Below are 576,716 nucleotides of genomic sequence, written 5' to 3'. Positions count from 1 at the left end.
GAGCAATACACACAATGTGGAAATTTTTAAAATTATGGTCAGGATTCCATGGTATAATCCCACTGGATCATACTATATCCTCTAGTACCAATAATCCATAATCACTCTGGCTGACAAGTACCAGAGAATTTCATTAGTGCAAAATTATTGGAGACACAGAGGACTACAATGGGAAGCAGATGGGAAGAAAGTCTTTGTTCCACTGGCACATAATACCAATGTACTGCTCATTGGTCTTGATGTAGCATGTTTTTCTAAAGAAAAAGTCTCAGAGCTTATGTTCCAAGGATACGTAAATACATCAGCAGCACCAAGATAAATTTGAAAAGGACTTGGAAAAGTTCCTTTTTAAACTTAAAAATCCAGGAGTCTGCCTAGTAGATCCTGGGAGATATAGTTCAAAATATAAATCTCCAGGTTCTGATTTGTGTGGCTGTAGATTAGGCCGCCCTAGTATCTAGACACCAGGAGAGACTTCAAAGGATTTTTACAAAAATATTAGGAATGAAAGAAAAAAAAATCAGAACATCAGAATTCATTTCTGTTTTAAATTCTGACTATATACACACTGAATCCATTGGATTTTTCTAAAGGTTGGTTCACCATTCAACAATTGATCCAAGGTGTCTACTCTAGTTGGGACTAACAAAGATTCATGGCAATATTTTAATAATAATAATAATAATAATAATAATAATAATAATAATAATTAGAATCATGCACAAACCACAAGAAGCTGAGCCCTGTTTCAAAATTTTGGAAAACTGATCAATTAATGTTGATTTGGAGTTTATCCATATCTTAAACTGAGTCCCGCACCTGCATTGTGATTCAGAAATTAAAAGGTTTGTTACTCCTGTTATCATTCAGCTATTTTTTATTATTATTATTCTTTTGAAAGTGCAGGAATTAATGTGCCCAATGGACCTGGGGGAGGGGGAGCCATCAGAGATAAATCTATATGGATTCAGAAAGACAGGGACACACAAAATTTGGTGAATAAAACCCAGTTTAATATATTTTTGATAGTGAAGCTTTTTTGTGTCAGAATAATGGCCCTCTTATGATCCTGTCAGATGCATCTGCACTGTAGAAATAATCCAGGTTCACACACTTTAACTGCCATGGGTCAAAGCTATGGAATTCTGGGAAGTAGTCAAACTTGTGTCAATCTGGATTATTTCTGCAGTGTGGATGCAGCCATCCGTAACTGCCTGCTTTAATTCAGTCAATTCCCCTGAGTGGTAAGTGGTAGCATTATCTGAAGTGGCAGAAAGCAACCTGTTTGCTCAAACTACAGTAGGCTGAATTGTCTACTCAGGCTAGAGTAGCTGCACCAAAGAAGCTACTAAATTTGCCAGAAATGAGCAACTGTACACAATTGTGGAAGGAGTCTGGATGAACAAGGAGATAGCAGGAAAGGCTGAAGACCAATAAACCTGGTTTCCATGAATCATCATAGCCAGGACACACTGACCAGGCCCTGCTTCTTCTTCTTGGTACTAGGCAGGCAGTGACAAAGCGAAGAGCATAGACTACTTAATATAAATAATTTGCAATCAAAGAATGTAACAGATGTTAAATTGCCATTACATTTTGGTGTATTAAATTAAAATTATACATACATGTGTGTGCACATGTGTGATAATTGAGCTTTATATATAAAACATTGATTTGTATTCCATAACAGATTTATAACCATGGCAAACGTTGTAGTATTGGTGTAAACATAATTCTAATGCCAAAAATACAATATCTCTATGGTTGCATTCAGCCACTAAAATACCCTAAAGGCACCAGATCCTGTCTGATCTTGGACTCTAAGCAAAGAGCTCTGGTTAGTGATTGGATAGGAGATCACCAATGAATACCAGGTGCTATAAGTTGTTTTTCAAAGGAAGAAACTGGCAAAGCCATCACTGAGTATTCCTTTCCTAATAAGACCATGTGAAATTCATGGGGTTGCCATAGGCTAACAGATTACGTGAAGGCACATATAAATATACAGTGCTGCATTCTGAGCAAAAATCGATTTCCAAATGCTCCCCAAAGCTAGCTGCTGGTAAAGTGAATCCCAATACTCATATCTAGACATAATTACAGCAACTATTATCATACACAACTTTGGAGTATGAAAGTGAATGGTCAGCCTGGGAATGTATCTTCACAAGTATTCCTGTGGTATTTAATTTCACATTGTCCCTCTTAAATCTGGAACTAATCTTCCAGAGTTTCTAGTACCATCACCCACCCCCACCCCCACCCACCCCCACACACAAATCTTTGTCTCTCTTGAACTGTGAGCTTCTGTACTTTTTTTAAAATAAAAATAAAAATAGCAGAGCTTGGAAAAGTTACTTTTTTGGATCACATATCCCAGAATCACTCAGCCAATATAGCCAATAGATACACTGGCTGGATGTTTCTGGGACTGTAGCTCAAAACATTAAATTTTCCAAGCTCTGGATTGCACCCTGAACCTGATCAGTTTAACCAATACTCACAATAATTTTGATATACTGAGTCCAAAAGTACCTGATAATGAGATACTGTGATTGTGAAACAAGTGATCTTAGCTTTACCTAAAAAGCACTGGCAGAATCAGTGAATTGATACCATGTTGCAAATTTGCAAATAGAGAGACTGAAAATCCAGGACCAGTCAGGAGTAGGGAAAGTGAGATGTTTCTGTCTAGACTAAACCCTAGTTATACTCCCATGTGCCGGAGTAAATACCTAGGAGGTTGACTGCTAAACAGGAACAAAGAACTAACTCATGGACTACAGTACAACACATTGTGCCATTTTCTGTGGCTCATTACATTTAAAATGTACACTAAAGACATTTATCAGTATGTCAATGTATATATCCCTAACTGTTCTATTTAATGTATAAAAAATCAGAAGCATTTGCATATGTTACCATTTAAATTAGCCCTTACTTAAAAGGAAAAGGAGAAAGTGAGAAAAACACAGTCTCTTTTATTTTATTTTATTTTTGTTTATTGCCTCATTTTTAACACATATGAGTTTATTTACTAGTGGATATACAAAGCAGCACGAGGAAAGGTTTTTTTATATTTAATTTTGTTCCACTTATATCATACTTTAAAAGATAAGTACTTACTGAAGTTAGGACACCCTACAATGACCACACCAGTTCAACCACTGAAATACATATTAAAGAGAAGAAAGAAAACTCTAGACATGGAGAAAGGACAAAACAGAGATGGAATGAAAATAAGATACTTAGCTTTCAGCTACCAAGGAGAAAATGGATAGGTGGGTTTCCACAGAGTGCAGAGGAAACACAAGAAAAGGAAAGACAGATGAATAACAGAGAAAATGCTTGCTTTGTCTGGAACTGGAGAAGATTCAATGATGAATTGTGCTCACTCACCAAAAACTCATAAGACCTAAAGAAGGGGTAGGAAAGGGTTCATGCTGAACTCTGCAGGGAAAGGTATCCACAAGCTTGAATGCTAACTTGGACCAGTGGCATCATTATGGATAGTGTCACCCAACACAATAACTCATGGTGTCACCCTCATTGACCCATACCAAACCATGCAGAATCCTTAATAACGTTTTTTGTACTAATGTTACTCATAAATCAAAATTTCTGCGTTATCACTGAATGTACTGATAATAATTGCAACATAAAATCATATCTTTAAATTACAATATCATATACCTAACCTAAATGTATTTACAAGTACATGTGGTTAAGGTGAAAATTTGGCAAGATGTAATGTTTTTAAAGAAAATTTTAAAAGAATAAAAATTCAAAAACTTTTTTTCAAAATTAAAAATACTCTATTGTTTTTATTCTCAGTTGGAAGCTGCCTCAATCCAGCTGGAGAGGCAGGATATAAATAAAATTTATTATTATTAAAATTTGAAAATTTAAAAATAATTTTTAAAAGAAATCTGAGGTATCTCCTTTCTCTTCCCACTGAGACTTACCCCACTCACACAATCACTTCAGTGTTTTAAAGGGACACAGGCAAACACCACAGGCCATTTCTGCCAAAAGGCTGATGTTCGTGAACCAGTGGTGTCATCTCCACACAAGATGTCACCTGGTCCAGTCCAACCCCCCTGCGCTCTCCTAATGACACTTCTTTTTTTTTTTTTTTTTGAAAATATTTTATTGATTAAAAACACAGAACAAACAGAAAACAAGCATTATAGTGCCGTTACTTATCACTTATGACATGTAAACTGCTAACATTCTATATCCATCCTATTTTATCTTTCACTTCCTTAGGCTAACATCCAAAGTCCCTCCAATCGTGTCCTATCACTTACAACTAACTCTCATTGTATGAATAAATTATTACCCATTAGATCTATACGCAATGATAAAAGGACTTAGATACATTCTTTATACCAATTCTACTCCTACTCCTTCAGTCACTTAATTTTCCTTTATCTTTATACACTTCTCCATCAGAGCTTGTATGATTTACATTCTCTTTTCGTGTTTCTTATATATTCCTTCCATGGATTCCAAACCCCATAATATTTATCTAATGTCTCATTACTTAGTAACGTAGTTAGTTTTTGCATCTCACAGATTTCCATTACCTTTAATCTCCATTCATCTAAATTTGGGGTTTCTTCGCTCTTCCAATATTTCCCAAGAGTCAATCTCGCCGCCACGATCAAAAAAAATATTAATTTGTCTTTATTTTTATCTAATTTTAATTTGTCTGAAATATTTAAAAGATACAGTCCTGGATCCAAACCCTCTTCAAAATCTATCATCTTTTTAATTTCTTTATGTATGGTTTCCCAAAATCTCCTTACTTTTTTGCACTTCCACCAGCAGTGTAAGTATGTCCCCACATTCGTTTTACATTTCCAACACTTCTGATTGTTATTTTTATACATTTTCCCTAACTTAAATGGTGTCAAGTGCCACCTATACATCATTTTATATAGATTCTCTTTTAAAATGACACAAGGGGTGTATTTTATCCTTACTTGCCATAGCTTCTCCCATGATTCTAACTGGATTTGTTCTTCACAGTCCTTTGCCCACTTTAACATAAAATCTTTAACTGTCTCTTTTTCTAATTCCAGTTTTCTAATTGTACTATATAATTTTGAAATCTGTTTTTTTGGGGATTTCAATATATTTTCTAATCCCATTTCCATCGAACCAAATCCTCTTTCTTTTAAATCTACATTGAAGCGTTCCTTCAATTGCATATAAGTGAACCAGTTACAGGATAGACCTTCTCTATTCAGCTCTTCCTGTGTTTTCATCGTTATCTCATTCCCTCTTATTTTTAATAAATCTTTATATGTCACCCAGTGTTCCTTTTTCAGAATCTCCCTTTTATATATAGCTTCGTTTGGGGATATATAAAGTGGTAGTTTCGGACACCATATTTTTTTGTACTTGTTCCAAATCCTCAATAGATTTTTCCTTATTATATGATTATCAAAGTTTTTGTCCAGTTTTAGTTTATCATAGAAGAGATATCCGTGAAGACCAAATTTTAATTCAAATTTTTCCATATTGATCACCCTTTTGTTTTGTAGTTTTATCCAGTCCATAAGCCAATCAAGCACACATGCATAGAAATACCATCTCAAATTTGGAACGGCAAGGCCCCCTCTATCTGTGGCATCCTGTAATACGCTAGTTTTAATTCTCGGTTTTTTGTTGCTCCAAATGAAATTCGACAAATCTTTTTCCCACTTTTTAAATATCTGATCTTTATTTATTATTGGGATGTTCTGAAAAAGGAAGATCATTTTAGGGAGTATTGTCATTTTGATAATTGCCATTTTCCCAATCCACGAGACATTCTTATTTCCCCAATTTTGTAAGTCTGTTTTGATTGTTTTCCAAATCTTTTCATAATTGTTTTTAAACAGGTCAATATTTTTGTTCGTTATGTTAATTCCTAAATATTTGATTTTTTTAACCATTTGAAACCCCAATTTTTCTTGCAATTCTTCTATCTCTACCTTCCCCATGTTCATTGTAATAATCTTTGTCTTTTCGAAATTTATTTTGTATCCTGCTACCTTTCCAAATTTCTTTAGTAATTTCAGTAAATCGTCTATACTTTCATTGGGATTTGCAATAGTTAAGACCAGATCGTCAGCATATGCTTTTAATTTATACTCCTCCCCATTTAATTTGAAGCCTTCAATTTTTTTATTTTGTCTAATTTGATTCAGCAGAGTCTCCAAGGTTATTATGAACAGCAATGGGGATAGAGGGCAACCTTGTCTGACCCCTCTAAAAATTCCGCATCTTTCCGTTCTTTCTCCATTAATTACAAATCGGGTGTCTTGCGTGTCATATATTGTTTTTATTGCGGTTATGAAATTTGTCCCCATTTCTATGTATTTTAATAATTCAATCATATATTCCCAGTTCACGTTATCAAAGGCCTTTTCAGCATCAATGAAATATAGGGCCAATTTTTTATCGATTCGTTTACTATGGATTTCTATCAAATTTATAATGCTTCTGATGTTATCTTTAATCATTCTGCCAGGGAGAAAGCCCGATTGGTCTATATGTGTCCATTCACTTAATACTTTTTTTAGTCTTTCAGCCAGAATTGATGCGAAAAGTTTGTAGTCAGAATTTAACAATGTGATCGGCCTATAATTTTTAGTTAGTGTCAAATCTTTATCTTCTTTTGGGATTAGTATTGTTTCGGATTGTATCCATGTCGGGGGAATTTTCCCTTTTAGACAGTCATTCATCACGTCTACCAGGGGTTTCACTACACTTTCTTCGCACGCTTTATAATATTCATTAGTGAAGCCATCTGGGCCCGGTGTTTTCCCGTTTTTGCTCTTTCGTATGGCCTGGGAGACCTCACAAGGCGTGATGTCAGAATTCAAAATTGCTTTTTGCTCCTCCGTAATTTTTTGAATCTGCAAGGACTTGATAAAATTATTGATTTTACTCTCCTTGACCATTGGTTTCTTATAGAGTTCTTTATAATATTTGTAAAAACAATTTTTAATTTGGTTTTGGTTAACCACAAGATTATCGTCTTCTCTCAGCACTCTTATAGTGCGTTTTGCTCTCTCTTTTTTTATATAATGAGCTAATAATTTCCCTGGTTTATTTGCAAATTCAAAAAATTTTTGTTTCGAGAATTTAATTTTCTTTTCCAATTGTTCCACCATTATATTCGAGATTTGCCTTTGTAAAAATTTAATCTCACTTAAAGTTTCTTGATCCTTGGGATTCTCTTTCGATTTTTTTTCCTTCTTTCTCAATTCCTCGTTTAATTTTCCTAATGACACTTCTAACTTGGACCAGCCGTACCAGACAGAGAACAGAAAGTCATCTGGCAGAGGAAAGCCAGAGTTGCATTGGGAAAGCATTCCTCCAGCATAGCTTAATTGCCTCAGTTTATTTCCCAAAGCATATTTACAGGCATGTCTTTAAGGAAGTGCATTAACAGCTGTTTACTTCCCACTATTTCTAATTGCCATATCTTGCTAATTTGTCTTATTCCCTCCCTGTTCATCTGCATTCAAAAATAGTTATTTCACAGGTGTGTGTGTGTTTAAAAAATAAGTAACAGAAAAGATCATCATCATTACTATATATATTATTTCTGCTACTACCAGTATTAGCAGCAGAAGCAACTGGGAAATTTATTTTTTTGTACCAGCATTCACAACCAAATTCTGAGAGTTGTCATTAAAAAATAAATTTTCTAAACTCTGACTAGTACAGTATTTTATTTCACCCCTCCTTCCAATTGACATATATTGTTGCTGTTAACTGTCCTCATGACCTTTTGGATGAGACCTCTTCAAGACTCCCTCTCTTCTCAGGTCCTGCAGGCCCAGCCCCATGCGCTGATCAAGTCTAACCATCTGGCATAGGGGTCTTCCTCTCTTTCTACTGTCTTTCAACTTTCCTAGCATAATTTTCTTTCCTAATTATTCATTTTTCCAGATGATATGGCCAAAGTTCAACAGCATCTATTTAGTCCTTGGCTTCCAGAGAGTGTTCTGGCATGATCTATTCTAGAACCCATTTATTTGTCTTGTTGACCATCCATAGTATCTTTGGTACATTTCTCTAGCACCACATCTCAAATGAGTTGATGCTCTTCCTATCTGCTTTTTTCCTTCTACTGTCCAACTTTTAAATCCTTACATGGTGATGGGGAATATGATGGCTTGATTGATATGAAGCCGCTGGGTGAGATCATACGGAGTTATGGTGCTGGGTGCTATCAGTACGCTGATGACACCCAAATCTATTTCTCCATGTCTCGTTTATCAGCCTTGAATTCTAATGGCATCTCTTCTCTCAATGAATGTCTTCGGGCGGTAATGGGCTGGATGAGGAAAAACAGATTGAAGCTGAATCTGAACAAGAAGGAGGTGCTCACGGTAGCGGCCCCGAAACCAAGAATTGGGTTGCAACCATCAGTCCTGGACGGGGTCACACTCTCCTCTAGTGACTGTGTTCGCAGTCTGGGGGTGCTCCTTGACTCGTCGCTCCTGATGACAGACCAGGTGAATGTGACCGTCAGGAGTGCCTGTTATCAGCTTTGGCTGATACGCCAGCTGCGCCCTTTTCTGGAAGTAAGGGATCTCGAGACTGTTGTGCACGCGCTGGTAAAGCCCCCTTTTCTTTTCTTTAGAACTGAAGTTGCAGTGGTTTGTTGGTTGGTATTATTTTGTTTAATTTATTGTTATTTTAACTAGTTATTGTGGTTTTAAATTAGATATGTTGTTTAATAACTTTTTAAGGGGGGAGGGAAATATATTGTTTTATGCTGTATGTTATTTTAATGTTGTAAACCGCCCGGATTGGTTCGCCACAGGGCGGTATATAAATAAAAAATTATTATTATTATTATTATTGATTGATTCTAACTTTAGTGTTCAGAGTTATGTCTTTACACTTTATGATCCTGCCCATTTCTTTCACAGCTGCCCTTCCCATTCCTAGCCTTCTTCTGATTTCCTGACTGTAGTCTCTGTTCTGATCAATATTTGAATCAAGACATGTATGATCATGTTTATTAATTTATAACAACACCCCTGTCATTTAATTTGGAGAGAGTGTCAGTGCCATTGCAAAGTCCTCAATGAGCTTTGAGTGAGATTCAGTCCCAGCTCTCTGGTCCAGCTTCTGCTCTATCTGATAAGTTTTATAGTTCTCAATAACTGACTAAATTATACACAGCCAGAATGAACGTGGACTTAAAACTAATAAGTTTAATGATTTTTAAAAGATATATTTCTGTAAACTGATAGTAGATGCATGTCCTATTTTAAACTAAAGAAATAAATTAAATACATTTCAAGGAAAGGGTTTTTTTAGTAGTACTTGGGATATGTTGCTACAGTTGTTGCCTTATTCTCCTTTTCATGGGCCCTTTTTGTTGAAGACCAGCCATTGGTATTATATGTTTCTTTTTCATACAAAAATAAATTCCACATGCAGAAGCGCTCTGTATATTCCTGGAGAGAACCATTCTATTGTGTGGTTGATCGGAGGTCAGGAACCTTTGACACACACATGCACACCCTCCCTGCTTTCTACCCACTAATTCATCACTTCAGGGGCCTATTTTAAACCTCTGAGATGCCTGAAACTTTTTAAAAGTATCATCTATCCCATCTATTTAAAGCACAGTCAGGCCACTTGAAGAATGAAATAACAATAAAGAAAAACTCCAAAGGCTGCCAGAAGCTAATAAAAATCTAGGCAGTCTATTTCAGTATTTAATAAAATAAAATGAAAATAACTGGCCATTGGCCTAAACAGAAAGCCAGATGACTTGTTTAATCAGCACAGTGGAATCAATTTCATTCAGAATATTAAATTGCTTCATCGTATGTGACTAAGCATAATTACATACGCTGGGTAATGCTCATATGTTTCCCATAGGCAAGATGAGTCAAGCAGTAATCATGACATCTTACCATATAAATTATTTGATATTCTGTTTATGGCATTACATATTATCTGAAAGTCTGGGAACAGACCAGCTGAATCTATGCAAGTCGTTAACAATGTAGCTCAACTTTAATATCTTTGCTAGAGCAAACATGCAAACATTCTTTTCATCTTCTCCCACATTTTTTTATATATAAACCATGTTGTGCTGTGCTGGTACTTCAAAGAGATCTAAAACTAATACAAGTATAAAATCACTAATTTTGATGCTCTGCAAAAGTGAAAGAGGCCACCAGAACAGCACAACTCTTTCTGCCACTGTAAGTAGCACAGACTCAAATAATTCTAATAATATCACCATCCCTCACCCAAATCAATTATATATTGGGGGGATTATTTAGTCAAGTTTGTTCATCTGAAGTATTATAATTGCAAAGAATATTGATATGGCTGTCCCTCACTTTTGAAATGGAAATTGCATTTTACAATAAGTAGGTTGTCGAGTGTATTTACCATGTCCATGAAATTGCTTAGCACACACTATCAGGTATGTACAAGGTTAAAAAAAATTCTGGTATTATATTAAAGTACTTCATTCTGTTCCCAAATTAGTTCTCCTTCTGGAAGATAATGCTGGATAGTTATCCATGTAATACTTTCATTACAAGGGAATGGAGAATAACATTAGGCTCAAAAGTAAGATGAACGGTAAAGGTCACATTCATGATAATGGAATTCATCAAGGAGACTGAGAGGAAACTGGCCAGGATTCACAAAGAAGATCCATTTTCATCTTATTTCAACTATTCCTTCGGTCTAGAAGTTGGGAGCGGGAAAGGTTTTGTCATGGAAAATTATTTTTGTCTGCCTCTCTAACAGTCTGTTCTAACTGACCAACTTTTTCTTATATTTATGAGCACCTGAGCATCATTATCTCCAACAGATGAGGGAAAGAAATGTGCAGTGGAGGGCTGGAATGGGCTAGGGAAAGCCCTCCACATTGTCACACTCAATGAATCAAAGTGTATTATGTAATCCACTTTCATTATTTCAATTATCTTAATTTACTCTTATTAATTATGGTCCAGAATCCTATGTCATAGTGTATGTTATAGAGCACAGGTACTAAAGAAACCTGTTAGTGAATTGTGAAGAGGCATATTGGGACACTGGCAAGAGTGTACAGTTGCACATCGGCTCTCTGTTGTCAGTGGCCTGATGTACAATGGCTCTGATGCATGACAAGACCAATACACATCAGTTTCAATATGCATCAGTTCCAATGCACATTGATAATTTTCCTAGCTCCCTTACATAGTAATGTAACAATAGCTCTTTACTGGATATGGACATTATGGAACTGGCCAGTTATAATTCCTGCACATGTAAGTCCACTTACAAAGATGTAAATCCCCAATAGAATTCTAGTCACTATTATTATTATTTTCATCATTATCTTTATTTATACCCTACCCTTTCCCTAAGATGGTCTCAAGGCAGCTTACACATTATTGTTCACCAACCATAGAGTAATGGGACTAGATACAGAGAACTGGGTTAAATAGGATTCACTTTACTAAATTTAGTACTTATTTGAACTGTACTGAATCTGGAATGGAGCAAGAGTGGGGGGCCACCTAGTTTGGGATCAGCCGAGGAGTCAGGTGTCACTCCTTGATTTCTTCTTCAGCCTCCCCTTGGGCAAATGACTTGGGCCCCAAGAGCAACCTAATAAATGGGTTGCTCATTGTTTGACCCAAAGAATCCCACATCGACATTATAGGACTTAAGTGAGGGCAAAACCCCAAGACCCCTTCTCTACTCTCCATATACAAGGACCTAGAGAGGCAATTTCAGAATCATTTCCTTCACCAAAATGGTGCCAAGATGTTCATCATAACGCTTATTTTCTCCACCCTCTGCCTCTGCGGACAATAGGCAAGTGTCTGCTTAGTCCCTTTTCCCCACCAGGCTGGACAATAAGGCCTTCACTCCCTATTCCAAATCCCCCTTGGATAACATATTACCTTCCACCAATTAATGGATGCAATAAGCTCTGTAGAACTCAAGCTGCTGAAAACTATAGTAGGATGTGGAAGAAAGTGATCAAATCCCCTATTCATGGCATTTCAAATCTCCCTATTGACCCTTCTCTGGGCTGTATCAATATATTCAGGATACCCTCACACCACCAAACTTGGTGAGGCAAAGTGGTTGACTACATCAGTATTATTCTGGTCATTTATTCTGTATGTATGACCCAGAAGCCATGCAGAGCCTAAAGTATGAGGACCTTGTATTTCAACTAACCCAGGTCTTTCCCTCCCAAAATATGAGGAAGACCCTTGTGCTCCTCAAACACCAGTGGCAACAAACCAGGCCAAGAGATTCTGTGCCATTCTACTTTAATCTGTTTGCTCAATCCCAGGTGAGCACCAAAATGGCAATTCCAGGCCAGGTCTGCTGCCCAATAAACCATGCTATGATTGCAGATCAGGACCTGGCATGTCTCCATACAAAACCTATAATCTTCATATATAGTTAAAAACATACAAAAAGTCAACATTAAAATACTGTTTTTAAATGATTGAAAAGCATTTAAAAACCAGTACAATTTTCTACAATATAGCACACTCTTAAAAGTCCTTTCCTTAAAACCCTTTCAGAATAACAAAGCCTTTGCCTGCCAATGGAAGGACAATAAAGAAGGAGCCATTCTTTCTTTCCTAGATGTGGAAGGCCAGAGGCAGCCACTGAGAAGGCTGTATCCCATCTCCCAACAATCAAACCTGTGATAGTGGGAGTGGAAGAAGAGCCTCTCCTGAGATCTCAGAGTCCAGGCAGGCTGATAAGGGTAGATATGGTCAGGCAGATAGCCTGGATCAAAGCCATTTGGGATTATAGGTCATAACCAGCACTTTGAATAGATTTCAGAAACAAACCAACACCCAGGGAACTGTTGGAACAAGAGAGCTGTATGATCCTTGTAAGCAACCCCAACTAATATTGACTATACTAAAAGAAGTTATTGAAAACTTTTTAAAGGCAGACTCATGCAGCCTCATGTAGAGTGTGTTATAGCAATCCAAATTAAGGCATATGTCACCCTGGCAGATTGGGCAGCTCTAGGAATTAGTTCAATTCACACCAGCACAATAGGCAGAGCCTTGGAGGGAGGGTGTTGTATCTTCAGACGAGTGTAACCTCACCCAGAGCAAACATTTGACTAAATAAGAGCAGCTGTGGCTTTTTCTAGACTGATCTTAAATTTGTTCACTGTCATATCTGATACCAGATACTAGGCTAGTACTGAAGAAGAGTAGGCCTTCAAACAAGTTTTAGTCTGTATTCATTCAAACTTGCTCCAGATCTTCTGCCAATGTCACTCTAATTTCTGTCTCATTTGCTTCATTACCCCAAGCTACCTGGAAAGCTAGGGAGATGATGTGGCCTTATTCCATGAGAGGGGATGTTCAAGAGCAATTGTGTCACTACTGTGGGCATTTCACTATTGCAGAGATCAAGGGCATCAACAGAATCAGCAGTCAAGGGGACAGGAAAATCCCCAAGAAATTCATCTGAAACCATCAGCCTTCTGAAATGGACCATCTTAATTGTACCTCCATTCCTGCAGAGGTTCTGAGTTCCATTAAGTCTAAATCCAACCAGGTAGCTATCTATCTACAACAAAAGAACTATAGAATGTTGTTCCTCATCAAAGTTGTTGTCACCTCATCTTCAAAGGAAACAAGGTCCAGAGTATGACCAGCAGCATGAATGGAGCCAGATACAACTTGGACCAGAACTCTAATTGTCATGGAGACCATGAAATATCAAGTCACTTGTGACAGCATGGATGTTGAAGTTACCCAGCACCACAGGCTAACACCAGCACCAACCCTGACACCATTCCAGCTAGCCCAAGAAAGTATGGGCAGTACATCAACAGAATCCCTATTCTTGTCCTCGCCATCCATTTTCAAAGAGACACACTCAAACTTGACAGACTATGAGAAAAGTCACCAGTTTAGGGGCATAGAATCATGACAGACAACAGATAACTGCAATTCTCTCCAGGCCCTTGCCTGCTGCTGTAAAGAGAAACTTGGTCACAGGGGTTCACACACACACACACACACACACACACACACACACACGGCCTCATCCAAACAGGCCTCTGTGATACATCACATGGTGTGCTTATCGAGAATCAAATTCTGGATAGCCATGTGAATATGGATATGAATGAATATGAATACGGATACAAACTGACATTCCCACTCCCCATTTTTGAAGGAATGAGGGAGGGAGGGATAGTATTTAAATACATGTTACCTGCAAATACTGGCCTATATTGTTCAGAGTCATCAGGAGAAATATGACAGCTCTCAAGAAGAAAATGTACTGAGCCTATCTGTGTTTTCTATTAATTGATCAGAAAATGTAACTGGGACTTCCTAGTGGTTAATAATTTACTATAAATGGTGTCCCATTTATATTCCTATTAATCCCAGCATTATACCTACAACACCAATGTAACACTGAGTGCTAAATATACTGATAATGGGAAGAATACAAATGGTGTAAATGGGTAATGATAAATAGGCTCAGCAAATATGGGAAAAAATAACAAGATGTGTCTTTCTGTATTTACCAAACTAAAACAACATGCAGAACTATGCATACTTGTTTGTTATGGACATCTCAATTCAGTTTACAATAGCACACACTAATCTTCTGCTTGTAATTATAATTCTAATGGGTTTAATGGTTTTTTTCCCCTAATATATTTTGCTGTTCTTATTATATACATAAAATTAACAAAAAGAATTTTTTTACAAAAACACAGAAAGGTGTTCCTAGTTGCTTGCTGTTTATATGTATAAGAAGTGCATTTCTAACTAGTCATAAACCAGTATCCTTTTTCATCTTCTTAGTACTTTTAACCTAAAATTCCCTAAACACATTGAAAAGGTTAATCAGTTGTATTATTGTTCCCGTTTGATAAACTGGGAAACTACAACAGAATGGATAAGTACCAAATTAGAGGTCTTTGTAAAAGCCCAGAAGCTACAGAACTCTGACCTGCTACAGGAATGGCACAAGAAAGCATCAGGGCAGAAGAAGCTTGCAAGGAGATCATGACAGCTTTCTCTGAGGCTTGACCTCCCTTTGTATCTGCAATATGCACTTGGCAGTTCTATAAACAAATTGCTGCTGTAGAGAATGCCACTTTGAAAGAGAAAGGAGTATGAACTGATGGAGCAATGTCAAGACTTACCCTAAACAAACTGCTATTATTGGATATTATTAAAGGAATAAACTTTCCACCTAAATTAATAAATACTTACACTTTTGTGAATGTTTATTAATTTAGAATTTTTCCCAACTATTTTCTCTCAATGAATTCATTGAGGCATACAAAATTAATAAAACACATCAAAACATTAAATAAGCTGAGATCCTGCAACTTACCATGAGAAATCAGAACATTTTTGTGTCTTCCTACCTTCCCCATCCAACAAATTAATGAAAGTATTGGCCATGTTTTCTCATCTTTTTTCTGGATGACAACTACATGGTACCAGACCTCCTAAAACTGATGTTATTGTCCTGGAACACAGAAAAACAAATTTGTTCTAGAGCCATTCAAAACAGCATTTCTGAATGTCATCTATTTGACTTATTTCTTTAAAAACAAAACTCATGTGTATAAAACGCTATAATAACATTATCTTCCTCATTTATGCATGTAGCGCACTTACTTATACATTTTTAACAGACAGAAAAATCATGCTGAATTGGTTCATGTGATGTACGTAGCAGAGTTAGCAATGTTAATTCACTCATATTGAATTTGTTTTAAGTCAGGAATCTAAGCCTTACACATCACACAATACTAATGATGGTTGACAAAGCTATGCTTTTAATCATTTTCATTTGGCATTAGTAGAACCGAACTCTTCTGAAAGCCACCCAGACAGAATGCAACTACTGAACCTCTGTTAAACTAGCTGTAGAAGAATTCTACTAATTGAGGAAGCACACATATATGCACACTAAGAATGTGAAGTGTTAGTGAGAAATCCTTTTTAGAGCAGCAGTGTTCCAAACTTGAAGAGAATATGCCAATATTAAAAATGAGGAAGTCAGTAGATTTTTCTCATTGTCACCAATATGATTGAATATGTTAAGCAGAATATATGAAACTGTGACATTATGTCGCAGTGCAACATCACGTAAGAAGTCAAATTGGCAAACTCTGAACCAAAATCAATAAATATTGGCATTTCAGCTGCAATCCTGCTCTTAGTTTCTTATGCATTAATTCTATTGAAGTCAGTGAGATGTACTCATGCATAATTGATAGCAGGATTGCCCCATCTGTACAAATATAAGATCAGAAATAGACATAATGTATCTGTTTATTTAAAGAGTTGCTTGGCAAAATACATTATTTTACATAAACAAGTTGTGCTGATTGTTACTTAGAAGTTCTAAATCTTCATATCCACAGATGGCCAGGCGCTGGACAGAAGTTGCTAGAGATAATGAATTGACATTTAATGGCTACAAGTCAGTGGCAACAGTGCAAAACATATTTATTTGCATTGTTTTGATAAAGTACATGTATTGCTTATAGCAATCTACACATGCTGAAGAATAGTTATACAGGGCTTCAAGACACTGAACCTTAAATGGTAGATTTTGGGTTATTAGACAGAGTGTCAAAGAGGTTAATCCAATTCCACACCATAGAATTCTCCTTGGACTTTAAAATAAAACTTAAATTATACCATCTGGTCTCTTGTGTCTGTTAATCCTTTGCACCAGTGATTAGTTCCTGTTTAGATTAGCAAAGTAAAAAAAAAAATATTTAATGCAGGTTAAAGTTTCTTCAAGCTTGTTTCTTCCCTATGCACTTTTTAACCAATAAACCAGGGACACTTAAGTAGGCTTTTAGAGAATGAACTGGACATCTCATCCCCATAATGAAGAGTTGTTGTGGGTCCCTTGGTTACATAAAATGCATTAGGTACCCATCTCATATAAAATCAAAGTCCATGGGTTACTAGGGTCAAATACATTAAGCTCCTTTTAAGGACCACATCAGCATCTGAGCCGAAGAACAGGCTGCTTAATTGAATATTAAGTACTGTCAGTCAAGGCCAGCCAAAATAGCTGCATGTATGCAATGTTTTTCAGTTGTGATTATTTAGGTCTAGCATATGGAATATTTCACATCACACTTTGCTGATTTTCCACTGCTGGCATATTAACCTGAAGTGGAAGTTGCATAAATCCTCATTATCTTTCAGGAGTTCTAACATATGAACTATTCAAATGTCTATTTCCCAGCAATTAGCTTAACAGCAACAATAGTCAAATGTTTGATATAAAGTCTGCAACTTTGAAAAGTGTGTTGATGAAGTGAAAGAAGCAGCTAAAGTTCTAAAGTTCTGTTTCTATAGGGTTTTTCTTTTCTTGAGTGCACCAAAATTTGGTGACTGGGTTTTTATTTTTACTTTATTTTATTTGTTTTAAAAATACAAAGATGCAAGGAACCTACCACAACAGGAAACAAGGAAGCAGGAAACCTACAACAGGAAACATCAGTAAATATATGTTACTTTAGGGACATTTGTTTCCAAGAGATTAATGATGGACCAGTAATTAAGTGTAATTTTACAAATGTGTTTCTTTTGTTTATTAAACTTATATCCTTCCTTATGAAACAAAGGCACTCAGGCCAAGTCTCAAAGATAGCCCACAGGGCTCAACAGAAAATAAGAAATGTTGGGCTCTCTAAAATAGGGAGGAGATATAACCAGAAATTCAGGAATACTTTGCTCAAATGCTATTATCAAAGAGAGAGAAGAACCCCAGAAGAGGAAAAGAAAGTACCAAGAAACAAGCACACAAACAACACATTCTGTAGTACTAATCTCATGACAACACCCACAATAAAGTAGTGATGCACACTACTTCAGTGTGGGTGGCTGGCGCCCCAGACAGATATAATTTTCTCTGTTGTCAGCATACCCATCACACCTAGAGAGGTACACTTCACCAAAATCCATAGATCCAGAGGTCTGGCCCATATTTCTCTTCCCATTAAAATGAAGAAAAAGATTAGGACAAACTGTAGCAATGTATTCCTAAAAAGGATCTATTTGTATCTTTTCAGTGTATCTATGGTCCAGATCGTATGATATTTAGCCAGTCAGTGGGAGAGCAATCTCAAGCGACATTCTGAACAGCCAGACTTGTTGGCCTGGGCTCAAGGACAGAGAGTGCACTCATGCTGAGAAATATAGTTTCCTTTTTTAACTTTTTGATATGGCTTCCCTTATCAAAAACCTGATGAGAAGGGCAATGTAAAGCACTACAAGACAGTGGGGAAAAGAGTTGCTTCTGGTGATGTTAGGATTTGGAAAGCTCCACCATGCCTAGACCCAGAGGCAAATGAAAGGCCCTCCCTCTATTTTAATTCTGGCCTCAGAGGGAGAGAAGATGCAGGCACAGCTGCAACATGCCTGGGCCCAGAGGCACATGAAAGGCGCTCCCTCCATTCCAACTGCTACCATCCTGGCCTTAGAGAGAGAGAAGAACTGTCCATACCTGCTGGACCTGATCCCCTTCCCCACTGTCATCCTTTTCTCCTTTTGTGACATGTCTTTTTAGATTGTAAACCTGAGGGCAGAGAATTATCAGATTAACAATCTGTAAACTGCTCTGAAAGCCTTTGGTTGAAGAGTGAGGTATAAATATTCTAAATAAATAAATAAAATATTTTGTGTATTGCATTTGAATATGCATTTGTATTGCATTTGAATATGCAGAAATAGATCTGGAGAGGCCAACTCATGATTTGAGAATAAAAAGCATCAGAAAAAGAAAGATTTAACATTAATTGGTCTAATGTTTGCAGACATGGTCCACCAGAATAAAGAAAAAGCTACTTCCGCTTCTTGACTATTTTCCATTTTGGTGTACAATAATATATATTAAAAATCTCATAATATAATCTGCCACTGGATGCCTTCTCCCCATTTTTCTTTTTATAATGTGAATGATATTTTTTCATGTACAACTTTGGATGGCTCTTGTTTGTTGCATTCTATTACCATACTTAATTCTTATGAAATGAAAAACATACCATTCATTTAGTTCAAGGTATTTGTAATTAATCTTCCATTACACTTGACTTTCATATAGTTTACTGCATAAGCACATCTGTAAATCTACCCTTTTTACATGAAGTGTTTATTTATTTAAGGAAGGTGCTCATTCTAAGTAGGCAGAAGCTTCTAAACTTAAAAATAAGTTAATTTATACATTTCTGCTGCAAATTATTCATGGATGCCTACATACACACAGACTCTTGGGCTTGAAAAATGGATTAGATGCATTATAGCTCCTGTTCTTATTGACCACAAGTCAGGGGCCAGTCCAGAGCATTATGCTGAGCATAAGTCAGGGGCTAATCCAAAGCATTATGCTCCAAAATCAGCCCAGGATTGGCCACACAAGAACAGTCCTAATGATCACACTGAGGGCTGGATTAAATATCTGTTTGATTTGTTTTTATTTTAGATTATTTCTAAATCTGTTGTTGTCATTGTCATCTCTACGTAGTGAACAATATAAAACATAATAAAAAGGACAAGGTATAAAAGCCAATCAAATGCATCACTAAACAAAAGATACAAGGTTCAGCATCAAGCATGCAGACATTGTTATTCCTGTTAAGAGCCTAGAAGAAATGGACAGTCATAACCAGGAAAGTGACACACCATTCCACACTTACTTCTTCCATATCCAGTGTGGTCAAAAGTAACATGGAAACTGTTGCCATCCAATGGATAGTTTTCTCCCTAGATGTTCTGATTGTATGGGGAGACGTGATTGTGGTAGTGTAGCAGAGCAGAGGTGCCTGAAGGGAGAGTTGGGGAAGGAGGGAGCGACCAGGTGGAGGAATTAAGGTGGAAAAGCCCAGGGGAGGGGCTGGGGGAAGGAGAGGAGGAGCCAGGGAGGAGGTTAAAGAGAGAGGGAGAGGTGCGCCCGGGGAGAGGGACGAGACGCGGAAGAGGAGGACAGGGAGAGCCGGTCGAGCTAGGGCAAGGCAGGGTGACTCGAAGCCCTCTCAGGGCCGGACGGCCTGTGTCCCTGCAAACCAAGCCAAGCCCAAAACCACCGGGGCCTCACGAGGTCCTGCGGCTGCGGGACCCACGAGAGGAAGGCGACTTCCCCTTTTCAGAGGAGGAGGATTGGAAGACGCCAGAGACGGGAGGCTTAACCCGTGAGTGGTGGGACCACAAAGGGGGCTGTTGGGAACAGGGACCGGAACTGCAAGAGAGAGAGAAGGCGGAGAGGGAGCCGCTAGAGAAGCACGCGGGTGGTCGGGCATCCCGAGGAGAGAAGCCCCTGGTGGCTGAGGAGGAGTCTAAACCCGGACAGTAAAAGAGTTGAAAGGACTGTTACCTTGGGACTGGGGGCTGGAAGTTTCATTGAGTTGTTGGTGTGTAGTTACAATTAAAACTCATGGTTCTTGCACCACTCGACTTGGGAAGTTTGTTGCGCACGTGTTTCAAAAGTGAAAGGACTACGCTACCCAGCATGCAGCCGGCCGTGCCAGCCCCGCCCACATTGGTGGAGAATGTGGGCACTGCCCCTAGGGCGGGGCCAAGACCGGCCCAGGAGCAACTATTTGTCTGGTTTGCCGAGCAACAACAACTTATGTTGCAACACATGTCGGCCCAACAAACCAGGGTGCTGGAGCAAGTTTGTGCTGCCCAGCAAAATGCCCAAGCCCAACTAGTGACTCAGTTGACGAACTTGTGGAAGTCGCCACGGACGGCAGAAGGGGAGGAGCGAGGCTTGACTTGGACAGTGGGGTTGAATCCGCTAAAGTTAATGAAAATGGGGCTGCAGGATGATGTGGAGGCCTTCCTTAACACATTTGAGAGGGTTGCAGTGGCCACCCAGTGGCCACAGGAGCAGTGGGCACTGATCCTAACACCCTGTCTCACCAGACCTGCACAAGAGGCAGTTGATACCTTAGGGCCGGAAGAGGCTCGGGACTATGTGAAAGTCAAGGCAACGATACTCCAGACTTTGAACATCTCAGAAGAGACGTATAGGTTGCGGCTGAGGGAGTTACGTTGGAAGCCAGGAATGCATCCCCGGACTCTAGGTCAGAAAATTCGAGCCAGCGGGTTACGATGGATGAAGCCGGCGGAACGCACTGCATTCGAGGTGGCGGAATTGGTGATGGTAGAACAGTTCGTGGGGGGGTTGCCGCCTTAAGCCCGTAATTGGGTCCGCTGCCACAGACCCCAAGATCTAGAGAAAGCAGTGGCGCTGATGGAGGCTTTTACTGCAGCCGAAGAAAGTGAAGGGAGTCGCCCGAGGAGGGGTATGGAAGGAATTCCTTTGAGAGGAGGGAAGAGCCTGTTTGGTGCCGGGAGAGCCAAGACACGGGAGGCGACCCTGTTAACGGGGCCCACGGAGGAAGCTAATCCCCCGAAGAGGAAGGAGGGGACTAAGATAGCCGGGGACCCCGGATCAGCAGAGAACCAAAAGAAGCAAGTGGTTTGCTATACGTGTGGTATGGAGGGGCATATACGGCGGGATTGCCCCATGATGGAGTGTTCCTGGGGGGACACGTGGGATGCGGCTCAGGTAAGGGAAAGGAATTTAAAGGGAAAGTTGGTAAAAATCAAAGTTAACGGGAGGGAAATACAAGCTTTGGTGGATTCGGGATGCAACCAAACGTTAGTAAGACAGGATCCGGGGGGGAACCACTCTCATCGGGTCAATATAAGGTGTATTCATGGAGATTTAAAGGCCTATAACACAGTGTGGGCCTGGGTGGAGGTAGAAGGACAGCAGAAAAAATTGAAAGTGGGGGTGGTCCCTACTCTGCGCAGGGAGGCGTTGTTGGGGAGAGACTGGCCGAATTGGCGGCGGCTCTTGAGGGAGCCAGAAGGGTTGTTAGGGGAGGTAACACAGGTGATGGAGCCAGATATAGGAGGAGCGACTAGAGCGCAGGTAGTAGCATGGCAACAGGATGACCCTAGCCTTCAGGAAGCCCTAAGACAGGCACAGCTGGGGGAGTCAGAGCAGAGACCTCGGTTTGAGATGAAAGGTGATCTGTTGTACCGAATACCTTTAGAAGGAGGACCGGGGAGTCCCGAGGAACAGCTAGTGGTACCTAGAGCACTAAAAGGAGGGGTAATGAGGTTGGCCCATGAAATACCAATGGCAGGACATTTGGGAGTAGATAAGACAGTGCAAAGGGTTACCCAACGGTTCTATTGGCCGGGAATCTTTGCGGATGTAAAAGCGTTTTGCCAGTCCTGCCCCCAGTGTCAGGTAGTGCAAGGAAAGGGGCCTCCAGGGGGAAAGCTGATTCCTCTACCCATTGTGGAAGAGCCCTTTTCGAGAATAGCCTTAGATATTGTAGGGCCTATAGAGAGGGCGGCTGGAGGATATAAGTATTTACTGGTGGTGGTGGATTGTGCTACTTGGTACCCTGAAGCCTTCCCGTTGCGGACTACACATGCATCTAGGGTAGCGCAAGAGCTAATTAAACTCTTCTCTCGGGTGGGGTTCCCCAAGGAAATTCTAACGGACCAAGGGTCTAACTTTATGAGCCAGACATTAGCTAGTATGTGGAGGATGTTGAAAGTCAGGCCCTTTAAAACCTCCGTTTACCACCCCCAGGCCAATGGGATGGTTGAGAGATTTAATAGAACCTTAAAGACCATGTTAAAAAAGTTCATGGCCGAACACCCTAAGCAGTGGCCCCAGTTAGTAGAACCATTATTATTTGCTTACCGAGGAGTACCGCAGTCCTCTTTAGGTTTCTCGCCTTTTGAGTTGCTGTATGGAAGAAAGCCCCGGGGAATCTTGGATATTGTGAAAGACGGTTGGGAGGTGGAGCAACCCAGTCACCGGTCCGAACTCCAGTTCGTCTTACAGATGAGACAAAAGCTAAGAGACATTGGACAATTAGCCTTGGAGAACTTGGCACGGGCTCAGGAACAACAGAAGCAACTGTATGACAGAAAGGTGAAAGAGAGGGAACTTCAGGTAGGGCAAAGGGTCCTAGTATTGTTACCTTCTCATAAGGCTAAGTTGTTCGCCCAGTGGCAAGGACCTTTTGAGGTGGTGAGAAGGGTGGGGCCAGTTGATTATGAGATACAAGTAAGTAAGGAACCCCCTAAAAAGCAAATCTTTCACATTAATCTTCTGAAGGCTTGGAAAGTTCGGGAAGCCATGTGCGCCGAGGTAGCCTATGAGTCTGAGGAGGAAGAGTGGCTTATAGGGCCACAGGCTGAGGAATTCTTGGAAACGGGGGAAGTGGCTATCAAATCGCAGCTCACTGAGCAACAGCAAGAACAGGTGAGGGTTTTACAACAACAATTCAGAGATGTTTTTGTGGGTAAGCCAGGTTGTACGGACGTGATACAGCATGCTATTCACATGGACCCCAAGGTAGTTGTCCGGCTTCCCATGAGGCCTTGGCCTTGGAGGTTACAGGAGGTAATTAATAAAGAGGTCGAGGCAATGCTAGCTCTAGGGGTAATTGAACCCTCCCGAAGCCCTTGGAGGAGCCTACCCGTAATGGTTCCTAAACCAGATGGGTCGGTACGGTTCTGTGTAGATTTCAGACAACTCAATAAGGTATCTAAATTTGATGCATATCCCATGCCGGGGGCTATAAATTTGCTGGAGCGGTTGGGTCAGGCTAGATATCTGTCCTCTATTGATTTAACAAAGGGGTATTGGCAGATTAAGCTACGGCCGGAGGATAAGGAGAAGACGGCGTTTGCCACCCCTAGAGGGTTATTTCAGTTTACTAGGATGCCGTTCGGCTTGCATGGGGCTGCTGCCACATTCCAACGATTAATGGATTGGATCTTGAGGGATTTGGCTGACTGCACTGCTGCGTACATTGATGATATCATTATCTTCAGTGATTCTTGGGAAGACCATGTGGAGCATTTACGGAGGGTGCTAAGGGTGTTGAGGGAGGCAGGTCTGACGGTCAACCCCAAGAAGTGCGCAGTAGCTTGTAAAGAAGAGAAGTATTTGGGACACCTGGTGGGACAGGGAAAGGTGAAACCCTTGACTGACAAGGTAATCAAGGTACAGGATTGGGGAATTCCCCAGACCAAGAAACAAGTAAGGCAGTTTTTGGGGTTAGCTGGATATTACCGACGATTTATACCCCATTTTGCCCATATAGCATGCCCCTTAACCAATTTGACAAAGAAAGGACAACCAAGAAGGGTTAGGTGGGGGAGAGAGGAACAAGAGGCCTTAGACAAGCTGAAGGCACATTTATATAGCTTCCCCGTCTTGAGGACCCCAGATTTTTCCAAACCGTTCATTCTACAAACAGAGGCCTCGGAAGTAGGATTGGGGGCAGTGCTCTCGCAGATGTGGGAGGACGGGGAACATCCAGTGTTATACCTAAGTAAGAAATTAAAGGAGGCTGAGACGCGCTATGCAGCAATTGAGCGGGAGGCTCTAGCCATTAAATGGACGGTGACGGAGTTGCGGTATTACTTATGGGGTGCACCTTTTCAGTTGGTTACAGACCATGCACCTTTAACCTGGCTGGCCTCTATGAAGGATACAAATCCTCATATAACTCGGTGGTACATGGCTTTGCAGCCGTATGCCTTTTCAGTGCATCATAGGCAAGGATTGCTACATTCTAACGCAGATTTTTTTTCTCGACAGGCCACCTGGACCACTCCACCACTGCCAACTCTCTTAGCGGGGGGGTTATGTAGCAGAGCAGAGGTGCCTGAAGGGAGAGTTGGGGAAGGAGGGAGCGACCAGGTGGAGGAATTAAGGTGGAAAAGCCCAGGGGAGGGGCTGGGGGAAGGAGAGGAGGAGCCAGGGAGGAGGTTAAAGAGAGAGGGAGAGGTGCGCCCGGAGAGAGGGACGAGACGCGGAAGAGGAGGACGGGGAGAGCCGGTCGAGCTAGGGCAAGGCAGGGTGACTCGAAGCCCTCTCAGGGCCGGACGGCCTGTGTCCCTGCAAACCAAGCCAAGCCCAAAACCACCGGGGCCTCACGAGGTCCTGCGGCTGCGGGACCCACGAGAGGAAGGCGACTTCCCCTTTTCGGAGGAGGAGGATTGGAAGACGCCAGAGACGGGAGGCTTAACCCGTGAGTGGTGGGACCACAAAGGGGGCTGTTGGGAACAGGGACCGGAACCGCAAGAGAGAGAGAAGGCGGAAAGGGAGCCGCTAGAGAAGCACGCGGGTGGTCGGGCATCCCGAGGAGAGAAGCCCCTGGTGGCTGAGGAGGAATCTAAACCCGGACAGTAAAAGAGTTGAAAGGACTGTTACCTTGGGACTGGGGGCTGGAAGTTTCATTGAGTTGTTGGTGTGTAGTTACAATTAAAACTCACGGTTCTTGCACCACTCGACTTGGGAAGTTTGTTGCGCACGTGTTTCAAAAGTGAAAGGACTACGCTACCCAGCATGCAGCCGGCCGCGCCAGCCCCGCCCACAGGTAGCTGTGGAGATTATCACATGGAGGAGGCAAGCATCCTTCTCCCATGATGCCATTAAATCTTGTTAATAGTACGATCAGGGGGAAGAGTATCACACACCTATGCATTTCTCTCATTCTTGTCCCATTTGTAAAGAGTAAGGGAGGTGTCATTTGGTATTAACAGGAGGTTCCGTTACTACCAAATGACACCTCCATTACTCTTTACAAGTGGTACAAGAATGGGAGAAGTGCATGAGGTGTGATAATTTTCCCCCTGACCATACTATTAATAGGATTTAGTAGCAATTTAATCATGGGAGGAGGATGCTTGCCTCCCGTGTGATAAAGTCCATTGTAGTGGGCAGGCAAGAGATAAGTCCCCTCCTCCATGCATGATGTGTTCTTGATAAACACACACACACACACACACGAGTAATTTATTCAATGGTGGCTAGTGGTTTACATGTCAGGGAAGTAAGGTGGAGCTGACATGGTTTTAGTCTAAACTTTAAAAATGCTATGCAGTATTCTGAACCTATTTTGGAGACCTTGGGTACCTTCAGCACCTTTACACTATTGAAAGAAAACTTGGAGTGGATTCACACACACCATGGCATGAAAGTCATCCATTAATTTATTTAGAAAAAAACAAGGAGACAGTTAGGTAATCTAATCTCAAATTTCTCTCTGGATATTCATCTAATGTAGTATCTTCTTTCCCATAGTGCCCAACCTCAAGTTTCAAGGGAGCCTACAAACCAAACATGAAAGCATGTTCCTAGCATAACATATTCAGAATTATGCTGCTTCTAAATATAGAGCTTCTATTCAGTCATTGTTAATTATTTATTCATTTAAAATATTTTCATATCATCTTCCACCATATTTGGTTCCATAACAGTATACGCTATTAGCATACCAAGCAGCAAAACCACTTCATGACAATTCACAAGTAAATCAAATTCCAGATTGTTGCTGCTGTGTGCTTACAAGGTGACAGTATAATAGGGTTTTCTTGGCAATATTTATTCAGAAGGGGTTTGCCATTACCCTCCTCTGAGGCTGAGAGAGTGTGACTTGCCCATGGTCACCCAGTGCATTTCCATAGCTGAGCAGGGAATAGAGCCCTGGTCCTCAGAGTTATAGTCCAATATTCAAACCAACCACTACACCATGCTATTAAAATAAATCAGAGTAATAACCAAATATGAGAGGCCTAAAATCTTAAAAGACTGGAATAATGAAAATATTGTTACCTGTCACCTGAAAGGAAGTGGTACTGAATTTGTCAAACCTCTGAACAGAGAGTATGCCATGATGGAGCACCACAACTAAACATGCCTTCTCTCTATCTCTCTAACACTGCTGATAAGGCTGAAACAGAAAAGACCTCAATTTAAAATGTAGATGCTCTTAGGAAAAGGCAACCTTTCAGATATCTGGCAAAACTCAACTGAAAGAAACGCTGCCTAGCAGTTGTATTCTGAAACACTTGAATCTAGGCCATCTTTAAGATATCACCCCATAAAATACATTAAGTATTCTTAAATGGAAGGTTATCAAGTCATTGATAACTGTGGCTAGATTGCCCTTGACCAGACAACGCTACAGCAATGGTTTCCAAACTTTGGTCCTTTGGTGGTTTGAACTTTAACTTTCAGAAGCCCTAGACAGCTTGGCCAAAAATCAGGAATTCTATGAGCTGAGGACATTCTCTGCAGCCGCTCCGAACTTATGGAATGGTCTGCCAGATGAGATCCGTCAAATCACCAATCTAGAGAGCTTTAAAAAAGGCCATTAAGACGGATCTCTTCCGGCAAGCCTTCCCAGAATAAATGCTCGGCCACAAATAAGACTTCCCGTCCAGTGAACTCTGCCCATGATGATTTTTATTTAGCTTAGTCGGTTTTAATATGTAGTTTTTAATCTTACATTGTTTAATCTTGTTTTAAGAGGGGCATTATGTATATATGGCTGTATTTTAACCTGTTGTAAGCCGCTTTGATTGCCTGGCAAAAAGTGGGATAGAAATAAAACAATTATATTATTATTATTATTATTATTATTATTATTAAGTTCAAAACATCTGGAGAACCAAAGTTGGAAAACTAATGGGCTACAATTATAGAACAAGAAGATGATAAAAGTCCATCAGTGTCACTGGGAGTACTTAGCCCCTCGGTGTCAACCCTGAATCCAGAAACTCTAGGTGGTAAACTTGATCCTTCAGCAGGAATTTAATTCCTCCCAAAAGTACATTGAATGCAATCTCCCTCAACATGAGAATCATCTGCAAGAGCCCCTCCTTCTTTTTAAAACTTAGCTTGATTTTATGCACTCTTGTCTACACAGCAGTTCCAGACATTAGTACAGTACATGCAATATAATTTTTCACTATTTTTCTTCTTGAAATAATCAACAAGTAATTTTAGCAATTTTCTTCCCACTGTAAGAATATCTTTGAAAACCATACAATTTTCAAAACCACAATTTACAAATTTCGCACATGGCTGATTTGCAAAAAAAAAAAAAAAAAATTAAAATAAAATAGCATTTTCTGCACAAGAAACAGCTTTGTTTGCACAGAAAATAATATTGTTCTATAAAAATATTCCCAATTACAGCATTTTCTGCACATGAAACAGCTCTTTCCATACAGAAAATAAATATGGTTTTGTTTAGTTTTTTGCACAGATAATGCTGTTTTCTGCAGAAAACAACCACAGAAGAATTTTGCCCAGAGGAAGTTCCAAACTGCAGTCCAGGATTCTTCTCATCAGGGTTTCTTGATCCTAAAAAACAAATAAACATGTTTTTTGACAATTTTTGAACATTTTATATGTTATCATTGTATAATACTTCCCTGTGTCTTTATCAGCCAGTGGCTTCACACAGATGTTTTTGAAAATTGCATGGAGACAGGAAGAAATTTCATGGGATTCAACCATAAACATACTGAGGAATTGTAAGTCTGTACTAGTGCAATGCACTTCTGACTCCTATCTCACAGAACAGGCATAGAAGGATACCATGAGCAATTCTATCAAATTCCATAAAGAAACTAAGGAGAAATAACTAGGGCTGAATTTATACAAGGGTTGTACTTCATAGTATCCCACACAGGGTCCCCATTACACAGACATTGGTACAATGGGGTGTTTCTACTATGTGCAGGTGTTTGCCATGTTGGTTCATGTCTGGTCACATGACAACAGCAGCTGCAGGGGGGATCCCCACAATGCATGTACATATTTGCACATTCACTTAATTGAATAGCATTTCTGTTTTATTTGTTCTGATTGCCCACCTGTGCTTCTATAAAGTGAAGTCAGTAGAGAAAGAGGAGGTGAAATGTTGACTTGTGAATTTTTCTACACATACACCAAATCCAATAAGAGAAAGGCGTCACTGTCTTTTCCAGGCATTCAATACAATCAAGGGCACTAACTTTCCATCTTGGGAATGATCAGGTGACCTAATCTACCACTTTTAAAATACTGGTTCTTCTCAAAAACAGCAGAGTAAACTGGCATGTTTTTTAAAAATCACCTTAAAGCCATTAGGCATCAAAAAGAAGTGTTACACACTGGAAGGAGAAAAATGTTGCATGTTCCTACAGATGTGTGGGGGTGAAATAAGAACACATTATTTATCCTGTGTAGATTCTGCACAGTTTATATTATAGTTCCTTCTCTCTGATAGAGGCTTTCTACAATCATTCAAATACATTTGTGCCCAGTCCATACATGGTCAATAATGGGAATTGCCTCTGCCTGCACTGAAATCCCTCAATATCTTCTTTACTGATAACATCTCAGACCAAATGTTGGCCAATGACTCTAACAGCATCACCATTATTCTCCTGCATGATTTTTAACAACTTTACCTATGAAGCTAGTAAAGCTTCAAAAGCTTACATAAAAGGTATCACTGTTTGTGCATTTTGGATTCTGTTGTATTTTTCTGTTTGACCAACACAACTATACCTGAATATATTTCAAATGTAACTAAAGACACTCCTTATTTACTCATGCTGAAGGCAAGCTGAAAGGAAGTAAGAATATATATTTTTAGTAAAACATGGGACTTTCTTATTGTAATGATTCATCTTAAAGGGTACCTGGAGAGTCAAGGTAATCCTTGGGAAAGTTGAAAAGTAGTGAAGGATCATTTTATACCATGCACCGGTTTATTTCAGCTGCTTATGATCTCCCTGTTCAATGACTGTAGCAACACAGGAGGCATTTATAGCAGTGGACCACATGGCCACCCAACCTTGCAGTTTATGGTTCCATGCTTTCACAAGGGCACAGTGAGGTCAGCTTCACCACATGGCCAGTCATTACAGATGACAGGCTCCCCAAAGAGGATGTTGCCACCATGCAGTGAGACTATACAATCACTTTGTCATCTGAAATTAATAATATAAAATAAAAGTAGTTACTGTTTTAAGTACAAAACATTTGTTGCAATAATTCCAATGTATGAGCTAAATTGTTTAGTGAGTATTATTGTAAACTGTACTACTATGTCATTCTTTAAATGCATAAAAGAGTAAGATGAAAATAAATTCACAACATCTCATCATTTTTCTTATTATCATTTGAAGATATCAGACTTTTGATGCTAAGAAGACTTCTTTTCCTTCCTTCAGTTACTAATGAAAAAGAAAATGTCTTCGTTCCCATCAGATACTAACATGCTACATAACAGGTCTTGATCTTCTGGTTCTCACTTACTGAATGTGCTCTGAATAATGATTTCCTGGTCTAACTATTACTGGGCATTACACACACATTCACACACTAAATCAGCATTCCCTGATTTTTATACCTGTCTAAATAAAACTGATTCACTAGTAAAGTTTCTCATTCATAAATGCTTTACTTTCTCTTCAGTGGTTACTGTTTCAGAGGTATGGGAATAGTATGATCATGATTTTCACAACAGGATGAAAATAATTTCTCTAAGGAACTTCTCTCTAATGAGACTGCAGTTCCATAGTTATGTAGTTGAGTACCATATATACTTAACTATAAGTCGACCTCATGTACAAGTCGAGGGCAAGTTTTGGGGCCAAAACTATGGATTTTGCTATGACCCATGGATAAGTCGAGGGTAAAATTTAGAGGCACATAGCAAACAATCTAAAGGATGAAGCAAAGCAAAACAATGTCAAAGAACATACAAAATTCCAGCAGACATAACTCTTTGTATTTACTCCTAAGACTGGATGTATGAAAGAGTAGAGGGGGTTGGTACTTCACATATTATATTCCCTTTCACCAGAAGACGGTTCCTTCTTTTAAATAAGAGTTAAGATACAGTACTTAACACTGACCCATGGATAAGTCGACTCAGGGTTTTTGGGGTCAATTTTTTGGCCTAAATTTCTAGACTTATATATGAATATATACAGTAAATGTTTCACTGAACTTAGCAGGACTAATATCTGTGCAGACATGTCTAGGAATATGTTTATCAACTGCACACATTGGCCCCTTGTACGGAAAAACAAACACCTGTAAGAAAAACAGGGAACAAATGAGGAAAAAACAGCTCATTTTGTAGACTAAAGGCCTGAACAGACAGGCCAAAATAAAGCTGTTTCGGGTCACTTTGGAGGTATGCTGTTTTAATGTCACACACATCTTAAGAGGCCAGAAGCTGTGCCAAAGCTGCACTCCAGTCCTTAGCATAATTGCATAATTGTCACTTGCTATTTGATGTTCTTTTGTTGTCTGTTTTATTGAATCATTTCCTGTATTGCTATGTATTTTATATGTATTACCTTACTAGACAGGCCCCTTACCCACCACCACTCCCTTCTCCTTCTGTGTCGTGTCTTTCTAGATTGTAAGCCTGAGGGCAGGGAACCGTCCAATTAAAAAGATTGTATGTACAGCGCTGTGTAAATTTACAGTGCTTTATAAATAAAGGATAATAATAATAATAATAATAATAATAATAATAATAATAATTTAGCATGGCTTCTGGCCTCTTAGGACGCATCCATCATGTAAACAGCATACCTCTAAAGTGATTCAAAGCAGCTTTATTTTGGCCAGTATGCTTGGGCCCTAAAGTTCCTAGAACCTATGGGAATCTAAGAGTTGTAGTCCATAAAAGGAACTTTCCCAAGCTCTGCTGCTAAGATAGTTAAATGCAAAAGAGGGCAGGGCTCTTTCAAGCTGGAAAGGGCTTCTGCTGATGTCGCTTGCTACATAACTTGCAGGCATCCTGTCTTATTTTTTATATATATTTTACCCAACTACAATAGATCCCTTTTCCTAATCAATAGTCATGTCTTTACTTTTCAGTGAGTCCTGGAATCTGCTAAGTATTTCCCCCCCTTTTATAGTATATGCTCCACCACATATTGTGAAATGTAAAGCAGGCATACAGATCTTTTTTAATGGGGAAGTGTTCAGTTTTTCAGCATCAAATTTATGGGTAAATGTGATAGATAAGTGGCTTTCCGTAAATGTGCAGACCAGTGGATTTCAAACACAAAAGGATTTTTTCCTGTTCTGTTTAACAAGCAAGTCAGTGCCTTTATAACTAAAATCAGATATTATCATGGAGTTAAATCTACAAGAGTATGTGTTCTGAAATGAAAAAAGAATTACAAATTCAAAAAGAATTATCTTTTAGATTAGGGAATAGGGCTTTCAAAACAATTTATGATGTCTCCATGTATTCCTTAAAAAAAATTCTATTCAACAAGACCATGCTGCAGTGGTGAGAGTGGGCACTGTGTGTGTGTGTGTGTGTGTGTGTGTATCAGAATTTCATATGTATGTCCATGCGGTGAGTGGTAAGAAGATTTTCTAGATCTCCACACACATTGATTCTCTATGAACCTATAGCAATTTATCTGTCAAGGATTCCCACAAAGAATTACGGGATTGAAGTTTGGTGCATATACTGAGAATTCTTCACTGGAAGTGTCCAAGCTCCCTCATTAAAAAAAATTGTTGTAAGGTCATTAATAGTAACTCAAATTGTGGTGTACATTTCCCTATGGGATTGCAGTCATATTTCATCAACAGCTGAGCTGGAAGCATATTTTACCCCTGAGAAAAACTTTACTCCCTCCCACACAGATGCACACAGACCCCCCTATATATAAATACATATACATATACATATACATATATATTGTCTGACCGAAGCTGAATCCTGAGAGCCCAGTTCCGACATGTCTTCCAGTGTGTCAACATACTGATTTTAATAGCTCTGCCTGCCCTTCATCTGTTCTAGGTTGGCCAGAAGGCCAAATAGCTGAGAAAGTGTGTACTGAGTGGCTGTCCCAAAATGGTGTTGGGTCAGCAACAGTAATTAAAAACAGCACATTAAATGCAGTCAGACCCAGACTGAAACCAGAAACTGTGAAAGTAGCCAGAGGCAAAGCATGGTTTTCTCTCCCTGATTGCTTAGCAAAATTTCAACTAAGTTTTGACAGTAGGCAAATAATGTCCTGTATATCAGCTTTTGTGACCCACCCTATCAAGCCAGCATCTAATGACTGATTTGCACTTTAAATGAGCAAGAATTCAAACAGAAACAAAGCTAAGAATAAAAATATACAGTGTCCATTCATGTATTATGCACAGTCTACATTCAACCAAAGTCAATTAAAAACAATCTAGAAATACATACGCTCACATTTTCATTTAGTGCATTTCAATGGGGCTTTCTGTTCACAGCCCCAGGACAGACTTTGATCTCTCTTCAGGTGAACAACACTTGTGCTTTGATTACTTCATAGAAGGTTGAGTCAGTTATATTCCAGTCCATTACGTTAACAACATTACATGGGGAAGGGTGTGTGTGTGAGAGAGAGAGTCTTTATATAATGATTAATAGTGCTATATTTCTGTTATTTAAAAAGCATGCTTCATGCTACATCAAAAATAAGACCAAAACATTTCATTCCAATAATATTTATAATGTACATTAGATGTACAAGATTAGGGTACATCTATCATTTATCTGTATTCATACAGCCCATATATTTTGCATCTTTTTTATATAAACCAGAGATCTGGGGCAGCATTTTTTAAACCTTTTGAGCTGCTGTAATTTTGCTGCCTCATAGGAAGAGCTGATTCTAGGCATATTAGTTAAGTTTCCAGAGCCCATTTGCTTTTCATGTCTTCCTGCTCCCCGCAATCATCATGATGTTGTTTCAAGCATCTGCCATTACACAAAATCATTGCAGTTGCACATACATTAAATAATCTGCATACTGAAGCACCAGTTCATCCAAGCTGGACCTCCACACAATGCAAGGAATATAGGAAGAAATCCTATGTCCTGTAAGACATTTTTTCCCCTCTTATTCTGCTTTGACTAGCATCACATTTCCAGGTCTTAAGCACAGATCTTTACCATCTAGGAGGAGACAACCTTCCATATGTCACATATTTACTGAAAGATATGGTTCCTCTGTTGACCCAGTTGTGTGCCTACTAGTTGGCCTCCATGAACAGTCACCTCAGGAGTTGTCACATATCTCAATCAGACTTTAGAATCACCACATCAGTGATGGCACTGAAGCTGAGCATTCTAATAAGCTGCCAAGATCAGAAACCACCTTTGAACCATGTGTAAGATGCTTTGAATTTTTCAGAAGAAAACTGAGTCTATTGAATCCCATTGTGGGAGAAAGGCAGAATATAAATCCTTATAATAAATAAAGAAATAGCTTATATTGTTTACATTTGTTAAGTAGTGTAATGGGTCAATAAAGAAGCCCTTATTCAACCCAGGTTCTTGTGTCTGGTCGCTTTATAACCATTGTGGGTCAGCAAATGCTACTGTTTCTCAGTTGTAGCTATAGTTCTCAAGAATGAACACATGTGGGATGCTGTTTCCAAACACCCACTGTGTGCCTACGGCAATCAAAATTAAACATCAGAACTCCTTCATCAAAAATATTTTTAAAATATTATGTAAGCTTTGTGACTTGATTTGATAATCTCAGCTGCTCATTGCTTCAGGCTATCTTTGTCATGCTGTCAGTGTGTCTTTTCCTCTCATGCTGAAAAAATGGAAAGCAGTGCATTAATATATACCCATTCGAAAGTTGCAGTGATGGCTGACAAGACATCATTTTTCTAAATATTCAGTAACTCAATGTCAGTGGGAAAATGTGGCAGAGCTAACTCATTTTTTACCTAGGTGGTCTGATGTTATTTGAGTAGCTCTAGCATTCTAATCTGTTAATATTACTTACATACTTGTATCTTTATTTCCAAGATTCCTAGTTCACCTTTAGTTCATAGATTGTTCACTTTTGCCAAGAAATACAGCTTGTATGTTTCCACTATGAAAGAGACACAAACCTCCAGCTATATTACACATTGGGTCTTATTGGGATTTGCACAATAACAAGCAGACATTTTAAAAAGAAGGCACACATACACACATTTAAACCATGAAAGTGGAGACCAATATTTTTTTTAGTTGTATTCAGATTTAGGTAGGAAATTACATTTCAAGCCCTACATGGCTTGATACCACAATATTTAAAGAAGTGTTTCACCACATATACACCAGCCCTAGGACTGAGGCCTGCTGGAGAACCTTCCCTTTACATGTGAGCAATCCACTGTGGGCAGATGTGGTAAAGGGGATGATGCGCTGTGGCAACTTGATTGCTGTTTCCAGTTGTGAGCACCACAAAAGGGATATTGACAATCCGAAATGTGTCCAGAGGGTGGCCAAAATGATTAGCAGCCTGGAAACCAAGATTTATCAGGGACAATTTAGGAAACTGGGTATGTTTATATTAGAGAAGAGGAGAGAAGACTGAGAGGTGACATGATTGTCATCTTGAAATATCTGAAGGCATGTCATGTAGAAAATGGAATTAGGTTTTTTTTACTGCCACTCTAGAGACTAGAACTATTAGGAGTTGGGTATGCACTTAGCAATAGCAATCAGAGGCGGGTTACAGACGGGCAAAAAGGGGTGTGTTCATGACGTCATGAAGGTGTAGCCTTCAGATGGCCCTTACCCGAATGCTGTCATGAACGCGCCGCCCGCACGCCCCAAGCGGGAAGAAGCGGCATTAAAAAGGTGCCGCTTTTCCTCGCTTCTTTTCTATATACTGCGCAGCTGTGCATCTCCGTCTGTAAGCTGCTGCACCGGTACGCCAGAATTGTTACACTGCTAATTTAAGTTGCCCATTTAAAAGCTCTGTGTCTGCTGCGTTGCATAATGAGTCGGGGTCCTGGAACATGCGCAGTTTGCACCGAGGCTCTAATTAGAGCGTCAGATGCCATGCAGATGTGGAAGCTGCAGCACAGCTGCACTCTATTTTAATGCTCGTAACCCTAACCCTAGAGCAACATGTACTCATGCGCTGCTAGAATTGTGGAAAGTTTGGAATTTAAAGTGAACCCCTACACACATTCCTGCACCATTTTCACCTAACAATAAAAAAATGCTAAAAATTTAAATATTTACATATGTACAAGGGAGGTGATGGGGGATGGCAGGGGGACAGCGGTGGCAGCGGTGGCAGCAGCGACAGCTGTGGCTGTGCATTGCAGATTCAGCAAGAGCGCGGGGACCAAAGGCATCCATGATGCCGGTGAGACTGGCAACATGCAAGCGGACAAGGATGCCAACACCAGCTGATCACCAGCTGGCAGGAGACCACCACTGTTCTTGGGTAGGGCGGGGGGAAAAGTTTAAAGGGGCCTGGGCGCTTTAAATGTGCACATATGCTTTCTGCCGCCGGTGCTGAGCGCTGCAGCTGCGCAGCTGCGCATCCGCCAGCCGGCAAAAGAAAAAAAGCCGCGTTTTTGGCCGCCCATGCGGAAGCTGCCTCTCTCTTTGCAGCGTCCTGCGAGGCGGCGATATGGAAGCTGCAGGTAAGAAACGGCCCCAGGTGAGGCGTCTTCACTACCCCCAGTGTGGAAGCCCCATACACCTTAGCCACGCCCCCGGGGCGGGCGGTCTGGAGGCTCCGTATTCAGGGGAAGACACCTTCAAGACGTCTTCCCCTGCCCGTCTGTAACCCGCCACAGTTTCATTTATATACCACTTCATGCCATACTGAGCAGTCTCTAAGCAGTTTACAGCTGTAAACTAATTGTTTACAAGGTGGGTACTCATTTTAATCCTTGGAAGGATGCAAGACTGAGTAGACCCTGAACCCCAGACTGGAAGTGAACTCACAACTTTGTGGTTTGTGAATGAGTGGCTGAAGTACAGGCATTTAACCACTGTGCCATCAGGGCTCCTTGCACTTGACCTGCCTGGGAATGTTAGGAATTTAGTGTGCTGTGTTATACAGTCAAAGTGACTATTGCAGAGACATGTTGATCTCAGACGCAGGCATGCATGAGTCGAGCCTATTCAAGGTTGTTTATGTGACAAGAATGTCTCTGTAACAATAAAGAAGTGGTGCCATGGGAACACTTGACAAGAACAAGAACCACCACATTACCGCATTTCACTCTTATAGTGCTAACATTCCACTTTTACTGCTCTGGCTGATTCCTGTTGCATTCTGAGGCTTGTAATTCAGAGAGGCCTAAGAGTTAATTCTAATTATAAATTATAAATGCCCTTCCTTAAACTGCAAATCCAAGAATGCAACAGGAGGCAGCCAGAGCAGTTAAAGTGGAATAGCAGCGCTATAAGAGTGTAGTGTAGTAATGGATTCAAATGACAGAAAAATAGATTCCACCTAAACACTAGGAAGAACCTCTTTATGGTAAGAGTTTTTTCAACTGTGACCAACTTGCTGAACAACAAAGGAGGCAAACCATGCCATCACAGGCCTCTCTTCCCTAGACACTTGACTGTGGCTTGGTCAGTCAGGCCCAATTGTGACCCAAGATAGCATATCCACACCTATCACACTACCCATGCTGTATCTGCAGATCAAGTCACTTCCAACAGGGAACCTCTCCAATCAGAACCTGAAATACAATAATATCAGTAAAGGATTACTGTTCTGTGGGTGCAAAACAGTAGGCAATTATCCCCCTCCATGTGCAATGAAGTCCCAGATTAACCCCATGATCCCCATGGCCATGTTTCTAATCCCTACTGATTGTAAACTGCATTGCCAGACTCACTTGGTCCACACTGTCCTGCCAGAGAACTTTGAGAGAAAGGTAAGCTTTATTGGGGTGGCTAGGCTCCTGACTCCTCCAAAACATGGCTTATGGCAGTGTCAGTCTTTGGTACCATATAAATTATTACTCAAGAGTTGCCAACAGTTAAGAATCTCATTAGTAACCCATGCTTGTGTGTTTATGTGTTTGCCAGATGTGACCAGGGGAGACCAGGAGGTTGTAGTCAGCCCTCTCTAAAACTGCAACCTGCTCTGAGACTGGGATCAGGGCCACAGCAGTGAGCTATTTGGACACAAGTAGTCTCTTGCAATCATAGTCCTATAGACTAGGTTATAATCTGATCTGGATATCAGGAGTCTCTTTAAACCTTCACCTCCTTAGTCCCAGCTAGAAGAAACCCATTCACACAATGTGATTTCATACAGTCATCACATCAAGGACCATCTAGTCCATCTTCCTGCCATGGAGGAATATACACCAAAAGTATTCCTGAAAGATGGTCATCCAACATCTGTTTAAAATTTTACATAAGTAGTGTAAATTAGTACCAGGCATCCATTGTTTCAGAGGATTTACTCATGTTAGGATTAAGAATTGCATTCAGGTTAAAGAATATGATTCCATTACCATCTTCTATCTTGCTACAGCTTTCAGAGACTAACATTGAAAATCATTCTCCTGGCATCTTCTCTTAACTGAACTCTGCACTGTTCCCTTGTAAGGGATAAACCATCCAAAGTCATTTTATTGTTATTCTTTTTATTATTATTATTCATCTCATCATTTTTCTCAGGGAATTTCCACCACTCATTTTGTTTTTACAATAACCCTGTAATGTAGATTCAGCTGAAAACGATTTGCCTAGTGAGCTTCATGGCTCAATAGAGATTTGAATCTGGTTTCCCTCATTCTAGGACAATAATCTAACAACTACACCTCACTGTCTTTTTTCAGTTCCAAGCCTATCTTTGGGTGTTCGTTTTATGGCTGTGTATCACATTTTTTGTTTGAGGTTTTCACTAATCATAAGCAAAACGGATTAGAAGCATTTTTCCCTACATTAGTAGCATGCTGTTGTTGCTCTTTGACATACAATGACTTAAAAGTATAATAAAATAAAGAATTATGGAATGAGCATATCTGAACCTTGGATCATACTTATGTTACATCTTGGATGAAAAACAGTGGAAAGAAAGCTTAAGGCACTGCTGTAAATTCTTGGACACAACATCAAACACACATTGATCTGACAGAAATTATAATGATGATTCATGGCCATACAGGCTGGGGAGTCAAAGGAAAATAATGAGAGTGAAATTAATGGTCTTTACAACTAATGAAATATATATTATGATAACAGTGTGTTGGTTTTCTAAAATAATTCTTGGTGGCCTTTTTTTTAAAAAAAATAAAGTTTGCATTATTACATGCAGGCTACAATTTTAGGATTTTTGCCTCTTATTCTTGAGACTAGATCTGAAATTATCATTCATCAAACAAACAAAACTCACAGAGCTTGGAAGTGACTTGTTACAAATAATGAGTTACTTCTAATTAATTCCATTCTCAGCAACTAAGGTACATCTACATAACATTATGACTATAAATTAGCAAAATAGAACTCCCTTTGCAGTGTAACTATAAAAGTAAGTTACTTTTATAGTTAGGACAAAGTGGACTTAACTAACTAATAGTGAAGGACTATCATAGTGTTCAAGTGCTAGCATATGCTGTCCCTCATTATGCTGTCCCATGCACCAGATGACAATGATGTAGACAGGGAGAAAGTGTGTTTTGTTACCATAGGTCAGTAACTGATAGTGTTCAGATGTATTTATAAAAGTAGCTAAAATGAATTATTTAGTTGTTGTTGTTGTGAAACTATTCAAAATTAGAACTATAAGGATAACTAGTTACTTTTTGAGGACACCCAAAATACAACTGTAATTTATTACTTTTTAACAGTTTTGTATAGTCATAAAGAAAATGTCTCCTATTGGTCTACCAGAAATATTCACAGGAAGTTACAGCTAGTTTCATTAGAAAAGGTAACTGCTGCAATTTTGTATTGTTTCTTTCAAAGATCTGTGTGAATGCTAAGCAAATCACTTATTGTAAACATTTATATTGTGTCTCATTGAAGATTTGGTGTGGGAATAGCAGACACTGGACTTCTGGATTTTACAGAACCTGGAAGCCAACCACTATGATTTAGCTGGTATTACTGTGACAGTTAAGACAGGAGAAATGAGTGGGGTGTTAGTAAGCAGTTAGAAAAGTGCAATCAGTTCACCAAGGACTCTTTGTGCAAAGTGGAGTAGAACGGAACCCTTATTTCATAGTAAAGCTTAGCCAACCCAAAACATGATTTATCTTTGTATATTAATGGTTCTTATTAATAGTTCTTATGTAAGGAATCTTAGTTCTTATAGGCATACTTCAGGTAAGCGGTAATTACTATTTCATTTACTATGGTTAATATGATAAGAACATCATGAGATGATGCTGTGAAATGTAAAGGCAGAGTTATGTGACCATTGTTCATCTTCACGCACACCTAGAGTCCTTCCAGACAAACTCCTCCTGAACTCAGTCACATAATTATTCAAGGGAGTGTAGGTTATGTTGTCTTCCACTTGCATCCTTCCCATGGATCCTACCTCTTTCCACAGAAAATTGGTTAAGGAGGAAATGACCAAAATTGTTGTACAATGTCTTTTAATTGGTAGTAGTAGGACACCTCCACCTGGAAGCAGATTTCATTACTTACCTCTTCTATAGGTTCGGCTCTCTCTAAATATGTTGTTGTTGTGTGCCTTCAAGTCATTTCTGACTTACAGTGACCCTAAAGTGAATATAAGACAGGGTTTGCTGGGGCTGAATGTGTGTGATGCATCCAAGGTCACCCAGCATGTTTCTATGGCTGAGTGGGGAATCAATGCCTGCTCTCCAGAGTCCTAATCCAATACTCAAACCACTTTACCATACTGGCTCTCTCTCTCTCTGAATATACTACACCATTTTTTCTGTTTCTATCGTTTAGTCTTGAACACTGTTGCTTAGGTAGTGAAACGTGATGTAGAGGAGAAACAGGATGTCAGGATGTAGGTTTTATTCTGAGAAATAATCAATAAGTCCAAAAGTCTACTTCAAGACATGTGTCTTCTAACCCTTCCTAACAGTAGCAAAAGTAAGAAACAATTGTAACTCAGAGAGGAATGCATTCTGGGAATAAGAAAAGAGAAGGCCCTCTGTGATGTGCCTCTCAAACAGATATCCACAAATGACTGTATTCTCAAGAAGGTCTCGCCTGAAGATTTGAGCACATTTTCACATATGAAGAGGCACATAATAGGTTCATCACTTAATATGGATCACTATGATTAGAGTGACTGAGTAGTAGAAATTTAGCTTAGCTTCTCTCATTTGCAGTTAAAATGACAAATCTCTTACTTGGACATATGTATTTACTTACTTACTTACTTACTTACTTACTTAGGTACTTACTTATGGCCATATTGGAATCACAAAACATTTTCAAAACATTCCAGTAGAATTAGCTAATGTCATTGCTTAGATTGGGTGAAAAACATATCTGAACGCATCCTTTCTCATATCGTGAAATGAACTGTGGCTCAAACTAGACGTGAAGTTAAATGAATCTTTTCATTTTACATGCATAATTTTTAATGGAAATAATAGCTTCTGGAGGGTGTAGGGTGTGATCATTACTGGGATCTGAGCAAGCAGGAGAGAAAAATGTAATCCTTCTCTCCCCTTTTACAGTGCCAACACAGATGGTCCCTTTGACCCTGCACATTGTACTGGGAGGAACTCTTCCCTAGCACAAGGCAAGCAAAAGTCTTAGTAATGTTTTTAAGGTCTGGAGGAGGAAAGGATGGACCTCATTTTGCCACCAGCTATATGTCCAGTAAAGTTCAGCCCTGGCTGCTTTTGTTTGTAATTTCTATAAATGTGCATGTTTGATACAACCTTTAAATATGCATGTTCAGTTTGGCCCTTAGATCAGGTGCATGTAAACTGAATGCAACTGACTTTGCTGTAAATTCCAAAAGCAACAATATTTCAGTAAACCTGATAATGCAATTTCTGCTTCAAAACCATTCTACTTCTTCTACTGATTTCACCTTCAAATTAATCATATTAATTAGTGGCAGAAATTCAAGGCACATGAATGTATGGTGAATTGCCCAGTAGACAAGTATTACTTTTTGTTTTGTTTTTTACTTTTTCATAGTCTATGAGCTTCCTTTAATCACATGTGACAAATAATCCCTGTGACAATTATTACTTGAACTTTTATATGCTCCTTCTTTAATTTAGGTTAGTGCATGTGTGGATTTAATTTGAAAAATATTAAAACAAAACATATATTTCTGTTTAAAAAGAGAAATAGCCCTAATTCGCTATGGTCAAGAGACAGATTACATCCGCTAGTGTCAATACAATTCAGTGAATACTTCTATAAATATTTGATTTGATTTGAAATCATGGGCAAGCAAAATGAATGTGCAGTCTGAAGACCTTAATCCATACATTTTATTCTTCAGATGAAAACATGTGTGCTTCAAATGAGAAAAGTCTTCCAAAAGTAGTGAAAAGAGAGAATGGAATTAGGATGGAGTTCAATGCATTGAACTTTGTATAAAGGTTATGCCCTGAAGCTGCAACCAAATGTTCCAGGAGATTGATAACAAGAAAGAAAATGCATGTGTGACAAATGGTAAGACTATTTGCCTGCTGCACAAAAGTTATAAGTGTGAGCTTGGTTGAAGAGCCTCCTAGCTCTTGAGAATACAACTGGCTGAGTAGGCAGGTAGGGTTGAAGGTTTTGCATAAGAGGCATGTTTTAAAGGATCTAGTCAGTTGGGTAAATATCACAGATATTGGTCTGCATAAGAGAACAGCTTTTTTGAGGTCATTTAGTGATATCTGATAGGCAGGAAATTCAGAGTCCAGGATTGGTAAATGTTTAAGGAACGTTTAAGGCAGAGGTCAGCAGAGGCTACATGAAAATGCAAAGGTCATTTTTAAGGGCACCACACACACACACCCTTTTTTTAAAAGGCCATTAACAACTTCAAGTGGATATGGCAGCAATTTTATCCTGTTTTGCTGTCACTGCTGTTTTAGCCCAGAAAAGGCCTCTCTTAGACAAGGAAGTAAAGCTGACTTCTGGCCCACTAAAACAAATCCTTTCCTGGGCTTAAAGCTAGTGTGGATGGAGAGTGAATCCACTTCCCTATGCATCACCTTTTTTATTTCTGTATCTACTCACAAAAAAATTACCCAGTGAAGCTGAATCAAAGAAAGAAGACAGACAGAAGGAAATGCTTCTTGGCAGGTGAACTCTGGAATTAACTGGCCCATAATGTCATGATGAAAGGGAGATTCTAAAGATTTATGGAGGATAAGGTAATCAAAGGGGACAAGCTATGATGGCTACATATTAACTCTACTATGTGGCACAGAATGCTTCTGAATGCCACTTCCTGGGGATATAAGCAGGAATGAGCTCTCAAGCTCATTTCGTCCTTGTGGCATCTAGATGGCCACCAAGGTAACTTAATTCTGCAATAGACAGGCCTTTACTTTGGTCCTATGCATCTCTTCATATATTCTTTATTGCCTTTCAAAGGGGACAATGCACCTTTTTTCTAGATCACCAGAAACCCTGCTCAACACTATACCCATCTTTTCTATGTTAAGTTTTAGTCAGGGTGTCCAATGTCCCCCTTTTCCAGGATATATCCTACATTTTAATTTTCTGTCCAAGAGGAATTTCAAATTGTCTTCCATCTTGCACATGACTAAGAAGCATGAATTTACATTAATATTAGTGTTTTTAGCTTTCATTTTGAATGCTCTATATTTTTCTTGAATGTTCGACATTTTGCAGTGTCTTGTCGTTCTTTGCGGTTATGATATCTGGTCACCCTGGGTTTAGTTTGTTCATCCCACCTATTTACAAGCTGACAAAAGGCACCGGTTGAATTTCAGCCTGTGGCTACAGCCTTGCACTAATCCTTTAACAATTGCATTGTCTAACCTACATTTTACTAGCTTGTTTGCAAAATGTCATGGAGGACCTTGTCAAAGGCTTCACTGAAATCAAGATATGCAATATCCACTGTGTTCCCTTCATCTACCAAGCTGGTAATTTTATCAGAAAAGAGGTCAGATTAGTCTGACATGACTTTTTTTTTTTTAAACCCATGTTGACGTTTTGTGATTATGGCATTCCCTTCTAGATATTCACAGACTCTCTGTTTAATTATCTGCTCCAGAATCTTTCCTGGTATAGATGTCAGGCTAACTGGACGATAATTGTTGGGATCCTGTTTTTTTCCCTTTTTGAAGATGGGGACGTTTGCCCTCCTCCAGTCTGCTGGGACTTCTCCTGTTCTCCTGAAGTTCTCAAAGACTATTGCCAATGGCTATGAGATTAAATTTGCCAGTTCTTTTAATACCCTTGGATGTAGTTTGTCTGGTCTTGTAGACTTAAATTCATTTATATTAACCAGGTATTCCTGTACTACATCTTTACTTATTCGGAACAGCATATCCCCCATTGTGTCCTCTGTTCCATTTTCCTCAAGTTGAGCACCCTTTTACTTTTGTGACAAGACTGAGACAAAGAAGGTGTTGAGTGATTCTGCCTTTTCTCTGTCCCTGTTAGCATTTCATCATCATTTCCATATAGTGGCCCTACCATTGCCTTCTTCAGTGCGAACATACCCCAAAAGTCCTTTTTTATTGTTCTTAACCTCTCTAACAAGCCTAAGCTCATTCTGTTCTTTAGCTTTTCTGACTTTACCCCTACACAGGCTAGCTATTTTTTTTACTTCCTCTTTAGTGATTCCCCCTTCCTTTTCCATTTCTTATGCATGCCCCATTTAAAATGTAGCTGATTTGAAAGTTCTTTAGTCAACCACCCTGGTTCCTTGAGACATCTCCTATTTTTTCTCCTTGTTGGAACAGTTTGGAATTGTACCTTCAGTATCTCCCTTTTGAGAAATTCCCATCCATCCTGAATTCCCTTCTCTTTTAATATTCCTGACCCCCAGTATATCCCCACGTTTACTGAAATCAGCTCTCCTAAAGTCTAGAATGTGTGTCTGACTATGCCTGGTTCCTCCTTTCCACTGTATAACAAACTCCAGGAGAACATGGTCGCTCCCATCTAAGGATCCCACAACTTCCATTCCATTAACCAGGTCATCCCTGTTGGTTAAGATCAGATCTGAAATAGCCGACCCCTTATTGCCTCCTTCACTTTTTGAACAATGAAATTGTTTTCCAGGCAAGTGAGGAATTTGCTAGACCTTGAGTTTTTGGCTGAGTTTGACTTCCAGCAAATATCAGGATAGATGAAGTCACCCATCACTGCTACGTCTCTCCTTTCAGATTGTGTGGTCATCTGTTCTAGAAAGGCATCATCAAGTTCCTCAGTTTGACTTGGGGGTCTGTAGTAGACTCCCACAATAGCATCTCTGTTGTTTACCTCCCCTTTCATTTTTATCCAGACGCTCTCCACCTGATTTCCAGGATATAGGTTTACACTCTTCACAGGTGTAAACATCCCTGACATGTAATGTGAACAACTAGCTTTGCAGATGGTGCCAGCAAGAATGATTTGGATCCTTGGATCATGGGCTGCAGTTCCATGCAGGGGCAGGGGGGGGAGGGACCTCTGACAAAGGATGGATTGCACCTTATGCCAGTTGTTCAGATCCGCAATTTTCCTCTCCCTTCCTGAACCAACTCTGGGAGAAGACATGAGATGAGAACCTGTGCACCCAGCTCTTTCAGCTTCCTACTTAGAGCTTCATAATCCCTTATGATATTCTGAAGGTTGTGCCTTGCAGTATCATTAGAACTTTAGTATCACCTCAGTCATGTATTTCCAGTATGCTGGCATGCCAACATGATGACATATAAGAAAAAAAAGAGGGGAGAGGACCAATTAGGAAGCTAAGGGGCAGGATAGGAGTGGAGGCTGTGACACCATACCGTGCCTGTTCTTCAGAAGAGAAATCCATGTGTGGAATATTTTAATTGTGAGACTACTGTGGAAATGAAGCAAGGTGCAATACAATCTGTTTCCATCCCATGAATTTCTGCAGTGGATCAAGACACCATAAAGGTGAAGTGTGATAAAGCTCATAGTGCAATAGGTACTGGCAAAGGCAATATTCTATTGCTGCAACTGAAGTTTAAAACCTGCATGAGATAAAGTCCCAAGTTCCAAGTATATATATATTACAGAATGTATAAATTTATATTTCCCCCAAAAGAATCTTGGAGGGAATCTCAATTCTTTGCTACAATATTCAAAGAGTTAAAAGGGGAGAATAATTGGATAATTAAAGTTGTGACTAACTTTACAGTTGTTCCTAGCCTAAAATGAAATTGCTTAAGAAGCCATTCCAAGTCAAAGTAGGTACAGCTTTAGTCCAAATACTAGTTTCTTATTTTATATTTTTTCCTCCTCACAAAATATCTGTGCATTACCATAGCAGATTGTCTTTAAATGAATGAATCATGACATGATCCCAGCTACTTAGCTACATCTGTTGTGTAGTAAATAGCCCCACATCACCACATGCATAATAAAGAAGAAAAAGAGGATATTTTTCCTAATGCAGACCTCATTATGTGATCGTACATGAACAGTCAAGACAGATGGATCGGCAGCAATACTATAAAATTTAGAAGCAAAACACGTTTATATGAATGCAATCAATCAGTTGTTCACAGGAAATGATACCTCTATCCTATTTAACTCCCTAGTATGTTAAAAAAGCAAATCACAAAACACTTATGTAATGCAGTGAAGAAAGTTCTTGCTCAGTGGACGTATTTCCTTTTAGTTGACTCTCTGTTCTTTTCACAGTAGTTTAAAAAGTAGGCAGATTCTTTTTATTACCTTCCATAGCTTTAGGGTATTTCAAAGTGTTGACGCATTGTCATTTCCAGAGGTGCTGCTTCCTGTTCTAATATTATTCAATTAGAATAATTAGCACAGATTAGAAGTAAAAAAAAAGAATGAAAATGCTGAAGCACAAGGAGGCCACTATGATGTAGCATGTCAGACATCTGAGCCTAAATGTAAATTTTTGGGGGTGGAGTGGGAGGTGGCAAAATAAAAGCAGGGGAAAGCAGGGAAACACACATGCTAAAGCTGATTTCTTAATTACCTTCTAAACAGCAAGACAACTAGGTAGATGGGATTAGGTTCACAACATTTTTGAAACTAGAAATAAATGTCTTTTAAACCCAACAGTTTCAATCCATTGGATTCCATGTACAGATATGAGAGCTGGACAATGAAGCAAACTGACAGAGGAAAAAATCAACTCATTTGAGATGTGGTGCTGGAGAAGAGTGCTAAGGCTACTGTGGATGGCCTAGAAGACAACCAGATGGATTCTAAAACAGATTAGGCCTGAATGCTCCCTGGAAGCCAGGATGACCAAATTGAGGTTGTCTTACTTTGGTCACATCATGAGAAGGCATGAATATTTGGAAAAGACAATAATGCTAGAAAACGTGGAGGCCAGTAGAAAGAGAGGAAGATCAAATGCCAGATGGATGTACTCAGTCAGAGAGGCCACAGACCTGAGCCTGCAGGATCTAAGCAGATCAGTGAAGGACATGGATTTGGAGAAGCCTCATCCATGGGTCACCATGAGTCAAGTTCGACTTAAGGGCAGTTAACAACAGCAACAAGCCGAACAGGATTATTACAGACAAAGAACTAGCAATCACTACACCAAACAATGATATTGTATATGCTTCCATTCATTTCAAGGAAAAATTCCACAATTCCAGTGGGAAAGTACAGAGCAAAAACTGAATCTTGGTTGATAGAGTTTGGTCATTAGAGATAGACAGAGAAAGGGGAAAGGAAGGCACGTGCTTTAACAGTAAAGTAGGAGTTGCAAAAATCCGAAGTAAAAGACAGATGAATGTGGTCTACTAGAATAATTGGAAATGATGTTTAAGTTTTTAAATAAATAAGGAACATATGATGCCTACTTTAGAACCTGCTTCCGTCTAAAAAAATTCTTTAAGCCTGGCAGTGGTTATGTAGGAGGTCTGGGGGAAAGGGACATAGTGCAAAGTAGTTCTGCTAGCCAATCAGTGTCTGTTTGGATCAAAGGAGGAGTGGAGCACTACCAAACACTGTTTGACTACCACTGCACAGCCTTAGGAAAAGTTCAAGGAGATACTAGTCAACTCCTTGTGCAAGGCAACCCCAATGTATAATAGCATGTCAGTAAGGGAGTGCCACCCTTTCTTAGCTACTAGATGCTTAGAATAGAAAGCTCTGTTCTCTCAGAACACAATACATTGCTAGAAAAGTCCTATTCAGTTAGGAGAATCTGAGAAGTCATCCACAAAAGTAAATTTTCCAAGCTCTAGATGACTGTTCCCAGTCTTTCTTCACCTTAACAGCAGATTCAGTGGCTTTAGTATGACTCATTTTACATGAAAAGCATGTTGTCTGCCAATGTGGTATGCTTACTTTGACTAGCATTTCAGGGCAACTTGGTCTAAGGGTAAAACAGCCTATCCCCACTTCCTACATCATAACTTTTCAATTCACCTGAAGCAGCCGCTCCTCTCTCAATACATTTTTAATGTATGGGTAGTAAAGAACTGACAGCATCTTCCATAATTTCTTTAGTAGTTAAAACTGGAGTGGAAATAAGGCACATAATGGGGCTAGAGAAGGAAACAGGGCAAGTGGAGGCATGTCTTCCTTGTATTTTTCAAAGACATAGAGCAGGAGTAGGTAATACATGGACCATGGACAGCATGGGAACACAGGCCATTTTTGCAACCTTCAGTGTACCTCCCCTCCATGCCACTCAGTGTCAATCTAGAAACCCTCTTTAAAGCTAGCAGTTCTCCATTGCTTGTAGAGAAAGCAGTCCTTAGTTATTAATCCGTGTTAATGAGCTTTTGAAATATAAATCTTTTGCTTACTGATTTTATAGCTGAAACAGAACAATGTACAGTACCCATTAAATATTCATCCTTATAAAATTAAAGTCCCTATTTGTGTTTGTGTGTTTTCTTTTTCGACTTGCTATTACATGGTCACATCTAATTACAACATTATTATTGAGTAAAGATGGGAATGGAGATCATTCTGAGTTATCATTTACTGAAGAAAGACTCCTCTGAGTCTTGGAGTCAAATGGGGAAGATATTCCAGGATAGCAACATCAGAGTGTTGGAGACACTCTAGGCATCAATCCAACTGTCAGTCCCAACAAATGTAGAACCACTGAATCAATGTGAACTTGGAAAATCAATGTCTGTGTAAGCTCAATTGATTCACATGGTCTGCTCTAGTTACGATTAACAATTGGATTTAGGGCAAAGAATCCAAAGACCAAACTAAATGAGTGATAGAAGATTTTATTCCCCATTACCTGGCTTCTGATAGCAGCAGAAAGAATATTAACTTCCACTGTGAAAGGAAAGGACTTCAACAGTAAAACGAAAGGACAGGAAATGAAGGAAAACATCAGCATAATAGCTGCAATATTTATTTGTATCTCACTTTTCTCCCAAAATTGGGACTCAGGCCTGAAACATACAGGCAGGAAAGAGCAGCTTCTGGCCAATTTGGAGGCAGGGTGTGCAGATGATACAAACCCTCGGAGCTCCATGGCCGCCTAAGGCAGTTCAAAACCAGCCAAAAAAGGAGTGCAGAAAAAGCACTCCTTGCCGGCAGCCCATTCAGGGCTATGGTAGTGGCCAGCTCCAGGACCACAGCATCGGGTCCTTGTGGTCCCATGTTGATTGGGGGCTGACTAGGTTGCCAGTCTGCTTTGCGCCTCAGTTTCTCAATTCAGATCTAGCAGGTACAGTATTAAAATCATACGAATCTAATTTTGTGTAGACATGTTCTTGGCCCTATGAATTTGGAGAAAATTCTGAAAATGTTCAGATAATGTACAGATTCTACTGAAGATTCAAAATACAGTTGGACCTCCTTAAAGCCGGGCTTGCCTTCCGCGGCTTTGAGCTGACATGGAGGGCAAGCCCAGGCACAAATAAAGGGGTGCGTACTCGCACCGTGGGCCCCATGTGCCACCATGAGAACGCACTCCACTATTTAATATGGGGCTTGAGCATACGCTCTTTTCCCCATATGTGTGTGTGGGGGGGTCCGGAACGGGGAGGGTAGACTGTACATGATGCACCTTGGATACTATTTCCAGAAGCTTCTGTACCTGTACAGCTTAGGTTCCCTATCTCTTATTCTTCTACCAAGCCCATGCCCTGTGCTTCCCTTCATGCTTTTTATCAACCAAGTCCTGCTCAAAATCTTTTGAATACTTGCACAAATATTACAATGAGATATGCAAAGATGCATGATTTCTGAAAGACCACTCACAAGGGTGTCATGTTTTCAAGTATTCCTATAAGTACTCTGAGCAAATAATACAGGAACCTAGAAGTCTTTGTTATAATAAGTCAGACTTTAGTCCTTCTAGCCCATTGTTGTTAACTCTGGCTGGCAGTAGCACTTTGGGGCTGCAGATAGGATTTTTTTCCGCTAGTCCTACCTGGAGAGCCATGGTACACTCCTATCAAAGTGCTAAGCAGGCCTGGCATTACTTAGCTTCCCAAAGCAGTTGATTTAGATATTTTCTGTGTGGCTCATAGCACTTAACATTTTTTGAGAGGAAGGGAATGAATAAAATCATGGAACATGAGCTTGAGAGTGACAGAAATCTATAGGCAGTTCAGAATAAAAGTAATATTCCTGCAACATGTTGCTTGATTTGAAATAATACTAAATAAATTTAAATTAAAGGATAGACCTGGTGTTTTGTGTACAAATTAACTTGCACCAATTAGGGTATACTTAGTGATAAGAAAGAATTCATTTAGATCTTACTTGTCTGGCAGATCTTTTGCAGTAGTTGCAGGGGGCCAGATTTCTTCTCCTGTTCCCTTATCTGTTGGAGTTCCCCAGGGCTCTGTTCTGGGTACCCTTCTGTTTTCTCTCAACATACTGTCCTTAGGAAAACTCATTAGCTCTCTTGGCTTTTCCTACCATCTGTATGCCGATGACACCCAGCTGTATCTTTCCACCCCCGACCTTTCTCCAAGGCTTGAACAGCAAGGTTCATCATGTCTCACAGCTGTCTCGCAGTGGATGCGCCATCGGCGTTTGAAGCTCAACATGTCCAAGACAGAGCTTCTTGTCTTTCACCTAAGCCCACCCTTCAACTCTCCTTTTCTGTCTCTCTGGACAACATTTCTATTCAACCAGTCCAGCAAGCCCGCAGTCTTGGTTTTATCTTTGACTCTTCTCTGTCGTGTATCCCTCAGATCCAGACCACAGCCAAGGCTTGTAGATTCTTCTTGTACAATATTGCCAAAATCCGACCATATCTCTCCGCCTCTACTGCCAAGATCCTGGTCCATGCCCTAGTGATCTCACGACTGGATTACTGTAACGTCCTCCTGGCTGGGCTTCCTCTTTCTCACCTCTGTCCTTTAATCTCTGTTCAGTGTTCAGCTGCACACATTATCACTTCCACCCACCGCTCTGACCTCATCTCTCCTATGTTGGCATCTCTTCACTGGCTCTCCCTCCCTTTCCGTATTCAGTATAAGCTCCTGCTGTCGACATTTAAAGCCCTCCATGGACTGGCCCCTCCTTACTTATCAGACCTTCTTTCTCCTCACCTTCCCACCAGGGCCCTCCGTTCTGGTAGTCAAGGTCTGCTGTCTCAGCCCAGGATTTCCTCTGCCCCATCCCGGATTCTCCCCTTTTCACTTGCTGCCCCTCACTCCTGGAACCTTCTTCCCCCACAAGCAATAGCCATCACTTCTTTAACCAGCTTCAAAACGGAGTTGAAAACCATCCTGTTCAGAGAAGCCTTCCCAGGCATTGCATAATTGTCGCTTACTATTTGATGTTCTTTTGGTGCCTGTTTATCAAACCATTTCCTGTATTGCTATGTACTGTATATGCATTACCCTACTTGAGAGTATGTATTTTCCCTGGAAAATGATTACCCATCCATTATGAAGCCAAGCCCTCCCTCCAGTCCATCTGCCTTGGTCCAGGCCTTGGAGGTAGAGAAGAACTGCTGGACCTCTTACCCTTTCCCTCCACCACTCCCTTCTCCTTCTGTGTCATGTCTTTTTGGATTGTAAGCCCGAGGGCAGGGAACCGTCTAACTAAAAAGATTGCATGTACAGCGCTGTGTAAATTTACAGCGCTTCATAAATAAAGGTTAATAATAATAATAATAATAATAATAATAATAATAATTGTACTGTTCCGGAGGTGAACCATTCTTATGTCTTTAAAAACAAAGACTCATTTGAAGTGTGGTACTGGAGGAGAGTTCTACAGATACCATTGGCTACACTGGTTTGCTTCTTAGAGTCCCAGTTCTGGGGAAAGAGTGGGATACTACTACTACTAATAACAACAACAACAGCAACAGCAACAGCAACAATTCATAGAAGCTCTCCAGGGACCAGCACGAGAAGACGTCCAGATCAGCATGAGTCCACAGACCACCACGTGGGGAAGCAGTGCTGTCTGTCATGCTTCTGAAGAACAATGTTCAGCCAATAACACCTTTTAAAGTGGAATGCCAGTTCTAGAGGTAATGCTATCAGTTGTGACTGAGGAGATGTATGACTTCTCCCCATCTCGGATTCCTGCAGTCAAAGGCAGGCCTCAAGATTATCATTATACCACAAAATGTTAAACACAATTATAAATATCAGCAGTCATATGGCTTTCTCGTGTTTCCCTGGTCCTGACACAAGTGATTAATAATAATAAATAATAATAAAAATTTTATTTATATACCGCCCTTCTATAAAATCAGGGCGGTGTACAACAATCATAAAATACATAAAATGCAGTACAGTACAATAAAATACAATACAAGCAAACAGATCTAATAAAAACACTCCAGCCAGCTAGCCACTGCTGGCGTGGAGAAGAGGGAGAATTTAGTCGGGGCTTACATCAGGGAATGCTTGTTTGAATAAAAAGGTCTTCAGCCCCTTTTTGAACTGGGCCAGGGAGGTGGCCGAGCGGAGCTCAATGTGCAGGGAGTTCCAGAGGGTAGGGGCCGAGATGGTAAAAGTCCCCTTGGACGTAGAGGCTAATCTAGCCCCTGGAACCCTCAACAGCTGCTGCCCAGATGTTCTGAGGGTGCGGGGCGGATTGTATGGGGAGAGGCGGTCCTCAAGGTATCCTGGGCCCAAGCCATTTAGGGCTTTATAGGTAATGACCAACACCTTGTATTGCGCCCAGAAGCGAATAGGCAGCCAGTGCAAATCTTCAAGCACTGGTGTTATATGGCTGGTTCTGGGTATGCCAGTAACCAGTCGGGCTGCCATATTCTGCACTAATTGTAGCTTCCGGGTATGGTACAAGGGTTGCCCCATGTAGAGCGCGTTGCAGAAATCCGAGCGAGAAGTTACCAGAGCATGTACTACCGTTTCAAGGTCCCTCCGGTCCAGGTAGGGACGCAGCTGGTGTATCAGCCGAAGCTGATAACAGGTGCTCCTGACCGTCGCATCCACCTGAGATGTGAGGTGGAGCGACGAGTCAAGGAGCACCCCCAGACTGAGTACCGAGTCCTTCATGGGAAGCGTGATCCCGTTCGGGACAGGTGGAACCACCGCCATCCCTGGGCCGGGAGAACCTATCACGAGCACCTCCATTTTCTCTGGATTCAGACTGAGTCGGTTTTCCCTCATCCAGCCCATTACCGACTCCAAACAGGCCACGAGAGGAGAGATGCCATCCCCAGTCACTGCATCAGTCGGAGACATAGAGAAGACTATTTGGGTGTCATCAGCGTACTGATAACCCTGCGCCCCATGACTCCGGATGATCTCTCCCAGCGGTTTCATGTAAATGTTAAAAAGCATGGGAGACAGAATGGCTCCTTGAGGGACCCCAGATATAAGGGCCCTCTTATCGGAGCACACGTCTCCCAGCTGCACCATCTGGAACCTCCCAGAGAGGTAGGACCGGAACCACTGGAGCGCAGTGCCCCCGATTCCCACCTCTGTCAGGCGCTCCAGAAGGATACCATGGTCTATGGTATCGAAAGCCGCTGAGATGTCCAAGAGCACCAACAGGGACACGCTACCCCTGTCAATGCCCAGACGGAGATCATCGACCAAGGCGACCATAGCAGTCTCAACCCCGTAGCCCGCCCGAAAGCCGGTTTGAAATGGCTCCAGATAATCCATTTCATCCAAGATCGATTGAAGCTGGATTGCAACCGCCCTCTCAATCACCTTCCCCAAAAATGGCAGTAGCGAAACTGCGATTACAGCTAGATTGGGAAGGTCCTTTGTGCAGAGGTGCCTGCTCAAAGATTTCCCAATTCCTTCCCCATGTTTGAAAGCTAGGGGGAAAAGAAAAGATGAGACCAAGGCAGACAACTGAAACCATGACTTCAGAAAGCATGTCAGCAGTTGAAAGAATGAAGATGTAAAATAAAATTCCCAGAGGTTACTTCTGGAGGATATAGCTTCCTGAATGCCCCAGCCAGTTTGGCTGGTCATGCCTGTAGGAAGATTCTGGTCAAAAAAATAATTTTCCAAATTATAATCATTGTTCTGCAAATAATGTTTGTTTTTGTTTTATAAACCCTTCTATGGGGTGCAAACGTAGAACTAATTCCTATTTCAAACTGGAGGCATATAAAGTTCCTACAACCTTTTATCCAACTATGATAAAAGGAGGTCAAAAGCAATCTGCCTGGCAGCGGCATGAGGAAGCTTTCCAGGTGCATCTCTGTCATTGATATATGGCCTTTTGATTTGGGGAGAACTGTACTCAGTTGTCTGGCAGCTGTTGAGCTGCAGAACAAAACACTTGGTAAAGAATTACTGGATTCTTCTTTATGCAATGACATATAAAGTAAATTTGGTAATGTAACCCTCAGTTATACTAGTGTGAATACCCAAGAGGCAATTTAGGAACAATTTAGTTTTGAACTGAGCCCTCTCCTGCCCTGTTTACAATGTCTTGAACAAGGGAATCACAAGGTGTCCATCAACAATTACCATAGGTTTGGGGCTGGGGCATCTAAGATCTTGATAGAGACTTCCAGCTCTTCTCCTTCTCCTTCTTCTTCTTCCTCTTCCTCTCCTTCTTCTTTCCTCCTCCTCCTCCTCCTCCTCCTCCTCCTCCTCCTCTTTATCCTCCATTCCTCTCTCCTTTCCTCATGAATAATGGTTTCCAAGGCTCTTATTTTATCTTGAATGGTATCTGTTTCAGCACTTTCAGAAAACTGAATGCTATTATATGACGATTTCACCAGTTATCAGAGGATTATTCCTCCCCATCTCAGTTTTTACACTCCCTGGCTCATGACCTTTACAAGTGCAAGCAGGAAGCAGCAAAGATGTTTAGAAGAAGAAACAACCAAGCTGAACGTGAAAAGAGATGGTAGAATAACACCCCATCTGGAATGTATGAAGCTACTGCAGTTAGTTCAATAGAAGTTATCACCTCATGTGCCTCTCATTTTCTGTGACCAAGGGCAACAATCCTCAATTCCGAACAAATTTTCTAAGAAAAGGAAAAGCATGAGGAAAACTCACAGCAATTGCACAATAATCATTCAGTCTTGTAAAAATTAGAGCCCTGCAGCATTTCCAAAAGCAGCCTCTGCAATCTGTCACTTCACACCAGTTAAAAATGCACTCAGAAGCAGTTTCTGGTTGTGAACTTGACATTTGTAGAGAAGAAGGGATTGAACTTTTCTATTTCATTTGAAAGTCTAGCTCCATTTTTTTTCCTGTTTTCAGCACAGTACTGAATAATGTAGAGGTACTGAGACTCAAAAATATCTTTCCATAGAAAAGACAAGCCTTTAATCAAAGCAACATTTTAAATTAGTCCATAGAGGTTAGTAGCCCACAGTAATGTTTACTAGCCTACATGTTTTCACATACCAATATTAGGCTTTTATGATGTAAATGCAGGGAAAAAGTGGGAGATGGAACAACTTTAGTAAATCTCCTGTGTCTGGTAACCTTAAGGAAATTTTTATTCATCACTCACAACCAGGCACATGGCTGAGCTAGATATTCACACACTTTATCTGAAGAAAAATAGTAAGTGTGAACTACTTTCTCAGGAGCAAATATTCATATGTGTGAAATATATATGGGTGGCTGTAATTCTCAGGATTATAGAAGGATGCTTTCTCAACTATAACTAGAGATAAATACTTGATTCCTCATTGGCTTCTTCATTTGACCTTTTTGGGAGAATTCCTCAAATTCTTTGGAGACTTCTCAAAGAATTTGGGAAAAGGCTAAAGTCTAGAGTTGTTTCTGACAGCCTCCCATCATCAACAGCTCTCTCCCTCAGCTTTTACAAAGTACTATTCAGAGCTTGAAATGAACTCAGTGGAACCTGAACAGGGTATTCTCATTCTGTACTGTATTGGACACCTAAACCTCTATATCATGGCATCAAGAATTCCTTAAGCTTCAGAAGCTGTAATAGAATACATTTTCGAAGATTTGCTTTCTTATTCCCTCGGTTTCACAGTTAAATCAAATACAAAGTCAAGTGACAGCCCATGTATACCACTCACTTGGCAACAGACCCAGAAACCTCTTGGTTTTTTCAAGAACTTAGCACCAAATGGCTAATAAGGCCAAATATCCAAGGGGAACGCTTCCTGTTGAATTCAAAGATATAGCCACGTTAGTCAGTAGACTCTATATAGAGAGAGATCTTGTAGCACCTCTGAGACTAACTGAAAGAAAGAAGTTGGCAGTGTAAGCTTTCGTAGGGGCAGCCTGCACACATCCCTTTTCCTGCTGGGTTGGGGGCAGGGCAGCCTCACCGGCAGCCCAGAGGCTCGAATCTGGCTCTTTTCGGAACCATGGAGAAGTGGCAAAATGCCACTTCTCTGTCGTCCCAAAAAGAGGTGTCCTTGGAACTTCATGCCCCAGGACACCCTGACAGGCACAGCCATGGGAGAAAGGGCCCTTTCTCCCATGGCTTCGTTCCCGCAGCCACCTGGTTGTGACACGGGAATGAAGCTTGCGGCGCCGCAACAAAAAAGAGCTGCCTAGAGCAGCTCCTTTGTTGCAGTGCCGCAACCAGGAAGTGACGCAGTCATGACGCCACTTCCTGTGCACCACGTTTGGGTGCTCAGTGGTGGCACCATCGTCATGGCGGCCCCCATGTAGATGGGAGGCCACCATGATGACGCCGCCGCCATGTACTAGGGTTGTGGGGTGTGCGGACACTCCCCCCCCCCCCCCCCGCGGCAACCCTAGTACATAGCTAGGCCAGTGCAAAGTGCCTGTCTGGTCCAGGCTGTAGACTTCTGAGGAAGTAGACTGAAGTCTACACAAGCTCATGCTGCCAATTTCTTTCTTTCAGTTAGTCTCAAAGGTGCTACAAGATCTCTCTACATACTCTTCCTGTTGAAGCCACAGATGAATTAGGTTTCAAAGGCCTCCCAACAGTATGACTGATGTTAAGATGAAAATGTATTATGTAGGAAATGTAAGCCAAGGATGCAAAAAACTTTCAGCACATATCAGTTTATATTTTGGATAAGAACTTAAGGAAGTTACATCCCAGATCTATCCCGGCAACAAAGCTAATGCGATAATCTACACAAACTTATTTTCTGTCTCAGAATTACTATCTTCCAGGGAAACAAGGTCTATATTTTGGTATTTGGTTCCAGGATCTCTCATGGATGCCAAAGCCATGGATGCTCAAGTCCCATTGTACACAATGGCATAGTAAAATTGGTTCAAACTTCAGGAAAAGAGATCCCACCTAAACATTGGGGACTACTTCCTGACAGAGCGGTTCGACAGTGGATCACATTTCCTCGGAGAGTTGTGATGTCTCCTTCTTTAGAGGTTTTTAAACAGAGGCTGTTGGATGAACATCTTTTGGGAATATTTTGATTGTGTTTTTCTGTATAGCAAGTGTTACACTGGATGGCTTTTGTGGTTTCCTCCAACTCTATGATTCTGTGAAAATGATGTCCCTTATTGAAAATGAACATAGCTGAAAAAAATTAAGAAAATAAAATAGTGTCCCTGATATAAAATGGCAAAATCAATGTTTGCTTTTTGTTTTTGTTTTCAATATTTTCAAGTCATGGCTGGTTGAATCTGTGGATGCAGAATCCATGGATACAGAGGCCAACTGTACTGTACTTAAAATATTTGAATATTAATACATCTGACTTTCCACAGTTTTAACGTAGCTGAAAGTACAGTTCATTTGGGAGTGAATCTCAGTTTATGTTCTCTCTTCATCTATGTGTTAAAAATTTGTACCAATAATAACCCAGTAAGAGCAAGTGTAGTATAATGGTTTGAGCATTATACCAGCACATTGTACTGGTGATTGAGGACTGATTCCCCACTTGGCCATGGAAACCCACTGGATAACCTTGGGTGAGTCACATCTACTCATCCCCAGAAAACCCCATGATAGGTTCACCTTAGAATCACCAAAAGTCAGAAATGACTTGAAGGATATTCCCATCACACAAAAAAGATACTACTAATATGTAGCTACATAGATACCTTAAAGGTACCAGAGACCATCTGATCTTTGAAGCTAAGCAGGGTCATCCCTGGATAGTACTTGGATGCGAGACTGCCAACAAATACCAGCTGTTGTAGGCTATATTTTTCAGAGGAAGGAACTGGCAAAACCACTTCTGAGTATTCCTTCCTAGGAAAACCCTATGAAATTCATAAATAGGCAAGCAATGTGAAGGCACTCCAGAGTATGGAGTGTAATGGAAACTTTATGGACCAGACCTGAGGTACCTGTAAGAAGTATAACTAAGAAAATATGCAAATTAGGAAAAGGTAAAAGGGAAGAAACTGGTGAAATGCTCAAACCCTTCTGAATAAAATCCAGCTGAAACAACTTGGCCTTGCTTTCAAATAAATGCTGTTAGGATAGATGTGTCTAGAGGTATGTAGCAATTCAGACTCAGCATTGATGTTTTGGTCAATATGCATGCCTAAGCATGATGACTAGACAATATGTGGTATTTTAACTGCAACTTGGGGGGGGGGCAGGTGAGGAATCAGAGACTTCCCTATACAGTTTCATGTGAATACCAGGTTGGATTGCTGATCTGTTAAGACTAGTGTTCTGCCTCCAGCAGCCATAATAAAATAAAGTTTTAGAGAAAGGAAAGAAACATCAAAGAGGTTGTTGGCTCTTCTCTGAAATGAGAAACCTAATTACCTTGTCATTATCTTTCCTTGCGTAGATATAACTATCCACTTAAAAAAAAAATCCAGCCACTGAGAGAGAGAAAAATCTTGAGGTACTCTTGAAGTGGCAGTTGTGGCTTAACAAAAGAAAAAGAAAAGAAAGGCCAAATAGATATTGATCATAATCTAGTGAGTTCATTATTTGTTATACGCCTTGACTAATATTTTGTGCAATCTTATTATTTTATTTATTTGTTTCATATCATTTCTAGGACATTTTACATTTTTAAAAAAATCCCAAAGTAGTCCACAATAAAGTCAGACACAATAAATGCAGGAACTATAGGAAATAAAATGCTCATAAAAATAAAATCAGAAACAATTCCTGAAATTCTGGGGTAAGCAACATAGTTCACCATTGAAAAGCTGGGGAAATTATCAGGAAAATGTTTGGACAAAGAGGAATATTTCTGACATTTCTCAGCCCCCAATAACATCTTACATTACTAGGTTTAAATTAATGAAAATTAAAATTAATTAAACAGCAATTGTATGCTCATTTACATGAGAATAAGACCCCCTGAACTCACTAGGACCTATTTCTGAATATGTAAGTAGCTGATTTCACTACAACCCTTTAATTTTCCAAGGCTAAGCAAGGGCTGAATAATTATACAGACCTTTTAAAGAATTATGATGGCCACATTTTAAAATGGAAGGGGTTATATCCATTTTTATTAAAGCAGTTTTGAGTCAGACACTTTAACATGGATATGGCAGAGAAACATAAGTGGATAGAAAAAATTGTTTGAAGTGTTTGGTATTGCAGCTAAACAGAGAGTCTTGATTGTCAAAATTAAGTTAGTGATTGAACCATCACAGAGAAACACAAATCAAGGTTCAAAAATGATCTTATTTCTAATATATGAATATATATATATATATATATATATATATATATGAGAAGATGAATTTTATTTGGCCAATTCAAATGTCACAGAAATGTGTGAACTTTCCAGATCTCTTAATCTGACAGAATGTTATAAAAAGCATGTTGGGGCGTAAGGAGGTGATTTAATTATAAAAGCATGAAGGCTGTTTGGTCAGAATTTGAACAAGAAATGTGGGAGGGGTTACAATGATTCAGATTAGGTGATCCAACGAATTCGGGATGCTAGGGATGAAGAGAAAACCAGCAGTATTTTCAAAAACATCTTTATCAATTTGCATTTTGAAACCCATAGAAAAGTTCATTTACACTTTTGAAGGCATTTCTTTTTAATGTACATTGCACAATATTTTTATTATTATATATGTCTTTAATGCATTATTTTCCTTAATATATTTCTTTTCAAAACATTTTGTATTGTAGAACTGTATCACAAAAATTTGAAGAAGGGGAAATATTCAAAGATGACAAGTCTGAAAAATAGTCTCTGACATATACTCTTGGAAGTTGTAGGATTGTGCCCTTGGAAAATGAAGTAATTACACAATTTATTTTTATTTTCAAAGAAAAAAGACAACAACAACTAGTAGTAGTAGCAGTGGTTAAAGTCGTAGTCAATTTGAAGGTACAAACAAACACATACATGCTATTTTAGCAACAACCAAAGAAAATGATTAATTAGTTTTAAATACTTACTGGTTGTGTGTTTAACTGATGAAAGAAAACTTCATTTGGTCATAAGAGGTTATAACTCATGTTTATTATTGTATATATGTAAGTAGGAATGTGATGATGCAAGTAGTGATAGATTTCTTAGTTAGTTTAGTAATTTAGATGTATAGATGTATAGGTTATGAGATGTTATGTGATAAGTGTGATGTTACATGTATGTATGTATGTGTATGTCTTGTCTTTATTAATAAACATATATATATAAAAAAGAGGTTATGTGCAACTTCCTCCTCTCAGGGTTGTTAAGAAATGTTTGAATCCAAACTTTGTATTAGAAATATCAAATTAAACTTAACAATATCCTAGTATTTATTTAGGGCCAACACACCTGAAATTCCAACTATTAACAGATGACAGGTGCATTGTTGAAAAATCAGTATATCATCTACAGGTCCAGGTAGAGTTAATGGTGAACATGAGTGGAGGCTGGTGGCCTTCAGTGTCAATGACATGTTGAATCATGTCTGCATTTTGCTCCAAACTTAGCCTGCCACTAGAGCCACCAGACTCCACTGGCAGACTCTCCTATGTGATTCCTCAGAGAAAGTGAAGCTACTATAAACTTATGAAGTACTTATGAAGTACTGATAACAATTGCTAATCTTGAGGCAAATAGACTGATTAAACTGTATTAGCATATAAACCAAGATGTATATTGTTGTGGTGAAATATCATTTTGGTCTTGATAGGGGGCAGAGGTTATAGAGGTTAACTCTCCAAAATCTGCTGATTGATATTAATAATAAAACAGTTGATTAGAAGTGGGCAAATAAAATGTTGACTATCCTTTAGCCAGAATTCCAAAATCAGAAATACTCCAAAACCCAAAAAATTTTGAGCTATGTACCTGTATTGTATTCGTGGGGGTGGACAGAGATGTGGCTGAAGAAAGATGCAGAGATCTGTAAAACAGTAGGTGTGGATTTGTGTCAGTCACTATAGTTGGATTCCTGCCATTTCATAGATGCTCAGTTTCTCTCCAGTCTCATTATGTCTCATGTATGTGCAAATACAAGTATTACAAAATCCCAAAACAGAGAGCACTTTTGGTTCCAAGCATTTTGGATAAGGAATAATCAACCTATACTGAATTCTTTGCAGGAAATACTTTGAAAAACGTCACTTGATGAAAGAATGAACTTCAACTTAGTTAGTATACTACAAACTGAAGCATTTGAAATATTCTAAATATGAAACATTCGGGGCTTCAAAATCCTGACATTGGTTGTGTAAACATACTTTGTAAAAAATCTAATTGAACCAATTTAGATCCCATTTTTAAAAAATAGGATAAAACCTCTTTGAAATGATACCACTTTCCATATTGTTTCCTGAAAAAAGCAGTTGGCAAAATTTTCATTTTGTCATGTTTTATCAATTAAATTTCAAGATCTTGAGAGCAACAGATTTGCGTGGACCTTTGGAGACATAAAAAAAATCTATCTGTTGCAAAAAAAAAAGAAGAAGAAGAAGAAGAAGAAGAAGAAGAAGAAGAAGAAGAAGAAGAAGAAGAAGAAGAAGAAGAAAGATGATTAAAACAGCTATGGCATCACTGAAGCTAGCATGTTTTGCCTGCATTGTAAAATAAAAAATAAAAAATAGTGCAGGCTAAGCCAAACTGGATAGATGATGACAGTTCATATTTGCCTTAGTATATTCATCAGTCTTATTAAGAATGACTTGGCTTTGGAAACTGTGTCCAAGTCATTTAGAACTGGGATACGGCCCACAAAGAACTTACTGCAAAATGAGTGTGTTGAATTGTAGCTTCAGGCAACAACCCACACAAGCCATTTATTAGAGAATAAGATTGTTCTCTTTGTTCTTTGGCAAGATCAAATGGCGTAACAAAATCCCTGGTTTTCTGGAAGATACTGAACAAGTGTCATCTACTCCTTACTGGCAGTTCTGCTCTGTAAAGTGTTTTTCCTAAATTCATTTAAGGATTTCTGTGCTGTCTTGATGACATCATGCCTTCCATTAAGCCTCTGTGTTAAGGTTAGTGAAAGAGCAAGATATGTCCTTTTAATTGCAGCTGTGACCTTCTCTCTGATGAATGAATGACCTTCTATGTGTGAATAATTGGAAATGCTATAAAATAAAATGTATACTGTGGGATATAAATTTCCCTACAAATGATTGTATAATGTTATTTGATTCATTTTTCTCAGTATTGTCAGAATTTTGTGAACAGGGGATTTTGTAAGTCCTGGGATTTCACAAGGTGTCAAGACTGCAGCTACCTTGTGCCAGAAAAATGAGGTGTATTTGTGTTTTCTTGCAGATTATTTTCACTGGTGAAGGAACAAGACTTTTTTCCAGTCTCTATATGATAATGTAATAAAACTTTCAAAATACACCAAATGGCAATTGTCAATGGCCTGCATCCTGTTGGTGATATATATAAGAGAGTAACCAATCATAATGCTAATGTATGTACTTTTAGGGTAATTGTGAAAGAAGGTATCCAGTTCCTTCCTGCACAATGACCCACCCTCCACAAGCAACCTCAGTGAATGGCTCCAGGGCACATCCCCACAGCAAATCAGTGGGCAGAACAGCTGGAATACGTACAGAGCTGACTGCAGTTTTGCAGTCAGGAAAAATGAAGATGATTTGTTTTCCAATGTACATCTCTGCAGCCGTAGACATAAAATGAGTCCTAGGTCACATATAAATCAAACATCTCTGGCCTGACAGTTTCACAAGATACAGGAAAGAATGGAATCTTGCTCTTATGAAATTTGGCAGCTCATCCACATAATTGGTACCTAGTTCTGTGTTGAGATCCCCTTCCATGCTGCATGGCACTTTATAGATCTCTACCTGTCTTTGGAACAAGTTGCTAATAAAGCTAGAATAATCCAACCAGGAACTTCAATATGATAATACTATAATCTGCTTAGAAGTAAGCCCCATTGAGTTCATTGGGGTTTATTTCCTGGTAATTTCATGTAGGACTGCCACCCCCAAATAAATTTTTATATAAAGAATTATAAGCAGCCTCTTCACATATAATGAAATGGCTTGAGAGACAAAGGTGCTTTTTCTTTTTGCACTTGCTTATTTTAGTTTGGTTGGAATTCAGACATCATATAAAGTAGTGTGTTCTGCTCAATGATTATGCATATATCTACTTTCACTCCTCATACTTGATTTTCAGCATCTCTTAGGGGGGAAAACATGCAGAGCAGAAGGAAAGTTCAGTTTTTAAATCTTCTATTGTTTAAAGTTTCTTTCAGTCCAATGTGCCTGTGTGTGTCTGCACATACGTGTCTGTACAGGAAAGAACTATTTATGCTGCCAGAAATATGCTTGATGGTTCTTGCCTCTTGCCTTCCTGCTACTGAACAGACAAACCGTTTTTGGAAACAAAACTACACTTGTAATATTATCTGGCAAATGCCCTGAATTTGTATGCAGTTACTTATCAAGTTCAATTTAAACCTAAACAGTGACCTTTGGGATGCTTCACTAGTTAAACATTGTTAAAGCTTTCTACCTAGGCCATTTTCTACAAACTGTTGTCCTTCACATGTGCTGGACTTGTTGTCTGAAAACTGTAGCCCTCTGCATAGGGAAGGCACCATGTTGCAGAAGGCTGACTGAACCTTTTTTTTACAGTAGACTGACTGTTGAGGACCCTGTGTGCCCCTCACACAGCCAACATGCTTTACAGAAGATTCTGGCTCATGTTTTTGAATGCCAAGTCTACTCAAGAGGCATCTACAAATCTCATGATTCCATAGAATGGAGCTACAGCATATAAAGTAATATTGCTACAGTGTACCTGCACTCTAGGTCTGTGTGGATTAGAAATGTGAATGGAAAATTGAACATTGCGCTCTGTCTGTACATTATAAAGAGAATTTAGCAGTAGCATGCAGGCAGAAAACTAATTCACATGAGCAACTCTGTGCAAGCCTCATGAAACTGACATGCTGACTGGGAGATTCGGGGAGTTGTAGTTTAAAAAAGTACCTTCTCCAAGCTCTTTTCAGTACCTTCTCCAAGCTCTTTTCAGAGAGATAGCCATGTTAGTCCTTTGGAGAATAAAAAGGAAAGTGGGAAGGAGAAGGCATCTAATACCTATAAGGTTGATTATTTCACTCCACTAATACAATATAGATGCACTCAAGGAGTACAGTATATACCATCAGTGGCCTGAGAAATGGACTGAAACCCATGAAAGATCATATTAAAATATATTAGTCGTAAAGACGCTACTAGAAGACCCTCAGCCCTTTTCCTTTTTCTCCAGCTCTGCTTTTAGAGTCTTTTAGAGCTTTGTTAAGAACAGCTGGATTCCATCAACATTTTCCATCAGAGTGATGTGGGCAGAGGGAGTAAAACTGAATGCCACACCTTGGGCAGATTACTGAATGACAGGGAATGAGCAGTTCTTTCTTAATAAAATTTAAGCCATACAAAGGAATAATGAATTCTAAACTTAGGGTGCATCTATACTGTAAAAATAATGTAGTTTGACACAACTTTAAGTACTGTAGCTCCATCCCATGGGTTCCTGGGATTTGTAGTTTTACATGTATTTAGCCTTCTCTGCCAACGAGTGCTGGTACCTCAGAAAGCTATAAATCCCAGAATAGTGTAGAATGGAGCAATGGCAGGTAAAGTGGTGTCAAGCTGCATCACTTTTATAGTGTAGATGCCCTTTTAAATAAAGAAATCCTTAGAGCTTGCTTCTGCTCAGTCATTTTTCTAACTAAGAAGCGATTGGAAGTGACCTCAGGGAGATAAGGAGGAAAAGAGAGAAAAGCCTGAGTATAAAAGAAAGAAAAACAAGAAGATAAAGCACAACTGTCTATCTGTGTATTTCTGACATGCCCAACTTGCTCATATCACTTGCTATCTGCATTTATGCTGTGTTCCAAAAAGTCAAGTCCTGGTTATGTTGCATGGCAACAATTTCCACATGCTGGAATAAGCCCTGGCTAAAATGCCTAAATATGGCCAGAGTCTGACACATTTCCTGCAAATGAGCAGATTTAATCTTCTTTGTATTAACTCCACAGCCTGGCTACTTTTCTTCTCCAAATAATCAACTGGTCAATTTGAAATATGCTTGATAATCAGAGTTTGGGGGGAAAAAACTTCTTTGGACTACGGTCCTAGAATCCTCCAGGCAATATCACCATTGGCCATGCAGTATGAGAGATTCTGGAAGTTGTAGTCAAAAAGCAACTTCTCCCAGCTCTTTTTAAAGCACATCCTCTCCTGCTGGTGTCTGAGAAACCAAATTGCAGTCTCACCAAGAATTCATCTAGCTGTGTCCTGTCACAGAACAAGCTGCCACAGGTTTCCAATTCCAGTCGGCAACCAAAACCAGACCCTGCCTGGGCTTGCCTCTGAAGCATCCAGCAACAGCCCCTGTTATTCCAGGTTTAGCTTATTTATGACAAGATAGTTCAAACCCTGTTGTTATTGTTCTTTGCCTTCAGGTCATTTATGACTTATGCTGACTCTAAGCCAAACCTATCATAGGGTTTTCTGAGGGCAGAGAGTGTGTAATTTGCCCAGGAATTGAAACCCTAGAGTCATAGTCCAACAGTATAACCACTGTGTTTGGACATTATTCCCCTTCAAAATGCTGAACCTACTACTCCACCAGATCTTAACTTCAATATTGAGGGTTAGAACCATACTTTAAGAGCAATCAAAGGCGTTCTCTGTATTATCTTGAGGCTGGTGCTGAGTATTTACACAACACCTAGGAGATAATTGCATGGCCATTTTTGCCCTGGCTATTAACAGGATGGGATTGGGGCAGAACGGGGAAAAATGTATCACCAGAATTGACCGACAGAGCATTCCCAGGGAATGGATGATGGTCAGGCGCCAGCAAAGCAGCAATTTTTTGTGTGATAACACCCGTTTTTCCCCATTCTGTCCCAATCCAATCCTGTGCATGGACAGGGCAAAAATGGTCATGCGATAATCTCCCTAGTGATGTCCAGTGGACTGCTGTGGGCTTTCTCCATTAACCTGACCTTGCCCAAGAGATGGCATAATCATGAGAAACCCTGGTGTTTCCTCAAAACCCTGGGGTTAGCAAAGGGATTTGTGGCATGCACACAGCTGAATCGCGCCTGAAATGGGCCAGCCAGCTCTTCACACTCCACCCTTTGCATACAATGTCATTCTCCTTCTTCACACTGAGCAGCACAGGAAAAAGTGCTAGCCTCTCCCTGGAGCCATAGACATTGTAATGCATCTATAGGAGCTCCATGGTGGACTCACTCATGTGGCCAATGATAAGAGAGGGTAGGGCCCCACCCTAGTTACTTGGCTGGGGTCTCCAAGGTTATATTAAAAACAGCATTCCACTAAGCTAAGTTAAACAAAAAATTCATCAGATTCTTGATTATGTTCAGAACTAATAGAGATCAGATCAAAATTAATGTTTAATAAAAAAAACTAATCATTATTAATCTAATCACTTAAATCAGAAAGCAAGTATAAATTCCTTATATGTGTTCATATTTCAAAAAACAAAATTCTTGAGCAAAATACCATCAGCTTCTGATGCTGCAATTTGTAATGGCCAATAGAAAAACAAAAATAAATATAATAATGTGTTTTCCATATATTAACAGCAGGAAGTCATTTTTATACATTGCTAGTGAAATATACATTTTCACAAAGTGAAATAAAGTATAACTCCACATCTCTCTCCTTTTTTAAAACACAACTCTGAGGGATCGCCAATGGATTATTAATTTGTAATAGAAAATCCAGCACCTCCTGTAATGACTGATAACTTGAATTTTAGAGAAGTGCTATAAAAATTTGAGAAAGATGCATAGGTCACAGTCAGGGTTCATGATTAATAGTCCTCAAAATCTTGAAGATACACTTCAGTTAAAACCAAAAACTTAATATTTAGGATGCCATGTTCCCATACATCTTAAATGCTCTTATGAGCCTTCCCTTTAATCATTTAGAGATTCTCAGGTCACTGCAAGCCCTCCAACTCATCCCAGACTCAATTAACTATCACTTTGTGAGTGGGTGGAGTAGGATGAGTAGTGAACAAAGTCATGGCACTCTATCACCAGTATTTATTATTTATTGTTTTAAATTAAAATACAATGGATTGGATCCAGATATTACTACTGCTGGCAAGAAAAGAAAAAAGTGTATTTTGCCAATTCTGTGCTCTGCAGCCCATTGCATCTTCCATTTTTCTGTTCTGGGGGTTTAGGCATTACAAATGACAAATGAACTAATGGCTGGACTTCAGCCAGTTGCAGGTTTTGAATGTGCTTTGAAGGATTCAAGGGTGGGACCCAATAAGATACAAGACAAGGAAAATAATGAGGCACTTCTGAGCAATGAATGGAAGGAGTTGCAGGCTTGCTTCTTTGACTGGGCTATCTACTAGTGGGATATTCGAGGGGAGAAAGATCAACACTCAAAACAAAGGGGAGGGTTAAGGCTACAAGACATAGCTAGCTTTAACAAGTGCAATTGCTGGTTCAGAACTGTGACTATTTTTCTGAATATTTTAATTGCTTAGACATGACAGAAAACAATATTTCTCACCATGGAAGAAGAATTAGGCTGGCATTATTTGGTTGTATGGCAGTATTCTAATGTTTTAGGAGCTGTACAGGCTGCCCCTTGAAGCGCCAGACTGGGGCCACAGCAACTACATGCTACAGCCCCAATCTCACCTTCCTGTGGAGCAAACAAATGCCCTGGATAGGGCACCATACCCACTGGTGCCGTGTCTTTTCAGCACTCCTTTGGCACTGTGTCTTATAGATGCAGTGCCAGAGGAGCACCGTGACACTGCATGCCATGTGGTGTAGTGTGCTGCATCACACTAGCCTGGGGGCAGACTCAGGGCATGCATCATGCGGATGCCCCACCCCAACACCACTCCCAGGCTAGCCTTAATGGCTGGTCTGTACACCCCCAAAGTTGTGTTATTGTAATTCCAATGTGACTAGAGGCTCATCTAGATGGGCCAAATAAAATGGTCTCACCCCATCGTCACAGCTACTTGTCTTCATGATGCAGGGCCAAATCCCAGATTTGAATACTAACTGCTTTTATAACGTTAAGGGTAAGGCCAATCCCACCCTTAAACTAGTTTTCAGAAATTTACCTTTTCATCTAGATTTCACAGTAAAATCAAGAGCACTCTGTAGTGATGCAGGGCAGTTGTCTTCATACACATTCCTACTGTGTTGTCCAATGCTGCCACTACTGGCACAAATCACTCCCTCTGAGGTCACAACAAGCCATCCAGCCATGTGATAAACATTGGACACCTTATTTCTGACCTCAGAGGGAGTGATCCACACCAGCAGTGGTGGCAGCGGGTGACACAATGGGGACACATGTTTAGACAGCCACCCCATGTTGCTACGAAGTGCAGAGGTAACAGGGGAAATCTTGGACAATACTCTGGGAGCACCCTGGAATAATCTAGCTGGTGTAAGTGAGCCCTTTGTTGTATTATAATATTTTTAGAGATAATGTATTTTTAGTGTAAAGATTTCAATATCATTGAGCTTCTGTATTCATTTTTTATTTCTTATTAATTTTGTGCATTTTGTATCCAAATCCTGTGTGATAACATGCCATTATATTTCACTAGGACTCTCTGATAAGTACATCAGTGAGGGTAATCCACAGAGATATGCACCTCTTTTTGGTCTTTGGAGAAACACTCCATTTTAAAACTATCAAAACATAAAAACAAAAGTGGTTCAAAGAGCCTTCTAGAGCCTTTAACTAGTTCCTGACACCCCTTCAAGCAGTTTTTAAGCACAACACATGTGCAATAGGGATGATAATTTGACAAGTGTTAAAGCAATACTACACATGTACAATGAGCCAGCATTTCTAAAACTCCTCCTGTTAATAGGAGGTGCATCTGGTTTCACTACACTTCCGTTAATTATTGTTATAGCAAATGTCCCAGCCTAGGGGAAAGGTGGAATATAAATAAAGTGATGGGTACATTTTTATGGTAAGACTAGGTCTTCAGAAGGGATGTAAATCCTTGGTTATTTTGTTCTTGTGTGCAAGGATGAATAATTACTATAGTTTTTTTCCTCCACTGTAGGAGAAAAGGGATATTTTTACACTTCATTTTCCCTGTATTTGAATTTCCAAAGTTTTTGTGGTAAACATTTCTCCATAGAATACTTTATATATAAATGTTTCCAGCACAGTAAAGACTGTTTTCTGCATTTTCTGTTATTGTTGTTAATTGCCTTCAAGTTGATTTCAACTTATGGTGACCCCATGACCCCATCTCCAAGCTCCCCCCCGCCATCTTCTGCTCAGGTCCTGCAGGCTCACAGCCATGGCATCCTTGATTGAAACTAAGATGTGGCTTTCCTCTCTTTCTACTACCCTCTGCCTTGCCTAGCATTATGTTTCCAGTGAGTCATGTCTTATTATTATGTGGCCAAAGTACAGCAGTCTCAGTTTGGTCATCTTGGATTCCAGGGAGAGCTCGGGCCTGTCTGCTCTAGTAACCATTTGTTTGACTTTCTGGTTGTCCATGGTGTTATCTCAACATGCTTCTCCAGCACCACATCTCTAATGAGTTCATTTTCTTGCTATCTCCTTTCTTCACTGCCAAATCTCACATCTGTACTGTACATGGTGATGGGAAATACAATGTTTTGGACTATCCTACTTTAGTGTTCAGTTTTATATCTTTGCTCTTTAAGATTTTGTCTAGTTCTTTGATGATTGCCCTTTCCAGTCCAAAACTTCTGATTTCTTGACTGAAATCTCTTCTCTGGGCAAATATGGATCCAAGATATGGGACATCTTTGACTATTTCTATTTCTATTTCTATTTCTTTGTTGTCTACATGGAATTTACATAAATCCTCTATGGTCATTATTTTTGTTTTCTTAATGTTCAGCATTAAGCCTCCCTTTGTGCTTTCTTTTTTAATTTCCTTCAGTAATTGTTCCAAGTCTTTCCTGTTTTCTGCTAGCAGTATATTGTCATCTGCTCATTTTAGATTGTTGATGTTCCTTCCTCCAGTCTTTACTCCTCTGTCTTCTGAGCCTAAATCTGTTTTCTGCATACAAGTTGAACAAAGTGATAGAATGCAGCCTTGCCTGACCCTTTGCCAATTGGGAACCATTCTGTTTCTACATATTATGTTCTAACATTAGCCTCTCATCACAATGTTTCTCATCAGGACAATCAAATGTATTGTCACTCCAGTTTCTTTAAGAGCATTCCATAGTTTTTTGTGATCTATGCAGTCAAAGACTTTGTTGTAATCCATAAAGCACATATTGATTTTCTTCTGAAATTCCCAGGAGCACTCCATTATCCATCGAATGTTTGCAATGTGGTCTCTAGTACCTGTTCTTTTACTGTGTCATGACAGCATTTCCAGGTATTACCATTGCCAAACATTGTGATCTGATCTGTGATGTAACCAAGGCAGTGAGAGCTAGAATAGTGACCCCTGTTATCTTCCATGGCCCCCTCCCCTTTAATATTGAGATATATTATGAAATTCTCCTCTCCATGACCCTAACATGGATGCCATGGACTTCAAGTGAGAGGGTTATGTTGGCTAGCTTAAGGGTCACCAGGGGGATGTGACTCACATACACATATCAGGGGAGGTGAGGAAAAGCCTATCAAGGAACAATGTACCATTCCAATGTAATATTTGTCATCTGCCAGACCCTGCAGGTTATCTTATGCAGGAATCTGCCCATTTACATCCCAGTTCATACCTCGGAGGTCCCTACACCTAAGGTTTATCTCATACAATTTGGATTATTGGTCACAGGATGCCTGGACTTTGCCTCCAGCTACAATTTCTCTATTTAAACTCCAGCTTTCCTCTGCTCATTGGACTAGCTGGTTTGCAGGCAGAAACTCTGTCAGTTCGTCTTTTGCTAGACTCCTCTTAACTCGCCAACCTGTGTTGCCCTGGGAGCAACTGAGTTCCACAATCCATCTTCTGATCCATTAAGAGGAGCAACAGCCTTTTCAGTACAGTATTTTCCATTAGAAGGCTTCTTCTTTTTCCACACTAGTGCCTTTATTTCTCAGCTTCTTGTGTGCTTGTGTAAGCATGTGGGTCCAGTGTGTATGTTAATCCTACTTCATAAAATACAGTTCCTAGAGAATCTGCCTCTGGGATTCTTTGCCTCCCACCTCCGTAAACATAGAGGCTGATACCAAGGCTGAGCAATCCAGCCATTGTTGAGCTATTTAAATTCCTCTGGATTCTTGGTTACACCCCAGTAGCTCTTCACAAAAGAATCATGGTTTAATGTCAATTCACTAACCAGGCTTGTAACAGTCATATATATCCAAACCAGAGTTTTGAAAAAGTACTTTTGAGAAACTCCAAGGATCCTCCAGCCAGCCTGGGCATAGGTTATGTTGGCTGAGGGAGTGTCTGGGAGTTGTAGTTCAAAAAGTAAATTGTCTGAGTTGTGATCCTAACTGGGCCCCTGACTTTAAACAAGGCATTTAGCATTCAAGCTTTTAAGCATGTCTATGAAAGATTTAATATTCCATTTGCAAATATAATGTTGTAACACTCCCTGGGGGAGAGCTGAAAAAGTTACATCAAGTTTAAATAGTGGCTTTTTTAAAAGTTTCAAATTTAAATTGCATGTTAAAACATGTTTCTTGATTCTCACTCATTCTTCATTTATTTCATGAATCCTACCTGGCTTTTCAACAAAGTGTGTCCATCACACACATAATGATTTCTTGCTTTCCGTGTCAGAAGCCCAAACTTCCACGTACAGGCTCCTTCTGGAGTTCAGTCTGCAACTCTCAGCTTGTCTTTAGTGTGTCATATGCCATTAGGAGCCAGGGAGCAAATAACATATTTCCATTTTAATATCTGAAAAATGTCACAAAAAGCTTTTGGCATTTACATGGCTCAGACAATCATACTTAACACCCTCTAATTCTCTCCACAACTAATTTCTTATGTTCCATATATATGCTCAGCAGGAAATCAGGAATAACTATTAGAGAGGGGGGAATGTGTTTTGGCAGCATAGCCATTAGTATACGCTGGCAACAAGAAGGGAGCATGTCAAGTGGCAATATTGGCAGCATTAATGAAATATGGAAAAAAAATAGAAAGGTTCAGATGGAGAGAATTCAAATACCATTTTAAAATATACATTTAGAACTCTGCTTGAAAGGTTGTGAAGGCAATAATTGCCTGTGTTGTTACATCGTACTTGTGTTTCATTGTTTATTGTATTTTATTGTATTTGCATTGTTATGAGATGCCTCGAGCACTATTTGGTGGATAGGTGGGATATAAATTTAGCATTATAAATAACTTATGTTCTTTCAGCCAATAAGCAATAAAGCAATCAATGAATACAGCTGTGATTTCCCATGTTTCTGAGCCACCATGGTGTAGTGGTTTGAGTGTTGGACTACAACTCTGAAAGCCAGGGTTCAAATCCTCACTCATCCATGGAAACCCACTGGGTAACCTTGGGGGCAATTCACATTCTCTCAGCCTCAAAGGAGAGCAGAACCAAAACCCTTCTGAACAAATCTTGTGAAGAAAACTTCATGATGGGGTCGCCTTAGGATTGTCAGGACTACAGGACCCAGTTCCCAATAACCAAGACAGCATTGTAGTGTAGTAGAAACTAGAGATTTATTCTGGATATCAAGACAGAAAGTTCCTTGTCTCGGGTTCAGTGTCAGAACTGAAAAAGTTCCCCCTTGGATCTTCACCAATACACTCCCATCCTCCAACCCCTCTTTCAAACCCCAGTCGCTGCCCTTTGATCCAGATGAAAGGGCCCTTCATGTTTCCCTCCTTGCTCTACTGTGTTATCATTTCATCTCTCTTTAGGAAGAAGATCATTCTTGTTTCACAGCTCAGATCCATGGCAGGAAGACTGGGGTCATAAAACTATAACTCCTTTCCACTGCTGGCTATCTGCCCCTCCCATTTGTTTCCCAGGCTTGGATTTAACATAATTGATATCCCCTTCTCAATAGCCAACATACTATACAGTGTTAAATCATCATATACCATTATTATTATTATTATTATTATTATTATTATTATTAACCTTTATTTATAAAGCGCTGTAAATTTACACAGCGCTGTACATACAATCTTTTTAATTGGATGGTTCCCTGCCCTCAGGCTTACAATCTAAAAAGACACGGCACAAAGGAAGAAGGGAGTGGTGGTGGGGAAGGGGATGAGGGCCAGCAGTTCTTTTCTACCTCCGAGGCCTGGATTAGGGGAGATGGACTGGAGGGAGGGCTTGGCTTCTTAATGGATGGTTAAAGTTTTCTTGATGCAAAAGTATGGAAGCTTGTTGAAAAATTCAATGTTTTCTTCCTAACAAAGGGACTTGTAGCCCCACAAAGCAATCAAGACAAACTGAATCATAAAGGCAGTAGCCTTTTGTCTTGCTAATGGATAAAGTTTATTTCCTGGCCTGATCTCCCAGTACCCACATTGTTAGAAGGAGGAAGGGCCACCTATGTGAATACCCTTTCATACCATCTGAACTGAGGATAACAACCACATCATCTTGATGGAATGCAGGGCTATGATTAGCATCATCTTTCTTTCTTTCTTTCTTTCTTTCTTTCTGCTGTATCATTATCATCACTGTAGTTAGACACTTGCATTACAAACTGAAATGTTTTTCCCCTTTTATGGCTCATGTTTGCTCAAGACTCAGAATTTCAAAATTAACAAGGACAATATTTTTGTATAAACTGGGCCTGTTATAAGAAGCATCAAGGAGAAGAAATAACGTTATAGTACAAGTGAGCCTTCTGCAACTGAGAGAACATTTTACTAGGATTATGTCAGAGATACAGAGATGAAATGCTTCATTGCCAATGGCAAATTGAAGGAACAGTTTTGTTCATGTGCAATGGGAATAAGTATTTACTCAGTGTAAACTATTACTCAAGACATAGTCTTTTGAAATAGCACTGCTCCAGGACATAAAAATCTAAACTGATCAATCACCCAGTAGTCCTTCTAGCAAGGCAAGGTAGAAATGTAAAGGAGGTGGGAGGTAGCTCACCCAAAGGCTCTATAGTTTAAAAGTGAAAAATGCTCTAACATTATGGTTTCCTAACATGGAAGTATTCCCACAAATCACTCCCATATCTGCAAATGTAACATGGCTTTTTAAAACTACCTTTTCCATCCATGATTATTTGTTCTATAAAAGGTATGGCTATTTATACCATACCATAACCTTTATTAGGCATCTCAAAACATAATACACAATTAAAATTATAACTAAAATTATTTACATAGATACTTTAAAATTCCTTCCTTATACAAGTTATTCTATGGACTACAGCTATTCAAATTGTACCAAATTTTTGTTGCCTCCATTAGAAAATTTGCCATCAATCGTGTAATCTGCTCATTACAATCCTCCAATAAATGCACTAGAGTTATATCCATTACACAGTAATTCATTTCCATCAGTTTCTTTATCAATTTCTTTCTCGGTTTTTGATACAATGGGCAAAGAAAGACAATGTGTTGTATGGTATCTGGGGATGCTTCACAAATACATAAACAATTAACAAATGGAATTTTCATATATCTCCCCTTAGTAACACATGACGGATGGATGTTCAGCCTTGCAAAGAGGAAGGCTTTCCTCGCAGCCTGAAGGGACAATGATTGGAAATACTTTGGTATCTCACCACGACAGGGGGGAATGCCAAATACAAAAGGGGAGCATACTCTGGGAAAGGTAGAATAAATTTTCTTATGTTCCCAACTCAAAAAACAATCCTTAATTGTCTTGAAGCACTCCTGCTCCGTCAATAGGAGTAGGGAGTCCAAATTTAAACCCTTTAGCTTTAGATTATCTTCAAAGGTTTTTGACCAATTAGTATAATAGTTATCAGATAGAAGAAACCAGATTAAACTAGATCTATTTGGTCTATAGTGAATTTTAAGCCAATATTTATATGCCATCAACCAGGCTGTGGTCTCCAGTGACTCCAAGCCAAGCTCGTCATATAACGTTAAATTATGAACACATGGCGGAATAGATAACAATTTCCTGCAGAACCGAGTTTGTAGATTTTCAACCTCCTTGTTAAAAGCTGTTACCCATACAGATATACTATATAGTATTAGAGGTCTAATTTTGGCTTTATAAATTTTCAGGGCAGCAAGGACATCTTGGTTTCCCTTCTTATAGTAAAAGGATTGTAGCGTTGCCAATGCTCTTCTCCCAGAATGAACAGCCTTTTCTCTCTGCTTTACCCAAAGACCATTGTAATGGAATAGAACACCCAAATATGTATACATTTTTACCTGTTCTATAAATTGATTATTCACTTTCCATTTCCTTGGAGTGAAACCTTTTGAAAATACCAAGACCTTTGATTTGTTACCATTTATCTGTAGGTGGAACCTTACACAATATTCACTAAATCTATTCAGGGCTCTCTTTAAGCCCACCTGAGTCAGCGACAATAATACAGTGTCATCAGCATATTGTAACACTAAAAGTGGGCGATTTCCTAACATAGGAGGGTGGATATCAACCGATGACATGAAATTTGGAAGATCTGCAACAAATAAATTAAATAAATGAGGAGCTAGGACACAGCCTTGTCTTACACCTATTCCTGAATAGATAGGGTCAGTTAGATGTCCACTATCAGTAAATTTTACCCTACAGCGATTGTTGGTATGAATTTGGCTCAACAAAAACAGAAGTCTTGGATCTATACTTAAACTAGTTTACTCCAAAGTGTAGGTCGATGAATTAAATCAAATGCCGCTTTTAGATCAATAAACGCAGCATATAATTTCCCTTTAGGACGGGAAATATATTTATTAATGAGAAAAGAGATAACAGTAATATGATCTATGGTAGACATGTGACCTCTGAAGCCCGCTTGTTCAGGTCCCAGAATGGCTTGAGTAGACATCCAGCTTTGCAATTTCATTGCTAAATGACTGTCATATAATTTACCCACGATAGAAAGCAGGCTTATCGGGCGATAATTAGCTGGGTCTTGCTTATCACCTTTTTTAAAAATAGGAATAATTATTGAATCTTTCCAGCTTGATGGAATCAGCCCCGAGTTGTTTACCAGGGTGAAAAGATTTGCCAAAGCTTTGGACCATAATTCTGGACCGTGTTTCAAAACCTCTGCCGTAATAGAATCATAACCCGGCGATTTAGCAGATTTTAGTTTAGGAATTAATTGATATACTTCATCTGGTGAAACAGGGCTCCAGATAATAGAAGGGTTTGTAATTACTACAGTATTTTCAATTGCTTGAGTTTGCATCTTGTTTGTAAAGTACGATACCCAAATTTGGGGCGAAATGCCAGGACAAGATAAATTTGAGTCGTTATTCATATGCCTCCTTACTGCCAACCAAAATGTTTTGGAATCATTTGATTTCAGGTATGGCTATTTTAAAGTTGTTCATATCTGGGTGAACCTTTAGATGGTCATGCAAGCAACCTGCAGAAACACTCTTACACCAAGAAATTCTGATATCTCTGCACCCTTCAAAGCGCTATGAGATTTCTACAGTACGATCAAGAGTGTTCCCCTTCAGTGGCCTCCTAATTTTCCAACTAGAAAATAAGTTTAGAAACTGGGCTTGATCCTAGACATATATCAGAAGGGCATTGGTAAATGTGAGATTAGAGGAAGATCCCTAGTGTGTTTCCCCCTTTGGGGAAAAGATGAAGACTGGTCCAATCAAGAGGCAGTATCCTTCACCAGAATTTACAGCTGATCATTATCAGGAAGTCATTTATGTAATGTTCCTGACAGCTCAAATCACAAAAGTAGGTTTTCCAAGCCCCTTTTGTTAATCAGGATATTTAAGGGTATAAAATCAAAGAAGAGGAAGAACAGTGTACCACTCAAAGATAGTGTATACCATGAAGGTGGTAAGGCTAATATATAGTTTAAAAAACAAGTTTTGGCTACCAGTCCTGAAAGATAACAAGACAAAGACTCAACAAATGCAAATGAGAACTCTCCCAGCAGACAATGAGCACTATCAAGCAGACATTAATCCTCTTGTGCAGATCCTCACACCCTGAGGCCTGCCATTAGCAACAGAATAAGACACATGCAAATCACTCCTGCCTTTCCAGGTCACACAATATATATAGCCAAGTCCTTTCCATTCCAGGCAAACATTCTCTGAAGATGCCAGCCACAGTTGCTGGCGAAATGTCAGGAAGAAACTCTGCTAGAACATGGACACGTAGCCTGAAAAACCCACAAAAAACTATAGTTAAAATCATCTCACTAAAAACAGTACAGTTACATAAACATATACAAAAGTTAAAAATATAATTAAAGCATATACTATTATTATTATTAACCTTTATTTATATATACCCCATATAAAAGCCACCAGGACATGATTCTATATTAAAAGCTTGCTTGAATAAAAATGTCATAGCTTGCCAGAGAAAAGAAAGCAGGGAGTAAGCTAGCCTAGCCTGCCACAGCAGGGAATTCCTGAGGGTGGGAGTAGCCACTGAGAAGGCTCTCTCTCATTTTTCAGTAAGTTCAGCATCTTTAATTCACCAATCATATTTTTGCTAAATGATGGGCTAATTTTATAAAAGTTAACCAGTTACCCACTCACTTTTGGGAAAAACTCGTATTCACATGTAGAGTATTGTGTGTGTGTTTGCTCAAAGTCTAGGGAATAAAAACACTTGCAAAATTGTCTCTCATTTGAAAACTAAATCAAAATTGACATTCATTAATCTAACATGGTGACCAATTAACCAACACATCAGAAATGTGTACAAATTGGACATTCATTTTATAGTACTCTCATCTGTTGTCATTACTGATGTTAGCTAAGCTTCATTGTTGATTTGCAGCATGTCACTTTTCATCTGGAAATAAAAAGGAAAGAGGGAGAGGAGAAAAAGTAAAGGAAGCAGCACTTTTAAGACTGACTGATTTATTTAAGTATCATCTTTCATGAATATCAATCCATTTCTTCAAATGCACTGATGGAGTACAATCTAAAAGCTTTTGGGAAGAATTGGAAGCCACAAGTAGAGCTATCTCAAAAAATTATGTTTACTCAAAGTCTATTGTAACCTAAAGACATTCATTGTCTGGTTCTAAAATACTTCTCACTTCTTATACCCACCCACCCTGATTTTAGCCTTCCATAACCTACACACACACACACACACACACACACACACACACACATCAACTTATCTTTCTTTTAGAAATGTCAGAATGGGACTGCCTCAGCTACAACCATAATGGGGGAAATATTTCAATTCTTCACTTTCCTTGCTTTTCTAGTATTCAGACTACAATTCTAAAACAGGCCAAAGACCAGCTGAATGGCCTGTGGATCCAAGGTAAGAGCTCCTCCACCACTGGAGATGGAAACCTGCCATTTGGTGGTTTTAATGGCACATGCAGTTCTTACATCATCCACAGACAGTTCAGTAGATATAGATGTCCCATCAAATATTTTCTCAGGAGTAGGAGAGTTAAAGTAGTGGTAAGTATGCCAGTATGACCAAAGATCTATAGGATCACAAGTCTCCCCCTTCTCACATAGTTAATTTACTCCAACTAAAAGTGGAGGGGAGTTTTTAAAAGTTTCCTAAAAGTCTTTAAACATCATTGCAGGGACAAAGGATACATTTGAGGTATATTTATCATACATCATTACATTGGGTTTATAGCAATTAAAATGTCTGAGATTCTCCCAGTGAATTCTGAGAATTTTATTTTAGTGAGGCAGGGCACTACTGCTGAATGCATCTAAGTCTAGGATGAAGAAACATGATTTACAATGTTAACATTCAGCAGACTCCAAAATACACCACTGTACTGCTACCTTCACTGTGCCAATCAAAAAGTACAAATATATTACATTAACCTTTAAAGCTCACTGGCTTATGATGCAATGAGGCTAAAAATCATACAGAAGAAAAGTGATGATGCCAGAGTCATAAGGCCTGCATCTTGTTTGAGATATTTCCTTAAGATGGTGTTTAATGTGGTGGTGAAAGAAGGATGGAGGATAAAGGGGATAAAAAACAAAAATAGGATGACTTGGACTGTATCTGCACTGAAGAAATAATGCAGTTTGACCCCAGTTTAACTGCCATAGTTCAATGCTATGGACTATAAATCTCAGGAGTCCATAAATCCACTATAATTTTTGTGAGCTATTAAGCCTTCTCTGTCAGAGAGCTCTGGTGCCACAACAAACTACAAATCCCAGTATTCCATAGAATGGATCTAAGGCAGTTAAAGCAGTGTTAAACTGCACTATTTCTGCAGTGCAGATGCAGCCTTGGAGGTCACTCATTAATTGGGTCACCATAAGTCAAAGTTGACTTGATGGCAGTTAACAACAATAAGATATCTGTCTCCATTGGCAGCAACAAAGTAACTCCCTTTTGAGATCTAAGTTTTCTCCATCCTGTGGGAAGGTATCATCCCCTTTATAGGTAGTTTCATTAAGGAGTCACTTGCAGTCTGAGAGCAAAAAGGTTTCCCTAGAGTAGATGCAGATCTCCATTTTACACAAGACATATATGATTAAAAAGTACTACTACTTAAAGCATCTAATTTCTGCCATGGATTGTAATATCTGAGAAAAGATATTAAAGATATCCTAAAGATATCTTACAGAACAGGAGGAGAGGGACTCCAAGCAAGAATAAACCATAATACAATTCATTGAACCACCATGGAGCTGTGTGTGATCACAAACTGCAGGCTTTCGGACAAGTTTTATCATACCCAAAGCAACTCATTATTTTTTTTGACATTGTTTCATTTGAAGAAAATGGTAATTAGCCATTGCAAATTATCAATTGTCTCAGGACACTTCTTCAGTCAATGGTGTATTCACAACTCAGCTTGTTTTTCTCGACCATGATCTGCAAATGACAGTTTTTAAATTAACAGCCACTCTGTATTATCATAAAAAGCAAGCACAACAGACAAGCTTCCAACTGGTTGGGAAGCTGGACCATATTGCCATTCAAATAGGAGAAAAGCATAAACTTGCATCAAGGGGCATTGAAAAAATAGGACATTTTTCAAATTTCAAAGTGGAATCTCTGTAACTCAAAGATTAATGCAAGACACTTGGAGGCATTTACATATAGGTTTTGGCACAACATCCTGAAATACCAGGTTTATCCTCCCCCTCTTTTTTTTTTTTTTAACTGTCAATTCAGTGAAGATTGGAATTCTTCAGTTTCCCAGATTTAAAGGGTGACCATATATATGTTGCTGCAAGACTGACAACTTTGGCCTCTGACAAAACTTTATTATAAACGCATGGAAGAAATTTATTTTAGCACCAAATGCTGCAAATCAGCAGGCAGCACACAAGCTGGCCAAGCCAGATTTATGCCAGATAATGTGAGGTTCTTTTTGCTGCCACTGTGAAGCTTCATGTATTTTTTCTCAACAATGTTAATTATATCTTTAAGAATCTAAAGCCAGTAAAATATAATTGATAGAGACTTGGACTGAAAAGACTTCAGCTCAAATTTCATTCAGCTATGAATTTATCTTGGTAGTCTTGAACAAGTCACTCTCCCTTAGCTCAAATTAGCTCTTTAGGTTGTTATGCTTGGATGAGATAATCCAGTACAAACACTGGATGAAAAGTAAACTACTGAAATATGTCAGTAAAATATTAAAATATGGATACCATGCATGCACAAACTTTTTTAAAATGCAATAATGCTTGCCTTGCATAGAAGGGTTTGATTTGGATTTTCCACACAAAGGTCACAATGGAATTTTGTTTCCTATACATATCCTATGAAGAATGAACAAAGCTTTATTTGCTCTTACAAACACTCATTTATTTCAATAGAGCATGTAGAGAAGGTTGTTCCAGGTGTTTATGAGCTAGGTCATCCAGGTAAGGTCCAGAGTGAACTCTCCAATTGCAGATTAAACTGTAGGAAAGGGAAGTGTTACTGGAGTTTGCTTCCTTTTCTTTGACTTGGTAGCAGGCCGATGTGAAACGATGTCTATAAAATCTTTGTGGACTAGATACCAGCTTGCTTGACAGTGAGTATCAGTAATGTAGCAAGTACCACAACTAGATAAATACTCTCCATGTTGACACCTGGAGGAGGATACCTTCTTTTAGACTCAAACAACATTTTCATTTTCAACATCATTTATTTAATTTCTAAATAGAAGATCAGACTTTATTTACAGTTTGAAACTATTTGAAAACTGGTGTTACCATGTAATAACAGTGTTTTTATTGGATGGTATAATATCCACTACTATCTGGTAGCAGCACTGGTATGATTGTGAGTAGCAAGTTCAACAGATAAACAATGTCTATGCAGCAATCATCATCATCATCATCATCATCATCATCATCATCATCATCATCATCATCATCATTTGAAAACACAAAATAGTCTCAGGTACAAAAAGACTATAATATAACCCAATAGTATTTTATATTATCATTATCTGATGCACTACCTGTCCCCAGTGGTGGAATTGTGTGCTCCTGTGAGGCAAAAGGTTACCCTAATGGTAGCAGTGTTGCTGGTAGTATCTCCCACATCAGACAGGCTTTTGCTGAGGATCCAGACTAAATGTGCTAAACAAGCTGCTGGGCAGCAGCAGTAGTGACAGGTGACATTCTCTCTCAGAGACAATGGTAAAGACACCACAGCTAACACTTGTTAGCACTGCTCAGAAGGAAACACGGTAAACCCCTTTTGAATGCCTTTTACCACAAAAAACCTATGATGATACAATCCAAAATGAAACAAGAGACAGTGATAGAAGATGAAATTCCCAGGTCAGATGGCAATCAGTGAATTACTAGGGTACAGTAGAGGACAGCTACAAGTAGCGCTGTGGCTAATGGTGCAACTGGACTCAAGCAACTGTTGATGTTCCCAGAGATGAAAGTCTGAAGTTGCATAACACATATTATAGGAAGATGGAATGTGAGAACCTTGAATCAGTGAAAGCTAGACACAGTAAAACAAGAAATTGAACATATAAATATTGCAATACTTGGGGTGAGCAAGCTGAAATGGTAAAGAATGGGATATTTTGAATCAGACAATTGCACAGTGTTTTACCCAGGAAGTGAAAATCTAAGAAGAAATGGAGTGGCATTAATAAAAAGAGAGATGTAGCAAAAGCAATCAAGGGATAAAATGCAATGTCTGACTGAATTAAATCCATAAGACTTCAGGGAAAGCCACTATCAAGGTAACCATAATCCAAGTTTATGTTCCAACTACAAAGGCAGAAGAAGGAGAAATTAAAAGGCAGAAGAAATACACAAATTCAATGTAGACAATGAGGAAATTGAAATAGTTAAAGAATTCCAATATCTAGGATCAAACACTGAACAGAATGGAAACTGCAGTCAAGAAATAAGAAGACTAGGAATGGGAAGGGCAGCTATGAAAGAACTGAAAAGGATACTGAATAGCAAAGACATACAACTGAGCACTAAAGTCAGAATCGTTCAGGCCATTGTATTCCCCATCACAGTGAAGGTAGAAGACAAAAAGAAAATCAACTCATTTGAAATGTGGTGCTGGAGAAAAGTACTTAGGATACCATGGACAGCCAAGAAAACAAACAAATAGGTTCTTGAACAGATTAGACCAGGGCTCTCCTTGGAAGCTAAGTACGATCAAGTTGAGACTATTGTACTTTGGCCACGTAATGAGAAGGCATGGATAACCAGAAAAAACAGTAATGTTAAGAAAAGGTAAAGGGTAGAAGAAAGAGAGGAAGACCACAAACCAGATGGATAGACTCAATAAGGACAAGGGGTTGCAGCATCTGAGCAAGGCAGTAGTGGATAGAGATTCTTGGAGATGTCTCATCCACAGCATTGCCATGAATCGGAACCGACTCAAGGACGGCTAAAAGCAATAGCAAATGCTATAGTCCAGAGGAAATTGATTATATATCAAAACAAGACTTATTGTGAATCATAGGTGACTGGAATGCAAAAGTAGGAAGCAGAGTAGAATTAAAGACTGTAGGAAAATTTGGCCCAGGATCAAGAAATAAAGCAGAGGAGTTGCTGACTGCATTTTGGATTCTTCATCACAAAAACATTCTTTAAGCAACCAAACTGGTGACTGTATACATGGATATCACCTGCTGGTTAGTATAGAAATCAAAAATATCTACATCACTGGAAGCAGAAGATGGAGAAGCTCCATTCTCTCTTCAAAAAACAAAACCAGGAGCAGATTGTGCTACAGATCATGAACTGCTGGTTTTATACACACACACACACACACACACACACACACACACACACACACACACACTAAAGATAAAGAAAAGCAAGAAACCAAACATCATTCCAAAATGTATCCTGAAGAACATCTCTGAAGAATTTAAAGATAATGTAAAAAATAGAGAAGTCTATTAGAGAAGGAGCCAGAATTACTCTAGACTGAAACCAGGGACTTTGGGTGAAAAAGACAGCCCTGAAGGGGTGGCTTGATGCTGCCCCTTTGAACACTGGGTTGGTTCCACGGCAACTGCATGACATGCCCCCAATCTGGCTTTTTTCCAGCACAAAAAGAAGTGGCTTTGTGGCACTCCTGCAGTGTGAACCTTTTAAATCTGTGCCACCATAGCACCTATGTGGTCAGGAGGGCAGCATAATGTCAGCTTGGGGGCAGCATCAGAGCATGCAATGTCCAAACACCACGCTCTGACACTGCCCCCAAGCCAGTGCAAAGTGGTGGCCTATTTCACCCCTAAGTCAGGGAAGAATGCAAAAAGATACTCTGCAGCCAAAAAGAAAGAATAGCCTCAATGGATAACAGATGAAATTCTTCAAGCTGTTAAAAGCTGAGAAGAAGCAAAAGCAAATAGGAAGGATAATTGAGTAAGAACGTTGAATGCAACTGTTCAGCAACTTGTGCTTAGAGGAAAGAAAAACTACTATAATAATCAGTGTAGAGAAATAGAAGATGGCAATTAAAAAAGGAAGAACAAGAGACCTCTGTCACAAGTTCTGAGAAATCTAAGGAAAATTTATACCAAGTGAGGGGGTGCTCAGTGACCAGGAGTGGAACACATTACATGACCAAGAACAAATAAAAAGCCAATAAACAATACAATGAAGAATTATATAAAATAGATGGAAGGACGACAAATTCATTTAAGAAAGAACCATTTGAAAATGAACCTACAATTTTAGAAAGTGAAGTGGCACTTAAAGCACTTTGGAAAAATAGGTCACAAGGAACAGATGGCATACCAACAGAGCTGTTTCAAGCTACAGAGACAGGATCTACTCTGACTGTAACTAAAATATGTCAGTAAATATGGAAAGCAAAACAATGGCCACAAATTGGAAATGCTCAATATACATTCAAATCCCCACCTCAAAGAGACACCAACCCTGTGAGATTACAGTAACCACCAGACCATTGCATTAATCTCCACCATGCAAGAAAAGTGATGCTCAAAATTCTACAACAAAGACTTTTACCATATATGGATTAAGAAATGTCAGATGTTCAACTGAATTCAGGAAATGAAGAAGTAGTAGGAATAATATTGCAGACATACATTGAATAGTGCTAAACAACAGGGAATTCCGGGGGGGGGGGGGGGGGAATCTGCCAGCGTTTTATAGATTATAGTAAAGCCATTGATTTTGTACCATATGCAAAACTATGGATCTCTCTTAAATAAATGGGTGTGCCACAACATGTTACTATCCTGATGTGTAACCTGTGCTCAGGACAAGAGGCAAGGCAGAATACAGAGAAACTGAATGGGCTTCAGATGGCAAGGAGTTCAGGGAAGGCTAAATTTTATCACCCTATCTGTCTAATTTGTATACTGAACAGAAAATATGTAAAGCAAGGCTAGACCTGAATCATAGTATCATAAAATCATAGAGTTGGAAGAGACCACAAGGGCCATCCAGTCCAACCCCATCTTGCCATGCAGAAACTCTCCATCAAAGCATCTCCGACAGATGGCCATCCAGCTTCTGCTTAAAGACCTCCAAGGAAGGAGACTCCACTACACTCCAAGAGAGAAGACTACCAACTAGGTTTTCAGACCAGTTGTGTACCAGTTATGACATCATCAAGATAAGAGAGCTAAAAAATGAAAGTCAAGCTCACATTTACCATTAAATAAATGCTTAACAGTATTCATAATAGCTATGGTCCCATTATGAGACCACAACACATCAATGCTGGAATGGCTTTACAAGCATTTACTGCAAACATTAAAAGATAACGGCATCTATTGGAAATGGATCAGCTTAACTCAAAGTACAGTTAACTAACATTTCAGCTTCAAGCTGTTCACAAATATTATTGTTTCAGTTTTAGCACATTCACGATATCAGATGAACTTGAACTGTTTGCCAAAAGACTTCCAGACAAAATCATTTCCACAGCTCCTCAATATTAAGCTAATCATCTTTTTAAAAAAGAAGAAGAAAAAGCATGGCTGAATGTGGTTAAACTGCATTATTATTATTGCCCATACTACAGCTCACCCTTCTCTGTCTTTTTTCTTTTCTTTTTAGGGACTATGACCAGACTTTTTTTAGGGACATATGTATTGTCAGTGTCCCTTGTGCTTGGAACAATTCTTTTTCAGGTTTTCCAAGTTCTTGAGGGTTGGTAATCAAATCCTCCTTCAAATAGATCAACCCCCACACACCCACACTTTCTGAAAAGCCCCTAAATTATTATTAATAATAATAATAATAATAATAATAATAATAATAATAATAATAATGTGACTAAAGATGGCATCTCTCCTCTGAATGGGCGAGGGAAAACAAACTCAAGTTGAATCCAGAGAAAACAGAGGTGCTTGTGATAGGTAACCTAAGTCCGGGGAAGGAAATTTGTCATCCTGTCCTGGACAGGGTCATACTTCCCCTAAAGGACGAAGTTCTTGGCTTGGGAGTACTCCTGGACTTGTCCCTGCCATTGTCATCTCAAGTAGGCATGACAGCCAGGAGTGCTTGGTATCAACTTCTATTGATACTCCAACTGCATCCTTACCTGGACCAAAAGGACCTTGAAGTAGTAGTACTTGCACTGGTAATCTCTCATCTTGATTTTTGTAATGCGCTCTACATGGGGCTACCCTTGTATCAAGTCTGGAAGCTTCAGTTGGTTCAAAATATGGCAGTCAGACTGGTTACTGGCTCTTCAAGGTTTGACCATATATCACCAGTTCTAAAAGCTCTTCACTGGCTGCCAATTAGCTTCTGGGTGCAATACAAAGTGTTGGTTATTACCTTTAAAGCCCTACATGGCTTGGGCCCAAGTTGGTTATTACCTTTAATGCTCTACATGGCTTGGGCCGCTCCCTACATAATCCGCCCCGCACATTCAGAACATTTGGGAAGAACTTGCTAGAATTACAAATGACTAGATTAGTCTCAACCTCTCAAAGAGATTTCACTGTAGTGGCTCCAAAATTGTGGAACAGTCTCTTGGAAGAGATCTGTTTTATTACTTCCTTGGATGCTTTCAAGAGGGCAGTTAAGACGGATCTCTTCTGGCATGCTTACTCACCTAACCTAGTATAAGAAATATTGTTCCATTTTTGACCAAGATTGAATATATCTATTCTTCCCTTGCTTTTTGATAGAATCTGTTTTAAAGGAACTATTTGTAAATTGTTATTGTATTTTACTGTCATGATTTGTATATTTTATCAGGTTGTAATCCTGCCTCGATCCATCTGGGAGAGGTGGGAAAATATAAATAATTTTATTATTATTATTATTAATATAATTTATTTATATCCTGCCTCTCCGCAAAGGATCGAGGCGGGTAACAATCATAAAAACATAATAACATAATTAAGAAAAATCCCGACCCCCAATTAAATCTCCGTTCCATGGTCATTCCATTCTTTACAGTAGGCAGGCAAGATTGGAGGGCCATCTGAATATGTCCCCATAGCCAGACTTGAAGACAACAGCATGGAGGCTCCTGGAAGATGATGGCATATCTCAGCACTGCTGTGATAATTTTGCATCTGGATATGGGGACACAGCCTAGCTGTTTGCCACAAAGCATGGAATGACCATGAAGGGGTTTTCAATATATTGAGAAAGTAATATGATTCAGTGGGGCATAGGTCCACATGTGGATATTTATGTTATGCTGAGGAGAAGTTGAACTGAGTTCACAATGTGTCGCTGTGGAGAAACACAGACAGAATAGAACGTTTGGGGCAGCCAATAGGAATCAGGCTGGGAAACGGTGGGGGCAGTTCTCAGGAGTGAGTATAAAAGGAGCTGGAGCCAGTGATACCGAGGAGCGTGTCAAAGACTGTGAGCCAAGAGGTTGCTTTTAGAACTGCCAGCAGGTGCAGTTAGGATTAAAGGGTTTAGTCTGGATGGGACTCAGACTCCCAGACAGAAGAAGAATTTTAGATGGGACAGGAGAAGTCCAATATTAGAGTGTGTGTTAGCATCCTGCGGGATTTACAGCTAGAAAGGCTGGGAAATAATAGAAACTGCCTGAGGAGTAGATTTTTTAAAAGGGAGCTAAACTGAGGAAGCTAAGCTTTGTTTATTGTTAGTGTAACAAGTAACCTGGGGAGTTAACAACTAAGGAAGTTGGGTATAGGTTCTGTGCAAACCAAGACAAGAAAGAATCGTATTCAAGAGACTATCACACTGGGAAAAATCAAGGGGTTGAAAAGGCATTTTCCTGGGAAAGTCGCACCATTGCAGCAAAGATTTTCACACACATTGCGATCTGAGAAGACTTATCCTGGGAAGGACCAAGAATGCTCTAGCAACAAACCATTCATGGAGAAATCCCATGAATGATTTGTTGCTGGAGCATTCCTGGTTCTTCCCAGGGTAAGTCCTATTAGATCGTGACATTGTCTGACAATCTTCGCTGCAATCGCATGACTTTCCTGGGAATATGCTTTTTTTAATCCCCTGTTTTTCCCTGTGTGGTAGTATACCATAGAATCAAGTGAGAGAAAGTAGTAAATTTGTAGCAACTGAAGTAATTCATACAATGTAACATAAGCTTGAGTACCATCCACTAGGAAAGATAGAGTAATAAGTTCTGGATGTAAATAAAGTTCTTTCCTTTGTGTTGCCTAGTAGTTGCCTAAAGTGTTTTACAGACACATCAAACACACTATCAAGTATTTTAAAATGCTACCAAAAGTAATGAGAGCAATTACAATTAAAGACACTTAAGTTAGTGGGTGGGATAGCCTCCACATAAGAAGAGATGGTAGGTGGTCCAAATAACTTCCACATAAAGAATTGGTTGCAGCTGGAGAGGATAGCGGTCATATTAATAATTGATGCCAAGTGGTGGGATGTAAAAGATCCATTGTGCTGGCATTAGAGAGAGATCCAGTGGAGTGTGGTCTTCACAGTTGCCAATTAACATTCAGAGATATAGATGCACACACTTTTTCCAGCCTCCGGGGCTTGAAAACTGTTTGAAAACACTGAAATTCTACCATTACCATGTCAGGATGCACAGGGAAGCCATTGAACTCCACAAACACCTGGACAATTTCAACAGAAAAGAGGAAACCCTTAAAGTAAATAAGGTTTGGCTACCAGTCCTGAAAAATAGCAAGATGAAGACTCAACAAATGCAAATGAGAAATCTCCCAGGGTCAGGGGTTTCCCAGCAGACAATGAGCACTAATCAAGCAGACACTAATCCTCTTTTGCATAGCCTCCCACCCTGAGGCCTGCCATTAGCAACAGAAGAAGGCACATGCAAATCACTCCTGCTTTCCCAGGTTCACACAGTATATATATATACCCAACTACTTTCCAGGCAAGCATTCTCTGAAGATGCCTGGCACAGATGCTGGCAAAACGTCAGGAATAAACTCTTCTAGAACATGGCTGCATAGCCCGAAAAACCCACAAAAAACTAGCATTGAATATTTAGGAAGTCACTACACAGACTTTAGCAATGTGTGGATTGTAGGATGGTGGTTTTGCTTCACACCCATCCCCCCCCTAAAAAAACCTTCTAAGCCCTATCCCCACAGCTAAAAATCAGATGATCCAAAACTGGAAGCACCTGTATGGATCACAGGAACAAAAATCTGACCCCATAACTAGCACAGTTGCACACCCAGGTACAGATACTGAACAGCACTGAGGATAAGAGAATACCCTATGGCACCTCATAACACAGGGTAGTATGGTTTTCCAGATACCAGGGACCTGAAAAGCAGTCTTTCAATTATATAAGCTTATTGCTCTGCACTTGGAAGAAACCGGCTGGGGAATTGCTTGGGGACTCCCTGTGGCATCAGTGGCATTCTCCCATGCACTAACACATGTATTCCCCCCGTTCCATTCCATTCCATTCCTTTCCCATTCCTCCAACTGCCATGCGATAAGCCTAATATTCTCTAGAGCAGCAATCCCCAAGCTTTGGTCTTTCTGCTGTTTTGGACTTCAGCTCCCAGAAGCTGCCACTAACTTGGTCAACAGTCAGTAATTCTGGGAAGCTGAAGTTCACAACACCTGGAGGACCAAGGTTTGGGAATGACTGCTCCAGAGTGTCTAAAACCTGCCCTGTAAGTAGGATTTGAACCATTTAAGTACAATTTCAAATCTACTGAACCTATGCCTGAAGGAAATCAAGATAGTCTGTGGTTTAATATACCATTTGCACTAAGGGCTAATGGGACAGAGATGTGACAATTCTTTTTTTTAACTGTATACTGTATTTTATACTGTAAATGCTAGACACATAAAAAACATTATTAACTTTACAATTTAAATTCATAGGAGTAACTTTAAAACACCACCAGATGCCTATGCTAAAATAGGAAACTGCTATTTTCAGTTTCAGTTTTATATGCAGTATATTTGGTTTCTAGTTTCATATACATCAGAGAAAGATTCCCATGGTATTAGAAATTACCCATAAATCTCAACCTAACCATCTCAGTAAAATCCTCTATGTGTTGCAGAGGTTTAAAGTTCATTATACATAAATGTGCCCTCATAGTAGCCAAGTGAGTACTGAAAGGAAAGGGACATATACCATCTTACATCAATATAGGTAATAAAGTTATAATTTCCTATCAATAAAAATATGGATTTTCCAAAACTGCTTGGGTTACAGTATACACATGAACTAAAATAAATTGTATTGACTGAGTGAACTCTAATGCCATGTTGCTACCAATCATATTTGCTACTCCATAACTGTCTGGAAATCAAGCAAGGGATAAAAAAATGTTTTGATCATATCATATAACTATCATTCACTCTGGTATACTTCTATCTGAAGGATGCCAATGAGCAGAATGCTTCAAAGGCAGTGGTAGTGCGTTTAATCTTTCTCACATCGATTAATAAAGAAACTTTCCTGTGAGATAGGCTTGAAAACAAAGCAACCTGAATAGGATGTATGGGAATCAGCTCTCTCAGGGTTGAAGTCTTAATGCCTTTTTTTGTTGATGATATTAAGTGTGACACTCACGGCAGATGGTGGTTTTTCTATCAGTAGAATGGTGAATCTCCTCTGGGTTCTTGTTAGAAATTTAAAAAAGATATTCAAGTGATGAACTTATCTGGGGGCTACAGTTCATAGTCAAACTAAAACCCAGAGCAGATCCACAACCTCAGTGACATGTAAACCACCAGCCAGCACTGTACTACACATACCTCAGGGTTTCTGGTTATTTCTGTGTTAAGTTGCAATTCTCATGGTTGCTGGAGCAGTGAACCTATTCTCCCCAAACAATATATTATGAAGCTATCTGTATTGTATCCTACCTGTAAACATTGAGGAATTGCTTGGTTTGAATGGGCAGTCAACATGGTTATATCTTAAGTATTTTTGTTAGCTTAATCTTACTTTTGTTTTGGTTTTAGTTTTTTCTAATTTGGGGCTGTACAGACAGCCTGGTTTGGGCAGCACTACGCCATCTCTGGAAGCGCTGGATTGGAGATGCAGCAACCGCATGCCACGCCCCCAACCCGGTGTAAAAAGGAGCTGCAAAACATGGCTCCTATTTGCGCCATACAAGGGGTGCCATGAGCACCCTGGCGCAGTATTATGATGCCCCTCATGAGCAGCATTGTTTGGGTGCTGCACAGAAGGGATGTCATCATGGCACATGCCATCTGGATGGGCGCACGCCAAGATGGTGGCCCATAGGTGGCAGTAGGGCTCTGAGCGTGTGAACGCTCAGCCTTACTGCAGCCCTAGTTCGGGTGCAGGCCAGCATAAAGTGATGGTGTATAAACCCTATTAATTATTAAAGCTGATTCATTCTAGACCAAAAGCATGAAAAAGAGGTATCACCAACAAAAAAGATAAGGTACTTTTCTTCATTGAGGAGTTTCCAGAATTTGGGGGAAATTACCAAATCAGAGATACTGTAAGGTATTTATAGAATCTAAGGTTCTGCCATCATATATATCCTGAAAGTCTGGGTGGAGGATATTCATCTTCTATAGTGCAATGGTTGCAAATTGGTAGTGAGGTGCACTCCCACATCCAATCTATGCCACTCAGATTGGGGAAACGCTATGCCCCAGTGCTATCCACCTACTGTATGCACTGCTCAGGAAAAGTAGTGCACAAGAAAGTACATTGAATGTCTCCTTGTGCAGCATCTTTGACAGGGCTTACATAACAGGGAATGCACTAAAGTGAGTCATCAAGAGTACACTAGCCCAAATTTTTGTTCACTATCACACTTTTATTTTTATTTATTTTTTACAGTTAAAAATACAAAATGACATCAACTAAACAAAGAAATACCCTCCCTGAAAGTGACAATAAAATACCATATATATATATATATATATATATATATATATATATAATTTGCTTTGTTGTTATTGTTGTATGCCTTTAAATCAGGAGAACACATCGCAAGGTTTTCTTGACAAGATTTGCTCAAGGGTGGGGTTGCCTTTGCCTTCATCTGAAGCTGAAAGAGTGTGACTTGCCTATTGGGTTTCCATACCTGAGTGGAGATTTGAATGCTGGTTTTCTAGAGCTGCGGTCCAATGCTGAAATTATTATATCAACATCCCCAAATCAACACTATTTTTCATTATTACATAAAAATAACATCATTTACCCCTATTTATCATAAAAAGTAAAGCTTCACTAGTAACACATTCATTTTAGCTCAAGCTTAAAATGTATTGATTGGATTTTCAGGGTTAGCTGTAAACAAACATCTGCAATCTCATAATTCCACCCAGCCATCTATTGCCACCCATTCATGATCATCACAGGCCATTTCAGTTCACCAGCAATGTCAAGATCCTTCTTTCTCCTTCATTTCTGACTGACTTATCACTTCAAAACAAAAGAAATTGCCTTTGGTTGTGTTTCCTATGCTTTTCAAAAGTAGACACCATCAAAAATTACATATACCTCTGACAGATAGTATGGATATATTCATGTGCCACTACTAAAAATCAATGTTTCTAAACTTAGCATTACTTAGATAAGCAAAATTTTCTTCAGGGTTTGAGAAATTAGAAACAGCATCCAGCTTCTCTTAATGTACCAAAATCTGATCAGATAAAAATAAATTCATAATCATTATAATTAAGGGAACCCACCTGATGAAAAAATTAAATGGTAGAAAGCTTTTAAAATGCTGCCATGGGTGGTTTAATGGGTTTTGAACAAACAGGAATGTGTTTTTAAAACAAAACTAAACAAAAGGAAAGCAATACAGGTAGCTTTAGGAGAGGATTAGCATATTACAAAGACTTAAATTAAAATATTGCTACTCCAAAAATGACAATAAGGGCAATTTTTAGTATCACTTGAAACATGAATGATTAATGCCTTTAGTGCCTGGCTGCAATATGCTTCATGTCATACTTTGCTTCTGCCTATCCATTAAAAAGAGATTTTGATAATGCAAATGTTAATTGTCAAAGATGGTCATGTACGGTATGAAGACCATAAAAGGCTGTCTAATGAGACTAACTTGGCACACAAATTTTCAGGCAAAAGGCTATTTCACCAGTTTTCAAAGTTTCAGGGACCTCTTTCTGTACAATACTTAAAAGTATTCATACAGTTGAAATCCCTGAAGATCAGAGTGATCCCACAAACAGAAGAATATTCATAGATGGGCATGGAGAAACACTTCCTCTGCTCAGTTTTAGCCTATATGCATTCAAGACAAACATCTAAATAGGGCTGTATGCCCCTGTGGTTCAGGAAAATCCCTTTTAACAGAGAAAGGAAATCAGAAGCATGCACTTAATTCTATTTTATCCTAGCTTGATTCTGGTAGTGGAAATGAGCCAGACCGGGAGAAATCTATCCAGCCCAATTGTAGGACACAGGAAAAGGGAGATTTATTTATTCACCTTGCTTTTATTTAGGCTTTATTCAGCCCAAGCACACAATGATATGAGCCTCCTGCAAAACTAGAGGGCTAGTTCAGAAATTCGGTTTGCCCTGTTTGTACTACCAGGATTATTTAATCTAGAAAAAAAGAAAAGGCTATAGGCTCACAGTCTGATGGAAAGTGAAGCCCATGGTCCAAACCAGGGGATCTTGAGGTCACTTGACTTATCTTATTTTATTTATTAAAAAATTACTGCTGCCTTTTAGCAGAGGATCTCAGGGTGGTGTGCAATAGAAACACTTCCATCTTAAAGCCGTAAATAATTCAAACAAGATAAAAACATATTAAATAACTGCAATAGTAGCTTCATTTATATACCACTTCATACCATGCTAAGCAATCCCGAACAAACTGGGTAGTCAACTGTAGCAACCTCAGAAGGATGCCAGGCTGAGTCAACCCCTGGCTGAGATTGAACTCAGTGGCTGCAGTAAACTTATCTCTTGAACAAATAAGCCAGTTTACCTCTTCCAGCTTCAATTCTGGATCCAGGATACCTCAGATGTTATCATACCCAAATTGCCACTGATGTAGTCAGGATACTTCTGCCCAGATGCATCCCAGGTCAAAGCTTCGCTCAGTTGGCCAGTTTTTGAAGTTTGAAACTCCCTGACTTTGAAAAAGTGCAAGGCTGAGCAAGGCTTTGACCCAGGATGCATACGGGCAGCAGCATCACTGCTAGATCAGTGATTATTTGGGTATGATAACTTCTGGGGGAATCCCAGATCCAGAATTGAAGCCAGAAGAAGTAAGTTGGCTTATTTGACCAAGCAATAAGCTCCTACTGCACCACCAGGGGTCCTAAACAAGACAACAAGACAACAGGTAAAACAACTCTAACACTGCAACAATGTAAAACCATGCACATGGAGATTTTGCAGTAAATGAGTCTCCAGAGGCTTTAATAAAAAGCTGTGTTTCAGTGTAGGGCTATAAGGAAACCAGCATTGAAGCTAGTCAGAGTTCCAAGGAGAGACATTGTACAACTGGAGCAACATAATCATGAAGACTCCCTCCCATGTCCTCCCATTTCATATTGCCTCCACTGGTGAGACAGAGAGAAGGGTTCCTCCTGCTGACCTCATTTCTCAGAAAGGCATGAACTGAAACATATGGCTCTAAAGGGGTGGCTTGACTCTGCCCCTTTGATCACCAGATTGGGCCTGCAGCAACTACACACCGTGGCCCTGATCCAGCATTTATCTGGCCCCAAAAAAGCAGCAAAATGCAGCTCCTTTTTGCACAGAAAAAGCCACCCTTTCCGCTGTCACCTTGGCTTTTCATCACTCCTGTGGTGTGTGGCATCTAAATGCCATTTCGCCAGAGTGCCAAGAAGTTGCCCCCTATGTGGGCAGTGGGGTGGCATGACTCTGGCTTCAGGATGGTATGATGCTGGCTTTGGAGCGGCATCAGGGCATGCGGCATCTGTACACCATGCCCCACGTCTTTAGAGGGAAATTCTTTAATGAAAATAGTTCATAAAAAATAGCAAATAGTTAAGTTAAACACTGAATTATTACTAAGGTTTGAATAAAATCCTAGAAGATGACGGCATTGCTACCCTGTAGTGGAACCATTTATTGTTTGCTCCTTTAAATGGGCTCTTTTATCCTTGAAGTTGCCTTATACAATCCAGCCATTCCAGTTGCCTTCCATTACAAACCACACATTTCCACTACTGATTGGAGATGGTAAGATATTTAGTACCATACAAAATATCTGGCAACTCGTTAATAGTCTTCTCCAAAGCTAACCTTTTATGCTCTATGTTCTTTTAATCTCTTCAGTGGTGTCTGTATGGGCTAGAATACTCTGAGAATATTCTGACTCTGTAACTGCATCCTCCCATTACCAGAGGCCCTCTGTTGCAATGGCTGTTCACATGCAAACCCTGCTGTGCCAGCCACCGTGAGTGCTGCCGCATTAATTTGTTCACTCTGAGATCAGAACAAGGTGTTTATCATATGACTGGGTATCTCATTTTGAACTGAGAACAAGTGACTTGCTGTGGAGGCAGTGGACACCACAGCAGGATGCATTGTAATCAGCTGCAAGGCAGAGGGTGTCTTATTTTAGTCTACTACAAGGGCATTATTTGCCGCATTAAGTGCTGAACTGGCTGGATATTGTCCAGACTGTTTGCACCAGATCTGGGGTTTGGGCCATGTATCATCCAGGCTCCCCACCAAGAGGATGGGTAGAGGGAGGACATTTTATTTGGCCCATGCAGACAGGGCTTCAGTGTTCTGGATCCCTTATGGCAAATACAGCTCTTCACACTATACTTTTTCTCAGCTTTGCTTGTTCCCGTCATATACTTCAGACTGTAACTCTTTCATAGAACCTAGTCCTGGTCCCTCTCTAAACTACAAGGAAGCAGACCAACAATGGACTGTCATATGAGCAACTGATAAGATTATTGGCTGGGGAGGGGTCCGGGAGTAAAAACCATACTCCCAACATTTTCAGATGATGTCACACTCATCCAGAATTTATCCCTTGAAATTCCAGGAATGCTCCAGCAACAAACCATTCACAGGGAAGTTCCAGAAATGGTTGAGTTTCAGGAGCACTCCTGGATCTTCACGGGATAAGTCCTGGATGAACACAACATGTCTGAAAATTTTCAGCACAATCGCATGATCATGCTGGGAGTATGCCTTTTACTCCCAGCTTTTTTCCCTGTCTGATAATCACCTGAGTCTTTTCCTTTTCTTCCTTCATTCCAGCAGCAAAAACAAATATGCTCAGACTGAACTGAGCAACTTTAATTTCCAGCAGACCATTCAAATTGTGTGTGTACTTACATCAGTGGTGGTATTTACATTAGACACTGGTTATATTGCTATTTAATCCTATGTGAGCTGAAAGTTTATTAATTAAGCAAACAAATGAATAATTAATTTGTTTTTTTCCAAACTCTGGCAAAGATTTATACACTGGCCTACCAGGCAGCTTACAATTATATAAAAATATTTTTTTAAAAAAACAACGATCCGGTACAACTACAATAAATCATAATGCAATTTTCTAGGCCAAATACATGAAAGTTTCTATCACTGCCACATCTCCCATCAGAAGGTTCAGGAAGCAGCAGGGGAGAACTGCCAAAGAAAGGTTCCAAGTGTGGAAATGTACAGTTCAGTGCTTCTCTTATAAAAATTCAGCAAAATTTATATTTTTAAATTTGTTCTTTGATATGTGAACTGTTTCCTTAACTATTGTTAGGGATGCTGTGGGGGGGATGGTGGTCTAGATTTTTGAGAAAAACTTCCAAATGTGCCCTTCTTGGATTTATATACAGATCCAATTTCAACTTATATACAGGTTTTCTTTTACATTGATCACGGCCCCAAATAATAGAATGTCATTATTGGTTTAACAATTGAACATACATAATTCATTATGGAAATTGCATATGAAAATAAGTGTGAATTTCCATTGTGTATTTTAAAATGATAGGCTGCTGAGGAAAATACACTCATTCCTCCATTTTTGTGGACTTCAAGTCTGCAGTCTCAGTCTTTCACAAACCAGCAAACAGGGAGGGTTAATTGTGCATGCCCAAAGAAGCATGCAGCCATTCAAGCCAATGGGGCTTGAATATTTGCGAATTTCCATTTTTGCATATGGAGGTCCAGAACAGATCCCCCATGAAAATGGAGGGACGACTGTTGATGGAATGGGCCTATGAATGAAGGCATACACAGTTACTGTAAATCTGTATAGTCTGATTTGTCCATAATTAGCTGTTCCAATGATCACTTTGAAAAACCTAAGGAATTTTTACTTTCAGATTGAAACATAAAGATATTTTCATCTCCTTTCAGCTCATGATCAACTGCTATTAATATCGGTGTATCCTGTAGACAAGAATGTCTGGGATGCTACTTTAAGTTGCATCAGTGTTGCTGCAGGGTCAAAGCATACTGAGTTTATTTCTTTTACACAGACTGGTCACTTATTGCTTAGTCATGCAAAGGTGATGCTTGCATCTCAAGAAATTCCTACTGCTCACTAAGGATAGATAGAAGGTATGGATTAAGATATCATGACAGAGTGAGCCATGGGATAGCTTCATTTGCATTAATCACATTGAAACACAGGAAATCACCACAACTTTCACAAATGATAATGTAAATCACACAGATGGAGACAGAAGATGGCTCATCTGGCTTCAAGTCAGGGATTTCACAGAAGAAAAGTACCCAGAGAAATTGTGCTGGAGTATAAAAGATAGCTGTCAGTCTGATTTAAAGGCTAAGGAATACATGAAAATCTTTGCTCAGCAAGTCCTTCGGGGCCTGGTAGTAAAACACAACTGAGAACCAAGAAAAAGTCATTTTGTGCAGCTTTAATTATGTACTCAGTATTTGCAGAAGCCTTTATCCTTTTTTAAAACTATTTTTAATACATATACAAGTTTGCTAGAAGTTTTACATTTTGGAGATGGAACAGAGCTCCACAGCCTCTATAATTGGGTGTATCAATGTTCAGTGCTGAGGGAATGGCATCATTTATATGCTACCTTATTTACAACGTACATGGAAATCAAAACATGTAAAGCCTTTTCTTAAGTTTAAATTTAAATTCATCAAAATATTCTGTGCATTTCCTCCCTTTAATGCATCTCTTATCTTTTGATTGTATCTCTTTGATTGAATCTATCAAAACAGTGACATGGCTTACTCTGCTTCTACCAGCTTCAACTGATTTTATTTTTTTCTGGTCAAAGGATTTGAATTATTAACTGGTAGTAAACCAGTCTCACCATGGCACTATGGTAGTATCCTGTGCTCCTGAGTGTGAAGAGGTTACAACAATCACAGCATTGCTGCTGGGAGTCTTCCAAGTCAGACAAGATTTTGAGCACCAGATAAAATGTGCCAAACACTTTAATGTAGTAGAGGTATTGCTATTGGGAAGCAGCAGTAGTACGGATGACATTGGTAGAAAATTTCTCAGAAATATTAGAAGTGACAGACTTCAAAGATATAGCCATGTTAGTCTGCAGAATCAGTACATAGAGAGATCTTGTGGCACCTTTGAGACTAACTGAAAGAAAGGAATTGGCAGCATGAAATTTCATAGACTTCAGCCTACTTCCTCAGATGCATTTGGTGGAGTGGAAGCCAGGTACAAAAATATATGTATTTTCTGGCATATAAAACTACTTTTTAACCCAGAAAAAATCTTCTCAAAAGTCGGGGGTCATTTTATACACCAGGTGTTGTCTTATAGGGCAGGTGCTAAAACTTCCGAGCTGGACTGGAGAATCTGCGGTTGCCGCATATGGTGGGGGGAGCTCAAAAATGGCCACATCCCCGCCATATGCGGTGACCGTATGAAAGCAGCAAGGGTGGCGCTGTACAAATACAGTAGAAAAAAATTCACTCACAAGGATTTGTGGAAAGAAGTGACTTAACGCAGTCCTGATTACGAGGTGAGGGGCGCCTCATTGGAAAGTTGTAAGTGAAGGGCAGAGCAAGCTGCAGGCGTCCGGGATGCCTGGGGTATGGAAAAAAGAGCCGTGTTTGTGTTACCACTCTGATAGTCTTGGAGACAGGGAGTGCTTGGCAGGCAAGGAGAGCTGATCAATCCAAGCAGGCTTTGTATACAACAAGTTTTCCTGCTAAGTACCTGCATGTCATAAGCATTTGAATTAAAAGTACCATATAGAAATCAAATCTGATGTTTTTTTTAATTTTTATTTGGTGTGCGTTGGAAGAGGGGTAGTCTTATACGGCTAGTATATCTCAAACTCTATATTTTAACTGGAAAAGTTGGGGGGGGTCATCTTATACGCCCAGTCGTCTTATACACCAGAAAATATGGGTAAATGCCATTGGTAATGTGAGGGTGTCAATATGCCTGTGCCTGGCGTCCACTCCACCAAAAGCATCTGAGGAAGCAGACTGCAGTCTAATAAAGCTCATGCTGACAATTTCTTTCTTTCAGTTAGTCTCAAAGGTGCTACAAGATCTCTATTAGCAGTGACACTTTAGATAATGCTCATTAGTACAGTGGGCCCTCCCCTTACAGGGGGATCCATTCCCCCCACGCAAGGGGAAATCTGTGTATGATCATGCCCCATTAAAAACAATGGGGTGCATGCTTGCAGCTCGGGGGCAGCATGTGCGCCATGGGTGCACGTACCATTGTTTTAACTGGCATGCAGCTTCTGTGTAAGCTGGAAGACACGTATAGCGCACCAACGTATGGCATGGGCACACTGTACTGTGCAAACAGAAGCAGAGGTAAAGCATATCTGAATGTACAGTGGGCCCTTGATATCTGCTGGAGTTTGGTTCTTGTTACATGTATTGCCCCCACTTCATAACTGATTCAACAAAGTAAGACCTGAAGTCACCCAAAAACAGCAACAACAAAGGGAAAGAAAGAAAATTGTGTACAACTGCTATTTGCTCAAACCTGTTTTCTTGCATTCTTCACCAGCAATATCCCTGTTTCATTACAGATTTCTTCTGGTTCCCATCCATTAAGGTAACTGTGGAAACCTGTACTTTACTTAGTCTTTAAATTTTGATGTGATGTTTTAAAACTCAATAAATAAATTCAAAGAAATAGGGAGGAAACTTTGAAAAATAATGAAAAGAGTGCTATTTGTAGCTAAAATGAAAGAAGAGCCTCATCGGATGTCTGATGAAACCCTTCAAATGCTAAAGAACAAGCAGGAAGCAACAGGATATGGACACAACAGTAGAGCCAGAATCCTGAACACAACTGTTCAGTGATTTGTGTGTAAAGATAACTATTATAACAATAAACACCCAAATAAATAAATAAAGAAAGAAAGAAAGAAAGAAAGAAAGAAAGAAGACAACAAAAATATAGAACAAGAGACCGCTTCCAAAATAATTCAAGAAATCAAGAGGAAATGTAGACCACGAGCAGGAATACTGTAGGACAAACAGGAGAACACATTACTGTACGTAATCAGAGCAAAATAAAATAAAAAGTTAGTGAAAGCAGTACACTGAAGAACAATATAAAAGAGAGATGAGTATAATACATCACAGTGGGCCCTTAGTATAATCCACTGGGGTTTGGTTCTAGGCCACCACCCCCCACGTATACCAAAATTCATGGATGCTCAAGTCCCATAAAATACAATGGTATAGTAAAATATTGTCCCTTATATAAAATGACAAAATCACGGCTTGCTTTTTCAAATTTGTATTTTTAAAAAATATTTCAAGCCATGAATGGTTGAATCTGTGGATAAAGAATCTGTGGATACAGAGGGACAACTGTACTTCTAGTGGGGAAAAAATTGTGTTGATGAACTCATAATTGAAAAAGTGAAGTAGAAGCTATCCGCAAAGCATTAATCCATATAGAACAGAAGACAAACTATCAGAACTGTTTCAGCTATCAAAGCAGAATCCACCCAAATTGTAACAAAAATCTTTCCCTATAGAAAACAAAACAAAGACCTGCAGACAGGAAATGCCTGATATACATTCCAATCCTGAAGAAGACACAGGGGATTGTATTAATCAAAGGACCATTGTGTTAAAATCCCATGCAGACAAATGCTCAAGAATTTATAACAACATTACCAAGATACGTTCAATCTGAGTTCAGAAAAGGAAGCAGCACTTTTTGCAAACACACTTTGGCTAACGGACTATAAATAATTTCACAAGAAAATCAACCTGTGCTTATATTCTAGCACTCTGTTTAATTTATTGGGAGAACATATAACATAGAAAGCAAGATTAGCCTTTGAAGAAGGAGGTGTAGAAAACTAGGGGAAGAAGCATCAATAATCTAAGATAGGCATATCACACCATATTATTAGTAGAAAAGACTTGGAATGACTATTGATAAAAGGTAAACAAGAAAATACAAAAACAAGGTTACAGCTGAACATTAAAAAAGAAAAGTAATTACTACAGATTATTTATGGAACTGAAAAGTAGATAATGAAAACAAAAAATAGTTAAATATTTTCTATACCTTGGTTCAATCATAGAGTATTTGGATTTTTATGTATGGTTATGAAAGGTAGCCAGTCCAGAAAGGTGACAGGAGGAAAATCTGCTAATTTGTAATGTGGTGCTGGAAGAGAGTTTTATGGATGGACTACCATGGACTACCAAAAAGATAAACTAAATTGATCTGTAAGCAAATCAAAACTTAATTCACTCTAAAGACCAAAAGAACTAAACTGAGACTATCATGAGACTTCATGACTCATTAGAACGATAATAATGTTAAGAAAAGTGGAATGCATTAGGAGAAAAGGAACATCACATTACAGGCAGATGGAATACATAAAGGAAGCCACAGCCCTGAGCTTGGAAGACCTGAACTGGGCTGTTGATTATCAGGATTTTTTTTTCATTCAGAGAGTCACCACAAGTGAAAGGAGATGATGGCAGAAGAACAACAAAACCGCATATGGACGAGACTGCTTAGTTCAGTATGAAGTGGTATATAAATGAAGCTGCTATTGCTTTTTCTTTTAAACCTATCAGTGGGGGTGGGGGTTAGGGGTTGTTTTTTCCCCTCTTTCCTCAGAAATAAAACCACAACAGACTCTGTTCCCAAGTTGGCGCAAATAAAGCTCTCACACACATTTCATTTATACCCCACATTTAAACCCATGGGGATTTCTTGGCTGAGAGAGTGTGACTTCCCTCAAAGTTAACCTATCCCTTGGGGTTACCTGGCAAAGTTTCTTCAGAGGGTCTGCCACTGATATCCTCCAAGGCTGAGAGAGTGTGACTCCCTCCAAGGCTAAACTATCCCATGGTTTCTTGGCAAACTTTCTTCAGAAGGGCTTGCCATTATCATTCTCTGGGGCTGAGAGAGTGTGACTCCCCCACAGGCTAATCTATCCCAGGGTTTCGTGGCAAGGTTTCTTCAGAGGGGCTTGCCATCGCCATCATCCGAGGCTGATTGGGGAGGGAGAATTCCCCCAAACAGTGTGACATAGATGTGCATCATTTGATTGAGTTTTTAAAAAACAACCCAAGAATGAACAAAATGGTGACTCCATTTTAAATCGATACAAATGGTAAGGTAAACTTCATCAGCGTTAAATTGCCAGTTTGCCACAGAGAGATTTGATTTGGAGTAAATATAGTGGGAACTTTGAAGTTTATCGCATAGGGGGGAAAACGTTCCCCGATGCGTTCTAACGAGCACAAGTGTGGGCACACACGGAGTGTGATGGGAACCCGATGGGTCCCAAAACGCTAGTTTACCGCACGGCGGAACGCCGCCGTCACCGCCGGGCGTTCCCATTGGGTTCCCAATGTGTTCCAGAGGGCACCATTTCTGGGAACAGTTTCAAAAGCGTTCCCAGAACGGCGCCCCCTGGAACACATTGGGAACCCGATGGGAACGCCCGGCGGCAACGGCGGTGTTCCACCGTGTGGTAAACTAGTGTTCTGGGACCCATCGAGTTCCCATCATGCTCCGTGCGCACCCATGCTCGTACTCATTAGAAAGCATCGGGGAACGTTTTTCCCCCATGCGATAAACTTCTTAGATTCAGTATTGCATCATCGAATCTCCCCAGATCTACTTGGCACAAAAATGCTAGTGTGGATCAGCCCCCTGTCTCCTGAAAGCCTGCCCTTTTCAGTGGTCCAATGGATCCCTCAACTATTCAGGATGATAGGATGGGAGGTGACAGATTTCAAAGTGGGATAACTATATCCATTGAAAACAAGTCTGAATTCAGTACAATAAACATTCTGAACACTAAAGTAACACTATTTTGCTTCCATGCAGGCTTTCTTAAATTTCTTAAGGTAGAATGATCCATCCTTACTTTCACCACGTATCCAGGAACACATACTGTATACACTACCCAAATAAAAATACTTCTGAGCAGTATAAGAAAAAAGATCAGTTGTATCTACAAAATACACAAAAATACACATGAGGCGTATCCACCCAACAGAGGTAAAGCAGTTTGATGCCATTTTAACTGCCATGATTTTATCCTACAGAATCCTAGGACTTTTAGTTTGATGAGGTACCAGAGCTCTCTGACAGACAGCTCTCTGTCTCCAAACTACAAATCCCAGTATTCCACAGGATGGAACCGTGACAGTTAAAGTGGTGTTTTGTTTCTTCAGTGTAGAAGAAAAGATTGTTTTCCTGCACACACTGCATGTGTTGAAGCAGAGAATGTGTACCTAGTGTAAAAATACACTGTGTGCTCTGCAAAAATGTTGGGGATTTTACACAGAAAACAAATAGAGGGAAAATACTCATGGCCTACTTGTGCAGGATTCTCTGTGCTAATGCAAACTGTATAAGCACATGGATGGCTATGCAGGGGGAAATGCTTTCTTTCATGTATTTTCTGCACAAAAAGCAATATTGAAGTGCCAGTATTTCTGAGTTCTGCATAAAATGATGTGGTGATTCAAGATGTAAATCTTTGACCTCTTGATTCTCACATATAAAGATAAATATTTTCCATTGTTTTCTTATTCATCTCCCATTTGCACATCCTGAAATGGCCCAGGGAGTTATTCTGCAAAAAGGTGAACACACATAAAAATCCTGTTTCCAAACACACATGTAGAAAAAATGGTTTGTCTCACTCCCCAAAAAGAAACACAATTTCTGCACAAAAAAGCCTTCATGAATTTCTGCATAGAATAATTTCCACAACATCGCAGGATAGAATATCAGCCAATAGATGCTCTAAATCCTTGCCTTCTCTGTAATTTGAGTTTCTAAAACGTTGAGAAGCCAAATTTTTGGTTGGAAAATAATTAACAGTTAATATTCTTTCAATCCTTGGTGCATGTCAACAAACCAGTTTTAACAGTTTTCAACTGTACCAGCAGCAAGTTGGGAAAGTTAATGGGTCTTAATTCACCTAACCAGTCTACTGAAAAATATTTTGCAGTGCAACAGGGAGAGCTTAAACCAAATAATATATTGTTGCTGGAAAAATCCATCTCACCTTTACTTCAGCTGCTAGATGTGATAGATGACACCCTTGTCCCTGCTAAAACATACACTCCAACTATCCAAGTTTGGTAGACAGTCCCAATTAATCCTTTGTCATTCCACCATTTCAGTTGCTTTTAAAATGTTCTAGTTTCTCTCTCTTCCTGACCACTCCCCCTCTCTGTCCTCAATTTACTTCAGTTGCTGCAAACTGAGTACAAAGTGCAAAAGTATTCTGCACTCAGGAGAGGAGAAGGTGGGTGTAGACTTAGGCAAAAACAAACTGCTGAAGCTATCCTAGCTTGTATGTTCTTTCTCAAGAATGCCTTTTGCCATATTGAGCACACTCTGATGTGTCCCAATTTTCATCTATGGACTTGATCACATGGGGAAAAGTGAGGAAAATCTGGGATTTAAATAGGCATTATCCAGCAATAATTGCGCAATTGCAGTAAAGATTTTCACACACAATCAAAGATTTCCCAGTGACTGATTTGTTGCTGCTTATTCCCTGGCTATTCCCAGGATAAGTAATCTTTAATCACAATGTATGTGAGAATCTTCACCGCAATCATGCCCATTTAAACCCCTGATTTTCCCTATGTGTGATAAAGTCCTGTGAAACGTTGGAAACTATGCTCATAAAGTAACCCCAGCACTCAGTTCTGTGTGCTCTATGCCCACTGCAGCCTTGCTATTATTCCACATTTTTGAAAGATGTGGGAATCCTTCCTCCCTGATCATAATACTTCAGTCAAATGAGAGTGAAGTGAAAAATGCCTATATGCATGGCTTTGCCTGATGACAGGCTTTTAAATATTACAGCAGTGCAGTATGCAGGGGAGCCAATGTGGCATAGTGGTTTGAATACAGGACTATGACTCTGGAGACCAAGGTTCAATTCCTGCTTGGCTATGAAACCCATTGGGGTGACCTTGGGAAAGACACATGCTCTCAGCTTCAAGAGAAGGCAATGGCAAACCTCCTCTGAACAAATCTTGCCAAGAAAATCCCATGATAGGTTCACCTTAGGGTCGCCATAAGTTGGAAATGACTTGAAGGCACAAAGCAACAACAAAAGTGGGATGCATCTATGAGTATACAGTTATCTGTACAGCTCCTTCACACTCTTTCCATCTGAGTGTATGCAAGTTTAAAGAATTCTATGTCAGAATGACAAGAATAAAAGCAAACCTCCAAGTGTTAAAAATGTTGCAGCTGCTCTTACAGAGGTGTAATATTGGGATGTATAAGCAGCGGAATCAATAAGCAATCGATCCTCTATTACAAAAGACAAACTAGATGATTCTGCACTTATGCCAACAAATTTGTGGTGAAATGTAATGCTTGTCTTCCAACTTTTTGCTATGCTATAGAAGAAATGTGCTATTATTGACATGACGGTGATTCTCACATGATTAACATCTAAGTAGCTAAATTAGCTGTAACTAGCCCAGATAGAGCTAAAGTGTTAGGTATAAATCATATAACTACACTCAATTTTGAAACTCTTTAATGCAGAGCTGTAAATGTTGGTTTCCTTCAAAATAGATGAACTCCCATTTAAGCTCAAAGCCATAATTTTGAAAACCCAGAAGGACATTTGTCAGAACCTCTGAAGGACACTGACATTTTGTGCTATACTTTGTGCCCTCTGATAACACATCAGAAATAGCTACAGAAGGCAGCTGATCCATGAGGAAACAATATCAGAGGCAGCAGAGTGGAAAAAGATCAGGAGCTCATCACCTTCATCTGGAACTGTTGGGAAGTGGAAAGAATATTGTTTTGTACTGCATAGTCCAGTATCTTGTATTTTTAGAAAGAAAAAACAAAGGATCCTAGAAACAAATCAGAATCCCAATAGCAAACAAATACTGCTAAAACAATCTGAAAAATCTCAGCCTATTTTAGTCACTTTATCTCATATAAAAGAACAATGTTTGCTGAAATATCTAAGACTTCGACAAACATTGTTCTACCAGAATTCTATTTTGACCAATTTCTGGGCTTGTAGCAAAAGTATTTATATAATAGGATGACTTTCCATTTTCCTTTAATAGATTCTGATGTTTGCCTTTTCTTTTCCAATTTGATGCTGCAGCTCCAAATGCCAACTCTCCAAAAATTATGAAGCTTACTTATAATCACAATATAGTATGAAGGCTCTTGGAAGGAATTTATCCCCATCACAATCCCACTCTTGGGTTCTGGTTTTACTTAGATTTTTCAGTTTACAATTTTTCAATATCCTTGAGATAATTATTTCTGCTATATGTCCTGAGGGACATGTCCTGTATTGCCTATCATGACTTCTGTGCACTAGATTATTTGATCCTATTAATCTACCATAGACCTATATAAATTATCTTAACACCCGGAATGCCATAGCATATCTGTTTAAGTGAATTTCCATCCATTGTAATCATAGTAGCCTATATTTAGAAGGCTTCAAAATGAGAGAGGAGACATATCACAATGGATAATAACAGCCAGCCAACAATGCAACACCACTTCTAATATTTGCCTTCATCCCTTCTCCGGGTTTCTAAAATGTATTTTAGGCCTGTTACAGACTGCCAAAATAAAGCTGCTTCGGGTCTCTTTGGAGGTATGCTATTTAAATGATGTATGGGTCCTAAGAGTCCGGAGGTCGCGCCAAAGCCACACTCCATTCCTAAGCACTGGAGTGCAGCTTTGGTGCAGCTTCTGGATTCTTAGGATGCATGCATCATTTAAACAGCATACCTCCAAAGAGGCCCAAAGCAGCTTTATTTTGGCAGTCTGTAACAGGCCATAGTCATTTTTATCCCGTTTTTCAATGGACATGCAAAGCAGCTTGTCCAAACCAGCTAATAATTCTGAAGTTCATAAAACATTAAACAATGAAGCACATTAGTTGACTAACAATAGCATTCTGATCAATATTGAAAATATATTCTTATAATAATTATAATAACTTAATTACCCATTACATTGCTATCAGTGTTTGTCTGCCTGCCCGAATAATTGTAAATATATGTCTTTAAACATTTGGTTTTGTATAGGAAGCATTCAGGACATGATCTCCTACATATTGACGTGACAGAAGGCAAGAATTTCCTTGAAACTGTACCGAAGTTTGAAGTCTGTTCAACTGTAATCCAATAGATCCATAGGGATTTGCACACATGTGATGATGCAGCTTTGTATTACTTCATATGGCTTTTTCATCACTAATCAATGCCATTGTTAGAGGGATTCTGTTGTTTTAAAGCCTACCGAGTTTTGCTGATTTTATACAAACAGAATCTAACTTGGGCTTTAAAATCAGTAATATTTATATATACCCTTAACTCAACTTTAATATATCCTAACAGCATTTGCATTAGATAACTTTATTATATGAAAAAATGTACTAAACTCCTATTGTAATTAGTGAATATTATTGAAATATTCTAACTGTGCACACATTATCTTTTAGTTATGTGCAGACCCATGGGGGGAGGGGAGACATAGTTTGAATACTTTATACATACAATTTGTGTTTGTTTGTTATGTTTTGCCTTGCATTTTATTTGTGAAATATGAAGGTGTTCTAGATTTTGCATTTCTGCTGAAATTGCAAGATTTGTCTGATATACCTCGTATTCTTTAAACAGTTTGACAAAGTGAGAAAAAAGTGTGCGTATGTGGCAGTTTTCCCCTTGGAGACCCTATGATACAGCGATATTTAGTAACTTTTCAAAATATCAGTCGTTATTTTAAGATACACAATATTTATTTCATTTTTGGATGCAGAATGTGAAGTACAGTACCTTGCAAGTTGGGCTAAGATAATATAAGTTACCTGGTGAGCTTCATAACCAGGCCAAGATTTGAACCAGGTACTCCTAGTCCAACAATCCAACCACAACACCACACTTACTCTACATGTGGAACAATATGAACATAGGGTGTTCCACACAATAGAGAGTCCTGAGTGTGCAATACTCAGGATCATGACCAAGTGTATACAGATGTGTACATATAAAAATCCCTTCCACAGCTTCTGCTGAATGCACAGAGTGGGATGGAGAAAGTGTGATCTGCATGTGGCCACTAGGACCCCAATTTAAAAGAAAAGAAAAGAAATCCAAAAGAAATTTATGCCAGATAGCGGGCCATTTGATCACATTTTTGTCCCCTCAACCTGAGGGTCCTTTGAAGCCCAGAAAATGCTTTTATCCAAGAGGAAGGTGATTTGGGGATCATTTTGTATTGCCAAAAAGGCCTGTCATGGCCACAAAACAGTTGACAAGGACCAAAACCATGGCTGAGCTGACCCCATACCTCATAAGTGCATTTGCAGAAAAAAATAAATTGTTGGGGGGAATGCAGTGGGATGTGTGGCCCTCCATGTTACCCTAAATGGTCAATGTAGCCCCCTAACTCTTAATAGTTGCCCACCCTTGGCACGGAGGTTGGTGTAAAATCATCAGGTGTGTAAAGTAATGGAATAGACAGAGGATGTGATCCCACTTTTCTTTCCATGTATTTAGTGAACTGTAAAAAGAATGCTGAGGAAAAGTTATTGTCTCTTATATATTCATTTGCTGGAACTGAATAGATTTGCAGTGATTTCCTGAAACTTTGGAGTAAAAGCTTCTTTTTTTAACCATAGTCACACAGCAATGTGGTATGTATTGGTACAATTTCTCAGGCTAACCAAATATATGGATGCAGCTTGGAAAGGTTTTGCCTTTGCCCTAAGGTGCAGAGCAATAAAAATGGCCACATAACTTTCCATACAAATGTGGTCTCAGCTATTTCATATAGTTATTTCATATGTAAACCAGTCTTTTTTTCTTCTGTTTGACATGGCAATTAAAAGTCTAAGTCTGGGAGCTAATTTACCACATTTATTTATTCAACTTAAATAGCCAATTTTTCCATTTGTAATCAAGTTGCCAAAATTATATATTTTACTGAAATTTGACAACTTGCCCAATAGTAAGACATTGATGTGTGATTTTATTTTTGACTCAGCTTTGTATATTTGCAAAAGAAAGGGTAAAGCTCCTCTAGGCTTGATTCAAGTTCATTTTCCCAATGAAAAACAAAATTGGTAGGTATTCAGGCATGCATGGCTCATTGTTCCATCCATAAACTCTATTCTTCTGATCTATAATCATGGCTTCTTACCATCTGTAAAATAAATAATAAAATAAAACTTTTATTTGTATCCCACTTTTCTGTGACGAGACAATCAAAGCGGTTCACAACACATTAAAATCCACATTTACAACATTGTGTCCCAAATTCCCCCCCCCCTTAAAACAGGATTAAACATATTACAATTAAAATATCGATTCAAACAGAATTAAATACACACACACACGTACTTCTAAGTTGTGGTGATGGAGGTGTGCTGTTTATCTATCCAGGGAAGATCCAATACCCAGACCTATTGGGTAGAAAATCTTCTTTAGTATTACCTTCCCTGGTATTAGCCAAAATATGACAACTCTCTTTGGTCCCACTATGTGATAAAGGAGATAATGGGGTCTTTTGTCCCCGAGGAAGTCTAATATGGTTTCGGTCCTGATGATTTCACAAACCAGCATGATATAGTGGTTTGAGTGTGGGGCTAGAACTCCCAGAGACTTGGGTGCAAATCCCCGCACAGCCATGAAATGGTGCTCTGCACCATTGGATGATCTTGGGCAAGTCGCACTCTTCCCACCTTAGAGGAAGGCCACAACAAGACTCTGACTAAATCTTGCAAAGAAAACCCTATGTTAGTGTTGTCATAAGCTGGAGTACACTTGAAGCTGCATACCGACAGCAATAACATGACCATTTCATATCTAGAATTGCAGTATCGTTACATGCATACCTGTTTCCCCAAATTTAATTCATCTAGTGAAAGGTACAGGCCATCAGGTGTGTAAAGTAACGGAATAAACATAGGATGTGGTAGCTTAGGGGTGAGCACTGTCTTACACAAATTTCCTCAACTGGCAATGAAGGACTATTTACTCACATGAAAGACACACCAGTAACTGAAATTTGTTGTATGAATGAATTTGATCATTTGGAAATCTCTTTAGTAGCAAACACTGTGAAAAAAATAGTGTCAGCAGGATATGGAAAAGCAATAAGAACTCTATATGAAGTGTAAGAAAAGGTTTCTAAATAGACACCCTAGGAACAGGAATATGCTAAAATTGGATTTCTGCAACATCAAATTTCCTAGATGATATTGGTGATTCCAGAAAGCAGTAGATTTCAGAGCCCTTATGCATATACAATTCTTCTAAAAGATAGATGGGTATATATGTGTGCATGCAGGTCCTTTATCAGAGAAGACAGGGAATCTAGCTGCACATAAAAGGGAATGCAATAAAAAGGGTACCTTCCATGTGGCCAAAACAACACTGGCATTGCTGCCCTGTTGCCAACTCTTTTCTTTCAAAATTGTTCTCACTTGATCTCCATAAATCTAATGGGCGGGGGAGGGGGGGCAAAACAAACTCAACCAGGCAATGATGCCCTTCTGTCAGGGTAGCATGAGCAAGATGATTGTAGCCACAGGAAGTCCTAATAAGCGCAAACTGCAGTCTGCCCATTTATACATTTTTTCTTTATCATGTTTTTAGCCAAGTGAAAGGCAGTGACTGGACCAGTGGTGTCATTAGAGTTGGCATTATCTGGTGCAGCAACTCATGGTGTCACCCCTCCTTACCACACCATACAGAATCCTTAGTCATTTTTTATATTAATGTTATTCATAAACTATAATTCCCAAATATCACTGATTGTAATGACAACAGTTGAGACATAAACAACTAGAAAATTAAAATTATAATTTTAAATTACATTATCATAAACACAGCCTAAATGTATTTACATGAACATAGGCGCGGTACAGACCGCCCAAAAAGGGCAGCCTGCCAGTGCTTCTTTTTCCACTGGAGGGAAGCCTCAGCCGCCAAATGGCGAGGCTTCCCGCTGGAGGGAAAAGAACCTGCAAAACGCGGGTTCTTTTGAAGCCGCGGTGGCAGTGTAACAAGTGTGCCACTGCTGCACTCATTACGTAAGTGCCGTGTGATGCCGTGCGGACGCCGCATGGCACTTACATAACAATGGCGGCGCCCATGTAAACAGGGCGACATCATTGTTATGCCTTCTTCATGTGCGAGCACTGTGGGGCGTGTGGGTGCTCCACCCCCCAGGCAACCCTTGCACAGGACAAGGGCGCCTAAAAGGCCAGTATGTACTGGGCCATAGTTTCATGTGGTTAAAGTGCAAATTTGGTAAAATGTGATGTAATGCAGTGATATATGGAAATTCTAATTTACAAGTAATATTAGTACAGAAAACATGACTAAGAATTCTGTAGTGTGTGGTATGAGAAGAGGTCAATGGTGGGTGACACGATGAGTTACCACACTGGGTGATGCCAACCCTAATGATTATAGTGCCTGGGTTTAATCTCATAAAGCTCTACTTTTTTCTCTAGCATTTATTTCAGTCTCAGAGTTTCTCCTGCTTTCAATTTAGCACATTAGTGCCAAGTCATAAGACCAAGATGGTTGGGACAACGCTAAATACATAATGTGATTTTTGTAAACAGCAAGGTCCATGCTTACTCTTCCCATTTCCTTCCAATCTGACATGAAGACAAGTGGGGTGTGTATGAGAGGTTCATTTCAATATCTGTATGTCTCATAGGGGATTAGATTCATTGGAGAAACACATCTGATTCTTAATAAAAACTCTATGCAAACACTTATGGATTGGGTGGATAATCTGATTTATCCCTACACGAAGTATTTCCTTTGCCCTTCAGGAAGTCCTGAGAAGTTGGGTTTCTGTATTTAGACATGTGTTTGTATGTGTGAATGCACCACTGGGTCAAATTGGGATGAAAGGAACAAAAGTCATAGAATGCAAATTTCTGAGGATGCCATGCACTGAAAGGCAGATTAATAGATTTATTATGATCAACTGATCAAACATCATTGAAAGGCAAAAAAAGTGATCAGTGTACAGTCTGGCAACCCCCCCCCCCCCCAAAAAAAAAAATCCCACACCAGGTGGACTGAATTACATAAACAAACAGCCAAGACAGAAACAGCAGCCATGAACACGAATATGCACATTTATTCAAAATGTAAGCACATTAAATACACACAGTATTCCAGGCACTGCAAACTTGGGCACTAATCAGCTTGGATTAATGAAAGGTTGCACGTAAATCAGCTGTATTGTCAAAACACTGTTCCTTTAATCCCTAGTAAATGATGGGGTTTATAAAAGCAGATTTTTATGGATCACTGAAGATAGTTTAAATATACATATGGAAAGGAGTTTAAGTGCTAATCCACTGCCATTTAAGTAAACTGAGTATCTGTCATTGGTCTCTGCTATGTCCCGTCTCATAATCATTTAATAAACTCACAGCTAGTCTATGCTGGAATCCAATTTTAGATCTGTACTCATAGGTTTCATACAACAGTACAGAATATGTAAACTTATTTTTTAAAAAGGTCTTTTCAACATATCATATCAGCTCAACAAACCTGTTTTAGTTCTGTTTGCAGGGAAAGACCTGTTTGTTTTCAGAGAACTTATTCCTGCTGGCAAGCTACTCTATATAGCCCAATGGAGAAATAGATCCGCCTGAGGATATTTGCACGAGGTGCTTTGTAAATGAGATTGTGTTTTATTGAAAGCTGAGTTGTACATCTGCTTTGCTTTATCAACAAAACATGCAAACATGCTGATGGTTCCAGTCCAGAAATCTGTTTGTAGGTGAAGAGGAAATGCAGAAAGTTCATGTAATTGCTAAAGAGAAATCCATATGTACTCTTTGTTTGGGTATGGGTGAGTGTTTTTTTGGTTTTTTGCTCATGACAACATTGTTCTACTCTTCAACTGATGACATTTAGATGTTTAATGTTAAACACAGTCTAATGTTAAGCACAGATGTTGCTAAAACAGCTATACATTGCAATGTTTTCAAATAGAGTTCTTGCTGCTAAAGAGTAACATTTACGTTATTCATCTTCCTTCCACCCTTATTTGTTCCTAGTCTGTATTCCATTTCCAGATCCAGATCTTGAGGGGAAAAATCCTAAGAGATGTTTGTCACTCTAGACACTGGTACCTCTAAAGACGATTTGTCTTTAAAATTCAGACAAGGGGAGATGCTTACTCTCATGGGTCCTAACCTGGACATGGAAGTGTGTCAACAAGTCCCGGATGGTGTTACACTCTCCTGGAAAGAGTGTGTTCTGTTCACAGCTTGTGGGTAGGTTTGGCTCTGTGAAGCCAAATGACAACTCAGATAGATCCAATAGCCAAGAGTGTCTATTATCAGTTTCAGCTGTTATGCTGACTGTGCCCCCTTCTTAGAGCTAGAGGACGTAAAGATGGTAGTGCATGCACTAGTACCCTCAAGGCTGGACTGCTGTAATGTGCTGTACATTGGGCTACCTCTTTGACAAGTCTGAAAACTTCAGTTTGTTCAAACCATGGCAGCTAGATGAGTTATTGATGCCTCTAGGAGTGATAATTTTACACCAGTATTAAGATCCCTCCACTGGCCACCAATTTGTTTTTGGGAAAGGTACAAAGTGTTGGTGGTTACTTTTCAAGACTGCATAGTTTGGGTCCAGGTTACTTATGGACTCAAACCTTCTCCTGTATAATCCACCCCATACATTCAGGTCCGCTGGGGAACATTTACTTCAGTCATCTAAGATTAGGCTGCAAACTGTTACCAAGAGGACATTTTCTTCTGCCTCTCCCAAATTGTGGAATGACCTGCTGGAAGAGATTCACTAGCTAGACATACTGTCTGAATTTAAAACAAAACTGAAGACAAATCTCTTCTGGTAGCTTGTCCAGATGATTTTTAAAATTATTAGTTTTTAAATTATGAATATATCATTTTTAATATGTATGCTCGTTTAGCTGATGTTATGCTCTGTTACATGTTTTTAACTGTTGTTATCTGTCCATCTGTTGTTGAATTTTAATCCCCACCTCAGTCCATACAGTAAAACATTATTATTACTGTTGTTGTTGTTTTAAAGATTTATTATCCCCTTCGGGTGGGGGGGGGACATAAGTTTTGTTTGATGCTGTACAACAAAATTTAAAGCCTGAAAAGACAAAGAAATGATAATCAGAATGTGACAATGTTTTGTTTTTTACATTTGAGCCTGAAAACACCATCCAGCAAAAGTCTAAATCAATTATAGGCCAAAGTAAACAAATGTGTTCGAAGGACTGTCATAAAAAGGCTGAAGGCCAACTTATCCCCATGAACTGCAAGAGTTTTTGCACATACATCATATGTCAATGTTTCCATTTTCTCACCTTGATTAATGTTGTGGTTTGACCTGACCCTTTTCTGTCTCTTCCTGCTGATCTGCTTGATCCAATGCATAAGGGAAACTATGCATAAAATCATTATTTTTTGTTTGTAAATCTTAGTTGATTCTTGACGAGCATATGCTTCATATAGACTACCATGCAAAGATTTTCCTCTAGTCTCAGTTCTGCATTTTTAGTATCTATGATGATACTGTTTTAAGATATTTGGAGCTACAGAGAAGTCCTTACTCATGGCCCATTTTCCTATAACAATTACATCGATGGATCAGACCTTAGATGGTTTTTTGGGAGTTTGTTCTAATACTACCTCCAGAATCCCCATATAGCTGGTGAATTCTGGGAGTTGTATTTCAAGAACAGTACCTTTTCCAAGGTCTTGTACATATTCTTCAAAATAAAGTCCTTCCTGAAGGCCACTAATTTTAATTACGCAGAGCCCTACTATCTTTGAAATGTTTATACTATACCATCTTTAGTTGGATAATTGGAAGGAAAGAAGAGGCAGAAGCCCTGGCATGTATAAAATGGTAACTGGGCTCTTTGGAGAGAGAAATATTAATTCCATCTATATGTCCTTTTTTCTTTTTCTCCTGGAACAGGCAAATTTTGTACTTCCCATTTCTTAGGCAGTGTTTCTTTATTGTTCAGAACTACACAACTACTATTGTGAAGAACTACAAAGGCAGATAAAAATCAGTCCCCAAAGTAGGGGGCAGAAATAAATGAAAAGAAATGTGTTCAGATATAGTTAAGTGTTAACTGGTCTACAATAAGCTGCGGTAGCACAGGGTGGTTTAGTAATACTGAGCACGACAAATGCATTTTCAATATAGCAAATTAGTGGTATTAATTGGGTTTCTAGGTGTAGACCACAGATTTCCATTTTACAGATACATAAAGCACTCTGTAATACTTTACCCTTATTTAACTGCAAAGTGTATTGATTCATTCATTTGCTGGGATTATTTAAGAATACATTTCAACTGCATTGCATATTTACACTGAATAGTAAGTGTTTAACGTACACACACAAATCACATCCACATTTAATATCAAATAGGAGATTGAAGCTAGCTCACAACCAGGATCCTGGGAGATGGGAAGCCTGAAGAAGACTCCCTGGGGTGCTTCAAAGCAATCGTCAGTAGGAAAAAACATTCTACATAGTTTATTATCCAGAACAGAGCTGATTGTTCCAAAAAGCAACACAGGAAGGACATTGGCACAGCTGGAAAGCTGAAGATGAGAATGACAGGAGCCAATGGCACACCCGCTGAGGGTGAGGAGTATATAGGCTTGGGGGGGGGGGGGGAAGGAACACTCCAGGATGTTTGAAAGATGGCATTATATCCTGCCAGGCAGCTTGATTGTCAGAAGCTGCTATTCACCTGCAACCAACCTTCCCCAACCTGGCATACTCCAACTGTGTGGAACTGCAACATATCCTGTCCCCACTATCTGGTGATGATAGGCTTGTAGTTCAGCACATTGGTGGGGCATCAGGCTGGGGAAATTTTTCATGAACTAAGTATTCATGAAAGTGTACTTAGTACTTTCGAAAGCTTGAAAATAGAGCAAAGGGAAGGCTGACTGAGACTGGGGCCTAAGTCCAACAAGTACACTGGCAAAGCACAAATTTCTACAGTATATTTTCAGTATCACCAGGGGAGAAAGGCTGCTCTTTTATCCTTGGTTGTACAATATCAACCAGGGAGTTCCTGATCACAGCTTCATTCCCCTGGCTATAGACCATATTCAGGAGCATGTTCTGACTGTCCTGGAACACTTCAAACTCCCTTAGAGTAAGGCTTTTCCTTGATCCATAGTTGCTTAAGAGCAGAAAGAACACATCTGGGTGCACCTCTGCAGTGGCTCAGTAGCTGAAGGAATGGATTTGCATCAAGGACCCCCTTTACTGTTGTTGTTCACCCAGGACTGTACTGGACATCTCTTTCTGAAACAACGTAACTAGCAGTTTCACCACTGTATCACCTACATGAGCCTATGGTACTATGTTTTATGAAGAACTTTCTGTGTTCCTAAACATACAAATGCACACATGCATGCGCACACATACACACAAAGTGGGAGGAAGGTTTCAACAATTCTGTTGAGGCTACAACACCACGTAGTGTGTCCTAAAGCATGATCAGACAATTGCACAGTCATCATGTCATTATATTCATTTTTCATAACAGTACTTTTCTAGGCTCTGTTACTAACTCTCTGTTAGTACCCCTAAACTTCCCACCCTAAGCTTCTCTGTGGTTTTTCAGGAGCTGCAACTAGCATCCCAGAATGCCACCTTCCAAGAGTCAGTTTGTATGATCCATTTTTACAATGTTTATCATCAAAAGAAGGCAGCATTTCCCAATCCATATGCTACAGTGGGTAAACCCATATAGATTTCATTTGTTGAATCAACACTACAGTGACTTTCACTACAGTGACTTTCTAATGCTTGCAAATTAACTAAATCACCAAAATTCCATGTGTAGCCAAACAGATGGCACATTATCATTGTCCCCCCAAATTGGTTACTTCCAACTTAGTAGTTAGTAACATTCTACAATAATCTACAAATAGAAATTTGTATTCATCTAATTTTATTTCCCCTAGATTGTTCCACCAAATGAACGCTATTCCATCATCTGTTCTATATCAAGCATAATGAGAGTCAGATTCAGGAATTTATACTTTTAAAAATCTATCAATAACCTAGAGACAATAAACTAAAAGGCAAAAGAGAAATGCATCCATGACGAACCATGAATACAGCATAGCATTTTTGTTAATGTCTTGGCGTGTGGATGTCTACCTTAGTACCATAATCTAGAGGCAGAGACTGATAGAAAGCATCAGTTGTGATGCTTATCATTTTTGAGAAAAAGTAATCAATGAGACTGTCACCTAGTAAGAAAGCATTAGCAATTTTCAGTTAGGAAAGTACTTTTTTTCCCAGCTAAGGTCCTTTGATGTTCTAACACTTTTAAGGGATATCTCCAGAATTTATCTGAAATCTTATTTAACAATGGGCAGAAGCTTGACTCAGGGAAGAGAAATGTCAGCTTAGAAATGCCACTAGCATTGTTAGTTTGTGCCAACATTAAAGTGTGATGGGAACCTTTATATTTCAGTTCAAAGGGGAATGTAAAGATTAGGTGAGTATTAGAAAAGCAGGAGCAAAGAACACTATGTTCTGGGATGGCTGACCTTTGACCCTATGACTCCCCTATTATCAAGGTAAATATAGAACTCATGTACATTTACAGATATGTACTGTCATTCAAGTGTGTATTTGTAAGCAATAATGATCACAAAATATTACAGAGAAATGTTACAGCATGATAACATTTCCATTTAAAATGCTATCTTGAAAGATCTAGGAACTAATATGCAGAACTGTTATTTGCAGCTGGTCCATGTTCTGCTCAGCTACAGTAAAAACTCAGTGCAATCATTAAGAAGTTCAGCTGTAGTTTGTAGTTCAGGGGTATCTCTAATTTCAATACTGGCTTATTAATTAAACTGGAATGCAGGAAACTAAATCCAGACATGGTCCAAAAGTACATGAACCTTAGCAAAACTTTGAAATCTGGCTTACTCTTATAGGAAAAAAGCCAATATTTTATTGTTATTATTATTATGAACATCAACTAGCATACAACAGGAATGGTTTTATTTTAACTAGATGAAAAAACATTGGATTAAGATGTCTGTGAAGAGACAAGGGCAATGGTTTTTGTGAATAATTATTTCCAAAACACAATACAAAACAAATGCATAGGAATAGTAGCCAACTGTGCTTTTTCAAATATTTAGCAATAAAAATAAACATATTTGTGCCAAACTGACTGTGTGACTGTTAGCAAGCACCTTTTAAGAGAGCTCACAAATAAGCACTAACATCAAATTATCTATATAATTCCTATTGCATTAGAAGTATGTAGGTAAGTGCTTCCTGGAAGTACAGACTCCAAATAAAGCTTGATGGTTTAACCTTTGTTCCTTCTTTATCCACTAATGTAGAAATGTAAAAGCCAAAGTAAATGTATAGGATAAAGAAAATTATCAGCATCCCAACAAAACTCAAATTTACATTTTTAAATAGACTTGGATCCAGATCAAAACATTAGATTGGAAAAATGCCAAGAAGTGTGATACTTAAAATTGTATCCAAATGTTAAGTGGCTCTACTCCATCTCTGAGGTGTAGCTGCCTATGAAGCAATATCATTTTTTCTTGCTAGCACTCTGCAGATCTGTAGCACCTTTAAGGTGCGTACAGCCTGACTTCTCTGACTTAGGAAATCTGTTACTTATCTTGCAGACTTTGAAAAGCCCATATTCATTTTTAAAATCTTGCAGTTTAAGAACATACAAGTATCCCAATGTATTTCAGGGAGTGTGGTGATCTATCTATACTGTTTCATAATTACAAATAATAAAAACAAACAAAAATAGTATTGGCCAGATCCTGTTGAGCAGGTATGAATGTGTGGGATCAAGAGTTACGCACTTGTGACTGTGGTATTCGTGATTCCTACATAGCCCCTAGTTTAGGATATATAGAGGGACTGTGAAAGTTCCCAGTCCCTACTCACCAGGCTGCATCCACTGCCATTAAATAATAATAATAATAATAATAATAATAATAATAATAATAATAATAATAAATTTATTTATATCCCACCTCTCTACAAAATGCAATCTGGGCGGCTAACAAGATTAAAATATATAAAAAATTAATGCAGATCTGTCCCATGTCATTCAGAAAGTAGTTGGCTGATTGCCCCATCCAGCCCCATACATGAGCCAGTGCCAGGGAAAATTGGAACAAGGGTATTTCCTCTGCCTGTTGCATTGGAGATTGCTCATAGTTGGGGGTGAGAATGTCAGTGTCTGATCCTTCCCAATCCCCACTAACCAGGAAACACCCACTGCAGTCAATAAGGATCTGTATCTGTTATTCAAGGATAAAGCTCTAACTACCACAAATTTCCTTAATTCCTTTTTAGAACCATCTAAAGCAGGGCCATCACCACATCTGGTGGCATCACATTCCATAAGCTGATTATCTGATTATACATTACTTTTTTATTTAATTGATTAATTTAATGTGTACCCACCTTTCTGCCCAGAAAGCACTATATTAATTATGTAAGACTCCCCTACCTGGCAAGGTAGTCATTGGGGTCAGAGATGTCAATAACTCTTTTTTCGGTAGTAGAAAGGGAACAAATATTCCACACTGAGCATCTATTCAATATGTATACAGTAGTGATTGCACAGCTGTTCAGTACATTTGATATCTTTGGTTAAGGGCAATTGAAATCTTAAACAAAAATGACCTTTAAAAATGATCCAACCAAAGTTAAGTACTTTTCTGTTCCATTGATTTCAATTAGTTAAGCATGATCTTAAATCTGTCCAGCTGAAATCAATGGGACTTATTAGCTGGACAGTATCTCATTTATTCTTTTAAAACATCCTATAGCAATTGTCTCCAACAGAAGCATTCACAGTAATTGCCCAAATGTTCATGCTTAAAAATCTATTGGGCTCAGCAACCTAAATGTTTTGAGTAAGAGAAAAAAAAAATAAAACTTGCTTTCCCCCCCCACCAAATATCAAGTTGAAAACACACAAAGAACACTGTAATAAGTGTGTGTGTGTGTGTGTGTGTGTGTGTGTGTGTGTGTATGTGTGTGTGTGAGAGAGAGAGAGAGAGAGAATTTACAAGACATGATATTGCATTTCACTTTTTTATGCTTGGCATATTTTGAGCAGGTCTAGAAACAAGATTTATTCAGCTTTATTACAATCCTCAGGAAAAATAACTAAGTGCAACCCTATATCTTCTCTGACATCTTTAATGTGGTTCTCCAGGTTTTCAGATTTTTGTTGCTAACGCACAGAGAACAGGAAGGATAGGGCTGAAAAAATCAATACAACTGAATGAAATACTCACCCACAAGAAAGTGCAAATCTTTCACAGTTAAGGGCTCAAATTTACAGTCTGCATGCAAAGAAAATCCCCTTATAAATGAGTGATAGATTTACCTTGGCAGGAAACTAGAAGACAGACTCTAAGAATAACTTATTTTAATAACAATCAGGGATATTATGTTGAAAGGTGGAGAGAAACAGAATTTCTTTTTCCAAAATACCTTTGAGAAAACACCTTTTGCAATCCTTGATGCTGTACAACCAATGATATCCAGCCAGATAGGAAGAGGAAAGAACTGCAATGGTAAAACATAGGAAAAAGTAACCATTGTTATAATTTATGTTCTTTTTCTTATAGCAAGACAACCACTTTGTGCAGTAGATTATATACTTATGACCTTAATGTAGAAATAAGGGCTAGGCCAGGACAAGTATTCTCCGTTCCATTCATTGTACAGAAACTACCTGGACTTTCAGTTTCATCATTCCTCTATGGGCAGCATCCTTTGCCATACCTGAAGACCAGTTTAGGAGTGCATGATAGGACATGTGTTAACAACATATGGTAGAAGTAATGCATCAAACCTTCAGAGAGGAAAAGAATATAGAGGTAATATGCCAGTCTACTTAGTCATGTTGAAATACAAGATTCAGTTCTTCTGACTACAAAAGCAGAATCTTGGAAGGTTGACATCTGTAGACAGGGCAGTACCTCTTGGCTTCGCAGCAGGAGTATGATAGGTTCCCCTGTGACTGACTGACAGCGAGGGAGGCAGAGCAGACTGCCATATGCTCTTTAAAAGGAGGAAAAACTGATTTAGTGAATACGCATTTTTCACTTTTGCTGCTGCAATCTAACAATTTTCAAATTGAAGACTGCATTAACAAAGGCCATGTACATTACTTATGGTAATTTACTTCTACCATATGTCTCTGAAGTGACATACTGTTTGTGTGGGTGATGCTGCTATATGTAATAGTATGTAAACAAAGGAGAGTTGAAGAAAGAAAATGGAAGACTGAATGCCTGCCAAAGTGAAAAGGAAATAAACAGCAGGGGATGAAATGACTTTCTCTTAGACTTAGAAGAAATAATTATAAATAGCACTAGATTTTTTTTTACAAAAAATAAAAATAAAATAAAAGCTCAGCAAGAAAACTCTTAACATTATCTTCTTGTAGGTCAATAACATTTGTTAGTAGCAAAGGATGACTGACGTTATACCAGATGATACCACAAGCCAAAATGTGGTCAAGAATTGGACATCAGCTCACATACACTTATATTACAGTGTGCCCACATCATACGCAGGCGTGCTTTATGCAGCTTTCAGCATACGCTGAAAGCCGCGTGGAGAGAAGGGGTGGCACATCCCATAGGGAACAATGAAGTGCATGCCCATGGCGTACACGCATCACCACACTGCTGCACTGCCGCATACATGAGCCCCATTCATTTAAATGGGGCTTGAGCATAAACGGTATTTGCTTTCCGCGGGGGAGTCCGGAACGGATCCCCCACGTAAAGTAAGAGCGCACTGTATTATGTGGCACCTTTGAGACTAACTGTAAGTCACTGTTCTTGTTGAAGCTGGAGAACCTGTCTGCCATTTTGCTTCAGCTCCCCCTCCCTGTGCTTCAACAAGCACAGGGACTTCCAGTTAGTCTCAAAGATGCTACAAGAACTCTCTACATATTGATTCTACACAGCTATATCTTTTAATTCTACCGCTTATATTAATGTTATTCTTGTCTAGTGATTGTGCAGGGCTGAATATATGTTCAATGGATTTCAATTAGTCCCACTGAGGCCCGTTACAAATGGGCAGGAAAGTACATGCTCAGCACGTACTAGGGTTAGAAAGGGGTGTCTTTTCCAGACACCCCTAACCCTAGTACAGACTGAGTCCATACAAAATGGCGGTGGCCGTTCCACATTGCCACCACCATTTTGACGTAGCAGACACGCTGCGTCCGCACGTCGCACCCCGGAAATGATGCTCTTTGGCTGCTGCGGTTCCCAGATGCTGCAACCGGTGGCGGCAGCAGACCACCGCTTTTCGGCAGTCTGTAACCCGCCTGAGTGGTTTTTTTTTAATCCTTAATTTCTGAAATTACAGTTGACTTCTACCAACTGTCTCCATGCAGTCACATATTTTGTCCACAGCTAAAATCAAAACTTTGGTTTCCAATGGTATGATGGAAGAAATAATATATAGGCCATATGTAAAGAACAAGATATTGTTTGTTGAATTCACATGAAGGTGATCAGTGTTTCCATAATTCACAGGCAGGGAACATGTAATCCTCAGGCTACATGCAATCTCTTATGTTTCTCCAAATAGTATTGCAGAAATTCAGTGGTACGTTTAACCTAAAAATTGACATGATCAGCCCCTAGAAGCTATTAACATGGGCAACCCCTAGAAAATGTTTCATTAAAAAAAAATCCAGTAGGAGACTGCTTTAACTGTGCTGGCTCAATTCTAGGGAGTTCTGGGGACTGTAGATTTGTGAAACATTTATCCTTCTCTGTCAAAGAGCTCTGATGCCAAAATAAACTATGGCGGGGTACAGACCGCCAAAAAGAGACGCCTCCTCGGCATCTCACTCTGCTGTGCAGGAGCGCCACAGCATACAAATTGTGTGGCGCTGCTGTGCAGCAAAGAAGGAGATCCCAAAGGCAGCTCCTGTTTGCGGTGCCGCAAAGCGCCAAAGATGGTGCAGTTACGTCGCAGCTGCACAGCGCCGTTTAGAGGCGGTGCAGCTGCGACGTAATCATTGCATGCGCCATATGTATGGTGCTGCGCAACTGCGGCACATGCATGACGTGCTAGGGTTGCGGGGCGTGTGCACGCGCCACCCCGAGGCAACCCTAGCACATTGTGGACGCGCCGCAAAGGGCCCATCTGGACAGGGCCTATAATTCCCAGGATTCCCTAGCCCTGAGTCAGGCAGTTAAAGTGGTCTCAAACTGGATTATTTCTGCAGTGTGCTTTGGACCTAAGATGGGTTCTGTAGTCCTTGAGTCCACTGAAATTGTCGGTTCCTGCTCTAGAAGCTCCTCATACACCTGTCAATTTCATACACCATTAACATGTGCACACAGGAATATATTCACTGCAAGAGGGAATATATTTCAGGATGTTATCTGATGATCCCCTCTGCTACAGACTGTCAACAGTAGTAACGATTCTTTACAATATGCCAAGGCATTTCAGGGAGAGTAGAAGTCCTTGGTTACCAGAAGCATTACTTGTATCCTATTCAGTCTTCTAAGGTAGGTAGGCTACACAAAAGTGGAAGAATTCACCTATCCACCTTCACTGTAAGCGATAAGGAACCATAATTCAGAGCACATGCTTCACACACATTATAATAAAATAATAATAAAAACTTTATTTATATACCGCCTTTCCACAGTGATCAAAGCGGTTCACAAGACCATCAGTACAATTACACCGTACATCGAATACAACATAAATAAAACCGCGAGTACATATATAATTAAACAAGCATCATTAAAATCATGAATTAAAACACTGAATAACATCTGTCAGTCATAAGAGCATCTTTCAACAAGGAATAATATCTACAGAGAGTCAGGGGGATCATATTATTATTATATCCAAGTAATGCTGAGCAAGACTTCTGCCTGAAGACCAGGTGTGCTATATTAGTCCTTATAGACTAGCTATGAGAATTATGTGGGCTTCCAGATGTTCTTGGATTACAGTCCAACAATATCTGAAGGGCCACACAATTTCCACTCAGAAGACAATACTGAATTTGACAAACCAGTGGTCTGACTTGGTATAAAGCAACTTCATCTGATCAAAAAGACTCTGTTCAAAGCACTTCTGCAACATTAGAACACCACTAATTTGTGGGATACTCAGATGTTGGGTTTATCCATTCTCCTTATTTGTTACCTTGTGCAACTGGAAGAATCTAACCATGCAGTCAAGGTCAGCTAAGCTTCAGAATATCTGAAGTGCCTTTCATCATCAAGAATGTGTGTGTCCCTCTCAACCAGGCACAAGGGATATGGGAAGCAGACAACACACATTTACAATTGAAAAGGTTACTTTTAAATGTTCATTTTGCTGTGGCCAATATATAAAGGGCTGTTTGAGAGAATGGTGTGATTCCCCATTGATCTGATCTTTTTTTCTCTGAAATTTGGGAGACATAATCCCTATTAAGGGAATACTAAAACCTAATTTCCAGTGCTTGTCACAACCAGAGGAGATCCAACAAGAACAGACTACTGAATGGTAAACCAAAATATGTAAATCCCTTTGATTCAATGGGTCTACTCTGTTTAGGACAAGCAGCTGGATGTAGGCCCAATTCTGCTAATAGTCTGCAATTCTGATGAAGAGAACAAAAGTTATAGACATTTTCCTATTTCCTTTTGTAGTCAATGTGGGGCATCTCTCTCCAGAATTCCAAACCATGACATGGGTGGAGGAATCAAGTTGCACCATACTGGCTCTAAATGGGTCCAAGGAGAAGCAGATACTTTCTGAAACGTCAGCCTGGAGTCCTTACACATCCCTATGTTTTGTTTTGCTTTTTGTTCTTTTTCTATCTCAATTTAGAGGGACTGAAATAGAAAAAATCAAAACAAATCCACAGTTGCAAATGGTCAGAATATAAAAACATCTAGTCCTCCTTAAATCTGTTCCTCACCAAAGGGGCAATATCCTTACTCAGCTGAATTTAGTGCCATAATTTCCATCACTTTTAACAGAGCTGAGTGTTAATCTCATGCATTTACAGCCATAGTTACCTATGTCATTAGGGTGCATTGAAACTATGTGATCATAAATAGATCTAAGGCTCAAGGGATTGCAGTGCTTCACTGACAATTATTATTGTTAACTACATATTATTAAATTAACCTGGAAGCAGAACATATAGTAAAAGTGTTTCATTGTGGTCTGAGGCCAAGTGCTTTCATCTCAGGTTAAGGACAAACTGTTTGCTATTTCATTGCATCTCAGTCTTGCCACCAATTATATGTCAAATACAGATATACAGTATAGCTTGGCATGTATATACACAATGGGAGGGGGAAGACCCCCTTTGCCAAAATAGAACTAACTTAAACTCTGTTCAAGCATTATTACGTTGTGCCTTTGGAGCTGGATCCAAAAGCTTTTGCTGAGCAGACAGGTTGGGAATAGAGCTGGCACAAAGTGTAATATCACGGTGAAGGCCAGTTCATGTGGCCCCACTTGTCGTTTCACCCATACAGTTTAATTAGGTCTAAAACAACCTAAAGGCACAGATCCCATTTGATCTTGGGAACTAAGCAAAGTCAGCTCTGGTTAGTACTTGGATGGGAAACTGCTAACAAATATCAAGTACTGTAGGCTATATTTCAGAGAAAACCCACCTCAAATATTCCTTGCTTAAGAAAACCCTGTGAAATTCATGGGGTCACCCTAAATCAACAGATAACTTGAAGGTACATACAAAAACAAATAGACTGGCATTAACTTTTAAATCCTCTCAAACTGCAGTTGTCCAAACAAGGCCCAAGAAGTTCATTGCCACTTCAAATGGATATGACACAGTATATCTATCCCAGAATCCTTCACAACATTGGGATGCTGTAACACACTAGAGAGCTTCACTGGTGAACCTTAAAAAATGGTTGCTGCCTCAAGTGACTGTTTGTGTTGATTTGTGCAGTTTGTTTGCCTATTTACAGGTCTTGTCCAATCTTCACTTCTCAGCCTGAACTCAAAGGCAGATATAATTTGATACTGGAGAGATGTACTGGACATTTCTGGGCTTACAAAAGAAAAAAAATGACAACATGCTCATAAAACACTGTATTTCTAAAGTAAACATAAACATGGTTTAGTCAAAAGGAACATGCACCCTTTATTTATTTATTTATTTATTTATTTATTTATTTATTATATACCACCTTTCTCCCAACATAGGGACTCAAGGTGGCTAATATGCCCATTTGAAAACTGTGCATAGAAATACACTTTGAGGTGCAAAATGGGAGAGACCACAGAAGTGGGTGACAAATATGCCCTTCCCTGACCCATCTCAAGAGCCACTGGTAGTTTCTATATCAATAAGGCAATGAATCCACTATGTGTTTTAGTCCAAACATAAGAGAGCTATTGAAAGAGCAGAAATCTACCCCCCCCCACACACACACACACAAAATAGGTTCAGAACCCTCAGCTCCTTACAATTCAGATTGTGTGTGTATGTGCCTTCAAGCTGCCGGTTGATTTATGGCAACCTCATGAATTTCATAGGTTTCTCTTATTAAAGGAATACTCAGAGGTGGTTTGCCACTGTCTTCCTCTGAAATATAGCATAAATCACCTGACATTTTTTGGTGGTCTCACATCCATGCACTAAGCAGAGTACTTGGAAAAGTCAGCATCCCACCAGTGTGGGAACCACCAGACACTACTGCCTAACTCCAATCCATTCCAGTTGTCTCCTAAAGTAATGCAATTTAAAAAATGTGAAATATTTCTGCCAGACTTCTTCCTTTGAGAGAAGGGGAAAAACCTTGCTTACTCACAACAGGGGTGTGTAGACATCATATAGATGTGAAACACCAGTCCCTATATAAGTCTCCCACAGAAATGGCTACTGCTATTTGCCTTTACGTATAACGTAAACACAGACAAAATGTGAATAAATGAATATATTAGCTCTGCATAAAGAGATGGCACCTGAGACAGACACTAGATGAATACCAATGCTTATTTGGGGGGGGGGGGGGGGGGGTGAGGTCCAAGAACCAAGAAGAGAATGACAAGGCATATGCTCCAGCTATTAAGGCTGACTTTTTGGGTTTTACTAAACTGCAATTAATTGAATGGGGGGTTGATGTGTAGCAAATTTCTGACACGGATGTGCAAAAATGCTTTTTAAAAAACACATTTGAAAGCACGTAGAGTATCAAACCAATTCTTTCCTTCTTTCCTTTTTTTTTCCTCTGAAGGGTTCGTTAAGAACATAAATTGGCTTCAGCAAAACTGTGAACACCTGTGAACTGTTGAGTTTAATTGGGCAACAGCTGGCGCTGATTGTGAATTTTCTTGCTGTATCTCATTACATTTCTGAATTTGGCACTTGTGAGATGGGTGCTGTTTATGAGAACTTGAACACATTTGGAAGATCTTCAAGGAGAATTATTAAAATGATTTCTAAGAATACTCAGCCAAGGTCTATGTACTTTATGTCACTGCTATTTAATTCAGGGTAAGGATTAATACAGATAGGTTATGGATGAAAACCCTGAATGCTGGTAACACAATGGTTGGCATCTGGTTAGTGATGTGAACATACATACGTCTGCCTTATGCCTGTGTGTGTCTTTTCCCCCCTTTCCCCCCCCCCCTTTTTGTCATTTTAGTGATTGAGACTGTCTTCTGCCATCCACAGTGACCAAAATGTGCCCCTCAATATTTAGCAATCCCTGCTCCCATGACCATTCAATGCCTGGTAGAAAGTTTGTGGAAAAGTTTATCTGGCTATGTCCCCATAGTTAGAAGCAAACTAATGACATCTTCTGTTGAGACCTCTAGAGGACCCAGGTGGATTTTAGATGATATCAACGAGTCCACATTGGCCAGGGAACATTGCCAGATGCGCTTTCAAACCCTACCACTCTTCACCAACCACTTAATAGCCCAAGGGGTAGGAGCTGCAGCAGCTGAACCGTGAATCTGAGTGGATTGAGCAGTGAGATGTAGCACCAGTGGAACTATTATACTACAGTGATCTTGACCTGTGTATTTATTTATGTGATTAGTACTGGGTCTGAAAGCAGTCCCTGTAGTTTTAAAATCCATTTATGAATGTAGGGATCATATGAAGAAACAAAGGTACAGGCTGTTCACATTCAATACTGGACAAAGTCGCTATGTCTTTTGTTACTATATACAAAGAAGCTATGTCATAAGTGCGGGTTGTTCCACTCTGCAATGTTTTGAAAAGTTACATTCCTGTCTCTAATCTCTTTTCAATGAAGTTCCCCTGTCCTCTAGTGTATTGGATTGCAGTTGGTAGGTCTTGAGTAGCTGTTGGAAGATTTTTACATTCTCCTTCACCCTTCTTAGATAGTTAGGGATTTTCTGCATGCAAACTCTCTCTCTCATTCAAACTAACCATGTGATTTAGGTCACGTCCCCTTTGGGACTAACAGACATTATCTCAAGATTTCCTTCTGAACTGTTGCTCTTCCATCTTCCTACTCTCTCAACTTTCTTTGGAAAGATGGTGAGATAAAGATTTTTTTTTTCATCCAGTAGCAATAGATACCCAATAACTGTGGTAATTCCTGCTTAGATTTTTATTCTGTGAACTTACAAACAAATGCCATATGGAGAGCTTTTCCAAAGTGAATGCTGCTCCTGGGGCTCATGAAAGCCTCACCTCCAGTCTTCAGGAAGACTTTTCTTAGGTAATATGGTGCTGCTGTAAAGGCTTATACAGCAAGGTGGTTTGTGAATTGTAGCATTGCTACTCCACCTCTTACCTTGTTCCAAATGCCATGATGGACTCAGGTGCATGCACCCTCTGGATTTCTTCCCAGTTCCCCCTTCTCCCTTCAGGCCTTCTGGTGTACTGACATTATACAAGTGACAAGTGCAACACACAAGCCCCTTCGTGCAGAGACAGAAAGCGTTGGTGCCAGTTGGCTTGCTTGCCAAAGAGAAAGAAACCACTTCAAAAAAGAAAGAAAGAAAGAAAGAAAGAAAGAAAGAAAGAAAGAAAGTGGGGCAGTGGAAGCAGCAATAAAATACAGTATTATTTTGAATACTATACCAACATATTACAAAACTATGGGTAGCCAGTTCCTCTCTCCTCCAAATAAAATTGTTTCTTCTAAGAACTTGCGTGCTGCAACATTTGAACACATAAACTACATTGGTTTTGTTTTATCTAGAGTTGGTTTTGTGTCTGAACACACAGAGATAAACATTGACAGTGCCTTGTATATGTACTTGTAATGACTGGGCCCACCAGTCATTTGAGGACTTCTCAAAGCGTTAAGCTGGGAGGAGGTACATGCTATTTGATGTTCCTTTGTTGCCTGTTTTATTGAATCATTTCCTGTATTGCTATGTCCTCCCTCCAGTCCATCTCCCCTGATCCAGGCCTCAGAGGTAGAGAAGAACTGTTGGCCCTCATCCCCTTCCACTTCTCCTCTTGTGCCGTGTCTTTTTAGATTGTAAGCCTTAGGGCAGGGAACCATCCAATTAAAAAGATTGTATGTACAGCGCTGTGTAAATTTACAGCGCTTTATAAATAAAGGTTAATAATAATAATAATAATAATAATAATAATAATAATGAGAGCTCATGTCACATGCTAATGAGAATTTGCATCATAGTTGACCTAAGGCCCAGCTGGCCAGTTAGTTAAGCAGGACCAGGAGTTTCAAGTATCTTCCCAACAGATGTTTTAAAAGACATCTGAGACCATGCTGTTTGAATCTTTCCCTTGTGTGGCCCATGTGGCTTTGTGAGTCTTCGTTGTTTGGGAGCCCAGCCCCTTGGGCCTGTGCCAAGGGGGCAGGTTTAAGGTTTGAGCTAGGCAATGGGGGCCAACTCCTCGCATCCAAAACCCATCAAGGACTGCAGATCCCATCTCAGTGTGAGTAGCTCAGTAAATGTGTTAACTAGAACTTCTAGTATTTTTGTTATTTTTATCTTTTATTGCCTGAAATACACATCTTGTAACTATGCACTCTGTACCTATAAGGCAGGGAGGCCTTGCATGAATGATAACTTATTGCTCTATACTGTCTAGTTAGAATAAATACTTTATTTAAAAGTATCTGCTGTCTCTGTACTCTTGTACACATGCCTTAGCTCGGGATTGTTGCTTGCTTAGGTTAGCAAGGGAAGGAAACTATGGCCCAGTACATACCGCCCCGAAGGACGCCCTCGTCACGTGCAAGGGGCACCCCGCCTGCACACCCCTTGCCCCTCACACATGACGAGGGCATCCTCGCTGTGTGGTTTCGAATAGATGGCATGCACAGCGATGACATCACTGCTTCACGGCATCCAAATGGAGCCACGCAGCAGCAATGTGCTCATGCTGCCGCAAGCTATTTGCGGCTGTACAAAAAGGAGACGCTTTTTAGTGGTCCCTTTTTTCACGTAGCAGCACCGTGCAATTTGGTTGCTGTAGCTCTGCTATGCAACAGCAAGAAGCAGCTCCCAGCCACCTCTTCCTGGTGCTCTGTACCATGCCTATAACTCCTTAGAAAGTCCCAGTGTATGCTAAGGGTAATTCATTGTAGATTCACTGGGTGGTGACAGCTTGACTAGAGGATCTCAAGGGGTTTCACTGAGCTCAGCAGGGAGTGGGAACAGAGACCCAGGAGACTAGGGGAATTAAGGATCTGCTGTGGGCTAAGGGACAAGAACAAGGTTGCTGTTTGGCTGCTTGGACCCCAGTACATCATCACAGTACAGTTGTTGTGTTAGGGTCACTATAAGTCTTCAAATAGTTTCTGATTTATGATGACCCTAAGGCAAATCTGTCACAAAGTTTTCTTGCCAAATTCAGTCGGTGTTTGTCATTGCTTTCCTCTGAGGCTGAAAGAGTGTGACTTGCCCAAGGTCACCCAGTGGGTTTCCATAATTGAGCAGAGATTCAAACCCTAGCCTCCAACATTCAAAACATTAGACCACATTGGCTCTCCAGTGGCATATTTATTTTCTCAACAGCAGAATGCAGAAACCTTTTGATGTGTGGGTTCAGCTTTCGATAAAGCATATTCAAAACCTACTCCCAGTCTATCCCAAACATTTGCAGAGTGTCTCCACTGTGTCAGTAACAAGGAAGAGAAGCTGAAGTTTGTTTTCTCTCAACAGAGAAGACTATGAGTGAATTTCTCCTCCACCCATAGACCTCCCTCTTCCTCAAAATATAGAGATAGATTTAATAAATCCATGTGGTACCCTGGATAGACTCCCAGGACCCAGCTAAAGGCTCATAACAGTTAATTGGATTGCAGCTCTATTTACAAGATGTCTTAAAGGACTAGTAGTTTACCGCTGGCTTGAAAAAGCTCCCACTAGCCTCTGTGGCAAATATAGGGCAGCTATGCAGACCAAATGGTTGGCACTAATCCTGTATTTGCCTCTTTTGACCACGTGGAACAACTAACGTTCACCTGGACTGACAGGCAATCAATGGTGCCTCTCATGTCTCTGTTGCAGTAAATCTTCTCTGGGTTTAACTCTAAACTTTCAAGGTGCTATCCAAAATTATGGTCCTGTCTGGGGACAGAGTTCCTTTGATAGGTCTCTTAAAGTTTGGATTCAGATGCCTCTACTGAGTGATCAAAACAGTGCAGACACAAGAATTACAGTGCCTGCCATTTAGTCCTAAAAGTAAAGTCAGCTGGATGAACCCCAGTTGATTCTGAGAAAATGCAAAACTCTTAAAGGAAACTACATTAAAGACTTGCCCCCAAAAGGATGTTACGGATTTTTTATTTTCTTTTCCTTTCTGCATATTTTTCCTTGGGATTAAAATACACAGAGAAGTGGTGATGTGTGCATTTATTGTATGAAGTGGCTATTGTATCATCTTGGTAAGCATTCTCAGAGCAACACCTCTGATCCTGTGGGCCAAATTACCATCCTTTGCAACTTACAAGAGAACTAAAAGTTCAGACAGAAGATGTTTTGAATGCTGACCTTGCCAAGAGCAGAACAGCTTGGAGTGCAGCACATAGAAAAGTAAATGGCAAATGAAAACCGAATTATTGTTGGCAAGAAGGGGAAAATGAAAGAGTGTAGAGTGAAATTATCAATAGATGCCTATTATCAAGAGCCGCATTCAGAGAAAGCCTCAAGATAATAGAGTGCAGCCATAAATATGTGCTGTTTCTGATGAAGGAGGAAGCAACCCTAACTATTGAGAATGCCATTCATTTCCTGTCAAGTTCTGCAGCAGTCATTTGAAAGCTGAAATTGTCAAGGGCTCCAGGGCATGAATTGGGAAGCAATCTGTACAGCCTGAGATTGGGACCTATCCTCATAGTTAACTGGGAATGCTGGGAGCATAGAATGGAATAGTGAAGCTGTGCAAAGTGAAACCTGTGATTGGAGGGTTTCATTAGTCAAACTCATGAAAGTAAATAACTTAGGTGAATGTTTACATTCATAAACAACAACACCCAATGACAATTTAAACCCCATCACTACCTCCATAAAACCAACTCTAGTAGAAGATGAAAGGAAAGGAACAGTGCAGCCGTATGCATGTCAACTCAGAATTGAGTTCAATTGAGATGGCTCCATTGTAATGGAAGTGTTTATAAGGCTGCAGTCTAAAAAGAACTATTTCTGCAGCTTCACAAAAACCTATAAACAAAGGATCTCCATAGGACTCCCAGGGGACACTAGAAATATTGTTTTTAATTGTTTTATTGTGAGCTGCCTCTCATGCCTTCAGGATTTTATGATTATAACAGCTCATTTCAACTCCATCCTTCCCAACTGTAGTTCCAGTAAATATTGGCGCCTTACAGACCGCCCCTTTGGGGCAGCCTGTAGGCGCAACTTTCCCTGCCGGATCGGGGCCTCAGAGGCCAGAGCGGCAGCCGCTGAGGCCCCGATCCACCGCTTTCCGGGCTGCGGGGAAGCGGCAAAAGGTCCCTTCCCCGCAACCTGGAAAGGGGTGTCCTTGGGGCTTCAAGCCCCAAGGACACCCCACGGTGGCGGGGAGGAGGAGAAAGGGGCCACTTGGCCCCTTTCTCCTTTGGTCCGCTGGGCGCAGCTGTCTGAAGGCTGCACCCAGCGGACCAAACCAGGAAGGAGCTCCGAAATGGAGCTCTTTCCGGGGTTGCGGAAAGGGCGCCCTAGGCGCCCTGCTGTGACCCCAATACGTCACAACCGCGCCGCCTCATTTGGAGGCGGCGCGGTTGTGACGTATCAATGGCGGCGGCCGTGCGGAACAGCCGCCGCCATTTTGTGCGCGCACAGCGTGCACTAGGGTTAGGGCAGTGCAGAATCACCACCCCGCCTTAACCCTAGTACGCGCTCTGCGCGTACTTTTTCGCCCGTGTGTAACGGGCCATTGCCAGCCTAGGCCTTTTAGAAACCCCCATATTGTTCAGCCTTATAGAGGAAATAATAGTTAATCTGCTTTGTTTATATGTAGTTTTTAATTGTTTTATATTTTAACTTTGTTTTTTTAAGGATTTTACTTTATTTGTTCCATTAATGTGGTGCTTTTTAATTGTGTTTTAAAACTGTATGATTGTTGTTTTTGAGTATATTTTGTGAGCTTCCTTGGGTCCAATTTGGGAGAATGGTAGCATATATATAAAATAAAATATAAAATAAAACTTATGGATTCTGAGCAATTCCAGCTCAAGCAATTTAGGCAACAGAGAAAAATTTCAGCATGAAAGCATGGAAGATTCCTGATCTCAGGACACGGAAATACTGAGTAGGATTCAGAGTCCACAAACATTACTTTTTGGGTTATAGATCTCTGAATCTGGCAGGTGGTACAATCATGACAAGAAGTAACGCTTCCATATCCTGTGTATATTACGTATAGTTGGACCATTACTAAGATTGCTTCTTTTATATCATTTATGATTAATAGATACTCTCCTTTTAGAAGTTTTTTTTTAAAAAAAAGAATCTTCTAAAAGGAGAATATCTATTAATCTTAAATGATATAAAAGAAGCAATCTTAGTGATTGGAGGATTTCATTAGTCAAACACGTGCTTTTTTTTTCTCTCCCCATCCACCCCCAGCTCAGAAAATGTTTCTGATTTGTCCTTTTCCATCTTCTTTAGGTGGTCTAGATCTCCACTTGTCTATATTTTTGCTTTTTATTTCATTTTTTAAAGTACAGTCAGCCCTCCATAGCCACAAATTCCACATCCAACCATTTATGGCTTGAAAATATTTTTTAAAAATCCAAAAAGCAAACATTGATTTTGCCATTGGAACACCATTTTACTATATCACTTTATATAATGGGACACCATTTTACTATATCACTTTATATAATGGGACTTGAACATCCACGGATTTTGGTATTCATGGGGGAGCAGCCTTAGACTCACACCCCATTCCATATGTTGGTGGTGGTGGTGGTGGTGGTGGTGGTATGTGCCTTCAAATCATTTCTGACTTATGGCGAACCTAAAGTGAACCTATCATGGGATATTCTTGGCAAGTTTTTCAGAGGGGTTTGCCAGTGTCATCCTCTAAGACTCAGAAATTGTGACTCGCCTAGGGTTTTCCTAACCTATCTATTTAGTTTCTCCTTTTTGCTTCAGGGACAAAGTACTCTCAGGGGACTCAGTACTCTCTGTGGTAAGTCTACAGGTGGTCTTAACAGTTACTTCTGGAGAGTAATAATACGTAACTTCCTTGGCATGTTGCATTGAGGTCCAATAAATTAAATGAGCACTCTTGCCTGAATGAAAATGCATTTGTCACAGCCTTGCAGACCAACGATATCCAGCCAGCCACTCAACTCAGGCAGGTTGCAGCAATATTCTTCACAGACCAAGTTAGAGATTTCTTTCTAACTCTGATACATCTCATAAATCAGTTCAATTTACCTTATACGTATTTAGAGCTTCAGCTTTTTAAAGGGTTCAGTGGACAACCAACCTGAGATTAGTTTTAACATAAACAACATAGATAATTTCAAGCACAAGTGAAAGATGGGACTCCCTAGTCATCCTCACTTGTACAATTAAAACTATTGCTAGATGAATTTTGAGAACCTCAGCAAAACAATTTGGCAAAATAATGGTAGCAATCCAGTTCTGAAGTCTTTGGCTCAGAGAAATTATGCTTAAATCCATGGTATCCGTAGATATTATTTTGATCTACTATACCCAGAAAAGGTATCAAAGATGGCAAAGATGAGTCAGCTCAAAAAGTATGATACTCTGTCATGGAAAGTTAATAGAAAAAAAATCCTTTAAAAGGTACTACTAAAGAACGCATAGAAAAGTATTATTTCACTAGGACCATTAGTAGCAACCAGTTTGCTGCTGTTCTGTCAACAGGTACCAATAGGTGTCTGCCTTTAAAAAGGCATACAAAATAAAAAGTGAATTAATATATTTTAAAATGTTTTCCTGATTAGTTCTTCTGGGTCATATGTAGCAGTAATAATACTCAAAACACATGGGGCACTTCATATGGAATGCAAGGTGTAATATCTCTTCCTCCTCCATCATCACCTTTTTTGGTGTAATACTCAATGTACTGACATGCCTATTGTAAACACTTGCTAACTGTTCCTCTCAGCTGCATCTTGACTATAGCATTTGAGATATGTGGCAAGGAGGGGCTTCATATTTTCTGTAAAAGACATACTCTGAGATCCTGCACTGGGAGGCTCAGCTCTTGCATACAGTTAAAACACATCTCCCAGTTCAATTCCCCAGCCCACCTTTCCTGCATGTCAGCCCCCCTCACCCGTGTTTCTTCTTCATGGAGAGTGAAGGAAACAATACAGATGTGCCCAGCTATTTTTAAAATTATTTTTTGTAGCTGGACACAGTGGAAGAAGCATTCCTTGGGGGCTCAGGGTGATGTTGTTGCTTTGAATCCAGTAGTAGGTAAATAGCTTGATGCTCCTCTCTCCACTAACAGGGAAATGGCTGTCTTGGGGATCTGCCACACTGAAAAGGTGGGTTGCAGGAAGATTTTGGTTGTTTTGTGGTTAGAGCAGAATTCTCACCTTACAACTGAAAAAAGACAAACAGGATGTCAGTCATAATCACTTTGAGACAGAAGCAAGTTGAACAGTCTTTCCAATAACTTATGGAACAGACTTCCTCAGGAAGAGGGGAAATTCCACTACAGCATGTAGTCGAATGGGCATTTCAGCCAAAATCATACACAATGCACACATTTTAATCCAGCACAAATACATTTTTTTCACATCACTATAAAAACGCCATGGGATTTAATGGGCTGCATATTAATGTTATTGATTTTTTTCACAAACTCAATTACTTTTAATTTGAGTGGAGGAGCAAGACATTAGGTATGTCATGTTATTAATGAGTTGGATGAAAAAGTAGCAAGCATACTTATCACATTTGCAGGGGACACAAAACTAGGAGGCAGTTGAGAATTATCTTGATAAATTGAAGAAATGGTACTGAAAATTATTTAATGATATTACATGGTGGGGGGATCTAGACATAAAATATAAAGCAGTTAGGCATTTGGTAGCTAAGAATGCCCTGGGAATTGTAGAAGTGTACAAGAGTCAGTAAACTGACTCCATTTTAAGTGGCACTTGGTTTTCCATTTAACAGAAGCAGAATTTAAAAGGTAAGTAAATAGACCTGCCTATCATGAGGCCAGTCCTCAGTTTTATTCACTATATTTTTAAGGACAGAGTAGGTAAACTTCAGAAGAAGAACCCCAACAAATTACAATTCGAAATGGAATACTTAAAAAGATTGCAGAGGAACTGTGCATATTTTATTTAGAGACGAGAACCTTAAAGTATTGGTAATACAATAACAGTTCTCAGTTCTTTAAGAAACCACCACCACTATGAAAATGAAGAACAATGATTTATTGGCACAACGCTGAACACATTTAAAAAAAAACCTGTCAAGATAGTTTTAAGATACTATAGGGAGAATTTTGGTATCTGTTTATAGACAGCCTATGGGATCATTATGAATCAATTCTTTCTCTGGACCTTAAGAAAGTCTATGAACTAAGATAAACACCTAACAGACATTATTTATATTGACTGAATTCTGTTTTGTATTGACAGGAAAAGGATAAGAAGCATGAAATACCCAATAGTGCTTCTCAGCTTTTCATATTTTAGGTCTCATTAATCTATTTCTCAGTAGTGAGAGCCAGTAAGGCGTAATGTTTGAGATTAGGAGTCCAAGAGAGTGGGGTTCAAATCCTGATCAACAATGGAAAACTCTGGGGTAGCTCAGGGCAACTTACACTCTCTTGACCTCAGAGGAAAGTAATAACAAAATATCTGTGAACAAATCCAAACAAGAAAACCATGTGATAGGCTCACCTTAAGAATGCCATAAGTCAGAAATAACTTGAAGGCACACAACACACACAATCTGCCTGTCAATATACCAAGATTCCGCCAAGGTAGAAACAAAAAGCCCACTTTTCCTAAGAAAAGGCTTGCAGGCTGTCTATCAATCTATCTATCTTATGTTAAGTTTCAGGGAGATCAAAAAAATTCAAGAGCCTTGATTGGAGTAAACTGAGTTAAAATAATGATTCTGTTACTAGTGGAAAGTTGTAATAACACAATAGACCATAGATTTTATTGCTATGGCAACTGTAAAATGCAAAGACTATACATTAAAACAGCAACATTACTGGGAATAGTTTTGATTGCTGTGACCAAAACACCTGTGTCTCAATTACTGTTTCAGTGTCCGATTGGTGGTTGAAGTACCACTGGCTGAAGACCACAAGTCCCTAAAACTGTGCTGAAAGAAAAACTACTCAAAATGGTGCCCCTCAAGATCCAAATTAATAATGACATATAAACAGGGTGTCCTCTGCCATTAGGCAGAATGAGTTGGGTATACCAGGCAACAGATATGAGAGGAGAAGTCCAAAAAGTATTGGAGAACTGATTGGTATGTGCCATGCAGGCTACAAACTACCTGCTTCCTTCACTTGAGGTGCATTGGATGGCTGTAGCCCATCTCCGGCTCTGAAGTAACTACACTGCTGGGCAATTTAGCATCTCTATCTGTGGGAGACTGGTCTCACTATGGGCAAGCAAGAAAGGGCATTACCCTCCTTTCTTGCTTACCCAGCAGTGGCACCAGATCCCAAATGAGTCCCCCAGAGGCCACCACACTGTCTCCTTCAGCAGTGGCTACTGCTGGGAGAGTGATGCCTTCGAAGTCCAGTGCAGCTGCCTGATCAATGAGCAGTCACACCAGACACTCAAAGGACCCTCCAGAGGCTGCAGAACTGTCCCCCTCAAATGTTCTTCCTTCTGGGGAGGGTGGCCTTTAGACTCCGGTGTGACTATTCACCCAGGAGTCATGCCGGATTCTGAAGGCAATTGCTGCTAAATAGGTTGCCTTCATAATCTGGCATGGCTGCTCTCTCAGCAGCCACACCAGACTCCGAAGGCCACTGCTGTGGGGGTGCCTTCAATCTCTGGTGTGGCTGCTATATAGCAGCAATGCTGGACCCTGAATGGGCACTCTGGAGGCCACAGCACCCCCATTCAGCAGTGGTTTGGGCAGGTGAGCAGCAGCCAGGAGGGAGGCGAGCAAGGTGGCAAGATGGAGGGATGGAGGACAGGACAGTTTGCCCCATGCATGCACACTGTGTGATACCAGCCACAGCAACTGGAGAAACATATCTTACCCTTCATATCTGGCTATCCCTGCACAAAGTAATTTTAAAAAGCTGAAACAGCTTTAATGGCTACCAGTCCCATTCTGGACAAAATTCAAAGTGCTGCTTATGACCATTAAAGCCCTGCATGGCTTGGCTCCAGAGTTTGCCTGAGTTTTAAGAGCCATACTAATGGAGTAATGTGGTTCATTGATTTAGACCCAGTTCTGGAAATAAATAAAATTAATAAACAGGAGTGTGATATCTATTTGAAACTGGGTGTTCTTTTTCACTTGAACCTTTTATATTATGAGCGGTTTTGTGTCCCAACCCTGTGAGAAAGGTGAGGCATATATCAATTTTTTTTTCAAATGCTGCATTTTTGGGGGAAATGTGTGAGATAACAGTGGATCTCTCAAGAAGAATAACCAATTTCCAAGGCAGAAGGGGAACAACAACCAGTCCCATCCCAGCCACACAGGATACTTGTGCAAACACAGTGTCTTATGGAGGACAGAAAGGGAAGAAATAAATGCCAGAAGGTTACACTGATGCAGGAAGAGTGTGTGGTAACAAACAGGAAGTCACTATAAATATACATTTATTTCATTTCATTTCTGTATTTATACCCCACTCTTTAGCCACAAAGGCTCTCAGAGCAGCTTACAGATAGTTAATTAGACATGTCCCTTTCCTCAGGCTTACAATCTAAAAAAGACATGACACAAAAGGAGAAAGGAATGGCAGTGGAAGGGGAATATGTTCAGTGGTTCTTCTCTCCCTCTGAGGCCTGAAGAGAAGGCTCTTCTTCTTACTTTAGGCCAGGCCTATGGAGCTGGCTAGCCTTTCTCTCCCTCTGAGGCTGGATGATGTCAGATGTGCCTAAATTACTGTAAGTAACATGCAATCCAACCATAAGTGAATTTAGGCATGAAAATCTTTCTAACTCCAACAGCACTGAGTTTCCTTGGACAGCCCAAGATTCCCTTCCTAGCCGTCCTTGTACAGTTCCATTATTTGGAAAAATTAGATGGAAACAAAAAACATAGAAAATATTATATTTCCAGTATTTTACCATCTATTCCTAAAGATAAAACATCTCCCACAATTTCTTTCTGTACAGTTTAAAGGTAATCTATAAAGAAAACATACAGTCCTTTTATTTGGAGGGAAAAAAGGCTCTCCACTCCTGGGATTTGCAGTTTGTTGTGGCACCAGAGCTCTTTGACAGAGAAAGCTAAATATCCCACAACACTACAGTTCCCAGAATTCCATACCATTGAGCCATGGCAGTTAAAGCAATGTCAAACTGCATTAATTCTGCAGTGCAGATGTAGTCTCAGAGTCATAGAGTTGGAAAGCACTGCAAATATCATCTAAAACAACCTTCTGTTATCACAGGAAGTTAATAAATCTATGGCATTCTTGATAGTTGGCCATCCAGTTTCTCCTTAAAAGCTCCCAGTCAATGAGAGATAATTTTCTATTCAAGCAGACTTTGCATAACTGATCGAGAAGCGGAGGGGGCAATTAATGAAGGATGCTCGCTCTTCCTTTTTCCTCTCATGTGTTTTCAACTTGTTTAAAAATGTATTTAATTTGGACATTGTTTTAATATGATAAACTACTTTCATGTATTTTAATATTACATTTTATTGTATTTTATTGTGTTTCTGGGGTATTCTTAAGTTATATTGTGAACTCCACTGTGAACCAATGTAATATTGGGGGGAAAGATGAAAATATCAAGATAAATACATACATATAAACAATTTTGAGAGCCAACATGGTGTAGCAGTTTGACGGTTGGACTATGACTCTGGAGACCAGGGTTTGATCCTCACTTCGTCATGAAACCCACTGGCTGACCTTGGGCAAGTCGCATGCTCTCAGCCTCAAGGGAAAGCAGTGGCAAATCTCTTCTGAACACATCTTGCCAAGAAAACCCCACTTTAAGGTCTCCATAAGTCAGAAATGACTTGAAGGCACACAGCTCACACACATAGATAGTTATAAGCTGAAAGGCATGTCTGTTGAAAACATTCATATGACTCAAACAAATCTGGGCAATTATGAATATTTATAGTTCTGTATTGCAAGGAGCTGGAGTTGGATTTGCATTATTGTTGATAGAGCAAGGCCTTGGATTTACCTATTAATATTCGTGTAAATCTCATTAACGGATGTAATAGAGGTCTTTTTAGCAATGTGCCCTAATTCTGCAATTCTAGGAACAGAAAGGATTAAACTGTCGAGATAATTTTTGTGGGAAACCGTACCTTGGTAACTAGGAAGAGAAATTTATGGTAACATTGTTTTATGTCTTTCTTAATGCGGTATTAGCATTGATATTGCACCTGAAGGGAATTACTGTGTACTATACAGAGAATGCCTAAATAATGAAATTTATTTGTTTGTTCTTATTAAGGTAAGGAGCATATTTGTTATAAATTTACGATTAAACCATTCTGATGTAAAGGTCATGATCTTGAAAGGAATCAGGTATCCATTAATTTTGGATTTACAGCCAACATCAACTTTCTGCTTAATTCAAAGGTTGTTGCTAATTTAGAGTTTATTACTAGCAGTTCAGTTGAGTATAGGAATTTAATTCACAGCATGAGGTAGCTCTTAGGTGCTACTACAGTTATCCTCCATTGACATTTGTTGTCCCATTTATTGGGAATTGTGTGTGTATTACTGCATGCAGGATAAACTGTTTTTGGTTTATTTTGTTTTTTAAAACCGCACTCTGTCTCTTACGTTCAAAATCAGCCATATCAGTACTTATGTTCATAAATTCATAGAGGTATATATAGACTATATGTTTGGAGAGATGTGTGTGTCCAAAGTGGTGATCCGCACAGATCTACTTACACTAGAAAATGATGGGGCGATCCCCTAATTTCAAAAACAAGTGATTAGCTCAGCCAAATTTCCATGACATTATTTAACTAGGTCCCTTTCATACTTTAAAATCATAATGCTATTATTCCACTTTAACTGTCATGGCTGCATCCTATATAATCCTGAAGTTTGTAGTTCATGGAGGCACTAGAGTTCTCTAGCTAAGAATTCTAAATGCCCACCCATAAATAGCAAATCCCAGGATTCCACAGGACGTTGTCATGGCATTTAAAGTGGAATCATAGCACTATAATTGTGCAGTGTGAAAGGGACCCTTGTTGGGGCTGCAGATGAAGATCTCATTTCACAGCAGCATGCCAGCCAAGCAACACCAGAATGTGATCAAACTCAAAACCGATTGGAGCAAATGTCATAGCTGTCGTAACATTTAGCTGGCCACAACTCCTCCTCCCCTCAAGATCCTAGTACTGTTGATGGTTAAAGAACAGAACAAAACTAAGAGCTGAGCTTCAAATTCATTCTTGGCCTCTTGAAAGGCCCACAGGACCAAAAGAGGGGCTTTTCAAATTAGGTAGCATAATTTGCTTGCTTGCTTGCTTCAGGGTGATGACTCAGAAAGGGAAAAATGGCTTCTCTGTTATTTTCCCATCCAGTATAAAGTACTTTGAAGCTATGAGTTTTAGCTAATCATAAAAATTGTACATATAACACGATGCTGTGATGCAGTAGTCTAGGGCAAGGTTGTATTGGTCAATGACCAAATAAATTATACATACATAGGGCAAGGAAGTACATGTATAACATCCTTTTATCTGCCTGGTTTTTTTATTAAGACAACAACATCATCAACAACAAAGTAATCAGAATAGACATTATTTGGTACTTTATGCCTTCCTTTTACAATAATGCATTCCTTCTTTAGATTTAAAAATAAAATACTTATAAAATAACAACATTTGTAACATGCACTTTTTTATGATTAGCATCCTCTTCAGCAGTTGAGGTAGCATAAGATAGACTTATAATATCACAAATGAAAGGGATTCACATGTATAGACATAAATTACTGAATGCAGCCCTCGAGCCCTACCCTGGTAGCCTGACAGTGCCCTTACCAAAGCGTTTCTGAAGTGCCTGAGACTGGATCACTGGGAAATGACACATCTGCAGTGTGCTTCAAGTCACAGAGTGCCTTAGAACAAGGCATTGTAGCAGGACTCCGAGGGTTCTTTCCAGTTGCCTGTTTTCAAGGCATCTTACAATTGTGAGGGTGCTGTGGATATTGGCAAGAATCATAAGCCAGTTACAAATACATAACCTAGAGTTTTGTAGCATCATCAGCCATAACTATGATGACAGGGCTCCATCATCAAGGGAAATGTCATCCAATATAAGATGTTTCTGGGATGGACTTTGGCAAGCTGATGAAATCTGATGAAACAAATAAAGTCCACAAACGCTTGAGTCAAATAAAAAAATTCTTTAAGGTCCCACTAGATTCTTTGTAGTTGGTGATATTTAGTTCAAATGAGAAAAATCTAAAATAATTATATTGGGAAAATGCAAGAAAATTCTTGCATTCTACACTTTATAGATATGTGCCAGTACTATACAGTTGATCAGTTGCAGAGATTATGATAGGCTGTTGAAGAGAAAATATCTTCCAGAGAATATCTTTAAAGATTAACACATATTTTTGTGCACTTTCTTCAGATACATGGAGTGTTGCCTGATCTGACAGATTGCATAGTGCACTAGTAAATGTGGCATTGGTAATCAGCAGAGTCAGAGAGACATGGAAATCCAAATGGTACAAACATGATAATCACCACTGGTAATTTAAAAACAGTTCTTGGATAGTGATGAAGACATGCTTCCATAAATGAGCTGATTCATAGTTGTAGTTTGATATAAAGTTCTTGTTCATAAAAAAGGCAAAAGAGATAGACTTGAACCTCCTGATGAAATCTTGTTTAGCAGACCTGTGTTGGAATCTATCTCTGTGGTTCGTTGACAGGGATTCCCAAGTGACTGACATGTTAATTCACCGGTATCTGTGAGCATTGCCATTTCTGATCTCAGTGTACATTTTATGTACATTTACTACTTGAAAGGATGTAACATTGAGGAGGGAGCTAGCTTGTTTTCTGCTGCTCCAGAGTCTAGGACCTGGAGCAATGGATGCAAGCTACAAGAAAAGAGATTCCACCTCAACATTAGGAGGAACTTCCTGACAGTAAGTGCTGTTCGACAATGGAACAAACTCCGTCCTTAGAAGTCTTTAAACAGAGGCTGGATGGCCATCTGTTAGGGATGTTTTGATGGAGATTTCCTGCATGGCAGGGGGTTGGACTGGATGGCCCTAGCGGTCTCTTCCAACTCTATGATTCTATGACTGTTTTGTGCAGATACTATTTGGCTTCTATAAAATGCAGTGTGACATGCTGGCAATTGGCAAATGATGGCATGAGAGTCCATTTGATGTGCTTGACCAAAGCTATTAAGGGATTTGTTTCCTTTGAAAACAGTGCTTTATACTATTCTAGTTGTTGTTGTTTTTCTAAGAGAATACCAAATTCCACACATTTAACAATGCTAAATGAAATCAGGATGTGGCAAGAACAGTCTAGTCTCAGTTTTACTTCTACCTGTCTCTTTCGATAAAAATTATCTGAACTCATGCCATTTTGCCAAAGGCTGTGCATTTTGACATCAAAGACCAGATTCTTGGCACAAGCAATTATCTATTTAAGCCTTTGCCAAAATGATTTTGGCCGTTTCTTGCTGCAGCCCTCAGCAGTTTCAAAGATACTCTAATGTTACATTTCAAAGAATATATGCAAGTTCAATTGCCCACTGTGATGTCTTTCTATAGTTCTCTTTACAATAGGAAAATTCAACTGTGCTTGGTTATAGCTATTATCAGGGACTACAACCACCACACACAAAGCATGCTTGGATAGAGAGACTTACAACAGCTAGACCTCAGCTGCCATGAGTTCATTATTAGATAGAATAAAACTTATTCTTGTTTGGACTTTCCTGAAAAGTTTATGGTCTCAGAAAGGTAACCCGGAAAAGATCCTGTGGTATCTTAAAGACTAACCAGTTTTATTTAACATTAGCTTTTTTGGATTTCCTTCATCAGACCCAGAGCAGAGCTCTTCAGTCTGTGAAAGCTTACACCTGAGAAAACATGTTAGTCTTTAAGACTAACTCTTGGGATGTTTTGTGTTTTGTTGTTGTTTGTTTCTTTGCTCCAACAGACTAACATGGCTAGATCTCCCTTGTTCTCCCATCTTATTATTTTTTAAAAGCTAACTGAAATGTTCATGAATTCAAATTCATAACTGTGCTAGTACACTGACTATTCAAAGGTTAAACTGAAAACATTGAAAGTTGTTAATTTTTGCAAATGGAAATGTCTACAGAGAGAGGGAGAAACATACAGGCATATGTTATTTGTATTGTACTACTTACAAGATATCTTGCAGACAAAACTTCTTATCACTACTTGTTCTCAAAGGTCCAAAATATACTGCAGAAATAATCCAGTTTGAGACTGCTTTAACTACCCTGGCTGAGTGCTAGGGAATCCTGGGAATTGTAATTTATTGTGGCACCATTTCAAAAACCTACAAATTCCATAATTCCGTAGCATTGAGCCAGGGCAGTTAAGGTGGCCTGAAACTGGATTGTTTCTGCAGTATGATTTGGACCTAAAGCAGTCTTGATTATGGCCTTTCTTTCTGACTTGCTTTCTGCAAGTGTATCTAGAACACATCTGTTCCTGAAGTACAGTTGGTGTATGGTAAAAAAAAAAAAATCAAATATAGCCCATCAGAACTGTTGGAAATGCAATGGAAGAATATGGATGGATGATGTCATCTGGAACACCCATAAAATTTAGTAATAATGCATGATGAATCACTTCAAAACATACAATCTGTTTTATGTGGTTTATACAATCCTATGCATGTCTGTTCAGATGCCTGTCCTTTTGAGCTGGAATCTTGTATATATGTGTAGGGTTGCAACTTAAGAACTTAGAAAAAGTAGGAAAATATAATATCCCATTGTGTACAACCCATTCAAACATTATTATTTTTTTCACACAAATATTTTAGTATACACCAGCTTACATGTAGGAATCCAGCAATTGCTGTCAAGTAGACTTTGACTTATGGTGATCCTATGAATGAGAATCCTACAAGTAGGCCTGTCATCAACAGCCCTGTTCAGGTCTTGCAGACTCATTGCCCTGGTTTCCTTGATTCAGCCTATCCATCTGGAATACAATCTTCCTTTTTGCCTTTTACCTTACCAAGCATTATTGTCTTTTCTAGTGAATCATATCCTCCCATGATAAGTCCAAGGTACAACAATCTCAGTTTAGTCATCTTGGCTTCTAGGGAGAATTCAGGCTTGATTTGCTCTAGGACCCATTTATTTCTCTTTTTAGCAGTCCATGATATATAGCAATAGGTAGCAGGCACTGAATCTTCTTCCTATTTATTTCATATATTTAGGATGCTTTCCCAACTGGGTGCCCACAGGATGCTTTGGATTTTGACTCCCAACAGTCTCAGTCAGAAAATCCAATAATTAGGAATACCAGGAGTTGTAGCCCAAAACATCTGGAGCACATCTGCTTGGGGGAAGGCTCTTCATGTTCTCTGCTCTAATGTACTTCCTCTTCCTCAGTAATTTTTGTTCCATTTCTTTTCTTTTTTTAGTCTTGGAGAGATCCCCCTTCTTTATTATCTTACATCAATATACAGTAGCAGTGGCATTCAAGAGATGTGAATTTTAGGCTTTGTTTGGAAGTTAGCGAGAACAGTATCTCTTGGGTTTGTTAGTTTGTAACACTGTCACCTTGTTGCCAAGAAAGACACACACACACACACACACACACACACACACACACACACATACATATATATCTCCTTTTAGCAGCCTTTTAACTTGACAGGTTCAATGTAGCTCCCAAAGAACATGACTGTTAAAGACAAAGGCCACTTTGAGAAGTGACACTTAAATTGGTTTCTGCATTTCCCACATCAGTAAAGAAACACCGACTAGAATGTATATCCAGTTTAAAAATGGCTTTCCTGTGCTTTTTTTCCTGCACTAACAGCACATCATTCTTAGCATCACATCTCAAGCAAATCTCCACAAACATCACATCACAAGCTACATATCCTTCTTACCATCATCATAACAGCCTCTGGAGAAAGAGAGAGAGAGAGAGAGAGAGAGAGATCTCAAGTTGTCTCCTTACAGTTCAACGTAAAATGACGCATGCTTTCAAGTTTCAAAAACAAACATAATAGTACTGTGGCACTATGGTGGCAATAATATGGTCCATGGGAGGCTGTCCCAGGGAAATTTGTAGGACTGAGAAAAATGTTTGTTGATGCAGAAGTAAATACAGTTGGGCTTCCTTATCCACAGATTTTTTTATCCATGGATTCAAGCATCCATGGCTTTAAAATATTTTAAATATATATACTGTATATACTTGACTATTAATTATCTTCATGTATAAGTCAAGGTCAGGTTTTGGTGCCAAAATTATGGATTTTGCCATGACCCATGGAAAGTCAAGGGTAAAACTTGGAGGCTCCTTCAGTGTGTGCATGTATGCATATGGCAAGAGAAACTCTCATTGAGGCTTTGTGCTTCCTTGTTTCAGCTTTCATTTCAGCCAGATGCACAGACGGCAAATGGACTCCTAAACAAACAGCAGTATTAAGCAATCACTCAGGACTCTTCCTGCTTGGTTTCAGAGAGAAATAAACTCCTCTCTGCACCACATGGGGAAATCTGAAAGAGCTGCTATCACATTTCTATAGTGACCCATAAATAAGTTGACCTGGGACTTTGGGGCCACTTTTTGGGCATAAATTTTAAGACTTACAGACAAGTATATTCGGTAAATTCCAATAAGCAAACCTTGATTTTGTCATTTTATATAAGGAACACCATTTTACTATGCCATTGTATTTAATGGGACTTGAGCATTCATGGATTTTGGTATCCACGGGGGGGGGGGGGGGGAGTGTCCTGGAACCAAACCCCAACAGAAACCAGGAGCCTATTGTACTTCCTCTCAGGCCTCTGTACTACAGCCATGGAAACCTCCAATGGCCTTTCTGTTGATCTTTTGATGGCAGTACAAGCAATTGCAGATTGGGGGGGGGGGGGGGGCGTTTTGGCTATGCTAGATCCAAAGCTCAGTCTTTTCCTCTGACATTCTCACATAATAATTATAAAAGAGCTGTGGGGTTGCAATAATGTGTCTTTCAGGTGTCCTCCTACTGTACAACTAGCTTTTGCCCTCTTAACAGGACCTATAGAGGACTTCAGTTTTGGCAATTCCTCTCCCTAGGAGTCTCCCTTGGTCTAGAATCAATAATTCTGCAATAGTGGGGTGGGACCCGCAGGGGGGAGCAAGAGTTTCTCAAGGGGGGGACATGAGACTTGGAGGGACCTTATCCTCTTCCCAAACTTTTTTATGTGTAAAATTTACACATGTCTTGAGTTAAATACTGAATTCACTGAAATAAAACATCTCATTCGAACAATGTAATTATTATAAAATATTAAAATATGAATATACACAAATGTGCAAATGAAAATACACACACTAAATAAACAAAGTATTTCAATTCATATACTGTGTCAAGTGGGGGGGGGGAGGCAACATCCACACATAGATGTAAAGGGGGCCCCAAGGGTAAAAATCCTGAGTACCTCTAGTCTATATGAAAAACACTCCAAAACTGAAACTAGCTATCATAGTATGTTTCCACACTTCAGAGTTGTGGCAGTTTGATAACCATCATCAAACTATAAACCCCAGAATTCTGAAGGAGGACAATAAAAGTTGTATCACGCTCTTACAACTATGCAAAGTGGATATAATCATACAAAGATTTGGATTTGCAGTTAATATGTAGAGCTTCTCTACTGTTTAGCACATGTTATTGCCATCTTTCATTTTATGCAGAGATGGCAGAGGAAAAGGGAGAAGAAGACAGCATGTATCTGAGGAATTAATCACAGATTTCATGGGTTAGCAATGGGAAAGTTGGATGACATCACAAGCACACAAAAGGAAGATTTTTCATAGACAAGCTCAAAAAAAGAATGGATCATTAGTGTCTACAAAATGCACATTTTTCTTGATAGATAGTTCAGCCATTTTGAACCCTCCAGCTGAATGGAGTTTCCTTTTACTAAAAACACAGCCAACATCTGCTTTGAATGCTACAATCTGGGCAATCACATGGAGAGTTGAGGTTAATCTTCATATAATCTAAAACACAAGTTTCAGCTCTTCTCCACCATGAGGCAAACATCTGCCCTATCTAATAATGAGTAATATGCCAGACAGCAAAGATTTGAAGGCATTGGTTCATTTGGAATGTTCTAACCCTAATGGAACTGTATTTTTTTAAAAAAAAATCATTTGATAGATATTCTTAACAATGCTAATTATAAATCACAAGGAATTTTTCCCTCCATTATATGTCAGCTTGTTGGCAGACTTTCCCATATATTTTTCTTTTCAATGTCAACCTTATTCTGGCTAACACAGAAGGAAATCTTACTGAGTTCAATGGAGCTTACTTTTAAGTAAATGGAGACTGCTTTTCAGTCTTTAAGAATAAATGCTACTATTTATGGAGAAGGCTATTATATTATTATGTTTAGTCATATTCTACTACATTCTTGTAGTAGAGGGAATATTTCTTCCATTCAGCTTAGTTTGCATATAATGCGTTTGTGGTAGAATCTTTCCTTACCTATACTGAATTCATTGAATTCATTAATATATTATGTATGCATGTATGTATGTATTTTATAGCCCACCTTTCATCCAATATGAGACCCAAGACAGTTTACAGAATAAGGTTAAAACAAAATATAGTTATAACAACATATGTTACAAAAGTTTAGAAACTATAAAATAGACATGTAAAGGGATCTTGTAGCACTTTTAAGACTAAATGGAGGAAAGACATTGCAGCATATGCTTTTGTAGACTTGGGACTTGTCTGCAGGGGCCAAAGGCCCATTCAACCATTGCCTCACCCATTCTGGCCCAAATCCCAGTTCTGGTGCAGGCAATCTAGATGACATCCAGCATATTCTATACCATAACTGGGATATACAATGTTAACATGGAATAAAAAATATATACCTGTTACTCCAGATCTTCCAGGAAGATCCGTAGTCCTCCATTCCCATGTCACATCTGTTGTCTGCATCGATGTATTGCTGGGCCACCCAGTACATCCACCACTGCAGTGAGACACTGGAGATTATCGCACTGCGTTCTGAGAACGTTCCATATCATCACGTGATGAGACCATTCCTGGAACGGATATTACCGCATTAGCAATCAAAACGTGATGAGAACGTGATCAGAACGGCAGTTTACCGCACTGCAATTCCTTTTTCTTGAAACCGTTCTCAGAACGGTTTGCTATAGCGCATGCGTATTAGATCTTGGGGGCGGTGTACCAATGACGTCGCCACTCGGTGGTTGTTTTTAACCGGAAGTCGTCCGGTGACTTCCTTGTGGGGTGTAAAGATGGCGTCGGAGAAAGCATGGTTTGATCTTGTGAGCATGGTAGAGAAAGAAGAAGAGCGAAGAAGGAGAAGAATGAGTCGCATTGCTCAATCACTGGTCCTCATTTCGCGTCGGAGGGCTGCTCTGAGTAAGATTGCAGTCATGGCTGCCAGCGGCAATCTTGATATATCCAGTTGTCTGGCATGGATGGCGACCTGGCCTCGCATCCCACGTTGGTGGCAGCAACCCCGGGAGCGGACCAACTGGTGGAGTGACGAAGTCCTCCAGAGATGGGATAACGACATGTGGGTTTCTAACTTCCGCATGTCTAAAGAAACCCTTTTTGATCTGGCCAGCATCTTGAGACCAGAGCTGGAGCGTGGGGAGTCTAGATTCCGGAGTCCCATCCCGGTGGAGAAGAGAGTGGCCCTGACTATTTGGTGGCTCTCAAGCCCTCTGATGTATAGGAAGGTGGCTTCCCGTTTCGAGGTTGGAGCATCCACAGCTGCAGAAATCGCCATCGAGGTGTGCCTTGCCATGGAGAAGCTGCTGCTGAGGAAAACTATCCAGCTTGGAAACTACCACACGGTGTGTATCAATATTACTTTTAAACCTAAGACTTCTGGGTGCAAATGCATTAATGCATATCTAAAGATAGATAGGTTTTGCTTATGTAATACCATTAAGATATGTTTACATCCTGCCTTTTCCTTGTTTGGGAAAAAAAGAAAGGCTTTAAATTACCTTTGCAATTATGGGGGTGGGTTAATGATCCTGGGCTTGGGGCATGGATTTAAAAGGTGCATCTCTGCTGCTGGCTTCTCTGTTATCCAGCTGTGCTGGGGGGGTGGTCCTGGGCTTGGGGCATGGATTTAAAAGGTGCATCTCTGCTGCTGGCCTCTCTCTTATCCAGCTGTGCTGGGGGGTGGTCCTGGGCTTGGAGCATGCACTTCATAGGTGCATCTCTGCTGCTGGCCTCTCTCTTATCCAGCTGTGCTGTTGTGGTTTGCAATTCTGAAAAAATGTATCTTGATGTATTTGCAAGAGTTGATATGTGAACAAGTAACATCTGGATTCCCCTTCAGTGTGTTCTAGGTATATATATAAACCATAATAATTTCTATTGCCCTTTTTATGCTTTTGTCTCTTTGATCCCAGTTTTATATACCAAAAAATAATAATAATAATGCATCATCTGATATGAAATATGTTAACCCACCTTTTTGATATCCCAAATTTATTATACCTTTGCCTTTTTTCAGATTATGGATGGATTTCAGAGACTCGGATTCCCACACTGCATAGGAGCTATTGATGGCACTCATATTTCTGTTTGCCCACCGCTGGGACGCAGAGAGGAATACATCAACCGCAAGCAGGGATTTTCAATTGTTCTGCAAGCAACTACAGATCACAGTGGGAGGTTTATTGACATTGAAGTAGGGAATTGTGGGAGATCTCATGACAGCCACATATTTACCAATTCCGCTATCTGTCAAGTGATGGATGAAGGCTGTTTTGTGCCCGGAAATCCCACCCTTCATGTCCACGATGTAGCCATTCCACCACTGATTATAGGGGATGGTGCCTACCCAATCAGGAAATGGCTCATGACACCATATCGTGGAGAATTAACACCTGACAAACTTGCTTATAACACCGCCCATTGCAAGGCAAGATGCGTGGTGGAGAGGTCTTTTTCGCGATTGAAATCTAGGTGGGGGTGTCTGTCTGGTAGACTAACTGTGAAAGAGGAAAATTTCATCTCTGTTGTCACAGCATGTGCCATACTGCACAATATTTGCGAGACGAGGGGAGAAGTGCTTGATCCCGATGTAGAGCCACCTGCGAAAATTGTCCTCCCCGCTTTAGCGAATAACATCAGAGGACACTCTACAAATCACAAAAAAGAGGGTCAAACTGTTAGATCTGCAGTAACTAACATTATTTTGGGTCGTTAACACCAGAAACTGACATTATTTGATGTTTCATAACATCACCTCAGTTATGGCAACAGCATTGATCTGATCCAAACGTTTCTTCTTGGTTTACCTTTGTATCAATCTATAAATGTTGATATACATGTGTTTGACAACATGTCATGTACAACATGTGAATAACTTTACCAGACGGCAATGTTGAATCACGGTTGTTTAGATTCTTTTTTCTTTTAACTTTTTTTTTCCCAATCAGGTTCTGCTAGTGGTGTTTATATTATTGTGGGGTATAAATACCCGACTGTTATAGATTAGCTTCATGGTTTACCCAAATTTTGGAAATCTATTTTGAAGTGTTATACAATTGCTATATTGATGTTTCAAATATCCTTTTTTGGCAATATAGGAAAACAATGGTGTAAAAATGGCTTGTTTATATTACATTTATATTAATACATCATGTTTCCTACCTTGAAAACCAAAAGGAAGGCTGTTCTAGAAACCATTGCTGAATAATGTTGCTATTGTTGTGGAAATGTTTAGGTATATTAAGGACGGTAGACCAATTTCTGAGAACACAGCTGTATTTTATCAACAATATAACTTAACATTTTAAAACACGATTAAATATCCTTTTTCTTTTGGAAAAAAACCGTCTGGTGGCTTGTTTTCCATTATGTCAACAAAGCACGCATTTATATACACTGTATATACATTAGGTGAGAACATATCCATATATACATGGTGACATACAAAACCTTTCCTTAACATGAACATGAAATTTTACTGTGGTTCAAGGAGAAATGGTTTAAGTCCCTCTTTATCGGTCACAAAGGGCACGTAACAGGGTAAACATAGAATGCTGAAACATATCTGAGGTTTCAAAACAGAACCTTTTCCCTATATGTTTCCCTTATGGGGAAAATATTTTTTTTTTCTTGATTATCCTCCCAGTACGAGAACTGCATGGTTTATCTTGGTTTTGAACAGGTGCAACTGCGCCTTGCAAGGAAGATGTTCCTGCATTGCTCACACATTGCACGGTTCCAATGCAGCCTTCATTTTCTGGGGGATCAGTGACTGCAACAACATTCCGAACATCCCTGTTGATGTTCTCTACTGTGTTGTCACCATCTCTAATTTCACTACTAGGAGTGACAGGACAACCATCAGGAGCATAAGCAGGAGGAAGTTCATCAAAGAGTTCAGGGGAATTGTTCCCTTGACATTTCCCACCAAAATCCGATGTGGATGGTTGCTCCTGGAAATCTGTAAAGACAGCTGGGCCTGGTGTTGAAGGAGGAATATCACACGGAGATGCCCTGAATGATGTGTGCATAGTTCCTTGGGCAACAGTATCATGTTGCCCCGTTGGAAGTGCACATTCATGATCTACTTTCCTCCGGTACAGTTCAGTCATGGTCTCCATGTACTGCAACATTCTCTGTCTGTCCTGTGCACTTCTCCTTACATCTTCCTCCATAATATTTACAAGTTCCATTTCTGTCCTCCTACAGTCTTTCATGCTGTCGTGTACAATTTCCATGAACCGTTCCTGTGTTCTCCGGGTAAGTTGGGCCTCTCGACTTGCACTCTGCATTATAGTGCGCGCAATATGTTCTCCTCTTCTGGCGCGACGATTCCTGTTCCTGTTTGAACGCAGTCTTGTTCCAGGAGACAGCAATACATTGGGTGGTTCGTCCTCTGGATCGTTAGGTACTGAAATTTAAAAATTAGTGAAAATAGATTAAGCCCACAGGAAGGAAATTTATTTCTAATGGTAGCATCATGTAAAGGGTTGTAGACAAAGAATTTTCTTAGAAAAGCAGATGCTACCTACCATCGCTTCTACCGCTTGTATCATCTGCACGTCTTTCCAAGTCACCCAATTGTTCTCCAGTCGCACCTTCAAAGTGGAGCATTAAACACCAACGTTATTTCTTTTGAACACATATACAGGTTCACAATATTTATGAAGAAAACAGAGATCCAGAAATTGACATAAATTTATATATGACTACCTGCTATTTGCGTAGGTCCACTTTCCAAAATTGTGACAGGTATCGTAATGACTGTGTCATCGAGACAAGTGTCATCAGAATCTGAAAAATGCAAGGGGAAAAAAAGAGTAAAGCCTTTGTCTTTTTAACAAAATAATGTTGTCACGCACATAGCAGAAATCTTCAGGCATTACAGATGGGCAACTTGCCTTCATCACTGTCTTGTCTGGTAGTTGTCTCTTGGGTGCTTCCTTCGCCTGTGTTAGCCATGGAGGTGGATGCGGTTTCTTGAGTCACATTTGTGGTTTCACCCTCCCTTTCAAAATCAAGACTTCGGGATAACCTGTTAGGGGTGATGCTAACATCCCCATGAAAGATTTCCTCTAGTTCCCTATAAAAGGGACATGTAATAGGGTTGCTTCCACTTCTCTGATTGTGTTTCACAACCTTTCTGTACTCAAATCTCAATTTTTTTGATTTAGATCTGCATTCCTCGGCAGATCTGACATGGTTCCTCTTTGCCATTTCATCAGATACAACTTTAAATTTATCCAAATTTCTGTAATTCTTTTTTAATTTGGTCTGCAATTTTTGTTCTTTCCATATCTCCAATAAGGCCAAAACTTCATTGGCACTCCACACCCTCCCCCTTGCTTGTGCGGAGGCACTGCTTTCGGTCACTGCATGGCTATCCATGGCTTTCCTAATTACAGAAAGTATAAAATAATACTGTCTGCAATTTAATTATAGAGGCTGTGAAATAAACTTCTGCGTTAGCACTTAGCTGCTGATGCTGGCTCTCTGCACTCCCAAACTCCCGGCACTGCAGTAAAAGCACTAGAGGGCGCAAGTCTAGTTTTGGCGCCAAGAATCCCTGCACAGTGATGACGTTGCAAATCCCTCTTCCCGCTGGACTTTTCGGAGTGGCCGAAGTTATTGGGAAGCAGTGATGGCGCGTAGTAAGGGATCCAAATGGGTCAATAAGGAGATTGATCTGCTCCTGAGAAGTGTTAGGGGGAGCGGAAAATTAAAGACGCTCATGAGGTCCCGTTCTGTACCCATTCTTCCTGTGCATAGAGAGGTAGCAGAGCAATTAAAAATGCATGGCTACAACCGCACCGCCGAAGAGGTGTACATGAAGTTCAAAATGACGCGTGAAAAATTTTTGGCCAGTCTAAATAGTTTTGGGCCATCACCCCCCAAAGAAAAACAACCACCCTTTTTCCCCCTAATGAAAGAGCTGTGGCTTATGGCGGGGAACCATGGCTCCCAGGAAAAAAATCCCTCGGGTAAGTTTGTAGCTTTACAAGTAAAGGCTCATTGTTGCATAGTATGCCATGGAATTCCTCCAGTGTTGTAGCCATAAGGAACAGTTGCTAAAGACAGTCACTATATCAATATCATATTAGGCTACTTCCCTTATCAGTTTCCAAAAGAAAAAAACACTACAATGGACTACCAGCCCTGAGGTCGCCATACTTTTCCAACATAGGAAGGGATAGATGGGTGTACATATGGAGGATAAAATTATTAGACAACAGCATTGCCACTCTGTTTTCTTACTTTTTTCTAACTGCAAAAAGATGGAGACATTTTGATGTCCTACATTTTTAGTTGTATTATCAACCTGCAGTTTTCCTAGAGTATTCTTACTATGTTCAATGCACAATTTCTGATCTAGTTATCTCTTTAATTTTTTTATATGGATCAACATGCAGATACTATAGATGAACCTTGCTGTAGTGGAGACATCTTGCCAGAACCCCAAACTCTTGTACCCAGCTACATAACTGAACTTCAACAGTCAGGTGAATTTAAATAAATATGCATTGTCTTTTTCAAAATAGAGTGGTGGTCATATAAGGATTAAGGTTTATATTAATAACTTACATCTATATACCGGAGAACTGAATATCACGAAAACTTTACTTTCAAGACAGTAAATAAAAAGAAATATATGAACATATTGTGTTAAACAGAGAATACATTGCAATAAACTGTCTTATTAAAAGCTTTTTGTATATATCTTTTGTCTGTACAGTGCAATCTTCCTTGAAAACGCAGGAAAATATCAATCGGAAAATTGTGGGAGTACTACAGAAAATGAATGGAAGACTAAAGAAAATCGAAAATATAATTGAATTGCATCTGCAGAAAACATCCAACACTTAATTGTATTCACACATGTTTTTATTACTGCATTGTTATTGAATACAAGTTTTGAGTTTGGACACAGTACTGTACTCTTAACGTAAGATGGATGTTATTTTGTTTTCAAATAACATGCATCGATCGATGATAACGAAGTTATGATTGTCCTTTTTTTAAAAAGGGTACTTATGTTTTTTTTATAAAACCTTTTTTTGACTTGCATCCAAAGTTGCATATGGTACATATATGTTGTTCCAAGGGAACCAGACTTTATTTTTAACAAGTGTGATAACCCAATTTCTGGGTAATCATTTGTTTGTTATTATATTACAGATTGAGAAGATTGTTTTGTTGTATTGCGTCGCGGTGTAATAAATGCAGTTTGTAATTAATAACTCACATCTGTTGCCATGCTTAACAGTAGTGTCCTTTACTTCTATATAAAAATAGCTGTTCAGACTGGCAGATTGATAATTTCTTGAATACCATGCCACCAAGTACAGGAAATACACACTGCCAAGAGCATCAAAGGTACATAGTTTCATAAAGATAGAGGTAACATAACAACCTTTATCCAGATATCAAATTCGCTTAGCTGTGAAAAGCTAGCATTCCAAACAGTCAAGGTAGATGCTGGTATGACATTTACCAGTTGGCCCCTGTAAAGTTAGCCCACATCATACTGCTTCTGTTTGACAGCCTTTACATGTACTTTGTGACCAAGAAGTGTCTTCATTCCAACAATCCCAAATGCATGGTAGAGTGGCCATACATGTTATTTTATACATGCAAGTAGAAATGTTCTACAAAATAAAAATCATCCCAATTAAAAGCAATGGAAATAGATTGCTGTGTAAACTTTCAGCACTTGGCAAATAAAGCTTACCAGTAATAACAATAATAATATTCAGGCAGAGAGTATTGATATACATGGTTGCTTAATGATCCATCAGCAATGGTAAGTTTTGAGTGGCAAATTGTGCAGAACTATAAACAAATTCTAATATTAATTAAATTCTGAATATGAAATAATTTCTCAAATGCATAACAGATTACAGATGAAAAAGAACATAATTCCTGAAATCCAGAAATGATCCCTTTTTTAACATGCTGGAGGGAGAACAGTTCTTTGAAAATAATTTTACCAGCCAGCAATGAAAACCATGGTCAACATTACACATAAACCCACTTCCTCAGATGTAATTTTGGCTTAGTTAATACTCTTCTTTGGGCTGCTCATGCTTTTCAAAGAAGAAGATCCATTTGCATATTAGCCAGCATGCTGCCAATCCCCGGCACACCCTCTATGGATGTCTATAGTGTGGGAAACTCCGCCTTGCATGCATTTCTACATGGCCCCCACCCTTTCTCCCAAAATGGAAGAGACCTTCAGGGGACACTGGGGAGGGAAGGGGTTTTTTTCTATTTCTTTTCTTTTACCAGAATGTGAGGCGGGGAAGTTCCCCGCCTCTTTTTGTGCAGGCCGAAATATACTGTCATCCTTGTAGGTCACACAGTATGAGAACAGGATCATATTGGCCAGCGGTCTTCTGGCAGCCCATTAAAGCATCTCATGAGAGGCTTTAATGCTGTTCCAGAATTCTGCCCGCTGCAGGCGACTCCTTTCTTTTCTGTGTCACCCACAAGGATAACAGCATACAGCGGCATGTCGAGCTCCCATGACAGGAGCCACGACTGAGCAATTTGGCATCAAGAGCAACCCAGACCCCACACATTTCCACTGTCTTTCGTGTCATGGCGAGTATCGCCGTTCCTTGCTCTATGACATCTCTTTCTATATGGTCGATCCTATACCGTTTGTCCTGCTGCCCACAACCCGCTCCTTTTGCTGTTATGAGCTCGTTTTGTCCAAAATTTAAAGCTAATTTGCATATATTTCCCAGCATTCCAGCACCCCTCATCCATTATGGCCTCCATGGCTTCAATACCCAAAACCCGGCCATCCAATAGTCTCCTTGCCTCCGCACATGTGACCCCGAACAACCAATCCCCAGTCTAAATTTGCCCCTAAATGCCTCCCTTTCCTCTGTCAATCATCTGCAGGGGGAGGAGAAGCCCCAAAGCCGAGCTGGAAAAAGCCCAATCTGTCATAAGCACGCAGGGAGGCCAGCCCCAAATCCTCAGAGCCCGACAGAGGTTTTAAAAAGACAAAAAACTGAGAAACCTCCAGGTTCCCCCCCCCCCCCCCGCTCAGAATATTTCCCCCCTTTTCCTAGTGCTGCCCTCGGTGTCGCTGCATCCGCGGACCCCAGATGTCCTTTAAACCCCAGCCCCCGGATATCATGGTGTATTGTGCCTACACACAACAGAGATGGGTCACTTACACAACTCCAGAGATAAATATGTCTAGACACATTGCAATATGCTGGCGACAGAAGTCACTCTGTGACAATTCCGGAGACACTTGTATCCTCTGCTTTTGCGACTCGGTAACAGTTTGCAAACATGCAACCTGTGATACTTAGTGCTATGCATTATGTCTATGTAATGTCTCCATTTCTGCTTTTTTGTGCCCGTGCACAGAAAAAAAAACCTCACACACGTGTGTGTATGCAGAGAATAGGATAAAATCCTTTTGTCAAAGACGGGGGCATGTCATACATGGGAGAGCAAAGAAAAAATTAGTACGCTCTAGGACTTTGGAGGACTAAAAGGGAAGGGCATTCTTTCAGCCAATCAGGAGACGGAGGAATGCGAGAACGGATTTGAGAACACATAAGAATACCGCACACACCTCTGTTGGAACGTTCTCATCCCGTTCCAGCTCTCTGGGAACACATTCATATCTGTACCCTCCTGGAACACATTTGGAACGCATTTAAGCGTTCTGAGAACCCGATTGGAACACATACTGTGCGGTATACTCAAATGTGTTCCGTTCTCATCACGTGATGAGAACGGTCTCAGAACGCAGTGCGATAATCTTCACTTATTCTGAAATTTAGAACAAGGCATCCAGAATGAGCTCATTGATGGCTGCCTCGTTCTGACCTCAGAAGTGAGAAATCCACAGTGGCAAATGTGCCAGATAATCCAGCAGGACACCCATGCAGATGGCCATGTTGGCACACGAATGGAGAGCCAGGTAATGGGCAGGTTCAGGCAGCAGCAGGATAATCGTATCCAAGTACAGTATTTAAAACAGTTTATAATATGTATAAAGCACAAGATAAAAGTACAGCACATCCTATTAAAAAGCCCCTCTGTCTCAGCCAGTTAAAGGCCAAGGGTCAGTTTAAATAAGCAGGTGTCTGTTTACCAGGGAAACGAGAGGGGGTGCTGAGCCTAGTCTCCTGTGGGAGGGAGTTCCACAATGTAGGAGCAGTAAACAAAAATGTTCTTTCCCATGTTCTCACCTGTACTTGTGATGCCTGATGATTAGAGAGAGAGGCTTTCCTGTGAAGATTTTAAGATTTATGGAGACTCACGTAGAGATAACCAATGGCAAAGTCCAAAGCAGTCAATGGACCCTATCCTATGCTTAACTATAAAACGAATACAACTCACTGTTCTCAAATATCTTTATTTTGCCTATTCCAACCGATACAAAAAAATCTGCACTTTCTTGGCCACGAAGCACAGAAATGTCCTAATACAGGGAAACTTTATTGTTGATGTGTGCCTTCAAGTTGTTCATGACTTATGGTGACCCTAAGACAAACCTGTAGCAGTATTTTTTTGGCAAGATTTGTTCAGAGGGGTTTTTGCCATTGCCTTCCTCTGTGGTTGAGAGAGTGAGCATTGCCTAAGACCACCCAGTGGGTTTCCATGACTGAGTGGTGATTTGAACCCTGGTTGGCCAGTCATAGCCCAGTGTTCAAGCCACTAGACTACAGTTGCTCTTGGGATTTATCAAAAGTCTATTAGCAGTAACCTGCAAATAAGGAATTTCTTTTTCATTGAGTAGGCACTGCCAGACACTCCAAGAAGAATTTAGAATTTTACCTAAACAAAATGAAATACACACATGTTCTATATAAAACATGAATCTCCTCATATGAACTCCTCATATGAACCTCCTCTACTCCTCAGAATAGATTTATTATATATCATCTTCCTTTGCTTTTACAATGGAGTTTGCTGTAGCAATATTTCTTTTCAGTTTCCCCCAAATGAAATGGCCTTGTGAAAGCAAGAGCACATTTTTGTTTTCTAATCTTAAATAAGCATTGCTGGTGCTAATTGGCCACCCTTCATTTAGCTGACTGAGTAAATAGAAATACCGGGATAAGACATTGCTACAAACTCAGATTCCAACTCTGTCCCCACATCTACTCAGGCATTAATATTACAGGTTCCAATAGTATCACCCACAACAGATCAGGTGCATTCACTTGCTCATTCTTCAGTGTGATATGTGACTGTCTATGTTAGCAGTGCCCCCTGCTTTGGACAAATAGGACAATCTTTATGCAAGAGGATAAATGGACACAAATCCAACAGTAGACATGACAATACAACTGCAGATAATTTGAATCTTCACTCGTATATAATCTCTGACTTAAAAGTAGCAGTTGTAGAACAATAGCAAAATCCAAGGGAAGCTTAGAAAGAGAAACAGCAGCATTGGACTATATTGACAAATTCCAGACCAATAGTAGAGGTAGAGATAATGGGTTCATGATATACTGTACATATTAATATGTAGGTTCTCATAACTGTAATTTTACTAAAGAATTATCCCTTAGAGTCTTAAAGTCCAAGAAATTTGAGATTCTGTTGTTTGTTGTCATTTTTGTTAAATAGATTTATTGCTTTCAGATTTCTATATTGCATATCATCGACTTAAAAGAACTGTATAATACACTTTGAAACCAGAGTCACAATTTGCATGTTCCTGCATACTGTCATATTTTGATCCCACTCCCACAACTCAGATATCTGGATTATAATATTGTGCTACATCTGTGCACCTGAAGAAGTGGAATATGAAAACACATGCTGAAATAAGCCAGTCAGTCTCCAAAGTGCTACAGATTCCTTCTTTGCATCACCTCTGTTTACTGGATGACTGGATATCTTTGAATGGCATGAAATGTTCTCCTGGCAGCTGGCACAATTTCTCCAGTCTTAAAAACTTCTAGGTAATGAGGCTACTTTGGAAGCTTTGCATTTGGAAAAGAGGAAATAAAATGGAGAAAACATTCAGGCCTATAGTACCTTGGGCTCTAAGCCCTGGTTCTGAGTATCCAAAGCAGCATTATGTAAATCTAAATGGTGAAACATTTTCACAAAATCAGCAGATTAAAGGATTCATTTGGTAAGACACAACCTAAGGTTAGAATTTACAGAAAAATCAATGTCTCCATGTAAGAAAACTGTGGAACCACACACTAAAAGGAGAAGAATATTGACAGGCAGAGGCATAGTTTGCTGAAGGAGGCAAAGCAGAGGGAAAATAGAGGAGAATAATTAAAAATGTGAATTTAAAAAGATCCCATTTGGAAGCTATCTAGTGAATCGTATAATCTTCTTCCTTTATGAAGATCTTTGATTTTTCTTTTTCTTTTTTCTATTAAACCTACACATGGATCTTAATAAATAAATTCAGAAACATGAAATCATAAAGCTTTCCTATCTTTTTATTTTGTAAAAGTTTTAATGGGTATGTTTTTTCTACTGCAAACTGATAAAGGAGGAGGAAGAGGAAGGAAGAGGGGGAGGAAGGCTCTGGCCAGGGGAGGAAAGGGTGGATGCTTGAGGCCTGACATGGAGAGGAGGAAGAGGAGGAGGAGGGACCCAGGGAGCCTTGCAAAGGGAGGGCTTGTAGGAAGGAGGATCTTTTTTTTTTTTGTCAATAAAATTAATCGCTGAAGTGATAGAGTGGTTTAGCACCTTTGCAAGTAGTTGCTAAACCGTTCTATCGCTTCATCACTTCATCAATGCGTTCTTCACATCACATCAGCAAGGACCCTTGAACATAGCAATTTTATAATTATGAAAGGAGGAGGAGATCATTTTTAAGAACTTCAATGGGAACAAAAAAGTGCATACTGTATATACTCATCTATCACTCTACAAATTTTTGGTTAAAAAATTGACCCCCAAAACCTGGGTTAATTTATCTACGGGTCAGTTAAATACTGTATTTTAACTCTTTATCAAAAAAGGAACCATCATCCCTTTCTCTGTTGAGTAACAAAAGGGAAGAATGTAGCCCACCCTGGGAGAACATAAAAGAAGCACTGACCCTCTCTACTTTCTCCACCACAATGCCAATTCTGGCCTTTTTTAAAAGGTTGCATGGGGAAAAGGTGGTGGTGTTGGCAGCAGCTTTTGGGTGCTTCCCCTCAACAGAACAGCAAGAGGAAGTGGGCTTTGAAGGATCTGAATAAGACATCTGTGTCAGCTTTTCTGGGTTAAAATTGGACAAAGTTATTACATTATCACCTCAACATTAGGAGGAACTTCCTGACAGTAAGGGCGGTTCGACAGTGGAACACACTGCCTCAGAGTGTGGTGGAGTCTCCTTCTTTGGAGGTCTTTAAGCAGAGTCTGGATGGCCCTCTGTCAGGGATACTTTGATTGAGATTTCCTGCATGACAGGGGGTTGGACTGGATGGACCTTGTGGTCTCTTCCAACTCTGATTCTATGATTAAAGGTAAAGGCTACAATCGCTGATAATGCAGTGGCTCATTTCTTTGCTTTCTCTTTTCATGCTTTTTGCCATGTGTGCATTTTCTTAGCCCCACCTGTGCCTGGTCACCTCCTCACAGTACATCCCACAGCCACCATTTACCATAGTTATCCGTCCAGCCTTTAGGGAGAGCACAAACAGTTATGCCTGCTGGAATTTTGTAAGTTCTTTGACATCATTTTCATCCTTTACATCATTTGTTACACAACTTAGCCATGTGTTATATCAAAATCCATAATTTTGCAAAACCTGCCCTTGACTTATACATGAGGTTGACATACAGTTGAGTATACACAATATATAGATATATAGACCAAGCAAGTCATTGAAGTGATAATAAAAATGACACCACTGCTGTGTCATTCATTTTCTGCACACTGAATAATTTGTGACTGGGGGGAACGACAATATTAAAAGCCCAGTAAATATCTAGTTCTTTTCTATCCTTTACCCTTAATCTTTTCGTGTTGTTCTCCCTGTTTTTCACACACATCTTTCTCTGAACAACCTTTTGAAAAAGTCTTCACTCACAATCCAAAACTGGACCCAACTTCCCTGTGCAATTGAACTGCAGGACTTCAGGCTGAATGTTTGTATTTCAGCTGTCTGATTGATAGTATTCCCATTCAAATGGTCATGGCTAGCCTTTAAAGCCATTAACACGCCATTAAGATAAATGGGGCAAAGCTGGCAACTTTTGTTTCAGGTTCTTTAGTGGGACAAGACACAAAGCTCCAGCTTATTGACTGAGAAAGAGAGAGACTTCATCTCTCTTCAGTTCTAGCTAAGAAAAAATACAGAGGCTTAACTATGTGAAACTTAATATTTCAAGAACCCTAAATGACCTTCTCCCTTCAACACCTGGAAATTCAGTCTTTCCTTTAGGAATCAGGTAATGACACCAATATTGCAGTTTGGGAAAAGAAAGAAAGAAAACATGCCTCCCTAGCTGTTTAATTGTCCCACGAATTTCGGTGGAACTACTCTCAGGCAATGAACACACCACTCCATCAAAGGTGGTTTGTGGCATTCTGATGCAAATAATTGTCAGTGTGAAATCCCCATCTAACATCTTTGTTGAGCAAAATAAGTAAAAGCTGTAGTTTGCTTTTTCTACAGGGAAAATAGCTCAGTGGATTTCTGTGCCTGCTGGTGCTCTCATATATTTTTGTTTACAGTTATAATAATCTTGTCCCTGCATGCATCTCCCTCCTAACAGGCTAGTAATGATGCCCTGAAATTGTAGCTGAAATTAAATGCCTTGAATCTTTATCAGGAGTCATCGCTGGAAATGAAATATAGATGATGTTCCAAGAAATTGGCTCTTATTTGAAACATCTAGCCCTTTCGAGGTAGAAATTGTGCTACCAATCCTCTTTACTATACAAGTTCATAGTAACTGATGGAAGTGGTCATACCTTTTATAGTCTCCCCATCCAATCACAGTCTTTTCCAGTAACTTGATGAATGTGGGAAGGAGAGATCTAGGACAAGAGTTTAGGGATAAAGGAATAAATTACCTCTTTCTTGTAGCCTATGCCTTTTAACCAAGCAATTAATGGTTGAAAATATCCTTATGCCACTAATGCAAAGGCAGATTGAGACAGGTTTAGAAAAAAGATAAAGGAAGAAAAGGAAATGAATATGCCAAAGCAATCAATGGGATGGGAAAGATGATGCAGTCCCTGTATCACTGCAAGTACTTTGGTATAAAGGGATGTGGTTGCTTAGTAGTTAAGACGCCAGTTCTGATGATCGGAAAATTGGAATTGGCAGTTCAAGGCCCAACTGCTGCATGATGGGGTGAGCTCCTGTCAGTAGTCCCAGCTTCTGCAACCCTGGCATTTTGAAAGCATGCAAATGCAAGTAGATAAATAGGTACCACTTTGATGGGAAGGTAACAGTATTCAGTGCAGTCATATTGGCCACATGACCACTAGAGCAGTTCTCAGACAACCCTGGCTCTTTGGCTTAGTAACGGAGATGAGCAACACCTCCTACAGTCAGTTATGACTAGACATTCATGTCAAGGGACTAATTTACCTTTGTACTTTGGTATGCCAATTTTGCCTGGGAGAAATGGCTGAAAACTGAGTTGTATTCTGAACCAGAAATAAAACTGAGGGCTGCTTCTGCATATGTGTGTGAAAACAGACATTTCCTTCTTAGGACTGGGATTATGCTATGGAGAAAATAGAAAATAAATACTTAACCATAGTTTTTTGTGGGTTTTTAAAAATAATAAAATATAATAAAACTTTTATTTGTATACCGCTTTTCCTCCAGATCAAAGCGGTTCACACATGTCATGATACAGCACATCAGCAATTACAAATAATACAATTAAAAATTTTAAAACAGCATATTAAAACAGTCGGGCCATCAGATGACCTTAATCTATTAGGGAATACTTTCTCTACAACGCATCGGGAGAGTATGCTACCTGGAAGAGATAGGTTTTCAATGCCTTCTTGAAGGCTTCCAGTGTAGGGCTAAGTCGAATCTCTTCTGGGAGTGCATTCCAGTGGGTTGGAGCTGCCACTGAATAAGCTCTTTGGTGAGTTGCTGCTAATCTCACCCTTGGGCATTCAAGTACATATTTCCCCGTTGTTCTAAGGGTGCAGGGCAGATTATATAGGGAGAGGCGCTCCCTCAAGTAACTCGGGCCCAAGCCATGTAGGGCTTTATAGGTAACGCTATGCGGTCATGTTCTAGAAGAGTTTATTCCTGACCTTTCACCAGCACCTGTGACTGGGATGTTCAGAGAAATACTTAACCCTTTTCTTGTCCCCCTGATTTTCCTATTTGTCTCAGTGATTTTTTTTTTATTCCTTTTAACGTTTCGGGCCCTTATTTTTCTCACAACTGATACTGGAGAAAAAGCAGATAGGCAAAGGAATTAGGGGAAAAATAATTAGGAGAGAAAAGCATCCCTAGTCCCCTAGTCTTCTCTGCTAAAATCATCCCTTCCTGAGATGGAGGAGTTGGGCTGTTATTTTACACATGAATGACCACAGTTAGACTCTCAAGTCACCTCAACAATGTAATAATTTTGGCATTCATACAATTGATTGTTTTATTTTACCTGTTGGTACACATTAGAAATTGTTCCAGATGAAATTCCATCCCAGCGATGAACAAATTTCAGCTTCACATCATCAAAATGCTGTTCGACAGTGGAACACTCTCTCTCGGAGTGAGGTGGAGTCTTCTGCTTTGGAAGTCTTTAAGCAGAGGCTGGATGGCCATCTGTTGGGGATGCTTTGACTGAGAGTTCCTGCATGGCAGGGGGTTGGACTATATGGCTCTTGTGGTCTCTTCCAACTCTATGATTCTATGAAAAGCTTTAAAATTGAATTTTGAAAGAGCCTGATAATCATTCTAAAAAGATAACTATCTAAGGGCAAATCAGGAGCATATGGCTCTTTCAAGGCCAAATGAAAGTGATGTCCAGTGGGAAAGACATTTGGCAGCCAAATCTCTTGAGGACAAATGAAACTGATGTCCAATGGGAGTTACATTTGGCAGCTATTGGGAGAGTCGTACTCTCTCAAGGGCAACTGAGACTGGTGCAATATGAAGACTGTTTGAGCAATCATCCTCCAAAGCAGTTGAATCTGAACGAGTGTTAATAGGGGTTAATCATTTCCCTGAGCAATGCTCAGTACTACAGCTAAGGAGCAAAGGAAAGCAAGTTTGTATCTGTGTGTTCTTTTGCTTCTGAAACAAGATTGGAATAGCAAACTTTATGCAAATGATACTTCCATTTCTCATGTCTGTATCAGAGGCCAGCTAAATGGCAACCTCATCCATTCTAGCCCACTGGTTACTTTGTCAGGTCCTTATTCTTCTACTTCTTACCTATTTTTTAAAAGAAATAACAGTGTAACAGAAAGAAGTAATATGTCCAACCAACAATAAATATTCAATCTGCACAGTTTTAATTCTTACTTTCTACTTGTTTTATAGTTGAATCACGATGGCTGGGCTAACTGCTGTCTCATCATTTTTGGAGCCCTTACCATTTTTCTTTTTAAAGAATGAGTGTTTTACCAAAAATGTTTGATGCAAAATGCACTAATTTAAGGGCGATCTGACTTACCCCTACGTATGGTCTGGAGCCGAGGCATTACTTTGTAGTAGAAATCTCATGTTGCTTTTCAAAGAGGAATGCTCAAGTGCCTTACCACATGGTTGGAAAAGATGGGTGAGAACTGGCAGAAGTTATCTCTTCCCTCCTAGTTTAACTGAATCAGACAGGGCAATTTTTGTTGGAAGAATCTGCTGGCAATCAATATGTCTCAGCTTGATTCTCTGTGCCTTGCTGAGAGTGGGAGAGAGAGCTGTTGGAAAAGAATCAAGACGTGAAACTTCTTCAGCTCTAGTTTAAAGCTTATGAAAGCAAATGATCTCCAGGGCACTAATCCTTTCACCTTGGTAAACATGAAATGAATTTAAATGATCACAAAAGAAAAAGGCTCCTCTTACCATCGCCTTCCACCTGCCATCATACCTAAACCTGGAAGCCATCTATATGCCTAGCAGGGCATCCTGCTAGGGATGTCTGGTGCAACTCAGAGGAATGGTTATATAAGAGAGAAGGCAAAATCCTTAAAGGCAACTGGATATATTTTTCTTGAAAGGATATTGGCTACTACTTTTCCTCTCTCTGTCACAGAATGTGTTTTCACCGACAGGGAAGCTTCAATCTTCCAAATGGTGATTTGAATGTGAGAATCTTGGATGTGGTTTTATTGTGAGAAGCTTTTGTGTTTCCCTTTGAGAACTTCTTGGGCCAACAAAGCAGGATATAAAAATTAAGAATATATACATATGTACATACATACATACATTAAAAAAAAACAACCAGCTCCTGATGTTTTCTTTCTTCAGTGGCACCAACTCCCGGACGGTATTAGAGAATTCAGATTTGAAGCAAAAACCATACGTGGGATGGTGCACACAGCTCTAAAGGGAGGGTTAGTTTGCCAAAGTCAAGGAAAGTAGATACATCAAGAGCTATTAGCCATGATAGATAATAGAATGTCTTGAGTCAAGAAACATCTAAATAACCAATGCTGGAACAAACACGAAGGGTTGTTGCCCTTCAAATAATGTCTGAAACAACCATTGAAAGAAACACTTCTGTTTTATATGATGGAGTGCTTTTACAAAGAAAGTGATGGGCTACGAGTCCTTGGTCTGATCCCCATTCTTAAAGTATGCTTACTCTTAATGGTTTTCATTTACCTGATATAATATTACCTGCTAGGGTTCCTTAGAACACACCAACCTTGGGAGGAAAGAGGGTCTCGGTATGATATACACCATTACATTTATTTTTCTTTTGTTGTAGACTGCTGCCAATAGGCAGAGGTGATACTGGCAATTCAGATGAAAGCTTTCATTTCTGCAAATCTAATACTGGGTCAAAATAAGGAAGGTTTCCTTTATGTGCCAGACAGCAGCTCAAAAATGGTATTTGATTTAGGTTTCCAAAGGTTAGAAGTGAAACAAGCTTGCAATAAAAATTTCACAAAAGCTCAAATCAAGCATGCTATCCTTGAACTATAACAGAGTTAGAGATGCTTTCGAGGAGGGGGCAGTTTGCAAACTTGTTTACCAAACATACTTTTTTCAACTGCAGGTCTTATTGAATTTAAGCATAATGTTCTAAGAGTTGAAAGAAAGATGCTACGGCATTGATTTGGGTTCAGAAAGGATACACAGAACAAACTCAGCACCATACATACAGTACTTCTGTATGAGATATCAACCATTTATTGTGAGGAAGAATGCAAAGATATCTGAAAAGGAAGGGGTGGGGATTTTTGGAGAAATTCTTACAGTGCAGAGCTGTAAGGCTTTGATTCTGGGTTGCTCTTTATTCTGAAACTCATGTGACCTTCCCCTGTGTGCTGTACAGTGGCAGCTGGTGGGTTCCATCTCAGTAGGGAAGTGTATCTCCCCAAGGGGTTATTCACACTGTAAAAGAAAGGGGTGGGAATGAATCTGGGTAAAATCTCCATTGTTCACACACATCCTGAATGCACCCAATTAAGTTGGGGGGGGGGGGCTTCCAAAAAACCCACTTTATTCAGGATGATCTATATCGGGTATTCCCCTGCATTTTTAAAAAAGATTTACATTGCTGGGAGTGTGAATAAGCAATGTGAACAAACCCAGATTCAACTCTGCATACCTTGAACAGGTTTTGGATATATTCACATCATCAGCTCCTTTGGGGACAAGTCTCCTCCTAGTCAACCTATGAGGAGACCCTCCTCCTTTTCCTCTTTCCCTCCACACCCTTTGCTTCAGGCTGGCTTCTGGCGACTTCCCGGGAGGAAAGCAGCATCTTTCATTCCCCCCCACCCACCCACCCACTCAGACCACTGAGGATGAGCACAGGCCCAGCAAATGGAGGCCATCCCATGCCAGACGCCAGCTCCTGCTCTGAACTCAGAGGGCTGCAGATCGATGCCATTCCACGGTGTGAATGGCTGGAAAGCGTGAATAAGGTTATCTGCATCGTTCTGCTAGAAAAAAAGAATGATGTGCGAATGATCCTCCAGGTTGTAGTACAAATTTTAAAGGAGCCACCCACAGTGAAGCAGATTCACCACCACATTAACATAGAAGCCACCAAGGGCTTTATAATCTTATTGCTTCTTCAAAAGTCATTGGGGCCCTTAACTTCATGATCTCCTTTCTTGGGTCATCTCAGTTCTGCTGCATGTAATGTGCTCGAAAACAAAGTGAGGATTTTCGTGTCTGTTGTTGGTAAAAAGGATTTTAGGGTAGGGGGTCATTTGGCAATTGAAGCAATTTTAAAAAAATCTTAACAACAACAATCTTACTCATCTTTCAAGTATTCAATAAGTGGCACCAGCAAAATGCTCTGTAGCCCAAAATCCAGCTCTGAGTCACCCCTCTGTGACTTTTGATATCAATTCTATATCAAAAAGAGCAGTTCTAGGCAAGTAGCCCAAAAGTGGGCTCCACTGCAGGAAAGCAGCTATACCACATTGATCTGGATGGCTCAGCACGGGAGAAGCCCAAGGCATTTAGTCATGATGGGATCTCTCAAGATCAGAATCAATATAATTCCTTCACTATCTGACATTCTCAGTACTGCTGTGAAAGAGTGAGGAAAGTGTGTGTGTGTATGGATAAATAGGGAAAGAAAAAGAGACAGTGTCACAACTTTCCCTATGTGACAAAGCTGAAAATTCTATGGTACCAGCAATCAGAGAATATCTATCAATAGGTTGACTGAGAATAGCCCATGTTGTTTCTTGTGTGCTTTAACATCTGCCTATATCATATGATCTTTCAGTCTGCCCCCTATTTATTATTCTACTTTTCACATTTATATCAATCCACTTTTCCTCCAAAAAGGTCAAGCTGCCCTCCGCATCAGTATTTCATAATCATAACAATCCTATCAGGAGGTTTAGGCGGAGAAAATATGTCTGCCTCTCCTCACTGCTAGCCCAACACTCTAGCACAGGGATGGGCAACATGGGGTCCCATGATATTCTTAGGCTGAAATTCACAGCAGAACTAGCCAGTATTGACAATGGTGAACAGCCACAATTTGTCCACCCCTGCCATAGCTATTCTATGATGTTGTTTATCTAATGGAGTATCCTCAAAATCATGAGAAAGTGCATCTTAAGTTATTTTGGAGGTGAACCCAGGAAAGGGCTACATTAATTCTCTCTACAAAGTCCTCTCTCTACTTCTGGAAATATTATTCCTATTAAAAGGCCAAAGGATTCTATGAACTTGCCACTCCACCCAGAGGATCAAGACTGTGGTTTTCTAATTATCATGTTAATGATTTCTTTTCTTTTTTTCTCATCACTTTTAAAACTTTTAAAGCTTTATGATGCTTACATCTAATATGCTTATGAGAGGAAGATTTACAACTTCTCAAGTCCCTCCACAAGCTTAATCCAATATCTATGAATGACAAGTCCACATTAGGATTACCCTGATTGCTCAGACTGGGGTCTTTCTCACAAAATGCATGAGAGCAAACCCCCGGCCTAATGTTGAGAACACCTCTTGATGGAAGAAGGTGTCACTGAGCAACTGGGACATGAATCCTGTTGGTAAGTCTCAACTTCAGTAGAGTCATAGAATCTATTGCTGAATGGTAAATCAACACAGAGGAACATTCCATTGATTCAACAGGTATATTCTAGTTTGGACTAAAAACAATATTCAGGCCTGGGACTGAGTATCCAACACATCACATTGCACTGTAGATAATTCAGTTATATGGCATGTGTTCAGCTGAATCTAAACTGATATGAAGAGTAAGAGCAGGAAAGACGCACTACAGTGTTGAAGCATTTAAAAGAACGTTAGACTTCTAGCAATGTATACATAGCAATGTCACATTTTTAAAATTATTCCCAGTTCTAGGTTTATTACTTGAAGCAGATAAGGGCAATACAATGGCAGAACTGAACATCCAATGGAAAGAGAAAGGGTACCCGGTGTGTTCCTGGCTGTGAAGGAGGGAAGAAAAGCGCCACATTGAAAGAGCTTCAGCACAAAGAATTTTGTATAAATTGACTATCTAAATGAGTTGTTACTAATATGAAATGCCATTTCCTTCTAACATGTTGCATCATAATAATAAGGATTTACCCCCTAGAACGTGTGATTAGATGCCATCCTAATGAAGGAGAAAGATTAATAAGAAACAACCATGCTTGTTTGTTTATCATAAAAGTTTGTTTTTTAAAATCAAAAGATTTTTAAAAGGCTTGTTATATTATCATTTTCTTATCCCCAGTAACAGACCAAATGAAAGAAACAAAGAGAGAAAAAAGGAAAAGAAAGGAAATGAACCATAAATGTATCCCTGTTACATGGCTCCTGCTGAGTGCTAATAGGTCCTGGAATGAAATTGTTTTATTAATTTGATTAAGTTGAAGGAATATCTAGGGTCTCACATGAATAATTCAGATTCTCATCATATCCTCGGAAGCCATATGTAAAACATTGTTATACCTCAGTGGTCCCTTACAGTCTAACCTACATTTAATTTTCAATAATGTTGATTTATAGTTTTATAAAGCCAAATAATAAATATAATAAATTGCCCCCATATTTCCCGATCCAAGGCACTATAAAATAACCGCTGTAGTTTTACATTTCCATGGTGAAATATTAAATACATAAATCAAAACAAGATTATTTTTCATCTAGAGATGGAGACCGGTTGCAGAGAAATGACAAATTCATTTTTGTTAAAATGAATGTTTTAAGGCACAATCTCTGCAGTCTCTACCAATTCTTTAAAAAAAACAGACATAGGGTTGTTGTTTCCTTCTACTACTGATAGGCTGCATTTCTGGGGTTTTCTCTATTATTGTACTACAAAAATAACAGCTAGGATGAGCCTCAGTCTTATAAGAAGCAAAAGTGCATGCTTCCAATTCATTGTATAGCTCTGTTATTGTTAGCAAAGGGATATTCCCTCCATTTTTATACTGTCACAGACAGGAATGTTTTCTCTATAATTTACACCTGTACTGCCACCTGCCTGGCATCCTTGCTACCTAGGTGGTGATGTTACTAAGGGTTTCCTTCATTTTCCCCCCTGATCCATCCATAAAAATAATGGTGTGTAATGAAGAACATTGTAGAATAATTAGAGTAACTCAAGATAGGCTGAGAGAGCTTCTAATTTCACACGTACATCAGCATCTCATCCTGAAGCTTCACTGGGAACAAGATGTACTATTTTGCATCCTTGATTTAAAAGACTAAATCTAATTGTAAGGACTCATTATAACATTTAAATACCCTTCAGAGCATTTTTAATATTTTCAGTCACAAGATGCTTTCTGAAGGCATGCTGATGTTTGAATGCTAAAGATGTAGTGAGCACATGAATGAAGGAAAGAGTAAATAGTCTGACCTGCTTTTAGTGAATAGTCTGACCTGCTGACCAGTTCGCTTTTTTTTGCATTGTAGTTTACTATTGCATTCTAGTATTGTATTTTAGTATTGTATACTAGTGTTGTATTTTAATATTTTATATTGAAGTAGTTATTAATGTTTTATCCTGTTGTAAAGCATCATGTATATCAATGATGTTATATAAATAAATGATAATAATAATAATAACAACAACAACCTGCAGGGCTGGGGTGAGAAGGCTACAGGGAAATAGAATAAAATCTCATACTCTCCAACAACCCTGATTTGGCAGAGATAGTCCTGATTAATCTGCTGTCAGCCCACTTTTTCAACTGCTTCCAAAATGTCAAATTGTTTCTCTCTTGTGCTCCCATTTCTTTCCTTTGTCCTCCACATACTTTGATTGCTGCAGATTTCAAAGTGACAGAATGATTGGTACTCCATTAACTCAGTGGAAGAAGAGGAAAGGGCAGGTGGAATCTTGCCCTTCCCGGTCAGCTCAGGCAAAAGCAAAGCTGCTGCAGCCTCTCTTAGCTTGTGCACAGAACAGAGATACTTTTGTGGGGACAGCTACAAAGCACAAAATACATCATGCAAACTTTTGAAGCTCCACTATCTTCTTGATCAGGCAAAAAAAAGTGTAAAACTCATACAGTAGAAAATGGTAGAGTCACAGGCTTCTAGTTTGCATTAGATGTTGTTTCTGTTGTAGATAAATAACTTCGGAGGAATTTCAACAAAGGCAGAGGCCGCTCCCCTTTTGAGACAAAGGACTTTAGAATCATAGGAGTTTGGCACACAGCTAAATAATCCGATTTGAATCCTCTTCCAGGATACAACCAGATATTATCATATGCATTTTGCCACCGACGCTGCCTCCTGCCTAAAATCCGCCTCAATCCCAGCTAGAATCCGAGCTCAACCAGCTGATTTGCAAAGCCAGGAAGCTCCCAATTTTGCAAATCAGTTGGGTGAGCACAGCTGGGGGCCGGATTTTAGGCAGAAGGCAGCAGCAGTGGTACTTTTTAAAGTCTTAAGTCACACCCTTCCAGCATCTGGATAATGTGAACTGATGTTTTGCGCATGTGCCCATCAATAACTTCTCTCTGCTGTCCTTTTATAAAGCTATGTATATCTTTAAGAATTAAACCTCAAATTTTCAAGCATTATCCGCATATGTAAAAACAAATGCAACCTACTGGTTCTTTGCATGGTTCATATTGGTAAGGTGCAGAATAGGAGCAACAATAAAGGGTCTCATAAGACTCTTGAGAAATTCTAAAAAGCAGCCATCATGAAAATGCTGAATCTTTAGCACACGCTACAGAAATACCATATGTGCCTAATAAGCCATTCTCCAGGTGTAAGCAAGGGGAAAGAAGTCTCCAAGCATAAGAAAGAGAAGGAAATAATAAATGTGCTCTCAGCAAGACCTTTGTTAGGCCATCTTAAGGGTGATCTGGAAATCTGTCCAGTCTGGCCAGCTATACGTGGTTTGAAATTTAATCTTACAATAGCAAATTAATACCACCAACGCACACTTGCTCTTTTAAAAAAGAATAAAAAAGAAATTGGCAAGAGAAGGACAATCAATATGTAAGTCATTGCCTTCTGTCTCAAATGTTTCATTATTTACTATTACATTTCTATACCACCTCTCTTCCAAAGAACTAAGGGTGGTATAAATGGTTCGTTTCCCAGCCTGTTTTTATCTTCATAATAAGGCCATGAGTAAGTTAGACTCAGAACTGGAGAAGTTCATCCTATGAGTTTCATACCTGACTAGGGATTCAAATTCAGTTCTATCCAATCTTGAGCCAACAAGACTTCATAGAACACTGAAAAACTGGACAGTGGGCTTTCCAGGTCACATCCAATGTCCAGAACAAATTCAGAAAAATGGAGAAAAATATCAAAAGGCACTAAAAAGATTGATACTAATGTTCATACAGTTTAATTAGTGTGCAGTCCTGCACATATTTACTGAGAATCACATTGAGTTCAATGGGGCTTACTCCCATTCCATGTATCAAGAATGAGCAAAATGCAGCCTGTAGGATATCTGCACCCCAGGACTATTCTTACAGCCTCAGGAGTAAAAAACAAACAAACAAATGCTAGGTTTTGTCACATTTTGGGGAACTCCCTAAGCAATTTTGGGCACAGGAGAAGTTGTTTTAAAAATATGAAGTGGGATTCCCCGGTCATGCCCCATGCTCCTAGAAAATGTTTGTGGGCATTGGGGGCAAAAAAAAACTAGATTTTATGCAGGGGATATCATATGAGGGTATAGCCTTCCAAGGTCTCCTGTGGGTAACTGAGCTCCCTAGCCTCCAGCAGTTGCCCATCCCTGCTATATATGATTGCTTTAAGATCATATATGGCAGTGTACCTTGCATAACGATTTCTGCAATGTATCATAATGATTTGCACAATGATGTCTTTAGAAAAGGAAAAATTGCCCCAGATGTCAGCATCTTGCATCTGTTAGCACTGCAGTCCCACAGATCATTCTGAATACTTTTTCTGATTAGCTACAAGACCTTTTTTTTTTTTTTTTTTTTTTTTGGGAGGAAGATGCAATGGGCAAAATAATTGACAGTCAAAGCAACAGCTATAAAACACTGACCTCAAAAACAAGTCTCTGTTGAATATTTTATGGAGATAGTTAATGAATACTGCAAATGTTTATAATATATGCATATATAACATGAAATTCAACATCTGCTCCTTCCTCTAGCATTTTCAGCAGCTTGAAATAAATTTATCTGGATTTTTTTTTTAAAAAAAACACTAACTTTCAACTGATTTTTTTTGTTCACTTTAATGAAGAACAACGCGAAAGCAGAAAAAAGAAAGCATTCTCTCTCTCCTTCTGATCTGCAGATCTACTTACCAGCTGCTTGAGACACTAGCTCCAGCAGATAAGTGTTTATCTTTCCCAGTGTTATGTTTGAATTGCTTTCTTTTTACATGAGACTCTTATACCAAACTTCAAAGTAGTTTCCCCCCTCTCTTTACAGCTGCATCTAAGCAGATTCAAAGATATTGGGTTTCTACCAAGACACATGGTTAACATTTGAGAGTTAGTACTCTCCTGTCATTTAGAAAACTGCTTTTGGAAGCAGACAGAGACTATGGCAGTATAAGAAACTGAATGAAGACAATGCTAAATACAGCTTAACAAGGAATCTCCTCTGAGCTTATAACAAATCAAACTTAAATTCAGCCGGCACTAAAGACAGAGGATTTACCATGATTTTGGGAAGTCAGCCTGTTAAAAGGAGAAAGGGAACCAAAAGGGAGAACGTGCTTTTTAAAACTGGGAAAAATGAAAACAATCATATTGTGAAGAATTAAGTACATAGAGACAGACTGATGTATTGATGCGCATAGGTCACTTCATATTATGTGGATCCAGGAAAGAGAACTGGATTCCCTAGAGCTGTTACAGTAGTGGTGCTGGAGTTGTTCCTCATTCCCTGGCACTGTTTAAAGGGCTGGCCCAAGACATGTTGCTGCCTAAGGCAAAATGGTAGGTGCTCTGAACTTGCAACCCAGATGCATATTGTAAAAAGACAATCAAGTTATTCTGCCAATTGAGATAGAACTGTCCTCCATGCCATTCTCTATGAGTAAGATATGAGCATAACAATTTGATTAATTGTCCATTTCATAGAATCATAGAATAATAGAGTTGGAAGAGACCACAAGGGCCATCCAGTTGAACCCCCTGCCATGCAGGAAATCTAAATCAAAGTATCCCTGACAGATGGCCATCCAGCCTCTGCTTAAAGACCTCCAAGGAGGGAGATTCCACCACTCTCTGAGGGAGTTTGTTCCACTGTCAGACAGCTCTTACTGTCAGGAAGTTCTTCCTAATGTTGAAGTGGAATCTCTTTTCCTGCAGCTTGCATCCATTGTTCCGGGTCCTGTTCTCTGGAGCAGCAGAAAGCAAGCTTGCTCCCTCCTCACTATGACATCCCTTCAAATATTTAAACAGGGCTATCATATTACCTCTTAACCTTCTCTTCTCCAGACTGAACATCCTCAGCTCCCTAAGTCGTTCCTCCTGGGGCATGGTTTCCAGACCCTTCACCATTTTAGTCACTCTCCTTTGGACATGCTCCAGTTTCTCCACATCCCTTTGAAATAGTGGTGCCCAGAACTGGACACAATATTCCAGGTGGGGCCTGACCAAAGCAGAACATAGTGGCATTATTACTTCCCTTGATCTAGACACTATACTTTTATTGATTCAGCCTAAAATCGCATTGGCCTTTTTAGCTGCTGCGTTGCACTGTTGACTCAACTTGTGGCCTACTTGGACTCCCAGATCCCTTTCACATGTAGTCTCGTTCAGCCAGGTGTTGCCCATCCTTTATCTGTGCATTTCATTTTTCTGCCCTAAGTGCAGTACCTTACATTTCTCCATGTTGAAATTCATTTTGTTAGCTTTGGCCCAGCTTTCTAATCTATTAAGATCATTTTGAATTTTGATCTTGTTCTCTGGGGTATTAGCTACTCCTCCTAGTTTGGTGTCATCTGCAAATTTGATGTGTATGCCCCCAATTCTGTCATCTAAGTCACTGATAAAAATGTTGAACAGCACTGGGCCCAGGACAGAACCCTGTGGGACCCCACTGGTCACTTCTCTCCAGGATGAAAAGGAGCCATTGCTGAGCACCCTTTGGGTTCAGCCAGTCAACCAATTACAAATCCATGTAACAGTTACCTTCTCTAGCCCACATTCATTAGCTTGTTTGAAAGAATGTCATGGGGAACTTTGTCAAAGGTCTTACTGAAATCAAGATATACTATATCCACAGCATTCCCTTCATCTACCAAGCTGGTGATTTTATCAAAAAAAGAGATCAGGTTTGTCTGACATGACTTGTTTCTCTGAAACCCATGTTGACTTTCTGTGATTATGGAATTGCCTTCTAGATGTTCACAGACTCTCTGTTTTAGAATCTTTCCTGGTATTGATGTCAGACTAAGTGGACGATAATTGTTGGGATTCTCTTTTCCCTCCTTTCTGAAGATGGGGACAACATTTGCCCTCCTCCAGTCTGCTGGGACTTCTCCTGTTCCCCAGGAGTTCTCAAAGATTATTGCCAATGGCTCCAATATTACATTTGCCAGTTCTTCCTGGAAACTTATATTCATTTAGATTAACCAAGTATTCCTGTACTATCTCTTTACTTATTCTGCACTGAATTTCCCATATTCTGTCTTCTGTTCCATTATCCTCAGGTTGAGCAGCCTTTGCCTTTTCTGAGAAGACTGTTGAGTAATTCTGCCTTTTTTCTGTCTTCTGTTAGCATTTTCCCATCTTCTCCATGCAGTGGCCCTACCATTTCCTTCTTCTTCCTTTTGCTGTGGACATATCCAGAAAATCCCTTTTTATTTTTGTTAACTTCTCTAGCAAGCCTGAGTTCATTCTGCACTTTAGCTTTTCTGACTTTACCCCTACACTTGCTCGCTATTTGTTTGAATTCCTCTTTGGTCATTTCCCTATTTTTCCATTTCTTATACATGTTCTATTCAAAAGTTAGCTCAGTTTAAAGTTCCTTAGTCATCCATCCTGGTTTCTTGAGACACCTCCCATTTTTCTTCCTCATTGGAACTGTTTCAAATTGTGCCTTCAGTATCTCCCTTTTGAGAAACTCCCATCCATCTTGAACTCCCTTCTCTTTTAGTATTCCTGACCATGGGATCACCCCCAGTATTTCTCTAAGTTTACTAAAATCTGCTCTCCTAAAATCTAGAATGCGTGTTTGACTATACCTGGCTTCTCATTTCCATTGTATAATAAACTTCAGGAGTACATGATCACTCCCACCTAAGGATACCACCACTTGCACCCCATGTCCTGGATCTCTTCACTGGTGTAAATGTCCCTGACATATAATGCTATTCCTCCTTCTCTCCTGTTTTGCCTATTTCTCTTGAAAAGGTTATACCCTTCTATTCCTACACTCCAGTCATGAGACAGACTCATCCCACCAGGTTTCAGTGATGCCTATTATATCATATTAGCTTTATTTGCTGTGGTTTCATGATAAAAACCCAAATTATCTGCCTGAAGTGGTCATTTCAGTCTGCTTAATGATAGGGATGAGCCTGACTGTGGTAATGTTTGAAGGCTCTGCAGTATATAGGTAGGCCCTCACCACATGACTATCCATGTCTTCAGAACATGACTGTGTCTCTGCCATGTCATCAGCCCTGCCCACATGGTGACATTTACTTTACAGAAGTACCATGGGATGAACCCATGGGAAAGCAAAGCCTGTACAGTCTGTTGCCATAACACTGGAATAGTGTGGAAAAACCAAGAGGGGAAGGAAGATGAGAACAAAGATAACAGCCAGATAAGTTCACTCCATTAAAAGTTATAATTTGAATGCTGACCATTCATCTGGACCACTGGGATTGAAAAGCTGAAGTGAATCCACAAACTGTTTCCACTTGTGTATGTGTGCAGGGCAGGGGGACAAGAATACCATATGGAACAACTCCAGAAGATATAAGTCTGACTAGGTGGGATGACTGCCAAAGAAGATGAATTTCCTGGTGTTCCTGTGCAGACAATATGCCCCCTTTCTCTATCCTTCTTTTCCTCTTATCATGTTTTCAAAGAAAGTTTAGCTACCTTCAACACTGACAGGAATCAACTAACTCAATGAGAAAAGCTCCCCAATCATTTAATGTTATGAGAAATATTCCCCAAGTCTAGTATCAATCTACAATGTCAATAGTTTTCATTAATCAGTAACAACTAATCCTCATACCTCATTATATAGCCCATTATATAGCTTTGAGGCACTAGCTGTAAATCTGTAATAATGTGGACTTTGACAGTAATGATGCTGTTGTGCTACAGAGTTTATTCAAGTGGGAGCAGTTCAAGTAACTCAGAGTCTGCAATGGCAATTAACTCTATAACTAACTAAATCTGCTTGTTTAGATGTTGTTCTGTATTGGAAGTTTGCAAATCTCACCACACCCTGGATCTCCTTCAGACCAGGACAAATCATGATCATTTGCAGTAGTGTAGAAACAACAGACTTTTTATCTGATAATGAGCCATTATGTGCTACTTGTTTTCTACGTGTGAGTAATTGTCATATCCATTTATCTCTCTGGAATCTTGAAAAGCTACCATAGAAAAGTGGTCTTACAGTCTGGAGATTGCTGCTTCAGGTCCTAAAGTCCCATGAACGTATAGGCCAAGAGCCTGATTGTTACTGGTGGAACATAAATGTTTTTAAAATTTAAACAATTTAAACAATGTTTTAACTCCTCCAATGTCTGGTGGAGAAGAGGAGGGGGAGGGATTGAAGAAACATCTAAATATGTTGCCATAGCCAGAAGCAAATGGAGGACAACGTCTGCAACATCTGCTGAAGTCCTGTGGAGGTCTCAGCAGATGAATATGGGAATATGGGAATATAGTCAAATGCTTTTCCAATCCCCTTCCTGCTCTTCACCAGTGAGATCACAGTGCAACAGTGAGTTCAGGAGGCTTTGGAGATTGTGTAGGTAGGAAATAAATATCAACCTCCACAACAAACAAACAAAATTCATAGACAAGTTAATGTGGAGTTACCCTTTCATATATTGCTAACATGATGCCAACCATAAAAATAATGCTTGTTTGGGTTTCCAAAACTAGTTTCACAGTTCTTTTAACCCTGACCAGCATGCAAAAGTAGACAAAGCATGTGACTGGAGGGATTTAAATGTGGACTCGACTGTGGATTGATTCTGCCTCAGCTTTCTGTCTGTACAAGAAAGAAAGAAAGAAAGAAAGAAAGAAAGAAAGAAAGAAAGACCTAACTCATAAGTTGTCGTATTCAACAAGAGATCCTGAAACATTTTAAAAAGAAATAATAGTAATAAAACCAGAAAGGAAAATGAAAGAGATGAAAAGAAGCAAATCAAACTCAGCCAATTCATCTCCCAAGGTGAGTTAGTGGCAGGCACACATTATTAAGCTGGGTGATTCATGCCTTTGGTCAGATACAGATAATAATGTCATTTCTGAATCTTTGTAGCACAGCATGGACCATTTAGTTCACCAAGGGAAGCTCACACCCACTGTGACAGATTCCGAAACCTTGTATGAATGGCTCTTGTCAGGCTCTAATTTGCACAAACCAAGCTATAAAGGTTTTAAAATCTTAAAATTGATATCTTGTTAGTATAGGAAATCTTGAGTGATTATGAGTCACTAGGCAAAGGTTTTAAAATGAGACCATGAATGTTTGTGACAACACTTGAAACAGCATACATCTGCCACATTAGGATGTTCATGTTTCTACTTCGTGGTGACAATACAAGTGAACCAGCCAATCACCAGTCAGCCATCTCCCCTTGTAACAGTGAGGCGTTCTAATATTCTCTTGCTCTTTTTCTACATTCAGAGCACTAAGTGATTGTCTATAAACAGTATATAGTTGGTCTTCCATATCAACAGATTCTTTATCCACAGATTCAAATATCCACAACTTGAAAACATTCAAAAAATATATAAATTCCAAAAAGTAAACTTTGATTTTGCTATTTTATATAAGGAACACTATTTTACTTTACATTGTATTTAATGGGACTTGAGCATCTATGGATTTTGTTATCCACAGGGGATCCTGGATCCAAAATCCAGAGGATACCAAGGGCCCACTCTGCACTAATAAAGTCGTATTCAAGTATGCATGCCTACTGAAGACTAATCAGATGGATAGGACAGGAGAAGCTATGAGATGGTTGACTTCATATACATGTGAGAAAATACAGTACTTGTGAAGGGTACTCACGTAGCCTCCATATCCATATCACTGAATTATTGTACTCTTTTGACACTTCATGTTCCCTCCACCAGAGCTGGACCATGTGGAGAGAGCCAGGCCAGCAAAAAAGCCACAAAGGGTGCACTCACGCCACTGCTGCCTTTGCCACCAGGTTAACTCACTCCCTGGGAGGGAGAGTGAGGCTCGTGACAAAGCTATGAAGGGCAAGATCACCCTTCCACAGCCCCTACTGTCAATTCAGCTTTCTCCCTAGAGGGAGAGCCAGGCCAGCAATGAAGCCACGATGGGAGTGCTTGCCCCTTCACTGCAACAGGAGGAGGTTCCTTTAGGGTGTCATCCCTTCTCTGGGGTGTCACCTGGTACAGACTGCACTCCTTGCATCCATCCAATGATGCCACTGTCTAGAACAGTGGTCCTCAAACTGTGTCCTTTAAGAGATTTTGAATTTCAGTTCTCAGTAGCCTCAGCCATGTTGGCCAATAGTCTGGGATGCTGGGATCTGAAGTCCAAAATCCCTTAAAGAGCACACTTTGGGGACAAGTTGTCAGATCTCAGGGTGCTGGTTCAAAGTCTTAGAAAATGGCTATGTATCCAGGCATGGTGACAAACTGCAGGCTGGACAAAGCTGAAGAAAGTTCAATATTTTGTCATTGTAAGGGTGCTTTTAAGACCTGGACATCTATATGAACAGTACATTTACGTACACATCAGTGCATTAAAAACCAAGAAGGGGGGGGGGGGGAAACAATTGAGAAAGAGCTGCTACAGTCACTGTACCATTTGTATCAAGGCAGTGTCACAACTCATGAATATCCTTATTGCATCAGCTCTGGCAACCATTATGGAGTGCCTGGGGAGGGAGAATTCTGCCTGAAAGTTACTGTTGAGTCTTCCACAAGCCCTAACAAAAATGTACAGTCTGGAAAAACTCCCATGTGGCATGTGTGTTGTAGGTAAATCTGTACAAGATGTGAATCCTAATGGAAATGGTGGCAGCCACTGCAATGAGTAGGCATATTTTGTCATCTGGCCAGCAGAAATGAGTCTGGGTTATCTTATTATTTGATTCATTCTAGACAAATTTTCATGGATTATTCTCATGTCTCTTTCTGAAATCAGTTTTCCCTCCCAGACCTTGCCAGACTCACCTCTCTGGCATCAGAAAGGCATATCCTTGTAACATCATAAGAGCCTCCCTCCTAAGGAGATTATCACTTTAGCTTCGCTGCCAGGATATACCTGGGATGTAACTTATTTAAGGCAAATCTTATTGCATTCACTTATCGCCGGGCAGTATGCAGCCCGAATGCATCCGGGGCTTCTCTCACAGCTTTTTAAAACGGAATGTTCCCATTCTTAAAAAGATACAGCACAAGCCCAGAGAAGCCTGGGTTGAATACAGACTGCATACTGCCCAGTGATGAGTGAATGCAATGAGAACCACCTTAAGAAAATTACATCCCAGGTCTAACCCGGCAGGGAAGTGAATAGCCTTTGCCCTGAAATTCCAGAGAATGGGAGAATCTGTTGTACTGAACGTAAGGAAAGATAAGACTGCAGTACTAACCTCACTTGTGACTTTATGCTCCATGATGCAAAACCTACTGCAGAGAAATACAGGAAGATATGAAATCCACAAAAAAGTGATGCCTTTATTGGCCAACTGAATACACAAAGTACATCATGCCAGCTTTTGAGGCTGTGCTAGACTCTTTATGAGGCAAAGATGTTAAAAAGTCATACAAGAGAAGAAAAATGATGGTGGTAGTGTCACTGGTCTACATTTTGTATCAGATGTTGTTTCTGTTGTCTTTCAGTTGTTCTGGAGGGATCTCAATGAAGGCAAAAGTCACTCCCCTTCTAGGCCATATGAGGACCAAGGACAAAGATCAATAAAAGCCAGACTGTAAAATGTCAACTCCATTAGCAACATAAAATTAACATCCCTTGACAGGGACTTGACTCATGCTGTCACATCCAGGTTGCCTGACATACACACCCCTGTCCCTCTCCACCAGCCAGGCCTTTTTTCCCTGCTCACCCAGCAGCCCCACCAGACCCAGAAGGGGCTGCCAGGCAGTGGCAGCAGCGCTCCACTCCCACAAGCTGCCACAGCTGATAAATAGCAAAGTTGGCCTGGCTGGTGAAGGGGAGAGGGTGGGGCTTATCCTATGGCTTAATAAATCGATTTACCTCTACCAGTCTTAAATCTTAATTCAGGTGGCATTCTGATAATATCACAAGGTTTTTGCTGCCTAATTTGCTGCCCAAATACAGCCCAGGTCCATCCCTGCTTCCAGGAGTGCTCTTCATGGCTCTTTTCAGATCTGGGAGTTTTCTGTGTTAAGAAAATGGCTGTCAGAATGCTCCTGGAAGTGGAGATGGACCTGGGTTGTATTTGAGCAGCAAATTAGTCAGCAAAAACCTTGTGATAATATCAGGATGTCACCCAAATTAAGATTTAAGGGGGGTAGAGGTTAATTGGTTTATTAAGCCATGGGATAAGCTCCAGTGAGTGACTGTCCCACTGAGTGTTCAGCCCCCTCTGAGGTGCGTTTCACATCCCCAGCATCCTCCTAGTGATGCCACTATCCCTTCTGCGTTGTCTCTGTCCTGTGCAAAGCTAACTGTTCCTTTCTTATGAGAAGAAGATAGATCATGCTATTAAAAGGTTGGGAGACTATAGATGTCTGTGACACTGAAAGGCTAAAAAATGTTGGCATGAGGCAGGCTTCTTAGGAGAGGATGCTCTGGAAAGCTCATTGCCTTATATCCATCTCACCTTGAAGAATGTAGGCCCCAAACTATGCCACAAATGCTGGACAACACCCTAAGGATTCTATATTGGCACAGAATTATTGTTTCTTTGCTACCATCACCACCACAAAATAGGCATAAGCTTCTGCTCTTACCCATGTTTGGTTATATTCTCATTAAGTTTAACAACACATCCCTTCCAACCATCTGTTAGCCCTGTCTAGATGGCATATGTAAATGTTTTTCCTTCTTAAGCCTAATTTTCCTTTTTTAGTACATAACCAGACTGATTCAATGGTGTTAGAAACCTGGTAAACAGAAACTGAAACTGGGTATAATATGAACTGGACCAGAAAATGCCTTCTAGCACTTTGAAGTTATTCAAAAGATTCCACATATATTCTTCCTGTAATCTTAATAGCACAGCTATGTAATCGGTACATTACTGGCTTTCTAAAATCTCACTGCTAAGTCACCAAATGTGGTGAAATTTCAACCCACCATCTGGCATTTCTAAACTGAAGAATCTGGTAGCCAGTCTTTCTCAGTATGCATTATAAATTTACTTAAATTCCTTGTCCTTCAAATTTTGCTGCCATTAATATCTTCTTCTTCTTCTTGGCTTTACTTCATGAACGAAGATTCAGGAAGGACTCATCCATGCTTTCTACAAGTGCGTTGATGACGTTGGATGTATCCTTCGAGCCTGTGCAATGGATTTTTCTGGTGGAGCGCAGCATGCACAGAACTGGCCTCACCCTTTAAACCAGAGCTTTGACTGCTGAGGCCTTGACAAGCATGGACAGTGGCAGCGAAGTCCTCAGGTTGTAGGTTTGATTAGAGTCTCCTTCTCTTAGATGGTTGACCTTACAGGGTTAGACGAGCACCATCTGCCCGGGTTTGGGATTAGAGTTTTCTCCTGGGATGGTTGCCATAAGGCTAGAGAGCCCATCCTGCCCTTTGGCGCTCTTGGTCAGACCCTTCGGTTGTGACCTGTCTGGCATGGGAGGGCCTACCGGTGGCTATTATACCACCGCCAGCATAGCTCACAACTTCATTAGGGTACTCAAGCCTCTCCCCCACACAGTCAGATCATAGCTGGAGGGGAATAGGAGGCAGGAAGATGACAGTTAAGGAGGGAGGAGCATCTTCCTTCAAGCTAGCCCTGGTGGAGCTGGGTCGATCACTCCCTCCCAGGCCAGAAGTTGACAGTTAAGGAGGGAAGAGTCTCTTCCTTCAGGCTAGCCCTGGTGAAATGACCACATTTTCCAACATTTCACAGAGGAAAACTGGTACATGTGTGGCCAAGTAATAACAGAGTGTGATCAAGATGATAAACATTATTGATGAGGAATCAGCAATTGATATATGCTGAGGACAAGGAGGGATGCTGGAAAAGGAGAGAGAAACTGTTGCACTTTAAAAGGACTTTAAAAAGTGGGATGACAGAGTATTAATTGGGACTATCCCTGCCAAATGAGACGGTTGGAGTTCCTGGAGAAAATTTTCAGAGTTTTGTTCTCCTGGCTAGCTCTCACAGCTACCTTTAATGATTTCTAGTCATATTCTACTTAAGTCCATATTGTTTGGCCAGACCCATCACTTTTGGGGTACAGTGGCTTTTAGATACTTTAAGCCTGAATATTCTAACCAATGTCTAAAACTACTTCAGTTATTTGTACTTGTGGACTATAGATATGAACTAGTGGGAGCTAGTAAAAAGTTTGTAAAACTGAATGCTTGTAATATATAAGCTGGCAGGTGTAACTGTGAACCACTAATGCTATCATAACACCTGCTTCATATCAACTGACAGATACCAGCTCCCCCTAGTAAATTCAGTATTTTTTTAAAAAAAAAATGTGATTTAAGCTTCAACTAGAACTAGTTCTACAGATGCTATCAACTACAAATGCTATCAACTACTAAATATTTGAGGCTGTGGACACACTGCAGTTTGAGGCTGTGGATACACTGTAGTTTTAGGCTGTGGACATACTAAATGTTTGAGGCTGTGGGCACACTGTAGAATTAATGCAGTTTGACACCACTTTAGCTGTCATGACTCCATCCTATGGACTCTTGGGATTTATACTTTGTTCTGGCACTAGGACTCCCTGACAAAGAAAGCTAAATATATCACAAAACTACAAATCCCAGAATTCCATAATATTGAGCCATGACAATTAAAGCAGTATCAAACTGCATTAAATCAGCAGTGTAGATGCAGCCTTAGAGTGAATCAAGTTTGAACTCTCCTTAGAAGCTGAAATGACTAAACTATTTGGCCATATCATGTGAAGACTGGATTAGTTAGAAAAGACAATCATGGATGCTAAGGAAGAAGGCAGTAGGAAAAGAGAAGGGCTGAAATACAGGTGGATAGACTCAAGCAAGGCTGCCACAGCCCTGAGACTGCAGGGCTATTGATAACAGGGAGAACTGGAGGCCTCTTATTCATGGAGTCACCATTAGTCAAAGTCAATTTAATAGCAATAAACAACAAATTATAAGATATGTAAGACAGGAAGAGACACAAGAGTGGAAATATCAAGGAAGAAAAAGGTGGTATAAAGGTATTAAAGATTGGTTGAAGAAATTAATGGTAAAAGAAACTATAGATAAGAGTTCAGTAAAAGAAAAAAGGTAAACAAATATTGGAGAAATTCAGCTGACAAGGAAGTGTAATAAAGATAAAGAACAAAATACCAAGGAAAGACAGACTGGATGACATACAATAAATGTTCTTGTTCTGTTGTTGTTGTTTTTCCTTTGTATGTAATATTTGTTTTGTTTGTTTTATATGTTTTAATATTTAATAAAATTAAAAAAAAATAGCAATAAACAACAACACAAAGTGCCATCCCAAACTATTTAGGAATCAAATAACAAGAAGTGGGGGGGGGGGGGGGGAAGCCATATCATTATTTTTTGTTAGCTAAAGAAAAAGTAACAGTGTTGCCAGTTATTATGTTAGCTTGTAAAATGACATTTTTTATGACTGTGTCACTCCCCAAAGTAATGGGTTATAGATAATGTTGTTTGTAATATGTTTTTATTAGCCCCCGGACATCAACACACGTTACTGCTACTCTCAAACAGCTTCAAGAGGAGACTGATGTTGTGGCAGGCAAGCAAGATCAAATGCCAGTGTGTTTCTGAAGGGCATGCTGCTGGAAATCTGTAGAATCATAGAGTTGGAAGAGACCACAAGTGTCATCCAGTCCCACTCCCTGTCATGCTTGAATACACAGTCAAAGCACTCCTAACAGATGGCCATCCAGCCTCTATTTAAAATCCTCCAAATAAAGAGACTCCACCACTCTCCAAGGCAGCATATTCCACTGTCAAACAGCTCCTACAGTTAGGAAGTTCTTCCTAATGTTTAGGAGGAATCCCTTTTCCTGTAGCTTGAATCCATTACTTTGTGTCCTAGTATCTGTAGCTGCAGAAAACATCCTCAATATGACATCACTTCAAATATTTAAACATAGTTATCATGTCACCCCTTAACCTTCTCTTCTCCAGGGTAATCGCAACCAACTCCCTAAGCCTCTCCTCATAGAGTATGGTTTCCAGACCTTTCATCATTTAGGTTGCCTTCCTCTGGACATGTTCCAGCTTGTCAACATCCTGGTTCTTCCTTCACACAAGACATGATTATTACATGTGCATAATTGTTCCTTTGGTCTGGTTTTGAAAGATCTCAAAGGGCCCAGAGAAGCTGAGGCTCATGTTAGAGCATCTCAATAGTTCTCATAGCATACAAGCATGCTTCATGGGCTTCCAGTGATTCACTATTCATATAAGGATAGAAACCTTTTCAACAGTTGTTTATATGGTTTTGAATGGGAGCGGGTATGGCATTTGTGCATACAAAACTTCAGTCTTAAGTGCTTTGGATACATGTATAAATTCATCTCAAGTGCTCATTAAGATATATAACCCCTACGGCCTACCTTTCCCTAGAAAAAATGAAAATATATCTTTATATGATTAATGTATTGAAAACTCTTTTTTAAAAAACACACACCAGGTAAACTTGGACAAAGTCTATTAACATAGCGTTAAGGGTGAGCTAAAAGATGAACTGCATTAACTCACTTAAACAAAACTCCTTTAAATCATGGAAGCTGGAATAAATCATCAGACCTATCTGCAGAGGCAGTAAAGCTCTGTAGCCCACACAACTGCCGCCACCAACCGATTGCTGGCAGCCTTCCTCCCACTTGAGAATTTTAAAAGGATGCTTGTGAGGAATCCTCCCTTTTCTTGCTGCCCACACCAAGAGTGAAGGTTTTTTCCCTTGAAAAAGCCATTAATCACACTCAGCTCTTTGTACCTAAAGAAAAAATCCCTAGATAGAGGATAAATATAGCTGAAGAAAACAGACACATGCACACACCTGATTTTAAGCTTAAGCCAGGAGAAAGCTTTCTGTTTTGTTTCTTGACAAAATATCACCAGGGCTTAGGCTCTTGCCATAAAGAGCCATTAAGTCTCTAAATGTATGTAAGTGGGAAGCATGCTGTGGAATTTTATTCCACAGGGTAGCCAAAAATAAATCAGAGAAAGGCCCCCCAACTACCTCTCTTCTTTTCTTAAGAGCCCCTACAGAGATGCAGTACTAAAAGGAAAAGTATGAACTGGTTCTTTAAAAAAAGTAGTAGTAGTAGTAGTAGTAGTAGTGGCACAACAGATGTCAATGGGCGCCAGTGTGCATTGGGCACTCCCGATGTGCATCAGAACACTAGTTAAGGAGAACTGATATACATTGGGAGAGTCCAATGCACATTGGTCCACTTTTGACAGTATCCTGTTAGGCATCCTTACAATTCATTGAGATGGTTCTTTAGCACCTCTTCTATGTAGCTAAGTATGCATAAAGTTATGTAATGAAGACTGTGATATAGGATTATAGCCATTATTGATTATTATTTTACCTCCCACAAAATCTAACAAACCTCTGGCCAACTCCAAACTGTGTTCTAGAGTGGGCTCTTGCTATAATAACAACTTCATACTTATGCAAGATGTGCCTGCACTTGTTTACTGAGCTCGGAAAAGTAATATTTTTTCACCATTTGGACTTCAGTTCCCAGAATCCCCCAGCCAGGTTGGATAGTGGTGGTGTTTAATGAGGTATGGTGGGAACTCAAATGTCAAAAAGTAACTTCCCTACTCTGCTTGTTCATTGCGCAGGTGTACATAATTATCTGATGCATAATTTGGAAGTAATGCATGGAAGGGGTAAACATCAGGGAAGATGCTGATCAGGAACATCTTGTAATGAAATTTCTATTACTGCACATTATCAGGATTTTCTTAAAATGGAGAATTTGAGATGCTAGAGAATAAGAAAGCAACCACACTTGTAAATGCATATCCATTGGGCACTTGGTATCTGCTGGGTTTGTTCCAAGACACCCCTCTCCCCCGTGGATACCAAAATCTGTATATGCTCAAGTCTCATTAAATACATGGCACAGTAAAATGGTGCCCCTTATATATAATGGCAAAATCAAGATTTGCTTTTTGGAATTTATACATTTTTAAAATATTTTCAAGCTGTGGATGATGGAATCTATGGGGGGAAATCCATGGATATGGAGAGCTGACTGTATATTGATAAGCTGATAGTTGGGGCTCAGTATTCAAGTACCAGCGCTTGGAAAGGCCATCTGGAAATTGCCAAGTAGATTGTCACACTCAGGTGTACTATGCTTTTGGATAAGGGTGGTAAATATGCAGTCCTCCATGTGTGATTAGACAGCGATTCCCATTGGCTAGTCAACATTTCCAGTGTTGAGGGATGCTGGGAAGTTGCAATCCAACACCTTCTGATAGGTTGTTTGATTCCTATCCCTGACTCAGGACTTTGCCACACCGTTTAAATAACTCAGCTTACCCCTTCTGAATTCAAGGGAGGCAGCTGGATCCTATTGCAAGGGTTTTGCCACTAAAGCCACCAGGCAAGTCCAGCCCGGCTGCAGCCTGGGTTCCAGGCATGCTTTGGCAGTCTTATTTCGAAAAAGGGAGCTGAAGCAGGCCAAGGACACGGGCTGCGGCAGGGCTGGACTCGCCTGGTGGACCCAGCTGCCCCCCGAATTACACTTCAATTCAAAAGAGGTAAATTGGATTATTTAAGCGATGCGATAAGTCCTTAGAAAGATGCTTGAAGGCTCACGTATATATTTTATTCTGTCTTGACTATGCTCTGAATGTCTCTCCTGGTTCTGCACAGAGAATGTTTGTGCAACAATGAAAGTGGATAATTTCAGAACATTTGTAAATGGACTTCCTCAATTATGCCGAACCCTAAAACAGGGACCTCAACACTTTTTTTTTTAAATCACATTTTGCTCAGTTTTCTCTACACCAGCACTGTGTCTGACATGTTTTTGTTTAAAATATACTAGATCTGAGACTCCACACTCATAAAATTCTTTCCATTTTAATAGCAGTTTATGATGCATTGGGGCGGGGGGGGGGGGGGAAATCCCTCAGCAACCCTGAATCCTCTGCTTACTGACAGAGATGAACTGGGGGGAAAAACAAAAGAGAGAGGAAGAGAGAGAGAGAATGAGAGAGAGGTAAGCCATGCAGTACTTCTCTGCCCTCTCAGAATTGCTGTTCATCACTCATTCTTACAGCCGTTCACTTACTCCTTTTCTGAGGGAGGTACTATCGCCTAATGAAACAATTAAGGTCTGACAGTTTAAATATGCTCTTCCATTCTTTTCAGGCATAAGTGCCAACCGTCAAGACAAAGTATCCCCACTGCTTTGCTATCAGCAGAGTCATTGCTGGTCTAAGATAGAGTGCCCTAAAAATAAAAGCCATTCTCTGTGTGGAACTTCATCAAGTCAGGTCATCTCAGGCCCTCTGGGCAAATGGCAATGAACTCATTTCATTATTCTATTTTTAAGCACCAGCCCCTTGAATCCTTTGGTGTGTCCTATATAACACTCTCAGTCCTCACTCAGTATGGTCAAGGTTTTTATAATAGTAAGAAAATAATAAGCACATAAGGTCCTTGTTTAGTTTATCCCATGTTGTCCTCATCACTAACAAGCATTTTTTACTGGAAGGTAGCACTACAGTCTACAAGCCACAAAATCTCACCCAACTTCAAACCTTAATGACTGGAGTAAATGGCTGGTATTCAGTATTGCAGTTACACATCTGTAATTGCTCTGTAGGGGCTAAATGCCCTAAAGGCACCATAGCCCATCAGATCTTGGAAGCTAAGCAAGATCAACCCTGGTTAGTACTTAGATAGGAGACCACCAATGAATTCCTGTAGGCTATATTTCAGAGAAAGAAGCTGGCAAAACTACCTCTGAGTATTCCTTGCCTGAGAAAACCATATGAAACCCATGAGCTTGCCATAAGTTGAAGGCATGCATACACACACACACACACACACACACACACACTCTCTCTCTCTCTCTCTCTACTGGTCTGTATTTAATAAGATTATGTAGACTTACTATAAAGCTGTGTAAACGTCATCTCAGCCCATCTTAAGAGTCAGCAATCAGGTAAAGTGAAGGAAATCTGTTCAACTTCCAGTGAGAGTGCAAGGAGAATGATATTTCTACCCTTTCCCACAAATGAGTGAGGCTACAAAAAAGGATTTGTGGCAGGGTCCTGTGTTTGATTGTTACAGCCTCATTCACTGGTGGGAGCAGAATGGAAATGTCATCTTCCTTGTGTCCCAATAGGAAGTTGCACGGATCTCCTTTGCCTGAACGAGCTACTGACTCTGAAGGTGGATTAAGCGGTGGGTTGGGTCACAAGACATTACTTAGTTACACAGGTTAACTGAGTAGCCGATGTAGAATCAACAAATAGTGGTCTGAGCTTTGGTATATAGAACTCATTCATTCTCCACTTCAGCAGCAGACTTTGTTGGATGATGCTTCAAATTATCTTGAAATAATTGTGAGTCAGGTTTGCCCTGAATGTCTTCTTCTGATAAATGCTGCTCCATAGTTGTAATGATCCCATGGTTGGTGGGGCTGTACAGTTATGCTCGGTTTCATTGTCCTTGTAGCCATAAAAACAGGAAACTAACAGGAAATTCTAGCCCACAAGTCTAACTTGCTTGCTTTTCTTTATTTTCTAACTAAGCAGAGGCATCAGCTCCATTGCTATTGGTGTGCCAATCTGCCAAGGATCAGCAATTATTTTACATATGCAGACTAACTACTGACCAACCCTTGTTCATCTTTAATAACTATATTTCATGAGCACAAGTATTGTTTCCCAATATTCCACCTGTTCTGGATTCAGCTCTCTTCTCAACAATGGATAACATACCAGTGCCCATGCTGCAGTTGTAAAACAAGCAACACTTATTGCACGGGGAGGGGCCCTTTGATCTGATGTCTCCAGTAGGTTGTAGGGGACAAGTACACAAAAACTATCCAATAATTTGACGAGGTGACCATCCTTTTAAAGACTGTCCTCTTGTCCTATGCTTTAGACACTTCAGTGCTGTGCAGACTGGCCAGAAAAGTATAGGCTCAGCCCATGCTTTCCTGGTCCCAGTGCAGACCCAGTCAATTCCTGTGTCAGCATGGGGATGGGCGGGTGTTTATATACCAATCCCCATGCTGACCCTGGACCAGCCATCACTTTCACTCAGAAGCCCCTTCCCCCTATTCCCATGTCTGACAAGGGCAGACCACATGGGGGCAGCCATGTTCCTGGTTTCCATGTCAGACATGGTGACTGGGGTGCTTCTGTGTGAAAGTGATGGCCAGCAAGATAAAGAGCATGGGGAAGTGGTGTAAACAGCCAGGTTTTGCTGCAAAGTTTCTAGGAAACTTTGTGTAAAGCCAGGGGTATTTTAACCTGAGGTAAAGGCTGTTTACCCTGGGATTGGACCTCTGTATTTACATCTGTTCTGGCAGGACTGGGCCTTATCCTGCCCTGGGAGTTTTGGCCTGCATCATCTGAACTAAACAACAGAAAACTGGGGCAACTCATGCCTTTTGGCCCATGCAGACAACCCCCTTTGACATTCATTATCTATGCAAACTGTTTAACTTGAGCATTATCTAGTAGGTTCCATTGCTGAAATGATTTTGTTTAGAGGCGAGAAACTGGATTAGATTAAACCATCATAATTTAATTAATTCTGTTTGTAACATGAAGGTGTTTGCTGCATTTTACTAATTACTGATAAATAATTACTGATAAATTAATTACTAATAAACAGTTACTGATAAACTCTTAAAGGTCATAAAAGTCTTTAAAAGATATACCAGTGGAATCCATTTGCAGGGCTTCGTTAGGTGCTGATGCTCCCAGCCACTTGGTGATGAGATCTCAAGCTGTCATCTGACTGTTTGCCAAATCACTTACCATAGGTGATGTGAATTTGCTCATAGATCGTCACAGATGGGCCAAGATTTGGTAGCATGACAAAGAGTCCAGATGTTAAGTTTTGCTAATCTGCACAGATATTTAACCTTGAAGATGATTTTCTTGATACCTGCCATCATGCCAGCTCCAATTTATGGTGACCATGTAAATGAAAGACCTCCAAGAGGCCTTTGACACCCCTGCTTAGGTCTTTCATGCTTAGGGCTGTGCTTTCTTCATGGAATCAATGAACTTTATTGCACCACAGGCTGCCGGCACAGGACAAGAATGGAATGGAAGGGGACAGGAACGAGTGTGGAATGAGTGGGAGATGCATTTTACTGCACACAAAGTCCCTCACTCGTTCCGTTCCCTATCCATTCCAGAGAGGACAATTTTTGAAAACTGTTCAAAACAGTTCTCAAAAATCTCCTCCTCTGGGGATGGATTGGGAATGGAAGGGCAGGGAACGCAATGAGTGAGGGACCTCCTGTGTGAAGTAAAATGTGTCCCCCACTCATTCCGTTCCCTTCCAGGCCTCTTTTGTCCCGTTCTTGTTCTGTGCCTGGAGACTGTGTGATAAAGTTCAATCTATCTGTGATAAAGTTCAATCTATCTCCTCGCACAAGGGGCCATCGACGCCGCCGACGCCGCTGCTGCTGGGACCGTGCCTCTCGCCCATGCTATTTAACATTTACATGAAACCGCTGGGAGAGATCATCCGGAGACATGGGGCGCGGGGTTATCAGTACGCTGATGACACCCAAATCATTTTCTCTATGTCTCCGACTGATGCAGTGACCAGGGATGGCGTCTCCCCTCTCGTGGCCTGTCTGGAGTCAGTAATGGGCTGGATGAGGGAAAACCGACTCAAGCTTAATCCAGAGAAAACGGAGGTACTAGTGATAGGTTCCCCTGGTCCAGGAATGACGGTGGTTCCACCTGTCCTGAATGGGGTCACGCTCCCCGTGAAGGACTCCGTGCGCAGTCTGGGGGTGCTTCTTGACTCTTCCCTTCACCTGACTGCTCAGGTGAATGCGACGGTCAAGAGTACCTGTTATCAGCTTCGGCTGATTCGCCAGCTGCGCCCATACCTGGCCCAGAGGGACCTTGAAACTGTTGTACACGCTCTGGTAACTTCGAGACTGGATTTCTGTAATGTACTCTACATGGGGCAACCCTTATACCTAACTCGGAAGCTGCAATTGGTGCAGAACATGGCAGCGCGGCTGGTCACTGGTGTTTCCAGGACCAGCCATATAACACCCGTGCTTAAAGATCTCCATTGGCTGCCCATCCGCTTCCGAGCACAATATAAGGTGTTGGTTATTACCTATAAAGCCCTAAATGGCTTGGGTCCAGGATTCCTGAAGGACCGCCTCTCCCCGTACATTCCGCCTCGCACCCTCAGATCATCTGGGCAGCAACTCCTGAAGGCGCCTGGGGCTAGGTTGGCTGTTACTGCCAGAAGATCCTTTTCCACAGCTGCCCCAGCCCTCTGGAACACGCTGCCCATGGAGCTCCGCTCATCCACCACCCTGGCCCAATTTAGGAAGGGCCTAAAAACCTTCTTATTTAATCAGGCATTCCCCGACTAAACATCCTGTGGGCCTCCCTCCTCTCTCGTGGCCGTGAGGTTGGGCTAAGGGTTTTTTTTATTGTTTTTATTGTTTTTATGGATTGATATTGTTGTGTATGTTTTTAATTCTGTATTCTGTTTGCGCTTCGGTGCATTTTGTTAGCCGCCCTGATCATTCAGAAGGGCAGGGTATAAATAAAAATTTTATTATTATTATTATTATTATTATTATTAGTCTTTTCCTATTGCCTTCCACTTTTCCCAGCATTATTGTATTTTCCAGTGGGTCATGTCACCTTATGATGTAAGGAAAAGGGAATTAGATGAATATTACCTTATGCTTTGTACTTTGTATACACATACACACACTTATAACTTGCTGTCTTTAAAAATGTTCAACAACTTCCCTTATTATTTTTCAGTGCTACATGTATGGACTCCATTTAATTAGCATTCTCCCCAAGAAATATGTTTATCCAAATATGTATCCTTTTCGTAGGATTCTAGCATGTATAATTGCACCTCATGCAAACAGCACAATTTAGAAGGGATAATTTACATTCTTTCCAGCTCTGGAGTGTACAATTGTCTTGTATACCACAACTAGTCAGAACTCTAAGAAATCACAAGTACCTGTGACAAGTTCCTTTGCAGTGAGGTGTAACGGAGCCCTTGGGTCCTATGGAGGGAGAAAAGTGGGATATAGAGATTAGATAGATAGATAGATAGATAGATAGATAGATAGATAGATAGATAGATAGATAGATAGATAAATCAATGATGGAACATTTCAAAAGTAAAACAATGAGCAGTAAACAAAACACCTTTATTATTGCAATGTTTTCTGGTTACTTTCAAAAGTTAGTTTGAGAACACGTAAGCCATTTTTGGAGGCGTTTTATTCCATTCTTTTATCAATTCTAAAGCACTACAACAAATAACATAACAAGTTATTTATTCCATATTGTGTTACATAATGTATAAGAACAATGGGCTTTCTTTTCAAACACTGTAATGAATGAGCGGACAAAATATTTTTTAAAAATAACTTTTCAACTGTGTAGCTATCTCACATGGAAGCATCGGCTCACTTTTTGTACCAGCGCAACACCTCCTCTTGGTTCATACATTCAGAGAAACATTAATGTTACACAGTTTAGGGACATGGACAAAGTTCACACAAGTGAGGCCCAACAACCCACCTTCAGATAGAGTAACTTTAATAATCCAGCTTGTGATTTGACTTGTACAGAATTTCTTCTCCTTTCTGTCTCTGCTACCCATCCCCATTCTCCAAAGCCTTCTCAAGCAACTTTTCCTTTCATCAGCCCTCTCTCCCCATTCTTGAAATCTGCCTCCCCAACCCCTGTCAGACCTCTGCCATATGATCCAAAGTAGCAACATACTCCCACATAGAATGTGTAGAGAGGAAAAGGAAGAAGCTCCGGGGGACAAACCTTGTCACTTGTTTAATTCCTGCCTTCCAACCTGTCTACCCTCCCCCCTCCAATATCTTTTTGTAGAAGGATATAAAGCTTATAGAGTTGAGTAGGGAGATGTTACTTTCCTTAAACCTTGGAGTGTCTTGACAAAGTGTACATTTCCCTCCCAATACCTTTTACCTCCTGGAAGAGCCTGTATGGTTTATGATCTAATGTGATCTGAGCATGATGCCAGTTCCAGCCCATTCTAAACACAAACTGGCTGGCCCAGCTACGGCACAGACTTTGGCTGGTGCTGTTCCATGTTGCAGTCACCCAGTAAACCAAGCTGTTAAACAGAGTAGCTGCTGCATAGGTGATTTGCTTCCAATGAATGATGATGGCATGTCAGCATATATACATGAGCTGTCTGGGCTCATGTTCCTTTCCTGTGACATCCCAGGAAGGGATTTACAAATATAATGTTTGACATAATGTTTCAGAGAGCTCTGCATAAAAATGAATATTTCTGGAGTATCATGCAGGATGAGCGGCTTTAGTCTCCCAGCTGTGCTTCTCAACAGATAGGGACAACAGAGGATGCATGTGGTGTGATAGCACACAATTGTGTTGGAGCCACAATTACAGGAGGGACTGAAAAAGAAAACAAGGTCACTATCCATCTGATGGAAATCACATTGGGTAAACATGTACTGGGAGAGGTGAATGATCCTACTTGAAGTCTTTTAAGTTCAAGCTCTTGGAGGCTGTTCATGGAAACCATTGGGAGCTGGAATTTCCAGACATGCACATAAAGGAGTGAGAATGAAGAGGAAGTAAAAGCACTATTAGGAAATTTCTGTTCAGAAGAAGAGGAAACTAAAGTGTGTGTGAGTGAGTGAGTGAGTGAGTGAGTGAGTGAGTGAGTGAGTGAGGAGGGGGGAGAGATTCTTCTACCTCATCTGACCAATGATATTGCCATTATGTGGAAGTTTTAAATGGGTAAGGTGCAACTGTATTTTGATTAGGCAAACATTTCATAGTCTAAAACCCTGTTCAGTTTAAGTGGAAAAAGGGAAACATGATGTGGCTTTCCATACAACTAAATAGCTTGCATACAAGCACATCTCTGCTGGCAATCCATACTTTTGGAGTCTGGGCAAGGATTGCAACTTTAACTTCTTTCAATATCAAATTGATATTTATCAAATTCTTATATTGATCATTTCTCCTGCTGTATTTGTATATTATATAAGGTAGTACTGACATTCTTATTCTTGATGTTTTGGTGTGCTCTTTCCCTTAAAAGTAAAATGTATATGGAATTATTACAGTTGGAACTGAAATACTGATTGATGCATTTTATGCTGATTTTTGACACCTATATTATTGGTGACTATGTATTGAAGTAGCTTTTAACAAAGCTTCCTGTGGGAAAGCAACATACAGATTAAAATGTAAATTCATGACTATCATGCACTGAACAAAAAACCCCAAAACCTATTATTTCTTAGGCTTTGTAATCTGGAATTCCATCCCACTACACTCCATCAGCAGCTAGATCAAGCATACTAAAGTGATTATCGCACTGCTGAAAAAGTGTCTTACCACTGCCGAATTCAAGCTTCATTCAGACTGTACCCTGCTGTTATCACATGGCTTTTCTCCACAAAACCACCATCTGGGTACAGTCCGACTCCAATACTGGTCCCTGAACCCATTTCAACAGCCATTTTTCAAAGTCAGGAGCTTTCTGACTTTGAAAAATGGCTGCCGAATTGAGTTCAAGGACCAATATTGGAGTCATTGAATCATAGAATCATAGAGTTGGATGAGACCACAAGGGCCATACAGTCCAACCCCCTGCCATGCAGGAAATCCAAATCAAAGCATCCCCAACAGATGGCCATCCAGCCTCCGTTTGAAGACCTCCAAGGAGGGAGACTCCACTACACTCCGAGGAAGTGGGTTCCACTGGCGAACAGCCCTTACTGTCAGGAAGTTCCTCCTAATGTTGAGGTGGAATCTCTTTTCCTGCAGCTTGCATCCATTGCCCCGGGTCCTAGTCTCTGGAGCAGCAGAAAACAAGCTTGCTCCCTCCTCAATATGACATCCCTTCAAATATTTAAACAGGGCTATCATATCACCTCTTAACCTTCTTTTCTCCAGGCTAAACATACCCAGCTCCCTAAGGCGTTCCTCATAGGGCATGGTTTCCAGACCTTTCACCATTTTAGTCGCCCTCCTTTGAACACGCTCCAGTTTCTCAATGTCCTTTTTGAATTGTGGCGCCCAGAACTGGACACAATATTCCAGGTGGGGCCTGACCAGAGCAGAATATAGTGGCACTATTACTTCCCTTGATCTAGACACTATACTTCTATTGATGCAGCCTAAAATCGCATTGTTAGCTGCCGCATCACACTGTTGACTCATGTTCAACTTGTGGTCTACTTGGACTCCTAGATCCCTTTCACATGTTGTCTCCTTAAGCCAGGTGTCCCCCATCCTATATCTGTGCATTTCATTTTTTCGCCCTAAGTGCAGTACCTTACATTTCTCCCTGTTGAAGTCCATTTTGTTAGCTGTGGCCCAGATTTCTAGTCTATTCAGGTCATTTTGAATTTTGATCCTGTCCTCTGGAGTATTAGCTATTCCTCCTAATTTGGTGTCATCTGCAAATTTGATAAGTATTCCCCCATTTTTTTTCCTCCAAGTCATTGATAAAGATGTTGAACAGTACTGGGCCCAGGACAGAGCCCTGTGGGACCCCACTGGTTACTTCTCTCCAGGATGAAAAGGTGCCATTGTTGAGCACCCTTTGGGTTCGGCTGGTCAACCAATTACAAATCCATGTAACAGTTGCCTTGTCCAGCCCACATTTTACAAGCTTGTTTGCGAGAATGTCATGGGGAACCCTGTCAAAGGCCTTACTGAAATCAAGATATACTATATCCACAGCATTCCCTTCATCTACCAAGCTGGTAATTTTATCAAAGAAAGAGATTAGATTTGTCTGGCATGACTTGTTTCTCTGAAACGCATGTTGACTTTTTGTGATTACCCGGATGGCAATTTTTTCATAGGAAAGCTGTGCGATAATAGCAGAGTACAGGCAAATGAAGCTTGAATTCAGCAGTGGTAAGACTTTTTTTTTTAGCAGTGCAATAATCTCCTAAGAATTTGAAGAATATGTTGACGTTTGCTCTTATTTTATTTTAAGATGACAAACAGCAACACAATCAGTAAAGTAATACAAATATTAATTTTAAATATAGTTCTATACAAAATAATTACACCAAATGACTTTAATAACATAACCAACTTGAAAAGATGGGGCTCAAAATAACTGATGATATGGTGATGGACCACCCCATATATCTTGCTCAATTATTAGTAAGATGAAAGGAGACCAAATTCTATCAAACATGGGGGTTGAATTAGTTCCGCTTTAGCCATTCTGATTCTACAGGTCATTTTTTCTGGAATGGTAACTTTCCACACAGTCTAACCAACATCAGCATAAGAGATCTTCCAGAGTTTTCCACATTCTTGAAATATGGATCATGTAGACCCCAGCAATATAGCAATAAGATGTTGATGCAAACATTTGCATAAATTTCTTTTAAAAATAGTTAATACTGTACTAATAAGCATCTTTGGAGTATAACTCTTGATATGTTATTTTCTTTAAATAATCAGTTAACCTGTTCCAGACATCTACCACCTTTGGTTACTTTAACCACATATGATCTATTGGCCCAAAAGCATCACAGCCCAGAAAAACTGTGTGGTATTACTATTTATTTTATAGTTTGTTGCTGTTATGTGCTATGATTTCCAACGTAGATTCCAACTTATGGTGACTATAAGGCAAACCTATCATAAGGTTTTCTTGGCATGTTTCTTCAGAGTGGGTTTGCCATTGCCATCCTCTGAGGCTGAGAGAGTGTGACTTGCCCAATTGGATTTCCATGGCCAAACCAGGATTTGAACCTTGGTCTCCATAGTCATAGTCCAATGCATAAACCACTACACCACACTGACTCTTTCTATAGAGTTTTACCAGTGTTAAATAACACCTATAAATTGTCTTCAATGTTTTCCATTGTCTTTCCCTGAAATAAGCCAATATTGATGAATTGTATAAGAAGGCATTGATAGCAGTTTACCCACTAGGAATAGATCTTTAACTGTGTATATTCATTTCTGTTTCCATTGTTAATATTGTTTATATTTATCTCCATTTTTAAAATTAGGGTGTAATGTAAAAAAAGGGCTCAGAAGTGACATAACTCCAGTTGTTTCCCCCCCTCCTGTTTGGTTTGTAGCAACTTGCCTAATGAAGAAGCCCATAGAGCTTTGAAAGTTTGCAACAAGTATATTGTGCATTTCGGTTGGCCAGTAAAAGGTATCCCTGGTGGATTTTTGTTTGTAAAATTTAGAGTTAGTTTTCCAATTACTAATTATTTCCAAAAGAGAAGGGTTATTAATACTATTTCAAATGGGGAAGAAATATTAACAGTTCCTTGTATAAAGGAGAGTCATCACTCTCCATTTAAATGCATGCTATCTCCAGACTTCCCTTAATAAATTTACAAAATTGTTTTATCTGAAATGCCTACTATTAGATGACCAAATTAGGAATGGCCAACCCCCCAAGATAGCTTGTTTGTATTTAATTTTTTATTCCTTGTAATTTTTCTCAACTGTTTTGCCAATCTGTTGTTGTTGTTGTTGTTGTTGTTGTTGTTGTTAGTCTTGCAGGATTTTTTTGGAACAGAAATAAAAACTTAAAGAGAATAAGTGCTTTAACAATAGCAAGTCTTCCCAGCATATTCAGTTTCAATTTTGTCCAGTCTTTCAATTTTTCCTGAGTTGTTTAAATTATGATGTAATAACTGGGCAATGTTTGTAGTTAATATGTTGGCCTTTGGTTTCCAGCATGTTCTTCTATTAGAGTACTACGCTATTGGTGGTTCTTAATGAAGATTCTGGAGCATTTGCAGCATACACACACAGACATACAGCAGCAAATTCTCATTCAATTAGTTCTTCACTGTGCATTTCTAGTGCTCCCATAGGCTTATTTTTCACATCCTATTCAAATGACTGAATGCAGTATCAGAGGAATTGGCTAACAGTGAAATCCAAATTTCAGACTGATCACAAAAATAAATTAGCAGAAAATGTGGCTTCTGCCTATGGTGACATTATTAACTTCTTCATGTGTGATAGAAGAGAATCACACATATTTCTTCTCCATGGGCTACATGATTATGCCCTATGTAAGCTTTATAACCAATGGAGGTGGAGTGTCCCACTGTGTGGGGACATAGCAGCTTTGAATGGGTAGCTTTAGCAGAACCCAGAGTCATAATGAAATCTTATTGAGGTTAAAGGCTCCAAATTAATGTTTTTCTATTTCTAAAAGGAGAACATGAAATAAAGGTGGAAAGGTGTGGAATTTGTCTCTCTGTAAAGACTAAGGGCAGGTGTACACTGGCCAGAATACTCCAAGCTGCTCCCAGGGTACTCTGGCCCAAAGCTCTCCTGAATTTCTTGCATTACCTGGGCATTTTGGAGTGATGCCAGGCAGCTGATTACACAGGCATCTTTGTGCTACCCAGCATTTCACTGTACCATCTGGCATTCTACTATGCTACCCAGTACCACTGCCACTGATGCATGTCACCTTTAGTGACACATGGCTGGGCACCTTGTTGTGACCTCAGAGAGAGTAACTCGTGCCAATGGTTACAGGCAGCTGTTTACACAGGACCCTGCTATGCCACCCGGAAAATCTGGAGCAAGAGTTTAAATTTTGATTTAAGGGAGGAATGGCCCAGATTCAGTGCAGATTCAGATCTTCCCATGTGAACACAGTCCACACCCGAATTGGGGCTTTGGCCCTACATTGTGTAGAGAGGGCAACATGAGGGGATGTATAAATGGCCCATATAGACAAGCCCTAAGACATAACATTAGAGTCAGGAAACAAGGAGAAATGTGAGTTGGAGAACTGTGGCTGATATAGCAAGGACAAGAGAAGATGGGTTATTTAAGGAAGATGAAGGCAGACAGGGAGGAAGGTCTTGGAATTGACCTTGAACTATGAGGTGTCTTTGGAACAACAGCAAAACTCAGATCTTTGTGCTTTATATCCAAAATTGCTATTATTTGGGTTGTGTTGAACAGCAGGAAAACAGGTGAAGCCTTTCAAACAGAACAGTTTTATTGGCATATAATATATCTAGAATAATCCCATCTATGAGCGGAAATTTATTTTAGAAAAATTGCAGCAGTCAAAGAGATTCCCAAAGCATTAACACTGAACCATAGCACAACCTGGCATGCATAAGAACTTGAATGCCCTTTCATTGGAAGGAAATTAAGGCCATTAGTATCCAACCAGAACATCAGGAAAGGAGAATGTAACAGGAACTAGCAGGTGAACAGATTGCTCCCAAGCCTGTGCCTGTAATCCTGTATAGGTCATGTGGAAAGGGCAGGTTTTTGAAACAGACACTAAGACCTCAGCATCACGGGTGACCATTTCCTTAGAAGAATGACAAATAGTTTGATTTCTGAGGAATTATTTTAATGGGAAATAATGAGAAAGATATTATTGTAGTGAAAAGCATTGTGAATGGCCACTACTTTTTTCTTCTTAAGCTTTGTTTGTCAGGAACCGACCGACACTGAGTTGAGATGAGATGTGACAATTAAAAATTAGAGTATAATTCATTTATTTGCGCTGTTGTGTGCCTTTAAGTCATCCTAATAGAAATCATAATGTGAGCCTATCACAGGATTTTCTTGAAAAGGTTTGCTTAGAGGGGGTTTATCATTGCTTTCATCTGAGATTGAGAGACTGTGACTTGCCCAAAATCACCTAATGGTTTCCATGATGGAGTGGGCATTCAAACACTTGTTTCCCAAGGTCCTAGTCCAATTTTCACAGCACTATAGAATGCCTGCTTTCCATATTCATTTGTTTGTCCATATTATTTACAGACAGTTTTACTCTCCACCTTCTCGAATCAATGCACAATTTAAAACTACAGTGTAACAATATATTAAACCAACAATTAAACAACAACAAAGCACCAGGAAATTACAATCGTCGTTAAAACAAGATAAAGAGTAACAGCCAAAGGGCCTGCAACAGTTAAGCTTTTACTGCCCATCTAGAACCACCAAGTATAGGTCACTCCAACCTGACCTCCCTAGGAGGTGCTACTACAGAAAAAACTGTATCTCATGTTCTCACCTACCTAATCTTTCTTGCTGATAGTACATACCACAGAACCTCTGATGCAAATCATCTGCACCTCCTATTGCAACCTGAGATAAAGGAGCTCCTTGCACCCAAAGCAGTAAGCCAATCTTACTTGTACAGGAGTAAAGTAGTGAGTTGTGTTTCTTTTTTGCACATTAGTTCTTGGCCTCTCTGACATTTCCAATAAAATAAAATAATAAAAATCAATTTCTGTTTGTTTTTTTAAAAAAACAGCACATGTGGTGGTTTTGTACCTTGCAATGTTAGTGGAATTTGGACAGGGTGCATTTCTGAATTTTTTTTCTTTTCTTTTTATTAGAGTTATAAAATATCACATACCTTATATTAATACAGCATACTTTTATATTCTAAGAATAAAGGAAGGAAGAAGAACAATAACATTTTGATTCTCTTCTTCTATCCTCTCTTTTTTTACTCTTCCAATCTAATTTCTGTGGGCCCTTGGTATCCACTGGGGTTTGGTTCCAGAAACTCCAGTGGATACCAAAATCTGGGGATGCTAAAGTCTCATTATAATAATAATAAATAATAATAAAAACTTTATTTATATACTGCCCTTCGAAACATCAGGGCGGTTAACAACAATAACAACATTATATACAGTGGGGTAGTAAAATGGTGTCCCTTATATAAAATGGCAAAATCAAGGTTTGTCTTTTGGAATATATCTATTTTGACTATTTTCAAGCCATGGACAGTTGAATCTATGGATGCAGAATCCAAGGGGTGACTGTACTAGAGACAAAAATTTAAGGGGATTATCACATGGAGGCACTTAGTAATATCTCCTGGCCCAATCCTCACTAGTCCACCTTAACAGTCAGCTGCTGGTGGTGGACTATTTTTTCAGGTAACAAAGACTGGATGCCCATTCCCAACAATCAACAATGGGATTCCAGACTGGTTGATGGCTTTAATTTTAGTATGACACAAACAGCGATTGGATCAGAATGGATGAACAGGAAAGTCTGGCAGGGAAGATAACAAGGGGTGGGCAAAGAGGTTGGCTTACTGCTTTGTGTGCAAGGAGCTTCTTTATCTCAGGTTGCAATAGGAGGTGCAGATAACTTAGGGGAAGGAAGGAGCACTTAATACACCCATCCAGATTTGATTGTCTCATTATCTGGATGTGCACATCCCTTAGAACATGCTTTTCTCCTGGGAACCTGACCAAATGTTCCTGAAAGGTCCTCAATCTCTCAAAAACATGCTGAGATATGAAAATATGGAGACTCTAAAATACAGCATGAGGTATGCAGGGTGTGCTAACAGTAGCCAACAGGGCAGCTGTCTTTCTCTTCTGTCCCCCTGCAGGTGTTGTACATCATGCTGTTAAGTCATTGCTAGGATTCTGGCCATGGCTTCCTGCCACTATGTATTATAAGCATGTGGTTTGAAGCATAGAGATGGGGGCTGCTGCCGTTTGTTAGTATGTTATATGGGAGGAAACAAGCCCTAAAGTGTGGAGAGGCTATGACGACTGATTAAACAGGGGTATGGACCACCATCATTGGAGATTTTTGAGGTATCATTTGACAGGTCAGAAATAGTTCTTCATTGAATTCAAACTTACATACAGTTGGCTCTCTGCATCCATGAATTCTGTATCCATGGATACAACCATCCATGGCTTGAAATTATGAAACCTTGTTTTTGCCATATTATATAAACAACATCATTTTACCATTGTATATACTCGGCTTTGAGCATCCATGTATTCTGGTATCCATGGGAGGTCCTGGAACCAAACCCCAGCAAAAACTGTACTTTTAAAATCTCCCAGACTTATTAGTCACTCAAATAGCCTGGGCCATTTCCAAATAGGCAAGACTGCACCAACACTTCTTTGGTTTCTAAACCTGAAATACAAATGAACTGTTTCTTCAGTGTCCACCATTCTTTGGCCTTTCATCACCTGACATCTTCCTTAAAAGAAGATGTTACAAAAAGGAACCTACATACACATCATTGGGGGTGGGGGGAACTATGATTCCCCCCCCCCCCCCACATTGCTTTAAACTTCCAATAACATGACAAGGTTGCTTAAGTCTATTTCTTTCCAAATCAAACTGGCCTGCTTTTTGTCTATTAAAAAAACTGAATAAGTGAAATACCTAAAACTTCCAGCATTTGTAAAAAAAAAACAACTTTCCAGTCAGTTGGTCCTGAAGAGAATGCAAAGCAGCAGCAGCAGCAGCAGCAACAGCTTCTGTTTAAGATGCCAACAGCTGCCCTGAGAATTTCGGGACTAAAACCTTGTGTTCCACAGTTGAAGGTCACTTTATTGTTGCAACCCTTGAGGTTCCTCAAATGAAGTTCACAGGAGGGGATGATGAAATTCAGAGTAGATAAAACTCCCACTCACTATGAAGCTTTAAAGAAATAATAATCTGTGTATCCCGTGTTACTTGTTGATTTCAGTTGAAGGAGGAAAGGGCAGAGGCGGGAAGCACTGAGCCACCCCCGCTGTTCTCAGTGGGGTTTCCGCACTTAGCGACGTCACTGTTTTGTACGGATCTCATTATCTGTTCTTGAGAAAAATACCTTTATTATTCATGGACGCGTAACCTCCATCATTACCCCCATCATAAATATTCATAACACTTTGTAACTCCGCATATTCCGTTTAACCTTTTGGCAAAAGTTCTTTGGAGGACAAGAGTTTGGAGGAAATTTGGCTAATGAGAGAAGCACACAGGAAATGTGTTCAGGTTTGTTCCTTTGTACCTGAAAACAAATGCAGGATAAGCATATTAAAGAAATGGAGCTTTTTGAAAAAGAATGGAGGAAAGGGGGGGGGAACAAACTTAATTGGCGCAATGCATATCCACATGCTCATTTACTCTCTCTCCCTCTGCCTTCAAGAGATGAGTGCATGAGTTACACCAAACTACAGCACAACTGCAGCACAAGCTTGTAGAGTGAGCCAGCTTGTATCAAACAAGATGTGGCAGTGAAGAATATGTATTCAGATTCTATACAATTTGGCCCAATTCAGATATAAGTATATTATCAGGTCTAACTTGACCCTTAGATAATGATTCTACTTGGGATTCCTAGGTTGGTAATAGAATGTTTGCCAATATTCTACACTGGTTAATCAGTTACATGTGTGTAAGTAAATAATATCTCTTGGCCCAATCTCCACTAGTGCACTTTAACAGCCAGCAACTGAATTGAGTGAAAGAGGTCAGCTTTACTGGCAATTGAGCTGTAAGGAGAAGGGGATTTCCAGTCCCTTCTCACCAGCAAATTAGGCTACAACCATCAGAAGCAGTATGCCTGTCCGAAGTCCCTGTTGCAACTTCCTGGTGAAATGTCATCACCGTGCCCTGATCACCAGCTGAACAGACATCCTTCACTTAATCCAGCTACTAGCTGTTATGGTGTACTGTGAGGCATTTACATAGTTTTATCATAAAACTACATTTTGTGGAGAGCCAGCTATCTACTATTTCACTATGGAGAGCCAGCACGGCATAGTGGTGTGAGTCCTGGACTACAACTGTGGAGACCAGGGTTCAATTCCCAGCTTGACCATGAAACCCACTGGCTGATCTTGGGCAAATCACATGCTCTCAGTGGAAGGCAATGGCAAACCTCCTCTGATTAAATCTTGCCAAGAAAAAGAGCCATGATAGGTTTGCCTTAGGGCTGTCATAAGTTGGAAACAACTTGAAGGCATACAACAACAAACAAAAACATAATTATGGCACCCTCAATCAAAAACCTGTTTTCAAAGCCTATTTGCCAAACATTGTAACTATATGCTTGTCTAATACTCATGCTATAGCTTGCACTTGGTAGTTCGGACTCAGTATTATGCCTTTTGGTCTTCAAAATAAAGACAGGGATGTGAAACTCTTTATACAAAAATGGCAGAAAAAGGCTCATTGAAACCAGAGGCCAAGAAGCCTTCGCTTCTGTCACCTACAACATGTTTATTTCAATTATACATAGCTGGGTTTTTTTTTTGCTGGTTAGGCAGTTAGGAAATCACTTCCAGTGCAATTTCACTGACTACTTTTAAAGGTGTGTGATCAGAGCATATTATACTGTACAATTGCCTTGTCAAAGTTTATGTGAATCATTTTCAAGATCTTATAAATACTGATTTATTGTCATGCCCTCCACACACTTTAAAAAGAGGGGATAAGGGAACCGTTGAACACTTACTGGAAAGTCTATGTCCTCTATTCATCTTTCTAATTATTTGGGCTTCATCATTTTCATTCATCTTAGGAAGGCTCCAAGATTTTGGATTTTTTTTTTAATTTCACTCTGAAACATGCATTTTACTGACTTCTCTAATAAAGTGCAGCAATTTAGTAAGGCATGATCAAAATTACTTAATAGGTTTTATTTGGCATAAACATTTTTGGGATACAGTCCACTTCATCAAATGCATGGGCTGTTAAAGGAGTAGGCAGATACTGGTATGCCTCATCTAACAAAGTAAATGTGTTCCTAGGCCTTACTTCTTCAACAGCAACTTTGGTGCCAGAGGCAGAAATAGTATGGAAAGAACAGATATAAGTTCCTATGCCAGAGAAAAAAGGACAGTTGAACACATTTCAGCAAACTATTTATTCGAAACTAACATATGAACGTGAGGAATGAAACAACCAGTTCACATAAGCCTTGCAGAAGTAAATAAAAATATGTGGAACCTTCTAGCGATTACTTTCCCTTTTGGGGAACAAACTCTAAAATATTTTGAGAGTAGCTGGTGAGACAGGTTTATCTGCTCTTACCTTTTGTGGTCAATAAGGGATTTTGAAGGCAGCTTCTGTTTACCTTGCCTGTTGTACTCAGACACACACAGCTGCAATAGGATCAGCTAGAGCAAAATGACAGCCATCAACACAGAACAAGACACATACAAATCACTCCTGCATTCCCAGGCTCACACAGTATATATACACTCAATCTTTCCAGGCAAAGCATTCTCCGAAGATGCCAGCCACAGATGCTGGCAAAACGTCAGAAAGAAAGAAACTCTGCTAGAACATGGTCACATAGCTTGAAAAACTCACAAAAAACTATGGATGCCAGCCATGAAAGCCTTCGACTTTACATTCAAAATGTCATTCTTTCCTAGCTCAAGCTTTATTACATTATTAGTTGCAGACATGATGCTGCAAACCAACACTGAAAGTCTTAATTTCTCCAGCTCTCCTTCACCATCCTACCAGCCCTTCCCACCAAATATCGAGTTATGTCTTGTTTTCATGTTTAAGGCCCACCAGAGGAGGTAACCCAGAAGTTGAGAGATGAAATGTAATGAAATTGCTCCCAGAGGGCATGGGGGGGGGTAGGATTGGGGGGATACTAAAAAAAACAGGGGAGCCAGTCGAGTAGGAGTCCTCCAAAGTCCCCTTAACTACCAAAAATTCCCAATCCTAGTTCATATTATATTGAGCAAACTGGAGTAATAGTCTGCTATAATGTAAGGCAACTTCCTATCTTCCTAAGTGCAAGATGTGAAATGAAATTAACTGTATTCACCAAATAAATACTCTCCCATGCTCATGACATGGAACAATTTGATTGGAACACTGGGTTTGCTATAACTTGGTAGCTAGGAATACTAGGCAAAAAAGCCATATATCTATCAGATAACTGAAGAAAGCTTCTTTTCAGATTGTTACAGATGGAGTATCCCATCCTTCTTTCCCTCTTGCATACATGGTGCTCATTTTGTGTTCTGCTCCATCTATGGAAGACCATAAGCTGTTGCAATATCCCCAGGGCAAGGATGTTCACTGCACTGTGAAGTACAAAATACGAGGCACATTCAATCAGAAATCCCTTCTGTAGTGCCAAGGAAACATACAGCATTCCAAGACGATTATTCATCCGTATAATTTTTCTCCCCAGAGACCCCTTTAATTTATTTCAAATAAGGATGTCTTCCCCTCCCTTATGAATAACAAGCAAGGAGGAAAACTTTAATTTCAGGATTGGGAACAGTGTCCAGCTTCCTCTCATTTCCTTTCTGCAACCTGTCTTTAATGTTATGTTCATCAACTGAGAAAACTGGTCTATTTGGACCAAGACAACAGAAGACATGTTCAGAGCTGGATCTTCATCCACTTGCTAAAAGTTTCATTTTATTGGCAATTACCTCTTGTGTGAAGAGGTAATTGCCAATAAAATGCCACAGAAAGTACTTTTATTGTCACCTTAGATTATTGTCTGTCCTGTGCAGTGCAAGTGTAAAAATATTAGCACAAGGGTATAACTCCGTAGCAAAAAAAATGGTACTTTTCAGACTACAGCTGCCAGAATCCCCTATCAGAGTGGGCAATTCCTCAGCTAGGGACACTGGGAGTTGTAGTCCAAATAAGTAAGTTTCCCCAAGCTCAGGATAATTTGCCACTATCCTATTCCAACTGTATGCCCTTTCCCTTAAAAATTATCCTGTTGAAGGCCAAGGTCACCCAGAAAAAGGCCTCAGCTGTGGGTCAAAAGGTTGTAATAGAATGATGGGATTTGGGGAAGCTATGCAAAAAGTTCCCATCACCAATCAGTCCCTACTCCACCATAGGCCTTTCCTGTGGGTCTCCTGATGGCAAAGTTCTGGAATTTTCCCTTTTGGCCTATAACTCCCATAATCCCCCATCAAATCTGGACACCTGAAATTTTACAAACTCTAGCACAGACGCTATGAGTGCATATTGTGTGACTAGTTAAGAATAGTGGGTATAAAAATATGTTGCTGTTGTGTGCCTTCAAGTCGTTCATGATTTATGATGACACCAATGTGAATTTATCATGGGGTTTTCCTGATTTGTTCAGAGGGTGCGTGCCATCGCCTTCCTCTGAGACTGAAAGAGAGTGACTTGTCCAAGGTCACCAGTGGGCAAGGCACAACTCTGCAAACCCTGGTCTCCAGAGCTGCAGTCCAATACTCAAACTACTATGCCATGCTGGTTCCTTCACACAGTCTAGGAGCAGCTTTTCTGGAGCATTTTTTCCACTTTGCAAGTGCTACAGTACTGTACATACAGGCCAATGCTCTTCAGTGGAGTTAAGCCCAGCATTCTACAGGTAAGTCAAGTGGAGGGCAATCAAACAATGAAAAATCGTGTGATTTTTATGGAAGGGCCCATAGCCAGCTATTAACTAACAGCTTCCATCTCATAAGGTATTTTCTTCCTTATTGATCTCTATGTCATAAACTCTGAACACCTTTTCTTTTTGTCGGGTGTCGGAAATACACTTTAACAAGACATCTCAGACTTCCTATCAAAGGCTAAATTCACTCTGTGAATCTGAGAGTCATCTTATGATGAATGAAGATGATGGCTGTCCTGTCACTGGTCTGTGAGTTCTTAGGGTTGAAGTATCAAGATATCACTATTATCACTGATGATAGCAATTGCATGCATTCGCACTGATAGCTGTAAGTGTCCCAAATCAGTGTATAGATTCATTCAGAGTTATCTTCTAAGCTAGTTTGAGAGAGAAAGGTGTTATTGACTGAAAGTTACCAAAGCAAAAGAGAGAACTCTTGAGTTTTCCTAATCAAGTCTCCTGCAATTCAGTTTGATTCTACTGAATAAAGGTATGTTTTTGATTATTCTTTTCCAAAACAATGGGAATCATGTGGCCCTCCAGATCTTGTTAAACTACAACTCCCAGCAATCTTCACACTATGTATTCTGACCAGGGGTGCATGAAGCTGCAGACCAGCAAATTCTGAAGGGCTGCATGACTTGGGAAAAGGCAAGAGACTACTACTACTATTACTACTACTACCCTGTGCCTATCCACTGACTCAATTGCATAAAATGCCTGGTCACCAATTGCTGCCAGGCTAATAATGAATGTGAGGTTGAACTATTCCCATAACTCAGTGAAAGTGAACCGTTTCGAGGCCGAGTGCCCAAACTGCAACCCAAAACCCACTTATTTATTGCAAAGTGCCATGTTCCTCTGTCTTTCTAGTAACAAACTCTGTGCTGGGACGATGGCACATGTGCCCACAGAGAGAGCTCTGAGTGCCACCTCTGGCACACGTGCCATAGGTTCGCCATCACTGCCATAACTGTTTGATCTAGCTCTGGTTGGGTATCCCTATTGCAATAAACAAACTAGTCCACTTGTGACACTTTCAAGATGAACAGATTTATTGTACCATAAGCTTCCATGACCCAAAACACACCTCACTGAAGGTAGGTATAATGCTCAGTTGGTGTGTGCGCGCACTTGTGTGTGGGTAGGCATCTGTTTCTGGACAAAGAAAAAGATTGTAAACATGGAAGCCAAAGGCTCACAAAGTACAAGTAGTATAGCCTGTGACATTTCTAAGCACCGTTCAAATGTATACAAGATAAGTAAAGTGACCTCTCAGCAGGAGTTAACTGTGATAAAACACTCTTAGCTTTGCTATGCTCATTGAACATCTGCAGAGGGAATTATGACAGACACACACGTACACACACACACCATGAACCCTACTGAACTAAATAAGTGTATGCTACTAGACTGTTATTTATGTTTACAATTAAACTGATAAAACATATGAATGTGTGTACTCCTTCCCTCTTTCTGATTAAAAATGACACCTATGTTTAATTCCCCAGAAACCTGATTCTGCCTTGTTTTTGTGAATACTATTACTTCATTGACTGGAAAGGCACTCTAAATAATAATGATAATAATAATAATAATAATAATAATAATAACAATAATAATAATAATAATAATAATAATAATAATAATAATAATAATGTATTTCTAGCCTGCCCAATCACAAAGAATCCGGGTGGGTTACAACAGTACAATACATCAAATTACAATAGAGTTAAAAAAAATAATCAAACCCTAGACCTACCCCCCCCCCATTCCCAATACTAAAACAGAATTAAACAGTAATAGTATAAAAACATTAAAAACATTAAAAAAAATAGGCAGAAAGATAGGCGGGGAAGAATAGACAGATGAGGGGACAAATATCTCTATATCTGGGGAGGGTAACTAAGTTGGAAAGGCCTGCCGGAAGAGATCTTGTTGTTGCATTTAGCTTGTAAAATGAACATTTTAAAATGTTGAGGGAAAACTGGGTTGAAATAAGAAGCCGTTCTCCAGATCACAACAATAGAAACCATCATTTTTGTCTTGATTCCTCGGCATAAAGCTTTAAAATTCTCATGGTGCCTTGCTTGAATGCAACAGAAAAGAAGTTAGGATGTTTAAGGAGAAATATAAATAATCATATCAACAGAACATCTTTAGCTTTTGCAAATGGTTTTTGCAAGAAAGCAAAGCCAATCTGCTATTAGTAACGCTGGAATACTTTTTCACATAATGCTTTCTGCCATGGTTGGGAAATGTGTGATCATCCAGGTGTTCTTGGACTCCAGCTCCCATTAGTCCCAAGCTTTATTCCCAGTGACAGCTATGAGGAAGTTTGAAGTTCAGCATCAGGAGACCCATAGATCTGAGCACCCTTGAGATTCATGGAGAATACCATGTTTCACAAACACATAAATGGTGGTCACAAAACAAATATTTAAAAAATTATGTTGAGACAGCTATGGAGAATCATGACTCAGTGAAGATAACACATCCACATTTGGGTTTATTTACAAATTTTATTTTATTTTTAAAAAGTACATCAGAAATGAACTCAAAATGTTATATTTATCTAGCTATGGACCAGATTGGCTAATTTACAGTTCATAACAGTTGTGCAGTGCTGTAGATCAGTGTGTAATAAACCACATTAACAAGATCTGTGCCCCCCTCTCTTTCTCACTCTCACACACAGTTTAGTATCTGTACAATACAAAATATAGGGAGGGCTGTCTCCCCAAATTTCCTTTACAAATGCGCATCAAAAGAGTATGCTTTGGTAAACAAACCGTTCTCATCAGCATTAATAAAAGCAATAACAAAAACAGCAATAAAATACTAATAAATCAAGAAAAGCTATTTGCAAGGTTATTATTTCCAAACTGTTTTTTTCTTTAAATAGACAGGATATTACAAAAGTGTTTGGCATTAAAAACAACAGGAAAACATATAATAAACAGGACAAAGTCCTGGCCATTACAAAGTAAAGGAGAACATAGCAACTGTAGCTGTTTTATTTCCTCAGTAAATGTGCCTACTTTATTTCCTGTTCTCTCTCTCCCTTGTTTCCTTGTCAAAATTGACAAGCATTTTTGTTCTAGTGGGTGACAACTAGTACTCACTTGGATAATCATTGCAGAAAAATGGGATGTTTTAAAGTACATTATTGACTGCAGGAGTCACCTGACGTACAGTATTCCTCTGCAATGATTGTGACTGTCAGAACTGAGATAGTTCGTTGCTAAAGGATGAAAACAAATTCAGCTTCTTGTCTTGAAATACTAATGGAGCTTTGATTCCCCCTCCTTATGAAGTCATGGATGAACCCTTGTTAATTATTTTTCTAGTACCTTAGAAGCTTTCTAAACCTAAGACATTAACATATATTGTGGACATTAACAATCACATTTTAAACAGCAGTTGCAAAAGTTAGATGGATGCCTAAAAATACTGGATGTTTCTGCTTCTCCATCTCATAAGGGGCATACTAGCAAAAGTATGACTATATTTTAGTATTTACACCTGAAAGATACTTCATGTTCCATTACCCACACCATATTATTTTGCTAGTACAATGCAATTTGTTGGTTTGGACAAATGAAAAGCACCCCTAAGGTTACTGATTGAGAACACATGCTTAATGTGGCTCACAAGCTCTCCTCAACTGTTATTGAATGGGGGCGGGATGGGGTTAGGATTCCATGGTTCTTTCTTTGTTCAAAGTAAAAGTGAACTTAGGTGAAAATGGAAAATAATATACAGTATGTAGCTTTTCCAAAAATGGGAACCATTCCAGAAAACAGCAGGTGAATAATGTGACTGAATGTTCCTGCATTCAAGAACAACCAACCAACCCACCCTCTGGACATGAAGTATTAGATATATGGGGTAAGCCCTGCAAAGCCACAGATTTAGTTTTGCTGTCTGTATGCAATACCATATAGGGTTTCAAGTTGCATTTATGACGAAAGCAATCTGTAACATTTCAGGAAGAACATGGAAGGAAGGCACCACTGTGTACGTAACTTAACAACATACTGCAAGCTACTTCATAGTGAGCCCAGCCACCACAATCTTGATCTTCCTATGCATATTCATACTGTCCATAATTTGAATACCTACACAGGACTTATGGTCAATGTTGGCAGGTTCCAGCTTTGTATATGCCCCTTTTCACTGCCTGAAAGGACATATTTCTTGATTCTTGCACACCAATAAAGCAGCAAACCTCCCCCTTCATTGGCCATAATTCTAAATATTATTCTGTGGAAGTAAATTCAATCAACAACACTTATTTCAAAGCAAAATGTATGTAGATTCTTTTAAATATGGAGAGTCACTGATTCCTCACTGCCTTTATTAGCTTTATGGAAGCAGAAAATATTGGGCCCCAACTAATGAACAGGGAAATGGAAACATCCAGTTGAAATGTGAATACATAATCAACTACAGAAATTTTCAGCTTAACCTGTAGTGTGAACGGGTTTTTTTCCATGTCGGCTCAAGTTGAAAAATGCTGGGAAATCACACTTGTTAAGCAATAAGGTTATGGTGTAATGCAGTATCTTAAGATGTGGTCAATTCCAGATTCATCTGTACCTTGGAGCTGGATGTCTACCAGCAGCAGACTGGTGGACCTAGATCTATGCCCACAAGGATATAAATACGTTTATACAAGGTAAGCCACCATTCCACATGACAACTATCCAACTGACTATCAGTATCACACACATAGAATGAAAGACATGGAAAGGGCATATGCCTATTACTGCATTCATGCTTTAGAATTCAAAGTCCATCCTCTGAATTGACTTTAGAACAGTGCCTTTAGTACAGTGGCCACTTATTGGCCAACTTGTAATTGTGGACTTTTATGTTAAGACAAACCAAACATGTCATTTATAATCTTGCATTCACACTTCCAGAAACAAAGGCTGAGCCCACCAGCTTTGTACTGAACATGTGTATGCCTCTCTTCTTCTTCTCAGTGAGCTGTCATTCCTAATTTGTAAAGAGAAGTCACAGCAAGTTATAATTAGTACTTGCTGCCCTGTCAACCAATTAAATGTAATAAAAAGCTTTCAAGGAGGTTAATGCTAACATGGATGTAATTAAAACTTGTATTTTGAACTGCATGGTGGGTATGTATCAGCTACTTTCTCTGCATGTCCCTCCTCGCCCTGATTTCTCAGCTGATGTTCTTGTGCACCTATCATTTCTTTGAAGTTACAAAGCATTTACTAGTGTCATAGTTCAGTAAATCCACCCAATGGAGAACAAAAGATATGCAACAATTGCTGCTAGAATTATGAAATAAGGGGTTGCATCCCCTTTAATTTTTCCTGTTCTTGTTCAAGAGGGAGAACTACTTGCTTCAGTCCTAATTTCCTATGTGATTTCAGGCCTGTTTGTTCCTTTATGTTTCCACCACCACCAAATTACAAGAGCCAAAAGCTCCTTTTTTTGAAATAACAAGAATGCTGTGAAGCAAAAGATACTCGAAGGCATTCAGTATCAGTTAACAAATACCATGGAAATGCATACTGTGATAAACACTGAACTATTAGTGAGGGAGTGATCAAAATTCCAAAACAGGGTGGATAAAAGTTGATGAGAAAGTCAGAGCCCATCTGCAAGATTTCCCCAAATGCTGACCTAGCCCATTTATTTGTTAACCAGAAGGTCATGTTGGGTAAAGAGGTGCCACTCTGTGCCCTTTTTTGCAGTCCCTTAGGATGCACTTGTTCATATTAAGCAGGGAGATGTCTCTTCACCAGAAAAAAAAAGGCAAGGAAAGTTGACCAATTAATATAAAGCTGTATTCTTACTACCTGCACTTAGAAGATGGCATGAACATTACCATTAAGCAGATGCATGGGGTGGAGAATGGCAGAGCAGCCAAGGCACAAATCAGGGTGGATCCTGGTGGTGACAGGTCTAGGTATTCAGTCCATGCAGAAACTGCATTCCAAGCATTTCACAACTATGTAGTACTATACTCCTTGGAGCTTTCCAATCCCCACACAGTTTTCAACAGCCCCTGAAACAAAGGTGTTATTCAGCAAACAAAAAGATAACCTGAAAGAATCCATTAAAATGATGAAAATCTTTAATTTTTTTATTCAGATATAATTGTACGGACACGTGTATATACAAATACAGATTGCATGGGGTTGTTTCAGGTTTGGGTTTTGGGTTTGGTTTTTTTACAATTTCGGTTAAGTTCATATAATGTAAGCATTTCAAAAACAGCACTCAATGAATAAGTGCAAAGAAACTGCAAAGCAGGGCAGTACAAGCACAGGACCACACTGAGCTGGACTTTCATACCCAGAAGGACACACAATGAGTGGTTTCAATAGGGTGTCAAGAGTAAGTATGGAAAGCGGATTTTGTAGACTCATGGGTAACCTCCAACATGCCAGCATCTATTAAACTGTACAGACAATGGCAGCAAGTCCATTGTAGGGAGATTTGTCTCACATCCTAAAAACTCGGGGGTGAATGCATGGGAAAAACTTGGTAATGCCAAATCAGAAACAGATCTGCCTATTCACTGCTCCATTTTTTTTAAAAGGGCAGAGGGTGAAAAGAGAACTTGCTAAAGTTGGAGAGCAGGGAAGAGAAAGAACCGATTTGATACAGGGCATTTGCAAAGTAAGACTAGCGAGCACATGTAATCTGACTGCAGTATGAGTGAGTTTCATGTTTTTGAAAACTTCCAAAACTGAGACAGCCACTGTTTTCATGAAGCAATTGAAACATATCAGTTAAAAAACAAACATTTTTTAAAAAATTGAACAGATCCCCTCAACAGCTACTGTTTCTTTCCCTCAATACTGGTTACACAGGAAAGAAAATTATTTACACCACTACTTTGTTGTTTATTGGGTTGGGGTAATCAAGTCACTGTACATATCACATATGATGCTGGCAAGGCCCCTTTGGAAACAAACCTTCCATGAAAACAAACTAACAAAAGGTAAAGAACTGGAAAATCATCATCCTCACAAAAAACAAGAATTAAATTCCAAAGCCTTTGAGAATCAACATGCTGATGAAAACCCAACCTCAAAAGGACAGGGCTCCAACGTCAGACCATTAACACTGAGGACAAAACATTGATCATCAAATGCCACACTGCTCCGAGTCCTGACACTGTGAAATCTTGCATCTGGGTGAATGGGTTGCATGGGTGAATCGTGTATGGTGACCTGTTGTGGCTATTTGTCATTCAGTTCTTGATAGCCATGACAGCTGCATCTGTCATATATAACTAGTGGGTTTACTTTTTTAAAATTTAATTTTTAATATCATGAAAGTCTATTTTTCTCACTTACAAAAGACATAAGAATCAAATTAATACTTTATTATCAAACACTATATACAACAGAGGCTGCTAATAATACAGAATTTAAAGAACATTGCATTTTTCTTTCGTTTTAACTTGTCTTTCCATCGCCATCCAAGAAAGTACAGTACAAAACAATATTTCTAAACTAACACGAAATGTTACCTTGTTGTCTATTAAAGGATACACAGTATCCACCAAACAGATCAATCCTTTTCCCCCCTGCTACCCTTTGAAAAGCCCTTGGCAAACCAGAAGTGGATGACACAGGGCAAGCTTGCCTGGGTTGAGGGGCCATTGTGGTGGCATTTTGCATTTTCAGTTTCATGCTGTGGGACAAGAGCTGCTATAAACTTTCACACTGGCATCTTTTTGAAGATGTCAACATACACGCACACCAGAGATTCAAAAACCTTCAGACATTGCTTATGACTGAGGTTGCCTGATGCCATCAAGTTATCAAAAATGGAGGTCCTGTAAAGCTACTGCCCACGAGGCTTGCATTTGATGCAGTGCAGCAGTTAGACACTTGACTGTAATACACAGTCACTTTTTATTCATTAGGATTACCAGTGGCACTGTGGCAAAGCAAAGGGTTGAATTCACAGCGGTGAAAACTTGTGTTTTTTTATAAAGCGTGCTCTTGAGACAAAAGTGAGCTCATTCTATCATTAGAGATGAATTAGGGAAAACAGCTACCGAACTTGTTGGATCAAGTAACATTTATTTGATCAGTACTACTCAGGTTTGCAATTGGTGTGGAATGTTCTCAGGGACACTGTCTGGCCTTTGTTTTGTTCACTGCCTTCAAGATCATTTCTAGCTACGTGTGCACCAAATATATACACTGGAGAAGATATACTGTATTCTGAGGAAAGTACTGGGGAATTTGTACCTCAGTGGAGATTATGACACTTTTGGTTTGTGTGCAATATTAGACTTCTCTGTGCTTTCAAATGCAGCCCATATTGTATGGTAACAGGCAAGCACAGAGTGCTTTAAATTGACTTGTTTCCCCCTTTCTGTAGTTTTTGGACCTAAAAACCTTCATCTAAAAAATAAAACATCTGCATTTTATCTCACAAAATAAAGACATTCACAAAACTGCTTCTTATTTGCATCACGATTTAGGCCTAAATATAACTATTAGTCTCAATAGAGTAGACCTATTGAATCAATGGAATTCACACAGTGTGACTTATCAAGTTCCCATTCATTCAACAGGTCTATTCTAGTTAGGATCAACAATTGCATTTAGACCATAGTATTCAGTTATATTTCTGCTATCTTGTTAGAATATAGTGAAACCTAATCCCCTTCTTGTAAGGCTTTGTTGGAAAAAAAATGATGAGGAAGAGAAGCTAATTTTCCAAAACAGTTGTTTCCATGGACTCTTTCATTACCCAATTTCTTGCAGGTGAATTTTAAGGCCTGCCTATTGTAAGCCAATGGAAACCCACAGAAAAGGCATTTCCTGGTAAATGGTTTAGGAGGCCCTAACAAAGCTGTATTCAGCCCTCCAATTTCAACCAGACAATACAGCATCACATAATTTTAACTTATTCTTATCACTTCTTAATCATCTTTAAATAGGACAAGCACATATACTTATTTTCAGCATAATGTATATCTAAATAATGTATTTTCTATTCTAGTGGGGTTTCTTTTTTAAAAAAAGAATAGTTAAAGGTCTTTGGGAGTCCATCTGGTTGATCTCCTGATGAAGACATTTCCTCTACTTTTCAACTGTGTTGGAAAGGAAGAGAGATATAAAACGAGTGCCTGCATTTTCACTCTCAAGTTCAACATACTTTCTGTATTCTTTTCATTCCCTTCTCCCACTCCCACCCTATCCTGGTACTTCTCTGGCAGCATTTTGTTCCAATGATTGCCAAACTTTCAAGGGAGGCACATCATGAACACACTGGGGAATCTACACCTCTTATCAGGTTTATTCCACCCAGTGTTATCGTCTTAGCATGCATCATCACCCAGAGTGATATACAAGGCTATTGGCTAGTAGGGTTAGCCCTGGGAAAGGTCACTTTATTCACACACAAAAGAAAAGAAAAGACACAGAAAATGCCTCTTTGCATTTGAAGGAAATAAACTATATATATCATAGCACCATGATGATCTGTTCCAAAAGAAAAGTAATCTGGTGTGCACTATCCACTTAGAGAGATAATAGAGGCACTCACTCCCCAGCGTAGCTTCCTAAGTCTGACCTTGTTTGTGTGCTAGCATTTCTCAGTAGTCACTTTTTTTGCCCCTAATGACAGAGCTTCTATTGTGGAGCACAAGTTCTACTGTCAAAGATGTTCCAAGGCAGTTGCTTACAAAAGAGTATCTCTTCCCTCTGCGAAGCCTGTTCACTGAGAAATTCCTGGAGGAAATGGTGTTATGCTATATCTATTCTTAATATCATCCCTCCAGTCCTGACATGGTGGCACAGTGCCTTGCACGATCATCTTACAGTGCTGAACAAGAAGGAATAAATATTGTACTGAAGAGAGTAAAGGGGGGAAAAAAACTCCTCTTGGTTTCCCAAACAATATCCTTATCCTCCAACTGCCTGCATCTGCTATTATTCTTCCTTCTCCACATACAGATGGCCCAGCGAGCTAAAGGAGGCAGTATCGTAAGAGGCTGCAGAGGAAAGTAAGAATCACTAGTGTCAATATTGAAATTTGGCATTTTCATTTGGAGTCCTTTTATTTTAGAAGGGATCAAGGAAGGCTGGGGAAAGACTGGGCGCAGGAAGAGGGCTAGTTAGGCCTCTCTAATTTTTGTTCATAGTTCAGGCTGCAGAGGAAGAAGGGGAGGAGACTGGGGGAAGGAAACAAACCAACATCTGCAAAACCAGTTTAAAGTCCCATTCTTAGGATGAGCAGATAAGTGGATTTTTGATTTTCCAAAATCCTGGTGTTGTCTGTAACAGCATGTAGAGTATGTGCTATAACGTCAAAAGCATTGCCAGGAGGAATAGTAGAGTTGCCAAAAGCCAACTGGATATCCTTGGTGTATGTGCTGCATTCTCTCCACGGGATGGCTCAGCTGATTCATGTACAGTGTCATCTGTTCAAACAGAAAACATATATTCTAATGAAATTTTGCCACTTTAATAACTCCTCAGAGAATGCTACAAGTACATTTCAGCACCTTCTGTAACACAGACAAACAAATTTTGTGCTGTTGTGGCTTTTAAAGATGAAATAGCTCATTGTTTCACGCAGGGCTTCGAGGCTGCATTGGATCCTCTAAACATACCAGTGGCTGCCCTCTGATGCTGCTATGCTGAATTTCACCATAGTGGTTGCAGCGAAAAGCTACTCTTTGCTTTTAAATTTGGCAGCACAGCAATCACTAACAGCAGCAGCAAAATAGGCACATTCTGTAACTACAAGATCTGCTGGGAGGACATTTTTGCTTTAAACTGCATGTTTCCCCTGCCCCTTGTGATTAAGGGTGGGGGGGGGTCTAGATTTTTAAACCTGCTGTGCTGCTAATATTTGGCAACCCAGTGGTGGTTTCAATGACAACAGAGGGGACATGAAGGAGAACAAACCCAGTATGGAGCATATGTTGCCCACTTCTGATTTTAAATATATGTGTTTTCCCAAAGTGTACATTCTTTTTCTTTTAAAGAAATCCTATCAAAGGGAATAGAAACAAACAACTATTAGTTCAAATACTGGGCAAAGGTTCAAAAGCAAGTTCTTCTTCACACATCCTATTGTTCAACTGTGGTATTCATTTTTAAAAGGAGGTAGGAATGGCTACTGATCTGGCTGGTTTTAAATGGGAAGTATGCTATTTCATGGAACAAAGCTTACCAAAGGATGACTAACAAGTATGTTGCCTCCGGGATCAGAGGCAGTATACCTTCTTATTATCAGTTTCTGGGGAACAAGTGCAAACTAATGCTTTGATCTTTGCAGTATCCAAATAGGAATCTGGCTGGGCATTGTGGGAATAATATGCTGGACAGGTAGGTAATTGGCCTAACCCAATTATTAATATTGCTTAGAACAACTAAGCTCTGTGACTTTCCCCTGCTTACCAGTGGTTCACCTACATTAAAGAAGAGAATGAATGCAGAGTCATTAAAACATGCTGAGGGAAGCCTGCAAGAGCAGCTGACTATCTGGGTAACTCCACAAACTCTGAATTGTCATCACATTGGAATAGTTCAGATAACACTAGAGAAAGTAGACATGAGTCACAGCTCAAAAGTGTTGGACAAACAACAAAGGGTCTAACTCACTGGACAGAGCATGTGTTTTACATTATGAAAATTCTAAATCAAATCCTTGGGATCTCCAAGTAAGGCTGGGAAAGTCTCCTGTCTGAAATCCTGGGAACCTGGTGGCAGCCAGTGTTGACCACGGTTGGGCAACCTTTAAAGGGCTGGGTCTCAATTTTTTCATTTCAGACAGCTCTACCCTTCCTGCTAAACTGAGAAGTGGATAGAATTTAACATCTACTTTGGCAGAATGGAAACAAAACACAAAACAAGATATGCAGTGGTGGTACACCTGAGATTTAAGGAGAATCACTTGGGCTTAATTTCTATCTGTACATTTTAAAATGTCTTTTACCAGTGATTTTTTTTTACTAGTGTCCCTATTAGTCTGTTGCAGCATAAAGAGATATAAAAAAATCCTGTAGCAACTTTGAGACCTAGAAAAGGGAATGTATAGCATAAACTTTTATAGATTTCAGTTCACTACATGAGGTATTTTACCAGGTTACTCTAGGGGCTGCAAACCCATCTCTCCATCAGACAATACTCAGCCAGATAAACCAATGGGTTGGTTCAGTATAAGGAAGCATCTTGTTACTACTTGCACTGGACTTACCAAACAGAGAAGTAGTGTTCATTCAGAAAGAACTAAAAACATGAAAACAACATTTGGCTGAGTGTTGGGTTTTGTTTTGTTTTTTAAATTAAGATTAAGGATTTGTGAAACTAATTTGTCTGAACTCAGTATGTATGAGCAAATGTATACCATACTATTTATTTAAAACTTTTTAATATTTTTCTTTATTTGGTCTACAATTCCACAGCAGTGTAAAATTTATTAAATCACATCATAAAACAAGACCTAAAACCCTTAACATTTATTAAGAACATGTCCAATTAAAATGTCTGGGTAAACAAAAACATTTAGCCTATCATCAGAAAAGTCTTTATGGAAGAAATAACATAGTGGTGTACAACAGCTGAGAAAGCTCTTTCTTTTGTTTCAATATATCCCACTTTTGGTACAGGCACAAAAAAAAAAAAAGAGTCATGGCAGAAGATCTTAACTCATGGGCCAATACATTTTTCAGGTATTTGGGCTTCAAGGATAAGTACTGGAATTTGGTCCAGAGATAAATAGGCAGTCAGTAAATTCATTTAAAACTGGTCTAAAATGCATAAACCTGGCCTTACCAGACAAAATTGTGATACCAGTCTATCTAGGGCAGCTCCAAATATAATACATTGTAGTAATCCAATCAATATTATTATGCATTAAAATATGCATTATTGTCTGAGTATCCATGTCCAGAAATGATTGCAGCTGAACCAGCCAAAAATCACAGATGGGACAGGGATGGGATTGCTCTTGTATCTTTATCCCATCCATGACAGCAATCTCATGAAAGCCTTTCAAAACATAGAGCAGATCCTGTCATTATCCTGTCACTGAAGTGGCATTGCATTAATATGAACTTGTGTTAATGCAAAATGCTGAGCAATGCCACTTCAAAGATGGAACAATGACAGGATCAGCACAACATCATTTGAAAGGCTTTCGCGCAATCACTGTCACACTCACTTGTGCTTTCCAGACAGATGTCTGGATAAGGACAATGTCATTTGAAAATCCTTCTTGCAATTGCACGGGAGGGATGGGACAATGATGTCCCATCCCCCGTGTGAATCTCCACTGTCCTACTGAAGCCATTTGGGCTTCTATAGTATTGCAACTGGCACCACTTGTTTCAGGGCAAGTGAAAAAAAATTATGCCATGTTTCTTTGCACCCCCGAAAAGGCTTTTTCAGTGCCAAAACCAGTCCTGCAACTCAATTGAAATGGTTCTAGATAGCAGTGCTGTGGAGATGGATTTGTGGAATCAGAAGCGACTTTGGGTGGAGTCAAGAGTCAGTAGAAATATACAACTCTGACTCTGGCTTAAAAAAAGCCAAACCAAAAAAACCTTTTCAATATTAAATGCCTAGTTTGTTCTGTATTTACTTTCATAGGAATTTAGTAAAGTTTTCCGGTTCAGAAATTTTGATAAAAATATATATTTTATGTTCTGTCAACTAAAGTAGTCTGATAATTCATGGGGTGATGATGAATGCTCTATACAATGGATTTACTACAGTAAATTTCTTATTGCTAATTAATATATACACTTGCTGTTTATGATGGAGTCAGAGAGAAAAATAAATGAGCTGGAGTTGAAGATTTGGTGTACCAGCTCCATAGCCTTGCTAGATAGTCAAAGAGAGTGGATTTCCTGACTATAGACCACTTTGAAATGATTCAGACCACATCCTTTTATAAGAAAACAAAAATAATCTCTTGGACATTTTCAATCAATCATCCCAGCTCAATGCAATTTGCCAAAATGGATGAAGGTTTAGAACATTTGAAAGGAAAACATTTGAAAGCATTATATTAAAACATGTTCATACTGGTCAATAAATTGCTACAGTTTTAAAACTACTACTGAGCTCAAATTGGATGTTATGTTGTTGAAAACAGATTTAATTATCTTGATCAAATTACATGCTTGCATGGTGCAGAGATTACATTTTACAGTTAATATCTACAATGGAAAATGTTTAAGAAACCAAGGAAAACTTTTGTCACCGTTATTTTTCCTATATCTTTCTCCACGTTAATTAATTATTTTTGGTTGTTGGGTAGATTGCTCCTAATGGAAAAACAATCAAGACCAAGATAAACAACAGGATGAACAAAATATTCTGCTCCTCTTTTGAATTCCCCTTACTGATGTCTCAGGAAATGCAAATGCAGTTGCAGCACATACTAGACATTGCAATTGTTATTAAATACACACAAAAGATACTGAATCAGGTATCAATTGATTTGAGACATCGGAATTGTTTTTCTGGTATCAATGCCAGCTATTTTTTTTCACATGAAATATGTCAATACACCTCTTTCTGAATCTGGGAAAATATTTTTTAAAAGTTTCTGAATCAGTGAACTGTTTATGAACAGGTCCATTACTTTTATAAGGACATATCATGTAATAGTTTAGTCAATTGAATTAATATAGCATATTCATTTCTTCATTCATAGTATTACCATATTGCTTTTCCAAAATTATTCAAGGAATGCACAAACAATGCAGAAAATAAATCAGCAATCAGATTTATTTATTTTTTTAAAAAAGGGGGGACACTTAAAAACAGCAATAATAATCATGGCAACAGTTCAAAAACACAAGCTAAAATGTTTACTTTGACATCTTCTGTGAGTCACAATTCCAGAGTGGATTCCAAAGTATCAGAATGATACCGGGGGGAGGGGGGACACTTTTCCACAACTAAGAAAGAAGGCTTTCTGCAAGTTCATGGAGATGGTGTCAAAAGAGCTTTGCTTGCATATCTTAGTAGCCAGGTACATTTATACTGAAACATATTGTCCTTCTGATAACTGGATGCAAAGTTATTTAATGTTAAAAGCAACATTAAACAACTTAAACTTAACCAGGAGAAGATTTAGCAATCTGCAGATTTTTCACTTTTGAGATGAGGTGATCTTGATACCATGTATCAGTTGGTAGCCTGGCATCTTTTCGCATCAATTAAAGCTTCAGGGCACTATTCAAGAGTACACCCACATACATCATCTTACAATAGTCAAATCATGAAGCAACCAAGGCATTGATGTTGTTGTTCTGTGCCTTTAAGTTGTTTCTGACTTACAAAGACCCTAAGGCAACCCTATCATGGGATTTTCTGGGGCAAAGAATGTGTAAATTAAGGTCACCCAGGGGCTCCCATGGCCAAGTGGAGAATCAAACCTGAGCTATAGAGTTGTAGTTCAAACCACAACACCACACAAGCTCTCAAGACGTGCACACCTCTTACCAGATCAAACTAACTCAGAAGTACTGACTAACAGTACTTCTGTACTGTTCGTATTTATTTTCAGCTTCTTCGAACCCATCAAGCCTTCTGCTGAGCTCAGGCATCACTCAGGGGCCTTGAAGTTAGGTAACAGAGAGCAACAGACCTGAGTGTCATCAACACAGTGAAGGTATCTCAATCCAAAACTCCAGATCACCTCTTCCATCAGGTTTTCTAATTTCATAGCCCAATTACTACCACCGGGCACCAAAAAACATGCTGCTAGCAATGTGAGCCTTACAAGGCAGTAGGCATGCACTTCTCAGAAATAAAATAAAATAAACAGGTCCCATGGAACAGTACCTTTTAAAAGGAAAGGAAGGAGACTTCCCAACTAATTTGGTAACAAAAGAGCCTCTACAGAGGGGTGGCTCAACGCCACCCCTTTGAGGCCCAGATGGAGGCTGCAGCAAACAGACGTTGCAGCCTCCAGAAGAACCAAAAAGAACCCACTTCCCGGAGGGTTCTTTTGCATCATGGAAGGGGTGCCACAGGTGCGCTTGTGTGTCATGATGATGCCCCTTCCGGCCAGCGCCATTTGGGCGCTGTGCCCCACAGACATCATCACAGTATGTGCTGTGTGGACAGGCAAGCACCATGATAGCAGTGGGGTGGCGGAACTAGGGCTCGGACCATGTGAATTCTCCACCCTAGTTCAGTCCTAGTACATGGTCAGGCCAGCGCAAAGTGGTGGTCTGTACTGCCTCAAAAGTCTACAGTTCAAGATAGTGGTGATAATAGTGGGGAAAATAAATGTCCCAGCAGGCATGGCCAAGCTTTGAGATAGAACTAAATATATATTTTAGGATCTAAAATATATATTTTAGGCATGGTTGTCAAGAACATCAATAAAAGGTAAGAATTACTAAGAAAATAATAAATCTTTTTTTAACATGTCTTGATTACTGCTAAGAGGTAAATATGAATGTATTAAATATCATTCTGTCCCAATCACTACCATTACACGGTACTGAGTATACCTGGAGGACCTGAGTTTGGGGATTATTACTACAGAGTCTTTCAAAAAGGTAAATTCTCACGTAAATGTTGTAGAAATAAAAACATGTATAAGTAAAAATCTGTTTCCTTGTGAAGTTTCTTGCCTCCCAAGTATTAATATTCCTTCTAGGTTTTGATTTTGTACAAAAATGTACATAACCCTAATTGGGCTCCTAATTATTAAGCATTAAATACCTTAAAGGCACCAAATCCCATCTGATATTAGAAGCTAAGTATGCAGTCAGCCCTGGATGGGAGATTGCCAATGAATACTAGGTGCTGTGGGCTATATTTCAGAAAAAGGACTTTGCGAAACCATTCTGAGTATTCCCTGCCTAATAAAACTCTATGAAATTCACATGGTCACCATAAATCGTCAGGTGAGTTGAAGGTGCATGCTTGCACACACATTCACACAAAATGAGTAAGTATGTGATGCGTTCTCAAGTGGAGGTTGTGATTCTAAGAGCCTTTCACTGACTTTTTAAAATTATGGCCGTTCTAAACAACAACAACAACAACAACAACAACAACAACAACACCCCAGATATGATATTATTTTATTTTTATTTATTTATTTATTTATTTATTTATTTATTTCCCGCTCCTTTCCCAGGACTGGGACTCTGATATTACACAGTTACCCAAATTCTGGTAACATCCAAATTAGACTACTGCTTCAGTGGCATCCCAGAGATGTGGGACTGCTAACAAAGAATTAAAAGTGTAGAAGGAAATATTTTCTGCCCTAGAGGCATACATAAAAATACAAATACTAGATGGGCATTTGTTGGACATTGCTATAATCTAAGTAAAAAATAATGTCCCCAGACATTTTATGAAATCAGATTTGTATTAAAAATTCAATTGGCATTTTCACTATAAAACATTGGTGGTGGTGGTGGGGGGGGGACCCAGGTTTTCACCAATTAGAAAGATCATTTGAAGTAACATAAAAAGTAAATCTTTTTACAGAAAAACTTGAAAAAATAACTGTGTTTGAAAATAATAATTTGTATAGCATGTTTCCTTTTTCAGTCAGTTGGCAATGTGTTCTTCTGAATTCTTCATTACACATTACGACACATACATATTTTAACAAGCACAATCCAGCTAAAATGATGCATTTAAATATCAATACATTTAATGATTAGAGTTATGTATGCTCTCAAACGTACTGATTTTAACAAAGATCTAAGAAGTTTTACTTACAGGGTTTCACCCTAAATTTGCAAAGAATAACTTCTAAATGTGAGAAAGCATTTGAACTGAACCGGCAGTTCTTTTCAAATGCACAGATTACTAATGAGCCTGAACAGTCATATATATATATATGTAGTTAGACATATTTACTTAGGTATTTAAAAGGATCTGCATGAATATAAAATTATGTATGGTGTGGAAAAAGTACATAGGGAGAAGATGTTTCCTTTTTTCTCATACTAGAAACCCATGTTCATCCACTGAAGTTAATAATGGAAGATACAGGACAGACCATGGGAAGCATTCCTTCGTGCAACACAAAGTTAAACTGTGGCATTCAAAGCCACATGAATATAGTTATGGTTGCTAACTTAAAAGGGGGTTGGAATTCAATGAAGGATGTGAACATCAATGGCTACATAGCCAGGATAGTTACACTTCACTTCTAGAATCAGAGGCATTAAGACTCTCTTATCAATTGCTTGGGAGGGAAGATGGAGGGTGCAGGTGTCTTCACATTCTGCATATGGCTTCCCACAGGCAACTGAGTGAACACTATATAAGTAGAATTTTGGTCTTGTCCAACATGGCTCATCTCACATTCCATGTTTTGTTATCCAAAGTAATTTTTCAATATATTAGTTCACATGCACAAAAGGACAGATAATAACTAACCAAAAAGAAAGAAAGAAAGAAAGAAAGAAAGAAAGAAAGAAAGAAAGAAAGAAAGACATTGTCCCCATTTTAAAGTTGACAGTGATTTTGATAGTGAAATCTTTGCAAAGGCAGCAAAGTGAGCAGAATTTTGTAATACCAATGGAAAAACTGTATTTAGGAAAAGACCTGTTGTTTGTTGTTGGCAGTACAGCCACAAGTTTAGATGTTTTTAAATGAACACAGCAAACATGTAAATGAATGATATTTAGATTATATATACACATACACATTTTCTTACTTAAGCAATTACCTCCTGAATAGATACTGCGTTGCGGCAACTTACTATAAAAATGGGGTGGATATGGGGACAGAATAATACCAGATTTTTAATTTTGGGATGTCATGTTTGAGTAAATAAGCTGTCATGGAAAAAGCATACTTTGCTTCACATCTGTTACAGGAGAATATTAGCACTAGCAAATGAGATATATCATAAGCAATATTAGCACTGCAAGAAATGAGCAAAAGCAGAGTCATTTTACCATGCAAATCATGCAGAGAAAAAGAGGGGAAAGAGAAGCAAAGCATCAGAGGGATAGAGGCATTTGTTAAAAAGAGATTCTCTAAGCATACTAACCTGCTGGTTCTAATGAATTTTCTACTTTGTCGTTAACATCGAAAACACGATCATGAACACCTATAGTTTTCATACAGTTGTCTATAACAAAAATAGAGATAACAGCCAAATATGTTAGTGAGAACACCCTTAAAGTCCCCATTTTCCTTGTTTTTGTTGAACTATCTGATTTCTACTTCTATTATATGTATGTATTTATATCTTAGCTGTGGCATGCCTCCAAATGCCACAACAATTGTCTTTTTGCACAATGGAATAAGAAACAACAAGTTAGCAACTGGTATGTACTTAAAATAAGAAAAAAAGCTTTGTGAAAAAAATGATAAAAGATATGGTGAAATCAACAAAAAATGCCGCTATACAGAACAGATATCACACAGGATTTAAGAGTAAAAAGAAGTTGTACTGCTGTTTACCAGACCAAACAAAGCATGCGCTATAAAGCCACCCTCTAAAGCAAGAGCTAAAGAACTTACTTGCAGGCCGTACAAAGACTTTCAGCTTTAGACAGGACCGCCTTCCATTATTATCAGGAATTGCTGATGCTGTTGAAGAGAAATGGAGAAGGGGGGTAGGAGAGGACACACAGTTAATATTTGTCATACAAACATCATGCCCAGCATTCTTCGTTTCCTAAAGTCACACTTCCCTAGCACACACATAAAGCAAGAATGTAAATGATATGGGCCATTTGAATACCAAACAAACTGTTATGATCATTTCCCTGCTCTTTCTTCACAAGGTAGAAAATAATTGTACAAAAACAGAACAGGATGAGGTGAGAAAGCCACAAAATTAGCCCAATAATTCTTAGATCCACCAACATGCTTTTCTAAATAAGAAAAACAGAGTATCTACAATCACAATCCTATCCTGATGTGCAAACTGGAATAGAGGTGGGCCAATGTATACAACTAATCTAACATGAAAGGCATGTTTTAAATTCAGTTGTGTAAAGGTTATACTACAAATGAGGAAGTCAGATCAAGAAATGCTTTAAATTTAGTTGTGTAAAAGTAATCCCACAAATGAGGAAACCAGATTAAGAAAATCAAGGGTGTTAAATGGGTTATTGACCTAATGAATCCTGGAGTTCCCACACTGCAGGACATGGAAACATGGAGCATAGTGAAAGCGCTTGCTTACATGATTTGGACTCACAAAGTCCATAATGCTATCCATCTTTCTCTGATTCAGTATTAGAGTACATATGCAGGCATAGCTGTGTTGACTGTTGTCTGGAATTCAGGATACCACATTTTAGCTGCAAGAGGGGAATCCTAAAGCAGGAGCAGAGGGACTGGGACTTAACTCTTTGAGGTTTTCACCTCTCACAAAGGCAAATCTTTTTTTTTTTTTTAAATGGGACTGCATTTGGCAAGTTGTACCTAAACAGCATTTGGCAAGTTTTATCTAAACAACATCTAAAAGTTTACCAACTGCAACAACACGGAGAGTTCTCCAGAAATTCAGTGTTCTCTAGGTATCCAGAAATGTTCCCTTTTGTTAAAAGTGCTGTTTGTTTTTTAAATAATCTGAAGAACTGTAATTCACACTTTACTATCCTATCACTTGCCAGAAAAGGAAGATTTCAGAGTAAAACTCAAAGATCTATGAAGTGTATGTATGAATTTAACATGCCTTTCATTCTCTAAATGCAACTATGGGGATGCAAGGAGAATCCTCCTCTCCGAGAATAATTAATAACAGCATACTTAGGAGCAATTTCTTCAGGATTGTAGCATGGAGGAAAGCATTTAAAAACGAAACGAAACAAAACAAAACTTCTTTGCATGTTCTGACTTCACCTACTGTGGGTTATTTAAATAACAAAAGCCAGTCATTCATATATGCATTTAATATATTTTTTTAGTTTGTCTCTGAGATTATAGTTATGGCAACGGGCAAAGCTGGAAAATAAGTTTTTGCTCTAAGCCAATCTATATCCAAGGCCTGAAATGCACAGGAACCAGCCAAATAAGGCGGCTTCCGGCCGCTTTGGAGGCATGACTCCAAGGATGTGCTAAGGGGGAGGGGGAGAATCCAGACCTTTAAGAAGCTGAAATAATCTGGCCCTTCCAGTGACCAGTTTGGGACTGTGGTGGTGGCCCACTTTGGAAGTGGGCTGTGTGGTTGCTGTGGTCCTGGTGTGATTGTGGCTGGAGTGGCCTCTGGCCACTCCTTCTGAGCCATCTGTTCTGGGCCAAAGTCAACGGCAAGAAAGATTTTTTGTATATTAGTTTACTTTGGCCTGTTACAGACAGCCAAAATAAAGCTGCTTCGAGTCACAGTGGAGGTATGGTGTTTCAATGATGCATGCGTCCTAAGAGTCTAGAAGTCGCACCAAAGCCATGCTCCAGACTGGAGCGTGGCTTTGGTGTGGCTTCTGGACTCTTAGGACGCATGCATCATTGAAACACCATACCTCCACTGTGACTCGAAGCAGCTTTATTTTGGCTGTCTGTAACAGGCCTTTATTTCCTAGAGCCGTGATGGCGAACGTATGGCATGCGTGCCATGGGTGGCATGTGACACTATTTCACCAGACACAGGTGAGGGAGGAGGAGGAACAGGTACACACTTACCCATTCCTCCTCCTCCCTGCCATTTCCTGGCCACCAGCTGTCTCTCCAAGAAAGCTGGAAGCCTGAACATGGCACTGGGGAGGAGAACCCAGAGGCCTGTGCCTCTGGCTCCTCCCCCTAGCCTTCTCCTGGCCTTCAATTGCCTCTCCCAGACACCTGGAGGCCAGGAAAAAGGCTGGGGAAGGAGGAGTGACCAGCGCATGCCAGTTGCTCCTCCACAGAGACCTTTCCTGGCCTCTAACTGTCTCCAGAGAGACAGCTGGGGGCAGGGAAAGGTCCATGGGGGGGGGGAGGAAACAGCGCGTGCCGCCTCCTCCTTCATCCCTGGGCCTTTGCCCAAACTCAGGTGCCCCATCTAGGGACACCTGAGGTTGGGAAAGGTCCAGGGGAAGGAGGGCACAGCGCGTGCTGCCTCCCCTTTCCTCCCACAGGCCCTGCCTGACTCCCAGCTGTCTCTCAGAGACAGCTGGAATCTGGGGCAGGGCAGGAGGAGGAGGAGGAGGAGCAAGGGTGCATGCCCATTGCCCCCCTTGAACCTTTCCCAGCTTCTAGCTGTCTCTCAGAGAGAGCTGGAGGTTGGGAAAAGGGCGGTGGAGAAGCCTCACCCCAGAAGTCCCGCCTCTGGAGGGCAGAAGTCCCACCTCTGGAGGGCAGAAGTCCCACCTCTGGAGGGCGGACTCCCCGCCACTGGCATGTGGACCTGAAAAGTTTTGCCACCACTGTCCTAGAGTCAACTCATGCAAGGACTGTACCATTTCAAGCTGCTAAAAAGGTTAAATGTTCTGTACCCATTATATATCCCCTGCACCAGGGGAAGCAATATGACTAGAACAGTAGTTCTAGGCCAGCCTTCTCTCCAGATGGTTTTTACATATAAAGGGAGAGAGAAATGCACAAAGCCTCCAACAAGCATACACACACACACACACACACACACACACACTCACACTGAGGGAACAGTATATATCTGTAAGGTCCTTATGAAAACTGTACTATGTTTTTTTCTATGAATGCTCTAATCAGCCATCTGGGCATAGATGTTAATGTAGAAGACTAAGGCCCAACTCTCATGACTTCTTTTCCACTATTAAGCTGGGTAAGACCATTTTCAGAAAGCCAGCATGACCTAGTGGCTTGAGTGTTAGATTCTGGAGACCAGAATTCAATTCCTTGCTCGGCTATGAAACCCACTGGGTGACCTTTAGTAAGTCACATGCTCTCAGCCTCAGGGGAAGGCAATGGCAAACCTCCTCTAAACAGACCCCAGGATAGGTCACCATGTCAGGAATGACTTGAAGGCATACAACAATAACAATAAAATAATTTTTACACATCATTTTCACAGGCTAAAACATTTTTTTGATAACTACTGTATATACTCGACTATAAGTTGACCTCATGTATAAGTCGAGGGTAAGTTTTGGGGGCAAAATTATGGATTTTGGTAGGACCCGTGGATAAGTTGAGGGTAAGACTTAGGGGCATATAGCAAAGGAGCTAAAGGATGAAGCAAAGCAAAACAATGTCAAAGAATTTACAAAATTCCAGCAGACATAACTCTTTGTGCTCAGTCTTAAGGCTGGATGGATGAGAGAGTAGAGGGAGTCAGTGCTTCCAGGACAGATTATACTCTTGCTTTTCACCAGGGGATAGCTTCTTCTTTTAAATAAGAGTTAAGGTACAGTACTTACATTGACCCATGGATAAGTCAACCCAGGTTTTTTGAGTCAATTTTTGACCTAAATTTCTAGACTTATACATGAGTATATACAGTATTCCGAAATAACAAAGCACAAAATTCTGATGGGGTTGAAAAGTTTATGTTGCTAGTCCATCTTGATGGATATCTTGATTTTTGCCAGCTTCAGAAATATTTGCTCAAGGGATAAATACTCATCCAAATACTGATATGGAATTTGATCCAGAGTTTCTGCCACTTACAGACTGAGACACAATCCAGCAGAAGCTCCCATTGAAGAGAGAAGGAATTTTTCCTAATTCCTCTTTCTCCTGTAACTGAGTCACCCTTGCATTATGTTCTAAAGTTGTTCTCAACTGTCTTGAGCAGATATTCTAAAATTTATAAGCAAAAGTAAGAGCTAGCAAATAGAGCAAATATCATCTCTCCTTACATTCCTCCAGTGGGAATATCTGGGAAATGGAGTTATTTTTAGAAAAATATCCAACTCATATATTGGCCTACAAAATCTGTAAAAGTAATGCAAAACCTAGAGATTCAAAAGAGGGTGTATTTTGTGCTAAAAGGATGTGCACTGGCCTGGTTAAAATTGTCCTAATTCTAAAGAAGAGATTGGAATATTTTTGGATTAACTTTTGTACATTATTTTAGCTTGATCTTTTAAAATTACTATAAGACACCTTGACTCTCATTTTGGGAGAAGGGAGAGATACAGCTCCATACGTGGGCATGCCATACACGGCTTCCAGTTTACGTGGACACCGTGCTGCAATCTACTGAATGGTGCACGTGCCCATGGGGATCTATTGAATGGGACTTGTGCTTACGCAGTATTTGCCTTATGCGGGGGGTGTCCCGGAATAGATCCCTGCGTAAGGCACAGCTCCACTGTATAATGTCAATTCAATTCATTAAATTCAATAAATAAATAAATGGATCCTGGAGTAAATCAAACCTGAACTCTCCCTGGAAGCCAAGAAGCCAAGATGACTAAACTGAGATTGTCTTACTTGAACATATCATGACTCATCAGAAAAATCAATAATACTTGTAGGAAAGAGTGATTTGAAGGTATCTCGTTCATAGGGTCTACAGAGTAGTTGACAGCAACAGCAAAGATCTAATTACACATTTCTAAGGTGTAACCCTTATTCACCCCAACAAAATGACACTGCTTCTTTATTATGGGGTATAAAAGCAATGTGAAACAATGTGATCATGGAACAAAATGTGTAAAAAAAAACCTGAATATTTTTGTGATAATACAGTACATGCCCAGACAATTATAATGATGTTTTTTGATTTTTTTATTTTCTAAAGTTTTATTAATTTTTTTTAAAAAGAAAAGGAAACAAACATACAAAAAACATACAAAATCTTGGACATTATCATACGTTATCATCATACATACATATACGTTGAGGAGTTACAAATTATATTAATACTTGTTTGGAGTCTTCCATTCCCAGAGGTTCATCAATCAAATCATTAAAGTCTCCTATCCCTTTACCCTCTTTCAAGTCTGCTACCCACTCCTATTACCTTTCTAAAACTAAAACTATGCTTCACCCCATCCCGCATGTCTTCCTTTTCATTCACCTACTCTAACCTTCTACACTTACTGTATGGCAATTATAATGATGTTCTGAAAAATATCTCTCTCTTTGATGAAAAACAGATTTATGTATAGGTTCTGTCTCCCTAATCTGGAATTACTGGTATGAATATTCCAAAATCCAAAATTGTCAACATGGCTGGCCAAGATATTGACACCTTTGCTTTCTGATGGTTCAATGTACACAAACATAGTTTTTCATGGACAAAATTATGAAAAAAACATGGTGTATGAAATTACTTTTACACTCTATGTATAAAGTGCATACGAAAGAAAAATTAAATTCATGTTTACACTTGGATCCTATCTCCAAAGTATTATCTTACATATAGGCAAATATTTTCCTTTTAAAATTTATATTTCTATTGACATTACATCTGTATTCATATATTAAAAAAATAGTTTGATTATAATTCTGGTAATATAATTATATGTTTGACAGTATTTGCAAACTTATTACATTTTTTCCCTGTTACTGTTAATCCACTTCATTCAAACTAATTTTCCAAAATTTACCAAAATAATTGTTAAATCATTGTGTTATTTCACTTCTTTCAAGATTGCATTGAATTATCTTTTCTTCTTTTTTTGTGGGAAGGGAGATTCTCTTTCTTGAATTTTAAATGGGGTTTCTCTTCTTAGTATAACATACTATTTCCTATTTAATTGATATTTCTTAACTAGTTGATATATCCAACATGAACAGTCATACTGTGTTCAGTTGATGCTTTTACATACATATTGCTTATTGATTAGCCCGTAGGCCATATCAAAATAACACAAAGCAGATAAAACACACTATAAAATTCTATAGAAGGTCTATAGAAATTTAAAAAGCTAAATATAATAAATCTAAAGTATGAAGATATGTTTTTATATTATTAATCTATGAAATCACAACTTGTCCATTTCTTTGTATATGTAAATTTGTACATGCAAATATTTCAAAATTAAAAAAACCATGAAATTCAGAACACATCTGATCCAATGCATTTTGGATAAAGGAGACTCAACCTGTATCTGCTTTCAGATACCTCAAATTGCTAAGTGTACAAAGTAACATGAATATTAGTTTGCCTATAAATTAATGTATCCTATTATTGTGTAGTATAATTATATATATATAATTATATGAGCGCTATGGTATGTATTGGCCTAGAATGCATTTTAGTAAAACAGAATTTTATGTGAAACACCCAAGTGTAATTTTATCTAACAACAGACAGATGGTTTAGGAGTATAACACTGGATGTAGATAATATAACAGAGATTATGCCATTTAATTAACTGCTGCTGTTGATGATACAATGCCGCAAAGAAAAGCAGTGAAGATAAGGTGAAATGCACAGTACAGCAAGAAGAAAGAAGGCAGTAGTAGATACAACAAAAACAATTCATTGACTTGAAGATGAATGCCACAAAGAAGCCAACTGTCCTGCTTTGGCTAGGTGGCTTGGAGACGATTGGGTAGACAGTACCCTTGAGATTTAGACTAAAAATGCCATTGAGATAAGGCACTGGGGGATGGTATTTATCACAGACTTGAAATGGAGCCTGATGACAAAAAGAGATTAGTGGCTTGTGTACACAGCCAGCCAATAACCCACAGCACTAAGCTTCAAGGTAATTGGGGCTTACAGGGATTTAGGAGAAGACTTGTTTTTTAAAGAAAGCATGTGCCACTTTATACAACAAGGGTTCTTTTTATAGAGTAACATTTTGGCTCATTTCAAATGTTTCTATGTTCTAAATCCTGCCAAATTTGATCCCGTCTCCCCCTACCACAATGTGTATTGTGAAATGAATGATGAATGATGCTCTTTTAGTTTCTCTATTATCTACATCTTTAGTCTGTTTGCATTTTGCCCTATTTAGGCATCATAAATCCACTCCTCCATAGCCTGATACATGGCATCCAAGGCATTTTTTTTTTATTTTTTTTTTTTGAAAAAAGACTGATAGGTTTCTGAGGGAGAAGAGAAAAGCAAGATGGGGGGGGGGGAAGGGCGGAGGCTCAAGTAGAAAAAGCCAACACGCATTAAAGTGTCTGTCTCTTTTAATCACAAACACAACTGTACAGCAGTGATGCTTCCCAGCTCTGTGCCATACTCACTGACAAGCAGTTAAGAAGTGCTAACAGCTGTCTGGGCTGTAGGCTCTCACTAAATCAAAGTTGGAAAGGGGGGAAAAAACTCTCTGTGACATTTACAGTAACTGATGTGTTACAGGGCACAGAACTGTACTCTATACGGGCTTCCAGGAAATTGGGTCTTTCCTGTGGCCCCTGATGAATATACAAATCCTTCTCAAGCCAGAGCGGGCTGCTTAACAAAATAGAAACACTGTACTGTACTCTTTACCTGAAAACTCGGATGTGATACACAATTAAATTGCTTCCTCTGTTAGCCTAAGCAAAAATGTGTATTTGATTATTTCCTGCGCCATCCAGGCTTTTAAATGACTTTACAAATGACACTGAATGGAGCTTTTGGAATATTCAAAAGCAGGATGTTAGTGTTTACATTTATACCTTGGAACCTATTCATGGCTTTTGAAAAATAAAGGCAGCATGAGCTTTACTGCTCTGCATAATTACCTCGTTTATTTTTCCCTCTGATAAAACAGAAAGACAATAATTTCTCTTGGCTTTCTTTTTACCACAAGAAAAGGCAGCAAAAATGCACATGATTAAACCATGGGATAGCTCCAATCCTTCCTGCCCCAAATCTGGTATAGACAATGATCTCCCTGCTCCAATTAGTCACATAGTCACTACTGAGCATTAAAAGGCCACTTTCTAGTATATTATAAACAATTTTTTTTAAAAAGCCCACATTCCAAAAGGAAGCAAACCTCTCATGAAACAGTTCTATTGGCTATTGGTTTGTTTCTGGGCACAGTTCAAAGTACTGATAATGACCTATAAAGCCCTACACATCTTGGCTCCAGACTATCTGAAAGACTGTGAGCCTTAACAGACTGGCATCAAAGACGCATGCCCTGACTCTGCCCCCATACCAGCGTGATGCTGTGTGCCCCACCACACAATGGGCAGCATCACAGCACTCCTCTGATGCTGCATCCAGATGACGCAGCGCCAAAGGAGCACTGAAAAGCTGTGGCACCAGCAGCTATGGTGCCCTTTCAGTGGTGCAAAAAGGAGCCACTTTTTGCAGCTTCTTTTTTTGCTGGGGAAAGGCTAGATCGGGGCCATGGCATGTAGATGCCGCAGCTCAAATCTTGCATTGCAGTCTGCCTCTTAGGGGTGGTCTGTTCAGCCCCTGTGTCTCTCAATATGAGCCTGCCCAAGATTTAAGATCCTTGGGGAAGAGCTTTCTCTCAGACCTAGCACTCTCATGGGAATGCTTGGTGAGAACATGGGGGAAAAACTTCTTGGCAGCTGCTCCCAAACTGTGGCCACCTCTCTACCCTCTTTCTGGTGGCAGGTGAGTACCTTTCTGCTTACCCAGGTCTTTAAGCATTAACTGTTTAATGAAGAAGGCATTTTAATTGGGGTATGTTGCATTTGTATTGTTACCATCCTCGTTATATTTTCACCACCAGTAAAAACTGTTTTAACTTAATGTTTTAATATACTGGTTTATTTCAATGTTTCTGAACATTTATACAAGCCATAGTTTTAACTGCATTTTGTTTTATTTAAATTCTGAGCCACCTTGGGTTCCATATTAGATAAAGGTAGGCTAAGGCCGGTTACATACCGGCACTTTAGTGCGTGATGAGCACGCACTAGGGTTACAAAAGGGCGGTGCTTCCGCACCGCCCTAACCCTAGTGCGTGCCCGTCATGCACTAAACGGCGGCGGCCCTTCCATATGGCCGCCGCCGTGAGGACATCACGGCCGTGCCACCTCTAGACGGGGCGGCACGGACGTGACGTCCTCAATCCGCGGCAGGGCGCCTACGGCGCCCTTTCCGCGGACCAGGAAGGAGCTCCGTTTCGGAGCTCCTTCCTGGTCCACGGTGCCGCTTTGCTTCGCTGGGCGCAGCCTTCAGACGGCTGCGCCCAGCGAAGCAAGGGAGAAAGGGGCCAAGCGGCCCCTTTCTCCTCCTCCCCGCCACCGCGGGGTGTCCTTGGGGCTTGAAGCCCCAAGGACACCCCTTTTCTGGCTGCGGGGAAGTGGCGTTTTGCTGCTTCCCCGCAGCCCGAAAAGCGGCGGATCGGGGCCTCAGTGGCTGCCGGTGTAGCCACTGAAGCCCCGATACTCCGGGGAAAGGGGCGGGTCCAGACCGCCCCAAATGGGCGGTCTATAACCCGCCTAAGAATGTTGGACTTTTCTTTTCTGAGCTTTGTTAGAAACTCAGGAAAGTAGGAGAGATTGTTTAATCTCACCAGCAGAGCAACCACTGCAGACTATAGGTGAGCAGGAAAAAATAGGTCCACTTTATTTCCCAGCTCACATGTCCCCAAATTAAAACAGAGTCTTTTAGTTAGAATGAAAATAACAAGTTTACTCACAAAATCATGTGTATGAAGTTATACACAAGTTTAACTTTATGTTGCAAAGAAGATGAGGTAGAAAGGTAATAATAATAATAATAATAAGTTTTATTTATAGACCGCTATTCCGCAGTGATCATAGCGGTGTACAGTAAAAGTTGCAATACAATACAAAAAATGGCAAGGCCTCTCTCCCCCTCAAGATGGTGGTCGGGGGGAGGGCTCTCAGTCTTTCCAGGCCAGGCCTCGTCTCTCCCCCTCAAGATGGTGGTCGGGGGGAGGGCTCTCAGTCTTTCCAGGTAGACTACATGCATCTTAAGAAAGTTTCCCTTTAGCATGCAAGGGAGGGCATGCTTCTCTGGATAAGACAAAGAGATAATGGCAATTCTTTCAATGGACAAAAGGTGAGGTGTACACTTAGTAAACAGGAAATGAAGAGGGGCTGTTAGTAAGCAATACAACTACCATAGGCAAGCATTTATATTCATAGAAGGTCCCAGCATGCAAAGTTAATATAAGAATGAAAGAAAGAAAGAATGAATATATGTTATGGTAATATTCTTGTGTTTTCACTGGGTTACTTGCAAAGACATATTTTGGGGAAATCTCTGTGCATTTTTCTAAGTTTTATTACACAGGGCTGCTTTATTTGCCTTCACTCATTTGCTGTACATATATTGTTGTTGTTTTTGTTATATGTTTCTGTATATGTTTGTGTGTGTGTCTATTTCTATATAATTAATATTCAAGTATCTTTGAGGAAGGCAAAGGAAGCTACAGCCATGCAAATGCTGGCATATTTTCTGTCTCATAACCATTTATCTTGCAGCAGCTTAGAAAATACACATAATCTATTAACTTATAAAGGTTTATGCTTCCCAAGGCATCTTGCTATAAGATAAGCAACATTCTTAGTCTTTTGTATATCCATGTTCCGCTGTATGACCACTCAAAATATTTCTTGAAGGAGGATCATCATAATTTACTCTAAGCAGCACTGGCAAAAACAAGTAAATCTCTCCTCATTACATATTTTTCACTCCTAACTGAATGCTTCTTTCTCTTTTTCTGTTCTTAGTGTATCTACAGCAAACCATCTGCACCACTGAACAGCTTATTTTAGGATTCCCTTCTCTCTGTCATAATGTCACTATACCAGATGTAAACCCAATGTGCTGAATGGTAGGATCTAACCTAGAAGCACCTGTTTTATCTTAAAATAACCAAGGAGAAATATTAGCTCCATTAGAATGTCATTCCTTGCTGGGAGAATGAAATCTGATCCAAGTATTTTCCTCTTTCTTGACATTCTAAAAATTAGCTGTCTACAAAACTGGAATTAGATACCCAGAAGTCACAAAACCCAGCCATGCAATTCCAGCCTACAAGGTCTGCAGCATTCAAGAACAGAAAACTAGTAGAGAAATAACCCATCCCCACCATAAGTTTCTCTCTCTAAATTAGTTATAAGCTCTTTTGGGTGATATCAAAGTATTTATAGTAACAACTTGCCTGTAGCTATTTCAAGCACAATACCATTTTCATTTGCCAAATCTACGATCCATATAACCTTATATAACCCTCAAATCTTAATTCTGATAGCCAGAAGCACCAAAATTTCCAATGTCCTGTATCAACCCCAGAGATTGGGGAAGTTTCATTTTTAAGAACAGCCATCTGCTTCCTTCTTTGTAAAGAAATGAGTCTGTATGGGAGCATTAAAAATGCAACTTCCCATTATGTTTGCCACAGGCAATATTTCTCAATTTGCAGAGTCAAAAGAAAAGATAGCCTATTAGTAGTTAGCAGAGCTGAGCCTTTCCCCTGTAGGGTTTAGTTTGATTTACAGTACAACACAAATGTATGTAGATGAGACAGGTAAATGCAGTATTAAGCATTAATATTCTTCTCACAATGCAACCTGAAAAAAAGTTTCACATTAACATAAATGCTATTAAAAAGTCTGCTAGTATGTAATGAGCCAACAAAAGGTATGAATGTGCATGATACTAGAAAAGGAATCAAATGTATTGACAAAAGTTCATTATAGTATTTACTGCTTCTTTTTAAAAATATATATATTTAATAAACTCTAAAGCTCAGGCTAGTTATTTAACACAGAAAGGAATTCTTCAGAAGCTGCACACTTTGTATCTCTGTGATGACTTCGTTTTTAATGCAAGAATTAAATGTCAAATTGTGTCTAGTTCATGGTGACTTAGTTTTGTACATTCATTACTTGCTCATCCTTGGTTTATCAAGCATACATCCTGAGTAAATTGTTTTGCTACATAGCTGTAGGTGATGACTTAAGTTGCTGGTAACATTTGATCTCACCTAGACTGCCGTATCTCTACATTTAATCATCAGCAGGGTCAACTACCTACAAAGTGGAGGATTTTGATGTCTTGAAGCAAGAAACAGGAGGATGCCAACTGCAAAAGGTGCAACTATAAATGTTGACAGAAACTGAAAAACATCCATCTTGTAAGTCTTTAAAAAATAAACAGAATTTTATAGATTAGCTATCAAGGTGGTGGAAGTTGAATGTATGCATGTGGAGAAGAATAAATGGTAATAAGGGCAGAATAGAATTATAGGAGAAACTGAAGAAATGGAAAAGATGGCAAGATGAGATAAGAAGCAAGACGATGTAAAGATAAAGAACACAACAAGATATGACTGCTCACGTCTTATATCTCTGTTTTGTCTTTGTTCTAATATTGATGCTCTGATTTAATTTTTATTGGCGGGTTACAGACCGCCGAAAAGTGGCGGTCTGCTGCCGCCGCCGGTTGCAGCATCCGGGAACCGCAGCAGCCAAACGGCGCGGTTCCCGGACGCTGCAAAGAAGGAGCGCGAAAATCGCACACCTTCCTGCGCCCCGGAAGAGACACTGCAAGTACCAAAGCGCGCACTCGTGGCATCATTTCTGGGGTGCGACGTGCGGACGCAGCACGTCCACTACATCAAGATGGCGGCGGCCGTGTGGAACGGCCGCCGCCATTTCGTACGGACTCAGTCCGTAGTAGGGGCGTCTGGAAGAGACAGCCCTTTCTAACCCTAGTATGGACTGAGTCCGTGCTAGGGTACCCGTTTGTAACGGGCCAGAGTCTGTATTTGTATGATTGTATTTTATAGTATATAGATTAATAAACTTATTAAAACCTCAAAAAAAAAATAAACAAACAGAATTTGAGCCAAACATATGTATAAAGAAAAGTGATCAGACTACGCCATCAGCTTCTACAGAATAAAACAACAACTACAGGTGTCAGACAACAGGACACTTTCTAAATGCACTTGTCACATATAAGGTGCATGTAGCATCTATTTCTGGCTGTCCTATGAACTTACTATCACTAGGTTTATTGAAACATTTATTGCAAAAAGGCCTGGATTCCATTACACACACACACACACACACACACACACTTGGATGACAACTCCCATAATTGCACAGGCACCATGGCAAGAGAGGCTGGGGATTCCTGGAATATACTGTCCAAAAATGTAAATCTTCCAAGCCGTAAGATATGAATGCTTCAGTGCCCCCACGAGTTGCCCTCTTCCTGCTGTCACAAACTGACACAAATGTCTGGAAAAGTAATGGATCTCCATACCAAGTGAAACGTGATCACTGTAAGAACGCACAAAAAATGGGAAGGGAGGGAGAGGAAAAACGAAACATGGCAGCTCCTTTAAGACTAACTGGTTTTTATTTTAGCATGAGCTTTTGTGAATATAAACCCACTTCTTTGGTTGCATTACCATGTGGTAATAAGGCCTAAGGTATAAAGCATATTTATACAGTTGTGTAAGTAGGACAGAATGTAATAATTTACAGTAACTCTGTAAATAGGATTAAGCTGGATCACTTTGAGTTTGTAGATACCGATGATGTGGACAAGCTCCTTGGAAGTGTAAGGAAGACGACATGCCCCCTCGACCCTTGCCCTTCTTGGTTGACTGTCCAGGGAGGAGATGCAATAAAACATTGTTACAACTTATAATAAATGCAAATGGAGGGAATAGTTCCATCTACTCTAAAACAAGCGACAGTGAAGCCGCTTTTGAAGAAACCCTCCCTAGATCCCCTGTTGAGGAATAACTACAGACCAGTCTCCTTATTACCATTCTTGGGCAAGGTGATCGAGAGGGCGGTCGCCTTCCAACTCCAAGCAGTCTTGGATGAAGCCAACTATCTGGACCCATTTCAAACTGGCATTAGAGCGGGATACAGAGTTGATACGGCCATGGTTGCCTTAGTCGATGATCTCCATCTGGGCATCAACAGGGGAAGTGTGACCCTGTTGGTGCTCTTGGACATCTCAGCGGCTTTCGATACCATCGACCATGGTATCCTTCTGGAACGCCTGAGAGAGTTAGGTATCAGTGGGACTGCGCTCCAGTGGTTCCGGTCCTACCTCTCGGGAAGATTCCAGATGGTGAGAGCTGACATCTGACATCCCTCAGGGCGCCATCCTGTCTCCCATTCTGTTTAACATTTACATGAAGCCACTGGGACAGATCATCCAGAAACATGGAGCACGGTGTTATCAGTACGCTGATGACACCCAGATTTATCTCTCCATGAATCCGACTGATATAGTGACTAAGGAAGGCATCTCTCCTCTGGATGCCTGCCTGGAGACAGTAATGGGCTGGATGAGGGGGAAAAATTCAGGTTTAATCCAGAGAAAACAGAGGTACTCGTAATAGGTTCCCCAAGTCCTGGCAGGGAGATTTGCCATCCAGTCCTGGACGGGGTCACACTTCCCCTAAAGGACAAAGTTCGCAGTTTGGGAGTACTCCTGGATTCATCCCGACAGTTATCATCTCAAGTAGATGCGATCGCCAGGAGTGCTTAGTACCAGCTTCGGCTGATACGTCAACTGTGCCCCTACCTGGACCAAAAGGACCTTGAAACTGTGGTACATGCACTGGTAACCTCTCGTTTAGATTTCTGCAATGCACTCTACATGGGGCTACCACTGTACCAAGTTCGGAAGCTTCAGCTAGTCCAAAATGCTGCAGCCAGATTGGTCACTGGTACCTCAAGGTCAGACCATATAACACTTGTACTAAAATCCTTACACTGGCTGCCAATTAGCTTCCGGGCCCAATACAAAGTGTTGGTGATCACCTTTAAAACCCTACATGGCTTGGGCCCGGGTTACTTGAGGGAACGCCTCTCCCAACAACCCACCCCGCACTCTCCGAACATCTGGGAAGAATCTACTTGAACACCCCAAGGTGAGATTATCATCTACTCACCAAAGAGCATTCTCAGCTATGGCCCCAACAATTTGGAACAACCTTCCGGAAGAGCTTTGACTCATTCCCACCTTGGAAAAAGGCACTGAAAACATACCTCTTCTGGCAAGCATACCCTTCTGATCTTTTATAGACTCAACAAGTTCGCCAGTTCCCAATCAGGAGTCTACCTCAGGCTGTGATAAATTTTTATATTGTACTAATTGTTTTTAGACGGGATATGGTTTTATATTGTGATATTAAATAATTGTTATTAGTATTATTGTGTTTGTATAAATTTTGTTGTAATCCTGCCTCGATCCGTTGGGAGAGGCAGGACAATATAATTAAAACATTATTATTATTATTATTATTATTATTATTATTATTATTATCATCCTAAAAGAGGCAGATCATGTCTCTTGCCCTAAAGTTTCAAAGGACAGGGTAAGATGTTACAGATCATTCAGATATTTACAGTGATCAGTTAGTGTGGATGCATGAAAATAATAAATCTATTTACCAAAAGTTTCAAAACTCTGTGAGAAGATTCCTTCTGTTACATGTGCAGCAGTGAAAACTCTTGTATTAATATATGTAGTATGCCATGAACCCATAGCCTTTGTTTATACCTCTGTTAATAGATTGGAATTTGTGAATCTAATTCAATCCAGCTATTTCTCTTTTTAGTCTCCCTTTGTAATTTTGTTCTTGAAATGTTCTGCAACTGATTTTGGAGTACTGCCATTTCTAATGTCAGATATGTGTCCATTAATCCTCTTGTGTAGAGACAGTTCTATCTGTACAATGTAGTGTAGAGGGGCATTGCTGGCACTGGATGGCACATATCACACTGGAGGAAGAACAAGTAAATGCACCTCTGAAGTTGTGGGTCACTGGCCCAGAGTAGCTGTGAGGATTCCCAGAATAGCTGTGTGGACAAAATTATCATCTGGGTTTGTAGCAGGGTCTTTTCCTTGTATCCCATGTGAGTAGTTGTTTAAGATTTGGAGACCGTCTGTAGGTCTCATAAAGGCCTGCCTCCCAGAGCTTGTGAGAAGGCTATTCTATTATCCAGAATTGGTTGTTGCTTGTTGAATATGCATTTGAGTGGAATAACATAGTCATCGAACAAGCTCTAGCCACCCTGCCACAAACATAGATGCAAAGTTTGTCCCCACATCCATTATTTTCATTATGTTTTATCAGGCAAGGAATGAATACTCAGAGGTGGTTTTACCAGTTCCTGCCTCTGAAATATAGCCTACAGCACATGGTATTTTCACACTATTCTGTGCTCAGGGAAAATCTGTAACAGCACATAAACTGGATCCAGGTCAAGTAGTTAGGATAACTGTTTCCCATTGCAACTGTTATTCTACTCTGCTACAGGACAGACTGTTGTCTATTTGGTACAGTTGGCCCCGAGCCAAGTACAAGAAAACATACTATAACCCCAGAGTCCAAGGCTTCTGCTGTCATATCTTATTTTCATTTTACTTTAGACTGGACTTGGACTGGACAATCATTGAAACAGAGAATGCTTCTAGACAAAGGGTTGTCTTTGTGAAATACAAGTGATGGAAACTTTAGGATGTCTGCCAGTAACGGCATTGAATGACAAGATTTCTTTTATGACTCACAACTTCTGAACCTTTCTAGCTACCAGAGCTAACAACCTTATGAAAGACTCATACTTCATAAATTTTGTCAGATCCTCCAAATTTAATCTAATCTAATGAACGTCACTGTGTATTACAGCAACAAATCCTGTAAATAATGTATTAAGATGTACTTTCTTATGTCTGCCTATATGTACTGCCAATCATTTTCACTGAATAATCCCTGTATCAAGAGATACCAATTTCTCCACACCATTCAGAATTTTATAAACATCTATTGAATATCCAATACGGAGGTGTCACTATGGGGGAGGGCAAAATGAAGTCATTCCATCCCCTAAGATTTCTGTCACCCCAAGTGAAATTCTCCTTCAGTCTTCAAATTTCTAGCATTGCAGTAACTTAGAATGTTAGTCAAACAATTAGAAATACTGTACAGTATAAGGATTCACAGAAAAGAGGCAGACACAGTTACCAAGGTAATGTGGACACAAGTCCTGGGTGTCTAACCCTCTGCAATGCTAGGAATTTGAGAAATGAGGGGAATTTTCATTGGAGGAGTACTCTGACCTCATTTTGGCTGCTTGTAGCTACACCCCTTAATGTACTGTCATGATGGCACAAGGAAGCTTTGGGCCAAAGGGGCACCTTTGTGGTGCATTGGGGGCACAGCATTTACATGACGCACACCCAAATGCAGCCTAAGCTGCCCCGATGCCGCCCTAAAGAAAAGGAGTGGAAAAAACCCTGCTCCTTTTCAGAAGGCAGTTTCAAACAGCAGTTGCAGATTGACTGTACATGTGGTATCCATGATGCCAGGGCGAGTGGCGTAGGGGCGGCCCGAATTCACCGTTTTTTTGCCCCTTACTTATCTTGTATTTGCCATATCAAAAGCCACAACTTTCTAAAACATCTCTTCTGTTGGGGTAACCCCCTGAATGGGAAGGCTTGTCATGGGTGATAGTCTGGATAAGAAAAAAATAACCTAAGGCCCATTACAGACCGCCCAAAAGGGGCGGTCTCAGGCCGCTGCCGGTTGCAGCACAGAGGAGTTGCAGCAGCCAAACTGCACGACTCCTCCGCGCTGCAAAGAAGGAGCATGAAAATCGAGCTCCTTTCGGCAACCTGGAAGAGACGCCACAAGTGCCAAAGTGCGCACTCGCGGCGTCACTTCCGCTGTGCAATGTGCGGACGCAAAGCGTCCGTTACATCAAAATGGCGGTGGCCGTATGGAATGGCCACCGCCATTTGTTACGGACTCTGTCCATAACAGGGTAAGGGGCGTCTAGAAGAGACGCCCCTTTTTCAAACTGGGACATCCTGAGGATGTCCGAAATGGCGGTCTGTAACCCGCCTAAGAGTTCCTACCTTCTGTGACTGCTTTTTTTACCATGCTTGTATCACTTTGGAGTCTTTGTTCTCTGCTTGAACTTATAATGTGAAATAAACTTTTATCATCTTTAATTTATAAATTTTAGTCAAAAACAAAACAAAAGATGTTTCCCATATATGCAGTGGAGTCTTCTTATCCATGGACTTGCCACTTGCAGACTTGCACTTCTACGGACGGCAAGCCCTGATAGTCAAATAGAAGTGCGTGCACACAGCCTTGCACACATCATGTTCCCATAGTAAACAATGCAATTTGAGGTCCCATGTTTTTCATTATCCACAGGGGGACTGGAACAGATTCCACACAGATACTAAAGGATGACTCTACTCAACTATAAGTCAAACCCATTTTCAGTCGAGGGCAGGATTTGAGACCAAAATTATGGGTTTTGGTATGATCCATAGATAAGTCAAGGATAACATTTAGGGGCATATAAAGGGCAAGGCAAAGAAAAAATGATACCAAAGAAATGACAAAATTCCAGCAGGCATAACTTTTTTTTGTTCATCTTAAAGTCTGGATGGATGAGGCAGGAACTATGGTAACACATGTCTATGCAACATATGGGGGAAGTGACCCGGCACAGGTAGGGCTAATAGCATGCACACATGTCAAAAAGGATGAAAAGGCAAAGCAAAGAAACTGGCCACTACATTAGCAATTATTATAGCCTTTAACATTGCCCGATTTTAATCTAGAAAAGCTGACAAATATATGCAAATTTCTTATTCAAATCCTTCAAAGTTGAATTCCTATCAGCATCCCTTTGAGGGGAAGTACCAGGGAGCTGCCACCACTGCAATTTTCCCACCCAGAAATTAAAAAAGGGCAGAAATGGTACTGCAGCTGAGAGTAGAAGGGGGTCAGTGCTTCTTTTAGCTGTTCCCAGGACAGACTATGGTCTTGCCTTTCACCACACTACTCAGAGAAGGGGGATGATTCCTTTTTTGATAAGAGTAACAGTACAATATTTACATTGACCTGTGGATGAGTCAACCCAGTTTATTGGGGTCAAATTTTTGACTAAAATTTCTAGACTTATACATGAGCATACACAGTACTTTTCTTTATTCACACTGATAAGACACATTTGAATACCTGTAATATTCATTTGAACATATTCACTGTAACAACTAATCTTATAGGCCAATATAGCTTTTTTTAGTACAGTCAAGAAGGATAGTTACAGATGATTTCAGAGTGGTCTAAAGATGAATAATGATATTCTGCATGTGTTCAAGTGAACCAGTTTTACAGTCAATTTAGCATCTTTTAAAAAAGTTTTTTTAAAGTTTGTATTTCTCTTCTTTGTTCTCACCATTGAGAATCATAAGTTACATGAAAACAGATCAGCTTGTACATGCACAATAGTCATGTACTTTCCCATTCCCTTTTCTTCAAATGTGCTTCTTTTTGGGTTGAGAAATAAGAAAGGTTAGATGTTCTGCTGATGAACTGCCACAAGGAGAATACAAAAGAAGTGTATTTTAAATGTGTCAGGAAAAATGTTTGTCCTAAAACTGAGTTGAAGAAAAATAGCAGGTCTGAAGTGCTCACTTCTCTCTGCAGAGCTGAAGTGACCATATCCTTTCATACTAAAGTTAAAAAAAAAAAGGGGGGGGGATTATTACTATGCTACTCTGAGGAAGTCAGCCCTCCTGTAAGTGAGCTCTTTTGTTATGAATATGGAACAGATGGAGCCAAATCTATCAGCTCTGTAGGAACAAAAACACTTACAACCTAGCTCCCTCTATTAAAGACTCTACTTAGCTCCTTTATACCACTAGCTTTCTATGCACCGCTGTGAGGTTTTGACTTTATAGAAAAAGGGACTTCATAAAAGCAATAGCTCTTACTCTTAAAGCAAAGTGGCCTAAGAACTGCAGAAAATGAATACAGAGTTTAACCCACATGGCTCCTTGGAGATATGCAAATATTCAATTATTTCTTTTCTTTTTTTAAGCTAGGGGAAAAATTCTATACAGAAAAGAAATATACGTATGTAGTACAGACTTTATACCAACAACAGTAAATCATGTGGGTGATAGCATACCCCCACATTAATAAAAGGTTGACAATAGCTACATTGCTGAAAGTCAAGGAACAAAGATTTAATTTGTGTGTGGCAGGAGAAAACAAGGTGACAATTCTTCAGAGAAATCCAAATTAGACTCTCAACAAGTATTTTGTACATGTTGTGTGTGAAATCTGCAATTAGATTTCCATCATGCATAGATAAGAAAAAGATGCTATGTTAGATTACTTCAGAGAATGTCATTTTTCATCATTGAGTGTGTTGCCTACAACCCATGTAAAAGATTTTACTTAGGAAATTAACAAACTAGAAATAAGCAGCTGAAAACCAATACATCCACAATTTTATGACTCCATTAGAAACAGACAAACAAACAAAACATCTAGAGATTCTGAAATGCATATGCATTCTCATTCTGAAGTATTTTAAGGCAATGCCTACATATGTTTTGTAAATACTGTTTGAAGCACATAACAGCAGCAGCAGCATTAACAACCAATCATTAAAACCAACAGGCATGAGAATTATTTCCAAAGGTTTTAACAAATAAAGCAAAATGCCTATATGTATTGTACTGCTATGTTTGCTGTCCATCTTAAAAATAATTGGAAAGGCATTTTTGAGGCAGGATGCTTTGATTTTGACTAGATCAAGACTTCAGGCAAATTTCCCCCTGCTATAGAAAGCACAGCTTGCCTGAAGTCATAACCTTTGTTGGCGGAAGGGAAGTGGCCTTGAAACAGATCACAAAGCAGATGTTTAATGTCAAACCAGAGTCTAGGGATACATAGGCTACTGCAAATAAAACTCTTCTCTTGTCTGCTTAGTCTTCCCAATTCCCTGCCATGTGAAATATGAACTCACCAACAAATGGCCAGTGTGCTATGCAGCACAGCAGGCGGAGCGACTGCCACAGCTGTGCCAAGGACTGGAAAATTGTGAATATCTCACAACATTTTCATTATCCAGCTTTAAAGCCCTCAGTTCAAGCATAACACAATGCAATGGTCCTCTCTATGGAAGGTAAGAAGGACTGATATTGATATCTGATAACAGATGATTACTAGGAAACAATTTTTAACCCTCAACTGTCACTCTATGCAGAGTCTAAAGTACAGTAGAAAACAATGACATTTCCTAACTTTATGTAAAGTAAATGTACTAACTTAATGTAATGTAATTGCCGGACTTCACTCTTTTCTAAAATATGAGAAAGAAGTAATGATGGAAGTTGCAGCCTCAGCAAAAGGTTGAGACAAAACCACATCTGAAATGTTCATTTGGGTACAGTATATAGACTTCAGTGAAGGTATGTGTGTGCATATGTGAGGTAATAATGTGTGTCTAGTAGAGAAGGAGATTAGGGCAGAGAGAGGGAAAGAGAGGGAGATGGAGAATGTAAGGGAACAGAAGAGCATAGAAATAATAATCTGACCAAAATGAAGAAGTTGGAAGATGGGAGATAAACAAAGGAGGTAGAAGCTCACATCTCAAGGCCAGAACCTCAAGTCTGAAGTACTAGCTCTTAAAGCATTCTTCAGAATGGGGAAATTGAGATGTGAAACTCATGACCAATGCATCATTATCAAAGGAACCAGAATACCCTGGCAAAACCTGATGAGTCACTACAGTAAGAACGGATTAAAGAAATACTTCAGACACAAAGGGACATGAGAAAGAAGACTATTCCATGGGATTGGACAGTGATCTTATCCTTCCACTTTCTTTTGGGTTGACTTCACAGGTTTGAGTGTAAACCTGTCCTATGTACATGACTATGACAGTGTGTGGGACTGGGGATCTGCTTTGCTAGACCAACAGTCAACCTCAGGCAAATTTACTTTGCTCATTACTGCTCCCTCTATTAAGACTCTAGTCTTTCTTATTTAAGTTTTATTAAGCACACACAGAACAAGTGCAATGTATAATACATAAACCAAAACTTACATACATACAAAGGACAACATAAAATAAGCAAAATATCCAAAAGATTATTCTCTATATTTCGACTTCCAAGGCTCTCTTCTTACACCAGATTAGAAAATTTATCACAGTGGTTCATTATAGTAATAATAAGAAATAAAAAGAAGAAGAATCATCAGCCTTTATGTAAACATAAAAGATTATCTAAATTACAAATACCTAAAGTCATATATATAAAAAAAAAAGAGAAGAAAAGGAAAAGAGAGTAGATAAATTACATTTACATCTGCCAATTATAAATTTCTAAGAAATGATCAACACAGTACCATTTTTCTTTTGTCTCTTCCACGGCTTTATCTTGAAGAGTTGCAGTCAGTAAATCTAGGTTCCGCACTTCTTTCAATTTAAATATCCATTCTTCTAAGTTTGGGCAGTATGGCTTTTTCCAAGCTTTGGCAAATAGCAATCTTGCAAGGGTGACCATATACAATATCAATTTACACGATTTTTTCTCTATTTCCTTATCCAGATTACATGTCATATTCAATAAAAATAATAAAGGATCAAACGGGATCTCTTTACCAAGGATATCACTCATTAATTTTTGAATATTTTTCCAAAAAGCAGTAGATAGAGAACATTTCCACCATATATGGAAATAAGTACCCTCTTTAACCCCACACTTCCAACATTTAGGATTTCCATTACCATAAATCTTGTTAATTTTAATAGGAGTCATATGCCATCTAAACAGCATTTTTATATAGTTTTCTTTGTAATTCTGACAAACAGTAAATTTCTTAGTAATCTTCCAGGATTTATGCCAATCTTCCAGAAGGATAGGATTCCCAACATCCTGGGCCCATCGAATCATTGAATGTTTGATTGTTTCATTCTCTAAATCTCTTCCTTTTAGAAGCTTGTAGAACTTAGATAAATGCTTTCCTTTTTTATCTTCTAATATACTATCTAGTTCATTTTTCACAGTGCTAATTCCCAATTCTTTTGAGTCTACTTTCCATCTATTACTCAATTGTAGGTATAAGTACCATTCTAATTTGATTCCCAATATTGATAGTTCTTCTCTTGTTCTAATTATAGCATTATCCAAATTGTCAAAAGTCAAGAGGTCACTATATCTAATCCAATCAAATGAAATCTTTTTAGTTCTGCCAAAAAATGCTTCCTGGGGAGAAACCCAATATGGGAGCTTAACATAAAATAATTTTTTGATTTTTTCCCATACCCATAATAGAGATCTTCTTAAAAAATGATGCCTAAAATCTTTATATTCCTTACCCTTCCCATACCACATAAAGGCATGCAATCCTTGTCCCAAGTCGCAATTTTCCAAATTTAACATTTTCTCATTTGAGAGGAAGATCCAATTTTCTAACCAACATAGACCAGCCGCATAATAATACAGCTTCAGATTAGGGAGGGAACAACCTCCTCTTTCCCAGTCATCCATCAATATTTTCCATTTAATTCTAGCACGTTTACCATTCCATAAAAATTTAGAAAGTTCCTTTTGCCATAGGTTAAATTGGACCTCTGAAGAGATAATCGGTAGGTTTAAGAATAAATAGATAAACCTTGGCAATATATTCATTTTAATTATAGTCATTCTAGCAGAGAGGGATAGTTGTAATCTCGACCAAGAGATTAGGTCAGCCTTCACTTCTTTCCATAGCTTGCCATAATTATTGGAAAAGAGATCGATGTTTCTATTTGTTAAAAAAATCCCCAGATATTTTGCTTTATTATTCACATTATAGCCTGAAATTTGAGTTAATTTTTCATTTTCAGCAGCCGATAAGTTCTTAGTAATAAATGCAGTCTTAGATTGATTAACACTCAGGCCTGAGTGAAATGCAAAAATATCCAAACTCTTATTCAAGTATTCAATATTATATAAAGGATCTTCTAGAAAGCAAATTAGGTAATCAGCAAAGGCTCTAACCTTATAAGTATAATTATTGATTTTAACACCTTTTTGTGCTGAATCATCCCTAATCTTATTAAGCAAAACTTCAAAAGCAATAATAAATAATAAAGGGGAAAGTGGGCAACCTTGTCTCGTGCCCCGTTTTATCTCAAAAGAGTCAGTCTTTTCATTGTTTACAATAAGTTGTCCCCTTTGCTTCTGATAGATAGAAGAAATCCAACTATACATCTTAGAACCAATATCCATAAACTTCAATACTTCCAATAGGAAGTTCCATCTTAATCTATCAAAGGCTTTTTCTTCATCAATCAGTAATAAAGCTAGTTTTTTTTTCATTATGACGTTCAAAATAATCTATGATATTTACTACAACCCTAATATTATCTTTAATTTGACGTTTAGGGAGGAACCCAGATTGATCTTCCTGAATCCGATTAGCTAGTACTACCTTTAATCTTTCTGCTAGAACCTTAGTATAGATCTTATAATCACAGTTAGTTAATGAAATTGGTCTATAGTTACTTAATTCTGTTTTCTTATCCTCACTTTTAGGGATTAGGACAATAGCCGCCTCCCTCCACGAATCAGGAATTCCATCCAAATGAATATCATTTATTGTGTCTCTTAAAAAAGGAACCAAGACTTCCTCCATTTTTTTATAGTATATCATAGATAAACCATCTGGCCCAGCGGCTTTATCCGAACTCATAGCTTTAATTACTAATGAAATCTCTTCTGCCGAAATCTCTTTATTCAAGAAGTTCCTCTCTGGGTCATTTAATGCCAAAGCCTTCTGGTCTGAAATATATTCTCTTAAACTACTTAAGTCACTCAGGTTACTCTCTGATCCACTGTAAATATCTCTAAAATAAGAGTTAAACAGAGATTTAATCTCTTTTTGCAAAGTGTAAATCTTCCCAGAATGCCTAATCTCTGTAATCAGTCTGTTATCACTCTTCTTTCTCAACCTGGAAGCTAAGATTTTCCCAGCTTTATCTCCATACTCAAAATATTTTTGCTTTACAAGAAGTAATTTTCTCTTTACTTCTGCTATTTCCAAAACTTTCAATTCTTGTTTAATATTTTCAACTTTCAATTTTGACTTTAAGTCACCATCACTTTTCCATTGCTTTTCGGCCTCCATAATTGCTTGTTTGAGATCTTCAGTAGTTTTTACATCTTTCTTCCTTTTGATACTATTAAGTTTAATCATAACCCCTCTAATGACTGCTTTACTAGCATCCCAAAGTATCTTATTACTAATATCAGTTGTCTTATTTTCTTTAAAGTAAAGTTTCAAAGATTGTTTCACTTTTTCATTGATTTCCGCACTGTTTAACAAATCCTTAGGTAACCTCCAATTGAATCCTGGCTTCCTAACAAAAACATTCATGCTTATCAAATTATGATCAGATAAAGTAGTGGGAATTACGTCCATTCTTGAAATAGAAGGGAGAACACCTTTAGATGCCAAAAAGAGATCAATCCGAGACCAAGAGTCATGAACTTCAGAGTAAAAGGTAAACTCTTTACTATTCTGATATTTATGTCTCCAAACATCTTCCAACTTATAGTCTTTCATAAGATAAAAAAAGGATCTAGGAAGTTTGCCCTGATGTTTTTTAATATTAGATTGTTTATTAGTTTTCCTATCAACAGAAGGGCAGATTACTGCGTTAAAGTCTCCCATCAACAAAATATTATCATGATCTGTTTGTCTAAGCTCTTCATGTAGGTGGGAGAAGAAAGCCTCTTTATTATCACAGGGAGCATAAACTCCCACTACCAATATTGTTTTACCATTTAATTTAACTTCTATAGCAACGTACGAGCCATTGTTATCTTTAAAAATTTCCTTTGACTCAATTTTCTTGTTCACATAAACTGCCACACCTTTTTTCTTTTTGTCTACTAATGAGCAATAACAATTCCCTAGCTTAGGGTTTCTTAGAAGACGTTCCTCCCTATTTTTGATCTTAATTTCCTGCACACAAATTATATCACTTTTAAGTTTTTCCAAGTAGTGAAAGACTCTGCTTCTTTTAAATTTTGAATTGATTCCCTTTACGTTCCAGGAACAGATTTTAATTGTCATTGTTTTATCTAACTATCATTCGATCACAATAAGCGAGAAGCTAGTAAGGTTAAAAGGGAAAAAGTTAGTCTTTATTAAAAAATATTAGAATCAAATTAAGTTCGCCTTAAAAGGCTAAGATATCCAGAACAAAATTAATGAGAATGTAGCTTCCTTTCACGGGGCCTTGACCCCTTAGTATGTTTCTATCGAATCCTCTCCTAAATTCTGTAGATTAGTCTCTCCACTATCCTGTTGTTCCAAGTCTTTATTAATATCTGGGTGGTTTCCCGTATTAGCACCTTCTTTAAGTCCAGTTCCTTGTATTCCACTAGGTTTCCGTTCCTTTTTCTTATATCCTTCAAAACCAAAATCCCCTTTTTTATCTCTGTGTTCTTTTCTTAGTCTTTCTTCAAATTCTTTGGCTTTTGTCAGATTGTCAATCTTGTGTCTCTTCTGTTGATACATAAAAGAGAGGCCTTCAATTCTTTCCCATCTAAATTCAATCTTTAAGTACTTCAACATATTAACCAAGGATCTGTACTTCTGACGAGAAACCATAATAGAAGGTGGGATATCTTTAAATATTTTTGTCTCAATTCCTTCTATGATAAGATTGTTACTGTAACTATTTTGGATTATTAAATCTCTCACTCTAGTTTTCACACAGCAAACCGCTATGTCTCTGGGAAGGTTCCTGTCCTTAGCTTGACTTGATTGAATCCTATAGATTTTATCAATTTCCCAGTCCATCTTGTCCCGAGGAAAAGCAAGAAAGTCTGCCAAAAAAGGTATAATTCGACCATACAAATCCTCACCAGACTTCTCACTAACACCACGAATTTTAATAATTTTCTCTCTATATCTCAAATCTTGATTCAGCTCCTTCCAAAAAGACTCTAGTCTTTCAGCACCATTTCTCTCCATCATTTGATTTCAAACTCTCCAATAAACACTTTCCCTTGTATGTCAATTTTCACTGGTAATTTATCTTCCACTTCCCTTCATTTCTGTCATGTTCTGTCATTCCCCCCTCTCTTCCTCCAACCCATACCTAACCCAGTCTCTTTCTTTTTCCTTCACTCCTCCTCAAGTATATTTGCTATACCTGTCAGTCAAGATCATTGGAAGACATAGACAGGCTCTATTGTATGCCCCCTTTTAAATCTATTTCTGTATTATAATATAATTAGTATTTTATTCATTTTAACTGGAGTCTTATTTTCTTTGATTGTGTGAGGCATTTGAATAGAAGCTAAACAACCTCCTAATTATGGATATTAAGAAAAGGCCACCCCTTGGAAAGCTGAATGGGCAAAGTGACACAGTCTTCCTTCTTTCCCAGAAAATACATTACAAATTTTTCTTTTCCTGTAGCACCTCTCCTTCACAAACCAGGGTTAGTTTGCATGTATGTTTAACTATTGGAAGGCACAGGAAAGAGATTACAAAGACTGTCAATCCTCTTTTCTTTCTGGTGTAGAAAGCAGCAAAGAAGGAAACTGGAAGTCAGGATGAAGAATGGAGAAAGACTACAGGGTTGGAAAAGCAGACAGAAAGAAGCAGTCAATCAATTAAGTTTTGAAACTGAATGTTTGAAATTAACCAATTATAAATCAATTACAAAGCAAAACCTCCTTAGAATGGATTGTTAAGGTTGCTGAGTTAGCTAAATGGCCAAATTAATGTGGGTTCTAAAGAATAAGCCAATTGAAGACTTTTGAGAAGATTGAAAATCATTCATAGATTTCTTTTTAATAATAAAAACTCTAACAATGTAATAATTTGTGGCTATGGTTATTAGTAATCTTAGAATTATTTAATTGGATCTGTAATATTAAAATCGTTTTTCCTTTTCATTACAGACAGGATGCGTGGAGGGGTCAAACCCCTACTGTATATTAATTACATGTCTTTTCTCTTCTTTCTGTTTTTCTTCTTCCGTCCATTTCATCTTCGCTTGTATATTACTTTGGTTGTACATTAGATTATTCATGCTAAAAATGAATAAAAATTAATTCCAAAAAACAAAACAAAAAAGGCAAAATTTCCTAGTTTATAAAATAATGTACCTACAGTTAGAGAGAAACACAGTACCTGACAGCTGGAGAAATTTGTAAAAAAATATAAATTCTCAGGATAAGAGGTGGATGCTGAGATTTCAAAAAGTTATGTAGCTGCTAGTGACTTGACTTGAGGATGGAAGCACAGAAAAATGAACAAAGCCGTACTACAAAGCTGCTGAAAATGCTTCAGCCTCTTCCACACCAGCCCACCAATCAGATCTGCAATATTACCAGAAAGAAAAGGGAGCAAAAGAGGAAGAAACCATGGCAGATGCCATTCAGAACTAGAGAAAAAGATTTCACCAAAGTTTGCTCCTGTTTTTTTTTCCTGCTCCTTTCACAGTTGAGCTGCTGTAATGTAACATTTCTCCCAGACAATTTTTGATGCCCAACCTTAAAAACTTTCTAATCCTGGTTTGTTGGTGAGTAAGTGAACATCCAGACATGGAAGCTGTTGGGTATGTAGACTATATATAGAGCAATAGCAAGTACATTTCTATATTGCTTATCAGTGAACTAGCACTCCCTAAGCAGTTTACAATGTGTAAACCAATTGCCCCCAACAAGCTGGGTATTTCGAAGGCTTTCAATTCTCCTGAAAAAATGTCAGTTTCCCTCAAAACAGAATTTAATTTGTTTCCCAGAACATATACCAACAAGCAGGTGCCACTTCAGGTGATGAACCAATTTTCCTAAATCTAACTCTACAACTGTAGTAAAGGCAAACATGATAACATAATAAGTTTCAGAATAATGTATTTGTAATCAAGGGATACTAGTTTATACACTGTGTGCTAAACATTTCCTGGTATACCATTTTTTATTGGAAGGCATTATATATTTGAAAAACAAGCTGAAACCATATTTACCACTCAGAATCAAAGTTGGAAAGGGTCCCAATGGCTGTTCAATCCAAACCACTGCGAGTGTAGGAGCCCCTCACTAAAGCATTCTTCATAAGTGGCCATTGCAGAACTTCTAATTTAGACTTGAAAAATTCTTAGCAAAATGCCTAACTTTATGACAGGCTTAGTATGTGGAAAGCGAGCATACTCATTGCTGAGGAGGGAGGCTGCCACAAAATAATAATAATAATTTTTATTTATATTTCCCGCCTCTCCCTGTGGATCGAGGTAGGATTACAGCAATAAAACAATTCCATATACTGTAAAATACAATTGTTAAAACAATGACATTACTATTAATTCACTAAAATAATGGATCATCAACTAACATTCACAGTAACATTCATACAATCAGATCAGAAGTGGAGTATTTAAGATCTCTTATAAAAGATCAGGTGAGCAAGCCTGCCAGAAAAGATCCGTCTTTAGTGCCTTCTTGAAGGCATCTAAAGTGGTGATAAGATGGATCTCCTCCGGCAAGCTGTTCCACAATCTGGGTACCGTGGCGGTGAATGTTCTGTAATAATAATAATAATAATAATAATAATAATTAAAAAAAATATTTATATCCCGCCCCTCTACAAGATGCAATCGGGGTGGCATACAAAAATTAAAAAGCATATATTCCATCACCCTCAATTCCCCCTCTTAAAATACAATTAAATGATGTAAGAATTAAAACATACATAAGAATAAAATAAATTAAAAAGAAGTTGTTGTTAGCCTGGTTTCTGAGTATTCCAATAGGGTCTTTCCAGATGTTCTGAGGGTGTGGGGCGGATTGTGTAGGGAGAGGCGTTCCCTCAAGTAACTCGGCCCCAAGCCATGAAGGGCTTTGTATTGTGCCCGGAAGCTAATCAGCAAACAATGAAAGGATTTTAACACCAATGTTATGTGGTCTGAGCTAGGTGTTCCAGTGACCAGTCTGGCTGCTGCGTTTTGAACCAACTGAAGCTTCCAGACTTGGTACAGTGTAGAGTGCATTACAGAAATCTAAATGAGAGATTACCAGTGCATGTACCACTGCTTCAAGGTCCTTTTGGTCCAGGTAGGGGCGCAGTTGGCATATCAACCGAAGCTGGTAACAAGCACTCCTGGCCATCGCATCTACTTGAGATGACAACTGTAGAGATAGATCCAGGAGTACTCCCAAACTGGGAACTTCGTCCTTTAGGGGAAGTGTGACCCCAGCCAGGACTGGTTGACAAATCTTCACCCCTGGACTTGGGGTACCTATCGCAAGTACCTCTGTTTTCTCTGGATTCAAATTGAGTTTGTTTTCCCTCATCTAGCCCATTACCGACTCGAGACAGAAGAGAGATGCCATCCTTAGTCACTGCAACAGTCGGAACATAAAGAAATAGATTTGGGTGTCATCAGCGTACTGATAACACCATGCCCCATATTTCCGGATGATTTCTCCCAGCGGCTTCATGAAAATGTTAAACAGCATGGAGGACAGAATGATGCCCTGAGGGACGTGAGATGTGAACTCTCTCTTAGAAGAGCAGCTGTCCCCCAGCATCACCATCTGGAATCTGCCCGATATATAGGACTGGAGCCACTGGAGCACAGTGCCCCCAATATCTAACTCCCTCGGGCGTTCCAGAGGTATACTATGGTCTATGGACATGATGGCGAACCTATGTGTGCCATGGGTGGCACGTGACACCATTTTGCCAGGCACGGGCAGCGAGGGAGAAGGTGGAAGAGGCATGTGTGTGCCCATTCCTCCTCCTTCCTGCCATATTCAGGCCTCCCGCTGTCTCAGAGAGACAGCGGGAAGCCAGAAAATGGCGCTCGGAAGGAGCCAGAGGTGTGCATGTCTGGCTCCTCCTCCCAGCCCTCTTCCCTCCTGGCTTTCCTTTCCTCTGTGCGAATGGGCCCCTTGGAGCCGGAGGAAAGGACCGAAGAGAAGGGGGCACGTACCCAAGCCCCTTCCCTTCGGCTTCCTTTCTTCCCTTTGGCCGAACGGGCCCCTTGGAGCCCAATCGGCCGAAGGAAGGGGCCGAAGGGAAGGGGCCTGGGATGGGTGCCCAAGCCCCTTCCCTTCGGCTTCCCTTCTTCCCTTCGGCTGAACGGGCCCTTTGGAGCCCATTCGGCCGAAGGAAGGGACCGAGGAGGAGAGGGTGGGTGTATGCATCCTCCTCCCCGCGGGGCTTCACCAGACCTACAAAGGACACCTCAGGTCTGGCGAAGCCCCTCAGAGAGGAGCAGAGGCTGCCGTCCTCCTCCTCCTCCTCCTCCTCCCCGCAGGGCCTGAGGTGTCCTTCAGAGGACACCTCAGGTCTGGCAAAGAAAGGAGCAGGGGCCACACGCCTGTTGCTCCTGCCCCTCACGGGCCCTTACTGGTCCCCAGCTGTCTCTGAGAGACAGCTGGAGGCCAAGGAAGGGCAGGAGGAGGCGGCACACTCCTGTCACCCCCTCCCCCAACCCCCCGACTTCTAGCTGTCTCTCAGAGACAGCTGGAGGCCGGGAAAGGGTGCAGGGAAAGCCCCACCCCTGGAGGATGGAAGCTCTGCCCCTGGCATGTGGCCCTGCCCCCAGAGGGTGGAAGCTCCACGTCTGGCAGGTGGCCCCACTCCCAGAGGGTGGAAGCTCCACCCCTGGCACAGCGAACCAAAAAGGTTCACCATCATTGGTCTATGGTATCAAAAGCTGCTGAGATGTCCAAGAGCACCAACAGGGTCACACTTCCCGCCGATATCCAGACGGAGATCATCGACTAAGGCAGCCTTTCTCAAATAGTGGGGCGGGCCCCCTAAGGGGGGGCGCGAGGCTCCATAAAGGGGGGCGCGAGGCTCTGTTATGCGGAGGTATGCTTATAACAATTTTATAGACAAATGATACTATTTACAGTCGCGCGGGGGGAGCGAAATGTTTTCTTCTTCCTGGGGGGGGGGGGGGCATGACAGAAAATAACTGAGAAGCACTGGACTAAGGTGACCATGGCAGTCTCAACTCCAAATCCTGCCCTGAAGCTGGTTTGAAATGGGTCCAGATAATCGGCTTCATCCAAGACTGCCTGGAGCTGGAGAGCAACTACCCTCTCAATCACTTTGACCAAGAATTGGTAGAAGGGAGACCGGCCTGTAATTGTTTCTCACCAGGGGGTCCAGGAGGGTTCTTTTATAAAGTGGTCTAACTATCGCTTGTTTCAGTGTTGATGGAAATATTCCCTCCCTGAAGGATGTGTTGGTTATAAGTTGTAATAATATTTTCATAGCATCCCCTCCTTGGGTGGTCAACCATGATGGGCAAGGGTCGAGAAGACATGTTATCCTCTTTACACTTCCAAGAATCTTGTCTACTTCACTGGTATTTACAAACTCAAAATGATCCAGTTTAGCATATTTCACAGAGTCACTGGACATCTCTCTTCTTGTTTCTGTTTTAATACCCGCATCCAGATTGACTCTTATCTGAGAGATATTAACAGCAAAAAAGTCATTAAAAGCATCACAGCAGCTTTTAGTTGGTTCTAATAAAAGGTTCAGGGTGGGAGGCAGTTGTGTTAGCTCTTTAACTACCCGAACAGCTCTGCTGGACGAGACTCTGCTGATGCAATATGTGCAGCATAGAAATAACTCTTTGCTGCATCTATTGCCATTCCATAAGAATCTGTTAAGTTCTGATGGAGTGTCTTGTCAGATAATCGTCAATGTTTCCGCCAATGGCGCTCTAGCCGTTGCGCAGCCCTCTTCATTTGATGAAGATCTTTGGTGTACCAAGTGGGTAATGTTTCCTTTGTCTGTAATTCTGTATGTTTAGTTATCCGTGGGTCCAAGCATGAACAATTGGGTCATGGTTCCACTGTTCTGAGATGGCTCCTGGGCTCCCACCTTTGCCCAGTAAGGACTCTTAAAAGATTTATGTCAGCTCGCACCCGAGTCGGCGGCCCTCTCTTCTGTCATACTGATGGATCCCCTTTGAAGCAATTCCAGCTGGTGTCGGTGCTGTGCATGGCCATTCAACGTTTGCGTCTTTCTCCTAAGGACTTTGAAGGACACTCATTCCGCATTGGTGCAGCAACTTCGGCCACTGACAGTGGAATGCTGGTTGAATCCATCAAGAGGCTGGGCAAGTGGAAATCCAGAGCCTTTTCTGGCTATGTTCCGACACATATGGACTCTTGTTCTGGATTTTAGTTTGGGTTCGGTTTCTCAGGTTGGCGGAAGGCATTCCTGCCTGGAACAGCCTTTTGTGGCGGTAGCGTAGGTCATGGATCTGGTGGTCATGATATCCAGGGCTGCGTAGCACTGGATTGGGAGTCTTTCGTGACCCAGGAGCACTGAGGGCATGCAGTGTGGCCATTGTGGGGGCCACAATCGATTCAGCAGCTCCCGGTGACTAGGGCCTTAATAACGAGCATGCAATCGACCGGTTGCATGTCTTATCCAGGGTGCTTTTCATGACCCCTATGTCACCCCAAAGCTTGGCCGTGACCAAGCAAATCGGTTCATCGACCAATCGGGTTGGTTGATGATCCAGATCCAGACCTCATGCTTTGGGCCAACCCTACCTCGGTGTTGCTGTTTGGTTAATAAAATTGTGGCCTTTCTTCCAAATCAGTGTCTTGGTCTTTTGGCCTCCCTCCTCAGCAAATGAGGCCACCCCGCATCTTCGGGGCCAGCCTTGCTGCCCAGGGGAATGAGCTACTGTCTGGGCCCTTGCTGGTCCCAGCATGCCTTGCTGGAGTTGGGCGAGCCCACCATTGGCCCATTCTGCTGGATGGGGCGAAAGAGCCCTCCTATTGGCTGCCCTGTAACCCTGGGGTAGCTCATTGGTTGAGGGAGTCAGGAAGGCGGTGCCTGCTTCCTATCCTGCTCTCGATTGGTTAGTGGGCCTATATAAGGTCATGCAATGTTCCGTTTGGGTGACAGTTGCTCGGCATTCCCACCCTCCCTCCCAAACAGAATATCGTGTGGCCGTATATAGGCCCACGAACCAATCAGGAGTCAGGCACTACCTTCCTGGCTCCCTCAACCAATGAGCTACCCCGGGGGAACGGGGCAGCCAAAAATAGGGTTCTTCTGCCCTATCTACCAGAATGGGCCAATAGTGGGCCTGCCCAACTCCAGCAAGGGCCCAGACCGTGACTCACTGCCCCGGACAGCAACAAGGCCGGCCCCCGAAGATGCGGGGCGGCCTCATTTGCAGGGATTTCTAGAGTTGTACAGTGCATTTCTGTGTGCTTTACTACATTGACACACATTAATGGTACAAGCTAGGCTACCCAATGGCCTTCTTTGTTCAAAATGCTAAATCACAGTTTACTATTATGAATATATGCCATAGAGCAGTGGGGTCCCTAGAGTTGGTGTCACCCAGTGCAGTAACCCATGGTGTCACACCCCCATTGCCCTCCTCCATACAGAATCCTTAGCAATGTTTTTTTGTACTAATGTTACCCATAAATTGCAATTCCCGTATGCCACTAATTCTAATGTTAATAGTTGTGACATAAACATCCAGCAAAATTAAAATTATACAATGGACCCTTGTTATCCGCTGGGGTTTGGTTCTAGGAACTCCTGTGAATAACAAAATCTGTGTGTGCTCAAGTCCCATTATAAACAATGGCATAGCAAAATGGTGTCCCTTATATAAAATGGAAAAATCAAGGTTTGATACTTGAAATTTATACTTTTAAAAAATATTTTCAAGCCGTGGATGCTTGAATCCGTGTATAAAAAATCTGTGGATAAGGAGGGCCAACTGTACCTTCAAAATGTAATATCATATGCACTACCTAAATGTATTTTCATACTCATAGTGAAGATTTGGTTAAAATGTGATCTTTTTAAAAAAAATTAAAAAAGAAAAATTGTTTTTGAAATTTCAATTTTTAATTTTTTTAAATTAAAATTTTTAAATTTTTATTTTAAAAAATTCTGGGGCCTCTCCTTTCTTTTCCCACTGAGCTTCACCCCACTCCCACCATCTTTTAAAGCATTTTAAAAGGAAGCAAGTGAATGTCACAGCCCATTTCTTCCCAAATGTAGGTGTTTGAGGAGCAGTGGTGTCACCCTCCCTTTAGGGTTTCACCTGGTGCAGTCTGGAACCCCTGCACCCTCCACATCCCCTAGTGATGCCACTGCTGTAGAGAACTTGTGGCTTGCTCCCTTCCTCCACAGAATGGCCATAGGAAGTGTTTGGGAGCATCTGATTACATGTTATATTAACTGCAATTTGTCGTGGCAGTTAAAATAAAACAAAGTAGTTTAATATCTACAAATCACTGATAACATAAACCATGGTTCAGATATAACACATTTATAGGGGAGGTGTGTGAACCTGAGGCCTGTTGTAGTTCATTTTTGTAATACTAAAGAGTAATGTAATGCCCCATGTGGTCAAAGCCACTTTCTGAAGCACTGTACAGTGGAACCTCGCCTTATGCAGGGGATCCGTTCCTGATCCCCCCACGTAAGGTGAATTCTGCCTATGCTCAAGCCCCATTCAAGTGAATGGGGCTCATGTGTTTGGTTGCGCAGCAGCGCCACAGGCGCACACCTCATTCATTTGAATGGGATGTACCGCCCCTTGCGCCCCGCATGCTCAAAGCTGCATATAACGCGGGCGCACAGCATATGTTTTCCCTGCCGCACCCATATGCAGAGGAACAAGTGTGGTGTAGTGATTTGAGCAATGGACTCGAACAGAGTTCGAATCCCCATATGGTTTGAAAACTCACCAGGTTTCTCAAGCAAGTTACACTCCTTCTCAGCCTCAGAGGAAGGTAAAGGCAAAGCCGCATATGTGGAGGGACAAGTGTACATCCAAAAAGTTAGGTAATTTTAAATAAGGATTTTCAGGTTACCTATATAGTCACAGTTTGATGAGTAGAAAAAAAAATCTGGAAACCATTTGCCCTTGTATGTAATTTTTAATCCTGTGGCATGAGATCTATTTCAAAACAGAACCTTCTAACATTGAGCACAATCAGTTAAAAATGTACAAGTTCATAGTCTCTTCTGATTTGGATTTCTGTGGGGCTGGAAATGTGCAGTAATCGATCTCTTTGCTTGCAAAATTCAAGTTTCCTTTATTAGCATGTAAAAGAACCTGGATCACAGTTATTCACTGGGATAGCAAAATGGCAAATGAGTATTATTTCCAGATTATCTAAAAAGCTGAAATATGGTACAGATGTGACATTCTAATGACTAGAAAGTCTTGAAGGGTCAATCCTTTAAAAAGGGACAGAAAGTTCACCACAGGCTAGTAAAGTTGCTTACACATCACCAGAAAATTGTAATTTGGTACACAGATAGCCCAAAGGCATCCTAATTGCTAAGAAAAGTCGGAAATGGAAATTAGTGAGAAATGTAAAGGCACGTACATGACTCTCCATGGCAATTACATGCCTGGCTTACTGTTAATTTTAAAATTCTATTACCACCCTAATTTTATTGGGACAGACAGGGTTAAAATAATGAAAACAGCAGAAAGTAAGTGGACCAGAGCTCATTTGTCTTGAGATATCTCCCAAAACTCTTAGAAGAAATAGGGCAGCATTGTGTTTTAGTGTCTGTAAGAAAGATGCTGTGGCATTTAAAACTGAAGTCTGCATTCCAACATTTTCTCCAGGACAAGTGCTTAAAATAGAACACAATATAGATTTCACTTCCATCCACATTAGACAGTTCAACAGACCTTACTTTACTATCACCAAATTCATCGACCACCTGATAGCAATTGAGAAGCTAAAACTCATCACTGAATTTTGAAGTGCTCTGTGGAAGAGAACCCTCCCATTGCAAGGTTTTTTTGTTTTATGCTGAATAGGATTCTTCTCTTTTACAGTCCTGATAACAGACTTAGTAGGTTTCTCTAGGGAATTACACTACCATGGCAGATTTTTATCATGCCCTTTTCTTGTGAAATATTTCAGTGAAAATAATTGGAACTTAATGATCCTTCAGAAGAGTTGCTAGTCAAGGAAAAATGCAATAACACTGAAGAGTGTCATGTTTGAGACTGCATTTTCATTTTGCAGAATCCTCAGATGTCCAGTGGGAACTGTCAAAGCCACGGATCAATTAATTTTCTAATCTCTTCATAATGAGCTTCTCTCTACCTCCCACTTCTTGTTTGTATCTTCTGTAGCAAGCAGTTTGATATTTATGGCTTTGTTTTGATCATCTTTCTATTTCCCTTTCAAAGCTTTCCCATTGTCTTAAAAACAGAAAACATGTTTGACGGAAGGCAAATGTGAATTTATCCTAATAGAATTAAGCATGCCAGTAATGCCAGTCCTTTAATCCAACAGAACAATAAGACATAAACCTCTTGAAGCTTCTATGTGGGGAAATTGATTTTTGCCTGTAGAATACATGGAAAGTGTGAAGGTCATATTGACAGCCTGCCCTGCATTGCTCTTAGGACCAGTTGTATTCATTCTGACTTTGCTCTTTCCATTCTCATCAGCTCCACACATTCGGTCCCATTACACATGCATTGCTCATATAGTATTCTATTGCTTGCAGAGTTACAGAATATTAAATGGTTTCTTGCGGTTCATTTTAAGGGCTGTAAAGTTCTTTTCTAAAAAAGAATTCTTAAGAATAAAAGTGTATAATGGAGGGGGGGCAGGATAGAGGAAGAAGTTGCATGCATTTAAAAGATAGAACCCCAGATTATAGAACTACAGTGGGCCCTCAGTATCTGCAGGGAATCCATTCCAGATCACCTGAGGATGCCAAAATCTGTGGATGCTCAAGTCCCATTGATATCAATGGTGGTGCAGCCACACGGCTGTGCCACCATTGGGTTCAATGGCACTTTGGAGGAGCTGCCTCTTCCTCCCTGGCCACCTCTTCCTCCTCCCTTCTCCTCCTCCTCCTCTTCCCACCACCACCTGTTCCCAGCTGCCATACTACACTGCACCACATCACCCCTGCCTCCTCCATGCTGCTGTGCCACCCTTTCTTCCTCTTCCTCCTCTCTGCTGCCATGCTGCACTGTGCCCCCCCCCCCCACAGCCTTGCCATCCATGGATGCTCAAATTTGCAGATGGCAAGTCTATGGATAAAGAGGGCCCACTGTACAGTGAAAGACTAGCTGGTGATTTCAGGCCATTTGGGGGGGGGGGGGGGAGGACTGAATTCCTCAGTTGCCCAGTTCATATGTATTCTACATTGTCCTGCCCTCCCTTCGTTCTTCTCCCCAAGTGCTATTTCTAGGTCTGTGTGAATTTTCCCTTATTTCCCTGTGTTGGCAGGGCAATGGCAGTTGGAATGGAGGGAGCATCCTTCTTCTGTTTCTGGGCTAGGCATGGTGGAATTATGATTCTATTCTAAGTACAGACCTTAGCTTGCTCCTGTCCTTATCTCTCCATGTTAAAATCTCCAGACATTGGTTCACCATTAATATTCTGTTCTATGGCAAACTAATGAAGCAGGTGGTTGTCATACAGCTCTAAGGACCTCCAGGAGGAGCCTGGATTATCGGTTCTAGTTTCATACCTGCCTTTGGCAAAGAAACTACCTAGGTTGCCCCAAGGGCAAGAAAAGGGCAAGGAAATGTCACTTTATTCTTTCTTATTTCTCATCATCAGCTTTTCAAAATGGTAGTGAGAGAGAACTACTGCTTGGTTTCTTCAGTTCTATTTTATCTCCTATGCTCTTTGACATCTACAAGATACCACTGAGGGAAGTCATTAACAGTTTGGTGGAAGCAGACTATCTGTATCCATCCCTATTTGACATTTTCAATTATATTTGTAAACTGTTCTTTGGATGAATAAGCATGAACAAACTGAGATTCCAAACAAGATCTATAATCAGCCTAATCCAGGATTAGCTGGTATAACCTGGATGGAACAGGAGTGCCTCTGAAATATCAGATATGCCATTTGGGGCTGTTATTGGATTATTATAGCCCCTTGATCTGGCTCTGCTCCTACCCCGAATCTCTTTAGCCATCAGATACCCTTTTATGGGAATGGATGCCAAACTGATCCATGCTGTAAAATGACCTGATTTTTAGATTAATACATTGAATTGAGGTGCCTTTGAAAAATCTATGAAAAATACAGCTGACGCCAGACTTTTCCTCAGATGGAATACCATATCATGCTGGTCTTGCTTCCCATTAGTTTCCAGGTTTCTTTCCTGACTTGAGGCCAAGATAGCTAAAGAAATAGCTCCTTCCATTAACTCTTGCTATAATTTATGATCATGACCATGGGCCACTTTGCCTCAAAACACACTGCAGACATAATCCAGTTTTCAGACCGCTTTAACTGCCCTGGCTCAATGCTAGGAAATTCTGAGAACTGTAGTTCTGGTAGACATTTAACCACCTCTGTCAGAAAGCTCTGCTGCCACAATAAACTACAGTTCTCAGGATTTCCTAGCACTGAGCCAGGGCAGTTAAAGCAGTCTCGAACTGGATTATTTCTGCAGTGTGTTTTAGACTTTTGTCATACATTCCACCACATGATACACAGTCATTTGGATAGCAATGTCTTCCCAAGGAAGATTAATGATCCCTTTCTTATATTATTTCACACAGAGACTAAAAATTGTTCTCTTCATTTGTCCTATGTTGTGTATCTCTACTCTTCAAGTTTAATTTTAACGCTGCCTAAAATTAATTGTATGGCTTTTTGCTCCTGTGTTTCTTCTTTCTGGATGACAAGGCTTCTCCTAGAGAGATGTGATCCACAAATTTAATAAATAAAATACAACAACATCAAAAAACAGAGTGTGCACATGGTGTAATTTTAAAAATATTTCTCACATTTGACAACAAAAATGTTCAAAAGATATCTTCCTGCAGGCCTAGATGACATACTTCCAGAATGTTGAAAAATATAACATTCTTTGCAAAAATGGCATTTTTTATTTATTTAGCTACTGCCACTGCTGACCATGACCCCAAGCAGTCCAGAACCATGGCAAAAGAAACTACCAGGGCAAACGAAGCTACCAGAGGACGCTCCTGCCCCGATTGTTGTGGGATTGTGACAACTGCACGGGCTATTGCCATGGTTCTGGATTGGCTGTCAAAAAAAAGAAAGTGCTTTTTCCACACCTTTTTGGCCCAGCTCTTCTGGGTTGGAGCGGGCTTGGCATGGTTTCCATCCGTGTTCGGGGAGTACATTGTGTAAATGCCACTCCCCCAGCACAGCCCGATAGTGGCCATTTTGGCCCATCTGTTTCTGACCTAAGAAAGAAAGAAATAATTTTTTGATTGGGTCTCCCTAGTTCAATACTCATCACCAATGTTATTCTGTGTGGTTTCGCCTCGTCAGTGTTTTTAAATACATGTGTGAATCTGTCAAACTGATTTTTTTTATATGCATACTTTGACTGGTGCAATAATACTAATTCAGCTCAGCAACTCAGCAAATTGATACAGAGATCCCTTAGTATCTGCTGGGGTTTGGTTCCAGGACCCTCTGTGGATAACAACATCCTTGTATGTGAAGTCCCATTAAATACAATGATATAGTAAAATGGTGTCTCTTCTGGTGTCCAGAAAAAAAGTAATACTTATACTGCAGTAGGCAGAAATCTTGCATTTTTTATGTGGAAGGTGAAAATACAACAAACAAACAAACATTGGCATGGTTTTGGTTAGCATTTGCCTGCTTTCTCAATGGAATTCTCTTTGTGCATAAAACCAATATAAAGCCATCCTCTATTTCCATTTTAATTCTTATAAAGCAGATGACCACTCATTCTTGTAGTGATAAACAGGCACTACAGAAACTGAACTAAAATTTATAATAAAATACATTTTTCCACAGATGAACTGTTAATCTTCATCTAAACATCCATAACCATTTTGTTCCCTGTGGCAAGGAAGAGCGGAAATATATTCCAGAAAGCACTTTGACAACCAATCTGCCTGTTAATAAAACTTGGAGAAACATTTGTGATTAATATAAATTACTAATTCCACTTTTATGCCTGTGTGTGACAGGGGCTAATTTATACAGTTTCACTTGAACTGTCATTGAGTATTTCAAAGTGGAAAGGCTCAAAATGTACTGCCACAGTGCTGCACAGTTTTGTTGACATAAATGTGGCTCTTACATGTATTTTTATTTTATTTTTTTTTTAAATTAAGAAACCAATTTCCTGTGTAAATTGACAGCTGGTACCTCTGCATGTAGCTTTAGTATGAAAAACAGAACATGTGACAGGTATATAATATAGACACAGGTATTACAGATGTTACAGAACTACAGGTATGCCAACATTGCAGATGCTAACCACTCTGTTTATATGTAATGTTTCTTTTTGCTCTTTCCTTTTAAACACATTTGCTATAATGTCTATCAGGGTCTCCTTACACCTCTAAGTAATAGTCACCTATGGAAAAAGTCTTCTATGATAAAAAAAATAATAAAAATCTAGTCTTATACATCTTGGCTTAAGAGTATATTTTTGTAAGCAGGGAAGCAAATATTCAATGCTTACAACAGCGAAATATAGCACATTGCACACTTGGGAAATCACAAGAAGTTGAGTTAATGTACAAGCTAGGGTAAGGACTTCTTATATATAATATTTTCAGTTCTACTAACTATCAGGGCAGACATCTCTTCAGAAAAGGAAAAAGAAAAAAAGGCATCAATCTTTTAGTTAATGTAGACAAATTGTATGCCCATAATAACAAAGCTATTTTAGCCTTCAACAGTATGTTCCAGAGATTTCACTAAGGGCCTGAGCATATGGAAGAAAAAAGGTTGATCCTGGTTTGTCGCAAAATGGGTGGAAACCCTGCTGTCTGCATGGCCTGATCTGAAGGTGGGTCAAACATCTACAGGCAGTCCACACACTGTGTAAAGCCACACCGCTTGGGTTTCCTCCTCCCCCATCTTTCCCCCATGCATTCAAACCATCACATGAATACAACACCTGTGACCACCAATTATCTTCCTCTTCCAACCCAACTGCCATCCCATTGGATGCTTCCTGTAACCAGCCACACAATCTCATGAGCAATGCACTGACTGTACAAAACATCAATGTACCCAGTGACACATTGGCAAAGCACAACCATGGAATCTCCTATAATGCCCCCCTTCACCCAATTTAACCTGTTGGACTATCAGTTCTGTGCATGTTTTAATTACAATCATGGCATTATTGGTGATTTGCTGTGTCTGGCGTACTTTCGCATCATGGGGTGTGTGACAGCTCAATTGTGTGATAGGTTGATGGAGCAGCTGGCCATTCATGCACCTGTATGCTCAAACAAGAAAAAAATGGCATGCAATGATGCCAGCTGCTGCATCTCACCAGTCCCATGCTCCAGACGACTTCCATACTCTGCCTGGAATTTCCCACACTAGCGTCATGGTATTTATATATCAATGTGATGATGCACACTTTCCTCATTAGAGCAGAGTATTTGGGCTTCTTTTTCTTTTGAGTTTTAAGTCCCAGAGCATGGCTTGGTTCTAGCTTCACCCTGTTTGAGCCTCGTGCATTATCTAAACAGCTGAGGCTCAAAATGGAGGGAAACTGCTTTATTTTGCCAGTGCCCTTTGTGATACATTTCAATGGACAAAGCTCCTCCAGATAGAGCTAATATGGAATCCTGAAAGGTTATTTTTTTATATGTAAATCAAGCATGATGGGGCCTAAATACTCTAAATGCACCAGATCTTTCTGATTTTGGAAGCTAAGCAGGACCAGCTCTAGTTAGTACTAGGATGGGAGATCACCAATTAATATCAGGTTCCCCATTTCAAAGGAAGGAAATGGGAAAACTAAGTATTCCTTGCTGATGAAATTCATGGGGTCACCATAATTCAACAGGTGACTTGAAGGTGCATGCACACACACAAAAACACACACATATATACATATTAAGCATTTTATTAGACCATGCAGATGTCTGGTAAAGGAAAATTAAGGTCACTGTAAGGAGTGCAATTCAGCCATACTTCACCAAAGAAGTATATGAATTTAGCTGGTCAGCTCAAGTTTCTCACATAGAACTATAACTTTTGCATACTTGTGCAAGATAGAAATTTAGGGAATGTGACTGTTGTTGCTGTGTGCCTTCGTTTCCAACTGATGGCAACCCTAAGGTGAACCTATCAATAGGTTTTCTTGGCTAAATTTATTGAGAATAACTTTGCCATTGCCGTCCTCTGAAGGAGAGAGTGTGTGGTCCAGTGGATTTCCATGGCTCAGTGGGAATTTGAATCCTGGTCTCTCAAGAGTCCATGTCTAACACTGAAATCATTACACCACACTGGCTCTTAGTGATTTAACAGGATAAAAACAAAATAATAAAAGTTTAGCCCAAGGGCCAGATTAAGACATGCTGAAACTAAGAACTGTGAGAACCAAATGAGGGACTTGGCTATGTTTAGTCTGAAGAAGAGACGACAAAGGAGTTATATGAGCAAGCATCTAAGGGACTGTCAAATGGAAAATGAAGCAATACTACTCCACAAAGCAGTATGTAAACCAATCGATTGACATTATAAGATCTTATGATTAAACAGTAGTAAAAACCTCTTGATGGTAAGAAATGCTCAGAGTGGAACAAACTGTCTCAGAAGGTGGTGGACTCTCCTCCGTTATTTTTTGTGGGTTTTTCGGGCTATGTGGCCTTGTTCTAGAAGAGTTTCTTCCTGACATTTTGCCAGCATCTGTGGCTGGCATCTTTCTCCTCCATTGGAAAATTTTAAATAGAGGTTGGATGGTCATCTGTCAGGAATGCTATAGTTGTGGCTTCCTGAATTGGCAGTGTGTTGGACTAGGTGTTTCTTGAGTTTACCATTCTATAATTCTATGTAGTCATAAACTATATTATGTTCAAAATGTCCTACAGCATTAAAAGATGTATTATTATACCATATGTTTTGGTATTAATTTATAGTATTTTATTGTATTTACAGGCCAGTCTAATCAGAGCCCCTCTAGATACAGTCTGCTCAGCTTATGCATACATCCAAGATCTATTAGCTCCATCAAGTTGTTTAAGGAGCAGGTGACTAACAAACTATTATCTGTGACAGCTGTGCATAAACAATCCAAACATCTCCATTTTGTCCTTATTACATGAAGCATGTAAGCAATGTTACTAAATTAGCTCAGTATTGTAGATTTATAAATGAAACAATTCTTTCTCCTGAAACAACATTAAAGCAACACAGTGGGTTTTAAAAAGGGTTTCTTAAATGAACTTTCAAATCAATAACATATCATTACCCATAATTTAAGGTAACTCTGTCATTGTGTAACTCCTCCCTCCCTAACTGTCATCGTCCGGCCTCTGAGGGGGAGAGAAGGCTGGCCCAGTACCATCGGGCTAGCCTGAGGAAAGAGGCTCCTCCCTCCCTAACTGTCATCGTCCGGCCTCTGAGGGGGAGAGAAGGCTGGCCCAGTACCATCGGGCTAGCCTGAGGAAAGAGGCTCCTCCCTCCCTAACTGTCATCGTCCGGCCTCTGAGGGGGAGAGGAGGCTGGCCCAGTACCATCGGGCTAGCCTGAGGAAAGAGGCTCCTCCCTCCCTAACTGTCATCGTCCGGCCTCTGAGGGGGAGAGGAGGCTGGCCCAGTACCATCGGGCTAGCCTGAGGAAAGAGGCTCCTCCCTCCCTAACTGTCATCGTCCGGCCTCTGAGGGGGAGAGGAGGCTGGCCCAGTTCCATCAGGGGCTAGCCTGAAGAAGAAGAGCCCTCCCTCCGGTCTGCCTTGGTCCAGGCCTCAGAGGGAGAGAAGAATGCTGGACCTGATTCCCTCCCCCCTCACCATTCCCTTCTCCTTTTGTGTCATGTCTTTTAGATTGTAAGCCTGTGGGCAGGGAACTGTCTGTTATCCCCTCTATTGTAAACCGCTCGGATTCCCAGTGATTGGGCGGTATATAAATAAAACCTATTATTATTATTATTATTATTATTATTATTATTATTATATAATTGGGAAAGGTACTCAAATGATATTACAAAGTTAAATTCCAGCTACAATCTGATAAAATATTACAGCTAGTTTAAACAGTGGCATGTTTATTACACCACTGATTACAAGTTGACATTCAGCAAAGGCACTAATTAACGTGGATTTCTGCCAAAATAGAGGAGGTTTACATGTTCTGGGAAAGTCTTTGCACTATTTTATCAGTATTCTTGCCTTTATGTTTAGTAAAGGGGAATGTTTTGGCAGTATTTTTATTATTATTATTAACCTTTATTTATGAAGCGCTGTAAATTTACACAGCGCTGTACATGCAATCTTTTTAGTTAGACGGTTCCCTGCCCTCGGGCTTACAATCTAAAAAGACATGACACAGAAGGATAAGGGAGTGGTGGAGGGAAAGGGTAAGAGGTCCAGCAGTTCCTTTCTACCTCCAAGGCCTGGACCAAGGCAGATGGACTGGAGGGAGGGCTTGGCTTCATAATGGATGGGTAATCATATTCCAGGGAAAATACATACTCTCAAGTAGGATAATGCATATACAGTACATAGCAATACAGGAAAGGGTTTGATAAACAGGCACCAAAAGAACATCAAATAGTAAGCGACAATTATGCAATGCCTGGGAAGGCTTCTCTGAACAGGATGGTTTTCAACTCCGTTTTGAAGCTGGTTAAAAAGTGATGGCTCTTGCTTGTGGGGGAAGAAGGTTCCAGGAGTGAGGGGCAGCAAGTGAAAAGGGGAGAATCCGGGATGGGGCAGAGGAAATCCTGGGCTGAGACAGCAGACCTTGACTACCAGAACGGAGGGCCCTGGTGGGAAGGTGAGGAGAAAGAAGGTCTGATAAGTAAGGAGGGGCCAGTCCATGGAGGGCTTTAAATGTCGACAGCAGGAGCTTATACTGAATGCGGAAAGGGAGGGAGAGCCAGTGAAGAGATGCCAGCATAGGAGAGATGTGGTCAGAGCGGTGGGTGGAAGTAATAATGTGTGCAGCTGAATGCTGGACAGAGATTAAAGGACGGAGGTGAGAAAGAGGAAGCCCAGCCAGGAGGACGTTACAGTAATCAAGTCGTGAGATCACTAGGGCATGGACCAGGATCTTGGCAGTAGAGGCGGAGAGATATGGTCGGATTTTGGCAATATTGTACAAAAAGAATCTACAAGCCTTGGCTGTGGTCTGGATCTGAGGGATACACGACAGAGAAGAGTCAAAGATAAAACCAAGACTGCGGGCTTGGTTTTATACATGTCCATCATTTCCTTTTCACTGCTGATTTGAATGAAAATGCTATGTATGGAATTTTTAGTTATCCCCAAATAGTCAAAGCCTCTATTTTGTTCCTGGTGTGACCATAATTGACAAAACCTAATATGTCTCTTGAAATTCTTATTGTGTAACTTAATTGTCATAACTTGATAATTAATAGCTTGATAAAATGCATAAAATTACAAGAGTTCAAGCAGATTTCAATTATGTTTTTGTCACATAATTTTTGCATGCCTCATATACTTGCTCTTATTAATATTTTTGTGCTTAGTTTCTTGAGTCATCAATGAAAATTCTGCTTCACATTGAGCAAAAATATATAACTGCAGTCATTTTTCTATCTATGCAGAATGTATGCTATATGACTATCAGAGTTTAACTTCATTAAGTTCATTAATAAGTGAAGAATTCAAAGAAACAGATGAGTTAGTCTGGAAAATCAGTATGCAAGAGATCTTGCACCACCTTTAAGACTAACTGAAAGACTGAAATTGGTAGTAAGACCTTTTGTAGAATTCAGCTTACTCCCCCAGTATGCATGACTACATGCATCTGAGGAAGTAGGCTCAGGTCTACAAAAGCTCTTGCTACCAACTTTCTTTCAGTTAGTCTCAAAGGTGTTGCAAGATCCCTTTGCATATTAATAATTGTGGCATTCTGAGAAAATGAACTAGTATGGTACTAGAGATCATCTTCTGACAATATCTGTTTTATTACAGTTATTTTCTGTTATAGACCTAACAGGACTGGGGCGGGGGAGGTAAAACCTCAGATTTGTAGCATCCAAATTGTTGCACAGTTCACAAAATTAGGAGTGTAATGTGGTTACTTAAACATTGCCAAAAGAGGAAACGCATCACCTAAAAAGAAAAGGGAGGAATGATTTTTAATAAAAATTTCATAGGCTTATTTATATGCCTAGATGCCAATTTAGAGATAATTAAAAAGAAAAAGAATGCATCTCACCAGAATGGAAAACACTATACTGTAATGGAATGTTTGGTGAGAATGATGGTTCACAACACTCTGTTAATTGGCAAGATTTAGAATATTTGGGGAAAAAACATTTTAGGATGGACCTACAAGCTTCCACACTAGCTGAATACTGTAAGGCTGAATACAGTATGTTAGAATACAGAAACGTCTAGGTTTATTTATCACAAATTTAGAATTTAAAACAACCTGAGCAACCATACTGAACAAATGTTCTTTTGATCTGATGTTATTATTATTATTAGTTTACCAATTAAATACTACTACCATCAGCAGTCCTGGAGGGTAGATTTAAAAAGATCCCTTACGAACACAGATACTGCCCTTGTGGCTCGGAGGAAATCGAAAATATTAATCATGTTCTCTTTGGCTGTTCTTTGTATACAGAAAACCGTGGTTTATATATAACACCAATTGTGTTGCAGTTTCCAGGCAGACAAGAGAAATTTTATACAAATTTTCTACTTGCAGATCAGAAGGAAGGTATAACGCAAGCAGTTGCACAATTCTTTGCAGCTGCCATTGCAAATCGTAAAAAGTTTGTTAAACAGATAATAATAAATAAAATAAAAGCTTTATTTCTAGCCCGCCTTTCCAGAGATCAAGGCGGGTTACAATGGTGGATTTTGCAATCCAACAACATACAATTTACAATAAAAACATTGTCAGAAATTTACAATTACATTATATAAAACATTATATAAAACAACAACAACAATAACAATTCTAAGATAGCTGTAATATGTTATTATATAATCTCAAAATCTGTATAGATGGCTTGATTTAATGGTAAAATTTGTAAATGAGGAGGTATGGCCGTATTTTACCATACCATCAAACTAATCTAGTTGGGGACTAAAGTCTAATGAAGTTACCCCAACCAGTTGCATCTGATTAATGGCACTTTGTAGTTTAACTCTTGCTTGGACAGGGGATATGATTGTGGTTTTGAACTAATATGTCTTGAAAGTGGTGCTCTATTACACAATATGATAGAGTTGTTTGCGAGGTGATGACAGCCTACTCGTTGTGTGTTTACCTGATCGTGCAGCCCTATCCTTACTTTTTATCCTTACTTTTTATAAACTATCATTTGTTTATACTCTCCAATCTGCCTGTACATGAACCTATGTTGTGTTTTAAATTGGAATTTTGTAATTGTGCTGGCCAAATGGCTGTAATAAAGTTATTTCTATTCTATTTCTATTAGGAATGGTAAACGCCAAGATTGAAAAAATACAAACCATATTGTCACTAGACTGTTGTCTTCAAGATCTACAAAAATGTATTGAGTCACTGGAAAAAGATCTCAGTCTATATTCCAATCAACTGAAATCATATAAATCTAAAAAACCAAAAACAGTGATAGTAGCAATTACACCTAAAGTGATTAGACACTTTAGCTTTAAGACATGATCCCGCTAATTCTATTAAGAATGTCATTAAAGTCATGATACAAGAAGCAGAGTCCTTGGGCTATATAGATTCACCAAGGGCATCCTTTCTGATACAAGAGAATCCCTGCATCCCTATTTTTTACATTTTACCTAAAATTCGCAAGGCAGGTTTTCCACCTCCAGGCAGACCAATCATTACAGGTTCAGGTTCATTCTTGAAACCATTATCACAATTTTTGTATTCATTTTTGGCTCCTTTAGTCGCAAAAGCATCTTCCCATATAAGGATAGGCACCACTTTATTCAATGTATAGAAGATAGACAGGTAGATTTGTCTAACAGTCTAATTACTTTAGATGTAAATTATTTGCATACATCCATACCCCATTCAGAAGCTCGAGATGTAATTGAAAATTATTTAGTCTTATCCAGTTCAGAAACCACCTACACATTTTTGTTGGATGTTTGAGATGGCATTTTGGGGGGGAAATTCTTTAGATTTGATAATCATTTTTTTTCTCCAAATGAAGGGAGTTGCGACCTGCTGCCCTGAGTATGGCCAATTTATATATGGTTTATTTAGAGTCCACTTAAATTACCAATCCAGAGGTGAATCCATTTTAAGAGTATTGAGTTTTATAGTCAGTACATTGATGATATTTTCATTCTCTTTTCACAAGCCACTAAGGTGAATAGGTTTTTTTCATGGATAATAATAATAATAGGATTTATTTATATGCCGCCCAATCACTGGGAATCCAGGCGGCTTACAACAGAGGGGATAATACCATTAATGCACACATTAAATTTAAATGCCATTTAATCTACATCAAATTTCTTTTTTGAATGTGTTGGTTTACATTCATAATTCTAGGATTGCAATATGTAATTACTGTAATTCCATGTTACATTTTTTCAGTTGTGGTCCTTATACGTGTGAAAGGGATCTAGGCATCCTAGTAGACCACAAGGTGAGCATGAGCCAACAGTGTGATGCGGCAGCAAACACTGCCAATGCGATTTTAGGCTGCATCAATAGAAGTCTAGTGTCTAGATCAAGGGAAGTAACAGTGCCACTCTATTCTGCTTTGGTCAGGCCCCACGTGGAATACTGGGTCCAGTTCTGGGCACCACAGTTCAAAAAGGATGTTGACAAATTGGAGCGTGTCCAAAGGAGAGCCACCAAAATGGTGAAGGGTTTGGAAAGACTCAGGGAGCTGAATATGTTTAGTCTGGAGAAGAGACGGTTAAAGGATAATATGACAGCCCTGTTTAAGTATTTGAAGGGGTGATACATTGAGCATGGAAAAAGCCTGTTTTCTGCTGCTCCAGAGACTAGAACACGGAACAATGGATGCAAGCTACAGGAAAAGAGATTCCACCTCAGCATTAGGAGGAACTTCTTAAGAGTGAAAGCTATTCAACAGTGGGACATACTCCCTCGGAGAGTGGTGGAGTCTCCTTTGGAGAGCTTTAAGCAGAGGCTGGATGGCCATCTGTTGGGGATGCTTTGATTGTGATTTCCTGTATGGCAGGGGGCTGGACTGGATGGCCCTTGTGGTCTCTTCCAACTCTATGATTCTATTATTCTGTTTAAAAAGAATTTACCATATTCACAATTTTTACATTTGAAAAGAAATTCCAGAAATGACAATAATTACAAAATAGCAGCAGACTAATATCAACAAGAATTGATAGTTCTTTCCCAAAGCATATCATCATTGAAGCTAGGAACAGGGCTGCACAAAGGGATAGAACTATGTTATTTGCATCTCTGAACAAGAAAACACATGGCAGTTCCCTGGCGTTCAATCATGTTTCTCATCATATCAAAAGGATCATTTTCAAGCATTGGCATATAGTTCAAAATATTCCCGGTTGCTCTAGATTAGGATATAAAGGATTCATTCGTTCATGTGGACTTTTATCAGTATAAACAGGACAATTTGATTACTACAGGTCACTTCAAATGCTGTCACTGTTCCTGTTGTGAGCAGTCTTTGGAAATTAACCCAATATCAAAGGAATGTTATCAATTGGGATCATTCACTACTTGTAATTCTAAGAATGTGTTTATATTATTTTGTGTCCATGTCAAAAGATATATGGGGCCCAAACCTCTAGTAATTTAAAAACTAGAATAATTGAACATAAGGGTAAAATTAGAAATGGCAGCCTAGATATCCTTCTTTCAAAGCACTTTGTTCAATTTGGCAATCCATCAGACTCCTAAAGGTTTTTTTTGCAATAGAACAGATTCAGTCTTGTCCCTTTAACAGAGGGCCCTTACAAACAAAAAAACCTTCTTCAAAGAGAAATCTTGTGGATCAACTAACTTCTATCTAGTAAAACCCATGGTTTAAATTATCATTCAGATTTATCAGTTTATTTATAATTAATATTTAGTGTGGAGTTAAATATCTTGGGAAACACAGTTGTCATATGACTATGAACATACAGTATAATACTGGGTCCTCCATAAAAATTTAACAGTGTTAATTTTGTCACAGAATGTTGAGCCATACTCAGGGTTTCAGTCTATGGAAAGCTAAAGTTTGTTGATATGAAAAACTGTCTATCTTGCTAGATTATATTTAAGTAGTTTCATGATGATCAGCATTATAATTTTGTATAACCATATTACTGCTTTACTGTATGTTGGTTTTGATTGGCTTCAGCCAATTTTAGGATTTCAGTTCATGAGAGATGTAGTATTCACAAGGAATGTCTGCAGTATTACAGGTATGTTCCTTTAAGATATTCAATTGGGATTTAGTTCCATCTGAAACCTATTGCTAATAGACTGTATAAAGGTACCTGTAGAAAACAGCATGCAAAAGGACTTATTATATCAAATGGGGAATAGTTTATTTCAACAGAGGTAGGATTTCAGTGTTATCATTTGTTACATATTGATTTGTAGGAGATAAAGGGTATTTCATAATGTTACTTTTATGTTTATAGGTTTGGTTGTGTTGTTTTTAAAGTTTGTGAAAAAGCGGCAACTTGGACATTGAATTCTGGAGTCTATACTTAGCTGGGAGATATAGTTCACTACAACTGATGAAAATATATTGAGACTACTTCCAAAAAAAAAAAAAAAAACCCACAAAACTCCAGAGGTAGTCATCTTCTGCTACCATAGTTATTTATTCACTTTCCTGCTATCATTGCTTGCCATTCATCTTTGATAATATCTACAATCAGTATGCTGTACAGTGTATAGAAAGCTCAAAACCGTAGCTGTGAAGACCGAAGAGAGCATTCATCTACCATTGTGGAACCTTTTGCCACACTCCACTTACAGCAGCCTTTTCACTGCAGCAGAGGTTATAAGGACCTGTGGAAATATGTGGACATAGTTTGGGATACTCTGTATTTTGGATGCATATTTAATGTTTTTCAGTATTACTACCATGACGTTACTGTATAATACAATTTAGCATTGTTTACACGTTAAAGTGTGGGTTTTATTTTTTGGACACTTTCATTCCTTTGACATATCATTCTGTGTTTGTGAAACTGTCCTGTTGTGTTTGTTCTGTTTTGGAGTTGCAGTTCAACATAGGCCAGGTTACTGCTCCCTGAAAAAGTGAGGCCTATCCCCTGTAAAGCAGGTCTTACATGGTAACCCAATTCATTGGTTATTCAGTTTCTCTGATGTTACAACATTTGTTACAAAAAGCTGGATAGCTATGTTTTCTTTTATTTGATTTTTAATTTAAGAGGGTGATCACAGTTCAGTTCATGTCATGGTGATATCAAACTATTAACAAGTTTTCTTTAAGTATTTCTTGCTATCTTTCCTGCATTTATCTTCCCCATTTGCTAGCTCCTTAAAACTGATAGGCTCACAGATGTGTTTGAATTTTTTTTCCAGAATGGAATGATGTTCTTCAAATCTTTGATGAAAAGAAAGAACCCACTCTTTTTTGTCTCAACCCCCCCCCCCAATATCAACAAAGCAAGCTAACAACGGAATGACAACCATTCATTCACCTAGCCCCAAAGGCCAAGACCTCTTACAAAAAACTTATGAGACAATTTTCAAAGCTTATGAGCACATCCCATCTCCTTCTTTCTGTCCCCTTTCCAGTGTGTTAATACTACTTGCATTTTTGAGCAGCAGAACTCCAAATAATCTCTTTTCAATTTGTTACATGACAGACTGTTAAGGAAAAATAACTAAGGCCAATGCTACTTTCATTTCTATATCCATTCTTTTGCAGAGATATCTTGCCATTTCCAAATTATGCAATCACTTTTAACACTCCCTTTGAGGATTTTAAGAACACTACTGACATCAAAATCCATTAGACAGTGGCAATTCATCTAGCTTTTGTTTTAGTAACAACGAGTCTTTTAATCAACACACTAGAATGAGCAAAATTCCCTTTGAAAGGTCACCTTGTCTCTCTGTTTAATGTTTCATGAACAAAAAATACCAATAATAAAATAAAAACAAACATCTATCAAACTCTTCCAATTACTCTGATTTCACTCAGAATGTCTAAAGCAATTTGGGTGCACTAACTATCAAAGCCCAGATTCTTTGAGTCACTTTAGCGGCTCACAGCTGTCAGAGAAGCATCTCTATTTATGCTGATCCAAACTCCACTGAAAAGTTAAAAGGGCACCTAGCAATAAAAACAAAACAAAACAATGAAGTATTATTTGTTCATTAAAAAGTTCTGAAACATCTGAATTTTTTTGAGTTGGTTTTCATTCCTAAATGTCAACTCAGATGGCCCCATATGCAAAAAGAATGTAAACACAGTCCTCTTCGATCAAGAAAACATGATCTATGATCTAGGGAGAAGGTGTGCCACAAGTCCTTGGAAAATTTACATTATCCCAAAAGGTAACAATGCAAGGGCTCCAGTCACATTTGTGGTCCTTATTGCTGGATCACAGCCAACATGTGAATTGTTAACATACGTGACTCTGAGTCAACTGAGATATGGTTGCAGCAATCGTATTTTGTTATCTCTGTGTCTGTCCCATTCAGTTTTACAGAGGGGGGATTCCAGTTTTCATATAGATAAAAATGCACAAGCCATATACCTTCACATATTTCCTTGCTTTACTTATGTTTCCTCTAGCCTAGTTCACTTCTCTACTGGAGGTGGACAGAGAAACAATGTTTTTTGCAGCCGCAGGACATGGTAAGGCAAGATGAATGTAGATGGTGATGTTTATTTATAACACCATTTTTACCAACGGGCAGAATGAACATCAGACATATATAATCAAAAATGAATGATAAAAACACAACTCTATAAAATGCTAAAATACTAAAAACAAACACAAAACCAGATCCTGAAAGGCTCACAACCTTGACAGAGCAATTGTGTTCGTAGAACTGCCAATAATCCTTTGTCTTAAATTCCTAGATGGTGCATACCATGCTACCCAAGCTGCCATACTGGGGAAAGTTAAAGTGCAGGACCTTATGTGGTAGATAATTCCAATTACCTAACATAAATATCTACCTCCTTTGACTTGTCACATGCAGTTTGATTATTACTGTCAAATACAACTGACTGTTCAGCTACTTTAAGGTCCTATTCAGATATTGGTAACAGAGAAGCTTCCTATATGATGCTAGGAGCAGTATTGTTATTAAAAAGCAAATGTGTGAGAAGCTATCAGAAGAAAAAGGATCAGTTTGCTGCCCAATGAAATGAAGGCCAGATTAAGACCATGATGGATCCCTACTCGGCTCCCAACACTGACACACGCATATAAATCAGTGATGTAGACTTTAATTGACTCAGACTTAAGATGGTCTCGTCACTTCAGTGGCTTGACTTGGCAATAAATGATGCACTGACTCAACTTGTGACTTGTATTTTTAGTGAGTGACTTGCTAACACCATTCACTTCAAGCAGCAAACAAGATCTGTCCATAGACCATGGGATGCAGTCCTCAAAAAGGTACAGGAAATGCATTAGGCAATGGGCTTGAGGCGGAAGCATCCTTCTGAAGCCTTTTAAAAGCTTTGGAAGGTTCCTCTGCTATGTAGTAGGGGCAGACTGCCAAGAGATCTCAACCTTTGCCTCAAGCCCATTGCCTAATGTTTGATGTACCCCTCCAAGAAATGTATACCATCTTCTTTTTTCTTTTCTTTCTTTCTTTTTGTTAAAAGTTGGCTTCCAGATTTGAGACTTGACCAGAGATATGATTTGAAAGTATCTTGCAAGAACTTGAGACTTTACGTGATGCATCAATGCATGCACACACAGCTATTTTCTATTAAACAATGAGGGAAACAAGCACAAGACACAAGCACCCATATCTTAGTGGAAAATATCTTCCTTCACTTTCCTGCGTGCAAAAGATGAATACTCACTCCCTGGTTGAGAACACAAATCTGAAGAAAGCACTCATTTCTGACTTCCCCTTTCATAATGAAAAACAAAAGGATAGATCTGGATTTACTGGGAGATCTGTGTGATTTGCAGTAGCTTGACAAGGATTTCTGAGTCCAAGTTGCTTAACAACAACAGAATGACTCCCCATTCTTAAACTGTACTACTGACATGAAAACACCATAGGATAATCAGAAGTGGGGGTTTGTGTAAAGGACTGTGATCTGCATTCAGTCCTAGTAATACATGCCTGTTTGATGGATTTCAGGTTTCCAGTTTTAAAAAACAATGTAAAGTAGATCTCCCTAGCCTGCAGTCTTACCAGTCCTGGCTTACAGTACCTCAGACACAGGAAACATGAACACACAAAGGAGCACCCCCCGACACACTCACAAACATATAGTAACATATACTACTGAAAAAGATATAAATTGACACAAATTAACTCAGCGATTCATAGAGATGTGATAGCCAACCAGGACAAGAAAGAAAGAGAAGGAAAGGACAAAGAGAAAAAGAAGTAGGTGAATGTGGCCCAATACATTTTGTTACTGGAGAAGGTTCAGCACATGCCTCCCCCAATTTCTTTATTGCACAACATTAGATCATTGCATTTCATGTTATCTGATGTGGACAGTTTATTGGTGTCCACTGGATGCAACTCATTCTTTCTTGGAAACTCGTCTGGGTTTCCCTTGGACTAGGCAAACAACAACAGCTACAAAACTGGAAAACTAAAAACTGAAGTACTTTTAAGTCCAATTATACTTTTGTTTTTAAGAATCTGAGGGAAGGGGGCTCTGAACAACACTAACAGGAAACACCCATAAAACTATTACTCCTGGAAGCCTGTAGGGAACGACATGAACTATGTTTTCTGCCTGTTTTCCCCCCTAAGGGCAGGGAACATGGAAGAGTTCCACTGATCCCAAAAGTAGCATTGGAGGATGTGTGCAGCCCATTGGCCACACTTCACACACCTAAACAAATGCTATAGAAGCCCTAAGCAAATGCTGTAGAAGTCACTATGCTTTTTGAAAAGTAACTACAGTATTAATATATGAATAATACTTAATATATGAACAATGCTTATAAAATCTAATTGATTTTTATATTTTGAGAAGCAAGTTGGTAGGTAATAAGCATGCCCTGAGATTCCTCATCCTACTTTCCTATATATGTAGTCGTTTTAGTAAATGTTCTGCACATTTATTGAGGATTTCCTAATTTGAAAAGCCATTGTAAGGTATATATACATTTACAACAATAAGTGGTACTTGGAGGGCTATTTAGTAGAGGGCAAACACACGGAGGGCTGGTAGGTTAACACTTCAGCATAAATATCCCTAGCTAGTTTTCTTACTTACTAGACAGGGCTTTCAATAGTAAAATATCACACTAAATAAATACATAACCTTTGCACCCTGCAGTGGAATACAATTGTATCCTTTTGAGACACAGACTTCTTCCAAGTTAAAGGGGATGTTTGCATAGGTGAGATCAGTATCATAAGAAGTACATTCTTTTCACAATCATGCCCACTTTCCTAGAATTCTTTTCATATTTACTCACAGGACAGAGTTGAGTTATGACATGCTTTCATAAGACACCAAGGAATGCATCAGTGAAACAATTCATCTCTTACTGTTCCAACTTATTTTTATTACTCTTTGGAATGTGAAGAGAGTGCAAGTGAGCACAAACAAACATAAGGTACTAGTCCTGTAATGCCTGGTTAAGACACTATCAATTCCGAATAGAAGATGATGAGTCCATACATGTCAGCACAAAGTCCCTGTTTACTCATTTTTAATAAGCTGAAGCAGTGAGGTGAATGAATGCAGAGGCTACGAATTTCTTGTGATAATAGCAGCAATAACAATCACAGCAGGGTGCCCAGATGTCTTAACTGCAAAGGAGGACAAGGCACCACAAAAGGTAGGATGCTGAAGAAAAATGTAGGAGATTGCAAAATAAAAGCTAAAAACACTAATATAAATATAAATAAATTCATGGTTCTAAGTGGCGAAGCAGATGCCCCGAAGGAGTGGCTGGAGGCTGTTCCAGCCACGATCAGACTTGGACCAGGTCAAACGCATGACCTGGTCCCAAGCCAGCCGCTGCCAGGAGCTTTAAACAGCTCTCTTTGGCAGCCTCAGAGCAACTTCTGGCCACTTGAGGGGGCCGTGCATCATGTAAACACCACACCCCCAAAGCAGATAGAAGCCGCTTCTTTTGGCTCATGTGTTTTGGGCCTTATTCACACTCAAAATTGAGTATATTTTTAAATTCCTCCTGGACAAAAGGCTGAAATGGATATGGCCTGTAAAAGGAGGATATCTAGTCACCCTGAATCACAGGCATGAAGACTGCATGTCCTATGACTGCATAGGACTCTCTCCTGTAACTGAAAACATGGAAAATACTGTTGCCAAAATATGTTCAAAAATATTAAGATTCTAGATTTCCAAGTAAGTAGAAGCAAGCTTTTGCCAGCACACAGCAAATTTTAAATAGTATTTGGTAAGCAGGGAGCATGACCCTGAATCCCCCAAAACTTGCTTAATCAAGGGCGCCCTTGTTTTAAATAGGTAATACTTCTGTATGAAAAATAAATCTTCTGCTATTCTATGATTTATTTTACCCACTTCCTTACCTACAGTGTAGAAGGATTATTTCAAATCTCCTAGGAAAAAGTGCTTTGATGGTGAATCTATATGTGTTCATTTACTAATGCAGGTGCACATACTCCTTCATAATGATTTGCTTGGAAACCTGCTTCCACTGCATTTTGTATCCCCACATGCTCAAAAGAAGAAACAGCTGCTCTGAGTAAAAAGTCTCCTTGGCTTGGTTAAGACTGCCATTTATCCTGAGACACTTTCATATTCAATAATGGTAGACCATAGTATTTGCAGATATAGCATTTGCAAGTACTACAGCATATTCTCAATGATAACCATTTTTGAGGCACCAAGGACACTTGAGCAGCCAATTTGAAAAATGAAAGTATCTGGAATATCAGGCGTGAATAATTTGTCACTCTATATTTCACCTAGAGCTACCTTGCAACTCCCAAACTTAGGAATAGTTTAAATGAACCTAATGAGGTTATATTTACAAGAATATTTACTGCCATTTCAACAATACACTTTTACATTTTTAACATTAACACTTGTTCTCCTCACAAAGTATAATGTGGAGTAGAGACATTTAAAGGGGAGTAATAACAAAATAATGCCACTATCTATCTATGTGAGCATTATTTGTACATCATTCACAGTTTTCTTGCCAGGGTGCCTAAGTCCATCAAAAATTGTATGGCTCATCACAAGTTCCAAGATATCTCTAAACTTTTAGCAAATATACTGGTAAAAAAATATTGCCAATGTAACATGATCTATCATCATCATCATCATCATCATCATCATCATCATCCTTCTTTTTTCTCCTCCTCTTCCTCCCTGGATAAAAATAAGACTGTTCTTAAAGTGTGTTTGAACTGTGGGGGTGAGGGGGTCAGGAAGCAAAGAAGGTTCCTTTGAATAACTCTAACAATGTGCATTTATTTCACACGAATGCAGCTGGATATGCAGTTTTTTGTGAGAAAGAAAAATGTGTTATTAACTTTATTTTCATTCACGGATTCCAGGGTATTTTATCTAGGGATCCTGAAATCTACAAATGTATACTAAGACACATCTGTAGCACTTGCAAACTGGCTTTTACATAGGTGAAAAAATTACCATGGTTTCCTCCAGCTGCTGTACAACATGATAAATCTCCATATACTCACAGATGTAGAAATATTCCCGGCCTGGCCTGAACTCAAATCCTAATGAGAAGGGAGTGAAGAGCTGGAATTTTTCTGAGAACTTCAATGGTCCATTCGGAGAGTGAGGTCGATTGCACTCCCACCTCTTGAATCCTTTGGAGGTATGATCACAGGAACTGTAGCCATCAAAGTTCACCATGTAAAGAATATACCGTTCAGTCTTATCTTCTGGCACCGAATCCTCATAATGAGGACAGAATACATCCAAATAATCATTGATGCAGACATCAATATGGTAATCACCCCGTTGGAATCTAAAAATAAAAAACAAGAGAGAATAAAACTCAGGTAACTTTACAAAAAAAAAAAATGTTTGAATTGTTCTTTTTTTTTCTTCAAAGTTTAGTTCCTTCTACAAAACATAATCCTGTGTGAAGGTAGCTGAAGAAATAAAAAAGCAGCTGTTTTGAATTTGGTGTCCTTTAAAGAGGGACCATTACTGTCTCTGACAGTGTTCTTTGCTTTTATAAAATTGCCTCCAAACCTGCATAACAGTCACTTTCCCACCTTCTGCTTTTCTATAAAGATTCAGTCCTCTGTTTCTTTATTAAACAGCAAGACCAGAGCATCTATACTTGCACATAACACAAATATCAAACAGCCCAATTGTTGTTGTGTGCCTCCAATAGGCTGGGAAATATTATCTCTGTACCACAAGCAAACCTCATTACAGGCACATACATTTCCTACAATACTCATTCATCTTTACTTTTTCTTTACTGCTGGCAACATTTAGTCGAGATCCAAGAAAACCCTGGTAAATCTTTGAAAGACTTTTGAAAAGCCTATATAACTCTACTGACGAAGTATACAGAAGAGATACTGCTCTTGAGATAAAAGAATTCTAGGCTATGAATTATCAGCACTCACCTGACAGTCTGGAATGAGAGCCAGATGAGAAAGGCAACACAAGGCACTTTTACCAATGCACTTTTATTATCAGCAGTGGTAAGCAATATTAGCTACAACAGTAGTAAGGTTGTTTTTGCTGTCACTGTAATAGTACAGTAGGTTAGTGCCAGGTATGGCCAAAATATTTCACTTCAAACTCCTATTGCAGGTGGAAAGTGTATGTCTAGGTAACTTTGCAAACTAACTGGAATATTCTCAAAGCAGTTAATTCCACTGAGTTACATGGACTGCAGGTTTGTGGTAAGAAAGTCTTGGAATATAAATGAAACAATTACAGCAGATGCCAAACATAACACTTTGGTCATAGCTTTATTTTTTACAGGCATTATATATGGCACTGTGGGCACCCATTTTCAATATAGGTAATTTTCCATCAAACTAATGAAAGGTTGTGTGAGATGAGCTACGCTTTCTTTAAAGACCTATATGTTTATTTGTTGTCTAATTTTTGAACACTGAAGACATTAAGTACTAATTTATAGTTATGTCTTCACGCTTTTCTCAAATACCATTTTTATTTGTAGCAGATATTTACAGGTCAATATAAAGAATCTCATGAGAAACATGTAAAATATTGGTTCTAGACCATAACTATTCAGCTGTGGCATGTATACTCTTGATATCTAGCAGCTTTCTTTTCCTTGCTGTACCTTTTGGCCACCACTATCATATTATTACCTCTGGTTTCTATTCCTTGACAGCAGCCACTGTCAAATGCACAGAGAATAATAAAGACACCATGACATATATAACTATAATGTTCCTTTTCAACTGAAGCACATATTTTAAACACCTGATGGACCTGAAATCTGCCAAGTGGATCCTTCTATCTGAGAGGGAAAGGCAATGATCATCTGGCCTTCTCCAAGGATATATTCAGAGCAATCTATTCATCTCTTACAATCATTTAGCTGCTATAATATAGGTTTCAACAGAGGGAGAAAATGTGTGTAGCGTAGGAACAAAAGCCTAATAAATATAATTCTAGGCAATGCACAGCATTACATTGTTTCCTTCAAAAACTTAGTAAATGGATTTAAGTTCAGAATTCACATCCACTTTAAACATTAATATAAATCAGATGTGATAAGGGATTTCTGTGATTGAAAGACCCATTTTTGTTTAGAAAAAGCCAACATAAGGGTTCCCATTCTTGGCCAGGACTGTGGTACATTGGAGTGGTGGAGTTTAAACCTTTCTCCCTATCACAAACCACTCCTCTCCAAAGCGTTTATTTCCCTTATTTGTGTTCCTAAGTGGTGCAGCATTTTATCAATAGAAATAAACAGTAGCTTTGTTAAATTATTGTTTTTGTTTGTTTGTTTTTCTGGTAGAAAACTGTGGTCCTCATGGCTGGCTATTCTATGGAAAAAGATATCTGGAGTAGAGCATGGAAAGTTATTTTTAAGGGTAATGAGCATAACAACATGTTGCAATTTATAACTAAGCAGAAATAAGAATGCTCCAGGCCCCAAATATCATCCAACTCCTTCTCAAGCACAACACATTGTATCTATTCTTAGAAGCAATTTTTGAAGTTCTGACATTGAAAATTCATAGGTTTTTTGTGGGTTTTTGGGGCTATGTGACCATTTTCTGTTTTTGAATGGCAAGGCTTCAGGATGGGAGGATATGCAAAGAGGATTTGTGTCCAAGAAAATCTAGAAAATGCTGTGCTCAGTGAAGGACAGGAGAGACCCTCTCATGGCCACAGGAGTTTACTGCATACCATGCAACTGCTGACAAGTCTACACAGGGACCACCAAAAACAGTGTTCAAACACGAATCAAGGAATACGACAGACACTGCAGACTGGGTCAGCCAGAAAAGCCAGCAGTAGCAGAACATGTTATAAACCATCCTGGGCATAAAATGCTGTTTTAAAACACTGAAATTCTGGACCATGCCAACAACTATCAGGTCAGAATGCACAGGGAAACCATTGAGATCCACAAGCCCCTGGACAACTTCAACAGGTTAGCAAAGTATGGCTATGAGTCCTAAAAATCACCAAAATTAAGACCGAGCAAAATGCAAATGAAAACCGCCCAGGATCAGGGCTTTTCCCAGCAGACAATGGATCTCTAATTAAACAGACACAAATCCTTTTGCATATCCTCCCATCCTGAAGTCTTGCCATTCAAAAACAGAATACACAGATTAACATGGAAATCACAGTGTATATATATATACACACCCCACTCACTTCCATGCCAGCATTCTCTGAAGATGCCAACCAAAGTTGCTGTCGAAATGTCAGGAACAAACTGTTCTAGAACATGGCCACACAGCCCAAAAAACCCACAAAAAACTATAGATGCCGGCCATGAAAGCCTTCGACTTCACATAGGAAGTTTACTCACAGAACTCTCATCTCACACATAATTTGATCTTTAATAAACAAAATATAGTACTATTTAGTGGTTATAGCATTTATAAAAATGTTACAAAAATAAATTGCCATTGAAATTATTTATTTTTCAATGGCAATTTAAAAGTAGTCCATATTTTAAACAATTATGTGAAAATTAAAGAACATTGCCATCACTAATTTGATTGCATTTCCCTTCAGCACATGATCTGTAGAGAAATACGTGCTTATAGGAGGAAAGAACATCATCAGTAGGAAAATCCTATATTTATCTGCCAGTAAAAAGGAAAATTTTGTACTGTGACTTTAAACTGTCTTGAACGCCATGAAAGAGTGGTAATAGACTTGTAATAAAATGAATTAAATGATCCTTTAAAAAGTGGCACTGCTGTATTTTGCCTGTGGCAGTTCTGAATTTGAAGACGACAGAGGCCCAGAGAAAAGTGAAGGACTCTGGGTTGGCAAATGTTGAAGAACCTTGAGGCACAGAAGTTCTCTGAAAATCTGAAGCACAGTTAACAAATCTGATGCTTGTCAAAGATCTGTTTACTTCCAGTATGTTTTGTTTGTATAGTTGTAAATAACACAAATATTACAAGACATCATCTATTTCTTACAGCTTTTCAGTTATATAATAACAGCAGTTCCATAGATATCTCATAATAGAATGCTTAGTTTCATTAATATTTTGCTGATTTTATTTCCCAGTTCAGTACTAATAATTTGTTTACCATTTCAGTTTTTGCTCTCAGTCAGTAAAACAACCTATATTTTCTCCTAAATTATTAATTATTGATAGTACTGCCTTTATTCCTTCTATGTTCACAAGGATACATATGGTCTTTTTTCAAGCTATCAGTCCTATCCCATCACTGGATAATAAATAATTATTTATCACTGGATCCAAAAAGCACAGACTTGAAGAAAATCAAGTTGGTGGCTTTACATTCTATTTGCATAACCATATTAAGAAATACTCTGAAGTTGATAACTAATGACATATCCCAGGGCACTCAATAATTTTGTGTCAAGCTGTGCACAAACTTTGGCAGTTCCTGGGAACATGCAGCAGAGGGAAATACCTGGCTTGTGTCATTATGCTGGGCAACATGCTTAAGCATCTCAACATTGGTTTACGTTCATTCTTGCTAACCTACTGTGATGTTTCATCAACAACAGAATGAAGTCTTTGCTTTCCATGTTGTGTTACCATGAGAAACCACAAAGGATCTGCCTAATTTGACTTCTTATGTTATCTGCTACATAGAGAGAATACAAAACTATTCTTCAAACACAATTAACCTTTAAGTTTAGTTCAGGTGGTGTTCATACAATATCATAGAAACTTGCACACTACTGAGCTAGATAACAGGCAGTAAAGGGTTGAAGAAGCTGAAAGAGAAAATGAAGTATCTCATAACCAAAATAATCTCAGTAGCAAGCTAATGAGAATTCAGTACCTCAAACTCATACTGATACCAGGCCCAACAGATTTGTTCTGAGCTGCATCAAATGTACAAGTACTTCATTTCTCAGACACCTCCTATTTGTTTTAGTGACACAAATGTTGAATATAAAGGGAAACTGCCTGACACTTTGAACTGGAGAAATATAAAATACTGACAAAATGTTTTGAAATTAATGCAGGTGCTGTGTTTATCCATCATTAGAAAATGCAGGCACGTCCAGTGCCATGTACATATTTTTCATGATTGTAATTCTGAAGCATATGCAAATCTTGTCTTGAATCTAATAGCTTTGTTGGCTATGGATATAAGAGATGATCTACTTAACTAGATATTTAGAATGCAGTAGCATTTTTTGCATGCTGCTCCCTCTTTCACTTTCTTCTTTGACAAAAAACTCTATAAAACCCTAGCATAAAAAACAGCAAAGCTGACACTAATTGCCCATTATCATATAGATGGATAAAAAACAAAACTGTCTTCAGCTTGTGTCTCCTCCCATACAAATCATATATATTAGTCATATTCTGCATTTTAAAGCACATATCCTAGAAGAAACAACTCTGTTTTAAAGTAAGTTCCCCATATTTTCAGATCTCATGGTCATACCATTTGTTTTTAAAAGATTCTGCTTTAAAGAAGACAAAAGGATCTCTTGTTTAATATAAACATTCACACTAGGTTAGAATTATATTCTAGCTTGGATCCCAGAAGTGGACCTGCAGTCCCTTGTTTCAAAATAGTATAGACATAGTGACTTTCAGTGCATATATATAGCATGAATGTTGTAATTTTATTGTCACTATCTTAGGAAAAGGATGCGTTCTTCAATGAACAAAAAGAAAGTCCTGGATCAGATTCTAATTTTGGTATTGTTCCTCCATTGATCATAACAAAGATGCTGTGTCCATGGAACAGTGGATATACAAACGTCCACCTGGTTTTCAAGCCATTCCCAACCAGCTTACCCAACAGAGAACCTGTAAACTGACCTTTTGAGAACATCGGGGAAAAGTCTAGTGTGATCCAGAAACATTCCCTCTTTGGTTAATTAAATGTATAAGAGCCATGTCCCTTATTTCACTTGTAAACCCCAATTCCCTCCTCTGAATGAGACCAGCTGGTTAGATTCCTACATAGGTAGCATTCCAAGTAGTGCTGATGAGTTCTCCATACACTTTTTTCTGAAGAGTATAATTATCCCTGAGTCTGAATTATCAGTCTTTGAGGAAGCTGTTTCTACAGTGCGCCCATATCATAGACGGGCGCATCATATGTGGCTTCCAGCATATGCTGGAAGCTATGCCGGAAAAAAGCCTCACGCGCCTCGGAAGAAGTAATGGAGCATGATCTTACGCACTTTTCTCTTATGCAAGGGGGGGGGATCCCAGAATGGATCCCCCGCATAAAGAAAGGGTGCACTGTATTTGCTTTTGCACCCACTATGTTCATGAGCTCAGCTCAGCAATAAGATCAATCATGGGTTCACTTAACTTCTAAGACTATTCATCCTAATTGTTTTCAAGCACCATAATCAGTGAGCTCTGTTGACTAACCCATGTTTCCAGTGTCATTCCTCTTTACCTATTTCTTCAACCTCTTTATTGCCATATTTGCACAGAATGATCCATATTGTCTTTGGTGCCTCTATAGTTTCCACAAATCAACTTAGTGTTTTTATTATTATTATTATTATTATTATTATTATTATGAATACTCTTCATGTCAATTTCATTCAGCTAGTCTGTGTGGATTAACAGAATTATAATTTCAACTTTATACTATCAAAGAGTCATAAATGTTCTACTTACAGATAAAGTCTGAATACAGTGCATTCCACAGGTAAGAAGGATGAATTGGCTCCTCCATTAATATTCATTAATGTAGAAATCTACTGGGGCTTTTACTTGCATTCAGTTGAACACAATTAGAAGCCACCACGAGTCTTGGAATGTTGGTTTAAGGTTCTAGGTCACCAAACTGTGCTCTTGAAGGGATTTTGGACTTCACCTCTAGAATCCCAGACTACTGGTCAACATGACTGGGACTTCTGGGAGCTGAAGTCCAAAATCTCTGAAATGGCACAATTTGGGGACCACTTTTCTAAATTATGAAAAGTGTCAAAAATGCATTCAAGGGAATGTGACTATAAGCACCTTTCAGAATTCACTGCTCAGCACTGAGAAGTTGGCATCTTAACAGGATGAAAGAATCCTGTTAAGGACATGAAAACGTTCATAAGCCTATCCTTCTTCCCTGTATTTATGTACGTATGCAAACATATGCCTGAATGAAGTTATAATATAAATCAAAATGTCTTTCAGCACCTAAAGGACTATAGACTTATACTATGGCACATGGTTTTGTGTACGTCAGATAGATAATATGTTATTCTTGGTGGATATACGTACACATATATATGCACATGAGACAGATGGTAAACGGGGTTCAATAGAGAAGCATTGCAAAATGTATCATCAGTGGCAATTTATGAAACTAACCACCCCTAACAGTAGTACTAGCTGATACTGCTTATCTTAGTATCACCTCTATTATGACAATGTTAATGTGGTGCACAGTAGCAGAATTACAGAGGATTTTAACAATAAAATATCTTGATGTTAAATACACAAGTCCATCACAAAACACTGGAATTATTTTAAATGCAATGTGTATACATTTACTAAACCACCCAGCCATGCTGTGATACTTATAATCTAGTTTAAAATCCAAGAATAGTTTAGTAGATTACTAAGAATCTGATTTTAAACTCATTAACCATCCAACAGTGTGTACAACAGAAACTAATCTGTCAACAGAGCAATCATTATCCTACTGTTATTATGAACAGCTCAATAAATTCATTTCAATTTTTTCTCAGTAGTCCTTGTCATATAATGATTTAAAAATCTAGTAGCTACTAATTAGACTTACTAAACAATAAAACAATTTATAGGCACTGCAAAAATAGTGTTCCACTCGTATTTCTGAAATACCAATAAATAAACTATTTTTCTTTCCTTTGTTAGATTTTCTGTGCCGTCTAATAAAATGTTCACAGAAAAATATTGAAAACACCATCGATTCCCATTCACATAACAATATAATAATCAGGCAAATTAATTATACAGCTCTTTTAGCTAAAAGAAACCAACTGTATTCCTCTATTCATTGTAAGTGCTTAACTTTTTTAAAAAAAATCAGAAAGTCAAAACAACTAATTTACATCAGCAATGGATTGGGAAAGTAACCACGTTTAGGCGATCTGCCTTCAGAGTCGAATACAGTTAATAGAATATCTTGCAAGGACATGGCCCATAACAAATAACGGCTCCACAAAACCAAGCCCAAACCAGGAAAGCAGTATGTGAGGCAGAGGAGAAGTCCCCCCCCCCCCTTTTGTCATTAAGTCCTCTCTATTCAATCACTATTTATCTGGGTAATTAAACACTGAGAAAGAATGCCAGGCTAATTGTTAGATTATGATAATTACCTGTCTCTGCTATGCTGCAGATGATCAAAATAAAACATGGTCACAGGCAGAGAGCTGTGGCGGCTCTGTAAGTGTCAGACTTCCATGGGAAGCCAGGCCGTTTATTACTTGTTCATTACAAATGAAGCAGAGCAGCTTCTCATTTACAGCTTCTCTTGTGTGTTTTTTTTTTCTTCACCCACTCTGCCGAAACAAGACTCCCAAAAGGTTGTGCCTAAGATGCTGCCTTTGATTGGCCCACTTCCATCACAATTACACAGCTGAGCAGAATCAGGTCCCTGGAATAGTTCATCAGACTTGAAATTGCTCCCTCATAACAGACTGCAACGGCCTACCACATTTGCAGCAAGACTTTCTTGCTACCTGATTTCTGAGAAGTAAAAAAACTAACCTGACTCTTTTATTCGTGCCATAATCCAGCACTGGCCACAAAATACCTCATACTAATTGGATCATACAAATGAGAATACAATCAGCAACAAGGGAGGGAAGGTAGTGTTAATTTATTGTATAAATAAGCACCCAGAAACATTTCTGTATTGGTCTACGAATCAGAGGGCAAAGATTGATGAACTATGACTGCATGGCCTTCACATGGCTAAATGAAAATACAGTCAGCTCTTCTTATACATGAATTTTTTTATACACGGATTCAAGCATACACGGTTTGAAAATGTTCAAAAAAAGTATGAATTTCAAATATCAAACCTTGATTTTCCATTTTTTATAAGGGACACCATTTTGCTATGTCATTATATTTAATGGGACTTGAGCATACACAGTTTTTGTTATACACGGGGGATCTTGGAACCAAACCCCAGCGTATAACAAGGGTACACTGTAGTTTTTGGCATACTGTAGACTCAGGTCCTCTGGGGGACATTTACTTCAACCAGCTGAAACTAGACTATTGTCACCAAGAGGACATTTTCATGGGCTACCCCTAGACTGTGGAATGACTTGCCAGGAGAGATGTTGGATGATTTTAGTGTGTCCTACATTTATGTGTTTCAAGCTTTGTTGTACCCCACCTTGAGCCTTGAGGAGAGGTGGATAAGAAAAATAAGAATAAGAATAGGAATTCTAGAATTTCCACTTTAAGAAAATTAAAGTATTACTGCACAGGAGATAGTCCAGCTCTTCTATAGAAAAGTCTCTAAATGCACAAAGGGGCTTTGAAATTCTCAGACCAGTATCTTCTAGAGCAGGGTATGTATAGGGGGCAGAAAATATTTTCAAATGAGAAGATACTGCCATTAGTAGGAGAAGCCACCTTAAATAATTTCTATTACTACAACAATATACTAGAGTCAAAAGAAAGCATTACTTCCATTTCACCTCCAGAAAACTTCTGAAAAACAAGGGAGCACCCTCTGTGTCTTTCTCATGAATCAACTGTGATGTTCTACAATAAGTGGTATTGTTTTACATTGTGTGAATTACAGTCAGAAAATAAGTTAATTGTATGATATGGTATAATGTGGGAATTAGAGTTCCCATCTCCTGGATATGGAGGTTAAAAACAGTAGGATCAGCATTACCTATTGTTTTGATCTGATGTGGAGGGTAGAGTGTATATTAGATATACTTAAGCCAGGTAGCTGTTTGTTTAAATAACTATTATTTAAGAAAATGCTTATCTGAAACCTTATATATTTAGCTTTTTGGTTCACTACTGTTTAAAACAGGGGTAGGCAACCTTTTTGAGCCGGGGGCCAGGTTGCTGTCCCTCAGACAACTTGGGGGCCGAAGCCAAAAAATAAATAATTAAATAATTTTTTAAAAAATTAAATAAATAAATAACCCGAGACAAATGTAGGACAACATTTTCAAATGGTGGACACTTTTTTTAAAAAAGTGGAGGACACGCAAAAAAAATTGCTGATTTTTTAAAAAAATGTTAATATAAATGCATGTTTTGGAGGCTTCTATAGACAATTGCCCCCCTTGCCTGCCGCTTGCCCCCCCTTGCCCACCTCCTCCTGATAGGCCAAAGGCCCCACGCCCTCACGTGAGAGGCCAAAGGCTCCGGCAGCAATTGGCGGCAGGACCGGGCTGGGGCCGGTCCCAAGGCCTTGCCGGGCCGCATCCGGCCCGCGGGCCGCAGGTTGCCTACTCCTGGTTTAAAACAAAGCAATTATTCACAAACACAAACCTCTGACAGGCTATCCTAGTGGTCGCTTACACTCAGTTGTGTAACTGTACCTGTGACAGCAGAGGTACAAAAGAAGTATGCAGTGAGACAGAAGGAACTCAGCTCACAGATATATGCTTCTACATGAGAGAAGGTGTCAGAAACTGAGGAGGTCCTGATGCAGGAGACACATGCTGCATCCCAACTGCAGAAATAATCCAGTTGCACACCACTTTAACTGCCATGGCTCCATGCTATGGAATTCTGGGAATTGCAGTTTGTTGTGGCCTCAGAGAAAAGTGGTGTTAAACTAGATAATTGGTGCAATGTGGATGCAGCCATAGATTCACAAAAAGGCATCCCAGACCAGGAGAAATATATTGGCTGGGGCAAGTGGTGAAAGTAAAAGGTGTCCCAGAAAGTAAAAGTCGCCCCAGATGTGTATTAGCTGGGACAAGTGGTGAAAGCAAATTAAAAACTATCTGAAAGACCGTATCTCCTTCCATAAGCGTACCTGACTTTTAACATTACTTTCTTTCGGTCCCACTACTATCACACAGGCATGTTTGGTGAGGACATGGGGAAGAGACTTTCTACTGGCTGCTCCCAAGTTGTGTAACTCCCTTCCACAGAAGGTTCAGTGGGCCATCTTCCTGTTATGCTTCCGCAAGAAGGCAAGGAACTTTTTATTTAGGCAGACCTTTGCTTTTTAACTCATTGCACTGGATGGAGCTTTTAATGGAGGAAAGGAGTGTTGTGTCTGTATTTCATTATATTTTAAATGTGTTTTAATACTGCTTTTGTTTGTTGTTCAAAACAGAATTGGGTTTGACATGTTTTAACTTTCATATTAACAAAAGGACTTTATTTTAAATGGTTGTAAGTCACTATTTAAATAATTGTAGCCTCCCTCCTCAGTGAGAAAGACAGGATATAAATTAATTGAATAAACAGTAACAAGATAAGTACCAAATAAATAAATAAATAAATAAATAAATAATTCCATTAGTAATGTAGTGATATTTCTACTGACTGACAAGAGTGGTTCAGATGGTGAGGTGTAGCAAAAGAAATACATTTTTATTTTTATCTTTTCAGAAATTTCTTTCTTTCTTATTTTTGTTTTGTTTTGTTTGTTTTCAATCTTTGCATTTCAGGTACCAAACCTAGCTGATGAAAGAGGAATCCTAACCTACAGAGAATAAGATGACTGGGATTTACACTCTGAGATTTTGCAGTACAAGGATAAGTACAGTATTCAGAATTCTCACCCTTACCACACTACAAACCCCAGCAATCCAAGGGATGTTGCCATCTCAAGGTAGAATCATAGTGGTATAATTGTGTAGTGTGAAAATATGTTAAAGCACTCTGAATATTCAAAACGATAGCTGTTTTAGTCTGGATCAGTCTGCAAAGAGATATTAAAGAAGATGGTAGCATAGCTTTTTGTAGACTAAGGCCTGTTACAGACTGCCAAAATAAAGCTGCTTTGGGTCTCTTTGGAGGTATGCTATTTAAATGATGCATGGGTCCTAAGAGTCCGGAGGTCGCGCCAAAGCCACACTCCATTCCTAAGCACTGGAGTGCAGCTTTGGCGCAGCTTCCGGATTCTTAGGATGCATGCATCATTTAAACAGCATACCTCCAAAGAGACCTGAAGCAGCTTTATTTTGGCAGTCTGTAACAGGCCTAAGGCTGCATCTGCACTGCAGAACTAATGAGTATGACACCGCTTTAACTGCCATGATTCAATGCTAAGGATTTGGGGGTTTGTGATATATTGTGATATATTTAGCCTTCTCTGTCAGAGAGCTTTGTCACAACAACTCACAAATCCCAGGATTGCACAGGATGAGGCCATGGCAGATAAAGTGGTATCAAACTGCATTAATTCTGCAATGTAGCAGCAGCCTAAGTCTACTTCATCAAATGTATGGAGTGATTACTCACAGGTGCTACAAGAACCCTTTGCATACAGTCAGAATATTTTTTTAATTGGCATGGCTTATGTATTATAACACTTATTTGTTTCCAGTCTCCTTAGGGCCAGAAAAGCATGTAGCCCCTATTTGTGTAGAACTTCCCACAGCATCACCTTAAACACCACCTTAACAATGTGAGCTTAACACCTTTACTTCTCTTCCTCTGAATGATTCTTTTAAGTCATCTTTGCCTCATGAAAAAGCCTGTAAGGCTTTAGAGCCTACATGATGTATTTCAGACCTCTTTTTTGGGGGGCCAAAGAAAGATAGAACACAATATTATTTTCAATTTTGTAGTATGGCTAAGATGGTCATCCTGCTTTTTTGTACATCTCCCCCAACACTGTAGAACATGATACACATACAGAAATGAAGATAAATATTAAAATTTATAAATACAGCCACTTATGTGCCACTTATTGAATATTCCAACACTTTTTCCCAATAAACTTTACATATCCATATGCTTTTCCAGTGCCAATTTTCTTCTTTCCTTCTTCTTTCTTTTTTCTTTCTTTTTCTCTTCTTCTTCTTCTTCTTCTTCTTCTTCTTCTTCTTTTTTTTTTTTTTTTTTTTTTTTTTTTTTTTTTGAATAAAAATGTACTTTCCAGCAAAGCGTACAAGAAAGACAACCCCTCTTCAGTGTAAACAGACATAAACTCCTTTTTTATCCTTTGGGAATTTTTACTCCAGCCTCAAGAATAGCACACTTGTCCAGGCTTCAAGGTTTGAGGAGCACACTTGTGGCAAGGCATGTGGATAATAAAGTGAGAGGGCAGTAAGGGGCACATTCATGCTGTGCAGCATGTCAGAGCATTGATTCCAAAGAGATCAGGCTTTCGTCCTCAAATTTTCCCAGCTCCAATGGCTTTAATCCCTGCAACAGCAACCTCCACTTTACTATTGATTTTTCATTGCTGTGGGCATTTAACATAGTGAGAGGGATGGTAGGGAGAATGGTACAAGAGGAGTTCTTATTCTGTCAAAGGCATCATTTAGACTTATCAACTGAACTCCAGTATTGATGACCTGAGTCACATAAACTGCAGGGTATCACATCCAAGCAGAAACTAAAGTCAGCCAGGGATTTCTTACAGTCTATCTCCAGACTACAGAAATTTAACAGCCCAGACTATACCAGCCTCTTTGCCAGGCTGATTTATAGAGATGTGCTCTTGTGAATTTCAATTCCCAATTACTTCCTCCATGTTATTCCTATCTAGCAGTAAACCTTAGATTCAGACTCATAATGTTTATACTATTTTATCTATGGCAGAATAAAGAAACCTCATAATTAACATCTGTGCATCTTTACATGTTTCTATCAAGTGATTTTATGCATCCCATGCTCCCTTTTCCATCTCCTTTCTTCTGTTCCTTATTTCTTTTTTATCCAGGCTAAGTACATTGCAGTGTTCAGGATTCATCCCCTTCATTTATTCCTTTTCAGGAATATTCTCACTTCTAGGTATTACATATTCTAATTAGGGAATCGGGGAGAATGTGTGTGCGTGCTAATAATCATATTTGGCAATCACAAGAGTATTGCAATAAATCAATTTAAAACATATTGCTGTGTTTACAAAAACAAAATGACTAGCACTACAAAAGTTAATAAAATGTATCCAACTAAGAAACAATTTATTTAATTTTGGCCTCTGTTAATAGATGCAGAATTTGTTATTTCTGCCACTGAAGCACTAATTTGGAAATGATAAGGTGGTGATCACGCTGATTATTTTAAGATGTATGCATAAATATGTTTATTAGATACTTTATAAATATCCACGGCTGGAGCTTACATTCTGTAACTTACTATACTGCAGCATAATACAAGATAATACACTGCACATATACTGTAAAACATGAGAACTATTTGATCCTACATAAAAACTCCAGTTCTAAGAATTAATTGGGAGAAATAAACAAGAAAAAATAAGAAAATCACGCATGGTATAGTGCTAAACAATGCAGACATAAGCTACATAACATGTGTTGACCATGTGTCTAACTTAAGAACTACAGTCCATCCAATTTGATGGAATGCGACTATGCTTGGTATTTGTTAACCCTGCCCTGAGGTATGCACTGACATCTATTCATGGTTATGGAGAACAATGTCCCATCTGCAGAAAGGTCTTGCTTCTTACACTTAAAAAGCCAAAATGAAAATTACTTGCACACATTCACATAGCCCTTTAGTGTGATTGATGAGCATAAGATGAAGTTCACATTGTTTCTCCATAAGCAGTTTGTGCCAATACTAATGCCAGTAGCTTTTATATATTTGTACTTTCACTCTCTGATAAAATAGTATTAATGCATTAAAATGGTGGGGGGACATGTTAAAGTACTTTCCAATAAACTATGGGGCTTTTTTTCACTATCTTAATAGGCTGGTACACACATATAGTTTATCACAGCAATAAAACAGTGTTCAAATATCTTTTCTGCTTCCCCTCGCAATTTCTCCGAGCAATCTAAATTGTCTAACATATTGTAATTAAGTCCAGTATTACCATTTGGAAGAACTGAAGGCACTTTATTCAATACATTGACATGCATAAATGTAATTAGCTAGGTAACTTTTCAGTTAACTTAAAACCATATGTGCTGCTGAAGAAGATGGGCTTAAGAATTCTGTCACAATCATTATTCCCTCAACCACCTTTGCTAATAGAATAGTTGGGGAGGCCATAGCTGAAATAAGTTACAGCACATGAAAATGTGATTTCACTGTTTTTAATCTTCTAAAAATTCATGCATACAGGACAAAGTGTGATGAGCAGTTCTCCAGTCCCAAGAAAGCATCTATTGTCAGCATTGTCAATAGCAACCACAGAATCCAGGACAAATTTAGTAATAGTTAGCATCACTTAATGCCTCTACTCTATTTAAAAGCCTTTCTCATTAAATTATAAGCTTGTTTTAAAACATTTTAAAAACTGCTTCAAAATGTTTCTGTATTTAAAATTTCCTTTCATATTGCAGCAGACTTGTGCAGGAACCAGTAATCATTGCACCCAATCCAGCTTTTTTTTTTTTTAAAGGAGAATATGTGTAAGATGTAAATTAGCTTACAGTTGTAAACTGCTTAGACAGTATGAAGTGGTATATAAATGAAACTTGTTTGTTTGTTTAAGAATAGTTATATACATCTCACACTATATGGCAGGTTCTAATTTAACCTTTAACCCCCCCTCCCCATGTAAAAAGTTCACAGAACAGTCAACATATGCCATGAACGATGCCTGCATAACATATTTTATCATCTATGCAGATGTTGGTGCCTGAACATCAGCAAATTCACTATTCTGTGAACTAACTAAGGCCCTGTACAGACTGGCCTGAAAGGCCAGCCTCGGGCGAAGTTGGGGCATCACATCCAAATGACACATGCCCTGACTCCACCACCAGGGCACCATGATGCCGTGCACTGCTTCACACAGTGTACAGAGTCATGACGTTCCTCCAGCGCTACGTCCATACAATACAGCGCTGAAGGAGCACCATATAGCTGCATCATCATGGCTATGACACCTTTTTGAGGGCCCAAAAATGAGCCACTTTTTGCAGTTCCTCTTTGTGTCCTCAAAAGTCTGGATCAGGGCCACAGCATGAGGTTGCTGTGGCCCCCGATCCAGCTAGGAAAGGGGCATTCTGTCGAACCCACTAGTCTAGCGTTTAAGTGCTTACCTGGCATTCACAGGGGACAAGATATTGCATGCAAATTAGTGCATGGAACTGCACACAAGAGGAGGGAAAGAGCACTGTATCACTCTTAAGAAAAGCTGACCTACAACCAGTCTTATGACAATCTTTATATATGCAGGGTCTAGCAAAGAGAAGAAGCAAGCATAAAACATATACATTCGGCCCTCCATATCCACAGATTCTGCATCCACGGATGCAACCAGCCACAACTTGATTTTTTTTTTTAAATTCCCAAAAGCAAATCTTGAGTTTGCCATTTTATATAAGGGACATCGTTTTGCTTCACCACTATATATAATGGGATGAGCATCAATGGATTTTGGTTTCCCCAGGAACTCCTGGAACCAAACCATAATGGATACCAAGGACCCACTGTCAAATTAGCTTTATTTAACATACATGTGTTGTAATCAAACACTTGCCTAATTTTTTTTTTGGGGGGGGGGAACAGAGGGTTTCCAATTCTATGATGAAGAAAGAGAGTATGCGGAGGAAAATGGGAAGTCACCATAAATATATGCACTGACTAACAATGCATGAGTACAATTAGTGCTAACTCTAATAATTCCTCCTCAGTGTTCAACACAAACACTAAGCAGGATACTGGAGCAATGCTATAAATGACTTACACTAGGAGTGTGCAGAAAGTAGACCATAGACCAAAAGTGGTGAATCATTCTGATGGGTCACCAGCACTTGCTATTAACAGTGGCTTCCTTGGAAAGAATACTGGACCTAAGAGAATGTGATTTAACCTAGCAAGGCACTGACATTCTTAAACAAGAGTATATTCAGTAACTGACCTCCTCGGGAATGTTTACTCTCCAGTTACATAGCCGTTCCCACCAGACTGTAATCGTGACTGATTCTATTGACTCTTTTATTGGGAGCATTTTACTGGGAATTGTTGTTTTAATGCTATTCTAGGGTGGGAGGGAGATAGGGAATTAGAATTTGATATGTTTTGCTATGTTTTTACTTGTGGTTGCTGTGTAGTAGTTTTGTTGTTACCTGCCTCGATCCAATACAGGGAGAGGTGGGATACAAATAATAGTTATTATTATTATTATTATTATTATTATTATTATATTGACACACTCAATATATATTCAAGATGACAACACATTAGTTTATGTTCTAATGTTCAAAGAATCCTGGACCTGTAAGTTAACACACAACAACAGGGTGTTGATAATTAACCCAAATGTAGACAACATCAAACTGGCCAGGTCCTTTCTTAGACAACTGTACACTCTACTGAAACAGAAACATCTGAAATTGATTGCAGCAGGAAACCAAGTCAATGAAGCTGTTTTTAATGCTTTGCCAACAAACAACTTTAATTTGCTTTTCCCTGAAAATCTTTTTGGAAAAAAATGCCCTCTTACAAGCTATAGATCTGCTGGCAATGAAACCTTGAGTGGTGTTCCTTTACCACAGGTATTCATGAAACAAGATATTACATACTGTTCATTTTGAAAATTGAGCCTAGCTTTTGAATCAATGTGTCTTCTGCATGAAGCTCATGAGAAAGAATGGAAAAACTCCTTAAGTGATTAAATTACTGCATTTTTACATGCAAATATCCCTCATGAGTCTGGGAACAAGTAACACATAATTCACAAGATATTATTTAATCACAAGATTTTTCTATTTATGTTCTTAAACGTGCTTCATGTTCAAGTGACAGACATATTTTATATTGTACTGTAGTATCTAGAAGACACTAATAATGTATACTAATTCAAAATGAGGAAATTGTATGTGTAAGCCATATGTACAGTAGATAGTGTAATTATATACAAGTCATGTGTAAGTGTTTAATGTACTCAGGCGGGTTACAGACCACCGAAAAGCGGCGGCCTGTACCTGCCCCTTTCCCCGGTGTATCGAGGCCTTAGTGGCTAGAGCGGCAGCCGCTGAGGCCCTGATCCACCGCTTTGCAGGCTGCGGGGAAGCAGCAAAAGGCCCCTTCCCCGCAGCCTGGAAAGGGGTGTCCTTGGGGCTTCAAGCCCCAAGGACACCCGGCGACAGCGGGGAGGAGGAGAAAGGGGCCGCTTGGCTCCTTTCTCCTCTGCGTCGCTGGCGCAGCCGTCTGAAGGCTGCACCCAGCGACACAAACCTAGAAGGAGCTCCGAAACGGAGCTCCTTCTGGGGTCGCAAAAAGGGCGCCCTAGGCGCCCTGTCGCGGCCCCAATATGTCACAACCGCGCCACCTCGTTTGGAGGCGGTGCGGTCGTGATGTAGTGATGGCAGCCTCCATGTAGATGGGGCACCGCCATCTTGTACGTCCTCAGGATGTATTAGGCTTGGGGGCGTCAAGAAGTGACGCCCCTTTTTAAAACTAGGACGTCCTGAGGATGTCCCTTATGGCCGTTGGTAACGCGCCTCAGTGATTTTCCCAATTAAAGTATGTTCCAGGTTTATGGTAAAATTTGCTGGTTTGGGAGGTGTATTTTTGAAAATAAAAGCTTTACCTTCAATACTTTCACTTATCTGTCATGCCTTTTTCTCAGCAATTTCTGATACAGGGTATAATCCTAAATCCTATTCTTTGATATATGTCTATATCTAAATAAGATGAAGAGGAGAGAATGAATTTTGAAGCACATCTGCACACACAGAGCTTCAACCATATCCTCCATATCCTCACTGGCTCCTGATCCATGAACAACTATTTCAAATACATTTCAGTCTCTGGATTCAGAAATGAAAGGCGGTGAAGTCCAGAATATGACAAATACAGGATGCTAAGAGAAATCAACATTCAAGATACCATTAAATATCAAGTATGTCTGGAACCCTCATTTTCTTGAAAGTTAGTTGAAATACAATTGAATCTTTAACAAAATAAAGTAAAATAATACAATAGAAATGTCAAAAAAGAACAATTTCATAAAGAGCCATCATTATGTTATCTCCTTTGTACAGTAGTTGTGAAGTACAGACCAATCTATGCTCTTACCCATGGCAGCCATGACTACTTAATTCTGTAGAGTGGCACAATTTGAGGGCCCCGAGAAGTTGTTTCTTTGCTACCTAACACCTGCTATGGGAATTCTACAGAACTATGCAAACCTGTTTTACACCTGCTCCCTTCATCTAAAACCCAATGGTAACAAAAGATGTGTAGAATCTTGTTTGAATGATAAATCCCCTTCAATTTGAAAGCTACAGGGAGGCAATTAGGGCTTCCAAGTTCCCAAAAGCAAAAGACGTAAGACTGTGGCATTCACAAACCTTTAGGCAATATAATCAGCAGATGGAATTCTGTTTTTATCCTTAACTTTTTTTTTCTTTTAGAAAAGAAATTTAATTTTATTATACTCAGTGTTTTTACTATTGTGTGTATGTGTGTGTGTATCTTTAGCTATTTGCCTACCTACCTACTTATATACTTATGGACATGTTTTAATTGCTCAGTCATGCTCACCTTCCCAGTGTGATGTGTCCTGCTGTCCTACTACAGACACCTATAGAGAAGGCAAATTTCATCAACTGCTTGCCACTGCTTGGCAGTGCAGGATCATTGTTTTCCCCTAATCTCTGCTGGACCCCAGAGCTATAGTTGCTGATCCCTATTCTACATGGTATATTTCAAAATGCACCCATTAAAGACACATTGCTAGACCAGAATAAGAACAACAACAACAAAAAAAAAGACATCAGACATATTCACAGAGCTTACATTTCACAGAATTTCACAGCACTACTCAGGAGTTTAAACCCATCTCTTATTGTCAAAGTCTGGAAGGCTCTTTCTTTTGAATGGTGGCAGGATCTTGCAGTCTGAGTTTAATATAAATAAGTATGCACAAAATCAAGCACTTCAAGAGATAAAAAGAGTCCTAATGACAGCAGGTGGAGCTGAATACAGACTATCGAAATACTTGTTGGCATGATTCAAGAGTGCTCAAGGCCATCTGATGCTAAGGGCCATACGAGAAATCAGCAGAGACCTAACCTAGCTAATTGTCTCCCCTGATTGTGACGGCTCTGATTAGAAGAATAATCAGCTCTCAGCAGCCTGTAGGCAAAAATGCCATCCAAGGGGTTTTTTCCCCTCCTTTATGATGATGCAGAACAGAATGAATTCCAGATCTCATCATTACTGCACTTTTTCAAACATTAAAGGAATTTCTATATGAACAAAGCAAATAATTCCCTTCATAATTAGCTAAAACATTCTACTCCTGATTTGTTTTGGGGTTGTTGTTTTTTTGCAGCAGAACAAGGCAAAATTGTGAATCAATGACAGTACACAATCCTGTCATGATCACTGCACAATGTCTGTATCATTTCCATGAGAAAATTTAAAATATGAATCTTATGTTTGTGACTGCTTATGGATTAGAAACAGGTGTGCAAAACTGTTCCAGGTTCTGAAATCTGAACTTAAATTTTAAATCCTTTTGCAAATCACTTTCCTGTCATGGTCACAAGATAGGAAGCATGCTCTCACATGCCCCTGTTCCTTTCCAGAGATAATTACCATATATACTTAACTATAAGGCAACCTCAAGGGCAGGTTTTGGAGTCAAAATTAAGGATTTTGATATGACCTGTGGATAAGTTGAGGGTAAAACCTAGCATGTAACAAATGAGCCAAAAGATGAAGCAAAGGAAAATGATGCCAAAGAACCTAGAAAACTGCATCAGTCATAACTGTTTATGGCGACCGGAAAGGCTGGATGGATGAGTGAACAGAGAGAGATTAGAGCTTCCAGTACAGATTGCACTCTTGCCTTTCATCGAGGGATGGTTCCTTTTTTAACTAAGAGTTAAAGTACAGTACTTATATTGACCTGTGGATAAGTCCACTCAGATTTTTTGGTCAATTTTTTTAACCTACATTTCTAGACTTATGCATGAGTATAGTTAGCTGCAAATCAGTTTGCACTAGGGAGAGAAAATGGTTTGCAGTTAGTCATGTTAGAGTTCATATGATTAGATATAATGCTATAGCACAGCTATGTGTGAGAAGGAAAACATGGCAGAAATTCATAGGAGAGAGGACAGCAGGAGAAGAGACACTATGCAAGGAGCTATCATAATTTATGAATATAGATTTTTGTTTTGACTTCAGGTTTAACTAAATACATAAAAATTATGATTTTTTTAAAAAAATGATACATTAGTGACAGAATTTTATATCATGATTTAATATGTAAGTCAACTTTATGCTCAACAAATTTACCTTTACACATAATCACACAAAGATTATACCTAGTTAGGTGGCATAATTTTTTTATTTCACTCATGGTAATCTCCCTGAATGCTTTTCAAAAATTCTTCACCATTAAAAATGATTTTTTAAAAAAAACCAGCATGTTTTCAGTCTTGCCTGCTAGTTATTTTTCTGCTGTATTTTATCTGTTCTGCTTTCTGACTATAATGACTTCATCTTTCCATTAGTTGTTTTCTACAAGAGAAATTCACAAGTATTCCTATGAATGCAAAGTAGCATGTGGCAACAATTATGGTTTCTAGGCTAGCAATTTCAAGAAGCACATCTTGTTACTTTATACTGCAGTATGGCAAAGTGCATATATTTATATATTTATCCAAAAAGAAGTACAGCTGATCACACAAAATGGAGGTGGGGAGGCAGGTGAAGGAACTAGACAGCACATATTCTAATAGGTCTACAGATCAAGGAAGTTAAGCAGTGCCTATGAAATTTAAATCTGTCCAAATATACTGTCAGAAACTAAAGGAAACTGATAACTGTGTGTCAAAGAGAAATTATACAGACACCTATTATAAACCAAGTATGTCAGGAGCTCTGCCTGTTTTCTTTTCAAGTGAAGCTCTTTAAAAAGACAAAAACAAAACAATGTTTTCCCTATCTCAAAGATGGCATAGAGGCAAAAGCCTCTTTTATTTCTCCAGTTCTTCCCTCCATGTAGGCATAAAGAATTTAGGAAAATCAGTGATCTCCTTTCAGTTAGAGCTCAGGAAAATATGGTAATGGAAATTTTCTTTATTTCACTCAGTGCAAATTGCTACCCCCCCCCCCAAAAAAAAAAAATCCCCAATGAACTGTAAAAGCCATCACTTTGGTCCAGTTAGCATCTGCAGCCATTCAAAACCAGCATTATAGAGAGAATAATTACTTATAGAAGCAGGCTGTCCCATCTTCAAAAAGTGCAAAAAAAAAAAAAAATCACTCATTTGAGAAAAAAGAATGCCTCTGATTATTCCCATGCAGATCAGATTTGACTATCTAATAACTCACAACTATTAACAGAACATGCAAAAATTTTATTTCTTTAAACACTGTATAGTCAAAGCATCAGGATGGAATGTACTAAATGTATAGATGATTTCATCTATACCGAAATAATTTTACTGTACTGGCTCCTCATAGGTTTTTAGTGGTTAAGGAGAGATGTGTTCCTAGACAATTTCCATGTAAGAAACATTCATTCTCTGAATATAATCAACATTTTTTTCTAAAATTCTGATGTTTCTTTTTAAAAAGAGGATTTTTAGGTGGTTATGTTGTTTCAAATTAGCTGATGTTTTATAAGAAAGATATATTTTCCTGTTACAGACAGCCAAAATAAAGCTGCTTTGAGTCACAGTGGAGGTATGGTGTTTCAATGATGCATGCATCCTAGGAGTCCAGAAGTTGCACCAAAGCCATGCTCCAGCCCTAAGGACTGGAGCGTGGCTTTGGTGTGGCTTCTGGACTCTTAGGACACATGCATCATTGAAACACCATACCTCCACTGTGACTCAAAGCAGCTTTATTTTGGCTGTCTGTAACAGGCCATTGTTTAAGTTAAATCAGATTCATGAAAGCACAAAAATAAACTGTTTAGTTACTAAAGGAATTTGTTGGGACTACAAAAAGATATGTTTAGCAATCAGTTGACCATAAGGAAAATATAATGGAAATCCTTGCTTCAGTCAGCAACAACATATTCAAAATATCTTCACACAAACCATCTCCTTTGATAAGGTGACATAGAAAATTCATCCAAGGAAAGTGGTCATCTTCTTCTTAACTATGTTTCTCTGATAGATGACATGACTTCAATTCCTGTTGTTCAAATGGTATCTATGGTCTCATTTTAGACCACTGAAGCTGCTGTGCTTTCTAACTCCTTGGATTTGCTACTGCTTATTTCAAATGGGTGGAGCTTTTTAAAGCAAATATTGGACTACCACGTGAAATTGTTTTTTTTATCATAATTACATTTTTGCACATGTAAAATACAGAAATGGAACATACCAGATCTGTAACTGAAGACATAAAAAACATAAAAAACCCCTAGCATGATCTAATTCTAATCACATTTTAGTTTCTTCTGGACAAGATTTCTAAGAAACAACTTGTCAATCAGTGTCTTTCAAGAGAATTATACCCAACAAGCAATTACTTTTGGGCACGGCCCTCTTCTGCCAATCAGACAATACAAAGACCTTTTCCAGGCCCTCGTTTAACTCTATACTTATTACTATGTAAAAGAATTGATTTGTAAAGTGCTAGAGTATCTGATTTTAACTTAGCTACCACTACCATGCATAAGTACACTCATGAGAATAAAAGTAAAAGGCAAAAATGTTTGTTGTACAAAGATAGAGAGCACCCTTTTTTTGCTCTATATCTCCCATTACTGTCTGCTCATACTTAAGCTCATAAGGGAGTGTAAAGTACCCATGAGTGCCAAATGGATACAGTACAAATTGATTTAGTAACATTACACAGACATGTATGAATAATGAGATTCCTTAGCAGTCTGTCACGCAGAAAGCATATCAGTCTAACTGATTTATTGAAAACCTGACTAAATAAAATCTAATTCATCAGAAAGTATTAAGTGACCAGGGTACATATTTCTTCTATAGGTATCTCTTCATGCACCCAGTATAACCCAAGTATGTCAGGAGCCCTTTCATACATGGTTTTTAAAATAAAATCCCACCCCTTCCCAGCCTCCCAACCAATTAGGGAGGCCACTAGGGGAGAAGGGGCGGGACTTCCAGCTGCAAAGGCCTCTGGGGTTTGCAGTCTCATCCCCTTCTCCCCGTGGTTGCTTGGCAGCCGCGGGAAGGGAGGGAAGGAGGAGCAGGAGGCGGGTCCCCCTTTCCTTCCTCCCTGCAGCTGTCTGGCAGCCATGGGAAGGGAGGGAAGGAGGAGACAGCCCCGCCCCCATCCCCTTCTCCTTGCAAGTGCCTGTGCCATGGCCAGCCCTTGCAGGGAGAAAGGAAAGAGGAGGCAGCCCCACCCCCTCCCCTTTTCCCTGCGCGGTGTCTGCGCTAGCGCAGGCACCCATGGAGAAAAGGGGAGGGGGATTCCCAACCTGGTGACCCCCAAAGGGGTCGCGACTCCCAGGTTGGGAACCCCTGACGTAAGGTTTACTCTTCTATCACGTTGTAACATTCCCCTCATTTCCACAAGTGAGAAATCTAGGGGTATGATTTATTTTCTTTGGGTGTGTGTGTGTGTGTGTGTGTGTGTGTGTGTGTGTGTGCGTGTGCATGCGTATGCACACATGTGTACCTTCAAGTCACCTCTCAATGTATGGAAACTCCTATGAATTTCATAACATGTTCTAGGGCACAGAATATTCAGAGGTGGCTTTGCCAGTTCCTTCCTCTGAGATATAGCCTACTTCATTTGTTATTCATTTTTGGTCTCCCACCCAAGTATTAACCAGACCTGACCTACTTAGATTCCAAGATCAGATGGGATCTGGTGCCTTTAGAGTATTTAGGCTTTCATGGATGAGGCTCAATGTTTTGCTAACTGTTTAAGGCTTTGCTTCCTTTCAATAGGCTCTGTAAACAAATAGACTACAGAGAGAATGTAACTTTCAAGACGAAAATGTACTACAAATGTGAACTCCAGCTAAAACATAGTTTCATCTCTAGGGACCCCAAATTCTACCAGCCATAAAAAAAGTGTAATGCTGTGCTATATTTCCCCAGCAATGTTGCATTTCAGTCGGAACTTTCTCCAGTGAACAATTATGAGAAATCCTGCTCTACAATTGAGACCATAGGTATTTGGATCTTCTTTCTAAACAATGTTTTCAGAACAAGCAAAGATCCAAATTTTCTGTAAAGTGTGTTCTGATTTATTCAAAGAGTAAAACCAATGCCATTTTAGAGGACTGGAATTGTTCATGTGAATAAAGCATAGCTGCTTTCTTCAGTGTGCTAATTATGTTATGATTCAATTTAATCATGAGAATAATATTCTTATAAAAGGTAGATCCTTTAAATTCATCAAGCAAGAAGAATTTAACAAAAACAATTTCAGATAATTGATTAGAAAAAGGGAAAGAAAAACTATGCTTGGTCACACACCCATAATAACTGACATTCAGAATACTATTTAGGAACTAAATTGCTTGATAATTTAATCCTATTCTGAGTTCAAAAGATGTTTTACAGTTACATGCAGAATCCTTGATATACAGAAGATTGGAAAAAGGGAGGAAGGCAGAAAGAAAAACACAGAACAAAGTGAACCATTTGATATAAAATGGGCTTATGTCCCAGGTTCTCTTTTTCCCTCCATCTTTTTGTAACATGTGTATCAAATATAACATTAAATAAAACACCTGCTCTGGTCTACTTGGTGTTATTATTTTTAAGTGAATAGAAATCCCTCTCCTTTGCCAGCCATACACACTACTGAACACCATTGTGATAAGATTTCAAGAAAAATGTGTTTGGAGGTCAAAAATACACAGTCAGCACCTGTGAAGCTAGAATTTTGTTGGGATACTTTTGATGGATTTCCCGTGGGCTATTATGACTTTTTCATACTGAATGTTCAACTTCAGTTTTGTCATTTAGTCCTGTAAGGCTTTTAGATTTTTTTTAAAAAAACAGATGCAAATATCTAACATTTTACTGACTTTGTACTTGATACTAGAACTTTTAACAAGATTTTCTTTCCAGTAATGCTAGTTGCCTAGCATTTTTCTTTTTATATACCTTAAGGACACCAATTGTTCCTTTCATTTTATAGATTTTTCCTTCAAGAAGTGACAGAGACATTTCTTTATTTCTAAGAAAAAAATTAATAGCTATAAAATAGCTCACACAACAATGATTTACTGGTTTGTTGTATATTATGTAACAATGGTCTACAAAGGTACTGCACAAATAATTTACCGTGTTATCAAAACTGCTTAGATTAATATTTGTCTGTCATGTCTTTCAAGATAAATCATAATTATGAGGCAAAAAATGGCCCCCTTTACATAAAATGGCAAAATTAAAGCTTGCTTTTTGGATTACTTTTTCTATGTGAATATTTTCAAGCTGTGGATGGTTGAATAAGTGGATGCAGAATCCATGTCTACAGAGGGGCAACTGTATAATATTGTTACAATTTGCTATAAAAGTGCATAAGATTTATACAAAACAGTATTTAAAATACAAAAATTGGAAAACTGAGACAACTGATGCAATTTTGCTTTTTCTGTTTTGTTTTACATGGTTTTTTCTCTACTGAAAAGCTCCCCGCCCTCACTTGAATAGGAAAAATGACACTTCATCCCTAAATAACCATGATTTTAAATGTGCATGATCTGCTTTAAAAAATAAAGGATGCAGTTATATTGTGCTATATATCGAGAATAAAATGCCTTGTTGGTAGATTTCCCCCTTGAGTGTAGCTGCAATTTTCTTGCTTGAGGTCCACTTTCAGCCAGTGTAAAAATGGGAGCAGAAAAAAAATGAGTGTTTATATGTGAACAGAAGTTATTCAAAGCAATAGATTAAATGTAGTGTATTCACACATTTTCAATATGAGAAGCTATAATAAAAGAAATTGCTGATGCAGCTTAATTTCAAAAATTATATAGCAAATAAATTTGTTGTACAGACGAAGGCTTGAATACTCTTCTTCTCAATTCTGTTGATAAATGCTGAATGGTGCCCATGTGTTTGTCAAACTTGGTTTGAAGATTGCTAACTTTGACTTGCTACTAGTCAAAAGCTGCAGTTCGACCGCTCAGGAACAATGGGCAAATCTGACCAATGGTATCTCAGTCTTTGGCTTCATACACAGCATCCTTCCTTTGTGGCTGAAATAAACTAGGATATCTAATCACAATTTGCCATTTTAGCCAATCTGGGAAATTATGGGTATTGACCTTGGAACCAAGCCTTCAAGCCAGATTCAAATCACTGACAGGCCTTTCTGAGGTTTAGCTCTCCCCATACAATTTGTCAGTTTTTTCTTCAAAGCAAAACAACCTCATAATGTAAAAATGTCTTTCTCTTGAAAAAACTGGAGAATGCAAACTGTAAGCAGGTAAGTAAAGAAGCTTGGAACTTTATCTTTTAAAACAAATTCACACTCATTTGAACAGAATGAATCTGAAAATGGGATAGGAAACAAGTAGTGAAAATGAGTACTAACCACACTACTCACAGTGCTATATAGTACACACTGCTATGTTCACCAGTGACATCTCCATATCCACGTCCCCATTATTAATTCTCCACACTAATGCCTACATTTTATCTGAAAAAAAGTATTAGACTGCGGCTACTTCAATTTAATAAAATTTATCTTTTGTAATAGCCCATTTGGATTCATCTTGCAAATACCAGTGGAGGGCAATTCTAATTTTAGCAATCAGTTGTATATCTTTACTCTTTAAGGTCATGTCTAGTTCTTTCATAACTGCCCTTCCCATTCGTAGTATTCTTCTGATTTCTTGACTGAAGTCACCATTCTGATCACTGTTTAATTCTAGGCATGGGAACTCTTACATTATTTAGATTTCCTCATTGTCTAGGTTGAATTTGTGTATTTCTTCCACTGTCATAATATTTGTTTTATAGTTTTTTTAGGGTTTTTCAGGCTATGTGGCCATGTTCTACAACATGGCCACAGCCCGAAAAACCCACAAAAAAATATGGATTCCGGCCATGAAAGCTTTCGACTTCACAATTTTTGTTTTCCTTATGTTTGGCATTAAGCCTCCCTTTGCACTTTCCTTTATTACCTTCCTTAGTGATTGTTTTAAGTTGTGAAGTTTTCCACTAGTAGTGTGGTGTCATCCATATATCTTAGATTGTTGATATTCCTACCTGTCTTTACTCTTCCTTCTTCTGAGTCTAAACCTGCTTTTCTTATGATATTTTCTCCATACAAGTTGAACACACAGGATGATAGAATGCAGCTTTGCCTGACCCACTTGCTATTTGGTGGGTATATGGTATGGTTATACCAAATCACTTTTGGAACAATTTCATGTAAGTAACGAATGGATGAAGACAAGTCAGCTGCAGGAAAATAACATTTCCCCCATTAAACATGAACCAGTAAACCAAATGAAGAAAAATTGGGAGTAAAATCAATACAATCCTCCATATGATGTCTATCAGAAAATTCGACTTTTCTAGTGGAAAAATTATGGCCTGTATGCTGTGCTTTGAGCTTTTTGTATTTCCCCTGCTTCCTGCTAGACCTCTTGGGCCCCTCACTGCAGAATCTGGTCAAAAGCTACTCCAGAAGTGGGAAACCTTTGAAAACACCTCCATACCACCTATACATGCCCAAAATGGAAACCAGATTTTATTTCATTTTCATTTCTGGCTCCTTGACAACCAATTTCCAAAGGTGTGCTTGCCCCTTTAGGAGGCACATCCCCCAGAGTTGTCCAGCTTTGATACTGTGTTCCTGCATGGCAGGGGGTTGGCCTTCTGGTCTCTTCCAACTCTGTGATTCTATATCTTATAGTCTTATCAGTGATAACATATTGAGTTTATTCTGTTCTGTATAAAACCTACTTTAAGCATATGTCTTGTAATTTAAAGGCACTATGCTGTTTTGAGTATTTCCACACTTTGGCTTCTGTATTATCTATATATTTAGGTTTATTTCTAGGTGGATATGTGTCGAACTGATCTGTTCTCCATATACTAGGTTAGTGAATCGTGCAGCCCTCCAAATGTTGTTGGAATGCAAATCTTAGCAGTCCTAGCTAATATAGCCAATAGAGAAGAATGCTAGGTTCTACATTTCAACTTATGGGAGGGAGGTCAGGATTCCTGCTGATACCTTTCATAGAGTCTCTGGTTTACAGATGAAGATGTGATGTAGAATGATTATTTTTCAAGTTTTACATAAAATGTGCCTGTCAAAGAATAATGCTAAATTAAATTTAAGGGAAGAATGTTATTTCTTACTCCTTAAAATGTTAGAATGGAAGAAGAACAATTTATTATTATCTAAGAAGGATTATACTGCAGCAGCCTTTTGACAGACAAAACACATATCAAAAAGGCACTCTGCAAAAAACGTTTTTGTTAAAAAAAATACTGGAGGTTTTAAGTTTCATCCCACACCTTAAAAAGAATTTAAGGTGAGAGAATGAGGTGTTTATGAGACAAAACTAATGAATCACAGACCAGAAAAGAATGAAGCTTGTTGTTTCTCACTTGTCAGTGTACAGTTTGATAAGAAATCAGCTCATGACAGGAGAAATCCTTTTACAACCATTTCTGAACTATAATTATGCCAGTCAACTTTATTTTGAGTAGGGGGCTCCCCTTCTAAAGGTGTTTTTGAAATATTCCAGTACTGAGCTATCATAGTCTCAGAAGTAAGGAGTTCCCTGGGGTCTTTCAAAAAGTCCATTAAAACCTCTCCCTCACACATACACACATCCCCTCATTTTTAAAACATACTTTTGAATAAGCAACACTGACAGACCTGTTGTGCTGAAATTATAGGTTCAAACAAGATTAACTGTTCGCTATCCAGCGACAGTTTACATTAGCAGCTCAATAAAATGTACACAACTACTCCTGTTTGGCCAGTGGACCACCCCCATCCCCCCCATGTGTGTGTATTAGAAGTCTCATGTTATAGGAAAATGCATTATCCTTTTTGCTTTTGCTAATTCAAGAATACTGAGCAAAGTAAGAAACAAAGCAAGGATTAAAGTAAGAAGGAAAATATACCATGTTATTCCACTACTAACTGACAAAATGCTACTAATTCTCTATTTCAGTACAGTAAATTGTAGCTTTTCATCTTTCTTGGTTCTTTAGGTAAAGACCCTAGAAGGAAAATCTTTAAGAAATATAAGCTTAAATTATATTTAAATTAAATTATATGATTGCTACTTAAGCATCACTCCAAAAAAAGAACACGAATGACCAAAAAAAAAAAGAAGAAGAAGAAGACAATACCGAACACTGATTTGGATAAAATGGCATATAGGCAAATATGCAAAGTCAGAAATTATTCCTATAATTTTGATACAAGTAGAAGACATCACACTTTATTGGGGAAGACTATGACCAGGGAACTTATGCATCTGTTGAATCTTTTGTCAAAGTGCTAACCATGGCTAGGCAATTTCAAGGTCCCTGATCTCCCTCCTTATAATTTTTTTTAAATCATAAAATCAGACTTGGATTCGATTATGTCCTTCACATAGATAAATACCATTCAAAATCATGCTTCATCAACTGGAGTTTGTTCACAAGCCATCCATCAGCTGCCAGTCCATGGAAGATTTTCAGGAAACAATGTGAGTATCACAATATTATGGCTCAAATTTGCTACTGGCTCCAGACACATTGGGGGGGGGGGGAATGCTGTCTTGCCATGTATGATTGCTTGGGGAGAACTGAGGACACCTTCAAAAAGAAGAATAAACTTTGACAGACATATAGAGGACTATCCTCTGTAAACAACATGTGACCAACCCAAGTCTGGGTATTTTACTGCAAGGCATCCAGCTCTTATAGAGCTATAATGGGCGTACCTGAACTCTGATTTGCATGCAGTTTTATTAGAAATGACAGTTGATCAATACTTTTCCTCTAGAGTAGCCTTTTCAAACACTTTGGCGGGATACAAACCGCCGCTTTGCGGCGCTTCCCCGCCGCCGCCGTTTGCTCCGCGCAGGAGCTGCAGCAGTCAAACCGCGCGACTCCCACGCGGAGCAAAAAAGAAGCTTCATTTCGGAGCTTCTTCTTGCGGCGCCTCTATGACGTCGCGAGGCACCTGGCGCGGACTCACGACGTCATAGGCGCCGCGACACGTCTGGACGCTATGCGTCCAGTACGTAAAGATGGCGGCGCCCATGTGGAAGGGGCACCGCCATCTTGTACGTATTGTATACGTACTAGGGTTAGGGGGGTGCGGAAGCACCGCCCCTTCCTAACCCTAGTACGTATACAATACGTACTATATGGCGGTATGTATCCCGCCTTTGACTTTTAGAGGAAACTTAAATAATTTTTAGGTCTCAGTATAGCCTGCATAAAAATTATGATATCTGGAGCATTTTTAAAAAGCCCTCACATGTTCTAATAACCTGTTGCAGAACTCTAGGACTCCAGTAAACCCCAGTTGAGAAACTCTGCTCTAGAGTGAAAGGGGAAGACAGTTTCCGTCCCTTACTTTAGATGACTGTAGCTTATTCTTGAATTTCTTCTAACCTCATAATGCACTTCAAAGCACAAATTGGAACAGATTTGGAAACTGCATCTCATTGTGCATGTGTGTGTGTGCATGCATGTGTACATGAGCATGCACAAGTGTGCCAGATCCTTTCTCTAAAATATAGCCCACAGCACCTGACATTCATCCATGTATTAACCCGAGATGACCATACTTAAATTCCAAGACCAAATGGGATTAGTGTCTTTAAGCAGCAGCCAGCATGGTGTAGTGGTTTCAGTGCTGAATTACAACTTTGGAAATCAGGATTTCCCTCAGTCATGGAAAACTACTAAGTGACCTTGGGCGAGTCATGCAATCTCAGCCCCAAAAGCCTGGTTACCATAGGGTCACCATAAGTTGGAAATGACTTGAAGGCACCCAGCAACAAATTTAGGCCAGGTAATTAACTACCTCTGAATTTTATCATAGCTGTTTGGCAACTACAGTAGCCCCTTGGAACCTGTGGAGGATCCGTTCTGGACCCCCCCCCCCGAGTTCCAAAACTCATAGGCTTGAATGGGGCACATGTATGCAGGCGCGCACCCCATTGGGGTTAATGGCAGTTTCCCCTCTGTGGATTTTCAATTCCGCTGATTTCAAGCCCGCGGACTTGAATTGGCGAATGTATTATGTTTGAATATCCTCTTTGCTGGTGAGAGATCATTTGTAACAATCCAGAAGAAAGCATGGGAAAATTAAAGTTGACTTATTTAAATACAAAGCACTACCATCCCTTCCCTTGGCTGCTCTCAGAACAAAGTGTCCAGTGAATGAAAATGTTTTTTTAAATCTATGGTGGATTCTTACCCACACTATACAATTTGAAAATTGAACACTGTATTCTGTGCCACAGATTAAAGAGACAAGACTGTACTTCCTTGGGGGTTTTAAAGAACAATAACTTTATTTAAACTTAATTTAATGAATTGGCAATAGGCAAATACATCTAATTTGAATAACTTTCTTCCTGAAACAGGGGTTCCCTATTAGTCTGTGACAGAGGAATTTTTCTCCCCTTTCTAAAGGGAGAGAGTGAAAGACAAAGAGGGAGTGAAAGACAAGGAATAGTAATTTTAATGACATTTCTCCTTTGCTTCTGATACTTAGCACATGGACTTTGCAGCCAGCCTGGTCATGTCTATCCCCAGGGGCTCAGTGCTTAAAGTGCCACCCTGCAGCACCATTCACCATTGTATTTCAGAAAGCTGATAAGATTGTTAGCTCCTCACCATGATTATTCAATGAATAAAATTATGAGGTTGCAACAGAGACTTCTATATGTTTGATAAAATATAGGAAAATCTGGTTCAATATTGGAAGCTAAAAGAAACCACATTTTGACTAAGAGCAGGATTTTTAAAAGATATAATGCTGATACAATGGTTCTTTTCAAAATAAGATTCTGAACTTTCAGCTAACTTGGTATTGCTAACTAGCTTAAGCTAAAATCTGAAGACTTCCCTGTGGACTGCTCAAATACAGCATTGATATTTCTTTAAAAAACAAGATAACTCCTAACATTTTTCTTTCACTAATATTCTTAGAAGAAACATCACTGGCATTTTGAAATTGGACCACACAATAATAATGCTGTTATTGTTTGTTAGCTGTTTTCAATTTGACTTTGACTTATGGCAGGGGTAGGCAACCTGCGGCCCGCGGGCCGGATGCGGCCCGCCGAGGCCTTGGGACCGGCCCCAGCCCAGTCCTGCCACCGATTGCCACCGGGGCCTTTGGGGGGCAATTGTCTATAGAAGCCTCAGAAACATGCATTTATATTAACATTTTTTAAAAAATCAGCAAATTTTTTTGCGTGTCCTCCATTTTTTTAAAAAAGTGTCTTCCATTTGAAAATTTTGTCCTACATTTGTCCTGGTTTATTTATATATTTAATTTTTTTAAAAAAATTATTTAATTATTTATTTTTTGGCTTCGGCCCCCCAGTTGTCTGAGAGGCAGCAACCCGGCCCCCAGCTCAAAAAGATTGCCTACCCCTGACTTATGGTGATCCTATGAGTGAGAACCTCTATGTCATCAGCAGCTCTGCTCACATCTTGCAGACTCAGGGGCCATGGCTTCCTTGACTGAATCTATCCATCTGGAATGTGGTCTTTCTCTTTTCCTAATGCCTTTGACTTTATCAAGCATTACTGTCTTTTCTAGTGAGCCATGTCTTCTCATAATATGGCCAAATTACAACAGTCTCAGTTTAGTCATCTTGACTTCTTGGGAGAGTTCAGACTTGATTTGCTCCAGGACCAATTTATTTGTCATTTTAGCAGTCCACAATATCTACAGTACTCTTCTCCAGCACCATGGTCCAAACCAGATTATTTTCATCCTGCAGATTGAATATCCCTTATCCAAAATGACCAGAAATGTGTATATTAGTTTCCAAATAATATCCCATTATCTTGTGTGTGTATTAGTTTCCAAATAATAACGCATTATCAAAATATCCCTAGACTGCCATCATGTTAGAAAATTACATACACGTACATTTCCCTTATGTGTGCATTTGTTCTTTATAGGTGCTGTGGTGGTTGGCACTCTCTTCTTCTGCCATGGCCAGCGTGGCTGAGGACTCAGAGCATGAGGGGGCTGAGATAGAGTCCCAGTTTGAGCCTGAGCCTGAAGCTGGGCCCTAGCTATGCCCTGCCAACTCAAGCAGAGTCTGTGGTCTCCCAGGAAGCTCAGCAACCAAGCCAACCAAGCAGTGCTTTCAGGCATGGAAGAGGATGAAGAGAACATACCTACCTTCAAACAGCAAAAAGCTGAAAGGGCATGCCTCTGGCATTTGAGGCAGCTTTATGAAAAACGCAGAGCCATCAACAACAGCTGAGCTCATGCGAGCTGGAAATATAAACAGGTGCAGGACACCAGGTCAGTTGTCAGAGATTATCTGAGTTTGCTGGAGAAAGCACACTTATCTCTGACTCTTTCTTTGGCCTGTTACAGACTGCCAAAATAAAGCTGCTTGGGGTCTCTTTGGAGGTATGCTATTTAAATGATGCATGGGTCCTAAGAGTCCGGAGGTCGCGCCAAAGCCACACTCCATTCCTAAGCACTGGAGTGCAGCTTTGGTGCAGCTTCCGGATTCTTCGGATGCATGCATCATTTAAACAGCATACCTCCAAAGAGACCCGAAGCAGCTTTATTTTGGCATTCTGTAACAGGCCTATGTCTCCTTGGCATGAACCCTTGACAGTTGGACTGCTTACTCATTTTGACTATCTGGAAGCCTTGACCTTTGGAATGCCTTGTTAATCTGCCTTGTTAGAATCCTAGACCTTGGACTGCTTGACTATTCTCTGGCTGGACCCTTGGTTTCTACTATGGAACTTTGCTTTAATCCTATTTTGTTTGCAATGGACTTTGCTTTGCCTTAAAACTACACCAGCCTCAGCATTCTTGGCTGCTTTCTTGGACATCCTTCCTCCCAAACACCCAGGGCTCCCTACACAGATTTACTGAACAACTTCTCAAGTCCTAATCTCCTGTGCTCACATAAAATTGAGTTTTTATGGAGGTTTCAGCACTTGAGATAGCAATTTTTCATCTGGCTATGGGGATGTAGAAGATGCTTCTATATCCATGCCTGCTCCACACAAAGCAGGGAATGGCCATGGAAGGGTTCCAGAGGTTGTATGATAAATCTAGGAAATGGTATATGGTACAGCCTTGCACAGATTTATATGCAGACCTACCGTGCTATGCTGAGTCACATAGGATTACAGCTCTAGTGCTCTTTCAAAGGGTTTTCCTGGGAATACATAAATACTATTTCTCACACACAGTTCCCAGATGTAAACATGTTTTCTTCTTCTTCTTCTTCTTTTAAATGCAGTTCCTTTTCTCACAATGAAAAATGAAAGGGTGATGGTTTCTTCTGAATTAGGATGTTGACAATTAAGTGTTTATGTGAATGTTCCTACACTAATGCAATTATGACTATATTCCACAAAGGGTGATAGGAAATAATTACTCTGATTCTCAAGTGATAGTTCTAAGAAAATTAGATCCTCAATCTTAAATTCATTAGGTAGGTTCTGCAACTTTGATTACAAGCTCAGGATTATAACAGTCTTCTCTTTTTTTTAATAATACGTTACTTTAATCATTGTATTCTGAAGTCTCCAATTTGCCTGGTAATGATGGGGGCCAACTAGGACTATCAAACATACATTGTTTCAGACTGCTCCAGTCGTTGGAGACCACAGGGCAGATGCTACAGTAACAGAAGGGCACTTGACTTCAGTGTTTTGAAAAGCTGTAATTGCATTGGTCCAAAATGTCATACAATGACAGGAATAGGTATCCCTCCAGATTATATTAGAATACAACCCAATCAGCTATAAATATCATCTACTCCTACATTAAGATCCACTGCTACATTAGGAAGCTCTATCTTATAGGGACTTTTCTGAAAAATGAAAGGGGATGTATGATCCTATTTTGTTGCTGACCCAGGGAAAAACCCAAATCTTAGTTTGCCAGTATCCTTGATCTTAGTGGATCATCTGCAATAAATTACAACCAGAAGGATGACAGCTAACATCATTATTAATAATCAACATATTTCACAAGTAGCCTGCTATATTACCTAAAATTCAAACACTACATAAGGATAATATCTTTATTAGAACAAAACAAATAAACAAACCCCAATACTCCTAAAAATGTTGTTTAGTAAATTGGTTAAATTCCCCCACAACGCAACCTAGGGATGTGGGGCAGAATTTGCCATCTTTTGCCCTCCCTGGGTCCAGGGAAGTCCTGGAGGAGTCTTTATGTACCTAGGAAATAAACTGGACATCAGCTTCTGATGTACTTCCTAGTTTAATAAATGACTTTTCTGGGCCTAAAACAGTCCAGGGGGCTCCAAAAACACAGTGAAATTATTCGTACAATCTTTTAGTAGATTTTCAAAAAATAACTTTAAAAAATGGGAAATGTGGGGGGGGGGAGCTATTTGACTTTCTGGAGGGGAGGAACATAGTCTATTCACTCTTGCCAGTAGCTGACCATTATAGAAGGCCAATTTTGTTTTTAAAAAAATAATAATCCAAAGTTTTGTAAAAGAGAGATAAGAAACATGTCACAATCTCCGTTGACTGGAAATGAGACAGATTGATCCATACTGTACAGTAGGGTTATTCCTCCATGTGTCTTACATTGTTGTGGTTCTGAAAAGGTGTTTTCACTTCATAGACTTTGTTCTTGATTTGGGAAGGATTTTCTTTGAGTTAGCAGATGGTTTATTCCCCTAGGATTTTCTTATTTCAGGAAAATCATTTCCTGCTGTCAAATAAACCCATGCTCTCTATTAAGCTTTTCTTATTGACAAGGAAAGCTTTTTTTAGTTTCCTCTTGACTCTTCCACACCATTCTAGGTCATATTGCCTTATAAGAGAGTTTGTTTCCTGGATCTGTTTAGGGTGCTTTCCAAGTATGTGCAACAACATGCTTCCTTGGTTATCAATTTTTTTCCTTAGGTGATAGCTGCTAATAGCACCTATTACATATTTTGTAGTCTCCATGACTCCATTTCATTCATAATTATCACCCTTTTGAATATAATGTTCAACTTTCTATCCCTTCCTACAGCTTCTATACTCATAGAATCATAGAGTTGGAAGAGACCACAAGGGCCATCCAGTCCAACCCCCTGCCATGCAGGAAATCCAAATCAAAGCATCCCCAACAGATGGCCATCTAGCCTCTGCTTAAAGACCTCCAAGGAGAGAGACTCCACTACACTCCGGGGGAGTTTGTTCCACTGTCGAACAGCCCTTACTGTCAGGAAGTTCTTCCTAATGTTGAGGTGGAATCTCTTTTCCTGTAGCTTGCATCCATTGTTCCGGGTCCTGTTCTCTGGAGCAGCAGAAAACAAGCTTGCTCCCTCCTCAATGTGACATCCTTTCAAATATTTAAACAGGGCTATCATATCACCTCTTAACCTTCTCTTCTCCAGGCTAAACATCCCCAGCTCCCTGAGTCGTTCCTCATAGGGCAAGGTTTCCAGACCTTTCACCATTTTAGTCGCCCTCCTCTGGACACGCTCCAGTTTCTCAATGTCCTTTTTGAATTGTGGTGCCCAGAACTGGACACAATATTCCAGGTGGGGCCTGACCAGAGCAGAATACAGTGGCACTATTACTTCTCTTGGTCTAGACACTATACTTTTATTGATGCAGTCTAGAATTGCATTGGCCTTTTGAGCTGCCGCATCACACTGTTGACTCATGTTCAACTTATGGTCTACTTGGACTCCTAGATCTCTTTCACATGTACTTTCATTCAGCAATGTGTCACCCATCCTATACCTGTGCATTTCATTTTTCTGCCCTAAGTGCAGTACCTTACATTCCTCTGTGTTGAATTTCATTTTGTTAGCTTTGGCCCAGCTTTCTAGTCTATTCAGATCATTTTGAATGTTGGTCCTGTCCTCTCGAGTATTAACTATTCCTCCTAATTTGGTGTCATCTGCAAATTTGATAAGTGTGCTCCCAATTCTGTCATCCAGGTCATTGATAAAGATGTTGAATAACACTGGGCCCAGGACAGAGCCCTGTGGAACCCCTCCCTCCAGGAGGAAAAAGAGCCATTGTTGAGCACCCTTTGGGTTCGGCCGGTCAACCAATTACAGATCCATTTAACAGTTACTTTGTCTAGCCCACATTTTACAAGCTTGTTTGCAAGAATATCATGGGAAACCTTGTCAAAGGCCTTACTGAAATCAAGGCCTTACTCTGGCTCTAACTAGATTCTATATGGTCTATATTTCCCACATCCTCCCTGTCTAACTCTATTCCTTGAAGGACTTCAGGTTATTAATGAATTCCAGAATTTCAAAGAAAAGCTTGAATCTGAAGATGCAAAGGACTTGTGATTCAAGCTATTCAAACTTCTAAATATTTGAAGCAGCCTAGATTAAGTTCTACACATCTACATTTCTAAGTTCAGATCATGGCAGGTTCCTTGAAACTTTTTACACATTTAGTAGGAGGGATTTTTTTTCTGTGACTGATGCATGCCAATGCATAGCAGATGATCAAGTTGGTTAAGAAATAGAAACAGTTATGTTGCTTTGATTTGTTGTACATGTATGTGTTGAGAGGCAGAATTTTTGCTTCATAATAACACACAGCCTCATAACCTCCCACTCTAAAATATAGTGCAGAGTACAATAACTCTTAGAGAGAACATTTCCTGCCATTTACTCTGTACATTCATTACTTGAGCTTAGGACTGTCTCAGAAACACTATTTTGGGTGCAGTGTTGTATTAGAATTTTTCAAAGGGGATCTAATGGCACACCTCTTATGTTACTAAATCAAAGCTGATACTGTAATTGCTCTGCTACTATAAATTCTTTCTTATCTTTTAGTGGCTATCACTCTACACTCCTCATATTAAACATGCAGCTACAAGATGGACTTAGTCATTAAAAAGAGCTTGCCAAAAGGATGTTAGCACAAAGAATGTGTCAGGTGACAGGGTATAGCCTCTAAGGACACTAGGATCTGTCAACCTCTGTAACTGTATCCTGGTGGCCTGTCACAGTCAAGTTAATTAGAGACATCTGTAGCATAGAGATCAAGCAGAGGTACTAGTGGCAGCTTATTTGCACTAGAAAGGTACAACCCATGTGGGAGGTAAAAGGCATAGAATCACAAACAGATATGGATCAGCAACATGAGCCTGAACAGTTATCTGAGCCATATTCACTTCTGAAATAAAGCTACTTGATTCACTGATGGGATGCAAATGTAGAGCTGATGAAAAGACTGAATACACTGTTAACAAACACTTTGATATGCTGAAGTTTTAACATGGTCAATGGAGTTCTGAGCCACCTGCCAGCACTTTTCATACAGCATATCAACACTGGTTTATAATAATTTTTCATGCTTTTTCTATTTTACTGTCCAATCCTTGGTTTTATAGCTCATCTTGAGGGGTTTTCCCTGTAAAAAGGCTAAAACAGTTAAAACCATGTACATTTATATTTGAAAAGTAACAACCCACCATTTTTAAAAATAAAAAGCCATCTTTTGACTCAACACCAAAGGAAATCAATGCTGCTATCAATTGGACCCCCAAGGAGAGGGAATTCCACAAATGGGGTGGCACAGCAGAGACGGATTTTCCCCACATCCCTTTTCAATATATTTCTCCCATTGAAAGGACACAGAGGAGATCTGTTCCATCAGCTTTCAGGCTGTCATATTTAGAGAGAGGTGTGCCCTCAATTATCCACACTTCAAGTCCTTTAGGACATTCTGACTTTGAATCAGAAATGTACTGGCAGCCAGTGCAGCTCCTTTAAGACTGTTGTTTTGTGCTGTCTATATGGTATCTCTGTCAGCAAATTTACCACTGTGTTTTGCAGTACCTGTGTAGCTTCAGAGTTATTTACAAGGGCAGCCCCATGAAAAGTGTGTTACAGTAGTGTAATAAGGAACTTACCACTTCATGAACTACTGTAGTTAAGATAACCCTATCTGAGTGCCTGCATGGCATATTGGTTTGCGTGCCTCTGGAGACCAAGGTTTGGTTCTCAATTTGGGCAAATCACATGCTCTCAGCCTCAAGGGAAGGCAACAGCAAACCTCCTCTGAACATATCTTGCCAAGAAAACACCACATAGGTTTGCCTTAGTGTTGCCATAACTCAGAAACTACTTGAAGGAGGGGGGAAAAATAAAAACAAATCCAGGACTGGCTATAGTTAAATTTGATGCTAAGCATTCTGAGCCATGGAGTCAACTTTGGTCTCCAGTAACAAGGATGGATCTAGCAATGTAGATATATACTGTATATGCTTGACTATAAGTCGACCTCATGCATAAGGCGAGGACAGATTTGGGGGCCAACATTATAGATGATAAGTTAGTGCTACATAACTTAGGGCCATGTAACAAAAGATCTAAAGGATGAAGCAAAGGAAAACAATGCCAAAGAACTTACAAAATTGCAGCAGGCATAATTGTTGGGCTCACACTAAAGAATAGAGGTGTGTCAGAGCTTTTCTGGACAGATTGCTTTTCACCAGGGGATGGTTCCTTTTCTTAAATAAGAGTTAAAACACAGCACTAACATTGACCCATGGATAAGTCAGGTCTGGTTTTGGGGCTCAATTTTTGGACTAAAATTTCTAGGCTTATACACAAGTATATACAGTAATCACAGTTTTATTTCCAGATAGCACACAACTTTCTCAGATGAAGATATCTATATAAACCCAATATTCAAAATATTTTATTTATTTTAATATGATAAGCAAACATTGGATAATGTAAGGATGAAAACTGCTGTGCTTCTAAGTATATGTGATCAATTACTTTAACAACTGTAGATATTCAGTTGAAGACTTAATTCTAGTTCATGCAAAAGAAAGAAAGAAAGAAAGAAAAGACTTGCCAAAAGAGACCCAAAGAACATTTTAACCCAGTACTGGTATGCAGTTTTAGGTATAGATTCAGATGCTGGTTTTAAATACAGTCACTGTTACATTATATGTTGTAGCTATTAGACCTTTAAAGCTAAGGAAGGTATCAGCAAGGAAAGAGCCTTCTCTACATATATGAAAGATTCAAAGAGATGGTGAAATCTTAATTTAATCTCCTGGTTTTCTTGTCTTCTACAATGTTTTTTTTCCACAATTTCTGCTTCCCTGACACAACCACATCTTTCACCCACCCCTACAGTTGAGCCTAAACCACTAAATTAATGGCTTGGATCCACAAAGAACTACAATCAATTAGATTTAATTCCTATTGATTTCCATGGATCTACTGTAAGTATGACTAAGTCTGGATACAATTCAATATTTTAAAAGGTTTAACTAAAGAGCAGCAACAAAGAAAATGACAATATACACTTACAAAGGATACTTCACACGGAAATATGGAAGTGATTAGACACCTCTGTATGCTGCATTACACTGAAAGATTAAAATAATACAAGATAATTTGCCACAAACTGAAAGATAACGGGCCACAAATGCAGCTAACCAGCATTACCCATATCAAGCTACTGTTGCATCATATAACAAGTAAATTAAGTTCCCTATGGCCTTCTATTTACCTAACAAGCTATCAATCAAACTAAGGTATTTATAAAAAGACAAACTGATTGGTTGCAGAGGGATTTCTGGACATTTTAAATGATACTCACTGAAAATACATGAGAAAGATTTCAAACATTGAAAAAAATTGCCTGACAAAATTTATGACAGATATATAATGCCATGATAGAAATACTACTCATTATGCCATATTTAATATCTCACTGGTGCCACATTACACAGCTGCTTCTGTTACACAGAGGTGCCAAGTAAGATTTCTTATTTCTTAGCCTTTCTTTCTCCCTAATTAATAATGAATAAAATCAAATCAGCAGCACCCACTTTCAAGAGTGAAAAAAGTCAAAACATCTAGACTAGTAATTTCTCTTTAAATGACATAAAGATTTCTACCTGCTTCCTCAAATGCATTTATAGAGAATCTATTCCCATAGGCGTACACAGAGTAATTAGCAGCAAACAAACACTGGTCAAGATTTCTAATGTGCAGGTCTAGCAGTGGGATTATACAAAGGTTTTGTAAATTTCAGAAGTTATCTACACAGATGTCTGAGAGACAGAAAATCACAACACACTGAATGGAGCCAGGACCCATTAAATAGTTTAAGATATGTTAGATTAAGGCTGCCAATAAATGACAGTAACAAAACCCAGATAAAAAACCATATACAGCATAAAAGTTGCAAACTTCTAGACAGCTTGTAAAAAGGGGGAAGACTAATGGATAAGGGAAATAGTAAACAGACTAACAAGAGTTCACAGAAGTCTTAATAAATAAGGCAGAGTCGCATGGGCTTCCTCCTGGAATCTGTCTAGGTCCCTCAGTATGTAATTATTTGTGTGAAAAAGAATAAGGTTTCATTCTCCGTTCATGTTTGTTAGGGCAACTGTGAATTAGTCAGCTTCATTAGTCAGCTTCTTAAATGAAATATTCACATTTAGATAACTACCCTTGCTGACGTGATTGAAAAAGACTTGTTTGTGCCAGACACAGATTTTCATATGCTAAGAAATATTTAAAAGTACACTGTAAAATAACAGTGGCACATGAGCAGGTTGAGAAAAAAGAAACAATAATATTTTGGAGGGACTCCAAAAGATATGAAATTGCTTTTAAAAAGATAGTTATGCAAAAAATAAATACAGTATATGTCATTTCTTCAGTATATTGTGGACTGCTGGATTTTTATTTTACTTTTTTATTATCCATTTGCCAGCTGTAAAGTTTTCAGCAATCTGTTGTCAAATTCTAAAATGGTTAGATTTCACTGATTTATCATCTACGGTTGTTGTGTTTGTTTGTTGTCACTGTGCGTCTTCAAAAAACATTTCCAACTTATGGCAACTCTATGGTGGCACTCTCACAGGGTTTTCTGGCAGTGAGTGTGTGTGATTTACCCAGGGTTACTCAGTGGGTCTGACCAGGGAATCAAACCCTGATTTCCAGAGTAGTGACCCAGTGCTTAAACCATTACACCACACTAGCTCTCTAAACCTTCTACAAAATTACACAAATTTTAATAACCCAGTTGCTATAGCACAGATAGCTATATGTAAGAAACACGGGAATGCTAGTAGGATGAAATTGCAATTTAAAATAAAATAAAATTCTTAAGGTTAGTTATGCAAACTCATTCCCCATATTGATATAGGCTGGCCTGGTTTTATACAATTTACTCAGAGTTGACCCAAAACATTTTGTTTCAGGAGGCAGAGCAGTAAACAACTCCTGCACCCATTTAAATCAAGATACAGAGTTATTTTGACATAGATATTTTATTTCTTTGCTTGCATTATAAACAATATCCTTTCATGCTGGTATTTAACATTTTCTGCTTTTCTACACAAATGCAAGAATGGCACACAGATGTGATCAGGAGAAGAAGGAGTGTTGCTGCAACCAAATTCATATGATGTTTTGAGGTCCCTTAACAAAAATATGGGGAACACAAACAGAGCTTCACAATTGTGGGGGCCACCAAATCTACAGATTTTTTTAGTAGAGATTTATTTAGTATACAATGGTAGGCACCCCCAAGAGAGTACATTGAATGTATACACTTGTTGCAACATCAAATGTCTGTATGCCAGTTGACAGGGAAGAATAGGCAAACTAAATACCAAGTTTCCTGTGCCAAACAGCTGCCCTGGTTTTCTAACCATACAGGCTCTCCTCCTCCACTTTCCTCTCTAAATACCTTGATACTGGGCAGACTAATTAATAATGCCTCAGCTTGCTCATGATTAGTTTAGCTTTGAGCTGCCAAAGTGGCTCTGAGCAACAAAAGGAATTCCTGTGGGCCTTGTCATGACATCATTTTGCAATATAGCTGGCGATGGCAGAAAATGAAGCTGGTATTTATACAAGGGTATTACAAGGAAGGTCCTCCCGCACCAGGCTTAAAATGACAAAATGTCAGCTTCAATCATATGCCAGGCTTTGGTCTCCTTCTGTAACCTCTTTCTTTTTGGTTGCTTTCTTTTTATATACTTATGACACTAACAGAAAAAATAAATTGAAAAGAGCACTGAGGCAGAGTGTATTTCACGCACTGGTGCCAATGTTTCATATCTCATGAACCTCGGGAAAACAATTCATCGAACTAATTAGTTTACAGTGTTTAAGCAGCTTGTTTCTCGTCTTTAATCTTCTTTATGTAATACTGTGAACAAAGCCATATTATCTTTGGACTTTTTTTTCTTATACAGTTTAACAAATATAATCTTTTTTGTTTTGTAAGATTACTTCATTTAGACATCAAACTGTCTCTCTTTCCTCTCCCTTTCAGGGCAGAAGATAAATACACTAAGGTAACGCTAATTCTATGTGTTTCAAATGGCCTCCCACTTTCAAGCAATAGCTAAGCTCTTTTATTGTTAATAACTCCACCTCGGTTATTTAATGCATTCAGCCTGTTTTCAGCTAACTGCTGCAATATGCAACCTGCACAAAACTTAGTGAAATGAAATAAATATCCATATGTCCTCCTTCTGGTTCAGCAGTTAGCCTCTAACAATGTCACAGCCTCTAACAGTTCCATCTCTCTCACCCTCCAACATAAACCCTGCCTGCTTGGAAATATGCACACAATCTCCATCGGTCCTGTCCTGTCCTGTCCTATATTTGCAGCAAGATGTTACTGTATTTCATATTGAAATGGAACGGTGAAGTAGAAAGTACTGTATATTCTGCTGTATAGTTGGAACAGAGGTTAAACTGTTTGAAGGTCAGGTTAGCAGACAGACAAAACATCTGTCAAAACTGCCACATTTTAGTTATAAAAGCCATGCCTCAGCTTGGTCATTATTAGCTTAGCTTGGAGTCCTACAAACTAAGGACTGCAACAGGTTTGTTCCCTATATAGTAAGTGATGGAATCCCTATTAATACTGTGATTAGGTGTAAGGTGAACATTCCTGGATAATGGGATGATGGAATTATGACCACCATGAATCTTACTGGCAGGGGATTTCTTCCATATATAAACCATTATAACGGCAGGTTACAACAACAACAACAACAACAACAACAACACATTTATTTATATCCCACCTCTTCCTATGGATCAAGGTGGGTTACAATAGGACAAATATGTCAATAAAATACATATGGATAAAAAACCAGCACAACATAATCCCCTAACCCCCAACCTTAAAAGCAAAAACCAAAAACAACAACAATATAAAATACAGATTAAAATTAGTTAAAAATGGGCATAATTGAGGCGAGACATCTTCTTGGAGCAGACAGGGACTATCCATATCAGTGGACCTGGAGGTCAGCCTGGAATGGCCTGCCAGAAGAGATCCGTCTTGACAGCCTTTTTAAAAGCATCAAGAGAGGTGATATGTCGGATCTCCTCCGGCAGGTCAATCCAGTTGAGAGGAGCTAGACTGTTAAAAGAAAGAAAGAAAAAAACAGCTGGGAACAGAAATCAGGAAAGACAGGGAAATCATGAAAACTTGGTAAGACTAGCTGTAACTAAAGTCTAAGGGAAACATCACATGGGACAATAGTCATGGAACACCTAACACAGGTCTGTGCATGTTGAAATGGAAATTTCAGAATTAAACCAGAATGCCAGTAGAAGATGATGAACTTAAGGCAACAATTGGTACTATGTGAAGTCGAAGGCTTTCAGGGCTGGCATCAATAGTTTTTTGGTGGTTTTTCAGGCTATGTGGCCATGTTCTCGAAGAGTTTGTTCCTGGGTAAGGAGGAGTGATTCCTACCCTGAGGCCTGGCCATCAACAACAGAACTATACACAGATTAACATGGGAATCACTTCTCCTTACTCATGATCACACAGTATATATACACCCACTCTCTTCCAGGTCAGCATTCTCTGAAGATGCCAGCCACAGATGCCGGCGAAACATCAGGAATAAACTCTTCTAGAACATGGCCACATAGCCCAAAAACCCACCAAAAAAATATCAGTACTATGTCAAAGAAAAGCCTAAATATTATCTAAAGGCACATTCATCATTTATCCAAGGATGCAACAACTCTCACCCATGTTTTCTGGAATAGTTTGTCAAGTTAATAACATGGATCTCTTAGGCAAACTGGGTAAAGACTGATTAGGGAGAAGAACTAGCTACTATTCTAATTGGTTTATTAAAATCTAAAGTTTTCTTGGAAACCCTAAGGTGGACTTATCACAGAGTTTTTTTGGCAGAATTTGTTCAGAGGTGGTTTGCCTTTGCCTTCCTTTGAGGTTGAGAAGTATGACTTGCCCAATGTCACCTAGTGGGTTTTTATGGCCACACCTTGGTCTCCCAGCATTCTAGTCCAACACTCAAACCATCACATCATGCTGGCTATAGGACTATTCACCAATTTTAGTTACTAATTCATATTACACCTTTATCACAATGTAGGACCTAGGGATTATTAAAAATATATGATTTGTTACAGCTAAATGTATTACTGGTAATATGACATATCTATTTAATAATCTCCAGTTGGCTAATGTTATGTAAATATTATGTGTACATAAATCCATTATACTTTGGTTTTAAGTGGTGAAGCTCCCCAAACTCCCAAATATGTACTTTTAAATTTAAATCCACATGATGCAGCTCCAAGAGAGCACCTTAAAGCTGCGGCTATCGCACCTTTTCCAGGGTGCAAAAAGGATCCATTTTTGTGGCTCCTTTTTGTACCCTGGAAAGGCTAGATCGGTGCCAAAGCGTGTAGTTGCTGTGGACCTGGTCCAGTGCAGCTGAAGTCTGCACAGCCCCTAACTCTCAAATATTTGTTACTGCGATCTTCGCTCCACACAACAAAACCATACAGGAGACAAATATTCTGTGTCCATACAGGGGGAAAATGGCAATCTTGTCATTTTGGTTCTAAATGAGACAGAATTGACATCCCCCCCTTCCATATTGCTACAGACACAAGGAAGATGGTAAATTGAGCAACTTTATACATTTTATTCAAACATTTCATTAAGGCTACATGAAGTTATTGGTTTTAAATTTGCATTTCATAAACAAAAAAAGTATACCCCTTCACCAGTGTTAATACAATGAAATATGTTTTGTTACTAATGAAAAACAAGGGCTAGACATGAAAGACAGTGTATAAATGATTTTAGGATTTAACTCAACACTTGCCCCAGAATTTCTCCCTCATGGAAATCACCCTAGATATCTACATTTGCATGAGATAGTAGTAGAAAAATCTTTATGTTGGCAAGTATATCTTGGTGGCTTAAGTTTCGGATAATACCCCTTCTATGTACTTATTTCCGCAATGGTCATGGAATGTCCAGTTTAGACATTTAATATAGACATTTTACTCTGAACACCATTAAAAGAAAGTCCATGCTGTCAGCAGTATTTCCTATGCTGACTTTTTGCTTGCTTTAGAACTATTTACTGTCCCATAGTGCCTATCTGCACTAAAGTTCATTCTGTCTTTAATTGTCAAACAGATTCATAGTAACTCTTAATTAGTACAATACAGGTAACACAGCTGTGACTTTGTGAGCCCTATGTACATAGGGAATCTGTGACTGACTAAACTCAAGGGACTCCTCGACTCTCCCCCAAGCTTAATGACTGTCACTTCAGTAAGTATGAGCAAGTATTCTGGCTGGGTAAGTGATGATACCTGAAGTAATGTAGCTACTTGGGGATTTAAGGGGTGACTGTAGAAGATTTGTCTTTGAATGCAAGGAAGGTTAAAGAATTAATGAAGTCAATGATGAAATTATTACATTCTTTAATTCATTAAAATGAAACATAAAACTTTCATCATAAACATGTTAAACTAGTAGACAAATGGTAGCCAAAATGCTAATAGACTACCTTTTCTACAGTAATTTTGTATACAGAGATCTATGATGACAGCAAACAATACCTATTCAAACTTTAAAAAGAAAAGTCTAATCTTGTTGCTATTTCTGTATTGCTTATCGAAAAAGACCTACACAGTTCAGTCAGCTGGTAAATTGTTTTATTAAAATTTATTTAAAACATGCTTACTCCAGCCTATATCATAAGATATCTGGGTAGTATACAGCATTAAGCATAGTAAAAAGAAAAATGTTAATAAAACTTTAAATTAGATTTAAAATCCCTATTTTTTTAAAAAAAAAATTAGCAAAACCTAGTAAAATGGCTGGATAACTAAAAATGGTTTTTGTTTGATGCCTAAATGATAACAACAGTGTCAGTGCCAAGTGAAGTTTTAGGCATTCTCTCACCACTGCCAAGAATGATATTTCACATATCTGTGATCTGCTCATCACTGATTAAAGAGGAACAATCATGCAGCCCTACAGATGCTTTAGGGTTGCAACTCCCAGTATTCCTCACCATTGTCTATGCTAGCTAGAACTGATGGCAGTTGCACTCCAGTAACATCTGGAGGGCTGGAGGAATCCCAGCCCAGTTTTAAAGACTAGGCAGACTTATAGGGTGTTTTGGATAATTGAAACCAGACTCTGGTCCTGTTGGGAGAAGGGTGGGAAGATATCTGAAGACCAAAAGCTTCCCCAAGAAAATGCTCTTGCCTTGATCCTAGTGTAACTCGGGCTCTCAGCATTTTTAACAAGAACATGCCTCTTGTTGTTGTCAACTGTCCTTGAGTCAACCTCAACTCCTGGTGACCCTGTGGAAGAGACACTTCCAAGACCCCATATGCTCAGGCCCAGTAGGCATAGGTCCGTGGCCTCCCTGATTGGGTCTAGCCATCTAGCATGTGGTCTTTCATTCTACTTCATTCCACTTTTCCTAGTATTACTGCCTTTTCTAATGAGTCATTTCTTCTCACAATGTGGCCCAAGTACAACAGCCTCAATTTAGCCATCTTGGCTTCCAGGGAGAGTTCAGGCTTGATCTGTTCTAGGACCCATTTGTTTGTCCTTTTAGCTGTCCATGGTATCCTCAGCACTCTTTTTCATTGATTTTCTTCACTGTCCAGCTTGCTACTAAATCTTGGACTCTAATTCAAAGTTCAAAAAATCCCCCAGTCATCCAAAGCAACACAGGGAAGTGCAACAGGAAGTAGTAAATATCATCCCCCTCATCCCTCTCTTAAACTCCACTCATGGGATTTTTGAGCTCCAACCCTTGACTGAAGCACATGAACACTTCTCCTCTGTCCACAGTCCATAAACTGCAGAAATATACTGAAGAATCAGTATCAGCTCTCCTCAGTGAAAAGAAGTCACTGGTTGTTTGGAGTCTTTTGTAGTTTATCACAGGAGTAGCAAATTGTGCTAGGAGGGGAGTTTTATCCCTGTGCCTCCCACATTTAATGCCAAATATAACAGCTAAAGCACAGCCAGAAGTCACTTCTGGCACAACAGCAGAAATCACTTCTAAGGCATTCCCATAAGTTACTTCTGGCTTTGCTTTAGCTTTTATTTTTGGCTGACTTTGAGGCAGTTTTGTTGTTCAAGTGTTGGAGGATTAAGGTAGATGGTTAAATAAACTAAATTACAGTTGGCTCTTCCCTTATGCGGGGGATCCATTCCGGACCCCACCGTGTAAGGAGAAAATGCATAAATTCAAGCCCCATTAGGGCGCAGAAGAAGTCTTTCTGGCGTGGCTTCCATCATATGCTGGAAGCCACGTATGACGCACCTGCGTATAACGTGGGTGCACTGTACTATATTTTATGGCTGTTTGGAACACTTTCTTCTTTTTTCAATTTTGAGAGGATTCTGGGGTTTGGGAGAGGCCCAGGATTATGGGAGGCACAAAACAAACAAAGGGTTCAGGACTTGACCTTCCCTGCCCCATCTCATTGTCATATCAAGTTTTGCATGCTCTGTGCCACCACCACCCCTATCTTCCCCTCCCATGAAGCCCTTGCAGAGTCTGATCCCTATAGGCTCTGAAGAACTAGCCCTATTTTGCATATATGAAAATCAAATGCAGTCTTTTCATTCTGAAAACAAAGTCACAAACACCTCTCCACATTGTATAAATAACTTAACCTGACAGACCATCAGGTATATCACAGCAAAAGCTAATTGTAAGAGATCGCAAAAAAAGTTTCATGTGTTTATAACACTTGCCAAATAGACACACACACACACACACACACACACACAGAATTTATTGCTCTTTTGTATCATTATCCCAAAGGTTTGCAAATAATCCAAAGTCAAACTAATAATTTTGTTGTTGTATACCATTAAGTCATTCTGACTTATGACAATCCTGAGATGAACCTATCACGGGTTTTCTGGGGCTGAGAGGGTGTCCCAGTGGGTCACCAGTGGGTTTCTATGGCCAAGCAAGAAATCAAACCTAATCTCCAGAGTCATAGTCCACCACTCAAACTACTATACAGTGCACCGTATCATACATAGGCGCAACATACGTGGCACTCAGCATACTCTGAAAGCTGCACCGAAAAAAGCCCTGGCACGCCCTGGAAGAAGTAATGGTGCATGCGCCGCAGGCACAAGCCCCATTATTTCTAATGGGGCTCCAGCATACATGAAATTTCCCTTACGTGGGGGGTTCGGAACGGATCCCCCACATAAGGGAAGGGCCCACTGTACCACACTAGCTCTCTAATCATCTTAATATATTATAAATATATCTCTGGTCACCTGAAACATTCTTTTCTAAAGCTTCTTAGGGCTAGAGTGTTCGCATTTGCAGAATAATGTGCACATTAAGCGTTCACATTTACAGATTAATTTTTTTCAGAAAGCCATTAGCTGATATACACCAAAAACTAATTCTGTAGATAAGAGGGTCTAGGGCTGAACTTGCTCCATTTTCACTATCCCTGGACCTCCATGAGTTGCAGTCATCCATTATAACCCGAATTTTGAAAAAAGGTACTTTTTCACTTAGGGATCAATGTAGAGGTGTTTCACATATTGCAGGAGAAACATGCTGATTTCTGTAGTATATGAACAAGCTATTTTACATAATAATAAATAAGTATTTGGAACTAAAATGATGACAAGACTTTATTATAAATATAATTAACCAATCAGGCTGATGAAAACAAATTACATATCTTTTATAATAATTATCCCATCCTTTAACTCAATGGGATTAGATGGTTGAAACCCCTCAGTTTATCCTTAATGACAAACTGCCTCCCAATGAAATGCTGCCTCCCAATACACAATGTCTCACCCCAGTCCAATGAAACAAGACACTGGCTATAACAAGCCCATCACTTGGCATAGTACCAACACAAAGAAGATATCGCTTTGATATGCATAAAATAATATGAAGAAAGAAATATGTAAACCTGCACAAATATGATTATATACTGCTACATCTCATTAATTGCTATTTTCAGTTAGAGAATAAGGCAGCTACCAGAGAGGAAAGGGAATACTTTACCAAGTGAAGAGTATGCACAGATCAATGGCTGCAGGACAACTAGGGCAGTATGCACTGTTACAGGTAAGTAGACCTAAATGCATGAAAAGTCAATTATATCCATTTATCTTTTGTTAAATATTTAATCAGAAAACCAGAGAAGTAATTTCAACAAGACTTACTTCTGAACAAGTATGTTACCAAATAAGAAAGAAAGAAAGAAAGAAAGAAAGAAAGAAAGAAAGAAATATAGGCATACCTCAGTTAACACATAAGCTCCTTCTTACAATGCCTTTTTATGGAACACCAGCCTAGACCAGCCCCCCTTTTCTTTGTTTCTGTATAGCTGGGTGTTTTTTGCAGCAACCTCAATGGATATAACCAATTACCTGCATTATTAAATGCTACTTTTAAGTATAGGTAATATTAGAGTCAAAAGTCTTATTAGTTTATTAAAATCTGTTGCAAAAGTCAATCATTGCCTAATAATTATTATTATTAAACAAAAAAAAACCTTTTTATTTAGAAGAGGATAATATGTTTTATCATTCCTAGATTAGTTTCCTTTTAAAAAAAGATACAGTGTCATATTAATTAAATATGTGTCTTGAATTATATTTCCATTTAAGGAAATGATTGAAAAATGAGATAAATTTCCTGATTTGTTGTACAGTGGACCCTTGTTATACGCTGGGGTTTGGTTCCAAGATCCCCCGTGTATAACAAAATTCGTGTATGCTCAAGTCCCATTGCATATAATGACAAAGCAAAATGGTGTCCCTTATAAAAAATGGAAAATCAAGGTAAATTTATACTTTTTTGTAACATTTTCAAACCGTGTATGCTTAAATCCGTGTATAAAAAATCAGTGTATAAGAAGGGCCTACCGTATTTCAATGTGTACCAAAGTGAATTTGCTTTGTTTACAAGGGAAACACATCTTTTCCCTAACTATTGGGTCTAGAATCAGTCACATCATGTGGTCTGAAAGCTGTGATCTTTTGAGGTCATCACCATCACCAATGAAAACATTCTGCAAATATACAGTGTATAACTAGAGCACCATCATCATCCAAAGTTCAGAGAAAAGCATACCAAGCACATCCAACATAGGGCTTGGTATGTGATAAATTAATACACTACCTAATTAATTGTTAATTACATCCTTCCACTACTCAGCATTACAGGTACTTCTGCTTTGTGACAAGTATCCTCTCACAATATGAAAAAAGAAGATTGCTTGATCACTATAATCATTATTTGCTAACAGAAACAAAAAGCATCTTGGTAAGTACTCTTACTGGAAGCCATATTTGTGGAGAGAAATTTAATAAATGTACACAAAGAACTCCAGATACTATTTTCTGTTTTAAAAATAATCATAACCTCAGGTCCAGTACAGGAACTTGTTGGCTTTTTAATGAGTCTTTCATATGTTACTCTCCTAAAACAAGACACTACTTGGAGAGAAGAATTGTGAGCCATTTGAAGTGAATACTAATTAGACAGAGGTCATACTCAGCATAAGAAGAAAAGTTTCGCTTTTAACAGCAGGCCTCTACCAATGGTTTATGGTTTGGTTATGAAGAGGAAGGCAACTATACAGAAAATGTGAAGGGGCAAACATTAAACAGGTTTCTCTGATCAGAGATAAGCAAATATAATTTAGAATATAATCTAGAATTTACAACCCATTTCCAATTGTCTTTTTTGTTTTCTTTTTTTATTTGCTAGACAGAACTATTCAGTTATTCTTTTAGAGCCAATACTATTTAACAGTCTGACAACATACAGAAATATTCCAATTTACTTTGAAAGCCTCCTTTATTTAGACACTTATTACCTGACTTGTATGGCGAGTGGATTAAAATGTTCAGCAACACATGGACAGAAGTAATTGAAATCTTGATCCCAACAGTACCAGTCTTGACCTTATGTTAGCCAAAAATATGAATATGATCCAGCACCAGTCAAATTTGCCAATCACAAATTTTAACATAATTTCAATACTGCAAGACATAAAAAGATTCTCCTGCAATTAAGCATTACTCCATTACACTATAAGCCCAAGAATGTATTTCATAATATATATTTTACAAGCTTTAATTCAAGAAGTGCTTCTCATAACTAAGACATTTGAAAGAAATTATTATTGTTTTGGAAGCTCATGCAAGTTCTGTATTTCATGGTTGATCCAGGCCATAGCTGAGTCAGATAGACCCAAAGAGAGTGGGTTTCAGAGGCCTGATACACTGAAATTGATTCAAGCATCAGGTACACTATACTATATTTGGAATCATCATGTTGGAAAACTGTGGGAGTATAATCTTCAGTCACGAACAGTCTCTTTGGTTCTAGAGCCATTGGGGTTGTCCAAACTGGCAAAATAAAGTGGCTTCAAACCCACTTGAATCCTGCCTGTTCAGAATATGTACAGTAACAACCTGGGTGGAAACCAACATGAAGCCATGCTCCACGACTAAACAGTGGAACAAAAAGAAGCTCAGATACTCTGCTTTAACATAGAAAATGTGCATCATCACACCATCATATAAACAGCATGGAGAGAGTTTGGGAATCCAGGAAAGCCCAGGTGGCATACAGAAGTGGTCTCCATGCCCCCTAGGACCAGTAGGACACAGCTGCTGGCACCATTGCTTGCCATACAGTTTTTTTTTTGGTTTGAGCATAAAGGGTCATGAGTGGCCAGCTGCACCATCAACCCATTTCACCATCTAGCTGTCACACATAACATGATGCGAACCTACGATAAACATGGCAAGTCACCAATAATGGAATGGATGTAATTAAAACATACACAAACCAGACAGTCCAATGGGGGCCATGGGGTAAAGGGGAGCAGGGGGCATGTATGGGGGGCTCCATTATTGTGCTCTACCAATGTGTCACTGTGCATACCAATGCAATGTATGAGCAGTACATTGCCTGTGCAACTGTGTGGATAGTCACAGAGGGCATCCAATGGGATAATAGCTGGATGGCAAGAGGGAGGTAATTGTCTTTCTCAGGCGGTGTATTCATGAGGTGGTGTGCATGCATGAGAGGGGAGAGGTGGGAAAAAACAAGAGACACGACCTGATGCCATGAATTACCTGTAGGTGTTCAGTCTGCCTCAGGAGTGGGCCATGGGGACAGCAGGGTTTCCAAATGGTTTGGGAAAACTCAGAATCAACCCATTTTTTCCCTCTCCATCTGCTCAACCCCTCAGAGACCATTTGTCTTTCAGGAATGCTAACTACCAGTTAAATTTTTGTATAAGTAAAAAAAAAATACTATCTTAGCAGATAACTGCAACACAGATTTTTAATTAATATTAACTGCTTAAAAGTCTATCCATTTCATTTTCTGTGTCTGCTTCTTAAGTGATTTTTTTCTCATTTCTCCATCTTTTCTTTTCACTGTCTCTGGCACAAACCCTGATATGTTTTCAATCTAAAGCTGCAACTTCCCTCTCTTGAAACTAATAGGAATGGACAGAAGATGAGAGATTGCAGACCCCAGAACTGATGTGCGTAACTAGGTTAAAATCTCTTTGGCAGAAATCTTCATTCAACTCTCTGCTCAGTGAATACTGAATAATGACCTAAACAAGAATAAAACTCCTAAAAAATATCCCAGAGTGTAACTGCATTTTCACTTTGCCTGTAAGCTTCTTGCTATCCTACCTAGAATAAGCCAATACATGCAATAGTAGAAAAACCAGACTCAAGGTGAAAATCTTACCAACTAACCATCATCAATCTTCTGTGCAAGGCTGTATCATAAAGGGGGGAGAAAGCAAGCAGAGTATGTCAGTGAGACTAAATAAATAAAACCAGGCCTGTGTTTCAGTACCAGCATGCTTTGATGACAATCTACAAGGAATATTTTCGCCTGGGAAACTGCACCAATCAATATTTAGCAGGAAACTGTGACTTGGCACAGAGACAGTCCATTGCGCAAAGACTTTTTTTTAATAAAATGCCATACTTTTATAACTGACCCCTGTTCCAAGGTTGATAGGCATATACAGTTGCTATCTACACCCTATTGTATCAGCTCATTGCAAACAATTATTTTTTTCCACTGTGGGACCTTTCATTTGTTAGTTGGCTTAGACTATTTTGGAAAACACTAGAAAACAATTATACAAAGGGAAAACAATCGCTTTATCCTTCAGAAAAACGATGTTAATATTTGTGTAATTTAGTTTTATATTCCATTTATGACTAAGCAATATACATACTTTCTCTACTCTGAATTTTCTTACTTCAGCAGCTGTTGCTATCACTGGGATCTCTTTTTAAAGGCAATGTAGATTTTCACAGTGTTGTAATCTCCCACAATTTGAATATTGTAGGAGCACTTTTTAAATGTTAAAATAAATGAATAATGGATAGAAGAACTAATCTGAACTCTTGCACCCTACCAAAAAGATAACATTGCTTGAAAAATGATGATGGCTTTTCTTCTATAAGCAAAGAAATCAACTGATCAAGCAGGTAAGAGTACAGCAGGTTTCCTTAATACAACCTACATTATGTCAGCTACACAGGGGGTCACTATTGCCTAGAAAACAAGATCCTATGCTGAGCAGTGAATGACTGGATAAAGGTAGAGGGCAAGAATCAAGAAGGAAGCAGTAGGAGTGTTTGCCCATAACACCAAATTATATTACTGAGTCATTGGTGTTCTAATTTATGTGGCCAACTCAAGCAGGAGTGTGTGCACAGACACACACAGTCCCCAACTTCTCACCCTCAGGGCTGAAAAGGTTATGCATCCTCTTGTTTATGTATGACAGAAAAAACATACAGTGAGTCTTCTTCAACCTGCTGCCTTCTAGATGTGTTTGGCTACAATTCACAACGAAGTATCAGATATAGGCAGCACATAACAGTACCACGTGCAACGGACATGTCGCTCACTTTGACATACTATGCCAATAGAAAGTGGCTCCGTATTGCCAGGATTGTAAATGCGAAATGTTTATATCAGTGCCTCAGAAAAGTTTTTGCCCAACATTGTTCTGCAATATATTTTCAAATCATACCACATTATGATTTTTTCCCCCATCCAGAGAGTTTAAAAGGTTGGGAACCTCCGCTCTATGCTACTTGGATAAAATATTTATCTTCTTTCTTCAGTGTACTGTGATGGAATTTGTATCCACTGGTTGCAGGGTTTTCTTTAAACCCTTTTTTGGTGTGTGTGTGTCTGTGTGTTTTGTATCGGTAGACCTATATCGGGTAACCCTGCCCTGACCCCTACCTTTGCCCCCATTACCATCACTCCTTCTTTGAACAAAGGCCAAACAATTTTGTATATCCTGTAAACAACCTCCATTTAAAAGTTTCCCTGTGCCTATGTTTCCTTTCTCATGGCAATCCAGCCTAGCTGGGTGCATTTACAGTTAAAGTTGAATAAATGCAGGGCCCCACCTCTGTCAGGATTTAATCTGATTAATAAACTGTTTATGTGGATTACACACCTTTCCTTATGTAACATACTGTACTTTCAACTAAAGATGGTCATGTCTTTGAAGGTTAGATCTAATTCTAAGCAATAAATTGTAGGCACATCCCACATTAATGCCACTAGATGGAGTATTACAGTTTGTCATGTTGGTGTCACACTCCCTGCTCCCTCCTATAAGATGTCCAGAAATTAATTTGAGCAACAGCAGGAAACCAGGGAGAGAGACTAGTTGTAGGAGGACTTATGGCTTTATGATTGCCATGATACCTGGTTATGATGAAAGCAACAGTGTGTGTGTGTGTGTGTGTGTGTGTGTGTGTGTGTGTGTGTGTGTCAGGGGGAGAAACCACAACAGAATCAGAGTTCACATGGTATAAAAAAACCCAGTTGATTATGCAGGGAGAAAAAAAAAACCTTTGATGGTTTGAAAAGAGACATTGGTCCAAGCGAATTGTAAGAAAAGTATAAAGATCTGAGCCTAAGCTATTCCTTGTACAGCAACACCCTTTTTAATCCACCTAGTATCAAAACATGAGTGAATATGTACCCGCTCCAAATGTGAAAATAATTGCCAAAAGCAAGTACAAAGCCATCTAAAAGTCTTTTGGCAATAAGCAACTGTCACTCACAAGGTTAACTGAAAATATAGCTGCTGCTTGAATCACAATAACTTAAATGGCAGTAACCTCAACAATATTTTACATTTTCCACTAGGCCAAGATCAGTCTCAAAGCTGCATAGTAGTACAGTAACACACATTTTGAGAATTGATAGTGAAGTGGAAGTAATGTTGCGAGGGACAGGGAGGAGAAGAATTAAAACAATCTAAGTCTGATACTTTAAGAGTTATTCACATTTCAAAAAGCTGCTGGATCTTCTTGTCCTTACAATAAGTCCTTCAGCAGTATATAGCTATTGCTGTTTAATAACATGCACATAGGTTTGCTATAATAAAGGAGGAAAGTGTTTCAAGCCCTCATTTTCTTTTCATGTGTAAAACCACACACTCAGAATTCCTTTCTAACAAACACCTGTAGAAGGACTTGATGAATGGGCCCTGAGAGAGCAGTTCTCATTGCCCTAGCCTGGAATGGCTTATAGGCATATGACACCCCATCAATATAGAGAGCTGGCAGACTGAGAGGCAGGAAGGATGCTCTCTGATAGCATGCATCTGCTTACTAATAGCAGGGAGAGCCTTAATCCTTTCCCTCATTCATCACCTGAAGGAAAGTTCACTATATAGGTTTGCACCATCAACAGATGGCCCCTGGCTAAAAGAGCAGCTTGCTAATTTACCCCCAAATAAACCTTTAATCAACAAAATTAATCTTCCATCTAAAACTAAAATCTACATCTTGCACACTCAACAAAAGTGTTAACACAAAATGAATTTATAACAGGCTTTAAAAAAACTCCTTTATCCAAAGAGCTGCACAGTACAGTCAGAGCATCTTATTACCTTCATTTATATAACTCCTTAGGTATATTCCATCAATTTTTGTTTTGCAGCTAAATACTAGATGAAGAGGATTTTGACTCATACTAATTAAACTGTTCATCTCTTACCTATTTTTCTCCCTCTGAAAATCTGCATAATATGCTTTAATGTTAAGACACAGTTTTAATCACCTTTATCATATGACTATGACAGTAACAACACCCCCATTCTATTGTCATGAAATATGCAAAATGTCCATTAAAATCTTATAAGCCTTTAAAATGAATGTAATCCATGTAATAGTATTTGACAATTTTTAGCCACTGAAAGTTTCATTAACTTGAAGGTGTCAGCTTTGTTGAAAACAGCAATTAAATTCAGAATTGTTCTTACTGATGTTGGCTGATAGCAAGGTTAAAAAGAATGATACTTTAAATTGTAAATAATGTGTGCATCAACTTCCACATCACTTAAACAAAAAATGTGCCCCTCTCACATCGCTGCCTCCACATAACTGAGTACACATGCCATCTGCTGTGTTGTTATTTTCCCCCCAAAGCTCCTTATTCCAAATCAAATCCCACTGGAAATGCAGTCAGCCCTCCGTTTTCATGGGGGTCTATTCTGGACTCCCCCTCCCATGAAAATGGAAACCTACACATATTCAAGCCCCATAGGCTTGAATGGGTGTGTGCACCTCAGGCGCATGCCCCATTTTAATCCCCTTTGTTTGCTCCTCACAAGTAAGCGAGGGTTGCAGATATGAAGTCTGCGCAAATAGAGGGGCACCTGTCCTCTACATGGAAACAAAATGCTTAATTCACAAGAATATTATGTTTACTTTATATAGAAAGTAGCAGGCAAAACAGATAGACATAAAGATTAACTTTATATGGCTGCCAAACAAAAAATAAATATTCAGGCCATGTTGATCATGCAGCAAAATGTAATAAATATTTACTGGACACTTATAGTTCAAGGCAAAAAAAATTAAAATATTTTTGAAAAACACCTCAAGGTCTCATGTTTCCCAAAGCAACTCTAGCACCATGGGAGAAAAAGAGCTCCAATACTTTCTAACAACACTCTAACTAAAGGTTTCCTTCTCTGGGCATGTCTACTCTTGCCATTTGCTGCAAGTCCCCCTTCCCTTATGTTGCTCTGTCTAGACGATGCAAGGCCAAAGGCCTGACTTGAGAACAGACTGTCACATGTGAGAAGTGCAGCCCCACAGTGACTCTGGGCCACCTCTCTCTTAACCTGTTCTTCAATAGTTTTTTGGGGGGATTTCGGACTATGTGGAAGAATTTATTCCTGATGCTTCACCTGCATCTGTGGCTGGCATCTTCAGAGAATGGTGCCATGGAGGTTGTATGGGGTATATATACAGTGTGACCCTTCGTTGAGAGGAAGTGATTTGCATGTTAATTTGTGTGTTGGTCTGTTGGTGAATGGCAAGGCCTCAGGGTGGGAAAACATGTGAGGAGGATTGTATCTATTTAATTAGTGATCCATTGTCTGCTAGGAAACCCCTGACTCTGGGTGATGTTTATTTGCATGGGCTGAGTCTGATAGCTGTTAGCATGGTCCAAGTCAGAATGTACACAAGCACCTGGACAACTTCGACCACCAGTCCTGAAAAACGCCATCTTTCTGGTAGGTGATACAATTTCAAAACAAAACAAAACTACAGCCTGAGTCCAAGCTGGGAAATGTCCCTTAAATTCCCCGTTTAGAGTTACTAGTTCCCAACAGCAAGATCACCACTAGCATCAATTTTGCTGAGATTCTGGTGATGCAACAGAATCTCCTGCTAGTAGTGTTTTTTTCTGCCTCTGCTTCATCACCTGTGTCATATCCTAAACCCTTTCAGCAGGTAAAACAAGAATCTAGAACTCTAGCTAGCTTTTCACACATCATTTTCAACTGTCATGACATTTTTCCATGCTGTAACTAAACCATACACAAGCACATGGTGCCCCCTGCCATGCAAAAACATAAGTCATGCATTGCTCCCACACAGCAAAGAGACATGCCTTGTCAGTGGTGGGATTAGAGCATTGCCTTCAATAGGATGGCTAGAAAAATATCTTTTGAATTAAAGTGGGGGGGGGAGCATAAAGCCACATGCAATCCATATGAGCATGAACAATATGGGCCCACTTTTGTTTGTTGCATTTGGATTTCCTTCTGATACTTTCTGGAGGAGCAAGTATGTTCTATAGGGAACATTTCTGAAATGATATACAAAGCTAAAAGGTACTTTAAAAGAAGTGACAGCCGCTACAAATGACACACTCCCACTATCCCTTGCTTTAAACTGTTCTAAACAGCAAGTCAAGCTGTCTCATAGTAGAATTAACTGACTGAGGAGGAAACAGTATGTTTGATATCAGTTTGGTGAGGAAATGTTTACTAATAAAAGTCAAGCTACACTTGATGCAGCTAATAGTTCTTAGCGTTTGCATACACTTCCAAATAATTAAGTAGTCTTAAATCCCTTTTCTCGCCCACAACAAAAAAGGAGGGGTGAGGATCCAGACTGGAATATACAAGGCAATTACAGACCCTAGGGTCTTATTTGACAGAGGTTGTAGTGACTGACAAGTAGTTGGTAGCTTGGGGACTACAGATAGTATACATACCAACTCTTATGACACAAGAGCTCTAAGTATGGCTGACCATACTTAGGAGAAGAAGGGGAGCCAGTGGTCTGAACAATGAAGCAAAGCATACTATTCAAAGATTGCAAATAGTTTCCTCAGCCAATTAATACCAATTAGAAAACTTTTAATTCTTGGAAACAGCAACAAGTGTTCTCCACACTCTATACCTGGCTCTCTCTGGCTTTTTATAACTACTGCTGTAATCACTCCCTAGAATACACCTCTAACTGCTGTGAACACTTGCCTGAGCTCCCATGAGAGACAATGTGCTGTATGTGTCACTATGCTAGTAATGTTTCTTTTAAAAAGCAATTGGAGCTGGTTGCAAAGGCTTGGGTTTCTATCACCTAGGATAACCCAAGCACTCAGACTGGGATTTCATAAAGTCTGACAGAAACAGAAACTCACAGTTTAAAGGGAGGAATGCACAAGCAGCACTTGCCAAAGAAACTACATATTGAGCATTCACAATGGCCTTAGCATATAATGTTTCCAACTGGAAGGAAGGGCAGAGGGTAGCATGACAGTTTTAGAACTTCAGCTACTTGTACTCTGGGTTTACCGTAAATAAGGTTTGGTTTTTGGTTTTTCATATGGATTGGTAGATGATGGCTTTCTTTTGAATGTTAATAGGACATAATTGCATGTGGAAGATTTGCTCTTGTAGATCTTTTGGACAAGGACAAAACTCCAAACTGTTATATTTAAATAGCCTGACATTTTTATTATGGATATTTTTATTAGGGAATATTATTACCACCTTCTGTTCTTCATTGTATAAATTTAGGGGGAGCGACCCTCAGCAATAACAGATTTGCAGTTTTTTGTTCCTTACTGCTGTTCTTTGTAAATTACAGACAGAAAGTTTTTATCCATAATATTTATGATATAAAGGTCAGTACTTATTTTCCCCATGACATCATTTCTACCATAAAACAGCAACTTCCTACTATTTCTTCTCTAAATTGAAACTACGTAATTTGTACCTTGCTTTGAAGCATTGACTTCAACTCATTTCAAGACATTTTTACATCCAGATTCATCTTCTGCTACAAGTGGAGATGCGTGGTAGTGAAAACTACCAAATACAGGTTCATGTATGAAACAATCCTTAAATTCTTACTATTAGACATAGACCCACACCCACAACCTATGAGTGGAGCATATGTTACTATTTACCAAGGTTTTCTCTCACCTTGGTAAACTTACTAGACAAAGAATAATAGTTTGAACTTCACAATACATAATGATAGGACACTGGCATGCAGCAGTTGCCCAAAAGTTGCCCACACTCTCATGCAACAATTGCCCAGATACAAGCACCGTTTTCCTCCTGACAAAGTGGAGCACTGACAGACCCATCAGAGATTACAAATATTACAAACACACAAATGTAGATCTGCTAAAATGAACTTCCATCAGTAATAATTAAGTAATCGGAATGTTGACTGTTTTATACATTTCATGAAATTCCTACTAATAACATACACATCAATTTTTTAAAAAAAGAAACTGAGCACAGGTGTTGCAGGGTTTTAAAAACAAAATATTTAAGTATTACAGTTTCTTAATAGGTGTAACTTTAAAAAACATAAGTTGCTTCATTTAGATACTTACAAAACAGGGAAACTACTTTAGAAGTAATTTCAACTTGGAAGTGTTCAAACTGAAACAATTAAAGAAGAGGGGGGGGGGAGACTCTTGTGTTTTCCTATTTCTTCCCCCCCCCCCCCGCCATCCCCTTCTTATGCTTCTTTGAACTATAGACTTGTTCTGCCAATGACAGGGAAGATGACATGAGTGCAACAGTGACATTAATACTGAGAATCTTCTCCTGTCTTTTCTACTTCCTAGTTTTGTTTTTCACTTTTGGAAATATTATTAAATGAACAATTACAAAAGGACTGCAATGCCATTTCAGTCTCAGCAAGACTGTACCACTCAGCAGCACAAGAAACAAGTTTAAACCACTTCTTTAACCCAGTTACTTTGATGCAGCATTTTGGTTGGTTTAGTAACATTAAATGTTTCCATACTTCTTTACACCAGCTTGCTGATACTTTGTATACAGCATCATTACATTGGTCCAAAACACACTGCAGAAATAATCCAGTCTGAAATAGCTTTAAATTCCCTGGTTTATGGAATCCTGGAAATTGTAGTTTATTGTGACACCAGAGCTCCCTGACAGAGAATGCTAAATGTCTCACAAAACTACAGTTCCCAGAATTCCCTAGCATTGAGTGGTCTCAAACTGGATTATTTCTGCAGTGGGTTTTGGACCCTTGTCACTAAATTCCACAAATGGAGTAAAGCTATATAATGTAGAACAGGCACATGTGTTTCTAGATGGCATTGCAACCACTGACCAGGTCCATATTAAACTTTAGAATGCCAGAATGGCATCAGCAGGAGCCAGTCTTAGGTCTCAGGTTTTGGCCCTGAAGCTTCATGCCTGAGTTATATCTGATCCAGTTAACCCCTTCTACCATAAATATGTAAATGTTCAGGGTACCACAACAAGAGCCCAAATATCATGACAGTGGTCCTCCATTTTTCATAGGGTTAGGGATGTAGGACCCCCATGAAGGTGGGAAAACGCAAATTAAAAAAAACTTTTTAAAAAAACCTGAGAGAATACCTTTTTAGGAACCTCCAGTTCCTCCAGTGCAACTCTGTGGTCAAAATACACTGGAAGCTGACCACAGAATTATGCTGGAGGACCTATAAATGCCTAGAGAGGTGTTCTCTCTATTAATCTATAGGTCCTCCAATGCAACATCTGTCAAAGGTTGGCCATAGATTCCAGCTGGAGGACCCAGAGATTCCTGGAGAATACATAGTAATGAAATCTGTGAATAATAAAATCCACAAAACTGAAAACCACAAATGTGGTGGAACAACTGTATTTGGAGTTAATAAATATGTGTAACATCACAAATACATACTGGTGAGAATGTCAGGCCACCATTGAATACTAGGGGAAGAGGCAAGAAACATGCTGTACCAATTGTCCTGAGTCTAGGCCAAAATTCTTCCATTATATATTTCACTCTATATGGCTTATTTTATTTTTTTATTTGCTTTATTTTATTTTATTTTATTTTATTTCTGTGCCACCTTTCTCCAGGAAAGGGACTGGACATCTCACAAATAAAAAATTACTATAAAACAATTAAAACATCATATAAAAACAATATAAACAATATAAAATTATAAACATTAAAACCACAATAAAACCATGATACCCACCCCACGTATCAAACATCCCATAATTACACATTAAACACCTGCCTGAATAAAACTGTATTTGCTTGCCAACAGAAGGTAAGCAAAGAAAGGGCTAGCCTGAGTAGACATGTACAGGGATATATAGTATCTTACACAAAGTGTACTTTAAGCATCGCCTTGAAAAAAAAGTTAGATAAATCTCTAACTTAAGGTATAAGTTAGAGGCTTTGAGTAGTAGTAGTAGTAGTAGTAGTAGTAATAATAATAATAATAATAATAATAATAATAATTTGTATTCCGCTTTCCCCCAAAGTAATCAAAATGGATTCCAACAGTATAATTAAAACATCAAACAATTAAAAATTACAATTAAAAAAACCCCCAAACCCCAATGCTCCCCCCAGTCATAAAAACAGTGATCAACCCATAAAAAGAGATTAAACATCCACATTTAAAACTGTCCAATAGAAATACATTAAAAATTTTGAGCAGATTAGCACAAAAGATGAGGGGGGAGGTGGTATCAATCAATTCTGATGCCGGAACAACAGAGTAAATCATTATCCTATTCATTTGTTATCTGCTGTCAAATATTATGAATTATGACTTATAAATGAAAGACCTCCAAGTTATCAACAGTCCTGCTCAGATCTTCCAGACTCAGGGCCATGGCTTCCTTCCATCTGTCCACCAGTAATACAGTCTTCTTTTTTCCTGTATTATGAAGTATTATTGTCTTTTAGAATGAGCCATGTCTTCACATCCTCTCATATGATCCCCCAAATGACAGGGTTTTTGAGGGGGAATGCTGACCTAGATCATGCATCACAGACAATTATGAATGTGTGACCACTTACTCTCTCCTAACCCAGCACCCCAAACCTACCTTAACAGCCAGGAGCTGTATACTTCTGGATGTGCACATACTAAAGGAAAAATCTCATCTTTGTCCATTCTATATGCTACAGTAATGCATGCGATAGAATTTAATGCTTAAGAAGCTGATGGGATGCATGGTTAAAACTGAGAAAATTGAACCTATATTATTACATTCCTAATTTTTCCTCTAATATGAACTGGAGGGTTTTACATAAGATGTCTGTGTCAGCCTAGAATTTCAGTCAACTGTCAGTTTCCTCCTTTCTGTAGATTTAGCACTGAGCATTACAGTGACTTAAGTGTAATGATTTGTTGTTGAAAGGCTAAGTGTGGAACATATGTTCTTAGGGTTGTCTGCATTAAGCATTATCTGGCCATAAGCCTCATGGCATAAGGTAGATCCCCCACCCATGTATCTGCTGACCCTCTGTGCTGATCCTGTTATGAAATGCTATTGCTTGATATAGCTATTGCTTGATATGGAGTACAGCAGAAAGCACAGATGCGAAGGAGGAACAGAGTAAAGGTACATACATATGGTCCCACATTTAAGCTCCCATGAGGAATACCATGCTAGGGCATAACTGATGTTTTCACTACTCCAGTGCTTTCTTCAGAAAACATGAAATCTTTACTACTCAACAGAGAAAATATGTCAGGTCTATCTTCTACACTCACAAAAAAATTCCTGAATATGAAACATAAGGGTCATGGTTCTTAAACAGGGGTGTGTATGTGTGTGAGTGTGAGTGTGAGTGTGTGAGATGCGTTTGTGTCTGAATGTTATGCTAGTGTAACATTTTAACAGTACTATGTAGCAGCTGTTTAAGAGCTGTTCAAAATTCCTACTCTCCTTAAATCTAACCAGCTAGTGCTACTATGGTTAGTGTTACTGTGGCACTATCAGATGTACTTAAATTTTTGACAGTGTAAAAAATTGCCATATACAGTTGCACTACTCAAGACTATTCCTTACTATTATCCTAGTTAAAAATAAATACCATATGTATGTACTTTAGAAACTAACACACATTGTATTTATTGATAAACCAAATCTTTTTGCCCAGCACATTTCATACTCTCACTTTGCTCATAACTGCTTGTTTTAAGAATACTGTTTTTCTATAGATTCCCAGCTGATTAAGCTGTGCACCTTGTGTAATATACCGTGCAGTCTTTGTGCACATCTATACATAAAACCCACTGAGAGCAGTGCCACTGATTGATTATTACCAGCAGTTTTACCACAAATCAAGTCACCATTTAACCATATGTCAATGGAAAGAAGGGGAAGAGCTATCCCAAAATTTTACATTTCTATTTAAATAAAAGGAAGAATGACACTGATCTGGCATTCTAGTTCTACAGCACTGGGAGTACAGGTATATCATCTCTTGAAATGACTGCTACACTAATCCAGTCACTCAAAACTATGACTAGTAGTTCTTTCCCATACAAACATGATAATTTTTTTCTTTGAAACAACTAGCATGAAAAACCCACCGATGTCAGTGCCCAATATATTATGTAGACACATGTGTTTTAATGGTGCAGTACCTTTGCATGCCCAGCCAGAGGCAAGTCCCAATGAGTTCAGTAGCACTAACTCCCAGATAAAGGTGTTATCAGATGCAGCCACGTTTCCCAAATAGGAACACTCCTGCAGAAGTTTTTACTTAGTTTTTTTCAGATGCACTAAATGGACAGAAGGCATACCCTCCTAATCTCATGAAGGTTAAGGATCTATAGAGGATCTATTTGTAAGCATAGGTCACAAACCCCCAATATCCCCCTAGCCACTTATTCTTTTGGCTTAGCCTTTAGCCTCCCTACTGAGAGGCAGATGATGCTTGGTAAGCATATCAATAGCAATAGTAATTAGTCTGGATTGGAAAACATACGGAGAAGAATTTACTCCTTTTGCCTGCACTACCTCTGAAGCGCTGATCTCCACAAATGTCCAAGTCCCAAATGTGTTGTTTTCCCTCACTCCTTTCATCTGTTCCTTTTATTTCATTCTACAGACACAGCAGAAAAGTTCTCAAAGGCTATGACATAAAATAGCAACATATGATAGCTACCATATGGAAATAAATGAATCACGGGTCAAGCTGGAGCCCAAGAATAACATCTGGGAAAGCCATTCATCATTAGTCCAGTGTTGTGTGGACCTGATGAGTATGTAGCTGTCAAGACTATAGAAAGCACCCCTCCTTATCTCCATCAACACATGTATCATCTTTCCTACATTTCAAGCAATGAGACACCTTGACTCTAAGATGGGTGGCTAACAACTACAGCCAATCATTGTCTAAACTATTTCAGCTGAGAATTACAACATCCCTACCAAATGCATTTGTAGTATTGGACAAGATTAGTAAGCTTCCCTTAGCAAAGGATAAATCATTTCCTCTTCAGAATTGAATTGAAACAGGTTCCTATGATTGTTCACTAAGAATAAGCAGAATTATATTATTCCTTAAACACTGAGACCTTTCATTGGCCTGCAGCTGAATGGTGGCTTTCCAAACTGCATTGTTTAAAAATTGTTTTCCAGTATTAGCCTGCTCCTAGAGATGCAAGAGGAAAACATCAACTTACAGCAGAACAACTAAAGTCAGTAACAGAATACCGATAGGTAATCTGTCTCTTTCTTACTTCCTACTTAACACCCCCCTTGCATTCTTTGGTTAAATATGGCCAACAGATGCCACAAAAAATATCTCAGGACAAAATGCAAAGAGGCTAAAAACAACTGAGCTGCCTGACCTGAGACTGCTACTCTCTAGCAAGTATCAGTGAGCAGCCTTTATGTGCCACAGTGAGAGGAGGAGGGGATACATTGCTGGAGGAGTCTGAATGATTGTTGAAAGAACAGCTCCAATTTACATCTTACCAAAGCCAGTGCTTTTGGTTTCTCACTAGCATCAGGCCCCTAAACATTATTGCCTGATCCTATGATTTACAAAGCATAATATTAGATCTTTGTAACACCTACTTGTCATATATATAACAAGTAGACAATGCCTCCAAATATTTTCACATTAGGAAGCACCTGGTTCTTTTCTTTTTCCAGGGCAAGAGTATACCACAGAAGTCAAAAACAGGTGCCTGAGGGAAAGTGGACTATGAAACATTTTTGTGGGCTAGTAATTTCTGAGCATGTACTCTATAGACTACAGCATAATATTTGTGACTGAATAGATATATGAAAAGCTATGGAATGCTCTTAAAGAAATGGGCCTGATGAGGAACCTGTATCAAGGCAAGAGGCTACTGTTAGAGCAGAAAATGGAGAAACAGAATGGTTCCCAATTGGAAAGAGGTCAGACAAGGCTGCATACTATCACCTTATTTGTTTGATTTGTATGCAGAAAATATTAAAAGAACAAGTTTAGACTTAGAACAAGGAGGAGTGAAGATAGGAGGAACAACAATCTCAGATATGCAGATGACACCATAATACTAGTGGAAAACATCAAAGACTTTGAACAATTACTACATAAAATTTAAGAAAGTGCAACAAAAGTGCTTACTGCTGAACATGAAGAAAACAAATATTATGACCATGGAGGATCTACATAAATTCAACTTAGACAATGAGAAAATCAAAACAGTTAAAAGATTTCCTGTACCTTGGATCAAATATTGAACAGAAATGAGAATGCAGTCAATAAATCAGAAAAAGACTAGGAATGGGAAGGGCAGTTATGAAAGAACTAGAAAAGATCCTAATATGCAAAGATGTTTAACTGTGCACTGAAGTCAGAATCATCCAAGCCATTGTATTCTCCATCACAATGTAGGATGTGACAGCTGGACAGTGAAGTAAGCGGATAAGAAGAAAATTAACTCATTTGATGTTTCGTACTGGAGTAGAGTGCGGAGAATACCACAGACAGCCAAAAAGACAGCCAAACAAATGTATCCTAGAAGAGATCAAGTCTGAACTCTCCTTGGAAGCCAAAATGATAAAACTGAGGCTGTCATACTCTCACCATGTCGTAAGAAGGCATGACTCATTAGTAAAGACAATTAGCTTACTTGCTAATTAGCTTACTTGCTGTTCACTGCTATGATCTTTGGAATAGCAGTATATAAATAAAACAAATTAACAATGCTAGGAAAGATGGAGGGTAGTAGAAAGAAAGGAAGATTGCATGCCAGGTAGCTGGATTCAGTCAGGGAGGTCATGGGGCCTGCGTCTGCAGGACCTAAGCTAAACAGTGGAAGATAGGAGGTCTTGGAGATGTCTCATCCACAGAATTGGAATCATCTTCAAGGCAGTTAACAACAACAAAATTTCTAAGGACTTTTCAGGCTTGTTAAAGATCTCCAAGAATAAACTTTGGCGGGATACAAACGGGCAGGGGAAGACGTCTTGGAGGTGTATTCTGCTGAATACGGAGCCTCCAGACCGCCCGCCCCGGGGGCGTGGCTCAGGAGATGGGGCTTCCACATGGGGGGCAGTGAAGACGCCTCACCTGGGGCCGTTTCTGACCCGCAGTTTCCAAACCGCCGCCTCGGAGGACGCTGCAAAGAGAGAGGCAGCTTCCTCACGGGAGGCCAAAAACGGGGCTTTTTTTTTCTTTTGCAGGCTGGCGGATGCGCAGCTGTGCAGCTGCAGCGCTAAGCAGCGGCGGCAGAAAGCCTATGTGCACATTTAAAGTGCCCAAGCCCCTTTAAAACTTTTTCCCCCGCTCTGCCCAAGAACAATGGTGGTCTCCTGCCAGCTGGTGATCAGCTGGTGTTGGCATCCTTGTCCTCTTGCACTTTGCCAGTGTCACCAGCATCATGGATGCCTCCTCTCCTTTGGTCCCCGTGCTCTTGCTGAATCTGCAATGCACAGCCACAGCTGTCGCCGCTGCCACCGCTGTCCCCCTGCCATCCCCCATCACCTCCCTTGTATATATGTAAATATTTACAGTTTTAGCAGTTTTTATTGTTAGGTGAAAATGGCACAGGAATGTGTGTAGGGGCTCACTTTAAAGTCCAAACTTTCCAAGCAGCGCATGCGTACATGTTGCTCTAGGGTTAGGGTTAGGGTTAGGGTTAGGGTTAGGGTTAGGGTTACGAGTCTTAAAATGTGCTGCAGCTGTGCTGCAGCTTCCACACCTGCATGGCAGCTGACGCTGCAATTAAAGCCTGACTGCAAACTGCGCATGTTCCAGGACCCCGACTCATTATGCGACGCAGCAGACACAGAGCTTTTAAATGGGCAACTTAAATTAGCGGCATAGCAATTCTGGCGTACCGGTGCAGCAGCTTACAGACGGAGCTGCGCAGCTGCGCATCAAACGGAAAAGAAGCGGAGAAAAGCAGCACCTTTTTAATGCCACTTCTTCCCGCTTGGGGCGTGCGGGGGGCGTGTTCATGGCGGCATTCAGGTAAGGCCCGTCTGAAGGCTCTACCTTCATGACATCATGAATACACCCCTTTTTGCCCGTCTGTATCCCGCCTTTAAAAATCGTACAGTGATGGCTCTTACATAAAGGACAGGAAGAAAGGATGCTCTCTAAACTATGTTCTACAACAATGATTTTATTATCTCCTGGTGTTTAGGACTGAATACTTTTAGTTTCACCTTTTAAATGCTTTAGTAAAATAGTCCAAAGAGAGGCTTAGCATGAAACATTAAATTTAGTACATTAAGGAGAGCATTAACAGTGCCTTTTAAAAGAATAATCAACACGAGGAGAACTTGAGATTTTACATTTTATTCCTAACCATTTGACTTATTTTAACCAACTGTCTGTAGTACACACAACATAGATACATGAAGGAAATTGTTTCTACATATTTTATATATGTACTGTCACCATTTTTTTTCCTGCAAAGGCACACACGTTTAGCATTTGTCCAATGTATTCACTCCTCTTTCTTTCTGTTCCCTGCCACATGGCATAATTACAGTAATATGATTTGTGAGGCACTGGTACTCTAAGGCTGAGTATTCTAAATACTTCTCCCTAAACAACTGCATATCCCAGATTTCCATAGGATGTAGCCCTGGCAGTTAATGTGGAATCATACAACCATATTTGTGTCATGTAAAAAGGCCTATTCATTCATTCATTCATTCAGTCTCTGTGTCTCTCTCACACAAACACATATAATATATATACACACACAGAGCTGGCCCTTCTTATACACAGATTTAAGCATCCACGGTTTGAAAATGTTCCAGAAAAGTATAAATTTCAAAAATCAAACCTTGATTTTCCATAAGGGACACTATTTTGCTATGTCATTATATTTAATGGGACTCAGTAATGTCTCCAAAGCCCCCTTTTCTTTAGAACTGAAGTTGCAGTGGTTTATTGGTTGGTATTATTTTGTTTAATTTATTGTTATTTTAACTAGTTATTGTGGTTTTAAATTAGATATGTTGTTTAATTACTTTTTAAGGGGGGAGGGAAATAAATTGTTTTTATGCTGTATGTTATTTTAATGCTGTAAACCGCTCGGATTGGTTCGCCACAGGGCGGTATATAAATAAAAATTTATTATTATTATTATTATTGAGCATACACAGATTTTTTATACACGGGAGGTCTTGGAACCAAACCTCAGCGTATAACAAGGGTCCACTGTGTGTGTGTGTGTGCGTGCGTGCGTGTGTGCGCACGCACACACACACTTCACAGGTAGTCTATGCTGGGATTTTTTAAATCTACTGGAAGGATTCTATGTACTGAATGCTAGGTTTTGTAACTTCTTCACATGCAAAGGTATGTGCTGGAAAGATACCTGTCACAGGTCTCACTATTTTTGTGTGAGGAGCTGGGGTTATCAATATAATTCCAAATTATATAATCATTATAATTCCAAATATGCCTCCTATGAAGTCCTGTTTTGTTCAATCGAGCTACCTCCCATCAGGGGCTGGATCTGCACTGCAGAAATAATGTAATTTGATAGTACTTAACTGTCATGGTTCCATCCTGTGGAATCCTGGGATTTGTAGTTTGTTGTGGCACCAGAGCTCTCTGATGAACTAAACTAAAAATCCCATAACCATGGCTGTTAAAACCATCTCAAACTGGATTATTTTTGTAGTGCAGATGCAGCCTAAGCAGTTCTAGGACTGCAGCCCCACTCGTGTGCACTTGTCTAGCATTACTACATCTCTTCCTTCCAACCTGAAACATATTTTGCTTCAAGATATGGAAAATGTATTTTTTTAAAGGCTTCCCATGTTGATAAGCATCTTCTTTGTTCATCTGCATCCCAGTCCTTCTAAGTACTTTAATGGTGCAGCATTGCTATAGCAACAATATTATTATTTGGAATTTCTTGCCAAGATTTTAAGCGTGCTGAAATTAACAGCATCATTTGCCCACAAACCATAATGTAGCTTCTGGCTTCCATTTGATCAGTTTTGTTACAATACTAATTTGGGCAAGACAAACAACACTACAATCGTATGCTAGAAGACAGATAAAAATGAATGCTGTCATAAATAGGTGAATAAGAGAGGAACTCTGACTGTTAAATTAAACACAGCAAATAGGCCTACCTGTACTTTCCCTTCCATCACTTCTGCCAGAAGAATACAGAGAGGTAAGAGCAGAAGTTGCAGGGTTGTTTGGAAAAGATTTACAAAAATGAACTAGAGCCAAGATGGTGGCTACTTACTAATAACAAGAGAAGACCAAGTGGGGTTTTTTTTACACTTTGCTACTGTTTCTCCAGAATTTATTTCAAAAATTAATTTCATACCAAATAAAGGCACATTTCGTCTGTTTGCAGTTCCTATTCCCTGCCCCCCCCCCCAATGTATCCTTGCTTAGGCACAGTGACTGCATGCAAAATGGAGTCTTGATACTACTGCATGATCACATTACAACACTTTTAGGGGACATTTCAATCAGTGTACATATGCACCGGTGCACACTGGGAAGCTATAAGGAAAGATAACAGTGATCTCAAAGGCTTCAACAAAGCATACAGCAATATGAACTGTATATGGAAATCAATTCCAGAAAAACATCTTCTGTACAGCTTCACAAATAAGACCACGCAATTCAGAACCCTAAATCTGTGGGTAAGAGGAATGATTACATTAGCTCAATGGAAGTGAGTGCTCTAGAGCAAAGTCAGCGTAATGCATAGCATCATATTGGTTTTTAAATATGCTAGTAAATTCTTAAGATTTTGTCCTAAATGGCAAAGGTCCATGGCTGAGACTGCATCTCACAAACACTTCTTCCACAATATCCACATTATAACCCAATCTGAGTGAAACCAGTTTACAAAACATAATAAGCAAGCAGTTGAGAATCTCACCTTAACAACATGAAACATGAAACTGCAGGGAGTCCCTTTAGTTTATTGAATTTTGCTGTCAATGTCAATATTGACAAACTTGCTGACAGCTGAGAATTATCTTATCCATTTTACTAGGGAGACTGAAAATTGGTAAACAAGTGCAAAGAAAAGAACAAATTGGTGGCAAAAATAAACTGAGTCAAGGATGGTAGTGGCAATGGTGGTGATGATTTCTAAAATTATTCATTATCTGTCTTACACTAGTGTGGGTTGCGAAGTGTGGCAAACAGGGCCATGGAAAATTATGCAAGCCATATTCCAGAGGTGCTACTCAGTTATTTTTAAACTGTTCTTCCTACTCCCTCTGGTCCATTTCTTCGCTGAAACAGACAGCTGTACCCTCCATATGTTACAGAGAAATCTATGTTTATCAAATTTGTCAAACATTATACAAAGGACTTAAGGTATGTTATTCAGATTGGAAATCGAGCCCAGCCTGCCCCTAAGACATAACCTCATTAGCAATGGAACAGAAGATCTGAAAATTAACATTCTCTATATGAACTGTCCTGTCAAATTTCTTGTGTTGTCTTCAAAACAATGAAATTCAAAATCTGTCTAGAAACTAGCAGTTATAGCTGATCACATACAGCTAAACCAGAATAATAACACAAGAAAGTAACAAAGATCATGTTACAAAATGTTACCGAATATGAAGACAAACTAATAGTTTGAAATCTTACTAAGTGCATCTGACACATATACCATCCACATACATACATGCATGCATATGTAACTAATGTATACAGTAACAGACTGTAAACTAACATTAGGAAGGGATGCCAAGAGCCCCAGGTTCAATGCACCAAAAGACTTGAAATATGTCAGAAAAGACTTCTGAAACCTTGGAGAATGGCTACCAGTCAACTGTAGATAAGGTAGAACTAGACAAACTAACAATCTGGGAGAGAGAGAGAGAGAGACTTGGAGTTTGTTCTCCATGTTCCATCCTCACTAGAAATTATTAAAAGCTGCTAGTATTAAGAGTGTCCTGCTATTTTTGCAGTGTTTTTGTTTTTGAATTGTTACACTTTTATTCCATGTTACTAATTTATTATATCAGTTTTCTTGAGAACTGTCTTATCAAGTGGAAAGTGGAGATAATAATAAAACAAATAAATGCATCAATTTTGAGATACTGCAAGGACCCCAGAGCAAGCCTAATGTAAGATTTATTCCATTCTGCTAAGGTTAACAGGTATTTTGTTATCCCCCCCCCCCCAATCTTTCTCATCTTTTCTTATTGTATTTACATTTCAGCAATACATTTCCACATATGAGGATCTCAAATCTGATGAATACACATCCTTCAATAGTGGGTTCCTAACTATCCTAGTAGTTTTCATCAATTTCTGTGTTGGTGCAGATGTAAACATTGTTAAGCAATAAAGTGGTTTCTCCCCAGCCCATCTGTGTGAAAATTCCTGTATATTTTCAACTTAACTAGTTATACTTACATAGCATGGGCTTCAACCAGAGTTTTTCGACTACTATGATCTTAAAACAACATTAAAATGTTCATTAGTAGTAAGCTCGTAAGTAACCTTTATTAACCAGGTTAGTGATATTGCCGCCATAATCCTAAATCATGACTAAGGCCAATGGTGTAGTCAAATTCTTGCTCAAGGGAGGAAAGGAACTTGCCATCCAACCATCTGTTCTCCATTTCCTGACCATTCTTTACATTTGTACCAGACTTAGCTCTTTGTTTATAAGGTTTCCTCCTGTGCGGTGTGAACATTTTGTTTTTGGTTCGGTGCTGAAAGATCTCATGTGACAAACAGATAGGAAAACAAGGTGTATTGTGCTGTTAAATAAGACAAAGGATGTAACAAAAGAAATGAAAGGCTACAAGTTAATTTACTTAAGGGACACAGAAAAAAACTATCTTCTCTGTTTAGATGCTTGGGCTGCAGTTACTGATTCTTTTTCTTGTTCCTCATACAGAATAATGACATATCTACACAAACAATATAATTACACCCAAGAAAACATTGGTACATTAGTATTTTTTTTAAAAAATCCTTTGGTTTATAATTTTAAAAGAGCTACTTTAGGATCTAAATGTCTCTGTGCTTAAACTGGATGAAGTTAAGGAAGAAATATGCTTCAAATAATTCCCTCATAAATATGTCAATTGTCAGCTTTTCCCCCCAAAAGCACTGAAGTTTTCTTTTGTTACCAGTGAAGTCAGAGCTTCACACCTGCTATTTACTACACAGGAAGAAGCTTTACTTAATTTGCTTGCTGACAGATGTGCCCACCATACCAGAGTCATGAGTTTTCCGCCTTTCATTCCAATTACTGGAAGAGATAGGGAGGGAAATAATGGAATGATACCGATCTGGGATTCTAGTGAGTAGTTTTGAGATACCAGTAGCTGCAATAAGCTTGAAAGTCTGAAGTATAAAATTTACAGGCATCTTGAATAAGTGTCTCAAACGCAGTAAGTGATGAAGCAAGGGCTCTTGGGAACACAAGTGTGTGACAGAAACAATTTTCAAAAGTAGTGGTTATGTTCCTCTGTGTTGCAGCAAAAATAACATAAGTTGTGTGCTACCTTAAAGACTAAGAAAATTATTATGACACTAAGCTGTCATGCCCTAAAGTCCACTTTGTAAGTCCATAAAGGTTTATGCCATAATACATTTGTTAATCTTAAAGTCTCTGTTGTTTTGGATGTTTGTGACAACCACACTTCAGAAAACTGACAAACTCTAAAAAAATTGCTTACTTGGACTAAATAAAAAAAATCTACCTTCATAATGGCCTGTTACAGACTGCCAAAATAAAGCTGCTTCGGGTCTCTTTGGAGGTATGCTATTTAAATGATGCTTGGGTCCTAAGAGTCCGGAGGTCGCGCCAAAGCCACACTCCATTCCTAAGCACTGGAGTGCAGCTTTGGTGCAGCTTCCGGATTCTTAGGATGCATACATCATTTAAACAGCATACCTCCAAAGAGATCCGAAGCAGCTATATTTTGGCAGTCTGTAACAGGCCAATGTGTATTTTAGCAGTGTCTGTTTTAATTTTTGTAAGCCACTTTGAGCTGCAGACTCAATAACAGCAGCAAAAGCAAGAATATGGAATAGAGATACAAGCCTATGCTATATGGTGTTACACTAATTCTGAAAATGCAGATTTGGGCATGCTCCTGGATTCAGCATTGAGCTTGGAGGTCAAGGTTTCAGGAAAGGCTAGCAGTGCATTCGCACAGTTACAGTAGTTAGTACACAGTTGGCCCTCCATATCCATGGATTCTGCACCCATGGATTTAACTAACCACAGTTAAAAAAAATATTCACACGCACACACACAGAAAGCTAATCTTGATCTTGCAAGGGACACCACTTTACTACACCACTGTATATAATGGGATTTGAGTATCCATGAATTTTGGTATCCATGGGGGTTCTGGAACCAACCCCAGTGGATACTAAGGGCCTCACAATATGCCAGCTGTAGCCATTTCTGGAGAGGTTTGATCTAGCCATAGTAGCACATGCTTTGGTTACATCAATTCTAGATCTAACACATGGGGCTGACTTTGAAAAGGACTCAGAAAAATTCAGTTGGTCCAAAGAGCTGCAGCTAGATTTTGGCGCATACAACTCCATTGTTGCAACAACTCAACTGGCAGTATGATCATTTCTTGGCACAATTCAAAGCACTGGTGGTGACCTATAAAGCCCTATACAACTTGGGGCCAAGTTATTTGAAGGGATGTATGTTCCAATATGAGTCTATTAGAGTTCTAAGATCTTTGGAAGACCTTTCTCTCTGCCTCTCTTCCTGTTCAGGCTCATTTGATGGGAACAAGGGAGAGACTTTCTCAGTGGCTGCTCTCAGACTTTCAAACTCTCTCCCTGGGGTGGGAGGGCTAGGATGTCTCTCTCCTTGATCTCCTTCCAACAGCTAGCAAAAACATTCCTATTCTATCTGGTTTTTAGAAATTGACTGTACAGAACGAATACAGTTTGATATTGCTTTAACTGCCATGATTCAATGTGATGAAAGTCTGGGATCTGTAGTTTTCTGAGTGATTTCGCTAGAAGGTTCTGGTGCTACAATAAACTACAATCCTAGGATTCCATATGAAGAAGCCATGGTAGTTAAATCATTGTCCAACCACATTAATTTTGCAGTGTGACAACAACCTGTGATGGGCATTCAGTGGTGTACATTATTATTATTATGTTATATGTACAGTTCTGATAATTTTAATACTGCCTTTTAATTAATTTGAAATTCTTTTAACTCTACAGATTGTTTAATTGTTTGTTAAATACCTTTTATATTTATTACTGAAGTTATATGTTTTTTAACTTGTGTTATTTTAACCACTTGTAAGCTATATTAAGCATCATTATTGGAAAACACAGGATATAAATGAATGAAATAAAAATATAAATAAATAAGAAATAAACTTGCAACACATGTTCATGGGGGATCTGTTCCAGACTGCCTCACTGATACAACAAACCTACAGGACCTCAAGTCCCATTGTCCCAGTGGCGGTGCATGAGCCACCATTGGGAACAATGGAGTTTGCCGTCCACAGATGCTTAAATCTACAGATGGCAAGCCCATGGATAGTGAAGTCCCACTGTAGAAGTTCTGTGAATTGCCAGCCTCTCCAAAGCTTGATTTGCACAGATCATAAGTCTCGTTTCTCTTGATGTCAATTCAGATGAAAACAGGGAAAAGGTAGTCTGAAGTGTGTAAACTGACAGAGAAAGTTTAGAGGACTGTTTGAATGCAACCATTATGTCTTAATGAGAAATTCTCATAAAACATTTCGATTCAGGACGAAATGGGGAGGAAGATTAATTCAGGGGCTTGACAGACCACCCCGAAAGGGCAGGCTGGACGTGCTCGTTTTTGCTCCTGAGGGACGCCGCAGCAGCCAAACCATGCAGCCTCCCTCTGCACCAAAAAACCCCACTAAAAGCAGATTATTTTTGGCGTGTACAGTGGATGCCATGAGTGTGCCATTGGCACACTATCATGCGTCAATGATGCTGTGCCACATTTGCATCATGATGGCAGCCCTCATGTGGATGGGAGGCCATGATGATGGCGGCGCCATTACGTACTAGGGTTTGGGAGCATGCAGTTGCTCTGCTCTCCCGAACCCTCGTTTGGTCCCAGGGTGCCACAAAGCGCTCGTTTGTACTGGGCCATACTTTAAGAAATAGGATCGTTATCACATTAATGTTATTTTGCAAAAATCTTGCACTATCCTTTTAGTGCTATTTATTTTTAAAAACCACCTATACGTTTCAAGCTAATACATGGCACAGCAGCCAGGGGGGGGGGGGGGGGGGGACTGACCTGTGGAGCTTTTCTTTATGAAACAGAAATTTCTAGTAAGAGTTCTTCAATAGAATAGTTTATAGATCTTTTGGGGGCTCTTTCAGCTGAATTCTTTAACTGACAATATAACAGCAATGTCCATTACTGAAATGGGCAGTACTGTGTATTGATCAGTGCTCCACATACCAATCTCATTTATCATCCTATTCTTTACATTCTAATCTACATAAATAAAAAGGGGGAATTTACTAGTCCAGTTAATCTATGTTTAAGGTACAAGGCGCAACTCACAAAATATATTTCTATGTTTTTACATTTTGTTTTTAAAATGAACATTCTTAAAACATGTTTTCATCACAGTTAGATGAAACACTGAAACCAACAAATCTTAAAAAGCAGGGTGCAGCAGTTTCCTCCTCTAACTATGTATGTCAAGTACCTCATTATTCTGTCATCATAGCACTGAACAACTCCTTGTTTTTCTTCAGTAAGAATATAGCAACCAAAAAAGCCAATGAAAATATGCATGAAAATGGAAGAAGTGCCTAATCAGCCAGTAAATCACTTAGGGAGGACTAAATACAATTAATTTGGTTTGTGTCTTCAGATACTAGATGCAAACAATTTCAAACGCAGTGTGTTTTTATAGTTGCTTCATGGAAAATTTAATTAGAAAAACAAAACATAAAAGTAATGTTTTAACATTTAATAAACATCCCCCAATGCTAAATATATGCTCTCATGTCAGGGAGCTGTAAGGATTTGTTATTCTCTCACGCAATGCAATGGAATAAATAAATTTATCAGAGACCTGAACTGCATATTCACCAAGTAAAAGGCAATTATTAGGCCAGCTAGCCCTGAGTATCCCCTAAGGGAATTCTATGAAATTCATTGGGTCACCATAAGTTAACAGGCAACTTACACATACACTGGAGTATGAGCTTCACTTTACTCAGGATTTTTTTACCTATTTCCATTCAGAAAGTCATCAAGATCCAGATTTCCCCCAAGAACCCCTTTATGATGCAATAAAGACTTTCAGCCAGAGACAACAGCAGGACAGCACCTGAGGTGTGGACAGAAATATCAAATAACAATTAATGGTCAGGGAATGCTATGTGGCTGGGCTTGAATTTTCATTTTGATCTCAACTGTTAGCAGAGCAATCTTGTACAAACATAAGGCTGTCATTACAGGAACAGACAAAAACCAATCAGAACTGGAAACAACAAATACAGTGGATTGATTCTTCATATTGTATGTGTTCAAGGTCCAACAGCATAAGACTGGAACTACTTTACCTATCATGGCTTTACTTAGCTCCAGATCTTAAACCCAGAACACGTCCTACCTAAAGCAGTAGCCTGAGAATTTGTTCATGCTTCAGCAGAGTCTACTTAACTCAGTATAGATATCAGTATTATTACAGATAAAGAAAGGCATCTCTTTCCTAAATGTAAAGAAAACAAAAAATGCTATGCTATATCAAACACATATACAGCGGGCCCTTTCTATATGCAGAGGATCTGATCTGGACCCCCCCCCCCATGCGTATGAGAAAAAACGCGGGACCTCAAGACCCATTTGTTTCAATGGCCATGCACTCTCATGGGCGTGCATGCTATTGTAATGTCTGGGGCTTGCCATCCATGTAAGCTTAAAGCCGTGGATGGCAAGCCTTCGTACAGACAAAGTGTGCTGTATTATTGAATATTAGAAGAAATTGCTGTGGAAGATCTGTAAGAGACTAAAATAAAAATAAGGAACTTAGTGGATAATAAAACATGTAGAATAAACTTTTAAGTACAATGGGAAGATGTAATTATTTCACAGGGAAAATTAATTATTTCACAAGAGTGCATCCTGTTGTCATATTTGATGCAGTTGCACTTAGTAACCCTATTCTCATGGATCCCTTTATGTGTTCAATCAATGCAAGCTGGCCAGTTCCCAACTTGAGCATAATATATAAGCAGATTATAGACAGTTTTGCTCATTTTCTAGTATATGCTGTAAACATGATCCATCATGAGTGGTCTTAGTAACTGTCATTCACTTAGCCTTGCTAGTAACAGAACACTGTGAATTTACAGATGCTTTATGTCAAATTGATTTTAGCTGACAATGCATACATTATTATTCTGTTATTTCCCATCCCAGAAATAATATGTATATCTCCTTACTTTCTTATTATTCTTCCCAGTTATTACCTAGGCCACTTAGGAAATGAGAGTATTCTGTTGGTATGCTGAAAGGAGAAATCCATGTGAGCTGGATTTTAAAACAATTAAATCCATGTACAATCTGAAAGATGGAATTTATAGATAATTTTTTCTTGTTTTTACTATCACTAGTGTCTCCTCCACTGAAAAGCTTTGAATTCAAAACACAAAAATTCTGCCACATTTCTAAACCCATGACTTAACTTGAGTTACTCTGTCTACTGAATTCAAGTATTAAATTATGTTATCTGGCCTTTCACACTAAAACATTCATCAGTTTCCTTTTAGTTATGAGATGTTTTGCTCCAATCTTTTTCAAGATGGTTAGGAAATTCTTTGGCCTCAAGATAGATGGGTTGCAAGATATGCCGAAGCAAAGTGGTGAAACAATGGAAAGAGAAACGTCAGAAAATGTGAAAGGGGAAAAGACTGAGTGTAAGTGCTCTTACAATGAGGTTGCTATACTGGCAAAGGCACATCATATGTACAGAATTGTATTTTTAAAATGAATAAGCTTTTCCTTTAAGTTAAATTCCCTTTCAGTGAAGAGGTTCATTTAAACATTCTGATAATAATGCTTTTCAAGCTGCAAGTCTGCATTCATGATTTTTAAAATGAAAAAAAAAAGGAATTGCATTTATTGTTTGCTCAGCAACAGCATTTCCACACTATAAGCTTTCCAACCATTTTTAAAACTATTTTCCTGCCTCTAAAATACAAGTTAGACAGGAGGTTAAACTGAAGAAAATTTTAATAACATAAATTACTGTATTTTCATTGAGAAAATTTCTTTCACCATGTTCTTAGTGACATTTTCCCTGATTATTTACACAGTTCAGGTATAATGGGAAGAGGCAGGAAGAACAAGCTTGAGATACCTGCATGTGTAAGGTCAATGCATTAATGCAAGTTAACATAAGTTCTTTTTTCTCCAATTCTTGTATAAGGATATTTCAGATGCAGTATCAAACTATAGGAAAGGTAGAGAAGTGGTGGCTTAGTGGTTAAGATGCCAATTCTGACAACTGGAAGATCAGAAGGTTGGCAGTTCAAGGCCTAAGTGCTGCCTGACGTGGTGAGCTCCTGTCACTAGTCCCAGCTTCTACCAACCAAGCGGTTCGGAAGCATACAGATGCAAATAGATAATTAGGTACTACTTCTGTGGGAAGGTAACAGCTTTCAGTACAGTCATGCTGGCCACATGACCACCAGAGTAGCCCTCGGACAATGCTGACTCTTCGGCTTAGTAACGGAGATGAGCACTGCCCCCCTACAGTTACCACTAGGCAGTCATGTTACCTTTGTCAAACTATGGTTATGAGCCATATTACTATTGGTCTTGTTATTTTATGATCACACAACAAATAATTTATCCTTCTTTCTACTGTTTGCTATGTAAGCTTTTTACTTTTTTAAATTTTACTCATTACCCCCAAAGTCCTCAGCAGTTTAAGCAGCTACAGATGGTTGGGGAGGCATGGACAGGTACCAAGTTGCCCGCTGCTATTGAGAGGAAGGTTCAACGCCAGCCAGACAGCCAGAATTCACAGATTGATACTGAGATGTCATTTGTAGACCAAGCTAGGATTCAAGCTTTAATAGAGGGGTTGCTCCAGTATTCCTGGCCAGAGGAAAAGGGGCCCATCAACATACTCTTCCCTTCCATCAGCTATGATGAGGCAATGGCCATCTATGGGTCTAATAAACCAGACACTTGCCTTGCAACAAAGCACTCATATTTTGCCAAATGTCATCTTCTGGCCTGGAGAGAGTGAAAGGACAGGCCCAATGCCATCGGGCCTGGCCTCGATTAAGAAGCAGACCCTCCCTCCAGTCTCTGCCTTAGTCGAGGCCTCAAAGGGAAAGAAGAACTGCTGGACCTGATCCACTTCCCCACCATCATTCCCTTCTCCTTTTGTGTCATGTCTTTTTAAATTGTAAGCCTGAGGGCAGGGAACCGTCTAATTAAAATAATAATTGTAAGCAGCTCTGAGAGCCTTTAGGGCTGAAGGGCGGGGTATAGATACCGTAAATAAATAAAAAATAAAATAATAAATAAGCTTGGCTTGATCAATATTCTAGAGATTTTAACAAATCATTTCTTATCAATATGCCCAAATTTTCTGACTATGGAGTAGCTGAATGCTGAAAGCTAGAACTGGGCAAACCACAATTTTTTCGCTAAGCAAAATGACATGGGGTTCATGCAAAAAATGGGAACATTTTGGGTGGGGTGATGTTTAGAGAGTTTCATCAGTTCCACTGTTGTTGAGCAGAAATGTTCAGCCACTAGAGTAAAACCAAACAGGTGGGTTGTCACTCATCATTAATGGTATCAACAGTGCCATCTAATATGCTGTCAGTCTAATGGAATCACATTTCACATGGCACAAACTGGCTGGAACCTCTTGGTGATTTACAGTAGTGTAACTTGGGGCTGCAGGCACTGAACAAAAGAAAGTAGTAAGGTGCAACTTCCCCACCTAATCCAAACATCTGATAGACCACAGAGTGAATCAGGAGACCCATCTTGTGCTATTCCTTAGCTAAGAGTTATCACTCTCCTGAATATCTAGTATACCTATACTAGTAGAGATAGGTTCTCTGCCAATATGAGTTAGGGTAATTAATTAACTAATTACTCTAGATATGTTTGCTAGGCAGGCCAGGGGAGGAGGAGAAAGAAAATAGGAATAAACTTTTTCCCAACACAAAAACATATATAGTGGGACGTCCACATTTTCTGGAGTTAAGGACACAGGAGCCCAGTGAAAATGGGAAAAAATGCACATTAAAAAACCACTATTTTTTCACCCAAGAGAGCACTTCTCCTGGAATCTCTAGGCCCTCCAGTGCAACTCTGTGGTCAAAATTCAGTGGAGGTTGACCACAGTATTGCATCGGAGGACCTATAAATGCCTTCAGAAATATTTTTTTTCTTGGAATTTCTAAGTTCTCTAGTATCTCTCGTCGCTCCACCTTACATCACAGGTGGATGCGACGGTCAGGAGCACCTGTTATCAGCTTCGGTTGATACGCCAGCTGCGTCCCTACCTGGGCCGGGGAGATCTTGAAACGGTAGTACATGCTCTGGTAACCTCTCGTTTGGATTTCTGCAATGCGCTCTACATGGGGCAACCCTTGTACCATACCTGGAAGCTGCAATTGGTGCAGAATATGGCGGGAAGATTGGTCACTGGTACTTCCAGGGCCAGTCACATAACACCGGTCCTTAAAGACCTTCATTGGCTGCCTATTCGCTTCCGGGCACAATACAAGGTGTTGGTTATCACCTATAAAGCCCTAAATGGCTTGGGCCCAGGGTACTTGGAGGACCGCCTCTCTCCATACAATCCACCTCACACACTCAGGTCAGCCGGGAAGCAATTGTTAAGGGTTCCAGAAGCTAGATATACTACCACCACTCAGAGGGCCTTTTCTACCTCGGCCCCCAAGCTCTGGAACTCCCTTCCCGGCGAGCTCCGCTCGGCCACCTCGCTGGACCAATTCAAAAAGAGGTTAAAGACATACCTGTTCCAGCAGGCTTACCCCTAACCCCTGAAGTACTCCCCCCTCCCCTCTCAGCAGCATTTGTCGCTAGCTTGAGATTTTTTAGACTGTAGTAATGTAGATGTATGATATGAGTTAATTTTATGATGGTTTTTATGGTTGTTTGATGTTATATTGTTGTGTTTTAATATGCTGTTAACCGCCTTGATCTCCGGAAAGGCGGTATATAAATAAAATTTTATTATTATTATTATTATTATTATTATTATTATTATTCTAAGGTCAGCTTCCTGCAGTGTTGTGCTAGAAGGCATAGAGATCTGTAGAGAGAACATGTTAATCAAATCCACAAATAATCAAATTTGCAAAAGTCAAAGCCACAAATGTGGAGGGCCCATTGTATTGCTGAAGTGTCTTCCAATAAAATGATTACTGCAAAAATGGTTGGGAAAAGTATTTGAGCCCTTCACAACACCATGAGTAACCACTGTATTTTTTTAAAAAAAAAAGAAAAGAAAAGAAACATATCCCTATTTGTCTATTCAAGCAAAACAAGAACATTTAACTGCACCTTTAACAACAAAATTATTTATTTGGCATAAGGTCTCATGATTTGTAGCTCACTTCATGGGAAGTATGGACTATTACCTGAGCTGGCAGGTATTTATACACATGGTTGGTAAGGAGACCATGTGAGGAAATGGAAGTGCAAATGATATAAACACTAATTATTAGTTGAGAAGAAATGTGAATATCATAGAAAGTGTAAAATGCCTTCTTTGAGCACATTGTTCATTAAAACAAATCCATTCTCTGTTTGGAAATCATTCCACAATTCCAGAGAATATACACATATACTGCACTGAATTTAAGAATATCTATGTGAAAATGGTTATGCAACTTCCATAGTAGGCTATTGTCTCTTCTTCCTCCTCCATCTTGCCAAATACCTGTTTTAGTGTTTTGTGTTTTACTTGAGATCACACAGACAGTGGGAAAAGAAGGAAAACAAGGGGCCATAAAAGATTTTCACTACAGCAAAGAGAAGATATAACAAAGTTATTTTCATGTTTGCCTATTGTTTTATGAGTTCCAGCTGTTCTAAATAAGGGGAATCTTCATGTCAGAGATAAGATACACATTCCTGGAGTCTTTTGAATAAAGAAAGTAATGATAAATTCTAGTCTTGGTGAGAAGTTTGCCTGCTGAGTTGCTTGGCCCACCGACTGTTGACAGAGAAAGTGGTGTGTCCTGCCAGAACTCAACAAACAACATATGTGCAGACAATGCATCTACAAAAAGGTAACTTATTCAATGTTGTAAAATCAAGATCAAGAAAATTCAAATGATATTTGGGAATATATCTGTGAACCATATAAACTTTGTTTTTAATTATCCAGTTAATAAATATAGCTTAACTACATAGGCCTGCTGTGGATACTGATAAGAAGAATCCAGAAATGGCTCAGGTTGTCATGATTATCAGATTATGGTGACAAAAAGAGAAAAGGTCGAAGAAAATGAAGGGAGTGCCCAAATAAGCATTTTCACATCCTCCTCACATTCAGACTTATGGTTCTGAATAAAATGTAAATGGTGAATGTAGTAGCCAGGAATTTTCTCAGAATTCCATCTAATGAGAATTATCCAGGGAGACTGCTATTCCTTCTTTTGCCAGGCTACTGTGACGTGTAGCATGAAACTGCTATTTTGAAAATCTCAAACACTTACTAGCTTGAACCCATATACTGAATAACTTGTCCCAGCTGTGCTCATTAGTTTCACTAATATATATCAATTATATTCAGGACCAGTGCATGGTATTATAGAGCTAGTGTGGCGTAGTGGTTTGAGTGTTGGACTAGGACTCGTGATATCACAGTTCGAATCCCAGCCTGGCCATGGAAACCCACTGCGTGACCTTGGGTAAATCACATTCTCTCATCCTCAGAAGATGGTCATGGTAAAAAAAAAAACCTCTGAAGAAATCTTGCCAATAAAGCCCCATGATAAATTCACATTAGGGTCACCATAAGTCAGAAACTACTTGAAAGCGTGCAACAACAAAATGATTATTCCTAAATTCTTAACAAATAGGATTAACGTCACAATAGGATAGCATAAATTTCCTAGCACTGCATGTCTTAGGCTAATTTTTTTTTTGGGGGGGGGGGGTTTGCTTCATTTGCACAACTGCGATTGGAGGAGGATAATAATAATAATAATAATAATAATAATAATAGATTTATTTATAGCCTGCCCAATGGTGGGTTACAACAGTAAAAATACATTAGAAATACAATAAAATACTAATTGATCCCTTCCCAACCTGACAAGAAGCGAGAACGTTTCCCAGCATGTGCCATGCTTATTTAGCATGTTGCCAGTGGGTGGTCTTAGCCATAATTACTCACGTACCCTGCCTAGTAACAAAAAATACAAATACCGTTAAGGCATGCTGGCCAAAGTGCTATACAGTGGACCCTTGTTATTCACTGGGGTTTGATTCCAAGATCCCTCATGTATAACAAAATCCGTGTATGTTCAAGTCCCATTAAATATAATGACATAGCAAAATGGTGTCCCTTATAAAAATGGAAAATCAAGGTTTGATATTTGAAATGTATACTTTTTTGGAACATTTTGAAACTGTGTATACTTGAATCCGTGTATAAATATCCGTGTATAAGAAGGGCTGACTGTATAATCCAATTCAGAGGTGGCCATACAAGTGGTGCAGGGAATACGATGCTGAGAGTCTGGTTGACTAAATCATAATAGCTCATTAACTGTGTTTCCTAAGACCAGTCATCCACCTTGGTTTTGGCACCTGGGTAGTCATCTTTATCTCTCTCCATCGTACAAACTCATACATGCAGACAGCAGTATAAAAGCCAACGGTAGTTGGCAGAGAGACATGAAAGAGGATGAGGAGGAGTTTGCAATAAATACCTCTTGATCTCAGTCTCCTTTTCCATCTGTCTCACTTTTTTCTTCTGCTGCATGTGATCTTCTAAGAAGAGAATTGGGGGGAAAGGTGATATAAAACAATCAAGATAATGAAAACCACCCCCCTTGCAAAAGAAAAGGGAGGATGCAAATACTTCTTCCACACCCCATCCCATTAGCTGAACAAATTCTAGGAAGGCATTTGACAAAGTGACTAAGATGAAACAGCAAGAGGGGTAGCAGACATACCCGTAGTCACAGAATGTGCCCAAATTCCATTTGAAGAAGGGAGGGGTCACATTCCAGCTCCAAATCAAAGCAAGGGGCTTGACAAACAGGTGGCTAAATCTTTGCGTCGGCAACCACACACCACAGCAATGATCCGCTCTCTCTCAGAAGCAAAAAGCTGCTTCTGTAAAGCAGCTTCCTGGAAGGGAAGCCACAGTGGTGCTGACCAGTGCCATTTTGGCACTATGTCGCTCGTGCATCATAATGGTCCACCTCGTATGGACAGGCACGCGCCATAATGGCACATGTGGCGGGACTAGGGCTTTGAGCATGTAAACACTTAGCCCTAGTTCAGCCCTAGCATGCAGTCAGACTGGCACTCTGTGCTGACCCCAATTCTACTTTCTTATAAAGGAAATTGGGCTTAGCCCCTTGAGTCCAGTGTTACACAGGGAGTGGAAGGGAGATGGAAAACTGCCATGAACCCATTACAAATTTCATTAGGCATAAAGGACTGCCACCATTGCACCTAATGTTTCATAGGGGAAAAGAAAAAACAACACTTCTTCTTCCTATCACAGATTGTGTAACCTTGATTCCCATAAATATGTAATGTTCTATTTCCATTTGTGTTGTCACAGTTCTGTGAGGCTCTACTGACAAGTACTTCTGTAGAACCCATTGGAACTTACTGCCAGGAAAGTCATATAGGAATTGCATTCTTCTACAAACCTAAGCCAAAAAAGTGGAGATGCCATTTTGTCCAGATGCAGATTGGAACAATGGTTTTGGAGATATGTGGAGTGTTGGCTACAGGAAGACATTGTAATCTGGGTCTTTCTTCTCCTACTGGAGAAGGCTGCTGTAGATGGATGGGGAGAAACTTTTTTTAGACAGTTTGGGTTGTCCAGGGTTCAATTTCCCATTTGGCCATAAATCACACTGGATGACCTTGGGCAAGTCACATGCTTTCAGGCTCAGGGAAGGCAATGGCAAACAGCCTCTAAATAAAACATGCCAAGAAAACTCAGTGATAGGATCATCATTAGTCGGAAAGCACTTGAAGGCACACAACAACAACAAATGTGTTGTTCATAGACAATATTAACAGTGCAATCCTATGCACGTCTACCAGAAATAAATCCCATTTTCTAAGAGAAAACACTATATAATTTCTGGCAGGTAAATTTTGTTAAAGGTGTATTAATTCTGGGGAGCACCAAGATGAATTGTAGCCCAAAACAGACTTTTGGGACTAGTAGTTCTTTTCTACAGAGAATGAACAAGCACCACAACTGAACATTCCCAAAATAACTGGTGCATATACTCATCTGAGAACAAGTAGTATGACCAGCAGCTTGTTCAGTTTTTATGATCTCATAACTATGGGGATTCATGTTTATGATTCTTAATGACTGGACATGACTCCAAAAGCTTACCTCTTAAGCGAAGCAGATCCCCAACCAAAGGATTTCCAAGGTGCTGCAGATTCAGGCACTGGGAAATGAAAACTGCAGAGCTCTCCTGGTTATGGGCAATTGAGATGGGCAACTACAACAATACCCTGAGGAATATCTCCACTTGTCTGTCTCAAGGCTCTCTAAAACCAAGACAGCTCTGCAGTTATTATTTCCAAGCATCTTTTGCTGTAGCACCTTGAAAGGCCTTTATTTGGGGACCTACCTGGCCTAAAGGGCTGCTCTTGGAAAAAGAAAGCTTGATGGTTCAGTAAAATCATAATGATCAGTATTAAATCTATAACTGGAAAAATATAAATCACATAATTTTATTCCATTTCAACACAAATTGATTAATTAAAACCAGCAGCCTCTGCCCAGGTGGAATACAGAACCAGACAAGTTGAGGTGTCTCTGATTAAAACCTGAATATATGGACAGACATGCTTGAAAAAATCTGTTGAAAATATGTTTCATTTACAAATGTGTTTGCAGGCTCTGACTTTCATCAGCATGAAATTAAGCCACATGTTCAAATCTTTAAAACAGATAAAAACAGCAGGCCTACAGCTTATGATAGGTACCAAACAAAATAAAATAAAAAGTTTTCAAATGATAAAAGAGTTGTTAAAAGAATTCAAAGTGATAGCATTGTTCACATCCTGTATTAAAAATATAAAACAGAACAATTTCTTCAAAGGCCAATGCAATTTTAGGCTGCATCAATAAAAGTATAGTGTCTAGATCAAGAGAAGTAATAGTGCCACTGTATTCTGCTCTGGTCAGGCCCCACCTAGAATATTGTGTCCAGTTCTGGGCGCCACAATTTAGAAAGGACATTAAGAAACTGGAGCGTGTCCAAAGGAGGGCGACAAAAATGGTGAAGGGTCTGGAAACCATGCGCTATGAGGAACGACTTAGGGAGCTGGGAATGTTTAGCCTGGAGAAAAGAAGGTTAAGAGGTGATATGATAGCCCTGTTTAAATATTTGAAGGGATGTCATATTGAGGAGGGAACAAGCTTGTTTTCTTCTGCTCCAGAGAAGAGAACCCGGAACAATGGATGCAAGCTACAGGAAAAGAGATTCCACCTCAACATTAGGAGGAACGTCCTGACAGTAAGGGCTGTTCGACAGTGGAATGCACTCCCTCGGAGGGTGATAGAGTCTCCTTCCTTAGAGGTCTTTAAACAGAGGCTGGATGGCCATCTGTCAGAGATGCTTTGATTTGGATTTCCTGCATGGCAGGGGGTTGGACTGGATGGCCCTAGTGGTCTCTACAATTGTATGATTCTATGATTCTTCTAGATGTTCCTGCAGGGGGGAAAAACAGGTATGTATACAATATTATACACATATTATACACACTATATACACATCTAGAGAGTAGACCTTGTTGTGGTCATTCAAGCTATTTCTGACTTATGGTGATCCTAAAATGTGTCCTGCTCACCTCTACTGAGGGCAGCATACCAGGGGAATACGCAAAGGAGTAGTTCTGAGTCCAGTCCAAGGGTCACAAAATACCAGTCAGTCAGCCACAGCAAAGGGGAGACAAGAGCATAGTCACAAGGCAAGTCCAGAGGTCAGAAAATCTGAATCCAAGAACAAAGAATACAGAAACAACAAAGCTGTTGGCTGCAAAGAACCTCTGCTGCAGGAGGTCTTTTAAAGGGCTTATACTTCTCTCAGCTGAAACCTATTAGCTCTCTTTTTGGCTTCTAGCCTGGGACACCTCCTCAAAGACTCCTTGACCTGCCTTCTCTGCACAGGTCCTAGCACTTGCAGCCTAGAGTCCACAGAGTCTGTTTCTACCTCAGCAGCTGCCTAAGCCTCCTCTGATACTGCTGATCCAGGCAGCCCCAGATCTGCCCCTGTCTCAGTCTCTTCCATGTCTTCAGAGTCTGAGTCCTTTGACTGTGCCTCTAAGTCAGGACCAGGGCCAAAGCAGTCCATGACAAAATGAACCTATCACGGGGATTTCTTGACAAGTTTTGTTTATAGGGGTTGGCTTTGCCTGTGCTTGTATGATAACCTCTGAGACTGAGAGAATGTGACTTGCCCAAGGTCACACAGTATGAGTACGAGTTTGTTTATTGCTAAAAGCTATAAGCCATCACAATTGAATATAATTAAGGTAAAATACAAACCAGAAAAACTACAAACATAACATCCAGGTTTAGACAGTGTATGCTTATGAATAACAGTTACTGGAGGGAAAACAACAGGACAGTTATTATGTTCATGCTGTGCTTGTAAGCTACCCAGAACATCTGGCTGAACACCACTGGAAACAGAATGCAAGGTTAGAAAAGACCATCAGTTTGTTCCAGCAAGGCTTTACTTGAGTACCAGAGAAACCATCACTGAATTAACATAGCATCAACTCCAAAGTGAAGGATCGTTTTAATAACATTTCATTTAATTACAGAAAAATATTTTTTTTTCAAAAGAAGAATCCAACAAAAGATGACACTACTGATCTGTGCCAAAAACAGCTGGAGCCAGAAGCTAGTAGTTATCAATCTGCATGTTGAAATTCAGCAGAACATGAATTCACAGGGAGGCCTATCACTCTTTGAAGAGGTAAAGGCAGTACAGTGTTGGCAAGAGGAAAGGCAATCCACAGAAAGGGAGAGGCCATGGAATGCACTCGTTATGTCTATGTCATACAGGCGTTCCAACACGTCTGCCAATTTGGCTGGGATTTCCTGGCAACACTTATTTCACAATATCATTATGCTGAACCACAGATAGTAAGACAAAGAACTAAGTGTTCATTTCCAGCATCAGATCTTTAAGCCATAGCACCTTATTCTCACTGACCTTCAGAGGGTTTGGCTAAAAGAATTTGCACAACCAGTGAAAAGATTGCAACACGCTGATACATGTTTCAGAATATCCAGATAACTATTAACTGATGTTAAGAAGGGGAGCAAGGGAGGTATAGTAGGTGAAATAAAAGTGTAACTCAAAACTTTACTGTTTGGAACCAAGTAAGTATCTGTGTTCACTTGAATATGATTCCAAGAAGGAACTGAAAGTAGGTTTTTAATCAGGCACATGTTTGAACATCTACACAAAGGTTTTTTCCAAATAAAATCTAAAAGATCAAGCAATAATACTTCTAAACAGATAATCCCACATCCTCCAGTGAATAAGGCTGTCAAAATGGCACAAATTACCAACAGTGAGTAATAAAACAGTTTGCGCCCCACAGAAAAATGGATGAACAGAAACCCTGCAGAAGTCAAGAAACAAACACAGGAATCTGCAGCAAAATCTGTTTGCCCCCTGAATATTGAGTAATATCTAGAAATAATTATTTGTAATGTGAAAGCTTATTTCCTAGCATTCTAAAACTTAAATTAGTCCAAATAAAAATGCTGTCTCACTTGCGTTGTATTTCATGTGAAATTGGCATGTTCTATTTTTAAATTAAATAATAGTATTTATAATCAGCAATTACATAGCACTTAATTCATTGATAGTGGGGTAATTCAGTTAATGTTGTCACTTTTTAGGAATGCACTGCTTTTATATATTATCTCTTGGGAACCTTATTGTTTCATAAACACTCACAACTACCAATTAAGTCAGTAGGAACTAGCGTCTACTATTGCCATTGAAAGGTAGTTCCTTGAATTACTGTACAAACAGTGCTTTACTCTCCAGTCTGTTGAGAAGAGCCACACTAAAAATGTGGGTAATAAAAACAGGGGTTACTGTCTAAATTTTGTGCCAAGTCTGGCTATTAAGCCCACAAAGAAGAAACACCGCTGTACCCAGTGTTCACTGAAAATATAGAAAGACACTTCCTTTTTCGCTAGCTTTAAAAATAAATGCTTCTGCTTCTAAAGCATGCTGCTTAGTAGAAAAGAAGCAGAGGACTAACTAGTATTCAATCAACACACTTCAACAAAGCAGAGGAAGTCTAAAATTTGCTGAAGAAAAAACAAAGGGAGTTAAGTGCTTGTACTTAAGAGAAGTCTTTTTGTTTGGTATGAGAACTACATTGAGGAGAGCAAAGCACTTGAAATACAACATCCATGGGAAACCTTACAACACCTGACAGCCAGTCTGAACAAGAAGAATATCTCTGGGTTCTAATCACAGCTCACATGCTGACTGACAAGTTACTTGCCCAAAGACAAACCTTCCTGTACTTAGGACAAGAGGCTACTATTAAAACAGAATATGGATAAACAGAATAGTTCCCAATTGGCATGTTAAAACAGAATATGGATAAACAGAATAGATCCCAAATTTTATGCATTTTATCTCCCTACTTGTTCAACTTGTATGCAGAAAATATCATAAGAACTACAGATTTAGACTCAGGAGGAGGATGAGCAAAGACAGGAGAAAGGGCAATCTAAGATATGCAGATGACACCACAATACTAGTAGAAAACACCACACATTTGGAACAATTATTAAGGAAGGCCAAAGAAGAACGTGCAAAGATAAGCTTATTGTTGAACATAAAGAAAACAAAAGGGCCATTCAGACTACCTTTGTACCAATTTGTAACCCGGATTAAAAGTCGGAAGTTCCCATTGGCACCAGTTTAAACACATCAGAATTAGGGTCTTTCACATTCGATCCAGGGCAAATCCCCCTTGAAGCGTTTTTTCTGAAAGTGGATTATTTCCCATGTCTTTTAGGAAAACCCGTTTCTTCCCTGCTGCCAGCAAATGTGAACTTGGCCCCAATCATGATGAAATCAAGTTCAGGGGAGGGATTTAGAACATGCCTCTCCTCTCGCAGGCAGCTTTTTCTCTTTCTTTTCTTTTATTTTATTTTATTTTTCTTTTTTTTGTAATTTTATTTTTGACAGATTATGCGAATGCTTGTTCTACAGGTTGATACATATTGATAGAATATGTCTGCTTGTGCTACTTTTCCCTTTCATTTGCTTGCTGCCGGCACAGCAGGTCACTTTGCAAGTGGCATTTTTAAATTATTTTTTGTGTGTAATAAGCGAATGCTACAATGCGAATGGTACAAATGTTTCCCTTTCAATTTGGCAAATTGATACAATGTGTGAATGCTTGTGCTACATGTGTGTATGTAAGGAGAGGTGACATTCTGGGGTGGCAGAGATGGCATTCAGGTGGCCTCCCCTGAAAGCGACATTTGTTGTTGTTGTTGTGACACATTATGCGAATGCTTTGGGCTGGAAGGGAAGGGAAGTGGTTCCAAAGAGGAAGAAATGCTGGGCTGGAAGAGAAGGGGAAGCCTTCCACAGAAGGAAGGCTGTGGAAACCCATGACTTTGGGGGAGTCACACTCTCTCAGTCTCAGGAGAAAGGCAATGGCAAATCTCCCTGGAACCAATCTTGCCAAGAAAACCCTAGGATGAGGTCGTTTTAGGGTTGCTATAATCTGTAATGACCCAAATACACACAACACACACACACACACCTGGAGGTTTTTAAATCTGGTAACTTGACAGAATATGTGCACACTGCCGCCAGTTTTTTTTTAAAGGAGGGGGGAAAGCACCCATTTGGTTGGCCAATGGGTGTAGGATATGTCACCTTTGACGAAAGCGGAAGTGAATTTGATTGACAACAAAGGAGGCTCCATTTTAAAGTGGTACTGCAAATGTGAACTTCAGAGGGGCAAATTGCCCTGATCGAGATAAAGGGTAGTGGGCACTTGTAACTGAGCTGATTTGGTGTGGGGGCAACCGGAGCTACCCAGTTCTATCCAGAGCAAATGGGCTAGTGAGAATTGGGCCAAAAATTATGACCATGGAGGATCTACATAAATTCAACATAGACAATGAGAAAATCAAACTAGTTAAAAGATTTCCTGTACCTTGCATCAAAATAAACAAAATAGAGACTGTAGTCAAGAAATCAGAAGACTATGGGGCCATTCACGCTATGAAATAATCAGGTTTTTTCAGGCTCGTTCATACTGGCAATGAGTAGACTCAGTGCAGTGCACGGAGGGGGGGGGGGGTCTGACAAAAAAAAAACCCATTTAACACGGTTCTTTTGGAACCAGGGATTTTACTGTGTCCCCCCCCCCCCCCCAAGAACCAGTCTTTTTTTATGAGCTGCAAATGGGAACTTGCTGTCAATTCAGTTTGGAGCACAAGAAGGGAGGGGTTAATGTGAAAGGGTGGATCATGCCCGCCCCTTTGCTCTCCCCCTGCCAGGCAAGCACCATTGTTTTTCCCTCTTGGCACTTGGTTGTGGAAGTAAAAAAAGCAGTTACAGATATGAAGTGGATTCACACTTCCTGCACTTTAAAAAGTGGTCTCTCTAAAGTGCAGCCCAGCTTTTTTTCCCCCTCTTCTACTGGTGTCCCTCCCTTCATCTGCACCAATGGCTAATTCCCAGAGCTCACCAAAACCAAAGAGGAGGTTCTCCTGGGAACATCATTAGATGGTGTACTTTTTAAAATAAAAATAAAATTTGACAGCTTATGCACAACTTTGCTTTTATGTGGTTGCAGTAGACAGTGATTTACAGTAAATACTGATATGACAAAGTGTGCATGATTTGACTGACATTTTAAAAAAACATCTATCAGTGGGAGTGGGGGTTAGGGGTCATTTGTTTCTCTTTCTTAAGAAATAAAACCACAACAGACTCTGCTGCCATGTTGGTGCAAACACAAAACTCTTACACACATATTATATTGCATTTATATTCTGCATTTAAACCCACAGGGGTTTCTTGGATGAAAGTGTGTGACTTCCCCCAAGGCGAACATATCCCAGGGGTTACTTGGAATGGATTGTTCAGAGGGGCTTTCCATCGCCATCCTCTGAGGCTGATGGGGGGATCACAATCCGGATCTATTAAGCTCAAAGAAATAAGTGTGAAAGACTCCCTAAGAATAGGAAGGGCAGCCATGAAAGAACTTGAAAAGATCCTAAAGAGTAATGATATAAAACTGAGCACTAAAGTCAGAATCTTACAAGCCACTCTATTCCCATCACCATGTAGAGATGCAAGAGCTGGGCAATAAAGAAAGCAGATAGGAGGAAAATCAACTCATTTGAGATGTAGTGCTGGAGAAGAGTGCTCAAGACACCGTAGACAGGCAAAAAGAGAAACTAATGGGTCCTTGAACAGATCAAGCCTGAAATCTCCCTGAAAGCCAAGATGATCAAACTGAGGCTGTTTCACTTTGGCCACATCATGAGAAAGCATAACTCATTAGAAAAGATACTAATGCTAGGAAAGGTAGTGAGTAGTAGAAAAGGAGGAAGATTGCACACTGGAAGGATGAACTCAATTAGGGAGGTCACGAATTTGAATTTACAGGACCTAAACAGAGCAGCAGAGGACTGGGTCTTGGAGGTGTCTCATCTATGGGGTCACCATGAGCTGTGGTCGATCCAGAGGCAACTCATTGTTGCTGCATGTGTAATATACTTATCCCCAACATGGCTTGAAAGCTAAAAGGTAATCTGCATTTCACACATTTAAAAAAAAATAGTGATTAAATATCAGGAGCTAACAACATTTGAAATGGCGGGCTCATAATCATTACTTCAAAACATATTTATTATGTTTTCATCTAATTTCCAATAACTTCATGCTTCTCCAGATCTATTCTGCCTTTGTGCTTACTCAACCAGATCTTCATAGAATCATGCCTTAAGAAACTAAATGCCCCATTTAAACACATGCAGGTAGGCAATATAGATGAATGACAAGGTTGGAACACACGTTTTTGTCTGCTGAAGATTTACTTTCAGTCCCCACTAAACAAGGTAATACAAACTTCTCACTGCTGTATGAAATCCACATCTTTCATGAGTGTTACCAGTTTCTCAAGATAGCAGGTCTTAGCATGAAGAGTGAAGTTATGTTTATTTTGTGATCTTGATGTAAGCCAAACATGCTTAAAACCATCAACTACAATCTCAGAAGATTTGTAGTTGTACAGTTCTAAATTGTATATATGAAGTGTGTTAATTGTTTTGACTCTTAGCTGAAATGCAGGGGGGGGGGGTCAAAGTACAGAAAATAGCATTCACAGAGCAAACATGCCATGTCCCAATGAAGCCTTTTAAATCACTGTAAGAATTTCAGCTCCAAAACCCCAGCTTTTTAAGTCCAAGTGACTTATTTTTTTTTCCCAAAACGTGATGGTGATTTGTCCTGACAACTCTACAACTCATGTTCTGAAAGAATTAGCTACCTTCAGCCTGCTATCTGAATAGTTTGTGGAGATAATTAGCATTAGATGTGCAACTGTCTGGGAATCATCAGTTCTTGACACTGTCACAGAAATCATGTCCAGTTATTTCCAGTAAAATCCTATGTATGTCAACAGAGTATCAACTATTCATTTGTATGTCTATGTATCTGAGCTTTGAAGAAAATAGTGTTTTAAAATTATAATTTCCAGAATTCCAACCCCATAATTAAGGATTATGGATTTTACAGTCCAAAAACTAATTTCCAATAAAATTTCAGTAGTTATGATCAAGTGCAGTAAACAGGCATGCTGACATAATATTCTGAAAAAGAAAACTCAATTTTTTTATTTAAAAAATTAAATGAAATTTTAAAGGACTTTTTAAAAAGAAAAAAAATGCTTTAAAAAGGAAGTATACTGTGTCCCTATTGCATCACCCAAGCACTACTAAATTGCACTAAGCAAGGTAAATACTGTGATGTACCAAAACACACACTCTAACACTTTTTTCTGATTTTCCCACAACGTGTAGGATATTATTGCTTTTTATCCCACTTGTTAAGATGGGAGGAAAAATTATAGACCACTTCTATGCTTACAGAGGTGATGAAACTCATCCTGGGAAGTTAGGCCCAGTCCAGACAGGCCTATATGGTGCCCTCATCATGTGCTAGGGGTTGGCCGAGGGTGCACCGCCCACACGTGCTTCAACCCTAGCACGTGACAAGGGCATCAAAATGGCGGCGCCCTGTACACATGGGTGTTGCCATTTTGATGCGACAGATGCTTAGTGTCCACACGCCAAACCCCCATAATGATGTTGTGAGTGCGCCATTGGCGCACTGTGGCGTCATTATGGTGCTGCAGAAAGAACCTGCATTTTGTGGGTCCTTTTTGCTGCACGAGGAAGCACCATCTTGGACCTTGCATCCAGAATGCCTCATTCCACACACAAAACTTTTCTTCACTGTCAGGCACAAAAAGACAGCCAGTAGTATAACCGTGCCAGTGTAGCTGGAGCACGTGCAGAGGATGAGCCCAGTACCTAATACTGAAATCTTCCAAAATAGATTACTTGCTTAGGGTTCTTCTGTAAAATTTCAGCCATCTCCTCTGACCTCTCTTTTATATATTTGATCTGTAGATACAGACCATTTAAGCATACTTTCCAAGGTATGAGTGTTGTAATTGCAAATATCTTTTAAAGGCTGACACTTGTAGCCTTTCAACTGACATGCAGAATTAAATGCTATTTTCGGCATACCTGCCAAAAAGGTTACAACCAAGAGGGCTCACTCATGGAGTTGTCCTTGGTGAGTTTTTCTCTTTCCCTCCTGTTGTTGGAGGAATACCTGCTTGAAAGCTACTGAAAGCCCACAGCTTCCTCACTCATGCTGACCCCTGAAGAAAGCTTAACAGAAAGCAGTCATTAAAAGGAGGAGGGGCAGGAAAAAAGAAGGGAAATAATACAATTTGTAATAGCCATCTCTCCTCCAAACCCAGATGATAGTGTTGCATTTATTTCTGGTGATCAATTTGACCATCTCTAGCACATCTGCTCAGGAGCTGAAAAATGGCAATAGCCCTCTCTGAATTCATAAATAAAGTAATGTGCATGCTGACAAACAACTACAAGAGGAAAATATATGTGCCCTTCATAAGCAAGACAAATCACTTGTTCTTACTGAATGCTTCCAGCAGGAGCTCACTAATTCAATATATATTTGCAAAACATATGCATTGTGTCTGAAGCAGTACATTAAGAGGGATCCAAGCCACCTGCTTGCCTTGATTAGGTTATTCAGCTCAGAGTTACCTCAGATTCAGAGATACATTTGGGGGGGGGGGACTGTCTAAACGGAGAACAGTTTACCAATAATATAAAGGATTTATTTGTGGCTTCTTACTTTGAACAAATCTTTCACACTGAAAGACAAATTATGAAACAGCAATCATTTCACAAAAGACTTCATGTGACCTATTCCCAATCCATCCGCCTCCAAGAGCCAGAGTGGTGTAGTGGTTTGAGTGCTGGACTATGACTCTAGAGATTAGGGTTTGATTCAGCCACAGAAAGCCAAGACCTTGGGCAAGTCACACACTCTCAGCCCCAGAAAACCTTTGGATCATTATAAATTATAAAAGATTTGAAGACACACAACAACAATAACAACTCACACCCTGACCATTTTAAAAAAAAACATGAAATGTGTAGCAGTAGTTTCGTGATGCTTCAAGCAAACAGGATCCTTCAGCTACCATTAATCAGTGGTTCAGATATCAAATGACGAAGCAATAACAAAGATCTCTCCACGTAACATGAAATTCTTACACTCCTCCAGGCTGTGGAGAAGGGGCCTTTTGCCGCTTCCCCGAAGCCTGGAAAGCGGCGGATCGGGGCTTCAGCAGCTGCCGCTCTGGCCGCTGAGGCCCCGATCTGGTGGGGAAAGGTGTGCCTACAGGCTGCCCCAAAGGGGTGGTCTGTAACGCGCCTATCTAATGCGCGGTACATACCATCAACAAATTTCCCTATGGGAGAAATTAGGCCGCCGGCAGGCCACCCTTTTCAGGTGGTCTGTCCCGTGCCTAAGAGTGTGAGAGTGTCCAGTTTAGAGCTTTAATAGATAAGTAGGATGCAGCTCTCATATAATCAAATTTTTGAGATTCTCTGCTAAAATCAGAGGTGCTTCAAACATTAAAAACAACTTACACAAATTCCTTGTAATGTACTTCTAAGTAGGATGAAGCATACATAAAAATATAAAACATTTTATATTTTATGAGTTAGTTTGATTCAAATTTTCATACTAGCCCTATTCACCTTTACTCAGAATGCATGAGAGCTAAAACTGGGGGTGACATACTGATTCAGTTCCTCTACGTAGATCCCCAACACTGCTGTTTTGATTGGGAAGTTATCCCAGGAATTTACTTTGACATTTACTGAACATATGCAGAACTTGCAGCATGATTACGGATTCTGATAAAGTAGGATCCCTACTGGGCTCCAAGTTATGCCCACATACAATCCAACATGAGCATGCTTCCCTCCAGGCCATACCCCCCAAAATAGAAAAGTCCGAGATTTCAGTGTCTTGGGACATCCACATGTAAGTCCTCTAGAGATTGCTGTAAGTGGTCGGTCGGTCGGTCTCTCTCTCTCTCTCTCTCTCTCTCTCTCTCTCTCTGCTGGCAATATTCTTCAGGGGGAAAATACATAGTCTCCATGCACAGTTGTGGTTGAATCCTTAGAAGTCCCTTTCTTGAGATCCATGTCTCTACCACTCATGTTTTCCTCTTGTTCCTGGTTTTGTTTTGTTTTGTTTTGAGTCCAATAGTAGTTTCCTTAAGCCAACTCACCCAAATGCCCTCTGGTGTTTCCTGTACCTTTACAGAATGCAGTCTCTCCTCTCACAGCACTGTGAAGTTCTTTTGGAGCCTGTCCCTGATTAATCCTTACCTACTTCAATTCCCTGTCTTCTCTACCTTTTTCCTTTCCACTTAACTTTTATTCAAATTTTCTTTTTGAGTGCAATGCTAATTCTACACTCTTCATTTAACTTTCATGCCCCTGGTTTCCCTATATTTGTGAATTTATTGTCAGTAATCCCCCATGTGAGAATTTAATCCTAGCTAATTGACCATTTTCCCATCTCTCACACAAGCTAGAGTGAAAAACCATTTTGCACCTTGAAAAATGAAAGAATCCTAGCCAATCAGTGCTGGGACACTATAAATAAGATGAATGGCGAACTTTTCCACAAATAACTCAAATACTGTAATGGAAAGTACACACTGGTCCTATTCTGCATGGCTAAAACAATGTATTTTCTCCTGAGATGTGGGAGTTCATAACAGACAGTTGAGGGTGATCTTCATCATTTTATATTCCTCATCTATAAAATGGAAGTCAGCATCTTAAATACGTAGCAAAGATGAATGGAATAGGGACTATAAGACTGTCATACTCAAGTATTTTGTGATTCATTATTAACAAGAGTGTGGCACTTTTTAGCTTTTTTGCTAAAAGCTTCCTTCCATCCTTGACTAGTCCACTACTTTTACTTATCTTGACATTCTGAAATGTGTTAAATACTGGGACTCATACAGGTTCCTCAAGTCATTATTCACTCTGTTAACCACTAATATCTTCTGTAAAGCAAGGATCAGAACCTTTTTTGACCACAACTAAAGATTAAGGAATAGAAAATACATTAGCCACATTTACAAATAGGACAAAGGATACAACTGTGTCATTATTAAATTACTAAACTAACTGAGAAGTGTAACCATACATCATTTTCTTACCAGATTACCATATAGCCAGTTTTCTGCAGAGCTCCTCTCACTGTAGTTAAAACATATGAACCAACCTGAGATTAAGAAACTTTAAAAAAAATGTTTTTCTGTGATGGGAGAAAGGCAGAATATAAATAAAATGTATACATATTTAACTGCACAGTGAAGCTTTCTAGCAGAGAAAATCCACACTTGACTGTAGAAGGAAACAAAGTCCAAACTGCTGCTAAAATGAACATTTGCTCAGCTGCTTGAAAATTGTCATAATTCTTAATTTAAGCAGTATGGAAAGTTTCTGGAAATGAAGATGATTCTGAAAAATCCCTTTTGTTGGTTTGGAAGAAAGGGAAAGTGAACAAGGGAAACCAAGACTTGTAGAAAAGTGGAAATATACACAACATTACTTTCTAATCATCTAAACTTGCTATAATATTTTAATAGCTTATATGAGGAAGTTGGGCTCATTCATTTCTCCTATTAATTAATAGGGACACTGCTAAAGTTTGGTAGTGTTCCTATGAATTATTAGTTTGGGGGAGTAATTTTTCTTAGAGTCATAGTGCATCAGTACATCGACAAAACAGTATTTCAGTGCAAAACTGCTACTTCACTATTTCACTGAGGCACAAAGATGCTGTAACTCTAAAAAGAATCTTAGAAAGGAGAAAAGGGGGTAGAAGAAAATGAAAGAATTGGTTTTTCTTTAACCTTAACAGAAACTGGTTGTGAAAATGTTAGTATTCTGAGATAAGCACTATTACTGTTATTTGCTAGTTAACATAGACACTTTTTTCATAAAAAGCCAGTGCTCCATTGAAAGTTGCAACTCAGAAATTTCAGAACATTGGGAAGATGCTGACAGTGATCATTTAGAAAGGCAGTACATCCATATATGACATATGGATCTGATAAGTTCTGTATAGTGTGGACTCTCCTGAGAAAATAGCAAACACTGTGGACCACCACTATCTCAAATGTCATTCCAGTATAATATTCTAGGACAAAAAGACTTTGGACAATCTTTGCTGTTGTCTGACATATGGCAACCCTATGGCAAACACATTACAGTCTTTTCTGGGGCTGAGACAGTGTGACTCACCAAGGTCGCCCAGTGGGTTTCCATGGCTGAGCAGGGAATCGAACTCTGATCTTCAGAGTTGTGGTCCAATGCTCAAACCACTACAGCATGTTGGCTCTGTTGGACAATCTACATATGCTATATTGTCTGCATTTAGTAATTTCTTTATTATTACTTTTTACTTATAAATATATAGTATGCACAAATGTCATTCAACTCTTTTTTAAAAAATCAAATGATCCCCCAGTTTTCCCCTTTTTTTATTCAGGTCTCTGGTATAAATATGAAAGTTGCCCTCCCAGTTTTCCCCCTCAGACTTTCTATCTCTAAACATAAATACACTTTATGGCAAATTGGACGCATGACTTCCTGCCTTTCACAACTTTTTGTCCTTCACCTGGCAAATAACTATTCTCTATGTTCTTTAGAGCAGTGCAAGTCAAACTGGAGAGCTTCCAGGAAAGGAGGGGGGGGGGGAAACATTTTTAAACAATGGGCACAAATATGGCACCAGTTCCTAGCAAACTGAATTGTTGTTGCTGGTCCCTCACATTAAATAGCTTAAGAAGCACTGCATTAGCGTATTTTATATCTTGTGAAAGTACTACCAAGCTGGAAGAAAAAGGAAATAAAAATTGCTTTAAAAATCAGAAATGGGGGATTGTGACTTTGACTTTCATTAGGTTAAAAGCCAAGAAAACTAGTAGTTCTGTTTCTTGTACTAAGCAGAGGTCCAAAACACACTGCAAAAATAATCCAGTTTGAGACAGCTTTGAGTGCCCTGGCTCAGAGCTAGGGAATTCTAGAAGGTTTATTGTGGCACCAGAGCTGTCTGACAGAGAAGGCTCAATGTCTCACAAAATTACAGTTTCCAGAATTCCCTAGCATTGAACCAGGGCAGTTAAAGTGGTCTCAAACTGGATTATTGTTGCAGTGTCTTTTGGACCAGAACTTAATTGATCAGGACTTTGCACTATTTCTGCAAGCAAGTGCATGCATACACACATGTGGACACACACATACACACAACATACAAAAATGATCAGAGGAAACGATTCCAAATCATTTCAGGAAGAACTCTAAAAAGAACTCAGCTTTCTAATGTGACAAAAACAACTCTCATTCACTCAACCACACAGCTTTTCAAAAGAATTATGCAAAATCTTTTCATATAGCTATGCTGCCTGCTGCAGCTATAGATCTGATATAACATGCTTCAGGCTATGGAGAACAGTTACAACTGTTATTAGCACCCACTTCTGTTTCTTTTCCTGCTACCCAGGCAAGGGGGAGGAGCGGCCGTGGTCCACAAAAGCTACATCAACTTAACCAGGAACTCAGTCTGGACAACAAGGCACATCGAGTGTATTTACCTGACCCTAAAAACCAAGGACAGTTTAGGGATTCTGCTGGTCTACCGTCCACCCCATTGCCAAGCAAACTCCCTAGCTGAGCTGACACAGCTGGTCTCGGAGCTGATGTTGGAGTCTCCTAGGCTTCTTAGCCTGGGAGACCTCAACATCCCCTTCGAAGCCAGCTCATTAGATCTAACAGGTGCAGCTCGGCAGTTCATGGATTCCATGATGGTCATGGGCCTGTCCCAATTGGTTTCAGGTCCGACACACTGTGCAGGTAATACACTTAATGTGGTCTTCAGTACGGACAGGGAAGATCCACGGGCAGAGGTAACTCATATCTCTCCCTTGTCATGGACGGATCACTTCCTGGTTAAGGTGGAACTGATGGCCACAACAACATATAGACCCCCCCAGGGGTTGGAGGAACTATTAAAATGGTCTGCCCTCAAAGGCTGATGGAACCAAAAAGGAACATAAATGAGTTTCATATTTAGACTTGATATCAAAATATCTTGTTATCAAGTTATCTCACTGTATGTGTGTGTGTCTGTGTTTTTGTGTGTGTATGCAAATGTTCTAAAATCCAAAAAAAAATTCCCAAATCCAAAATACTTCTAGTTCCAAGCATTCTGGATATAGGCAAACCAACCTGTAATTATTTTATGGCACAAATCCATAGTAAAAATAAAATGAAAATATAGTTCAATTTCATGCATTTATGGAACTCTAGATGGTAGATTTAATCTGTGAATTATTAAGCTGTCAGTGTTTTAGGATGAATATTTTCACCTGTAACAAAGACACCTGACAAATGACCAGAAAGCTTTGTATACATATTGAATGACTTGAATCAGTCTGGGGTATTTATTGCTAGATTTTTGTTTAGGAAAAAAAGAAAGAACAATTTGTTTGTATCCATTTCAGAATTATTATATATGCTATAAATGAGCTATAATGAGCAATCAGAGATAGCAATATCATTAAAACTTACCGGTAAAACCTCAAATTGTTAAACAACATAATATGCAATGGTTATAGTAATCAACAAACTGGTTTATAAATGACTAGAATTCTCGAAATCGATTGCTATCAGAAGCTATTTCATTCTGCTCTCCCATCATCTAGTCAGATGTCCTATGAAAAATCATGAAACCACTGAAAGATCTGTCATTAGTTTTAATCCGTTTCTCCTCTTTCATACTATACTTGGGTAGAAGGTCTACTTGGAATAATAAAAGAACAAACAGTAGTCTTGGAGCAGCACCACAAATGACACTGATCTTGCAATTCTGATATGAAATTTTTTGTTCAAATTGAATCTGAATACGTTTTTGTAATTATTTTGCACATACAATAGTATTTATTTCTTTAGCTGACCAGTTACTGTCCAGATTTCCCATCAAGAGTAATGACAACTTTAGTAGCAACAGCTTTCCCTGACCACTTGTGGAAAAGAGATTTAAAAAAAATAAAAAAAACAAGCAATCCAGTGAACCTGTATTAAACCACTGATCATATAAATCTACCCAAACAATTTTTATAATAAATTTTATGACTCTTGCAGATTTTTTTAGAAAGTGGCATCACTTAGATAAAGGGCATACCTCTCACACTCTGTCAAAGTATTCTTTTTATACAATGGCTTCTGTCAAAATTTTACTATCAGAAAACTTAAGACATACTTGGGTCTGTCAAGACACTCCAAGTGCTACATGAGTGACCAGCTACTACCAGCTAACCAGCTGTGTAACTGATAAAAAGCTTCTGAAATGCACTGCCTGCAACTAACAGATGTTCAGCATTCTTCAAGCATGCAGCACAAAGAAAAAAGTGTGAGGGTCAGTATAACTCATAGTTAACAAGTCTCTGCATTCAGAAAAACTAAAACTCAGGCTCTTCAGCATGCAATCCTACAGATCCTTACTGAGAATGAACTCCCATTGCAGCAGGAATACTTTAACAACAAGTAAAGCACTCACAAATTTTTGAACAATATTGGGATTGTGTGCTTCTTGAGGCAAGAGGCTATGCTTATGGAAGCAGTGCTGCTGGTAGGGTCCCCATGTCACAGGATTTTGTTGAGAAGCCAGACTAAATTTGCTAAACAGCTACTGGACACCAGCAGTAGTGGGGAGGACATTGGTGGAGGATCTCTCAGAGACAATGGCAGTTGCGCCGTAGCTAATACTCATTAACACTATGCCAAAGAGATGTGATAAATCATTCTTAATGATTTTTACCAAGAAAACCCTGTGATGAGACCATCCAAAATGAAACAAAATATAGCACCAGAAAAGGATACTCCCATTATCATTAAATTCTGTGGGGATGTTCTTCACTGTATTTTGGCATGTTGGATGATTTGGTGGTCTCCTTTAGCCTTCCTCTAATTATTGAAATTAACAGTTCATGGTCTGTGCCATGATCGGCTCCTGATCTTGTTTTTGCAGAGAGGATGGAACTGCTCCATCTTCTGCTCCCAATTATGTAGTCCATATGATTTCTATATTGGCAAAATATATACAGTGGGATATTGGTATCTGCTGGAGTTTGGTTTCACTGATCCCATGAATACCAAAATCTATCTGTAGCCAAAAAGATTGAGAAGGCCCAGTGGGTGACAGATGAAACTCTTCAGACAGATGAGAAGCAAATGGAAAAGGTGACAGAAATAGAATCAGAACTCTGGATGCAACTGTTCAATGACTTGTTTATAGCCACAAGGAGAACTACTATACTAATCAATGCAGGGAAATAGAAGGTGATAGCAAAAAAGGAAGAACAAGAGACCTCTTACACAAGATCTCAGAAATCAAAGGGAAATTTAAACCAAGAGTAGAGCTGTTCTACAACCAACAGGGAAACACATTACATGACCAAGTACAAATAAAAAGACATTGGAAACAATATAGTAAAACTGTATAAAAGATTCATTCAAGGAAGAACCACTTGAAGATGAATCAACAATTTTTGAAAGTGAAGTAGAAGCTGCACTCAAAGCACTTGGGAGAAATAAATCACCAAGAACAGATGGCATACCAATAGAGCTGCTTAAACCTACAGAGAGAGAATCTGCTCTATTTCTAAGTAAAATCTGTCAACAAGTATGGAAAACATACAATAACCCGCAGATTGGAAACACCCACTATACATTCTAGTCCACAAGAAATGGGACACCAGGAATTACACTAACCACAGATCCAGGGACACTTCATTAATTTCCCATGCAAGCAAAGTGATGCTCAAAATTCTACAGCAAAGACTTTTACTATATATGAAGCAAAAAATACCAAATGTCCAAGCTGGGGTTAAGGAGAAGAGGCACTAGGGATCATATTGCAAATATATGTTGAATAAGGGAGCATACCAAAGAATTTCAGAAGAAAATCAGCCTGTATTTTATAGATTAAAGCAAAGCTTTATATTGTGTAGATCATGAAAAACTACAGATTACTCTTAACAGAATTTGATTGTCCTGATGCATAACCTGTGCTTACAACAAGATGCTACCATTAGAGAGAATACAGAGAAACAGAATGGTTTCCAATTGACAAGGGGGTGTGGCAAAATTACATTGTATCACAATATATGTTTAATTTGTACACTGAGTGTATCACAGGTTAAGAAGCAGGCTTAGACTCAAAGCAAGGAGGCATGAAAATTGGAAGAGGGAACAGATTAAGATATGCAGGTCACGTGATACTACAGTGCACCCTTGGTGTTTGTCTCAGTTTGGTTCCAGGACACATACACACTCGGATGTTTACCAAATCCATGGATGCTTAAGTCCCATTATATACAATGACATTTACAAGATGGTGTCCCTTACATACAACGGCAAAAACAAGGTTTGCTTTTTTAATTTAGAAATATATATATATTTAAAGCCATGGATAAGTGAATCTATGTGTGCATAATCCATGGGTATAGATGGCTGACTGTACTGTATTAGTGTACAAACATAAGTAACCAGGTGTGTAATGTCTTTTTCTTACAAACACATTATCCTTGGTAAATTCATACAGTGTACCTATTACAGAGGCCTTCTGGAAGATATCATTTGCTCTAGAAGTCATAGCTGTTCTACTCCTAACTATTATTCTGCAATTAAAAATATAATTTCAAAAGGATTTTAGCATTTTATAGCTAGCAAAAAAGGTAAAAAAAAGGTCAAGATTTTAAATATTTTCCCACATAAAAAGTAGCTTCAGCATGCCAGATGTCTGTACAAACAAAAAGTCATCATGAATATTGGCATTGTTCCTTATGCCTCAAACATAATTCACCATTATTATTTTTTCAAGAAAGTGCTGATCTGCATTTCCTTTAGACAGAAACATACATTTCAGAACTCCCATCTTCCGGTTATACAGCATATAATACAAACAACATGAAAACATGAAAATAATTAAAGTAGTAGCCAATATCAAATGAGTTCACCAAGCTTAAACATTATTAATGTTCTTGCATAACTCTGTGTATAAAGATTAAATCTAGATCTGAATTGCTTTATAGAGATAAATTTCATACATTAACACGCATATTTTTTTAAAAAAAGATGAACTTTCTGACCATCAATGCCTATTTAAAAAAATCACAGCTTAGTTGCAATAAAGGAAATTCAACTTTGTAAAACTGGAGCAGTCAATATAATGTGAGGAATCCCTATTTTGTGTCTACACACCAAATATCTATGAAGATGTAAAACTGAGATACCTAAATCTCATTTTCAGTGTTTTGTATGACCAAAGATCTGCTGTCATTGTAGAGCCTCCTATCTGTTCACCTTTCCCCAGTTCCTCCTCCAGAGTTCTCCCGTGGATATCAGGTTATAAATATGAGAGAGACAAAGAAATGTGAGCTAGCCATTTGTTTAACATGGCTAACCTCAAGCTGTTTGTGCTTTTACAAGCTGTTAAGCTCCATCATTATATTAGAGTCTTCAAGTGCTCAAACAGAGGAGGGTCACATCTTTAAGAAACTGTATACTCCTTGCTTTATGGTTTACCCTCTTGGGTTGGTTGCAGTATGACCTTTGACATGACTTAGGGCTTAAGGTTAGAAAGCAAAGCTGTTCCAGCAGATTTTAAGTCCAGTTACAGCATATCAACAGCCCCAAGACATGGTTCCCAAACAAGTTCATACAGGAAATCATTTGGATGGTTCAACAAGCAGGATGTAAAGCTTTAACCTCAATACAAATTTATCTGTAGTTTTGAAAAACAATAAAACCAGACTGGCAAAAAAGAACAGTAATACAAACTAAGGTACCAAAGAGGAGGATGAGGAGCAGAGCTTTAGTTTTTGACAAGGTACATTAAGTAACAGATAGAATTATTATTATTTTTATTATTAGTTTTATTTATACCCCGCCTTTCCACAGGGATGTGATCAAGGCGGCTTACAACAGAATCTCAAAATACAAAGCAAACAATGCACAGGGAAAACAGTACACAATACTATACAATGCCAACAATGTAAAATTACAGTACATAATACAATGCAGAAAAAACAATATAATACAATGCAAAAAAACAATCCCCAGACAATAAACCCTACACCCCCCCTCTCAAATTCCCTCCCTCCAAAAAGGCCACAACGGCGGCGCCAGGCAATTGTCCTTGGCGCTCCTCCCCGATGGTATAGGGGTAAAGGAGAGTCCCTTGGGCCGCAGCCCAGATGGAAGCAAGCGGGCGGGCGGGCGGCGTCATCTCCAGGGAGGCCGACGAGCCGGCTTATGAGGGGCCGCTCTCACCTGGCCCCTCCCCTTTCAAAAAACGCCGCCGCCGCGGCAACAAAGAGTCCTCACCGGGCCGCTGCCAGGTGGAAAAAGGCAGCGGCGTCCTCCGGGGCAGCAGGGAGAATGTTCATACATGACCGCCAAGATATGAACACAGCATAGAAGCACTTGTGGAGGTCTTTGGCCTCCATAACAGAAGGCTTATCTAACGTGAAAGGAGAAAGAGGTGCCTCAATTGCAACTAAACTCCCTCCCCAGCTCCCTTTAATTTCCTGAAAAGGTAAAAAACAGACATATGATAGCACACAGTCTATTGTTTTGCTTGAAAATCTATGGTGTGGTTCTTCACAACACAAACCAGCATGGCTCCAAGATACAAGTCATGTCACATATCTGAATAAATACTAGCATGAACACATATACCACTATGTGCATGTATCTGCCATCAAATTGCCTGTCGACTTTTGGAGATTCTATGAATTTTATAGGGTTGTCTTAGGCAAAGAATACTCAGAGGTGGTTCTACCAGTTCCTTCCTTGGAAATATGCCTATAGCACCTGGTATTTGTTTTTGGTCTCCTATCCAAGTACTAACCAGGGCTGACCCTGCTTAGCTTCCAGGATCTAGTGCCTTTATGCTATCTAGACTACCAGATTTTTCATTCCTTTTATGAGAGAGTTATGCAGAACTAAGAATTTCAGATGTAGTCACCCCTTGTTTTCACAGACTTTGAATTCACACCCCTCGCCCGTCTGCAGGGGGCAAACGGATGGGGACAAAATGGGGTACGCACCGCCATTCAAGCCAATGAGGCTTGAATACCGGTGATTTTCTGTTTTCGCTGGGGCTCCAGAACAGATTTCCCCCAGGAAAACAGAGGGGCTACTGTATATCATGCTCATTCTCTTTTCTTCACACATGCATACACACTGTTTAAAATTAATTTTTCCTCATTAACACTATGCTGTTTGTTTTATTTTGGTAATATTACTTTGAACCAGTTAAAATTGAGTGTGTGTGATGAGAGAACTTCACTTTGAATCATCTGAGCTAGTAAGAAATAAAAACTTCACAAACTCTCTTAACAGTCTCATACTCCTAAAGCTGCTTTCATAGACATGTTTATTTTATTTCAGCTCTACCTATACTGTGCATACTTGCCAAAGGTTGGAAGTTTGAAATGTGACTACATATATGTTAAGCGCCATTGACATAAAGCAAAAGAATGTTACAGCCAAACAAGAATTTGTCTTGTTTGTGCTTTAGCTATCTCATACCTAATTTCTTTCAGAGCGCTGAGATAATAAGAAACGAAAGGAAATGTGTAGAAAGAGACGAAAAAGAAAGAGATGCTAAGGTGCTTACTGCCAAGTATACACAGATTATTTTTAGAAACTTTCAAGTGCAAATGGCTGAGGAGAAGAAAAGGTTAATTATAAATGACACTATATAATTTCTATTGAAGAGAATCCTGAGGCATGTAAAAAAGAAAGGTTACCCTGAAGTCTAATAAAACATTACCCAGGAATGCCTCTTTCCTATATGCAGAAGGAAGCTGCTATTGTTTTATGGCTGGCTAGGCAGCTGGCACTACACTCTGACCTCCAACCCTGACTCAGCAAGGAGCTCATTTATGACCTCAGGAGAATCAATCAATTAAATGAGATCATTCAGGAGAAAATCCCACAGACTGTTTGTCTTCTATCCCCAGCTATCCCCCCATTCCCAGACACATGGTGGCATGCACTTTCAGTCAAGCTTCACAGTCCCATTTCCTTCATAAATTCTCCATTTTTCATGTGTGTGTGATAGGTTCTTTCCCTCCGATTCAAAGCTGCTTTCACAGACGTGTAAGTGGGTGAGAAGTTTCTATTCTTGCCTTAGTGTTGGTTAACTTATGGCATTCATACATCTATGTCTATTCAGACAATGGAAATAGACTGGTTTAAATGCAATCTATAAACAATTAATGCCAGAGACATTCAGATCTAAAGTTTCTAAAGTTAAAGAATGGAAATTGGGAAGTTTAAAAAGAAGAAGAGGAGGAGGAGGAGGAGGAGGAGGAGGAGGAGGAACACTCATATTTTAACAATAATTAATATGAAACATATGCAATACATTTACAAAGAAAACCAGTTCTATTATAACAACCCTTTGTAATGTACACATATTTTTTTATTTAAAAAATAAGGATTAAAAATCCGTGGCCCTCCAGATAGCAGAAGGCTCCAAATTCCATCATCCCCAACCAATGGCAAAGATGTTTCTGCCATTGGCTGGAGCTGATGGTGTTTGGAGCCCTCTACTATAAGGAGGACCACAGATTTTTACCCATTAAAATAGCTGCACATTTGAAAGGATGTAGTCTGTCTAACTGTATACTGCCCTTGTATAAATAGGTTTTGGGGGGAAACAGTCACAGAAGGAGATAAGGTAGGAGTAAGCAACATTTTTGGTTGGGAGGCTCCTTCACTGAGAAAATGGTTCTGTGAGATTCTACTCTTGTAGCAAAAGACAAGAGCGTTGGGGCTTCAATTGGTTGGGCTGTCTGTCTGTCTGTCTCTCATCACATTCATTCTTTTGTTCATATACTACACATTTTTCTCTCTGTGTTCTCCTCTCACACACAAACATACCCAAACACTGTCCCATATATAAAGAAAAAGAGAGAGAGATAGACAGACTTCTATATCCATACACACATCCACTATGATTCACTCTCTCACCATCCCTTTGTTGTCACTGATTTCTTATTTTATATTACATTATTTGAATTAGCACATCATATTAACAGATTCAATCTCACTATAAACACAAGGATTTTGAACAGCTTTACGCCTACTCAGTTTGATACCTCAAAACAAAAATATATACAAAACCTAAATGTAATCAAAAATTCCTAAGTATTAAACTGAATTGCTACCAATAAGCAGAAGATGTAAATGTAATAAAGAATGAACAAAATTGTTTTGATAGGCATGTTGTCTAGGATCATCTAATTACTAGTAATTATCCCAGCACACTGAAGTCAATAAATACATAAAGAAGCATGCTCTTCACTGGCCCTGAATTTGTTTTATAACCACTGCTTATAATTAGTCCTAATATTTCACACTGTATATGAATGACAATATTGAATTCAAATCATTTACACTTATATACACAGACAATATTTATGGCCTGATGCATGTTTCTACCTAAAGTATACAGAAATGCATGAATGGGTGAGTGAGTTTAGGATAAATTTAGCCTTCCCACTTCATTAATACAGAAAATACATATCTTCAAGACTGTCATATTAACCTTCAGTATTAACTCACTTGTACTAACACCATTGACTGTACAGTATTGCAGGGACAAAGCTGTCCCTGATCTGTGCCTAAACAGTGACAACATGTTTATTTGGCAAAAAGATAATAATAATACATTTTTAATATTTATTTGATTTCATTATTTCTTATTCAGTGTTTCCAAAAACAAAACCCCTTAGCAATCAATCATCCAAAGTGATTCACAACATAATTTAAAGGGAAAAACATTTAAAACACTAAATTCAATCCATAAAAATAATAGGCTGGACACTGAGCTCTTTTCCATCAATGGCTGGGACCCCAACGAAGTTGCAGATTCTTCTGGAGTAAGAGAGAAAGGTACTTTTACTTTCCTTCTGTAGCCCATGGGTTACATTGTACCCTGTGCTGTTCCAGAGATCCCTTGAACCCTCTGGAGCAGATCTGAGGGACTCAATGGGCTGCACTAGAAATGATAAAAATCAGGTTTTTTAAAAAATCACACACACCCTGGTTCTGCCAACAAGAATATACAGCGAGAAGAACTCTGCTAAAAGAATAAGCTTGATGAATAATACAATAGGGTAGCATCGATTGCAAAAGTACAATTTAAAAATGAGCTGTTTTTTAATCCAACTAAAATAGAATAGCAGGCTATAGGTTGTACCAATTAAAGGTTTTTAGTACACCACAGCAACTGAGAATCCATGTAAGTCTCAAAGACATGAGCAGTAGCGACCCTTATTAAGGACTATTCCCATGCAGAGCTAAGTTGATTTGTTCATGAAGTTTTATCAAAACCTCTACAGCATGCAGAGCTGCTTCTGTGTACTTCAGCAAGAGTGGGAAATTCTCCAGTATTCTGTTTGTGCATAATCCAGCAAGGGAGCAGAGTGCAGTAGAACTCACTGGGTCAGGCTTTCAAGCCAAGGTTCTTGCAGATAAACCACACTGTGATTACAGGCTCTGATCACATAACCAGTGAACTTCTACTGTGCTGGTATGATAGACCAAAATATTTTCTCCTACATCCATCTCTGTGTGTGCACAGGGAGGGAGAGAGAGAAAAAATAGTGCATAGGAATGAAAGAAGCCTCTGTTGTTTTGTAAGGTTGAAAAAAAAGCCATTACTTGCTATCCAAACAAACAACATATAACCAGACAGTATCCCTTAGGCTACAAAAATAAGCTTGAGCAATCATTCAGTGGAACTTTCCTGCTCATACTGCTAACACGTTTTTGTAACCTTGCATTCACAGGGAGATAGCATGAAGCACTAGTAATGACACGAAGACTTGGAGCAATCCTCCTGTGTACTGAAAGAAGTTTGTTTAATCCCCATAGATGAAAGATCTGACATTCTTTCGAAACTACACATTGTAATGGATATACTCCCACCTAGTAACTTGTTCTGAACCCCTGAAGAATTTCCTCCCCTCTTTTTGCCTGTTTTTTAACCATCCAGCCAGGAAGGGGGAGCCTCATTGCAACCAGAACATTCTCTCACAAAATATTTTAAGGAGGCATCACTGACTAGTGTTGCAAAGACTGCACAGCATTCTGGCTGTACTCTCCATTGACTGCTGCACAGCCACCGATATCAAGCAACGTGGCTGTACCTGCTATTTTTTGGAGGTAGAAAGTGTAGCTGAAAATGTTTTACTGACAGCTGTTTGATCTAACAAAAAGGATAGGAGAATACAAATTGACTGCAAGACGCTTCTTGTTCTCTTGTAGCATTATATCCATCCACTATCTGGCTTTAACTGGCAATGGCACCCCCTGCTGGCTTGTACTCTGAACTTCCTTGCTTTAATTTCTGGTCTGCAAATGTTAGATATACGCCACGCTGAAACAAAGATATTGTGTCATAAATTCGTCTTATTTCACATTTTTATCAGCAGCTGTTTCACATTAAACAAGTCTCTCAGATCTGACAACAATTATGTACATCCAACATCATGTGACAGGCACTGCCATATCTATTTTGTCCAATGTTCTAGAGAAGCCACTCTATCAAATGGGTCTTGCCTCAGTGTGTACAGGAAGCTAAAGGTGTGCTCACTATATAGAAAACAACCTGAGAGAGAGAGGGAGAGAGAGACAGAACACATTCAGAGAATTCTAATGGAATTAACCTAACCATTTCTTTGTTTAATTGGTACAGACAGAAAGGAATAGTAACAGTTTCACAGTGAGTGCTATTTCTCACACTGGATTTGCATGATTGGTGTGAAACCTGAGTACAAAAGCATTTTTGAAAAGTGAACTAATTGGAAGCACACTTTTTTCTGCAAAATATACAGGGCATGATCCTTTAGTGTTGCCACTGTTTCTGATCATTCTAAAGAGAAAACAAAACCCACCCATCAAAACTGATTCATTATTGCTAAATTCTATATTAGAGTGCAAACTATATCATAGTTACACAGTAGCCTCTGTAAGGGATGTTTAAGAGTAAGGCAATTCATAATTTTGAAACAAACACTCAACTCCATAGTACAGCACTCTAACAAATGCTCAAAATGAAATCTTAGGTATACTTAAGCTACTTGAATGAATGTGGTTTGCTTTTAAGAATGCTTATTTACGATCAGAACATAAAAGTTTTGGAGGAAACTGCTTATTCTACATAGATGTTAGCAATTTTGTTTCAATTTCTACTAGTGCAAAACTGTTATTTCACAAAATCTTACTAATATTACATAGCAACAGCTTTCTACCCCACCATGGCAGCTCCCCTTTCATCACTGCTGCTGTAGTATCTCAGGGGTCTGACAGAAAATCCTGTGTAACACAAGCAGCGAGATTGTCTGAAAGCACATTCCCACCATCATCAATTGGAAACGCTTACTTAAGGAAAACTGCTGCTAATATGTTCCAGACAGCTACGTCCCTAAGATGACAAAGCCCCAGTGTAAAAAAATATGCATCGCTTAACCTGCTGGCAGGAGCTTTGATCGTCTTTCAGGACCATTCTCTTTTCCTTCTTGTCTGATACACCATCCCATAGTTTCCTGAGCAAACTCTCTGCCTGTTAGTCACACTGCAACAAACCATTTAGTTTAAGCTGTACAAACTTTCCTGAAATGTTTTCTGTTTCCATCTAACCCCAGTCTGTATTTGAAACTGAAAGAAAGAGGTTCTAGAAATAAGCAGAAGACAAAGACAGGATTGTCTACCCATCTCTTAATAGGTTTTGTTTTTACATTTTATTGAGCAAGTAAAAAAGACTGCAAAACTCCCAAACTTAATTTCTGCTGCATCCCAAAGAATAATTTTCAAAACTTAAAGAGAAAATCACTGTCTCGAACATGGATAGTCAAGATCTTCCAGATGCTATTGGAAGGCAGCTCCCATGACCGCTTACCACTAACTATTTGGTAGGACAGATGGGAGATGCACTCCAGAAATATCTGGAAGGTGACAAGTTGTTCATTCCTGTCCTAAAATATCATTCTTGTTAATGACTGAATAATGAAAGCACGCACTGCTAACAATTATTAAATTAGACCTTTTGTTTACAAAATATTCTAAGTACGTGTGTAAACTGACTTATTTTATTCCATTTTATGGAAGCAATTTTAATGGCCAATTTAGGAACTACATCAGAGTGCCAACCAGCATCATGTCTTGATCTTGTCAGTTACATGAACAGAACATCTTATATATCCAGACAGATAACCCTTTCCCTTTATCTTCCCAACCTGTACTATAGGTAAGTGGACAAAATTAGCTGAAACAAAAAATGCTACATTATGTCAACAGGATTACTTAAGGTTCTGTAAAGCCTAATTTTCTCATTGCTTCCATATTTAATACTGGTACTCTTCCAGTACTCTGTAGTGCCAAGATTACATATGGCACAGACCATTTCATTGCATGGAATGTTGTCTAAAGCTTCACGTTAATTAGCTACAAGAGTCACTTAGGAAAAAAATCCAATATAATGTTACTTCTAGTCAACAGAATTTTAAAATAAGAAAAACTGTTTTCCAAACAGACCACTAACATATATCATCAGTCAATATTGTTTACTCTTGTATGAAAGGCAAAATAAGAGTAATAAATGAAAACCACCTTCCTTGTGTTTAAGCTAATACGCCATTAATATGAAAAGAATTTGACAGTTTACATAAGGGATGTGACCTGGTGCCAACAACCTCTGGCTTCTCCATTTTCCAGATGGAAGGAGATTAGTCTAAAGCCTTTATTCTCATAAGAAGATTGTTCCCCCATGGAAAAACTATAAAGGACAATTCTGTTCCAAACTTCAAGTCTCCTTCACAAACGTCTACTCAATTCTGGTCCCTTACTAATGCCTATTAAAAGAAGCCCCTGGGCCTGAAGCTGTTGGGAAAAGAAGACGAATGCAAACTCCACTTTAATGCCTGCCTTTAAAAGATCTATTGACAAAAGCAGTGGGGATAGTTTGGACCAATGTTAACTTAAAGAAAAAAGTTGGTGAGTTTCAATTGTGGATGTGAACGCCTGCTTGAGTTTGATTTTGATGGGCTTAAGGCCGGGAAAAGTTAAGCCTACTTGCATATTAAAAATGCATTAATTTTAAATTCAATATGTACTATTGCTCTCACTTTGATTTATAAGCATCAATGAAAAAGACTTTGAAGGGCATTCCTGTTTAAAATGGTAAAGAGAAACTGAACAGAAAACTGTCTCTTCTTTCAAAATGTTAATTTTGAAAAATTTTCTGTTGACAAAGCATGACAACATTTCCCATTAATCCTTAAATACAGCAAAATGGAGACGTGAATGTTTTCAGTGCTGCTCAATAGAAGGCACTGGCAATTTATCAAATTTCAAAAAATGTGAATTTCCTGATACATTTAATTAAATGAACAAAAAAGATACCACAAATTCATCACTCAACTAGAATAAAAGTGGGGCCAACAGGTTGGACCAGCCTCACTTATCAGCTGAAAATTCACCACTCCTCAGACTCCTTTTGACTCGGATCTTTTGCTGTATCTGAAAAGCATGAACAGGTTGGAAGTACAGTGGGCCCTTCTCTTACACAGGAGATCTGTTCCAGCAATGGGGCTTGTGCCCGCGGCACGCTGCAAGGTGCGCACCATGGGCATGTGCCCCATTACTCCTTCCAGGGCATGGGAATAACAACAAGCCTACATGCTTCCACCTATCTGCTAGTAATCTGAAGGTCCAGGAGGGGATAAAAATGGGAAGGGGTGGTATGTTGGGGGGGGGGGTTCAATTACTTTTATCTCAGATATATTTTCTCTTTTTCAGTGGGGGAAGATATAGCCTTTTTTAAAAAAAAGACAAGGTTGTTGTCACTCAAAGCTGCACAGTACCAAAATATGTAAGCAGTAGAAGCTACAGGATTAGTTAATACTGTAGATGTATACAACACTCAGATCTAAGATGCTTTTCTTCACTTGGTTGGTTACTGCCAATTCATGAAAGTCTTGAGCCTTCTGAACTCTATCAAGACAAAAATGAAGACCAGATTCAGAAGTTAATCTTTCAAAAATTGATGGAAGACTAGTAATGCTAGTTTTTTCAAGGATATTGTTGTTGTTGTTTGTGTATGACTAATATTTCCACAATTCTTGGTGCTCATTTTAACTATATCCAAGTAATGTTCCCAGCTTATTGCATATTGTAACTTTTTTCATACAAAATATATGCACTCATCCCTCCACACTTGTGGCTTTGACTTTTGTAGTTTTGATTATTCATGGATTTTATTAATGTGTTCTCTGTAGGAATATCTAGGACCTCCAGTGCAACTCTATGGTCAACTTTAGCCAAACATCACACTGAAGGACCTAGAGATTCCGAGAGAGAACACTCCACTAGGCATTTGTAGCTCCTCCGGTGCAATTCTATGGTCAATGTCTGGCAGATTTGACCATAGAGTTAGATTGGAGGACCTAGAGATTCCTAGAGAGGTGTTCTGTCAGGTAAAATCAGTGTTTTCTTATTTGCGTTTTTTCCACATTCATGAGGGTCCTGTGCCCCGAACCCCAGCAAATGTGGAGAGATGAGTGTACTTATTTTGTTTATCAGAATTTTTTAAATTATTTTTATATTTTTCCTACTTTCCAGATGGCCAATATTACAACACATATGCTTAGGTAGCATAAGGTACATTAGTTTGCAAGTTTCCCTTAAGTTTAGAGTAGGTTCACAATTTTGGTTGTACAGTCAGCCCTCCTTATTCACACATTTTTTATCCACAGATTCAAGCATCCACTGATTGAAAATATTCAAAAAAAATTATAAATTCCATATAGCAAACCTTGATTTTCCATTTTTATAAGGGACACTATTTTGCTATCCCATTATATTTAATGGGACTTGTATCCACGGATTTTGTTATCCACGGGGGGTCCTGGAACCAAACCCCAGCAGATAACAAGGATTCACTGTACAAACCTAGCACTTTTGGATTTTTAAATTTCATAAATATCATAATGAGTATAACTGCTTACTTGTCAATGTAGCATTTTATTTCAATCAATGAAATAAATTTAGATTTAACATGAAGTACAGTATATAGCATATGTTTCCATTTCCCCAAAATTTCTGTTTTAATCTCCCACCATGGTTTCCAATTTTCTTAACATTTTACATCTCTCTTCTCTCCTCCAATTCTCAAGCTGACAGTGGGATATGATGGCTGGGAGCTTGTATGATTACGTATAGATCAGCAAGCACGGCACCAACACAACTTCAGGGTATCAGTGAACCTCAAGGCTGGAATAAGGCAGAGTTTCTCTCTCCTTTTTCATGCAAGATTTGGAGAAAAACCCACACTCAATCATTCAATCTGTAAATAGTACAAACAGGATTATTTAACCCCAGACACTACAAAAAGCTCTTCAAAATAGGATCTAGCAATCTATTTTTATGGACTACCTTCTACCAGCATAAACTATCAAAAGAGCCAAAAACTGATAAACCCATCCCTCTTTCATTACTTTCTTCATTCATGCTCTCTTTCCACTCTTTTTCTTAAATCTCATTCCCTTCCCTTAGTTCCTCCCAGGTTAATGAGATATTAGGAAAGGACAGAACATTCTTGCAGAGACCTAAGCCAATTGCTTTCAGAGGGCTTTTGAAATAGGCACAAGAAGCCAATGAATTCAAGTCAAGGACTGCATTGCATGTGGCACTGGGGCTATAGGCTGCCCATTACTTCTAAATGCATCATATTATTATTATTATGTTGATAAATAATAATTTTGTTCCTTCTGCTGGGAAAATCAATTAAATTAATTAAAGTACATATGAACAGACCCAACCATGTTCAAAGGTGATTTCTACAGAAGACATCCTCTCTTGATTGTAAATTTTGTGGCACACTGCATAAATCTACTTGCCCCTTAAAACCTGTAGTAAATTCATGGCCCATCTTGAAATACTCATCTAGGAAGTTATTTAATCCTAAACAACTTGAATGAAAGCCAAAAAAATTCTCTCTTAAGCTTATTTTAAGAACAGACCAATTGTTCATTTTATCTTCCTTTAATACTTCCCTACATTTAAGAACAATGTTCCTAGTCGAAGATAATTTTTCATGCCCAGATTAATAAATGGAAATATAAGTATACTCAAAATCCCTAAACAATAACTTTACTTTCCTAAAACCCAATAACATAGAGTTATATAATCAGATAACAAGTTCAGAAAATTGTTTCAGGAAATGAATCTGAAAGATATTACATTACAGTATCAGATTTCTTAACTGATACAGTGGGCTTTTTGTGTAGTGATCACTTCTTTAAAAATTAAGAGTCAAAATGTTAAATTATACACAGATTGATTTGGCTGTGCCAAACAACTGCAGCTAACCCAACTTTTGTGAGTGTGGCAATGCTTTTTAGCCAATACATGTCCTTAGCAGAGAACAGTATATATTTTTTTCTATTATTTCTCTAGAAGTAGAATGTAAAACAAACTCTTCTAATATGTCAGACTGCAGATATAGCTGTGTTAGTCTGTAGAATCAGTATGTAGCACCTCTTATAGCACCTTTAAGACTAACTGAAAGACGAAAGAAGATGGCAAAATTGAAAACAGGTGGCAGAACATTTCAATCTCCCTGAGGATTCCATCTCAAACCTCAGAACAGCAGTTCTTAAACAAAAGAACTACAAAGTTAGATTGGAAAGAGAAACAGCAGAATTGGAGTTCATCCATAAACTACACTCCCTCAGCCATGGATTGAACAACGATAATGGCTTCCCAGCTCACTACACACACTTTGACACTATCTGGCCCCATTCTTGGGGCGGGGGGGTGCCCTACACTCATCTATTCTCCCCACCTACAGTCTAGTTTCCAAAGCCAAACTGGCCTTGCCACTTCATTTCCATATACAATGGCTAGTTCCCAATGCCTTTGTTCACTAATGACCATTGTTAAAACTGGACTTGCTACTTCATTTCCATACACAAAAGATGTTGAATTTGGACTGACATTCTCACATACCAATGGCGTATATATGTCTGTCCCTAGTTTCCACTCCCCTAAATGCTGCCAGTTTCCTTCTTCTAATGTGGGCTGTTCCTGTTCACCATGCCAGCCAGCCAGCCAGCCAGTCATGCTGACTTCTAAGACACTCCATTCTATTGTTCTCCTCACACTTCCACTTAAGGCCAACAGACATTCAAGCTTTCTGTAGCCACTAACCATGCTCAGACCACACTTTTTTGGGGGGAGATGGGCTATATATGTTTTGGTGATTTATGTTCTCCCCCCCCCAAAAAAAAAATTCCAAAAAAGCTATTCTAAAACACCGGAGTCCCCCAGGGCAGGCCAATAACCTTTTTTTACCTCAGTGACCAACAGTTCTATCATCATTCAGCAGCCAAGTTTGCTCTTCAGAAAAAATGATCAGTCTATACTTCATGTCTGGAGTCAGAAAAGATGACATTTTTCAAAGTAATGTTTTTCAGACTTAGCAACATAGTGAATGAAAAGGAACTGGTTTGCAGCAAGAATGCACAGGATATATAAATGTGGATGAGGCGGTGGGGTTACAGCAAAAACACAGTGCTAAAGCCTTACAAAGATCTCTGCTCAAGTGCAAACTGACCCCTAAGTGTGAGTTACAGAGACGGAGTTTGCTGACTTTCCTGTAACTTCAGACAAATAAACATAACCAATGTAAATATCCCAATACCTTTAGCTCTATTTTTATGGACGATAATGATGATGCACAAAACTGCAAAGATGTATTTCAAAAACAATGTAAAGATTCATAAGGGGAAAATCCTAACAATTCTTATTATTGGCAAAAATGAATATTCAAAACAGAAGAAAGACACAATTTCAATTATTACTTAAAGCTCATTAGATAAGATAAACAATGTCCTTGGCAGAATTTCAGAGAAGAACATGTTATATAAAGAGTAAGATACCATGGTTGAGAATCTGGGTGGGAAAGAAAGCCTTCTTTATAAACTATTAGGAAAGCTATACTGTGGGGCCATGTTATCCGTGGGCTCGCCATCCACAGATTTAAACATCTGAAGACTGCAAACCCCATTGTCCCTAGTGGCAGTGCATGCATGTGGCTAGCAGGCACACACACATCCTGCCACCACTAAGAACAACAGGACTTGAGGTCCCATGGTTTTTGTTATCTGCAGGGAGGGGTTTCTGGAATGGATCCCTTGCAGATACCAAGGTCCAACTATATATTTATTTGTCATAATTATCTGGCACTTCATATTGGTAGGCTAACCAACTGCAGACTGGTCCTGTCCCATTATTGTTAATGGCAGCTAAGTTTGCTCATAAAAACAGATGAGATGTTTTGTCAGAAATCTTCCAGAAATTCAAGTAAACAACTTTAGTTGGATCTCCCCTATCCATGTTTTTACTGGAACTCTAAAATGTAAGTGACGCAGGAGCTGTCTTTGCAGAAGTTGTGTACATTCCTTTCATACAGAACTTGCTTTTCTATATGCTTGACAATATATTTCATAATACTTTTCATCAGTCTAACTGAAATAGGTGTTAATCTAATTGGATTTTAATTGTCTGAATCTGCACACACACACTCCACACATAAATTCCTTTTTTAAAATAGTATTAGATTGGCCACTCTGTTTGATGAATTTGAGGATCAGCAATTTCAATTTTTTATTCTTTAAGTACTCACATATGGATAGGATCTAGACCAGTTAATTGGCTTTCTAACCACTCATGTTCATAACAATTATTACTAGTCTTTGAGCTATTAGCAAAATGTTCCTCAACTACTTACATTTTCTTTGTAAATTTTTGTATTCCTTTTGGTTCACATTTGGGCAAGACTTCAAGTTTGTAAAGGAAGAAAGCCTTTGACACGTCAGCGATGTTATCCATCTATTACTACTTCCCCCTGATGTGACAATGACTACATAACTATATGCAACACTTGCAATAAGTTGGCAGCTATGTCAGCAGTATCATTTTTGCTCAGAAGACAATGGTTAATGGGATTGATGAGTGCTGGAAAAATCTGTTATAACTTGAATTCTTGTAACAGCACACCTTCAAGACACCCTAACATGTTTGCACACTGCTGTATTTGTCACTCTCAGTAGGTAGTCACATAGCAGCAGCAGCACCACACATTTCTTCCTCCTATGGGACATGGCAACAATCCTTCTGTCTGTACAACTCTTCACAGCCACCTTTATGCCGCCTCACCTCATTAATATTGTCCATGTTCCAGTGGTTCAGAAGCACCATCCTGGTGCTGATTGTGTATCTCCAGCAATATGTGACATTCTTTGGAAGTATACTTTATCAGCATCTATATGTCAGTCACACACATATGCAAAGACACTTATAAAAGGTATAGAATATAAGACAACAAATGCAATGCTTAGCAATGTGATAATTCTATACAAATTGCATGTGTATGTATACAAGATAACAATAAGCTATTCATAATGGTGACCTTTGTGGCAGTGGAACGGCTCATAGAATCACACAATAATTGAGATGGAAGAGACCTCAAGGATCATCCATCACAACCCCTGCCATGCAGGAAGACACAATCAAAGTACTCCCAACAGATGGCCATATAATGTCTGTTTAAAAACCTCCACAGGAGGAGACTCCACCACTCTCTGAGGCAGCGTGTTCCTCTTCAAACAACTTGTCAGGAAGTTCTTCCCAAAGCTTGGCTGGAATCTGTTTTCCTGTACCTTGAATACGTTGATCTGTGCCCTAGTCTCTGGAACAGCAGAAAACAAGCTTGTTCCATTCTCAATATGATATCTCTTCAAATATTTATGCATGGCTATCATGTCACCCCCTAATGTTCTTTCCTCTAAACCCTTCACAGAGAATGATGGTGGTGGTGGCAGGTCCACGGCATGGTGGCAGGCAGCCATCTGAACACCAACTCATAGCTGTGCTGGCCCAAGCACTGGTAAGAGGAATGGGACAGATCCTCAGGCAGGGTATTGCAGGAGTTCCCACAGTATCCTGCCCACATATTCAGCACCATAGTGTTAAGAACGTTTGATATAAATTTTCAGATACAAGTCCCAGTGTGACAAACAGGAACAAAGGTGCTCATTGTTTTTATGAACAGTGTTGGCATAGTTGAAAATTCCAAAACAGTGTAAAGCCACTTCAGTGAATGGTTTACCCAGCTGTGTCTCAAGAATCTACTCACAAAGCAGATTTTAAGTATGGATCATTTTACAGAATTCAGTCCTTGAAGAAATTCATTCTTGTGTGAGTAAAACTACCCATGGAGATAATACATTCTTTAAACAGATTCATCTCCTAAACCTATGGCATAAGAATGAGCATCTTACAGGAGGAGGAGGGATGCAGGAAAGGCAAAGTAGGAGATAAAAAGATGCCTGTGCTTTCAAATAAATACAAAAAAATCCATGAAACAAAGTACCCACATCTCTTCTTCTAACAGTCCCACACTTGAAGCATTCTCATTTTGAATAAAACAATTATATATTTTTGTTGGTTGGTTTTAACATGGCCTTGTAAAACATTTTTTTTATTGTTTAAGAACAGCATCTTGATATGAAACCTTTCAAACAAAGTTGCACTACTTCTGACCTACACTGTACTGCAGTTTGTCTATTTTGTAACCCATCCAATCGCCAAAACCAGGTTTATTGGGTGAGAAGGAATACATAATTATTGTATATTTAGGTTGGTAGGTTCCAAAATCAGTAGAGGTTACTCCTGCAAGTTAAGGAAAATTATGAGATAGAAGACCTGTCATTAAGGATATACTTCCTTTTATATTCACTTGATCAAAGTTGAATGAAATTATAATTGTGAAAAGTTGTGTTTGCCCTATTATTTTAAGGGTGTCAACATTATGCTTGTAATTTGAGTTTTAAGTCAATAGCATTTTATACTGTTTGGAAAATTCTTAGTTTTCACTACTTTTAAGAACATTTTCTCTAAAATCACTTACTTTTACTTTTATTGTCCTCAAAAATGGTTTCTTCACCCCACATAGTTATTAATCAGCACTTGCAAATCTTTAAATTTTGTGATAATTTTAATGATAATATGGTATGTTTCTTAACAATATTTGAAAACTGCTTCTTATCCTGTTCATTTTGAAGCAGGTTCTTTTTGCATCACACCTGTGATGCCCGAGTGCGCAAACGGCACACTCGTGATGTTGCCAGATCGACGGGACATGCAGACGCTACACATCTGTTGCGTCAAAATGGCAGTGCCCATGTGTACAGGGCGCCGCCATTTTGGTGTCCCCGTCACATGCTAGGGGTGAGACTGGTATGGACGCTGCGTCCTTGGCCAACCCCTAGCACGTGACGGGGGCAGCTCAAAGGCCCGTTTAAATTGGGCCTATGTTCCCCAAATATTATTTATTGAAAGATTTATCTCCCTAATAAACGAAGTTGCCACTTTGTTTAAATAAAGAAATTCAAACTCTGCAACAACAAGTGCAGAACAATTGTATTGAAAATCCCAAAGCAAAACAGTATCAATATATTAAGAAAGTAAATTGATACATGTCACAAACCACTTAATAACTTGGTTATATTCACTCTTTTGAAGTTTTGCTAGAGACTTCAAAGCTGCAATATGAGGTAGCTTCAAAACAACATGTAAAACATATTTAGCCAAAACCCTTAGCTCCACTAAAGTCAATAGGGATTTTATTATAGATGTCAAAAGAAGCAGGATTTCATTTACTTGTGTCTTCCTGGAATACAGGTCTAGTCTGTAATCCTGCTTCAATCCAATGGGAGAGGCGGGAAAACATAAATAAAATTTTTATTATTATTTATTATTATTCTCATACTGAATGCCTTTCTTGTTATCTTGCAAGCTCAAAAAAATAATCAAGACAGTTTTCATGTAAACAAAGAGACTGTTCTAAAATATGCATGAATAACATGTGACAAAGTAAAGAATTTCAGTTCTGAAGCTAAATTTGCTTGGAAAATGTTCTGTGTTTCTTCCCCTATCATTATGAGAAATGCAATAGACAACAATCTAAACCAATACTCCATATATATATATGGAGTATTGGTTTAGATTGTTGTCTATTGCATTTCTCATAATGATAGGGGAAGAAACACAGAACATGGACTTGCTTTGCAGCTGTAAGCAGTAAGACAGCCCCTATATATATATATATATATATATATATATATAAAATGGGGCTGTCTTACTGCTTACAGCTGCAAAGCAAGTCCATAAACCTAGACTGCAGGATCTGTGAACTCTACATTTAAAAAATCAATATTAAAAAGAAAACAGTTTTTGGAAACAGGTCTTTAAATACTTCAATTACTCTCTCTAATGCTGCTGTCATATTATGCATGGAAACTTGTTATCTTGGAAGGGAAAGCAGAATTTTTCAAAAAAATTACCAAAACATTAGAAAGAGATAAAGCAGGAAAAAATGAACCTGTTCTCATTGGGCCCTCCTCCCATCATAGAGGTATGCACTGATCATCTTCAGCTGTGACCAGAAAGTGAGTGGTGAGAAAGCATACAGCCATTAATACAAATGCATGTTAGTCACTAATCTTCTCTTTTTGGACAAGGTGCTCAAGCAGGCAGTTGTCCTGCAACCACATGATCTCTTTCATGAGATTTTTTATTTGTGTTGAAGCTTCTCATGAAAAGAACAGGACAACCCTATTAATTCACTTGGACCTTTAAGTAATTTTCAGGTATACCAATCATGATAGACCTTATAGATGGCATGTATAGCTTGCAATGTCATCTCTTTATTACGGTTCTGTACCTACTTTGATGGTCAAATCCAAAAGGTATTATGGTTCAGTTTTTCACATCTTTACTATGAAGTTATTTTGCACACACTTCCCACCACACCACGATACGTAATCTATACATGAAATCACTGGGGAAGGTCATACAGAGGAATGGGGAGTCATCAATATGCTGATGTCATCCACCTCTAGTTCTCCCTTATAAATCATTCAGGTGAAACAGCTGAAGAGTCTAACTGGTCCCTGAGCTCAGTAATGGACTAGATAGGGGCCATTTAACTTAAACTTGCAAGGTGGGCATGTTGTTGGCAGGAGGCTGCTCTGCTCTGAATGATGGTGCTCAGTTTATTGTGGATAGGAAAGTTTGCTATGTGGATTTTCATTGAATCACTGAAGACTTAAATAGTCTCTGTAGCATGGGTTGCCTTTCACTGTTGATACTAGTTTTCACATAGAACTGGATGTTTTAACATTGCTATCTCTTTTTGTTCTACCAGACTGATGTTTTGTAAGCCATCCAGATAAAACTTATTAAATGAGAAGATCTCAATGATAGTACTATTCCTACTAGTAAAAGCAGTGACAGTAAAAGAAATCTAGATTAGGAGACAAATTGACCCACCACGCAAACAACTGTAGTGCAGAAAGTATCGCTCTGAGTAGAAGGAAAGCATAGCTATAAATACAGTCAGCCCTTCTTATACACAGGTTTTTTATACATGGATGCAAGCATCAACAGTTTGAAAATGTTAAAAAAATGTATAAATTTCAAATATCAAACTTTGATTTTCCATTTTTTATAAGGGACACCATTTTGCTATGTCATTATATTTAATGGGACTTGAGCATACACAGATTTTGTTATCCACGGGGGATCTTGGAACCAAACCCCAGTGTATAACAAGGGTCCACTATAGGTTTTTCAGAATGCAGAGACTGCACTTTGAACCAAAAGACACAAGAAAGGATTTGTGTTTGAAAATGTATTTGTACTACTCTGAGTAAACATTATTAGTATGGCATTCTCACCTTCACTAAGCTTTAATGGGGAGGATGCCTCAAAATAGCCTATTTTTAGTTTCCCTTTTAAATAAAAAATCCTTAAATTACAGTTGAAGAGGTCCAGAATTATGCAAAAAAATAAAATTAAAATAAAATAAAATTAAAATTAAATAAAATTTTATAACCGGAAGACATGCTCGGTAAGGCATAGGACAGGGAAGCAGGGTTAAGGGGGAGTCAGGAAAAAAGTATAATGGCAGCAGTCACACAATTGGAAAGATGTGTGGTGATAGCTATAATACAAACAAGCATACAGTGACCCCTGCACATTCCCTGGGGTAAGGAAACAGGAACCCTATGAAAGTGGAAAAGTTGCAAATGAAAAATCTTTTTTTTACCCTGAGGAATCTATATGTGGCTTTTAAACTGTGATTAGACCCAGAAAAAAGGTGGCTTTGGCAACACTTATCACATGACTTGTATCTGCTGTGTGTCCCCCAAGTGCAGTTAGGCCATCCTTTTTCACTGATGGGGGAAAGCCATTAAAGATGTTGCAATCTTGCTACTCCCCAGGTGCAAAACATCCCCAGGTGCCAGGGGCACTGCAATATTGGCAATCACATTGTGTCAGCATCTTGTCCTCCTCCCCCCCCCGCCCTCTCCCTTGTTATTCCCAAACAGCCTGATTACCTTTATTTTAATTTTAAAAAAAAACTTAAATTGAACTAGCAGAGCTCCAGAATTGTATGGAAAAGTGAAAATAAAAATTGGAAGGCATGCTAGGTAAGACATAGGGTAGGGAGGCAAGGTTAAGGAGTCAGGAATGGAGTGCAATGGCAGCATTTGCAAGTTGCAAAGACGTGCAGTGATGTGGTGAATACAGAATAATTCTATTTTCATTCATAAGCACAACTGTGGCAAGAATGGGCCTCATGCTGTAAAGCTCAATCTTGCCTTTTACGGCAATAATTAAATGTGGTAGGATGACTAACGAGAAAATGGGCTGGATCCTGGAGTCTGACACAGCTGGCTTTGTGATGCCAGTCACCAGCTGACAATCTGCTGTACAGAAGAAAATAACATGTTAAAAGAAGAGAGCTCACAATGATCTTCCTCTTTGGGTCTGTTAAAGCCTCAAGGTGGGGAGGTTAACAAAAAGCATGAATTAGTTACAAATTATACAATATACAAATTTACAAAAAAAGACTATTAAAAAAACAAACTAGTTTGTGCTGCCATGGTCAGATGTGTCATAGAAAAAGCTATTGTTATGTTCTCTTGAGAATCTATGGCACATCAGAGAGGCCTCCAACATGTCACACTGTGCTTACAATTATGGAAGAATCAGGACACAGAAGACAAAACTGTATTAGCTTTAAAAGTTTTAGCATCCAGTATGAAGTGACCTCATGCAGATTTTCCTTTTCTTGAACTGATGTTCAAATTCTCCTTAATATTCATTTTTCCTCTTAGCCAGTTACACTGTATTGACACTAATCTGCCTTGAAATTGGCTGATTCTGCTCAAAAGCCATGTTTACTGCAAAGCAAACTTTCATCTGTTGTCTTCACTCCAAAACCAGTTCATGCTGTATGACAGGAGTTATTATTAAAAACCATATATTATGTGCACATGCAGCTTGGAAGAATAACTATCATATTTGCTTTCCATTTGCTCAAGTCATGGAAAGAGATAGGTAGCAGGTAAAATCTTGAATGGCAATTGGTTTCTAAATATATTATCCTGCACAAAAGCTGTTTAGCAACTGTAAATCATTACTGTTTATTCTTCATTGACTACCAATGTAATCCTTTGTCTACTCAAAAGTAAGTCTTGTCTACATCACGTAAATCTTTCATTTAAATGTACCTGTTTGCAGATTAAGGTTGCAACTCTATGCTATCCCTGTGAGTAAGACCCACTGAAGTGTGTGGCTGAACAGACTCTGTAGGATTACACTGTAAATTCTAGAGCTATGAATCTGAAAATCTGTGCTCATTCAAATATATTATCATTGGCTTCTGTACACAATTGTTTGGGATTACCACATCCAACTGTGTGGCAAAATGTACCTTTAAAAAGCAGGTATTAAAAGGAAAAGCTGCACATTATTTTTATGACTACATTTCCACATATGTCCAACCTTCATCCCACAATGCCACGGCTACCATTTTTTTCTGCCTAGCTGCTGCGTTTCTGTCCCTGCTGGCGAGGAGAAACAGAAGCTTATTTTTTCACCATCAGCAGAAAAACAAAGTACTAGTGGAGAACAGAAACAAACCTTTTCTCTTTCATCAGTTCACTTCTCTTCTGTACTGCAGAGTGAGGGGAAAGTTATTTTCCTTCTAGTGAAACATGTAAGGAAAAGGAGATGCTATTGGAGAAACAGATCCCATTATGGCAAGGAAAAAAAGAATGGAAATTATGTGTGAACAGGAAGGTGTGAACGGAAGCGAAGTGTAGTCAGTTTGGGGGCAAGGCACAAAGAAAATGAGAAAGGAGGGAGAGGTTGTATTTGAGTCCATGGTGCTGTGCTTCTATGGCTTGTGTCTGTGTTTGTGTGAACAGGCATGGGAAGAAAGAGGGCAGAAATAAAGGAAGGAGAGAAAATCGATGGAAAAGAGGATGACTGGACAATAGAAGAGGAACAGAAGATAAAGGTGGTGTTCCTGCCTGCTTCTAATTCTAACTATGCCCTTTTCTGGATTTCACCCAGCTACCAGCAATATGCAGCCTTAAACTCTTCCCAATAACTGTTCCTATCGTAATAATAGAGGTACAGCTAGTTCTGAAAAACAGAATACAGTTAATCATTACTAAACCTAGGAATAAAGACAGGTTACATGATAAGAACATAAATGTTCAAAGGAAATTAAGTTCTGTTGGTTCTGCCAAACACATACATTTTAGCATGACTTACATAGTGTTACATCAAATATATCACTGATATGAACTGTTACACTGTCTTTGCTCAAAGGCCCAAATTTCAGTTCAGTAACCAAGAATTTGATCTCTTTCCAAGATGGATTTCTTCCTTAAACCCTAAGCGCATCTAAAAAACAGCTTTGAAAAGCATAGGATTCTTGAAATGCCTGGGGGAAATGAAAATACAAGAGACTGATGGGAACAAATTTATAGCCCAGTGTCAAATGTCAACATCCTCCATCTCTATTAAGTGGGATCTTATCTTTAGAACAGCATATACTGTTCAAACAAATCTCAAGAAAAGTAACCAAAAATATACATAACCACTAACTAAAATCCAAATGTTACAACTAAAAATAAACACAAATAGTTTTATGCATCATGTCAATATACAAAATCTATCCAGAACAGAATTTAGTACATTATTTTGAATTATTGTTGCCTCTCCCTCCAACCATAGAGACATACAGTGCATTTATTTTTCTGCTATTAAGCAACAGCCAAGGAGCTGCTGAAATCATCTTCTGCCTTATGCTCAACTAGAGGTAAAGCAGTGAAATCCCAAAGACAGATAGGCTTTGTAAGGGTTTGAACATATACTCCCTGTCCGAAAACAAATGTATGTTCAAATCAAAGTCCATAGCCCAGAGGGGGGAAAAGAATGGCTGCACATGCCCAGCATGCTGCTATTAAGGCTCCACTGCCACAGCAATTTTTTTTAATATCAATTGTTTTTGGTCCAGAGGGGCTTTTTTCCAAGACTAAAAGTTATTTCCATCATTTGGAGCTAGATATCTCTTTTTCCCATAAATAATTCTCAGTACTTTGCTTTAGTCTTACATATCACTTATACAAGGAGTCACAACTCTTATCTGAACCATTTGTATTCAAGTAAGTATATCTTGGTTTGGGCAAACTTGAAATTCGTTTAAATGAAAATCAAAAGTGGAATTATCTTTTTTTTCTTCATACTCTTCTTAACCTAATCCTAACTGCCCTCCCAGTAAGATTGGTGACATAGGACAACAGTATTGGGGTAAAACTAACCACAAACAGGAATCTGCAATGCAGCAACAAATGGGATAAGCAGGCAATTGTGTGGGGAAAGTTGGTTAACCTAAGCCTCCCCAAGGTAGAAATTCCATGGTTCTAAATTTCAGGGAATTTCTCTGAGATTCTTCATAGTCTAATTCCTAGAAAACAGGGACCCACATAATCCCCTAAATGGCAGTAGCTGGTACGTTTGAGATGGGAATCAAGCCTGGGTCAAGCAATCACCCCCTTTTATCCCTCCAGCCAGATGGCACTGAGTAGTTTATCAACAAAGTTCCTTCACCTTTCAGTGCCCCAAGGAAAAGCCTCCTAAATTCAAATTAGCTAACCAAGTACCCACCCCACCAGTCAGGACAAAAAAGTAAACAGGACAAAATTCAAGTGACTGAAGCAATGCGTCCCACACAGCATGGAGTAGGCGGCAACAACAACAACAACAGATCAAGCACCATGTCCACAGACTTGTCATTGGGGAAAAAATCCTCATCATCCCCTAAAGGTGGGTGGGAACAAGCTCAACAGCAATAGAGGCCAAACACACATCACCATTATCATTATTGTTTGTATCCTGGTTTTCCTCCAAAACTGGGACTCAGAGCAGCTTACAGATTGAAAAAACAAAACTATTAAAAACATAGTGATGGATTAAAATAGAATTAAATTATTGCAATATTAAAACAGATCAGTCATTAAAAGAATAAAATACAATTTAAAAATATAAAAAGCATTTAAAACAGTGCACTTTAAAACAACATAACACCCCAGCCCATTCTTTAAAGACTTTCTGTTTTAAAAGCCTGTCTGAATAAAAAGGTTTTAGCCTGCCAACAGAAACACAACAAAGAGGTGTCCTTTCTGGCCTCCCTGGGAAGGGAATTCCAGAGTCTAGGGGTAGCCACCAAGGCCCTTTCTTGTGTCCCCACCAACTGCGCTTGTGATGGTGGTTAGACAGAGAAGGGCCTCTCCTGAGGATCTCAGAGCCCAGTCCAACTCATGCAGCATAAGAGCTGCATGCTCCTCTACACTGCCCTCCTGCCAATCAGAAAGGAAGATAACCCACTTTCAGCTAATTGCCAGAGGTGTGCAATATTTATCCAGTGCCTTAGTGCCTGAGTTAGTAGTTAATTTAAAAAGTCAACATATCTCCTCACAGTACAAAGCTACCCACCAATAAACTCACTAAGAACTTCCTTTTCAAGAGGCATTTCAGGAATTTTCACATTTTAATCTTAAAATTATCTTAGCTCTAAGGATCTGAAACTGACAGCAATTTCCCCAGCATCCCTTTTTACAAAGATGATAAAAAGAGAAAGGACTGTATAACAATCTGACCAGCAATCAACTCCCTTTCCATTAGCTCTAAATAGTTCACTGGATATGGCATAATGGAGGGTCTTAGTTTTAAAATTGTTTAAGTTCTCTCACATAGTTGAGTGGTTTTATGAATATAGTAATAACTATAACCTTTGGAATTCAAGATGAGACTTGCAGATGGAACTTAATTAAGAGAAAAATTATTACTCTTCATAAGAAATAGTAAAAAGCTATGGTACTTTCGAAAAAGGAAATCCTTTGTGTCATTCCATAATTGCAGAACCAGTTATCACATACTGCATGGCTCTTTAATAATGCTACCTTGCCATTTTGGAACTGCTTTCTTGTTAGCAACTTTAACATGGTTACAGTAACATTTATATGAACAAATGTATAGGCCAACCATATGAGTCTTGACCATGTGTCCATACCATGCACTTAGTCATCATGGGCATTTAGCACCTGAAAATCTCGAATGTTGCTGATAAGAAAGGAAGAAAGCTAATAAAACGTAAACTCAAATGGGGGGGGGGGGGGGACTTAATAATTTTTGAAAAGTAAAACAGCATCTAGAAACAAGAAATTGCAGTATGAAAGTTACAGATTCCCCATCCCCAGTGCTATCACAATGGATTCTGCGGATTCCTTAAGTTATAAATTGCTATAAACTACAGAGGTAAAACCAAACTGCAACATGTATTAGGAATTTGACCAATATCCTCTGTAGATTGTTTTCAGAGTTGTGTGAAAAGAAACATCATTGGCAGCAAGTACAGTGTATGTCAACAGAATTTTTAATGAAACACCTTAAAAGAAGGGAAACCAGGATACCAATGCAATTCAACAAAACGTGAACACATTACAACACAGTTTATTAAAATAAAGAAAATACAGATCTCAGAAGATGAATTAAAGGTACTGATATAAGAAAGGGGCTATTCTGGGATGGGCAAGTTGGATGTTGCAGAACAAGCACAAAAATACATTTCCACCTATATTTTATTAGAGGAAAAAAACCAGACAGAATGACAAAAGTTTTTCACAGGACAATTTTACTTTAAGGTAAACATTTCCTTCTCCAATATTTTTCATACAAAAAACAGATGCGCTAAAATTCAAAATACAGCAGAAGAAGCTATTACATTATAATCAAGCTAAAGGCGCTCTGTGTCACACACACACAAAAGGTACTGAACAAACACCACATGCCTAAATGTTTATCTACCCATTAGATTTATCTATTAAACCAATTAAAGAAAGGCAGTGAATACAATTTATGCCCTTAAAATGTTGGGGGCTTTAGCTGTTTTCATCCCTAAGCAACACAGCTAATGTGGTGTATGATGGAAGCTGCAGTCCAGCAACATCAAGAGAATCACAAATTCACACTTGCCTGGGAAGCTACTAAAACTTCAGTCCCATACAAGAATTCCTCATGTACATTATTGTAAACTGTCTTTTGAAAGTTAGCCCAATACTTTTTCTCCATCTGTCAATTCCTGAAGAAATTTGTCCTCTGTATCGAACTTCCTTTCAGCTTCAGAGTGCCATTCAGAGTGGCAACACCCTAGGAGCACATTCCAACACAGCTTTAAGAGCGTTAAGCCCATTAATTTCATCTGGATTTATTACATTTAACTCTACTGACTAATAGCCTCTTTTTACAGTGAACAAGTTGTACCCTAACACAGTCTAAAAAGTGGTTTATTGCTTCTTGTGGAGAAGATAAATGTCACTTATTATACAACAGCCAGAACCAACCCGAAAATTACATACAGTAGTCCCCTTTTTTGTTTGACAGGTTACGGGCCAGAGCACTGTCAAAAAGTGGAAATTGTTGAAATTCAGAACCCATATCACTGTATATTGTATTACATTACTATATATTACTATATATAAGCAAATATATATGAACACCTCTACAGTGCTGGATTATAAGTGCTAATGACATCACAAATGACTTCCACACTATACAGTATACAGACTGAACAAAATGATATCCAATCCAAAGTAAAAAAAAAAACAGCACGTGGTTGCAAAAGCTCTGTGCAAAGTACCATCTTTTTATTCAGTCTCTGTACTGTATACTGTAAAAGTCATTCATGATGTTGTTATGTGCTTATAATACAGCGCTGTACAGGTATTCATATTTATATTTGTGCTTATATTTGTCAAGACAGCAGACCACACATCGAATACATAGGTTCTGATAACAATTAGTGTTGAAAGTGCAGTTTGTCAAAAAGCAATCTGTTAAAAATCTGGAATCTCACTGTAACATAATTTGTCAATGCCACTGCCCCCCAAGCTTACTTGATATGGATGATGAAGATAATGATTTGTTTTCAACAATGGAACCTATAAATGGCTGGCAGAGAACAACATGCACTGTTGCTTCAGCAGGTAGCTGTACCATTACACCATCTATGCTTTAATGGAAATGCAACGTTTTAACCCCCTTTTCTAGAAGAGGCTCCAGGTATCCAGCTGATCTGGTACAGGTTGGGTCTCCCTTATCCAGAATTCCAAAATCTAAAATATTCCAAAATGTCAAACCTTTTTCATAGGTGACTGAGACAGTGACACCTTTGATTTCTAGTGGTTCAATGTACGCACATTTTAGATCATGCACAAAAGCATTAAAAATGTTGTATAAAATTATCTTCAGGCTATGTGTACCAGGTGTATATGAAATATAATGAATTTTGTATTTAGAATTGGGTCCCATCTCCAAAATCTCTCATTATGTATGTATGTACAAATATAGGTATTCCAAAATAAAATTATATAGGTATTCCAAAATAAAATTTAAAAAATCCATAAGACCTCTAGTCCAAAGCATTTTAGACCAGGGAGATTCAAATGGTACATTATTTTACAATTTTTTGATATTTTACAAACAATATTTACCCAATAATAAAAGATATTGCACATAAAAATATGTCCACTGTATGAGAGAGAGAGAGAGAAAGTGAGTGAGCAAAAAAGTAATCTCTAAATCCTTTTAGAAGTTAGTCCTTTGGGTTAGCTTTTTGCCGTTCACTTTTAGAATTTTCTTTCTTGGTTTCATTTTTATCTTAATTTTACTCACTGTTCCAAACTTGTTTAAACTGCTTTCTACACTGCTTTGGATGCCGAAAAGCAGTTTTAAAATCATCACTGTATCCTATTGGATTTTTTGCATTTAAAACATGAGACAATTCCATATTGGCTATTCTGATTACAACCAATTTTTTTTAATTACATGAGGAATTATTGTTGAGTTTTCACTCTTCAGGTAACAAAGTACATTATCAATGAGTGTATCTGCATGCACATACACATCCTCTATAATCCATCCAGACTAAGGGGTAAAAAATTGCCATGAAGGGATAATTTTGATCCAGTAGTGTTTCTATACATTTCTCCCTTTACTTTTTAAAAAGCAATTTTTAAATTAAAAGGGCTTTAACACAAGCACAACTGCAGTTACAGTCGGCCCTTCTTATACACGGATTTTTTTATACACGGATTCAAACATACACGGTTTGAAAATGTTCCAAAAAAGTATAAATTTCAAATATCAAACCTTGATTTTCCATTTTTATAAGGGACACGATTTTGCTATGTCATTATATTTAATGAGACTTGAGCATACCCGGATTTTGTTATACACGGGGGATCTTGGAACCAAACCCCAGCGTATAACAAGGGTCCACTGTATTTTAATAACTATTTAAAGGATAGCCCTGATATAATTTTAGTGCAAACCAAATACAGAAAAATAATATGAATCTAGACTAGTACCAATCAGAAAAATAGCACTTTTAAAATTTGTTTATTATATGTTAAAGCACTATTCCACCAATATTTCAAAACTTTTAAATTAAAATTTATGCAGAAAAGTAATTTGCTGAAAAGTAAAATATGGGTGAAATAATTAAGCTTCTTAATACAATGCATGGTAGCAAAATAGATATGTTGTGTCAGCCCCATTTATCTGATATATATAACTGCATATATCAATCCTATGCCTTGTATTTATTAAAACATGGGTGAAAAGCAGTAAAATACTCTGCATCTTAAAGAGCAGGAGTGAGCAAAGTGCAGCCCTTGAAACCCAACCCTAGCAAAACTCTCTATTCCTCAGTCCCACTAAAAAAATTAATTTGGAGGGCAATTTTCAGGAAAATCTTTGCCTCCAAATGGGCCAAGGCTACCTTAAAATGCATTTTACTTTCTCTAACTCTGCAGAGCCTGCCAAACCAGAAACAAAACACCAGAAAAAAGAAAGAAATCAGCCAAAAATCAACCAAAATAATGGCCAGAAGAGATATCATGTCACATTGGGCATGCTGAAACCTGCCAGATAGGCACAGGGTGGGAAAATGTATTTTGTACAGTTGGCCACACTGTTACAGAAAGTGCTCTACTAGTCCTGTCAGTCAAAAAAGTGGGTGACACACAAGAGAAGGATCTGACAATATCAGAAGTCATTCCTAATTTACACACCTAATGAAGAAACACCCTATTATTGTGTGTTTCTATGTCAATTATTACTTATGGTGACATGGTTTTTACTTATGGTTTTCTTGGGAAAGTTTTTCAGAGGGGGTTTGCTATTTCCATCCCGAGGTTGAGACTGTGTGACTTGCCCAAGGTGACCTAGTAGGTTTTTATGCTGGAGAGGTGATTTGAATCCTGGTCTCCAAAGTCATAGACTAATGCTCAAATCACTACATCACACCAGTAGAATACACTCCTATTCATTTACCAGTTGCATTTACATATGTATATACAGTATTACTGTAGGTGGAGATCATTACAAATGTCATGAATTTACAGCTATGCTTTCAGGTCAAGAGATAGTGTCTTCCAAACACATCATGTATATCATGATGCCCATAGGTATGTTCCATTAATTATGGTGCATATTATCAAACAAACAAGGGAATCCAGTTTAGGCTGCAATACTATACATCCTTCAGTACACCTGAAGTAACCGTTAAAATGAACCAGTTAGTCTGAAAGGGGCTGATTGATTCTTCATTCCCCTCCTTCTTGTTCCCTTTCCATTCTAAATACAGTTGCTGAGGAGTAAGTCCAAAAGAAAACACTGGGAACACTGAGTAAATATACATAACACTGTGTTGTCAATGACAAACTGTGACTGTACTTTCTCAAGCAAACTTGATCTAGCAATACTTTATTGTTTTATATAGCAAAATTAAATTTCAATCCCCATTACCCTTTTAACTGCCCCACAATCAACAAATAATCTGTTCCCTTCTTCCTGCCCTTGACACCCAGAAACCTACAGTAAACTGATGACTGCCTGAAGTGGTTAATTCTTCATTAACTGTTTGCTTTGGATCAAATGAAAATGCAAGGAAATGGACAACTGCTCTGTTGGGAGAAGAATCATGTGGGACAAATTAAAAACTACTGCAGGATTTTGAAATAGAAGGATAAGAAGGGGGAGGACAGGGCTAACTGGAGGCAGCTGTCAGGATGTAGATTTTGTTTATAATCCACCACTGCCCCACTCCCAAATTCCTTGTGGATATGATGAGAGAAAGTGTGATCCTGACCTATTAGAAGAGCAGCTTCATTCTCCATAATAAAGTCATGAGAATATAACCTTACTGATGTGAGACAAATGCCCAATCAGGAAAGGAAGACCCATAGAAACAGATTTTATTATCATTCTTCATATCTTCTGGCCTAAATATTATCATGCAGTATTAATTTAGTATTCAAATTTAATTTTTTCCAAAATATTGGAAAACAACTATCAGATCTTCTACAGTGTGCACAAAATAGCAAATCTCAAAATAACAGCTTTCCTTGAAAATCAATTACATCTGAAATAATTAATACGTAATCATGGTACGAACATTTTGAGTATCTATAGAAGAATATACACGATCTATATATCTGCAGAAGAAAACAAACTTACAGGGAGACAAAAGCCTGTAAAGTTTGCATGCTCAGCATTTTCAGTGACACAAAACATCCCATTCTATTTTCTGCTGCTGATTCTGCTTTGCTGCAACCTACAATAATGATATGCAGAGCAAACAGTCAAGCACCCTAATGCTTACAAGAATCCAGCAAGCCCAAATAAAAGAATGTGGATGCATCGGATGAACTTGTTTTATTCCAGACCTGAATTCAACAGTAGTAAGAAATTTCTCCACCCCACTCCCCCAAAATTGGGTTCAAACTGCAATGACTTTACCCATGTGAAACAAAGCAATCAAAAGTGGTTTTCCTTTAACAGTTCAGATGGTTTGGTTTTCCCTGCTGGGTGAACAAATATATGAATTGGATATGCTTCACAATGCATGCATTCCTCTCACAGTTTGCTGAAGATGAAAAAGCAACCATATTGGTCTCTGTATTTCGGCACATGAAATTATATGTGATGTTTTTATTGTGTTGTTCACATGCACACAAGTAAAATAATAACAAAAGCAAAGCAAATATTAAATCTGAAATATTATGCATCCTTAGCTGTGAACAAGTATCCCTGAAAATATATAGTTTGCCTTTTTTACACATACTTAAGACTACATTGTAACTAGATAAACATTTCTTATCAGAAATAAGATTTCAGAGTTCAATGAGTCGACTCAGAAATAAGCTCTGCTGATTTCAATATGTATTCTGAAATATGCTTCAAAATAAATACAGAAATTCTTTCTAGTAACTAATGTCCCAGTCCTATGACTTGGGCATTAGTTACTAGAAAGACTTTCTGTATCTGTTTTGAAGAATTAACCATAGAGAAGAGATTGATCTCAACAAATTTGGCTATATATAAATTACTTAGTTATATCTTAAAAATACTTGACACAAAACAGAATGGCTAGGAAACACTATTGACTATAACTGTAATATGAAATTTATAGATTGTCATAATTTTGAATGGTTTAACTTGTTTTTCTCATTGTGATTTTTATGTTTCAAAACTCCTCAAATCTGTGTCTTTCTACTATGAAAATTACAAGACATTATTTCCCATGCCTACTTGGATGAAATGACCTATGCATAAAATGGCCAAAACAAGTGCATAATTTCTTTTAGTCGTTCTTTATTTCATTGTGAAGGTTTGTTTGACTTTTCTCATATATCTAGGCCAGATTCTGAAATTTATATATTATATTTCAGCTACTCTCAGTGTATCTCAGAAAACCAAGTTAACTTTATAAGATACAGTTTTAATGTGCATCACACACATAAAAATGGACGAAAACAGAGTATATTAAAGTGTAGTAACTAGCAACACAATCTATACGCCTTAGATAATTACAGGGTACCAAGCATCTCTTGCTGTAGTCATTTCTAAGTAATTAAAAATATTTAATTAAATACTGGATAGATGTGAGAGTATTATATAGTACCCTAAACCACAAACAAATAAAATTGGTGCAGTATTTTTTCAGTATGCACTGGGAAGCAAGAATACTAGCAGACAATCCCTACAAACAGTTCTCTCACAAATAAATTGGTAGTTTTTCACCAAATAAATAAATACACTTTTGAGTCCATAAATGTTTAGCCTTTAGAAGCTTTTTATTATTATATGTAATTTCTGGGTCAACCCATAAAATATATTCAATGAATAATGTAAAGTTTAAAGAAATAGCTTAAATACTATACCTGAGAGTAAGCCTATTTAGTTCAGTGTGGCTTACTTTTGAGTAGACATGCATATAACTTAAGTGTAAAATGTCTTACAAATATACCGTTAAGAAAATCAAGTATATATAATAATTACAGAACAGGACCATCACTTGGAGGAGACAGTAGGATGAAAACCATTGCAAACTAACGTCCAAACTTTGGAAGTTCAATTCTCAAAACAAGTTTTCAGCAACTTCTCTGCAGGAATCTTCTCAAATTATTTCTTGAGCAGGCAATTGCCAACATGTATAAAAGTGCAGAGGTCAGTACTGGTTTCCATAATTGCACAATTTTAAGAGACTGCAATGAGACCAAAAGATGGCAGCAGCTACTAGAATTCTAATGTCAAGTTCTAAAAGTGTGGAAGCACCCTAAAAATACATTCAATTTGTAATTACCAAATCTACTGGGAAAGGGACAGGAGAAAACTTTGCAACTTCAACTCTCATTGTGTTGTAGCCATTCTGTGTAAAATATGGTACCACATAAAAAATATTTTCTACTCTACTGTAGTAAAATGGAACTATCCAACTGTATGTTATATATAATCCCTCAATCAAAGGGTATGGGGAAAACTCAAAAGGTATGGGAAAGATTGCATTTTTCACCTTCCTTGCTTTACTTTGCAATAGTTATGTTGGGGGGACGGGAGTGACTTCTTCATTATCCTATACCAGTGAGAATAGAGATATCATGGGTATTCTAGTGAGAAAGGTACTTGTCCTGTCATTCATTCTTCCCACCAAGCAACACAACTCCATCTTATCCATTATTTCTCTTTCTCATCTCTAATTCATTTTAAAATTTTGGCAGGAATACCCTCTTTTAAAAAGAACTTTCATTCTTTAAACAGGGTAGTAAGGTGAACGTGGGCAAAGATGACAATGAAAACTAAATTGCAGCTCAAAATTCACACCTTATTTTATTATGTTGACCATTTTTATGCGTCTTTCTGAATGTTCAGTTACCACAACCTTTATCAAAATATAGAACCATTTGCTGTATTTATTTCTATTCATTCTAATGTAGACGCTTGCAGTATTAAACTCAAACAGCAGTAATCTCCTTTTGTTCAACTCCACATTTGATGAGGAAACATCTGAATAAAAATTCTAATAATGTCTGTAACCTTTCCAGAGTCTAAATTTTATTAAAAATTTCCCTTAGTGAGATTACTGGGTTTCTTTTTTTAAAAAATAAAGGTAATTGTATTCATGCCAACTGGGGTGCCCCACTTCCTTCATTCACGGGTTTGTCTCCTTTGATCTGTCCATCTGCGTTATTAACAGAAACTGCAGGGGCAACAAGTTCAAGTCAAAACAAGGTAAATAATTCCCAACTAGAAGAAAGCTAAAGTAGATGAGTAAGCAGACTTTGAACCATTTAAAAAATAAAATTTTGACCGTAAAGAAAAGAAATCTACTCCGTGTATAGCAAAAGGTGAATGGATTGCATAGTTATAGAAATGCCTGTGGGCTGACAGCCACTTCTGAGTCACTACAATATCTGGAATATTCCTTCCAATTTATTGTTGTCCCATAATTCTTCTCTGTATGCTTAACTCACTGCCACAAAATACCACAAAGCATTGTTACGCTAGCGACAAAGTAATTTTGAAAAGTAACTGAAGCATAGGCCCAGTAACAAAGCTTTTCAATGACGACAAATCCTCAAGTGGTATTAATTTAAGCACGATACTCAATCTTTAACAGTAAATAACAAAACAGATAGCAATCATTTATCTTTCAACCCTTATTGTGGAATAATTCACTATACATGAAATTTTGTCTTTTTACTGAACTATTTACTGAACTATTATTATCTTACCAGTCATGTTACTAGGGCCTAGATTCTAACCATAAGCAACAGCACAAAATAAATTATAAATTTCTGTTCAATACCTTGCTAAAAAGACAATATTTATCATAATAAGATAGACCTGTGAGATGTAGAAATCAATTCGTATCATCGGGGGGGGGGGTGTAAAATAAGTTTAATAAAACTTGAGCAAGTATGTAAAATGTTTTCTAAAATCACATCCTGCAGAGGAAGAATTTTCAAAAACCAGATATTTTGACCTATTTCATGAATTGTATTCTTTATGCTAACACAGGTGCAAAGCTTGCTTTTATTTCATTCCCCCTCCTTAAAACATGGATCACAAAGATGAGAGAATATAGGTCACTACCCTTTTGGTAGATTCATCTGTCCAAGAAGACGTAAAATAACAAATTTCAAGGCAATTCATTTGATGTGCTAGACATCAAGATCCAAGGTCATTAACAGTTAAAGCGGCTATGTCATTATCTGTTTTTAAACTGTTCTGTTTTAATTGCTACATTGCTGATATTTTACCTTTATAAAGTAAAAGACAGAAAAATAGAAGGATACCGTTGTGAGGCGGTGACTATGGGTTGAATGAGGGATTTTCTAGAAGTGCGGATTTTGATCTGTACTCTCTCAATCCTGTTCCCCTTGTGCATTGCGTGCTAAGAATACTGGAAGAGATCTACAGAGACTTTCGTGATGATGCAATATATGGTCATGGGAAATGGGTACTTACCCCATTCGCCCACTCCTCACAATATTCTGTCTCAAATCATTTCCATACTCATGCAAGCATGAAAGAGGGGCAGTGACAGATTCGTAACCTAGCACGAAATACCAGAAAGCTGCTCCTGTATTCACTGGAAATTAACCCTTTATCAACTTGAACGGTTTCCACACAAAGCAAGATGGAAGGGTGGAGCAGCCCAATATATGCAGTTGAACATGAAACACTATAATAATTTAAGAGGATGAAAAGAAATAATATTGAAATATACACTAGGATTTTGTGAATAAGGAAGAAATGTGATGACGTACACAAATGTAACTGGCTCTCAGACACATCAAGTGGCAGCAATCACTGAAACTAAGGCAGTGATCACCTTGGAAGAGAAAATTATCTGTGCGATATAAAGTCATTTGCATCCAAAAAGAAAGGTAAAAATGTACTCCCATTTTCTTTTAAGGCAGTTTACAAGACGCTAATTGAAAAACACTAATTGTTCAATCTACTGCATTTTTTTCTCTGTTAAACTTGGTCTACATGTTAAAGACACAAAAACGTAGATAGTAATTGCCAACAAATTGAATGAAGAAAGAAAAATGCTACTGACAGACTATACGAGATCGGGGGGGAACAGATTTTTCACCAAATGATGCATTTTCAAGGCAACTAAAAAATTGTAGTGAGCCAAACAAAGCTTAAAACAACTTTTATTTCAGAAAAAAAATCTTCTACATTACTGTATTATAACGCAAATACTTTATCAAGTATTATATGCATGTCTTAGGAATCTGAATCAGTTTTTTTCATAACTTTACATTTTTGTAGCTTTTTAGCAAAAAATCAGCAAGTGCAATTTAAGAACAAAAACAAATCTGATGCAGAAATTCTAATTTATCCTAAATTATAGGATTGAAAGGTTATTGCTCAAGAGCTATTCTGTTAAATCACAGGCAGTTCCTTTATCATAGGAGATTTCATGCTACTGGAGAGTATATACTGAAGAAATTAATACAAAAGAAATATGTTTCTAATGCAGTGAGACCTTTATAATTTTAAAAGAGTTCAGACGAAGCATCTAGCACAACCACTTTCACTTCTCTAATGCAAGTCAGGCTTAAATAAGGTGTAGGTGGTGGTAAAAAGCTCAAGAATAAAAGAAAAGGAAAGCTTTTTTAAATGTATACTGTTTCACTGAACAAAACAAAAGCAGATGGAAGATACTGCAATGCACTGAAAGTGAAGAAGTGAATGAGCATATTATAAGAAAGGCACACCTCTTGATGTTTCTTTGTATTAATATACTGCAACCTACTTAATGGAAGAGAGGAGAAAAGGGGAAAAGAATACATTTTCTGTTTAGTAGACTGTAAAATTACCACAAAAAACTACTTAAGGACAGAGTAATACACTAAATGGCAAGGTGGAACAATAGAGTTACCCAGATGAAACAGGGATGTTGTTTTTGAAAAGGAACAGTCTATCTTGTCCACAAGTTCAAGATCAAGCCTCACTTGTCTTCAAAGTCATAAGAAGAGAATTTGGAAAAGTCTGCTATAAGAAAGACCTTAATAATGTAAAACCGTAGGAAATGCTGTATTTATTGGTGTTATTAACTTACCAATATAAACTTGAATTATCTCTTTCTGTTTATTTGCTACTTACTCATTTTCCAATACCTCAGTATTAATGAAAATAAAAAGTGTTTGGTAAAAGCTGTGGGACTGGCTGAAATAATTAAGAGATTTCTGTTTTAACAGTGGTTTTGAGTTTACACACAGAAAGTACAGGTTATATGTATTTAATTATAATTCAACCACTATTTCTCTTTAAAGGTAATACTTGCCTAGCAGAGCCAGGGGGAAAAAAGCATAAATACTGAGCACAAAATAAATCTGACATTACTTGGTATTGCTAGACAGACTTGAGAATAAGACACTGTGAACATACTGGGATTTACTTAGAAATGAGCATGTATAAATTAAAAGACTACAAGTGGAGTATAAAATAAACCTTTTCCTTTTAAACACTGTGCTCTGAAATAATTTATTCTTCCTTTTCCAAATTCTTCTGCTCATGTCACATTGTGCTAGCAGCAAGAATTTTTTACTAAAATCCCATTTTCAGACGATTCCAAGCTGTTTAAAAACTTATTACTCCCTTCAAGGGTGCTTTTATTCAAAACACTTCAGGAGTTAAATTGCTAAGTTAAAATCAAAGTAATGACCCCAAGCAGAGATTACTGAGTTGCAGAGTAAAATTGTATAAAGGGGGGGGGGGGGGGAATCAGAATGCAAAGCATTTCCTACTAAAAGATACCATACTGATTAAATCTTGTTCTGGCACTAAACGTTTCTTGTGGTTCTAACAGCCCATCACTCACATTAAGAGTTTCACAAAGAGAAAGATTACCAAACGAACCCAATCAGAACTTTGCCCTCAGAGCTGTGAAAGCTTCCAAGTTTTCAAGGTTTCCAGACCACTTGACTGACTGTCTCGTAAAACATAAGGATAATTAAACTGACATGAAATAACTGCCCTGTTTAAATTCTAGGGGCAGTTTGTCTAACCTTATGAACCCTGGAAAGACCACAGTCATTCCAGCACCTGTCCATGATTCCTATTATATCAGCACAGTATATGCACACATTTTCTGACCAGATATCAGGCATACTTAGGATAAATCAGGACTTGTGTGTATACCAGCATTATTAGACAAGATTTAAATTTGCTCTTCAGTGAGCAACTAATATTCTTGAAAAACAAAGGGGGGATCCAAATGTCTAATCTGGATTTTGTATTTATTATGCTCACATATATGTAACTGTTTTTGACAACATTGAAAATACTGATATTTTCACAAAATGTATGGAATTTCAACCACAGAGGTCTCCGTGCTTCCATTTTAATAAGAATTGTTTATATGGAAAAAAGGACAAATTATTGATACATTTGCTAGGCAAATAACAGCAATTCACAAATCACTACTTCCATAATAGCAGAAATGTTAATGGGCATTAGAAATACAATAGTAGTAAAGAGGTTGTTCTCCTATTTTATTGCGTGCCTTCAAGTTGTTTCCAACGTATGGTAACCTTAAGGTGAAACTATCATGGGGTTTTCTGAGAGTGTGTGGCTTACCCAGGGTCACCTAGTGGGTTTACATGGCCAAGCATGGATACAGACATTCAGTAAAGTAAACATCCACATAACTTAATTTCCTCAAATAGAAGAATTACATTAATAACAATAAAACTTCAACAGTTTCTCACTGCTAAATAAAGCAGTGTAACATTTAAAAAAAACTGGGACCTTTTTAAATGTGTGTGTGTGTGTGTGTTAAATTATGAAGCAAAAGTGAGATTTCATTTTACTTCTGTCTTTGTTTCAAGGGATAATATGGACTCAATTTATAGAATCTACAGAGGCATCCAAGCACTCTACAACAGTGTATACTGATTCAGTTTATTTTCTATTAATAAAATTAGTCACTTTGATTTTAATTTTTTTTTTGTTTGTTTATTTTAGTTAATTCTTGCTTGTTTTATGATGCAGTCCTAGGCATATCTCCTTAAAAGTCCAAATGACTTGAAGCAAGGGTTATTGCCAAGGAAGTGTATATATGAGTGCACTCTGATAAATACAGTGTGTTTGTATTGTAATTTTCATGCACACAACATATTTTGTGTGCATAAAAATTAAAACAAAGATATAAAATCAGACTCAAAAATTATATTCTGCCACAATATTTTTAATATAACTACTTTTCTTTTCTTTTTTCATAAATACACAAAACACTGGGCAAAATTCACAATCTGCTTTTTGTTAAGTTTTCAATAAGTTTTCCGTTCACTGTTAAGAGTCTCTGCTTTTGTGTGATGAATTCTTGGTAAGTGAATTCAAACAAATCAAAGTGAATTATTCAAAGTCAACGCTCTCAAAGAATGAAAAAAGTATCTGCCAAGGGAAATGAATATTCAAAAGTTTGATCCAGAAATCTGGAGTTCTTTCTGCACAGAAACCCAATTAGATTGGGGGAGGAGGGGGATCTTATGCAGCACATTCACAACAGGTCAGGCTCATTTTATACTTATAATCTAACATTAAATTTACCAAAATTTTTAGATTGTAAGCCTGAGGGCAGGGAACCGTCCAATTAAAAAGATTGTATGTACAGCGCTGTGTAAATTTACAGCGCTTTATAAATAAAGGTTAAAAATAATAATAATAATAATGATTTCTGAATATACAGATTTGCCAGAAAGTATTCTACTTAGTTTTGCTCTTTGTTTCAATCAAATCATTTTAAAGTACAGACCTATGTGTAAAATTATGATAAATTTAAATAGAAATTTAGGTTTAATCCTTAAATTCTCTAGCAATCTCTCTGCATATTGCCCACCCACAATTTTAGTAGCAACACTATAATATATTCTACTCAGATATATCAAGAAATATTACAAATATGTAAAGATGTTATGGTTCAGAAAAACCTCGTTGCATTTAAAGGGCTAAATAATACTAAAATATGTTACTAGTAGTTACTAGAGGAACTAGGGTACGTGTGAAGAACTTTATCTAGCCCAACATGAAAAACATACCTCTGAGTCTATTCTTTTTTTATCTCCAGATAATATGTTGAAAATGCCCTGCATATGGAAGGTTTACCATGGAAGGTAAGCATGAAAGATATTTATTCCAGTGTCAAGAGGAACATAAAGCTAAAGAAAAATTTAAGACCCACAGGACTAGCTAACAAAAGTCAAACTGTTTGGTCCATTTCACTTTTACACAATGAGACAATTTACTGAGAAGAAAAACTGACCTCCTTAGAAGTAATTGCCAAAAATGAAATATATACATTTCCTAGTGTTTGACCATTTTCTTCAAGAAAATGCAGCAAGCTTCCTGTATTGATACTACATAGCAGGGGAGAGCGAAATTTCAAAGTGAACTTAATAATGCCATATAATGTATTTTGTGAGTGGGTGCGGGTAATACCACTATGTTAGTGACATAAGGAATGGCAAGCGGATAATAATACTACACTCACATAACGACACGATCTCTACATTGTAGAGACTAAGCCTGAAGGAAGGAGACTCCGCCCTCCACAACTGCCTGAGAGGGAGTTCGCCAGGCAAGTCCAGCTCCATCAGGACTAGCCTGGAAGAAGGAAGAGCCCTCCCTCCAATCCATCTGCCTTGGTCCAGGCCTTAGAGGGAGAGAAGAACCACTGGACCTCATCCCCTTTCCCTCCATCATTCCCTTCTCCTTTTGTGTCTTTTAGATTGTAAGCCTGAGGGCAGGGAACTGTCTGATTAAAAATAATATTGTAAGCCGCCCTGAGAGCCATTAGGGCTGAAGGGCGGGATATAAATACCTAAATAAATAAAATAAATAAATAAATAAATAAATACATTGTGAAATATAGGAAATGGCACTGATACTGCATTAAAAAAATATCCCAAAGACTATATAGTAAAGCAACATAGCTTATTTTTGTATGGCTTACAGAACCTAGTCATCATATGGATGAATTCTGAAACTGGATGAAAGTGACTATCCACCACAGTAGTGAGCAAGCATGACATAAAGGTCTGCACTCATATGGCAAACAGTGATATGCAGTCCCATATTCATCACCCTTGATTTTATGTGCCATTATCAGTGTTGAAATATCAGCCTGTTTAAGAAAGCCTTTCAAGATACTGAGGACTAAACCACTAGAAGAATATATACTGCATCCTTTGGGATGTTATTGCTAATCTCTTTTAAAATCTGGCTACTGTTTTATATCTGTCTGTTAGTAATTTGCAAAAGCTGTCTACCCATCTATGGATCTCCATGCAGCTAGGAGGATGTTTTCAAATTAAGTAACCCATATGAGATCTATGACACTGCACACTCTCTGCTAACCTTTACAGATAGTTTTTAGTTACAAGACTTTTGCAAATTTACTAATCCAAAACCACTAAAATGCATCTCAGCCATAAGTATGCCTTGAGTGACACTAAACATGACTTTCCAAAAAGCACTATGAAGCAGAGTGGGCAAGCTGGTAATCAGCTCCAAAGAATGTTTATTGTTTGTAATCTTGCTTTAACATTTTACAAATACTTTTAAGGGCTGGTCACTGAGGGGAAAATAACTGTCAAAGCTATAAATTAGTCTGCCTGAAAAACAATCTCTCTCATATATTTATTACTTTCTTCTTTGGCCTCTCAGAAGAAAATAAGCTACATAACAACAACAACAACAACAATGGTACAGGAGTTGAACAAATCTTAATTTGGATGTGATTTGCGATACTATAGTGGACCCTTCATATCTGCTGGAGTTTGGTTCCAGAAACCCAAATACCAAAATCTATGGATGTTGAAGTCCCGTTATAAACAATTGTGTAGTAAAATGTTGTCCCTAATATAAAATGGCAATATCAAGGTTTGCTTTTTGGATATTTTAAAAAGTATTTTGAAACTATGGATGGTGGAATCCAGGGATGCAGAATCCACGGATACAGAGGGCAGACTGTATCTAGGAAGAATTTTTTAAAAATAATCTTTTATTAAATTCCATCATCATAATTTCCATCATAATATTACCCATTTTTACATTCTCTATTCCAGTTAACTTTCTTTCTATATTGCATTCTTGATCTTTTTCTATTATAGTCAACTCTTTTATAACTTTTGTTTGCCATTTTAATAACCCCACCAAATTTCACTATGTTCAGAGAGTCGTTGATAAAATTATTAGAAACTATTCAATCACTTCAATACAACCGAAAATAAATTGTGCCAGAAAACCAAATGCATCACACTTCTATAGGAATATATGCAGAGTAAAGGATAGAAAAGAGGTGGCAGAAATATTCCAATAATTATTGGAATAGGAGCTTCTAGGTGTGTTCAGGATTCATAAAGCATGAAAGGAGGGGGATTATGATGACCTATATTTCTACCAACATTAAACTAAATGCTGTTTTGAAAATCTTCCTAAATTGAGAAATACTTCCCACATTTTTACTTTCTTTAAAAATGGATATACTCTGTTTTGTGATTCTGTAAGCAATATTATCAGATAATGTCAGTTGTTTAACATTAGGAAGGAAACTTTGGCAAGTCTTCAGTTTCATATTTACTATAAACAGCCTATTTCAGAATAAGTAATTGTATGTTAAAATGACTTTCTTGACTCATTTGCACTCACTTTGCATAGATTACATATAGCAACCTCCTGGAGATTTCAGAAAAATTTGATGCTTGGGTGAGTCAAACAGTTGCAATTGTAAGCATAGAGGGTAATGTTATAATAAACATATCATAATTGTATTGGGAAAAGTTTTCAATTAGCAATAATCGCGCCTCAGATTCACCTCATTGGCCACTGTGAGTGGTTTTGTCCTTGTCAATAGCCCATCTTGGTAAAACACTGAAAGGTTTTCTGTGTTTGCAGGCATTTAATAAGCAGAATATGTCACTTACAGTGTCCCCCATATTCATTTATCCAAAATAGATAATTGTTTTCACTGAAATGAAAAATTATAAGAATCACTATCTAAAGTACAATAATTGATAGTCTTCTATATCAAACTTGCAGATAGAGATCAATCTGTAATGATAACGTAATAAATATGATTACTATTTAGGAAAATTAGAAGAAGCAAAAGAGGCTTGGTTCCATATTTTTTCCATTTTAACTTGAAAAATATGAGAACACAGAAAAGTATGTTACATAAAAATGTTATTTCAATGTATTGCTAGATGAACACATTTTGATAAAATGCATATTAGTGTATAATTCTATTTTACACATGTGATATTCTTATATATTTATAAATAGATTTATAAATAGCCAGAAACATAACAAACTAAAACGGCAAATATCAGCTCTACTAAATTTTTAGAGGGTTCTATTTCAAGTGTTTTAAATGAAATATGACTTTTTTCTCATGGAGAGAGGAACAGAACAGCTGTGCCACATCATGGTTTATTAAGACAGTATAATTATTAAGACAGAATTTAAAATTATTTATGAACAGTCTCTGTTGTGCTATATTTTAAAAATACTTAGCACTGAAAGGTGATTTTTAATTCATGTCATTTTTCACACTCTTACCAAGGAATTCAGATTAGCTGTTTATTCTCTGAACCACCATGTGAGACAGGCTGAGCTGTTATTCAGCTTTATAGGTTCAGCTCTTAGGCAAAACAGGTGTTCAGTGAATAGGAATTTTTGCCTAAATTTTTAATATCTAAAATATGAAACTCTAAAAAAATTTTTAAAAACATAATGGCTCTACCATATTTTTAAACAAAAAATAAAATAAGCACTGCATGTCCTGTTTTACTCACTAAGCAAGCATTGATTCTTTGAATGCAAAGTCACTCCAACTTCACATCATGACTGTTGTAAAATCACTGCTTGTAAAAGAATACACAAAACTGGGAGAGAGAAAAAGTGGTCCAGTTTTAAAACCCACAAATGCATGCTTTTGTTTAAGATCCATATCTGTTCCTATATGGAGATTATTTGCTCTTTAGAGAACAGTTTTGCAAGCTTTCTCATTTGGAGTTCACTGACTAGATAGCAGATGTATGTGCCACTATACTCCCTAAAGTAGCCACCATTCTTCCCATGTTCTGTGGGACCACAGAACATAGTTACACAAAAACATACATAGGGCCCGAACAGACAGGCCAAAATAAAGCTTATTATTATTATTATTATTATTATTATTATTATTATTAAGCTACTTTGGGTCACTTTGGAAGTATGCTGTTTAAATAGCTATGATGCTTCACCTATTTTATATATTCAGTTTATATCCTGCTTGTTTCTTTGTTTCAAGGTGGCTTAATAATATAGATAATGGTGTAGTTAGACAATTTGCCCCTAAAGTTATTGTTATAAAAATGATATGCAATATCTCAAGGTAAAGAGGATTGCTCAAGGCAAAGAGGATATGCTTACACTGCAAATGGTTTACATACTTAATAACTACCAACTAGTATGATCAATAAAGAACAGAATATCAAGCATGTAGTTGAAAGTCACAGGTGCCCGAAAGATTGCAGCTTTTGATCTTAAGGTTTTCATATAACCCTATTCTTTAGTTTTATGCACAGAAAGTCCCACTGAGTTCAGTGGGGCTTAATTTCTAATAAATGTGCTTAGAAATTCAACCTTAGATTAGGAAAAAAAGATGAGTTACCATCAGATATATAATTTTAACATTCTAAGCTTCTGGAAGACAGGTTTTAATTAGTTATTCCAAGAGAGCAGGTATGTGGCATCAGCAGTGCAGAGACTCACTAGGATGATCTTTGCCTATACAAATAAAAATCTTTAACTCCTTCTTCTTAACACTATGACTTGGGATGTTACAACAGCCAGTATTTTGAAAGAGGGCAAAGACTCCTTTTTAAAAAAGTTTATTAATATATTTTATAGCACCATCATCAGAGAAGCTGTAAGGATTTGTATTGCTTCATTAAATGTTATGAGGCTGTCTTTTCTCTATGAAATATTGAATCACATACCTCTTCTTGTCACTTTTAGTATCCTAATAATCTTTCTATTATTTCCTTAATTCATCTTTCATTGTTCTCTGTTGGTATTTGTTTGTTTGCTTTACTTGGCAGAATTAATACAGGAAATGTTAATGAGGCTAGATTATTAAAGCATGGGGATGAGTTGATTTGGGATCTCTGCACTATTCTTCCTAGCAAACAGAGAACAAAGCATTCATTTTTGTAGCAGAGAAATAATAAAAGTTATTAGCCACTTTATCACCTAAAGAATTGTCACAGAGGGAGCATTTAGCATACAAATGCCTGTATCAGAACTACAGTGTAAAAAGGTAATCCAAGCAGACATAGGTTTAATAGCATGGTGTTACTTTGCACATACCTACTTCTTCATAAATTGGTTATAAATGCATAAAGATAAGTCTGTTAAAACTGCACCTCTACCACATGGGTCCAAATTAAATAAATACATTGTTTTACATTTTAAAGAAACAAAAATCTAACATGTCCTATTACATTATTTCTACCACACATTTCAATTTTATCAAAGATGTTAAAATAGTGACTTTTATTTTACACAGTATGGCAAAGTTCTACTCATTAGCTCTATTCTTGTCAGCTTTGGAGTCAATTCTTTAAAATCCAACAGGTTTTTTGCTGCAAAGGGCAATCTATTGAAGCAATAATTTCAGAAGTTCAAGAAAGAGTGTGGAAATCACAGCCCAGATGCTATTCATTTCATTTGCCACAGCCAAAATGATAAACCGAATCACTTCCTAGTGTAGTTGTGCTGGGTTTAATCATTGTGTTGGTAACAGGACAAGATACACCAGGCATATGCTATTTCTCCTTTAACTTGCTATATAATGGGAAACTACACTGGATTTCTACATGTGCTGTTTCTAGAAAACAAATGTTGCACTAATATGTAATGACCCCACTGGATCCATGAGAACACTGGATTCAAGCCTTAGGCTGGCCATTATTTATTCAGTATCCTGAGCACCCAGCTTACCTCCTGTTTCAATATCCAAACAGATAGATGTTTTTACTTGATGATTTCAAACTGGTTAGCTACCAACATTAGTTTTTTTTTATTAATGATATTAATAGAGGAACTCTAAGACAGAATACATTAAGATGCCCATAAAATATTTTCAAAGCTTAGAACCCTTCAACTATGAATAACTTTAAAAATAGAGATCTTACAGGAAGTTCATAGTTAATCAATGGCAATAAATCTATTATTACAGTTGACCCTTGGTATCTGCTGGGGTTTGGTTCCAGTAACTCCCATGGGTACCAAAATCTCTGGATGATTAATCCCATTATATACAATGGTGTAGTAAAATTGTGTCCCTGATATAAAATAGCAAAATCAAGTTTTGTTTTTTGGATTAAAAAAAACAACTATTCAATCTGTGGCTGGTTGAATCCGTGAATGCAGAATCAGTAAATACAGAGAGCTGACTGTACTGTTATTGTCATGTTCATCACGAAAGTTTACTCCAATTTTAATTTTTATGAAATAATAGTTCATAGTTGAGTAACACTGAATCCTTAATCTTTTTGTTCCATATAAGTCTCAGTATAAGTCAAGTTCATATATGGATTTAGCCTATCCATCAAAAGGCACTGAGTCTTTTTTGTGAAGGTGGTATGTGAGAAGCAGACTAGTATATTCCAGTCCTTGTTACAGAAGCATGAGGGATTTTACAAATTAGTTTCCAATTTCAATTAACTAAACTATAAACTAGCTTTGCCTTGAAATACCCATGTCTGTACTATTCGAAAACAAATCGCTATAAACTTCCATTTTTTCCATTAGTCATAAGATTGAACAACAAAAATAAAAACAACAATAGAACCCAGCCCCCTCACCTCCTATATATAACTCCCAAAAACACACCAGAATCAGAGCCTGTTACTTCTGATGTGTTTTCCTTGGTGGGCATGTACACGCGATCCTGTTGTGCTTCAGACCACTCTTAGCCTCGATAGGCTACACCAGCTGGCGCTGCCTCACTGCACTTTAGCATCATATTACTTCCGCTTTTCTAACTTTTCCACTTCTGAGCACCATCAATTATGCACTAGAATAACTGAGGCCTGGCTCAGCAATGTAACATAAAGGCCGATTATGAGTGTAAATAATTTAAACACCTGCGTGCCATGTTCTTTTTAACACTGATATGAAGCTGTTGGAATGCAATGTATTGCTAGAAAAGGTTCAGTCTAATGTACAGTGAGGTCCTCAGTTTAATGGTGGCTATGGCTGGTGCATAATTTAGCTCTTAAGGCTATTGCAAATGATTGACCAGAAGTAAATCTTAAGAGAGTGAGTCTTAAAAGCTAATTTCATTAGGAAACAGTTCAAACAGAAAATTAAATTATTTTGGAGTTGCTAAGGACCAAATTCTACAATTTCTGTTTTAAAAATATGCAAAAGGTTCCCACTGAAAAGACAATACTGTTTGACATGAAAGTCCTTTAACACAAAAGATAAGAAAAAGGGGCGACGTGTATTAAAATTGAACCAGCTATATACTTTATTGTAACCCAGCCTAGATTTACCAGTATAGGAAATGAGCATACTTTCAGCAGGTATAATATATTTCCAATTTCTTCCCATATTAAATTCATTCCTGAGATAATTATAGTAAACAAAAGGCATAATTTCCAAATACTGAATAACTTTTGTTTTTGTTTTTTAATATGGGATTCAATACTATTTCTTACTCTGCCAAGGATTAGTTGTGCAACACTACCCTTAAAATTGTACAACAAAGGCTCAAAATAAGGGCCTTACTCAGACAAAAGAAACAGAAGACCAAGCTTGAAATAATATAGGATTAGTTTTGGAAACACACACAAGGTTTCATTATAAAAATACACCAGTTTCACGAGTCAGCATTCTGAACAGCAATAGCTTACAGTAAGAAGTACAGGCCAGCTACATCTTGTGTTGTTCTAAAACAACTGGGGGATCTTTCCAATGAAGTGTAGTTGAGAGGGGTGGATTTAAATTACACTTTCTGTTTGCTTTTGAAATCCACTAATAACCTGACATTGCAAATTGAAAGTTTCCATTTGAGAAGTATAGTTCATGCTTCAGTAAAATTATCCAGAACATGGAGATCACAGCTTAAACAAGTCTAGCTCTTATGGAACTCCATCAGACAAAATCTATTTCAAAAATGAGGCACAGTAAAGGGAATAAGGGAGATATATTAACAACCTGATAAATATTAGGCTTGCTCCCCCTTCCCCCTCTAAAAAATGATTTTGAAAGGGATTATGTTTTTGAAATATGTCTTCCACAAAAAGTTGGGATTTAGCCATGTCAATTTCAAATGGTGAGGTAGTACTTTGTTACAAAAGCAAATTTAGTTAATGACATCCATATGATGTAGCCAGTCAACAGGGCCAGAGTCAATAAACAACTGTGGAGTTATTTTCTGACATGTTTTCATTATTTGCTTTGAGCTAACCATTTGTAATTGAGGAAAAGAACTTTCACATTTTTACTCATTCGAATTATCTTCAATTTGTATCTCCTATGCAAAAGGAGAGGAGGTCATAGCAGATTTCGTAAGTGGTGGAAGATTTGTAGTTTTATTGTGTTACGAACATTTCAAAGCTATTTTTTGTACTTTCATTTGTACTAGCTGGGCTTCATATATATTTAGAACAATGAACAGTCTTTCACACTCTAAAAGTACATTATGCAAGGTCACTTCTCGAACTTCAAGAAAATCCAGCGTCACTTTACAGTGCTTTAATATAGTCTCACCAAGAATTGTGGCTCAGGCCAATGATTCCACTGAAACATAATTCAGTGGTTTTATAAACAGACTGAAATCCATGAGAAGGGTGTAACGGTTGCAATATAAACTGAATGGCTGTATATGTGGATTTTTGCATAAATTTATTTTTGCATAAATTTCTGTTCCTTTACTCCAAAAAAAGAGGCACAAAAATGGAGATCCTTCCCCATACAATGTGCATAGTCCACTAATGTTTATTTTTTTTATCTAGGAATTTTATTGTATGTTGACTGGAAAACAACAAATCTGCTCTGAGCAGTCCCTTTAATCCAACACATTTTATGTGTTGTAATGAGAGGCGTTTTATAGACGTAGTAATTATCATCATTTTTAAGCCTTAGGTAATAGACAGCCACATAGTGAGAGGGTTCAGTAAAGGCAAAGTTTCTAATTAAGTAATATAAATGCATTTCCACTAAACTCCACATAGAGAGAATGAAAGATAAGCCCAAATTTGTAAAGCCAGCCACCCATGGGATGAAAGGACTCAGCATAGAGACCATGAACAAGGTGACTGTAGCCAACCAGGCCTGCAAAGGATGGATGCTATACAGTAAAGTTGCATTAGTCCACTTTAGCAATACACATCTAAATATCCATTTAGCATTGATCTCTGTCACACCAGGCTTCTTCAAAAGTATGTCTCTTTAATATTGTTTATGAGGCTATTTCTAGTGCTGGCATTTCTTTTATGTAAAAGGTTACTGAAGAAAGACACATTTAGTACCTTGCTGAAATGAGCCTAAGCCTGGCCTCTGGTGACCCAAAGCATGGCTGAGGGAAAGTTATGTAAACCTGATGTTTTCTTTAAAGATCTAATAAACATTAACAATTTCACAGCAGTTCAGACAACATCACATTTCACAAAAAAAGCAACAGAATATTTACAGGGCTTGTATAAGTGCAAGTTTCTCAGCTCCAGAAAACTGATCTGGTTGCAGATCAGAGCCAGTGGGACAGTTTAAATTCACCTTTGACTCACATTGAGACCCTGGTCCAAATAACGGGACTCCACAGCTTCTTTCGTATAAAAATGGTGCTCCAATATTTTAAGACAATTTACATATTCCTACTGCACTGGATATTCACCTCACTTTCACTGACACATTAAGAGCAATCAACATGAAGAAATCAAATCTCAGGATCCACCAGTGCCTACACCTTACTTTCCTGGGATTTTTTTTTTTCCCACTTTCCATGTGCGTGCAAAAGTCAGTCTGCCCTGCTTGTCTGTAAGATCGCAAACAGCCTTTAATATTTAATTCAGCCCAAAGCACAAGAGCATGCTCAAATTCAATACAAGGAAATGCTTTATCTCCTCCATCACAGACTAATAATCTGACAAAGCCAGAAGCACCAGGGGATCGTGACAAGTTTTGAGGAAATGACGTATAGATGCTTTTAAACATTTTTATTGTAATTCAACCAATACCTGAACATGCAATAAGTAAATGACATGTGGGTGAAAACTCTGGTTGAAATGTTTCCCACCAATTAAAGGGCAATTTGTTTTTAATGTAGTTGGCACTGGCTAATGTCTTAACACACTTATTTACTATATATGTAACATTCAAGGTTTACTAGCAAGTAAAATTAATTCTGGAAACAAAAGTATATTTTCAACATTAATTCCTCAGAATTTTTATATTTTTAAGTTCAACAAACATGACTTAAAGTGAGGTAGAAAACAAATTTACACAATAGTTTAGCAATACCTGTAACAAAAATTACGTGGCTAATACTATTACAGTTCCCAAATATTTGTTAATTTAATAAATACTTATTGAAATTGCACATACGAAAAGATTTTTTTTATCTTTCTGTAAGAAGATGCAGCAGCTACACAGTACCTATTTCACTAGGAGACTCTTTCAAATTTATGTGTGAACCAAACCAGTACAGCCATCTGATCATCATTCCTCTCCATTCCAACTTCCACATTCACCCCCATCTCTCTCTCTCTCTCACACACACACACACACATGGAAAGAGAGAGAGTCTAATAAACATCTTGAAATGTGCAAGCAATTGAATTTGCTGTATTTGTTTTATTCCTTTCTGGTTGGAAGAAAGCAAGTATCCCAGTATTTGTTTTATTCCATAGACAATTCTATTCCTCCTGTCCCCATCAGTTCCTCTACAATACTTGGAGTATGTGAAACATGAAGTCACCAAACACATCAGGAGAACTGGAAATTCTGGGGAAATTGACAGTAATCAAGTTACAGAAGTCATTTTAGCTCAAAGCACTTGGAAGGACAAACACTACAGCACAGCTCCCAGAGTCCATTAGGCTTCTAACGTCTGGCAGTAGTATATATCATTAGGCAAATCAAAGTTCATCCTCAATACAGTACAGTACACTGAAAGAGTAGTGTGTGATGAATGTGGAGGGGGGTTAAAAGTGTTTTGAGATGGAAGTTATCAAAGAAATATATAGTCAGCCCAAAACTTGTAATATAAGAACTACTTTTCTACTTGATTCTTTTAAAAGACCATGTCTGAGAACAGCAGAGGAAAAAAGGCACAGACACACTTCTCTTCTCATGACAAAGTTCTTAAAGACAGACACTGAGAGAAGAAATGCCAACAAAAACTCTGAAGAACTGAAGGAAAACACATTAAGATAGTCTGAGTAAGGTAGCGTTTGGTAGGGAACTACCATGAAATAGTCTATAATTTGAAATAATAAATAAAATTCTCTCTGGAATATTGTTTAAAATATGGGTACAGGCCTGTTGGTGTAGAACGTATTCTGAAGATTTGCTTTATTATTCTGATTGAGCAGATACTAACAAGCAACTCTTATGATGTGCTGTTAGAATATGCTGTTCATAAACTGAAGATGCAGAATAAGAAAGATGCAGAAGAAAGAAAGACGGCAACCAAAAGATCTGCAAACAATTTGCTTTGCTGCAGTTCAAGACCACCATCTTCATATAATATGGCTTCAAACTCCTTTTGTTTCTCAAATTCTGTAATATTCAGGTTCAAATGAAAGAAACTAATGTTTGAAAATAGATACTACCACACAGAAGAGCTGTAAAATATAAATGAATATCCACATTTATTTCTACTCCTTAATTGGATTATACATCTTGTTATCTTCTGAGACTATTACTCAGAATATTGATGTATTGTATTTTTGCACAATAATGATTACAGTTTTTGAAAAGAAAATATATGGAACACATTTGTGTATTTCGTGCAGAGCTGCTACACTCCTGATTCAATAAAAGTATAAATGTCTGGGCTTTACAAAAACAATAAGAACCAATATGGTCTACATACTCATTCCAACTTCAAATAATAAAATCATATTTTATAAAATGAGTTTCTATGTTCAACGTTCTCTTTTTTTTTTAAACCTGCTACCAGATTACCAATGACATCTAGCTTTTAGTATATTGGTTCCTTCTTGTATGCTAAAGCTAATGCATTTATGAGTTTTCTATTAAAGAGTCCATATACAGTTGGCCCTCCTTAACCATGGATTCCTAATCTACAGTTTCAACCATCCAAAGCTTGAAAATATTTAAATATATATATATATAATTTCTGAAAATGCAAACCTTGACTTTGCCTTTTTACATAAGGCACACCATTTTACTCTACTATTGTACATAATGGGATTTGGTATTCATGGGTGGTCCTGGAAACATACCCCAGGAGATACCAAGGGGCCACTGTATTTTATTTTTCAAAAAATTGTAGCCATCCTTTCCTAAAGAGAAAGACACAGCATTTTTTTCATGTCTTAAAAATGTCCATTTTGTCCCTTTATATGTCAGACACCTTTGTTTAAAACTCAACTGTACCCCCATTACTTAAAAAACTGAGAGTGAAAGTGGATTTCTACAACAAAATGGGCATTATTTATCCACCCAGCACATAAGCACTTGACGCCTCAGCTGAGCTCCAGAAAATGAACTTGACTGGAAGAAAAGAACTTGAATGGAAGGGGAAACAGAGTAGTAAATGGAAGATGGCACCTTAGGTGCCATAGTGGGAAAGGTAGAAGGATAAAAATAAAATAAAATAAAATAATAGATTCAGTTCATTTTACACAGAGAAACATCCTTTTTCTCTAAAGGTCAAGGCACCTAACCATGTATTTAATATTCAGTTGAGGAGCAACACAAGCATAAACAAATGGGTTGCTTTCATTCCATTAGTCTGACATTCAGGCATCCACAAATCAATGTACCTCCAAGAACAAGTGTTCACAGTTTCCTGATGAGAATGGTATCTAACACCACACAGATTAGATTATAAATTCTACTATAGTTTTCAACATACATATATATTTAAAAAGCCCAGGAGACTTTTCCAAACATCAAAAGTCACCCAGACTGCTTCTTACTTTCATACTCTACACAAATGGCAGAGGTTTTCACATCTCTCCCATGCCTTGAGGAAACTGGTTACAATAAAGAGAGAAAGGTTTCTCATACATGTGTCCCATACCCCAGAACATGCATTCAAAGGCTGTAAATCTTGCAACAACATTAAATGTTTTACAAATGTTACTCTACTGGATTCATTGTCACAGGACAGGAAACATTTTAAACACTCTCAGACTTAAGGTATGAACAATCCACTTTGATGAATACTGTCCACAGAGGTGCAGAAATCACAATTCAGAACAGAATCTTAGTTTGTCACCAGAAAAATAAAACTAAACTTAAATCTGTCCAGTGGACACAGAGGAAGGCAGTGTGGCATAGTGGGTTGAGTGTTGGGCTACAACTTTAGAGACCAGGGTTCGATCCTTGGCTCGGCCATGAAACCCACTGGGTGACCTTGGCCAAGTCACACTGTCTCAGCCTCAGAGGAAATCAATGGCAAACTTGAACAAATCTTGCCAAGAAAACCTCATGATAGGTTCACTTAGGGTCACAATAAGTCAAAAATGACTTGAAAGCACACAACACACAAACACACACACAATGAACACAGACAATGACATACATCTCAGTCATAATGTTTCCCAGGATGCTGCCACTCTGTATCCTTTATATTTCAAAAATGTCTACTGAACATAGAATCAAAGCAGAATCTGGGTAATCTGAATCTTCAGTGTTTGTTTTTAATTGACCGTAACCAATATAATATCAAGTCGTAGCATTCTCATTCTGTTTGTATTTTGCATATCTGACAACATTTTATGACTGATAAGCTGATCAATTTGATTTTAAAAATTTGGAAGGAAGAAGAACCACAGAAATGCATAAAAACAAGTTTAACAAGACCAAAATATTAATGCAACTGTGCTTGTCATTTTAAAAAAAAGTCTAATGAAACATTATCTGTAGGTGAACTAACTGTCTTACTGTATTACTTTCTATGTAACAAATGTTTTCGTAGCCACTGAGGTAAGCTCAAATAAATTCACATTTAGAGACAAATGAAGACTCAGGGGAATTGGGGAAACCACCACTGAATGCCAAAGGACTGACATGATTATTGAGCTTTCTAAAATCCATCATAAGCAAAAGAACAAGAGGACTATTCACATCTGAATTTATTAATCCTTAAGAAATAGTTTCAGCAGATGTACAACTATTTACTCAAAATCTAGTATGCATTAAATTACTCTTTGGGAAAAAAAGAAATCATATAGTTACTGATTAACAAAAAAAGTCAAATAACCTGAAACTTTGTTCTTCACAAAAGTGCATGTACATATTTAAAGAGTAATACACAAGAGTAATTTATATTCTACCTGAAGAGAACTTGATAAGTCACTAACAATCTACTTCTAAACTAGTGCAAAGTAGATTCTAGGTAAACAGGTTTACAGAAATACACATAGTTTTATCATGGCAGGCTTACATTTGATTATTCACTGTTTGTATAGTCACTAAATGTAAAATGCCACAAGTGTGCAAAGCCACAAATTCCAATGAGGTGAATGTAAATTTATGCCTGACAGCAAAGCTGACCATTGTGCCAAATCCACAATAAGAAACATCTAAAGGATGTATCTCTAATTTGAATGGTCTTTTTGGTTCTACAATATATAAATGCATATCCATTGTTGCTAAAAATATATATAAACATGCTTAGCTGTTGTCATAATAAAGAATAATATTTTAATTTATTTCTGAAGGATTTATCATGAAGGCTAAATACAACTCATCTGTTTAAGGTAAGTGTTTAAAGACTAGCTTTAATTAGCAGAGGCACAAATGGGTTTTTACGCAAAAGGAAGTGCGAAGATTAAATATGAGATGTCTGTCCATCCAGATGGAGAACAGCTGTTCAGTTAATAAGTCATTCTCCAAATTTTATATGTGCCAACATGAAGCCAAATGACTGTCAGGAGTCACCAGGGCAGTAAGATAAATGATCAAACCTAGGCACTTTCAAAATATTCCAGGTCTCTTCTAAAAGGATTCCTGTCTTTCATAACAGTCCGCTAACTAAAGAGAGACCTGCATCTTGTGCCTGACTATAACTCTGCCATCCTCTTCACGGCCAAGAAAACACTGACAACTTTTTGAAGCTGTGTAATACTCTAAGGGTGTTGTCGCTGTTTTTTAAGGTCCTTTTCTTTCACTCTTTCTTTCCATGTGTGAACAGAGCAGCAGCTCCTACTCAGTGCATTCTGAAAAGGCCAGGCAACATCTATCACTTCTCAGCACAAAGAATTTTAAGTCACTGGAGAGTATTTTCCTCCTATGAAAGCCAAGTAAGTGCTCTGATAATTAAACGTTCCAAAAATTCTACTATTCATTCTGTGGCCTCCATAAGCAAACAAACTACTGAACTTTCTAAGAAGCTGTAAGTCAAGTTATATACAAAAGATTGAGAAAATTCATCTTTGCTTGGCTGTAGTATGTGTGCACATACACACTTACACACACCTCTATCTCATTCCTTTCTTTCCTTATCCTCTCATTTCCCCTCCCCTTCTTTGCTCCAGTGATCTGTTGTTCTTGGAATACTATCTGCCCATGTGCAGAACCTCAACCATCTGGGCCGCTGAAGGGCCCTCAGTTCCTGGTCCTGAATGGTAATTGTCTCACAGAGCACCCTTACAGGCATTTCAAGCATCAGGGCTTATTAAAATCCTGAAGGGCAGTAATCCCTGAATGCCACTAAAAAGATCTCCAGCTGCTACCGTTTATGAAGTGGGTTTGACGAGAAAGAAAAGGGGAAGGGGGTGCAGAAAGAGAAAGGAAGAATTTTTAAAAGGGCAAGTTATCCAAACAACTCTCATTGGGGAGGGAGTGGGGGGTTGGAAGAGTCATGTTTTATCAGCTTAGGTTTTCTTGCCTCAGTTCCCAAAAGGTATTTCTCTCCCTGCTGCTTCCTTTCTCCTCACAGCACACAAAATACACACTTTTGTTAAATCTTCTTTGTATTTTGTAAGATCTCATTAACATATGGAAGCAGAACATCTAAAACTAGGTGGGGGGGGGGGGGGAGAAAAGACCAAATCAAAAAGCCAAAATCAGAATTGAAAGTTGTCACCATACTACCTACTAGGAAGACTTTTTAAATTGTTTATGTAAAAACATTCAAAAACTATTTCTATATGCAGCTCTTCCCTCACTCTGTTGAAAAGGTCTTTTCATTTCATTAGGATAAGCTGATTAATAAAAATTCAGCAGTTTGCTCATGGTTCCCTCAGAAGAGGTGCAGAAAGTTGAAAGTACAGACGGAAGGTTTTTGTGTTTGAAGACAATAAATGAGATGACTTCTTAAAACCTTCCTTGTCATTCTCCATTAGAGACTGACAGACACCTTGGATCCAATTCTTCAGACATTACACTGCTACATTCCTTTATCTTCTATTAACTTTCCTGGAAGGATTTAACCATTCCAAAGGGCTTTTTATATGTGTTTTATGAAACACCAAACAAGGAAATGTTCCCATATTTACAATTATTTAGACAGACTACTAAAAAGACATTACTGGAAGCACAAAGAAATTCTGAGAAAGGAGAACCATACAGATAAATGTATGGGACAAATATATCTGGCACTAGCATATAGCATTTACAATAAATGTTCAGGAATGATCATTCCAAGTAAAACAAGCCAATTTTGCCCCACCCCCCAAAAAAAACTATGTTAGAAAGAGAGAGAGAGAGAGATGAAGAGAGAGAGAAAATCCAGTTTGAAAAATATTTGACATGACCCATGGATAAGTCAAGGGTAAAACTTAGAGGCATATAACAAAGGATCTAAAGGATGAAGCACAGGAAAACAATGCCAAAAAATTACAAAATTCTCAGAGGCATGTTTGTGCTCTGACTTTGTGGCAAAGAGTGTATGGATGGATGAGTGAATAGACTGGGGTCAATGCTTCTTTTTTAAAATAAGAGTTAAAGTACAGTACTTACATTGACTTGTGAATAAGTCAACACAGGGTTTTTGGGTCAATTTTTTGACTAAAATTTCTAGAGTTATACATGAGTATATACAGTAAGTATTTCCTAGTTTTACTAGAATATAGGTTGCTTCTAACTGTTAACTTATCCAAACACTTATGTGTCAATAAAAAGCTGGGATAAGATTTTACTTTTAAAAGGCCAGAACATGCAGAAGAAAGCACTATTTCCTGAAAACACAAGACCAAAATTTAATTAGATACCTTTTATAATACATAATATATTGATAAGTATAAATATGATTTTAAAATCTGTAATTGGCTATGATGCCCAAATCTACCTTCCTGGAGAAACGGAAGAAATACTGTACATAGAGCATAATTTGTTACTTTGAACATTGTTACTCTGGTGTTTTGGACTAGATACTCAAATTCCAGAATTACAAAATACAGTCCTTCCTCTGTCCTTGTGGCCTTCGGACCTGCGTCCCTCGCTTATGCGCAAAGGATGAATGGAGGGATAATGAATGGGGTGTGTGGCTGCCGTGCACTCCTGTATACCCCCACTCACCCGCGCTTATATTCAAGCCAATAGGGCTTGAATGTAGGAGAAACTCCACTTTCGTGTGGTGGTCCGGAATGAATCCCCCACGAAAAAGGAGGGGCAATTGTACTTGCATAAATAAATGTAATGGGAAAGGCTTGGGGGTAGGTTTGTGGGGGGAGTTGTTTTATTTTATTTTGTAAAATAAATTTATGTTTTAAGATGACTAGCATTTAAGAATAAATAGAGCTGTCAAAGGACATGTCATTGCAAGACTATGTAACTGCTGAAAATGTAACAAAAGTGTGCTAATTATGGATCTACACAAAGATCAGAAAAATATTATTACATCATCATCATCATCATCATCACCACATTTATTTCTTACCCACCTCTCCCCATGGAGTGAGGTGGGGGACAACAACTGACAAACAAACAACATTAGTTAAAATGCATTGGTTAAAACACACATCAATTTAAAAGAAAAATAAAATCTGCACTTATTAAAACAATCCAGATCTAAAATTTGTCATTTAAAATTCTCAATTTAAAAATCAACTGGATAAGCCTGCTGGGAAAGACTGGTCTGCGATGGTCTTTTAAATTTGGACTGAGTATGCTGCTGCTGAGTCCCTTCCAGCAGGTCATCCTACAGTCTAGAGGCAGTAGATGTAGCCCAATGTATAGTGCATTGTAGAAGTCTAGCCTTGAGGTTACCAGCACACACACTACCATCTTTAGGTCCTCCAGCTATATGTAGGGGTGCAGCTGGTGTAATTGCTGAAGCTGATAGTAAGCATATCTAGCCGTCACATCTATCTGAACTATCACTTGGAGTTGTGGATCCAGAAGCACCCCCCAGGCTGCACAGTCTTTCAGGGGGAATATACCCTTGTCCAGGACTGGTTGACACACCACCAAACGCAAATTAGGATCTTTGACATCAAGCACTTCTGTCTTGTCTGGACTCAGCTTCATTTTGTTTTTCCTCATCCAGCCCATTACCTCCTCCTGGCATTAATTCAAAGGAGACACACTATCCTTAGTTGAAGCTGTCTCTGAAGGCATAGAAAAATCTATTTGGGTATCATCAGCGTACTGAAAACACCCTGTATCATGCTTCCAGAATATTTCTCCCAGCAGTTACATATAGATGTTGAATAGCATTGAGGATAGAATGGCATCTTGTGGTATGCCATATAACAGCTCTTTTTTTTTTTTTTTTTTAGGAGAAGCTATCCCCAAACACAACCCTCTGGAGTGTCCCTGAGAGATAGGACCAGACCACTGAAGTACAGGGCCTCCAATTCCCAAATCACCCAGGCATTCCAGAGGGATACCATGTTTGATGGTATCGAATCCCACTGAAAAGTCCAAAATGCCAGCAGGGACACACTACCCCTGTCAATGCTCAAGTGAAGATCATCCACAAAGGCTACCATAAGAGCCTCTGTTCCATATCCTGCTCTGAAACCAGTTTGAAATGGGTTCAGATAATCTGTATCATCCAAGACTGCCTGGAGTTGGGAGGTAACTGCCCTCTCGATCATCTTACCTAGAAAAGGGAGATTTTATACCAGTCTATAGTTGTTGAAGTCCAGGGAATCCAGGGAGGGCATTTTAAGAAGTGGTTGTACCACTGTTTCTTTAAAACAAGATGGAAAACTTGCCTCCCTGAAAGATGAATTAATGATATTTTGTATTTGAAACCTAACTGCATCTCCTCCCTGGATGAACAGCCAAGAAGCACAGGGAGGAAGAGGACAGGTTGTCTTCCTTATTTGCCCAGCTTGTCAGCAGTACTTACCAACTGAAACTGATCCAGTGTAATCCTACTCACAGATCCTACTCACAGACACACCATTGTCATCCTCCACTACAATAACAGCATCTAAGTTGGCTCTTATCTGAGAGATTTGATCTGTAAATCAATCATTAAAAGCATCACAGAAAACTACTGAAGGTTCTACAATTGGATTCAGGGCAGAGAGTGCTTGACTTAAACCTCTCACCACCCTGAATAGGTTAGCTGGACATGAATTCACAGGTGGAATATGTGCAAAATATGTGCAGAGTAGAAAGCTTTCCTCACTGCATATACTGCCACCTTATAGGAACAAAGATGTTCTCTATAGCATGTCTTGTCAGACGGAAGTCGAGTTTTCCGCCTTGCAAGAAAAATGCTACTGGGCTGGATGGGGGGGCATGTACAATGGGGTGTGAAAAAGTTCCCCATCCCTTCTCAGTTTCCATAATATTAACAGGCCCTGCTAAATGGGTGGTTTGTAGTTCAGTAGGCTGGCAAGCAGGAGGCTTTTTCAAAACCTGATATTGGTTAATTCTGTAAGTGCGGAATCACTAGTGGGCAATTATCTCTTAATTCAGTCCACTATACATTTAATCTAATGGAAAATTTGTATTTAAGAATTATCACACTTAGGAAATGCAGAAAAATACTTATTCCTCAACAAGGACACTGAGATGAGGCTTCTATAGTAACAAGTTTAAAAATAACTGGTTTTTTAATTTAAAAAAACTTTTAATGGGCTTAAATTAAATAGCCTAGAATTTTTTAATCCTCTTTAAGCTATTTTTATTAGCATGATATATTTGACTACTCGTTTTTTAAAACAATGAATATGGCAATGAGCAGTGTGTTGCTAGTATAGCTCCCTTGAGGCAAAGTGGGCTTAAACAGTTTTGTTTCAAGCACTGTCAACATGCAGGTAACTGAATGCAGAAATACGAGCTTTTATTCTTGTCTTTATTTTATGAAGAGATTATGAGTTAGTGGCTAGAATCCTGCCAGTGCGCTATACCTGTCAGTTGCACTTCCGCCAATGTTGCACAGCAGTAGAAAGGAAAAGCAAACAAAAATTGAATTTCTTTATATTCCTAGTGGCTGCTCAAAGCCTTTTTCCTCCTGCTGCCACTACCTGTGAGTTACAACAACACAGTTCACCATCTGGATTCTGCAATGCTATAAACAGGATTATCTTTAAGTTGTGTTACAAACAGCAGCACAAACTTATTTATAGAATCCCTTCTATCAATAAATACATTTATAGAAACTCTTCTGAAATTCATTTTTAAGTTTTTGTCTGGGTGTTTTATGCACCAAAAAAGTAAAAAAAAAAACAAAACAACCAAGATTGTTCCACAATATTACTCATGAGAAACCACCTCAAAAGGCTAGTTTAACAATACGCAAACAAGTCCATCCACATATCCTCCCAAGTCCCATATGGGACAGGAAGCCACATTAATCATTCTGATGTTTCATAGTGGGTGGAAGGAAGCCACCATTTTCTTTGTCACACTACCTCTGCAGAACTTTCTGCAGCCTAGAACAAGTTCTTAACCTTTTTTGTTGCAAGCTTCCTTTCCTCTCCTTTGAGTAGTTTGGAGTTCAGCTGTGTTCTCTGTTTAATCTCCCCTTTCTACCACCTTTTTGGTTTTCCTAACACATGCATACTTTAGTCTTGGCTGACCAAAGAGGAACAATAAGACCTTTTCAAATCAACTTTGAAAGGGGCTCAAATCAGAAACCTAGTCAATATTTATTACAGTTCTGTTTTGTCACCTTAACAGATTCCTTCAAGCAGAACATACTAGTGAGTTCCAAAGAGCTTGGTACATCTTATCCGAATAGAATAAAAAAATGAGAACAAATTTAAAAGTTTGCAGGAGTGAAAATCTCAGCTTGCACTGCTGTACTATGCAAACTCTTTGTAAAACAAGGTATAGAAAGATAATTCACTTGTTTCTTTTTCAAAAATATAACGATAACACAGATATACTGTGGCTAAGCAGAAACATTAACCTTTAAATGTTAGCTAACCATATTTGAATGTGCTAACGTAATACCTACACTAAAAGTTTCTGTAGTTGGTATATTACCAAAGTATGCATCTAGGATTGCCTAACTAAATTAATTAATGTTCTGAAAAGGTGAGGAGCTAAAACTACTTCATCATCATATGTTTCTTTTTTTTAACAGTACCCTGGGTCTCTTTAAAACAAAAAATAAATGTAGTGCTCAAAAATTTGTGAAAAACTCAAAGTTACTATTTATTTACACATTTATTTATTAAAATATTTAAATCCCACCTTTATTATGGGATCGCAGGGCAGCATAAAAGTAAAACAATATGAGAAATTTAAAACACTTCCAGATTAAAACTATAAAAAATTAAAAAGGATAAAAATATATTAAACAGGTCAGCAAATTAAAATAGCTTAAAAATCAACAACAATTTAAAACCAGGTGCAAGTACATTTAAAAGTAAATTAGGTCCTAAAGCTTTTCATTAAAAAGTCATGTTTTGGCTTAGCACAAGAAGGAAACCAAAGGGAGGGTACTTCACAATTGGGTGACACAACCAAGAAGGATCTCTTGCATGTGTTTCATGTAGTAGTGCTCTAGTAAAAGTAATCAAATGTTTCATACCTCTCCTCATAACTCAACCAGTGTTATTTTTTGTAACAAGTCCAAATAAATCAGACTGTCACCGTGTTAAAGAAAAGATCATTATAAAGGTCAGTTACATCGGGAGTCATGATTGTACTTTAACTGTCTAATCTGATAAATAGCTATTTTTATAAAAATATGAAGAGACTTGTCCAAATACACCATTCATCTTTTTCAGTTTTATAGAGAGTGAAAAGAATGAAAAGGTTAGACAGCTCTGAACTGAGCTATGTCCAACTATTTTGAAAATTGTACAGAGCCAACCCAGATCTTGCCAGAGCAGAAAGGTTACAAGTGATCAGTTCTCTGTGCCTCTTATGGTTTGTTCTAGTTAGTTGGTTTTGGTAAAAGGTTTTTAAAAGCGTTATAGTTGTTATGAAATAGCATTTCATGTAAAGTATCCATTAAGTCAAGCACTCCATATGTTTATTCTTGTGTTCATCCTTGGTTCTGTCAACCAACAACAGCTGAAGAGATGACTGACATATGGGATGGATGGTAGGTAGGGCAGAAGGCGAAGTATATTCATTTCCCCTCCTGCACCCATCTTTTTGGGAAAACACTGTGAAATGTTTAATTACTATGCAACTCCAGTTATACAATCATAGCCAGGAGGATATGTAGGCCTGCCTTAAATGCAATAGGGATATAGCATAGAACATGACTGGCTGTGAAACCATGTTATGCTATTACTCAACAGTCTGTGTGCTTTCCTATGAACTATGAGATGCCTAGATGTTCTAGCCTCCTAAATAGGGTGTGGCCTTTGACATTAAAACAATAACATTATTAAAGTCAAAAAAATAATGTTAGTTTCTCACCTATTTATCATATTGGACTTTCAAAGACTGGACTGCCCTTCTGGACATGTTATCTAACTTGCAAGCTATCGGCATGAAGGATTTTAGTTTGCTTTCCAATATTTTTAAGATTCACTGAGGGTTCCAATGTTATATTTTTGTTGCTGTTATTTGGATGAAATTTATCACCCCCTGCAAGACAATAAAGCCAGCAAAATAAAATAATTTTAAAATTACATAAAGTAATAATAACAACTCTTTACAGAAGCACCTAGGTCCATCTAAGAGCAAGAGTTTGGCAACAGTGTGTGTAATAAACAGTGTGTGTAAGCAGCCACTGAGGCGGCACATTTGCAGCCCAATCAGATAAATGGTAATCACACTCATCAGCTATTAGTAAGCAGCCTGAGAGGCTAAATTCAAACCTACTCCTCCTGATGGACAATACTACCATTTATCTGAAAGTGCTGCCTATGCACAGCCCTGTGAAATTACATGAACAATCTCTATCCAGCTAGGAATAGGCATACTGGAGATATATTTTCATACATATACAGTCTCTGTGACAGATGCTACTAGTGAGAATTGAGAGCTAACAGTAAGAACTTAACTGCTTATTCAACTCAGTGTTCTTGTTTAGAATAACATTGCTCACAGATTGCTTCTTCTACTCTGTTACTTAAATAGAAGTCTAATTCTTTACTTTTCCTCTGCAGGGTACTCTGTATAGGACAGTTAAAAACAAAATAAGTTCATAATTCTTAAAAAGAAAATAACCTACAGCTGAGTTATTAAGAACTCAGCTCAGGAAGATTTCTTGCAGTTTCTTCAAATTTGCAGAGTGTCAAATCAGTTTTTAGGTGACAGAGCTCCACATGACCCAAACGTACTTTTGCTACAAAAACTGTGATGAAGAGGAAATGCTTCTTTAAAATATAAGCTTTGTAAACAAACAAAAAGTAATGAAAGTTAAACAGTAAGCAAATAAAGCACCTATCCTTGAGGAATGTTGCAGTTGCCTATTCACTTGGGAACTCCTGCAGAACATCTGCTTGACTTCTCTTGCATTTCTAATATACCATAAAGATTTCCTTGCACAAACTAATCATAGGAATATCAAAGGGATTCTAAAAGGGAGCTGTGGAAAGGAATTAACTGCAGAGCCTGCTTAGCCTGCTGGCAGATCTAGGTTACCCAATCTTTATAACTGCCACAGTTGTGACAAATAGCTTTTAAAGTTAGTTATGGTATCTCCATAACACTTCACCGTTGAAAGTGTCTCCATCAAGGAGATGGAAAACCAAAATTCTACTAGGCAACAGGAATGTGATTTTGGCCCTTTGCCCTAGCTCTTCTAAAAACCAGGACTATCAGTAATGTCATAGTGTTTTGTTACAGAAGATTGGAACAGCATTTCCTTCTACTTTAAAAAGAAAGTACACTATTTCTAAGCTAGGAAAAGAGATGAAGGGAACCCGATTCACAATACCCTTACTAAAAGGGGTTGTGCTATAAAGATACTAGAGTAGCAAGAAAGACTGCTGCCCTTTGCCAGAGAGAGCATGTTAGCATTATAGAAGTCTTACTTTCACAAAGATATGCATCTCTAGAGTCCCCAAACAAAAAGAGCCATGATCAGTCAAATAATGGAACCACCTAACCTAAATTATCTATCAGGACATAAAGATATATATGCCTCTTCACACCAATTACAATAAATTGTAAGCCACTCTGGGGCGCAGTTTTGGAGTGAAAGCAGAACATAAATATAAATATAAATATAAATATAAATATAATAATAATAAGTTGTAGTAGTAGTAATAGCAGTATATTGAGGCATGGTGCCTTTAAACACTAAACTCTGCCCTGTATAGCTTTAAAAAGCATTGACAGACCTCCATGAATTTGTCCAATTCACTTTTATAGCCATCCAACTATATTACTATATCTGCACACATATGCTTATTAAATTTATATACATGCATTACACAAACAGGTGTGTGTATGTATTATCAATAGATAGATTTTATCCTGTATACTGTATGTATCTAGGCATTCTCCAAGGCACACAGATATTCATCTCGTGAGTCCCATTGCTCATCCTAGGCTGCTACAGGGAAGAAATTGATTGCTGCCAAAAAGGAGGGGGAGGAATAGGAGTGACTATTTAGACTTAGAGACAAGGAAAGGTAACTATTTCTTTTTTGCAACTAGGTCATGACATTTGCACAACTTACATTATTGTGCAAGTGTTTTCATGTGTTCAGAACCTCTGCAACGAGTTGCCTTCTTGAGTGAATAGCTTCCCCATGTTTGCAGTTGCACAACAAAGATCACAGCCTGCACAATGGCACAATCCAACATATATAAACCTGCAGGAATTTAGGCTATTGATTTGAATGGGTGGAATCTAAGGGACTGATTCCTGATCCAACCATGCAAAAGTCAGTTCATTATGTAAAAGCTCTGCAAAAGAAAAATAATTCTGCATGTCATTTAATGCCATCTGAAAAGAACAGAGAGGACTAATGCAACATGTAAAATTGTGTTTTTCCCAAAAGAAGCACTCTTGTCTACAGAATGATTACACTTCAGTTTGAGGGCATGATTCTTGCTGTTGCCATCAATTCTAAAAGAAGCACTGATGAAATAAACGCACACAAGCTTCTTATAAACTATTTTTTCTTAATTTGGATTGTGTACTGCCATTGACCAATCTAATCTAGATTTCAACTGTCGTGCAGATATCTGTAAACTGGGTATGGTCTCTACTAACATGTGTTTTGATTTGGCCTTATATATTGTTTGTTTAATCATTTATTTCAAGCATGGAATTTATATTTGCTTTTTAAAAAAAAAAATATTTCCAGGATTTGTTTATTTGGTGCATGGTCTGCTCTTTCGACAAATATAAGTACAAATATGGAGCCTGTCAAACCCATATTTCCATTGATATATGGCATCCATATTACTGTTTACTATATTACTATATATGCATAAATATAAGCATGAACATCTATAGAGTGTTATATTATAAGCACATAACAACATTATAGATGACCTCTACATATATAGTACACAGACTGAATGAAAAGATGGTACTTTGCATGATGCTTTTACGATCACGTGCTGCATTTTTTTCAATTCATCTTTTCATTCTTTCAGTCTGTTCACCACAGAAGTTTGTGATGTCATCACGTGCTTATAATACAACACTGTATATTTGTGCTTATTCAGTAGTATATAATAAAAAGTAATAAGAGTTCCATATTTCAATGATTTCTGCTTTTTGACAGCCCTCTGGTCTCTAATTTGTCAAATAAACAGAGAACTACTGTACATCACATTTGCCTAGTTAGTAAGAATCATTTGTGCATATTCACAATTTTGCTGAAATTGTGCTAATACAAAGTACTCTTAGCATTTTTATGGAACCTGTTTCTCAGAGTGTCTTTTGAAACCTCCTTTTAAAAATATAGCAGGATTTAAAATCATCTTCAAAGGTTCTCAAAATTTTAAGAGCCTTCAGCTAGTCACAACCCATAACTCTTTTGGAAAATATATTTGCAACCCATTTACAGTCAGCAAAATAATGAAGCATATGACAGCAGAGTACATCATTTGCATCTCTGAGTTCTCATTTGCCCAGCAGCCCCAATTATAATTATATTTGTAGGGCAAAATCCACTGTGTGCTATTGGTCACTAAGGAGAAAGACTAATTAACAGACATAAACAAAATAATCAGTAATATAAGAACATAACTCCAGGAGCACCAAAAAATGGCACCTATACTGTGCAGAAAAGCTTTACTCCCTACTGCCTTTTTTTAAACAACATGAACATGGAGCCTTACAAGTAAGACCTTCTACATGGCAAGCCTGCAAATGCTACGGTTTTTATGTTTGCATCAGAGCTGTTTCATTTTGTTTTGTTCTAAATGTAGCCTGCTGCTTTTTGTTACTATATAGACCAAGCAGTCTTTATATGTATGTATACACACACTCATACACAAAACTTTATATGTATGTATACACATACTTGCATACTAAGCTAAAGGTGGAAACCAAAAATCCTATTGTAGCATTTTAACATGTCTTTTGTTAGTTACTCTATCCATAGGAAAAAACCAGTGTGGTGTCGCGGTTTGAGCGTTGGGATTAGGACTCTGAAGACCAGGGTTCAAATCCCCACTCAGTGACAGAAACTTACTGGGTGACCTTGAGCAGATGGTACTCTTTCAGCCTCAGAGGAAGGCAAAGGCAAACCCCCCCTGAACAAATCGTGCCAAGAAAACCTCATGACAGGGTCACCATAAGTCAGAAACTACTTGAAGGAACCCTGCAATAACTTTCCATAGACCCAGTGTACTTTCACAGTAGTGACTTCCAGAGAACATTTCAATGGCCAATCCAGACAGTTCTGGTGGATTTACCAGAATTTGGAGCAGGGAGGGCCATGAGCAGAACTGTGCCTGCAGCCTCTAAGCCAGCCAATCCTCCACAGTGACTGGTAGCTGTTGACAGAATGGGATACTGGACATCTTTTTATACCAGGGCCTCACAACCCAAGTGCCTGGGAACTGTTGACCATTGGGATACTGGATATCTTTTTATACCAGGGTTTCTCCACCCAAATTCCCTGGAATCCTAGGGTTCCATGATAGGTCTGTAGAGGTTCTGCGTGACATTGTGACTGGGGGAAAAACTTTTTGATTGGTATATATAATATTTTTATGCAAGGGTTCCCTATAACCTAAAAATTATTTCAATGGTTCCTACAGGATGAAAAGAATGAGAAAGGTTGCCTTATGCAACCATATAAAAATTGTAAGCACTAATTTAACCCAGTTATCCCAGTATATTACTGCAATATAATTCCAGCCTCTTGGATATACATGAAAAAGATCCTGAGCAGGAGGAATGCGCAACTGTAGCAGGTTTCGGGCAAATTTTCTGCCCCTGGAACCTGCTGAGATCTCCCAAATTTTCCCCACCCATAAATGACAAGGCCAGAAGTTCACTTCTAGTTGTGAAAAATAAATGGTATTCTATAATGCTAAACAATGAAGGCACCATGCAGCCTGTTTTAAAAGAGCATTCAAAGCTGTGGATACTTCCGTTCTTGCTTCATTTCCATATCCTTTGTAATAAAGAAATTATTAAGCCATGATAAGAATACTTCAAGTATTATTATCCATCTATAAGTTGATCATATGCTAGATAAAGTATGTATAAATAACTTGGGTTACATTTTTCATGCCTGCATCTGATTGCGCTTAGGCCAAAAATCTCATATAAAATCTCCTTATAGAAATCCAGGTTCTGAAAACAAGATCAACACATATGGAAACAAATTAACAAGTATTCTTAATAGTATGAGAAATAATAATTCAGAAAGAGTAGTGGCAATATTAATTGCCTGGTTCAATTATTGTAGGATTAGTGTACTACTTTTGCTATGTAGAATATAGCTACAGCTGGGTGTTTTTTTTCCTTACTGCAAAATAACAATGGCAGACACAATCCAGATAAGGACCCTCATGGATACTTTTATCTCAGTATGTTCTAGTCCATATTAGAAACCACATTCCTGCAATCTGCATTGGGATGGGGAAGCTCCAGTTTCTTTTAAGGGGATCTGCAAATTGAACAAAGAATTTTCTGTAATACAAGCCAGCATCAGTGAAAAACCCTTACTAATTTAAATCACACAAACACACAGAATCTTTTGACTTTAGCATTAAAATACAATCATATACATATCTAATAAAAATAACTACTGATAAGTTCAACTACAGCTATTCTTAGGTAAGTAGCAGTAAGACTGCAGTCTTCAAGCTTTCATTAAGGGAGATACCTTTTAAATTGGCTTTGCCAACTGATAAAGCAAAGATAGCCTGTTCAGCAAGATGAAGGACCAACCTCCCCCCCCCCCCCCGGACCCACAGTCACTGATGCTGCTTGGTAACAGAAATACAGAAATCTGGACTTAAGGCACATGGAGACTCTAACTTTGTTCTAAAGGAGAATCCATTTCCAGGAGCATGCTTCTTATTATCTTACTCAGAATATGCGATACATTTTTCTGCTCAAAAAATGTTGGTTGGGAAGACCATGGGAAGGCAGAGACATGAAAGTGGTCACTACTTGACTAATGCTTTACTAATGCTATTTACTATTTTTTTAAAGAATATTTAAAAATAAAAATGTGCCCAAAATGGCCCCATTTGCCCAAAATTAATAATATTTGTAGCTGTGAGGCTAGTCTGAAAAACAGCATTCCCACCTCCTCTCTATTTCCCTCCAAAGTAACCAGTTACAGATAAGATTCTTACACAGAATGCATTACTTCCAAACCTTGGCCAATCTAGACATTTTAGATGTACTGAAGAGGGAGCTGATTTTGGCTCAGGTCCTGCTGGAGAGGCAGGAATGCATGCATTTCCTTTAAAATTACACATACCTTGTAATAAGACAAAGAAATAACCTGATTCATAGTTGCATGCTTCTTATCAAGCAAATAAATAATTAAGCCTTCAAACTTTCAACTGGATTCAACAGGACTTGGTCTCAAGATACATAAGACTGCAACCATTGTTTGCTTCATATTATTATATTGTATGTATTTATGTCTGTATATGCATATAGATTAGATAAAGACTTTGGGGTTTTCTTATTTTTTGTAGAAAAAAGAAATTCTACATTAGACAAAAAGATTTTTTTCAACATTTTGTTTATCCCGTCACATATTGTGTATAATACAACATGTGTCTAACAGTAGTATTTTTCTTAAATGCCAAGGTGAAAATGGTGACAATACAATATGCAATTAGGTTTTTTTATTATTATTCCCCTGACAGATATAGCTCTCCAAGCACCCCTTGCCTTTCCCTCTGTAAACATTACGGGAAAATGTGCTAATTACGGACATCACAGCTATGATGGGGTCTGTGCCAAGAGTGATTGGCAGTCTTGAATACCAGAAATGTATTTAAAAAAAGACTTATTTTACCTTCATAGGTCATTGCCCAATTAATTGGGGAGAAAAAACATATCCCTTCCTCCTACATTCCTTACTTCTTCTAATGTTGGTTATGTTAAAATATGAAAATGACTGATAATAAAGTTGAATGATAATAAATTCAACAATCACCCTCCAATCACAACCTGCACAAGCAGTCTATATTTAAGAACTAACTAATAAGAAGGGAATGTCCATAAAATATAATTGCTGTGAGTTGTCATATCCCCTTAGTTTTCCTTTCAGTACTATTTAGTAAACATGTAGAAGCAACAGCAGTTCCTCTGGCTGTTGAGATACTTTTTTGCCTAATTACTAATTGGGAGACACACTTTTTGGCAGCGGTTGTATCCCTATTATTTCCTGGTGTTGGCACAAAAACTCTTGTCAGGAGCACCACTACTTCTGCTGTACCCCTCTTAGTGATGGATCAGTAATTCTTAATACACCAAGCTTCTAAAGAATGGTTTTAAAATATAAAATGGATTGAACCAACAAGAGTAAACAAGTATCGCACATTGTTTTCATACATGAATTACTAAGCATTCTTCATGCACTGTATCAAAATAGTGCCTGTAATCAGAAAAAAAATAGAGAAAGGACAGACTAAAGACAAGAAGCTACGTTTCTTGTTGAAAGTCCACCACTTCCTTTTACAAGAGCAGCAAATGTACCAGTTTTGCCTTTCCATTTTCCCCAGTACATTAATTAAATAATTTTGACAAGAGGATCTAGTGGAAGAATGACAACAAAATCCTAAGCCAAGAGGAAGCTAATGCAGTATACAAATTTTCTACATATACCAAAAACAATTCCTTACTAGTAAATTTATACTTTTTAAAAAGAAACAGCTTGTCAAGTACTAAACGGAAAGCTGGCAAATATCCATACTATCAATGTTGAAGTTTGTAACTTGCTCTCTTTCATACCAATAACATCAAAAATACAATTTTACTATTCTAGTGACAGGACACTTTACATGCCAATAAAGTATTTTGCAGCTATTATTTCATTTTAGAAGTGTCACTGTTTCCAACACAATTCCAGGAATGGCTAGGAAAATACTGAATAGGCCAACCAAATTAGCCAATTTTAAGTTTACATGTTATTCTTCTAAAAAAGTAAACATCACTACCTTCATACTAGAATACAGCAGTCTGTAATTATAATACTGACAAAATGTTCTGAGTTGTTCTAATGATCGTACAAAAATTAAACAAAGGAGTTTGGTGTGGCTGCATATTTCTGACTTTATTAAAATGCAGAATTGTTTTCAATGCTACAAATTGAACTATTTTTATCTAATTGTTGAACATGGGTTTCATACATTAGGTCAAATATCTTTTGAGAATTCTTAAAGACACAAAATAAAACAATGTGATGGATTCAAGATGCTCCTTCCAAAAAAAACAGAATCGAAGGAAAGTTCCCAATATCTCATTCTCCTTGAACTACTCATATTTTTCCAGAGGATCACCTAACTCTCTAGAGGAATACTGCTCAAAGTAGTAGTCTATGGACCTGTGCCATTCCACAAGCCATCCTCTACCAATCCCTTGAGAGTTTTCAGGAAAGAAACAACTGTAGCCAATCAGCAAATATATGGTGTCAATGCCTGGCAAACTGAGGCAGGGCAATGCCGGTCTAAAATACATTCATAGAGCCGCACAGTATAGGAAGAATGTCCAAAATTTGACTCTCCCCCACTACTTATTCCTGTAGGAGTATCCCTTGAGTGGCTTTCTGCTCACAGAAAACTCTTCACCCAAAACAGTATGTTGAAACCCAACAGCTTACTGTTAGACGCTGCTTCTTATGGCCAACTCATACTTACATTTTTTCAGCTAATATTCATTTTCAATGTGAATATCCACTTGTTCAACATATATCCAACTTACAGATCACTATAACTTGGACATGTAATGAACCATTAACTTAACTTATCCTTACTGAAATGGATTGTACAAACAGACAAAGAAAGAAAAAAATGTAGACATTCGGCAAAAATATGCCTGGCATATCCTGAATCCAAACCAGTACGTTGAAACCCAACAGATTACTCCTAGATGTTATTTCATATGGCCAATTCATACTTCCATTTTTTTCAACAAATATTCACCTTCAATAATCACTAGAATTCAGAGACATAACCGTGTTAGTGTGAAATATGAGATGGTGCTACAAGATCCCTTTGTATACTTTCAATGGTTGGTCAGCATATATCCAATTTATGGATTACTATAACCTGGACATGTAAAGACACATTAACTTGATTAATGCTTACTGAAATCGACTGTGTAAACAGACAAAAGAAGAAACCATTGTAGCCAACCAACAAAAATATCCAACCAATGCCTAGTGCAAGGAGGGTGGGGAAATGCCAGTCTACTAATTCAGACAGCTGATTTAGTTGAGACCCAACAGGTTAGTGCTAGATTTTATTTCTTATGGCCAATTCATACTTCCATTTTTCCAGAAAATATTCACTTTCAATGATCATTCAACATGTATCCAGCTTACGGATTACTGTAACCTGGACATGTAAGAAACATTTAACTTAACTCATGCTTACTGAAATGAATTATAAAAACAGACAAATACAGTGACAAGAGCACTCCCTTTTTGTCTGAGGTTCCTTTAGCATTAAAGAAATAGTAGAAATGTGGAAATGAAAAGCCCAGTGCATAACTACACTATTTATGCTAATTGCAATTATTTTAATATGCAGCAAAGTTAAGAAATCTAAAGATCACGGATTCCTTATATTACTTTAGATGTAAGACTTTATATTTTATCACTATTTATAAGGGGGATGGATAATCATCTGTACTGGAAAACTACTCAGTTTAAAATGTTCCCAGTGCAGAAAAAAATTGACCGACAGTGAGCTAATAATTTTAGGCCCGTGTACACACACACACACATGCACACAAGCTGAAATAAAAAGCAAAATTACTGCACAACTGAAATGAAAGCATACTGGACACAGCATGTAAGCATGTTAATAAACATGGGAAAAGGCTTTTAAGTTAAAGCGCAGTGGCAAAGTTATACTACAGAATTTCAATAAACTATTTTACCAAACTCCTAACTCGAATCATATATAAAATCAACAATTATCTTGTACAATTCAGGATTGATCTCGAACATAAATGTACAGGCTTCACAGTCTCTCCATCCCCATTTTGCTACTTGCAAGAATGGAATGGGACAGTCAAGCAAAATGGAGGCTTCCAAGAGACTCAATGTGAACTGAAATTAAATTAGTGGATAAAAACTATCTTTGGAAATGGCATCAGCAATTTGGCATCGGTCATTACTTATATGAAGAATTGACATACATGTACACGGGTGCACACACCATGAAAGATGACAAATTTCTCACATTATACAGGATAGCAGAGCAGAAGTTTCACCATTTATTCCTATTAGCTAATGAGAAATTAGCTAACAGTAAAATACACCAAAATAATACTGAGAGGTACAAAGACCAGACTTCCTACCCAATTTTCTCCCATAGTTTTCCCTCCGTAAGTGCCATCCTTTCTCACCCCACTTCAAACTTCAAAAAGAATTGTGGGGATTACATGAAAGAGCAGTTCAAAGGGAAAAAGGGGCCTGTTGATGAATAGCACTTGCACCTAACCCTCAACCACTGTCTATATTTAACTCAGAAATATATATTTAAAAGTCTGGAGGAAAAGACAGCACCTGAATGTGATGCATTCAAAGCCCACTGGACCTCAGTTTATTCATATGGACATTATTCACTTCATTTGCCATGCAGACATTAAGGCCTTTGTTCCCCAACAGTTTCCTTCATCATATGTTGCTGCTGAAGAGATGCTGGCTGCCCACATTATGTATGGAGGACAAAATATTTTCAGTCAGAAGACATAAAACTAGGTGGTTTTTACTTCCATTTTAGACCTCTGTATTTTTGAGCAAGATTTAAGATAAAGATTGGACTAAATTCATTTTTTCCTTAAATGAAAAATAGGAATTCAGCACTGCAAGTTTTCAGTCTGTCACCAGTTAAATATAGAAATGTGCTCCTCAACAATATATGTACAAATATTTTCTTACATTATATGATTAGTAAAATCTTAGACTCTATGAAAATTCTGTTTACTTTTTTCAGATAGCTTCTTCACTAAACATGAATACTAAGGACATGTTTTTGCCTTGATGATACATCTCCTGTGGATTTCACCACAATATATATGAAGCACATTCAGTACGGTTAAGACTCTGAAACCCTAACAATATCCAGTTGTTTGTGGATAGTAATTCTGAGGGGCAGTACATTTCAGTAGTATTTCAAAGGCTGAAATACGACTGCAAAGTGGCTTTTATAACATTTCTCTTGTAAACGCAACATTTAAATTCTCAACGACTACTTATTTAAACAAAAATAGAAGAGAAATGTATACAAAATGAAACTGCTCTCAAAAGAATACAAATCACTCTAAACTGCTTAAGCTGGTTAAAACAATTCCAGGAGTTGAAGAACTGCATGTTTGATATTGGGATATGTTTGTTTGATAATTTAACACAAGCTAACCAAAATAAGGAATACAATTAAATATGAAACAAATCCAGTTTACCTCTTGTTACAATGTGTACAGTATTCATACACCACACACAAGTATACATGTGTGTTTCAACAAGGGTCCAAAACAGACTGCAGAAATAATCCAGTTTGAGACTGCTTTAACTGCCCTGATTCAGTGCTAGGGAATCCTGGGAATTGTGGCACCAAAATTCTCTGACAGAGAAGGCTAAATGTCTCACAAAGTACAGGTTTAACCTTCCCACTGAAAGTAACGTATGAAGATCATTGATATGTAAATGTTTTAACTTTTGTTAAAAGCTACACATTCAACTGTGTAATAAATGAAAGACTATATATTTCATAGCCCAGGTAAGAAATGCTTCTACAACAGTCTTATGTGACTAAATATTTCATCAACTTGGCTTAAAAGCATTAATTTGTCTTCTACCATTTGTTTCACTTTTAAAGATGTGGCAGTGTGAGCCTACGTCTACATATGTCTCACCTTCAAGGCATCAAAGGCAGAATGGTCAGGACGTCTGAACTCACTGTATTCATTCATTTTCTCATCCCAGCAAGGAGCTGGTGGATAGCTGGGTTCATGGGGAGATAGGAGAAAGACAGTAAGGCATATCTTTATCTGTCTTTCCTAACAGTAGATCATATCTCTCTCTCCAACCCAACCAGGTATCTCTATTAAGAGTGTATGCTTTAAAAAAAAAGAGGAATAATTAAGTGGCTCTTTTAACCGTCAGGCAAATGCCACCTTTTAGAAAAGTAAGGCCTACACAGCTCCTGTTTTTGAGTGGAGATGCTTTCAAGATAAAAGCAATGAAGAACCTTCAGAGCCACAAGGCTCAGAGTAACACTATTAAAATCAGCAGCAATACCTGTAATACGCTCCTGAAGATTTTCCATTATGATTCTAATCACAGGAAACTCACTGTATTAGAACTACCAAGGAAACATAAATGCCATGTATAGCTAATCCAAGAAAGTACTAATACTGTTTACACAATAAACATTCATAAGCAACTTAAAATGCAACCCTTCTGGCATGCTTGGTTCAATTTAGCAAGTCCTGCTGGGCTTAATAGAACATTTATGTAAATATAAGTAGTATCAAGCAACAGATACAAATGTATGTTAATTTATCTACAAATTAATCTCTCATCATGTAATAGACTGATTAACGAACAAAAAATTGGATGTTGGAAGTAAAGTCCTAACGCCAAGCAATGTCTAAAATTCACAAGTCACAGTACGACTTTGCAGAAATTAAGTGGGTCAAGTGCTTTGATTTTATGAAGTGCTGAACATTTTTAAACATTCTCACTTCCTATAGAATCTTTGAAAGTTAGCCTATTTTAAGTTTACGAGTCAAGTACAAGCGTCAAATATGCATTTCTGTTCCATTAATTTCAGTGAGAAGAAAAACCATCTCTGAAATCTCTGCCATCAGTCCTGGCCCTCCTTCACTGCAACAAAATAAAAGAATAGTTTGAAAATGAAAACCTGACTCATTTTGTACTGGTACAATCCTGTCTACAATTATTGTGACAAAGCAACAGTTGTGACAAGCAGTATTAGTGAATGCAAAACTACAGTCCTATGGACAACTACCCAAGTATGAACCCTCTTGGAATCTGTTTTTGAGTAAGCATGCACAGAACTGCACTGTACGTTAGCTAAATGTCAGATCAGAAATTTAATTAAACGTATATTTTCTAATCACACATGTCCACGGGCAGCTTTGGAAGAACTATTTTCATACAATATTTTGTTTTTATAGATTCATATATAAATGTTCTTTGATTGAGCTAACATTAGCATCACCGATTAGCCTGCTTTACAAATAACATGCAGAACATGAAGCGATGGGCTCTGCAGTGCCAAAAACTTTGCTCGACACAGAAAGTTTTGGCAGAATGAAGTCACATAGTTTGCCTCTACATTCCGACAGAATTCATCTGTTCTTCAATACAGACTCTCCTAAATCCTAAATGCAGAGCTAATAGCTCTGAAAGCTTGAGGTCCACATACATGTAATAGTAACAAAACCACGTACATCATAGTTTCAGAGTATTTCTCTAGGAATTCTCATAATGAGTTTAGGAATAGTAATTTAGGAATACCTTCCTAGCCTAATCAAAATATAAACCATATCAGTTATAACTGCTACTTTACAAAAGAAGTTGTATTACTTTTCAAAATTTGCCTCTTCTGTGATAGTTTTGTTTACTACTAATATATTCAATTAACACTTCAGAATGCAACTATACCAGTATTTCACATTAATTGGTATATAACCAAATATAAACACATCTATGTTTGAACTGGATTGTCACTCATTTGCTTTTTTCCATGAAGAAATTCTTCATTGAATTCTTCTTTAATAAGAATTTAAAATGCATTATCAGCTTGTGAGAAAGATATATATAAGTTCAGTAACACTTACCCGAGCTATTGAGAAAAGTTTACCACTTTTGCTTTTCTAGAAATATATTGTTTTTTCTTGATTTTATTCTCAATGGCTTAATTCCTTCATGGTTCCCCAATTTACAGGAACAAACCTACACAGCTTTATTTCAAACTAAGCCCACTGAGTTTAATGGACCACACTCAATAATAAATGCATTTAGTTTTTTCAACTGTGGAGTAAGGGAGCCAATACAAACAATATAATTTGACAAGCAAAATATTAAGTTATCCACCATTTCCTTAGAACTGCCAACTTTATTAAAAACTTATTCCTTTACTATGGGCAACGTGTTTTTTAAATACATATATATATATATATATATATACTATGATCATTATCAGTTCAGGATTTTTGATCCTGTACCATAAGCTGCTAAAATATATAGCAATTTCTCTTAACTTTTAACACTGATCTAAAGAACTGTTTGCCAGATTCAACAGTTTGATTCCAGAGTCAAGTAAGCTTTGCAATATACAGAAATACCAAGTGAAAACATACCCAGAGAGGAAAAAGAAAAGCGTATAACTTCATCATGTTACCTTGTACTTAAGCTTGGAAGTTCCACATTTACTACCGAAGCCTAGTTTTCTAAAGCATTATGGACAGGAATTTATTCTCCCCCCCCCCCAAAAAAAAAAAGTTACCTGTATAAAGTTCTCTAATTCATTACTCCTCTGCTATTTTAAAAACATACACGTTTCCTTGGCAGTCTTCACAAAAGTTCCCACTTAACTAGGTGCTTTCTGGTTCACTGGTTTAAATGCTCCAGCTCTGACCCCACTGTTCCATGGATTATTTATAGTGAAGTATTGTACCTACATCACATGTTTAATTGATACCATAACAGGCCGAGAAGCAAAACATTTAAGACTATGCTTTGATTTAACCGAGAAAGAAACATGTGCAAGTCATTTGGTCAAATTCAAAGCAGCAAGTATGTCTGCATTCACAAGCAGAGCGGGAGAATTCGGTTCATTATGTCGCTACCTTCAACAAGGACATACATTTTATCTTCTAACTTTTTAATGCTAAAAAGGAAGAACTTGCCCTCAAGAGGAAACCTACTACAAAATGCCTCTGGAGTTCTGCCTGTTGCAGCCATTCCCTAATTCCACCTGAAGCTTTTCTGGCTGCTGTTTTATCTCCAGTACGATGGGAAAGCGGTGACAGGTTTTGAAAACACAAGGGTTAGCAAACTATAATCGAGAAAATTAACTTGAAGGAACACTACTTAGTGTCACTCCGCCTTATGGTTTGTTACGCTTAAATTGAGTGCGCAAAAGTAACCTTCTGAATCGTCTGCTGATCTCCAGATACTTTTAAACTCTGACACCCTCTGTTTTCAAGACCTCCCTCAAATACAGCTAGATTTTATCAATTCAAATATCCTTTTTCTAAAGAAACACATCTACTGCAACAAAAAGCCAATGCACTTATCTCAATGCAAACCGGCATATCATGAAGCTAGCAGAAAGATAACATTGGATAAAATGTCCTCAGTCTTACTCAGAACAGTCCAACAAATTTACAAGAGCTGTTTATTTATTTGTTTGTTTTAAAAAGGCTACTCACATCTGTTTAGCACTGCATTCCCAACCAACCCCTCCAAAAACCCCTATAAAAACTAAGTTGCCATGTTTATAGGATGGCATCCTGGACAAAAGGCTCTAATTTTTCAGATGCTGAGAAGTAGGAGAAACCATCAGGGCTCAGCACAGCCCTCAATCCCAAACTTGTTCATCAAAAACAAAAAAGCTGACTAACTGCGATGTTGATGGGAAAGTTTTGAAGCACAAATGCTGTAGGTTTTCTTTGCCTTTATAGTTGCCACAGATAAGCAAAGGAAGAGAGGAAAGTTCTCTTCCCACAACCCCAACTGGCCACTTTATACTGAATTGTGTTTTGTCTAGTATTATTTTTAAATGTTTCCTGTGGCATAACCTCTCTCTCTTTCCCCCAGCCTCAGTCTCCTTTCCTAGTGAGGGCTGCTTTCCCTCCATTCACCCTCCAGACCCACAGCTGCTTTCCTTTGCACTCGCAAGGCATCGTCCCCAAGCCCTTGGCACCTGAATCCCAGGACAGCTGGAGTGGCCCTTTCTGTCTCTAGGAGACATCAACAAGCATCCTTTGGCCCTGGGGTGAAAAACCCTGAAAACTTGGAGCTGTGTGTGTTATTGTTGTTACTGGTTTAAGCAGATTCTGCAAGAGCCACCGAGTCTCCTCCTAGGCTCAAAGGAGGAAGGATGGAGAAGGAGAGGAACTTGTGCCAAGGCTCCTAAACAGGTGCCCCAAGTGGCTATTCCTAGGCAGGGCTATGCCACATGAAAATAGACAGATCAGATCCCCTTTGGCACAAGCCCTCCCTCCTCTGTGGCTGTCTCTACCATGAACTTTGGGAAGTTCCCCTGCCCTAAGAGGCGACAGAGAAAGCTCTGTCTTGCTTTCTTTGAGGGAGGGGGGGGGGGTGTTCTTCCCCTTCCTCCCTTTCTTTCCCTCTCCCAAATCAAAGCCTGGTCCTGAAGGAAACTCCCCCAGCCAAACCCAGAGGCTGGCTTCCTGGGTGCGCTTTCCTTGCCTTGTGGAGGCGAGGGGCTGGAAGCAGCTGCAGGCAAGAAGAGCCTTCCTTGTCTTGGGGCTCGGGGGGAAGCCGAGCAAGAAAGGCCCTGAGCCAAGCCCCCCAGAAGGAAAGGGCTTTGGGTCTGGGGGTCTTTCGGGCTCTTAGGCAGCCATGCTCTGCTGCAAGAGCTGATGCCCGAGGCTTGGCCAGCAGCCGAAGAGCCAGAAGGAGCCGAGGATGGGCATCTTCAGAGAGAGCTCCGAAGGGGCCAGGAACAAACTCTTCCAGAGCCCATGTGGCCACAGAACAGCCCGAAAGACCCACCAATGAAAATGGATGGATGGATGGATGCTGCTCCTGGAAGCCTTGGCCTTCAGCTCCGAGGGAAAGTTGCTTCCCAAGAAGCAGCTCCCCCGACGGCGGCGGCGGCGGCGGCGGCGGAGGAGGAGGAGGAGGAGAGTCCTCTCCTGCTGCTGAGCCCTGGAAAGACAGGCTTCCAACCCCCCCCCTTCAAGAGACACCGGAGAGGCTGCCTGGGGGCTGAGCCGAGGCCGAGGGGGCTGGGGGTGTCCCCTTGCCCTTCTTCCTCACCTGGGGTTGGTGCTGTTCCAATAGACGGCGTAGCGGTCGGCCACCGCCTTGGAGCCGGGCTCCTGGCCGAAGGCGCGGTGCATCCAGAGCCCCAGCAGCAGCAGCGTCAGCCTCTCCGCCGAGCGCCGCATCCCGAGGCAGAGACCCAGAGAGACAGACAGACAGAGAGAGACAGGGAGACCCTCGGAGGAAAGGGCCCCGGAGACGCCGCCTCCTCTTCGGCTTCTCTCTCTCGCTTTCTCCAAGAGCGCCAGCGAAGGAAGAGAAGTCACCAGGCGGAGCCCAAGAGCAGGGGGCCCCTCGGCAGCCCCAGGCGGAGGAGGGGGGTCCCGAGCGGAGCCCCAGGCGAGGCAGGCACCGGCCCTGCTGCCCTTCCTCTTCCCGCCTTTTGGACCAGGCAGAAGGGGCGAGAGAGAGGAGCCTCGGGGGCGGCCAAGTCCACTTGGGCGCCGGGGCCCCTGCTCCTTCTTCTTCTTCTCTTCCTCCTCTGGCTCTCTGCTCCTGGCCTGCCTGGCTCCTTCGGGGGAGGGACTGGCAGAGCCCGGCAGAGGCGTCGAGGACGGCGGAGGCGGCGGCGGCTGCTTGCGGTCGGGTCCTTCTCTCAATGAAGAGGAAGGCAGCAGAGAAGCCAAGGCAGCGGCAGCAGCAGCAGCAGCGGAGGGGAAGGCGGCCGGCGGAGTCCCGGGGTGTTGCTCTGCTGCTGGAGGCTGAGGAGGAGAGGCGAGGGGCCCCTGAGGCGAGCCCTCCCTCCGCCTTCTTCTGGCAGCCAAGAGGAGGAGGAGGAGGAGGAGGAGGCTCCGGAGCAAGGCAGCCTCCCCAGTCCCCCGAACGTCAACTTTGCAAAAAGAGGAGGAAGGAGGAGGAGGCAAAGGAGGGAAGGGGAGGGAAGAGGAAGAAGGAGCCTCAAGGGAGGCAGCGAGGGAGAGGGAGAGGGAGAGGGAGGGCCGGACCCGAAAGAAGGAGGCGGCCGCGGCTTCCCTCCTCCTCCTCCTCCTCCTCCCTCGGGAGCAGCAAGCAGCCCCTCTCTCTCTCTCTCTCTCTCTCTCTCTCTGGACTCCCAGGAAGGCAAGGCAAGGGGAGGGGGGGAGGGGGAGGCCAGAGGGCCAAAGAGGAGGACGGGGAAACAAAAAAGATTGGAAAGAGGGGGGGTCTAAATGGTGACGCCCCTGATTTTCTTTCTAGGCAGAGACCGGCTCCTTCCTGGTGGGAATGGGCCGCAGCTGAAGGGAGGAAGGAGAGCAAGGAAAGGAGGAGGAGGGCCAGAGGTTAGGGAGCTCTACAACAGACAGACAGACAGACAGAGAGAGAGAGAGAGAGAGGTGTGTCTGGGTAGATATATATATATATATATACACATACATGTGTGTGTAGACAGATAGATCTGTGTGTACAGAGAGAGCTCGCTCTCTCGCTCTCTATATATATATCTTTGTGTGTGTGTGTATATATATGTATATACACACACACAAATATAGAGATAGATGTGTATAGATAGAAGTGTGTGTCTATATACAGAGAGAGGGATGTGTATGTATGGATAGATAGATTTGTGTCTATATAGAGAGAGGTGTGTGTGTGTGTGTGTGTGTGTGTGTATATATATCCACCTCTCTCTGTGTGTGTGTGTGTGTGTATGCACCTACGTGCGGGTGCCTGTCTGGAAGCGCGCCCCTGTGCTGTGCGCGTGCCCGAGGGGGCGGGGGCGCGCTCCTGAGGGAATTTTTCTTTATTCCCTATGCTTGCATGCAGTGGATTTGCAGAAGGAAGGAAGGAGGGAAAGCTCATTAATAACTTCCTCCTCCTCCTCCTCCTCCTCGCTCAGGATTAGATTGGAAGCCCAGGGGAGGGGCGTGGCTTCGGCCCTGGCCCCGCCCCCTCTGCCCAATTGGGCCCCGCCCCTCCGTCTTGCCCAACCGGGAACCGGGAAGGAGCTCGCTCCCAAAGGCCTGGGTGCTGCAGCAGGGAAAGCGTTGGCAAGAGGGAGAGCATAAGCCAGGGCACTAGGGAAAGTAGGGATGGGGTGACCTCCTCCACAGTCCACAAGAGAGTGGTTCAAAGCAAATGTGGCGAGCTTGGGAAGGCCCCAAGGCTTCTTCCTTAGGCCAAGGGGTTCAAAGGCATCCAGGAGAGGGGGAAAAGAGATGCTCTTAAGGGCCCTGACTAACACTGCCATCTCTTTTTTCCCTCTCCTGGATGCTTTTTGACCCCCTTGGCCTAAGGAAGAAGCCTTCCCAAGCTTGCATCCTGACTTTGGTGCATTTCCAAGAGCTTTCATAGGTGCCTCTCCAAGGGCAGGATTCGCAGCCAGGCCCTCTCCGACCCCAGCTGACCTTTCTCCAACAAGCCAGGGCCAGGCCTTGTGTTGACACTGCCCAGCCTTTCTTAGAAAACCCCGCCTTGCCCAGGTCCAAAGTCCACCCGCACCAGGCCATCGTTGGACTGAATGACTCGTCTCCCTAGAAATGTTGCTTTTGTGCCATGCTTGCTGCTGTTGTCGGGTGCCTTCAGGTTTTCTTGGCCAGCTTCTTCAGAGGGACTTATTGCCCTCCCCTGAGGCTGAGACAGTGTGACTTGCCCAGGGCCTGCTTTCCTGGCCAAGGAGGGCAAGATTTGAACCCTGCTCTCCAGAGTCACAATCCAACGCTCAAACCATGACTATTATGTCCTTGTTTAGTATTTCCCTAAAACTTTTCAACAAATACTCCCAACTTGGAAGCCTCTGGGGTCACGGCCAAGGACCAGGATCAGAATTGCACAGCCTTGAGCCTGTCTGTTCAAGTGGGATGAAACCGGGTTATTTCTGCCATGCAGATGCAGCCATACACTCCTCCAAAATCAGGCATCCTCGTATTCTTCAGTCTTTCATCCTTTTGGCATCTCTCTGTAAACAGTTTCTTCTGGCTTTCCAGCGGTTTGAAAGGGCCCAGACTCCCTCTAGTGGACGATTGGGAGATCGCACTTTATCTGGGCATTTCTCAATAAAACTTGCTAGGAACCTGGTCTTCTCTCTCTCTCTCCAAAGTCTGCTCCTTGAATCCAATTAGGGAGGCCTGATCTTTGCTGAGACATACTCCTAAAAGTCTCACTTCATTCTGCCTTTCCGTCCCAGATGTTAACAGTTTTGTCTGGATCACCAGGCCTCTGCATAATAAGGTTTTCCCCCCAGTCACTGCTTTTGCAAGGGAATTTATATTAACAATTTCATTTATTTATTGTTAATTTTTTATTGACTACAAATATATACATGTAACATACACAAAGTACAAACATATAACAAATGACATATCTAAAATATAGCAGTCTAACAAGCAAACAACAATTAAAAAGCTATTAAATTCTCTTTGCTTGTATATCATCATTAACTCACGGATAAATATCTTCTTTATTTACAAAGGAAAAAACCTAGCTTCCTACCGTCTTTAAGTCTTCTCTGACAGGTCTATAAGTCATTTGTCTATTTCTCTATCTTCCTCTGTTTTTTTCCCTTTTATTAAACAATTACAATGTTTTCTATTCAAGCTTATATATATATATATATATATATATATATATATATATATATATATCTCCAAATAGTTATTTACATAAAAATCTATTTCACTCTATTTTATCCTCTCGGGACATTCGTATAGAAAGAAACCCCCTCTCCAAAAAAAAAAAAAGATAATATCAGTAATGGGGAAGTTCAAAAAGTATGTTGTTTTATTCTTCTCAAAGGGAGAAAACAATATCATACAAGTAATTTTAATTTCCCTCTCTCTGTAATTCTTAAGAATTTTAAATGCACCAAACAGTGATACCTTTATGGGGCCAAACAGAATGCCCAGTATACATCTTGCAAGCTTTCGAAGCTCCACTGGCTTCTTCCTCAGGCAAAGCATACAGGAGGAGAAAAAAATGATCAGTTTAGTCATAGGCCTACATTTTGTCAAGATGTTCTCAGCTGAGATGTTCTGGATGGCCTATGAGTAACATTGTCATTAGTTTTTTTGTGTGTGTTTTTTGGGGGGAGGGGGGGTTTCAGGCTGCATGGCCATGTTCTGGAAGAGTTGAGTCCTGACGTTTCACCAGCATATGTGGCTGGCATCTTCAGGAATGAAACGTCAGGAATAAACTCTTCCAGAACATGGCCACATAGCTTGAAAAGCCTGGGGGGGGGGGGAACCTATGGAAAGCTGTGAAAGCCTTCAGCTTTATATTTAACATCATTATTTTTCCCTCTTGTGTGATTTTTAATGCCTTTGTCGGATGAAGAAGCTGGTGGAGCTTTGAAAGCTTGCAACATGTATGCTGGGTATATTGTGGTTGGCCTGATAAAGGCATCACTCTTTAGTGGATTTTGGGTGTTATTGTACTTTGCAGTATGGCCAACATAGCTGCCCCAGATATAACTAGTTCTTGAATTATATGAGCAGTACATACATTCATATCTGTGGAAGCATAAGGAGTGGTCTGAATCACCGGGGGGAGTGGAATGTGGGTGTAGAAGTGTGTGTTTGGAAGGCAAAGTCTGTCATAATATGCTGCATTGTGTGTTTCGGTATCACTGTAACCGATTACTTCTTACTTCTATATACCGGTGAAGTGGCAAATATAGTATCGGGAAGTTAGACTGATAAAGTGGTGACAATCTGCCCTGACTCATTTGTTCCTCCCCTTTTGCATATGAACACATCAGTGCATTTGCTGGTGAGGGCTTTTATCTCAGAGTGGGACCTCAGTATGCTGATGTGAATTTAGCCAGGCCAATTCACAGCAACAAGTTGTGAGACTGGATAGGCTGTGTTTGCATCAATAGCTGCTTTTAAAGTGAAGCAACCCAAAATAACAGGCAATCTGGCATTAAGGAAGTGCAGATCCCAATGCTATGGCTACAGACATAATTCCCTGTGCACTGTGGAGATTGTGGAAGTTAATCACACAGACTATACTCACAGTTGCTTGTGAAGAACTATTTGCCACCAGGATCAACGGGGCTTTATTCCAGGTTTGGATTCTGTACACCAAGGATAAAACCAACATAATTTAAGGAAAGAGAGGGCTTAAAATTATTGCAAAAATTTGTGTGTCTCTTTCTTTTTTGACACTGGCATAATATCCTGCTTTAATTCTTATTTTTCTACGGCATACAAAGTATGTAAAAGAATAAAATAACAGATGTCAATTTTCAATGTTCATTAATAGGCATCACACTGACACAGCTAACTTCAACAAAATAAGATACAATTGTCCTAGCTCAATTTTCCAAAGGATAGATAAGTGAATAATGTATTTGAGTAATATACAAATGTAACAGACTCAATAACTTTGCATCAACTACACTTGCTTTAAAAAAAGCAAAAGTCAATAGTTGTCAACAGGACTATTGGATTAGCAAATGTCATAACAAAAGCAATTCATATGGGTATATTGACTATTGCATCCAGTCAGATATCAGCCCATCTGATGTACCCTTCCATAGTGACATAATTAATTATCGATGTCAAAGTTATAAACTACTTCTGCATGCCAATAAACACCTCTGACCTTGGTCTATAATTAGTAGAATTATAAGGGGTGTGAACAAATGACTTGTTCAGCATTAACATGGCATTTGAAATAAAAAACTTTTACAAAGTGTTTACAAGGCAATATAATGGAACAATCACACAACTTCCCTTTACAAACATACTGTCCTTCTGTATTAACATATTGTCCTGCTCTATTAAGGACTGTCCCTATTAAGACCTATGTATAACGTCTGTCTGACTGTATTTTATTCTGTCTTTTAATGGTCTTGTTACGACAGAGATGGAGATCATGTGGTTCTTCAGATGGTAAAGTGCAAGTCCAGTGGTGATTGCATTCTGCCCTTCAAACAGACAGATATGGAGCAGTATCACCAGTTATGAAAGAAGAAGGACTGTGCCCTGTTACATCTGATCCTTGTGGGTCACATAATCATACAGTTGGAAGAGGCCTCCAGGGCCATCCAGTCAAACCTCCTGCCATGCAAGAAGACATCATCAAGCACTCCAACCTCTGTTTTAAAACCCCTGCAACATATTTTAAGCAGAACCTAAGTTGTGTCTCATACATCAGTGCATAATTTCTAGAAAGATGGACATGTCAGTCTTCTGTGAACACCACAGACTGTTGCACCTTCAAGACTATGTTTTTGATAAAGTTGCCTCTAGCCCACATGCAGGAGCAGGAGAAACTTTTACCTTGAAGACACCAGGTATGAAATTTGGGGAAGGAGGGAGTTCCCTGGATTCTTCTCGGTTTCACTTAGCCCTTGAGCCATCATAGCCACATGTATTGAATGCATCCCACACTTCACTGGAGCACAAGGTGGCATCACCAGCAGTAGCAGCATGATACAATGGGCCCTTGTTATCTGCTAGGGTTTGGTTCCAGGACCCCCCTGTGGACACCAAAATCCATGGATGCTCAAATTCCATTAAATATAATGGCAAAGTAAAATGGTGCCTCTTATATAAAATGGCATAATCAAGATTTGCTATTTGGAATTTATATATATATATATATATATATATATATATATATATCTTGCTGCTGAGGCAACTGCAGCAATACAGAGACACAGGGAAGGGAGAATGAGAAGCAGCCAGTCCAAAGACAGATATGGCGCTTCAGAGGAATTGCTCCCTTCTTCATTTAGTCTGTTGATACCGCAACAAGTAGATCAGATTGGGAAATGTGAGGCTTAAGGACTGGTGGCCATGCAGGCAAACATTTTCATGAAAGGTATCTCAATCCAGTTTTCAGCAGTCTTTTCCTTTAAACATCCAATTTACCCTACTTGTATCATGCAGAGAGCAGGCTATAGAGGTGCCATGGAAAGTAGAAAAGAGAAGTCAGCTTCTTTCACACCATTGCGTCCACTTAAATCTGGATCTCACCCAATTTATTTCTATGGCTAACTTCCTTTGCAGAGAAATCTAAATCGAGGTTTCTTTTAAAAGTCTGTTTATCTCATGTGAATGTTGATTGCTTTATAGCCACTTGAAATGTCTTTTAGGACTTTGCAGACATCGGGACATCTTATGCTTTGAAATCCTTTTTTGATCCCCTAAAGCTGTTGCTAAAGAAGAGAGCCTTAGGAAAGCAGCTTGAGAACCAAGGTCTGCGAATTAATTATTGCATAGCATGGTTAATAGTTATAAATCCTCTCATATTTTATTTCAAATACCATACACTTATACACTTGTAATAAAGAATAAAACATTAACCTTTTTTGTTTGGATAGGAGGAGAAATCCATCAAGCAGAAGACCTATAAAATGGTAACGTTAGAAATGTTTTTCTTTGGAAAGAAGATATATTCGTGTTCTGGTTACAGAATACAGAAATATAAGATAGAAATAGATACTTGGGTAATTTTCACATTTAGAGACTTTGCACAATAAAACCCAAGGACCTGAGAATGGCCATGGATGCTCACTTGCCAGATGTGAGGACAGCAGGAAAACAGAACCTTCTGCAGGTCGTGTCTATAAATAACTGTGTTCTTGTTGGGGGAGGAAACACTGTGGGTGGAGATCTACAACCAAGGAACTTATCTGTCCATCCCTGACACCTGGTTGTACCTAGCAAAATCCTTGGGCATAACTCTGCCCAAGATGTCTCATGTGATATCTCTTTGCCTCAAGCTATTCCCTCTTTGTAACATCTCTTTTTTATTCTTGGCATGCAACAACAGTGATTCTACAACTGTGACTGTCACTGAGACGGGTATAATTTATAAATAACTCAATTTGTAGACAATCTCTATGAGGCACTGCAAGAAAGCATTGCTATTTCCAAATCATCCCCAGTCTTATGCAAGGAAGAATCACTCAGCCTGACCAAGATCTCATTTGGGCTGAGGGCACATATATGGTCCAGTTCTGTTGGCAGTCCCATCCAGCTAATGAATTTTCAAGATAAGCCCAATACACACTATATAGCATTAGACCACCTAATACTAAGAGTAAGCATGGGATATATGAGTGTTGGGCTAGGATTCTAAGAGACCAGGGTATAAATCACAGTTCAGTCATGGAAGCTCACTGGGTGATTTTTGGCAAATGTCACTCTCTCAGCCTGGGAGGAAATCCATTCTGAAAATGTCTTGCCGAAATAAGTCCTGTAATAGGATCACCCTAGGGTCACCATAAGTCAGAAATTACATAAAGGTACACAACAATAGTAACAACAAATCCTATGGCTATATGAATGTCTAGAACTGCATTCTTTCCACCAGATAGATTTGGCAAAGGACTGTCATAACCGAGGCCAGAGGTACTCAAAGATATAAATATTAGTAACTAGGACAGCTCAGGTCATATCAGTAATAATCGGCCTACCCTATCTTAAATTACCCAGCTTATGTTTTGCCCTTGACATCTTGCCTTGGCTCATCTTAAGTGAGTTTTTTAAAAGCCTCAGCTTTGCTAGACACAAGTTATGGAGGCCAATTGTGAAGAAAAGACAGAGAATTTGATGCAGTCATGCCAAACATTATTTTTGAAAAGAGGCAGAATAATTACATGTTTGAAGTTCTTGCAGAGACTCTCATTGGTGGTAGAACAACATAATTGGTTTACCCATATGCTGGGGGCATAGAGGAACACCCAAGCAGAAGCAAAGAGCTCAATCTGTCTTCTTCATTTGAATATTGAAAGAGGTGCTTTAGATCTTCACGCATCATTTCAAAGTGAAACAGTCATCAGAGCCTGTAGAACTGAAGTGCTGATTCAGAAAGAGTGATTCGGAGATACATGAGCATGCTGAAGCTTCACAGAACATTAGAGCACAACAGTCAAAAGCAGTATAATGACTGACAAAACTGTAAAACAGAAAGTTAATTAAAGGAATTCACAAGACAGGCATCTAAATGAGAGCAGTTGTAACTTTTAAAAACTTAAGCATTTATCTTCTTTATGAAACCTCATATGTGCAGTCTACAGGAAAAGAATCCTGGTTGTACCCCTGCAAAATCCTTCATCTGAAGAGCCAGATGAAACATTCAGTAGAAAATAATTTCACTAGAGAGGATGCAGGTGACATTAGCTAATCTTCTATCTGCTATTATAAAGGTTTTTCTTTAAAGAGACAACGGATGTTATCTACTGTGCAAATATTAGAACGTTTCTTGTAAAAGGAAGTAAAACATTCCTTTTGAGAACATTATTAGTTTCAATTTTTCAGAATAAGTATAAAGCAATAGGATGAAAAAGAAATCGCACAACATTTCCAATGCATACTTAAGTTCTCAATACTATAGTTCTTGTTTGCTAAATATTAGAATCTGATTTATGCTACAGCTTTTCCAAGATATGTTTATCTGGTATATTACCCTGGCCTTATTTATCTTGTCATTGGTGCGTTACAGACCACTCCTTTCCCCGGTGTATTGGGGCCTCAGTGGTGAGAACGGCAGCCGCTGAGGCCTCGATCCGCCGCTTTCCGGGCCGCGGGGAAGCGGCAAAAGGCCACTTCCCCACAGCCTGGAAAGGGGTGTCCGCGGGGTGTCCGCGGCGGCGGGGAGGAGGAGAAAGGGGCATCTGAAGGCTGCGCCCAGCGACGCAAACCAGGAAGGAGCTCCGTTTCGGAGCTCCTTCCTGCTCCGCGGAAAGGGCGCGTTAAGCGCCCTCACACGGAGCGATGACGTCATGTCCACACCGCCTCATTTGGAGGCGGGGCATTCGTGACGCCATCATGGCGGTGGCCGTGTGGAACAGCTGCCGCCATTTTGTGCGCGCGGAGCACGTACTAGGGTTAGGGGGGTGCGGAAGCACCACCCCTTCCTAACCCTAGTACGCGCTCCGCACATACTTTAATGGCAGTCTGTAACCGGCCCTTGATTCACAATATCAGAACCTAGAAAGTTATCCTATATCCTATACTGACTCAGGACATTGGTAAGTCTGGCTAAATATTCTCAACACAGACTGGCTGCAGCTCTCTAAGGAATTGTTTTGGGCAAGGTGGCCATTTTACACCGCTCTTGATTCACATATGAAAATCATAGAATCATAGAATCGTAGAGTTGGAAGAGACCACTAGGGCCATCCAGTCCAACCCCCTGCCATGCAGGAAATCCAAATCAAAGCATCCCTGACAGATGGCCATCCAGCCTCTGTTTAAAGACCTCCAAGGAAGGAGACTCTATCACCCTCCGAGGGAGTGCATTCCATTGTCGAACAGCCCTTACTGTCAGGAAGTTCCTCCTAATGTTCAGGTGGAATCTCTTTTCCTGTAGCTTGCATCCATTGTTCCGGGTCCTGTTTTCTGGAGCAGCAGAAAACAAGCTTGCTCCCTCTTCAATATGACATCCTTTCAAATATTTAAACAGGGCTATCATATCACCTCTTAACCTTCTTTTCTCCAGGCTAAACATCCCCAGCTCCAAAATACAAAGTCCAAACTAGAAGGGATTGGAAATCATTCCTGACGGTAATAGTTAGCATTTTCTAATGGTTGGGGGGGCGTATTATTAAAAGGCAAATCACTTCTCCTGGACAGTTCCAGATGTGCAATTGAGATTTCTGGCCTTCTGGGGAACAACTGGCAGGGGAGGGAAGGAGAATCTTCAGCCTTCTCTCAATTTTTGGTAGTGCAGGAGTTTGAGGGGTCAACTAGACTGCAGTTGCATACAGCCTGTAAGTTTCATTTCTTTTATCGTTGATCTAGGGCAGGAGTAGGCATGTCATGGATTCTGGGCATTATCAGGACCCTCTGATATCCTATAGCCCACATTGCTGTGGCCACCATCTTGGCAAACCAGAAGTGATGTTATCTATTTCCAGATTGTTGATGTTTTTAAGGCTATTTTGCGATTCCCCTTCAATAGGTTTTAAAGCAAAACTTTGCAGGTAGCAAGATGCATTTTGCCCAAAATACAGGTGCTTTGGGACAAAATTTGGAGGAGAGTCCTGAATGTTCTGAGAAGTTGATGGGGATCTGGGGCGGTCCTACATGGGTGGACAGGTTTCTTTTCCATCCTTATCTGGAGATGTCAAGAACTGAGCCTGGAAACTTTGGTGAGCAAAACAGGTGCTCTGTCACTAAGTTGCATCTCCACTGCAGAAATAACGCATCCCTTGTAATTGCCGTGGCTTCTTCCTATGCAATCCTGAGACATGTTGTTTTCTGAGATATCCAGACTTTTTTGTTCTTGTATCAAGATATAAGTCACTTTATATAAATTGTTGCGGTGTGCTTTCAAGTCATTTCTGATTTATGGCAACCCTACGTCGACCCTATAGCAGGGTTTTCTTGGCAAGATTTGTTCAGAGGGGGTTTGCCTTTGCCTGCCTCTGAGGCTGAGCTTGCCCAAGGTCAACCAGAGGGTTTCCATGTCTGAATGGGGATTTGAACCCCCGATCTCCAGAGTCATAGTCCAGTGCTCAAACCACTACTCCATGCAGGCTCACATAAGGTGAATTGCATAAGTACTGGTGACCAATTTTAATAAATATTATCACAAATTAGTGGCAATAATTATAGTGCTGTTTTTGTGTGTTTTGAAGTTAAGCATGTAGAAGTACAAGGCAGGGCAAAAGAACAAAAGGTAACAAAATAGCTTCATTAATTCTTATTTACGTTCATTTATTTCAAATAAATTAAACAAGCTGTTACTCTTTTATTTATATTTTTGGGTTTTTTAATATTTTAATTGCATTTGGTTTTATTTGAATTTTATGAAAGTTACCCACTTTGAGTGCCATTGTGGAGGCAGAGAGGTGGTAGAAATTCCACAAACCAATAAACAAATGCATAGACACATAATAGTGTAATGACTGACCATTTTTAAGGAAATAAAGTAATTTGGAAATCTATAATCATTTGATTTGTTGGATTTTCTAACTGAAAGACAAAAACATCTCTTGGTTTAAGTTTCAATTAGGTTTATTTTCCAGCATTCAGTCTTACACCTCTATAAAATAATCAGAGAAACAATGGGTCAGATGACAGACAAAAGTATGTCTATAGAAAAAAAACTGAGTATATTATTTTGTTCATACTAATGATTGTATCCATTTTTTTCTTCCAAAAGGAAGCCCAAACAAACTATTAATAACTTTAATAATATTTTATTTATATTTTACCTTTTTATCAAGAACTGGGGCTCCCCAAAATAACTTATCAAAATAAATATAAGCGTATTTGAGAGCCCAAATAATACTGAAATTATGTTATTATGACACATAGAATCATATACAGTTGGTCTTCCATAGCTACAGATTCTTCATCCATGGATTCAACCATCCACAGTTTGAAAATGTTCCAAAAAGATATAAATTCCAAAAAGCAAGCCTTTGGTTTTGCTATTTTTATATAAGGGATACCATTTCATTATACTATTATGTTTAATAGGATTTGAGTATCCACGGATTTTGGTAGGCACAGTGGGTCTTGGAACCAAACCCCAGCAGATACCAAAGGCCTGCTGTAGAGTGTTGGAAAGGGCCTTATGGGCCATCAGTTTCAACCCAGAGCTGACTGCAGGGTCTCTAGCTACAAGATCCCCTACTGGTAGCTGTCCACTTACCTATAGGAGCCTTTCAGGTTTCCTAGAAAGCAAATTATATAAAGTTTGGAGCATTCGTATTTGGCAGCACCTTTTGGCAAAATGACAACTATTTTATTAAACAAAAAAATGTTTGATGCAGACAGTACTAAGCACTTTGAAATCCTATTTATTGCAAAGTGAAAGTTAAACAAATGCTTAAATATCCTCCACTATAATAATCTGCAATGGCTGGGCGAGATTGTAATGTCTAGTTTTTATTAATTTATTGTAATTTGGAGTTCCCGAGCCCAGCTCCCACCCCCACCTCCATTACTGAACTGCTGTTGCTTGGAGAGATGGAGTGCCTGTTAAAGAAGACGAAAATCTTGTATAGATATGCCAATTAAATAAACTGTGCTTACTGCTTAGTAATTAAGTCATGTCACTCAGTGTTCTTTCTCTTGTAAGATACTAAATTATTTGGATCCTTTTCAGTTCCTTTTTGATATTTTCATTACTCTGTAAACAAATGTGGCTGCCATATGGTAGGATTCATTTTTGAAATGTCAACATGAAACAAATTATGCCACAGGTATTTTTGTGCACAAAGGTATTATATACTCTAGGTTTCCATTGCTGGTATTTTGACACATACAATAAAGTCAGCCTCAGAGTTTTAAATGCCCTGTTTAAGCATTTGTCTTGAATTTGTGTGCACGCTCTTCTTTTTCTTGCCTATATTTGTAATTTTAATTCAAAATCACATAAAATTCTGTTAGAAAAATGCATCATGTTGCAAGTTGCTGCTTGAAGCTGAGCAACAAATGTCACCTCATCCTCCCAAGTACCCAAATCAAGACAAGTATTTTGATATATGAGGAAGAAAATTCCACAATCACCTTTGCCCATCATGCTCCAGTAAATACAACCACCAACAGTTACATATGTAGCAATTTTCTTCCCTTTAAAAGCATAGAAAAAATGCTACCAGAGGCAGTTGCTTCATTCTGTCTAATGACAGGGCCAGCCCTGCAAAGAGAGATGGTTAATATTTATATTTTTGGTCAATATTTGTATAATATATTCCAGGTGACATATATATATGCTATAATATATACCACATCCAGAATATTTTGATTATTAGGAAAAAAATTATATCACTGCTTTTGAAGTGCCATCGCAAGGATTTTCCAGCGACATTCCTACCATCTGGCAAACACACCTTTATTTTCATTGAATAGCCAGTTCCCAGTAACTCGGTCACTGATACAAATTTCTGTTGTGAAACAGCCAGTAAAAGACAAGGGAACATCTGCAGCTCAAATCTTGACAGAATGCCTTTAAACTGAAATGCTGCTAAGAGCAGAATTAGGCCACATACAGAAAGAACATAAACATGTTATTCCCAGCTAGGTGAATACAGTGATATGTAACAATGTGGTTTGTTCTCCCACTGCTATTTCATTGGAGAGGTGGGTATAAATAAATTTATTATTATTATTGGTAGTATTAATAGTAGTAGATACTCTTGTTCTCTCTCATGCTGGGCTGGAATGTTATTAGCCATAAATACTCCAATGAACACTTGAACTTTTGAGCACTAAAGTAAATGTATTGTCTTGAACCATAGAAATTTATTCATGCTTTAGCCCATTTCAATCTGAAGGACTTAAGTTAATTATGACAAACATGTCCTATTGATTTCAGTGGAACTAAAGCTACTCTGGACCCAACCCATTGGGTGGTGTCTGATTACTGTCAATGGTTTCTCATGATGGTTTTGTCAGTGACATCGCCTGACTGGAATCCAACATTTATTGCTGCATCCTCATAATTGTTGAATCAGTATAAATAATAAAATCTGGTGACATGACTGGGCAAAGAACTGTGTGTGACAGACAGGAATGTAAGAAACAGAATATAGGAATGGGCAGAGAGAAAGTTGAGGAATAGTAGGTGCAACAAATAGAAACTGTTTGCTCCACTTAAGTACAACTTGTATGTTTGTAAATAGAATAAACAGCAGACAGATAGTGCTTTATGGCCAGATGTTGTTATTCACACTTGGGGGAACAAACCAAAGTCCAGTCCAAAGTAGACAGAGATATTGTTGGCCAGAACACAACCTAGTCAAGATTGGGAATGCAATATTTTCTTGATGGTATAGCACTTCCTCTGAAAAGTTAGGTACACAGTTTGGGGAGTAATCTTGAACTTGGCACTCTGCCTGGAAGGTTGCATAGCTTTGTCTTCCTTGGATAAGGAGAATCTGGACACAGTGATTCATGCCTTTAATCACCTCTTATTTAGATTATTGTAATGCACTGTGCATGGGGCTGCCCTTGGAAAATGTTTGGAAACTAGGAACCCTTTCGCACTACATAATTATAGCAATGATACCACTTTAACTGCTGTGGCTGTATCCTATGGATTCCTCAGATGTGTAAATGGCAACTTCAAGAATTCTATAGGATGAAGTCATGACAGTTAAAATGATATCAACATCCTATAATTATGAAAGGCTTGCAGCTAGTGCAAAATACTGTATGTAGACTTTTGTTAAAGAGTTTACTTTGTACACTATATTGCATCAGTCTCCGGATAAATTCATTGGATTTCAGTTAGTTTCCAGGCAAAACTGAAAAAGTTGATCCTGAACTACAGTGCCCTAAACAGTTTGACACCAAGAGGTCTTTACACTACTACACAATTACAGTGCTATATTCTAGTTTCATTGCCATGGCAACATCCTATAGAATCCTGCTGTTTATAGTCTGGTAAGGCACTAGAGCTTCCTTGCTGAGAATTTTAAATGTCCCTCCCTAAACTGCAAATCACAGGATTTCATAGAATGGAACTATGGCATATAACAAGGAATATAAAAGGGCTCCAAGATATGTGAAAGATCACCACCTTCCATTTGTACCTGTCCATACATAACAATCACCATCAGAGCTACCATCATACTTTGAGAGGCAAGGTTAATGGTTGTTTTTAAAAGAGTGTGAGAGCAGTGCCATAATTATGTAACTCCTTTCCCAGAAAGGTGATAATTGTCCTGTTTTAGACTGGCATCTCAATCTTGTTCTGTGAAACATAATATCCAATGTTTTGCCACTCTTTAATTTAAATTGCAACCTGTATATTTTATGATATGCTTTTGTTGGGAAGGTTTTTTTAAATTGTAGATTGACCTACTTAGTCAGTGGATGTAGCTCTGTAAATCCAAGAAAGAAAGAGGAAACAGAGGGCATATCAAAGGGAGAGCCCTAGAGCAATGGTTCTCCTTGGACCATGAATACTCAGAAGAAAATAATGAATATGGAAAGAGAAACAGGAATATAAAGAAAGAAGGCAAGGAAGGCAAGGTATATCTATGTGTATTTTAGAGCCCCACATCAAGGTCTTCAATTGATCCAACTCAAAATGCAGCTTAACTTAAATGTCAACAACTCAAAGCATTGGCACTACTTTTTGCCCCACAGCAACACAGTTGATTGAATTTCCATGATGTCTGCAAAAGCTCACTGGCCTAAGAATGCAGTTACATATGATGCATAGGAGGCACCAGATGTTATTGAACTTCAGCTCCCATAATCTAGCATAGTGGGTGCAATGCTCACTTGGGCTACTGGAAGTTGCAGTTCAATATCACCTGCAGCACTGCTGAATTCCCGCCCCCACACTATGGTGTTCTAGATAGATTCTTTGAATTCTTGATGTGATTGGATTGTCTCAAAGGAACAGAAACTGGATAGAAAGTTTCTAGAGATGCTTAGTTCTATCTGAGCATACATGACAATGGCACTATCTACTGTGCAAGGAAATATGCCCTGGCATGAACATAATCCCTTCAGAGCCTGAGTTCTCCAAGAAGCAACTTCAAGAAGGAATTAGGTTAACAGCCTCGACAGGCCAGTGATAAAAGACTGGCATCAGGGCAGAGTGGGGCCATGGCATCTGCACAACACATGCCCTGACTCCATCCCCATGCCGGCTTGACACCATGTGCCCCACCAAATGGCAGGCAGCATCACGGCACTCCTCTGGCGCTGCATCCAGATGACACAGCACCAAAGGAGCATCAAAAAGCCACGGTGCCGGCAGCTATATTGCCCTTTCCACAGTACAAAAAGGAGCTGCTTTTTGCACCACGGAAAGGCCAGATCAGGGCCAAAGCATGTAGTTGCCGTGGCCCTAATCCAGAGCTCAAAGTCTGTTCAGCCCTATAGTCCCAGTCCAGGACAATCCTTTATCTTGGATCATGTATTCCATCCATTAAATTGTGGGAAAATATAATTACTTCTTTTCTCTGAGGAGATCATCTCAGATTCTTTCACTGAGCATGAAGATCCTGGGGTATTTTGCTGGATCCAATGTCCACTGCCCAGGCTCTCATCCCTCCACTAATAGCCAGTTAGTGCAAGACAAAGTTGCTAGTCCGTTAAGAAAGCCAGATGCAGCACTTGAGGAAGTGGACCCACAGAAAGATTATCTTGGAAAAGCAATGAAATCCTTGCGGTAGCTCCAGGCCAATTGCAGGATTAGCAGTCATGGTATTTAATCCAAGCCAGGTATCTCTGGCCCTGTATCTCTAGTACTGTCCAGGGTACTGAAACTGCTCTCCTCCAGATCTTTATCCATCAACTGCTTTAACTATTGTTTTCTTGCTGGAATATCAGAATCCAGTGGTTCCAGTCAGAAAGAGGAATTTTGGCCTTTTAACTCAGGTTGTGCACCAGAAGAAGAGTGCGTGTTAGGAAGAATGATAGGAATGGGCTGTGAACTAAGGAAAACCTCAGACAGATCTCTGTATGAGAGGCAAGAACTATCTGTGCTGGCTTCCGCAGTCAAGGTGTTATGGAAACTTGAACTCAAGGACATTTCAATTGGAATCACAAAGAGACAGTGACTTTACATGGGCTCAAGATGGGTAAGGTGAGAGCTTGAAGCAGCAGTAGCCATGCTGGCTGGAAAAGTCTAGGAGCTGTAGTCCAAAAAGGTAAATTTTCCAAGCTCCATGAAGGACACAGAGAGATCAATAGTTCAATTCTGGGAATAAAAAAAATGTCCCTTTAATTCAGTTGTGTGGCCAGAAATCTAAAGTTAACTAACCAAAACATTACAAAATTCATACTGCAAACTGAAAGAACGGCCAGGCCTATAGTATCTATCCTGAGGTGAGGATGCTTCAGGGCTGGGCTGGGCTGGGCTGGGCTGGGCTTGGCTTTCTGCCTGGTACTGTAAAGGCACTCTTGTAGATAGCTGGATTAGGGTGGTGACATTGTAGTCAGGGAAACATTTTGATTTATCTGGACTTCCTAGGCTTTGTATATTGTAGAAGGGCAACTCCTTTTAACTCAATTAAGGCAGAGGGCATACAGCTCATGAATTGCAATTATACCAAAAGCAGGTGACCTGGCATACTAATGTCAAGATTCCCTGGCTTTTAGCTTCCAGGTGACTCTTGCTTATGCAACCTTTCTCAGACCAAAAGGAAAGGTACCAATGCAATGCCATTTAAAAAAAAACTCTAGAAAACAAACTACAAAGTGCTAAGGATGTGCACAAAAGTAATCATAGCTGAGTTTCTCAATAAGAGCTTTCTCATCCAAAGGAAACCAGCACTCAGGGAAACAGAGAGCACAGAACATTTTTTTCTACACAGAAGGAAGAATATTTGAGAAGGCTTAGAAGTTATTTTCTTCCCCCTTGCATTCTTTTTGTCCTTGATTTTGCCTTAAAGTAAAACACCTTCATTTGAGGTCAAGAGAACATTCGAAGTATTACTGACCTAATCATGAGAGTTAATTTGTTACAAGTCATTATAATGTTGTTGTTTTTTAAAAAAATATTCATTTTCACCCATTGTATTTTAACTGCATTCAGAGATGCTCTCCTAAACAAGAGTGCTCAAATATGGTTTTGACTCTGTTTTATCTCTCTGTAGCCTAGCTACAAAAATCACCAGTGATCAGGTCACTTAAGTGGATCCTTATCAGACCATTACAGTAAGTTCTATGCACTTCAGTTAATGCATTGGCAAGGCCATCATCAAAGATAGACTATAAATGCTACTTTTTTTACACAATATTAACTATGTCACTTTACATCTCTTTGGGAAGTTTCTATAGCCCTGCTTCATTTCATTGACTATACTGAGGATGGAGAAACTTACAACAGGATAGCTCCACATTATGTATTTTGCCATGCTAAACATTTTGAGGAAGAGAAGATACAGGTGATGGCAGTGCCTTCTTGGTTGTGACCAGTGGCCTAAATCCAATTGCTAATGCCAACCACAGTAAATCCATTATAGCTGTGGGAATTACATAAATGCTAGATATTGGATTTAGGCTGTCACACAAAATCTCAATCCAAGCCTACTGTAATCTTGAACCAAGTTCATGGCAGAGCCATGACGTGATACATTCTTAGTCATAATATCAGGAGTCAAAATTGTTTAGTCCATGGCCATATGAAGCCTTCCAAGTCCTTTTATGCATTCCCCAAGGCAACCCCCATCACTCATGATAATTCTATAAAAATGGAGTATTACATATCTTGAAGTGCCCATTGAGTGCAAGACTGTTCAATGTGTCTGCGGGCTTTGAAATAACTGTTTTGACCCAAAATAGCATTTTCAAAAACCCTAAGTGATCTTCCTATCACTTCCAGTTTCATCAGAAGTGGCAAGTGTAACCAGTGGGGGTCTGAGAGAATGAAAATTGGGTTCTCAGAAGCATGGCAGTTGTCAGCCCTATAGTCACCCACCCCTTCAACTGAATGCGAGTACCTTCTACTTGGAAAACAACTATGTAATATCTGGGGAAGCAGTACAGCATATTTTAAGCAGTCACAAGGTGTATTCTAAGAGTTAGAGTTGAACCTCTTTATCTTGAAACTTTAATGTATTCAGTCGCCTTTAATCTAGTGTTTTTGCATCTAGGGGAAGGATGCATTAAAAGTGAAATAATCTTAAAACTACTCAGGAATAGTGAAGATCAAAGACATTCATGCATTTTTAAAAATATATGTTGCAGGTATGTAAAACAGGCCAGAATGTCCAAATTTTGCTGTTTCTGCACAGGATGTTCTTTAAGGTCACATTTCAGATCTCTCTGTCCATTCTTTTCCCCAATTTAAAAGTGAAAAGTGGTTACGTCAAATGTCTGGGTGTGGGCGGGGCTGGCGTGCCTGGCTGCATGGCTTCCCGAGGAAATGAAGAAGACACGTGTTCACTGCCACAGTGTTTATTCACCCAACACACAACTTCCCTCTTCCACAGTGCAACAACAACAAGCCAACGGGCCAACAATAGTCCCTTTTTGGAGACTTTAAGTACCACCGTCCAGTGGACTTTTCCGGAGGGTTGGGCCTCCCAAGCCGCTTCTTCCTTGTCCTCCTGAATGCTTCTCCAGGGGCTCACATTCCGCTTTCTCCCGGCCAAGAGGTGGAGGTGGACCGTACTCCCACTTGTCTCCTTTACTGTCCCACCACACGTCCTCAAGGTCCCTGGCCCGGGGTTTCTCCCAATCTTCCTCATCCGAGAAATTGTACACTCCTTCCGTGCGAGGGTCCCTCAATTCTACCTCCTGGTGAGGACCTCGCTTCCTAAAGGTAGGTCGGGCCTGGAGGGATACAGGAACACCTTCCCTCCCGGGGCTCCGCTTTACCTGCCCTATCCCTGGCTCGACCGCAACTCCCCGTCCTCCTCTTCCGCGAAGTCCTCTCTCCCCGCGCACCACTGTCCCTCCTCCTTTTATTCCTCCTTGAGGGCTTTTCTCCTCCTCCTTCTCTTGCTCCACCCCTGGACTCCGCCCTCTCTCTCTCTCCCCTCCTGACACCTTTTCCTCCTCCCCCTCTGGGAGCTTTTCCTCTTGATTCCCCACCTGACCTGCCCTCTCAGTTCTCTCTAACCCTCTACACTGGGCCAGAACAAATGCCTATTTATTTTGCATTATAATAATGCCATTTGTTCATATCAATTTGCTACTCATTTACATAACTTTTGCATTTTTAAAACTTAATAAATTGTCAGTGAATAACTTTAAGTTTCAAAGTTATTGTCTTCTTCAGCAGTGCATTTTTCCAAAAATATTTTTTTTCTCTCTTATATCTCTGGATAAATACTACTACTTAAAGATAATTGACATCTACCTATTGCAATCCACTCATTCACAATCCTGTATGAATTAAACCCGAGGATCTTTGATGCTGAAACTTACTGAGATAGTAACATCTGTGTTTCACATCTGGTCCTCAAGGACTGCAAAAATCATGCTCAAAATACTGTTCTGGTCTGAATCACACTGGGTTCTGTTTTCTATCTGCGTCTCCCTGTGACTGAAGAGGGACATCAAATTGAGCACGTTAGAAAAGGCTGCAGCTAATGACACACAGATTGTAAGACTGTATAGGAAATGTGCAAATAGTCTACATATTTTCAACTGTCTTTCAAATTTCTTCGCTATACCAATACAAATCCAAGTTAAAAACATAATTTGCAAACTGGGCCTGTTCCTTAAATTCATAGCATTTTGTGTCAAACTAAACTGAAACTGTCTTATTTTGGACACGTGATGAGAAGACATGACTCACTAGAAATAGCAACAATGCTTGGTAAGGTAGAAGGCAGTAGGAAAAAGGAAGACAGCATTATAGATAATAGGCTCAGTCAAGGAAGCCACAGCCCTGAATCTGCAGGACTTGAACAGGGCTGCTGATGACAGGGAGAATTGAAGGTATCTCATTCACAGGGCCACCACAGGTTTAAGGTGACTTTATGGTTGTTAACATACAACAATTTTGGATCATTATTTCCCTTGCATTATCTTTACTGGAAATAACAAAACTAGGAATGACCATATAACACTGGTCTTGAAGTCCCTGCACTGGCTGCCTATTAGTTTCCGGGCAAAGTACAAGGTGTCGGTGATTACCTTTAAAGCCCTACATGGCTTGGGCCCAGAGTACTTGAGGGAACGCCTTCTTCCCTATTGTCCGTCCCACACACTAAGGTCCTCTGGAAGAAATCTACTACAGCCAAAAAAATCTAGTCTACCATCAGTTTCCCAGAGGGCCTTTTCTATTACTGCTCCAAAACTATGGAACGACTTGCCAGAGGAGATCCATCACATTTCCACTCTGACAGCTTTTAAGAAAGCACTCAAGATGGATCTCTTCCGGCAGGCCTTTACAACTTAATTATCCTCCCCAGATATAGAGATATTTCCCCCCTCATCTGTTTACTCTTCCCCGCCTATCTTTCTGCCTTTTTTTGTTTAATGTTTTTAATGCCTTTAATGTTTTTAATGTTTTAATGTTTTTATACCATTACTGTTTAATTCTGTTTTAGTACTGGGAATGGGGGGGGGGTAGGTCTAGGGTTTGATTTTTTTAACTTTATTGTAACTTGATGTATTTTACTGTTGTAACCCGCCCGGATTCTTCGTGATTGGGTGGGCTAGAAATAAATCGTTGTTGTTGTTGTTGTTGTTGTTATAGCATTAGCTGGTAAGAAATGTCATCATTCTCAGACAAGTAATATCTTTCAACTCTAACAATAAGTATCTCTATCTAGCTAAACCTACCAGATGGCATTATGGTTGTATACAACTGTGCACTATGAGGAAACAGTCATCTGGTATTGTTAACTGTGGTGGACAGGGAGTGTAAGTTAGCTGCAGTTTCTGAATGGTCTTCAAGGACATCCCTAAATGGAACATAGTACAGTTGGCTCTCTCTATCCATGGATTCTGCATTGGCAGATTCAACCATCTACAATGGCAGCAACAGCTTCCAGACACACATCCACATGGGGATGCATATATCTATCTATCTCTCTGTCTCCTGTGTTGGCATCACCCTCCTGCATTGCACATCAGCCCAGGTTGCTAATTGCTTGAGTTTTTTCCTACACTGTTGTCAGATTTCTGCAAGGAAGAAACCAGTCACTGCCAAGCAAGAAAACAGTAGGTGAGATTGTTTAAAACCCCTCTTTCTCCCCTCCAAAAAATTATTTATAGTGTTAGGAGAAGCAATTGGATTTTTAAATTATGTCAACAGACTAAGGTCCCATACAGCCAGACCAAAATAAAGCTGCTTCAGGTCACTTTGGAGGTATGCTATTTAAATGGTGCATGCATCCTAAGAGTTCAGATGTCGCACCAAAGCCATGCTCCAGTCCTAAGGAGCATGGGCCCTAAAGTAATGGCTTCAGATTAAGGCAGTAGTCTTCTTTTCATCTCAAAGTGGGTAGACACTTCTAGACTACAAGGAGCACCTTACTAAGGAAAGAGAAAACTAGCAATCACATATCATTCTTCAGAATAATAATAATAATAATAATAATTTGTTTTATTTATATACCACTATTCCAAAGATCATAGCGGTGAACAGCAAGTAAGCTAATTAGCAAGTAAGCTAATATAAGTCATAAAACCTAATACAGGCTGTATTGAATCAACCCAAAAAACTGGAAGCTGCTTTGGTTTTCATATAGTAGTTAAAGAAAGCTTGGAAAATATACTTTTTTAATTATAGCTCTGGGAAATTCTGGGAGCTATCATCCAAAAAGAGGAGCAATTTGCCCCCAAGCTCTGCCACACAAAAAGGAAAAAAAAAGACTCCTGAAATGAACCTGATGTGAGGTTAAATATAATTTACTGATATTGTGGGGCACATAGGGTTGAGTGTAGCTGAACACAAAACAATAGAAAATGGCAAAGTAACGACACCAGCCCATGGAGAAGGAGTATGCCTCTTTAGCAATACTGCAGTGAAAGCCACTAGCAAAACTCTGGTGGTCCATATATTCCACACCACCACATGTCTCATCTCTGAATTCTGGCCCAAACATTTGGAGCTTATCAGAGAAATATAGCAGCAGCAATAAGCATGCTTGAGTGTTATGATTTTTAGAAAATGATCACACAAGAAGTAGCAAAGCCAGACATGGTAATTTATTTTATGATAAATCTTCAAACCACATGTTCAGTGAAAAATGCTGAAAAAGCACTTTATGAAACAGATTATTTCAGACTGGAGAAGAAATCCTAAAAAAGAAACCTGGAGCTAAACTCTGAGACAGATCATTAATAACTAAAGTGTTTAAAATCTGGTAAACAGCTGCGAAGGAAGTAATCTTGGAGCAATTCAGAGGTTACCCCAGCTAAAGAATGGCGCAGTGTACACAATATGTTTTCTCTTTGCACAAGGAAGAAAGTCAGTCTAGCACTCCAAGCAATGCTATATTAAATATTGATGGGAATGTACTACATATAATTCCACCCACCCACATTTATGGTCGACTTGAAGGCACACAACAACAAAAATAGCAAGTCACTTGATTAAATGGAACCTACATAACTGTTGATGTACTAGGTTCTCATTGATACAGTAGGTTTAATTCAGAGAAGAGTGGTCCAAACTGGTGCCATTTTGGCTATATAAGACAGGACATTCACTTCTGAGCATCTGAAATTGCAAGTAAATGTTATAGTGCAGAAGGCTATTGTTCAGGATTCCAGCTGCATTATTTCATGTCTCTTCTCCTCCCCAATTGTTACTTTCCATTCTGTTTCCCAACAGTTCAGGTACCAGTCTATGGACATGGAATACAGTTAATACAAGCAGACAATGGATCACTAATTAAATAGACACCCTGAGTCCTTGCCATTCAACAGCAGACCAACACACAGATTAACATGTTAATCACTTCTCCCAACCCAGGGTCACACAGTATATATACCCCACTCACTTCCATGCCAGCATTCTCTGAAGATGCTAGCCACAGGTGCTGGCAAAACATCAGGAATAAACTCTTCCAGAACGTGGCCACGTAGCCTGAAAAAACACAACCCCCCACCATGGATGCTGGCCAGGAAAGCCTTTGACATCATGCTTAATACTCATTGACTGGTTATAGATTCCCTTGCTTGAAGCATTTTCCTTGAGTTTCTCCAATCCTCCCTCTCATGCACATGCACTACAATCTTGGTTACATAAACAGTAGCACTCACAGACTGAATAATGGAAATAGCAGCCTTCAGGTTATTTCACTAAACACCACACTGTTCACAGACAAAGAAATAGAAATTTATGTTCCAAGGCATACAAATATTTAGCTACATTTGGGAGGAGGTATACATATAGGTTATATTTATATCAATGATGTATTTAAGTTTTCTACTTCAAGGTCTATTGACCTTTGAATCTTAGCCACTTGCAGACAGTAAGTCAAGTCTCTACCTTCAGGTTTCAAGTCAAGTCTCAAGTCCTTGCAAGATATTTTCCGACCATATCTCTCCGCCTCTACTGCCAAGATCCTGGTCCATGCCCTAGTGGTCTCACGACTTGATTACTGTAATGTCCTCCTGGCTGGGCTTCCTCTTTCTCACCTCCGTCCTTTAATCTCTGTTCAGCATTCAGCTGCACGCATTATCACTTCCACCCACCGCTCTGACCACATCTCTCCTGTGTTGGCATCCCTTCACTGGCTCCCCCTCCCTTTCCGCATTCAGTATAAGCTCCTGCTGTCCACGTTTAAAGCCCTCCATGGACTGGCCCCTCCCTACTTATCAGACCTTCTTTCTCCTCACCTTTCCACTTGGGCCCTCCGTTCTAGTAGTCAAGGTCTGCTGTCTCAGCCCAGGATTTCCTCTGCCCCATCCCGGATTCGCCCCTTTTCACTTGCTGCCCCTCACTCCTGGAACCTTCTTCCCCCACAAGCAATAGCCATCACTTCTTTAACCAGCTTCAAAACTGAGTTGAAAATCATCCTGTTCAGAGAAGCGTTCCCAGGCATTGCATAATTGTCGCTCACTATTTGATGTTCTTGTGGTGCCTGTTTATTGAACCCTTTCCTGTATTGCTATGTACTGTATATGTATTATCCTACTTGAGAGTATGTATTTTCCCTGGAAAATGATTACCCATCCATTATGAAGCCAAGCCCTCCCTCCAGTCCATCTGCCTTGGTCCAGGCCTTGGAGGTAGAAAGGAACTGCTGGACCTCTTACCCTTTCCCTCCACCACTCCCTTCTCCTTCTGTGTCATGTCGTTTTAGATTGTAAGCCCGAGGGCAGGGAATCGTCTAACTAAAAGATTGTATGTACAGCGCTGTGTAAATTTACAGCGCTTCATAAATAAAGGATAATAATAATAATAATAATAATAATAATAATAATAATAATATTTTCAAGTCAAGTTTCAAGCCAACTTCAACAGGGGAAAAAAGGGAAGTGGGACATATTTCTCAGAAGGGAAACACAGATGTGTTAAGCAATGGGCTTGAAGCGGGGATTGAGGTCTGCTCTGCAGCCTGTCCCTGCTGCACATTAGAGGCTCCTGCAATGTGCAACAGGGACAGGCTGCGGAGCAGACCTCAGTCCTTGCCTCAAGCTGCCAGTGAAGGAAGGTAAAAATTGGGAGAAATTATTCTGATTTGATTCTGAGAAGAGAATATAAACTGCAGCAGGGAAGAGAGGGAAGAAAAAAAGTTGGCAAATGAGGCAGCCAGAGGGATGTTTACCTCTTTTTCACTCTGTCATCAAAATCTCACACCACACCAAGCCCTCACACATTGCCGCCACTGCCTTCTCCTCCTCCTCAGCCGCTCCTTCAGCTCTCACCCTTCTCCTGCCATCCCCATATCAGGTGAAGCTGGCTGGTCTCATTGTGGCCACTGAGAGCATCCTCAGCTTCTTTCCCTACAATGAGAGCAGCCAGCTTCACCTGGTGGCCATGTTGCTTTGCATGAGCTGCTCCAAGGCTTCTGCTTTCCCACAGGGCTCAGGCAGAGCAAGAGCAGAGACACGCCGAGTCCATGGTGCCTCTTCTGAGAGGAGCTGCTCAGCCAGTATCACTGATCAACGTGCAACAAAAATCTACGATGCACAGTTGCAATGCATAACTGTGGTGTGCACCATTGCTATATCTGCAAATATGTCCGTATCATTTTGGCAAACAATTTTCCCCATGGGGATAGTGGGACTTAAACATGCACAGAATGACAGCCCAGGTATGTTTTGATTTGCAATCTGAATAGTTTAAGGGCTGGCATGTGGTAATTTTTCAAATTACAAAAATCGTCCTTAATCAGAGAGACAAATCAATGTGAGTGGTAAGTTAAAATGGTAAAATAGACTTTACTAGTGCTACCTAGAAGTCATGGATTTTTTGGACAAGAGAGAATGTTGAAAAAAATATTGTAGTCACTGAATCAAGAGATTTTGAAATAAATGTTGAAAGTAAATTGGTATTATTGGCGAATATTGGTTGGTGCTATCTCTTTGAAAGTCATATGTTCCCTAAACTATAGCCAACATATTTGACCTTTCTCATCCCTTTGCAAGATTCCCTTTCACAACATCTCCCTTGATAGATGAAAATATTAGTAATTGCATTGATTCCACAGAATGAAGCAATACTATTTATTGTAGAAACTAATCACTGAGAATATTACAAGCTATATTGTCTGTCACAGATAAATACAGTATAGTAAAAATATATAGTATTTTGGTTCAAAAACATGTTCAGATTTATGACTGGCTGTCTCTGTATGAGAACAAAGGCCAGAAAAAGCAGATTATGTTAACTGGATTACACTTAATTTTGAATGGAGAGATGATGGATGGCAAAATTTTCTGAATCCTTTCACAGAGACAAAACAGTAACAAAAACAATGCAGCAACCAAAGGTATAATGGCCAAAATAATCTTGGCATAATCACCTCCAGTTTAGGCTCTTTTCACAGTGTTGTGTTATAGATCTCTAGGTAGAAATGCCTGTTCCTGAGTGGTGGTGAGGACATTAAAGTATATTCTGAAGAGGTTAAGTCTTCTCTATTGACTTTTGAATCTTAGCCACTTGCAGACAGTAAGACTTTATTTACTTCTTGTTTCACCAGTTACACAGAACCATAGTTAACAAGACTCTCAAGAAGTGGTGGGTACGGCAGCTAATTAATTTTTTTGCAATAATAACTTTTAAAAATAGCTTGCCATTTAGAGTACACTGAAGAAAAAAGGTTTAAAATAGATAAAAGTTATGTATCCCTTATCTGAAATGCAGAAGTGTTCCATATTTTGGATTTTTTTTTAATTTTGGATTTTGGAATACATGTATTTGTATACATGTACACAATGAGATATCTTGTAGGTGGGATCCAAGTCGGAACACGAGATTCCTGTTTCATATACACCTTATACACATAGCCTCAAGATAATTTTATACACAACATTTATGTACATTAAACCATCAAAAAAACAAAGGTGTCACTATCTCATCCACCCAAGAAAAAATTTTGGTTTTTGGAATATTTTAGATTTTGGAATCCCGGTATATCTATCTAGCCAATTTTCTGTGGAATTGATAGCAATGCTCTAAAAAGAAGCTTAAGCCTGGTACAAATGGGTGCTTTGTGGCACCCTGGGGCTGATTTTAGGGCTTGGGACTGCGAAACGTCCACATGCTCCAAACCCTAGTATGTAACGGCACCACCATCGTGACAGCCTCCCATCCATACAGGGGGCACAATTATGACACAAGCGTGGTGCAGTGTCCGCACATCACAGCACCACGCTTGCATCATTGATGCATTACAGTGAACCAATGGCACACTCATGGCATCCATCGCACACACTAAAACGAATCTGCATTTAACAGGTTCTTTTTGGTGCGGAGAGAGGCCGCAGGGTTTGGCTGCTGCGGCGTCCCTCAGGAGCAAAAACAGGCACCTGCAGGACGCCGTTTTGGGGCAGTCTGTCGAGACCTATAGCATTCCACACCACAGTGTCAACCGGTGCAAGGGGTGGAGCTTTGGGGGCAGGGCTTTGGGCAGAGGCAACAGGGCCCACTCCCACCCCCCTGCTCCACATGGCTTTACTCTAGAGGGACAGGGAGTGGGGGAAACTGGACCTTTTCCTGGTGCATGGCAGGGAGGTTGGGGACAGTCACTGGGTATAACCCCCCCCTTCTGTGTGTCAGTCCCCTTCAGTGATGTTACCCAGTGCAGTCGGCACCCCCCTAGTGACACTACTGTAGTAACTGTGAATGGACATCGATTTGAAGATTTCTTACATACATTTAATTATTAGCTGCCATATCCACCATTTCTTGGAAGACTCATTAACTATTGTTAATTATTACAAAGCCCTGTTAATTATTGGGCCGAATCATGGATTGGGGCTGTGGCAACCACATGCCATGGCCCCGATCTGGCTTTTTGCTGGCCGGGTGGGCAGCTTCCTGGTGGCTTAGAGGCATGCATCTTTTACTTTACTTTATTACAGCCATTTGGCCAGCACAGGAGGCGTGCATCGTCTAAATGACACATGGCCAAGCTGCCAGGAAGCCGTCACAAGGGTTCATCTGTTTCGCCCCTATTGTTATGGATTACTAACACTTATATGATCGTTGCTAATTATCATTTACCTTCAACTGTCCTGGAGGATAACTGCTCATATACGAGGGTGCTCAGACATTCTAATGTTTCACATTAGTTTCAGTTGTCTTGAGGAAGCACACCTCCCCTGACTTGCTGTCAACCACACTATACTATATGAATGGAAAAAAAAAATAACTAGGAACCTGCTGCCCCAGGCTTTCTCAAAGTGAATTATGTGTACACTATGTAGCCTACATGTTAAATAAAATCATCCCAATATCCTCTCCAAATTTGGTGAATATCCATCCAGTTGTTTATCTATGATTCTGTAACAATCAGAGAGACAGAAACTTGACTTTATTTCTATAGTCATGGGAAAATGTCAGTTACGGTTATTTTTTTAACCCAATTTTATTGAAATTTTCAAATGGTCTGCCACACACTACTCTGTATGACTGAATATATAAGTGGGACCCTCCCAAAGTGTATTTGGTGTATATCATATAGCCTATATTTTAAGTCAGGCCATCTCAAACATACTATCCGAATTTGGTGAAACTGTTTCCAGCCCTTTTCAAATGATGAGGTAAGAAACAGAAAAACAAACAGAACTTAATTTAATTTGTATAGATTATTATTCTTTGTTTGGAACATGGATTTCTATGAGACAGACATTACTATTTATGATTCACTTACTGCATTTCTATTGCAACAAATGGACTCGTGGACCCTCAGCATAACTAGTAAGATATAAATAGCTCTTTCAACCCACTGAAACAATGATTGATAACATTGCAATGAAAGGAAATAGGAAAGGAAAGGAAATAGCACTACTAAACCAGTACCTACAACCACACACACAGAGAGACACACACATGCTGCCATTCTACCTCTGCTTGTCAAGATTTATTTGAAACAAACATTTTAACATATTTTCAAATAATGAGTGGAAATAGCAGCAAAATCTTCTCTGCAATGGCACAATGTCATTAAAATGTACTTTCTAGGGTGGTCACCAGCTGTGTCCTCACTGCCTGAAAGGTTCACCTCCCTGTTCAATTAGTCTGACTTCAGATAATGAGGACATTCTGACCATGGCCTTCTCTGAGATTTCTGTTAGGGGCAGTGATAAAGTCAAAATGTACCCTTAGGAGATCTAGCTCTATTCCTTTGAACTGTGCTTGTAAACAAATTTGTTTGGGAAGAGCTTGGAAAAGATGCTTGTTTAGACAATTTGCAGAATTCCCTAGGCAGGAGGGCCAGTTTTGTCATCCCTCCCCCCAAATTTTTCAAAGTCTGATCTGTAGGAATAATTTAGTACATGGGCTACAATCCAACATCTGCTCAGTACAGCATCCACATGTGGAGATACATGACGCAAACACTGTGCAAGACCCATGCAGAATAGCAACATTACATAACACATGCCAGTTACTAGGCTACATTGCACAATGCACAATTCATACTATACTATGCATAACCACAATGCACAGTATGCATTTCCACTTCCACTGCTATCAGCAGAGTATGTCCACTGCATAATGGAGATGCTTTGGCCCTGCAAGTATAGCGTGACTTACGTATGTGTTGACTCCACAGATAAAAAATTCATGGATATGGAGGGTCAACTATTTACATCACTTATTCACAAGAAGGCTTTGTCCTTGACAAGTCAAAAATAAACAGAACTTCTGTAAGTTTATTTCCCAGCACTTTTTTTTTTAAAAAGTAGGTTTCATTAAGTGTCCACTATGCTGCCTCAAGGTCAGTCAGATGATGATCTCTAAGGGTCTTTCTTTCTTTCTTTCTTTCTTTCTTTCTTTCTTTCTTATGAAGGCCTTGCCCACTGCATTCTTACATAATTAAAATATTTCATTTTCTTTGGCTGTTGGTGTTTGAATAAATTATTTTCAATTTAAATTAGCTGCTTTACACTTCTAAAATAATATCAGTAACATCACAATCAAACATTTCTTTTCTCTAGAGCAGAGCTGGTGTAAGAAAAACTGCATATTTAACATTTAAAAACAGTGAATTCTTATCCAAAAAGAAGAATCAATTTGCACTAGTTTGTCCCCATATTCTCTCTAAATATATACACTTCTGTGTACTGTTGCCTCATTTGTGCAGATAACCTTGAGTTCAGTATTGTAGGAGTAGGTCAGGAGATTAAGGAGGGAAATTAATTTCTGACTCTAAACAATGCAAATATACTTTATTCTCCAGCAAGGCTTTTATCAGCCCTTGCTTTATCTAAAATCAATTCAAACCTTCAAAGTTTACTTTTTCCTGGGGAAAAACCCCTGAGTTTGGAATGGTAAATATAGGGGGGAAATCACTATAATTGATCCATTTTATGATAAAACTGCATTATTCATAACACAAGCTTCAGTATTTTTATTTTATTAGAAAACCGAACATCTGGTTTGTCTTTTCATATGGGCTGCATCCCTGACACTCTCTTCAATATGCATTGTTTATGGGACTCCTATCCAGATACGTGTATAGATAAATTCAACTATGTTTTGAAATCCACATTTTTAATGAATCTTTAATGCAAATAGTGAAATGCAAGGGATAAGCAGTGAATAGAAATAAAGCTTAGAAAGGAGGCTAGTCAATTGTAGAAGTTGGCAGGTTTTTCATTTGAAGGAATGTACTTTATTCTACTGTACTGTCCAGAACCTGATATATGGTTGTATTTGTATTTCTGAAAATCTCAGGATTGTTAAAAATATACCACTTGTTTATCATTTTGGTCACTTGAACTTCCAAATTTGTCAATATTACCCAGTTTATTATCCAGTAGGCAGGTTAACAGCAAGACTCCTTTAATAATCTCTTTAGCTTTTGGATTTTAGGGAATTCTATGATGGGAAAGTAAAATTTAATATTTCTTTCTGTTTAATAAATCAATTTGTAATTCAGTTTGCACATTTATCTGCTCCCTTTGGGAGAGGATCAAACATCAGCTGAATTATGCCATTGCATAATTTTTGTTTTCTCAAGAGGGGAGTAAAGATGTAGTTATGCTGTTGGGACTATTGTGCAAATGAAACCAGCACATGGCCATTGTGCACATAAGACAAACAAGGTACCTGTTGCACAAGGGGAGCCTCCATTCTGCAATGGGGCATCTTGTATGATTGTGTATTGTGTCACTATGTAGCTCTATCATCATACACATTGTAGCCACTGATGCAAGATCTCAGTCTTCATTGTGTAAGCACATTCTTAGTTAGGCATTACATATATATAGCATTAGATACTGTAGGCTTACATTTCTTATCCTGTAAGAAACACCTCTTATAAAGCCACATCATCTATCCAGAGAGAACTCGCTCCCCCTCCCTCTCTCTCTCTGATTACTTTAAGATCTGGTGTGCAGTTTAGGAGACACTGAAATAGCCATGGTTCCCCATCCCTATCTTTTACTTGTACAGAATTCTGTTTCTCATATCATATCCATAACCCTCTTAACAGTACATTTATTTAGGTATATATTCTTATCCGTTGAGAAACTACACATATCTAGCAGCCATGTAGGTGTTAATCTCATAGACCATTGTTAATATGTTAACATCATCCATTACAACATAAGCACATTTCTCTTTTAATATAACCTTACCAGCACACTGGGGCAGTTTATCAGCCTATTACTTGATGAGGACCTATGCAGCTGTTATTAAACAGCCTTCTTCATACATTGGAGACATGCCAGTCAGCAGGGACGTAGCTAGGATTTTAGGAAGGGGGGGTCCAGACTAAGTGCCACCATTATAATGGGGCTTGGGTGCGGCGGCGCAGCAGCACACACCATTCATTTTTCTAATGGAAGTGGGGGGGGTCCGGACCCCAAGAATTCCCCCCCTTGGCTACATCCCTGCAGTCAGGTGGCCTGACTTTATTATCTTCTTCAGCCACTTAACTAATCAGTTGTCCAATCAAAATAAATCATTTCAGAGAGGTTTATTAAAACTTATGTTTTAATATTAATGACATTTAATTATGTTTTTAACATCTGTAATCATTGTTTTTACTTCTATCTTTTTAAATTACTGTAGCCTGCCTTGAATCCCATTGTGAGAGAAAGGTGAGCTATATATTCTTTAAACAAATAAATACTACCTCTGGCTTTTGTCTATGCAATCAAAACACTAGGCTTTGTCTTTGGACTCCATCCTATGCACACTGAAGTGTTTTGGCTGCTTGTTAACTACCCAAACTCTGGCTCAGAGGGTTATTTTATCTTCTGGATGTCTGCTAAGGTTATTATAGGTTACCTCCTACTCACATCCCATAGGTGAGGCCAGAAGTACTGGTGCTCTTATCTTTATTTACATTCCCGAGCATCTGGCCTTTTCCCAGAATGAAACTGAAGCTGAAGCCAGTAGTACAAAGACATACTCTCACAAATCTAATTTCCTGTATTAAGTCTTAATGCCATATACCCTACATGCTGTTGGCTATACAAGGTTATATTATGTACTTTATAGGTATATATTTGTTGTTGTGTGCCTTCAAGTTATTTCTGAATTATGGTGACTCTATCACAAGGTTTTCTGAGGGCTGAGAATATGTGACTTTCCCAAAATCATCCAGTGAGTTTCCATGGCCAAGTGGGGTTCTTAGCCCTGTCACCCTAGACTCCAGAATCATATGCGAGTAAACCACTGTACCAAGCTGGCTGATATGGACATAAAGTTGGCAACTAAGGGCCTCAACAGACCAGCACTAAATGCTGCCATTGGGGAAGAGTGGGAGCATGGCATCTGCACAACACATGCCCAGACGCTGCCCTGACAGTGCCATCACTCTGTGCACTCGACCGCACAGTGGTTGGCATCATGACATTTCTTTGGCTCTGTGTCCAGATGACACATGCCAAAAAGAGCGCCAGAAAATGCCACAGTGGTGGCAAAGAAGCCTTTTCCCCAGCACAAAAAGAAGCAGTTTTCTGTAGTTTCTTTTTGCATTAGGGAAAGGGCGGATCAAGGCATGGTATGTAGTCTCATTTCTTTTTGGCTTGACATGGCTTTTGTACTGTGGCTGGCACCTCCTTATCTGATCAGCAACCAATCAGTTAAATGAATTTTTATTATTTAAATTATTTATCTAGTCAAATCAGTGTGCATCAAAGATACCCAAAACTGAACATTAAGGCCCGGTACAGACGGGCCTCGTGGCATGTCTTGATGACATGCTAGGGTTGCCTCACTGCGTCACTTACAGATGCCCCACAACCCTAGCACGTCTTCCGTACTTCAAAATGGCGGCACCCTGTACAGGTGGGCGCCGCCATTTTGACGCGATGGACGCCTAGCGTCTGCACGTCGCGGTGCCATAATGACATCACAAGTGTGCCATTGGCACACTGTGGCATCATTATGGTGCCACAAAAAGAACCCGCTTTTTGCAGGTTCTTTTTGCTCCACAAGGAAGCTGCGTGGTTTGTCCACTGCGGCTTCCTCGTGGAGCAAACCAGGGTGCCAGCAGACCACTCTTTTTGGGCTGTCTGTACCGGGCCCTTCTCTCCATTTTGCTCCCTGATCAAGGTTCACTATATCTTCCTTCAGTGTAGAAACAGGCTTTTAAAACTTCATGTCAGTCAAAAGAAGGAGAACAGTGATTCTTGGTCTTACTACAGGCCAACAAGCATGACAAAGTTTCATTATGCTGGTTGGATTCTCACTTTTTTCTAGAACTCACTGGGCTTCATTATTTATAGTTACATAGGAACCATGCCTATACAACCCAGAAAACACATTTTTTTCTAAATGTAATTTAATTCTTAACTCCACAAGGACACTATCCATTAACAAACATAAAATTCTAACTTTGGCCCTATACATACTGCCAGGACGTGACATCCTGGCGGCGATAGTAGGGCTCAGGACTGCGCACCAACTGTATGGTCTTGAGCCCTACTACGTGCCAGCGGCCCCACTATTCAGTGGCACCGCCGACATGGGGGTGTAGGGATGACGTGTGGATGTCTGAGCACCCAGCGGCATCTAGGCGGCTCCTTTTTTCTGCACTGTGTTACCGCTCTGTTTGGTTGCTGCAGTAACACTGTGCAGCAAAAAGGGGTGGCATTTAAATGCCAGTCTGTACCGCCCCTTTGACATTAAAATCAGCCTTCAGGGCCTGAAATTGGCAAAATATACCAGCCAGTCTACAACATTTTACATATCACAAAGTTTGGAAAATTACTTTTTTGGACTACAACATTCCCCATCCTCACACCTACATGGCCAACAGTCTTTACAACCAGGAGCATTTGTGACTTCAAACTACATCTTGCTCTGCAAGTTCTACACAACAGCTATATCCTAATACAGTCTCTATAATCCTCTATAGAATTCTTCCTGGCCTTGTCTTATTACCAACAATTATCTCAAAGCCACATTCTCTCACTTTTCCTTTTCTGTACCTCAAAGCTGTCTCTGTGCATTTTCTTAATTTATTTGCTCTGAATTCGCTCACTCCACTGGGATGGGTGAGAAAGTGTGTGCATATGATAAGTACGTTTAATATTGGGACACCAAGAGATAAGGTGACATTTATTTACTTGTGCACTGCTGTTAGAATATTTTAATGTTCATTTTTTAAAGTGTTTAAAAGTGTTTTAAAAATACTATACTACATATGTACTTTTAATGCGCACCCCCTGGAGACTATACTATATCAAGTAGCAAACATATAGAATCAAATAAATAGATAAATAGCAAAAATAGGTAAATGGAAACTGGAAGAAACATATCTCAAGATGGTTAACTTATTCCCTACTTGTGATAAAGATGTTTTAGGAAGAGTGTTTTTGCTGTTTCATTATGGAAGAGAAAACCAGAGATGGTGAATCATGTTCCAATCTCTTAACATATTAAAATGATAAGACAAAAGAGAACAGGAACTGGTGGTAAACAATTTATATTAATCTGTGAAAACAAGAGTGAGATTTGTGCAGCCTTCCAGATACTGGTGCACTAGCAGTCATACTCAGCATAGCCAGTGGTGAGGAATGCTGGCCATTGTAATTCAATGACATCTAGAGAACTGCATAATTCCTTTGCTCAGAAAACAGGATCAAAACCACAAGTCATATTGAAGAAGAATGCGCAGTTAGTGATCAGTGGATAACACTGAAAGACACTGACAGTTCGCAGAGAAGCTGCAGGAAGTCTTCTTTCTAAAGATAATAATAAATAAAACATAACAGTGAATAGCTGATTAAAGTATCCTTTACAATGCTGACCTAAGCTATGCTAGCAGGTGCACAAGCCTATAAATCTACTCAGAAGTAAGCCCCTCTGAATTCAGTATCAGTCATCCCCAGGTGAAAATGGATAGGAAATGTTTATTGCAGTCTCAGCAATATGCCAAGTGTCTCGCTCTGTGAATAACTTTTACACAAAACAAAATTGAGGTTTATAGTCATTGTTTTTACTAGTTTCATGAAAGATTTTATGTCCAAACTATTTATCTAGGTTTAAGGACCTTACCTAGATTTAAGGCTCAAGGTGCACAACACTTGTTCAGTGTACAGGGCCACACTGGAGAGCTGTTATTGCAAAATACAGAATGAAAGGCATGGGAAATTCTGCTTATATATATACCTTTTGTTGTAATAGTAATGGCTATGACAATGATAATAATGACGTGGTTCAGGACAGGAAATAGACCAAAAAAAAAAGTCCATATTTACCAAAAAAGTTTGGTAAAATAGACAAGATGAAAGAATCAGGAACAGGGAAAGAAACAACTTGTCCGTAGTATACATCTGGCAGTGGCATAATTCCTTAAGCATGGTTTCCTGCCATTACCTACAAGAGAATACAGAACCCCTTCCTTGACAAAAACTAGTTAACTTTTGCCCTTAGAAACAAGAGTTGGGTAAGACACTGAATATGATGGCTGAAGTTTCAGGTGTAATTAAGGGAAAACGGGTGTCTGTGACATGCCTCTTTTGTAAGCAACTTCAATCAGGAAGGCATCCCAGACGCAATAGAGTGTCTTTGTTCATATATTATGCATGCACCTGCAGGTTTGTGTGGGTTGATGGGAGGGCAAAGGGAACTGTAGTGTAAATAGAGCAAAGCTATACTGACAGATAGGAAGGTTTAGCAGCCTCCCTTGTAACTGCTGGAACTGATACTTTGAGCTAGGGTTTCTTAACTTTGAGGCTGCATTTCCCCCTTCCTGAAACCTTTTGTAGAATCCAAGTTATAAGTTTGAAGTCATTTAAAATCCAGCCTTGTGTCACCTATTAAACTAAAAGATATAGATATACAGCTGGATAAATTACTATCTGCTTCAACAATGCTCGATTCATCTATAGGGATTGAGGGGTTGTGTGGTGCTTGAGAATTTTTTACCCCCATTGGCATTTTCACATAAGACAGACTTTGCAAAGCACAAACTCTCTCAGCCTTTTGTCTCTGTCAGGCATTTTCTATTAAAAATAAAAGATGATCCTAACAAGATAATTCCAATTTGAGACTCAGCACCAAGAGAAGCAAGTTTTGTTTGAGTACATGTATGTACATTTCAGACAGATCTCTCACCATTTAAATTGGACCAAGAGATGCATTTGAAAGAAGAGAAGTACAAAATAAAATGGCATCAAAGAACTGCAAGGTCTTGAACATGCATGTGAAGGCAGTCTTATTGAAACATAATAAAAGAGAGCTATTCATGTAACATGTCCCTTGTTCCACAAAGCACAGATGGGAAAAAAATATAGTGACAGCTGTATAGAACAATCCTAGGCATATTTACTCAGAAATAACTTCTTTTATATCGAGTGGGACTTAGTATGCATAGGATTTCAAGCACACTTTCACAAAACCTGGAAGTGGTTTTCCAAACCTTTTGTTCCCTCCTCACTCATACCTTCCTAGTAATAGGATGTATGGCATTATTAAATGCTCCTAGTGCAAAAATGTCATCTCTTCTCACTTGTGTTTGGTGGGAGTGGGGGTTCTTCAGGGATAGACCGATCTATTGTTGTGTTAGTTTCATTGTGATGGTGGTACCTCATGTCAGTTTTTTCACTACCAATGTCTTGGATACATGATGCTTTGGAATGCATTCTAAACCAGTGCTTCTCAAAGTGGTGGTTCATAGAGCAGTGTCAGTACATGCACCAATCCCTGCCAATCCCTTGCCTGCCAATTCCTTAAGGCGTTCCAATTTTAGAGAAATACCCAATAAACACAAATGTGGTAGTGGTCACTCATACACTAAAACTGGACCCCCACATTAGACAGCTGAAGAAGCACTGTTCTAAACTATTTATTTATGTATTTATTTATTTATTTATTTGCTATTGACTGATCTGTCCCATTTAACAATCAATTCTCTCTGTAAAGTGTGTGTGTGTGTGTGTGTGTGTGTGTGTGTGTGTGTGTGTGTAATTCAAAAGCAAATATAGTGGACCCTTCCCATCCATGAAGGTTTTATTGCAACCTGCCGCTCTGCAGATGGGAACAAATGTGAGAGCTCCAGACCATATTAGTCAATGGGTGATAATTTGTGCATGCCCACATTAGCACACCCATGAACATGTGCCGCTATTTGCTAATATGGTGTGGGGCAATCCACAGGAGCTATAATCCACAGCTGGCTAGCCTACCAATACAGCAGCCCCAGTGTAGTGTAAAACACACAAAATCAAAATAATGTTTGCATCCATCATAGTAACAGCAGGAGCATCTCATTTGAATATTGAATGATCATTCACAGTGCTTCTTATGCTCATGTGAGATGCTCTTGCTGTTACTATGATAGGAGCAAAGGTTATTTTGATTTTGTGTGTTTTGCACACAAGAGGGTTTTGCTCCCTCTTCCTGTGGTCAACCAAAATTCCTTGCCTCTCCACTCTGTATCACGATAGCATCTTCCCAAGCTGATCCTGAATATACTGTACCTAAGAGAGGATGTTCCAGGATGGGGTAGTTGCAGGAACATTGGACTTGTTTGGATAAAGACAAGCCAGTCTCTGCTTAGTTGAGAAGCTCATTTGGAAGAATTATAATCTTTTCATTGAACCTTCCAGTGTTCATTGATATATTGAATGAACACTGAATGATACAATACAGTATATTATTGAATGCAAAGGTCAGGAATGTCCATGCTAAAATATTTCTGATTCCTGTGAATGATTGTGAAAGATGCACAGCGGAGAACATTGATAGGAAGAGAATCAACCGATTTGAAATGTAGTGCTGGGAGAGAGTTCTATGGATACCCCGGCTGACAAAAGAACAAATACCTGCAAATGGATGCTGGAGCAATCAAGCTTGGTGTCTCCCTAAAGGCCAAAATGACCAAACTGAGGCTATTGTACTTTGGGCATAGCTTGAGAAGACATGACTCACTAAAAAAGGCAGTGATGCTAGGTAAAGTTGATTAAAAAAAACCAACTTTACAGAGCTGTAAAGCCAAATTAGCCTAATTAGTATGGTGTGTGTGTGCGTGCACGCACGTACGTGCGCGCACACACACACACACACACACATATATATATATATATTTGTGGAGCGAAGGATGTAAATATAATAATTAATCACCAAATTATTCCAGTTTAGATAGAGGTAGGACATGAAGGCAATCATTGAGGTGTTTTATCTATTCTTTCTAACCGTCTGCCAGCTTGAAACTGAATGAAAAATTCCTTCAGTATAGCTTCCTCTGTCTGCCAAGACTGACTTGCCATAAGTGTACTCCTTTTCAGTGTAGTACGGCTGATGTGTGGAAGCAAAGATGGTTGAGGGAATGGTGGGGATTTGTGTAGACTGAAAGGAAAATCTCTGGTTTCTCAATAATTCTTAGGAACATTGGAAGCTAGCTCCGTATAGTCAACTCAGTATGGTCAATCTGACCTAGGGTTGCCATAGTGCCGGACCTCCAAACCGGGAAAAATGTAGGACAAAATTTTCAAATGTAGGACACACAAACCTGTGTCCTACATTTGAAAATTTTGTCCTATATTTTCCCTCGCGATCGCGGTGGGGAGCGGAAGCCAAGCGGCGAGGGAAAGCCTCCACTTAAGGAGGCTTTCCCTCCCCGCCTGGGCCCCAGGCCTCGCCGCGATCGGAGGCCAGGATCGGGGCCTCACCTCCTTCTTGGCCCCCGCAGAGACCAGGAAGGAGGCGAGCAGGCTGCCGGCGATGGCTGGGGCCTCGCCTCGTTCCTGGCCCCCGCAGGGACCAGGAAGGAGGCGAGGAGAGCGCAGGCGATGGCCGGGGCCTCGCCTCGTTCCTGGTCCCCGCAGGGACCAGGAAGGAGGCGAGGAGAGCGCCGGCAATGGCCGTGGCCTCGCCTTGTTCCTGGCCCCCGCAGGGACCAGGAAGGAGGCGAAGAGAGCGCCGGCGATGGCCGGGGCCTCGCCTCCTTCTTGGCCCCCGCAGGGACCAGGAAGGAGGCGAGGAGGCTGCAGGGAGGCAGGGAGGTTGGCGCGGCTGCGCCCAAGAGGCGCCGCCTCCCTGCAGCCTCCTCCGCCCCAGGCCTCGCTGCGCTCCTCTTCCTCCGCGCGGCCATGCGCGGTGGAGGAGGAGGGCAGCGAGGCCCCAGGGTTGCCTAGCAACCCCGCTGCAACCGGGCTTTTCCCGGTTTTTGGCTGCACCCGTGCCGTGACCGGGCAGGTGCCGCCAAAACCGGGAAAAACCCGGTTGCAGCCAGGTTATGACAACCCTAATCTGACCACCACCAGCAGCCTTCCAGGGTATCAGACAAGATTCTTTTGTGTCCCTACTTGGAGATTGCTGTTTTACCTGGTGGGCTCCTAGCCAAGTATTCACAGGGCCCAAAACTGCTTCACTTTCAAAATCAAGTGATACTGGTATGTTCAGCATAGTATAATGGTCTATATGCTCAAATCCTAGTAATCTCAGGTGAAGGCCTCATGCTGTTTTTGGCATGAATGAAAGAGAAACTTACAAATTTTAATTTCCAAATTACTCAAGGAAGGGGGGAGGGAATCCTAACCTATTTCATGGCATCGTGATTCCGGTGATTTAGCACAACACAAAACTCAGCAAGAAAAAAAGCTTACTTTCCTTAGCTCCTGATAAACAAACACTTCAAGACACTTGGCTTCCCTCCCCCAGCCCTTTAAAGCTTATTTAAAATTGCTACATTACTTTCTTCCTACAATTACATATTCCTCATTCATTTTAAAATACACACATTTCCAGACTGTACCTGACTCGCATCTCTATAAGTCAGTAGAGGAAAATTACTTTCAGTAAATGTCAGGACAGAGTGTCTGGTTGATTCTGCTGTGTAACATTTTGTCTCTTCTAAGCAATTTTTTAAAAAAGGTTTGAAACTGGGAACGGCTTAGAAGATTTCTATGCTGAAAGCAAGTTCAGGGGCAAGTCAAAAGCCATTTACACTCGAGTAGCCCTACCACCATCATCTGAGTGAACTTTTCAAAGAACATCTTTGGTTGGTTGTCATTCAAAGAGGGATCTGGTTTATTTGATGGGATTATTAGGATTGTAGCTGGAGCAAGGGCTGAAAGAATTGAAAATAAAGTGAGGAAAAATAAATCCTACCGTACCTTTCCCACTAGATGCAACTGAAATATGTCAGCTATGTAAGGCTTTATCATTTATGGAAATTGGTGGGCTGGGACAGGAAGTTAATTACACTGAGTAAGAGAATGAGCCATATAAGACTGCTGCCACACTGCAAAATTAATGCAGTTTGACACCACTTTATCTGTCATAGCTCCATTCTATGGAATCTTGGGATCTGAGTTTATTGTGATATCAGAGGTCTCAGACAGAGAAAGCTTACTATCTCACAAAACTACAAATCCCAGAATTCCATAGCATTGAGCCATGGCAATTAAAGTGGTGTCAATCTTCATGAATTCTGCAATATAGATGTAGCCTAAGTTTATAACTATATTGGCTCTGTGGGATCTTGGACACAGATTTTTCCCCCAAAGGTTTCTTGAACATCATTGAGTGAAAATCAAAACATGCCAAAACATAAAGCAACTATAGTGTATCCTAGATTTATCCAGCCTAGAGACTCTTTAACTAGAGATTTTGGTGCTTATGTAACATATAAGCACTATCCAGCAATCAAAACAGTATGTGTGGAATTCAGAATGAAAAAGAAACAAGTGTCATGGAACCTCACAATCTTCTCAGTCTATTTTTCATCATTCTGGCTTGAAGAACAGGGAGCTGTAAGCTTGCTTATGTTTATGGTCTCACTTTTAAATGGATATCACACTTAGGTCTTGAGAGCAAACACAGATTTCATTATGTGGTTTTTTAACCTTGGCATTTGGTTGCTAAGCCTGTAAAAGAGAGGTGTGGAAAGATGAGTTCTGCAAAGAGATTTCTTTGCTGGATTTGTAATCAAATCTGGAGCTGCATTAAGATGATGCATCTGTATTGTGAGTAGGCAAAACTTTGTTTAGGCAATGTCCTCAAAGTACAAGATGTGGACTGCAGGGCTTTTGTAAGGTCAAACGAGAGATGAGAGAAGTGGCAACATTTAGGTTTTTTAAATTGGAAAAGAGATGGGAGATGGGAGATATGGCACTGGTTTATAAAACTGCACATGTTGCAAGAAAAAAGATTTTCACTCCACCTCATCATATCAGAACTAAATTCAGGGTCATCTCATATAGCTGAATGGTGAGGAGGTTCTGAACAGACTAATGGAAGTTCTTCACATAGCACATAAACTATGGGATTTGCTTCCACAGGATGTAGCAAAGTCACTAATTTAAATGGCATTCTATGCCATGTCTGAACAGACCTAATAACTGGTCCTCTCTGCACATCCTCACGGTGATCAGTCCAGATGATGCAGGGACCAATACCTGATTTTGCTGAGAATTGTCCTGATAATGTGCAACCAGTTCAGTACCTTTTGCTCCAGATCTTCCCAGGAAATCCAGAGTGACGCTAGGCAGCTGTTCGCACATGCATCCCTCTGTGCTGCCATCCACCACCATGGACAGAAGTCACTCCCTCAGGTAAAGCAAAGTTGCCCAGCCACGTGATGGGTGCCTCATCAAGACAGAGAAATGTAAGGTATTGCACTTAGGGCAGAAAAATGAAATGCACAGATATAGGATGGGGGACACCTGGCTTAAGGAAGCTATGTGTGAAAGAGATCTAGGAGTCCATGTAGACCACAAGTTGAACATGGGTCAACAGTGTGATGCAGCAGCTAGAAAGGCCAATGCAATTTTAAGTTGTATCAATAAAAGTATAGTGTCTAGATCAAGGGAAGTAATAGTGTCCCTCTATTCTGCTTTGGTCAGGTCCCACCTGGAATAATGTGTCCAGTTTTGGGCACCAAAATTCAAAAAGGATGTTGAGAAACTGGACCATGTACAAAGGAGAGCAACTAAAATGGTGAAGGATCTTGAAACCATGCCCTATGAGGAACATCTTAGGGAGCTGGGGGTGTTTAGCCTGGAGAAGAGAAGGTTAAGAGGTGATATGATAGCCCTGTTTAAATATTTGAAGGAATGTCATGTTGACGAGGGAGCCAGCTTGTTATCTCGTGCTCCAGAGAACAGGACCTAGACCAATAGATGCCAACTACAGGTAAAGAGATGCCAACTCAACATTAGGAGGAACTTCCTGACAGTCAGGGCTGTTTGACAGTGGAACACACTCCCTCAATGGAGAGTGGTGGAGTCTCCCTTCTTGGAGGTCTTTAAACAGATGCTGGATGGCTATCTGTTAAGTCTCCTTTGATTTAGAGTTCCTGCATGGCAGGGAGTTGGACTGGATGGCCCTTGTGGTCTCTTCCAACTCTATGATTCTATGTTTGGCCTTAGAGTGAGCTATTTGCACCAGCAGCACTGGGAGCAGGTAGTACAGTGGAATATGTGTATGCTCAGGAGTGCCCAGGTAATGGGGGGAATTTCGAGTAGCTTTGGGGCCAGAATACTCCAGACTGTTCCTGGAGTATTCTAGCCTGTGTGGAAGCAGCCTATAAATCAAGTTGTGTATATATGACTTCTGTGAGTAAAGTGCTATGCTTCTGAATCACCAGTAAGTAGGTGAGAAACATCTCAATGAGAAATACTACTATTTACAATGTAATTTCATTCCCAGTTGTTATGCTACTTTTGAAATATAATTGTACACACATACTTCCACATAGTTCATTACTTTCAAATTCTAGGCCAGCCTAATCTTTCTGAGAAGCATGTAAGGTGGGTACGAGGACAACAGTGTGTCACAATTGTTTGTCCTCACCATCTGGAAGTCAGCAGTGCTTTTGATTCCACCCTGGATCATTTAACAATCACAGCTTGTCACATAAATAAACCTACTACAACTCTGATTTTTTTTACCAGCAGTCTGACCTTGTCGATATATCACATCACTGCAATTTGGGGAAATAAATTCTAGAGGTTAATTATGCATTGTATGAAGAACAACTTCCTCTTTTTTTGTCTCAAACCTTCTGCCAGTCAGTTTAATTGGATAACCTCAAGTTCTGATATTTTGAAATGAAAGAGTGAGTGATTTCTCATTTTATAGAAATAGGCCTCCTGTCATTTTAGTTTTTTCCCCCCTGTACCTTTTCGATGGGACAGTCAGAACATCTCACAGGTTTCTAAATGTGTACCTACTATATAATAGCTTTACAATGCATGCCACATCATTTTAATTTGCCTAATATTTTCTAATACCAAGAGTACAACTCCATACATGTTTACCTGGAAATATGTCCTACTGTTTTTAATGGAGCTTACTTCTGGGTAAGTGTGCATAAAGTTGCAGCTTGTTAAATGCAGTGGCACTATCTCAGTATGCCACAGTAGAAAGAGCTGTGGTTTCATACAGTATTTCCACTATGGTACCAAATTCTTTGTCCTGAGAAGTATAGAGCATTTGGATGTCACACATTAGAAGTGAAAATGAGATGTTTTGTTCTAACATTACTATCTCACTTGGCCCCTTGAATCTATTTATCATTTGTTCATTAAAATATTTTCATTCCACACATTTATCTTGAGAGCTCAGGGCAGCAAACAGATAAAACAATTTAAACAATTCCAGATCAAAATCAATGAATAATTTCAACAAGATAAAAACATATTAAACAACATGACCAATTAAAACCATTTTAAAGTGCTAAAACAAACACATATATTCACTTTAAAATAAATTAAATCCCAAAGCCTTTGTATCACAGCCATAGCTTAACCTGACACTAAAAAACAAACCAATGTTGGTGTTGTTGGGCCTTAAGTGGAGGTCATTCCATAAGTGGGGCCACAGCCAAGAAGGCCGTCTCTTGTGTCCTCCCCGACTGTACTGCCTCCACTGGTGAGACAGTTCTGGCAGATCTAAATCCTCTGAGACATATAAGGAAGGACATTCCTACAAGTACTGGGCTCCTAAGTCATTTAGGGGTATGTGGCAACAGCATCTGACATGCAAACAGAAATGAATCTAAGCTGTACCATACTTTGAAAATGAGCCTGAACAATTTATTTGGCAAGGCTTTTGCTTAGATTTTTTAACACTACTAATTTCCCAATATATTGTTTAAAAGTTTAATGCATTGCTACCCTCCCCCTCCCCCCCTCCCCTTGCTGCAGGAATTGCTATGCCTTTCCTCTTCACACAATACCAAAAGTCCCCTCCTTACTTATTTTAAAGCTGTGGAGCCACCTTGTAATGGCAAGGCCATTCCATGTTTCATGGCCACAAAGCAGGAGCAGAGAAGCGCCTGGCAGACAAATATAAATAGAGGAGCTCCTTCAGCTACTGAGCGTCATCACCAGCATTGTTCAGGGTCATGTTTTATTTTTGAAATTGATTAGTGTTGATGAAGAATCTGTCTTTTAAAAATTATATATATTGTTTTTAATGCATAGTGTTTGTGGGTGTGTGGTCTAGACTGAAAGGCAGGATATAAATCAGGCATTTTATTGACTTCCCCAGTCATTTCATCTGGAAAAAATTTCCTTGACATCTCTTCAGTATGTTCAGGACTTTGCTATCTTTTGTAAAGAATTTGTACACTCTCTTGATCTCTTTTCTTTATGATATTCCAAGAGAAGGTCACCCACCTGTTCTCATTACTGAGGCACACAAGCTTGCTGGCCATCTAATTTGGCTGTAAATCCAATGGTTGGATAGGAAAAAGAGTTTGTTGTTATCTAGGCAATTTTTTCTAAATAGATTTTGAATATTGTGACTCACCACAAGACTTCAGAGATCAAACGTGTTAAAAGAGGAATGGAAATAAATCACAACATCAGCTAGGGCAATGCAGATCTTATAGTTTAACCAGGGAATAATATAACACCAAACATAAAAACCTCTTTGGGCCATTTTGTCAAATAGTAGTGTCATGGGTAACTTCATGACGCAGTCATAAAGAATTTGTGTAATTGCAGGAGGGGGTAATTAGGCATGCATATAAATCATGCAAGAGAAGAAAAGGCACTATGGCTCAGCTTTCCTGCACAAGAGACTGCAACAGTCCTCCACTGACATCTGAAAAACAGCTCCCAATTGGCATGCTTTCATATTTGCCACTGCATTTTTATTTATTTATTATTTGGATGTATAAGTTGCTTCACGTTTTATGCCACCTTTCCCTTAGCACAGGATCCAAGGCTGCTTACAGCAGTCTAAAGTATATCTTTTTATACAAGCAATTAAATAAACAATTCTATTAAAACAACAAAGTTAAAACAATTTAAAGCAAATTTAAAATATAGTTTTAAAAGATAGAAGCATGGTACACTCCCTTAAAGCCTCTTTTGTCACATGAGTTAGGAGCCAAATGCCTGCCTAAATAAGAAGGTCTTTGCCAGCTGGTGGAAAAAGAGCAGAGAGGGGACCACCTAAATCTCCTACTGCAAAGAATGCTAGAATGATGGGCTCTACAGTGATGAGTGTACAAAAATTAAAATGTAGATATGAAAAATAACAAGTTAAAACCGTTATGCAAAGGGATCTTGTAGTGCCTTTGAGACTAACTGTGAGAAAGAAGTTGTAGCATAAGCTTTTGTAGACTGCGGGCCAAAACAGATGGCCCTAAAGGAGCAACTTGATGCCGCGCCTTTGATTGCCAGATCACGGCTGTGGCAACCACATGCCATGGCCTTGAGCCGGTGTTTTTCTGGTCCAAAAAGAAGATGGAAAATGCTTCTCCTTTTTGCACTGGAAAAAAAGCGCTCTTTGTGCTTCTGTTCTGGCTTTTCAGCACTCCTGCACTGCTGGAGCCACAGCAGGTAGCTTCATAGCAGCTTCCTGCCAGCTTGGGAGCATGAGTTGTGCATACACCACACCCCCAATACATCGGAAAACTGGCTTTTTTTGTCCAACATCTACTTCCCTAGCTGCATTAAAAACCATATACATCAATAAAATACCCCAAATGAACTGTGCCTAGAATTTCATTTTCAGTCAGGAAATCATTGTCCAAATGGGAGTTTTCAGCAGATATCCTAGGCATAATAATATAAACCTAATCTCAGTTGCAACAACATTCTATAGGGTTGGGAGCAGATATGCTCCCACCTAGTGGATTCCAGTTTCCAGTACAGGTAGAACCACTAGGAGCGTTTCTCCAAAAGATCTTAGTGATAGGTTAGGATAATAAGAGAATATCCTTGCCCCAGGTTGTCACAGAATTGTATATACTCATATCAAAGATGCCCCAGCAATATGTATCCTGTACAGAACCTTCAGCAAGCATGTTACATAACAATATGCAGTAGCACCTAAGAACAGCCAAGGAGCTGCATTCTGCACTAATTGCAGCTTTTCATTTAACTATAAGTTCAGCCTACATAGAGTGCAGTGATGTTATCCAAAGCTGAGATAACCAGTGCTTGCCCCACTGTGTCAAGGCTATTTCTCTCCAGAGGCAGCCCTAGTTGGTATACCAAACAAAGCCAGAAAAGGGCATGCCCAAGTTTCTTGGACCTCCAGCAACAAAAATGAAACCAGGAGTACCCCCAGACTATGAATCTATTCAAGAACTTGAGAAATGTTTTTAGGTGGGAGGGGATCAACATTGGCAGGCAGGTTGTCATTAATTTTAGAAATCTGCAGTAGGAGGACAAGTTACTTTCCCCACCTATTATCATCCAAACATTTTAAATATGAAGAATCTTATAAACGTTTATGTAGAAGTGTTCTCCAGATGTTTGGTGTAGCTTGCTACCAAGTAAGATGAATAGGATAGATTTCAGGAAAGCTTTATTATTCCTAGGAGGACTCAGCAACAGCTGTTTCAATACTTCTTGGTGATTGATCATTTAGTACACTTCTGATTGATAATGCCTGAGGAGGCTCAACTCCTCAGGGGGATCAGATCACCAAGTGTAGTCTTTGAAGGACTTGAGCCCTCCCCTCCCATACACATACCCTGGCCCAGGGCCTGTGAATCTTCAGACAGAACAAGTTGTGAGGCTATCTCCTAGATATATGCACTCATATGTCTCCATCTTCCTTGGATTCCAAGTTCAGTTAACTGGTTTTTGTCCTGCCCTTTTCTGATTTTAAACACTGCACTGCTACAACTAATGCAGTGCTATACCTAATTCAGATATAACATGGAGTTAGTCCTAAATCCTACTGCTTAGTTCCAATTAGTAAAAGCCTTGTAGATCTACTGATGAGTGAAGAGTGCACTGGTTGAATATCTTGCAGTTGAACATCTTGCACAACCAACTTCACAAGCTACGTCAGAATTACTTTGCACAATCACTTGTTCAAGGATGTAGTCCAGCACAGAAATGATAAATAACGGTTAAAATCTTTCTTCCCATTATGCTATTTTTATAGGATGGGGTGATTTTTCCATAGCAAATTTAACATCTTCCATCTGCAATTTACTTTGCCGTCCCCCCTCTTCAATTTTTATAAGCTCATTCTGATACAAGTATAGCATCTCTCCTATATGAAGCTCCACAGTAGGTTTAGGCTATCAAAGGGCTATGTGCAATAGAGACTGCCTAATGGTGTAGGAATTTGATGGCAGCATCGCCCTTTTCACTTGTTTTCTCTAAAACTCACTGCAGAAATAATCCAATTTGAGACCACTTTAACTGCCCTGGCTCAGTACTAGGGAATCCTGGGAATTGTAATTTATTGTGGCACCAGAGCTCTCTGACAGAGAAGGCTCAATGTCTCACAAAACTACCGTTCCCAGAACCCCCTAGCATTTAACCAGGGCAGTTAAAGTGGTCTCAAACTGGATTATTTCTGCAGTGTGTTTTGGACCTAAGTGTTTTTAATCAACAAGCAAAGAAAGCGGGATAGTCCCACACTGTTCATCTCCAGTTCTGTCACTATCCTAATGGGAAGATTGATGTGTTTGAACAGGAGAACTTTCCATACCTATGGACGTTATGCATGTGACTGGGACCTTGATTAATTTTATTTATTTATTTATTTCATTTTAGTTTAGTTTATTTGGTTCTCAAGTGCATGTAGAGCATCAGCATACAGGGAAGATTGTCCTGTTCAGATGCATCATTCTCCCCCATGAGGAGAGTAATGGAACTGGGAAGAGAAAGAGTGCCTAGGGGCACCTCTCTTCACTTGTTCTTAAAGAACAACTGCTTGGGTCTTATATTTGCATAGAAGCATTATGAATAGACCTTGACTTTAAAAAAAATTGCTCTAAAATTGCACTGGATTTTTTTTACCAGTAGTTGAGATATTCATTCCTCAGGAGAGCCAGATTCTTCCAGTGCCTCTCCATCACAGACTCGTGAGTCTATATGGATTTCCTGTTCCAGGTGCCTAATTGGTGCAGTAGTCTGAGTATGGGACTACAGCTCCCAAAACCAGCCATGAAAAACACTGGATGACTTGGGCAAGTTACATGCTCTCAGATTCAGGGGAAGGCAATGGCAAGCCTCCTCTGAACAAATTGTGCCAAGAAAACCCCATGATAGTAGCTAGAAGTTTAAAACCACTTGAAAGAACATTGAAAATGACTTGAAGAAACTACAAACCATTGTGGCCATTGTCATCACTATCACTGCCATGGAGAAAGTACATAGTGGACAGGAGGAGGGGAGAAGGTGACTTAACATGAAGCCTGCCTCCTGTCCCCAATGCAATTCTCTGTGGAAGAGAAGAAGAGAAACAAGGTCATTCTTCTTTTTTCACAGGAGAATTGCAGTGGGGATGGAAGTCAACCTCCATTGCTTTGTCACTGGATAAACCTCTTCTTCTATGGCCATATAACAGTCATAGTAGCACCCCTGGGGCCTGACTGCTGCCTCTGGGGGAAGTTTTGGATGTAGTACAAAGGGCTCGATTGAAAACAAGACAGGCACACGTGGCCAATGGTACAAACAGGATTCTGGCCAATCTCAGAATTTTTGCTGCTAATGTTTCTGTCTGAGAATATTATTATTATTATTATTATTATTATTATTATTATTAACCTTTATTTATGAAGTGCTGTAAATTTACACAGCGCTGTACATGCAATCTTTTTAGTTAGACGGTTCCTTGCCCTCGGGCTTACAATCTAAAAATAATTAAATGAGAAGGGGAAATGGCATTACTAAAGGTAACTAATAAAAAAATAAAAGAGGCAAAGTCAACTTTCTACTTCCTTTAATGATGGATATAATAGGACATAAGATGAACATGGAAAGCCCTTTAAAATAGATTTGGGTGAATCTAAAGCGGGAGTTTCTATGGACATTTTAGCTTGAATTTCCTTAGCACCGGAGGTCTGTGAATGCTTTGGAACTAAAGATCACCAGCCACACAATAGCAGATACACATTAAAAAGGTTAAAGAATAAAAAAAAAAATCTTTAAAATCTATGATTAGCAATCGAGGTTACAGTCAAATATAAAAAAATCTCTAGGCAACAGACGGTACTGGAGTCTTCTGAGAAGGATTGCTGGAATCGTGTTTTTAAATTGGCTGCTTGAAACCCCAGGGGTGCAAAGCGTTCAGAAGTGATTATCTCAGATTCTGTGAGAAGTTTGCCTTTTGGACATATTGGAGGGCAAAGGGCATTGTGAACACCCCTGATCCGTTGTACCATGCTTGAAACATTCAGTGTCAGGGGTTAAAGGTTGGGATCTAGCCAGATTTCTTAAAAGGAAAGAAAAGCAAGAATAGAAGACAAAAAGAAGATTCTCTGAATGCTAGAGAACCTATTTAAAGCTTCAGTTTACTAACAGTGTTTGCCAAGCACTGGATACAATGGGACAAACCATTTCCACAGAGAGTGGTCTTCTGTTCAAAAATATAGATATAGGAAAATTGCTGATTGATGAATGCATAACTAATTATAGCATGAAATACTGCAAAAAAATCAAATGTACATCATACTAATTATCCCCAGATCTTTGTGCTTTGGCTGAAAGTTCAAAGGCTGAGCATGCATAGATTTCTCCAGAAGACTGGTAAGCCTTCTAGTACAGTGTTTCCAACTGGATGGAGAGGTTTATGTTAGTGGCAATGGTCCCTCCCATGTCAGTGGGGTGGGGACTGCATTACACTTTAATTTAGACTCTGAGAAAACAGTGAGTGCTGAACCAGGCTTGGAGATAGGACTCCGCTCCTTTAAAGCTCAAGCTAAAATCTGGAGCCAGTTCACCACTCCATTACCATGGGTGCCACCAGCTGCCTCTGTGTGTGAAGCAGAAACTGTGTAAATCCCTCCTTCAGATCACCTTCCCAGTGCACAAAGGTCTGAGTGCAGAGCCAGCAGGGATGGATCACTCAGAGTGACGACAGTATAAGCATCACTCAACATGCTCCACGTGTTATTGTGTCACATGTGATACACATGGAGCATGTTTTTGGAGCATTTGAAAAATATCTTCTAAAGGACCGCAGTGTAAATACACAGATAATAATTAATAATAATTTGTTTTATTTATATACCGCTATTCCAAAGATCATAGCGGTGAACAGCAAGTAAGCTAATTAGCAAGTAAGCTAATTTGCCCCCAACAGTCTGGGTACTCATTGCAAGTCATGTCTGGCGAGAGAAAGCAAATGGCCTTTTAGTCCTCAGTTATTATAGTAATAGTAAATAGTTCTGTTGGACTGGAGGATTAATGTAGACATACAGCTGGTGTTTTCTTGAGTTTTCTTTTGCACAGGCTTCTTATTTTTGCCAGATGTCACTGTTTCAAGTGCATGCAGAGAATGTAAGGCAACTTTCCCCATTCCTTCTCTTACGCCTCCTCCTCCTCTTCTTCCTGCTTCCTCCTTCTTCCTCCTCCTCCTGCTCTTCCTGCTGACTTTACCTTTCCTCTGGGAATTATTCAATTTGAGATGAAAAATTACAATGATTTTGGTGCTCACTCAAATGATAACTCACCCAATTAACCACTTCAGTAGAGTTGGACTATGAATACATTAAATATACAGGCAGCAAAGGATGTTCCAATTCATATCAATCACTTCTTGCTTCAAGGTATCTTGCCAAGACATGTCTATCTGGAAAAGCTGTGTTTCACTTTCCAACTTCTACAAAAACCGTATCTTGTTCTATTACAGAAATCCTGCCCTAGCCTTTTGCATGGCTCTTCCACAAGCTCATTTAGCATACCCAGTTCTTGCAGACCACATGGCACCAGTGCATACTATTTAGGTTGTCAAATGTTTTGATTTATGTGTTTGTTTGTGCATCCCTGTGCCTGTGCCTGTAATAGCAGCCTGACCTGAAAATATAATGCATGATAATGCTTAGCTGTATGCTACCTGCTGATTCCTACAGATCAAACAGCTGTGAAAGGCATAGGTTGGAGAATGGTTTTGTTTTCTGGTCACAGATAACCCTACGCATACTGTGCAGATCCCCTGCATATTCACATTCAATCAGCAGTAAAAACAAACCTTTCAATTTAACATATGTTCAGGGTTTTGCATGAAACATGCAAGCTCCAAAATGCTCTTAGCAGATGCATCCTTTAAGGCATGGATGGGGACCAAATCTTTCTCCAGATGTTCTTGAGCTGCAATTCCCCTCAACTCTCACCAGAATAAGCAATGGTGTAGAATAATTTTTTGTCAGTTTTTCGGGCTATGTGGCCATGTTCTGGAAGAGTTTATTTCTGACGTTTCACCAGCACCTGTGGCTGGTATCTTCAGAGAATGCTGTCATGGACGTGAGTGGGGTATATATACTGTGTGACTCTTGGTTGAGAGGAAGTGATTTACATGATAATCTCTGTGTTGGTCTGTTGTTGAATGGCTAGGTCACAAGGCAAGGCCATTCAACAACAGACCAACACATATTAACATATAAATCACTTCCTCTCAACCAAGGGTCACAAAGTATATAAACTCCACTCACTTCCATGCCAGCATTCTCTGAAGATGCCAGCCACAGATGCTGGCAAAATGTCAGCTCTTCCAAAACACAGCCACATAGCCCGAAAAACTATGGATGCTGGCTGTGAAAGCCTTCAGCTTTACAATGGTGTGGAATATTAAGAACTGTGATTCAAGAATATCTGCAAAGCCACCCATGTAGGGATATCATTTCATATCAATACTGGATGAGATGGTTAGTTCCAGTTTCATCACATACCAATTTAATTGCTGTCAGTGGTAGACTGGTGGACAAAAGTCCCAGATTCCTACACTTAAGTCTTCAGGAGTAGAAACACAGAATATGTGAAGCTGAAACTGTCATTCCACATTACAAGTATCCAGCTGGCAACCAACACTATCTGCATAGAATGGTAGACTGAAAATGACTCAGGTCCACACAAGGCTTGAAAAAATACTTTTTTGGACCACAACTCTCAGAATACCACAGCCAGCATATAGTAATTTTTGCACACCCATGACCAAGCATGCAAAAAAAAAAAAAAAAAAATGGTAGTGCAGATTTAGGTGGAGTTTGGAATTAACCTCTAGCATTTACAGATACCATGTTATATTCTTATCTAATGCTTGTTTAGAAAAGGGTAAACTTCCACTTCTAAAGAAACTGACAAATTGCCAACATGATTTCCTTGATGTAAGGAGTTCTATAGTTTGTATTTACTCAAATTAATTACAGAACTGCCACTCAAGGACTAATTTTCCCAATCTTGTCAAACACTTTTTAGATTTTCTGGTATACCATATGTTGACCTCCAGAGGTTTGAAATGTTGGATAAAGGGAACGCTGGGGTTGAAAAATGGTGAACATCACTGATCCTAAACAGAGAGATCCATGGAAGATGCAGAGTGTCTCAGGCAGCATCTGAGGATTGCACTGGGAAAGTAAACAATATGGCTAAGGCTGGGGTTGGGTGGGGTTATACCCTATTTCTTGCCCTCAAGGTATGTTATGTGTTACCAAAATGTGTAACAAAATCTTTGCTGGCTTTCCCAAAGAGTGGACATTAAGAATGTGGAAAGTTTGATGGTTTTGATGTCAAAGTGTCAAAACAACACCTCACCCATTTCTCTGCTGGGGACATTTCCATGAAAATGTGACTGGAAACAATCCTTTTTATGACTGGGCATGAAGGAAAATGGATGGACATCAAGAAGAAAGATTGAGGGTATATTTCTGAATGTTTTGACAATCAGTTTTCTTTCTTTCCTACTACAACAGGAAATGTGAAAGAGGCAGGTGGTACAGTGTTTATTTATTTTGTCTAGGTCTCCCATGTCTTCAGTCAGTGTGACCTCAGCACTTGTTCCATTCTAGTTTTCTCAAGTCATCATGACCTCAATGCATGTATCAGGTTATTGTGACCCCCACGCATGCTCTAGGCTAGATTTTAATTATGAAACTCCATATCTAGCAGAAGGGGTGCAGGATATGCTAGCAATAGTGACTGAAAAAGGACATCCTTTTTCTGTTTCAATCTCATCTCTTCCCTCTTTTGAGTCTCCATTTTCCCTTGAAATGTTAAAAAAACATAATTATCTTTTTATAATGCTGAAATGGAATATGCCTGTTGGACAATAATTCAGTGATTTAACATTTACTTTGGGGGGATTGGGCAGGATTTAAATTTTCATTAACATGGTTGCCGGACTTTGGGAAATTTATTTTTGGACTGACTCTTCCAGTAACCTCCAGCCAGTAGCCATGATGGGTTCCTGGGTAATGTCGACCAAAAAGCTAACTTTTACAGGGCTGCATCCACACTACAGAAATAATCCAGGTTGATACCACTTTAACTGCCATGGCTCAGTCTGTGGAATTCTGGGAATTGTAGTTTTTGGGACATATAGCCTTCTCTGTGAGAGACCTCTGGTGCCACTACAGTTCTCAGAATTCCATAGCATTGAGTCATGGCAGTTAAAGTGGTGTCAACCTGGTCCTCATTCCCACTTACAGATAAATCGGTGTGCAATCAGAATCAATGGATTGTTCGACATCAGATTGTAGTTTGCACTACACTTGCCCCAATCACATTTTCTGTCATTTTCTGGCATCAAAATAACCCACTTGTGTTTTGCATTCATGAATGAATAAATTCAAAATGATTCAGCTGCAGCCAGCCGAAGGGCAAATTTGAATCGATTCTGATCCACGTCTGATTCACACTTGCATTGAATCGATTTGGTGAAAAAGATGTGGAAAAAACCAGTGTCAAAAAGATGCAGGTTTAATGGGTCGGGTGTATGGCCTCCCTCACTGAATCGCTTCAGCGAATTGATTTAAGTGGGAACCAGGGTCATTTGAACAGGTTCAAACTGAATTGTGATCCAGTTTAAAAATTAGTGGGAATGAGGCCCTGGATTATTTCTGCAGTGCAGATGCAGCCCAGGTTCTGACTTGTATTTCCAGTTTAGTTTTAGTTTGGGGGGGGGGGGGGGGAATCAACTCTGGACTTTTCTTAAGAATGCCTTGTGACCTTCTGCCTGTCAGTAAAGACAGAACTGAACTAGCTAGAAACCAATATGCTAAGCCAGATAGAAAGCAGCTTTCTGTGAGCTCATTAACAATACTATAGTATTCCCTACTGTTCTTGCTCTCTAGATATAGAAGTGGATACCAATAGAACAGAGAGGAAGCTTGGTGTGGTGATTTAAGTGATTGAACTATGACTTGGGAAACAAGGGGTTGAATCTCGCTCAGCCATAGTAACCCATAGATTTTGAGCAAGTCACACTCTCTCAGCCTCAGGGGAAGGCAAAAGCAAACCCTCCTCTTAATAACTCTTGTCAAGAAAACTCTGTGATCGGTTCATATTAGGGTTGCCCTAAGTTGGAAAGGACTTGAAGGTACACAACAGGAAACCTATGTAATCCCTGTAGTAAGATTTGAATTATCAGACTTTACCCACACCCCGCCCGTCTCTCTATTAAGGACACTCCCATGAAAATGATTAATGGAAGCAAGGATTTTTATGAGAGTGCCTAGGTTCAAGTTTTCAGCTTTTAACATTCTCACTCTGTGCATACTGATCACATTACCTCTGGGAAAGCTCTTATTAATCTCAGTGTCAGAGCTGTTTCAACAAATCTACTGTAATAATGAAAAGTCATCTTATCACATTCTCCTCTCAGTAAATTTACTATTCTTTGATAAGGTTGCAAACAACTGGTAAGTAATTGATCTGTAATTAGTGTGGCAACTGCGGAAGATAGACTGCATTGGGATTTCCTCATTTATCTGCCTGGTGCCATGCATTCAACTTGGCAATAAATTACACAGTCTCCCCTTTAAATACAAATGGTTTCATACAATCCCCGTTATTTAAGGAACTTTCTGAAGGTTGGAATACCATTTAAATTTCCAATTATCCATCACCAATGGAATTCTTGTAGGAGAGATCATTTTTCACACATGGCTTGCCATGCCCTTACTTAGCATGCCTTTCCCTGCCCAGTTCTTTGAATGGAAGACTAAGAGGGGCTCTTTGATCTGTGCCTGGCTTGCCCTATTTATCACTTGGCTGAACTAAGCTTCTTGATAAATGTCGTTTCTGGAGTTCAGCTCTTCCAAAGCTTCACTAGCTAAGGAGCATTGCTACCATGCTGCCTCACATCACAGTGTGGTTAGAAGAGATTTTTCCATGACAAACAAGTACTTCAGAAACAGCATTTTATAAAACTATGTTGCATATCACAGCTCCAGCGCTGGTCCATTTGACCTAACATTTTCACAACTTGAGATTCTGATCTTCATAAAACAAATCAAACTGGGCCTCTTCTGGAGCTCAAGAAGAATTCTTGAATGGCATTTAAAGAATGACCAGAGGTCATAAGAAATGTCAGGCAATGTCCAATAATCTTTGCCACCACTGTGGCTATACCCTGCCAATGTTTGGCAATATTTGGAGAAGCAACAGATGGTGGGTGGATGGACTTGACACTTCTCTTTGGGCAATGGAAACTGGCATTTCTCAAGAAGTACCAGCTGTTCATTGCCAACAACTGGTTCACAGACATGTAAAGCACTGGTTTGTCTTCACAGAAGCAACACTAAAGATTGTTTGCGAGACTTTGGATGTTTAAAAAAAAGACATGGGTCTGTTTTGCATTTGCCTCATGTTTGCAGTCCAAATGCTAAACCTGTCTTGATTGGAATGGTTACTCATTATATAATGAGCAGCCTTTCTAACAGTATTCTAGCCTTTATCGACAATATTTACATCAAACAGTCTTCAAGAGATTCAGCACTTCTTTAAGCACTGTATATGTCAAGTGTGAAAAATGTATGTGAGTCACTGTTTTGTGTGTGTGGGGAAGAGATGCATAAAGTGTGGGATTGTCTGTATGATCAGACCATGAATGTTTTACAGTGTACACAGAGATTCATGAGGCAAAGGAAATGCTGTGTTGATAAGTTAGCCTATGCAAATAGGCAAAATACAGGCTGGCAGAAAACTGGAAAGCCAAACAAAAAGAAAAAGGTTGGTTTATCTGTTGTCCCCCTGACACACACACACACACAGCCAAATGATGACAGTTTGTTTACAAGAGGATCATTTTCAACTTTATAATTACTAAGTTCCATCTTACAATAGTTCCTTTCAGTTCCTTTCTTTCTTTCTTTCTTTCAGTTAGTCTCAATGGTGCTACAAGATCTGTCTACGTATTGATTCTACAGACTAAAACAGCTATATCCTTGAATAGGGCTCAGCAAACCGCCCCAAAGGGGTGGTCTGGAGCTGCCCATTTTCCCTCTGCTTGGGCTCCCTCCACTCCAAAAAGAACCCACTAAAAGTGAGTTCTTCTGGGCATGCACAGGTGCCATCATCAGTGCGCCATTGGCACTGGCATCAATGATGCGAGCGTGGTGCCCCAATGTGCAGATGCAGTGCTGTGTGTCCGGGAATGCTGCCAGCAAACACTGACAAGTGCTGATAACAGTACCTTCAGCCCAGTGAAAGTAAAGCAGACTTTGCAAGGAAGCAAACTGAGAGCAGTCCGAGAATACAAGCCGAGGTCAGGATTCCAGAAGTCCGAACGTTCCGAGAGTCAAGCCGAAGTCAGGATACCGGGAAACAGTGTGGTCAAACAGTCCGAGGTCAAAACAGCCAGGAGATAACGAAGGTCCGGTCCGAGGTCAAGGTAACAAGGAATCAAGATGTGAGGAGCTAGTGCCAGCAGCAATCATGCCAAGGGATCATGCAATAAACTCTAGCAACCAGCAACAGTCTCTCTCCCACTTAAGTAAGGGAAACTCTCCCTCGTGCCACCTGAGGCTGGTTGGCTAATTGCCTCTCGGCAATCCTCTTTGATCTGCGCCTGCAAGCACTCTCGGCCCTTCTCTCTTGGTAGGAAGGCACCTGCAGGCAAGCTTCGTCTCCAGAGTCACCACTAGGCTGTGGTACCATAGGAGGCCTCTCTTCAGCACTAGGACCTGGTTGAACCTCCTCCTCTGGGGCTGGAAGAGCACAGTTGGGACCTGGCAGAGCAGGATCAGCACCTGGCGTTATCTCAATCAGCCCTTGCTCTGGAGGAGGCTCATCCTCCTCCTCATCCTCCGAGAGCTGATCTTGGCTGGCCATGACACTGTGTTTGCATCATCATGGCAGCCTCCGTGTGGACTGGAGGCCGCCATGATGGCGATGCCGCTCTGTATTAGGGTTTGGGAGCGTGGGGTTGCTGCGCACTCCTGAATCCTAATTTTGGCCCGAGGACGGCGCTTCCCACCCATCTGTCTCAGGCCAATATTTCCTTTCTGATGAGGTAAAAATACATCTTGTGTCTTGCAAGCTTTGCCACCTTGTCTCCCCCTCCCTGTTCCATTTTCCATTTGATTATTGTTAAAGGTAATATAATTAGTTACTTGTAATCCCATGTGCATCACTGTCAACACTATATTAGGTTTACATAACAATTTTTTTTCAGTTTCTAGTATTCTTGAGAGCCCCCCATCATCTATTTATTATTAAGTCATGCTATTTATTTAGACATCTCACCCATCTGTGTAGCTAAAAAAAAGATGTAATAAAAAGTCTGGACCAGCAATTACTTTGTGTTTAGGGAGAGCCTGTTTTTCTCCCATTTGAACGAACCTCTCTTTATGTTTACTGTTTGACAGCTTAAGTAGATCTTCCTTCAGCTCATAATCATCATTATCACCACCACCACACCACCTCTCTTTTTAAAACAAAAACCTTCTGGAAGGCTCATGTAAAAACTAAAATTCAATTTTAAAAAGTACCCAAAATAAACAATATAAAACAACATTAAGTTTAAAAACAATCATTAGAACAGCAAAATACAGCTAATTAGCAAATTTAATTTGTATTCATACATTAAAAGCAAACTGATTTTTTTTTAAAAAAATACAGACAAGAACTCTAACAAATCTCTGTGATTTTTTTCAAAATTATATATATTTAGTTTAATTTAAATATATTTATAGAAATATATATTTAATTACAGGGTGATCAATGAAAATGGTGGGAGGGGGATCTTTACCATACTGCCTTGAAAACCAGTCTTAAATGCCTTGAAAATTGCCTTGAAAACCAGTCTTAAACAGAAGGCAGGCTGTTATCAGGGCCACTGCTTTTCAAATATCAAATATCAAAAGATAACACCAACTTTTTACACTGAGTCCAGAACCTATTACGCATTCAATGGGGTTGACAGTGGTGTTATATGTTCCTATTTTGGGGTCTCAAACAATAGTATGATCACCATAATCTGAATTAGATTAAATTTCTGGATTGTCTGTAATGGCAGCTGCATGCACAGACCTATGCCAGTTGTCTGTGTATGGGACTGCCTTTAAAGTTGTGAAGTAACAATCAGGTGGACAAACGAAGCTAGCCCCAGAAAAGACTGCATATGGTGAACCAGCCAAAACTGGCTAAAATGCCTTTCTCTCAACCACTACCATCTATAGCAGAGTTTCCCAAACTTTGGTCTGCCCCATGTTTTTGGACTTCAACTCTCAGAAGCCCTGGCCAGCTTGGCTAACGGTCAAGAATTCAGGAAGCTGAACCATCGATCTAGAGGAGCATCCTCAAATTTATATCCCACCCTTTTCCCAAAACTAGGGTTGCCATAAGTCTGGGCCTCCAAACCAGGACAAATGTAGGACAAACTTTTGAAATGGAGGGCACATTTTTAAAAAATGGAGGACACACAAAAAATTTGATGGTTTTAAAAAAATGTTAATATAAATACATGTTTCTTAGGCATGATCAAAATGGAGGACATTTGGGCATTATTTCTAGACAGATGACAGAAATGTACCTTCTCTTTCTGGCCACCCCCCTCCCCCCATTCCAAACAGCACATTTGGGCATTGAACATGGCTTTACTTAACATGGCAATCTCTTGCATATTTCAGAGGCTTATTCCATAACCAAACTCTTTGGGTTTCACACTGAATATGTCAAGGTGATTTATCAAGAAGTAGGTTTGCCCTCGGATTCAACTGTTCTTCTCAGAAGTGTGTACTTGGTCAAGGGACTTTGAGTTTTTTTCACTGTGCATGAGTTTGTAAAAATCAGAGCAACTTACATTGGTCGTGCCTCAGAAGCTGGCTCATATCATCATCATCACTATCCTCCTCCTCCTCCTCTTCTTCTTCCTCCTTGTCCTTCCTCCCTCCTTCCTTCCTCCCCCTTCCTCCTCCTCCTCCTCCCTTCCTTCTTCCCTCCTTCCTCCCCTTTCCTCCTTCCTTCCTCCCTCCTTCCTCCCTCCTCCTCCTCTGCCTCCCAGCCCAGGCCCAAGCAGAGGAGGAGGTGGGTGGCTTCCTTGGCGCGCTCCCCCCCCCGCCTGCGTGCCAAAGCAGGAGGCAGGCAGCCAGCCACCTCCGGCTCATGCCTCCTCCTCTGCCTCCGCCTCCTGGGCCCAAGGAAGTGCCCAGCGCGGAGGTGCGCCAGGTGGAGGAGGCGGTGGGTAGCTGCCTGCCAGTGCCTGCTGCCTTGGCGCGCGTGCAGGGAGCACCAAGCCAGGCAGGCACCTCTGCCTCCTCCTCCGCTTGGGCCTGGGCTGGGAGACAGAGGAGGAGGAGGAAGGAGGGAGAAAGGAAGGGAGGCTTGGAACGGAGGAGGAGGAGAAGGAGGTGCGCCTCCTGCGCACACCAGCGCCCCCTCCCCCCCTCCCCGCCACCCTCCCCCCCACACACTGCCTCCTCCTTTGCTTCCGAACAGAGGAGGAGGAGGAGGAGGAGGTGGGTGGCGCAGCCATGCGGGGAGGCAGGGGAAGGTGGGTTGGCGCCGCACGGGCCCCAAGCCGGGGGCAGGGGGCCAAACCGGACCGTGACCGTGATGGGGCCCCCAAAAGCGGGTTTGTCCCGGGGGCCACCGGGTTATGGCATCCCTACCCAAAACTGGGACTCAGAGTGGCTCACAACATTTAAAAAACAGCACAATTAAATGCATACAAAAACGGTACATTAAAATAGAATGAAATTATTACAATATTAAAACAGATTACACATTAAAAGAATAAAATACAGTTTCAAAGATATTTTAAAACAATGCTGTAAAAACTTTCTGTTTTAAATCTGAACAGGTAGGCCTTAGCCTGCTGGCAGAAGACCATCAAAGAGGGAGGGGGCCATTCTGGTCTCCCTGAGCAGGGAGTTCCACAGTCCAGGGGCAGCCATGGAAAAGGCCCTCTCTTGTGTCCTCACCAACCATGCTTGTGATGGGGGTGGGACAGAGAGAAGGACCTCTCCTGAAGATCACAGAGCCTGGGCTGGTTCCTACAAAGAGATATCGTCTACCAAATAGTCTGGACCTGAGACACTCCATCTATAACAATTTGCATAACCATTTATAAATCACTTAATTTCCTAACCAACAGCACTTCCATCTTATCTGGATTAAATTTCAGTTTATTTGCCCCCATGCCCTCTCGAACTGAAGGGAGGCATCATTTTGTTGCCTCTGTCGCCTCCCCAGGTTCAAAGGCTGGATAAAATAGAAACTCTAGAAGAGAACTTATCAAGCAATGTGTAAAACCAGGGCCGTAGCTAGGGGAGGGCAAGAGGGGCACTGCCCCAGGGCCCCCAGCTAAAGGGGGCCCCAAGGTAGGGTTGCCTAAAAAAACATGCAGCAGCAGCAGCAGGGCCGTCAGCGTGCCATCACAGCCGCCAGGAGGAAGCCGGAGGAGCTGCTGCTGGCTGCTGCTCGTAGCTGGCCTGGGCTGGGGGAGAAATATGGCTGAGGCGCTGGTGCTGCCACCCTTCTGGCCTCGCTGCAGCCCGAGGAGGATGTGCCCTTGAAGGAGGAAGAAAGGAAGAGGAAAGGAAGAGGAGGAGTGCCCCTTGGGGAGAGAGGGAGGGAGGGAGATGGCGTCTCTTGAAGCCAAGCTCCAGCAACTCCTTCCTTTGTTGCTGTTGTTGTTGTTGTTGTCGTTGTTGTGTGCCTTCAAGTCTTTTTGGACCAAGGCAACACTATCCTGGCTTTTTCTTGGTCCTCCTCTCCTCCTTCTCCTCCTTTCTTCTTCTTTTCCTCCTCCTTTCTCTTTCGCCTTCCTCCTCCTGATGCTCTCCTTCTCCTTTCTCCTCCTTTCCCCCTTTCTCCTTCTTTTCCCCCTTCTCCTTCTCCTTCTTCTTCCTCCTCCTCCCTCTCCTCCCGGGGTGTGTGTGTGTGTGTGCTGGAGCATGGAGGGTTTTCTGGGGCTTGCCTTGGGTGAGTGCCATCAGGCCCTGGCTAGAGGAGGCCCAGAGCCCTCCTGTCTGTTGGGGCCCTGCTCTTCCCCCCCCCGCCACTTTGCCCCAAGATGGCTCCCTCCAACAAGACCCCTGGGAGGCTCTTCCCAAGGGTCGGGCACCTCCTGTGTTGGCGTTTCATCATCAGGTGGTTTTAGTGGCAAGCTTTGCCATTGCCTTCCTCTGAGACTGAGACAGTGTGACTTGGGTGTGTGCAAGAGTGCGTGTGTGTGTGCATGCGCCTTCAAGGGGTTTTCTTGGGAGGTTTGTTCAGAGAGGGTTTACCTTTGCCTTCTTCTGAGGCTGAGAGTGTGTGACTGTCTCAAAGGTTTTCTTGGAATATTTGTTCAGAGGGGGTTTGCCTTCACCTTCCCTTAAGGCTGAGAGAGTGTGACTAACCCATTGGGGGTTTTTAATGCCCAAGCAAGGGATTGAACCCTGGGCCTCCTCCACCACTGCCTCCTGCTGCGCTTCCTGAGATGCATTTAACCTCAGAGGTGATCCAAAATCTCCATGTCTTTGAATTCAGTTCTATTATTATTTGAAAGAAAGAAGTTGGCAGCATGAGCTTTCCAAAAGCCTGCTTCCTCAGATGCATTTAGTCTCGTGGTGATTCAAAATCTCCATGTCTTTGAATTCAGTTTTATTATTATTTGTAAGAAAGAAGTTGGCAGTATGAGCTTTCCTAAAGCCTACTTCCTCAGATGCATTTAGTCTCACAGGTGCAACAAGATCTCTATAACATAAGGATTTATATTAATGTTTTTTTTTAAAAAAAAAGTTAATGTTTTTAGCTTTTAGTTGGTTATGTCCTCCATTTTTCTCGAATGCCCCACTTTTCGGGGTAAATTTTGTCCAACATTTGACCTATATTTCGGTCTAAATTTTGTCCTACAAATTTTGGGTTGGGCATTGTAACTTTATAATTTTCGTTTGATATAACTGTTATGGATTATTTTAAAGAACCCGCCTCAATCCATAACAGAGAGGCGGGATTATTATTATTATTATTATCTCGCCTCTCTCTTATTATTATTATTATATTTTTCCTACATTTTCCTCGCTTTGGTGGTAGAGAATTATGGCAACCCTACCCCAAAGGAGCTGCACAAGCCACATCATCGACACGCACCCCATGTAAACAGTGGTGTGCCAAGATGGCACCCACGATGCGCAGCAGGACTTGGGACATTAAAAAACATAGGGGCCCCAAATGTACTTTCAGCCCCAGGGCCCCTAAAGGCCTAGCTACGGGCCTGTGTAAAACATCTCCTTAAGATCCTGTAGAGTTTTTAGTGAGTTCTTAACCAGATGGAGAATATCAGCTCTAGGCCTCTGGCTCATTGTGGAATGGCTAAATAAGGTGGAGATAGGTAAGGGGCAAATCAAATGAAACAGATAGAACTAAATGTTAGCAGTATGCTGATGATGTGGGAACAATAGTTGTAATTTCCTGTTTCCATGTTCCCAACATGAACTTGCTCAGAATGAGAAGAAGAAGTGCTACTGCTACTACTATGGCAAACTTCAGATATTAAACTGAGATAAAACAAACTGGATTGGGACCCAAAAATACAGTCCAAACATAGGGACAAAGTGTTCAACAACCCATGAATATACTGTGGAACTTAAGTAGGAAGAAAATAGTTTTAATTTCTCAGGTTTTGTTACTCAATGGTATCCTAAGGAGAGCTGCAGTTTGAAAGCCTAAGAAATGGGTGAAAGCACAAGTCAGTGCCGTGGTTGTTTTTTTGTTTTTTTTTTTAAAGGGAAATTAAATGAAGCTCTAATGATATACACAGTAATCTGTTAACTGGGACCAAGATGCTTAGAATGTGGAATTAGTGTAGGCAGAGGGGGAAAATCTTTGAGGTCTAAATAGTTCAAGCTGCTTTGCCCTTTGCTCTTCCCATTAGATTTCACTGAGATCAATGTATTTTAGATCTGGTTGTGCAGAATATCTGCCCTTCTCTGACTTCTTTGGTGTTACTTGTTCGGAATTTCATATCAAAGTCAAACAGCTATACAACCCCATTATTCGGTTACAAATGGAAAATGGCAAGAAGGAATCCCAAGGTGCTTAATGAATGACTAAAATAAAGTCCAGCAAACAGCCTCCCCTGGAAGCCAACAGGATCACTGCTACCATTCCTGGCAAAGTGGAACCTAAAAATGAGATGTCACAACTAATCAAACATGTTTTTAACAGTTACATAAACCCAACAAATGGAGTAGTTTCAGCTAAAACGCCTATGACATACAGGTGACATGCAGTGCTACCTCTCATTTCCATCTTCTAATCCCAAAGAGATACTAGAAACCCTGAGCAGATAACTGGAAGGAAAGTGTAGCAGAGAACACGGCAGACAAGCTAAAGCTTAATTCAGGCAAGATGGAGATATGCAAATGAGGAAAACTGCTGATCTAGACACTAGTGGCATCCCCCTGTAGTGGCACTTGGTGCAGGGGACAGCTGCCGGTGGGCAGGAGGGAACAATGGCAGTCAAAAGGGCACACTCAGTCCTCTTCTTTGCTGCTGCGGCGAAGGCTTCCTCATGAGGAGGCTGCCACTGCCATGGCAAATCTGGTAAGGGTGCACTTGAGCCCCTCCTTTGCCACCACAGCAGAGACCTGCATGGCAGAGGGTTGGACAGCATGGTCCTTGTGGTCTCTTCCAATTCTGTGATTCCTTGTGAGGAGACCACTGCAGCAAAGCAGGGAGGCCTGCTAGGCCCTTCTCACCCCACAGGGGGAGGAGCACCCTTCTGTGGTGTCTCCAGGTGTTATCCACAAACCCCACACACCCTAATGACACCATTGCTAGGCAAAAATGTACAACTGTCTCTCTCACTAAAGAACCAGGGAGCATCTTTGGAGGGTACTGTACTCAGGACTTGGTAGAGAGCAGCAAATGGCTGCAGCAGCTGAAGTGCTTACTATCAGCTTTGGCTGGTTCACCAGGTACAGTTTTGTAGTGAGAAAACTGTTGACTATCCTAAGAGATGGTTTAGAGACTATAATGTGTGCAAAATGCAGCAGCCAGAATACTCCCAGGATCTAGATGTTCAGTTCATTTTACATCTCCTGTATCCTATTTCTGGGACCATTTTAAGATGCTAGTAGTAATCTTTACGATCCTGGGAAATGCATATGGCCCTCATCCTTTGCTGAACTTTGGGCAAAGATAGACAGACAGACTGATTGCCAACACACGCTTTAAGATCTGCAAGGAAGAGTTTTCTCTCAGACCCTCCACCTTCACAAGTGTGCTTGGTGAGGATTTGGGAGAAAGCCTTTTCTGTGGCTGCTCCTAGGCTTTGGAACTCCCTTCCACATGAGGTCAAGTTGGCCCTCTCCCTGCTCTCTTGCCACCAGAAAGTAAAGACATTTTTATTCAAGCAGGCATTTGAATTTTATGTATGTATTAGTAATGTGCGTGTAAGTGGTGTTTTGTATTTTTAATCTATTACTGCAAATTACGTTTTCAAAATATTTTAAGTGTTTTAATCATGTTTTTTAAATGATATTGTTGTTTTAACAATTGGAAACTACTGTTTTAGCTTAATCTGTGTAAAATTATTGTAAACCCATCTTGCAAGAAAGGCAGGATAAAAATTCAATACATAAATAAATGAATAAATAAATATTTAGGAGCATGGAACTGACAACTGTAACTATTATGATGACTGAGGCTATTTCCCCCACTTTCTCCAGATTTTCTAGAATTCCAGACATAATTGTTCATTTGTAGTGACTCATTCACACATTCAAGTCATTACCTGATGAACAAGGAATTAATATGGAGGTATATATATATATATATCTCCCAGACACATGTCCATTGTGCCTGTAGTACTGGCAATGCAAACTGCCTACTATTGTTTCCTTTTAAAAAGAAATTCAGTTTACAGAAGAACATTATAGTCCCTCAGATATAAGCACTTTCAAATATCAGTATGGAATTCTTTTACCAGGTAAAGTATGATGTATTATATCACACAAGAAAGTTCCTTTGACAGACATGCAACAATAGGCACAAATGTACAGAGTCGGGTAAATCAACAGATCATTCACACTTGAGCAAACTGGATAGCAGCCATCTAGGACAGAGATGGACAACTTTGGCCCTAAAAATGATGCAGAGGGGAGAGGGTTTGTACCTTTTAGTCTGAGGCAGGTGCTTTTACTACTGGAGAGCAGCTTTCTAGAGGCCTATGTCTTCTAGAGGCTCTAGGAGCAACAACATACACATTTATTATTATTATTATTGTTGTTGTTGTTGTTGTTATGGTACTTTCTTTTATAGCATGGGGGCCTAAATGGCACTAGGGTGGGCAACGAATTATTATTATTATTATTAGCATTAGCATTAGCATTTAGCAATAGCATTTACATTTCTATACAACTTAGCACTCTCTAAGCAGTTTACAATCTGTAAGCCAATTGCCCCCAACAAGCTGGGTACTCATTTTACTGACCTACAAAAGTTCCTTTGAAGGCTGAATCAACCTTGGAGCCCTGAGATCAAATTCACAACATTATGGCTGCAGTACTGGCATTTAACCACTGTGCCACCAGGATACTTGTATCTGATGTCCTGCACTTTGTCTAGTGATGACAGACCACTAGTGATGACCGACATCTTCAGAACAGGTTCAAAAGCAAAGAACAGGAACCCTCCATTTGAGGTGAATTTATATGTACGGTAGTCTTTTTATTTTATTTCAGTAGTATAATGTGTTGTTCTGTTTTCCTTTTGTATATCTTGTATTGTATCTCATCTTGCCCTCCTTCAACTATTCACATTGACGTCGTGGTGGGGAATCCTAAAACCATACTTGTTTTTTCTTTTACTACAGAAGAACCCAAAGTACAAGAAACTTTTCTGAGTATGTTCCAACAGTGCAACTACTCTTCAGAGGGAGACTTTATTAATCTTCTGGTGACTTTCAAGGAGATTTTTAATGTTCTCAGTCCTATTATTTTAATTTGATCCATATTATCTTGTTGACTGATTTTGTTGTCTTCATATTGAAAATTTACTTTTTGTCATCTAGTCCTTTTAAATTTTGTAATCTTGAAAATTATAGAAAGAGGTAGGACAATTATTGGCCAAAATAGAGAAATACTTTTCGTATGTTGCTGTTGTAGTTTCCAATACAGAATTGTATGATTAATACTGTAGCAAGAGGCTGCTGCCCTGTTTGAAAAATAGAAGAAAGAACATCCATCTTAACTTTTCTCATCTATGATAGACTTGCCCATTTTGTCCTTTTGTCCTTTTCTTGCATTGTAAATACTTCATCACTCTCTCTCCAAGGCTTCTTAATTTGCGGGAACCCAAACGGAACATGATTGCCCAATAGAGACATAAACAGTATTGAGTAGAATGGTGACATTATTTACTCTTCATTTCGTGGATGCAATTTTTGCACTAATTTATCCCCAAATGGCATGTGAGTTCTTTTGTTTTGTTGCAACATCATTAAACAATTCAGGGCACAACTGTCACATATTTTCAGAGAAAGATAATAGTCTGAAAAATGCATTTGAAAGTACAAAGACATTTATTTATTATGGGATTGATGGTTGATAATAAAGATAATAAAGCTTTTTGTGATGAGGTCTCCAGCTCAGAAGAATCTTGTTCTAAAATTTGTTGCTCTTTATTCTCTCAAGAGTTATTGGAAACACAGAACATGCACACAAACACACCCACAAAAACTTACACATATGCCTTTGTTTGGAAATCAGTTGAATGGAAGGCTCATGGATCATGGACATCCCACTGTGAATGCTGTCAGTCAGTTAAAAATGTAACTCTTCAACGCTGTTAACTATTAGTATTAAGTTGCTTGTCTTCTCTGTAGAAATAGAATATATCCATCTACCATCTTGTACTAGTAGAAAATATGATTTATTGTCTATATGTAGTTAATTCTAATTATATGGCTGTTATACAGGGGAAATTTTGTTTCTTTTTCTTCTTTCGTTTTCTCTTTTCTGTTCTTTTCATTTTTTCTTATCAATATCAGTACTTTTCAGCCTGTGCAATCAACAACTTTTGGATTCCCCAGAAGCTATTTTATTTACTATCAATATCTATATGCTACCCTGTTTGATTAAAAGCCTAATAGTAATAACAACAAAAAAGATGATAATGATGATTGATGATGATGACAATTTTCCATGATGATAGCTTGCTGGGAGCAACTCCAAACAAACTAACAAAACATAATTAGGTGATATTGTTATAGGCAGAAACACAACAGCACAACTACAAAAAGTGACACTATTTGGAACAGGCTACTTTATTGAACAATAGCTCACTGATTTGTACAGTCTTGGGCAGAATCTGAATCACTGATTGTCTGGAATTTTAGTCAGTTACATCTGGTAGCTGGAGAAACCAAGAACAATAATGATGATAGCCAGTATCATGCACTGGCGTTACATCTTTCTAAGAGGACTAACTTATTTGGGAATTGGAACTGTCTATATCCAGCCAAGGGCTGCTACATTACTATATAGGAGAGCCAGAAAAATGGACAATGTGTATCCAGACTAATGCACAATGGGACCAACACACATTTGTGGCAATGCTCATTGGTCCCATTTTGCATTGGTTCTGCTGTGCATTGGTTAGAGAGCCAGTAGAGCCTGATGGACATTGATCACTTTGCCAGTGTCCTGGTAACACATCATTGCAATTTATTTACAATGTTTCTGCTGTGTAGCTAAGTATATGTAAATCTACATAAGGTAGATAGAGGATTCCAATCCATACCATTAAAACATCATCATGGCAAAAATAATATAAAGGACTAAATTTAAGAGATCAAGATTAAGAGGTTAAGAAGCCTGAATCCAATGGTACCATTGTGCTAATGCAAGGTCTATTTTTATACAGTTAGAACAAGGCACAGTTTTCAGCAAAGTGTTCCATTTCACAGGACTTGGCACAATGTGAATTCTATGCCATTAACTTTTGAAATCCAGCAGAAATACACTAGCTGTTTTTCACTCAACTAGCATCATTTTGGTTATAGGAACAGGAAGCTGTTGTTCTTGTGGTCCTCAGTTACAAGATTGATCACTGTTGCTCTTTGCCTGCAATATTCAGCCATAGAAGAGAGCTGTCGACCACTTTCTGAAGTACTTTCTCAGTTCCTTTAGGTCCTAGAGCCCCAATAGGTCTGGCTGGTCTCACAAGAACCCTAGAATATGCCTCCAAATCATTAATCAAATCAAGATTATGTTTGATATGGGCTGATCATTTACTATGGGCTTTCTGTACCTCAAACCATTCAGTGTCAAATATTATTTTGCACAATTCTCTACCTGTTGTCATCAATATGAGCTATGGTCAGTTGTAAGATCTTAAGTGAGAGAGATACTGACTTTGAAACAAATGCTCAAGAGAGATTAGCAAGATGTAGTAAGGAGTCCACAATTATCTGAGCACAAGTAGGTTTGTGTTCAGCTGGTATTTCAATAGGTTTGTTTTAACAGGGGACATTTTCTTTTTAAAGGTGTAAATTAGAATTACATGGATTAAGTGGTCAACATGCATTAAGCAGGGTTTCTTAATTTGTGGTCCATGGACCCCTAGATTTTCCACTGATAGGCTTCATGAGGTCTATGAACTATTTGCTTTATTTTGTCTTGTTTGCTTTTCTGGCCATTACTTTGAAAACTATTTTCAGGTGCCTTTTTGGGAGTGATCCATAGCTTTCTTCAGATTATCAATGAATCTATGACCCCAAACATGTTAAGAACAATTGTACATATACAAAAATGACTGTCTTGTGGCCCTGGAAAACAGGAAGAAAGGTAAGAGGAAACAACTTATCTTCAATTGCTCTTGGATGGCATCAGGGCTGAGCCAAAGACTGCTGTCAGAGAGCAGACCAGAAAGTACCAGGAGACAGGAGCCAAGGTATAAGAGTGGTACCATAAGACAGGAAATGAAAGATCAAGGTGAGGCCCATTACAAACGGGCACCCTAGCACGGACTCAGTCTGTACTAGGGTTAGAAAGGGGCGTCCCTTCCAGATGCCCCTAACCCTAGTACAGACTGAGTCTGTACGAAATGGCAGCGGCCTTTCCACAAGGCCGCCACCATCTTGACGTAGTGGATGCGCTGCGTTCGCACGTCACGCCCCAGAAATGATGCCGCAAGTGCACGCTTCAGCACTTGCGGCGTCTCTTCCAGGGCGCAGGAAGGAGCGCAATTTTCACGCTCCTTCTTTGCAGCATCCGGGAACCGCGCCGTTTGGCTGCTGTGGTTCCCGGACGCTGCAACCAGTGGCGGCAGCAGACCGCCACTTTTTGGCGGTCTGTAACCCGCCTGAGATTCAGAGCTGACCAGCTCACAGAAATGCAGTAGAGCTAAGAAGATTATTGTGAAGTTGAAGGCTTTCATGGCTGACATCCATAGTTTTTTGTGAGTTTTTTGGGCTATGTGGGCAATATAATAATTTGTTTTATTTATATACCGCTATTCCAAAGATCATAGCGGTGAACAGCAAGTAAGCTAATTAGCAAATGAGCTAATTTTACCACCAACAGTCTGGGTACTCATTTTAATGACCTCGGAAGGATGCAAGCCTGAGTCGAGCTTGGGCCCTTTTGCTGGTCTTGAACTCACAACCTTGTGGTTTTGAGTGAATGGCTGCAGTACAGGCATTTAACCACTGCACCACCAGGGCTCCTAGAACAGGGCATGTTCTAGAAGAGTTTGTTTCTGACATTTCACCAGCATCTGTGGATGGCATTCTCTGAAGATGCCAGCCACAGATGCTGCCAAAATATCAGAAACAAACTCTTCTAGAACATGCCCACATAGCCTGAAAAACTCACAAAAATTAAGAAGATTGTCATTGCTCAAAGTCCCAGCCCAAAGATGAAAAACTTTTCTAATTCTCAGTGGCTGCTCCCCTCACCTTTTGGAACTCTCTTCCATGGGAAGCTAGTCTCTTCTTGCTCTCCTTTAGCTAGTTATTTTTTACACTTCACTCACTCTTCCAATGCCTGTGTAACGTATGTTAGTGTATGTGTTGGTGCTGTTAAAAGGCAAAGAGAAATGTAATTATTATTATTATTAGATGAGTGACAAACTGAATCTGAGGCTGCATCTGAACTGCTGAAATAATGCCATTTGACACCACTTTTCAGACAACGTTGGTCACACTGAGCATTAACGCGACATTAACCCATGCAGAAAATCACAAAATTGCACCAAAAGTAAAAAGGCATTATTTTGTCCACATTCTGCATGGTTTGATGCTGGGTTAACTGCCATGGTTCAGTGCTACTGAATCCTGAGATTGTAGTTTTGTGAGATATTTAGCCTTATCTTTCTGAGAACTCTAATGCCACAACAAATAGCAAATCCCAGGACTCTATATGAATGGCTGTTATAGTGGTATCAATGTGCATTATTTTTGCAGTGTAGATGGCAGTTAAGCAGTATCAATGTGTATTATTTTTTCAGTGTATAAGAGGCTTGTAAGATGAAATCTCATATACAGCCTATTCCAACCTGCATGATCCCAGATAGCCTGGACTCCCACCAATCCCTGGCAATGTTCCTCTTATGGGTTTTGAGACCATGTAGGCATAAATTCCAAGCAAATCTGAAAGATCAAAAAGATCCCCTTAAAGGAACTAGTAACAAAATGTGTTGCAATGAGGCCAACAATGTGACAACTTCCATACCACTCTCTGTAGATCCCTTGGTATTGCTCATACCAATTTTTGATCAACGGGTTAATTAATGACAACTTAGGGAGAGCCAATGTAGTGTAGCTGTTTGAGCACTAGACTGTGATTTTAGAGACCAGGGTTCGAATTCCTGCTCATCCATGGAAACTCACTGGGGACTTGGGCAAATCGTACTCATTATGGGCAAAGGCAACCCCCCACCCACACACCTGAACAAATCTTGCCAAAAAAACCCAGTGATAGGGTCACCTGAGGGTCCCTATAATTTGGAAGTCCTTGGAGGCACACAACAACAAAGCAAGCTAAACTATTTCAGTTATTAGTAATATGCTGAAGAATTAATTTTCAAATTTCCAACCATTAACATTATCAAAGTAATATTTTTAAAAATGTTTTGCATATAATATTATATTTGGCATATAATATTACAGAACCTGCTTATCCTTTCAGCAACCAGGTTGTGTGACAAAACATATTGGTAGTATAGGGTGTTTCCTATCGTAATGGAAAAAACATACTAGGAAATATTATTTTTAAAACTTACAGTACAGTATCTGGACCAGAACCATGTTTTTTTTTAAAAAAATCCAATTTAATATTTCTATTTATGTGCTCATGTATTGCAAAATATGTGTGCAATTGCTCTACCACCACTTCATAATATAAACGTAGAGACAATATACAACATTTTCAACATTTGCTTTCATGCTGGGGAAGCCATGCCAGGGTTAATATCAGCACATAAATAAAAGCTGGTTACATTAGACATAGTAGGCACAAATAAGGGGATCACAGCAGATAGAGGGAAGCATATGGGCTGGATATTTTAGTGACAGAGAATGAAGCCAAAGTCAATGACCTTTATTTTAATTTTCTTTAGCTCTGAGTCTTATCCAGAGCCCAGGAAGTGGAATGCACTAATCTCACTACCACCAGCAGCATCAAGGAAGGTATAAAATCTTCCCAGGCTGGAGAAATTGAATACAGCCAGTACTCCTTTTAATCTTCCCCTCCTGCAATATCCTTCCAAATAAAACTCTAACTCCTCTGATGCTTTGTCAAGGACTAATAAATGAACAAGAAATTTGCAATTCAGTAAAGCCCTTAAAAATGTGGATATTTCTGACAGAAAGAGAAGTTCACTCAGTAGAGAATTGTGAAGCACTCGGGGATACTTTTTCATATTAACAGAAAGAAGTACTCTCCCCCCCCCCCCCCCAATGCCTTATAAATATTTGCATCATTGGAAAGCTTCTCAGTTCATTGTTACACCATTTGATGTCCCCCCTGCTGGGTGAAATGGGACTATTATTAGAAAGCATGGTGACTCTGGGATTTAACTGAGTTCCAGCACAAGAAAGGTCTGCTTTTGGGGGGGGGGGGGGGGTGAGCTATCTTGCGAATGCAAAATTTGTCTTGTGAATGCAAAATTTTAAATACTACTGGGTGGCTTTTTACATTTTCACACAGAGAATATTAATTTACACTTACATCTTACCTTCCTTCTGAGGATCTCAAGATACATTGCATATATTAATCTCTAACATGCATTTAACACAATTTTACAAAACTGGAAGTGTGATATTAAAAAGCAAAGATTTTCTTAAATTACTTTACTTTGTAATCCTATCTTGTCCTCCTGTTAAGTGGCCCAGATAAATCTAGCAAATTATTTACTGTTTTATTCTATATTAATTTAGATTTCTTGTTTTGTAAACCAATGTGTAGAAAATGTTTTCTTTTCCTGCACCCACAGTGCCTAAAATGGATTTATATTAGGAAAGTGGGGGCTAGAGATTCTTCCCATGTAAGTGAGTTGGGGAAGCCATTCTAGGTTCTGAAGGAGTGATCCAAGTCCCTTGGAGAACTCCAACCTGGAGCAGATTCGTTGGTCCACTGTCATGGGAGTCACCAGCCGCCACTGGACTGAGAAGCTTACAGCACACCTTTTTTCCCCCGTTATGGGAACTGGAAGGGAACTCTCAGAGCTGCGCGTGACCTAGGAAAATGAATTTTATCGCACAGCACATCATCTTCAAAAGGGCCCCGTTCCGTCCCCTGGCGCCAAGATGTCCCCATTCAGTGCTGAGGGACGCCATTTTCTTCTATCGGAAAACTTCTGATCAGAACATTTAACGCTCCTCAGCACTGAATGGGGATGGTTTGGTGCTGTGGGATGGAACAGGACCCTTTTGAGGATGATTTGCTGTGCGATAAAATCCAGCCCCAAGCAGCCCCTTCCAGTTCCCATAATGGGGAAAAAAAGGTGTGCGATAAGCTTCTGAGTGACAAAGAATATGTAGAAATGAGGCACACTCTGGGTTCTTCCACAGGTTAGGAGAGATAAGGCAAAAAAAGAGGAAATAAGCTGCCCTTGGTAAAAGAAGGAGCTGCTTCTAATCGAGTGAATGTTTTTCTCTTCCTTCCAAATCCTTTTTCCTTTTCTATTACATTTTGGTTGTAAACCTCCAGGTAGGGATTTTCCAGTATTTTAATCCTTGTGCAGCACTTAGATTAAGTTTATTTTGATTAGAATCTTATTGGTGATATTCACAGTCATAACCTCTGATTACACAGCATTTGGGGGATGTTGTAGAAGGAAGCATCCTTTACCTCCTACAGTGTATCTCTCTCCCGATTCGCAGCAGCCACCAGAGGCTCATGGGTGCAGCTCCAGCCCCTTAGCCATCAATTGGCTGTAGATGCAGGTAGACCAGTTCTGGATGCCTTCATAGACCTGACAAAGGAGGGAATGCCATACATTAAGGCCAAGTCTACTTCTTCTTTCCTAGATGTGCAAGTAAGAACATGTCCAGCTACACTGCCACAGCCAAAGAAATGGAGCAGTGACCTTGAGCTCTCTGGCTGCTCTTGCAGACACAGAAAGGTAGTGGAGCATAGTAAGTAACCCCCCCCCCCCCCAATTACAATGTAAGCTTGCTGGTGGATACTTGTACTCTGCCGGAATACTTATTGTATGCTCGTCTATAAGTCCTTAAATCAAGAATGGGGAAAGTGTGGTCCTAGGTCAACAAGTCTGCTTATGTGGCCCCTGGCACTGAAGAGGGAAAGGATATCTGAATGCTCGGGGGGGGGGGGCTAAACTGAGGCTCTTTGAGTGTCTGGAAACCTTTTTCAGTTTTCCCCCCTGTTGTTGCAAACACCATTCCTCCCCCATCTTAAACTAACTTATTCCTGTCCCCCCCTATGCCCAGTGGGCAGAGGAGCAGCCCTACATCATGAACCAGCTAACAGACCAAGGGTGGTGAAGGAATACCCTCCTGATTTCTTGCTTGGCTCCCACCCTTCTCTCCTTCTCTATGGAGTTTATCACACAGGAGTAGGGTTGCCATAAGTCAGGACCTCCAAACCGGGACAAATGTAGGACAAATGTAGGATAACATTTTCAAATGTAGGACACATTTTTTTAAATGGAGGACACGTGAAAAAAATCGATGATTTTTTATAAAATGTTACTACAAATGCATGTTTCTTAGGCATGATCAAAATGGAGGACATTTTGGCATTATTCCTAGACAGATGGCAGAAATGTACTTCCCTTTTTGGCCAAACACACACACACACCAATTCCAAAACACACACAACAGCACATCTGGGCATTTGACATGGCTTCTTGCATATTTCAGAGGCTTATTGCATAACCAATCCCTTTGGGTTTAACATTTAACATGGTTATCTTTTTAACATAGGTTATTACATATTTCAGTTGCTTATTCCATAACCAAGGTCGCCATAAGATGGAAAGGAGTTGAAGGCACACAGAACAGCACAAAAGAGTAGGAAGAAGTGGTAGAAGAAAAATGAAGGAGAAGGAGAAAGAAGAAAATAAGGAGAAAGAACAATAGGAAAAATAAGATAAAAATAAGAGGAGGAGGCAGGGAAGAAGAGGAGGAAGAGTGGAAGAAGCAGAGGAGGAGGAAGAGGAGGAAGAAGAGGAAGAAGAAGGGGAGGAAGAAGAGGAGGAGGAGGAGAAGAAGAGGAGGAGGAGGAAGAGGGGAAAAAGAGGAGGAGGAAGAAAAAGAGGAAGTAGAGAGGAAGAAGAAGGGGAGGAAGAGGGGAAGAAGAAGAGGAGAGAGGAAGAAGGGGGGAGGAGGAGAAGAAGAGGAAGTAGAGAGGAAGAAGAAGGGGAGGAAGAGGGGAAGAAGAGGAGGAGGAGAAGAAGAAGAGGAGGAAGAAGATGAAGAAGAAGGGGAAGAAGAGGAGGCGAGGAGGAAGAAGATGAGGAAGATGAAGATGAGGAGAAAGAAGAGGAAAGGCTTTTTTCCCTGCCTGGGCTCCGTTCTTGGCGGCGGAGCTCAGGTGGGGAAGGCATCCTCCCCTCAGCGAGGCTTTCTTTCCCTGCCTGGGCTCCATCCCTGCTGGCGGATCCCAGGCGGGGAAAGAATTCTCGCTGAGGGGAGGATTCTTTCCCTGCCTGGACTCTGTTCTCGGAGGCGGAGCCCAGGCGGGGAAAGAAGTCTGGCCTCGGCAAGGCTTCTTTCCCTCCCTCAGCTCCGGCGGGAAGGAAGGGGAGGGAAGCCCCCCCACCAAAGGAGAGAGGCCAACACAGGTCTCTCTCTTCCCCCCCACCACTGTTGAAGACTTTGCAACAAAGCCCGGAGGCGGGGGAAATCCCAGGGGCGGGGGCAAACCGGGGCGGGACCGTGCGGACCCGCCCAAAACTGGGAAAGTCCCGCCCACAGGCGGGCTATGGCAACCCTACACAGGAGGGAAGCAGCCAAATCCCATGCAAAAACGGGGTTTACATCTGGGAAAATCCCGCAAAAGTGGGATTGTTTTCAGACAACATCTGGCACATTGAGCATTAATGCAACATTAACTCATGCAGAAAATTGCAAAATTTCACTGAAAGTAAAAAGAGGCATGATTTTGTCCACTTTCTGCACAGGTTAATGTCATGTTAATGTTCAATAAGCCCAATGTGTGTGAAAACAATCCCGCTTTTGTGGGATTTACCTGGGATTTAAACCCCGTTTATGCACAGGATTTGGGTATTTTGCCTCCTGTGTAGTAAACTCTTATGTCACACAGTGGGTGATTGGTGGGAAGCAGAACAGAATCCTGAAAGGCTAAAGCCTTCCAATCCTTGCCTGACTCCATCCCCTCACCTGTCATCCCTTCCTACCCCATTGACAGTTCATCTTTATCAAAGGACAATCCAGAGTTACCAATGGAGTCACAGATGATACCTGACAGCCAGCCAAGTGTTCAGCAGGTTCTGGGTTCTGAGCAGAAACAGGAGCTAGAGGACAGGCCTCCCAGTCCCAGAGGAAGGGAGAGGCTCAGACATCAGACCCAGAATGTTCTCTGCAGATGAAGTAAAAGGTTGCAACCAAGGCATCATGAGAAGCAGTGGAATGCTCTCCCTAAATGCTGTCTGGGATTTGAGCATTGGCTATACATGCTACCTATAAAAGGAAGTTACAAACACCAACTACCTTGTCAAGTACAATTTCAGTCTTCCTCTTGTCAGCATGGTTTGACAGATTTACAACCCTGGACTGTTTAATTTAGCTACCAGTGGAGTCCTGACTGATTTACAGATTTCTTGACCCTGGAATTTTGGTCCCAGATACCTCTTGCTTCTGACAACAGTTACTGACTTTTGGCTTCCAATTGACAGTAGTCTACTGACCTGGATCTGTGAATCTTGTTTGCAGTTAAGAATAGGACACCTCCCAATGTCACATGGTGGGCCAGGGGATCTCCCCCCCACACACACACACACACACAAACACTGCTGAAGACTTTCTCCTCCTTTGAAACCTTTTCAAAAGTTGTAGGTTGGCATCCAGTTAATAAAGTACAATGTCATACGTTATATGTACGACCACACAACTATTTCATGTTCACATTTACAACTATAGTAACATTGCCACTATCATAAATGCCATCATTATCCACTTCAAAATCCAGACAGCAGCACCAAGGGATGGAGTTCTGTGGTGCTGGCAAGTGGGCTGCTGAAGGAGTATGCATCCAGCCCTACTCCCGCTTCTGATAGATGGTGCGCCAAGCAGAAGTAGGGCCCTGTGTGGGAGCTTGTCAAAATTCCTTGGTGCCTTAGCAATAGCAATAGCATTTACATTTTTATATCGCTTCATACTGAACTAGTATCTAAGCAGTTTACAACTAGTACACTAATTGCCCCCAACAAACTGGGTACTCATTTTAGCAACCTATGGAAGGATGCAAGGCTGAATTAACCCTGGAGTCCTGGGATCAAACTCACAACCTTGTGGCTGCAATACTGGCTGCAGTACTGACATTTGACCACTGCACTAGCAGGGCTCCTATCACTACCATTTGCTGGTGGGACTGGTCTGGATGAATCCTTTCAGTATCATACTTGTCAGTGTCACAGAATTCCTCCATGTATCTGACTGTATATTAAGGTGGGTTTCGGGATCAGATTAGGAGATAAACCATAGGCACAACATTGTGGCTATATGACTGATGTAGGATCTTGGCCATATAGTTTTTGAGAACAGCTGACAGTGGTGAGACAATTGATTAAAATATTTGTCCCATCTTTTGGGAATGAGTAATTTATCAGAACACATTCCTACAAGTGCCCCTTTGCACTATTCAACATTTTTAAAATCTCATTTTTTCAAAACTAGAAGTAGATTTCTGTCCACTTCCAGTTCTATGTCCCTTCCCTTTTTGGCAGTTCATGTGGTCCCCAAACATTCCCAGAGCAGAAAGTTGGTTCCTGGGCTGGGTAAAGTTGCCCTATTCTGACTTATACCATCATCATGCTATCCTTGAAAAAAATCATGTGATAAATTTATTGTGAATCTAAATCGTATTCTTATCCCAGACTGTACTCATTTATATGCATTTGTTTGTCACCTCATAAAAATGGATTTTCTATATGACATACAACAATTGAGTGTCAAACAAGATGAAATGGAGCATAGTAATGCAATCAAATTTGATATTAAAGTCCAGTATTAACAAAGATAATGAAACAACTTCCCATAAAGAGTTTGGAATTAAACTAAACTAAGCTAAACGTAGAAAAAACCAGCTACTGTCAAAACAGAGATATTACTATGAAAGAAAGACATTATTATCAGTTACTGTCAGCCTTTAAAACATTGCATAACATTTATTTAAGAGAGTTTAAGGACTTTATCACACCACCTTTTCTTCTTGCAACAATCACATTAGTGAAGCAAAATGCCCCCTTGATCTTCAAGGGGTAATAGGAGACAAATTGGCCATTATTCTATCTCTGCTGTTTTAGGCCCAGTAGAGGCATTTTTAAAACCAGGAAACAAGCTGGAAATTAACTTCCTGGTTACTTCCTGGTTTAAAACAAGCCTTTGCCTTGTGGGCCACCCAAACAAACTGATGGGCTTGGAGACTGTGTGATTTACCTATCCTTGCTCCACAGCTGGAGCTCTATCACTAAAATGTCCCTCTTCCTTGTGGCTGTCCTGCATCCCTCAGCCTGAAGTGGCATTTGTATAAGATAGGAAGATACATATGGGAAAAGACTTTTTCTTGGGGTCCGAGGTGGGGCAAAGAACCTATTTTGGTCATTTAGTTGTGGACGGTCACATAAGGCAGTGGGTGTATGGCAGGAATGAGTAGGGCCATCCTATTCGTGTTATGGGAATATACAGAGAAGGGGAAGGCATCATGCTTCCCTCGTTCCCAGACACACTCGCATCCTAAACACACACAACATACTCATATTCTCAGTCTTTCTGTCTCCCATGCAAAAGTCATCAAGCAATGGGAACAAACTTTGATTGATGCCTGTGCAACAGGGGAGAAGTGAAGTGAACCATCCTTCTGCAGAAAATGCCTTCCCCTCCTCTGTGATTAATCTTATAACCTATTGATGATCCCAGTTGAGGATTATTGGGCTGTTCTGAACCTCACTGCAGCATGGAATGGAGAAGAATAAATCCCTTATCTCCAATCACTCATGAGAGATTATTGTGGCAAGAAGCTGGGCAGACCAGATGGGGACCTCCCACAGACTGTTTTATCAGCCTCATGGGCTGGAGGTTCCTTATTTCTTCTTCAGATTGCAAATCATTTAGGGCTCAAACTAGCACTTTGAATTGAACTTGGAAACAAACTGGAAGCCAGTATAGACAAGGAAAGGGTTTCTGTGCCAGCAGTAGTGGATGCCAGCAGTGTGTAGTACTGGCATAATGATTTTTCCATGCAGTCAGAACAATTGACATGCTGAATAGATTTCAAACTGCTGCCTTCACAAAGAAATGATTCCAGCAGCCTCCACATGGTTGCAGTAATATTTCACTGTCTGAAAAAAATGAATAGCATCCAGGTTTGCTTGAGGTGACATTGGAATATTTACTTTTCCCTAATCAAAAGAACCAGAGAAGTTATAGGTAGCATTAATCTTATTAGGAGACAGACAAGTTTAACATAAGGAAGTAGTGCCCCTAAATACCTCTAAACTCTCCATGATTAATCACTTATAAGCTGCAATCCCATGCCCATTTTTTTTCCAGAGCAAGCATCACCAAATGTATTGGAACATCTGAATAAACATGCTTTGGATCAACCTACATGTTGGTCAAGATGCAACATAAAGGTTGTTTAACATAAATCTCTGTGTGTGGAGTTGCATGTTGATTGGGTTAAATGGCAACACTGCACAGCTGAATATGCACCATAGGAGTAGCTGAATGCACAACTGTGAGGGAGACTTCTTTGGAACATCTGCCTAGCGAGCTGCAACCAAATTTGACATGAATGGCTAGGCAGATGAAGCGTCCAACCTATTACAGTGTCAAATTGAAAGTAGGGGCATGGGCTCAGATATGGATCACAACTACAGCACGAAGAAAAATTAAATTACTTCCTGAAATCCCCCCCATCTTATACACACACACACACACACACACACTTTTTTTTAAAAGTGGGTGGACCATGTCTTGGCCCTGGTACCTGAATTCCATGGTAAACAATGCACAAAAGTCAAAACTGTGTTAAGTAATTTGCCAAAGAACCTCTCTCTAACCCAATTTGACTGCTTGACTTTGACTGAAGCACATTCAGTTTTATGCACCTAGGCCATATTCAAATGGAGCTGTACTGGTGTCAGAGATGGAGCACATGTGCAGATTGGAAGAGAAAGCCATGTTTGTTCTTAGGATGCTTGATTGGGGAAGATGTATACATCTAATCTACAGCTTCAAGCTGTGGCTGAGTTTGGACAACTGCAAAACTATAGCATTCTCTTTTGTTTAGGGGGTGTCAGCATGCATCCACAACTGGACAGAATTCATAGTAAAGAAATTTCCTTGTACTCAGCTTGGAAGAAATACAATATCATCCAAAATCCAAAATAGAGATTTCTTTAGTTTTTTGTGGGTTTTTTGGGCTATGTGGCCATGTTCTAGAAGACTTCACAGAGATTTCTTTATTGGGCCAGTCAAATGCATGTCCACCATCCTGCAATATTCAACTTTCCAGTTTTCCAGTTCTTGGCTATCTCAAGCCTGGCAACAGCCAGAAGCAAACTAATAAGCTCTTTATGCTGCAGGGCTTTATTTTCATTCATAAAAAATGGAGAACAGAAGCAGGAGTAGTAATAACTGTATATTTTGTTTAGTGATCTTGGAGATCAGTTGTAAAATTTCTGTCTAATAGTCATGCACTAAGGGACAATCCAGCCACATATGTACAAAGGTTCCCCGACCTTCACAGCCCCTCCAGCATTTTGGATTAGCAATGGTAGGCATATGAGCCAATTTGACTGGGGTGAGGTACCATAGATGGACCAACTTGATAGTATTCTCTTTAATGGCAATGACCTAGTTTTAAATGGTAAATGAGTCCATATATTTCCCAGGTCTTAGTATCAATTGAAAGGGAAAGCTCTGCTTCCCATCCTGCCTTATGAAGCGTTGAGTTCCTAAATGTTTCTTCTAGCAGACAATTATATATGCGTGCTATTTGACCTTTAGAATATATAGCCGGAGAGACACACATGTTTTCAAAAAAAGTAAATGGGTGAGGATATTCCTGTATCTGAAGCAGTTTCTTTAAGAATAATTGTATCTGTATTTTTTGATACCAGTTCTGATGTCCAGGGCCCACAGCACATATTAGTTGCTCCATTGTGATAGTTGTCCCATTTGTATAAGACAGGACGATACATATGGGAAGAGACTTTTACTTAGGGTCTGAGGTGGGGACGAAGAACCTTTTTTGGTGTTAAGGTTGATTTAGTTGTGGATGGTCACACTGTGGGTGTATGGCAGGAATGAGTAGGGTCATCCTATTCGTGTAATGTGGCCCTTGCATGATTAATCACAGAGATTCTGTGATTAGCAAGACAAAAAGCTACTGCCTTTGAGACCCAGTTGAGACACTGAATTTCTTTGGAAGCCTCTGTGCTTTTCCATCAGGAAAACTTTTAGCTGTTGTTAAGGTAAAACATGACAACACAATCCAACATGTATAATGTGCATTTTGGTTGGTCTCATAAAGGTATCACTTTTTTGTGGATTTTGGATGATATTGTACTTTGCAATATGACCAACATGACTAAATATTATTTATTTATTATTTATTTCCAGGATTTGCATCCAGCCTTTCTCCTACAATGGGATTCAAGACAGGTTACAATATTTTAAAAAGACAGAGCTAAAACATTGATTACAACTTGGATATGTCAATAGTATCCTCTAGTTGTCCAAAAGGATAACTTTCAAAGCTCTGCCTTTGCATATCATTAGTTTCATTTAGATATTCTGATGCCCGTGGTTCCAGCAGGAATTAAGCACAATGATATGCTACTTGCTTTTAAATTTTCCCCAGGCCATCCTTCCAACTTCCAGCTTTTCACAGGTTAGAAATACAGTAACATTTGGTTGATTTCCAGATATTCCCATTCTCAGATTTACTATTTTATGATACCTCATTAATGTGGTTTTACAGCTAAGATGTTTGTTTAACCTTCCCACATGCTGTTTAAATCAATGTTGTTTTAATAACGACAAGTCGGCAATATCAGTGTGGTAAGATTATCCAATTTGCCAACAAAATGAGGTTGCAGTGCCTTGTTAAGTCACTCATTTTGATGTTTGTTTCTTCTAGAAATGCTCCCAGTGGGTATATATCCTGTGCTCAAGTCAAATCCTTCTTTTTTCTTTCTGGCAGTTCATCCATTCTCTTCTCACCACTGATAGTCTGAGGTGAAATCAGATTTATTTGTGCTTTTCTTTATGATAGAACTCATGGGATACTACAGATTGGGTTACTTTAATGACAGAATGGAAGGTTTTCAGGAGTTGTTTGAAGACATACTGTCACTAAAGAGAGACAAATATTCTCTAAAATATAGTAGTTTTTAATTTCAATTTCGGGATTTTTAGGAAGAAAACTTACATTTTGTATATACAGGAAGCCCTGCTTATCTGGCAAGTTAGGAACTGAAGGACTTTCAGAAAGTGGAATAGGTTGAAAAGTGGAACTCAGTTTTGTTCACCTTGCAAATGTATTTTGGCCACTGAAAATGTAAATAAATCACTATATTTCACTTTTCAATGCATGCGAAAGCTGAATTCATGCCCACAGTCCCCCCTCCACGTCAACATTCATGTGAACAGGTCTAAGCGAGCCTCATAGGCTGATGACACCCAAATCTATTTCTCCGTATCTCGTTTGTCGGCCTCGAATTCTGATGGCATCTCTTCTCTCAATGAATGTCTTCAGGCGGTAATGGGCTGGATGAGGAAAAACAGATTGAAACTGAATCCAGACAAGACGGAGGTGCTCATGGTAGCGGCCCCGAAACCAAGAATTGGGTTGCAACCTCCAGTCCTGGATGGGGTCACACTCTCCTCCAGTGACTGTGTTCGCAGTCTGGGGGTGCTCCTTGACTCGTCGCTCCTGATGACAAATCAGGTAAATGCGACGGTCAGGAGTGCCTGTTATCAGCTTCGGCTGATACGCCAGCTGCGGCCTTTTCTGGAAGTAAGGGATCTCGAGACTGTTGTGCACGCGCTGGTAACCTCACGCCTTGACTTCTGTAATGCACTCTACATGGGGCTACCCCTGTGCTTGACTCGGAAATTACAGCTGGTTCAAAACATGGCAGCCAGGCTTGTCTCAGGAACATCTAGGAGGGACCACATTACTCCGGTTTTGAGGTCCCTCCACTGGCTGCCTATCAGCTTCCGGGCCCAGTACAAGGTGTTGGTTATCACCTTTAAAGCCCTAAATGGCTTGGGTCCAAGCTATCTCAGGGACCGCCTCCTCCCGTACAATCCTCCCCGCGCTCTCCGGTCCTCTGGGAAGAACTTACTGCAGCCTTTAAAATCTAGGCTTGCGGCGACCTCCCAGAGGGCGTTCTCTGCTGTCGCCCCCAAACTCTGGAACGACCTGCCGGATGAGATCCGTCAGATAACATCATTAGACAGCTTTAAAAAAGCGGTCAAGACGGATCTCTTCCGGCAGGCCTTTCCAGACTAACCATCCCGGCCCAGGTTCCCTGATTCCCTCATTCCTCCCATGGCCCCATCTTAGTGATGGTCGAGGATCAACAGAGGGATATCAGGGTTTTTAGTTTTAATTGCTGTTTTTATGCTTGATATTGTGTTTTTAATATGTTATACTGTTTAATATTGTCTTAAGGGGGGGAGGGATAAAGTGTTTTTAATTGTTATATTTTATATTTTACTGTTGTCAACTGCCCGGATTGGTTTGCCACAGGGCGGTATATAAATAATAATAATAATAATAATAATAATAATAATAATAATAATTATTATTATTATTATAACTGTTGCAAGAGCAGAATTAATGGAACTTGTCTGTAATTTGCAAGCACTGAAAGAGCAAGTCATTGGAAAGCGAGTTGTCAAAAGCCAGGGGGAGCCTGTAGTCATTTCCTATGAACAATGAAAAAGGTCTGGTGCAGTAGTAAGCCCAGAGCCCAAACATTTGTCACAGACAATATGGTTTAAATTCACCTTAGTAGGATTGCCAGTTCAGGCCATCCCAGGCCCTGAGGTTTCAGGCCAAAACCTAAGACCTAGGAGCAACACTTGGAGATGTTATTAGAAGTTATGCATTAAGTACCAACCATAGTTGCTCACCACTTGTTTAAACACACAGAAAGTGGGGTGGGGTGGGGTGGGGAGAGAGGTTCAAAGGAAGAATATATTTTTATGTTTGGAAATCAAGAATCAGCTACAGAGTCTGTTCCCAGATCTAGGTGGAATGAGCTATTTATTCCTTCTCACTTACTTAAGAAGACAAGATAATGAAAATCAGTTTAGCATACCGTATATACTCGTCTATATGTCAAGAAATGTATGCTCAATAATTGACCCCAAAATCCCAGGTCAACCTATTTATGGGTCAATATGGTATCTGATAGCAGCTCTTTCAGATTTCCCCATGCAGTGGGGAGAGAAGCTTATTTCTCTCTTGAGCCAAGCAGAAAGAGTCCTGGGTGAGTGATTGCTTTTAAACAGAGTCCCTCTCCTGCCAGCTCTTCCACTGTCTGGGGAGTGAAGGATGAAACAAAAGCTGAAACACTTAAGCAAAAAGCCTCAAAGAGAGTCCCTCTTGCTGCATGCACACATACACACACCGAAGGAGCCTCCAATTTTTTCCCTTGACTTAGCCACGGGTCATGGCAAAATCCATAATTTTGGCCCCAAAACCTGCCCTCAACTTATACATGAGGTTGACATATAGTCAAGTATATACGATAGTTACTTATAGCTGGAAGACAGATGCAGAGCAGAGTGGAGGGTGAGCCCTGGCACCAAAATCACCATGTGGGAAAGAGAAAGCTAACTAAGTAAATGCATAGAGAACCTCCCCTACCCCCAGAGAATACTTGTAAATTACAGCAACATATCGATTAAGCCTTGCAAATTATAATAATATGCTGCTCTACTAACTGAGCTAGAGATTTGTACACAGCTTTCCTTTTACCTGGAATTGAGTCCACCAAAACTAATAATAATAATAATAATAATAATAATAATAATAATGTTTATTTATATACCGCTTTTCCAAATTAGATCAAAGCGGTGTACAACTAGATAATTAGTCCACTCATCTCCGAGTTGGAAATTAAAAAAGAGGCAGGCCCTGAGATCTGGCAACTCAAGTTATTAGTCTCAAGTAAAATAGACTTTTTGAATCAATATAAACATAAGTACATTAATACTTATGTAATTTTTGGTTGTGACTAGTGATTAAATTTCAGCCTCTGGTTGTAGTGAAGGTGGCCAACACAGGTAAATGAAGAGTTGATGAGGTGTAACACTTATAAATAAGTTGGGGGTTGGGGGCTGTGCACACCAGCATCTTGGGCCAGGTTGGAGGTGGAGTCAGGGCGGAGCATCTACATTATGCAGGCCACGGCTCTGCCCCTAGGCCAGCGTGAGGCCGTGCGCCACACCACATGGCATGTGATGTCATAGTGCTCCTCTGGTGCTACATCCGCACAATACAGCACCAAAGGAGTGCCATAAAATCACGGCACTGCGGATATCACACCCTGCAAAGGCCAGATCTGGGCTATGGCACGCGGTTGCCGCAGCCCCAATCTGGCTGTAAAAGGGGTGGCTGTAGGCCACCCCTTAGGTGCTGTCTACACAGCCCCTTATTCTCTACCACACAATAAATATGCACATGGACAGGCTGAACACAGCCCAGTGGGATCAATGACCAGAGGGAGGTTTGGACTGAGTCTTCTGCCTAGTGCCCCACCCATTCATTTCCTAGCTATACAGAAGTTCTGACCTAATACATCAGCATTTGCAGGACAAGGCTACAGATTTGCGCCAAGATCCATTTTGATACGAAATAAAGTTTTTGCAGGGGAGGTAAAACAACTGATTGGGAACTTTATTTATTTATTTATTTATTTATTTATTTATTTATTTATTTTGGACTATACTTCTTCTTTTTGGATTATGAGTCATAGCCTTCCTCGGCTAGCATGGTTACAGGGAATCCTGAGAGTTGTAGTCTGAATTGCTAGAGAAGGTCTTGCATACAAGAGTCCATGATTCAGGCATTTCTAGATAGGGAAGTAAAACTATTGGAAGAAACTTCCTAGAGATACCCTGCCACTCAGAGTTGAGTATACCATTGCTTAGATGGGCCAATGATCTGTCTCCACATAAGGCAGCTTCCTCTATTTGTAGAAACTAACAAGCTGTAAATGAGTTGAGTTGTTTAAAATGGACAGCTATTTTTATTTGATTACTTAAGGATGGGACAGGCAATTTGTGACCCTCCAGATGTTGCTGGGCTACATCTACTATGATCCTTCACCATTTCCTATTCTGCCTAGGGCCAAAGAGAGCTGATGTCCATCAATATTTGGGAAGCCAGGAGTTCCCTATTCTTGGCATAGGGCACACTTAAGTTTACAAGTTATTTAACAGTTAGAGATTTTCCTGTTCTGGTGGGTCAATTCTTCCTAAAAAAATTTAAATTGTGGTGTATTCTGCAACACTCCATGCAGTGTTTTCACAGGAGATTCGAGGGCATTGATGCCCTCCGAAGAGGACACTGCCGCCGCCTTTCTCCACCTGGGCAGGAGCGGCCCAGGGGACTTCTCCGCCACCGCCGCGGCGTTTCTCTGGGGGGCGGGGCCGGTGGGAGCAGTGTCCCCTCCGAAGAGGACACTGCCGCCGCCTTTCTCCACCTGGGCAGGAGCGGCCCAGGGGACTTCTCCGCCGCCGCCGCGGCGTTTCTCTGGGGGGCGGGGCCGGTGGGAGCGGCCTCTACAAAGCCGGCTCGCCGGCTCCCCTCCGAAGAGGACACTGCCGCCGCCTTTCTCCACCTGGGCAGGAGCGGCCCAGGGGACTTCTCCGCCGCCGCCGCGGCGTTTCTCTGGGGGGGGCGGGGCCGGTGGGAGCGGCCCCTACAAAGCCGGCTCGCCGGCTCCCCTCCGAAGAGGACACTGCCGCCGCCTTTCTCCACCTGGGCAGGAGCGGCCCAGGGGACTTTTCCGCCGCCGCCGCGGCGTTTCTCTGGGGGGGCGGGGCCGGTGGGAGCGGCCCCTACAAAGCCGGCTCGCCGGCTCCCCTCCGAAGAGGACACTGCCGCCGCCTTTCTCCACCTGGGCAGGAGCGGCCCAGGGGACTTCTCCGCCGCCGCCGCGGCGTTTCTCTGGGGGGGCGGGGCCGGTGGGAGCGGCCCCTACAAAGCCGGCTCGCCGGCTCCCCTCCGAAGAGGACACTGCCGCCGCCTTTCTCCACCTGGGCAGGAGCGGCCCAGGGGACTTCTCCGCCGCCGCCGCGGCGGCGTTTCTCTGGGGGGGCGGGGCCGGTGGGAGCGGCCCCTACAAAGCCGGCTCGCCGGCTCCCCTCCGAAGAGGACACTGCCGCCGCCTTTCTCCACCTGGGCAGGAGCGGCCCAGGGGACTTCTCCGCCGCCGCCGCGGCGTTTCTCTGGGGGGCGGGGCCGGTGGGAGCGGCCCCTACAAAGCCGGCTCGCCGGCTCCCCTCCGAAGAGGACACTGCCGCCGCCTTTCTCCACCTGGGCAGGAGCGGCCCAGGGGACTTCTCCGCCGCCGCCGCGGCGTTTCTCTGGGGGGGCGGGGCCGGTGGGAGCGGCCCCTACAAAGCCGGCTCGCCGGCTCCCCGCCGAAGAGGACACTGCCGCCGCCTTTCTCCACCTGGGCAGGAGCGGCCCAGGGGACTTCTCCGCCGCCGCCGCGGCGTTTCTCTGGGGGGGCGGGGCCGGTGGGAGCGGCCTCTATAAAGCCGGCTCGCCGGCTCCCCGCCGAAGAGGATACTGCCGCCGCCTTTTTCCATCTGGGCAGGAGCGGCCAAGGGGACTTTGCTCACTGCCTATACCACCAGGACGGAGAGCTAAGAACTGTTCCCTGGTTCCGCTGTTGGGGACTTGTTTAGAAGGAGGGAGATAGAGAGGGGCTGAGTTACTTCCTTCTTATTAGGGTTGGCTGGGTACATGTCCTACTCTTAGTGAGGGCGCGGCCGGAGAGAGTGGCCCCTTAAAGCCAGCTCCCGGCCACCACCCCCCTCGAAGTCGCCGCCCGCCCGCCCTTGACATCTGGGCAGCGGCTTACGAGGACCCTTTCTCGCTGCCGCTGCGGTGCTTTCGGTGGGGGTAGGGCCGGTGTGAGCGGCCCCATAAAGCCATAGAAGGGTGGGGGGAGGATAGGGATGCGGGGGATGCCTGGGCCGGGGATAACATCTTGGTGGGCGGAGCCCCTATAGAGGTCGTGTGGGGCAGGGGGAGGTATGGCGGTGGGAGAAGGGACTTCCGTTCCAGGGGAAGGCGGGATAGATGCATCTTATCTATCTCGCCTTCCTGTCCCCCTCCCAACCTGAAGGACCTGAGGGTCTCTCCAACCGTGCCACAAACCCTGTCGCTGCTCCTGTGCAATGCCAGGTCCATTAATAACAAGACCCACATCCTCCAGGACCTCCTGGAGGACTCTAAGTGCGACCTGGCTTGCATTACTGAGACCTGGCTGGGGCCTGAAGGGGATGCTGTGTGGGCTCAGGCCCTGCCTGCCGGGTACTCGGTGAAGGACCAGCGCAGGTTAGGTGGGCGGGGGGGGGGGGTGTCGCCTTGGTACATAGGAACACCGTGTCCCTCACCAGGAACCACCTCCGACAGACCACCTATATCGAGTGTATTTACCTGACCCTAAAGGCTAGGGACAGTCTAGGGATTTTGTTAGTGTATCGGCCACCCCGTGCATTAGCGGACTCCCTTAACGAGCTGACACAGCTGGTTGCTGAGCTGATGTTGGAGACGCCCAGGCTTCTTGTCCTGGGTGACTTCAACATCTCCCTCACGGCCAGCTTTGTTCCATCTGGTGCGGCTCGGGGATTCATGGAGACCATGGCGGCCATGGGCCTGTCCCAGCTGATACAGGGTCCTACGCACTGTGCGGGTAATACTCTTGATTTGGTCTTCTGTTCGGAGGCGGAAAATCCGTGGGTGGAAATAGCCAATATTTCCCCCTTGTCATGGACGGATCATTTCCTGGTAGAGGCGAAAATCAAGGCCTCTACCCAGATCCCCCCCGGGGGTGGTGGACCTATTCGGATGGTCCACCCTCGAAGGCTGATGGAACCTGAGAGGTTCCAAGAAGCCTTAGAGGGGCTCACGGTTGGAAATGACGGCGACTCTGTTGATGCCCTTACCGGTATCTGGAATACCGGTCTTTCGGGGGCTATACACAGAATCGCTCCCAAGCGCCCTCTCAGGCCCGCTTCCAAACGTAAGCCCTGGTATACGGAAGATCTCCGGGCCAGGAAGCGGGTCCTGCGACGGCTAGAGTACCGTTGGCGGAAACACCTTTGCTTCGACGACAAGACTCTCCTAGACCGACTATTAAAGGACTACGGAGAGGCAATACGAGCAACAAAGAATTCGTTCTATGGTGCTCGTATTGCGTCCGCGGAGTCGCGTCCGGCAGAGTTGTTCAGGGTGGTCAGGGAGCTAACTCAGCTCCCTCCCACCCTGAACCAGATCCTTGAACCTTCTAAGGCCTGCTGTGACTTGTTTAACGACTTTTTCGTGGATAAAACTTCTCGTATAAGCGAAGGTCTGAACGCCGACGTTTTGGCAGAACCTAGGGTAGAAGTGTCCAGAGCCTCTGTGGACTATCTTACACTGGATCAGTTTGAGTTGGTGAGTACCGAGGATGTGGACAAGATCCTCGGAAGTGTTCGGAAGACGACCTGCTCCCTCGATCCCTGTCCCTCATGGTTAGCGGCCCAGGGGGGACCGGCGGTAACGTCCTTGCTACGCCGGATAATTAATACATCTCTCAGGGATGGGCGATTTCCATCGGATCTTAAATTGGCCATAGTAAGACCGATCCTAAAAAAGCCCTCCCTCGACCCCCTGGTTCATAATAATTATCGGCCTGTTTCGCTGCTACCATTTTTGGGAAAGGTGATCGAGAGGGCGGTTGCGATCCAGCTTCAGGCGGTCTTGGATGAAACGGATTATCTGGACCCATTTCAAACTGGCTTCCGGGCGGGTCACGGGGTTGAGACGGCCATGGTCGCCTTGGTCGATGATCTCCGTCTGAGCATTGACGGGGGAAGCGTGTCCCTGTTGGTGCTCTTGGACATCTCAGCGGCTTTCGATACCATAGACCATGGTATCCTTCTGGGGCACCTGGCTGAGGTGGGAATCGGGGGCACTGCGCTCCAGTGGTTCCGCTCCTACCTCTCTGGGAGGTCCCAGATGGTGCAGCTGGGAGACGTGTGCTCCAGCGAGCGGGCCCTTAAAACCGGGGTCCCTCAAGGAGCCATTCTGTCTCCCATGCTATTTAACATTTACATGAAACCGCTGGGAGAGATCATCCGGAGACATGGGGCGCGGGGTTATCAGTACGCTGATGACACCCAAATTATTTTCTCTATGTCTCCGACTGATGCAGTGACCGGGGATGGCGTCTCTCCTCTCGTGGCCTGTCTAGAGTCAGTAATGGGCTGGATGAGGGAAAACCGACTCAAACTTAATCCAGAGAAAACGGAGGTACTTGTGATAGGTTCCCCTGGTCCAGGAATGGCGGTGGTTCCACCTGTCCTGAACGGGGTCACGCTCCCCGTGAAGGACTCCGTGCGCAGTTTGGGGGTGCTTCTTGACTCGTCCCTTCACCTGACTGCTCAGGTGAATGCGACGGTCAGGAGTACCTGTTATCAGCTTCGGCTGATTCGCCAGCTGCGCCCATACCTGGCCCAGAGGGACCTTGAAACTATCGTACATGCTCTGGTAACTTCGAGACTGGATTTCTGCAATGTACTCTACATGGGGCAACCCTTATACCAAACTCGGAAGCTGCAAATGGTGCAGAACATGGCAGCGCGGCTGGTCACTGGTGTCCCCAGGACCAGCCATATAACACCTGTGCTTAAAGATCTCCATTGGCTGCCCGTCCGCTTCCGAGCTCAATATAAGGCGTTGGTTATTACCTATAAAGCCCTAAATGGCTTGGGCCCAGGTTTCCTGAAGGACCGCCTCTCCCCGTACATTCCGCCTCGCACCCTCAGAACATCTGGGCAGCAACTCCTGAAGGTGCCTGGGGCCAGGTTGGCTGTTACTGCCAGAAGATCCTTTTCCACAGCTGCCCCAGCCCTTTGGAATACGCTGCCCATCGAGCTCCGCTCATCTACCACCCTGGCCCAATTCAGGAAGGGTCTTAAAACCTTCCTATTTAATCAGGCATTCCCCGACTAAATATCCTATGGGCCTCCCTCCTCTCTCGTGGCCGTGAGGTTGGGCTAAGGGGCTTTTTATTGTTTTTAAGGATTGTTATTATGTTTATGGTTTTGGCTGTTTTTAACCTTGTATGATGTTTGCACCTTGGTGCTCTTGTAAGCCGCCCTGATCGTTTGGAAGGGCGGGGTATAAATAAAAATTTTATTTATTATTTTTATTATTATTATTATTTTGATTAATTTTTTAAGTCTCACAGGCAAGACAATAAATAAACTTGTATTAGCTGCTTCGCTTACATATATGGACTGAAGTATGCATTTCCAGTTTTCCTCCTTCTTTATTCTTTCACATCTGCCGGCTGCTCATGTGCAAAGCTGGTTTTTTTTCCACAGGACTTAAAAGTTTGGGATTGTTTTTGTTTCAGTTTAACATGTTATGTCAGCTGCTGGCTGACACCTTCTTTTGTTAGGCTAATTATCCAGGATGATCAGTTGATGTCTCATTACAGAAGCCAGTGGCACAAGGTCTCCTGATGGCTAGGCATCTCAAGCTTTTGCAATTTATTATCCATCCAAGTCTGGAAATGTTGACAGCCCACCAGATGAGGGGAAGAAGCAGAGAAATAAAGAAAAAAAATCTTATTTTGGCAATAAAGATAATGCCCTAAATCATCTCAAACCCCAACCCCCCATGTGTTTTCAACATCAATACTATAATTTGGATGGTGTCCATGTTATGTGGGATGTGGGGTCTTTCCCCTTTCCTTCTCCACAGCTTCAGTACAGTGGGTGCCTAAAAGTTTCCCTTTTCTGTCCAATAGCAGTTTTCTATGAAGAAGGGATGGTTTCCATTGGAACTCTGGTATGGAAAGAAGGGGTTAAAACACAGCCCATGCCATGATCACTGATCAAAACTGTACAGTCTCTCTATGGCTGCCCTTAGAAGAAGAAGAATCATCTTGGGAGATCTTGTTACAGCTCATCAATGTGCCTCTCTCTTAGGCTTCAAGATGCCTTGGGTTCCAGTCTCCCTACACAGTGCTATTGCAGTGGGCTCTAGTTATCCGTGGGCTTGCCATCTATGGATTTGAGCTCTCACACATGGCAACCCCCATTGTTTTAAATGGAGGTGTGTACATGCAGCCATGCCAGAGGCCACACACACATTGTATAACCATAGTAAACAATGGACTTGAGGTCCCACATTTTTTGTTATGCAAGGGGAGGAGTCCAAACAGATCCCTCACAGATACAAAGAAATGACTGTATTTCAATTTAACTGCTATGATTCCATAGGATTCCTGGGACTGGCAATTTAGGAAGGAACATTTAGAATTCTCAACCAGAGACTCTAGTGCGTCCACTACAAACCAGGATTCCATAGGATGAAACCATGGCAATTAAAGTGGAAAAGTGCCACTACATTTGTATAGTGTGAATGGGTCCCTGTTCTGGTTTCCCTATAAATGCCAGAGTTGGGTTAGACTACTCCTGATTCCATATGTCCGTTAATGCTTTTAATAATCACTTCACAGATAAGAGCTCTCAAATAACAGCCCATTTAAATGCTGTCATTATAGCAGAAGTCAACAATGGATTTTCCAGAGATTTTGTGAGTAGGATTATACTGGATTAGTTTCAACTGGTGAGTACCACCAATGTGGACAACTTGGTGGGGCAAGTAAGGAAGGCAACTTGTCCTCTCAGTCCCTGTCCTTCTTGGCTGGTGATTCAGGGAGGAGAAACAATTAGCTCTCAATTACAATATATTATTAATGCATCTCTTGGGGAGGGAAGTTTTCCATTTTGTTTAAAAGAAGTGGTGATATGATTATTTCCTTAAAAAGCCCTCCCTGGACCACCTGGATTTAAGCAACTATAAACCAGTATCAAATCTCCCATTTGGGGTCAAGTGATTGAGAGGGCAGTTGCCTCCCACCTCCAGGCAGTCTTGGATGATACAATTTATCTAGACCCATTTCAAACCAGCTTCAGAGTAGGATGCAGAGCTGATACTGCTATGGTCACCTTAGTGGATGGTCTTTGCCTGAGCATTGACAAGGGGAGTGTGTCCCTGCTGGTGCTTTTAAACCTCTCAGCAGCATTCAGTGCTATCGACCAAGGTATTCTTCTGGAACGTCTAGGGGATTTGGAAATTGGAGGCACTGCAGTTCAATGGTTCTAGTCCTCTCTCAGGCAGGTCCCAGATGGCAGTGCTTGGGGATAGTTGCTCCTCAAAAAAGGAGCTGTTATATGACATACCACAAAGTGTCATTCTATCTGCAATGCTATTCAACATTTACATTAAACTACTGAGAGAGATCTCCTGGAGGCATGGGGCAGGGTGCTTTCAGTATGCTGATGATACCCAAATAGATTTCTCTCTGCCTTCAGATACAGCTTCAGCTAAGTATAGTGTGTCCCCTCTGAATGAATGCCTGGAAGATGTAATGCAGGGATAGGCAACCTTTTTGAGCCAGGGGCCGGGTTGCTGTCCCTCAGACAACTGGGGGGCCGAAGCCAAAAAATAAATAATTAAATAATTTTGTTAAAAAAAAAAAAATTAAATAAATAAATAAACCAGGACAAATGTAGGACAAAAATTTCAAATGGAGGACACTTTTATTTTTAAAAAATGGAGGGCACGCTAAAAAAATTGCTGATTTTTTAAAAAATGTTAATATAAATGCATGTTTTGGAGGCTTCTATAGACAATTGCCCCCCTTGCTCGCCTCCTCCTGATAGGCCAAAGGCCCCATGCCCTCACGCAACAGGCCAAAGGCTCCGGTGGCAATCGGCAGCAGGACCGGGCTGTGGCCGGTCCCAAGGCCTTGCCGGGCCGCATCCGGCCCGCGGGCCGCAGGTTGCCTACCCCTGATGTAATGGGATGGATGAGGAAAAACAAATAGAAGCTGAATCCAGATAAGATGGAGGTGCTTACTGTCAATGGTGCTAACCTGGGTTTGGAGGTGTGTCAGCCAGTCCTGGATGGGGGTTACTCTCCCCCTGAAAGACTGTGTCCACAGCCTGAGAGTACTTCTGCATCCATCACTCTGAATGTCAATTCAGCTAGATGTGATGCCTGGGAGTGCTTAGTATCAGCTTACACCAGCTTTTACACCAGCTGCAACCCTTCCTAGAGGTGAAGGACCTAAAGATGTACTGATAACCTCCAAGCTGGACTTGTGCAATGCACTGTACTTTGAACTACATCTGTACCAAATTCAGAAATTTCAGTTTGATCAAAACATGCCAACCAGATTGGTTATTGGTACATTCAGGAGGGAGCATACCACACCAATATGAAAATCATTCCAGTGGCAGCCAATTAGGCAAGGTAAAAAGTGTTGTTTACAACGTTTAAAGCCCTACATAGTTTGGGTCCAGGTTACCTACAGGATTGCCTCCTTCCATATAATCTGCCCTGTACATGCAGGTCCTATGGGGGTCATTTATTCAAGCCAGCCAAGACTATGGCCCAATACAGATGGGAAGAAAGGAGCGATGAAACGCCGCTCCTTTCTGCCACACAAGGAGGCTGCAGCAACCAAACGCCGCGGCCTCTAGGAACTCTAAAAAGAACCTGCTCCTGGCAGGTTCTTTTTAGGGCATGCACACGATGCCATTAGTGCCCTCATGTGCACTGATGATGTCAGTGCAACACAGCACCATTTGGATGCTGTGCTGCACGTACATCATCATGGTGGCCCCTGTGTAAATGGAGGCATGCCATTATGGTGCAGAAGGGCTCAGGTATGTGCGGTCGCTCCACACTCCTGAACCCTAATTTTGCCCCCAGGACAGCACTTGTTGCCCTTTTGTATTGGGCCTAAGCTGACAACTCACCCAGAGGACTTTTTCTTCAGCTGCCCCTAGACTGTGGAACGATCTGATGGAAGAGATTTGACAGCTGAATACACTGTCTGAATTTAAAACGCCATTAAAGGCCAGTCTCTTCCAGCAGGCCTAATCTAGATGATTTTTAAACTGTGAATTTAAATTATAGATTGATTGTTTTAATATGTACTGTATTTGGCTTATTTCTTTGTTTAAATTGATGTGTTTTTAAAAAAATAATGTAGCATATTACTATTACTACTTCTACTCCTCCAATAAAAGGCTAGCTATAGTTGGATCCTGTGTGCTGACTGGAGAACTTTTTTTTAACCATGGAACCAAGCTGGGTACTTTGAAAATAAAGAATGTTCAGAAAAGAGCCTCTAAATTAAAAATTAGTGAGATACAGAAAATTATGGTCTTTCTTTTATGGATAAAATAAAGATAAGATGTAGAGGAGGCATACCGAGAGAAGTTTGTATGTCTTCAATCCTGTTTGAAGGATCATGGAGAATTTAAACTGATGTGCAGGGTAAAAGGTTTTTGTTTTGTTTTGTTTAAAAAGCAGCCCCTAATTATTAAGGACCTGAATGATAGAAACCAATCCAAATGTGTATAATTAGATAGTGTCTACCTTGTAATACTGAAGCTCTAACTAGCCACAGCAGGGGCCCTGCCAGAAGGCTGAAGTGTTTACAAGACTACAGATATTTTCACCAAGTCCATCATTCCTTTGCCACCACTGTTGCTGTTATTGCTGGCTGTGTTCATTAAAACTAGAAAATAATTTGATTCTGGATCTTTTTACTACAGCAGACAGTTCCTGAGAGGGGAGTGGGTGTGGAGCAACATGATTGCAATGTAGCTTTATTATACACTGTTATACTGCCAAGTCAGATGAGTTTTGAAGGGTATATTTATAAATTGTTAATAGTATCTCTGCTGAGCTGCAAACAACCAATTCTGAAAGCCATATAGAAGAAGTATAATTCAGGAGAAGGAAACTACATGAGGCAAGTGAAATTCTTCTCCTAGGGGTTCTTGGCCCTTAGGTTTATGAGCAAAAACTATTTC

General features: G+C 39.5%; 2 protein-coding genes across 3 annotated transcripts; both read right to left on the bottom strand.

The window, feature by feature from the left end:
* Window positions 1–153,523: 153,523 nt before the first annotated feature.
* Window positions 153,524–156,098, bottom strand: LOC149323800 (uncharacterized). Its single transcript, XM_089492517.1, has 2 exons — window positions 154,799–156,098; window positions 153,524–154,677 (listed from the first exon to the last, which is right to left on the bottom strand). Exons 1-2 carry the CDS (start codon window positions 154,878–154,880, stop codon window positions 153,872–153,874), a joined length of 888 nt encoding a protein of 295 aa, XP_089348643.1. The 5' UTR covers window positions 154,881–156,098; the 3' UTR covers window positions 153,524–153,871.
* A 64,636-nt stretch (window positions 156,099–220,734) lies between these two features.
* LOC149323799 (ephrin-A5-like) lies at window positions 220,735–479,316 on the bottom strand. Of its 2 annotated transcripts, XM_089492493.1 has the most exons (5): window positions 478,941–479,316; window positions 290,356–290,648; window positions 231,532–231,600; window positions 231,056–231,136; window positions 220,735–222,476 (listed from the first exon to the last, which is right to left on the bottom strand). In XM_089492493.1, exons 1-5 carry the CDS (start codon window positions 479,069–479,071, stop codon window positions 222,355–222,357), a joined length of 696 nt encoding a protein of 231 aa, XP_089348619.1. In that variant the 5' UTR covers window positions 479,072–479,316; the 3' UTR covers window positions 220,735–222,354. The 2 variants fall into 2 exon arrangements, with proteins under 2 accessions (XP_089348619.1, XP_089348627.1); XM_089492501.1 differs by lacking the exon at window positions 231,056–231,136.
* Window positions 479,317–576,716: the final 97,400 nt, after the last annotated feature.

This window comes from Sceloporus occidentalis, unplaced genomic scaffold (genome assembly GCF_023333645.1).
Source record: "Sceloporus occidentalis isolate IW3139 unplaced genomic scaffold, rSceOcc1.0.p SCAF_1, whole genome shotgun sequence".
In the NCBI taxonomy this organism is placed as follows: Eukaryota; Metazoa; Chordata; class Lepidosauria; order Squamata; family Phrynosomatidae; genus Sceloporus; species Sceloporus occidentalis.
The sequence above is the reverse complement of the archived record's forward strand: the minus strand, read 5'-3'. Positions and strand labels throughout refer to the sequence as shown.

Coding starts and splice junctions, on each gene's coding strand:
- LOC149323799 (XM_089492493.1), bottom strand. CDS start 479,071: ATGCGGCGCTCGGCGGAGAGGCTGACGCTGCTGCTGCTGGGGCTCTGG. Junction 290,649..478,940: donor TGGAACAGCACCAACCCCAG/GTGAGGAAGAAG, acceptor TTTTATTTTTAG/ATTCCAACGGGGTGATTACC. Junction 231,601..290,355: donor CCGGGAATATTTCTACATCT/GTGAGTATATGG, acceptor TCTCTTCAACAG/CATCAGCAATTCCTGATAAT.
- LOC149323800 (XM_089492517.1), bottom strand. CDS start 154,880: ATGCTCCACTTTGAAGGTGCGACTGGAGAACAATTGGGTGACTTGGAA. Junction 154,678..154,798: donor TACAAGCGGTAGAAGCGATG/GTAGGTAGCATC, acceptor TTTAAATTTCAG/TACCTAACGATCCAGAGGAC.